Raw genomic sequence first — 474,117 nt, 5'->3', positions numbered from 1 at the left:
CACTTGCACAGGTGAAACTTCCTATTCACCGAATAGGCAGATAGGGCCCAAGGAAGTCGCTACAGTCCCAGGTCACACCATCAGATGGTCACCACCATGCTGCAAACCTCCCTGAGCCCACGCCAGAACAACAGTCATAAAATCAAAGCTCAGACGCCCTCCATACTGTTTTCATCTTGCCGATGTGTTGAGTTTTAATCTGATAACCAGAAAGAGCGGCTTTCATATCTTCCCAAGATGCAGTCAGCATCCGGCAAGCAGCCACTGGATGGGTGCCGAGCTGCCGTCCTCAGGGGCTGTCTGATGGAGAGTGATGGCGGGGACCGAGACAGGTACACTGCCGTGGGGTGGGTTCGGGGATAAAGCCTAGTCCTGGGAGATGTGGGGGCACAGAATAGGGCGCAGACCACGCAGAGCCAGGTTGGAGAGGCTCTGGACCGATGAGCTCACTCTCATCAGGTGAGTTCAGGTGAGTCAGGACGCTGAGCCCGTCTGCACCAGCGGAACCGGCACGCACCATGGTACGGAGACATGAAACAGGAGAGGTTCAGGAATTATGATCCAGCATATGGAGAATGTTTGTGAAACCGTCTGTGTTTTCTCTCCTGGCACCATTAGCAGATTCCCCATCACCCAAGCCAGATCTACAAGCCGTCCCTGACTCCTTTTCCTTATCTCTACTCTCAATTCAAGTCCTGCCAGTGTACATTCCAAACATCTCTCAAATGCTCCCTGGATTGGACTCTCATACATGTAGCCAGGATACTTCTGGCATCTCAACTTCTCCACCTTCCTCTGTCTTACTCTCCTCAAATTCATACTCTCCCACAGCCGCAGAAATCAAACTGTTATACTCTCTACTTAACGCTCCTCTGAGAACGAACTTATGGTTACCAGGGGGCAAGGGTGTGGGGGTGGGACAGATAGGGAGTTTGGAATTGACATGCGCACACTGCTATATATAAAATAGATAACCAACAAGGACCTCCTGTATAGCACAGGGAACTCTGCTCAATATTCTGTTAACAACCTAATTGGGAAAAGAATTTGGAAAAGAATAGATACATGTATATATATAACTGAATCACTTTGTTGTACACCTGAAAGATTGTTAATCAACTATACTCCAATGTAAAAAAAATTAAAAAAAAAACACTCCTCTGAGATTCCACATAAACTAGCTGATAAAATCCAAACCTATGAACAAGAGATGTAAGACCTCCATTATCTGGCCCCTGTGCACCTCTGCAGCCTCAGCCAAGCCCTCACCTGCATCAGACTCCAAACTCCAACGGTACTGAAACTGCGCTCATTGTCTGCTCCCACCCTGCTGTTTCTCCCCTTCTCCGACTTCACCTAACTCACCCTTTGATTCTCAGCTCAGACATCAATGTGATGGTGCCTCTTTCCCATGCTGTGGAAGAGCCTCTGCATATTTCTAACGCTGTGCTTTCCAGTGTCCTATAATTATTCGTTTATATGTCCACCTACCCCACGAGGTTATGAGTAGGTTGAGGGCAAGAACTAGGTCTTAATCATCTTTGCGTCCCCTTATCTAACTCAGTGGCTGACAAACAGTGAGGACTAAAAAGTTTTCTGCACTAATCAAATCACGGCATTGGTGATTGAATGGCACTTCCGGTTACTAAAAGAGTGAAGACAGAGAGAATGGCTGGAATGAGGGGGAAAAGGATGAGTGCAATTTGGACATCTGTTGGCTACAGAGAGTAGAGATGCCTGGTGGGCATTACGGATGCAGGAATCAAGGGTCAGGAGAGAGATCTGGGCTGGGGATAGAAATCTGAGCATCATAGGTGTAGAGAAAGTAGTCAAAGCCAAGGATTCAGGTTTAAAATAACCTAGAAAATACAATAAGAACAATGGGCTCAGGAGGAAGCCTTGGGAAATTCCAACATTTAAGGGATCAGCAATGGAAGAGACATGCAACATCAAGGCCGAGAAGAAACTAAAGAGAGAAATAAAAATTAAGAAAGTTCCAACACAGAAGCCAAGGGGAAAGGAGGGTCCATTTTGTATTTTGTTTAGTCTTCGCTGGCTTTGGGACAAAAGAAATAAACTTCAGGAACCTTTGGCAAATTAAATTGGCCTCCCATCTTTCTTGGAGGAAAGACTAGCTTTTAGCATCCCCTGGAACCAAACAGCTGTCCTTTCTAGGGTGCTAAGGAGGGGAGTTGGTGGGAGGAACAGATGGACATAACTAAACTGAGGATCTGGTCAGGGATTTGACCAATTTCCCAAACCTAGTGCTAATCTGTGCAGCCCACAGCCCATTTCCCATAAATTGAAATCCCTGTGTATTTGAACGGAAATATAATCCACGTGTTCATGATTCATTTGCACTTTATGTAACCAAATGTTGGGCTGTCGTTGTTTGATGTCCAAGAGACCATCTGAAGAATCTTTGCAGCCAGAAGTCATCAGTTGCCAAAGAAATGAAAAGGAGACAAGCCTTGGCCAGCCCCATCCCTGATCCAAGGCAGTCAGCAGAGAATGAATAGGTACAATGTGAAAGGCAGCAGCATCCAACCTGCCAGTTATTAGATCAGATCTATGTTCTGTGCCTCAAGCTGGAAGCATCTGATGCTAAACAAGCCACATCAACAAACAGGCAACGCCTGGAGAGGCACTGTCATTTATGTAACTCTTTGGTTACTGTTGAATGTTTAGATTATTTCCAAATTTGATATTATAAAGCTAAAACAAAAATCTTTGTTTATCCGTTTTCGTCCACCTCTCTTATTATTTCCCGATGATAAGTTTCCAGATACAGAATTAATGGATCACAGGAGATAAACATGTTGTTAAATTGCATTTCAGAAAGATTGCACGAAGTTACCCCTTTACACGCAATGCAGAAACTTGTCTTTCTCACCATACTTTCCTAAGCGTTGAGCATTAGCAATGAAATAATACAATGAAATATTAGGAAGTTATTAAAAGTCATGTTTCAAAGATTATTTTACATAGTATGGAAAGCTATTAATTATATAAATATAAAATTGTATAATTGAATGATAATTAAATACAAGCATAAACTCAATTTTATTTAAATTATCAATATTACGTAGGTGTGATGTATATTATATCAGACAGAATAGCAGTTTCAGTATATGAAAAGGTGCTCAACATCCCTAATCATCAGGGAAATGCAAATCAAAACCACAACAGGATATCACCTCACACCTGTTAGCATGGCTAGTATCAAAACGGCAAGAAGTGACAAGTGTTGGTGAGAATATGGAGAAAAGGGAACACTTGTGCGCTGTGTGTGAGAATGTAAATTGGTACAGCCACTGTGGAAAACAGTATGGAGATTCCTCAAAAAATCAAAAGTAGAACTACCATATGATCCAGCAATTCCACTCCTGGGTATTTACCCAAAGAAAACAGAAACACTAATTTGAAAAGATATGTGCACCCTTATGTTCACTGCAGCATTATTCACAATAGCCAAGATATGGAAACAACCTAAGTGCCCATCGATGGATGAATGGATAAAGAAAAGAAAATGCTATGATTTTATATATATTATATTACACACATATGTATTTCATTTCATTGAGAGAGATATATAGATATATACACACAATGGAATATTATTCAGCCATGAGAAAGAATGAAATCTTGCCATCTGTGACAACATGGATGGTCCTTGAGGGCAACCTCTAGCAACCTTAGTGGTTGCTAGAGGTGGGCAGCCAGGGCGGCGCAGGGAGGAGGAGCAAAATGAGTGAAGGGAGTCAAAAGGTATAAATTCTAGTTATAAATAAGTCATGGGGATGTAATGTACGGCGTGGTGGTTAAGGTTAATAACACTGCATTGCACATTTGAAAGCTACGAAGACTAGATTTCAAAAGTTCTCAACACAAGAAAAACAATTCTGTAACTAGGTCTGATGTTGGATGTTAACTAGACTTATTGTGGTGATCATTTCACTTGTGGTGATCATTTCACAATATATGCAAATATTTAATCCTTATGTTGTGCACCTGAAACTAATGTTGTACATCAACGGTACCTTAATAAAAAGAAATTTTTTTAAAGAATCGCAGTTTCAGCTGCAATAGCAAAATCAATCCTCAACTCTCAGTATCTTAACCACAGTGGAAGTTTATTTCTCATCAACACAAAATCTGATGCAACTCAGGCCCCTCTCCAGGCAGTACTTTCCAAGTGGTGACTCGGGGGTGGGGGGGCCCTGGCTGTCTCCTTCGTCTCCACCATCTCAACATGACGTGTGCAGAGTTCCAGAGCAGAGGACCAGAGGGCACAGGTGTGCCACATCTTCATCCATTCATCTGTTGATGGACACTCAGGTTGCTTCCATGTCCTGGCGATTGTAAATAGAGCTGCAATGAACATTGTGGTACATGACTCTTTTTGAATTATGGTTTTCTCAAGGTATATGCCCAGGAGTGGGACTGCTGAGTTATATACAGAATGAAGTAAGTCAGAAACAGAAAAACAAATACCGTATGCTGACAGACACATATATATGGAATCTAAAAAAAATGGTTCTGATGAATCTAAGGGCAGGACAGGAATAAAGACACAACCGTAGAGAATGGACTTGAGGACATGGGGGTGGGGGATAAGGGGAAGCTGGGACGAAGTGAGAGAGTAGCATTGACATATATACACTACCAAATGTAAAACAGATAGTGGGAAGCAGGCGCATAGCACAGGGAGATCAGCTTGGTGCTTTGTGACCACCTAGGGGGGTGGAATAGGGAGGGTGGGAGGGAGACGCAAGAGGGAAGGGATATGGGGATATATGTATACATATAGCTGATTCACCTTGTTATACAGCAGAAAATAACACACCATTGTAAAGCAATTATACTCCAATAAAGATGTTAAAAAAATAAAAAATAAAAAAAAAAGAGGGCATAGAGATTTATACATGGGCTCCCAGTGAATTCAAGGTTCTTTCCTCATCGCGAAGGAATTCAGAGACGAAGTGATAGATGAGAATCAGATTTATTTAGAGAGAAACACTCCACAGACAGAGGGTGGGCCATTTTGGAAGGCAAGAGGCAAAAGGCAAGAGGCTTCAAAATATAGCGTGGTTAATTTTTATGGGCTGGGTAATTTGGTAGGCTAATGTGTGGGAGGATTATTCCAATTATTTGGGGGAAGGGGCAGGGATTCCCAGGAATTGGGCCACCACCCACTTTTTGGCCTTTTATGGTTGGCCTCAGAACTGTCATGGCACTGGTGGGTGTGTCACTTAGCTTATGCTAATATATTACAATGAGCATATAATGAGGCTCAAGGTTCCCTGGAAGTCAAATCTTCCACCTTCTCGGACCTAGTCGGTTCTCACTAGTTTCGTCATGTACTATGGCTATGTCATTCTTTTAAAGGTTGTGCCCTGCCCCCTTCCCTCCTGTTTCACATGGGCTTTTCAATGCCTCAGGCCAGACGTGACACATGTCATTTTCATTCATGATCTATTGCCTAGAACTTACCCTCTGACCATGCCCAACTGGCGGGCAGCTAGAAAGAACACAAGGATATTCAGTGAGCATTCAATGTCTCAGCTACAGTCTGGTCACCAATATCCTTTTTCTCCCTCTTTCCCCAACAAGAAAACACTCCCAATCCATGGACAATGACCCACAGTCCCATTGAGTCACAGCCCCCAGCTCAAAAGATCAGAATCTCCAGCAGATGCACAGTGGTCCTTGTATCGAGCCAGATGTAGCTGCCCTTGGCCCAGAGGAGCATCCTTCTAGAGCAGGGTCAGCAAACTTTTTCTTAAGGGCCAGAGAGTAAATATGTTAGGCTTGTGGGCCATAAGGTCTCTGCTGCAAGTATTCAACTCTGCCATTGTAGCGCAAAAGCAGTCACTGACTATCTGTAAATGAATGGGCATGGCTGTGCTCCAATCAGATTTTATTTACAAAATCAAGCAACAGGTTGGATCTGACCAGTGGCGTTTGCCAAATGCTGATTTAAAAAGTCAATTTAGCTGCCCTCTACACACCTAGTATTCAATAGCCATAGCATTCCCATTCAAAGAGGAGAAAAATGGGAGGAACCCAGTACTCACTGGTCCATAGAAATTCTGAAATCCTACTGGACAGCCATTGTGAAGACTTCCAGCCTGAGGATGGGGGGTGTTTCCTGACTAGCCCTCTATTCTGCGCTCAGAAGGGCACTGCAATTATTTACTGCTCTTGAAGGACCCCTTTTGGAAAGTTCTTCATTTTCCATTGCCTCCTTGGCTACATCTGAAGTAGACTTTGGAAAGTATGTCCTCCTTGGGGGCTGCATAGCTTTCTCAGCCTGTTTGCTGCCTGTAGATGGCTGGAGCTTCAGGGTTAAAGGTCTCAAACAATCACAGGATTTTTAAGGCCAGGGTTCTCTTTTTGGCAGTATGACTCTCAGACTCAGTAGTCAGTTTCCAGTTTCATCTTCCAGGAACCACACCCGTTGTTTTTTCAAGACTTGGTTCCTAGATCTGCTTTATTTCATTATTTCACGTCCCCAAGCCTCTTTCACTCAATACAACAGTGGCTGCCTTAAGGCAACCTACAGCAGCAAGTGTGAAGTTTACATCCTTCTTCTATTTACTCTGAGACATAACAACCAGAGCGAAATTTTAATAATAGGTGTCAGACCCACACCTTTAATTTGATTTCTGCCCTGATTCCAACTGGACACCACATTGGGTACCACACCCTTAATCTAAATTTGCCTTTGGCCACTCAGAAGTCTTTCTCAATCCCTTTTCTGACTGTATCATCTAGAGGCGGTTAATTTTTCCAACCTTCTTTTCTGGCCTTGCTCCTTTCCCTCTTATTACTCTTGGAAATGAGTCGATTCTTTTCTGTGTGCATCTCTGCCTTGTAATACCTTGTTAAACAGAGCCAGTAACAACCAACATGACTACCAACATTCTATGTTCCAATCACTTTTCCTGGAGCTACAAGTTCAGTAGGAACCAAATGTGCCTTCCAAGGAATAACAGGAGACTAGTCAAATATTTCACCACTGCATGAGAGGGGCTGGTGGTTTCCTCCACTCCTGTTTCCTCACTGTTGGTTACCTAACCAATATATCGATGCCAGGTATTGTAGGTTTTTGTTACTGCAGCACCTTACTTCTACTATCAATTTCTAAATAAGTCAGAACAAGCTAGGGTATTTTATGGTCATAAATTAACCCCCAAATTCAGTGGTTTAACACGTCATTTGCTTGCTCACATAAAGACTGAGATGAGTCTGGCAGCATATCTATGGCATACAAAATATATGTTAAGGGAACACCCTAAAAATTAGGGATACTTATTTTATTCTCCTCAGTTTTCCACAATGAGTACTTATTACTTTGTAATCAGAAGAAAACTACAAATACTTAAATCAACAGGCAATTCAGTTGCTTGGGAGATAACAGTTCTTAACAGTTCACCTGACTTGATCATTTGAAATCTGCATTCTCTGTAGAGGTCTTTCAAGAATCTCTTTCAAGATGATGCACTAGTGTACAGGCCCTTCCTTCTCCTGAGTTAGCCTTTCCTTTAAGAAGTCTTTCTAATCCCATAAAGCATCCTAGAGTCCTTCCCTCTTCTGTTCTCCCACAGTCCTATGTATTTAATGGTAACATTTAGATATGGTAGTAATATTTTAAATGTACTAATGTGCTTTTCTCTCTCATATTTGTTTCCGTGCTTTTCCTAGACAGCCTAAGGCACACACCCGTGCTTGGAGATGGAAGGAAAGGCAAACAGATAGGGACCAGTAAAGCAGGAAGGCAAAGCTACTGATTCAGCTTCTGACGCATCACATGGGATTTTTGGATCTCCAGTTACACAGTGGTTCTATAAGCTAGATTTGTTGCAAGAAAAGGATTCCCCAATAAGTTTTTCATCCCCATTCCCCCCGGATTATCAGGAAGCAGGTCTGGTTACAAAATTTCTTAGTTTTTTCCATAATAGAGAGAAAATTCCTCTGGCCTACGAGGGAGACTGTGGCCTAAGATGCTGACCAAGAGGGAGCAGGTACGATGCAGAAGAAGTAGAGAAACTGGAGCCTCACCTCTGACCCCAAAGGATAATGGACAGGCGGAGAGATTGGCAAAAGAAGGGACAGGGGATACATTCCGTCTTGATACCTTGATCCTGATGTCTTAGGGAAGTTGAGGAATATACTTTTGCCCAATTCAAGCTGGACTCACCTCTCAGGTAATTACAACCCAAACGACCTGGAGGGAAATCACATCAAAGTGAACTTGAGATACGGTGGGACTAGGAAGGGAGACCCTTAAGTTTAGCACAAACGAGGTGCTTCCCATTCCCTTGTGCTGTACACATGACCGAGAAGTTCCAATTTGTCAAAAAGGATACATAGAAGTTAGCTGAGGGTTTTGCTGGAGAGCTTACCAGACAGGTCCCTGCTGCAGGGACAAAGCAGCCCATACCTGAAGGCATCAAGACAGCCACAGCGCACTGAGAACTCAGGTGATGCCGAGGTGATGCTTAGAGAATGAACTTATGGTTACCGGAGGGGAAGGGTGGGAAAAGAGATAGGGAGTTTGGGATTGACAGGTACACACTGTTATATTTAACATAGATGACCAACAGGGACCTACTGTATAGCACAGAGAACTCTGCTCAATGTTATGTGGCAGCCTGGATGGGAGGGGAGCCTGGGGGAGAATGGACACATGTATATGTATGGCTGAGTCGCTTTTCTGTGCACCTGCAACTATCGCAACATTGCTAATCGGCTATACGCCAATATAAAATAAAAAGTGTTAAAAAAAAAAAAAAAAGACAGCCACAGTGCACTGAGAACTGAGGTGATGCTAGGCCAACCAGGAAAGACCAAGAAGTCCTGACCAGGCCAAAGGAGAGGCCCGATCACTAACCGTTCCAACCACAGACTCCTATCATCAGGGTTCACAAATACCAGGGGAAGGAGCTGGTCACCCCTCAGCAGTTACCAGGCCAGGTGTCCCAGGGCAGAGCTCAGCGAGGATCCAACAGGATAGACCTTGGACTGGAGGACCTGCCTTCTCCCCTGCTGCCATGCACACCTGGTAAGCCCTCTGCATACCCCACATGCCATGTAGGGGTAGAGAAAGACAATGACGACAAACATAAGAGATCAAGAATTTTACCTAAAGGATCTGTTTGAGTTATTGCACTGGAATAAGATCCCAGGGTTGCACTAGATCTAATGAGCCCCCTCCCCATCATCTCCTTACCCAAAGGTAGGGCTTTGTGAAGAAAATCATGGTAGCTGCAGAGTATAAGAGTCCTTTGTTCCATCACAACATTGTTAATCAACTATACTTCAATATAAAATACAAAGTTAAATAAAATAAAACAAAATTGCTAAAGGTATACATTTTAATGACTTTTTAAATGAATTTGCATAAAAGAAAGACACAAAATCATACTTAATCAAGATATCACATTGAGAAAGCATGATTATGTATTGTATTATATAAAAGTACGGCACCAAAAATCTTTTTTGCACTTTGTAAGTTATATTGTTACTCATATACCACTACTACCTCTGCTGCATTTTATTAAGTAATGAAATATTTTTAAAGGAAAATTTTATTTGTTAAAAAATAGAGTCCTTTGTTTTGCACATTCAAATTGCACTGTGAGTAGATGTCCCAACCCTGTCACATTTACTTCTTTGTTTCACAAAACTGTGAACTCTTCAGCCTCAAGTACCAGAATTGATGAGTCCTGGGAGACCCCGGGGAGGGGCAAGAAGACAGGAAGGTTGAGAAGGTTCTTTGTGGATAGGAACCAAGAGTAAAGGCAGGCATGGAGAAGAGACAAGAAGAGCAGCAGGGTCAGCAACGCAGGCAATGGTCTGAGGGTGTGAAGCAAGGTGCGAGCAGGGGCGTGGAATGAAGGAGTCCGCCAGAGACAATGCGGGCCAAGAGCTCTCTTTTCATGCGTGGCGTGCAGGCACGTGGTGATGACTATATGAAACCTTTTTTTAGGACTGTGTCAGCCAAGGAATATCTAACCCCAACACCTGGGCCACAACCAGGGGCTTGATGAATGAATGAATGAGTAAAATGAACACACCTCACCATGAAGCATTTGATTGAAACAGCTGTTTTGCCCCTATCTTTTTTTTTTTGGAATCAATAGTTTATTTCAGTATCAACATCAAAGAGACAAAGAAACTGAGAGCCAGAAAAGTTACATAGCTCGATCAAGTTTAACAACACCTTCATCACTGAAGTATGACAAGAGTCCATGATGCCCAGCTCATACTTTGCACCAAAATATTAGATTGAGCTATATAAAATTACCAATTTTGAGCCATGGTTGCCTATAAAAAATAGGTTCAACCCAGTATATAATCTCCCTTTGTGGAAATTGCCCCGATGTTTTTTAAATATATTGGTATCAGTCAGGTTCATACCATACTTCATTTTAAGAATCTTCTCTTGGACCACCCTGCTCGCTGCAAAGGGGGAAGCAATAGAAGTCACAGTGATGGACTCTATTGAACCAACAACCTTCTAGCCAAAGGTTTTTCCTTGAAAATCAACTTTCTTGGAAAACTATAGAAACAGGTGCGAGAAGGCTCAGGGGACTGAGGAAGACTTGGCAACAGTGAGGGGGCAAAGAGGCCATGACAGGAGGAAACCTCAGCTTTCTGAGAAGCAGAATTTGCACAAGGGTGTCATACCAACCCTGTGTCAAGTGAAAGATGAACAGCAGTACCGAGAGAAGCCAGCCGTCCCAGTTCCTGAGTGTGCCGTACAAATCACCGAAGCAAAAGACTGTCTGAGCCTTCATTCTCTCCTTCAGCTCTTCCAGCTCTCTCAATGGCTCATTGGGTACAAAGCAAACCAAAAGGAGGCAAAGCTGTCACGGGCATTCCCGTTGTTCCAGACTCGGGTCTCCTGGTCCAGCCCTTAACGCTCCCGCTCTCTGCTAAAGACAGCATCTAATGTCACAGAGCAGATGGGAGCTGGATCTGACCTTGAACACCAGCCTCAATAAGAAACTCCTCTAAGGCGTTTGCGCCAGGGGCCTGCCCAGCCAGCACACCCAGAGCCCCCCGCCCGGCCCAAAGCCAAAGGACTCGCTCAACCATTTAACAAACACCGACTCCACACTAGCTGAATGCCAGGCTCTGCACAGCCGGTTAGGGGCACCGAAGTGAGCAGCCCGGCGGTGCGTCCTCACCAGATCCCTGCAGGGGCCACGGACAGGGAGAGTGAGGCTTCCCAGGGAGCTGGTCTGTTGTGGAGGGGGGAGGGCAAAGGGACCACCTCTGCCCGGGAGATCAAGGGATGCTATTCCAGTGACTAAACAGGTGGTTGCCCTGGGATGGATCTGCACACCTAGAATTTGCTGGGACTCCAAGAATCCATGACTGTTCCTGTAAGCTAGATGTGAATCACATAAGAGAGACTGAATGTGGGCATCCTAGGTTCTGTCCAGAAGGTGTCCTGGAAGAGTAAACAGACCTCAGGAGGAAGAACCCAGAAACATGGGGGATGCCCAGGGACTGAGAGCAAGCAACAAGGAAGAAGAGCATTTGTCTTCCACAGAAAACTCTAGATAAGATCCCAGGAGTGGGAGATACGCCCAGAGGACTCAGCAGCACCCTCAAGATAGACACTCACTGGGACTTCCCTGGCGGTCCAGTGCTTAAGACTCCGTGCTTCCACTGCAGAGGACGTGGGTTCGATCCCTGGTCGGGGAACTAAGATCCCACATGTTGTGCAGTGCGGCCAAAAAAAAAAAGACAGACACTCACCATGGCCATCAGCAAGATGGGAGAATGCAGAAGCTGGGTCTCCCAGCATTGCCTGTCAGCAAAGAACTTTCCTGATGTCCTGATCTCTTTTACTTCCCCCAAGCTCCAACCCCAAAAGGGTCAGAAAGTGCAGTGGGTAAGATGGGAGAGAAGACCTACCCAGGGAACCTCCTGCCAGCAGGGGGCCGAGCTGGAGGAGGAAGGAAGGCTCAATTTTCCATCAAGTCCAGAATTTGATTATTACATGGGAAAACGACATTGTAATTGCTAACCGCAGACCATGTTTAAGTGTTTAGCAACATAAAGTAGTTAAAGGACACTTTACCACTGTAGGGGCTAGTTGAGTACTCATCCAGGAGACAGGGAGGAACTACCTAGTCCCATAGAACAGGAGGAAGGGCCCTTCCTTGGGAGCTAGAATGAAGTTCCTTTATGATGCCATCCCTTCCTTGTTCAGGATTAGGGCTACATAAGTAAAACAGAGAGGAGAGGCAGGTACAAATGGAAAAGGAGAGAGTAAGAGAGACAACAGAGAGAGGGAGAAGGGAGAGGACCACAGGAGAGAGCGGGAGAGAGGCAGAGAGGGTAGGAGATGGGCAACTCACAGTGAAAGGGGTAGAGAGAGTGAGAAAGAAAAAGAGGAGAGAGGGAAGAGGAACAACCACTCCGTCAATGCCCAGCTAGCCTCATCCTTGACCTTCCTTCTCCCTTGGTGGGAGGGACCCTCCGTGTCCTGCCCACCCCCCTCGGTGGCTTCCCGCTGCAAGCACTGGGGCCTCTGCACCTGCAGGCTTGCTCCCAGCCCACTCCCTGCGGCAGGCTGAAAAGTCAGGAAGCTGATGCCCTCGGGGCCGCTCTCCAGACAGCAGAGGGGAGGTGAAGAAGAAATCTCCCCACGTGCCCACCTCCCAGGTGGGGGAATGAGGCTGTCTTTCAGGTTCCTCAGTGGGATGGAGTCCCAGGTGCCCCCAACGATAACTGCTTAATAAAGCACCTTTTACTGACTTTCTTCTCCTCCTTGTTTCACATCATCTCAAATAGAATCACACCAAATAAACTTCTTGCGCTCACATCTTTTCTCAAGGTCTCTTTCCTGGAGCACCCAGAAAGCCACTCTCCTTCCCACATCCACCCTTGTCTTTGCCTCCCCAGGGTGGGGGGAATTCTAACATATCCCCCCTCTCCCTACCCCCAGCCATCCCCAACAGGCCTCTCTTCTGTTGGATATCCCTAACCGTAGTACTGTCCCTTCCGGGAAAGAGGGGAAGGACATAGAACGAGAGCTCTCTCACCACCTGGCAAGCCCCCAGAGACCCCAGGGGATCCCACCAGCCCCAGACAAGCCAGGCAGTGCGCCTTTGCGGTGGCTGACAGCCCCTGGCACTTTGGTCCAGGGGTGGTGCTGCTTCCTGCCCGTCTGTTTGGGAGCACACACAGGAGACATGAGCAGATGTTTGGCAGATGTTCAACCTTGTTCACACCAGCCAACAATAACACAGCACAGAGACGATGTTGCAGGGAGAGAGGAGGGGAGATGGTTCTTGCCCCATAGCTGGGGACACCGTGGAGACACCATCTCCCTCTGGGGGAGGAGGGAGGGAGGGAGTGAGTTCGTGCGTGACCTGCCAGCAGCGAGTTAGAGCATGGAGCCCACAGTGTCAGCATTCTGGAGTAGAGCCCTAGGTGGGTCAGCCTGATGCGCTCAGCGCCCCTGAAAGAACCCGCAGCCTCAACACCAGGCAGCCTGGCTGCCCTGGGAGGCCTGGAGAAGCAGCAGGAATTTGGGTCTATCAGAGGGAAGGTTTGCCCAGCATGGCCCACGGCCCCCTCCTGGACACACGGGGACGGCTGGAATGCTCTCTCCCCTGAGACTGGACACGTCCCCAGTCCTGCTCAGCACAGGGCTCCAGCCTCAACTCATCCAGAGCTGGTACCCAAGATGAAGCCCACACACCACCCCTCCAGGTTTGCAGGCTGCAGCTGGGTGACTGAGCTTCCAGGTGTGCCAAGGCAGCCTGGGTGCCCAGGGAACTGAGCACTGCCATCTGCTGAGAAGAGCCCCCTGTGGTCCCGCCGTGGACTCGTGGCCGCTCCCAGTCTCCTCCACACCCCGGCCACTGCTCCCTGCTGCCGCCGGGACTGAATGGCTCTGGAGCCGCCAGGTTCCTTACACTCTCCCTCCCACGCGTTCCATCATGTCCTGCCGGCACGGCTCTCCCGGGGCCCCCTTGGATGACACCTTTAAAGCAGCTCTGAATGCAGAACTCGAAGGCATACCTATGGTGGCTCTCCATAATGCACTCTAATATTGCTCAATTTCCAGCCTTACTGATTCAGTTCAATCCAACAGAAATGCATCAAAAGCTTTCTGGCTGAGGGGCAGCACCACTCACTGATTAAGTGCTCTGGCTCTGGGTCCAGACCGCCTGGCTCCCCTACTTCGTTGTACAGCATCGGGTAAGTTAACCGTTCTATGTCTGTCTCCCCTCCTGTAAATTCAGATAATGATGGCGCCCATCTCACAAGTCATAGGTGAGGATTCAATTGATTAATACATGAAAAGGTACTTAGAACAGTGCCTGGCACCTCGTGCTCCATAAACGTTAGCTACGATGATGATGACCATGTTGTAACACTAGGCATGGAACTCCAGATCGGTTTTCCTGCCCTTAGGGAGCCTGCAGTCAGGCATGGCACGTGGAGGCGTAAACACACAGTGACAACTCAGAGTGGCAAGTCCTGTGCAGAGGGAGTGCTAATTCGCGTGCAATGCTGGGCAACACAGTTTACCTCTCCAAGCTTTCACTGATTTACCTGGAAATTAGGGGGAAGAGACGGCGAGCATTTGAGTAGTGTGAACGCTGAGGGTACAGAGATGAAGATCATGTATGCATACATGCAGCTTCTGTATTTGAAGAGCTCACAGTCACGTGGAGGAGACGGATATTAAAAAATCAGGATGCAGCAATACCAGGCGGCACACAGACAGCAGAGATCTGTGTGAGATACCCAAGTCATAATGATAATTAGTATTGTTACTGACATGGTGCTGGATGGGGTGCTGAATGCTTAGTATATATAATCCCACAGCAAGCCTATGAGATGGGAGACATGTTAGCCATCTTTTAACCTATGGGAGAATGGAGGCTCAAGGAAGTGCAGTGATTTCCAAAGTCATACACCTAGGAAGTGCCCGGTATCCTCACTTGAGTTGTCTGACCCCAGAGGGGAGCTTATAACCTTTATCCCCTCTTGCCTCTCTCGAGAATACATTATGTCATTTCATTCAGTCTTATAAACAAGTCTGAGAGGAAGTCAGTAGCCCAGCAGAGAAAACTGAGGCTTGGCGATGAGGAGGACTTAGGCAAGGTTGGAAAGGAACAGAGAGAGCTTTGGAATCACCCCCCAGACATCATGCTACTCTCACTTAGGGCAGCTGCAGAGCCCAGGGTCCTGGGCCTGGGTGCCAAGCACAGTTTCCTGGGGAGAACTCCAGACTTCAGATGGAATGCCTATGAAGAGTCCCAGAGGGGCTGTGCCCTAACCTGAATGACCCTCAGCACAACCCCTTGCAATGCTGTGTGGTTTTTTGTTTGTTTGTTTTTAACATCTTTATTGGAGTATAATTGCTTTACAATTGTGTGTTGGTTTCTGCTGTATAAAAAAGTGAATCATCTATACATATACGTATATCCCCATATCCCCTTCCTCTTGCGTCTCCCTCCCATCCTCCCTATCCCACCCCTCAAGGTGGTCACAAAGCACAGAGCTGATCTCCCTGTGCTATGCGGCTGCTTCCCACTAGCTATCTGTTTTACATCTGGTAAGCAGCCTTTACATTCACCTAATACACCATTTCTTTTACAAGGGAAAAAAATGAACTGATACCCTGACTGCAGGGCGTTTATGGTTTTTCCCCTCTTAAAATGTACATTTTGAAAACTGGGAACTCCCTAGTATTTTGAAATTAAGCTCAGCAGCTGAGCAATGGCAGCACTGACGTGTTAGCATTATTAATACTGACATCTTGTGGCCGGTTTGGAAAACTGCAAGACCAAATCCGCAGGAGAGAAAGCAGTCTCTTTTCTTTCTTCCCTTCTTTCTTTCTTTCTTTCCTTCTTTCTTTCTTTCTTTCTTTCTTTCTTTCTTTCTTTCTTTCTTTCTTTCTTTCTTTCTTCCTTTCTTTCTTCCTTTCTTTTTTTCTTTCAATTGAAATATAGTTGATGTACAATATTATGTTAGTTTCAGGTGTACTACATCATGATTTGACATTTGCATACATTATGGAATGATCACGATGAGTCTAGTAACCATCCATCCCCATACAAAGTTATTACAATATTCTTGACCATTTTGCTTATGTTGTAAATTACATCCCTGTGGCTTATTTATTTTATAACTGGAGGTTCGTACCTTTTAATCCCCTTCACCTATTTCACCCACTTCCCCATCCCCCTCCCCTCTGGCAACCACTGACTTGTTCTCTGTATCTGTGAGTCTGTTTTCATTTTGTTTTGTTTGTTTTGTTTTTTACACTCCACACATAAGTGAGATCATATGGTATTTGTCTTTGTCTGACTTATTTCACTTAGCATAATACCTTCTAGATCCATCCAGACTTCAGCACCTGTATGAATCTTACCCTAGTTAGTTCCATTCTCCAAAGGACTTAACTGATTGTGAGACTAACTAGCCCAGACCTCTCAACAGTCACTGTCACACAGATGTGGAGTTCAGCTAACCCTGTCCATCTTCCCTATGGGCTTAAGTATGTCCCTTCCGGGATTCAGCCTATTTCCTCACCTGTAAAATGACCAGGTGAAGTCAAATCAGGTTTGGTCCCTGTGGGCTCTGACACTCTATGGTTCTCTCACTGCCTTTCTTCAGCGGAAGAAAAAATGGCATCTCATTATCTTCATTTGCACTTGCTTTGAAATGCTTATTGGATGCTTGAATTATTTCTTATATAATTTCCATTTCAAGCCTTTTGCCTTATTTTTCTTTCTGTTTAATATCTTTATTGGAGCATAATTGCTTCACAACACTGTGTTAGTTTCTGTTGTACACCAAAGTGAATCAACCATATGCATACATATGTCCCCATATCCCCTCCCTCTTGAGCCTCCCTCCCATCCTCCCTATCCCACCCCTCTAGGTGGACACAAAGCACCGAGCTGATCTCCCTGTGCTATGCTGCTGCTTCCCACTAGCTAACCATTTTACATTCGGTTGTGTATATATGTCGACGCTACTCTCACTTCACCCCATCTTCCCTCTCCCACCCTGTGTCCTCAAGTCCATTCTCTGTGTCTACATCTTTATTCCTGCCCTGCAACTAGGTTCATCAGTACCTTTTTTTTTTTTTTTTTTAGATTCCATATATATGCGTTAGCATATGTTATTTGCTTTTCTCTTTCTGACTTCACTCTGCATGACACACTCTAGGTCCATCCACCTCACTACAAATAACTCAATTTTGTTTCTTTTTATGGCTAATATTCCATTGTATATATGTGCCACATCTTTATCCATTCATCTGCTGATGGGCATTTACGTTGGTTCCATGTCCTGGCTATTGTAAATAGTGCTGCAATGAACATTGTGGTACATGTCTCTTTTTAAATTATGGTTTTGTCAGGGTATATGCCCAGTAGTGGGATTGCTGGGTCATATGGTAGTTCTATTTTTAGTTTTTTAAGGAACCTCCATACTGTTTTCCATAGTGGTTGTATCAATTTACATTCCCACCAACAGTGCAGGACGGTTCCCTTTTCACCACACCCTTTCCAGCATTTATTATTTCTAGATTTTTTGATAATGGCCATTCTGACCAGCTTGAGGTGATACCTCATTGTAGTTTTGATTTGCATTTCTCTAATAATTAGTGATGTTGAGCAACGTTTCATGTGCCTCTTGGCCATCTTCCTTGGTGAAATGTCTATTTAGGTCTTCTGCCCATTTTTTAATTGGATTGTTTGTTTATTTGATATTGAGCTCCATGAGCTGTTTGTATATTTTGGAGATTAATCCTTGTCTGTTGTTTCATTTGCAAATATTTTCTCCCATTCTGAGGGTTGTCTTTTTGTCTTGTTTATGGTTTCCTTTACTGTGCAAAAGTTTTAAGTTTAATTAAGTCCAATTTGTTTATTTTTGTTTTTATTTCCATTACTCCAGGAGGTGGGTCAAGAAAGATCTTGCTGTGGTTTATGCCAAAGAGTGTTTTTCCTATGTTTTCCTCTAAGAGTTTTATTGTGTCTGTTCTTACATTTAGGTCTTTAATCCATTTGAAGTTATTTTTGTGTATGGTGCTAGGTAGTGTTCTAATTTCATTCTTTTACATGTAGCTGTCCAGTTTTCCCAGCACCACTTATTGAAGAGGCTGCCTTTTCTCCATTGTATGTTCTTGCCTCCTTTGTCATAAATTAGGTGACCATATGTGTGTGGGTTTATCTCTGGGCGTTCTATCCGGTACTATTGATCTATATTTCTGTTTTTGTGCCAGTACCATACTGTCTTGATTACCATAGCTTTGTGGTATAGTTTAAAGTCAGGGAGCCTGATTCCCCCAACCCCGTTTTTCTTTCTCAAGATTGCTTTGGCTATTCAGGGTCTTTTGTGTTTCCATACAAATTGCGAAATTTTTTGCTCTAATTCTTTGAAGAATGCCATTGGTAATTTGATAGGGATTGCACTGAATCTGTAGATTGCTTTGGGTAGTATAGTCATTTTCACAATATTGATTCTTCCAATCCAAGAACATGGTATATTTCTCCATCTGTTTATGTCATCTTTGATTTCTTTCATCAGTGTTTTATAGTTTTCTCAGTACAAGTCTTTTGCTTCCTTAGGCAGGTTTATTCCCAGATATTTTATTCTTTTTGTTGCAATGGTAAATGGGAGTGTTTCCTTAATTTCTTTTTCTGACTTTTCATTGTTGGTGTATAGGAATGCCAGAGATTTCTGTGCATTAATTTTGTATCCTGCAACTTTACCAAATTCATTGATTAGTTCTAGTAGTTTTCTGGTGGCATCTTTAGGATTTTCTATGTATAGTATCATGTCATCTGCAAACAGTGACAGTTTTACTTCTTCTTTTCCAATTTGTATCCCTTTTATTTCTTTTTCTTCTCTAATTGCCATGGCTAGGACTTCCAAAACTATGTTGAATAAGAGTGGCGAGAGTGGACATCCTTGTCTTGTTCCTGATCTTAGTGGAAATGCTTTCAGTTTTTCACCATTGAGTATGATGCTTGTTGTGGGTTTGTCATATACAGCCTTTATTATGTTGAAGTAGGTTCCCTCTATGCCCATTTTCAGGAGAGTTTTTATCACAAATGGGTGTTGAATTTTGTCAAAAGCTTTTTCTGCATCTAGTGAGATGATCATATGGTTTTTATTCCTTAATTTGTTAATGTGTGGTGTATCACATTGATTGATTTCCATATATTGAAGAATCCTTGCATACCTGGGATAAATCCCACTTGATTAAGGTGTATGATCCTTGTAATGTGTTGTTAGATTCTTTTTGCTAGCATTTTGTTCAGGATGTTTGCATCTATGTTCATCAGTGATATTGGTCTATAATTTTCTTTTTTTGTGATATCTTTTTCTGGTTTTGGTATCAGGGTGATGGTGGCTTCGTAGAATAAATTTGGGAGTGTTCCTTCCTCTGCAGTTTTTTGGAAGAGTTTGAGAAGGATCAGTGTTAGCACTTCTTTAAATATTTGATAGAATTCACCTGTGAAGCCATCTGGTCCTGGACTTTTGTTTGTTGGAAGATTTTTAATTGCAGTTTCAATTTCATTACTTTGACTGATGGGTCTGTTTATATTTTCTAATTCTTCCTGGTTCAGTCTTGGAAAATTGTACCTTTCCAAGAATTTCTCCATTTCTTCGTGGTTGTCCATTTTATTGGCATATAGTTGTTTGTAGTAGTCTCATAATCATTTGTATTTCTGAGGTGTCAGTTGTGGTTTCTCCTTTTTCATTTCTAATTTTATTGATTTGCGTCCTCTCCCTTTTTTCTTGATGAGTCTGGCTAAGGGTTTATATCAATTTTGTTCAACGTCTCAAAGAACCAGCTTTTAGTTTTATTGATCTTTGCTATTGTTTTCTTTGTTTCTATTTCATTTATTTCTGCTCTGATCTTTATGATTTCTTTCCTTCTACTGATGTTGGGTTTTCTTTGTTCTTCTTTCTCTAGTTGTTTTAAGTGTAGGGTTACAGTGCTTGTTTGAGATTTTTCTTGTTTCTTGACGTGAGATTGAATTGCTATAAACTTCCCTCTTAGAACTGCTTTTGCTGCATCCCATAGGTTTTGGGTCCTCATGTTTTCATTGTCATTTGTTTCTATGTAGTTCTTTATTTCTTCTTTGATTTCTTCAGTGATCTCTTGGTTATTTAGTAGTGCACTGTTTAGCCTCCATGTATTTGTGTTTTTTACAGTTTTTTCCTGTAATTGATTTCCAATCTCACAGCGTTGTGGTCAGAAAAGATTCTTGATATGATTTCAATTTTCTTAAATTTTCTGAGGCTTGATTTGTGACCCAAGCTGTGATCTATCCTGGAGAATGTTCCATGTGCACTTGAGAAGAAAGTGTATTCTGCCACTTTTGGGTGGAACGCTCTATAAATATCAATTAAATCTATTTGGTCTATTGTGTCATTTAAAGCTTGTGTTTCCGTATTTATTTTCTGTTTGGATGATCTGTCCATTGGTATAAGTGGGGTGTTAAAGTCCCCTGCTATTATTGTGTTACTGTCGATTTCTCCTTTCATGGTTGTTAGCATTAGCCTTATGTATTGAGGTGCTCTTATGTTGGGTGCATAAACATTTATAATTGTTATATCTTCTTCTTGGATTGATCCTTTGATCATTATGTAGCGTCCTTCCTTATCTCTTGTAACAGTCTTTATTTTAAAGTCTATTTTACCTGATATGAGTATTGTTACTCCAGCTTTCTTTTGATTTCCATTTGCATGGAATATCTTTTTCCATCCCTTCACTTTCAGTCTGTATGTGTCCCTAGGTCTGAAGTGGGTCTCTTGTAGACAGCATATATATGGACCTTGTTTTTGTATCCAGTCAGCCCGTCTGTGTCTTTTGGTTGGGGCATTTAATCCATTTACATTCAAGGTTATTATTGATATGTATGTCTCTATTACCATTCTCTTAATTGTTTTGGGTTTGTTTTTGTGGGTCTTTTTCTTCTCTTGTGTTTCCCACCTAAGGAAGCTTCTTTAGCATTTGTTGTAAAGCTGCTTTGGTGGTGCTGAATTCTTTTAGCTTTTGCTTGTCTGAAAAGCTTTGGATTTCTCCATCGAATCTGAATGAGATCCTGGCTGGGTAGAGTAATCTTGGTTATAGATTTTTCTCTTTCATCATTTTAAGTATATCCTGCCACTCCCTTCTGGCCTGCAGAGTTTCTGCTGAAAAATCAGCTGATAACCTTATGGGGATTCCTTTGTATATTATTTTTTATTTTTCCCTTTCTGCTTTTAATATTTTTTCTTTGAATTTAATTTTTGTTAGTTTGATTAATATGTGTCTTGTTGTGTTTTTCCTAGGGTTTATCTTGCATGGGACTCTTTGTGCTTCCTGGACTTGGGTGACTATTTCCTTTCCCATGTTAGGGAAGTTTTCAACTATAATCTCTTCAAATATTTCCTCAGACCCTTTCTTTTTCTCTTCTTCTTCTGGGACCCCTAAAATTCGAATGTTGGTGCATTTAGTGTTGTCCCAGAGGTCTCTGAGATTGTCTTCAATTCTCTTCATTCTTTTTTCTTTATTCTGCTCCTCGTCAGTTATTTTCTCAATCTGTGCCTCCATTCTATTTCTGAGATTCTGAATCATCTTTACTATCATTACTCTGAATTCTTTTTCAGGTAGGTTGCCTATTTCCTCTTCATTTATTTGCTCTTGTAGGTTTTTACCTTGCTCCTTCATCTGTGACATATTTTTTGCCATCTCATTTTCTTTTTTTTTTATCAGTGGGATTGTGTTCCTGTCTTACTTGTTTGGCCTGAGGCTTCCAACACTGGAGTTTGTAGGCTGTTGGGTAGAGTTGGGTCTTGGTGCTGAGATGAGGACCTCCAGGAGACCTCACTCCAATGAATATTCCCTGGTGTCTGAGGTTCTCTGTTAGTCCAGTGGTTTGGACTCGGAGCTCCCACCACACGAGCTTCGGCCTGACCCCCGGTTCATGAACCAAGATCCCACAAGCCACATGGGGGGGCAAAAAATAAAAGGAGAGAGAGAGAAAACAATAAAGTAAAAAATAAAATTAGACTAGGAAACTAACAGATATGTTAGAAAGAATATAAAAATAAAAATATAGATGAATCAACAATAGGAAGGTACAACAGTACCACAATAGTAAAAGAGAGGAGGGAAAAGAAAAAGGAGACAAAAAATAAAGACAGAAAAAGAAAAAAAAAGGGGGGGAAATGCCTTGGCTGTGGAGGGTGGGGCTTAAGCAAGGGCGAGGTTTGGGTGGTGGGCGGTGCCTATGCTTAGGACCCACAGGGCTGGAAAAGGCCCTGGGGGCCATGGGAGGGTGGGGCTTAGACTCAACAGAACAGAAGGGGCCCAGGCGTACCCCCCACCCCTGGTCTCAGAGGGCAGGGGACCTCACCTGGGAGCCCAGCAGGCTTCCTGGGCTCGAGTGGGTGGGGCAAACACCCTCCTCTCCTCTCCTGTTCCTCCTGGAGGACCCCTCCCACCTGCCTCTCCTGATCTCTCCAGCCTCAGGGGCACCGATCCTGTCTGGCCTCCACTTCTCCTCCCCGCTCAGTCCCCCCACATCCTACCGGTTCACTTGGGGGTTCCTCCCATCTCCTTGGACGTCAGGGTCCCCACCAGCGGCCGGCAGGTGCTCTAGTTGTGGGGAGACGCTAACTAGGCGTCTTCACACACCATCATTTTGACTCCGCCCCTGCACCTTGTATTTCTAATGGGATGATTGTGGTTTTCTCTTTCACTTATAAGAGTTCTTTATACATTAACCAATTGTCTTCTTTACAACATGGTCTCCCTTTAGGAATCAAAGCCAGTAATTTAACTGACTCTCCTTATGTTAAATTTCCATAATAACTGAACTTCTGCTGAATTATTATCAAATCTATAAATGGTTCTAAGTGGTTATTCTTAAAGATAAAGCAGCTATTTTCCTTTTTAAAAGCTCCAGATAATATTGTGAGATGTTGAGCAAATTTACTAATGGAAAAAGCAATGTTTCTACTATTTTTGCCTTTGGTGAAGGGATGATAGAAAACGATTAATTCATCTGCTTAAACCCATCAGTAAGAATATCGGCTCTGCTCTCCATAGGTTCAAGCCTTAGTGGTCTCATCATCTGTGATTATGGATTCAGAAATGACCTCTGCCTTTAACTTACCTTGCACCTGTCCCTCCCAGATTAACCTTCCTTTCTTGTCCTATCTCTCCCCTGCTCCAAAACCTGCAGTGGCTCCCCCCTACATACTGTATTAAATGCAAATTTCCACACTCTGGCCTTTCTTTTCTTTTTAATTAATTAATTAATTTATTATTTATTTTTGGTTGCATTGGGTCTTTGCTGCTGTGTTGCTTTTTCTCTAGTTGAGGCGAACCAGGGCTACTCTTCATTGCAGTGCATGGGCTTCAGTAGTTGTGGCACACAGGCTCAGTAGTTGTGGCGCGCAGGCTCAGTAGTTGTGGCACACGGACTTAGTTGCTCCGCGGCATGTGGGATCTTCCCAGACCAGGGCTCAAACCCATGTCCCCTGCATTGGCAGGCAGATTCTTAACCACTGTGCCACCAGGGAAGCTACTGGCCTTTCTTTTTAAGGCTTTACCTCCTGTCTCTTACTCAAGGCTCCAATCAAAGTGAACTTCCATCTGCTTTCCTAATGCATCTTGCATTTCCCCCAAGTCAATGGCTTTGGCTTATGCCTTTTTTTTTTTTTTTAACAGGAATAACCTCTCTTCATCTCTTAAGCATCATCTCCCAGTTGAGGCCCTGAAGGTAAGAACACGTTTATGCTTTCCAGGGTCTAGCTCAGTACCTGATATAAAAAAGTCATGAGGTCTGTTGGATTTGATTGAATGCACAAAGGTGTACTGTGTGTGGGAAAGAAAAGGGGTCCAATCCCAGGTTGGAACCAACTGTGGAGATGGAGACAAACTCACTCCTTGACTTGGATGTCCATGTACTAAACTCACGTTTGAAGGCAGAGGGGAAACAGGGAAGCACTTACACACGCAGAGCACCTGATTTCACATAACTGAACATATCCGGTTCTCCCAGCAGCCCTCAAGGGCCGGTACCCTCCCCATTTCACAGCTGATGCACTGATTCTCAGAGAGATAACATCCCTGCAGCTGGGAAGTGGCCAGTCTTGGCCACCAGGCTTGCCGGACTCCTCCGTGCTCCCCCGGCAGGGAGTTATAGGTATACTCGATCCTAAAGTTTTATTTGCTGCCAATTATCAAGGATTTAGCTGGGGTTTTGGTGGGTCCAACCAGCCTGGCAGAGGACATCACCAGGCTGAGGAAGGCACTGTAGCAAGGTTGCAGCTGGACCCACAGACAAACAGGCTACATCACGTTGTCTCCAGGCAACCACTCAACTTCCCTGCCCAACTGCTGGTCCTCCCGGGTCCTGAGTCTCAGGGATGGGCATGCCCCCGAAATCTGCGTGCCACCTCCTCGTCCTCTCTTGGTCTTACATACACCAGGTTTGGAGTCCTGTCTCTCCCTCTCTCTGATCTCTCTCCAACCCATCCCCTTCTGTCCACGGCCCCTGACACTGCCTTAGTTCAGAGGCTCATCTGTCCCCAGGGACCCCTTTACCTCCCTGCTGCTTCCGTAATACTCTTTCTAAAGCAAAATCATGCCACTTTCCTCCTCACACTCTTTTGAAGGCTGACCACCACCTTCCAGATAAAATTCAAATTCAGTAACTTGATACACGCAGCCAAGAGTGGTATTCAAATTATTAAACAACCTGCACAGTTTTTCCTGAATATCACTGGGCACCAACCTAACAAGACAAACTCCAGCCACAGTGCTGGGGTAGGGTCCTCGAGGCCCCCTGCTGGGCCGGACATTAACTCTGTAGTTGCTGAATTTCAGGGAAGTCCAAGGGTCCCCCCCAGGGAGGTGGCAGGGTTGCCAGGGGCATCTCAGGGACTTGGGTCAGTAGCTATTTTCCAACCAATACAGAGGGATACGTATCACTATTTTAACAGCCAGTGCAGACTTACTGGGTGGACCTGTTGAATAGCAGCTCTGCACACAGCCCCTTGTGAACCGGCCCCTCGCCAAGTGCCCCCCTCTCACCACTGCTCCAAACGCCCCCCACTTCAGGCCTCCCTGGCCAGGAATGCTCTTCTCTGCGGTGTCCTTTCTCACTCAAGTGTCATCCGAGGGCAGCCTTTCCTGGTCCCCGAGCATCTCCTTGTTCTCCCACAGGGATCATAGAAGGCTCGGGGCATAATCACTGGTGGTTTCTTCTTCCCTCTCCCTTCGCCCCCAGTTGCAGGGTCTCTGCCTTATTTGTTGCTGTCTCCACCATCCTAGTAAGAGAACCGGCACACAGTGGAGGATGGATAGTAATCTGTTCAGTTGAGCAAAAGTGAACCTTGGGTTGGGCAGGGGGAACCTGTAGTCCATGACTGGGGACAGAGCTACGCAGCAACACTGACTCAGTGGCACATTCTGTATAACAAACGACGACACACAGCACACAGAATGGTCTCCACACTGTGTTATTGTACACCCTTCCTGGTAAGCTTTGAGCATTAACTACATACACACACACTGATATTTACAAACTTTATTCATGCCTACTAACCTATATGTGCATTTAAAAAAAACTAACATTTTGAACAGTAGGAAACACACATTAATGTATTTTACAGGGTAAAATAATGACTTACATAGAAGTTCTAAACTTTTCCTTTCACATCTCAATGGGCCAGCTTGTGTATCCCACACTGGAGACCACTATGAAGGTACTGTGTGTCTCTCACACAGCTACTGACCCAAGTTCCTCAGATGCCCCTGGCAACCCTGGCACCTCCTTGGGGGGGTGGGAACCCTTGGACTTCCCTGCAATTCAGCAACTACAGAGTTAATGTCTGGCCCAGCAGGGGGCCTCGAGGACCCTACCCCAGCACTGTGGCTGGAGTTTGTTTTGTTAGGTTGGTGCCCAGTGATATTCAGGAAAAACTGTGTAGGTTGTTTAACAATTTGAATACCACTCTTGGCTGTGTGTATCAAGGTGAACTATGCATAGGTCCACATAGCAACCTTATCCTGGAGGCCCAACCTACACAAAATTCTAGGTTTCCACCAAAGCTCAGGTCAGATGCTAAAAGCAGATTATTAGTAAACCTGGAAGCTACCTAGACACCATATATTCTAACCTTTATTAAAAAAATAGAAAGGAAAAACCCTCTACAGCATCCTCTGTCAATGGCAAATAAAGAAGATCTAGAAGACCAAGGGGCAGTGGTACTCAAGTGGCATATATTTTTTCCCCAGGGAATATTTAGCAACGACAAGAGACATTTTCAGTTGTCTCAAGTGGAGATGTGTTACTGCCATCTAGTAGGTAGAGGCCAGGGAGGCTGCCAACCATCTTTTAAGGTGCAGGACAGTCCCCCACAGCAAAGAATTATCTGGACCCCCAAAGACTGAGAGTGTGCGGTTAGAAAACTTTGGTTTAGAAGAAGGTCTAGAAGATCTGACTTGGTCCTGCCCAATTCTATTTATGAGCTATGTGACTTTGAGCAAATCACTTAACTTCTACAAGCCTATTGTCACCTCTGCAAAGGATATGGATTCATTCATTCAGTCAACAGATACTCCTCAAGAAATGGGGTTATGGGCTTCCCTGGTGGCGCAGTGGTTGAGAATCTGCCTGCCAGTTCAGGGGACACGAGTTCGAGCCCTGGTCTGGGAAGATCCCACGTGCTGCGGAGCAACTGGGCCCGTGAGCCACAATTACTGAGCCTGCGCGTCTGGAGCCTGTGCTCCGCAACAAGAGAGGCCGCGATAGTGAGAGGCCTGCGCACCGCGATGAAGAGTGGCCCCCGCTCGCCGCAACTAGAGAAAGCCCTCGCACAGAAACGAAGACCCAACACAGCCATAAATAAATAAATAAAACAAATACTTTAAAAAAAAGAAAGAAAGAAAGAAATGGGTTTATGGCAATGAACAAAATCCAATCTAAGCCCAGAAAATAGCGAGAATAAGGAATTGAGTATAAAAACCCCTTACTAATTTTGAATGCACTCAGCAGACCCAAGGCAGCAGCTCTGATGTGATCACACAAGGTAATATACAGGTGAGAGTGCTCGCTCAGTTCAATAGCACTAACTTTCTAGTGATTGATCGTCTTTCACCTATTCTAAGATATACAGGGATTTCTTTTTCATATTTTAACATCTTTGAATTAAAATGACTGGGCCTTACAGTTGCCATCAGCCAGGTGGAAGTCACACCATAGTTGTCACTAACTATATGCTTGCAAACTTGGTCAGTATTCCTGGGGGACTACAACTCTTTGGCGATTCAGTCAAGGAACCATTGAAAGATGGCTCAAGGAAGCAATGTGAGTCCCCATGTTGTCTGAAAGCTCTCCGTGGGCACCTCATGGCAGGACAAGAATGCACCAGAACGGGTCTAGATGCTTTCAGATTGTTTAAACTGTTCAAGAAATTCTTTCCCCATATGGAGCCCAAATCTACCTGCCTCCAGTCCTGGTTACACCCTTTGGAGATACACAGGCAAACCAAATACTACTCAGCTAAGTCAGCGGTTCTCAACCCAGGCGGCACATTTTTTAAAAAGTAGCAAGTGTTTTTAAAATGCTGATACCTGGGCTCCAATCCAAATCAATTAAATAAGAATCTCCAGAGGTAGGCCCAAGAATCTGTATTTTTTAAAGCCCCACCCCAGAAATTCTGATTTAATGCCCACTCAGAAAAGCGTTTCCTGACCACCCCCAAGGAACCGTCGCTTCCTTCTCCTCTCCTGATGCAGTGAATCCCAACTCTGGCAGTACATTAGAGCCAACCGAAGGACACTGAAAGTGCTCCTTGCCCTGGCTGCACCCCAGACCGTTCACTCAGAATTTCTGGGCTAGGGCCAGGCATCAGTAATTGCTAAAGTTCTCCAGTTGAATCCAGTACACAGCCAAGGGCAGGAACCACTGCCCTAACTCCTGCTGCACGTGAAGGGCAAATGCCTGTCTCCTCGAAGAGGCTCAAGCCACATTGGCTTGAAGCCGCATCTATTTAAAACGCATTTACATAACCCGTGACTTACTTTCCGCCTCTGGGTATACAGTCGTCACTCGGTATCCGCGGGGATTGGTTCCAGGGCCCCCGAGGATACCAAAATCCTAGGATGCTCAAATTCCTTAGTGTGGCTTCCGAATCTGCGAGTTCCGTAGCCGCAGATTCAACCAACCGCAGATCATAAACATAATACTACACATTCAGCGGTTGGTTGAAGCCACGGATGCGAAACCGCAGAAACGGAGGGCCAACGGTATTTAAAAGCGAACCAGCCTTAGCCCTCACCTTTACTTCCTGGGCTGGGCATCTCTTCATCCCATTACAACACCTTACACATCATAGGTGCTCCGTACTCGACAAAGAATGAGTAGATGGACAAACACATGGAAGGATATGTATGTATTTTGTCTGATGATGTGAATGCCACAACTAATGTACTGGTTTCAAAGATAAGGTAGAAATAAGGAGATTCTGCAACATGAAAATCATTACAAAATAATGGAGGTCAAATAGAGGTCTTGAGCCCAACCCCGCAAGCCAGAAGGAGACACAAAAATACAAGGGGGAAAATGTTCAACTCTAAAGTAAGGCCACAGTCCACAGCTACCCATTTTTGATTTCTTAGTACATTGTACAGAGTCGGGGCAAAGAGAGTAGTGCCAGAAATCCAGTGAAGTTCCGATAGCTTCATTACACAGACATAGCTTTAAAAAGTAACATTTTTAAAAAGTAACGAGTTTTTTACAGTCCTTATAGAAGCTGCTGCTGTAGGATCTAAATAAAGGAAGCTGAGTCTTCAGAATTTGGTCATCAACAAAGGAATATCATCTGTCACCGTCAAAGACCATTTCTGAGCTATGGCCCAAGGCAAGGTTTTTTGTTTGTTTGTTTTTTCCTGTGTCCTAGACCTCCACCGTTAATTCAATAATCTGAATACAGCCTTTGTTTTAATACAATGTTCAGAGAGTTCTGTGCCTTCCTTAAGAATAGCTTGAGGCATGACCAAGATAGATTTCCTGTAAAGCTACATCGGACGAGTGCACGCATGCGCGCCAGGTGCGTTCCTGGCCCCCGCCTCCGCCACCGGCTCCAGGACTCGGGTGTCCTCCGCCGGCGGTTTAGGCAGGTCCAACATGGTGGACGAGTCCTTCCTGGGATTCCCAGTCACCAACATCCAATGGTTCTTTGGCTTTTCAACTCTGTGTGAATCCAGATATGTGTGTGCAGCGACCTCTGCTTCCTTTCCAAAATTGGTACTGGGGCAAGAGAGAATTAACACTGGTTGGAAATGGAATTACAACCCTCAGTAAGCTGTTAAGTTCATCTCAAAGCACCTAATTCAACAGACTGCTATATAAAGCTCTTGGGGGGGGGGGTCTCTAAAACACTATGTGTTTGCCAACAAGACTCATCCTATTTGGGCAAGGACCAGGTAGATAGGATCCCATTATAGCTAAAGTCCTCTGTGGGGAAGGACCTGTATAATAGAAGGGGCTCTAATAGGAGTTTTCACACCATCAAAGTTCTATGTGGCGATATTTCGTCATCAAAGGACTTTTTCTGTGCGTGGCCATCCTCTTTAAATTGAACTTCTTTGCCTATATTCACAGCCCCTGCCCTCTGGCATGGCATTTTCTTGTACCCTGCTATACAATACCTTAAGAAAAGATGCCGGTGGGCCACCAGCCCCCGATTCGTGTGGCAGTGATTGATAAGAATTTTTGCATTTGCCTTTAAAGATAAAGAGAGTATGTTATTTGAATTATGAATTAAGGCCTCCAGTTTCCTAAAAGCAAAAATTTGGAAATATAGTATATATTCATTTATATAGAGAGAGAGAGAGAGAAAGAGAGAGAGAGATAGAGATGGAATAACCTAGAAGCCAAGCCATAATAGATTAATAAATACATTATTATAGACACACATATGATGAAACATTATATAATCATTTAAAGTCATATTGGAGAAGATCTTTGACAACTTGAAATACGGTGAGTGGTGTTAAGTGGAAAAAATAAAAATATTCCTGATGTCCTATTTTTTTTTAATTAAAACTAAATTAAAAAAAAAACATATGAGTGAAAAAGAAATGATAACAGTGGCTTTCTCTAGAAGATGGAACTACTGGTAATCATAATATTATTTTTTGTACTTTTCTGACTTTCCATAAGTGAACATATATTGTTTACAATCAGAAAATAAAAGACATATTATTTCAAAATCCTGACTCATGTAAGCTAAAAGCAGTGTGAGATGGTGAAAAGCAGCCCCTGACATCTGGGAACTGGCCTGGCACCCAGGGCTCTGCCTTAGTGTTCCCCTGTGGCATATAATCAATTTCACACAGTGCCCACATCAGACAAGGCCACGCTGTGAACACGATGGGTCAAGACAAAAAGAAAACCACTTTGTGATCATGTCTGAACACAGCAAAAACATGAGCATGGTCTAAGCCACAAAATACCAAATGTCCTCCTCTCCTAGAGAATAGGAGTGACTTCTGCTTCCTTACTCATGACAGCTTTGGCCATGCTCTGGCCTGCCCTCTATAGATAAGATGTACTGAGACATCCCTGCTTCCTGACAGATTCCAATCCAGGGCAAAGCCCCACTTTCTGAGACCCTCACTAAAATCTCCCAACCGCAGCCCCAATTCTATAACTTGTCCTTTCTAATTATTTTATTTTATTTTATTTTTAAAACTTTTTATTTTATATTGGAGTATAGTTGACTAACAATGTTGTGATAGTTTCAGGTGTACAGGGAAGTGATTCAGTTATACGTATACATGTATATATTCTTTTTCAAACTCTTTTCCCATTTAGGTTGTAACATAGTATTGAGCAGAGTTCCCTGTGCTATACAGTAGGTCCTTGTTGGTTATCTATTTTAAATATAGCAGTGTGTACATGTCAATCCCAAACTCCCTAACTCTCCCTCTCCCCCACCCTTCCCCCCCTGGTAACCGTAAGTTCATTCTCTAAGTCTGTGAGTCTGTTTCTGTTTTGTAAATAAGTTCATTTGTATCATTTCTTTTCAGATTCCGAAGCCATATCGTATTTCTTCCTCTGTCTGACTTACTTCACTCAGTATGAAAGTCTCTAGGCCCATCCATGTTGCTGCAAATGGCATTATTTCATTCTTTTCTATGGCTGAATACTATTACACTGTGTATATGTACCACATCTTCTTTATCCGCTCCTCTGTCAATGGACATTTAGGTTGCTTTCATGTCTTGGCTATTGTAAACAGTGCTGCTATGAACACGGGGGTGCATGTGTCCTTTCGGACCATGTATAACAGCCTCTTACTGAGACGCCCCACGGTTTTCCATGGCGCTCATTCTCCATCACTGCAACAAGTAATAAAGCCAGCTCGTTCAACCCCAGGTGCTCCTGATGGTCTCTGACTGGAGGGTATTGACATGTGGGCAGCAGCTGGGCAGGTATGAAATGTCCCATTCTGCAGATGTGTCTGAATGTGGCTCAGAGACCTGCCTCGGGCTGTGGACTGAGTTAGCAACAGAGAAACGAGCTCCTGGTGCCTGAACTCCCCAACCTCTCTAACCTAATGACAGCAACAATAGAACAACCACCGTTAAATTAACAACAGTGAATGCTTGGGAGTGCTGTCCGGGCCAGGCACTTTTCTAATAAGCACTGTAAATGTACTAACCGCTTAATCCTCACAAAACCTCGTAAGTTAGGCGTCATCATCTATCCCCATTTTACAGACAATGAAGCTGAGATACTGACAGTTTAAATCATGGGAATGAGAGGCAATTCCAAGGAGAGCAAAGCTTGGCAAAGACCAGTGGAAGAGAGGAAATCTGTCAAGCATGCATCATTGTGGACCACGTGTATATTCTCCGTGCTGGGAGAAAGACCCTTGCAAACCTGGGTCCGCCTGCAGAGCTCGGGAGAGAAGCCTACTGTGTCAGGTGGATTCAGAGTGCCTGGTAACTGGGGGCCCCTTCCTGGATGGCCAACTCTTTAAGTCCTTCCTGGCTGTAAATCCAGTAACTCTCCCAATAACCTCCAACAACTCCTTAGTCTCCGTCTGCTGGATGTCTCACAAGCAAGTAGCATGGCCTCTGGTCCTCAAAACAGCTCTGTGCCCACCAGACCTGCCTTCCCATCCAGAACTGTGCTCCTGTCCACAGGGCCCAGGCTCCTGAGAAAATGTCCAGCAATGTGCTCACCTGTGCGTCTGCCCTGCCCTGTCCTGCACTTCCCCCAGATTACCCAGTCTCTTTAGAAATGAGGACTTAACAGAGGCCTGAAAGAAAGCAGTGTCATCACCCTTACAATCTCGGGGCAGTGGTTCTCAGCCTGATCTCAGGGGCAGAGCCTGGGCCTCGGTATCTTTATGAAGCTCTGTAGGTGATTCTGTGCGCCGCCAGAGCCGAGAAACACCAAGGCAGGATGCTGCCACAAGGCAAAACGGTGCCTCCCAAACTTGAGTTAGAAAAAGAGGGACTTCCTGGCGGTCCAGTGGTTAAGACTCCGCTCTTCCACTGCAGGGGGCACAGGTTCGATCCCTGGTCAGGGAGCTAAGATCCTGCATGCTGCACGGTGCAGCCAAAAAACAATTTTTTTAAATAAAAATAAATAAATAAATATTTTTTAAAAAAAGAAAGAAATGAAAAAGAGAGAGAGAGTGAAAGTGTGTGAGGCATATAAGGCATCGGAGCCCTGACGAGCCTCCATTTCACACACAGGAGTAAATCGCACCCACTTCACAGCATCCGCGCACACGTCTGTCTTCCCCAGGCTGCGCTCACCAGGACGGGGAAGCCTTCATATTCCAGGCGTAGCTGGGGGTCAGGGAAGGCCGCCTGCCAGCAGTTCAGGCAGGAGTCCTCATACGTCAGGTACACCTCCTGGAGCCAAGACCTCTTAGACGACTTCATGAGGGTCCTGTGGTCACTTGATAAATATAACTGAAAACGACAGCAAGCAGATGGACTAGCTCACAGCTATCCGAGAGGCTGGGGAAGCAGGGAGCAGTCAACTGGCTGGACGGCCAGTGTGTTCCAAAGCAGTTTTCAAAAACCCTGTTCTTACGGATTGTACAAGAACATTCAACTTTCCTCTCCCTCAGAAAGGCCATCTCAGAGGCTGAGACCACCCACCCCCACATCAGCTGCAACTGTTTTCCCTTCCTTGGAATACCAAGCGCAGCCTCCCTCTCCATCTCATGCACTCCTCCTCTTTTTTATTTATTTATTTACTTTTTTAGCATCTTTATTGGAGTATAATTTCTTTACAAGAGTGTGTTAGTTTCTGCTTTATAACAAAGTGAATCAGCTATACATATACATATATCCCCATATCTCCTCCCTCTTGTGTCCCCCTCCCACCCTCCCTATCCCGCCCCTCTAGGTGGTCACAAAGCACCGAGCTGATCTCCCTGTGCTATGCGGCTGCTTCCCACTGGCTATCTATTTTACAGTTGGTAGTGTATATAAGTTCATGCCACTCTCTCACTTCGTCCCAGCTTACCCTTCCCCCTCCCCGTGTCCTCAAGTCCATTCTCTATGTCTGTGTCTTTATTCCTGTCCTGCCCCTACATTCTTCAGAACGCTTTTTTTTTTAGATTCCATATATATGTGTTAGTATACGGTATTTGTTTTTCTCTTTCTGACTTACTTCACTCTGTATGATGGTCTCTAGGTCCATCCACCTCACTACAAATAACTCAATTTCGTTCCTTTTTATGGCTGAGTAATATTCCATTGTATATATGTGCCACATCTTCTTTGTCCATTCATCTGTCGATGGACACTTAGGTTGCTTCCATGTCCTGGCTACTGTAAATAGTGCTGCAATGAACATTGTGGTACATGACTCTTTTTGAAATATGGTTTTCTCGGGGTATATGCCCAGTAGTGGGATTGCTGGGTCGTATGGTAGTCTTATTTTTAGTTTTTTAAGGAACCTCCATACTGTTCTCCATACTGGCTGTATCAATTTACATACCCACCAACAGTGCAAGAGGGTTCCCTTTTCTCCATACCCTCTCCAGCATTTATTGTTTGTAGACTTTTTGATGATGGCCATTCTGACCAGTGTGAGGTGATACCTCATTGTAGTTTTGATTTGCATTTCTCTAATGATTAGTGATGTTGAGTGTCTTTTCATGTGTTTGTTAGCAATCTGTATATCTTCTTTGGAGAAATGTCTATTTAGGTCTTCTGCCCATTTTTGGATTGGGTTGTTTGGTTTTTTTGATATTGAGCTGCACAAGCTGCTTGTGTATTTTGGAGATTAATCCTTTGTCCGTTGCTTCGTTTGCAAATATTTTCTCCCATTCCGACTCCTCCTCTTTTTCAGGGCATCAGGCCTGGAGCAATATTTTATTCATTATAAATAATGTTACATGAAACTTATTACATGAAGTGAAGTCCTCTTAAAACCAATACCAGCACAGCTGATATTCATACGTGAGCCTCCAAGGCGGCCTCGGCCCCTCTGGAATTGATGTCCACACTTGGAACTTCTGTCAGCTCTCTGGTTGCCTATAACTTCGCCAAGGAGCACGCCATCTTGCTGAAAGGTCCATAATGTTAGTTCCTCGTTAGCCGTTTACCGATTCGCCTTCGCCCTGCACCTGGAGGTCGTTTCTGCATATCTTGATCGGTTTTCATTAAACACCTTTTCTATACAAAGCTATGCCATGAAGCGCTCTGGGGAAGGCAGAAATGAGGTACTGCCCTCAAGAAGCTTTCCGACTAACAGGAGAGATGATTGAGTATAGAAACTGGAAGCGTCTGTAAGGTATGGCGTCCAGCAGGGATGCAAAGAGCTATAGGAGGGGAGAGATGGGAACACATGCTCTCCCGGGGGCTCAGGAAAGACTCCGAGGAGGAGGTGATGTGGTATCAGGGAGCCCGAGAGGATGAGTGTGGACAGGGAGGGCTTTAAACGCCACAGTGAACAGCAGCACTTAATGCAGAGGGCAATGGGGGCACCGCTACTGACTTTTCAGTGGAGGTGGAAGGTGAGCAAAGCTGAGCTTTTAAAGGATCGACCTGACAGCACGCTGCTAGTATGAGATGAAGTCAGGATAGACTAAAGGGATGAAGCTATGGGGGTGTGGACTGAGGTACCGGCACTGGGAGTGCAAAGACGGGCCAAACTGCACCGTGAAGGAAGAGCCGTGGGACCTGACCATCGCTGGAGCTGGATGTGGGTGGGAAAGGAAGATGGGTCCAAGATGCACTGCGGCTCTGGCCTGGCTGATGGGGAGAATGACAATGCCATTCAGAGCAAATGGAAAATAATGTCTATCTCAAACCACAAATGTAGCTTTGTTCATATAAAGAACGACAATAAGGAAATCAGGAACAAAAATCAGGCCTCTGCAAGGCCACCATCACCAGATTTTTCATAAATACCCTGAAAGAGCTTGCTAATTCAAAGACAAGAAACAGAAATAAGAGGTATAAGAATTTGAGGAGAGATAAAATTGTCATAATTTGAAGATGAGATGACTGTCTACCTAGAAGTCCTAAGAGAATCAAGTAGAATTCATAAGAGTAAGTGATTTCATCCAAGGTGAGTATAAAAATCAATGTCTATCTTCTATTTTTGCTGCAACTGTCAAAAGGACCTACCTTCAATAGCTTCCAAAATAGAAGATACCAAGGAATAACCTTGACGAGATCAGTGTCAGATCCATGTGAAGGAAAGCACAAAACTTTACTGAGAGATAGAAAAGAATAATTGAAGAAATAGAGAGACATCTCAGAAGGACAAATATTGTAAAGCTACTAAATATGTGAACTTACTTAATTTTACAATGCCAATCAAAATACCAAGTGACTTTCCCCCCAACAGGGGCAGAGGGACTTAAAAAAATTATTATTGCATTTAACTGAAAGATTAATTCCTAACGTAATTCAGACAAAGAAGTGTAATGATAAAGAACTAGTCCTAAAAGTCATCAAAGTGACCTGGAATAAAAATAAACAACTCCAGTTCAAAGGATCCAAATAGAAAGCCATATCTAATAATTTAATGCATGCAGCATGTGTCAGTGAAGAAAGGAATAATTATTCAAAAAATAACACAGATATGACTGACTAGTCATTTGGGGGAAATTTAGATGTTCACATCAAGGCCTTTATCAAAATAAATCCCAAGTGGAGGAAAGAATAAACTTAAGCAACAGTTCAAGTTTAGACATCTAAAAATTAATACAAGTTATTCTTTTTATCATATCTTTGGAGCAGACTTCAAAGGCTCTGAGCAATGGAAGGAATTACAGAGAAAAGCACTGATAGATTTTACTCAAAAATAGATGAGAACAACTACAATTTAAAAGCCAAGTTAACAAATGAGAGGAAATATTAACAACAAACATGACAAATGTTTATCATCTGTGGAAGAGCAGATATTTAAGCCCAAGTCAATAAACAGGCAAAGAGCAGATGATTTAGGGGAAAGAGAAGGAGAGCAGAGATGGAAGGGAGAGGTGGGAAAAGAAGGTAAATAAAAAGAAAGAGAGAAACAAAAAAAGAAAAGAAAAGAAATAATATCTAAATGTTGTAATGCTTGTAATTTTCCCTATATTTTAAGATTTTCCCTCTATAAAATAAGCTAAAATGTTAGTAGGGCTACTCTCTGGATGAGACAGTGATGATTTATTTCCTCTTTCAACAACTGGGTATTTCCTCTAATTTTCACATTTAAAATCAGGCTGCAGCTTACCATCTACGGTGTGTCAGAATTTAATTGCCAGCATTGATTTCTTGGTAGTATGAAAATAATAATGATGTTGCTGGTGATGATGATGTCACATCATACAATAATGGAATCTCTGATTCAATGAAAAATGTTATATATAATACCAGCTCTGCCACTTAGTAGCCAAGTGACTTGGAGCGAAGTCACTCAACTTGCTGTGCCTCGGTTTCCCCATCAGTAAAACAGGGGTAAAATAGTCCCTACTTTAAAGACTTGTTGGGGGGAATAAATGAGTTAACATATGTGAAGCTCTTCAACACGTAGTAAGTAAATAATCTCCATTTTATAGAAAGACTCAAAAAGGTTAAATAACTTACCCAAAGTCCCAACCCTTAGGTATGCATCTCAGCTGGAATTCAAATCCATATTTGTCTGGTTCTATTACACTGCCTAATTCCCAAGGTAGAGGTAAAGATCAAAGACTTATGCTCCCCGATTTATGCAAATGTGTTAGCATTGGTGACATTAAACAGCTGTCAGATTATTATTACATAATCTGATCATTTAACTTGCAAGTGGAGGTGGTATAAATTTTTGCTTTTTACCAGCTGCATTGCAAAGAGGTTTTTTTTTTTCCCCCTTACTCTTTAGCTTTTAAGGATGTATTTTTGTAATTCATGAGGTTAGAAGGAAAGCATTGGCCCCAAACTGCCTTGGAAAAGCTGCAGGCTGACACCATAATGAGGCCAGAGATGGAGCCCATGCCCATAGAGTTCTCTGTCCACTTCAGTAAGTAGCCATTAGCCCACATGGAAACAAAAATGACTGGTCCAAAGTAGACGTGCAGTGTTACGACTTACCATTCTGTCTGCAAATCCTCCTGCTATCCCGAGGCGAAAGTTCTGCCCGTATCTAAGGACCTGACCAATGACCTCTCCAGCTGCACTGTCAGTGGAGAATTAATAGAATGTAAATTCTCTGTATTAGGATCATTCTACAGCTCTATTTTTTGTGTATGCACTTTTGTTTATAATTTTCTCAGTAATGTCTATTCATGTACCATAACTGAAATAAGTCACTTACCAAAAGGTCTTTTCTTTTGGCCTTCAAGTCTTGCTGGCACCTTACTCACTGTCTTCCAACACACTCGGAACACACAGTGTTCCCACTTTGTGAGCCTAGGGTAGACTGAGCAAGTCATACTGTCCTACACTAATGAATTGGTCCAAGTCCACTGACATCTTTTTTTTAATTGAAGTACAATTGATATATAATCTTATATTTAGTTTTAAGTGTATACATCATGATTTGATATTTATACACGTTAGATGATCACAATAAATCTACTTACCATCTCTTGCCATTTAAAATTATTATGATATTACTGACTATATTCCCTATTCTATATATGACATCCCCATACACTGACAACTTTAGAGAGAAGCAAGATAACAAATTTGTAGACATTTAATACACTCTTCCCTCTTAATCTTCCAGGAAACAGAAATTGTGATCAATTTTTAGCTGTTTTAACATAAATTATGTGTATTCAAAAAATCTAAAGACTTAAAGGACTAGTTATATCCCTGTCATATAAACTTGCTATCATAGTTTAGTAACAAACTGAAAGCAATGACTTTTTTTTTTTAGCAATGACTTTTAATTGTAATTATGTATCTATTCTCTAAGGATTTAAATGCTCATCTCCAAAAATTCAAGTACATTTTTAGTGGACAATTAATTTTAAAACAGCAAATCCCCATGTACTGCTACCTTGCATTTAACTATATATTTCTGATGTAGAAATAACAGAGTAGCATTAAAAACAATGAAAGCACTCAAATGAGCTCAAAGCATTATGAAATGTTATTAGGAAAACCCACTTTGCTTCTGGGCAGATTCTGAATTTAATTCCCTGGATCCAATACTTTTGAATTAAGCATTTTGAATTGAATTCAAATTAGCCATTATCCTGATGTGAACTGAAATCAAATTACCCATTATCCTGATGTTTAAGGTAACAGGATTGTAAAGGCCCCTTGACAATCATTCTCAAGATAAGAAAGCAAGATGAGAATCACAGAGAATGTTCACATAACCTTTGCCTCCAATCAGCACTGCTCTAATCCCAGGGCATCCTTAAACTGCAAGTGAAAACAGATATTTATGATGAAAATGAGCCTAAAATTAAAGTATCTTTACCACAAAATGGTAAAAGTGTTTCTGCCAACCGGGATCTTGGTTTGAGCTGCACTCAGGCCACAGGGCACCTCTATTTCGTCACTCAGATGGGCTTTAATTTCATCTGGAGTCATACACAAGCTCAGGTCCCCGCCCAGAAACAGATCAGCTTCTGTTTCAGGGTGGTCAGGATTCACAAGCATCACTTTGTCGCCATAGCGAATGTATCCGTCTTCAGATATGGAAAGCTGCATCTACAATTTAAATAGGAGTTTTTCAGATAAACCATGCGATTCCTTCACAGCCAGTGCCGAGGCCACTGCAGATGTACCCTATTTTAAGAAGGGATTGACTTGAATTTCCTGAAATCTTTCTTCCTTTTCCTGCCACCAATCTGCTCCCAATTTGCCAAATCAATGCCCCTGATAATCCCAAACGAAGCAAAATAAAGCTGATGAAAAATTACATGGGTTGATTCCATTATTGATTTATTAAACATTCCTAGAAATTTTCTTGAGCACCAACTAAAGGGCATTTTACTCCTGCATGTATCAATCTATTCATTTCTTAATTTGGAAAATGCAGGTGAACATAATAGCAAACTTCTCATGTTTCTAAAATCTTAGAGAATTTTAAACATTGTGGTTATCTAAAGAGAAGAATTGGTATTTTCCAAATGACAACTCACTTATGGAATTTTTGCTTGCTTAACATATTCTCACATTTAATTTGATAGACTTTTGAAAACAACGCTTGAATTTAAAATTACCGGTCTCAAAAGATTCTCTTTCAGTCTTCTGTTTCTCTGTATGAGAAGTTGTCCCTTGTCCCTCTTTGCTAAGAAGTCTTTCATGAGCTCCTGGTTAAAGAGAAAAATGAGTGAAACCCAAAGGGTCAACAATAGTCCTGAATAATAGAGATACTGAGAGCTTTTAGGTCCAAAGCACAACAAGTTGTAAAAGCAAACTTTGAGAACGTAAAAAGAAATGTGAGCATAATGGGAATGGGGGACTTTTTTTAGCATTACTTTTTTAGCATTACTTTATTTTGTTTCATTGTGGAATGTTTAGAAAAATGAGAAAGACACAAAAAAGAAACATCACCTGTAATTACTCCAACCAGTGACAATGATGAGTAACATTTGGAGGTCATATATCCCCTCCTACTGAGGTCTCTGCTAGTTGTATGATGATGGACACCGAAAGTGTCTCCCCACCCAACTAGTTCCATAAAAGGATGGCCCAGGGTCTTGTTAAGACCGCCATAGGACAATTCAGGGCAATGAGTATAAGGTCAGTAAAAGGGATGCTACAGGGACACTCAGGAGGGGATGTGGGACAAGGTGGCGGATGGGGGCAGTACTTCTCCTTAGAGCCTACCTGCTCACCTGGACCGCAGCTTCGGAGACTGTAAGTCTCCTTGGGGCTCTAGACTAAGGGAGAGACACAGGCAGGGACCTTGAGAGTTCGGGAGGCCAAGAGACGCTGGTAAAGAGTAGAAGGGGGGGCTTCCCTGGTGGCGCAGTGGTTGAGAATCCTCCTGCCAATGCAGGGGACACGGGTTCGAGCCCTGGTCTGGGAAGATCCCACATGCCGCGGAGCAGCTGGGCCCGTGAGCCACAACTACTGAGCCTGCGCGTCTGGAGCCTGTGCTCCGCAACAAGAGAAGCTGCGGTAGTGAGAGGCCCGCGCGCCACGATGAAGAGTGGCCCCCGCTTGCCCCAACTAGAGAAAGCCCTCGCACAGAAACGAAGACCCAACACAGCCAAAAATAAATAAATAAATAAATAAATAAATAAATAAATAAAAATTAAAAAAAAAAAAAAAGAGTAGAAGGGCGTGAGACCTGCGGGTCAGCCAGTGAGATTCTTAGGGCGTTCAGAGGGAGTTGGGATTTTAGGGACATTGGGTGTGTGCTGGGTGCGAAAGGAGGCTTGGGATGCTCAGTGTAGGGGCCCGAACTTAGGCCAGGCGTGGGAGTCCCCGGGCAGTGGGCGGGCCGTGCCCGGCCACTCCCTCCGTACCTCCTCCAGGTAGACGTCCTCGTTCCAGTTGCCCATCCGGACTCCTGGACCGTACAGGTTCTGAGCCATCGTCCCCTGCTCTCCCAAGAACAAGCTTCCGGGGCACAGCGCCTGTGTTAGCCTCTCCGTCGCCATGACGACCCGGTCCCCTGCGATTGGCCAAGGTCCGGGACCCTGCTAGCCAATAAGTGACGACACACGAGTTGCGCAGGGCTCTGGTGCGGCCCCATCCCAGGGGCTGTCACCGCCCCCCCTCCGCCCCCCCCCCCCACCACCCTGCACCTCACTTCCCCTCTTAGGTTTCTCTTGAGTTTAATTGCAAAGCAGGCAAGAGAAAAAACTCGAGCCTACAGACCTCACTGTCCTAAATGCTCGCTAGAGAGAAATTTATAACTTTTTTTTTTCTTTTAGAATCTAAACGAAAATTGCTTTTAAGTAGAGTATCCCTTGCTTTGGGGGGCAGCAAAGAGAAGCTTTGAAATGGAAGCATAGCCTGCTTGCAGCCTACTTTGATTATCAGCAAGCAGCCATTTCATCCTAATCATAATACTGGCTCCATGTAGAAAGTTGGAAACCAAAAAAAATACAGAAAGAAGGTGGAAGAGAAAATTACTCAAAATTTTCACTGCCTCCAAAGTAAGAAATATGTCATGCTAGCCTATTTGTATTTATATGTTTCTGAGGTGGTTCTTATCTTCACAGACTTTACAGCATTCCTCCTCCCTCCCCCAGATACCAAGTGCAAGGACAAGCCTATGATTTGCAAGAAGTCTTGATAAAACCGGAATATGCTGGAGCCAACATTTTTTAAACAAAATATAATTTTATGAGTAGGAAGGGTGAACAGTTACTGCAGGACTCCCCAGGGCTTGATGCTGATTGAATGCATGCAGTAATTCACCTTTATTCAGTGTCTACTAAGAGAGGACAGAAATGAAAGACGCAGGGACCTTTCTTCCCTTCCGCAACCTCAGTCTAAAAGGGAAGAGAGTTCATGAAAACAAATTACTTCAGAAAGAATGGCATGAGTGCAATTAAAGATGCGCCAATGAAGGGCCATAGGCACTTAAAGAAAGATTCATTTCTGCCTTGGGGGATGGTGAGAATGAGAGTAAGGAGATCTACGGGTGGTAACCGGGGGAAGGGGGACTTTGGAGATGAACTTGGATTTGAGCTGGCAGGCTGCAGCTTGGGATACAAATAGGAACATTCTCCCACATTTGTGAATCCACGAGCTTTGTCAGTACAGCATCACATGCTAGGATCCTTCAAAGGGATAAATGGGACAAAGAAGGTAGGTCAGATATTATATCACTAACTGCACTTGATAAATCAAGTAACTGAGACTCAAAGATGCTAGTGGCTTATCCAAGTTCCAACTGCTAACAGTTGCTCAAAGCAAGGACTTAACTCAGATTTTCTGACTCCAAAGTCCATGTTTTTTCTCTTTGTTTCCATATTCCCTGTAAAATTGGGAGTAGGATAAGGCAACTTTGATCTCCATATGATTTATTAAGGTTCTAATGATTCAGTTATTTGCTTAAGTCCTTACACCAAGACAGCTTTGCTCTCACCTATTTTCTTTGTGCTATTATGGTCAAGTATTGTACACTTCTGTATGTTACAGGATCAACAATATAATTATATACATGTTCCTTTATGCAATTGCTTCTTAAATCAGTCAGGATTAAAAATGTGCAATTATACTCTTTTGTAAATTACATACATAATTATCTTTATTTTTTCATGTGGATACCAATTACAGCCTGGTATTACTTGCTTTCCACCTGAAGAGTCTCTGTTGGTATTTCTTGTAAAGCAGGTCTGCTAACAACACATTGTCTCAGTTTTTACCTGTCTGCCTATTTCACCTTCATCCTTGTAAGATAGTTTTACTGGGTATAAGACTCTTGGTTACAGTTTTTTCTTTTAACACTTCAAATATGCCCTCCTTCTGCCTTCTGGCCTCCATTGTCTCTAATAAGAAGTCAATGATTAATCTTATTGGGGTTCCCTTGTTTGTCTACTAAGTGTGTTGTATAGCCCCTTGCTGCTTTCCAGATGTTCTCTTTGTCTTTGTCTTTCATCATTTTCACCATGGTCTGAGTGGCACTCTCTTTGCATTTATCCTATTTGGAATTTGTTGAGCTTCTTGAATGGGTAGATTACTGTTTTTTTTAAATAGAATTTGGGATTTGCCATTCTTTCTTTGAATATTATTCTGCTCCCTTTCTCTCTTTCCTCTTCTTCCAGAACTCCTTATTGTTGGTGCACTTAATAATGTCCTTGTTTCTGTAAGGCCATATTCACTTTTCTTCCTTCTTTTTTCTCTCTGTTCTTCAAATTGCATAAAATTTCTATTGATTTATCTTCAAGTTTGCTTATTTCTTCTTCTGCCAGCTCAAATTTACTATTCCATCTATCTGGTGAATTTTTCATTTTGGTTATGATACTTCTCAACTCCAGAATCTCCACTTGCCTCTTTTTTTTTTTATCATTTCTCTAGTGATATTCTATATCTGAGGAGGCACTATCATCATACCTTCCTTAAATTCATTAACCTTGGCTTCTCTTAGTTCTTTGAACATGTTTATAATAATTACTTTGAAGTCTTTGTCTACTACGTCCAACATTTGGGCCCTCTCAAAGCCTGTTATTTTCCCTGTGGATGGATCACATGTTCCTGTTTATTTGCAGGTCTCACAATTTTTTGTTGAAACCTGAACATTTTAGATAACATACTGTAGGAACTCTGGGTACTGATTCCCCACCCCCAGTGCCTGTTGCTGTTGTTTGCTTATCCACTTGTGTATCTGTTTAGTGACTTTGGCTAGACTTGTTAGGTAAGGTCTATTCCCCAACAGGGTGCAGCCCTCTGATGTCACTCTTCAAGGGTATAGCCCTGAACATGCACAAGGTCCCCTGACCCCCTAAATAAATCTTAATATGATAAAGTAACATAAAGAAGCATCTCACAACTTACAACACAGGTGGATTTAAAAGCCAGGTGATAATAACAAAACTATGAACAAACATACAAGGAGTTTTTTGAAAGAGCTTTTTACTGATTTTTACTTTTATTTTTGAAAAATTATGAAATCTTTATTTTATTGCAATTATAGAGTATTTTAAATTTATATTTTTCAAAATTGCTCAAAACTACTATTAAAACAGAAATGCACACATACATTGCTAGACTCTGAGTAATTTACTCAGTTCATGGTGTAGCAATAAATATCTGTTTAAATTAGGACACCATTCCCTCCCTTTTAGAATTATTATAATTTTGACATAAACCAGGTATATACTGGAAAACTCATTTGCTATTTCTTTTTCACAATTTGATGAGGCTCTTGGAAAAAGTTAATTGGAGCCTTTTGTTACTTACTTGTGAAACATCTGGCAGGAAAACAAAAGCCAAAGAAATACTTGGACAGGATCATTTTTAGAAAAGAAAAGGTCATTTTTAGAATTTTAGGATAAAGTTCAGATATTGAGAAAGAGAAATGAGAGTTATAATCTTAGAAGCAAGTAACTTCCAGGCTGCAGAAAATAAGTTTACAAGTCCTCATTGGGCAAGAAACATTGTAAGTGATCACTGTGTCCTAAAGGAAAAAAACGGGATTGAAGTTCCTTTCACTCAGCTTATGCAACCATTTTTGTCTCCGAGCCTCAGCATCTCCATCAATAAAAACGAGTCAAGGATAATTTTATAGCTAACTCTCTAGGAAGCATTTCCAAAATGCTCTGTGTATGTTAACAGCTGTGGAGAGGGAAAGGGTTCTGTTGTAGATCAGTTTGAGAAAGACTGGGTTAAATAGGCATCCTTATTGGAGTCCTTCCCAGAGCCTTGAATGTCTCGGCGCTCTCTATAAACCCACAGAAAGATGATACATACGGCATTGCCCAAGCTAAGTTCACTGTGGAATACTTTTTAAAAAGAATCATCTTGGGGGGCTTCTCTGGTGGCGCAGTGGTTGAGAATCTGCCTGCCAATGCAGGGGACACGGGTTCGAGCCCTGGTCTGGGAAGATCCCACATACCGCGGAGCAACTAGGCCCGTGAGCCACCATTACTGAGCCTGTGCGTCTGGAGCCTGTGCTCCGCAGCAAGAGAGGCCGCGATAGTGAGAGGCCCGCGCACCACGATGAAGAGTGGCCCCCGCTTGCCGCAACTAGAGAAAGCCCTCGCACAGAAACGAAGACCCAACACAGCCATAAATAAATAAATAAACAAATACTTTAAAAAAAAAAAAAAGTAAAATCTATTAATTAAAAAAAAACAAAAGAAAAACCAAAAAGAATCATCTTGGGGCTTCCCTGGTGGCACAGTGGTTAAGAATCCTCCTGCCAATGCAGGGGACACGGGTTCAAGCCCTGGTCCGGGAAGATCCCACATGCCATGGAGCAACTAAGCCCGTGTGCCACAACTACTGAGCCTGTGCTCTACAGCCCGCGAGCCACAACTACTGAGCCCGCGCGCTTAGAGCCCGTGCTCCACAACAAGAGAAGCCACCGCAGTGAGAAGCCCGCGCACCGCAACAAAGAGCAGCCCCCGCTCACTGCAACTAGAGAAAGCCCGCGCGAAGCAACGAAGACCCAACGCAGCCAAAAATAAATACATAAAATCAATTAATTAAAAAAAAAAGAATCATCTTGCAAGAATAATTTTTAAGAGGTTTTGTGCAGCTCAAATGATATAACACTATGTAAAACGGGTAGGATTTGGACATGTAGATAAAAGAATCAAGGTAAGCACTTGACAGACAGAGGAAACAGGATGGAGCAGGGCAAAGAAGCTGGAATCTAGGGGCCAGAAAGGGGCACACAGTAATGAACGTGAGTGGGGAGAAGCTGGTGGGGGGTGGGGGGGGACCTGAGGTACAGAGGCAAGGGCTGTGGATTTTCTTCTTTAAGTCAAAGAGAGCCATGAAAGTTTCTGAAGAGGAAACTGACAAAGGGCAGGGTCGAGCTTTGGAAATTTGCTGGGACTATAGGCTGTGGATTTCAGGCAGATGGGCCAAGTAGGGGGCAGGGGTCCCAGTTAGGAGACAGCCTGGGGAGAGGTGATGGGTGTGCTTAAGTAGAGAGGTAGAAAGGAATGATAAAATAGCTCAAGTCAGGACGGTGAGCTCTTGGAAAACGACTGTGCAGTGGCAGAATCCATTGTTCACCCAGCCAGGAGTCACCGAGCCCCAAGCACTGTGCTCAGGGATAAATAAGGAAATCATGGGCCCTGCCTTTGTGGAGAGTCAAAAGGAGGACACAATTCTGAGCAAATAAGTACACATGGGAGGCCTGGTGCCAGAGGGTCAGTGCGGGAAACACTTCTCCGAAAGGATGTCAGCAAATAACCATCCTTGGACAAGTAGGCAGGCTACTGAAAGTCCTGATGGAACTATAATACATCATCATTTTGTTAGTGCGTCATTTACTCTATCCTCTCCAAAGACCACAGGGTGGCGTGTGACCAGAAAAGTGTCTCCCCCTCTTGTTTTCCCTTCTGGTTGCACCAGATCCCTGGGGAAAAGACCACCCACAATGCACTTGTAATTCTCCCTGTCCAGATGCAAGCACCAGAAGCCAGCCTTCACCCCAGGGGCAAACCTGCGGGACTAAAGTCTCTCAGTCCCTCTTTACTGCCCTTGGCAATCTTGCAGAAAACCTGCCGTCCCCTTCCATCTAGGCTGACCTCTTGGGTGACAGGCTTGCATGTACTCTTAAGTCCTGGAAGCAGAAGAAATTTCCTTCTGTTTACAGAAGGAGGAGGGTGTACCCTATGAAGAGGAAGCCCTTCTGTTCTATTCCTCTCCCTGCTGGGCTTGGAAACGCCAAGGGCAGGATTTGGCGGCAGGAGATAGGAAAAACCAAATGGCCTGCCTAAGAGAGCAAGACGAAAGCCAGTTTCTTCCCCGTCGGGGCGGGGAAGTCTGGAGAAGCACCAGCACCCAGGGGAAGGGGTGCCCAGGAGAAAAGAAGCTCCCTGGGCAGGACTCTGCACTTTCCACAGGCATGGAAGCAAGGCTGCCAGCTGTCTCTTCTAGATCTCAAAGCACAAGGAGGATGTTTAGCTTCTAGGAGTGTCATTCTGTTTTAAAAGTACCAGAAATTCATTTCCAACTCTTTCTCCCTTTTTAAAGTAGAGGAGCCCCCTTTTCCAACCAAAGCAAGACGGAACTGAATTACAGAAAACAGAGAGACTCAAATGATGAGCCCCAAATGTCCACCCTGTCGCCCTGGAGGACACCGAGAGTCTACAGAGACTAGTTTGAAAACAGCTGATCTATTTTGTCTCATGCCTGACTTTACAGGTGATGAAAGTGAGGCTTACAGAGCGGGACTCAGTGCCAGGAGTTCTTCAGGAAGAAAAGCAGCAGCTGGAATCGATGCCACTTTTCTCTCAGTCCAGGGCTTTTTCTACTTTTCAGCCCTCACAGGTCCCCATCCAAGGGACCACTCATCTTTTTACCACTGACCCGTTAATCTTGTCTTTCTGGTCAAAAGAAAGTTCTGGCCTTTATCGCTCCAGAAAGATATACATAGAAGCATTTTACACATTGAAGGCAAGATTTAGAATGCAACAAGGATAAATCCATTTGGGTCCATTTCTCCTGTTCTTTTGCAATATGAAAGCCAGTAATTACAAATGTGTTCTGAAAGCAAGGCAACCATGAAAACACTTAACAGTACCCTAGGACACAGTGGAGAAATGAACCAGTTCCAGGAAATTCTGGAGGGTGTCAATGCAAAGACACATTTCCCCAAGCGGTCAGTGTTTCCAGTTCCTTTAATGTGACGGAAAAAGATAGAATGTCCCTTCGATTCACAAATGAGGAAACGGAAGCACAGAGAGGTTATGGGGAATACCCAAGTTAGCATCCGAGCCAGAACTAAAAGCTACCACAAGCATGCAGGAAGAGAGGAGGAAGAAAGAAAGGAGAGAAAACAGAGAAAAATAGGGCTTTGTATTTTCATAGCATCCCCAGGTGTTACACCGCTTTCCACACAACATTTTATTTGAGTATTACCATTACAGGAAGTTGGAAAATAATTCTATGTTCTATGGCTAGCTCTGTGGTTTAAAACACAAGCTCTGGAGTCAAACATTCCTAGTTCAAATCCCAGAACTAACCACTGGCAGGCTGTGTGACCTTCAGGTAAAGTCACGACCTCTCTGTGACTCAGTTTCTCCATCTGTAAAATGAGGAAATAATAAAACCCACTTCATATGGTTATTGGGAGGCATAAATGAGAGTGTCCAGGACAGAGCAAGCGGTCAGTAGCTACTGCTGCTTATTGAACTGGAAAGACCGACAGCAGGAGTGGCTGGACCAAGGAGTTTTCTGTTTGCAACATTCACAAGTTTCAAGTTCAAGGGATATTTCATTTTACAAATGGGGAAACAAAGACCCAGCCAGGGGAAGAGAAGTGGCTAAAGTCACACAGCTAGTGACTCCAGGACTCCTACTAATTTCTTCTTTTAGACGCTAAGGTTCCAAGTAAGAAGCTGGAAGATGAAGCATGTCTTCAGTACATAATTCCCAAATAGACAGTAAAGGTGGTAATGTTTAATATTATGGTTCTGTGTGGTAGAAAAATTCCATATGGGGAGTTAATTACCTATAAAGGTATCATTCTCCCTTCTCTTAGGGTGAGCTCTGTGGGCCAGTAGGATGGTCTGAACTGCCCAGAAGCACAGAGGCAGTGCCAATGCATGGCCTGGGTAGAGCCCTGGACCCACTGCCTCCAAATCCAGTGCTCCCTGGATCATACAACTAGCACACCCTCTAAGAAACGGGGAGAGAAATTACACACACCACAGTCCTTGAGTTGTTGAATTTCTCCTTCAAATATCCTTCTAGGGACTTCTGTGAGCTGCACTAAACTGTAGCTTCAACTAGGGTAGGGTTATTCTGTTTATCAAAATCTGATAAATACCCTGAGAATTTCTGGGAAGCACTCTCATCTGCTGCTGTTGAGAAGGAAAACAGCAACAATGATTCTGGAAGGCAATTTTGCATTACATCATCAAAAGCCTTAAAAATAAATATACTAGATATCTCTAAATTCCACTTTAAGGATATTATACCAAGGAGATGTGTATATTAACAGGAAAAAATTGCAAAGAACACACAACCCAAGTATCCAATAATAATGGGTTGTTTCAGTAAATTACAGAGCATGTGTGCTTTGGAAGGCTATGCGACTATTAAAAATCATGATATAAGAGCAATATTTAATGATTTGGGAGATGTTCATAACATTGTGAATTAAAATGAGATTACAAAAGAGTTTATAATGTAAGATGTCCGTTTTACGTTTAAAATGTGTATTTTTATTATATATATTCATAGGAAAAATAATATAATTTATAAACGTGTGACGATCTATTTGTACATCTATATGTAAAATATGCATACATGCTATATATAATACAATATATAATATCATATAAAATCATACACATGTATAATCTACATAATCTGTACATATATAATCTATACACATATATATACATAGCTGATAGGGAGGGGGCATCAGGCTTCTTTTTTTTTTAATATTTATTTATTTATTTGGCTGCTCCGGGTCTTAGTTGCGGCACGCGGGATCTTTTATTTGCGGCATTCGAACTCTTAGTTACGGCATGTGGGATCTTAGTTCCCTGATCAGGGATCAAACCCGGGCCCCCTGCATTGGGAGCATGGAGACTTAGCCACTGGATCACCAGGGAAGTCCCTGCCTAGGCTTTGCATATGAGAATGCTTTTTTTTTTTTCTTCTATAATGAGCATGCAATTTTTGCAATAATAAAAAAAGAAAACCCTCTGAAGACATTCTGGCCCAGGGGTAATCCACACCTAAACTAAAGCTCTGATCTGTGTCCCAACAGCAGGACTAGTGGATAAAAGGTCTCAGTGGCTCGAGAAGTTAGGACCAAGAATGGGAGCCAACTCTCTGCTCGAACTCCTCCAAGCACCTCACTCAGCAGATGTTGGCAGCTTTTATATAATCACTGTGGTCCACTTCTCTTGCTCATTGGTAGTTTGTCAGCCAGAAGAGCTTGCGAGGACAAGGTCTTTTCTGACCTTTCTTTGGAGGTGAGTTGGATTCGATAACTGGGCAATTGCGCCCTCGTGTGGCACCTCCTGGGTACAGCTTTTTGTCCGTAACGAGGAAACTATGGACTCAAGGCAGGAGACCCCTTGCAGACCCCAGTTTACGAGTGGGTCTTTGTTCCCAAAGGGAGTTGTTAAGCTGGGCTTCTAGAAATTACAATGCATCTCCCTAGAAGTGATAAACATTGAGGTTAAGAACCACTCAAATGTCAAAAGCCTATTAAATCACTGTCTACTTATAATAGTCTCAGCTTCCCCTCCTGTAAATAATACTGTTTTACAGTATGTGCTAAGAGTATCAAAATATTTGAGGCTTCCCAACAGGATGTTTTTATTGCCCTTGATGTTTCCTCTATTTGAATTTCCTTACTCAAGACACTTCTTCCCCATGTAATTTCTACTCATTCATCAAGACCATCCCAAAGGTCATCTTCCTCAATAATATCCCCAGACTGGACAAAGCCAGTCACCCCTCTCCTGGCTCTCAACGCACTTTGTATTTTCTCTGCAAATTGCTATGATTAGAAGTTTTTATTGGCAATGGGCAATTTGAACCAGTGTGTAAGCTCCATGAGGACGGTGGCTTTTTGTTTCATTGGTGTACCCTTAGCACTTAGCACAATGCCTGATACATAGGCATCCAAAAGTACACGTTAATCAGAGAATTGTTCGGTTACGTATTCCCCCTTCCCAGCTCCCTTGGGGCCATCTTCAGTACAGTCCAGCACAAGCACACTTACCCTTAGATACAGTCATAAATGTTATTTACTGAAAATACCCAGCTACACCCACCCAACACCCACCCAACACAGAGACTGGTTGCACACGGACTTGGCCATCTCCTGTCTGCTACTGTCTTTGAAAGACTGTCCACCCAGATCTCACGTAAACCCTGAAATGAGATCCCTGGGGCATCAGGCAGGCCTCGGTTTCCCCACCAGCATCATGGCCTGATTGATAAGATTCCTTCCTCTCCTACTCAGCGCATGCTCTGAATCTTAGGGGTGGGCAGGAAGCCCTCTCCTGTTCGTCCCAGGTGAATTGTTTTCCTTCACTTCTGCCAGCCAGCTTCCGGAGTCCCCGTCCTGTGCTCGCTGCTTTCTCACCTCCTGAAGACCCATGATGTCTTCCCAGGCTCATAGTAGGCCCTCTCCCCACACCCACAAACCAAGACACACTCCTTCCACCCGACTCTGGGGGCAGAAGGTGGCTGGTGTTTGTTTGATCAATGCATGTCTCCATTCCTGTAGCCTGAGTGCCCTGGGACAGGCTGAGCAGATGGAGAGATTGTGACCCAATCCAGTCTGAAAACCACGCTGAGCCCTAGATGGGGGCTGGCCACTGCCGCCCCGGTCAGACCCCCGTGCTGTGAACGGAAGTCAGAACACATCTCACAGCAGGAGCTGTTTTCTTTACAGAGCATCCCCACAGATGCTGGTTACAGGCCCCACCACGACGACAGTGCCAGAACAGGACCCGGCTCCCGCCTCCCGAAACATCTGCTCTCCCATCCTCCCCGTGTGTTTGGTTCCCAAAGAAAACTCACTGTCGAACATACAGAAATGTCCTCTCTCTACCAATGCAGCACTCAAAAAAGTCTATTAGTTTTTCCCTGGAAAATGTCTGTTTTCCATAAATACCCATGTTTATTTGATAAACATTGATGAAATGCCTGCTATGTGTCAGATACAGAGGTTTTTGTGGCATTGAAGTGAGCTTCCAGTGAGGCCATGGAATGCTCTGGAGGCTCCCACACTCCATGTGTAAGAGCAAAGTTCCCACAGCCTACAGTCCCTCTCATCCATCGCTGGGGCTATCTCCGTGAGAATCTCGGTCAAGAGATGTCAAGATAAAAATGTAAAAAAAAAAGGAGTGATGGCAAGATAATAAAAGTGCATGCCCTTTGGATCACCAAAACTATTTACAGTATTTCTCTAAGAAAAATAACTATACAAGTGTAAATCTATGCATAAGAGTGTATATCAAACAGATGCTGAAAATAGCCAAAAAAAATAATAAAACCTAGATATCAATCCTTAGGAGATTGGTTTAAGTAAATGATGATACATATCGCCAGTGAAATATTATACTGCCCTTAAAAATAATAATGAGTGGGACTTCCCTGTTGGTCCAGCAGTTAAGACTCCGCACTCCCAATGCAGGGGGCCTGGGTTCAGTCCCTGGTCAGGAAACTAGATCCCACATGCTGCAACTAAGGGTTTGCATGCCGCAACTAAAAGATCCCCCATCCTGCAACTAAAAGATCCCACATGCTGCAACTAAGACCTGGCACAGCCAAATAAATAAATATTTTAATAATAATAATAATAATGAGTATCTATATTTATTTACATGAAGAGGTGCCCATGTGTACTAGGTTGAATGTTGTCCCCCCAAAATTCATATTTACCTGGTACCTATGAGTATGACATTATTTAGAAATAGGGTCTATGCAGATATAATCAAGTTTAAAAGAGGTCATACTAGATTAGGGAGGGTCCTAATCTAATGACCAGTGTTTGCTTTTGTTTGTTTGTTTGTGGGGGTTTTTTGAGGCCAAAAAATGAGTTTATTGGGGGTTTGTTAGGACTGCAGGCCAGGAGACACAGATCCAAGAAACACTTGAACTGTGTTCCAGTAGGCCACAAAATGGGGCCCAATGACTGGTATTTTTATAAGAGAGAAATTTGGATCCAGACACACAGGGAAAACATCATGTGAAGATGGAGACAGAGATTTGAGTGATGAATCTACAAGACAAGGGAAACCAAGGATTTTCAGAAACCACCAGAATCTAGAAGAAAGACACAGAGCAGATTCTCCCTTGGACCTTCCAGAAGGAAGCAACCCTGCCAACACCTTGATTTCAGGCTTCTCCAGAACTGTGGGGCAAAATACTTCTCGTGTAGCCACAGAGTTTATGAAGATCTGTTACAGCAGTCGTAGGAAACTAATCCACCATGTAAATCACAAACTAGTAACATCATATACAGTATGACACTATTTATGCACAATTTTATACAAATTAATACCCATGTACAGAAGCTTAGAGGATGTCTGAAAACACTTATGGGTCCCCTGAGCTTGCCCTCTCAGTTCTGCCCTGTGTTAGGGAAAAAAGAATCCACCAACTCTAACCCTCTTGTGAATTTAGTGACTCCTTGATGATGTCTGGATGTCAAGGGAAGAAGCGGGTCATGGCAGCATAGCCTATCCCTATCCTGCTCACACTTCTAACATCCTTCCATCTTCAAAGTTCATGTTCCCAACAAGTTACTCTTCCCGACCCCCATGTGGGCTGGTGGAAGGCCCTGATCCCACTGCGTCCTTCCTGGTGAGTAGCCCTCTGGCCAGTCTATGTGCCCAAGCCCCTTGGATTCAACAGCTAATACACCCCGCCCTTCAACCTAACACTAAAAATCATCAGATCCTCACTAGCCCATGACGGGGGGGTCACAGTGGGCGGATTTAACTTTTCCAAACTTCCAGACTGGAAAAGTGTTAAGACTTCAATATAAGGCATTTGGAAAGAATTCCTTTATATGGCTCCTCAGTGTGTGAGCTCCAAAAGCAATCATTCTAGAACCTTCCATAGATGGTCAAAAGTGTGCCTTGTACTCATGGGTTGCATCCCTTTGGCACAGCTTAAGGCCCACCTGTGGGAGAAAACACCTTCCCTGTAGCTCCCAGCTTCCCTTTGTATGTCTCCTTCCATGGCTTGAGACTTTCCACAGCTCAGGCTAGGGCTCTCTAAACCTATTTCCTCACCCCACCCCCAAGGAGGGAACAGAGGGAACCAGTTCCCATTGTCCTCAGCTCCAATCTGACCTCACACCCTAGCTGGCCCTGGAAGCAGGAATTGGCAGCAGGGCTGATCCCAACTCCACAGCCTGTTGGCAATAACAGCATGTCTAGAATTTTCAGAGAGGAGTACTCAGCTACTCCTACCAAGCCCATACACAACCTGCCCAGTATTTCTCTCACTCACACAACTTGTCCAGAAATTCTAGATTCACCAACATATACCTTCCCGGTAAGTTCTTCTCGGGGAACATGGACCAATGACCTCCTACAGATTGAGTTGGAAATGAACTACAGTCCGGCTCTGCCTGGCAAGTATCTCCATCTGTTCTTGGGTCATTGCCCATAGCCTTGCCTACCCCAGTGGGAAGGGCTTAGGTTCCCCGGGCAGCTGCTGTGTGAGAGGAATCTGGAGCAGCTGGGCAGAGCTGAACCTAATGGGCCATGACTCCAGCCAGCCAGAGCCCATGATCTGCAACTCTTTCCTAAAAGGCATGACTTGTCCACACCGAGGAGAGATTCTCTGAGGGGTTTCAGGTTGCCAACCCATGCCATTTCTTCCACACTGGTAACAAAATATGGGTGTACCTCACTGTGGGTGACCTTAAACTTCATTTCAATCCTACCTGCTCCGCTAAGGGGTTCCGAATCCCCTGTCTTGAAAGTAGCCACCAGCACTTCAGCCTGCCTCTGTTCAGTTGCCAAAAAAACTGGATTAACGTCCATGAAGCCGCGTCCACTGCCCCATGCCCCTGCCACAGCTTTCTGGCCACCCAGATGCACTGCATTCGTGAGAGAATAAAGAGCTGGGAGAGGGAGTTGGCTACAAGCTCCTGTCTCTGGATGCCCCTGGCAGTATTTGATTGAGCCAATCCCCATTTTTCATACTAAATTCTACTGTTTTCTCCGCTTTGCAGAAAAATGCCTGATTTTTATTACTGGATTAGGAGTCTGTTTGCCCATTCTTCACCAGAAGAAAAGGACTTGACAACCAACTCCATCACGTATATGTTCGGTGACTTTGAGCAGGTTTTGGCCTCCCTCTATGCCTCTATTTTCTCATCTATAAAATGGGATAGTAACACTACCTTTTTGTCCACTCATTCCAACAAGTGAGTCAATGGATTTGAATAGTACCAGGCTCACACTAAGCGCTCAATAAACGTTGCCTGTTGCAACATCACCATTGCCGTCATCAGGACATGCTTCCTCTGTCCTCCCTTCCTCCAGCTAACAGTCCTGCGGTAAACTGAGATTTTTGGTTCTTCAACCCAGGCACTCTCTGAGGGCCTGTCTGGCAAACTCTCAGGAATCCCCCTTTATTCTCAACCCTTGGGATGTTCCATGCCTACAGCATTTCCTCAGTCCCATAGATCCCAATTCTTCCCTCCTGAATTAATACCCAATTTAAGAATCCAGCACCACCTGCATCCCTTACCCCATCACATGTCCTAGCCTATCAGCCCTGGGTCTTGGAGTACATGCATGAATAAACCAGTGTCCCTTTGGGTTGGCCTGCCAAAGACAGCAGCCTGCCCTCTCCAGAAGCAACCCAAATGCCTACAGAATTTCTGGGGGCCAATTCCATATTGGGTATTTTTTTTTAAACATTTTTAAAAAAATAAATTTATTTATTTATTTTTTGGCTGCATTGGGTCTTCGTTGCCGTGCGCGAGCTTTCTTTAGTTGCAGCGAGCGGGGTCTACTCTTTGTTGCAGTGTGCAGGCTTCTCATTGTGGTGGCTTCTCTGATGAGGAGCACGGGCTCTAGGTGCACAGGCTGCAGTAGTTGTGGCTCGCGGGCTCTAGAGCACAGGCTCAGTAGTTGTGGCGCACGCGCTTAGCTGCTCCGCGGCATGTGGGATCTTCCCGGACCAGGGCTCGAACCAGTGTCCCCTGCATTGGCAGGCAGATTCTTAACCACTGCGCCACCAGGGAAGTCCCCCATATTGGGTTTATGTAATACTCTGCAGAGACAATCTCCTCCCATGTTTCCTGCAAAAGGTCTTGTGCAGGAACTGGCCTAGAGAACTTGGCCATGGCCCAAGTTCCAGCACCTTCTCTGACCCAACCTTCCCCCCAAAGCTTAGGTGCCAAGATTATGGCCACTATTTTTCTGACCCTCTCCCTGGGTGAGGATTTATTTTTGTCGAATAAATCTGTAATTCCTGGCACCATTCTCCTGACAGTTTGGCTGTGGTGTGACAGAGCCATTCTCTGGCTCAGTTTAGGGTAGGATGAGATTCAGTAACGGTTAAATGCCAATCTCCGTTCAATATCCAGATGGTCCTTGCCATCCCCCCAACTACCCTCAGAGCTACACCTTTTATCACGGAAGAGAGCAGGGGTACCGGCTGCAGTGTGATGGGCTCGGTTCAGGCACATGCTTAGATTCCTGGAGAAAGTCCAAGCATTGTCTGTCCTCACTCTGAGCTTTGGAGGATGCTACTGGTATTCAAGAAGCATCGCAAAGCATCCCTCCCAGAAGGGCCCCAAGGAAGCAGAGGCACTAATGGAGAACCTGGGGGAACAGACCACAGGAGTCATCCCTGACACTAGGGGGTGGGCATGGACTGGCATTGCTATACCAGTTTTATCACATTGATTCACTTCCATACTGATTGGCAAATAGCTGTTAACCCCAAACTGCCTTAGTGCCCCTCTGCTGCAGTGGCTTCCCCAGACCGGCCCCCGCCCCAGGCCACCCAAACGTCACCCTCGCCACCATTATTCAACAATGAAGGATAAATACTTAGCATAAGAGGCGGTCCCTAGGCCTCTGCCACTGTACTACCTGCTTCCTTCTGATTGGTCAGGGCAGGCTGTTAAATATTGGCTGTCAATATATTGGCTACCAGCCCTGGCTGGACCGGTTCGCAAAAGGAAGAGTGAATGGATCAGAAATTTGATATGGAAACTTTGCTCCAGTAAAGTAGCATTACGAAAAACAAAACATACAGATCTAAGGATTTCCTAAACTCCATCCTCAAGCCATCCAAGCTAGGGGCCAAATCCTTGAACTTGTAACACAGACTTGATCAGCCAGCCCTCCACCATGGGAAAAAAAAAGAGACATCCACATCCAGGACAAGTCAACTGGGGACCCAGGGGGATCACAAGTGCCTATCTGGGGAGAAAATACCTGGCCAACTTAAACCTCTTTTTGGTAAGAAGGAGAACTCCTAAGAAAGAAAAGGTGGAGAATTTTTTTTTAAATTCAAGGATAAGGGAAGATGTCTATAATCATCTAGGCATATAAAACTTTGTAGGCAAAGGAATAAAAAGGGAGCTGGCCTGAAACTCCTCATCTACTGGATCAATAAAACTCTGACCGGAGAAAAGTCTGGAAAGCAAGATTTCAAAACCCAGCAAGTTGTTGTTCATGATTTAAAGCAACAGAAAGACATTCCAAGGTATGTATCAGTTCAGAATACGCCTCTTAGGTAACTTTCCTGAAAAATATTATGCAATTGGGCTATAAATTAAGTTAAAGAACTCAATAATAGGGAGGCTGTTTTACAAAGGGACTTATTATATAAACACTGAAAAAATATGTATTATATAAGCATAAAATAACTTAAGCATAGAACTAAGATGAAATAATTATAGTGAATAGTGACAAAACAATGTCCTGTTACATCATTCTTGAAGAAGAAATACTTAATAATAATAAGCATTAAACTTTAATTTTTTTTTCATAGTCAAGAATCCCAGACTATACCAAAAACCTGGGAGGCAGGCAGAGGTGAAAGAAATTAAAAATGGAAATTTTCTCCCCTGTGATGACTTTTATTGAATGTTCGAGAACTGTTTTAAATGCTTTATCTGTGTGTGTTGTCTTATTTAGTTATTTAGTTGAAGCTCACAGATCTATGAGGTAAAGATCACCCCCATTTCATAGATGACAACATGGTTGCACAGAAGTGTATTACTTGTATACATAAAAGGAAAAAAATTAGAAATATGACAGGCATGAGGAGGGCAGGAGACATACCTTTATGTCTAATAAAATAGATTTTTAAAAGTAAGGATTTTTGAAATGGTATCATTAATAAGTTTGACTTAACATACATTTAGCCCCTCTGGCCTTCAGTTTCCTCCTCTGTCAAAAGGGATGGGACTTCCTTCCCATTGTAATGTTTTGTTTTGTTCTTTTAATTTACTTATTTATTTATTTATTTTTGGCTGCGTTGGGTCTTCGTTGCTGCGTGCAGGCTTTCTCTAGTTGCGGCGAGCGGGGGCTACTCTTCATTGTGGTGCGCGGGCTTCTCGTCACGGTGGCTTCTCTTGTTGAGAAGCACTGGTTCTAGGTGCAAGGGCTTCAATAGTTGTGGCACGTGGGTTCAGTAGTTGTGGCTTGCAGGCTCAGTAGTTGCGGCGCAAGGGCTTAGTTGCTCTGCAGCATGTGGGATCTTCTCGGATCAGGGCTCAAACCCGTGTCCCCTGCATTGGCAGGCGGATTCTTAACCACTGTGCCACCAGGGAAACCCCCCCATTGTAATGTTCTAAGGGTGCTGAGAGGGAGAGGATGCTTCATCTCAGCAGCCATGCACATCAGGCTACTTGTGGAGCTTTTGGAGTCTCCAGAGCTTGATTTCTAAGACCTGAGATGATTGTCCCAGAATTCTGGACTCAGTCGGAGGAAAGGACCAAAATTCCCCTTTGCTCTCAATTACAGAAGTGACCTTAGTCCTCCACTTCCAGTGTAATCGAGTATCTCGAGAGAGGCTGCTGAGGGTCCTGGAAGAGTCTGGCAGGAAGGATTCTTCTTTAACACACAAATGAAAGTGGTGATCTCCATGTCACTGGTCCTCAGCTGGTGACCCTCACTCTCCCTCCTCCGGCTAACTCATTCCCTTTGGGGTAAAGGATTGGGCAGGGCTCCTCTCTGGTCATCTGCTTCTGGAGATAAGTCCTTGATGACTCTCTGCAGCCTCCCGTTCGGGAGATAAATTTCCTATTTGGGAGGAAATCACACCCCCTCTTCCCCAGCAGAGTGGCTGCATCTCCCCGCCTTCAGCAATGGTGGGAAGTGACCACACCCACTCTTCCCAACCCTGGGGGATTCCAGCATTTGAAATTTCAGAGCTGGAAAGATAAACATCACCGCTTATCCCTCACTCCCTCATGGTTCCTCTTCAGCAACAGAAAAGGAACCGAGAACCCGGCTGCGCGGAAACTCACCCATCTGCAGGCGTTGTTAAGGGAACCGCTGCTGTAATTTACACTCACGGGCTCCTCCTTTTCCTCCTCATCAACACCCCCACCCACCCCTTAAGGAAAAAACGCAACAAAACTTTGGTTCTTATGTCCAAGGTAAACTTCACGAGCCTGGCCCTCCGAACCCCTCCTCCTGTATTTCCAGAGGTGAAACTTTAAAAGAAAGGATATATTGAAGCCAAATTTTGGTTATCCATTGCAAAGTACATATCACTGTACAAGAATATTATCCTTCCCTCCCACCGCCTCCTTCATGGGTCTTACCTGCCAACTGAACTAGATTCCTGATGTTTCTGCCAAATGTGGGAGGTGCAATTTATTTTTTCCTATACTGGTCTTTGCTGAAACTGTTCGCTCAGTCAGAAATGTTCTTCCTTCTCTATCTATGCCTTTGAAATCCTTTCCATCATTCCCAATCTAGTTGAAATGCCCTCCTCCCTTCCAGAAGCCTTCTCCCATTCTGGTATCTTTTTCTGGAGTCACTCCACCTCCAGCCTTTTCTTCGTCCCTTGATGTCAGCGTTGACCCTATTCTGCCTTACATTCAAGTTCTCTGTCCATCTGCTTATCTTCCCAATAGACCAACTGTTAGCAATTCACAGGCGGCACCATTTCATCATTGCCCTCCCAGGGCCTGGCATGGTGATGGTAAGAAAGGGATGGGGGGTGGGGTACATCTGTGTCATGTACATGTGTATGAATGCATGGATTTATTGAGGGGACATTTACACCTCGTTATTTCCTCAAAGAATCTAAGGAAACTTTAGAAACAGAACACAACTCAAAGAAAAAGCTAGAGTAAAAGAGAACAATGTGTTTAAAGGCACCTGGGAGGAGTTGTTTACTACAGTTGATTGCTGGATTTATCTCTGAGTTTCCTGGATGAAAGGGGAAACGCACTGGCTCGTGTATTTTGCATTGTACAAAAGCTTTGGAATCAGATTGGAAAGAGAAATTTTTCCTGGCACCATGTTCAAGGAGAAATTTATCAAGTGAGTCCTTATATAACAGACATGAGGTAACCCAAGGAGCAGCAGCTCCAACTGGCTTTTTGCAAAAGGACACAAATGTCCTCAGATGGACAATTCCTGTGTTCGAATGCAGTTCAACGAGAGAAGGGATTTCTGCGAGAAAATGAGTTAGCGTGGCCCATATCCAGGGCTTTCCCTACATTTGTAGAAGTTTTGAGAACCCAGAGAAAAGTAAAGTTAGTATGAGTCCGTTTAATATCAGATCTCAAAGATCCTACCTAGATCCATCTTAAAGAACTTGGTGGCCAGCTTGCAACAGCTCAAGGCTGGTAGAAGCAGGGAGTGAGCCAGGAGTTCAGACAAGAAACCCACCCCTTCCTCAGGGGGCAGACTCCAGAGGGGCTGGTATGCACTGAGTGGGCAGGGCTCTATGTTCAAGCACACAGTATGTGTCCCTCCATGGATGAAGTCAAGGGACCCACACTGTTCATCGGGAGGGCATGCCCAGCCCTGGTTAGCCTCAAAGGAGACTCGAGAGAAATCTAGGAGCCACACAGATGTCATGACAGGCAACAAAAGAGACCTGGGGAAAGAAAAAGACAGTAACACCAGGACCCAGCCCCAGGGAACAACTAAATGCGAGACCACCAACATGGCGGACACGGATGCCTACTTCCTGCCTTAGGCGAGGCTGGGAGCATTGGGGTGTCCATCTGTGAGTTTCACAGGCGGGAAAGAGAGGTGGCAGTTGACCATTTCAACTCACCTCCTTATGTACTTTGTATGGGAGGAATTGAGGCCCAGAGAAACTAAAATCTAAGTGCTCCCATCTGTGGCGACCACAGAGAAAATTCTTACCATCTTCAGTCCTAAGTTGGCTGCTTTGTCTCCACATAAAGAGGGGAGTATTTGCCTTCTGGGGCCTCATTGCACCTGAGGAACGGCAGTGCCTCACCACGAGTCCACTGCTGAGACACCACTAGGGTTTTCAGGTTGAGATTTGTATGTCTAGAAGGAACTGTCTCTATCTTTTTTCTTTCCTTTCTGTGCTTACTGCAGCTAGAGCACCTCCCGAAAGGTGGGCTTAGTCTCTCTCACTCCCGTGACTCCAGAGGCCTGGACCCTTCTCTCTGAAGGCACTCTGGATGAGAAGAAGGGCTGGTCTCTCAGTATATTTGCCTCCAGTGAAACCTGAGAATCGAAACCCCGTGGTCACCTCAGACCACCATAGACATCACGGGGTTGGGAAAGATAGACTTCCTGTGGTCCTTATTAGTAGCTGTCATGGAAAAGGAGAGCTCAGAGACAGAGCATGGAAAGGTCCAAGGAGGGGACCACCAGGATGCCCAGAAGGAAAAGTAATCTTGTGTTCCCCTTCCCGTGTATGTGTTGTAGCTTTATCCCAGGTAGCCCCGGTGTGGACATTCTGCAGCCATGCCAGGGCAGTTCTGACTCCATTGTATTCAACAGTGTCTGGTTGATAAGGTTGAAGATGCAATGCCAGTTGAGCCCGAAGCTAGAACTCAATGCAGACCCCGACCTCTCATTCTCATCATTGCCATTGTCATTACCACTGCTGACGGCAGCAACGTAAGAGTGGTGTTATGGGTCTGAACAGCTTGGCAGTCAAGTACAAAACTGCAGCATGTGTTTCCCCAAAAGAAATTAGATTATGTTTTCATTCAGCTGAAAAGTCCAGAGCAGCAAATTAATCAATTGATTAAATGTTTTCTAAAAAAAAAAAAACTCCTTAATAACTCATCCCGTTAAATGACTATCATCTTAAGCATCCACTGTGTGCCCACCACTCTATTAGGCACTTTCCACAGAGACTGCCTCTGATCTCCACAACAACTCTGCAGGCCAGATCTAGCCCCTCTCACTGTAGAGGAAATGGCACTGAGAGCTTGGGTACCACAGGGCCAAGGTAAGTTAAGCAGCTCTTAAGAAGCTACTTGTCATCATTTCGTGGTCAACCAGATAGGTACCGGTCAGAGGTACCCTCCGTGCTGCTCTCCGCATGCGAACCTAGGGGATGATTGGGAAAATATGGAATAAAGAAACCACCCTTAGAGCAGCTTATGATGAAGTAAGATCCCCTAAGGCCGAATCCAAAACCAGCCAGACCAGAAAATCATCTACAAATGTTTCCAGCTAGACTTGGGTTCAGTCAGTCTACCCAAGTACCTCCAACATGCTCTCATATATTTCACTTCGTTCCCTCCGCCCAATACCCTTTGAGTTAGATTTCTCTGTGTTGCTGATAAACAGAGGTACAAACAATTAAGTAAGTTGCTCAAGATCCTGGTTAATCTGTAACAATGCTAGGATTCAAGCCCGGCCTGGTCACCTGCTCCTGGCTGGCACACAGATAGAGGCCAGCTACTGAAATGCATGATCAGGAAAGATCATAATTTCATTTTTTTGAGTTTTTTTCTTTAAAAAAAAAAAAAAAAGGATGCACTGCTGTCTTTGGGGAAGCCGAGAGGTACACACAGCACAGCAGCAAAGGCATAAGTATGGTTTTTGTCTTCTTTCCTTCTTTCCCTCTTTTTTTTTTCTTGTTCTGCCTACTCCTCTCCTAATTGTCTAAAAGGGTCTCTGCGAGGCTAGAACTTCCTTGCTGCTTGCTTTCTCCCGGGCACTGGGTCATCTGGCGCTCACATGATGGTTGCTCTAATTATGAGGACATTTGTGTGGCTCAGGGCGGAGGGAGAAGTGTTAGCTCACCGAGGGGCTGGGAAAGGAATGGCCTTGATCTGAGCTGCAGCCGCGTTCTAATTTTAGCAACAAGGGAGCACTGGACTTCCTGGAGGTATCAGATTGCCGGTGCTCTCCCCGCTCCCTGCACTGGGCTGACCAGACATGTGGAAGAGATTCAGATCACAGGAATCACCAAATCAGGTTACACCCATGGCTCATCCAGCCCAGCCTCTGTCTCAGAAAGTGGGGACAGGAAGTCTCAGATGGTCGGAGCTGAGCCACCTCCTTGTAAAACTCCCTTAGTTTATAAACAAGGGCAGAGGCAAAGAGTGAAGCACAGCTATCCGCAGTGAATGGCCAGCAGAGCCAGGGCATCGACCCAGGGTCTCTGGCATCTGGTCTTGTGTGTTACCTGTCTTGTGACCCTCTCAAGGTTAGGGTTGTAGCCTGAGGACATATTCTTTCCCTTTTGAGGTATGAGCCATCAGGCATATTTTTAAATAATTTTCCCTACTAATTCTGTATCTTTTTAATGAGGTCACATTTACATACAGTGAAATGCACACCTCTTGTGCGCATGATTTCATGAATTTGAAAAGCATGTATATCCCCATGGAGGTAAAGAACACGTCCTCGGCCCCAGAAAATTCCATCACGTGCCCCCCTCCCCACTTCCAATGCGTCCCCCGGGTCCTCACCTCAGTTCTAATTTCTATCATCATAGCTTAGTTTTCTGGTTCTTAACTTCAAATAGATGGCAACGTGGTGTCTGCGAGACAGAGAAGGTTCTAACCCACCCTCAGCTTATTGCTGGCCCTTCAGTAGGTGGTTTCCATTGCATTACACTTGTCCAGACCTCATCTTTTGGGGCTCAGTGGAAAAGACCCTTAATTCATGAGCCTCCATCTCCTGACCCCACAATGTGGAAAAGGAACTCAAGGCCACAGTGATCCCTGTTATATTGTCAAGTTAGAAGCCATTTAATCTAGTTTCCTGCCACAAGCGAGGCTGGTACCCCTGAGAGTTCTTTATTCCATCCTCCCAGATCTCCTGGAACAAAGTCTGCAAACCTTCTAGTTACTTAATAATGAGTCTTCATCCTACAATTAACCTGAATGTTTTTCTCATTAGAACACAAGCCCATTTCTTCATGCTTTCTCCCCAGTGAGGCTGTTGAACATTTGGTCGATAGTGCAAGTAACTCAATGTGAAAGCTCCTTAAATTTAATTTTGTGAGCTCACTGGGCAGGGATTTTCTACATCCATTCTGAAAAATTTAGCATTGAACGTGTAGTATGTCATAACTGCTGCATACTAACTTGGGTTTGAATTTTAATTCTGCCAGTGACTGGTCCTATTCTTGAGTCTTGTCATGTGTGTGTCCTGGGCAACTCAGTTGTTCCCAGTGGAAAGCATGTGTGCATTAGCAAGTGGTACCTCCTTGGGGGCATCTCTCACCTGGGCTCATCTGTGCTGTCTCTCCCCTCAGGGACAGTGAGTCTTGCCTTACTTTCTTGCATGTACCTCATGCTATGACCTCATAGAACTCTCACAGTGTTCTCAAGAGCTTCTTGAAGGACACTTCATTTCTACATCCCCAACATTCAGCATAAGGCCTGGCTCAATAAAGACTAACAAATAGGGACTTCCCTGGTGGCACAGTAGATAAGACTCTGCACTCCCAATGCAGGGGGCCCAGGTTTGATCCCTGGTCAGGAAACTAGATCCCACATGTGTGCCGCAACTAAGAGTTCACATGCCACAACTGGGGAAGCTGCATGCTACAACTAAGGAGCTGGCGAGCCGCAACTAAGGAGCCCACCTGACGTAACTAAGACTCAGTGCAACCAAATAAATAAATAAATATTTTTTTAAATACATACCAAAAAAAAAGACTAATAAATAAATTAATCAATAAGCTACATTGACTCCATCTGGGGAAGAAGGAGAGATAAGTTCTCCCAAAGCACTGGCTCCTCCTTTCCCATAAACCAGGGTATTGCCTTCCTGGTCCTGAGCCAAGACACATCCTCTTAAGACCCATGATCAAGACCTGCCCTCACCTTAAATATTGGGTTGGCCAAAAAGTTCGTTTGGGTTTTTCCAGAGGGGGAAAATATCACCTACTGAAGTTGTCCAATGTCATTTAACTGTAGGCTGTCCCAGACTCGCCCTCAACTGTCCCATCACCTGGGTACCCACCTTTCAGGTAATCACAATTGCGTTCTCCCTGAGGCCCCTCTCACCCCCTTTTCTTTTGTCTCTGTCAGAGGCTGACTTTGTGTACCCAGCTCAATGGACTGTACTGACCACAAAATAAAGGAAGTGGTCAGTTCCTTAAAGAAAATCTTCCATTTTCTTAATGTTGTTTCTAGAACCATAATCCCATCAGCAAAAGGCACCCTTTCACCAACTGCAAGTTTCACTAAGCCCTCATCTTCCCCAATATCTTTAACAGTTTTCCTATAGGCTCCCTGATGTCATGCTTTGGGTTCTCTTCATTGCTCAGTAAGAGGAAGAGGAGTCTCTTTTCCTTGTCTCACCATCCCTGCCTCCATCCTGAAGTCTGCCCCTTCATCACAAGAGCCCTGAGCTGTTCCATTAAGCATGTGATTTTTACCCACAAGCAGAACTCTAGCTTTGTTACTCTGCTCTGCACTCCAGAAACAAAACGAGTAATAACTCCTTGTATAGAAAGTGGCTTCCCTGGAGCCATGCACTTTACGAGGCAGGAATACACACTCCCCCGATCTGCCCCGAACTGCTGTCCCGATAGCATCCAAAACCTTCCCCAGAGGGGCATCCGTCATCACGTGGCACAGCGTGGCAGCCGATCCCAAAACGGAACTAATACCAAGTATTCACGGATCGTAAGTGATGGAATCAGAGCCAGAAGGAATCTTACAAATTGTCTGGCCCAGCTCTTTCCATGTTTCAAAGAAGAAACTGAGGGAAAGTGATTTGCCCGGGTCACCCAGCAAGCAAGCAGCAAGGTATGTTTTTAGCTGATTTCCCTCCAGCTATGAAGCCATCATTTTAAGGAATATGCTGGGATGATACCAGATATGCCGGTCACCTTTCTAGTGACCTGAAGAAATGAATGGAGCCTTCTAGAAACTTAGACACAGAAAAGCATTTCTAGCATGTACAGGTGCTATGTGGGCAATGAGGCAGAGTTAGGCAGAAGTTTCTGGAAGAACAATAATGAAAGTAGGGGCAACTCCTGGCAAGGGCAGCCTGCATTCTCATTGTTCTGGGAAGACCTGGGCCATGCCCAGTAGGACACGGTTCAGTTCAGGCCAGAAAAGTCAGCCCTTGCAGGGTGGGAGGGTAGGTGTGAGGGGTTTTGATTTCTGGAGCCAGCACTGTAGACGCCAGGGCCTGGAGAGACTAAAGTGGCTAGAAAGTGCATGTGAGTGTGTATGAGAATGTGTGTGTACGTGTGTGTGTGTGTGCACACGAGTGTGCTCCTGTGGGCATGGTTGGGGAGATCAGAATGTGCAGAGGAAAGAAAAGAGTCAAATGGGAAGATCCCAGACAGCAGGCGCCCAAGGCATTTGGATTCTCTTCCCTTGGAAAACAACTGTAAGAAACAGCATGGCTGCACTGAAGAAAAAGCAAAGAGAAAACAAAATCCCCCGTAGTCCTATCACTTTGATGTAACAACCACTCTCCTGCTCCCTTCCAATCACTGTCCGAACGCAGACATTTTCACACATTGTTGTCACGGTGTGCAAATCATTTCGTAATATATGTTTACTCAATATGGGATACAGTCAGTCCTCCATATCCACGGGTTTCGCATCTGCAGATTCAACCAACCAAGGATCGAAAATATTTGAAAAGAAAAAAATTCCAGAAAGGTCCAAAAAGCAAAACTTGATTTTGCCCTGTGCTGGCAACTATTTACATAGCATTTACATTGTATTTACAATCATTTACCTAGCGTTTATATTGTATTTACAATCATTTGCCTAGCGTTTATATTGTATTAGGTATTAAAATATATGGGAGGATGTGCCTAGGTGATACGCAACTACTATGACTTTTTTTTTTTTTGGCTGTGTTGGGTCTTCGTTGCTGCGCATGGGCTTTCTCCAGTTGTGGCGAGCATGGGCTACCGTTCTTTGCGGTGCGCAGGCTTCTCATTACGGTGGTTTCTCTTGTTGTGGAGCACAGGCTCTAGGCACAGCAGTTTCAGTAGTTGTGGCATGCGGGCTCAGTAGTTGTGGCTTATGGGCTCTAGAGCACAGGCTCAGTAGTTGTGACACACGGGCTTAGTTACTCCGCAGCATGTGGGATCTCCCCCGGCCAGGGATCACACCCGTGTCCCCTGCATTGGCAGGCAGATTCTTAACCACTGTGCCACCAGGGAAGTCCCTATGACATTTTATATAAGGGATTTGATTATCTGTGGATTTTGGTATCCACAGGGATCCTGGAACCAATCCCCTGGGGATATACATGGGACAACTGTATAAGCATTTTTTCCAAGTTGATTGCCCAACTTGGAAGAGAAGATGAAGATGCAGTCACCATCATTTTCTAAATAATTCCCTGAAGGTTGGATATTTAAGATGCCTCACAGATTTTACATAGTAAAACAATGATGAAGGCGGAGCTTTTTCTCCTTACAAATTATTTGTTTAGGATAGTTTCCAGGAGCGTAGGTCAAAGATTAGGCAGTGTTTTGAGTCAAACCCGAAAGAGTTCCAACCAATGATACTCCTACCTGTAGCAAGGAGGAGACTCCATTTCACTATAAGACTCTTCAGGCAAGGAAAACGACTATTTTAACAAGACTGTAAAACCCTTGTATGCAAGGACCAAGTCTGGCACCTCCAGCAATGTCTTGCAACACCAAACACATAGTAGATAACCAAGGCTGATCCAGGCTCGTGACACCTGAAGCTAAAATTAAGCAACCATCTTTAAGAGAAAGAATATGAAATCACCAAAACAAAACTAGGTATGAAAGTGACCTTTTCAAATGGGGAGAGGAGTGGGAATCAAAACAAATCATCATTGTTTAAAGGGCAAAAATGCAACAAATTCACAACACTGAAAAAAATAACACAGTTTTCACTCATTAACTGCCTGACACCCCTCTTTAATACCTTTTTCCCTACATCTTTGGCTGCATGCCCTTTGGTATCTTCTTCATATGATGACCATTTTCAGTATCCTTTTCTGTAGCAAGAATAGAAAACGAATTCAGTCTTTCCTCTGGCATGGCGGAGCAAAATTGTTTATTACTGTTAATGGGTTATAAAAGTTTTTTCAGCTTCACAACTCATTATTAGCAATATCAGGACTTCCCTGGTGGCGCAGTGTTTAGGAGTCCGCCTGCCAACGCAGGGGACACAGGTTCGAGCCCTGGTCTGGGAGGATCCCACATGTCGCAGAGCAGCTAAGCCCCGTGCGCCACAACTACTGAGACTGCATGCCACAACTACTGAAGCCCTTGTGCCTAGAGTCCATGCTCCACAACAAGAGAAGCCACCGCAATGATAAGCCCACGCACCAAAAAGAAGAGTAGCCCCCACTCGCCGCAACTAAAGAAAAGCCCGCGCACAGCAACGAAGACCCAACGCAGCCAAAAATAAATAAATAAATAAAGCAATATCACATAGAGTTTTAGAATTGTAAAATTTGGGAAAACCTCTTGGTCCAGTTTCTTTTACATATGAGAAAAATTCATCTTCGTTAATCGATGCTGCTTTTATCATAAGTTTAAACCGGAATTTATTTTCCTGATTTGGGCAAATCCCTTGGAATTGACTGTATTTTACAGTTGCATGTGGAAAACAATCTAGGCCGAGTCTGAGTGTATGTCAAACTTTGTTTCTCTACCGATACCCAGATACGTCCTGTGCTGGTGGCTGTAGGGCATATTCACGTGGGGTACAACCCCTGGCCCTACACTTGGTGACAACATGGTGCTGATGAGTCAGACAATGAGTGTTCCTAAAAGCCATTCTTCTATAGAGGGTGGGGAGCAACCGATTTAACTCTACTTGGAAGGACTGTGTATCACAAAAATGTATCCCACCAAACCCAAACTACATGTATCTCTAAGTCAATTACAGATCCCAAGTAGACCTGTCACTCTAATGCCAAGTGACACAAGGGGAAATGAATAGAGAGGAAGATAAAGTGGAAAGAGACAGTCGTTCTACCCAAATTTGGTTAAAAATGTCATATTTGTTTAAATTGTGTAAACACACACGACCATGCGAACACATTTCCAGGGCTCCTCCTAGGGCCTTGGAAGGGGTCCATGGGAGGAAGAGTACCTGAGGCTGAAGCTTCATTTGCTTCATCGGTGCATTACTCTGAATTAATTCATACATTTGTTTGATATAGTGAGAATGTTTAATTACCTTAATTGTAGTAGGATGTTCCGTGGAACTTGATTTTTATTGCAACTGAGAAATTCTGCTGAGGAAAAACATAGTTTGCAATTCAAATAATTATCATCCCCCCTGCAGAGATGACTAAGAGGAAGCTGAGTCCCATCACCCACCCTCCCCCCACTCTATCTATCAAGCAGACAACGACCAGGGGACAGGGAAGGAAACTGGAAAATTGGGTGGAATCAGAAGTCACCGAACTATTTGGGAAGTTCTGGGGGTTTTCCACTCCCAATGCCAAATGTTGGGTGGTCCCAGAGCACCACACATAGTGCCTGGGGGGCTTGAAAAGGGGGAAATTAACATCTTCTTCCCATTGAATTGTTGCTTAGTCAGAGTAGTGGTGACATGCTTCCATGCCTATTGGAGTGGGAGGGAAAGAGAACTGGAGAGGAATGGCAGATGGAAAGCAGGTGGGGAGTGGCCGTTTGAATTCCCACAGTCTGGAGGGTCAAGGATACATGGATTTCCCATAGAGGGGCAGACACAACAAGAGCAGTCAAGACCGTCTTCTTGCTTGTATGTCATTCAAAAGGGATGGCCAGCAGATAGAAGAACCTCATCAGTGGGAATCTCTGGATAGATCATCAAGGTCGGAGCTCAGGGGAGTAAAAAGAGGTCAGGCCAGGCCAGAATGGAGCGCCTATATCAGGGAATTGTGAAGGTCAGAGGACCCTTCCAAAAGGACCTTCCACAAGACTCATACATGGGCCCCACAGAGGAGCCATTCTCTGAGCACCTGCTACCCAGACAGCCATGATGGAGAAACAACCATCAACAGAGAGAGGGCCCTAGTAGCATCAATCCTCAATGCACTGGAGGAGAAAGTGACCCCGAAGAGGGAGCTGAGGTGTGTAAAAGAGAAGCCCAATCCCATCCACTCCAGGTCCCTCAGACTGGAGCCAGGCTGGGCAAGGAGGGGAGTGGGCATTCAATTTAACATGATCATGAAGTTTTATACCAAGGCTTCAGATCTGCCTGATACGCCACTAAGGAAAAGGAATGAGAAATTTGTCATAGAACAATTGAAGGCAAAGAGTGGAGGTTCTTAAAAAATTGTCTCTACAGCAAGTTCAGACTGTTCGGTGAATTATTCATAAGCTTGAAGAACTAGGAAAAACAGATTAGGAAATCTGCTGTGGGACAAGAATCATCCTTCTAACAGGTTTCTCTGTTCTCTTCCACATCCCACAGATGTGCTGGCACAAAGCTGTCACTATTATCTTTGGTCTAATGAGTTCCCCAGTTAGTGGAAAAGGGTTTCTCTAACAAATCTCTGGTTTATTCATCAGAGTGATAGTCATAAAAAATGGTACTTAAGAAAATTGGTGCTTCTAACTTTTATCATACATAGGCCTTCCATACATAGTGGGAAGTTCAGACGTGCAATGATCTTTTCCTCCTTTTGGAGTTCTCTTGAACGTCCAAACAGTGAGAGGCCACATGGTCCAGTGAAAGGGGCGGTGAACCAGTCCTTGGTACACCTGCTTTCCAGGTCCTACCCTGTCGGCTGTCAAGCATAAACTTTCGCCTCTCTGGCAAAGACTTTCCCCAGTCTCAAAGAAGGTGCATTACTTCTCCAGGGTTTCCAGATTAGCGAGAAGCAGACCTACATCTCAGAACTGGGTCTTCTAACTCCAAATGAATTTGCACATACCTCTGTTTTAGCGGCCATTCCTATATGGCGTGCGTCTCTTCTTGGCCTTGGTCTGTAGGCTCTGAAGGATGGTGATGACGTCTTTTCACATTTGTGTACCACACCTGTCAATGTCCCTGGCGTTGAGTGGAAGCTCAGAAAATGTTAAAAGAATGAGTATAAAAGCCATGCACCATGCAAACAGAAACTGCGCCTCAGCATTCACTTAAGTAGCTCCCATGATAACCCACTTAACCTTCAAAGTAAAAAAAAATGGAAATAGAAAAAAGCAGAAAGTGAAGGATGATGCCTTTCATGGTGTGGTTGACCAGGATAGCAATAGTATTATTGATAAAATGTACCCATCACCCGGCAACATGCCACCTGTGGCAGGGGAGGAAAAATTTGCCTTAAAGGCTGGCTGCAATCTCAGCCATTTTTGTTTACGTGCTTTATAAGGAGAAGGTGATTATTTTTGTTTATAAAAACACTTTGATGGGTCTTCTTCAGCTACGAAAGGTGAGCCTAGAGAGAAACTGAGCTGTATAACCTACTGAAGGAATTTGGGGTTGTTCCCTCGCGCAAGAGACAGGGCCTATGGGGGCCCCAAGTTGTAGAGAAGAGGAAAGGTAGAGAACCATCTCTGCAGAGAATGGATCCCAGCTATGAGCTAGCGGTCCAGAATCTAGAGGGTTAAATGGTTGTGAGGAGGGCCGGGGTGCGGGGCATGGTGGGGCAGTTATTGCTTCTTCTGTGCTGTCCTCTGATCCCATCTATCATCCCCACATCTTTTGTAAATGGCTCTTGTAGACACAGGTGTTATCCGTGGCTTGAGGGATGCAGGGGAAGGAGCTGTCCCATAAGTCTGATAAAGCGAATCAAAGACAACAGCAGTTACAACACCCATTGCAGGAGACTTGGCAAACAGAGTCATGAAAGTGCATCAGGTGTGAGAAGTGACTGACAGGATACAAATCCCCCCTCCCAGCCAGGACCCTTGAGACTCCCCAGGGTCTCGAGACTTTCCCACAGGACTCCCCACAGCCTGCGGGAAAGGTGGGTGCCAGCTATTTTCTTTGGCTATCCTAGCAGGGGTTGGTGGGACCTTCACCCTAACCACCTGCTGACTTCCAAGTGCCAGCCCTGCGTTTTTTGCCTACGGGCTTTCTCTCGTCACTGCGGCCTTTGTGACCAACATGGCAGCAGCACGGAAGAACAAGGGGAATTAATGTACACCCTCCTGCCCCTCAGATAACCCTCAACTAATGAGTGAGGAGAGCCAGGGCATAAATAGCCCAGCTCCCTTGCCCCAGTAGAGGGGATAACTCTGAGGTGTGTTTCTACATTGGCTTCCAGAGTCTCCTGCTGGATTCAGTCTTGGTCATTCTTGGTGACAATGGGCTTGAGAAAGCACCTTTCACTGGCTTTCTTCCCTTCACTGTTTCACTTCCCCACACCCCTCTCTTCACCTACCAAATAAAATACCTGCACCAAAATCCTTGTCTCGGGATCGACTTCTGCTGGAACCCAAACTAAGACAGATATCACATTAAAGAGTAGCCCTGCAAAGCTGAAGAGCTGGACAACACCCAGAGGACACCTGGGAAACCTGGTGATGCAGGAAACCCTCCTCGGATGCCACGTCAGCATCAAACAAAAATTTGGTGGAACATACGTGTGTGAATGTTTCTGTAAGAGTGCCCTTAAGTGCCCAAACGCGCATCTCTTTCCACCTGCAAACAACCTTAAGCATTCTTTCTTGCTGTGTGAAGCATCTGCTCCTCTCCTAAAAAAAAAAAAAAAAAAAAAAAAAATCCATTAAAGGAAGCCAGTTGGAGTCCATGCTATGTTTATTCCTGACAGTTTGATGACTGGCCAAAAGGTCTGGAGAGCAAGAATCACCCAGCTTGGCCATATCTGTTCCTTGGGTACTTGATCTTAAGAGTCTCTGAAGGGACTTCCCTGGCAGTCCAGTGGTTAAGACCCCACGCTTCCACTGCAGTGAGTGCGGGTCCAATCCCTGGTCGGGGAACTGACATCCCACGTGCCACTCGGCAAGTCCCAAAAAAAAAAAAAATAGTCTCTGGAGGCTCCTCCATGCTCATCTCTGTCAATACAAAGAACAGGCCCTAGAGGAAGGCCAGACACAGTAAGGGTGGAGGAAAATGGCTTGACTGCACCACGCACGAAAAGCTCCTGCAAAGGGACCCTGTTGCCATCTTGTCCCAGCCTCTCTGATCTTCTAACCACGTTTATCCTCTGCACCTCTCTCAGGCTACCTCAGGGTATGGGAAAAGCCGCTGAAATCCAGTGTTGTCTCGATGCACTGCGGATCTGAACACTGGCCAGTGCCTGGCTGGGCGCTCCCACAGTGTTGCTTGGCCATCCTGCCATCTGAATGCATCCACCATGGGGTTCCATCTGGCAGCATTCCAACCATCTCCCCTCTTCCACTTCAGAATTCCTCGCTCTCTGTGCCAGTCTCCCCATCCCTCCCTCCTGCCTCTTCTCCAGTGCCCACCCTCCAGCATCCCCCCTCCAATTGCTCCCTTTCACCGACTTTGTCTCTTTTCTCTCGGGTTGACTCCAAACCACTCCCTCCCTCCTCTTCAGCTCTCCCCGCTCTCCCACCAGCTCTCCCACCAAGACCATGGGGCCCCGAGAGCTCCCACTAGGCGTCACTTCTTTCCTCAGCCACACAACCAGCTCGCTCATCAGGAACTGCTGAGCCCCACATCGGTACCAGCTGAAGCGTCTGCCACCTCTGCTCCTTCACCCAGCAAGAACCCAGCCAGAGGCAAATGGGACAACTGCACAAGTCAACATCCTTACTTTTTATTCCTTATAGTTTCTGGGCCATATCTCTGAGCAACTTCCTAATCACAGCTAACTTTCACTCCTCTCGTTTCTTATCCACTGCCCCAGTGAATGTACTTTTTGAGAAGCACGTTGGTTCCTTTCTCCTGGTAGGACACGGCCCTGAGATCTGGTGGAATCGCTTACCAGGCATGAAAATAACACTTATTATTCACTAACAGTCACTGAGACTGAGAGACTATTAGGGAGACGAATGAACCATAAGCAGGGGCTGGTGTGGATCTATATTTCATGCCAAGAGTCCCCTTGAAATAGATCATTGGGCAATCCATGGCCACTTGACTTTATTGATACCTTACTCCCTTCTAAAACATACAGCTTTCTTGGAGAACAGAGCCTTCACAATAGTTCAGTCACTTTGGAACCCACCGCATGGTTCCATTTCCCTTTACTCTTCAATTAGGTGAGACTATGGCCCCCAAAGAAGTGGTTAGACCTCCTACACTGTTGGTGGGAATTCAAACTGGCACAGCCACTATGGAGAACAACATGGACGTTCCTCAAAAAACTAAAAATAGAGTTGCCGTATGATCCAGCAATTCCACTGCTGGACATATATCCCGACAAAACTATAATTCAAAAAGATACATGCGGGCTTCCCTGGTGGCGCAGTGGTTGAGAATCTGCCTGCCAATGCAGGGGACACGGGTTCGAGCCCTGGTCTGGGAAGATCCCACATCCTGCGGAGCAACTAGGCCCGTGAGCCACAACTACTGAGCCTGCGCGTCTGGAGCCTGTGCTCCGCAACAAGAGAGGCCGCGATAGTGAGAGGCCCGCGCACCGCGATGAAGAGTGGCCCCCGCTTGCCGCAACTAGAGAAAGCCCTCGCACAGAAACGAAGACCCAACACAGCCATAAATAAATAAATAAATTAAAAAAAAAAAAAAAGATACATGCACCCCTATGTTCATTGCAGCACTATTTACAATAGCCAAGACATGGAAGCAACCTAAATGTCCATCAACAGATAAATGGATAAAGAAGATGTAGTATATATATACAATAGAATACTACTCAGCCACAGAAAAGAATGAAATAACGCCATTTGCAGCAACATGGATGGACTTAGAGATTATCATACTGAGTGAAACAAGTCAGAAAGAGAAAGACAAATACCATATGATATCATTATAAGTGGAATCTAAAATACAACACAAATGAACGTATACAAAACAGAAACAGACACACAGACATAGAGAATAGACTTGTGGTTGCCGAGGGGGAGGAGGGGGAGGGGAGAGATGGATTGAGAGTTTGGGATTAGCAGGTGCAAACTATTATATATAGAATGGATAAACAACAAGGTCCTACTGTGTAGCACAGGGAACTATATTCCATATCCTGTAATAAACCATAATGGAAAAGAAAAAAAGGTAGTTAGAGCCTAGGAAGGGGCAGACAAAAGGTGACCACCTGTGCAACAAATAATCAGGACAAAACTCAGAGAAGGGTGATTTGGGTCAGGCCCTAATGCTCCTACTCAAATTTCATAATAACTTTAGGCAGATCATTTAATTTCTCTGAGCTTAGCTTTCATAACTGTAAAATGAATGTAAGCCAAAGGTTTCCAATTCCAGTCTTTTGCAACTTTTCTGGGTCCCTCATTCCTCTGATATTCAAGTTGAATGGCTTGAGCTCCCAGACCCTAAATTATGAGAAATCAATCAGGGCCTTCCCCAAGAGTTCTTCACATCCCCCCCTTCTTTCCGTGGAGTCAGCAAACATTTTATTGAGCATCTACTATGTGCCAAGTACATTCAAGCAGAGAACAAGACAAAGGAATCCTGCAGGTATACATAAGCCCCCCTGCTCTTCTCTATTTCTGGGGATAACTTAGGAAACCCAAATTTCTCCCACATGACCAGGCAGAGCAATTCAGTGCTTCCTTCAACTCATCCCTGCCACCCAGGCTGTGCTCAGGGGGCTTTGTCTTTCTCCACCTCATCTCATCAAGGTGTTTCCTCAAAAGAAATCATCACTTCTTTTTTTTTTTTAATGGCTGTGTCGGGTCTTAGTTGTGGCACGCAGGATCTTCTTTGAGGCATGTGGGCTCTTCTTTGCAGTGCGTGGGCTTCTCTCTAGTTGTGGCGTGCGGGTTTTCTCTCTCTATTTGAGGCGCGTCAGCTCAGTAGTTGTGGCGCGCGGGCTTAGTTGCCCTGTGGCATGTGGGATCTTAGTTCCCCAACCAGGGATTGAACCCGCGTCCCCTGCATTGGGAGGCAGATTCTTTACCACTGGACCACTAGGGACGTCCCAATCATGACTTCTTATGAAACATGCCACTCACTCTCCAAGAAGGCAGACAGTTTTTGTCTTAAATGGAAACCAATATATTTCCTAATGTGAGGGCAGGAGAGCACTGGTGAGCTTTACAAAAATATAAAGTAACGTATATGTATATGTATATGGAGGGTTTCAGTCACTTTCTCAAAGTCTAATGTTATAATTTCCCCATGTCCTGAAGCTCTGTTCTCCCCCTTTCTTAACCTGCCAGGGAACTACGCAGTTTGACCAGACAGAATAAATTGAACCTTATGGGAACACTTCTTTGCAAAGAAATCTTGTAGGAGGGGTGATCTGGATAAATGTGACTCCAGGCCCCAGACTTAGGATGAGTTAGGCTAGTTACGGCTTCCAAACAGAGACAAACTCTTCCAAATACTTCAGGGGCTGAACTTAACACCTGACAGGACACAGGGGAGCTCTTGACTCCCACATGACAGAGGCTAATCAACGTCCCAAAAGAAACACAGCAATTCCCTTCTTCAAAGGGATCCTGTGTTCTGTTTCTCTTTACACACAATAATAGTTTCGATTGTAATTTGAAAAGGCAGAGACCAAAGGGAACTCCAGGGACTGCCTTGGCTTTGGACCTCATTAAATAGCTCTGATTTCTTTCTCCTTTGCTTAAGTAGGTAATAATATTGCCAATAAATACAGCCCAGAGCATCCTCTGCCAAAAACTGGATTAGACAGTATTTTAATAAAGTAAAAAATTATGTTCAGGATTAGAAAATTTTACATTTCACAGAAAATGAGAGTCCACGGAGGACGGGAAACTGGCCTCCAGCCATGAGGGATGTGAAGATGGGGACAACAGAGTTATTGAGCACAGGTGGTTCGTAGCAAAGGAAAACAGCCACGCCACGAACAAGTGCAGCCAGAAGGATGAAGGAATGGCAGAGTCTGTAAACGTTCCAAATGGAAAGGCAGGCATTGCTGTGGGAGGGACTAGCCTTGAAACCGACATGTAGAATCCTTGGAAGGGTCTGAAGAAAAGAAGAAAAGCCCAGTACATTGACCTCCTTCTTCAAAATAAGTAATTCAATTCATTTCAATCTTATTTCACCGTCCCAGTCAAGACCAAGATTTGATTGCGGTTGCCAAGGGGGAGGGGTTTGGGGGAGGGATGGAGTGGGAGTTTGGGATTAGCAGATGCAAACTATTATATATAGAATGGATAAACCACAAGGTCCTACTGTATAGCACAGGGAAATATATTCAATATCCTGTAATAAACCATAATGGAGAAGAATATGAAAAAGAATATATATATGTACTACTGAATCACTTTGCTGTACAACAGAAACTAACGTTGTAAATTGACTATACTTCAATAAAAAGAAAGACCAAGGAATGAATAAAGATGTGGTACATATACACAATGGAATATTACTCAGCCATAAAAAGGAATGAAATTTTGTCATTTGCAGAGATGTGGATGGACCTAGAGACTGTCATACAGAGTGAAGTAAGCCAGAAAGAGAAAAACAAATATTGTATATTAACGCATATATGTGGAATCTAGAAAAATGGTATAGATGATCTTATTTGCAAAGCAGAAATAGAGACACAGACATAGAGAACAAACGTATGGATACCAAGAGAGGAAGTGGGGCATGGGATGAAATGGAGATTGGGATTGACATATGTATACTACTATGTATAAAATAGACAACTAATGAGAAAAAAAAAAAACAAGATTTGAGTTTGTGTTTAATTTTCCTACTCCCCCAAATTTCAATGAAATGACAAAAACATTGCTTTAATCTGGGAAATACCACATGAGCAGTAGTACCTTGGGAAAGGTGAGCTCTTAGCAACATTCCATCCAGTGAATTAAGCCTCTACATGATGGAGAGCTGTAGGGCTCAGTCCCGACCCCTTTACCACCGATACTGACTCTCTAGTCGATACTGATTATCCAGCCCTGGGGCTCTATATGTGATGCAGTCGTCATCCCAGATGGGTCTCCTGTCTTCCTGGACTGCCATCCCTGCCTCCAGTCTGGTCGCCCTACGTTCCCCTCCTTCTAAAACCCATGTCAGATCATCTCACTTGCCTCCTCAAACTCAATGATGGCTCACATCCTGATCAGGGTGAAAGACAAAACTTCTTATGAGAATCTATGGGGCCCCACCTGATCTGACCCTGGCTACCTCTGTGACCTAATCTCCTGCTATGCCTCCCTCCATCCCTCCTTCCCTCCACTCCAGCCATACTGATGTTTCTGTTGTTCCTTGAACATGCCAAGCTTTCAGGACCTTTGCCTATGCTGTGTCCTCTGCCTAGAACACTCTTATCCCAGAGACTCATATTTATTACACCTTCATTTCCTTCTGTCTCTGGTTAAATGTCACTTTATCAGAAAAGGTCCCTATTTAAAATAATATTCCCTTCCTTACTTCCCCCATTCTCTCTTTAACCTGATTTGACTTTTTTCCCACTTAATGTATCCTTATCTATCACTATATTATATATTTGTGTGTTCATTTGCTGTCTGCCTTTCCCTCTAGAATGTAAGTTTTGAGTACTGTATCTGCAACTCTTGGAACCATGCCTGGGCACACTGTAGGTGCTCAATAAATATTTATGAAGGAACAAATGAATGAGTCAATTAATTTACATGCCAATAGTGTCTTTTTTTTTTTTTTCTTGCAATCTACAGTTCAGATAGGGCCAAATCGTGTTGAACCTGTGAAAAAGCACTCCCAGGATGGAAGAGGATCAAATCCGCAGCAGACATACAAACACCCCAAGCCTGGATGAGTAAGGGCTGGAGGAGAGAGCCATCCATGGCAAAGTTCCCCTTGAAAATTGCAGAAAGTGCTTGATTCTCTAGGCAGTAAAATAAAAAGACAACTAACAAGAAAAGTAAAAATAACAAGATAAGCAGTGGACGCTGAGACAGGCAGCACAGATTCCCCTTAAAGACGGATGGACTGAGTCCCCCAGCTGCTGGACATGCTGCCAGTGGTCAGCCCTCTTCTGAAAGAGGCTTGGCTGATGACAGCTGCCTTGTCCAAGGCCATACTCCCTTTCTCGGGCTCCTCATATCCAATGACTGTTAGATGCAGAGGTATGTCACTGACCCCAACTCACAACTCTGAAGGGTCCTCCTAGCTTCAGAGGCCTCTGTGGGGTTGGCTGGGGCTTCTTGAGAATGACTCACAGCCCAGTTTTTCCCTCTGTCCATCCTGCCAAGACATGGAAGCAACCTAAGTGTCCATCAGTGGATGAGTAAATAAAGAAAATGTGCTATGTATATATTATGGAATATCATTCAGCCCTGAGAAAGAAGGAAATCTTGCCATTTGCAACCAAACGGATGGACCTCGAGGGCATTATGCTGAGTGAGTAAGTCAGGAAGAGCAAGACAAATACTGCATGATCTCATTTATATGTGGAATCTAAAAAAGCCGAACTCAGAGAAGCAGAGACTAGAAGAGTGGTTACCAGGAGCTGGGAGGTGGGGAGAGGGGCATCGGGGGCGGATGGGGAGATGGTGTTTAAGGTCACAAACTTTCAACTAATAGATAAGTCCCAGAGAGCTAATGCACAGCATAGAGATTATAGTCAACAGACTACTATAAACTTCAAAGTTGCTAAGAGACTAGATCTTAAGCATTCTCACCACAAAAAAAGAAATGATAATGATATAAAGTGATGGAGGGGATAGCTAAAGCTAAGCATGTTGCAATAAATAAATGAGTCAAGTAAATAAATAAACAAGTCAACATGTTGTATACCTTAAACTTACATCATGTTATATGTCAATTATATTTCGATTAACAAAAAGAAAAAAAGACAGGCCTCTCTAAGCTGATCTGTGTTCACAGCTGGAAGAAAGGCAATGTCTCCATGGCCTGGAGGCCCTCAAACGGAGGCTTGCTTCCTTCCCCAGAGCTCCCCAGCCGGCCACCAACAACCAATCTGTGGCCCCTTTTTCTGGGGCCTGTGTTCTCTCCTCCTTGGCTTCCTAAATCCTTGTTTCTCCCCTGCTGTCCGGTCACCACGCGCTGTACGTCTTCCTTAACTGGAGCAGACCTCTAGGCCTTTGTACCTCAAACCTTCCTGATAACCCCTTTGGTTTACCCACTTCCTTGAACTCTTGATCCTGAGTTCTGGAATGTCATCCCACATTTCAAACTCTGCTCTTTTTATTTATTTCTAGGTCAGAAAAAGAAAACAACAACTCTGCCTACCTACATCACATACCTTGCATCACAGAGCTCAAAGTAACCCCCTCTTTAACTCTGTGAATTCCTCACAAGAGAAGAACACAGACAAGAGTCTGGAGACAAAGAGGCAGGCTGAGCAACTTGTCCCAGTTTGCCCGGGCTTTCTGGTTTTAGCACCAAAGTCCCACATCTCCGTAACCCCTTCTGTTCCAGAAAAACCAGGACAGTTGGTCACGCTGGGGAGGATCCAAAATCCTCTGGCAGTAAGATAGGGCATCGTCATGATGCTCAGAAGGGCTTGGTGATTAATTGGACAAAGGCCTGGATATCATGGGAATCTTGAAAAAATAGCAGCTAGAAAAAGCTAGATAAAGATTTAATGTAAATATTTCAGTACTGTCAACAACAAGTAGAGCATTTCCCTCAAACAAGCAACAGGAGTCACACTGAAATTCTAGCTCAGAGAATTTGTGAAGTTCCTTGTATTTATTGTAGGTCTATTGTCCACTTTCTCACACTGTATCCTTTGATGAGGATTGCATTGGTCATTTGTCTTAGATCTTAGTATCAGGAATATCTGGGTTCCACCTGTGTAGCAGGCTTCCGGGTTTCTTAAGGATATTTAATGCTGTTTTCCTTTTTGCATTGGTTGATTATGAAACCAAAAGTCAAATTTGCATTCAACCTTCGAGCAAAATATACAAGATATAAGGCACATATTCTGGACATTATCTTTACCCACAGCTTTATTTTCTTTTTCTTAGTCTTATTTCCTCTTCTAATTTCTTGCATTAGAAAATGTTGCATTCTATTTTTTTTTCATTCATTCTACAAATATTCATTGAACAGGCACACTTTCAGGGGCTAGGGATGGGAAAATGAGCAAAACCAAGTCCTTGCTTTCATGGAACTGGCATTCCAGTGAGGAAAGTCAGAGCAAAAAACAATAATAAATGCATTAGGTAGTGTCAGGTGTCATGAGGTAGGGGGAGGGGATGCAGAGTGAAGGAGGTGGTAAGAGGAAGCTATCCTAGGTGGGTGGTCTGGGAAGGACTCTTGGATAACGGACATTTGAGCAAAGGCACAAGGGGACTGAATCAGTGAGCATCAAGGCTATCTGGAGGAAGACTGATCTGAGCAGAGGAAAGAATAAGTGCAAAGGCCCTATCACAAAAAACCGTTGGCATATTTCAGCACCAGCTAAGAAGCCAATTTAGCTGCAGGGAAATAAGTAAGGAGGAGAATTGATAGGACTTGAGGTCAGAGAGTAGCCGAGCCAGATCAGAAAGGATGTTGTAGACTCTGGAAAAGACTTTGGGTTTTACTCTGAAGAGAAGGGAGCCATCAGAGGGTTTTGAGCAAGGTATGGAATGGTCTGACATATATTACAAGAACCATTCTGGCTGCTGTGTTGACAATGGCCTGGAGGAAGGCAAAGACAAAAGCAGGAAGATCAGAAAGGAGGCAATTGAATGGTCCAGCCAGAAGATGCATACGGGAGGGTAGCAGTGGAAACTGCGGGCAGTATGCAATTCTAGGCACATGTTTGAAGGTAAGGCCAACAGGACATGCTAAGGGGTTGGATGTGGGGTATAAGGAAAAGAGAAAAGATGAGGATGACGCTGAGAAACTGGAAATGGCATTGAGGGAAGACAGCATGGCATAACACAATGGCTCTCCACCCAGCTAGCCCATTGGAGTCATCTGGAGAGCTTGAAAAACCTATCAGTGCCTGCTCCCACCTCCCAGAGAATCTGTTGCATTGGTCTGGGGTGGGGCCCCAGCACTGGGGTTATTTGAAAGCTCCCCAAAGGAGAGAACCATTGGATGAGTACAAAGAACACTGATTAGGAATCAGACCACTTGAGTTCAAATCCCTGCTCTGCCACTTCCTACAGTGAGACTTTGGGTAAGCTTTCACACTTTTAAGCCTCAGTTTCTTCAACTGCAAAACAACTCTTCAAGACCATAATGAGGAGTAGTAATATACATATAAAGGGCCTAGCATATAGTGGATGTTCAAAAATGGTGGCTGTTACTATTTTTATTGCGTATTTTTAGAATGAGATAAGGTAGAAATAAATGTAAATAATAGGGACTTCCCTGGTGGCGCAGTGGTTAAGAATCTGCCTGCCAATGCAGGAGACACGGGTTCGAGCCCTGGTCTGGGAAGATCCCCCATGCTGCGGAACAGCTAGGCCCCGAGTGCCACAACTACTGAAGCCTGCGCACCTAGAGCCCGTGCTCTGCAACGAGAAGCCACTGCAATGAGAAGCCCACGCACTGCAACGAAGAGTAGCCCCTGCTCGCTGCAACTAAAGAAAAGCCCGTGCACAACAACGAAGACCCAAAGCAGTCAAAAATAAATAAATAAAATAAGTAAATAAATAAATAAAAACTTTTAAAAAATGCAAATAATAAAGAAGAGGGACTGCATGACTCTACCTTCCCCAAATTGGTTGGACTATCCTACCGGTTAATGACTACTTCTCTACCAATAGCTAAAGGGTCATATGCCACTCCTGGGTCAGGAGAATCAGGCAGTGGAAGAAATCTCTTCCCAGATCCCCTCTAGTAAAAGGGTATTTGTGGGACTTCCCTGGCGGTGCAATGGTTAAGACTCCACGCTTCCAATACAGGGAACGCGGGTTCGATCCCTGGTCAGGGGACTAAGATCCCACATGCCGTGTGGCGCGCCCAAAAAAAAAAAAAAAAAACGGTATTTCTCAGGCGGTGCCACATCCACACTTCCCTGCCCAGTCATGTGACTCGATGCTGTTGGTGATAAGCTCAATAAATGAGCCTCTACTGTCCACATGGCTTAAGATCTAGGGGAATAGCAAGTAAAGATACACATGGCAAGGAAAAAAAGGCAAGGTGAACAAGCCCGAGTGACCTTGAGAGATTGATTCCTCAACCAATCATGAGGACCAGGACTGGCTTGGGTCCCCATGGATGGTTTGCAGAGGCTTTGAGGAGAAGCAGACTAGTTCCTCATGGCTCTTGCTAGTCACAGCATCCTGACACCGCCAACCCTTCATGCATGTTGGGATCCTCCTCTGCAAGGGAACTCTGAATGAATCCTTCCTTCACCTGCTCCCTTGTTCTCTCAAGCATCCACCTTAATTACCATTTTTTAAATTCAAATACCAAAAATAAAAACCATGCTCACTAAAGCAATAGGAGTCACATTGAAATTCTAACTCAGAGAATCTGTTCTAACATCTTCCATGACAAAACAATGACTTAAATCCTTTAGGACTCAGAGGTGTGGAGCCAATGTGAAAATCTGTGATTACATGCAACCCCTCACATCTGTCCCCAAGGAGTAGTCCATTAGTCAGGACTCTGCAGATTCTCCAAACCCAATTCAAATGAGCTTAGTAAAGTTGGAATCTATCAAGTCAATGGTCAAATCATGGGAAAGGCAGGGTGGAGCCAGCTTCAGAAATTAGTGGAACCCTGAACTCTTTTTTTCCTCTCGTGGCTTCTCATGTTGGTTTCATCCCCTTCTGATTCACTTTTCACATTGACCACAGCACTCTGACATTAAGAAAATCAGGCTTCTCTCTTCCAGATCCCATTTGAAAAACCCCATAAGAGGACTGTGTTTTCCCTGGCTTGGATCATGTGTTCAACTTTTTGGGCAGGAGGTCAAGATCTGTTAGCATATGATGAAGAAAAGTGCTGAGCAGACAAAAGCAGGAGATGTCCACTACAATTCCCTGCAGTCACAGCCCATGTTTATACAGTCACTGGTCCCTGAACTGTACTTTCTGGCTATAGTGGCCACAGAAGCATAAGATCTGGGTCCAATCTCATAAATATCCAAGATTCCTTCATCTCTGTTCCATCCTCAGAGACTCATGAGTCCTTTCTCAAGCAGGCATGAATCTATACAATTGAGTCATTTTTTTTACAAAACACTTTGTCTGGATGCTGAATTTTTATCTAAACCAATTGTTTCAGGTGGTTACAGGATGACTAAAAGTCATCGCTATGGATTACAAGTCAACGTCCCTTCACTGATTCCAGACCAATGCAGGAAGCATCTCTGCCATGAAGAGCATTTATGATCATTTGTTGCCTTTACACTAACTTCCACAAACTCAGTTTCCTTAACTTTGGAAAGCGTAAACTTCCAAAAATGATGACAAAGGGAAAAAATGGAAGATGCTGGAGCAATTAGGCATAAATCCCAACTTCTCTCCTCTGCCTTCCAAGCTGGTGGGAAAGAGAGAAAGCTGGGTGGGTTGCAGAGAAGCTTGGGAATTCTCACTAATATCCTCCAGCTTGGAGTGAAGTTCACCTAAGCCGGTGATTGCATAGCCTGGGGAAAATGTGCAAAACCCTTGCCAGTAGGAGCCCTGACTTACCACCTGGGCAGCCAGTGGAGCTGCAAAGAGGTCTAAGGCTGCCAAAACAGTCTCCAGGCGCAGAGCTGAGTTGGGAAAATGACGTGAAGGTCAAAGATGGGTCTCCCACCGCCAGGAAACAGATGCACACCCTCCGGCTTGCTGAGTGAGCCCTGGAAAGGTCCAGTAAACATTTCAGATCAAAGTCAAGTCCAGGCCTTGGGGCAAGGCTGCCCACAAACTGACATCTCCCTCCCCACGCCGCGCCCTCAGGCCACAGGAAGGCAGAGGACACAGTGAGCTATTCTCAGACTGTAGCTATGATGGGCAGGCCAACAGGCTCAGACAATTTGGGAAGGGGAAAAAGTTCTGGAAAGAATAAAAGAGGTACTAATAATAAGCACCAACGCCCAATATTTGCACAGGTGAATTCTGTCACCCTTCCAAAGAACACATCATTCCGTTCCAGAGCCATGAATACCTGAAAAGGACAGAACAAAAAGAAAACGGAGGAGTCACAAATTCAAATGACTTCACAGACCAGACAGGTGACTAAAATGGGTGACACTGACTGACTAAAAATACGGAGCGCACACTTGTGAGTGCTGGGTCCTGCAGGGATTGGAGAGGATGTCCACTTTAAAGGTGGCCACCACTCCAATCCCCAGACAGTTTTTTCCATACAGAGACTCAGGTTCACAGAATTGACCTGGTTTTTCAAGAAGAGCTGGATTTTTATGTTTAACCCCCCAATTCTGAAATATTAATAGGCCAAACAAAATTTATCAGCCACCTGGATGTGAATCATGATCCAACAGTTTTCCAATCCCTCCCCATTGACAAACTGTACTTACAGATATTGACCTAAAGTATTTTTTTTTAATCAGCAAATATGTTTTATCAGTATATTAGAAGAATAATTTTAAATGACCAAGTGGACCCATCCTTGGAATAAATATCTAGTCAGTATTAGGAAATCTATTAATATAATACATTATATTAACAGATCAAAGGAGAGAAAGTATAAGACTACCCCAATAGGCACTTGACACACTCCAATATACATTCTTGATTTTTTAAAACAAAAATAACCCTTAGTAGAACAGAAATGCTTAGATTTCCTAGACTGCTTGGGACTTTTGATTGCAAGAGATAAAACCCAACTCAGTATCGTAAGAAAAAAACATAAAAGGAACTTTTTTTTAAATTGACTCACATATGTGAAAAGTCCAGGTGTATCTTTGCTTTAGGCCTGGCTGGAAACCAGAGCTTAAACAGGTCAGAACTGACTAGTTTGCCATGACTTACCTCTACTCTCTTCATGTTGGCCTCATTCTCTCCAACTACATGTGGGTTTCTCTTTGTAGCTAGAAAAGATGACTGCAAGAAGCTCTCACTTAATTCATATTTAAAGTTTGTAAGAGGGAATTCCCTGAAGGTCCCATGGTTAGGACTCCACGCTTTCACTGCCAAGGGCCCGGGTTCAATCCCTGGTGAGGGAACTAAGATCCTGAAAGGCGTGGCGTGGCCAAAATAAATTAATCAATTAAGCTGGTGAGTAGCAAGAAAAAGAAAGAATGTCTCTCCCCACAGTTTTAGTAGGAAAGTTCCAAGGTGGATTCTAGTTGACTTAGCTTGGGACACATGTATATATTGTAAATCCTATATCTAGTAAGGGACTTGTATCTAGAATATATAAAGAACTCTTAAACTCAATAATAAAATGACAAATAACCCAATTAAAAACTGGGCAAAGGATCTGAAGAGACACTTCTACAAATAGCAATTAAGTACATGAAAAGATATTCAACATTATTAGTCATTACAGAAATGAGAATCAAAACCACAATGAGATGCCATTTCACACCCACTCTAGTCAAAAAGACAGGCAATAAAAAGTGTTGGCAAAAATGTGGAAAATTGGAACCTTCATACACTGCTGGTGGGACTGTAAAATGGTGTAGCCACTTTGGAAATCAGTTTGGCAGTTCCTCAAAAAGTGAAACTCAGAGTTACTAGAAGACCCAGCAATTCCACTCCTAGGTATGTACTCAAGAGAAATGAAAACACATGTCCACACAAAAACTTGGACACAGATCTTCATAGAAGCATCATTCATAATAGCCAAAAAGTGAGAACAATCCAAATTTCCTTCAACAGATGAATGGATAAACAAAGTGGTCAATCCATACAACAGACTATTATTCAGTCATAAAAAAGGAATGAAATACTGATTTATGCCACAACATGGATGAACCTCGAAAATATTATGCTAAGTGAAAGAAGCCAGACACAAAAGGTCACATGTTGTCACTAATCTTTAGAGAAATGCAAATCAAAACTACAGTGAGGTATCACCTCACACCAGTCAGAATGGCCATCATCAAAAAATCTAGAAACAAAAAAAAAAAAAAAAAAAAAATCTAGAAACAATAAATGCTGGAGAGGGTGTGGAGAAAAGGGAACCCTCTTGCACTGTTGGTGGGAATGTAAATTGATACAGCCAGTATGGAGAACAGTATGGAGGTTCCTTAACAAACGAAAAATAGAACTACCATACAACCCAGCAATCCCACTACTGGGCATATACCCCGAGAAAACCATAATTCAAAAAGAGTCATGTACCACAATGTTCATTGCAACTCTACTTACAATAGCCAGGACAAGGAAGCAACCTAAGTGTCCATCGACAGATGAATGGATAAAGAAGATGTGGCACATATATACAATGAAATATTACTCAGCCATAAAAAGAAACAGAATTGAGTTACTTTTAGTGAGGTGGATGGACCTAGAGTCTGTCATACAGAGTGAAGTAAGTCAGAAAGAGAAAAACAAATACCGTATGCTAACACATATATATGGAATCTAAAAAAAAAAAAAAATGGTTCTGAAGAACCTAGGGGCAGGGCAGGGCAGGAATAAAGATGCAGAATGGGCTTGAGGAGATGGGGAGGGGAAAGGGGAAGCTGGGACCAAGTGAGAGAGTGGCATGGACATATATACACTACCAAATGTAAAATAGATAGCTAGTGGGAAGCAGCTGCATAGCACAGGGAGATCAGCTCGGTGCTTTGTGACCACCGAGAGGGGTGGGATAGGGAGGGTGGGAGGGAGACGCAAGAGGAAGGGGATATGGGGATATACGTACATGTATAGATGATTCACTTTGTTATAAGGCAGAAACTAACACACCATTGTAAAACAATTATACTCCAATAAATATGTTAAAAAAATTTTTTTAAAAAGGGTCACATGTTGTATGATTCTATTATGTCCAGCACAGACATAGAGACAGAAAGTAGATTAGTGGTTGCCGGGGGTTGGGGAGGATAGAGGGGTGGGTGTGGAGTGACAGCTAATGCATGCTGAGTTTCATTCTGGAGTGATGAAAATGTTCTGGAATTAGATCGTGGTGATAGTTGCACAACTTTATGAATATTAAAGTGTACTGAATTAATTATACACTTTAAAAGGGTGAATTTTGTAGTATGTGAACCATATCTTAATAAGAAAATTAATTTTAAAAAATAGAATTTGGGGTTTCCCTGGTGGCGCAGTGGTTGAGAGTCTGCCTGCTAATGCAGGGGACACGGGTTCGAGCCCTGGTCTGGGAGGGTCCCACATGCCGTGGAGCAACTGGGCCCGTGAGCCACAACTACTGAGCCTGCGCGTCTGGAGCCTGTGCTCCGCAGCAAGAGAGGCCGCGATAGTGAGAGGCCCGCGCACCACGATGAAGAGTGGCCCCCGCTTGCCACAACTGGAGAAGGTCCTCGCACAGAAACGAAGACCCAACACAGCCAAAAATTAATTAATTAATTAATTTAAAAAAAAAAAAAAAGAATTTGATGGGACTTCCCTGGCGGTCCAGTGGATAAGAATCCGCCTTCCAATGCAGGGGATGCAAGTTCAATCCCTGGTTGAGGAACTAAGATCCCACATGCCGCAGGGCAACTAAGCCTGTGCGCTGCAACTACTGAGCCTGCGTACTCTGGAGCCCGTGCACCACAACTAGAGAGAAGCCCACGCTGCAACAAAGAGCCTGCGTGCCACAACAAAAGATCCCACATGCCACAACTAAGACCCGATGCAGCCAAATAAATAAATAAATATTTTTTTAAAAAATAGAATTTGATGACTAGTTACACAATTGATACATAAAAATTAGTAGTTTTCTGTGGAAATAATAACCTATAATAAACTATAATGGGAGAAAATCTCCCATGTACAATACCAGCTAAAAAGATAAAATACCTAGTAATAAACTAGGCAGGAACTGTGCAGAAACTATATAATGAAATTAAATACAAGTAAATGGAAAGACACATCTTGCTCTTTGATTGAAAATTTCTATTCTTTTCTTAGAGTTATATCTGTGGTCATGAGTTTCCAAATGCAATATCAAAAAGATTATTTCGAAACTTAAGAAGTAAAATGTATCTGGAAAAATATTCATGCAGAATAACACAGGTAATTTCTGAAAAAGAAGAGTAACAGACTGGTAGAGGGAAGGGAAAGAACTATCCCTAAGATATATTATTAAGCTATGATAATAAATATATATATATATATTTTTTTTTTTACTAAAGACTAGAACAAATGGTTCATAAATAAACTTTACACATAGAATTTAATTTACAATAAAATTGGTATTTCAAATTAATGAGGAAATTAGAAATTATTCAAAAAATGATGTAGAGATAACTAAGTCTTTGGGGAGAATTAAGCTGAATCCCTACTTTACTCTTTATATCAAAATAAATAATTGACAGGTCAAAGCTTTAAGCAAAAACTAAACCATAAGATTTAAAATAAATTATTGGGAATTGTCTTACATTCTCGAAGTGATGAACACCTACTAAGTCCAGAGCCATAAAGAAAGAAAAAAATAAACTGGTTCATATCATTATGTAAAACTGTGTGATTTTCATATTACAAAAAGAAAAATTACCAATAAAACAAAATATATGACAAACTGGGCGAAATATTTGGAGCACATATGAAATAGAGATAATTTTTTTTCACTCATGAAGTATGAATGCATATCAATTTTTAAAAAGCTCATCAATCTGACTGAAAAGGCAAAGGGTGTGAAGAGACACTTCACAGAAAAATAGATACAAATGACCAAATTAGCATACAAAAGTGTTCAACCTCATTTATAATTTTTTTTTTAAAAAGGAAAATTTTTTAAAAGAGATGCCACTTTTCATCCTTCAGATTGGGGAATATACAAATGCTAGCGAGGGTGTGAGAACATTCGCACTCCTATCACGAGTGCATAAATTGATGCAACATTTTGGAATGGCACTTTTGCAATAGCTACCACATTTCACTTATTTGTGAAACACATGCATGTCCTGTAGCTAGGAATTTGCCCTACAATTACACAGACCAAAGATTACCAAGATATGTGTGTAAGAATGCTCATTGCAGTGCTGTCGGTTATAACAGAGAACAAGGCAAAAGCAAGACAAAATAAATGGAAACAACCAAAGAATCCAGCTGCAAGGAACAGATTAAATAATTCACACTATGTCTTCCTGAACCAGACCAGCATGACCTCTGGCTGGAATTTTTCAGGAGCCTCTAAATGGTTCTTTTTTGGGACATGGCATGCAGGATCTTAAGTTTCCTGACCAAGGATTGAACCCATGTCCGCTGCAGTGGACGTGCAGAGTCCTAACCACTTGACCGCCAGGGAAGTCCCTCTAAATGGTACTTCATGTATCCTCTCTTGTTCCTGCCCACCCCTCCAATCCCAAGTCCATTCCCCATTCTGCAGCCAGAGACATCTTTTCAAAGTGCAAATTTTGAAAATTCTGATTGTTTTACACCCACATGCAGCCTGCTTGGTACCTCTTCAAAGGCTTCCCATTGGTCCAAGATAAAACTCAAACGTCTTACCATGGTCTATAAGATGCTGCCATAGTGTGGTCTACTTGCCCCACCAGGCTTATCTTGAGCGAGACTCCAGCCTCAATCTCACTCCCTCAAACTCACAATGTTACCTCCACCCCTGGACCTTTGCACATACTTCACACTCTTCCATCTGCTCTGAGATTTTTATTCGTTATTCTTTGTGAGTTTGTTCATGTGTGGGGGGTATGTCTAAAGCCATACTTTTTATTTTCTACTTTCCTGTAATTTAAAAAAAAAAAACTAAGAGATGTTATAAACAATCTTAAAGCAACACCATTATTCCTATTATTTGCTTGGCCTTTCCCCAAAACTATTACATTCTGACATGATCTTAAATTGTTTATTGTCCAGACAGCTAACCCTCCTTTAACCCCTATTTACTGGCATCAGTAATAAGGGTGTCTGCTTGACAAGAGCACTTGTTTCCCTTTTCATTTTCACAGAAAAGAAACTCAGCTGGCAGATGCCTCCTTTGCAGGCCTTCTGGCCAACACCACATATGTTAGGAGCTCGGGGGCAGGGACAAACCCTGCATTGTAATCACAGAGCCTCTGATGGAGCCCATCCAGAGAATCTCCCATCAAACTCCAAGAGATGCATACTTCTTATTGGCTAGTTTGTCTTCAAAGCAAATTTTTGTAAATTGTATCATGGTTTCTCCTTGACAGTCTACCACCAGAAAACAATATGGGGATGGTACCAGATGTAATGTTTTAAATCCTGTTTAATAATTTGGCCAATCTTTTAAAATCACCTATTTAAAGAAAAAGCATAACCAGGCATCAAATTCAAGTACCTGCTGAAATGGAAAATGGGGCATCTGGTAATCCATGCTCCATGGACTGGATTCACAGAGAACGACAGGAAGATGGGTTTCTTGGCTCTTTAAGAGGTACCTTAAATTTCTCGCCTCTTGAAAGTCCATAAATGTATTTGAAAGTCGAGCTTTAATTAAGCTATTTATTCTAAAAATAAGCTATTTATTCTAAAAGCTATCTTGTTCTCCACTGGCTGTCCTCGCGGATTCTCTGCCAGTACCCTTCAGAAAGTGTTGTGGGGATGGACTGCCCCTGTCAACTGCCCACAACCTGTGACAGTGACCGTTTTCATCTCAGAATAGAGATGCACATACCCCAAAAGAGGCATTGCTATAGGAGCGTTTGTCAGATTGGTGTCCTTTTTAAATTCTTTATGGAGAAATGTCCAAGAAAAATAGGTTCTTTTTAGTTATTAGTTAAACACTTCATTTGCCCAACTTGTTTTCATGAAGGATCTTCCTTAGGTGGCTTGTTAGGAGGTGCTTACATGTAAGGATTCACCTGACCAAAGACAGCTGAAGACCCTGGTGATGGTAAGAGCTGCTAACTGAGACAGAACATAAGCCTCAGGGTAGAGAGAACTAAGTTCAGCTTCGCACACAGACAATGCAGCTGTGTCTAGACCAAATTGTCTGTCTCCAAACTCCGAGATCAGAAAAGAGTTTCAATGTCTCAAGGAATTAACTGACACAAAACACCAAGGCAGGTATGGGCCAGGAAGGTCATTTCCAAATAGGATCAATTTCATAAATGCAAAAATAAACGGACTTTCAAAAATAACTTTTGAAAAACAACAGGCTCTTACTTCTCTGGTTTTCCTTTTTTGCCAAAAACAAAATAAGGATGTTGGACCAGGAGAGTCTGAGGGGCCTGTCAGCTCTGCTATTCTGCTGCTCTATTAACAAATCCGAGGGACACTCCTGAATCTTAGTCCAGAGCTTACCCCAACCCTGTCCTCTGGCTGAGCTGCCAGAGGGTCCTCAGAGACTGTCTCATATGCCCATGGGTGGTCTGTAAAGCTGCCTGGAGTACATGCCTCTCTATTCTGAGATGAAAACGGTCACTATCCCAGGTTGTGGGCAGCCCATCCACATAGCTCTTCCCTGAAGGGCACTGGCAGGGAATATACCATCCCAGCACCTGGGGACACCTTGGAAGCCAGCCTTGGCCACTGTCCCTGGATACATCGAGAATTGAGCCTGAAAGAAGAGGGTGTGTACCTGGAAATAGCAGGTGATGGTGGGAGAAAGGGCAATTGAGGGTAGATGTTTGAAAGGTCTTGAATATCTGACCAAGGAGTTTGAAGACTTACTCCGCAGATCTGGGTCAGCAAGGGGAGATGAAATTTAGAGCCAGCAGAACACATTTGTCTCTGAAAAGGAAGAAGAAACTGAGGACTTGGAAGCCAAGGTAGATGAGGCATAGAAAGGATAAGGCTAGATGTCAATTGTACATCAACTATACCTCAGTTGTTTTAAAAACAGGCTGGACATCAGACAGATGGGGGCTTAGTCCTGGTCCACTTCCTGGACATGTGATTCTGGGTAAATCGTGGCAGGCCCTGAGCATCATCTTGTTGAAATAAATTTCTACCACCAAGCTGGAGCCGCTCCTGCCTAGGGTGCCACTTCAGCAAACCGAAAGTTAGGTGACTTTCGTGTCCCTGTAAATGCTCCGCTTGACCAGAAACACAGGCTATCCAGTCAGCCAGCCCCCAAACGCCAAGCCAGCTCTGGACTGTTTGCTTATTTCCTTCTTCCTTCTCATCCCAGACAAGGTGGGCTATGTGGCCCCAGCCAATTAGATATTTTCTATTTTTCTTTTCCTTGTTCTTTATTCTTTATCCTGTAAAAGCTTCCTACCCTCCACCCCATTTTGCAGCTTTCCGTATGGTGACTGTCTGCTTCACGAAATTTAGATAAAGTTTGTTTGTATCACCGAAATTGTCTTCTTCCATCATTTTTTTTAACAGTCTCCAATTAAATTTTTCAGTGGTGCTACAGTAAGTTTATAAACTGTAATTCACGCCTGGACATGCACTAGGAGGCAAGACCATCAGCTGGGCAGGCAGAGTGTTGATTTGAGAACCCAAAGAAGCAAAAGGTCTCAAGTAGCCCACATGAGGCCTGCGTACGGAATTAAAAGAGCAGAACAACAACTTTAATCGATTCCCCTGGCTTCTTTTTTTTTTTCCTTTAATTTTTATTTATTTATTTATTTATTTATTTATTTATTTATTTATGGCTGTGTTGGGTCTTCGTTTCTGTGCGAGGTCTTTCTCTAGTTGTGGCAAGCGGGGGCCACTCTTCATCGCGGTGTGCGGGCCTCTCACTATCGTGGCCTCTCTTGTTGCGGAGCACAGGCTCCAGACGTGCAGGCTCAGCAATTGTGGCTCACGGGCCTAGTTGCTCCGCGGCATGCGGGATCCTCCCAGACCAGGGCTCGAACCCATGTCCCCTGCATTGGCAGGCAGATTCTCAACCACTGAGCCACCAGGGAAGCCCTCCCCAGCTTCTTTGCACCCTGCTTTGGTTGTCACACCATCCTATCCAATACTCACAACGGTACTTTTTAGGTAAGTGCGATTATGCCCAATTCAAAGGTAGAGAGGCAGAGAACTGAGCTCACTTGTTCAAGGTCACATGATTATTGAGGAGTAGAGTGTCTCGTGGGAGCCACATCTCCTAATTCCAAACCTAGAAGTCCCTCCGATACATCCTGCAGAGAATGTCTACCGCCAGCCATTGAGTTTGTAGCTGGCCCGCTCCTAGCACTCGCTGGACTGAGGGTGACTGTATCACGTAGCACACCCGGATGCAGCCTCAAACCAGTTACATGAGAGGCAGGGAACACAGACTTCGGCATCTAGATTCAAATACAAGGCAGGACACCTGCCTAGGTATCTTACCTCATTCTTTGCATTTCTAACACCTAACACACTGCCTGGCACATGCACTCAAGATAGAGATGTTGAACCGTGCCTTATAAATATGATGAGAAAAGCTCATGGCTGGAGGAGGGGAGGCCCTGTTCAGAGTTTCAGGCCAAGCAGTGCTATGTGCCTGAAATCAAGATGAAGCTTCAACCGCAGCCTCAGTCAGACAGCCCCAGCTCACCACCCCTGCCACTCTCATTCCCAGCTCCTGGCCTTTATTGATGCAATTGCCCCAATGTGAAAAGCCTTTCTTTGTCCTCTATTTGTCAACTACAACCGAGATCAATCTCCTTCCCTTCAGGAAACCCAGGGTCCAAGTTCTGGGGTTTGACATGCCAGGGTGTGAATCCTAGCTCTGCTATGCTGGGTGATTTTGCGAAGGCTACTTAACCTCTCTGACTCAGTTACCTCAAGTCTAAAATGAGGATAATAATAATGCATACCTTTTAGGATTGTTTAAGTTTGCATAAAATAATACATACAAAGTATGCAGATCAGCAACATAGTAAATCCTCAGTGCGTACGTATTTTTCACCCACTGTCGTGTATTGTGGTTCTTTTTTTTTTTCTTTTTGGCTGTGCCGGGTCTTAGTTGTGGCACGTGGGATCTTCCTTGTGACGTGCCAGATCTTTAGTTGCAGCATGTGGACTGCTTAGTTGTAGCATGCAGGCGGGATCTAGTTCCCCAACCAGGGATCAAACCCAGGCCCCCTGCATTGGGCGCATGGAGTCTTACCCACTGGACCACCAGGGAAGTCCCTATACCAGTTCTTATACTCATGATTTCAACATCTAGAGAGCTCCTCTTTAGACCTCTCTTTTGAGCTCTGGAACCATATATCCAATTTTGCTAGAAAGCCCGCCTCCCACCAGACATCCCAGTGGTACCACAAACTCCACATATCCAAAACTGAACTCATCTTCCCACCAGCTGGCCCCATCTCAGTGTTCCCTAGCATCGTGGAATGGCCTCACTCCCATCCCAGCTACCCAGGACCAAAACCCGCAGGTCACCCTCAATTCCTTTACCTTTGCACATTAAATCACATGCCACGTTTTGTCAGTTGTACCTTCTAAATATTTCCTTATTCCTTCCCTTCTTCTCCATCCCTCCTACTGCCTCCCTCATTCAGGACATTGCCATCATTTTCCTGGGTTATTGCCACAAATTCCTCCCCCACTGGGTTTAAACCATTGAAATCCATCTTCCATGTATTTTGATCACCGTGTTTTAGGAATTCCAGATTCTCTTTGTGGCAGAATTGGTGGTTCTCCTCCTTGTTCCATTTGCTCCTCTGTGATTTCTCAGCAGTTGATGGGTTAGCATTATGTGACTAGTTTTTTTGTTTTTTAAAAAAAATTATTTGCTTTATTATTTTTTATTATTAATTATTATTATTTTTAATTTTATTTATTTATTTATTTATGGCTGTGTTGAGTCTTCGTTTCTGTGCGAGGGCTTTCTCTAGTTGCGGCAAGTGGGGACCACTCTTCATCACGGTGCGCGGGCCTCTCACTATCGCGGCCTCTCTTGTTGCAGAGCACAGGCTCCAGATGCACAGGCTCAGTAGTTGTGGCTCACGGGCCCCGTTGCTCCACGGCATGTGGGATCTTCCCAGACCGGGGCTCGAACCCGTGTCCCCTGCATTGGCAGGGAAGCCCCTGTGACTAGTTTTAATTCTTAAAAAGGGAGTCAAAGGAATGCAAGTCAGCTCCAGCTCCAGGCATTGAAAAGCCTAGTTGTTCTTCCCCTGTCAATGTGACCACCATGTTCCAAATGGTGTTGCTACGAGACAACGGTGCCTCTTTTTACCTAGATCCCTGAGTGACTGTATGGTGCAGAGCCCCCAGATGATCTTTTCTGGACAAGTGGCAAGAACAGAAAGTAAACTTTTGTCGTGTTACCTCACTGGGACTTGGTCAGGGTTAATTTGTTACTATAGGATAACCTAAGTCTGCCTTGACTAATATACTGACCATTACGTTTATTTTATTTATTTATTTATTTATTTTGCAGAAAATCCTTAAATATCTCCCTCATTACCTACTAGTTAGAATGCAAATTCTTTACCATGACCTATCACATCCACTGTGGTCTGGCCCCTGCCTACCTCTCTAACTCATTTTTGCTATTTTCGAGTTCACACACTATGTTCCAACATCAATAGGTTTGCTTCTTGCTTCCAGGCCTGTGCTCCTGCTGACCCCTTTATCAGGGCTGCCCCTTCCACAGCTTCCCTCTTGCAGCTGATTCTTATTTACTTTTTTAAGAGAAAACTCAGAGAATCTCCTCTACCAGTAAGCCTTCCTTGATTTCCTCCCCAACCCAGATAAGGTACCCAACATCCGGTTTTTCATATGATCTTATTCACTATCACTAAGATAGTGATAGACCACTCAGGGCATCTATCAAGGCATCTGTCACACTGGATTAGAGTCACCCGTACTTGTCTGGTTCCCTCCTCAGACAAAGCCCAGAGCAGGGACTATGCTTTATTTACCTCCATAGTCCCCTTGTCTAGAAGAGTGTTTGAACCATAGCAAACATTCAAGCTTGTGGATTGAGTAGGTAAGCAAATGGATTGTACCTGATGATGGAAGATTCATAAGAATTTCTATCAATGGGGCTTTCTTCAGTTCCAAAGAATAAAGACCCACGGAGGTCAGCTAGAGGAAGGAGGTGCTAGTGGACGACTACATGAGGAAATGGGGACCACAGCAGTCCTGACCTCACCAAGACTGGACCATCTTCGGAAAGTACTATAGGGGGACTTCCCTGGTGGTCCAGTGGTTAAGACTCCACGCTCCCAACGCAGGGGGCCCGGGTTCGATCCCTGGTCGGGGAACTAAGATCCCACATACCGCCAACTAAGCCCGCGCGCCGCAACTAGAGAGCCCACGCGCCGCAACGAAGACCCAGCGCAGCCAAAATCAATCAATCAATTAATTAATTAATTAATTTAAAAAGAAAGAAAGTGACTATAGTTCTAGCAGCCTAACAGCAGCCTAGATATTGGTCGGGTGCCTAAAATGAAACAAAACAATATGCAGGAGAGCATACATAACATGATCCTGCCAATGTTTAAAAATTTTTAAATCATATATAAAGTTACAGAAGGAAACATAAGAACCTAGGACAGTTTTAAACTCTAAGAAATGAGGACGGTGAGTGGGCCTTGGGGACAGGAGGATGGGGAGGCAAAAGTTTTCTTTCTGTTTTAGACCATTCTGTATTTTTAATTTTGAAAATTTTACCTCAAGCATGTATTACTTTTATAATTTATAAAACTAGCTCAATCTTTTTTTTTTTTTTTAAACTTTCTGTAATGACCTGGTCTTTCTCTTGGGCTTTCCACGCTGGAGAAGTTGACTCTGGTGCACCTGGAGTATGACAGGCCTGGGGCTGTCTCCCACCTGGGAGGGGTCCCACCCCAGGAAAGAACAGCAGTGGGCGGCTTAGGCCAGCTGCTCCAAACTTTAGGAAGAAATGAAACACTCTCTCCCCCTTAATGAGACGTTCCTCCTTGTTCTGCCTTGCCTCTTCTCACCATTGGATATCAAGGGCCAAGATTAGGGTGTGGGCCTTGGGGAAAGGGGCCAAAGAGGCTACTCAGCCTTTATTTACTTCTGGCTTAGAGCACAGGAGCCAGGAGAGTTCTGTGGCTCACATGTGGGCCTGGGTAGCTCGCCAGGGCCCCAGGGTCTACAGAGGGATTTGGGTCCAAGGTCCTCACTGAAAATAAGGGAAACATGTCTGGCCTCATCCTTCTTGCACAAATCTCCCTAAAAGACTTGTAGGCATGGCAGATGTGACAGCTTAATAGCTAGTGTCAGCTAGAGACTGTCCAGTCCAAGTGATTATGCCAGAGGCCTCTTGTTGGCTCTTCTTTTTTTTTTTTTAATTTTATTTTTTTTAATTTATTGCTTTAGTTGCACTGGGTCTTAGTTGCGGCAGGCGGTCTCCCTAGTTGTGGCACATGGGCTCCTTAGTTGTGGTAGGCGGGCTCCTTAATTGTGGCATGCATGTGGGATCTAGTTCCCTGACCAGGGATCGAACCCAGGCCCCCTGCATTGGGAGCATGGAGTCTTACCCACTGTGCCACCAGGGAAGTCCCTGTTGGCCCTTCTGATCTGCCCTCCACCCTTCCCCACCCTCATCTGTGCCCAGGAAGCTGAGTTGTATGCACTGTATCAATACGCCCCCTGGCCCTCTACCTTCCTCCTGGGTTTGGCCAGTGGGAGACCCCAGGAAGACAGTGAGGTCAGTGTATTTGTACTCCAGGTTTCTCCCTTTGAACTTGCCTGCAATTGACTGTGTCTCTTGACCAAAGGTCATTGCTCCTCTCAAAGCATCTTCTGTATGAGACCCTCTCCCTCCAATTCCTGTGACTGATATCTTTCCTTGTCCCTTTGAGCTGTACAAGCCCCAGATCACTGCACCACTCCCCTAAACTCCACCCCTATATAATCACTCCCTTTATCAAATCCTCCTCAAATTATCCAAATTTTAGTGTGCCATTCGTTCCCTCTTGGGAACCTGCTTGATAAAGTATTTATCAATAATAATACCTGGATGGGCGTTTATCTCTGGACTTTATGTAAAGGCAAAAGCACATGTTGAAAATGGTGAAGCCCACTGCAGGAGGCACAAGTTCAATCCCTGGTTGGGGAACTAAGATCCCACATGCCTCGCAGCGCGGCCAAAAAAAAAAAAAAAAGAAAGACAGTGGTGAAGCCCACTGTATGAATTGAAAACTAGAGAAAATGTATGTACATACCTATATCCAACCATGGCACAAGCTTCTTCCCCTAGGGGACTGGTGAGAACCTGTAACCAGTCTGGGAAGAATGGTTCTGATCTAGTCCATATGATCGCCTGTGCATTCTACACCATCACTGTCCCACCAGGTGTGGGACATCCCCTTTTTGCTTCAGGGAACTCATCATGGACTTTTAACCTTGGCTTTTGCACTGCCCAATGTGCTTCTTTAAGTCAATTGATTTCTACAGGTTCTGCATCCTTGCCATCTACGCTAAATGTTTCCAATGCTGATTTTCGCACAAATAAATGGGCTGCTCGACGCTCCTGCTCTGTCTTTCCAACTTGAGCCCCCATCAATGTGGTGAGCCACTGCTATCAGGACAGGAGGGATGCTTTCACTGCCTTCTGACAGGGTCACCTTCTACCAGGTGAGCTCACTGATAACCACCCTTGTCATTAGCACTTCCTAGGAAACATTAAATATCTCCAGCGAGGGATACTCAGAAGAAGCCCAGAGCCATACCACTGCTCCTTTGCTTCCTGCCTAAGATGATGTGGGAAGAAAGAGGTTGGTCTAAATTCTCTCTAGAACCTGGGAGCTCCTGCTGGCTTTTCCTTTTAGAAACACGCAGAGTTCTGTTACCTTGTAAGTGAGCCCCTGGCGTCCACATAAGAAGTTTGTAAGACAGTATTAGAAGAAAGGGATTCAAAATATTCATCTTTGGGGATGCCATGGTCCTGAAAATGAAGAAACCTGAATTCTAACCTGGTTTGGCCACTGATTTGCTCTGCAGCTTTGGGGAAGTTATTTTCCTTTTCAGGCCTCAGTGTTCCCTTTTGTAAAATGGAGGCAACTGAACAAGAATGTCTCAACTCTTCCAGCCTTAATATTAAAAGATCTAATGTGATCACGAAGGAGGACTAGAGTCTTCTCTTTTAGCAGTTTTAGACTATACAGTGTCATCTGTGCCAGGTGCTCTAACCCCTGCCCCGAGACAGTGGGATGAACAAAGCTAATTTCTCCCCCACAGTCTAAAGGTCACTTTCCCCTACAGACCAAATCAGTAATAAGGGAGCTACTGAGAATCAGTCCCACAGACGTTTCATGGCCTCCAACATCTGTGAATTCCTGGTTGCCAAACTGGGTCTTGACTTTCAGAGAAAGCAATGACTTTCTTTTCTTTTTTCTTTTTTTATTATTTATTTATTTTATTTATTTATTTTTGGCTGTGTTGGGTCTTTGTTGCTGCGCGCGGGCTTTCTCTAGTTGGCGGTGAGCGGGGGCTACTCTTCATTGTGGTGTGCAGACTTCTCATTGCAGTGGCTTCTCTTGTTGCGGAGCATGGGCTCTAGGCGCGCGGGCTTCAGTAGTAGTGGCACACATGCTCCACAGTTGTGGCTCTCGGGCTCTAGAGCGCCGGCTCAGTAGCTGTGGCACATGGGCTTAGTTGCTCCGCGGCATGTGGGATCTTCCCAGACCAGGGCTTGAACCCGTGTCCCCTCCATTGGCAGGCTGATTCTTAACCACTGTGCCACCAGGGAAGTCCCAGCAATGACTTTATTTATACCAGGAGTTTTTACTCCCAAAGCTGCCTATGAAGCATACTCAGGCAACAGTACAAATTAGTCACAGTGACTCTGTTTTGCATGAATGTTGAAAAACCGTCCCAAATGAGTCTGCTAGACAGGATGCTGGATCTGGTGTGGCAAAAGGAAAAGAGAGGCCCATCTTCCCAGTGCAGAAGGCATTGCATCACTGCAGGACTGGAAAGTAAGGGCTCTGCAGGACAGGGATAGGCAAATTTGCCTCCTTCCACAGGAAATGGGTGAAGCCTGGCTCAAAATTATTACTCAGACGTTTTGTGCTGTGAAGGAAATGTCTTCTGATAGCACAAAGCTATTGGTTTCCTGTTGTGAACTGAGAATTTCTGGCTTGCCCAAGAATGGACAGGAAGGGAAAGGGTGGTTGTCCCTTGGAAGTCCTTGTTTAATGAAAACGCCAGCTCCAGGGCTCCCAGGACACTCCAAATGGCCAGAAGGGAGGTTGGAGGTTGGGGAGAGGTCACGTCAGTAAGAGAGGCAGTGTGAAGAGGTTAGCTGTGTGACAATGCAGTTCCACAAACTTTTGTTGGACAATTCTGTGTGCTGTGCGCTGTGCTGTGTGTGTCGGGTATACCAGATGGCTTAGCCAGCCCTCTACCTCCACATAATGGCCTTAGTGGCGGAAACTGATACAAAAAAAAATTTTGAATAATATGATAAGGGCTAATACAGAGCTATCCTAGAGTACTATGGCAATATTTTGCTGTACCTTTACACCTTTCTCATTCAGTTTCCCCTTGTTTATAATGAGGGTAAGAATAGCAATAGAACTCTCTAAGATATTTCCAAGACAGTAGTTGTAACTCTTGAGCACAAAATATATTCTAAGTGTCTCTCATGCATTTTCTCATCTACTCCTCACAATAGCCCTAGGATATAGGTCCTGTGGGGTTTAGAAAGGATGGTAACTTGCTGAAGGTCATGATGCGGAGCTGAATTCTAGCATCCCTCTTTCCACCCCTACTCCCCACGCCAGTGACTCCCTTCTTCAATATATTTTGGGATGATAGGGTTTGCCGTAAGTCCCAAGTCTGGTCCTTAGTCATCCTTTTGGCAGGGTGCACCATCCTGCTTCTGTCAGTGCTGCTGTTGGCCATCACTCCCTTCACAGTTGGTCCAGCCCCAGCAAGTTCAGGTTTATCCATGTCCATGCAGTGTTACTACTACCATGCCGGCCTTCTGGAGGTTGATGTGGGAACCCCAACCTTCCCGTAGAGACTCACCCCAGAGGCCCCCATAGCACCATCTCATAGGGTTGTATATGCAAGGTGCATTTTACTGAAGAGCTTGGGTAACTAAAGGGAATTAAAATGTAGGGAAAGAAATTTCCAGTGTTTCATGCCAGTTCCTAGGCTTGCTCCCCCTCTCTGAGTTTACTCTTCTCCTTTCTCCTCCATGCTTCTAACCCTCACTGGATACTCTAAAACGTTGTTGGCTTTGCCCTATAATCTGCCCTCCTTTTTCCTCCCACTAGTAAGACACAGTAACCTACAGAGAAAGGCAGAGAATGGACCTGAGACTTTATGCCCTGACTGCTGCTGGAACTCTTCCTTATAGCACAAATCCTTGCCTCTTTGTGCTTGTATACCCATGCATTGCATTGCATTAGATTGCTGGATGGGAAACAACCTTCTTTGCCTGATTAAAAAAAAAAAAAATGACAACTCTTAAATGTTTTCCTTAATCCTTGGTATGTTGCATGCATGTGTTCATTCAAATACTGTGAGAGTTTGAATAAGTGTATTCCAAGGGCAAATACTGTTCTAGGCACTAGGGATTCGGGACAAAAATTAATAGAATATTCCTGTCTTCTGGGAGATGGTCCTTAATCTACTGGGGGTACTGTTTTATAGGTTGACTCACTATACACCTAATTCCAACTCTTTTCTCCCTTTGCCTTCCTCTGCTATAGAGATTGGGGAGCTAAATACTCACTCGTCTACCCTCCCTTCTAGCTAGAAATGGCTACGTAATACGGTTAAGGTCAATGAAATATGAACAAAAGTCTGTTGAACAGTGTTCTGGAAAAGCGTTTGCCATTGTATGAAAAGGTACAGACAGAACTTTTTTGCTTTCTGTCTGGAATGTAGGCAAGATGCAGCAGCCACCTTGTGAGGAAGAGAGGACAAGCCAGACTCTGGGGATGGTAGAGTCATTTAGAAAGTCTCCGTGTTCCTGACGACATTGTTGCATGTACTTCCCATCCATGAACTGCCTGCTTTTTCATATCTTATTATGAAAAAATAACCCCCACTAGTTTAAGCCACTTTTTATAGTCAGGAGTCTATGGCTTGAATATATTCTTGACATATACCTACATAAGTATAACAGCTATGCAAGAAGTGCTGAATTAAGAGGCAAGAAAAGCAAGTTATGGGAGCAAAGAAGAGGAAGGTTCGCAGAAAGAGGTACCATTTGCGCAAATCTTGATGGAGCAGTTGGAATTTTTCAGATGCACAAAGGCAAGAAGGGCACTCCAGGATGGAGGAACAGCCTGTGCAAAGGCACAGACCTAGTGAGAATGCAGCAAGGAGTGAGATTGGAGTGCAGATTATGAGTGAGAGAGAGACGGAGCCAGGGAGAGACATCCAAGGGCAAAATCAGAAATCAGTTTAGATTTTATCTTTGGAAGAGCAGGGGAGTTCTTGAAAGCTTTAAAGCAGGAAGATAAATGGGGTTTATAGTTTGGAAAGATAATTCTGCCAGCAGAGTGTATGATAGATGAGAGAGAGTACAGGGAAGTGTAGAGGATGCTGGGATAACTGGAATCCTCCATGCGAGAAACACTGAGATCTGAACTCAAGCAGCGATTACAGGGCTCAAAGGAAGGAAAGGGTTTGTAAAACATTGGAGTCTAATCTAAAATTGCAAAGAACTGCACACACACACACAAATGCATATAAAAACTGGTGACTGAATAAGGTGTGCAGTCTAGTTAACAGCACTGTAGCAATGTTGATGTCCTGTTTTGATATTGTACTATAGTTATAAAAGATGTCACCATTGGGGGAAGCTGCGTGAAGGATACACGGTAGTTTATGTACTATTTTAGCAACTCCCTGTGAACTTATAATTATTTCAAAATTAAAAGTTTAACACGTTTTCAATTTTTTCTTAATTTTTCTATAAGAATCTAGGCTTTATTTATTTATCTATTCTTTTTTTATTTTTGGAATCTAGGCTTTTAAAAGAAATTATGTAGCGGGGAACAGAGTGGTGTTTACAAAATTCTGAGGATGAATCAAAGTTCAGATCTATGGGAAAGACATAGTTTGAAAGTACTAAAAGTGAGCAATGAAATCACTTAAACGTTGAGTTGTCTTTTGGCAAAGGTAAAGAGATAGTTCTTTAAAGACGATGCTTGTTGTAAAAAATAATTATTACGTACATATATAAATGCTGGATTATTTTTCCTTTTGCTTTTCTAACTCCTGGGCCAATGAGTAACTCCCTTGGGCTGGTGGTCTTTGTATTCCTTTATCGGGAATGACGTTGTCTTTGCTCTAGGAGCAGGTCTGAGGTCACCCTAGCTGAGAAGCCTGTGTCCTAAACCACCAATAATGGCCTGCATGGCCCTATCTCAGGTCTCTAAAGGATCTTACATGAGCTCTAGAGCTGTCACCCAGGACCCAGGTAACCCCTTCTTTCTGTTTTGTCTGATAACTTTGCCGGCATTAACCAGTAGCCACAATGGCCCTCGGGAACCATGTGTCCTCCTGCTAGCCTGACCCCGCCGTCCCCTTAGTTGCTCTGACTCTCTTTCTGATATTCCATCTCCCCTGACCCTCCAAACGGAATGAGCTATCCCTCAACAAGCTAGGAGAGGCAATATATCCCGTCCTGTGATTTCAGATTGGAAGGAATCATTTCAGGACATTCAGCCTTCCCCAAACTGCATGTTATACAATGCTGGCATCCCATGAGATATTAATAGGTAATCTAAAAAAAGTTCTGCTACTAAAGTGGATAAGGCAGAGTTAAGTCAAGTTATCATCATTGTAAATCATCTCAGAGTTTTTAATAGGCTACTATTTATTGTAAATATTATGCCCCACACTAATTTGAGGATCTTTATTTGTGGAAATCCTAGTTTCATTACTCAAAATTCTAGACATTTGTAGAACGAGAGTCTGGGGGAAATGCTGTTCCAGGGTGAGGTGTCCCTAAGGAGTAACAGATCCCTTTCTCTCTATCCCTTCCTTTCCCTCCGTGTTCCCAAGCCTTGCTCGCAAAGGAAAAATGGCTGCATTCCAGGACTAAGAGTCAAGTTCCTTCTGTGCAGAAAAGGAGAAGGAAGCTACCCAGTCCTTTGAAGGATTGGCAGCGAGACTGTGAACTTGCAGGGGAGGCAGACAGGAGGGAGGGAGGAAGAGGAGGTGGGAAAGGGTGCAGACTCCCTTCTGTTTTACTCTAATAGAAAGCCCTCTACTTAGAGATGCCTCTGGTCACCCAGGTCATTGATGTTTCAAAGCAAAGAACAAAGTAGGTGGGAAGTAGAGAAAACTGGAAATGGGGCAGGAGAGGAGCACAGGGATAAATATAGTGATCTCATTCTAGATGCTCTTCTATTTCAGTCTCTGCTCTCTCCCTCCCTTGCTCTTTCTGTCTCTGTCTCTGTCTCTCTCTCCCTGCCAATTACCCTAACGCTATTTGATTCTATTTCCCCAGTTGAAGCTGTCTTCTTAAGCCCAACAAAACTTCACTTATCTCACATTTAGGATTAGCTTTGAACACTTTAGCAAAAAACTGAAAAAGGAAAAGTGATCGTAGAGACAGAAGCTGGGTGACAGGGGTTCGTTGTATTTTTGTATTTTTTAAAGCTTCCTCGGTTAAGAAACAAACCCAAAAGGTCCTTTGCCTCACTATGGGAATAGGTTTACCTAGCACTCAGAGTTCTTATAAGAAGTTACAAAACAACCCAAAATTTATAAAACAAAAAACAAAAAAGCCAGAGAAACAAAAAGCCCAAATACGTATGAGGCTTTGGCGGTAATTATAGAATTTTAAAGTTCAGAGTCCTGGTGGATCACTGATAAGCAACACACAGCAACCAGCCCTGTAGCTCCCTCCAGACACAGACTGCAACATAACTTCAGGATGAAAGATGAGAAACTGCCTTCTGACACAGTGTTCCCAAAGTCTTAGTGCAGTGTTAAGCTTTTATAGTATCAGAGGTGTAAATAAATGCTGCAAAGGTACGCCCCTCCCCCCCCAAATTCTGAATTTTTAATTAAGTTTCCTTTAAACCTTTTTAGTTTTGTGAATTTGGAACAATGCACTTAAAATTTTTTGTTTCAGTCAATGCTTACCAGCTGCAGGAAGGACCAATCTCTCTCTCTCTTTTTTTTTCTGATTTCTAACTTTAAAATGTATTGTTCCAAATTCACAAATTCATTAAGTGTAAATGAAATTTAAATCATTACATCTGTAAATCATCGCATCTCTTTGATACATTTGTTAAATTTATACTTCTGAAGTTTTTAAAGCTTAGAACTGCACTGAGGCTTCTGGAACGCTTGCTATACATCTTATATATGACCCGATGTTAATATGTCATTGGCTTTGGGGAACGAGGTGTGGGTCTTGAAGGGCTTGGGATTGTCCAGGTCATGGCCTGGGAAGCTGCAAATAGCTTTGGGATTCTCTCAAACCTGTGTCTGTGCCTACCTGCCCCCTCTCCACCATGCGATTCAAGGATTAGACCCTCGTCGTGTTTTTGGATGGGGAGGGAGGGGGAAGCCACTGGCAGGACACTTGCATTTCACCTTTTTGCCCATCTTTCTCTCCTCTGAGCACCAAAGGGCTTTTATGCTCCATTTCTGCTTGACAGTAATTTCCCACTCTTCCTTCCCTGCCCCATGAACGGCTATGTATCTGTCCTCTCCTCCCTCTGGGCAAATAAGCCCTATGCTTTTGCCTTAATGGAAAAAGGCTACAGGGAAGAAAACAGACGGACAATAATCAACAAGAGGGAAACTGGCTATTTGAAGCTAACGTATTTTCCTTTTTTCCCCTTTCACGCAAATGGATCTGAGAGGACGGCCTTTCCCATCCTCTTCCAGCAGTTCTGAACATCCTGGTCAAGAGGGAGACTGGATACAGACGCCGATTCCTGGGCCTCTCTGATTCAGTAGGTCTAGGGCAGCATCTACGGTGGTCCCCGTGGCCACGGGTGGAGAAACTTTAACTTACCTTCACCCTCTACCCAGTCTTCTCCCCTCTCCCAAAGGCTCCTCTGCCAGCTGGGGAGCCCGAGGAAATGAGGTGAGTTTGGACATATGAAGGGTGGTGGCATCATGGTAAAGAGTGCTATCTTTGGAGTTAGAGCAGTTGTGGACCCTGGTCTTCTTCTTTTTTTTTTTTTAATTTTTTGGCTCTCATCCCCCCCCCCTTTTTTTTTTTAAACCCCACATTTGTTTATTTATTTATTCTTTTTGGTTGTGTTAGGTCTTCGTTTCTGTGCGAGGGCTTTCTCTAGTTGTGGCAAGCGGGGGCCACTCTTCATCGCGGTGCGCAGGCCTCTCACTACGGCAGCCTCTCTTGTTGCGGAGCACAGGCTCCAGACGCGCAGGCTCAGTAGTTGTGGCTGACGGGCCTAGTTGCTCCATGGCATGTGGGATCTTCCCAGACCAGGGCTCGAACCCGTGTCCCCTGCATTAGCAGGCAGATTCTCAACCACTGTGCCACCAGGGAAGCCCCGACCCTGGTCTTCTTTATGATCAATGTCCTCAACTGTAGAAATGGGTGACCAAGGGTACCCTCCTCATTAACTTATGATGAACATTGACTCAAATAATCCACGCAGTACACTGGTTGACACAAAGTAAGCCCTCAATAAAAATAAACTATTCTAATTTCTAAATACATGTAGCCTCTCAGTAATATCTATTTTATTTCCCAGTTATTCATAAGCCATCAATTTTATAGACCCTTTTAGAAAGGTGCCAGAAGTTAACAGTAATTGACTGTTAAGAGAGTTTCCGGATTCCCCCTTTTCTTCTCTCTTTATTAAAAGAACTCAGAGCTACACTGACCATTTCTAATTTCTAATGTGACCCCTCCCTTTCCCACTGCCTTTGATTTCTGGAAGATCACTAACACTGCTTCTGCTTTCACAGCTGCACTTCCCCTCAAGCCATTGGAATTTAATGCATCTGAGCCCAAAGGCTTGAATCCAATTACAGTAGTTAGACACTCTTTGCCTACGCCATCAGATACCTTTATTCATTCATTCAACAAATATTCTTGAGTAAGACCACTACGCCAGTACAGTGTTAGCTAGATGATGGCAAGACAAAGCTCGTGGTCTAACGCCATAAACATCATTTCCTTTGCGTGCGGTTTGTTTCATCCTTTTTAGATTAAAGATGATTCCCCCTGCTGTGGAAAATGGAATCAAAGTAGGAGTTGAGCGGTTTTGCTTCCTCTTTGTCCCCTGACCATTTTACACCATTTCCTCTATGCAATGAGATTTTCCTTGTCTTATTCTTCCTCACAATCTAGGCAGAGCCTTAAAAAGCCCCTTCTGATGAGTTCAGCATTTCCCCAATCCTCTGCTCCTCCCCAGTTCTATTTCTGCAGGTCGTCCCACTTGCACATTTTATCTTTGATCTAAATCTATGCCTAGGGAGAGCTTCTGTGCCCCGCACTAGTTTCCCTTTCCTCTCTTACTGTGACGGGTATTAGTCAGGCTAAGCCCATTTTTGCTGCAGTAACAAACACCACCCATGTCTAAAAGCAACAACAAGCAGTGGTTTAATTCTTGTTCACTGGGCCAATGATGACTCAGCAAAACAGGCTGACAAAGGTTCACTGTCCTGTTCTGCACCACTGGGACAGTGTGGCCTTCTCGTCAATGAAGCAGGGGAGGAGAACATTTGAGGGTCTCACGCCAGTAGGTAAATGCAGCAGCGGGGTGTGATGCATGCACATCACTTCCACTCACACACCGATGGACGGAACTTGCCACCTGGCTCCGCGTCACTGTGTGGGGTGGGGGGTGGCAGTGAGTACCAAGGAGAAGAGAGCAGTTACGGGTGAGTGCAAGAAGTTCATACCACAAGCTGAGTCACAATCACACAATTAGAATTTCATTTCTCAGACCCTCCCAGTCCTTAAGCAGTTGGACCACTTGAGATCCCCTGACCCTAGGACCACACCTATTTCTTGCTGACTCTCCTTTCCTAAAAGCTGTGTTCTATGTCCAGTTACTCCCAGACTTTCCCTTCTTCACTCCTTATCCTCAATGGTGAGAAACTCTAGTTGTTCTGACTTTATTCCTGAATATCCTTTTGGGTAAATTTGAGTGAAATTTGATTCAAGCAAGATGGCCCTGTTGGGGATAACTAGAAGACAAGAATGTGGGGGCTAGGAAGAGAAGTGAAGCAGATGGCAAAGAAGTAGAGGCTTCTGCTGAAGGATGGGGAGAGAGAAAGCAGACTAAGGAAAGGAAAGTGTCATGCTGGAGCCCTGCCTAGGTGCTCAAAGAGTGGTCCCTGCACCAGCTGCCCCTGCATTACCTGGATCTCAGCCCCACCCCACACTTGCTGAGTCAGAATCTACTTTTTTTTTTTAAGAATTAATTTTATTTATTTATTTATTTTTGGTTGCGTTGGGTCTTTGTTGCTGCGCTCAGGCTTTCTCTAGTTGCGTCAAGTGGGGGCTACTCTTCATTGCGGCACACGGGCTTCTCATTGCGGTGGCTTCTTTTGTTGCGGAGCACGGGCTCTAGGCACGCGGGCTTCAGTAGTTGTGGCACATGGGTTCAGTAGTTGTGGCTCGCAGGCTCTAGAGCGCAGGTTCAGTAGTTGTGGCGCATGGGCTTAGTTGCTCCGCGGCATGGGGGATCTTCCCGGACCAGGGATCAAACCCGTGTCCCCTGCATTGGCAGGCAGATTCTTAACCACTGCGCCACCAGGGAAGTCCCAGAATCTGCATTTTAACTATATTCCCCAGGGACTTCACCTGCTGGGAGGAAAGACCTGGAAAGACCTTTTTTTTTTTTTGGCTGTGCTGTGCGGATTGCAGGAACTTAGTTCCGCAACCAGGGATTGAACCCGTGCCCTCCGAAATGAAAGCAGAGTCCTAACCACTGGACCACCAGGGAATTCCCTGGAAAAGATCTTTGAGTCTCAGTGAGAACTAGCAGACAGAATTCAACAACCCCACACCTCAAAAACAAAGAGGTATTAAACGGTCACAGGGTATGAAGACTATCAGTGGTGCTGGCATAATATACATATTTTCAGCAGCAAAACACAATGAATTTACAAGCACCTTGTTAAAACCAGGGAGGAAAGAAATCCTGAAAAGTTTTTACCAAGTAAGGAGAAAATCAACGGGAATTACTTATGTAACACTTATCATTGCTGATTATGACGTGTGCCAAATGTTACTGACATTCTCCTAATTTAGTGTTGCATTTTAGTAAAAGTGCAAATATTGGAATGGCTTCCCAAGGTCCACTTGCCTCTTCAGCCCTTACGTGCTTAAGTATAAATTCCCAGGACTTCCTTGGTGGTCCTGTGGTAAAGAATCTGCCTTGCAATGCGGGGGACGCTGGTTCGATCCCTGGTCGGGGAACTAAGATCCCACATGCCATGGGGCAACTAAGCCCACATGCAGCAGCTAGAGAGAAGCCGGTGCACCACAATGAAGAGCCCACGCGCTGCAATGAAAAATCCCGCATGCCATAACAAAGATCCCACGTGCCGCAACTAAGACTCAACACAGCCAAAAATGAAAAAATAAATAAATAAGTAAATAAATAAAATATTTTTTAAAATAAAAATAAATTACCATTGGAGGTGTCAGGATCAAACTATCCATCCTGCTCTAGCTGATTGAAGTTGAAGAGATTATAGCATTTTGTTCTGTCACTTTCAAATTCCAAACTTTCTTTTTGCCAACTCCCCAGGTCTCCTTTCTCTACACCGCACAGGTGGCCCTTGTCTCAGTACCATCACTCTTCTTCATTTTAAGAGATCACAACCCCAAATTTACAAACTATTCTTCACCCTTTCATTGGGTTGGTTACTTTCTAATGGCATTGAGAGACATCTGAGCCGTGGGCAACTTGGGAACAAATCCCAAATGAACAGATGAAAGGCAAACAGATTTCTCTCAAAGGAAGGGCTGCCCTCTGCACTTCTAATTGCCAGGCTTGTTTCATTTTTTGGTTTGAAGAACAACTTTATACTGTCATAGGTAGAGATATAAATATAGACATAGATATAGATATTTATTCATACATGGATATAGAACATGTTTCCCACTATGTGGACTGTAAATGGTGGTCATGTTTCTCACTATGTGGAAAAATCCAGGGCTCAGTTAAAATGACACCGGGACTTCCCTGGTGGTCCAGTGGTTAGGACTCGGCACTTTCACTGCCATGGTCCCTGGTTCAATACTTGATTGGGGAACTAAGATCCCACAAGCCGAGTGGTGCAGCCAAAATTAAAAAAGAAAATGACACCAACATACCAAAAGATGCAGAGCATACAATGGAGAGAAAGTTCCTTAACATTCGAGGCTCCAAGATTGTATCATTCCTGAGGCCTAGTTACCCATCTGCTTTTGGACTCAGCCCTTTCTTAGAGACCATGAGCCAACCCCCTTTTGTACAAACTCGTTCAAGCTTGGTTTCTGTTGCCCGGAACCAAGAGACCAAAGTCATTCTCTAAGGCCTCACCTCTCCTTCCTTAGGCACTCCTCTCTGGATAGGCCCCTACCCTCACTATAACATGTGATATTATTGGAACATTTTAAACACGGTGGAAATTAGAAGCATGACAACTTGCATTCATATGCTGATGCTAGTACTGGGATTAACCCATCCATAAATTAAGGGAAGAAAAGCTTTGTCCCTTCTCCAGTCTTAGATACCAAGACAAGCTAGCTGGGGAAGCAGGAGTGTGTGAGCAGCTTTGCGCATCTGTCACCATCTCCAGAACAATTCAAACGCCTGCCTTGCTGAAGTCAGGCAAGAGGGCATCTCTGGGTCATATTCCAAAACATTTCCACTAGAAGCCTTGTGATGTGGGAGAATGAAGGCATTCCATTGCTTCTGGGGCCGGGTGATTCTGGGAAGCAGGGAGAATGTTTCTGGAGAATCTCCATGTGCCAGGCTTTGTGCACAACTGGCAATCCGGTGAATTACATATGCTGTGGCACTGGGGGTGGAATCATCATGCTCCTCCTTTTCCTTCAGGAGGAAGCTGAAACTCAGTGACAGGCTCAAGGTCAAGGTCACCTAACAGTGAATGGCAGAGGTAGGATTTGAACCCAGATCTGTTAGACTCCAGAGCCCCTTCTCTTCCCCTGTAGCCAGGCTTCTCAAACTGTACCATGCACACAAATTACCTGGGGACCTTGTGGAAAAGCAGGTTCTGAATCAGTAGGTCTAAAACTTAGGGTTGGAACTGAGGCCACATTCATAACAAGCTCTCAGGTGATGTTGATGCTGCCTGTCTCCAGATCCAGCTTGGATAACAAAACTTTAGGGGACAACGTGGCCCTGAGAGCTTCGGTTCCTCAAGACTTAGGAGCAATCTTAGGGAGGGATTTTGACTTTCGTGGATCATGGCATTTGTGGAGGTTTGAGCTAATTTTACAGAGCTCTTGTGGGGTAGGGAGGCCTCCAGCTAACATCTGGGCTACATAAGTATTTAGTTGTACAGAACACAACTCTTTGGGTTTTTTTCCCTAAGATGCAAAGGAGTTTGAAAATTCCTTTTCTGGTCTGAAAGCAAAAGCTTCCCTGGAGACAGAAGACATCTCCTGCCGGACCCTGTTTCTTCCAGAGCTTGTTCTGTACTCCCCAGCTCTCCGTGTCATTGCACTGATCTGTGGGCACCCTGATCAGTCAGTCATCAGCTAAGCTGTAGCAGAAACTGTCTGATCTCTTCACATCCCTCCCCCACGGCATGATTTCCAAAATGTTAAAATTACAGCAATTATGCAAATTGAGAGATGGAACTGTGAGGAATGGATTAGTACAATGGAGCACATGTCATAAACCCAGGGAAAAGTCCAACTTTTCAGGAAAAACAAAAATTAAAAAAAAATTTGTTTTTGCACATATTCCAGAGGGGACGGGTGGTGGGGTAGGCAAAGAAACTTGGCCTAGGGATACTCCTAGCTTAGAGTCTAGGAAACCTAAAAGGACTGTTGGCAGTTCTTTGCTGGGATGGGTGTGGTCCCCTCTCCTGACAGCTCCAATACTCTGCTCAAGGACAAAAGTGGCTTTGAGCAGCATCTCAAAAGTAAGATGTTGCTATGGCTTTCTTTCATGACACTACATTTGAACTCATCTCTAATCTGCAGCTTTAATGCCACCTCCCAACTTGTTTTACAGCTGCCACTTAAAATTCAACCTGTCAAAACCCAAGCACGTGTTTGGCAGCATCTATGTAAACTGCACACGTATATGCCCTATGACCCAGCAAGTCATGTGTTCGTGTGCACAAAAGACACAAACAAGGCTGCTCCTAGAAGCTCTAGTCCTGATAGCTCTGAACAGGGAACAACTCAGACGTCGACATAGCAACAGTAGATGAGCTAACTGCATTGTGCTAAATTTATTTTTTTTTTTAATTTTTATTATTATTTTTTTGGCTGTGTTGGGTCTTCGTTGCTGCGCGTGGGCTTTCTCTAGTTGTGGTGAACGGGGGCTACTCTTCATTGCGGTGCGCAGGCTTCTCATGGCGGTGGCTTCTTTTGTTGCAGAGCACGGGCTTTAGGCGCATGGGCTTCAGTAGTTGCAGCACATGGGCTTCAGTAGTTGTGGCTCTCGGGCTCCAGAAAGCAGGCTCGGTAGTTGTGGTGCACAGGCTTAGTTGCTCCGAGGCATGTGGGATCTTCCCGGACCAGGGCTCGAACCCATGTCCCCTGCATTGGCAGGCAGATTCTTAACCACAGCGCCACCAGAGGAGTCCCTGTGCTAAATTTATAGAGTGGAATATTAGGACTGGCTGAACCATAACTATATGCAACCATATAAATGGATTTCACAACTATGGAGTGATAGACAAACGTAACTGAAGATGTGGGAAGTCAGAATGGTGGTCTCCTCGGCAGAAGGGGAGGGGGAAAGGCAGGGGGCACAGAGGGGAGGGTGCTGGGGTGCTGGCTATGCTCAGGGTCCCGATCTGGATGCTGGTTGCACAAGTGTGTTCACTGTGCAGATTCATCAAGGTGTATACTCACAGGATGTGTACTTTCCACGGACAGATGTTATATTTGAATTTAAAAGTTTACTTTAAAGAAGAAAAAGCTGCACATTCCCCTCTAAATCAAAACCTCCTTTCTGTGAATGATTTCAAAGCAGCCGCTGGAAGGCATCCGAGTCCTGTTTCCCCTGCCTTCACCACAGTCCGGCTCTCTGTGGACTCTTCCATGTGACTGGCGTTTGTCTCCTCGCTTCCTACTCCACAGCACTTCCCCCGCCGGGGCCTCAGCCCCTCGGACCTGTTATGAATGAAATCGCTGCCTTGCTAGCCTCCCAGCTTCCTGTCTCTCCCTCCAGCAACTTCCAAAGTGATTGTTCTACATCCCTGCTTTCATCACGACCCTTCCTTTTCAAAACGGCGGTGCCCGCGCCACCATCGAGTCCGGGATAAAACCCAGTCCCTCTGCGGGGCACCCAAGTCCATCCTCTTTATAAAATCAGACCACGAGGTCCCTTCCAACTTAGTCCACCCTCTGCTCCCTAATGAACCAATTCTCCAGCCAAACGGTTTCCTCATTGTCTCCCCACCTCCTGTGTTTGCTGCCTACATTCCAAGTAGGCGAGAAAGCCCAGAATCTTGTTCATTCTTCCCAGAAGCACCAACTCAGATTTCTTTAACCTTCCTGGTGAGAACTTGACCTTAGCCTCATCTAATCCCTCTCTCCCCTGAGCGTTGGCCATCCCCACTTACTTGCCCAAACCATTCAGGGGCTACTCCTTGAAAAGGGGCTGGAGAGAAAACAGTTTCTGAACTGTTTTTGTACCCAGACACCCAATCTGGTCCTGAAACCTCAAACTACACAAAAAAGTAAACTCAGCAGGGAGAAAACTGCCCACTGACGACTAAAGATGACACAGCATGAGTATTTCCTCCAGCTACACAATGGAGAAGCTGAGTAATGTGTGGAATTCACTAAATGACAGGGACTAAGATCACAGGGTTTAAGGGCAGCTGAAGCTCGATTGCCTTATTTTTCCTTCCTCTTGGGTCTTTAAGCCTCTCTGAGAAAACCCCGCTTTTTCAGAGAACCGAAGCTGGAGTCACTGCCCAGGCAGTTCCTGGCCTGCAGAGCTGGGCTGGGCACTTCTCAGCCCTCCCTCCCGGGTCAGGCGGCAGTAGGACTCGAATGAGGCAATGCTGGCAGGGCAGCTGCCAAGGAAGCCAACGAAAAAAACTCTGTCCCGGTTGCAGTCACAGCACTGAGCTTGAAAGGAAGCAAATCAACAGCAGCAAGCCGTAATTTGCATGCAAACAATAGGAGTCAAAACAGAATTTCTGATCCTGCACAGATGCTCCTCTGCAGAATGTAATTAACATCCACAAGCCAGAAAAAGGACAGTGAAAGAAAGGGTCCTTAAGTATGCAAACGCTGGTGTCAGGACAATTCTGGCTCTGCTATTCACTTGCTGTGTGATCTTGGACAAGTTGCCTAAAGTCTCTGAGACTCTGATTGCTCATCTGAAAGATGGTGATAACAATGTGCATATTTCATACAGGTGTTGTGTAGAATGAGAATAAGGAGCCTAGCACAAGGCAAGAGCTCAATAAATAGCTATTATGTCCTATGGGCTTGTGGGAAGCCCTGATATCTTTAATTTATTAACACTCTATGTACAAAACCTCCCTCATTACTTTTTGCTCCCTTTGCCCTGCATCCTTGCAAACGATGAAGCCCCTATGAAAACTGGGAGGTGAAAGTGAAGATGTTTCAGTGGTTCAGATGTTCAGTGGAAAGTGAAGATGGCACAGTGGTTAAGACTCCGCACTCCCAATGCAGGGGGCCTGGGTTCGATCCCTGGTCAGGGAACTAGATCCCACATGCATGCCGCAAGTAAGAGTTCACATGCCACAACTAAGGACCCCTCCTGCCACAACTAAGGAGCCCACGTGCCTCAACTAAGGAGCCCACCTGCCGCAACTAAGACCCAGTGCAACCAAATAAAAATAAATATTAAAAAAAAATTTTTTTTAATTAAACGTTTTTAATAAATAAATAAATAAATAGAAGCCCTTCTGTGAAGTTGAAGTCTCTGTATTCATCACTCACATACCAGTGGCAAATTAGCAACCTGCTACAATAAGGGACTCAGGGTTTTGATTCGGAGCTGGAGGCTGTGGTTAATTCAGGAACACAGACTATTCAGAGGGGTAGGACTGGGCCAGATGGGGCTTGCCCTGAATGACTTTGGGTAGCAGCATTCTTAAGACTGGATTCTGGAACCATACTGCTCAGGTTCAAATCCCAACTTCATCACTGCCAACTGTGATCTTGGGAAAGCTACTTGAACTCTCTGGAGCTCAGTTTCCTCATCCATAAAATGGGAATGATGATCATAGGGTTATCATGAAGATTAAATGAGTTATTATATATAAGTGCTTAGAACTGAGCCTAGAATATAGTAAGTATCATAGACAGATTGGTTATTATTAAGAAATTAGGGAATATGGGGCAAAAGCTACTGAGGGACAAGCAAGATGATGCCAAAGACAAATTTCTTCCATTTCCAAACTTGGGGCCTGGCCAGAATCACTGTTCCTCCCTGCAACCTGGCCATTTCCATTTCCATAGTTCTTTGCTGTCAACACAGGGAAGGGCTCCTCTACTACAGCTCAGTCACATTTGTGGGAACAAGAGTGTAGGGTTGCCCCAGGATCCTTAGCAGTTGTTTTTGTACATTTTCCATAGGCAAAATGTACTTGAGACTCCAAACTTTTACCAGTGATTTTTGTGGGTCAAGGCCTCATTTGTCTCATCCTAAAGCATCCCCATGAAAACAAAAAACTGCAGGAGGGAAAAGATACAAGACAGAAGAAAAAAAAGGTACTGGTGTTAAGAGGAGGTGGTAGGGGAGGGGGGAGGTTTTTACTTTATAAACACAACACCAAGGTTAAAGCTCTTATTAACACAATTATCTTTCTAAAAAAATCTCATAAAATACCCTTATTAGACCTTGACCTAAGCCTTCAGACTCAGAACACCAAAATTAGCTTATTTTGCTTTTCTTTGCTTTTGGCCATGACCTCACTTTCCCTGGGGCAACATCCTAAAGCAGTTCATGTCTCCTCTTTGAGCTTCAAGTTCCTTATGTGGAAAAAAAAACACCTCCCAGAGCTTTAGAGGGTTTAAATGAAATAATGTATGTAATGAGTTTGGATATACCTCACACACAGCTGGTAAGAGCTATATTGTTACCATTAATAGCCATTTCCAATGCCAACTAAATTGCTCCTCATTAAAAAGCTCCTCCTGGGCTTCCCTGGTGGCGCAGTGGTTGAGAATCTACCTGCCAATGCAGGGGACACGAGTTCGAGCCCTGGTCTGGGAAGATCCCACATGCCGCCGAGCAACTAGGCCCGTGTGCCACAACTGCTGAGCCTGCGCGTCTGGAGCCTGTGCTCCGCAACAAGAGAGGCCGCGAATAGTGAGAGGCCCGCGCACCGCGATGAAGCGTGGCCCCCACTTGCTGCAACTAGAGAAAGCCCTCCCACAGAAACGAAGACCCAACACAGCCAAAAATAAATAAATAAATAAATAAATAAAATTTTAAAAAAAACAAAAAAACTCCTCCTTTTAAAAGCTCTTCATTTCTCAGCTCCTCTTTGCAAGAAGCCTGGACCCTGCTCCTTCATCAGTAATTTGGTTTGTACAAAGGTGTCATGCTAGACAGCCCAAGTCAGAAATGGACCCTGGGCAACTTCAATGCCTTCCAGCGAGTCCCATGGAAACTGTCCCAGATTGTTAGACATAATTAGATACCTAAAAAAGGAAAGTATACACTCATGCTTACCCACACCATTCAACTATTTAAGGGGCCTAAAACAGCATCTCTAGGAGTGACCTAATCCAATGACCTCATTTAAAGATGAGAAAACCAAAGCCTAGAAAAGACAACTCACCCAAGGTCACGTAGTCTTGTGAAGGCAAGCCCTGATTAGAACCCCTGTCTTTGACTCCCAGGGAGCCCTGAATTCTTCTTCTAGGTGTTCATGTGCCCTAAGAAGGAAGGTTTTTCAGAAACCGCTTGTAGAGATAACTAGAGTTCTCCTTCTCTTTGAGATCAGAGCTGGTTGTATCTCTACCTAGACTCTGAGCTACTTGAAGGCAGGAAGCAAGTTCAATAATTTCTCCACCAATGCCTTGTACTGACTAAATACATGTTGCTAAGTGTAGAGACAGTTTCTGTACAATAACAGATCATTAAAATAAAGCTGTTCATTTAGTTCTAGAAATCTATCCAAGTGACCAAAAGGATGAAGGAAAAAAAGTCATTCATAAAAATGTCCATGCAAGTACTACCTGTAATTGTACACTATTGACAAAAAATAACCAAAATATCTAACTATGAGGGAACGACCAATTATATGGTAGTATATCCATGCAATAGCAATGATAGTGTATTTAAATCATATTTTATTTAACTTAATTTTAACAAAATGGGAAAATGCTAAGTTAAAAGACCAAGTTACAAAATAATTTTTTTAAAACAATTACCCGTGTTAAAGAATGTGTATAGAAAAAAATTCTTGGAAAGATACACACCAGAAACAAAGAGCGGTTATCCCTAGGTAGTGGGCTGTAGGGATTTCTTTTCCTTAGATTTTCTGGTGTCTTCTAAATTGTCTACAGTAAGTAAGCATTTTATGACAGAAAAAAGTCACTGTAGAAGTAACAATTGAGAAGCCAGCTTTTAGAAGAGTAGGTGCATCAGGTCTCACTCTACCAGGGAACTACCAATGCACCAGAGAAACTTACTCCTGCCCAAATGCCACGTGCTCCTCTCTATTCCCAGATCTCTTACGATTAGGGCACATGATGACTTCTGCTCAGCCAATTTGTGTCACTCCTGGGCTGAATCACCGAGGAACTAGCAGCCTACTTCTTTCTCTGCTGCAGGGACAGAGAGCATTAGTTCCCGGTGGTGTAGACCACACTAGCCCGGGTACTTGAGGGACTGTGTGAATCAGAACACTTCCCTCTTCTCTACATCCTATTTGGATGCATAGGATGAGAAATAAACTTTTGAGGTTAAGTCACAAAGATTTTCAGAGTTACATCTGTTACCCAGTCCAGTGGTTCTCAAACTTGGCCAATCACTTGGACCCTTTTAAGAATCCCAGTACCAGAGGTATCTCAAACAATTAAATCAGAATCTCTGCGGGTAGGACCCAGGCATCATTATTATTATTTTTTTAACTCCCCAAGTGAATCCAATGTGCAGCTAAGGTTGAGAATCAGGGGCCTGCTCCAGTGGTTCTCAAAACGTGGACCCAAGCGCAGTATCAGCATCACCCTGGAACTCGTTACGGGTGCAGATTTTCAGGCGCCACCCTGAACCTACTGATTCAGAAGCTCTGGGGGCGGGGTCCAACAACTCATGTGTAACAAGCCCCCCAGGTGACTCTGTTGCATGCCCAAGTTTGAGGACCAGTGGCCTGGTTCCCTTGGTCTTGAGTAATACAGTCATATTTCCTCAAGTTGGTTAATTGGCAATAAATGTATTAATAAAATTAAGTAGTTGTTTTGTTATAACAAGGTATGCCGTGGCTCTTCAGAAGTGCTTCTTTGCTTGGGTTTACCTTTGAAAGTGTTTTTGCATATACTTTTTCAAAAATGATTGCACTAACTCAAACATGTTACTAAAGAAAAACCCTAGAACTCAAAATATTGCATGGGTGGTCAAGGTCGGTGGTTCTCAGACTTTGAGATTTTTGAGCACACAATATATTTTTTTTTAATGCTGCGAGGACCAAAATAAGGTTAATGGCTAATTTTGCAATGCAAGAATATTTTTTAAAATTGCAACTACCACCACCTACCACCATTATTTTCATAAGATGACATTTTGACAATAAAGACAAAGGAAGGATATAATCTCAGAATAGAGAAAAGTCAATGGAAGTCCTATTAGGAACCTTACATTTCACTGTCCTCTTTTTCCATTTTGCTCAGACTGGTGAAATCTTTGTCACAGGCAGGCTCTGCTCCTCAACCAGCATCTTGGAACCACTGATCTAGGAGACAATTAAGGCCAACTCTCTATTCCTCAGGACGTTATGTAACATCCAAAGCCTTCCAAATGGTACCAGAAGTTGAAATGTCTAAGCATTGCTGTAACCTTCAGCATTAAATTATTACAATTCTCAAATTCTTGTTTCTTCCCATGCCCCTGTTCTATGTAGGCCTCAAAGCTTAGCTATTTCATCCATGGCATAATTCACATATTTCCCCAATCTTCAATATTGAAAACAATGACCAGGTCAGAGCATGTTGATAAGAATGTCCATAAGTAAGGCCCATTTATAAAGACAGAAGTTATGCTCAGTCCAACTCCCCACTGCTACCCCAGGAAGACACCACCACTAAAGGGACAGAGGACATCTCTCCTAGGGGACAAGTCACCAAGTACAATCTCAATCATTTTTTTAATCACTTTCAGTTATGAGTTGGTGGATTGTCTGGGAACCAAATATGACATCCTCCTTTTTGGCGGGGGGAGGGGGTCAGGCCCTGAAATCGATGCTCAGAGATGAGTTTGTAAGTATAAAGGGAGGGCAGAGAGATGTCAGTTGAGCAATTCAAGGGTTGCTGAGTCCAGATTTCCGTTCCAATATGTTTTGCCCCCAAAAACACCACCTCAGATTTATTCCTCTGAGCCTTGCAGGATTTGAGAGTTTCAGGGATCGCTACCAAAATGCAAGTTATGTTCTACAAGCATTCATTCTTCTTTGAGCATAGGGAGTGAGTCTTACTTTTTTATCATTGAAGCCTGACCCCAGAGTAGGTTTCTGGGAGCTGCTGGCTGACATGACTCAAGCAGATCCAGGCTGGCAGTGGAGAGGCGCCTGGTATATTAGAAGGACCCGCTTGATAGAAAGAGAGGCAGTCATGTGTTAGGTAGTCAGGCAGTGAGCTGAGAAGAGCTTCCCTCCAAGAAATTAAAGGCGGGGTTGTTCTGAGAAGGTCGGTGAGCCTGGCTCTGCTGCTAGGAGCTAATCTCTAAGGATCAGGATGCAGGCATCCTAGGATAGGAAATATTTGGAGTGTCTGGGGAGTGGGCAGGGACGTGCAAAGACAGAAAGCACAGACTTCACCGATCACAATCACGCTTTCATACTGTGAATCGTGATTCCTCCTTTGGCTGGGGGAACAGGACCCTAGATTGTGCCTGAGCCCTCTGGTAAGTTTCTGTGTGTGGGACCATTAAAATCATTCTTCTTTTCACTTAGTCTTCTCAGCATTTTTTTCAAAGTTGACCCCACCGTCTGAGAGAAGCAGGGTCACTTGGTGACCCTCGCACCATGGCTCCACACCACAGTCGCTCAGCTTGTGACAAAAGCAAGGCTTCCGGGCACACCCCAGTGTCCCCAGCCATGCCCGATGCTCTTATGATCCGTGTCACGTCACCAGAAAGGGGACACGAGCAACTCAGTTCAGTTTTTGTGGAAACTGTCACGGCAATTCACTGTGGTCACGGTAACCCTACCTGCTTATTACTCCACTGAAACTGGAATGTCAATGGTGGAAGGGAAAAGTTAAGTAAGCAGATGTAATGCCTTTGTTTTAAGCAATTCCTTTAATTTTGATAAGACAACCATCATTTAATATTTTTTAGGTAGTGTCAACAATCAAATGCAAAACAAATCAAATTTAATGTAGCTACTCAAAGGGCAGGTATAAAATAGCAAAATTCAACCCCAAGGCCCAAGTGCCAGTTTGCTGCCGACATTGAGGCCCTTGAGGCTTTTAGTGGCCCCCATTTCCAGGGGGCTTTGGGGCAGCACCTCCTTTTTCCTCCCTAAGGCTTCAGCTTTTTTTCTCCATTCACAAGAGCCTGGGCAGGAAAGACGTAGGCAGAGGATGCCGCTAGGCGTCCGCTCACCCCAGAGCTCTACTTAAGTACACTATTACAGCCCAAACATGATTATGGAAAGCCGTGAGTAATTTTTGTATTATAACAATTATGGGATTGAAAGCCAGAACCCACTCCCTCAGTCAATTCTCACACTGGCTTCAAGGGCTCCCCAGCGAATATGGTTCTAAGTCCATTTGTGGGGGGGGGGGGGGAAACAAACTCACTTCTCCAGGCGGTGCCTCATTTCCACATCCCCACTGGGCCCAGCACCACCCTGAGGAGGCTTCCAAGAATCCTCACCAGGTCGGCACCCACTCCTGCCTCTCACAAACCAGAGCCCAAACTTAGCCAAGGCTCTGAGGTAAGAGAGAGAAGAGAGTTTGGTCCATCCAGGGCCCCTCAAGCACCCCTCTGGAATCCACACAAATCCCTGGAGGGTTTCCAAAAGGCCAGATATGTCTGGGCCAACCCATACAGCAGTCAAGAGTACCAATCTTAGGACCCTGGAAGCGGTCTGCGCTCAAGGGGTCAGTAACTGTTCAGAAGGATGGGAAAGACGTTTCGCGTAGAGGCCAACAAAAGCAAAAGCACAGAGCTAGGAATAAGAGTGCGTGGGACGGCCTGAGATTCCTTATGCTAGGACAGTGGCTTGAGTTGGGGGTGGTAGATGAGGGCCACAGCCTGAGTAAGGCCTGGTCCTGCCCTCTGTGGGAGCCGTCCAGTGGCACACTGTTGGTACTCAAGAAATGTGTTGAGCTACTGGCTACTTGAAGGTGCAGTTTAGGGTCTAAATTTGCTGCACCAAAGGCATGAATGATGGGCAGGGAGATGAGGAAAAGCAGGCCCAATTCGGCTGCACGGTCCAAGCTGTAGCCAATCTCCAGTGAGATTCGTTCTGCAGCATCGTCCAGATGGAGGCCAGTGAGGACCTGGACTGGGGGAAAGGAACAGAAACTGAGGGTACTAGAAGGGAGAATTTGGATGAACTTGGTAACTAACTTAAGGGGACCTAGACAAAGGGAAAGGCTAATGATATCTTTTACCTCTGGGCTCTTCCCCTCTAAAAGCTTGATATGACTCATGAACACTACATCTGTTCATGCAGAAATGTTTATTAGGGCCTACTATGTGTTAGGCAACTCCATTAGTCACTGGAGACAAAAAGATGACTCTCCCCCCCCTCCCCGCCCCCATGAGGATACAGACTGGGAATGTGGGTAAGTAAACAGAGGGTTACAAGAACTTGGTAAGTACTCATATAAAGGAAGTAAGGGGTACTACAGGGACCCATGGGAAGGGTTGCCACCCAGGCTGGAGTCAGGGGAGGTGGGGAGAAAAGCTGGGTGCAGGATGAGCTGCCCAAGAAGACACAGCTGTGCAAGAGCTCAGGTGAAAAAGCAAGCACGGCAACGGGAGGGACAGTGCAGGTGCCATCGCGGGTGGAATGCAGTATGCGGGGAGCTGTGAGGGACCAGACTAGCCAGAAATCCCTCAATTAGGCGTTTGGCTTTTATCCTAAAGTCAAGGGGGAAACCATGGAGTGTTGCAAGTGGGCAAATAACAAAGATATTTGCATTTTAGAAATCCAAGTGGAGGTTACTTGACAAACCAGAGGTCGATCTTCAAGCATTCTCTAGGACACCAGGATCATGCGGCAGGTAGAAAGTCTGTGGCTTTATGAGGGAGCTGTGGGCATCTAGGGCCCCCTGCAAAAGGCCAAGGAAGGGCTCAGACCAAAGGCTCAGGAGGAAACCCATACAAATTGTCATTCGTACAGTTTAAAAAAAAATGGGGGGGGGGAGCATTTCAACCTCAAAAGGCAGAGGGACTCCATCCTAGAAATTCATTCATTCACTGTAGCCAAGTGGCGAAGGATGCTGGGCTCCATGAGACAGACCTTGATTTTTACCCTTATCCCACTACTTCCTAGCTTTGGGACTCTGGGCAAGTGCTTTCAGTCCAGCATTCTCAACTGGAACATGAGAACAACTCTTCATACCTCGAAGGGTTGCTTTAAAGAGACACAACGTAAAGTTCCTAGCATACACAGGGGCTCAAAAAATGTCGGCTATTGCTTTTCTTTCACTGAACAAACATTTATTGAGTACGCTGGCCACCTGCTAGGGACGACAGAGATGAAAAAGTCCCGGTTCTTGCCTTGGAAGACTCCCAAGTCTATCAGCCAGCCCCTACTCCCGGCCACATACATCTTCAGGTACCCCCATCTGAGCTCTAGGTGATCCCCAAAGGTGATGAGCAGCCAGGCCCAGGACTCCTCTGCAGGTAAGCTGGTCCCAGCGGCCCTACCCAGGGCTCCTGATCCAAGGCCAGGCCAGCAGCTTGAATAAAGAGAGAAAAAGCTGTTCTGCTTCCGGTACAGCAGAGCTAGTCCAGGAATAGCCCTACACCCTGCATCAACACTACTCAAAATTAATGAGCAGAAAAAGAAAATGATGCTTAAGCCTTGGAATAAGGCCCACTCTTGAAGGTGCCTGCAATCTCTAACTGAAAACTACCCTCCGGTTTTGGTAGTTTTTGGTGAAAACTACCAAAAATAAATTCAATGAAATTCCCACTTAAATTATATTCAGTCACCTGGCACCCGAGAGTAGGAAAGACCAGTTCTGATGCCAACATCATTCCCCCGTCGCCACAACAATATATCTATTTTGATCAACTCTAGGAACTACAAAGATCCCAAACAGCCGAAGACCTAGACTAGAGGATCCTCATTAACATTAATTATGATGCTTATCCCAGTCTCATGTAATTTGTTCTCCCTTTCTATCACTTGTACTACATTTTAAGCTCATCTCCATATTCCCAGCTCCCAGTACAGAATCAGTCTTAAGAAATGTCCACTGGAGATGGCTGAAAAATCCAGAGAAAGGCTCCCAGTATCTTGACATCCCCCTGAGGCACCAATTAATGTCTTGTCCTCTGTGAGGAGTTTGTGAGCCATTCTCTTTTCAGCCAGAAAAAAAATGGGTCAAAACAGTGTAGGAGGAACAATCTAGGTTAGGCAATTAGGAAGTGCTTCAAAAAAATCTAAATGAATTCCCAATAGACACTGCAGAATTCACTTTTCAAAGTATTAGGAGGATAGAAACATCTAAAGTCTCTCAGCCCTGATATTTAACAATCCATAGACACGCACACCATATGGAATTTCATGAACATGTTTACATGGGAAAAGATCAAAAGGCCTCTCATTTTTAATATGTATTTAAAACCTTTTATTGGAGCATTTAAAGTGAATAACCCTCAGATACCCAGGAAGGAATCAACCCCCGTGATACCAAAACCATTTACTGTATCTGAAAGGGAAGATGCTCTGGTGAATCACGGCAGCACCTACATACTAATCCTCAGTCATCCAAACAATGAGTCCTCTGAAAGCCATGCTTTCTCAGGCTTGTCTTTTGCAGTTATATAGATGTAACACAAAAGGATGGTGGACTTGGAAAACATCTCTGTTGGAAGACAAACCACATCACAAATAGATTTTATTGAGGATGACGAAGGATGGGGCTTCTGGGTCTGTTTCTAACATTGTGTGGCTTTGAGTCATTCCTCTTAAATAAGGTAATATAAAGAATGTGCCTAAATACTGTCCCAGATGCTGAGTCAACGTCTACTAAATCAGGAATGTTTTACCATCAGACTTGCTAAACCTGACACTATTCTAGACCCAACTAATGAGAGTGTCATCATCAACAACTTGATCCTATGTGACAATGGTCTCACACCCTCATCTATTATTACTGCGGCTCTATCAGGTGTTCTGTGGTTGTCCGGGATGAAGCAAGAAATCCTAGTGAGGTCAAGAACTGCCTGTTTCTAAAAACCATGGTGGGCAAGAAGGTTTGAGTTGAGCTCCAGAAAGAGAAGGACGAAGGAACTAGAACACTTGAGCCACCTGCAAGGATGCATGCTTCAAATTATCTCAGATTTCATATCCATTCAGTTCCACTTCAGTTATGTGAATAATCTAGGTGGAAAAACTTCTATTTTGTCCTGAATTATCAGAGCATTGTGGCTGAGCCACATTGGATTTAAAGCCATCTCCATGGGACTATGTTTGGTCACTGGCCTCATCTACCCAATGTCCATTGCAGAGACTCCACTTAAAATTTACAGGAGGTATCACGGAAATTGGTATGGAGTATATGACTCCATCAAGACAGGTGAAATATCAGATGATCTATTTTTGTCAGTTCTATGGACAACTTTCCATAGCATTAACTGACACAAAATGCCTACACACCTTAAAAATTAAGTTCCAAGTGATAATAAAACTAGAATCATATTCATGTTTTTAGAACTATCTTTATCATGGAACTTACCAAAGAAGGAATATTTAAGTAAAACCCAGCCTCCAAGGGAACTTTTAGGAAAATTTTTATACCAAAATTCTATCTGAAGGAAGGTACTGGAATGACTTACCTATTCATTTTAGAACAGGAAGCTGATGGTCATCAAAAAAAGTCGAAATGGAAAGGGCATCAGTAAGCACTAAACTCACCTAGATTTCCTACAATATCTCTCTACTGATTTCTAGAGGTCTGACATCAATCCAGGTCTCCTATACCCAAGGCCACCAATTTGTGATTTTTCACTTGATCAGTATCTTGACTGCCATCTAAAACTTAGGCAAATTAGAAAAAAGTCAGAAACTATTAAATATTAACACTGAGGTGATGCATTGCAATTGTGGCAGAAGTTTTTCAGGGCAATATGCTCATTAACCTTGCATGCATAGCATATATATTTCCCTTCCCGAAACAGGATTTTTTTTTTTAAAGCTCCCTCTCTGTGTCCCACTTCAGCATAAATCAGGATACATGTATGTTATTAGTGAATACTTAGGAAAGTTTGAAATTAGTACATGGATTCATTTTTAAACTATGCTAACAAATCTAAATTAGGGGCTTCCCTGGTGGCGCAGTGGTTGAGAATCTGCCTGCCAATGCAGGGGACACGGGTTCGAGCCCTGGTCTGGGAAGATCCCACATGCCGCGGAGCAACTGGGCCCGTGAGCCACCATTACTGAGCCTGCGCGTCTGGAGCCTGTGCTCTGCAACAAGAGAGGCTGCGATAGTGAGAGGCCCGCGCACCGCGATGAAGAGTGGCCCCCGCTTGCCACAACTGGAGAAAGCCCTTGCACAGAAACGAAGACCCAACACAGCCATAAATAAAATAAATAAATAAAATAAAATTTAAAAAAAGTTTAAAAAAAAAATCTAAATTAGCATTTAAATGCTTCCCGTAAATTTAACATTTTGAAGAACTTAAGACATCCAATGTTTCCAAGAACCTGGATAGGTTTGCCACATAGAATAACAGAAGACTTAGAAGACAGGGCTATGCTCTTTATTTGGGCCATCCTTGAAGATATCACAATACAGCTGCTGTGTCAAGTTACCGGAAGGGTAACAGCAAGATCATTAGGGGAAACTGACTTTAACATAAAGTGTTTCAGATAATACTTTTGATGATCTTGTAAGTGGATAGGTCTAGTCTATGGAGCTCATCACAAGGTCTTGCACTTCATGGGAATTCATCATAAATATTTGTTACAATGGGAAAACAGAAGTACAAATGTTTAGATGACATGCACAGTGAGTAAGACCTGCCTACTTCACAAGACTGCTCTAAGGACCCAATTACATAACATACATGAACACACTTTATAAACGGAAAAGATCTAAATAAGCATAATAAATGCCTAAGTTCCCACAGTAAAGAGTAAAGCAATGATTTGGTCATAACTACTACACAGCATCTCCTCCAACAGTGCTTCTCAAAGTGAAGTGTGCCCAGAAATCACAGGGAGATCTTGCCAAAGCAAATTCTATTGGGTAGGTCTGGCATGGGGCCAAGATTCTGCTATCTACCAAGTTCCTAGGCGATGCCAATGCCAGCTCCCGGAACCACCCGCGTGAGTATGGAGGGTCTAAAAGACCATCCTAATCCTTGGTGCACGGTTGGCCTTACAGGACATATTTCCTGAGTATATTACAAACTTTGGTTATCCCTAAAATGAGCTTTGGAATAAGCAAATAAGTCTGTATGCTTCATTTGGATCTGAATAGAGTACTTTACAAACTCAACAGCAAAGTGTTCTTTCTTGGGCAGCCAAAGAGCTAAAGGGTTGGTTTTTAATTAGGTTGTCTGCTAGTTCCAGTTTTCTAGGACAAGAGTCAACAGCATTGCAAAAACATAGAAAGCTAGGTTGCCAGTTTACTATTATATGACTTCAGTTCATCTCAAAAAGGAGGTTAAGAGAAGGAGGACACTGTACTTATAAATACACACACACACACACACACACACACACACACACACACCCAAAAGAAAAACCTGCCAATTCCAAATTGGCAGGAGAGACTAAATTATCTTTTCTAACTGAAGAAAAGGGCTCAAAATATCCAGGAGAAAAAAAACACCTGAGCAAACAAGCAACTTGCAGAAATGCTGCTGCCTCTGGACACAGAAGCTCTCTGGTCTTACAGAGGCAGTAGGGAGTACAAAGAAACCAGCAGGCCCTGCAGACCAGTGGTTCTGCAGACTGGGTCTGCAGCAGAATCACCTGGGAGGGCTGGATGACACTCAGATTGCTCCCACACCCTGTGTTTCTGATAGAAATAGGCCTGAGGTAGGGTCCAGGATTACGCTGTGGTTGCTACTGCCAGACCACTGACCAAGTCTGGAGCAGCACCGAGTCTTTGCAAGGGGAGGAACCATGACCCCCTCACATCTGGACCCCAGGGCCTGGTACAGTGGCTGGCACCCAATCAATAGTTGCTGAATGAATGCCCATTATAACTTTCATTTCCAGAAACAATTTGACTACTTGCTTAGTACACTTGCTGCAGGCATCTTGTACACACATTCCTTTAAAAAAAACTACACATGTGAAAGGCATGACAGCCCATGACCTGAAGGGGCTTTACAGTTCATTTAAATCAATTCCAATCATAGATACAAGTAACACAATTTTCCCCTATACTATCGGAACAGTTCAATCTTTGAGCTTCTGCCACTGAGGTGGAGGCAGACAACTCACCTATCCAAATGACCCTAAAGAAAAACCCTACTTCAGTAAAATAAGCCAATTCATTTCACACATACTCATGCAAAAAAAAAATTTTTTTTTTTCATCAAGACAAGAATTTGCCTGGAGGGAACACAAATATCTGTGTCCACGCTGGAAACCCAGAGATGGCCTCCTTCAGGGCTCTTCCAAGAGCTGGAAACCTAGGCACCAAGGAGCCAGTGCACCGCCCCATAGGTGAAAGTACTACTAAGGCTTCACAGATTTCTTCTCTAACTCCTGTTTACCAAGCAAAGCTCAGAAGGGGCTTTGGCAGGCGTTTTTCAAATCCTCTGCCTGACTGGCATGTTACCATAGTCACATTCATTCCGACAAAAACAGGTGTTTCTGTTAAAATTAGCCGTTTCAAACTGTCAAATATTTTAGATCCCTATGCCAGCTTTAAAAAAAAAAGTATTTGTAAAATAACCAATCAGGTGTAAGTGATGCTTCCAGAATTATAAACTCTTTAGATATTTTTTGAGAAACATGCCCCAAAATTAAAAAAACAAACAAAAAAGAACTGGGGTGGAGATGAGGATGGGGGAGAAACATACACACATACAGACACACACACACACACACACACACAGACACACATAATTTTTGCATTTCCTAAAATCAACCCAGAATGAATAACAGAAAAAGGCCAAGCTTAAACAGCCAAGGAAAGACAGAGCTGTGCTTTTTCTAGCTAAGCCTTGTGTTTGAAAGCCTTTTGTCCCATTGACTTTGGTGGACTGTCATAAATAATGGCTTTTGTTCCAAGAACACACAGCCATAATGATTTCCTTCTCTCATGACCATTCAGAGGAAGCTTTTCAACATCCCTGGTCAGGATGGTGCCCATTAAGCCCGTGTAAGAAAACTTGCCCTCGGAAGTCAGAAGAGCCCAAGGATAGATGTCTTAAATTAATCCGTGTGGTTTAATTTAACAACAACAACAACAACAAAAATCAGGCCACTCTGATTTTATTCCTGGAAACAGTATCTCTGCTGCCCTTATTAAACCCAATGAAATAGGTCTGAGATGTTCCTTTTACAAAATCAGGGCTATTTCAAAAACAAGTTTAGCCACCTGGTACACTGGGAGAAAAGTTAAAATGCCAAAGACCTGTGCCCAGCTAAGTGAGTGATACACACGGAAACACTGCACTCCTCACTCTGCTTTCCTGAAGCCTGCTGAAAACACACAAGCAGAATTCACTTCAAGCCACCTGCTGGATGAAAAATCCTAAGCTTTATCTTAGAGACAGAAGGAGGAAAAAAGAGGTCAACACATCACTGAACCTTTTAACTTCAGAGGACAGAGATTTTTGACTACAAGTCAAAACCTTTAATATACAGAAATGTTAAAAGCAACTACCACTTAGCTAAGAGGAAGAGAAGTTTCAAAATTAATTTGGTGACTAGCTAGTTAACTGCATCCAAGTAGATAGGAAAAGTGATTTTTTTGGCTTGCACTGTCCTGAAAATTGCTTCTGCAAGGAATGAGTCCAAGAAACAATTGGCAATTCTTTTTTTCCTAATCAGATACCAAATTTGCAGATTTCTGGCTCTGATTGTATTTTACTTTGTTCCTTTCAGTTGACTCTTTGTGATCTGCATAGGCTAAAGGAACCATACAATTACAAACTTCAGCATTACTTATGTAAATTCAATGGATAAAAATAAGTAAAAATTTCTATATGCAAGCACGATTGTCATTGGTACACGGGTTAGGTAGGTTTCCTTCCCTCAAATACTTCCTGAACCTGACTGATCTATACTTAAAGAAGGGCAGAGGGAGAGGAATAAACATGCAAGATCATTTTCATCTTTTAAAGACTTCAGAAACTTAAATCTACCAGGACCTAAGACAGCAAAACAACTGCTCCCTTGACCGTTTTTAAGAATGTATACACTCGACCACTTGGAAGACTTTTTCAAACTTCAGAGCTCAACAGTTGTAGTAAACCCAACACACGTTTAAGAGGTTCTATAGGCTGAACATGATGTTCATATAATAAATACAGCTATTCAAGTAAAACCAGTCACTACAACTTTCCTCTCCGACATATCACTGTTGAAAAACCTTTCTTTTCAGATCTGTGTGAACTGCGAATGCTTAGGCACAACAAATCCCAAGAAAAATGTAAACGGAGCAAATTTAAAGCATGTATGAGTTTTATCCATGTGGCTCTCTCAGGATAAGCACGGCAAATACATTTGTTGTTCTTTCAGTGGGAAAATGTTCAAAACCCAGCTAGGGTCAGCAAAACCATACAGCCCCTCCCCCAAAAGATTTTCTTATAATTGTCTGCAGAAGGGACCAACTACCTTAAAATAACTCCAAATTTCATTGAACAAAGCATCCTTCCAACATACAATCAACCAGGGCATATCAGATCAAGGTCACAAAAATAAGCCCTTTGCCTGCAATCATGCTGTGGGTCCAGAAAGTTCTTCTCACACTTTCCAGAATACCTCTCCCTCTATTAAATACAGTCTAGAACACTCTACGTTTTTGTGTTGTCTTTTTCTCCTAAAATCATGAGCAACTGGATCTTGTCTGAACAGACCTGTCTACATACTCTTGCTTGATATACAGTACTTTTGCAGGTCCATACACAGATTCTCTGACCTGGGAAGGCGGGCATTCCACACAGGATTAGGAAGAGCCTTACCCTGAAAAAGACAGGCGGAATACAAATCAGACTGCAGTCAGTCTGAACCCTGTTCATTACGACAGAAAAATCAGAGGGGACAAAGGAAGCAAAACTACTTTCCAGGAGAAACAGGAAAAAAACCCCACTCTAGCACTATACGTAATCCAACCATATATGTGTCCCCTGCCTCTACAAGGAGAGTTACACACAGTTCTCTCTTCTTGAATTCTAGGCTGCTCAAAGAAGTTAACTATTGAGGAAAAAGCAGAAAGGGCTGAAGATTGGGAACCCACCTCATTGCTCCCAAGCAAACTTCCCAGGGCGCCTTTCCATAGATGACATGCAGCCTGCAACATTACAATGATTGAAAACAACAATACTTGCAAAAAGCCATCTGAGAAACATAACATTTTATTAATAGATGAAATAAATACTCCAGTACATGCAAGGTAAAAACTTGACATTGGGGGCGGGGGGGAAATCATTCTATAGTGTAAATTAAAAAATAAAACACACACTCACAGTAGCTTTTCCCCCCATTTGCAAATCACATGGCAAAGTCATACTCTTTCCACACCAAGTATACGCCTAACCCATCACGACTGCTTAAAAAAATAACAACATACAAAAAAGGTAGCTACATCCATGTCTAAGGAGTGAAAACTGAGGTAACCTTTCTCTTAATTAGGGGGAAAAAAAAAAAAAAGACCAAAAAAGAAATGAACCCATGACCTCCTTCCTGCCCAATTAATAATAAAATTTAGTGGAGGAATTCCGGAAGAGGAGCCGGGGTAGGGGGCAGGGGTAATACCGCACCCAGCAGATGACACATCTTCCATCTCCTGGCGTGGGCTGCTGGGCACCGGGGGCCCTCCGAGTGCGAGTGCGCGTGTAAATGGTCTGCATGGCCCTGCCTTCTGGAAGATTCCTCTTGAGCATTTAACATGGGGTGGGGGAGTTCACTTTTGATTTCTTTGGTATAAATGGAGAGGGGCAGAGAATAAGTATCTTCCTTTAGCCTGGGGGTGGGGGGGTGGAAGAATGGGATGAGGGTGGGAGGGTGCTAATTCACAGAATTGGAATTCACTGGCGGTAAAGTCCTGGGCGAAGACCTCTCCCTTAAAGCCTGAGATAGCAGGGTGCAGCCTTCAGACACGGCGCAGGCCGAGTTCCTCAGCCTCTCCCTGTGGTCCGACATCTTGGCGCCCCCGTCGGGGTGCTGCGCCAGATCCCTGAGGCACTGGGTCAGGAGCACGCAGGCCGACACCACACTCATGGCGCCGCCGAGGATGGCGGTCTGCACCGCCTTGCCCTCGGCGCTCACGGCCGCCGCGCGACCCAGGAACTGCGGCTCGGTGGCGAAGCCCACCAGTGCGCTAACCGCCTGCACCAACGGCCCGCTGAAGAGCGCGCAGCGGCTCCGCGCCAGCTCGCTGGGCGCCGCCTTCACCTCGCGCACGCAGGCCAGCAGCGCCGACGCGCTCGTGCTCATGCACTTGACGCCCAGCTTAAACTGCTCGCGCGAAAAGCGGTCCCGGGACTTGTCGCTGGCCAGGGCGCACGCGTCCGTCAGGAACTTGAGGTTGCGCGACAGGCCCTGCGACACCTCCAGCAGCAGCTGCGGGGTCAGGTCGGCCAGCGGGGTGGCGCGCAGCACTGCGCAGCCCTGCTCCACCTCGTGGCGGCAGCGTGTCACGCGGTAGCGGTCCACCAGGCCCGGCTGTGCGGGCTGCGCGCCCGGCGTGGCCACAGCCGCCAGATAGGCCGCGTGGGCGGAGCACTCGGTCAAGGACACCACCAGGTCGCCCAGCTCCACCAGGCTGTCCCCCGCTTCCCCAAAGCGGCCCATGTTGAGCTGGCTCTGCACGTCGTGGGTGAGGATGGAGAGCCCCTTGGTGCGCGCGATGATGGTGTCCCGGCACTGCTCGAAGGACTCGGCACCGGCACAAGAGGAGGCGGGGCCCTCGAAGAGCACGGGCCGCGCCTCGCTCGACAGCAGCAGTAGGTCGGCCACCAGCTGCATCTTGCCCTTGCAGTGGTCGCAGACAGACACCAGCCTCTTCCGGGGCTGCGAGCAAGCCCCGCCGACGGCGCTCGCTGGAGCCGGAGAAGTCGCCTCGCCAGTGGGCTTCCCAGCGCTGCCGCTAGCCATCGCGCCCGGGGGGCACTGGCATGCCGCTGGGGAGCCCGCTACCACCGCCGCTGCCGATGCCGCCGCCCCCGCGGCCGTCGCGACTCAGCTGGCCAAGGCCGCGGTGCCTTCCCCGCACCATCATGCCATCCACCGCCGCGGGCAGAGGGCACTGGGCTGCGGCGGCCGGAGCCCGGGCGGCGCGGAGCGGGCCCGGGGGCCAGAGAACGCAGGAGGCTCTTCGGGGCGCGGGGAGGGGGTGCAGCGTTCGACCTCTTGGAGGGCTTGCAGGAACCATGAACCGGAGCAAAGCAAACTCACAGACCGCGCTCCTCGTCGCCGGGCTGCCAGGAAAGTCCCTTCTGCTGGGCTGCCGCCGCCGCCGCCGCCTTCCTGGGCATGGCCTGGTCCGACCGCCCGAGCGGGGGGGCGGGGTGGGGGGAGTGGGGCGGGAGAGGGAAGCTGGGAGTTGTCCTTCCTTCCTTCCTTTGAAATCAAAATCCTTTCCTCGGGGAGGAGCGCGGGCGGCGTCTCAGGCGGGCTCTGCTGTCAGCCACCTCGGGCTCGGCGGCGCACGTGGGCTTCAGGCGCCCAGACACCGCCAGGCGGCACTTCCCCGCGACGGCGGCCGGGGCTGGCCCTCTGGGACGCGCGGCCACCCCGTGGGCATCTCCTGCCTCCCGCTCTCGGGAAGCGGCGCCGGCGGCGGCGGCAGGGCCGAGGGTGTGGCCGATGCTGGCGCGGCCGAGTCAGAGTCGGGCGGGAGCCTGCACTGATTGCGCTCAGCGGCCGCCCCGCTCGCGCTCTCGCCCGCCCGCCACGCCCGGGCGTGCCGGGAGCCGCGGCGGCCCCTTCCCGCCTCGCCGGTTCACAGAGCGCGGCCCGGCGCCGAGGCGGCACGCCCTCCCGGACCGCGCGCCCCGCGGCCCGCCGCCGGCTGTCGGCGCGAGTCCATCCCCGTCGCCTCCTCCTCGCCTTGGGCCCGCAGCGGCTGAGCTCTCCCGAGACCCCGGGCCCTGCGCATCGGACGTCGCCGCGCGCGTCTCCCCGGCGGCCCGGCCAACTCAGAAGGTCCCCGCGGCGCTGCGGCAACTCGCCCGGGCCCCGGCTACTGCCATTTTTGTCAACCTCCAACTTCCGAGCGAGCCGGGAGAAACTGAAAGGAAGGGCGGGGGCCGAAAAGCAGAGGGGAAAACACCCGCTTCCTCTCCCCGCGCGGCTTCACCTCTGAGCGCGGTCGTGGGTGCGCCACCGCCCGCTCGCCCGCCGGGGCTGCTGGAGGCTTTTCCTCTTCCCAGCCGCGCCTCGCCCCCCAGCTCGCCACCGCCGCCGCCGCCGCCTCGGCCGTAACCTCCCTGGAGCCTATAGAAATCTTTTGTGTGGCGTCACCGCCTTTCGTTTAAATCCCGCTTCCTCCTCTCGCCCTTCCTCCCGCCCCCTCCGCCGCTCCCGGATGCTTGCGCGATGCGCTGCTCCTCCCCCGGGAAGCTGGGTGGCAGCGGGGGGACGCCCCCGCCCAACGCGGACGCCGGCGGCGCCCGGCCGGTGGTCCCCGGCGGAGAGGCGTGGGGAGCGGACCGGAGGCAGGCCCGCCCGGGCCGGGGGCTCGGAGCACACCCTTGGGAGACCGGGGCGCAGCCGCCAGTTGGCCATACGTAAACTCTCAGCCCAACCGGGGGGCTCCACGCCTCCTCCCCGCCCAGGGAGCAAGTCTAAAAGGTGGCCTGTGTTCTGGACCGAAGGGAGGAGGACACTGGATACCATCCCCTAGAGGTTTGCTGGGGTCCGGTCATCGCTTTTTGCGGGACGTCGACCGGTTTGCCAAGCTCTCCCCCGCCCTTTGTCGTGTTTGCTCCTCTTCCACGGTGGGATTCTGGAGGGGCTGTGCGGGATGAGAGATGGAGCCCGCAGAGCCGGGCTAGACGCTTCCCGCTTCCGTCCTTTAACTGAATAGCCCTTGTATAGTTAGAGCGCGAACTTTGAACCAGACTTCCTGGGGTCAGTCTTCCCCCAGCCATTTATGAGTTGTGTGACCTTATGCAAGTTATCTCTCCAAGTTTCCGTTTTCTCCTTTCGAAATCAGATACTGTGCACTGACCGCCTGAGTACTTGGCTCATTAATGTAGCTCTTAGACTTGTGAGCCTTCACCGGCACAGTTTGCCCTCTCATAACTTCTGTGTCTCCAGCTGTATAATGGAATGATAGTGGCCACAGTGAAATAAGAGGAACAGCCTTTGAAGGTAAACATTATTATTCCCATTTTACAGATAAGGAAAGTGATGCTCAGGTGCCTTAAGTGCCTTCCTAAGGTCAAGAAGAGAGCAAATGCATGAGCAGGGAGCCAACCGCCAACCTCATTTTCATTTTACCCAGTCCTTACTCTTCAGGAAGTGGTTGAAGCATCTAGGCTTCCCCCATTCCCCCCACCCAGGGGTCCCCCCACCTCTTAGTCCTGAAACACGTCTAGGTGCCCAGCCCAGCACAAGCTGGGTGTGTACAGCCAACGGAAATGTTTGTTCTTCTGCCCCTTCCTCGGACCTGGTGTCACCTTTTTTCAACCCGTTGTAAATGTCACTTGTAACTAGGATGACCTTGCAATTTATTGTCCAACCCGAAACAGTTTCGAGAGTGCCTGTGAGACATGTTACTAATAAATTAACCTGTAACAACAGATCCAAACCTAAATGGATAGTCACCCTGCTTATATCAGTAACTTAAAGGGTCCTTATATATCTTCTAAAATCTAAATGAACCCACTTATTTTGCAAACCAAGGCCAATAATACTGCTGATTTTCTAAACTAGTAGCAATTCCTGTAGGATTAATCCCTTTTATTTTTCTTCCAGAGAAAAACAGTTGGATAAGTCAAGGTCTTCCCATGGTAACCCCGGAATAGCATCCTAGTCCGACTTAGCTCTGAAAACTTATGAGAAAGTCAGACCCTTCCCTCCATGCCTAGTTTATTCATGAAACTGCTCTGGGATCAGGGGATTTTTTTTCCAAAGCCACTTGGTGCCCCTGGGGTCCTATTTTCCTTTTCTTCTACATAGGCACTTTCTTTGGTTGGTGTTGCTGGAAATCTTGTACCCCAACAATGAGCTGTGTGACACGTAAAATGTCTCGCTATATTCAGTGACGTTTGGTTTAGCTTTTAAAATCGGATAGGACTGGTTTCTTGGCCCTCCCTGCTTCATTTTTCAGATATGGCATCTCTTCCTAAACTAATCCTTCCAGATACTGACTCCACCTTCCTCTAGGTCACCTTTACTTTCTGCCATCTTTCATCCACTCTACAAACACTGGGCACCTACCATGTGCCAGTCCCTGTTAGAGAATAAGTAATGTGCGGGCTCTACCCCTTCTGAAGAGTAGAGTCCAGAAAGAGCAACAGGGAAAACAGGTCACCACAGCTTCACTATTGGTACAGTGAGAGCACAGAGTCCAGAAACTAGAGTCGAGAGAGGGGTGCTCACCAGATAGTCCAGTTGCAATTAGGCAGGACCACGTCATCAGTTCTGAGCAATGAAATGTAAGTGGTGGTGATGTGCGTTACCTCGGACGGAGGCTGTGGAAAGCCAATCCGTAATTGTCCACTCTCCTCCCCTGCTGCAGCTGCTCGGGAGACTGTTCTAGGTGGTGCAGCTGAAAGATGATGGAGCCGCCATAAGCCTAGGTGACCGTGGAGCAGACGCTCTACTGACTGTGTGGAACATGTAACATGAGCAAAAAGTAAACTCAGCTGTGAAGCCACTGAGATCTGAGGGTTGTTTGTTGCTGAAGCATATTTTCGTCTAACTGGGTTAACAGAGGAAGGCAGCATCTATCCCTAGACTCACAGCAGTAAGGGCTTTTTCTGTAGAAAACGCCACCCAGTACTTCTTCTAATCCTCTTTTAAAATTCAAATATGATATGAACCACAGGTACCATGCAAAGTATTTTTCATTACAGTGAAAATTGACAGAAGCAAGCTGAAAAGTTGTGGGCTGAAGGACTGGCTGGGGGAAGGTGAATAGAACAGACAGGAGGAAGCTGGGGGCTGTACAGAAAATGGCTTGGCCACTGGAGAATGTATTCTCAGTGCCCAGCTCAGGGCCAACACGTAGTAGGCATTTTTTTTTTTTGAATGCAAACTAAGGCCACTTGACTGTTACTGAAATGAATAGCCCAGTTTGCTTTTTTTTTTTTTAAAGAAATTCACGTTCTTTTATTTATTTATTTATTTATTTATTTATTTATTTATTTATTTATTTATGACTGTGTTGAGTCTTCGTTTCTGTGCGAGGGCTTTCTCTAGTTGTGGCAAGCGGGGGCCACTCCTCATCGTGGTGCGCGGGCCTCTCACCATCGCGGCCTCTCTTGTTGCGGAGCACAGGCTCCAGACGCTCAGGCTCAGTAATTGTGGCTCACGGGCCCAGTTGCTCCGTGGCATGTGGGATCTTCCCAGACCAGGGCTCGAACCCGTGTCCCCTGCATTGGCAGGCAGACTCTCAACCACTGCGCCACCAGGGAAGCCCACGTAGTAGGCATTTAATAAATAAATGAATGAACAAGATGCAAATAGAGAGCTGACTGAGGATTTGGGGAGGAAAGGTGGAAATGACAAAGGCCAGATTAGGGAAACATCCTTTCCTTCCTTCTTTGCCTATTCCAGTAGGTGCATCTTCCACCTGGACTTTAAGCACGTATAAGACAACAGTATGAGCCTCTGATTTTTTTTTTATTGTGGTAAAATATTCATAACATAGAATTTACCATTTGGCCATTTTTGTGAACCTAGCCACAGGTCCGTGGTATTAAGTGCGTTCACATTGTTGTGCAATCATCACCAACATCCATCTCCAGAAACCTTTCATCTTCTCAAACTGAAATTCTGAATCCACTAAACAATAACTCCTCATTCCCCTGGAAGCCACCATTCTACTTTCTATCACTATAAATGTGACTATTCTAAGTAACTTATATAAGTGGGATCATATATTTGTCCTTTTCTATCTGGCTTATTTCACGTAGAATATTGTCTTCGTGGTTCACTGATACTGTCACATGTGTCCGAATTTTTTTCCCTTTTAAGACTGAATAATTTTCCATTGTATGTATCTAGCCCTATTGGGTTTTGATACCCAACTTTCACACTGCACTCCAGACTTTAGCAGACTAACAACCAAGCTGTGTCTGGTCTACAGTGCCACCTGGTGGTCAGTAAGGGGCATTCTCTGCCCTAATGTATCTTTCCTTTGCAGCAGTGTGGCTCTGTTTTGTTTTTGTGCTCCTAGGTGGGCCAGTTCATTCTCAGGCATTCTTTCTTACACGTGGCCAAGCATCATCCTTAATACCTTCCTTTCAATGTCTCTTCTAAAGGAGAGAAATTTATATCTGGAAAAATTTACCCCTAACCCTCCTTTTCCCTGATTCACTCATCCCCACAGGTGATGAATGACAGTCTGACATACATTGGACCACAGTTCATTTAAGAAGCAGGATCACTGTGTGACAGGTCACTCTCCTAACCCAGCATGTCCTCTTTCTCTCTGGTGTATTTTGTTTCCATACAATAAGAGCACCTGGGCAGGATCTCATCCATCACTCCCAGATACCACCCTCCCACCCCCCCACCTTCCACCCTCCCTCCCTCCCTCCGTGCTGTCTCTCTGTTCACCTGAAGCTGAGTGTGTGAGAGAGGCCTGTGTGCAGGGCCAGTCATAACATGGCAGGCACACCTGAGCCTTCAGGTCCCAAGATCTGGGAGATCTGGAACTTTCTGCGATCTAGTTTACCAGGGAGCCCTACATGGAGGTGAAGGTTGCTTTCACAGATAAATTCTCTACCCCATTTCCCTACTGGTTAATGATCTTTGGATTTATTTTCCATTTTCCAGAATTCTGTAGGGGAGAAAAAATAAGTACTGAGATCTAGGCTTCCCAGACTCCTAACACTAATTATGCCTAACCACTTTTTGATATCTCTCATGGTGCCTAGCACATAATTAGTCAATAGCTACAGATTGACTAGCTTTATTGCTCCTTTACATGGAGCCTCCCTGACCCCCAGACATACTCAGGCATTTCTGCCCCCTTGTGCCTACTGTGCTGTGTGCCCAGCTTCAGTGTGGCCATGAGCATAGTGTATTTGTAACTGTCAGCTTAACTCTCTCCCCACCACCCTGTCATCTCTTTAAGGACAGGATTTGATCTGTTCATCTCTTCCCCACACTCAGTGCATTGCGTGGTTGTCAATAAATGTCTGTGGAAGTAATAAATTAATGAATTAATTCATTTGCAGTTCTCTGCAAGGAAGGCATCCTTTCACTGAACCAAAATCCTGTTGCCCGCAGCTCTTACTCAGTAATGAACAGAGAGTCATGGACATTCATGAACCCACAGCAGGGGCGCGGCCTGCGTGTGATCATGATCTACCGCTCACAGCTCTAAGATTGAATGCTTGGCCTTTGCTTAGCAAGTGTGTTCACCCCATTTCTCTTACCAGCTTGTTTTGGAGGGTCCAGGAAGCTAATTCTCTGGAAACAGAGATTGTGAGTTCTCTAAACGTAATTGCATATATCTGTGCTGCAACGTATAGGTGATGTTTCAGATAACACAGATAAAATTCCTACCTTTTCCTCTTAGGAGAGGAATTCAAATCACTTCCCTAAAATTTCAAGGCAATTGCAGTATTATAGACAATTTGAATTAAGTGTATTAGTTTGAGAATTTCAGTTGAAATTAGACTTTTTTTTCTTACATGTTGGTGAAGAGAACAGTATCAATTAGTATTTTAGGAGCATCGGTGCATTTATGTGGGTCCCCCACCCCTTTTAAAATACAACTGATTTGAAATCCCATGCTCAGAGGCAGCCATGATTTACATGTTTGCAGCTACTTTCCCATACATACATATACATATCTATATCATTTTAATACCATGTTATAACATTTTGTCATTTAATAATATAAAATAAACATCTTTAATATCAACCAATATACATCTATGACATCATATTTAATGACTGCATTGTTTTGCATTGTAAATGTGGATTTTACAGTCTACTATGGTTGAACATTTAGGGTGGTTCCTGCTTTCTCCTCTTACGGAGAATGTTACATAAGATCGTTACAATGCGTAAATGAAGAAATACACGTACAGCATTCAGAAGAGTGCCTGCCACATAGTAAGTGCTCTGTATTATTACCATTTCTATTATTTTCATTGTCTATTTCCGCAGAATCATTCTTGGCAGTGGAATTACGCATTTTTTTAGAGTTTTGATACATTTCACCTAATTTTCACGCAGAAAGTCCCCATCCCCATAAGTGAATGAGAATGCTTTTTTACTGAGCCTTGCCAACAATGTACAGTATCTTTATTTTTATTCTGGCCCCACTGATAGGCAAAAAATTATATCTTATTTGAATTTGCATTTCCTTGATATTTCATGAGATATCACTTCTGCACTTTTTATTATGTATAAATAGGTTTATTTATTTTGGAGAAATAAAAATATTATTCATCTCCTTTCCCATTTTTCAATCAAGGAGTTCATGTTTTTCGTACTGATTTGTAAGCTATTTTTGTCTCTGCCATGTTGGAGTTTTCCTCCCAATTTACCATTTGCCTTTTAACTTTTCTTCATGGTGTTTGGCAAACACAAGTATTTTTGTTTGTTTGTTTTTGGAGTATGGTTGCTTTACAATGTTGTGTTAGCCTCCACTGCACAACAAAATGAATCAGCCATACGCATACGGATATCCCCTCCCTTTTGGATTTCCCTCCCATTTAGGTCACCACAGTGCATTACTAGAGTTCCCTGTGCTATAGGTATGTTCCCATCAGCTGTCTATTTTATACATAGTGTCAATAATATATATATATGTCAATCCCAGTCTCCCACTTCCTCCCACCCCACCCCCCCTTTCCCTCTTGCAAACACAAGTTTTAAGTGTTAAATTTAATGATACGAGTCCTGTTCTCCTGTTCACAAGTAATGATGGTGACCAGGAACAGACACCCACCCCAGCCTGGGCCAATCACATCCTCTCCTGGAAATCTGTAATTGTAGTCAAAAGATAATCAATTAGTTGCTACATGTGCGTAAATATAAAGCTCAGGAGATAGGTGGTGACTCTTCTTGCACCAAGGTAAAAAGTACTGAAGTAAAGAATGATAAATAGTCATGGCCGTCCCTGTCTCCGCCTCAGCCCCAAGCTCAGGACCCTCTTCCCATGATTCCCCATGATTCAGTCTTTAAAGGGTTAACATTTGGCACCCCAGAGCCTCCAGAACCGAGCTGTACCCTTCAGGTCGTAGGACTCGGTTCTGAATAGCTGGAAACTGTGCCATTCCAGTTTTTCAGTATTTTGAATATCATCCCTGCTTGATTACAGATATTGCTAGACATCCTTGTGTGCTGTGGCATGACACAAGCCAGGAGGAGCCCAGCTGAGGCCACCTAAGATGGAGAGTAGATGGGGGCTTGATTTTACCATCTGCAGTCACTGAACCACTTAGAGGTCCGGTTAGTATTAAACCCCGGGGCAGTAGTGGCCGCATTTAAGCCATGAGCACACAATCTCTTTCACTTCTGTCCCCTCCTCTCCTGCCCTACTACACGGCCTCAGATCAGGTTCACACTCTTATCTCATCCCATCTGAGCATTCCCGCCTCCAGGCTCCTTTTCAACGGGTCTTCCATCTGGCCTCCACTTTAACTCTCCTGAGTGCTTCGACAATTAACCCAGATGGAGATGGTGCTACGCTGGGAGAGAGATACACCTCGTCATCCAGTAGACCTGGGCTGGGCTTCTTGCCTGCCACTTCATAAGCTGTGTGACTTCAGACAAATGACGCCGTTCCAAAACCAGGGTTTCCTCTTGTTTAAAATAAGGATATTATTATCATCGTATTATCCCTTCAGGTCCTGACCTCCTGCAATCTGCATTATACTTACTGTGTATTGTTTATCTCCTCTGCTAGTTTGCAGGTTCTTTAGTGCAGGGACCTTCTTATAGTAATCTTTCCATCAGTGCCCCGATGTGGTTCTTGATTGACAGTAGACCCTTAGTAAAACTACACTCTCGCAGGGTTGAACTGAATCAAGTTCCAAACCTCAAATTGGTGAAAATGCAATCAATCCAGATGTTTGCACATCACTGGATAATAAACTGAATTGATTTCCTCCTTAGATGAAAGGAGCCCTGGAATTTTGTTTTACACAACTCCAACAATTTCTGTAAAACACTAAACGCCTTTTTTTTTTTTTTTTTTTCTGTATCACTAGATACTATGGACCAGGAATCCCAGCACTTCTGCACCTTAACTTGGCAGCTGGCAAAATGACCAGGGTGACCCCTCCCAGCAGAGCACATGATCGGCCACAGCTGTGCATGTTTTTTAGCATGACTGCACCAGGACAGGGCACTGAGCCACTGGGTGGAGCAATGCGCTCTGGGGAGAAAGCTTATGACATTTCCCCTATGATTTCAGAAAAGAAAAGAGAAGAAAAAAACGATTTTTTTCTTATGAGTTGTTTCTGCTCAATGTCAATAGGAAATGGCATAGCGTGTGTATATATAGATGTATGCACAATCTCAGCCACCCTACAGTGGGAGGGCTTTAAACTTCAGTGGTCCTAAGCTTGAAGGTGAGGCAGACATTGTTAACTAATAGTTACCTGCTCAACGCCCACTTCCTCTTTTCCCTTAATAACAGAATCCCAGTTTTATTTGGAGTGACAATGTAGACAGCCAGAAGACAGCCTCCCTGAGAAGGCTAGGTTCCAGCCCATGAGATGTAAACAGAAGTGCTGTGTGGAACATCCAAGTAGGCTGCTGAAAAGAAGCTGACTCCATTAAAAGGTGTGCTCCTATTGGCTTTCCTTCCTTCCTCCTTCCTCTGATGAACATCGTCTTGATGGCTAGGGCTCCAGTAGCTATTTAGGAACTTGTGACCTTGAGGATGGAAGCCACAGGCCAGTATGATGGAACAGGATGAGAAAGAGACTAGGTGCCAGATGACCAAAGAGCCAAAATACCAGCCCTAGATGCTTAGTATCCAACTGTTTCTGTGAAAGAAAAATCAAACAATAACAACAACACTCTCTTGCCTTGTTAAGCCACTTTTTTACAAATTCAGTTTTCTCTTATATGTAGCCTGTAATCCTATCCAAGCAAGATACATTAACTTGCTAGGGCTGCCATAACAAAGTACAGACCAGGTGGCTTCAACAACAGAAATTTATTTTCTCACTGTTCTGGAGGGTAGAAGTCCCAGATCAAGGTGTCAGCAGGGTTGGTTTCTTCTGAGATGTCTCTCCTTGGCTTGTAAATGGCCATCTTCTCCCTGTGTCTTCACATGGTCTCCCCTCTATACATGACTGTGTCCAAATTTCCTCTTCTTTTACATGGACACCAGTCATATTGGATCAGGGTCCACCCTAACAACCTCATTTTAACTTAATTACCTCTTTAAAGATCCTATCTCCAAATACAGTCACATTCTGAGGTCCTGAGGAGTTAGGACTTCAACATATGAAATTCGGGGGGATACAATTCAGCCCATAACACAAGGCATGAATAAAGAGGTTTATTATGGCTCTTTTTTTTTTCTTTTGGTAATAGCAGAAGAATTGGTAGTAAATGCCCATCAGTAGGGTAATAAGGAAATAAACTATTGGCATATTAATACCAAAACATACTATACTGCAGTATAAAGAATGAAAGTTCATCACGTCATACTGGTAAGTGGAAAACCCTTAAAGAGCTAATACGCATACCGATTTGTAGTGTGCTGCCATAAACACACATATAAATGCAACAAAACCATTTCTAGAGACACTTTGATGTTTGTAAATGTATAGAAAAATGTATACAGTATTCGACAGGCTGATAACTGTTTGGTGTGAAACAGAATTGTGACTGGTGTGGAATAGAGTAGAATGTTTTTGTACAATGGTCGAATATTTTACAGCTTCAGTAAGTGATTCGTGTCTTATTTATCCAATTAAAACTTTAAAAGAAGTCAGCAGATCAGCCATTTAAAATCCGTGGAATTTTAAAGCATCTCTGGGCTGAATCTTTTTAAGTAAGAAACAAAAAACAGAATGATTCAACCTTGAAAAGGATTAAACAGAGCCGACAGTATTACGTTAAAATCAGAAGAGATACTGAAGCTGTTTAACAGATGAGAAGTAATGATTTTTTAAAAAGCTTTTTCAAGTTCAAGAGATGACAGTAATATTGAGAGACGAATTGAACTCTCTGCTGAGCAGCAAAGCCCTGGGCCCGATCTATTTACGACCTCTTAAGAAAGTTGCTCTACCTGCCACTCACTCCTTTTCAACAGGCTGTTTTCAAAGGAAATTGCAGGGGACTGGGAGGAAACGTGTGACCTCGTGAAACCGGCTTTCTTAGAGCAAAGGAAGCTCCTAGAAGTTCCAGCTCTAATTCATTTCACAGGCGAAAACCTGAGGCCTCGTGAAGCGCTATTTGAAGATTCCTAGAGGCCCTGAGGGAATTTTTGGACCTGGCCTGCGTGTTAGAGAGATAAACGTCGGCCTCTGGTGGAAAATGAAGACGAGCACTCGGGTCCGAACCAGCCCGAGCAGAAAGCCTCAGCCGGACCAGCGGGAGAAACCCGTGGGGCGGGGCCAAGATGGCGGAGGAGGCGGGGCTTCAGGAGGTCGGGGCTGGAGGAAATGGGCCGGGGCGGGGCCTGGTAGGCTACCGGGGGCAGGGAGGCGGAGCCACGGGGGTCTCCAGCCTGTAGAGGCGGGGCTGGAGGCGTGTCCCGCTCAGGCGACGGCAGAGGGCGGGCCCGGGAAAGTGGTGGCCTGGGGCGGGGCCGGGGGTTCGCGCAGGTCCGGTCCCCGCGGCGGCACGGCGCTGCGCGACGAAGATGGCGGCCTCCGGCTGGGCCCGTGCCGCCGTGGTCTTTCTCTGTGCCTCTGAACTGCTGCTGCTTCTACTGCTGCCGCTGAGGGCCTTCGCCGCTGAGGGCCCAGCCGAGACGCCCGGCGAGGCCACCCCACCTCTCCGGAAGAAGAAGAAGGATATTCGCGACTACAATGATGCGGACATGGCTCGTCTTTTGGAACAGTGGGAGGTCTGCGGCGCGCGCACACCCTCTAGGCTCTTCTCTGTGCCGGGCCCCTTCCCAGTGACCTCTTACCTTCTCCGTCTTGGGACCCTTTAGACCTCCGTCTCGGAATCTTCCGACCCACTAACCTCCTCTCTACGCATGCCATGAGCCCTTACTGACCCACTCCAGCCACCGCTAATCTTCATGCCTCCTCTGACCCCCGATCACCCTGCCGACCCCCGTCCCAGGCCATTCATCCCAGTGTCCTCTTCCACCATTCCCCGGGCCACTCCAATCACGGGTCAGCCTCTCCCTATTCAGCCCTACTTTGCCTTCTGTGCCCTGGTCGCCGCCGCGTTGCTCCCCGTGGTCAGTGCGCCCTGCTAATGGGGAGGGAGACCTTTTCCATTACACTCCTGAAGAATGGGACGAGTGGATGGGAGAGGGGCATGGTGAGGATTATCTTTCAAGAGGGCCGTTTCAGCTTTCATAGTTCTCCTGTGTTCTAAATTGGTAGGAATTCAGAGTGCCCATTTTGGTTATATGTCCCTGCTGAGAGTTTTTGTAATTTTGTGAGTGGCTTTAATTTGAGGGGGGAGTGGTGTGGGAGGCGGTAGCAGAGGCTAGTGGCGCTCTCTCATGGAGCTCACATTTTTCGCTTAAGGGAGCAATGATTTGTTTTTGTGAGAGTCAGTTTTCTGATTTGTTACTTGAATGCACTGGAGTGTGTCATTACAGGGAGTGGGTAATAACCTTTTTAGGTAAGGTTGACTAACCAAAACCACGTTGCTGCCTCTTTCGCATCCAGAGGTGGGTGTCTTGTCCTGGTTCATTTGCACAGCTGGCGAACCAGAGTCAGAAGCTTGGTTTCTGCTCACTGTGTAACCTTGGGCAAGTAGGTCTCCCCTCTAGACCTCTGGTTCCTTATGTGCAGAATGAAATTTTACTGGATGATTTCTTTCAACACTGATGTTTTGTTATTTTGTGGTTTATCTGTGTGTGTTTGTATTGGATAGAGGCTTTCAGACATGAGTTTAAAGTACCATCTGATGCATTTGACTGGAAGAAAGCAGTTTTCATGTTGACCTGCAGCTGAAGGAAAGCTCGGGGTCGATCTGGGTGTTTGCCAACCACTAAGGAAAAAGGAACTTGGTGCAGCAGTTCCTTCCCCACTTTCCATCTCCCTTGCAATCTCCCAGTCTCTTTTTGGACTCTGGCAAATGCAGTTTTTGATCCACCAAAGTGAGAATCGCATCTCATGCAGAAACCCTAGCCTGGAAATACTCAGACCCTGAGCAAGACAAAAAAGGGTGCTGCAGAGGTGTACAAGGGATCCAACCATCAGGAATAGCAGTTAACAGTAAAAATAACTGCAGTACACAGTAGAAATGGCTGAGTGCTATAAAAAGAAAATGCTGTGGGAATCTCAAAGGGTTTCAGGAAGGAAATGGTGTTTTAGGTAGACCAGGGAATGTGGGAGAATGGCATTACTAACAGAGTAGCATGAGCTGAGGTGGATGGGACGTGAGGGGACTGGGCAGAATGGTGTAAATACTAATAGCCCAGGCTGTGGAGTTAGACTGCCTGGGTTCAGACCACTTCAGCTTGGAAATTTGGACTGGTAAAGAGCCTCTCTGGACTTTAGTTTCCTCACCTGCAAAATAGAGGTGTTAGTACCCACCTCAGAGTTGTTGTGAGGATTAACTGAGAAAACTTGGAAAGAACCTAGAATAGTGCAGCTCTAACTATTAGCTACGCTGATATAATAATTGGTTAGGTTGGCTGGAACAGACTTTGTGAAGCCACATAGTGAGAGGTAAGGATGGTTAGTGAGGCTAGTGAAGGTTAGTGAGAACCAGGCCCTGCTAGGCCTTGAATCCTGTGGGGTTTGGACTTTATTTAGAAGGAAAAATGTAGTCCCTGATGAGTTTGAAAAGTTGTGTTACCCAAATGTTATAATACTGGCATGTTTAATCATCCATAACTTCATCCCAGAACATGTGTTGTAGTCTTTTGGTTCCACTTCTGTATTCAGACATAGTTTTTACAGCTGAAAGCATAGCATCAATAGAAATTTTTGCTGTTCTTTTTTTCTTTTGCTATATATTAAGCATTTCCCCAGGTTACTGCATAATCCTTGTAATATTTTTAAAAGGCTTCAGAGTATGCCCTAGAGTGGTTGTTTCAGCTGTCAAACGTTTTTGAATAGTGGAATATCATGATTAGGGCTAAAATTCAGGAAAATTAATTGGTCAGCAAAGTTTAAGATGGAGGAGAAACTCTGAAGGCAGAGACAGCCTAATATTTATTGAGTGTTCATTAGCTAACAAGGCTAAAGAGTCTTATCTCATTTAATCCTCTTACCTGTTTGTGGAGGGAGGTACTTATCTCTGTTTTCTAGATGATGATATTGAGGCACAGAGAGGTTAAGTAACTTGCCCAAAGGCACACAGCAAATTAGCTTAATTTTAAATTCAGTCACTTGACTTTAAAGCTTGTTCTTTTCACCATTTTACTACACTGCCATACAGATTGGTGAACAGAGTGCAAACGAAGGGAGATGAGGAGGACCTGGGTTAAGCTAGAAGCTGCAGTAATGGATTAGAAGGGAGAAAGATATGTGAGAGATTTTATGCTCTTAACACGACTTGGCAGTTGATTGACTGCATAACCAGGAAGGTGACAAGGATAATGCAGTGAAAGGACAGAGGTTTTGAACTCAGCCTTAACCCTTGGTAACTGTGTGATCCTCATTTTCCTTATCCGTAAAGCCAGAGAACATCCCACTTCGCAGGGTTCCTTGCAGATGAAATGAGCTCATGTTTGCAGACGCTCTGCAAGCGTGAGCGCCCTTCCCCAGTAGCAGTGATTTTTTTCGGTGGGAGAGCAGATCCATCTCTGGTCGCTTTTTTGAAGGAAGCAGTGCTTCCTCCCCTGCTGGCAATCCCTGAATTCTTCCCGCACTCCTCTGCTACTGTGAGCATCGTGCCCGCAGCAAGAGGCCTGCCTCGGGTGTGGAGTGGGGCAGGAAGGGGAGAACTCCTTCCACTTCCACCGTGTTGCAACTACTGCTGAGTCCCGGTTGGTATAGGAAAACCGAAGGTGATTCCTTCTTACATTACTGTAACCAGGTGCCGCGGGGGGGTAGGTGGGGAGGGATCCAGAGCCAGACTGTGAGTCTGTACTTCAGCATCAACCCCTTCAAGCCTGTGGCCTCGAGTAGGTTACTTACCTTCTCTGAGCCTCATCCACTTCTCTATTCAATGGGGATCTTGCAGAATTGTCCTGAGATGGGAAATAACAAATGCCTGAGACACAGTAGCTACACAGTAGATGGTAGCTGGTATTATTATCAAGGACCCTGGGAGGAAGAAAAGGATTTACAGGAAAAGGGAGTTCAGCTCTGTAGCTGTTTAATTTGACAAACATCAGTGGAGAAGTGGTGAAGCCGGTCAGAAATGCAAGACTGGCCTAGAGGCAAGCCTGGGTAGGGTGTGGGGAAGGCCGCTTGGTCTCCCCCCCCCCTCCCCCCCCCCCCCCCCCCCCCCCCCGCCCCAGCCCTGCTTGGGGGTAAGCGTTTGATTGCTTTCGGTTTAGGGAAAGTGATAGAACAGGGAAGCTTACTCAGGGAAGCGGTGGAACCAGGAATAGACCTGGACAATTGCTTGCATCTAGGGTACTGGTTTTCTTTTCCTTTTGTAACTGAAACTCACCCTCAAACATATAAAATGGAAATTAAAAGTTCTTGAAACGATCCTTACCTTGGCTGTATGCACTAGACTTCTGATTATTTAATTATATTTTCATGAAGAAGAAATGGTGCTTGTGACCTACTGAGTTAATGTCATGACCATTAGTAGGATCAGCTTGAAAAATAAAAATATTCTAGGTAATTGAACCAACTAGACGTCTCGAAGTATTTTAAGGCAACCGTAACAGATGTTATGGAGAAATAGAAGAGAATACAGTCAGAAACAGCCTGTGAATTTGACCACCGGGAGCTCCTGTGTACTTTGAGAGGGTGATTTCCATAGTCGGCTGGAGGCCAGGTTACAGAGGGCCAGGTGGTAATAGGCAACATGTATTAAGTATTTACTGCTTGCCTTTGTGTCATTAAATCCCCCAAACAAGCTTAGGAGGGAGATGCCGTCATTACCCTCTGCCCCCATTGTAGGTGAGGAAAGTGATTTTCCACTTCTCCAAGCTATAGGGGTGGGACCTGGAGCCGAACCCAGGTCCGTGTGACGGTGCAGCCCATGCTCCTGCCTGCAGGTCACCAGCAGCTCTTTCAGAGCAAAATGAGGAAGAAGTGGGTCAGTTGAGAGGGTGGCGGAGTTGAGGAAAAGGCTGGCCTCACACTGCTAGGGCCTTGGAGATCACCTAGTTCTGCTTTTCCTCTTACGGACGAGGAAACAGGCCTCGAGGATTATGGAGTCCTGTCCAAGGCCACACAGATTAGTTAGGTGGAGCTGAAGTCAGATCCTGGGTCTGATACAAATATGGATCACCTTCAAACACTGCTTCAGAATTCTTTCATTCTCATCTTTTATTAAAAGTATGTTTACTACAGTACATTATTGTTGTGTCTTAATGGCCCTTCAATGATTTGTCAAGAGGCCCAAGTAGAATATAGGGGCTTTTTGTTTCATTTTAGGTTGGGTTTTTTCTTGTGATTTTTTTTCTTTTTTTTGATAACAGCTTTATTGAGATATAATTCACATGCCATATAGTTCTCATTTAAAGTGTACATTTCAATGGTTTTTATAATATTCAGAGAGCTGTGCAGCCATCACCACAGTCAATTTTAGAACACTTGCATCACCCCAAAAAGAAACTCCGTAGTCTCAGTCACCCCTCCCTGAGTTCCTCCCAGCCCTCCAGCCAGCCCTAGGCAACCTCTAATCTTTCTGTCTCCATAGATTTGTTTGCTCTGGACATTTCATATAAGTAGAATCATACAATGTGTATGTAGTCTTTTGTGTCTGGCTTCTTTCACTTACCATAATGTTGTCAAGGATCATCCATGTGATAACATCGAGCAGTACTGCACTTCCTTTTTTGGGGGGGGGTGCTGTGTTGGGTTTTCGTTGCTGCGTGCGGGCTTTCTCTAGTTGTGGTGAGTGGGGGTACTCTTCGTTGCGGTGCGTGGGCTTCTCATTGCAGTGGGTACTCTTGTTGCGGAACACGGGCTCTAGGCGCAAGGGCTTCAGTAGTTGTGGCTCGCGGGCTCTAGAGTGCAGGCTCAGTAGTTGTGGCACACGGGCTTAGTTGCTGTGTGGCATTTGGGATCTTCCCGGCCCGGGGCTCGAACCTGTGTCCCCTGCATTGGCAGGCGGGTTCTTAACCACTGTGCCACCAAGGAAGTCCCTGCATTTCTTTTTGCTGCTGGGAGTAGCCTTTTCTCCAACGAACACAGGTTCTTTTACGTGGTTTTAATTCATTTATCTTCTATTTATTGGTTGGCATTCTACCATTAGCAATTAACTCACTTGTTTATATGGGTCTGGATTCAGTGGTTATTATTTTATTTGGGAGTTATAAATCATTCTGTCATTATTTTGATTTTCAGATTATTCCAGATTAGGCCCATGAGCTCTGTTTCATGTTGGCTTCTGTGTCATTCTGACACATCCCATAATTCTCTGAGCACTTTTTCACTTTCGGATACAAGACGATATTCCAGACTCATCTTCTGTTTTCTTTGCTGGAATTAGCCTTTTCTCTGTGGAACCCTGGTTCTTTTAAATATTATTATCTATCTGTCTATCAAAAATCATAAGTTCCTTCTGCTGCCTCCAATGCCAGCCCAGTACCTCAGGTGCATTCTTCCCCCTTCTGTATTTGTAGCTCCCTTCCCCAAAGGGAGGAACCTGGTTCTCATTAGCCTCAATACAGTTACTCCTTTGCTCAAGCCTAGAATTCACAGATTGTGGTTCAGAATTGCTAGCTCACACCACTGCAACAACCAAACCTACTAACTAGAATTGAATATTTGTTTATGGTTCTTATTTTTTAGGTGGAATTGATGTACATGAAATGCAGATTTTCAGTATTCAGTGAAAATTCATGAGTTTTGACAAATGGATACATCTGTTACGTTATCCACACCCCTGTGAAAATACAGAGCGTTCCCATCACCGCAGAAAGTACCCTTGTGTCCCTTCTCAGTCCGTCCCACCTTGTAACCCTCTCCCCCAGAGGCAGCCACTGTTCTCACTTCTGTCGGCCTGGATTCATTTTACCTGTTCTTGAATTTCAAATAAATGAATTGTATAACATGTCTGATTTTTGTGCCCGGCTCTGTCACTCAATACAGTATTTTTGAGATTGGTTGCATGTATCAGTATTTGTTTTTCTTCGTCGCTGTGTAGTATTTAATTGTATGACCAAACCCGAATGTGGCCGTTCTTACAATCTACCATATTGGGTAGATTCTTTGAGGGTGAAAAAGCTTTAGAAACCCATCACGTGGGGTTCTCTGTGACTGGTGACCTGGAGTGATGAGTGCTGCCTGAAATTTAGACTTTGCTTGAAAGTCAAGTGGAGGAGGGAATCCCCTGGGTTTACTTCTTTCTGTTATAATTTAGATCATAAACCTACACCTGACATCATACGCAGATGTTCTTGCCTTTGCCAGTTGAAATGCACACTTTATGTGATGCTTTTTTTCCCCCATCCTTATAGAAAGATGACGACATAGAAGAAGGAGATCTCCCAGAGCACAAAAGACCCTCTGCACCTATAGACTTCTCACGGATAGACCCGGGCAAGCCTGAGAGCATATTGAAGATGACAAAGAAGGGCAAGACTCTCATGATGTTTGTCACTGTATCAGGAAGCCCCACGGAGAAGGAGACGGAGGAAATCACGAGCCTCTGGCAGGGCAGTCTTTTCAACGCCAACTACGATGTCCAGAGGTAAAGCAGCAACAGCCTTGCCGAGAAAATGGGGGCTGTGCTGGGGCTTTTTCTGTGTCTGTGTAATGGCATATCCTTCCTGGCAGTATTTATAAGGGCCCTGGACCTTTCCTATCTAGTCTGTCTTCTTTTACATTTATTTATTTACCTTATTTCTTTTCTTTGAAGAAGAGCATTCATTTTTGGTCAAAGCCAGTAAATTTATTTATTTGTTTGTTTTAATATCTCATTTGATCCTAAAGCTATTTATGTTTGTGTCTTTAACTTTTCTTTTATCTGAGTAAGAAGCTGTATAGCTTAGCCTCTGTGGGGGGCAAATTAGTTACAGTTTGACAGTAGTGTGCCTCTTCCTTTAGAAGTCTCTGGTTGTCAGAGAATGCTTTTCTGTGTAGCTATGTTTACACATAAGCTTGGACCAGATTGTTACTTTAAAGTGAAGGAGCCCAGTTGTCAGAGGTCAGTATACTCCTAAGATGCAATTTTAAGGAATTTCCTTTTTCTTCCCCAATAACAGTTCTGAAATTTAGGGTCTTCAAATATCTTAGTTCGGGAAATGAAAAGGAATGAAGGAGTACTCAGAGCATGTCTAGGATGGCAGAATGCTTTTGTTAGCTTAAGTAGACACTTAGGGGAAATCAGTGCTGTGGTGGTTACTGGTCCAGAGCTCTCACCGATCTCTGGAGTGGTGGGGTGTTACAAACTGAAGGGTGGTGTCGTAGGTGTAGCCCCTTGGGAACAGAAGGATTGTGCCCACTGGCCGCACTAGTGGTCCATCCACCCAGGCTCCATCCTGTTCCTCTCTGCTCCTCGGGGCCTGGTGAGTGTGGACGTACCTGGATGCTTGCTGTAACTTCCAGGGTTAGGATTTCTGTCCAGTAGCCGAGCATCCTCCTGAGCCCTTCATGGGCCTCTTATGACCTGATCTAAACTGGAGTTTTTCAGCCTTTATCAGCAGAGGCCTTTTGTCAAATGAAAACTTAGCTGGGCCCTTCAGGATGTAAAACGGACCCAAATGGCAGCCTCCCCCTCGCTGCCCCGGCAGAGGCCCTGAGCCCCGTCTGCAGCCTCCCAAGACCCTCTTCCTAATCCCGCCCTTCACGTAAGCAGCCACTTCTACATCACACCCCCCACCCCAGGTTCTCCTTTGTTTTGATCTGAGCCGAGGTGTTAAATAGTTCAGCCAGCTAGTATTTTCAAACAGTGACTGTCAGACCTTCGAAAATAGAATGTTTTGTTCTGTATTCATGTAGAGTTTGAAAAAGCTTTCTCGCTTAAGTGCCACAGGACCGCTCTGACCCATTAGCCCTGTACTAGCGGTGAGCTGACTGTGGTCCCGTCTCTCTGTCAAGGTTCATCGTGGGGTCAGACCGTGCCATCTTCATGCTGCGTGACGGCAGCTACGCCTGGGAGATCAAGGACTTCTTGGTCAGTCAAGACAGGTGTGCCGATGTAACTCTGGAGGGACAGGTGTACCCTGGCAAAGGAAGAGGAAGCAAAGAGAAAAATAAAACCAAGCAAGAGAAAGGCAAAAAGAAGGAGGGGGGAGAGCCGAAACCCCGGGCTTCGAAGGAAGGCAATCGAGCTGGGAGTAAAAGAGAAGAGCTGTAGCGGGGCAGCTGCGGGCTCTGCAGAGGAGCGCGGGGAGCTCAGCCAGGGCGCCTGGGCCGGGGGCAGGCGTGGGAAACCATGAGTTCTCTGCTGGAAAAGGTCTGCCACATGACCAGTTTCTGGTCAGTATAAGAATTACTGTTGAAAAGGCTTCAAGTCAGAAGACAGAGGTTTTGTAATTAACATGGGACACTGACAAATTCACGTTTACTATAAAATCACTTTAAATGGAAACCTGGCGGTGTTGCTCTTTCCCATAAATGTGGGGGAGTCTCTGGCCGGACCGTGGCACCGCTCCCTCCGCTGCACCTGCTCTCATCCGGCAGCCTGCTGTATCCGTGCTTTTTATTTCTGTTAACTGAAAGGATACCAGGTTCTCATCGGACAGACTTAAGACTCCTGACTTAATTGAATCAGGCTCTCCATGCCACAGACATCACTTCATTACTGTGAGATTAAAAACGCTCCACAGGAGCACTGCACAGAGCTCCGGTATCTAAACATACAATCAGGACGCCAGGATGCGTAAACCCCAAATCTGTGCGGAAAATGCAGAGAACAGAAAATAATGCAACTTGGAAATCCTAAGTATTCACTTCGAGTTTCTTGGACTTGAATCCCTCTCGTCAGTTATAGAGAACTCTTGGTATCTGTCAGGTTTCATGTGGTCTGTAAGGCCAGGGGTTCTGTCAGAATAGAACTTTATTTAGGAAAGAGTAATGCCGGTGTTGAGAGTTGTGTGTTCCATTTAATGTGATGATTTTCAAGGGTGTAAATCGGGCATCAGCAGAGTTCTTTGCAGACTGTAGCGGAAGACTCAGTAACCTCATTCACTTCTAAACATTTTTCTTTGATAAAGTGCCTAAATTTGTGGTGTTTTTGTGTGGTACTAATATGATGTGCTACCTGTTACTGTCTGATGTTGCTATTCATACGTCAGAGCCTACTCTAAGAGTTACAGAATTTATACACAGGTGTCATTTTTAAGAACTAAAATTATTTGTTCAAAAAGTCTCCCATTGTGATTTTAACAAATTAAAAACAGCACGCACACGGTTGGAAAACGTCATCGTTAAAGAACAGTACAAAGCAAAAAGCCTTGGCCTCCTCTGCTGCCACTGCCTTGTCCCGGTGGAAGCTACTGGTAATCTGTTTTCAAAGAAAAAAGAAAGGTACGCTTACTGGTTTATGGTGATATGTATTTGTTTTGGCCTTACAGCCTCTATTTCCCCTTCTTTTGGTAACTATTCAGGTCTCCCCGCGGTGATCCACGCCCTCTTCGTTTTCTGTTCTGTGCTGTAGCGGGATGTTTGCCCTGCAGGCCCCCCACTCCAGGGAGGAATTAATCCCAGGGTGAGTCTGCTTGAGCCACCTCAGGAAGAGGCGTTCTGTGTTTCTCATACAATCTGAACCCAGGGGAGTGAGGCTGGAGCTGCTGCCGCCCTCTTGCCCCCTCCAGGGGAGGGCTGTCTGAGGATGAAGCCAGCAGTGGGGAGAAGCAGGGAGAGAGCCGGGTCCTGGTGGTATCGCCTAAGCCCCTGCATCCAGCCTCGTCTGAAACCAGCCCTGCCCCTGGGTTTTTTCAGTTTTTACTTGGGCGATTTGTTGGGTTTCTGTCATCTGCAGCCGTGATGGCCTCGTATATAGGGCAGCCGTCCTGATTGGATGCTTGTCTTCATTAAACAGAAGGGCGCACACCCTCCACCCTGCCCAGGACCTTGTGTCTCCACTTAGCTGGCTTTCCGCATCACAGTGTGCACGTCTGTCTCATCGCTTCCTATAGGGTATGCGGCCACCTCAGCCTGTATTGACTAAGCGTCTGTTACATGCTGGGCACCACTAGATGCCAGCAACAGTGTGGATACAGCCCCTGCCATCGTGAAACAGTGATTTGGTGGGGAAAGACAAATATTAATCCTATACAAAGTGAAATGGCAACCGTTGAAGTAGGAAAGAAGTACAGTGCCAAGAAGTGGAGGAATCTTGGGATAGTCAGAGGGGACCTCTCTGAGGCAGGAGGAGGGAGTAACCTAGGCAGAGGAAACAGTCCATGCAAAGGCCCTGTGGTTAGACGGAACAGAGGAGGGACAGCGGGAAGGCCAATGAAGAGGCTGGGGCACAGCACAGGACCAGGCTGGACAGGTGAGTTATGGAGGTTTTATGGGGGCCCGAGAGCTTATACAAGTCTGTGGGATCTCTTAAAGAAACAGTACACCTTTATGAATAAGAATTATGAAAGTGAAGATTTATTTGGAAGATTCCTATGTAAGAGGGGGCCCATTCACTTAGAAAATCCTCCTCTGCAAGCCAGCTCTTAAGGTACGGAACTGCCTTACCAGGCAATAAAGCTAAATGCCTGCTGTCCTGACTCCTGTCTCCCTGGCTATCCTCCTGCCTCCCCCCGGGAAGCCCTAGACCTTGTACGTTCCAGTAATGAGGATGAAAGCTGGAACTGTAGCATCTGTGTGGGGTGCACAGGGTCTGGTAGAGATTCGGGAGGACTGAAGGATTTTAGCTGTGGTGGGGTGGATTCGAGCGGTAATCTGATTTGCACTGGCTACACCAGAGAATTGATTGGAAGTGGGCAGTGGTTGGTGTGAGAGGCAAGTTGGGAGGGTCTTTGAGTAGTGCAGGCCTTGCTTGAAGGTGGCGCAGGATGAGCTGGGTGGTGTTGAGGTTTGACCCACAGTTCCCCTGCACAGTCCCTGCTGATGCATGTTGAGTTTTCAGGGTCTCACTAGTACGTACAGTGCTGCAGTGGACATTTTAACAGATATTACCAACTATTTTGGTAAACTTGTGTTTATATCTGAGGGGCAAATTCCTAGCAGTGGAATTGCTAGAAGGAACAAATTTTAACCTTCCCATGTAGACTGCCAAATGACCCTCCAATGTGGTTTTGTTAACTTAGCTTTGCTAACAGTAGACCTCAAATCCTGGCCAGCACTGGGCATTACACTTGCCAATTTAATAGATGTGAAAACCACATCTTCATTGGCTACCCTGAAGCCACCCTAGTGGAGAGGCCACGTATAGGAGCCACAGAGAGAGAGAGATGCTCAGAGAGCCCCACCTGTTCCAGCCCCAGCTAGGAGTCATCCCAGCCCAGGCGCAGACAGGTGAGCAAGTGAGCCTTCAAATGCTTCCAGCCTTCAAGACGTCCCAGCCATGCAGGAAGCAGAAAAGCCACGCCCAGTCTGCAGAGTCATGAACAAGAGAAATGTCATGTTTAAGGGAGGGGCGGGGGGGTATATAATACATATACACATGCACATATATAAATTCATTTTTACTTTTTAAATTTTTTAAAATTTTGTCCACGCTGCGCGGCATGCGGGATCTTAGTTCCCCGACCAGGGATCGAACCCATGCCCCCTGCACTGGGAGCGTGGAGTCTTAACCACTGAACCGCCAAGGAAGTCCCCAATTTTACTTTTTCATGTTTGTTTCCATGTCTCTTGATTTAATACATTCACATGACATCTTTGACTATCAACTATGAAACATGAGAACTTAATAATTAGACACCTTCCACCCCCCTGGTTTTTGATAGTTGTGGTTTTTAGTACTTGTTTCCTTTATAATGTTAAACCTCTTTCTTTTTAAATTAAACCAACTTAGTATGTATTAATCCCTCATCAAGGTGGAGGAATTCTCAAACTTCCTTCCGTCTCCTGATTCTTCTTCAAGAGTGTTATTTGTACACTGACAAGTTGTGTAATACATCCATTGGAGTGGTCTGAGGCCAGCCTTATCTTTCCTCTTAGAAGCGACTGCTTTTTCGATCAGATCCTGGGGATCCTGCCTCATTCCTATCATTCAGTAATTTTGCTAAAAAGATTTTTCAAAATCTTTTTTTATTCTCCTAGAATATGGTGTGTCATTTCCAACTGCAATTTAGGTGGTTTTTTTCCCATCATGTGAAAAAAAAATTAATCTTCTATTGTTAACTTATTTTCAGTTTTGTGTTGGTGTTTTGGGCACCAATTTTTTTCTTAGCTCTGAAATGAGTTTTTTTAAATCTTGTTCTGTTTTTAATCTGTTTTTGTTGAGCTGTTTTTATTAGAAACCAAGTTTTTATTAAATTCTGTGAATTCAGGAAGTCCAGATGGAGACTCTGTACTTTGCGGATTTTGTTTGTTTGTTTGTTTGCTTTTCTGCAAGAAACGGCCAACTTTGTTTTTGTATCTCATTTTTTTTCATGTTTGCTTTTTATTTATTTTCTTAAATTTTATTGAAGTATAGTTGATTTACACCTTGTGTTATATTTTTTCCCAGAATAGAATATTTTTCTATATTTGTACATATATTCTTTTGTGGTGGTTGTTTTCTAGTTGCAGCATGTTTGGATAGATACCACGTCTTTGTTTTTTCCCCTCTTGTTCATGCTTTGTAGACACAGCCTTTCCCAGACCTTGGCCTAGACCATCTGTCTTTGGTGAATTCTCCTGACTCCCTTCCCTCCTTATCTGAGCATTGTTTGTTTTCCTGGAGCTGCAATTCAAGGCCTGAGTATTGCTTTTTCTCAGCTTTTCTATAACCTAACAGGAAAGGGAGGGGGCTCAGGCTGTGTGGCCTTGCTTGATGAGTAGGCTGTGCCCTCCTGTGATTTTTACCAAATGTCCTAGACCTTGGTGGGGTCGGGGCCGGGGCTGGGTGGGTAACACTCTTCCTAGAAGGTTTCCTGTCCAGCCTTCGGAGAGTCCCTCTGATTAGCAATGGACCTCGGAGCCCTGGCTGCCCTCTGGGAGGGTCAGGCTGGAGTGTTCCTCTCTATCTAATAACCACGTTTCTCCCGCCCCTGTAGAAGGAGGAAAGGCCATGCCAAATGCTGCTTTTGGCCAGGGCAGGGCTAGGCATGGGCAGTGAAGCACTTGCTACAGGCACGTGATGTAAGGGGCATCACAAAACTCAGTAAAGAGAAATAATATTTTAATTCTGTATTTAAAAAATCAAGTTAATGTTAAAAAAAAAACTGATGATGAAAAGATGAAAATGTTAAAGACAGGAGCAGTCAGAGCAAGGATGAGGGTGAGACAGTGAGGCTATGCAGGTATGGGGTCAAATCTAAGGTCTTAAACCAGCGGTCTTTAAGTAGTATTTCTTCATATTTTAAGAGTTCATATTCCCTGACTTACCAGGTTCGTGCTTTCAGAATAAGACTTGAAAACCTTATTGTACAGATGTTACAAGATCTCCATGAAAGAAAGAAATTCACCCACCTGCACAGCCTCCCAGCTATTCAAGCCTTGTTCATTTGACCAAGCTTCCTTTCAGGTTATTATCTCTGAACTTTAAAATCACGTAGTTGTCATCATAGCAGAAACAGAATTTTGTTTTTGGCTTTTTCCACTTAGCCTTGTATCATAATGAAGCTTCCCTGTTGCTATACGGTCTTCACATTTAACATTTCAGTGGCTGTGTAACTGTCCCATCCTTTTCCTGCAGAGAAAGTTGGGCCAGACCGCAGTGTCAGACGTGGCGCTGCTACTTAAAAGGGCAAGAGTCTAATCTGTGTCTCATCCGCATCCCCTTCCAGGAGCGTCTGCTTCATCCCGAGGCTGCCCTGTTCCCAGGAGTGACCCTACTCCCCTATCCCACCCCCCTTGGATGGTCACAGTCACTTGGACCAGAGGTGGGCACCTCACCCTGTGCACACACGTGGTTGGCAAATCAGATCCTCTCGGCTAGAGATTGAATGATTTGGTAGCTGAGTCATCAACAGTGGGACAACTAGAGTGAAGGTTTCAGAACTTCTGTTGGTGAAATTTCTGGACTTGCCCTGAGTTTCTGACCTCCTGGGTCTTGATTATTCTGGTTGTTCCTGGATTCTGAGAGCTCTGGATTCTGAGAGCTCTAGATCCTTCTGAGCTTTTCACTAGAGCTACTTTGAAGAAGTTTCTGCAATTGGTCTGATCTCCCCACTCTAACTTTTTTTATTCTCTGTTTTTATCTGTCTAAACAAGGTATGAAACAAAGCAAAGATGTCAGGACCCTCGTTCTGTGCTGTATCGCTACTCTCTTGACCTCTTCCTATATTGTTGAATATTTGGGTTCTTTTTAGTTACCCACAATTGTCAATTTCATTGAAATTAGTTTTTCTCCTGCCTTAAGATGACTCCTTTAGTATTGTTTTCAAGATTACTGGAACAAAGGACATGTTTTTATTATACGTTGTCATTTTACTTCCAAAAGGATTATATCAATTTGCACGGTCACCAGCAGTATATGAGCAGACCCATCCATTCTGCCAAAAACTCACTAGAATTGGGCATTATTTTTAATTCATTAATGTATTTATTCATTCAGAAATATTTATTGATCATCTACATGCCAGGCATAGTTCGAGGTATAAAATGTTAATTTATTTTAATTTGCATGCTTCTCAATCTCTTGGTGGACTCTGTTGAAGAAAAATTTTGTACTAGACACTTGCTAAAAATGGCAAGGAAGATTTTATTTACGACTGTTGCAAAAGGGGAAAGAGATTGAATTCAAGTCTGAATGCAGTTAGTCAAAGAGCAGAGTGAGAGGGTCAGTGGATGGAGAATTAGATTAGCTATCAAGGGTAGGGGGATGCTTGCTAAACTGGCTTCACTGGATTCTTACCAAAGACTGGCCCAAGGCTGAGCTTTCAAGGCGGGGGAGGATTAACCTGACCTGGGAGGATTCTTTGCTAAACTGGGCTCAGCAGGCCGAGGTTGAGGCCTAGTTGAGATGAGGCTTCAGAGGAACCTGACTCAAGTTTGCTCAAGGAGGGCGTCTTTGTCCACTCAAATTTTTTTTTCAACTCCAGTTTTTTTTTTCAACTCCAGTTTTTGTAATGTGTGTGCTCCTTATTGAACATAGAAATTAACCCTTTGACTGAAAGCTGATGAAAAAAATGTTTTCCTGTGATGATGCGGTGAGGTACCTTGTTGACCAGGCTGGGTGAGGCCAGGGCTTGAAGCTGAGGGGCCTTTACAGTAGCCAAAGCTTGGGCTCTTCACTCGGGGGTCCTTGAGGGTGGACGTCTGGGAGGAAAGTCCCGAAGAACAGGCCAGGCTGAACTCAGCTGGGGAGCAGAGGAGGAAGATGTGGATGGTAATGACTACAACAAACACGTTTTGGACTTGAGAACTTCCACCGGCCTCCCATTATCCACCACGTGTGAACCTCACACCTGCTCTGCCTTGGAGGTGTGGGTGGTCCCTGTTCACAGGTGAAACGGGGGGGGGGGGGAGGGGGTTTGCCCCTGATCACAGGACCAGCCAGTGCTCTGCCTGTTTCATAAAACCCCTATCAGGTGAGGTAGAAATGTTCATTCTCTCCACCTCACCGTCCAGAGAACCAAGGCACGGCTGGGGAAAGTGATTTGGCCAGAACCCTCTAGAGCAGGGGTCCCCCTGAAGAGACCGTTAGCATCTTCCTGTGAAAGAAAATAAGTCAAAAATTTAAGGGACACCATCGACATGTCAATTGACAGAGGAATGCATAAAGAAGATGTAGTACATATATACAATGGAATATTACTCAGCCATAAAAAAGAATGAAATAATGCCATTTGCAGCAACATGGATGGACCTAGAGATTGTCATACTGAGTGAAGTAAGTCAGAGAAAGAGAAATATCGTATGAAATCCCTTATATGCAGAATCTAAAAAGAAACGATACAAATGAACTTATTTACAAAACAGAAACAGACATACAGACTTAGAGAATGAACTAATGGTTACCAGGGGGGAAGGGTGGAAGGAAGGAATAGTTAGGGAGTTTGGGATTGACATGTACACACTGCTATATTTAAAACGGATAACCAACGAGGACATATAGCACAGGGAACTCTGCTCAGTGTTAATGTGACAGCCTGGATGGGAGGGGAGTCTAGCAGAGAATGGATACATGTATATGTATGGCTGAAACTATCACAACATTATTAATCGGCTATACTCCAATATAAAATGAAAAGTTAAAAAAAACAAAGAAACCAAAATAAATAAATAAATAAATTTTCATTTATTCATTAATTTAAAAAAAGTTAAGGGACATGCCCACTAGGGGGCAGCAGAGACCGGCATGCTTCACGGCATCCACATTGCTCGAAGCTCTGACTTTGCCACCCACCCTTCGGGCAGAATTCTTCAGCTATTATTTTAATGAACAGATCACTCAGTCTGTGCTTGCCAAATATTTGTGAACATCTGCATACGCCTCTCTCTCTGGATTTCTCTTTGAAACCTAAAAGATTATCTGCTCCGTGTGTCCTGTTCTACATAAATTAATTTACGTCATCCTCCTAGCAACCCTGTGCAGTCGATACTATAGTATCATCCCCATTTTACACACAGGGAAACTGAAGCACAGAGAAGTTAAGTATTTCTTCCGCGGTCGCACCACTAGGGAGTGTCAAAGCCAGCACTTGAACTCAGGTCGTGGGGCTCTGCCTGGGAAGAGGGCTGCTCCTGTCCATCTGGCCTCATTGCACACCCGCTCGCCAAGTATGTACCTACTGAACACCTGCAAGTTCCAGGAATTGAGCCGGTGATGGGGGTGAAGGCGAACAAGGCAGTAAAGCCCCTGCCCTCCTGGTGTTTACAAACGGCATTAAAAGATGCTCAATGTCCCTTTCCATTTATTGAGCCTCCACTGTGTGCAGGCTCTTTACATACTTTATTTCATTTACTCTCCACAGCCCTGCAGGGTTGCAATTCGTTAGCTGTTAGTGTGAGGCCCGTTAGAGCACAGCTTAGGAGCTGCACTGCCAGGTCCTGCATTTTAGGAGCTGTATCATCTTGGGCACGTCATCTAAGCTCTTCACTTAAGGCTATGGGCACTAATAAAAGTTCCTGCCTCAAAGACGTGTTGTGAGGATTAAATGAGTGAATCCACGTGAAGTGCTTAACACAGCATCCTGTACGTGTTAACTGTTATTGTATTTTTCTTTTTTTATAAATTTATTCATTTTATTTCTTTATATTTTTGGCTGCATTGGGTCTTCGTTGCTGCGCCTGGGCTTTCTCTAGCTGTGGCGAGCAGGGGCTACTCTTCGTTGTGGTGCACGGGCCTCATTGTGGTGGCTTCTCTTGTTGCAGAGCACGGGCTCTAGGCGCGCGGGCTTCAGCAGTTGTGGTGCACGGGCTCAGTAGTTGTGGCTCGTGGGCTCTAGAGCGCAGGCTCAGTAGTTGTGGCGCACGGGCTTAGTTGCTCCGCGGCATGTGGGATCTTCCCGGACCAGGGCTCAAACCTGTGTCCCCTGCATTGGCAGGCGGATTCTTAACCACTGCACCACCAGGGAAGCCCTTGTTTGTTTTTTTAGATGATTAAACAGAGACTCATAGGGTTAAGCCTCTGGCCCAAGGTCACTGCTAGCAAGGAAGGAATGGCATCCTTCCCTTCTGGAGGCAGTGCTCTATTCACTGGAGCACCACAGCCTAAGGAGAGGGATGGGATAGAAGTCTGCATGGGCTGCAGAGATTGTTCCGGAAGAGTGGCCATCTGCCCAGTGCAGCGTATGCAAGAGCAGAGTGGGTCTGCTTCTGTTCAGGCGGGAACATCCACCGCTCCCACCTCCTTGGCACTGCACTCCCAGATACTTGCATGGTTGAGGACCTTCACGCTTAGGTCATGTGGCGTCACCCTGAAAATGACTAGGGGCAGAGCTGCCCTAGTCCAGGATGGACTGCAGGCTGACTGTGCTGTTTGCTAGGACAAGGAAATTTCCGGGGGGCAGATTTCAGGTCTCATCCAAGTGTCATAAGCCAGAAACTCCGGGGCCCTCTCCACTTGGCCCAGCATCTGAGGAAATCTGAGCTGGCAGCCGGGGCCACGTGGTAAACTCTCCCTAGATCTTGTTGAATTGATTCAAGCCTATCAATGAGCCCATCACTCAAGTTTTGTCAAACCCTGGATCTGAGCAGCCCCCCTTGCAGGATTTTTAGATCTTAGTGCACAGTGCCCTAGCACACTCAGAGCAATTTTTTTTTTTTTTCTCCAGAGAAGTCTGCCGAAGTTGCCAGGGTGAAGTTTCTGAGCCCACAAATCTGAGGCCTGGAGTTGGGGCCGCAAGGAGGGCTGCCCTCCTGGAATGTCAGGAATTCCAGGGACATCTGGCCTGCTTTGCATCTGCTGGGCCCGCCAACCGGCATTCTTCCTTGTGGGGAGCAAGGCTTCAGTGATGGGCCTGGAAACACTGAGGCCCTTTGATCCCGGCCTCCTGCTGCAGCCCACGTTGGATGACCTGGAGTGCCAATTTGATGTCCCTGGGCCTCACCTCTTCTATAAACAGGGGTGACAAGTTCTGCCAGGCCTGGAATCCACATACCAAGGTCTGGAAGAAACTGAACTAGAGGAATTCATTCCAGCGCCAAGGAGGTCCCTGAACCCCTAGTAGAGAAGCTTCTTTCCAAATGCCCTAAGGTCTTTGCTCCTCCTTTAAATTCTCTTGGGCAAAGATGGCGTTTTCTGCCTTTGGGCTCCTACTTCTAGTTTTAAATCAATGTATGCCCCGGGCTAGGATGGATCACCTCTCTGTACCTCAGATGGACCAGGCAGCTCTCACCAAGGGAATTTAACCAAGGGAAGCGGCCACCGAGGAGGACTTTGCTATCGCAAGCTAGTTCCTTGGGCTTTTGAGAGGCAGGATCAGGAAGGAGGGAGAAGGGGAGGGAGGAGGAGGCACAAAGGCTGGAGGGACCAGCGTGGAGGCTGTGGAACTGCTACCCTCAGAAGGAACGCGAGTGTGGGCTTGGTGGAGGTGGCAGGGCTGGAGGGGTGCGTGTGTGTGTGTGTGTGTGTGTGTGTGTGTGTGTGTGTGTGTCTGAGAACATCTCTCACGTGCAGAATGCCAGGCCAATTGAGCTCCAAGGTCTTTTAGCCTGTAATATTCTGTGACTTACAGAACCCACAACGATTTTGCAACTGACTTTGCAAATGTGCAGTTTGTTATTACAAACTCTTTGTCAATATTATTTCAGTGAGGTGTAATAGTTCATCAAATGAGACTGTAATTTATTTAGTCACTCCCGTGGAGTCAAACGTTTATGTTCTTTGAACGTGTCAAATGATTATAAATAATGCCATAAAGAACATCTTTATACCTAAGCTTTGTTTCCTTAGGCTACATTCCCAGATAAATAATTAGTAGGTCAATGAAAAGGACTATTTTTAAGGCTCTTGATCCATAATGCTAAGTACTTTCTAAATAGTTATTTCCAATTTTCAGAAGTTTTTTATTAAGGAAGTATTTTAAATGTACACACAAACATGCAACTAGAGTGAGTGGTATAATGAATTCCTGTTCCTTATCACCCAGCATTCATAATTATCAACATTTCAACAGTCTTTTTTAAATTTTTATTTATTTATTTATTTATTTATGGCTGTGTTGGGTCTTCGTTTCTGTGCGAGGACTTTCTCTAGTTGCGGCAAGTGGGGGCCACTCTTCATCACGGTGCGCGGGCCTCTCACTATCGCGGCCTCTCTTGTTGCGGAGCACATGCTCCAGACGCGCAGGCTCAATAATTGTGGCTCACGGGCCTAGTTGCTCCACGGCATATGTGATCTTCCCAGACCAGGGCTCGAACCCGCGTCCCCTGCATTGGCAGGCGGATTCTCAACCACTGCGCCACCAGGGAAGCCCTCAACAGTCATTTTTAATCTTCATTTTGGGAAAGGGACTGTATCTCGATGTAGCCAGTCTGATTGCTGACTATTTAGATTGTTTCAAAGTTTTCATTATCATATAAAATGCTGCAGTGAATATCCTTGTCACAAATGCTGTGCACTACTGTAAACTCTTTCTTTTTTTAAAAATCAATTAATTAATTAATTAATTTTATTTATTTATTTTTGGCTGCGATGGGTCTTCATTGCTGTGTGCGGGCTTTCTCTAGTTGCGGCGAGAGGGGGCTATTGTTTGTTGCAGTGCGTGGGCTTCTCATTGCGGTGGCTTCTCTTGTTGTAGAGCATGGGTTCACGCACGCAGGTTCAGTAGTTGTGGCTTGTGGGCTCAGTAGTTGTGGCGCATGGGCTTAGTTGCTCCACGGCATGTGGGATCTTCCCGGACCAGGGATTGAACCTGTGTCCCCTGCGTTGGCAGGCGGATTCTTAACGACTGCGCCACCAGGGAAGTCCCAGCTCTTTCTTGAGATAAATTCTTGGGCAGAATTTTGGAGCCAGAGTCTGGACACATTTTCAATTCACTTTTACATAGTACAGAATTGCTTTATGGAAAAGATGCACCAAATTATTTTTCTGTCCTCATCTAAGAATGTCTGTTTCTTCTTGCCTTGTAGCATTCTTTGCAATATTTTCAGTCTGATAGGTGATTAATAGTATCTCCCTGTTGTTTCAATTTGCATCTTATAATTACCAATGAGGCTGAATTTTTTTTTTTTCTAACTAGAGACTCTTTTATTTTATTTTTTTATTTCCCTCCCGCCCCGGACTAAAGTTTCTTTCTTTCTTTCTTTCTTTTCTCTCTTTCTTTCTTTCTTTATATAAATTATATAAAGAAAATTATATAAATACATATATTTATTTCCCATTTAAATATTTTTTCTGTGAATTGACGCCTTCCTGTTTTCTTTTGGTGTTCCCCACCCTCCCTTTACTGCTTTGTAAGTGTCTCATATATAAAATATCAGCGGAGTCCCAGTAGAAAGCAGATGGCATCGTACCAATCCTTTAATGAAGGGACCATTTGCAAATTATGTGAATAAAGTTTAGGGACCCCAACAAGGAGCATAATCCTGCCATAATCCTGGGCTTGCAAACGTGTGTTACCAACCAGGGTTCTTGGCCTTCCCCAAACAGTAGAAATTGACCAGAGGCCAGACAAGCAACTCAGGCAAGGCTTTATTGGGGCCCCTGCTGCGGCTGGGGAGCGAGAACAAACAACAGGTGCCCTTGCTTGCTCGCTCCCCGAGGGAGGGCAAGCTTCTTTCTTATATGGGGTGAGGGTAGGGGTGTGTCCAGGGGTCAGGCCAGGGGGGTGGCTCAGGTGTTCTGCCCGCCCCTTAGGTGGTGTTGTGTGCAGGGGGCATGCGCAGTACCCTGCTTTTGCTCCAGGCTCTTCAAAAGTGGCAGTTGAGTTTTTTGGTCTTTTTGAACTCATTTCCTCAATTTATTTATTTACAATTTTAAATTTTAATAATTTTATGTCATCCTATGAACAAATCTTGGTGATTTCACCTTTGGGGTTTTGCTTAGGAGAGCGTTCTCCATACCCAACATTGTAGCATTATTCAACCTGATGTAATGTTTTCCCTCTAGAGTCGGCAGGGGAAAAAAAGATCTGTTTAAAAGCTATAAACAAGCAAAACTCTATTTGAGCAGCTTCCTTCTTCTAAGGGAGTTGACATGACACTTTCCAGGGGAGTATAATCCTTATACTCTTCCCTTCCACTCCTTGTAATTGTTTTGTTGAAGGAGATGATTTTGAAGGATACAAACTAGCAGAGCTGTATTTTTTCTCAGCGCGGCCTTCAACTCCCCTCTGTCGACTGAGCCTTCGCTGAAGCCAGCAAGTACCAGCTTGCAGAACCAGTGGTTAAATAGACAGGAATCTTGGGATCTGGCTATTAAACCACTGTAGCTGGAAATTGGCCGATGAGAGTATTTACACCATGGACATCAGCAAAGGCTAAAAACCAGGGCTCTCTCTTCCTGCTCCTTAAAGTGAGTTTACCTGTTCTCCACCTACTTGGGCCCTGTCTGAGCCCCTGCAGGGGAGATGGGGGTGGAGAAGTGGGGCTATTTTTTCTCTTCTTCTGCCTTGCTTCCCACTCCACTTCTCCCATCATTCCCCATTCCTGCTGGCTCCTACTGGTTTGGGGCACAGAGGGGGGGATTAGAGGAAAAGGGGTAAAAAGTCTTCAGTAATTTGTGCTATTGCAAACTGTCCTTAAGTGCCCTCTGTTATGGCAGGTGTTATGGCTCTTTGGCACCGGATGTCTTCTGGTTTCTTCCCAAATACTCCCTTACCCACTTGGATCTGAGCAGTACATTTCCCAGCTGGATACGGGTGGCGCCTCTTCCTTTTTCAGCTCCTGCCTTTGGAGATGCCCCATAGCCTCTTTCTGCCAGGTATCCCTTCACCTGAGCAGGCAGCTGTTTGGGGCAGGGTCCCTTCAAGCTAGCTCACTTGCGCTAAGCTCCACGATGTGCTCTTTAAAAAAAAACAACAACAACAACAACAAAAAAAAACCTTTTATTTATTCATTTTTTGGCTGCACGGTTTGTGGGATCTTAGTTCCCCAACCAGGGGTCGAACCCACACCCCCTGCAGTGGAAGCTCGGAGTCTTAACATTGGACCACCAGGGAAGTCCCTCCATGATATGCTCTTGATGCATGGAAACGTCATGCATCCTCACCCAGCCAGCGGGTGGAGGGGCATTTACCCAGAGGCTGTTCTCCTGGGAACCTTGGGCAGCTCCAGCCTGCATCCACCTTCTGTCACTCCAGGACGAGAGCAGAGGCACCTTCAGCCTCTACTCTCCCAAATGACAGGGAAGTAAGACGCCAGAGAATTCTCATCCCCAGCTCCGGCAGTGGTCCGGTGGCCTGTGAGTCTAGGGGCTCAGTAAGCACTGAGAAGTAAAATGTCAGTCTCTTCTTCCTGCAGATACTCCCAATCTCCCCACAAGGGGTTCTCTTGGCCCCCCTCACTTGCTTAGGGATGAGCCCTTAAGAGAGGGGAACCCCCATAGCATACTCCACTCTTCTGAATTTCCTATCTTCCTCTATTTTCTTTCTTTTTTTAAATTAAAGTATGGTTGATTTACAATATTGTGCTTGTTTCAAGTGTACAGCTAAGTGATTTGTTTATACATGTATATGTATATATCTATATTCTTTTTAAATTCTTTCCCATTATAGTTTATCACAAGATATTGAATACAGTTCCCTGTGCTATACAGTAAGCCCTTGCTGTTTATTTTATATATAGTAGTGTGCATCTGTTAATCCCATACTCCCAATTTATCCCTCTGCCGCTTCCCCTTTGGTAACCATAAATTTGTTTTCTGTGTCTATGAGTCTGATTCTGTTCTGTAAATAAGTTCATTTGTGCTGTTTTTTTAGATTCCACCTGTAAGTGATAGCATATGCTATTTGTCTTTCTCTTTCTGACTTACTTCACTCAGTATGATAATCTCTAAGTCCATCCGTGTTGCTGCAAGTCGCTTTACTTCATTCTTTTTTATGGCTGAGTAATATTCCATTGTATATATGTACCACATCTTCTTAATCCATTCCTCTGTCAATGGACACTTAGGTTGCGTCCATATTTTTATGGCTGTCTCCATGCAGACAGGGGCTAGGTGTGCTCACCTTGTCACGTAACAGCCTGGCAGTGACTCCCCTGGGCGTCTGGTGACTGTTGGAGAGACAAGTGTGGGAGGGGCCCCCAAGTCCATCCTGTCTCTCCACTCTGGGCTGTCTCTTGCTCCGTGCGCCCTGTGCTGAGCTGGCTACAGTCTCCTGTTGCTCAGCCAACACTTCCTTTGAGCCTGGTCTCCCAATCCTCCCAAATGCCTCTTAGACTTCACCGACTGAACCAGTGGGCTGTGCGCTCACTTAAGCAGCGAAACTGCTGGCTGAGGCGTCACGAGGGACCCCCTCCCATAGTCAAATCTAGGGGCCCCTAAAACCTGCCCAATGTCCGGCCAACCCACCTTCCCTCTCAGGATTGCTCTCTGGTTTATGCCCGGCCGTCCTCAAGTCCACACCTCTGGTTACTTTCCCGGCCCGCAGGCTGTGCCTCTTATGAAAAGGCCCCATCCCTCGTCTGACCCTGTCTCCCAGGCTGACTCCACTCCCACCTCTGCTCATTGACCCCTGACCACTGCAGCTGGTAATTCCTCCCCGCCCTGGGAGCTCTGCCACACCACTCACTGGGCGTGAGGACTGCCGGGTCCCCACGGCGCTCCTTTATGCTCCTCTTTGTGCTGCGCCGGCACAGAGCACGTGCCCAACAATAGCTGTTGAATGAGTGTACAAATGTGACCTCTCCCTCCAGGTGAAGTTTCTTGAGGGCAGGGGCCATGTGTCTTCCACTGCACACTGACCTAGGATGCTCAGGCTGCTCTGCCAGGTGGACAGCTGGCCCTCCATATCCGCAGGTTCTGTGTTCGCAGATTCAACCAGCCGCGGATGGAAAATACCACACAATCAGAGGCTGGTTGAATTCCCGGATGCAGAACCCACAGAAACAGAGGGCAGACTGTAAGGGATTTGAGTATCCTCGGATTTTGGTATCCGTGGAGGTCTTGGAGCCAATCCCCTGCGGTTACCGAGAGACGACTGTATTTGTTTATTGACAATTTGATAGCACCAATCTGGTGCCAGCCGCTTTAAGTGGACTGAACACACACACACACACATATATTAGGAGCATAGATTTTTTAAAAGTCCAGTGTATGAGCCCCAGAAGCTTTCTGGAAATCATTAAGAGAAGAACTTTCTTTGTTGATGGAAATATTTTACATCTTCCCTGTCCGGTATGGTAACCACTAGACATGTGAACTGTTGAGTGCTTCAAATGTGGTTAGTGCGGCCAAGGAACTGAATTTTTATTTGTATTTCATTTTACTTCATTTCAATGTAGGTGACCTCATGTGGCCAGTGGCTGCCTTACTGGAGAGGACAGCTCTAAGACCCGCCCATTCACCTCATTCTAAGCTTCTCACTTTGTCCTCTCCAGGCTCCCCGAGCCCCTCTCACCTCTGCCTAGGTGCTTCTGCCCCTGTTGTCTGGCAGCTTGATTTGGACCTATTTCTCCAAATCCTCCTATTTCTCCAACCTCAGTCTCCACATTCTTCTCAGATACCGTGTTTGGCCTCTGACCAAACTGTGCCCATGAGGAAGAAACAGTCTGGCTTCGAGTCCAGACTGCTGACCCCTGGCTTCCCCTCGGGGAGGGTGCTGCTCTGACAGCTTACTGATATCTTAGGAGTAAGAAGGACGTAGTCCATCCTGGATGCGGCCAGCCACATGAACGACATATTTCCTCTCCTAGGACCATCTCCACCTGCTCTCGTGGGCGCCCCCTTGGGGCAGGACAAGGTAGGACTCTGACACATGAATAGTTCTTGGAAGTGAGAGGCAGATGCAAAGGGAGATGTCCTCAATCTTATTTTCTGTAGCTCTCTGGCTTAAAATGAGGCCCACTTTAATGGAAAAAAAAACAAGCAGACAGGTGGATGACATCCTTTGTATGTTTACTATGGTACAGCAAGATCTTCCAAACCAGAGCCGATGTCCTCTGCTGCAAGCAGAAGGCCCTGGGTACACCCCTTTCAAGTGGTCCAAAGGACATCCCCAAACATGACATTTAAGACAATTCTTCATTTCTCTGACAATGACTTCTCGAAGTGCACACAGAATAAATAAATAGAAAATATATCTTTGTTCATGGTGACACCTACAAGAAATGTTTACAGACAGAACACACTATACATCTAATTCCCGAAAAAGGACCAGCTATTTCGGCAACAGGAAAAAGACAAGCATTTCAGAGGAGTGTGTTTTTTGTTTTTTTGTTTTTTAAAGGCCTAACTCATTTTGAGGCTTACAAACAGAAAGAACAACAACAGTTTTCTAAGCAGTAAGAAAATTTGTGCTACCAAGAACATGCCCAGACACGGGCTCTTGGTGAATGGTTTAGGAAGGAAAGTTTTATGCACAGATCCTGCACTGTTAGACATATATACAACTCTGAGGATTTTCAAATAGATATTTTTTTTTTCCATGAACTGAACCAAAGACAGTCAACATTCCTGGCCATCTGAAGTGATCACATCCTAAGTGGTTCACAGTATGAGACCCTTGCATTAAGAGTTTAGGAAAACTCAACGGAACTATAGACAAGAAGAACATGAGGTCATTGAACTCTCCTCCCCATGGCCTCTGATCTGCCTGGAAGAGGTCCTTCCTGGGACCTGGGCCTTTGAAGCTGCCAAGTCTTAAGCGGCAGAGTCCCACTGTCACCTGCTAGCAGCGAAAGACCTGTTTAGTGGGGAAGACCTCTTTGGCAACTGGCTCAACCTGGGGAGTGGACTCTTGGGCCGAGTCTCATTGGGTGCAGCTGGGCAGATGGAGCCAAGGAAGGAAAGAATTTGTGGTTGGGGCAGGAAAGGGGACGAGACCCAGAGCGACCCTGGTGTCTCACGAGGGAGTATAAGCCACAGATAAGAGTTTTCTTTCTCTGGAAGCTCTCCTGGCTCTCTCCAAGGTGGGCAAGGGAGAGAGCAGGTTATTAGGCAGTGGCTGAGAGGGCCTGGGGTGGACCCAAAGCTCTTCAGACCCCAGAGCCACCTAGCTGGCTCACCGAAAACGTGTCTGCTGGGCGCGCCTGCAGACCTACAGAAGCAGGTAGCACCAGTGCAGTCACTGCAGCTGCTGGGCGCTGCTCGGGAGGGCAGGTAGTTTGAGCCAAGCGGAGGCTGCAGGACCTCCACAGCCCAGAGGAGGGCGCCCTTGTGCGAGCGGAGGACCAGGAGAGAAACAGTCATCGGCCAACTCTCTTTCTGTTCTGATCTTTTTTTCCTTCAAGGGGACTTGCCCCCGTTTCGCGAGGCCACTCAGGCCGGCTGTTGAGGCAGCGTGGTGTGGCAGTAAGTGCGGGGAGTGGGGCTCCCGTCCTGACCCTGCCCTGGCCGTGTGGTTCTTCCCCAGCTTGGGGTCTCATGTGTCCCATCCATACAACGAAGGCTTTGGACTAGGTGTTTCCTAAGGTCCTTTCCAGCTCTGAAACCCCAGGCTCACTGAGGTGTGAGCATGTCCGTGTGGGGCTCCGCGAGGGCTCTCAGGGCCCCCGATGCAGGAGCTCCCCTTTCTCGACTTGACTCCGCCCTCTCTTGGAGTGGTTTGTGGGCCGGCTGACCCAGCGCTCTGGCCATAATGAGCTCAGCCCATCACCCCCTCTGATGCCCGCTTCTCTATTACGGGTGGCCAGCAAGTCGAGGGCAAAGGGCGACCTTGAAGTCACCCATCTTCGGCAGATGTGGGCAGGAACCACTCCAGAGGCTGCCTCATCTCCGCCCACCCAAATGCCCCTGCCCTTCGTTCCTGCAGGAAGCTTCCTGACCACCCGAGCGCGTAAGCTCTTTCCCTCTGGGAACTGGCGCTGGCCTCCTCTTTACCTCTCTTGGCTTTCTCCGCCTGGCATCAGAGGTCCACACACCCGACCACCTGTTCCACCAGACTGCGAGCCCCTTGCCTTAGGGAGTGCTTCTCCCCGCTCCGTCCTGTACGCCCGGAGCACCCAGCATCATGGATGTTGGCTGTAAGGGACGTTCTCACCTACTGCTGGGTTCCGGGCACAATGTGAAAAGCCACAGCATCGCAGCTCTGGCATCTCAGAACTGAAAGGACCTTTAAAAGTCACCTAGTCCAACTCCCAACCTGGGTGCCATAGTCTCCTGAGAGGTTGAACCCCTCCGGAGGCAGGCTCGCCCTTCTCCGAGGGTAGCCGGTTCCATCTTGGTGAACGGAAGACGGAATCCCGGTCTACACGCCAGCTCCGAATCCCGCGGAGGTCGGTTCTTGCTCACAGTTATGAAGATTTCCTTAGGACCAGAGCTCTTCCTCCTACACCGACCACCCTAACGTGCGTGCTGGAGAGCATGGGGATCTGTGGACAACCCAGCACCCCGTCCAGGCTGCCTCCCAGCTGGGGCAGAGCTCCCGCCAACGTGGACTTTTGCTGCCAGCGCAGCGCAGGTCTCCTCGTACGGTCCTCACACCCCCCCACCGCAGAGGCACAGATAGGAGAGAAGCACCCAAGAGGCTACAGGAAAGAGAAGGTTTCCAGCATCAGCCAACACTGCCCCTGGGGCTGCAGGTAGACACTTGAGTGGGGGCAGGTGGCAGCACCGGGGGTCTCTGATACCCTCCCCTTGGCGCATCAGGGCTGACACGTGGCCTTCCCCGGCAGCTGCTGGACAGGGGCTGGGGGCCCAGCCAAGCTGCCCCAGGCGGCTGCCGGGAGTCCACCGTCAGAGTCCACTGTGGGGCGGCGCTGAGGTGGCAGCGGTCCTCACAGCTTCTTCTTCCTCACCACGGGGACGGGCACAACTTGGAAGATTTTGGCATGGTGGTCCTCGGTGTCCAGAGTCACCCAGGTGGGCCGGAAGCTGCCTTTGAAGCCAACGAATGCCATTTTCTCTGAAAAGCAGTGATGTCGCATGAGCAGAAACTTCACGAGAGCATGGCTATGTGCCACCACCTTCCAGAGTTCCCCATCGCCATTCCCCTGCCCCCACCAGGCACCCCCTCCTCTAGCCACACTGGACTGTCCCCCTCCGGGAAGAGCTTCGTGGCCGGTTACTGGTGGTACCCGGCACTGGTTTGTACGGGGCACACAGGGTCTCACCTGAGCCTCCCAGCCACCTGTGCGGAGTGCTGGCTCTGGTTCCCACAGGAGACCTCCCAGGAACCCCAGCCACCTTTGAGCTCACCCTACAATTAGCAGCGAGTCTCTGAAGCCCAGTGTCCCTATCTGTCAAATAATGGCATTCATCTACGAGATTTCTGCCCCAGCTCCAACATTCTGTGGCTTTAGAAGGGATTTCTGAGAAGTGGAGGAATTTGCCCAAGGGCACCGAGTAGATGGTGCAGCCCAGACCAGAACTCTAGCCTCCCGAGCCCCACGCAGGGCCCTCTGTCTCACAGCTCAGAGCTCGACCCCGTCCGAGGGACTTGGGGATCCATGTCTACACTCAGGAACGGCCCAGCCTGGCAGGCAGCACACACCCATCACCAGTGGGAAAGTGTCCCTTGACTTATGTCACCTTTATGTTCATCAACTTTTGGCAACAGGGTCTGAATTTAAAGGACAGAGGCCCCCAAATGCTTTCAGGACCAGGCTGGAGAAGATGCTTCTATCTTCCTTGTGTTCTCTTTTGGATTGTTTGAAGGACTTTCACTGTTCCTGATTTTTCTCTGAGAGCTGCCTGGGATAAGCGTCCCATATGATAGATAGGCTGCTAGCTTTGATGTGTTTTGCAGTCAGGATGGCATGGCCACTAAGGATGGCTGGCTTTGGATTAGAAAAAATAAGGATCCAAATTCTAACCTTAAATTACTTAACTAATTCTGTTTCTTCACCTTAAGTGGAAATAACAGTACCTGTCACACAGGTTATTAATGAATAACTGAGATTGTTATTGGATGTTCAGCAAGGTGCAAGGCTGAGCATTACATGGTAACTACAATGGACATTATCATTATTATCTGGAGGGTTGCTCGGCCTCCCCTCTTGACCTCCCCCAGGACTCTCCCATCACACAGTCTGTAATGACGATAATGAAATGCTGACATTTCTGTCCTGGCTGGCTTCTTCCCTAAGGGGTCTGTGCCAGGCTTTATGGCAGAAGAGCTGTGTGACCTTGGACACGCCACATAGATTCTCATATGAGAGACTTGCCAACTGCAAAGGGCTGTACAAATGCTGGCCATCAGCTGGAAAGCTGCAGAAGACACAGGGCCCCTGGCCGATTGGAGTAGCAGGAACTGGGTAGGAGGGTCAAACCGAGCCACTTTTCTGCTGATACTTTTGCGGAAAAAAAGGGCCACCTGCTGAGTCGTTAGGTGAGCAACTCGAGCAGTTTCCTTCCGGTGCCCAGTCACAAGTTGGAATGCTGTTGCTGCGGGGCTGGGATGGTGACGAGGTGGTCTCTTGCCCACACACACCTGCAGACCACTAGTTGTGTTGAGGATTCTGAGACCCCACCCAGGTTTGGGGGGAAAGTGGTCTGGTCTCAGCAGCGGGTAGCAGCAGCCTGCGCACCGGGCATCTGGATTCACGGTCAGGGTAAGGCCCCGTCCACACCCCTTACCTTTCAGTTTGAGGCCCTTGTCTGCCCCGAGCTTTTCCAGCACTCGAGTCCACGGGCCTCTGGAGATGTATCTTCCCTTCGATGCCATGAGAACTATGGAGCTGAGCAAGAAGGGATGGATGAGAGGACTTGACGACAAGCTTGAGTCGGGGGTTCCCTGGGAGGGATGCTGGACTGTGCCTGGTGGGACTTGAGCTAGCAGTGCCCAGAGGCCCGCCAGGGACTGGGGAAGGGCAGCCTCTCCCGCGTGCCGAGCTGACCGGCTCTTTCCATGGGATGACCCACATCCTGCGCACCCTCCCACACATCTGGCTGCAGTTGGTGCCCATGGCCTTCTCTGCGCCTGCTCTCAGCTCACTGCTGCTCCCTGTCTGTCCCCACAGGGGACACATCAGGTACGCAGAGCACACCATCTGGGGGCCAGCACCTACGCCGGGGCCGGGCACACAAACGACTGCAGCACGCATCTCTTAACTTAAATATGCGAACCCTGTTTGAGCAGGACTGGATGGAGACATGGTGCTGGAAGAAGCCAGGGTGCGGAGTCACCCGGTGCTCAGCGGAGGGTTAACCCCTTAGGTTCACATCCTCCCTCTCCGCTCAGGCAGGACGGTGTAACTGTTCCATTTTACAAAGGGGGTGATGGAGGCAAATAGTTACCGAGTATCTGAGAGGACCTGCCAAAGGGGAAGCCGTGCCTGGGCGGAGGCGGAGGCCTGGAGCAATGGGCGTGCCCAGCCTGAAGGTCCTGACTTGCAAAAGCCCAGCTTGGGAGCAGAGAGTCTCTACTCCCCTGCCCTGGTTGCATTCAGGCCAAAGTGCTGGGAAAACAGCCGTCGTCGTGGGGGCAGACTCAGCCTGCTGGACCAGACGGCAGGAAGTGCACACCTCCCCCAGGAATAGAAACAGGGGCAGAGGCCCGACTGGGGCTTCTAGTTTGCAGCTCAGAGGAATCCTGTAACCACAGACCACAGTCCAGACATGGAAAAACTGTATAGGATTCTGGAAGCCGTTGCTACCCCCATTTGTGTTCCATTGGGAGCGGAAGGCAAGCTCTTAAAATGCAAAGAGCTTGTGTGCAGGAGGGGCAGAGGGGAAGGGAGCTGGGACTGCATCTGGCTCTTCAGGAAAGCAGAGGGATTGGTAGTTGTTAGGAGAGACGGAGCATCTCAAACACATCCTCAACTTTGGATTTGGGCTCTGTTCCTGTTCAGAAGAAAAGCTAACATCCCTTTGGCTCAGTTAAGCCTTCTTGCTGGGCTGGACTCAGACAAAGGTCATGCCCTCCAGACGGGGCTCCCAGAAGCGGGACAGGGAGACAGAGCTTCTCGTGCGCCCAGCCTCCTGACAGCACCCAGAAGCTGCCTGCACACTTCAGGTGTCCCTCTCTGTCTCATATGGGCATCTCATGCCCTCCAAGCCCCTGACCTGTCAGCACGGAGGTCCCCACGGGGTGGCTGGGCAGAGACAGCCCCTGAGAGCATCCCTGAAGGTTCGGATGTGAGCAGCGGCCTCCTTCTTTCCCTGGGACCTGGGGCAAGGCTGGCCCTGTGGAGGGGGTGGGAAAGGGGGGCGGCCTGGCTTGGGCCTGCGGTGACAGTGGGGCAGGACCTGCCTTGCCCCATCCCCTGCCGCTTTCCAGGAGGTCAGAGCGGGGTCTGGTGGTACCCAATTCCTGTCTGGGTACCCAGTGCCAACCCAGGGCATGGCTCACACCAGGTACTTGGCAAGGTGCACCAGGGCTGCAGCACGGGCTGAAAGCAGCCCTGCATGGGGTAGCCCCACGCCTCTCACCCCTGGTTCTAAACAGAGCAGCTCCGCATTTCAGTTTCTTACTCCAGGCTTCTGCATCCTGTTTCATTTCCAGAAAAAGTCCTTTGGCCCCAAAAGGCATGAAAACTAAAAATCTCTAGATGATCATGTATTTCCCCAAATTGGCAAATCCGGTCCTTCTGTATGAATCTGCACATGAAAATGTCATGCTAAAGAAGCTTGTGATGGGGGAAGAGAGTGGAGACCAAAGGTGGTTAAGCGAAACCCCATTCTTTGGAATCTCACATAGCGTCTAGTTCAAGTCATGCCCATCATGCGGCATCTCGGAAGTACATTTGTTTTCGTCAATAAATATTTACCAAGCACCTCCTATATGACAGGTACCACGTTAAGCACTTAGACTGTCTGCTGTGCCAGGTTGTGGCTTTGGAGTGAACTCTCCACCCATTACACTAGGAACGTAAATATGAGTTAGATATGGTCCCCACATCAAGAAGTCCATACCCTAGATGGGGGAGTAGATATGTCCACTGGTCCTACGGGGTGCGGGGGGTAGGTAGAGCTTTTTGGCTGGATTGGAAGAGACCTCACCAAATAGGTGATATGTGAGTTAGACTTGGAAGGTGGAGGGGGAATTACCAAAGATTTCTAGGAAGGGGACAGGAGATACATGTATTTAAGAAGCTCAACCCCCCAGTATAGTGGGTGGATTCGAGAGGGGGAGGCTGGACAAGGGAGCCTGCTGGGTGACTGCCGACAGTGTGGGTGGCAGACAGGGAGGCCCCAGACAGAGCAGCGATGCAGAGGATGCCGCAGGATAACTAGCAGGAGAGCAACGATGCAGGTAGAGTTGACAGGACGTGGTTATAGAGCGTGGTGGTGGCGCAACAGAAGAAAGACAAGAGCCCAGCATGATGCCCAGACTCTAGGGTTTTTCCCACCGAAATGTGGAAAAGAGGAGTGACTGGTTTGGGGGATTAAAAAAAAAGAAATGATGAGAATTCAGTTCCATAGGAGACATCCAGGTGGCATGGTCCAAGTAGCAGTTGGATTAAACGTATCTGGTGTTTCAGAGGGAGATCTGGGCTGGAGATTCTCAAGAGCCACCAGCATTTGGATCATACTGAAAGTGTGGGAGGCGATGAGCTCATGCCACGAGAGTGGGTCGTGATGGGGGCACAGGGCCAGGGCAGGCTTCCCATTTGTAGCTGGGTAGACCGTCCACCTCAGCCTGACCTACGTTCACCGCGGCCCTGGCTCCAAAGGCAGAGGCACCAGGAAGGGAAGCTTCCCAGCCAGCACCCATGATGTGTGGGCAGACCGTGGACACTCCCCAAGCCTTCTCAGACCGGACTGTGCTGAAGGTCTCAGGGACAGGGAGGGGGACTCAGGCAGGGGTCTGCAGCGCCATCGGCCAGTTCCCGAAGCAGAGGTGCACACTCACTTGTCGGGGATGGCCAGCACGTAATTGAAGAGCTGCCACGGGATGCCCTGCAGGATGGCGGTCCTGAAGCTGGCTTGGCTCAACACGTGCCCTTGTCTCCCGTCAATTACCACCACCTGGATGCCATCCTCCGAGCTCGGGTACTTCTTCCCATCCACCTGCAGACAACAGGCAGCACACAGTGTGATGCAGGGGTTCCCAAAGGCAGCAGAGCCCCGAGGTTCTCCTGCCCCGGGGGGTTCCCACGCAGACTCTGAAGACAGAGGTCGCCGGTGCGGCTCTTCAAAGCATAAAACTCACTTCAGTCAGTTCCTTGCAAACCTCTGTAGTGGGCTGAGTGATGGCCTCCCCCAAAGATACATCTACTGCAACCTGTGAAAGTGACCTTATTTGGAACTAGGGCCTTTGCAGAGGTAATTAAGTTAAGGATCTTGAGATGAGGTCATCCTGGATTTCAGATGGGCCCTAAATCCAGTGGCAGATGTCCTTATAAGAACTAGGCAGAGGGAGGTGTAAGACTCAGACACATGGGGGAGAGACCATGTGAGACAGAGGCAGAGGTTGGAGGGACGCAGCTACAGCCAAGGAACATCCAGGGCTGCCGGCAGCACCAGAGGCTAGAAGAGGCCTGGAACGGACCCTCCCTCAGAGCCTCCAGGGGGAACCAACCCCGCCAGCGCCTTGACTTGGGACTTCTGGCTTGTGAACTGTGAGAGGATAAGTTTCTGTTGTTTTAAGCCACCGGGTTTGCGGTCATTTGTGACAAGAGCCCTAGGAAACTAACACCACGTCTCAGTGAGCAAAGCCCCTCTGGGCGGGGGTGAGGGTTGCTTACTTCGATGTAGGCAAAGTCGTTCAGAAGGTGGAAGAAGCGCTGCTTGGCACTTTCCATCTTCACCTCCAGGAAGTGGTCCTTGGTCTTCTGGAAAATAAACAAAACCCAGTGCGGTTGTCAGGTTTGTGGAGTCAAGTGCACGGCCCGATGGGAGGTCAGCCCCCTCACCGCCCCGTACCCCCCGGTCACGGGAAACGGTCTGAGGAGCGCAGCAGATGCCTGGAGGGGACCCTGGTGGGGTCTGGGCCCCCTCGGAAGGCTCGGGCTCGCTGTCGGCCACTCACCAGCTGAGAACCAAAGAGCTTCTTGGGCATCGGCACGTCCACGACGGCCTTCTCCGCGAACTTGGGGTAGGCTGTGGCCGCGCAGTTGCTGACGCCGGCGTTCTTTGGGATCAGAGCTTTAATCTTTATTCTCTCGCAGCCTTTCACGGAGCAGAAGGCGAACTTCTCTCTCTCGTTCTGAGCTTTCAGCTTCAGGAAAAGCAGCCTGCGCACAGGAGCAGAGCGGGGTGGTTCCCTCCGGCGTCCACAGCCTCCTCTTCCTCCCCCTCCTCCCCCACCCCTCCTCTCCCAAAGAACTCCTCACCCAGAACTACATGCCGGCCACAGTGGTCAGAGCCGGTGAGCCCTACAAAATGGATCTGTGTCTACCACAAGGTTTTTTGTGTTTTGTTTCTAATTTTATTTATTTTTGGCTGCGTTGGGTCTTCGTTGCTGCGCGTGGGCTTTCTCTAGTTGGGGCGAGCGGGGGCTACTCTTCGTTGCAGTGCGTGGGCTTCTCATTGCGGTGGCTTCTCTTGTTGCAGAGCATGAGCTCTAGGTGCGTGGGCTTCAGTAGTTGTGGCATGTGGGCTCAGTAGTTGTGGTTCGCGGGCTTTAGGGCCCAGGCTCAGTAGTTGTGGCACACGGGCTCAGTAGTTGTGGCTCATGGGCTTAGTTACTCTGTGGCCTGTGGGATCTTCCCAGACCAGGGCTCGAACCCATGTCCCCTGCATTGGCAGGTGGATTCTTAACCACTACGCTACCGGGGAAGTCCTACCACAAGGTTTTATGTGGTTGGAGAAATTAAAAACAAATGCATTGGGGCTTCCCTGGTGGCGCAGTGGTTGAGAGTCTGCCTGCCAATGCAGGGGACACGGGTTCGAGCCCTGGTCTGGGAAGATCCCACATGCCGCGGAGCAACTAGGCCCGTGAGCCACAATTGCTGAGCCTGCGCGTCTGGAGCCTGTGCTCCGCAACAAGAGAGGCCACGATAGTGAGAGGCCCGCGCACCGCGATGAAGAGTGGCCCCCACTTGCCAGCAACTAGAGAAAGCCCTCGCACAGAAACGAAGACCCAACACAGCCATAAAATAAAAATAAATAAATAAAAATTAAAATTAAAAAAAAAACAAAAAAAAAAAAACAAATGCATTGAAGAAAAAGCTAACACTGACACTTTTCATTTTCTGAGCACGTACTCTATGCCACGCTATGCACATGCTGTAAACTGACATATTATCTCATTTAATCCTCAGACAGTCCAGTCCAGCAGGCACTGTTATCATCCCAATTTCTCAGATCCCAACGGCTCAGAGAAGTGAAGTGACTTGCCAGGACCACACAGCACGAAGGGGACAGAGCTGGGATTTTCCATCCCAACCCTGTGCCTGGTGAGGAAAATGCTCACCAAGGGAACGTGTGTGAATGTGAGGAGAAAGAGGGAAGCAGAACTGGGCGGGCCATCTGGTCCCTAGGGCTTGGCTGTTTTCAGCACAGGAGCCCAGGAAGCCCAGCTGGGATGACTTCCTGAAGATGCCTTGCTTCCCTCTCAGGAACACCTCCACTTTGTTTGAGTTCACTTGAGTAGCTTTACGTTTCTTGACATCAAGCAACCCCTGAATAGAATAGTGTTCATATGGAAGAACTGCTGGGGGAATCTCTCGCTCAGGCTGAGAACAGAGCTTCTTCCTCTGCATTCCATGCTCTGCATGGGGCGGGGGAAGCTTTGAGCTGCTTAGGAGGAAGGCAGTTCAGTGCTGCCTGTCATCATTTCTCCACCAGAGGCTCCCACACAAGGTCAGAAACCACCCGAGGGGACAAGGTCATGAGCAAAATCCCAGAAAGAGACCCAGAGACTCTGTTCCTAGGGCCTCTGCACAAGACTATCAGTATTCAGGTTTCCCCACTGCCATGGTATATCAAATTATCCAAACTGGAGGGCCCTAGAAGACCATCTAGCTTCCACTCCTTATTTTCCAGGCAGCAGCTGCCCTCTCTAACCCTCACCTTCGACATGCATGTGTTCCTAGTCAGCTGGAGTGGGAGGCCCTGGCATCAGTAAGCCTGGGCTCAAATCCTGACTGTGACCAGGTGGTATTTCAGAGCAGCCCTACTGATGGCCGTGCACCTGAATACTACACTTATGTATAGTTTAGCAGTACCTCGCTTAGGTGGCATCTGGCAAACTCCAGGACACAGATGAAATCACCTGAGTGTTTTTTTTTTTAACCTCGAAGGATTTACAGAGGTGATTCAGGGTGTGAAATATATTTCACACTTCGGGACCCCTTCACTTGTAGCCTACTTAATTTTTTTTTTACCCCCAATTATAACAAGCTGGTTCTCAAGTGTCCTAGGCCATAGCAGAATAGAAGGTAGCCATTGAAAGCAGGTGCTCTGAACGTGAGTAAGAAAGAGCAACACATTTGTAAGGCAGAAAGATCATGAAAACAGCCCTAAGAATTCAAAAAGCCCAAGAGTTTGGGCTTTTGCACAGGCAACAGACATCCTGTAACCCATCTCATAGTCCCTAAGGCTATCATTGAATTAAAGCACAGCATAATAATCAATAGGTATGATGATTAACTAAGCTACCAACAAAAAGGTTGAATTAAGCAGCAAAATCTGCTTAAAGGGGAAAAATCGCAAATTTTTAAATGTGTTGATCAAAAAGGTTCAACTTGTTTAGTGGCCGTTTGCGTTTGGAAAATTCACACCTTTGCAACATCCCAATTCTCACGATCCCATCGATAAAAGAAGAAATTATGCACAGGTGGTGCTATGAAGACTTTTACCTTATTACCATTTCTAAAATCATAATGTTGATCGTTTCTGCTGTTGTATGAAGGACATTTAATTCCCCCTCTGGATTTCAAATGGAAGGGTTTTTCTAAACACCCCTGGACCCGGCCCATCCCCTCACTGGCGTCTTCCCGGGGGAAGTGGAGTGACTCGTGTGGTTGCTGGATGGGGGTACATAGGTCAGCCCACAGAGAGGCGGACTCTGGTCTGCTCCCCCTGCACCCTAAGTTCTGGGAGTTGGGCTCTGAGTGGGGAGCCCCCCGGTTGCTCAGGGCTGCCTGGGACTGGGTAGGTGCACCCGGGGACAGCATTGGGAAGATCTGTTCCCCAGCAGCTCCGTCATCAGTGGGACAGACAGTTCCTTCTTCACCTGCTGTCGTGCTCCACCACTGGCTTAGAACTGATGTGGGAAGAGGAGTGCTACTTGCTGCTTCCCCTAACCCCAACATTTGTACTCACGCTTCTGACTTTCAAATTTGAATTTTCCTTTAATCAAACCGATAAAGCCCTACCTTTATAGATATTTCTAAGCATCTTCTATCTATCTCATTATCTTTGATTTCACTACAAGAATGGAAAAAATGGCCATAAAACAATCCTTTACCCTTAGTCCCCGGAGAGCTGGCTAGCAACAACTTCACCGCTTTGGAGACGTGCTGGCATTCTGCAGATGTTAGAATACTCTCTTTTTAGGGGAGGCGACCAAATAGCTCACTGTCTCCGGGAACAGTACTCTGTCCCCATTGGATCCCTGCTGAATAGAACCTAGTGCAGTTCAGCAAAAGGGGGAGGGTTTTGGTTACAGGTAGGTGTGAGCTCAAAACTAGCCATGTCAAGTTTGTGCAGTGTCCCTGGAGCAAGTCATTCCTATTTATCCTGAGCCTTCTTTGACCATCTCTAATTTTTTTTTTTTTTTTTTTTTTTTTGGCCGCACTGCACGGCACACAGGATCTTAGTTCCCCAACCAGGGCTCAAACCTGTGCCCCCTGCACTGGAAGCGGGGAGTCTCAACCACTGGACCACCGGGGAAGTCCCTGCCCATCTCTAAATTAGGGATAATATCATCTGTCCCGCTGAGTTGTATGGAATTGAGGTCCTGTACCACATTTTCTCAGTTCTAACTAAGATTCATTGCTTTCACTTTTTTTTCCCCCTGAAATAGGTATATTCACTACAATCCATGTGTATATTAATAGAGTGCTTATTTTACTCCCAAAGCGTCACAGCTTTAAAAATGTCATTGGTGGACAGCCCAAACTGCCTGAGAATAGAGGTGCCTAGGAAAGGATCCTACATTAACCGGCACCAACTGCATGGCAGGTCTGAGGATTGTTGGAAAGGCCGGGGGACAGCATGAGAATGACCGCTTTCCTGCAGCCAAGAGGGGCTCCTCACCCCGAGTCCTCATCCCAGTAATAGTGGCTCTTGCCAGGGTAGCTTTGCTCCACTTTGTCCATCTGCAAGGTCCTCACGAAGATGCCCGTCTTGGACGTTTGCTTCAGCAGGCGATTGTGAACATCCGAGAGGATAGAAAAGGTGGTGCCCCGGGGGTAGCAGAGCCCCACTCGGATCCAGTCGCCCCTAGAACCGGAAGTGCAGGCAGGTTACAAGCGAGGATGTCCAGGCCACAGGGCCTCCTCGGTGTGCCTTGGCCAGAGACCAAAGCATTCTCCACCAAGTGGCACTTTTCAGTGGGAATTTTTGAAAGAAGGCTTGCTGTTGGTAATGACTGTTGGTAATGACAAAGTGTTAAGGAGAGAGGGAGAAACGGTGACTGCAGTGAATGAGAGGGATCATTGCAATGGGTCGGTGGGGTGTCCCTAGGGCCTGCATTGGGTGCTCTATGTGGATCGTTGGCTGGGGGGCGTGGGGGGGGGTGGGGAAATGAACGTTCTTTCAATAGGGCTGGAGTGAAAGAGCCAGGATCTATAAGACCTGGATTCAGCCCCTTCCTGGTCCAGCCTGACTGTGGGGCCCATTTCAACTCTTTGGGTATCATTTTCTGCAACTGATAAGTGTCTGTCTCACGGGACTACTGTGACAAGTTAATGATGTGCTTAGAAAATACATGAATGTAAATACATGAAGCTCTCTCCAGATGCCCTCAGCTTAATCCCTCTACCTCGCAGAGCCTTGTTCCCGCCCCCTTCCCCCACATAAAATGGTAACAAGAGCCACCAGGGATTTCTGACCATATACTGAGCCCTTCATAAAGCCAGGTCCTGGGTGAAACGCCTGCCAAACACTGTCCCACTCGATCCCCATTGCAGTTCTGCAGAGTAAGACTATCCCCATCTCCTAGATGAAGGAACTAAGGTTCCCAGGGGTGAGATGCCCTGCCCGCAGTCACCCACGCCCAGAACGAGGGCTCAGCCCAGGTCTTCTGATTCTTAACCACCGAGTGATGTCACATCTAGATCCATCCTCGTGCAGGGATGGCGTGGGCGAGCCTGAGGGTCTGTGAGCGGGAAGCCCGGGGCTTTGCAACGAGGCATCGTTACCACTGCTACTTTGAGCTCAGCCAGAGCAGCTGTCCCCATGTCACACTGCTCCTGGCCAGGCACCCACTCACTTGTTGAAGTTGATGAGCCAGATGGTGAGCTCGGCAGGGGCCGTCTGGTCCCAGTGGATGGTGTAGCCCTTCCGCAGGGTGATGACTGGCTGGTACTGCTGGTAGTGGGTGCTCCTGGTCAGGGCCCCCTCCAGGTAGAGAGGGTGGCTGGGGAAGTCATTCTTGATGATCTTCATTCGCAGATTACTGGTCTTGTAGGCCTGAATGTACATCTTTTAAAGCCCAGAGAGGAAACACACAACGAGGCAATGACAAGGGATTATTCCAAGAGCGTCTGGTTAGCATCTGACTACAGACTACACTTTCAAAAGCACTTTCTCTTCACAGAGCCCTTTTTAGAAAGCTTGAATGAAAGAAGGCCAAATAAGGGGGCATCTCTTTCTGCTGGTGAATGCAGCCTGAGCCGTACCGTGCAATCCAGCTAACGCTTTCTGTACATCCTCAAAAAAAAGTGTAGAGGAGAGACCAGTGGAAACTTGAGGGGAGTCGGCTTAATAGTCAGCGAATTTTGGAAAAGGAGGGGTATCAGGAAGGAGGAGGAAGGGAGAGAGTTTTATTACACTGCTGCTGCAAATGCAACTCCCTTTTAACCGGCTGCTGTCCTGTCTGTATCTGAGAAAGAGCCTGATGTGTTGCCTACTTCTCCCTCTGATTCTCAGTGTCTGGCCTGTGTGGCCAGTCCATGTGGCTATCAGTGCACGTCGGGGGATGAATGGCATCTCATTTCAGAGACAAATATGAAAGCAAGACTGTCAGCACTGAGTCCAAGGGACAAAACAAAAGAGCCTGGATGATTTGGGCCACCCTTGGTTTAAAACACTGTGTCCCGATAGAGAACAGACCTGTGGTTGCCAAGGGGAAGGGAGGGAGGGAGAGGGATGAACTGGGAGTTTGGGGTTGGCAGACGCAAACTATTATATTTAGAATAGATAAACAACAAGGTCCTACTGTATAGCACAGGGAAGTATATTCAATATCCTGTGATAAACCATAATGGAAAAGAATATAGGGCTTCCCTGGTGGCGCAGTGGTTGAGAATCTGCCTGCTAATGCAGGGGACACGGGTTCGAGCCCTGGTCTGGGAAGATCCCACATGCCACGGAGCACCTGGGCCCGTGAGCCACAACTACTGAGCCTGCGCGTCTGGAGCCTGTGCCCCGCAACGGGAGGGGCCGCGATAGTGAAAGGCCCGCGCACCGCGATGAAGAGCGGTCCCCGCACCGCGATGAAGAGTGGCCCCCACTTGCCGCAACTAGAGAAAGCCCTCGCACGAACCGAAGACCCAACACAGCCAAAAATAAATAAATAAATAAATAAAGTAGCTATAAAAAAATTAAAAAAAAAAAAAAAAAGAATATAAAAACAAGAATGTCTGTATGTGTATAACTGAGTCATTTTGCTGTACAGCAGAGGTTGGCACAGCATTGGAAATCAACTCTACTTCAATAAAAAACTCGTTTAAAAAAAAAAAACACTGTGTCCTGTTTTAGGACCTGTCCCATTTCATTAGGTGACATCCCTGTAGCTGTGGCCAAGAGAGACCATCGCATCAAGATGCAATAATGTTGTACCTTTGGAAAGAAGGGGTTATCTTCCTCTCTAGTTGTATCACATATAAAATGGGAAGAGAAACTTCAACCCTGCCCTAGTATGGCGTTGTCATGGATATAAGAATTTAAAGGTATAGTAAAGCCTTTTGTAAGCTGCAAAGTGGAGGGAGGAGATTATTAATAATAATTCACCAGTAGCCAGGTATGGTAACCTCCAAGCTCTAACTAACCATCAGCCCTTTTCGGCAGAAAATAAGCAATGTATCAGAAAGAAAGGGTGGGAGGGAAGCTCAAGATCAAGGCTCCACATGGGATGTCTCGCCCTTGAATCAGGGATGCTATAATGCCCGCAGTGTGCCTGCAAGCCTTAAGGGTTTGGTCAGCCTTTAGTTATTCAGGTCATGACCCCAATCTGTCAGCTCCTTCTGACTCTACTTCCCTTCTTATCTGCCCTAGACCATCAGGTCAACCACTCGCTCCCGTAGCATCAAATCCCTTGCCCTGCCCACCCATCCAGACGCCTCGGCCTGGATCATTCCACGGGTCCACCTCCTCTGCAGGGCTCTGGAGCAGGGCTGAGAAAGTCCTGCAGCCAGGGAGAACGGCGCCCCTTCCATGCTCCGTCTGCAGTCTCCACTGGGTTTGCAGCACCACCTGGCACTCCTTCCACACGCCTCTGTCAGCACTTTCCAGTCTCCACGGCACCTCTTCCCAACCTGATCGCTCTTTGCAGGCCCCCCGGCTCAGGCCCACTCTCTGCCCTCTCAGTGCATGACCTCCCCTTCTACTGCGGAAAGAAATACCCTGGACCTCCCTGCCCCTGGCCCCTGCCTTCCTCTGTGCCCCCCTCCTGCTAACGCCGGCCCCTCCCGCCTCCGCTGGCACCTGCTCCCAGCACAGCCCCGCCTCCAGGGGCCCACCTCACCCCCCGTGGCCCTTCCCCTTCACTGGCACTAGCCCCCTGCCCCATCCCTCCCCAGACCCGAAATCACTTTTAGCTCTTTTCTCTTTTTTGGGGGACCGTGCCTCGGGGCTTGCGGGATTTTAGTTCCCTGAGGGATCGAACCCAGGTCCCCTACAGTGAAAGCATGGAGTCTTAACCACCGGACCACCAGGGAAGTCCACCTTTATCTCTTTTCTAATGCCCGGGATGCTGATGCCCACAGTGGTGAGAGTAATGCCTGCCTGTGGGATGGGTGTGAGGATTCCTCATTCCTACGTTTTCCTGCCCCTTCGGGGGTCACTGGGCTCATGTGCTTCCCTCCTGTTCTGACAGCTCTTCGTTTCCTCGGGGGCTCTCTCCCCCTGCTTATCTAGTCCTCAGCTATCCTTCCAAATAACATCAGTAACAACACTACAGTAACTCATGTTTTCACATTCCAGGCTCTGACTCAGCCTGCTGTCCCATGTGGCCACTGGGCACTGGAAATGTGGCCAGTGTGGCTAAGGACCCAAATTTTAAATCTCATTTTAATTCATTTAAATTTCAAACCCAAAGCGGGTAAAATAGTTTTCCAGCTAAATAGTTAAACATAGCTTTATTGTTTGGGTAGGACTAGCTTTTACTTTAATTGTAGAAAATTCGAATCCAAATTGAGTGGGCTATAAGTATAAAATATGCAGGGAGTTTCCTAAGACTTAGAACAGGAAAAAAATATGAATGTAAAGTGCCTCATTAATGATTTTTTTATACTGATTACATGTTGAGATGGTAGTATTTTGAATATATTGAGTTTAACAAAGTATATTATTAAAATAGATTTCACCCATTTCTTCTGCCTTTTTAACGTGGCTACTAGGACATTTAAGATCACCCGGACGGCTTGCGTTGTAGTTCTGGTGGAGAGGGCTGGTAAAGCACTCTATGTGCTCATTAAAAGGGTTCAACTATTATCCTGATTTTACAGATGAGGAAATTGACACTCCAAGAGTTTAGGTAACTTGCCCAAGGTCACACAGTTAGTAGGTGCCAAAACCTGACTTCTTTTTCTAAGCATTCTGCTTACAAAGTGTTTTCACTTGGACTTTTTGAAAATGCTACTGGGTTAGCAGAAAAAGAAAGAAAGAAGAATGAAGAAGAAACCTATGTCCCTTTCTGGCCCGGCACAGAGGCAGGCATGCGGTAGGCTCTCACTCAGTGCTTGTCCCGTGAGTGGGTGACTGGGGACACTGAGGAGGTGTGCCCTGCATCCCCACCTGTGCATAGCGCCCGCTGCAGATGGCGCCTCTCCAGTCCGGAACGTTGATGCAGTCTGGGTGCCGGACCAGCCAGTTGTCGTCCTTGGTGAGGTAGGACCCAGGGTACTCGGACACGGAGCCGTCCACGTCATGGAACACTGACGTCTTGTCCCCGTCCATATCCAGCTGGTTGAACCAAGGCCCAGGCTCTCCGAAGAACACTCTGGAAGTAATCTAAACAGAGCCCAGGAATGTGAGGCTGGACCAGAAGGTGAGGGGAAGCAGCAGCTGTCGTCAGGCCAGGGCGAAGTTTCCGATTTCCAGACGTTACAAACCAGCCAAACCAAAGATGCTCTGGGGCAGCATAGGAAAGCGCATGGCTGACCTCTCGGATGGAGCCAGAGAAACAGCCAAACGTTCGCTGTGCCTCAGCTCTCAGACCCAGCACGTTCTTTTGGCCTCTGCTCACTGGAGGGTTGGCTGCTGTGTGTGACCCTGGAGAGAGCTCTAATACGTGGCTCAAAACACTGCAGGGATGGGGAGGCAGGCACAGGAGTGTGTGCGTGTGAGAGTGTGTGTGTGAGAGTGTGTGTGCGCATGTGTGAGTGTGTGTGCGAGTGTGTACGTGTGTGAGAGTGTATGTGAGTGCACGCGTGTGTGCGTGAGTGGGTGTGTGTGAGTGAATGTGTGAGTGTGTATGTGAGTGTGTGCACGCGTGTGTTCATGAGTGGGTGTGAGTGTGTGTGTGCGTGAGTGTGTGTACGTGGAGAGGGAATGAGGCTGAGGTGGCAGTGAATGTATGAGAAAGTACATATACATGTATAATAAACGCACACATACACGTCGCGTGGATACGTGTGAGAGAGAACGTGTGTGAGAGTGTGCAGTGTGTTTCAGGAAGACAGTCTTTCAACATGAGCCCTTGCAGATTTCCATGGCTGACCTCTTTCAGGCCCTCCGTGGCCTGAGTAAAGAAATTCAGTAACTTGAGTTTCACATCTTTTCCCTGAGGCTGCCAGGAACTGGGCAGACAGGCAAAGGGCAGGAGCACAGGGCTGGAGGAGGAGGGGAGGTCTGGGAAAGCTGTAACCCAGACAAAAGGCACCAGGAGCCCTGGACCTGCCTCGTCTCAAAGCACAGCCCTTTGTCCTGACCTCCTCAGCCCCGGCTCCTAACTTGTTGGCTGCCGAGGGCTAGGAGGGAGAAATTAAACAGAGCATCTTCAGCGACGATTCTTTTGGGAATTGCTGGGGGTTTTTTTTTAGATGAATTGTGCTAACTGAAGTGGCCTGGTCACCAGACTCGGTAGGTCGAACCCAAGAGCCTTGGAGGAACAGAGCCTCAGAACCTGGAGGGCAGTGGAAAGTTCCTTCTGAGGCTTGGGTGTGTTCTGAGCAGGGTGAGGGCAAGGGGGCATTTACCCAGACTTGACCTGTGGGGCAGCCTACACTTGTACTTTTCCAGTTTGGATGCAGACAGACCTGGGACGTGGCCCAGCCTGCTTGAAGGAGAATGTTCAACCCCTGCGGTGGTGGCAGCGGCTCAAACTCCAGGCCCCCCCGGGACTTGTGAATCACCGCCCAAAGTCTGGGTTTGCTGGGAGCTTGCCCTGGCGCCTCGAGGACTCACCGGGACGTCCTCAAAGGCAATGCCGGTTACGTTGTTATGGGGGCAGCTCTGCCAGGCGTTGTTCAGACGGAAGGCCAGGGCGCTGGTATGCCGGCCCTCCAGGGCTGCAAACTTGCGGAAAGTGCAGTTCTGGATGTTGATGGGGCCGTCGTAGAACTGAATTCCTCGGATCGGGAAATTCCTATGGAGTTAAGGAAGCCAGATGTCAGGCTGATTGCCATGTCGTGCTGCCACATTGTTTGCACCCTCCGAGGTGGATGGTAAGAGACCTTCTGGGTAAACCATTCCTGATTCCCACCCCCAAAACTCCCCCTATAACAGAACATTATTGATGCATTAATTAATTCACTGAGAAAGCATTTATGGACACAGTAAATGTCAATAAATGATTACTCGATGAATTATTAGATGGATGGATGGATGGATGGAGAGATGGATGTCTAGCTGCTGGCTTGGGGTTTGAGAGATGGTCCTCTATACAAACATTTCCCCACATATTCCCATCCTGTGAAGAGTCATTGGATAAATACTGTAAATATTACTGGAGAGAGCCAGTATCATGTCCCTTGGGAGGGTAGAGCCATTACTCAGTATCGCCTTGGTCTCAGTTGCTATAACAATTTAATTAGATTAAGACCCAGATGAGCTTCCTCTCTGTGAGTAAGCCTTTCGATTGGCAGTATGCTGGGTTTGGGAAACTAGGGAGAGGAAGGACACAGAATGGAAGGTGATAATGAACTGGAAAAATAGCTGCCTGGTGATGTTTCAAGCTTCCCTAGAAGGGAGGGCAGGCCCCCCTGGGAGGGCAAGACTGTGAACTGCCAGGGGACCCAAGAAGGGCCTGATACCCCAGAGGCAGGGAAAGATGGAGGAAGAGGCAAAAGGCTTGGAGCTGGAGCTAGGAGGGGCTGGAGGAGAACTGGGGACTTGGAAATTCTGCCTTCGGCCCAGCAAGGGGGCAGAGAGCTCGAGATGCCTCTCCCCTTTGCCACGGACTCCCGAGCAGGGCGTGGGAAACAAGGGCCTAGGAGGGGCTGGCTGGGCTGATCCTTTCTGGGCCTGGCCCCAAAGCTAGGCTTGCTCATTCTTCAAGCCCAATGTTTATGCTTTTACTGGTATCTCTACTTCTGGGTCAGGGCCTTCTCCTTCCATGGTGAACATAAAGAAGAAAGGGCAGAAAGAGGGACAAGCAAGCAGAAAAAGGCAATCTATGGGGAGAAGTCACATTCCAGCTGGTCCCTATCTTCAGCGCTGAGCTCCCCTCATCAGATACGGTTCCCTGAGGAAGGGCCTGGTAGCACCAGTCTCGGCAATGCACCTTCAGCACACGGTATGCCAAGGGCTTCTGGTATTTCTGTATTTTTATATTTGTAATTGATTAATGTCATCGCCTTGAATCCTGGCTCTCGTGGAGTGGCTCTATGCATTTTTCCATTTAAGGTATTTTAGGGACAGCCCGTTCTCACTAGCTCTATATTTAAACTGTGTGCTTACTTTACCCTTGGACCCCGACCCAGGCCCATACGGGATGAATCCCTCACGATCAGGACCGTGCGGTCCCGGGCTCCTGCTCACAAATGCAGTTTGAGGGACCTGCCTGAGTCTGACAAAGCTGTCAGGCCTCCATAAACAAACTCACCTCTGGAAGTCGTCAGAACATTCTGGCCCTGGGGAGGCTGGTAACCCTCAGCGAAGAAACCCAAATATGCAGACCCAGAGTTGCTCATAAAAATGATCTGAAGGGATTGCTACACCACTTAGGCTAGACACAAACAAGGGCTTCTGGATCACTCATGCCAAAGGAGACTGTGGTTCTCTCTGCAAAATCTTTTCAAAGATACCCATCCCACTAGCGCTGGGAGTTTAGGCCTATGTCCTACCTGTAGAGGCAGGAAGGACGTATTCCTAGAGAAAGAGAAGAAAGCTCAGAGGGGCAGAAAGGGCTAATCTTAGCCCTCTGCTGCTTGTGGCTCAGAGTCTTGCTCTCTGGCTTGAATTCCTGTCTGAGCAGAAACGCCATCAGAAGGAGAGACTTCCTCACCACTGACCCAAGCTGCAGCTTTCCGAGGAATTAACCAAGTCCCTTTGCTCTGTTGGTGCGTCAGCTCTCCAAGTCACCCCCTCCCTCTCCAACCACCTGCTTATCATCCAGCAACAGAGAGCCCGTGACCCTCCAGGACAGGCATGCTATTCTGCTGTTTAACAAACCTGACTGCTAGAAAATTCTTTCCTGCACAAAACCAATTCTAACCCTAACCTAGAGTGAGTTTCATCCTGTATGCGCACAGCAACCCTGAGAATGTGTGACAGCATCTCCCGGGCTGTTCCCCCAAGTCTGGTCCCAGCTTCTGGTTGAAGATCCCAATCTGCGTGTGACTATCACTCTACCACCATCAGAGGTGGAAGAGATGCTCCGAGTGGGTGTGCTGTCCGAGGAGAGAGGAAGCCACGGTCGCCCATCCTGGACACTAAATTCCCGTTAATGTAGCTCAGAACCACGTTATACGTTTTGACAGCTGTGTCTCCCTGTTGACTCATATTCAACACAGTTGTTTGACTTCTCTCTCTGATTCTAGATTTCACCCCCCTGCTGGTTAACCTCAATTGTTTCAGTGATTTCTCTGACCAGTAGAGGACAGAGGAATTCATAGTCAACAGGTAGAAATCACATCCTAGCATCTTTCCTTCCACTGCTGTCATTTAGGTTAAGCCACGCAGATCAAAGAAGCTGCCATGCTTGCAAACCTACTGGCCTATGGGGAGGGTCCTTCCGCTGTGGTCCAAGCCACCTGGGCCCCAGATCCTGTTGTCCATCATCTCCGTCCCCACATTGCCACTCTCGCCAACAAACAAGCTGTTCTTGATCTCCTGCTTGGAGCCATCATCATATGGGAAGGTCCCACCACTGTAGAGAGAAGATGTCTGGAATGAGATGTCCAGAGACAGCAACCCACAGGGTGCCAAGGGCAGTGACCTGGCTCTTACCTGGCCAGGGTCAGGCCAATGCCATTGTCAGCAAACCTGGGGACAAGAGGAGACAGTCAGTGAAGTCGTGGAGGGAAGGACTCCTCCCTGCCCTGGTGTCATACCGTGGATCCTGTGTAGGGGAAGGGTCTTTGCATAAGCACAGGGTTTGCTGAGGGAGCTGTGGCTCACACATTCTGCGTAATAATGGGATCGCCTAGATTCCCGCCCACTCAGTGTCTGACTCCAAAGAGAAAAGAGTGAATGCAGGGGCTCTCAGCGTTTGATGCCACGTTGCATTAGCAGCATTCAGAGTGGACTCCATGGGCCTCCCTCTCCAGCCCACCCCCATCTGTGATTCCAGGGCTCAGTGGGATACTGGACCAAGGGGACGTGGAGGGTCTTGCTACCCTCAGGACCAGCCCGCCCTGGGTGATGATGGGGGTACATAGATGCAGTTCCATTGCCCGTAGCCATCCTCACTACTGTTTCAGCCACAGCGGGAAGGACCACTAATAGCTGATCTCTAAGTTGCCCAGAAGTCAGGCAGATGTTGGCCCTGAGAAGTAAGTTTTCAATTACACTGTAGCGATCTCATCAGCTCCCTTTTGCCTTTGTCCATTGTGAGGGTCAGGAGGAGCACATTTCTGGAGGGAGTCTGGTTGTGAGTGATAAGGGGTCCCACAGAATCTGAGCCGAGCCTTGGGTCTGCGCTGCCGTGGACCGTGGGTCCAAATATGGCGGCTGCCTTCACTTCCTTTGTCCCAGGGGTGTACAGCCCCTCGAAGTGCCACTCTCTGCTTCCTAAACTCTGGTGGCTTCATAGCAGCCATAAACCTAAGCCAAATCCTTGCCCTCATGCTTCAGGCCCAAGTGAATCCACTTTCCCTCTGCTCCAGGGAGGGTCCCGGCCGCCTGAAGTCTCCCTAGTTCCCAGTTTGCTTCTGCTTACCCTGTTCCCCGTCCTCGGGGACGCGTGCACTTCTCCCTGTCTGAAGCCCATCCAGTTCAAATTCACCGTTCAAGGCCCATCTTCCAGGGCCCTGTGCTCGCTAGTTCTCTCCCAGGACTCCCTGATTTTTGTTTCCCAGTCTCTTCATGGCTTTCCCTTACCACCGCTGTCCCCCAGTGCTCTGCCCAAGGTCCTCTCCTTCTGCACTGTGCCCCTGGGGACGGCATGAAGACTCACAGCCTCCACCCCTACCAGTCTGCTGGTGACTCTAAAATCAGCCACTCTTCCCCCCTGCACTTCCAAACTTTGGTGTATTTCCATGGAGTATCTCAAAAGCATCTCACACTTAACGCACATAAAACAAAACAGCTATCGTCCACCTAAGCCTGTTCACTCTCCCGAAGCACATTTTCACCTAAGTTCTCACCGTAATTCCTTCTCCTCTGGACTACTGCCGTATTACTAGTTGTCCCTCCCACTTCTAGGAGTGCGTCCATCCACGGAGTGGTTGCTGGAGTGACCTTTCTAAGAAATGGACACAATGGCCAAATACTCAAAGCTTCTCAAGGGATCCCCATCTTCTGTCAGCCCCTGGCTGTGCCCACTCATGGGACGACAACCTCTGCACCAGCCAGATTCTGGGCTACCCTGGAAGGAGACTGGTGAAGGGTTAGAAGATCCACCCCCACTGGCAGGGGCGTGCTTCACAATTCGTCTTTCGGCCCCAAGTCTGGCATCCACTCCCTCTATGGGGACCTGAACTTCCAACAAGCCAGAATCTGGACATTCATTGGCTGCAGAACACCGCAGAGAATTTTAGCTTTGACCCCCATCTGTTTTCTCTTTCACTCACCTCTTGCATAACTTCTCTCTCAAGTGTCCTTGGGCCTCTATTCTAGGGATGAGCAGCTTATCTCATTGACTAGCCTCTTGTGTTGCTGGAAAGTTCTTCCTGCTACTGAGTGGAAATCTGCCCAGATCTGCAACTTCTGCTCTCTAGAGCCAATCAGAGCAAGCCTGCCTCCCGTCTGATACCCTAAATGCCCTTCAGAAGCCCAGAAGAGGCTCTCTTCTTCCCTTTCCCCTGTCCTCAAAACTCTCAAAATCCTCTTCTTTCCCTTCCTCTCTTCTCTGACCCCACAAAAAACCCCACCCCGGTTTCTCTGCCAGCGACATTCCCTTTCCATCCCTGTGTGTGTCTGGCTCTCTCTGGGGTCCATCCATGGGTCAGTGTCTGTCTTGCCCAGGCCTCTGCTTTTCTGAGAAGCCTTTACATGTGTGAGCATGTGTGTGTGTGTGTTTGTGTGTGTGTGTGTGAAATCTGTCTCTCTCCTAACACTCACTTCCTCTTGCTCCTGTCACGAGCAATTCTCCCTTCATTTCTCCTTTAATTGGTCATGATAAAATGGAGAAATACACTTATTTCCCATGTAGAGTTTCTGATTCCCATTTTTTAGCACCGAAGGCAGATGAGGAGAACATTCCATGCTGCTCCTTTAGAGGAAGTCCCAACTCAGCTGCCCCTCCCTCTGGTCCTCGTCCAGTGTGGGCCAGGGCTCTCCATGGGGACCTTGTATCAGAACTCGGGGTTCCTTGTCTTCTTCCTTTGCGCCTTGGAGTCTGATGTGCTGACATTTCAAGTCCCAGTTCAACTATTCACCTTTCAGAAAATTCATTCAACTGAGCCTCATTGTCTAAGACGGAGATGAGAATTTATATCTCCAAGAAACACGGTAAGAAATAAATGCAACCAAGGATCCAGCACACGGTAGGTGTCTAGAAAGTGCTGGTTTCCTTCCTCCTTCCTTCCTTCCTTTCACTGACTGGTTATGTGACTTACAGCCAAGCCCAGTGACTATTTGGGGGCAAGTCATGCCCCACAGCCCCTGGCATGGTGGGCTGAAGCCACATGCTGCTTCTAGGGGGTTCTCTGGGTCACTGCCCGCTGCCATTCCATTCTCCTGCCTGGGTGGGCGACCAGAAGGTCAAACACCGGTATGTCTGGATTCCTCCCTCTGTCTTGCTCGTGTCTGTCCCCCGCCCAGGGGAGGAGCATCGTCCCCACGCTCGTCCCCCCGGCATCGTGCCAACGCCACACTCACCGGCAGCTGTCCAGCCACACGTCCCCGCCCCGCAGCCAGGCCCCATGGTCCTGGTTCTTGTAGGCGGTGAAGTGCTTGATGATGGCCGGCTCCCGGGGCTTCAGCGGGTCGGCGTCCTGGTGGGGGCTGTATCTGGAACACAGCACGGGGAGGCACAGGTGGCCGTGTTGGGGGGACCCCTGAGCTGACTCCCTTCTGGGCAGTGAGTTTCTCTCTGCTTGTGGTGCCCGGAAGACTCGGGCTAAACAGCGACCAACTTGCACCCCCTGGGCTCTGCAGTGAACTTCCTGAGCTTGCTGCAGAAGTCAGAGGTCTTTTCCCCAGGGCCCAGCCCCATGCATCCTACACACATGTCACTTCTCTTGTTCATCATCACCACTGGGGAACCCCGCCGCCCCAAGGAGGGGTCAGATCACAGAAGGAAGTTCAGACAGCCAGTCCCAAACCTGGCATGCAATGCAGCCCTGGGGTCGGGAAGGGGAGTCTGAGGTGCCCAGCTCTCTACTCCCCTAGGGGGTAACCTTGACCTGGTGCCTTTCCTGGGCGTCTACATCTTAGCCACCAAACGGAGCACTGAGCCTGGACGCTCCTGATGTCCAGGCCAGCAAAAGTCTTCCATGTCATGTCTTCCACGGACATGATCATGTCATTGGTGTTACCCACTTTTGACAGAGACCAAGCACTTGGTCTCCTTAAAGGGTACTGATTTTCCTAACTACCTTGAGGTTTTGACAGCATCTCTTAAAAGCAGCTCCTGGGCTTGGGCTGAGCTCCAGATGTACTTATAGGTACAACCTGAATGTTCCTTCCTATTAAATTGATAGCGAAATTCCTCCCTTCTTTTCTCTTCACCTTTTTATCCTGGTCCAACCTGCTGGGGCCCTGGCCAGTCCTGCCAACTTATCAAAAAGCAGGTATTGGATTCTGCTGATTTTTTTAGAAACCTCTCGGAATTTATTTTTCCCTTCATCTGCTGAAGCCTCAACCCTGACTCAGATTTGGCCCTGCTCAGATGTTCACCACGGTACCCACAGCAACGAGCTCAATGTGCAGCACATAGAACGTGCCCATAGAATTACCTGGCGGAGATAACGGAGAGGAAGGGCCGCTTGTCCTTGGCAGAGGCCTGGGTAGTTTTGACTCCGTTGTCTATGATCATGCCAGCCTGGGGAGAGGGGACATTCAGGGACACATGAGCTTGGACAGCAGATTGCAGGCATCTTCTCACACCCAGCCTCACTGCGTACTCTTGAATGCTCCAGTGAAACCAGCTTCGCTCTCAGGATGCATTAATAGAAGTAGGGGGTCTGCAACGAGGGAGGTGAAGAACCTGCATTGCTCTGCATTGCTCAAGTCAAATCTGGAATAAGGTGTCCTCTCGGAGGTGCAGACGAGGACCCTGAGGTTTAAATTTATTTTTATTTATTTATTTATGGCTGTGTTGGGTCTTTGTTTCTGTGCGAGGGCTTTCTCCAGCTGCAGCGAGCAGGGGCCACTCTTCCTCGCGGTGCGCGGGCCTCTCACTGTCGCGGCCTCTCTTGTTGCGGAGCACAGGCTCCAGACGTGCAGGCTCAGCAATTGTGGCTCATGGGCCCAGTTGCTCCGTGGCATGTGGGATCTTCCCAGACCAGGGCTCGAACCCGTGTCCCCTGCATTAGCAGGCGGATTCTCAACCACTGCGCCACCAGGGAAGCCCCGGACCCTGAGGTTTAGAGGGGTTAAGTATCTTGTCCAAGGCCACACAGCGAAGTCCATGCCCCAACCTCACACTGCATTGGGCAGTTATAAGCCCAGGCCCCAAATTAAGGATGACAGATGTGCTTTCTTGGGAAATGTGTCTGCAGTGATGCAAAGAAAATGCTGAACTTAAGTCCCGTCTTTACCTTGGGGCAGGGGTCTGGGATCCTTCCCCAGTCTTGTCTTGGTTTTCGCCTGACCCAAGGAAAGACCCTCGCTTTCTTATTTGGCTCCAAAGGTGTCCACTTTGTCAGCCATGGGTGAGCGGGAGTGAGGCTGCCCAGTGAGGCCCCATTCAGTCGCCTTCAGGGCTGGATTTCCCTTGGCCTCCTAGGGAGGCTAGGGCTCCTTATCTCTTCTTTACAGAACTGGAGGACACTGGCTATTGTGATCTTCAACTGACTTCTAATTAAGCAGTGGTGATGTGAGTCAGAAGTGGGACTTGATTCCCAGCTCTCTCTCATGAGCTAGGACCTTGGGTAAATCCCTTCACCTCTCGGGCCTCAGTTGCAGTCTCTGTAAGATGGGATGATAACACTGAATTCCTGCTGTGAGGACCAAATAAGAGAAGCCAGGTGAAGAGTCCGGGGAGCAGGACCCTTACACGGTGGCACGGAGGCAGGGCTCACCGGGGGTGAACACCACGCGCGGGGATCCTCCTTGGCTCAGGCAGCAGAATCCATCCGGCTCGAGGGTCCTCTTCGCTCTGTTCCCACCCTGCCACCCCTGAGGGCCCCTCCCTCCATCTGTGTGTGGCCAGGAGTCCTTGCCTACTTCCCTGTTGGAAACCATCCTCCCTCACGTATTCCTCCCCTTTCCAACCTCTCCAAACACCCGGGTACTGCGTGGCCCACCTGCGGCTCATGGGAAGGCTTCTCAAGGAAAGGATCTCAACAAGCAGCACTGCCCCCTGCTCCCCACCATCCCCAGAGCCTCTGCACCTGCTCTGCATGGAGACGGCTCTCCCAGGCCCACGGCAGCCTCAGGTACGCCCTGCGCTAACTCTCTCCTCTGTCCAGGTGCCACTGTTGCCCTCTTGCCTCCACCCTGTGCCCCATGAGACTCTTCTTTCTTGGCTTCTAAGACATGACACTGCCTGGGGTCCTCCCTCTGCCCACACTGCCCAGTCCTCATCACAGGCCCACCCCACCTCCTAGCTGTATACACAGGTCTATTCTGAGATTATTTCTCATCTTCATGGGCTTCTCCCTAGTTGAGTCTCTTTGGTTTTGATCCTGAATGCATCCATTCTCCTCTAGGACCCTCTGTTTCTTCATCTGTACCACTAGGGAGTGGACCAGAACAACAGCCTTGACATTCGGGCCTCTACCTGCACACTGCCCCTGCGTCCCCAAGACCATCTCTGTCCCCAGCGCGGCGTCTCTGGTCTCAGCCTCCCTCCCCAGCTCCACTCCCACATGCCCACGACTCTGGTCTGGATGCTGTCCTCAACTGGGGGCCCTTGACATGCTCGAGAGCCCGGTCCCTTTCCCCAGCACCTGGCTTGGTGCTGGACACACAGAACTACTGATGAGCAAACGAAGATGACAGAAATTTCTGTTTTCCACCTGCCTCCTTGGCACTGCATGGATGGAGGACCCGCTTCCCAGAAAAAGAAAGCGGCCAGAGGAGAGGACGCTGATGCTGCCTGCATCTTCCTGCAGAGCCAGGTCCTGACCTTCCCCAGCTCACACATCAGGCCTGGCTTTTCGGAGTCACCACCGCACCCATCCCCACCAAGTGAACTGCGAAATCAAACTCAGGGGCCCGGCTCCGGGGCTGCCAGGGGGAGCTGCGGCTCTTCCGGCTCTAATCATGCGCAGGCCTGGGAAGGAGGACGAGTGGGCGGGCGGGGAGGCCTGGAAGGACTTACCCGGTAGTTGGAGTGTGCTCGGTTGTTAAGGAATTTCCCCAGTGGGATGTGCTCTGAATAACCTGGGGAGTACATTCCGGCTGAGGGGCCCGTCGGTACGTGGTGGAAAATGAACCAAAATCCAGTTTCCTGGTGGAGGAGGACATGGGGGGAAAGCCACAGAATTCAGCACCAGGGAGCTTCTTGTTGGGGTGACTGGATGGCCCAAACTAGGGGTGGGCCTAGCACTATCACCCAAATGGCCCCAACACCCATTCCCAAACACACCCGCAGGAAACAGCGAGAAGTTTGAAGAGAATATATTTTGGGGGGTGGGCGTCCATCCTGACTGTTAAAACCCTTCTGTGGTCCTACTGTGTCTGTGGTCCTACTGTATCAGCCATGGGCGCCAAATGGCTGGATTTCAGAGTCACTGCCAGGGTTAATCTCCCCCTCCTGACACATAATGGGAGGATTTCCTGAGTGTTCCTGGCTTTACCCTTTCATTCTGCAGCTATGGAAGCTGAGGCCCAGAGACGGCACCTGACCTGCTCCCAAGGAAGGTAAGCAGCACGGAGGAGTGGGTAAGGGCGGGGCTGTGTAGACAGAATACCGTGTTTGTATCCTGTGCATGTTCCTGCCTTACTTTCCTCCCCACCATAGTACAAACCTCATAGGGTTGACACAAGAATTAAATTATTGGAGCTTATGGGACATCCCTGGAAGTCCAGGGGTTAAGACTCCATGCTCCCAAAGCAGGGGGCACAGGTTCAATCCCTGGATGGGGAACTAAGATCCCGCATGCTGCGTGGCATGGCCAAAAATAAATAAATAAAAATAAATGAACTTGTGCACACACCAACACACACAAAAAATAAAAAATAAATGAAGTGTGAAAAATATAATAAAAAAATTTGAGCTTAGAACACTGATGGGCCAGGCATCTAATAATGTTACTGATTACTCATTAGCTATGCTCACCAGTGTGACGAAGGGCCAGAGGCATCACTTAAAAGCAAGTCCATCTGCCTCCCAAGCTGGCTTTTCCCTCTTCACGCTAAGCCTGACTGCGTGGATACCTAGACTGGGGGCTCAGGGTCGGCCCCGGCTGTCTCCTCTCCCCCAGCCCCACCCAAAAAAGGGATGTTTCTGCTCACCTCGGATCCCGCAGCAGCACAGTTTATGAGGTTGTTGTTGGGATTGGCCATCCAGAAGGTGGACACAGCACTGTGGGCAGGGGGCAGAGATTGAATGGCGTCAGACCGAGGGCTACTGGCTCCCATCCTGCTGCCCGGGGCGGAGGGGTGGCCCATGTCAGGGACTCTACCATTGCTATGATGAGCCTCTTATCAGTGATTTGAGATGCCCTTGATTTGTTGATCTGAAACCCAGTTTTCTCATTAAACTGGGGTACATTTATGCCTTGAACACGTTCAGAATTTGAATGGGTCATGGCTCTTGAAGGTATAAGCAAGTTTGTGGGTTAAATCTGAGATGGACCCTAGAAGAGATGTAAGTCAGGAGAACCCAGAAAAATGGCTGTCTCTGAGGGAGAGGCCCTGGACTCAGAAGGTTGACTGTACAGGAAGCTCTCTCTCTCTCTCTCTGTCTCTGACTCTCTCATGTCAAGAAACAGACCAGTGCAGCTGGTGCCCACGTGTACACGCTGTGGGCTCCGAGGTGGCCGCCTGCTTCCTCTCCTCAAAGGAGCACGGTGTGGCCTCAGGAAAAGCCTGAGGATGAGAGCAGTGGTTCTCTTTGGCCAAAAACGATGCCCGTGAGGCACTCTGAGAAGGGAGAAGTAGAAAGCACACTCCTGCTCTCTGTCTGAGCAGCTGAGAGCCTCAGGTGCTTAAGGGCTGGGAGGTCCAAGCCGCTCAGGAGCCCAGGAGTGAGAAGTGAGATGCTGGGCTGGGCAGTCGTGTGAGCACGTGCACACAGGCCCGGCGTGGTGCAGGGCAGGGAGAGGGGGGTGCTTACTTGCAGTCCTGCCTGGGCTTGGGGATGTACCCCGGGTAGGAGTCTTCTGTGATCATCTTGCACATCTTGCTGTCGCGGTCGGAGGGGAGGAGGGTTCCAGACTTGACAAGGAGGCCGAGACAGTGCTCAAAGGTGTTGCGTTCCTCTGGCCCATCTTCCGTGAAGAAGCAGTGGCCCAAAGAATTATAGCCCACAATGTCCTTGACCTGCAGGGGTCAAGACAGGGCGACAGTTCACCCAGTGTCGTTACTCATGTGCTCATTCATCCATTCAACAAACATTAAACAGCCTCAGCCAGGCACCAGGCTCTGAGAGGGCATCTGGGGGTTTGGAGATGGACCTGACATGGGTACGACGGACCCGTGACTTTAAAGTCCTTTCCAGCTGGAGGTGTTGCAACTGAGCCTTCATGGGGTGGGGAGAAGAACAAAATGCTAGAAGTGGGCCCGACTGGAGAACGTGGCCGAGGCCTTGTGAGCCTAATCTGGTGAGGACACAGCGAGTACACGTCTCACAAGGACTTTATGTGGAGGCTTTCACCAAGAGGTCCCACCAGAAAGGGGGGGAGGGAGAGCTCCTCTGAGCCAGGCCAGGGGGGCTTCTTAATAAGACTGGTTCCTCACTGTGCCCTCTCCGTGGATCCAAGCCAGCTTCGAAGCCCGCAACCACATCAAGCCACACTTGCAGAAAACCAGAAAATGCTGCAAACTCCAGCTCTTCAATATTCCTCTTGGAATCACAGAGTCAGTGGGCCAAGTGGAGAAACCACTTGAAGACACGGAGAGATGTGGAGTACAGTCTTAGCTGTACTTAGCTGCCCACAAGCATCACAGGCTCTTAGACAAGTCTGCCAACCTCTCGCCAACACACTTTCCCCACCACACAATGGAGGAGTCCCAAGTCCAGGATCTCCGAGGCCCCTTCTGGGTCTGAATCTCTATGAACTCATCAATCTGAGAACGAGAAGGTGGGCAGAGGGCCTCTGGCCTGAGCCCTAGCTCCCTTTCTCAAGCAAGACTCTGTTCACGAGTATCCCTGACAAACGGGCATCCTGCTTCACCTGAACACCCCACAGGTGAGATGCTCGCTACCTCCCAAGGTGCCCTGTCCACAGCGGGGCATGAGGATGGTGAGAGACACCTCACTAGCTGTCTGAGATCTTCCATCTTCATGCCCACCCCCGGGGTCCTGACGGCCCAATGATGTCACCCAACCAGGGAAGCTCCTGCTCCCCTATGACATCATTCTACCCACACCTATTAAGTACCCACTGCTGCACCAGGGCCTGGAAAATTCATACATCATCCCCAAACAACTCCCCCGTCAGCACTGTTACCATTTCGAGGGGCGTCTTGTACATTGTAGGAAGTTTAGCAACATCCCTGGCCCCTACCCATTAGATGCCAGCAGAACCTTCTCAGTTGTGACAACCAAAAATGTCTCCATTCATTGCCAAGTATGCCACTGGGGAAGGGAGGTGACAAAATTGTCCCTGACTGAGAAGCACTAATCGAGGGTAAACACCCCAATTCCCTCCAGAGCCTTTTCTATGACAAATCTTACCTACTCCCCAACTCCCAGGCAGACATGCTCTAGAAGCATCCAGAACTAGGACCCTTTATGTCCCAGCACTGGCCTGGGCTCTTATATCTTTTACTCTTGCTGAAATCTTACACAATCCTGTACTAATTTTTTTCAAAGATGAGGAAAATGAGACTCAGAAAGGTTGAGTGATTTGCCCAAGGTCACACAACCCATGTGTGCAAAGCCAGGGCTGGAATCCCAGTTTTCTGACTGTGTCCATTCACCCATGAGGACGGAGCACAGGCACAACTGCCCTACTCCAGGGACGCTCTTCGTTTTCTCAAACAAGGATCGCTTCCTTAATCTGTGGTAATAGGCAAGGGCGTGATCTTGAATGTTACTCAGTCCCCCAATAAGCATTTTAGTCAATACCAAGGTCACGCAATGGGACTGCTTCCCTTCCTCCTAGTGAGCTAGGAAAGTTTGTTGCAAATAGCCTGGAAAGACAAGCATGGGAGGAAGAGGCAAGAAAACTTGGGCTGCTCGTGCTGGCAGGGGCATCGAGAGCAAGTTCAATGCCTTCCCTTTACAGAGGAGGACGCTCAGGCCCAGAGGAGGGACGTGGAGCGGTGTCCAGACCCGGGCCCGTAGCTCCTCGTAAATCCTAGGCACCCAGTTGCCCGCTGTCTGGATCACACTTGGGGTGTCCTCTTTGAGTGCAAGTGAATAATGAATTGGGCACATTCTTATTCTAACAAATGCCTGAGTAAGAAATTCCCTCCAGGCCCCTTGAGTTGTGCTCTGGAGAGAAAAACCCTTTTGGAAAGGAATAAAAATAACTACCGTTTACTGGGTGTGAAATGTTTTACATACATCATCTCATTTAATCCTTATCGAAACTATTATTCCCTTTCTACTGATGGCACCGAGACTTAGAAAGTTGCCTGAGTCACTTCTCTTGCAAGGACGGGTTGAGACTTGCTTCTCCATCTGTCTGATCCAAAACCTGTGTCCTAATCGATTCTCAACAGCACCAGAAAAGAAACCTCCCATCTTGGGTTGCATTTCTTTCTTCTCATTAGTAGCGGGGTGAGGTGGCATATAGAGTGCAGAGAGGAGCATGAGAAGGTCGAAGAAAGCCCTGGGCTGGGAGTAGAAGACACAAGTTCAAGTTTGGTTTCATCACAAACTTGCGGTGTAATTTGCCTGAGTGTCCTTAGGGAGACTTCTGAAATCCCTTCCAGCTCTGACATTGTACGATTGTTCTTCCTTAGAACATTTCCCAGGATTAGATACTTAAACTGTGACATAGCTTGAGATGGACAGACAGAGAGAGATGACAGATAGATAGGTAGATAGTAAGTAGCTGGACACATACGTATGGACTTACGGGTGCCCACTGAATCCCCATGCATGCTATCCAGAAGCAGTGTGTAAGCTCCCTGCCGTTCTCTTGCACAAACTGTATTTTCCCTTTGTTCTTCTGGACATATTCCCTTATGATTGACAATCATGAAAGCGATTCCTGAGAGCTGTTTTAAGTCTTCAGCTGTTGTTAGGTGGAGTCTAGGCATGACATTGTGAAGGATGAAACTCCCCAGCCCTCAGGAACTGCTTCAATTAGGGTGACCATTTAGTTTATTGTCTGAACCAGGACATTATCGAGAGTGAAAGGGGGTACCGATAGTCATTTATCTGGGATAGCAGGTGTAAAATGGAACTGTTCTTTGCAAATCAGGGCATAGAGTCACCCCAAGTGATGACTTCCCCCTGAAACCTGTACACAGTACGAAAAAGAAATTTCTGTTTAAAACAAATACACACAGAAATGAACTATATCTCTGATTCTGCCTTCTAGGGTGGGTATGATATAATTCATCTTAGTCAGAAACCTGGCTACAAATAGGATCCTATTAAAAGAAAGACTGTAACTTCTGAGCTTCTGCTGTTTACTTTTCTATTTTTCCTTTTTTTTTGAGCTGCTAAAGAAAAGAGCCTTGGAGTAGGTGGTAATTTGCTTTGCAGGGTGTGTTAATGAGTTTCTGAATATGCAAATAGAAGCTGGAAAAGGAAACGGAGAACCCAATCACTCTGCCTAATAAGGAGAAGAATGTGTTTTTTGTTGTTGTTTTGCCCTGCTGCGTGGCATCTGGGATCTTAGTTCCCCAACCAGGGATCGAACTCATGCCCCCTGCAGTGGAAGCGCAGACTCCTAACCACTGGACTGCCAGGGAAGTCCGGAGAATGACTTTCTAAGCGGCCCAGGAGCGGTGGGGGAGGAGGAGGAAGGACCCCCGCAGCTGGGTGGAGGGGAGGGGAGGGGAGTGTTTAAGAAGGAACCTGTTTCTCCATTTCCAGTTGATTTCTGTGCTGATCTATGATGCACCCCTACCTCCTTCCCATCTCTTTCCCACTCTGCCAGCAGAAGCCCTGGCCAGTGAAACTTTGGGGGAAAACAAGCCCAGGAGTCTGGGTTCCTCATTTGGGCTCGGGAGGGAAGGAGAGATGAGAGCAGCGCATGAAGCAAGAAATGAGTGAGACCGAATTCAAGAAACTGGAAAAAAGGGGAAACCAGGGAAAACAGAAGCCTCGCCCACAATCCCCAGAGCTCTGAGACTGGGACAGAGGGCACTGAGTTTCCCACCAAACAGGTAAAGGAGCTCCAGTCCTCTTTAGTGGAACGCCAAAGGGAAGGTGTGTCCCTAAGGCTGGAGGGTTTGAGGGCTGGCTGCAGGGCATGTAGGGCGCCCCCTGCAGAGTCAACGTGGCAGCCTGTTGAGGACGTCCTGGTTGCTACTGGAGGCCTTTATAGCAAAGGTAACACATTTGGAGCGGTGAATGAGGTGAGAAAGAAAGACAGGACATGTTTACTTCTCCCATCCACTCTGCCGTAAAAAAGGAAAAGAGGAGAAAACAGACAGAATCCATACCGGAGTCTTTTTGACCTTTCTCAAGACAACTGGAATGGATTCATTGTCTTCCAGGAAGGAACACTTAGGTGACCCCCATGTCCTGCCTTAGAGCTCAGAAACACACAGTAAGATGTGGCATGAGCCCATCTTACACCCACAGCTGTCCGCCCCGCAGATAACGTGCAGTAGCCCCTTCCTTTGAAGGCAGGCTTTGCCCCCCATCTGCCAGCATCCTGGAGCTTTGGTGCAAACCCCCCAGTTTCAAGAAGGACACCATCAACAGTGTCAGTATCACGAAAGGCATTTCCCAGGCTCTGTTCTGTAGAACACTAACTCTGTGAAAGGCAAAGGTTGCGTGAAAAAAGGGCTCTGCGGTGAAATGAGTTTTGACATTGCTAGGATCCTCAGCATTAAGTGCATTTTTACTGCAACCTTGACAATGCTAGCGTGCACGGTGAATTCCTAAAATGGGGAGGAGAGACACATACTCAATGTTTGCCAAGGTCATTTAATTATTGGGTTTACTCTGTGTGTGGGAGGGATACCTACTACTATTTCATGGAACCAGTGAGGTTTACACAGAACACAGGGAAAGAGGCACAGTGACAATACTATTTAATATCATTGCTAAGTATGTCACATGCATTATCTGCCTTAATCTTCCCCCAAAGCCTTTGAGATGGGTTCTATCATCACCCTCACTTGACACAGGAGGACACAGGCTCAGAAAGTATCCATCAGTGAAGTTCACGCTGGCAGGATTAGAAGACAGGTTGCTACGACTCTATCCTTTTAACCTTGCTAGTTGACTGATGCCGGCAATCACTGTCACGACGGGAACGGGTAAGGAGTCAGATGAGGAGGGAGCAGGGGGCAGTGGGCTTGCAGAGCAGGAGCTGAGTCCTAGTGTGTGGCGTTACATTACTGAGAGCCGTCACCAGGGCTCGGGGGGCAAAAGTTGCAAAGCCCACCTTTTTGTTGGTTAAGAGATGCTGGCAGAAATCTTAAGTTCAGAACACTCCTTCCAAAAGTTGGTGGTGAAGAAAGGGAAAGACCAAAGGTGGGCCGCCCCAGGAGGAGGTGGGGATGAGGAAAGCTGTTCTCTGAGGATGGGGGTACCAGGGCGTGTCTAGCAGTGGCGAGGGAGGGGCCGCACCCCCCAGCTGGGCACACATAGGAACCCCTTTTTCCAGCAAGCCAGTGACTACCCGTCTGGGGTCTAGGGCACCTCCAGAATGGGGATGGCGTGAGGGAAAAGGCATTCACGATGTTACTGAGTGGCCTCTGCTCTCTAAATGAGAATAAAGTCTTTGTCTGCTGTTGGCCTCCTTTCATCCCATCAGCTAAAAACATCCTTCCAAACATAGCCGTTGGTAAATCCTTAGAGCCAACATGAAGGAAGCAAATGTGAAATCCCGGTGGAGGGAGTGCAGCTGCCAAGGCAGCGTTTCTGAACCTGGAAGTGTCTGCCCCAGTGATGGAGCCTTTATAGGGTGAGGTGCTAATCCATAAAACCCCGACTCCCGTCCAGGGGTGCGGCTCTCAGAGAAGGGCACAGAATGCCCTCCGTTATCCTGCTGCCTCTTTGGCTCAGAGATGTAGAGGCCTGTGCGTCGTCGAGATTCTAAGCCATGGCTGTTTGGTTTCCCCTTGAAAGGCCACAGAGATCTGCAGGCTCCAAATCGTAAGCACCAGCTTGGCTGTCAAGCGCGGGCCTGAGCGGAGTGTGGTTGGAGCCCCGTGTGGCCATCGAGATAAGGCTGTGCTGGCACCTCGGCAAGGCCTGTGCAAAGCACCTGGGCCACCTGGCGTCGGGATGACACCCAGGGAACTGATGGATGCACCCTCCCAGTGTGGTGACTGGCATCCCTGGCGGCCAGACAGGAGGAAGGCTTTGGTAGGCAGGGTCTTCGGGTCCTGAGTTGTCCAGAGCTCTGGCTCCAAAAATCTGTCTCTGCCGTGGGTACAACTCACCCATCTGGCTGTTCCGAAGGCACCAGTTCCGCGGCCACTCCTCGCCTCCTGCCTTCCATGCCACCCCACACCGCTCTCCGTCCGCTGCCCATATCCATGAACTTGGACGCCTGGCCTGTGCTAACTTTCCCCACCTCTCCCCAGCCTGCATGTCCACGGAGATGCTCCCTCTTAGCGCTGCCGTGATGAGTGCCCCCGAGAACGGGCCCTCTGGCTCCTCCCACAGCACTTTTCTTGCCCTGCCTCCCCCTACGTGAGCCCGTTCTTGTGGCTGAGACCTGGGGTCACTGCTCAGAGGAAGGTCTGTATTACTACCTTGGCCCAAAATATCGCATATATAGTTTCTAACCGAACAGCCGTGGGGGATTGCCATCCTGTTCTGCACAGCACGTATGAGGAAACTGAAGACCTAAGTGACTAAATAGCTTGCCCGAGATCACACAGCAAGTGGGTGGGAAAGCACAGCCATATGTCCACAGGGCAAGTATGTGTGTGTTTGTGTGTGTGTGCGTGTGTGTGTGCACACGTATGTGATTGCCCAGAGATTCAGAACAGCTTCCACTCAAATCAACCCAGATTTGGAATTACAGACTTCTTGTAATCTTCGTATTTTTCTCTTGAGGAACATTAGACATAGTCGAATTTAAGTTAAACTTAAGGACAAAACTTTAGAACAAATGCTTAAAGCAGGTCCAGCTCCTAAGGCTCAGCCCTGTGATGTTTCCTCACCACTTCTACATTGTTCTTTTCAGCACACGTTCTCAGCTTAGTCAGCAACTGCCTTCAGTGCATTCACTCCGCACACCGCACAGGCGAACGGGACCACCAGACGCCTGCTCCCAGGGCCCAACCTGGGCCAGGCCCTCAGCGCGGCATGTCCATGTCCTTTGCTCCCCATTTTACAGAAGAGGAAACAGAGGCATGGAGACGACCTGACCCAGGTCACACAGCTAGGAAGTGGCAGCCAGATGGGAACCCACAGTGTCTGGCTCCAGAGCCCAAGTTCATCCTGTGTCTTCTACTGCATCCCTAACCTTCCGAATTTATTCGAAATCCTGTTATCTTTCTGCTTTTGCCAGAAAACATCTTCCCTTGCCTCTTTCTTGGACCCGAAAGATAATCCCATGTCTCTCAGCAACTACTCCAGCTGCAACCCTCTATCCCCCTGCTGGGGGAACCGGCCCTGCTTCCTAGCCAACATTCGCACGTGAGCCCAGCGGGCAGGGCCCCGGGTCTTGGGTCTCCCTCGTGGCGCTGGCCCCTCAGAGCCCTATGTGTTTGGTGTTATGTCCCCAACCTGATGGAGGAGGGAGCTGAGGTTGAGAGAGGGTAAGCAACTTGCCCGAGGTCCACAGCCCATGACCTGTGGACCAGGCCCTTCTAGACTGCGCCCCCAAACCCATGCTCTCTTCTTTATACTCAGTGGGTTTTAAGTCAGAGCATTGGAAATACAGAAACAGCAGGCATTCCTTTGTAAGAGCACACTGGAGAGAACTGCAAGTGGCTTCACCCGCCTGACACTGACAGGCCTCCTCCTCTTCCTATCCCCGCATGCGTGGTGGGAGGCTCCTTATGTGTGGATTAAAGCAGGGGTCACAGACTCAAATGCCCACGGAGGCCAACAGGCAACGAGGTGAGTGGCCCTGCCCGGGGCATTTGCTGTAGGGTACTAGGAAGTGGTGGGCAGGGCGTAAACCAGAGAGCATAAGCCCAGCTTGGTGGGGTGCTATGACTTTGCCTGAATCCATTGCTGCCAGGCAGGAATGTGGGTCTAGTGTTGCCAATTCCATCTACTTTTCAAGAGAAGCCAAGAATCCAGAGTTTTATGTGACATCTCTACACGTTTGAATGATGAAAACTAATTCAAATGTTTCTTGAAACACTGAAGCCAAACAAAGCACATCTGGCCACCAGGTTCAGTTTGCTGGCTGCCATTTTGTGACATCCAGTTTAAAAGTTCATAGAGGATATGCGCTTAGCGCATTGAAAGAAAGTTCCATTTCGTGTAAAATTATCAAATGTTTCTCTAAACATGATATAAGCCAAACCAAACACAAGCTGGATTCAGCATGCAGGGAGCCATTTTGTAACGTCCAGCTTGAAAAATTTATGGAGGATGTTAAGTTGAATTCATTTAAAGAAGGATCAACTTAGTGTAAAAATTATCTGTGCAAATCAAGACAAGCCACACACACACACATACACACACACACACCAATTTACTAATGAAGGCATTTCTCCCAGCAGTGCTTGCTCTGATGACACTTGGTTCAACAGAAGAAAAGGGAACAGGGCCCGTTGCTGCCACTGCCTCAAGCCTGTCAGGCAGATGCCACAGTACAGAGTCTTGGCGTGACCCCTGCCTTGTCTGCAGTTAACAGATTTGCCATAGCACACAGTCATGGAATGATCCTTGGGGAAACGTAGGCGCAGCAAGAGCTAGACTCCCAGTGACCACTAATTGCTCACCCATCTCTGTAGCTTGGTGCCTTCGGCAAAGATACACCCCTATTTTCTCCTTCTTCTTTGGTCAGTGACCTGTTCTCAATTGATACTGTTCTAAAATCTCAGCTAAGGATGGTTCAACCCCCAATGGCCCTGGACCAAGTGACTAGATCTAAGCATACTGCCATTGCTAACGGTCCCTGGGCCCAGCAGTGAGCAGACTGGCATGCAGGGAAGGGATGAGAGGGTGAAGGGGCTCTGGGTCCCTGGCTTCCCCGGGAAGGATGTGCTCACCAACAAGCCATTGGAGCCGTGGACAGTGACGCAGCGAGAGAACGTGTGGTGGATGGAGAGGTCCTTGACATACGTGGGCGGGTCGTAGCCTCCCTTTTCATCCACATCGCCCGCCAGGTGGAAGTGAATTGGGTACTGACCCACCAGCTGCTGGCCCATGTTCTTCAGCTCCACGCCCTCCAGGTGTGCGGCCTTGAACCCCAGTGCAAACTGGGAGAGGAGAGCCCAGAGTCAGAAGGAGTCCATGAGATGCTCCCTGATACCCCTCACTGCTGCCCACACTCCAGAAATGCACACGTGTTGTCTTCAATGTGCTTTGCTGATCCCCACCTCGGGTACTCAGTGAATCAAAGACATTCTCTGCAAATGGGTTAAGATGCCTGACTCTTCCCATCTCAAGGGAGACAGGCTGCTGCTAATAACACAGGAATGTTGCAAGGCAATGAACTGCTTGGAATCAAGAGGTGCAGTGGGACCGTGCAGCGGCTGGGGCTTGCCTCAACCCTCTTTTCCTGCCTCCTAAGCCACTGAGTGTTATGAGAAAGAGATAACCCTGGGTAATCTGGGGGAGACTGGCAAACAGCATGCCCTAGGACGGTTGGGGAATCCAGGACAGGCTGGACCTTGGGGCAGTAAGAGCCCGTGCTTGGTCCACCATCTGAGGCCCTCTCTTGGCTGTAAGAAGGGGATGCTGAGCTCGGGGTCTTTGTCAGCCCGTGACTCTGGCAGCGTGTGTGTGAGTTGTGGGACACTCCACATGCTCACGTCATAGTACACCCAGAGCCATTCCTACACATTCCAAAGGAACCACCTGATCACACTCAGCGTCTACACTCCAGGAGCTCACCATAAAAGCACAGTGCAAAAATGATTCCTGTCCCAAGCTGAGCTCAGCTAACTTCTACTAGAGAAGGATGCCTTATGGACATGCTAACCATGCCTTCCAAAAATAGGTGTCAGCTGGAATGCCAACTCCAGTAGTGGCTGCCCTGGAGAGCTGTGTTAAGAATGATTCTGAGGCCTAGTTTGGGCAAAGTGGGAAGGAGTGCTCTGATCACTTAGGGATTACTCTCAAAATGGGAAATGGGGTTGCAGCAGCTTGAGTAACATAAACCTGCTATTTTTGCTTTAGTCTCCCTAATGAGTTTCTCAGCTGAAGATTATACCACCACCTCTGTCCCCATCTCATCCCTTGAAACTGACTGGAAATATGGAGAAGTGTTTTTGGAGGTTGCAATGACTGGGAAGCACTGCTAGCATTTAATGAGCAGGGGCCAGGGATGCTAGAAATCTTATATTAGGCCCGTATGACAGAAAAAATGGTCTTACCTATGCCAGTAGGGCCCCCATTATGAACTCTCTAAGTTTCACTCAATTATTCCTTTCAGTTAGATTACCAAAAAGTCTCATCCTTAAAGCATATGAGTTTAACTTCTAAAGAACTGTCTTTACAAAACACCAAGGTAATATTGTTATTCTACCAGCTTTAATCTCAAATCATTGGAAGCAACGGCCTCGTGAAGAACATTGGGGTGTCTTATGATATTTAATATGCCAGATAAAGGCACCTTACAGAGAGATGCAAAAGGAATTCCTCTTTGAGTTGAATGCTAGGAAAACATGAGCTCCAATGAATTGATACCATTTTCCTTCACTGCGCAGTGAGAACTCTGCAGCTCATCATCTCTGTCTTGGTCTCGAGTCTCCACCAGGAAACTCACAGGTGAATGTAATGCTAGAACTTCTAGTTCTTCTCCCCTGCTTATCATCTTCTCTGTTTTTTTGTTTTCTTGTTTTTTTCTTTGGCCGCGCCGTGAAGCATGCGGGATCCTAGTTCCCCAACCAGGGATCAAACCCACGTCCCTTGTTGTGGGAGCACGGAGTCTTAACCACTGGACCGCCAGGGAAGTCCCCATCTTATCTGTATTTTAATGGATCTATTGCAAATGCAAGTTTTTGCGAGTTAAATGCCCGTTCTTTTAGGAAGTGGCCAGGGTTAAACAATGAAGAAAGGGAATGAAGGCTATGATTGAAAGTTGAAAATCATGAAGGCAGGGAGCATGAAGGCAGTGTGACATGTGCCATGTGACTGCAGGGTGAGAGGCGGTCCTCTGTCATCTCTCTTGTTCCCAAGTATTGACAGATGGAATTGCACACAGATGGATACTACATGAGACTCCTCCAATTTCCAGAAAAGTACCCTTCCCTTGGTCCTACCTTTTGCCCCTCCATCCCCTTCCCTACCGAGAATCCCTGCCTATAGGCTGACATCACTGGAATCCTCCTGGTTGGGTTGATGGCCTCAGCCAGGCAGACTCATACCTTAATGTGGCCCCCAAAGGTGTCGAAGTCAAAGAAGTTGCAGATGTGGTTGCTGTAGGGGTAGCATTCATCCTCCATCTCCCCCATCACCACGATGTTCCGGCTCAGGAGCCCAACCTCGGCCCGCATGTCCACACCATCTACCTCCTCCCCAATGTGCAGGTACATTGGTTTCCCTAGGGCAGAGAGGAGGGAAAGTGGGAAATCAGAGGTCCTGCGTGTGCCCACTGTCTTCCAGGGCCCTGCCAGGTGCTTCCGCTGCTTACATGGTGCATGGTGGTCCCCGTGGCCCCGAGTCCCATTTTATAAAAGCATGAAGCCCAGGGAGGTGAAATTACTTGCCTGAATGAAGAGGCAGGATTCACAGCGTTGCATGCTTATGTCTGAAGCCCATGGCAAAAATGACTATTTGTCCCTCAATTTCTGTCCCCTCTTCTTGCTTGTCCGTACTAGAATCTTCTATTTTAGCTAGACACAAGGCTCCCCGGGACAAGCACATTTCCCAGCCTCCCTGCAGGTCAGTGTGGTCACAGGATAGCAGAAGCAATGTGTGTACCCTTCAGGCGGCTCCTGCTCCCCCACAGGGCCGGGATATGGAAGCTGTGGGTGGGCCAGCCTCGCCCAGGTGGGTGTGAACATACCCTGGAGATGCCACAGCAACATGAGAGAAGAAATGCGGTCTCTGGATGATCCCACAGAGCTCACGCCCTGGACCGCCTACCAGTTGGGAGTCTTACAGACACAAAACCAACCCTCGCTTTAAAGCGGTGCAAATCCATATTCTGCTGAAGTAGGCAAATCTACGTTCTGCTTTCCTCAACCTCCTGTAGGGTGTGTGTCTACAACTGAATTTTCTAGAAAGAACTAGATTGGAGCTTCTGTGTCCAGCACTGCCGGGCTCTGGAGGCCACTATGGCAGCACATAGAACAATGAAAGAGAGCTTGCACCCCACTCTGTGTTGACCTCACCACCACCTCCCTCCCTCCCGCTGGCCTTGGAGGAGAGGAAGCTCTCTCTCCCTCGGACCACTGACCTCAGCCCCAGCCCTTCCCATAAGCTCAAGAGCCTTGAATCCAATAGCCCTCCCCTTCTAGTAGCTTCATGTCATCCCTCATTTGGGTTCATGTTCTGTTTTGAGACTCGTCTAGGCCTTCCTGTCTTTATTTTTTTTCTTGATGTTATAAATTTTTTTGAACTTTTTTTTTTTAATTGGAGTATAGCTGCTTTACAATTAGGCCTTCCTATCTTTAAAAACTAACAATCAAAAGACCTTCTTCTTTTTTTTTTTTTTTTAATCTTTTGGCTGTGCCACACAGCATGTGGGGATCTTAGTTCCCTGACCAGGGATCGAACCTGTGCCCCCTGCACTGGCAGCTTGGAGTCTTAACCACTGGACCGCCAGGGAATTCCCCCAAAGACCTTCTTGCCAGACTCTGCTGCCCCTTCTAGTTACTGTCAGTCACCTTCCGGCCATCGCCAGGGTCCCTCAACTTTGGTCTATACCTGCCCCTCTGTTTTCTCTCTGCTGTCTCTCTCCCACCCACCACTCCACTCAATCTCTTGTCAAATCCACTTTGCTTTTCCCTCCCGTCTCCTCCTCCTCCTCCACCTGCACAGCAAATGCACCTTAAGAAAGGTGCAGGGTGACAGGAGTTTGGAACTGTGTAACTGTCTTTGACTGTCGCCTCCACAACAATCCCAAATTCTTCTCTGGAATAAAGAGACCTCAGGCTGCCTCTAGATTCAGCTGGTCACTGAGACTGCTGACCTGGCTCGTAGGTGCTTTCTCTTCTTTTTGAGGATGCAACTGTAGAAAGAGCAATGACTTCTCATGATGATTCACAGCCTGAACCACACCACAGACACCACTTGGCTTTCACTTGACTTGAGCAACAGGGCACAGCTCAGCCCCGTGACACCACTGGTGCCCACGTGCAAAGGCTGTGGTTATAAAAGCCCTGAGCAGCACCCACTAATGGTGACCTCACCCTGCTCTCTCATCCCCGGGGAGGGCTGGCTTCCCTGCCCACCCCTTCACCCAGCTTACATCCCGTGGGTGGGTCTGCAGCCTTTCAAAGGATGTTTGTTGCTTTGGAATTCTGCAGACTCAGGGAGACGGTGGTTTCTTTGAAGCATCTCAGTTTAAGATGTGAGACGGGTGCACGGCAAAGCTGAGAAAATATTCCCTTTGGAATCGGTATTCGCCTCCTCTGGCCGCTGTAACAACTTACCACAAACTTAGTGGCTTAAAACAACAGAAATTTCTATTCTGATAATCCTGGGGGTCAGAAGTCCAAAATCCGTTTCACCGGGTCAGCAGTCAGGGAGTCGCCAGGGCTGGTTCCGTCAGGGGCTCCAGGGGAGAACCCGTTCCTGGCCTTTTGCAGACCCTCGCAGCTGCCAGCACTCCTTGGCTGGTGGCCCCTTCCTCCAATCTGCTATGTCATCACATCTGACTCTGACCCTCCTGTATCCCTCCTTTTTTTTTTTTTTAATTTTATTTATTTATTTATTTATGGCTGTGTTGGGTCTTCGTTTCTGTGCGAGGGCTTTCTCTAGTTGTGGCAAGTGGGGGCCACTCTTCATCGCAGTGCGCGGGCCTCTCACTATCGCGGCCTCTCTTGTTGCAGAGCACAGGCTCCAGACGCGCAGGCTCAGTAGTTGTGGCTCACGGGCCCAGTTGCTCCGCGGCATGTGGGATCTTCCCAGACCAGGGCTCGAACCCGTGTCCCCTGCATTGGCAGGCAGATTCTTAACCACTGCGCCACCAGGGAAGCCCCTGTATCCCTCCTTTTAAGGACCCTTTTGATTCCACTGAACCCACCCAGATAATCCGGGTTCACCTCCCATCTCGTGAGCCTTAATCACATCTGCAAAGTCCCTTTTGCCACATAAGGTAACACATTCCCAGTTGCCAAGGATTAGCACACGGACACCTTTGAGGGCTGTTAGTCAGTCCATAACAGAGTCCTTCTTTTAAAAAGTCTCAGGTAATAAAAATAAAAATTAACTTTTCAAAGAGTCTATTTACTGGAATTTACTGTTATCCCTTGAGCCGAAGGTCTGTGTCCTCTGTCAAAGGGATGCCACGGATAGGGGCTGTCAGGCCTTCAGTCTCATCCAGGGTCCTGACATCAACCAGTGGAAAGAGTTTAAAACAAGTTAGTGCTGCAGAATACTGGTGCCTCATCCTCTAGCACATCCCACTGTGGCTTCTGGTTTGGGTCACAGGGCCACGAGTCTGTCCAGTTTTAAGGTCCACAAGCAGAGTCCCCTCTAGCACCCACGCAGGAACCTCTCTCCCATCCCTGGCTCGTCCTCTGCCCATTGGCTCTGGGGCCTTTACAAGCAGCCAGTTACGAGGCTCTCGGGTCGGGGGGAGGTTAGGGTCTTCTGCAAAAAGAGTTTTGCCCGGGGTTCTGAGTGATCCCAGCTGTACAGAAAGCTGCACCCAGAGCAGCGTCTGATGCTGATAAGGAAAGAGACTCCCATGCATGCCAGCTTTGAACACCCAAAGTCCAGTGACTGATATACTGAGCATTGATCATAATTGTATCTAAGGATAGACAGTCAGACCCGGAAGGATACAGAATGGCTTTCTGCCGTCACTTAAGCCAGCTCCCTAACTTCACATTTGAGGAAATGGAAGGCAGACGGTGCTCAGGGCTGGCCTGGTGGAGACAGGGCAAGAATGGGGGGACATGGCCCCCAGGAAAGGATGCCCTTTCAAGCCCTTATGACTGGTGCTGGGGGCACTTTCTCTTCACCACCAGGCTCTGGCTCTGGGACCCACTGAGCGCCATGAACCTGGACCTTCGCCATAAGTACATGAAACGTGACACCTGTCTTTCCAGCACCTCTTTACTCTCCGTGGACCCTTGACTCTGACTTCGAGGGCTGAGCATGTCACCTACGTCCAGGGAGCAGTGATCTCTCATGATAGCCACTGGGGGTTCACTGCCTTTCCTCTCTCGCGGGGAGAACCTCCTGCAAGGGGGTAGTCAGCAGACAGCCTCCAGCTCAGGAGCCACCTGTGTTTGCTCCAAGGTCATGCTCTCCTTGGGGTCCCAGTGACTAAAGCACAGCCGAGGTCCTGGAGCCTGGCCACTGCTTCCCCACGCAGGATCCCCTGAGAGGCAGGCTGTGCTCGGAGGCCCCCCCTTTCCCTAGTCTCCCGAACCACCCAGCTCAGAACACTCCCTGCAGGTAAGTGGGTCAGTAGAAACGGACCCTTCTTTTTTCCCAGAGCTGGGCATCTCTCCCTAAGTACTTGCAGGCTCCTGGTCTTCCGGGCCTCATGCCTCTGGGCACGGTGGACCCAGACCTCTTCTTCACTAGTGGACACCCCAATGAACAGCTCTCCTGGCAACGCCCAGAAAAACTTCCAAAGGCTTCCTCAACCAAGCAAAGCCACCTGGGACTGTTCTTGGGGTGCAGAAGGAAGCGCTGCCTGCCAGTGCCCTAGAGGCAGTTCAGAGGTGAACTTGCCAAAGCAAGTGATGGGGGCCTGAGGGTCTGGTCCCGAGAGGCACAGCACAGAGCATGCTTCCCAAAGGGATGTTCCCCCGAGCCTCGCCACTCAGGGCTGAGCACATTACAGAAGAGGTTGCAGGGAGCAGCAAGCTCCGTCCTACCAGCCAGAGGCGCGGGAAAGGAGCTTCCCATGCAGCTCCGGGGAGCACAGCAGCTGCCTAGCCGCCCGCAGGATGGACAGAGTAAAATCCAAACTCTTGTGGGCTTACCCGCCATCACTCCCACACGTCCCCTTCTGCTCCAGCCAGACCCGACCACCCATCATTCCCCGAGCAAGCTTCTGCTCGTTTACATCTCAGAGCTTTTATCAAAGCTGCTGTCTCTAGTTGGGAGAGCCTCCTCCATTTGTCCATGGAGCGAATCACTTTGTCCCTCAAGATCCAGCTCTGATGGCTCCTTCTCAGTGAAGTCTTCCCCGACTACCCTCAGCATTAGCTTTTGCATCTTGGGGTCTCCACAGTGCTTGGGAGAGCCAGGAAACCAGGCCAAGCCTCCCCATCTCTAGGCTATGCATCTCCAGATTTCCAACCATCCCTCAAAGTGTATGCATTTCAGAGTTCAGGAGGCTCCTCTCAATTTGTCAGCACCTCCCCCCCGTAAAATATTGTGTCCAGGGACTTCCCTGGAGGTTCCAGTGTTTAAGACACTGAGCTTCCAATGCAGGGCACGCAGGTTGGATCCCTGGTCAGGGGCTAAGAACCCACATGCCGTGCAACGCGTGAAAAAAAAAAAAATGGTGTCCAGGCAGGGTGCTGACCAGAGGCTTCTGTTCCTGTGGGTGGCCAGAGGGCCTTGCTCGGGGATCCAGTGTCAGCACAACTGGAGAGGTGGCACAGTGGATGCGGAGGACCGTGGCTCTGCAGCCAGGCTGTCCGGGTGCGATTCTGACTCAGATCCTAGCCGTGAGTCCCTGAACACATTATTTAAGCTCCAGAACCTCAGACCCTTTATCTATAAAATGGAGACAACAATAGCACATATCTCGAAAGGTAGCTATGGTTGTGAAATGAGTTAATCCATGGAATGTGCCTGGAACAGCCCCGAGGGCATGGTAGGGGGCTAGTGTGACAGAAGTGACACATGCAGCTGTCCCCAAGTGAAGGCTGCAACCCAGGGCTCCCACCACTAGCTTCACGCCTATAATGATGGGGAGTTGGAAGATAACAGGTTTGACAGCTTTCTCTGTTCCACGGGGGAAAGCAGCCAGCGGGTAGGGGTGACTTCCAGGTAGATGGACGAACTGTGCTGATTAGACTCCTGGGAGCAGACTCAGTAAGACAGATTGAGAGCTGAAAGAATATTCCAGTCCCACCGCCTCCTTCCCCTGTGTGGAGCTCCCTATCAGGATTTTACACATCTTACAGCCAGTTTATCTGTCCCGCTGCTGCATTTACAGCCCACTCCCAGGCCACTATCCCAGGGAAGCTGTGCACCCCACTTTCCCAGCATCCCATCCTGTCTGTGGAACTCTCCCACGCGGCCTTCACCCCTCCCTTCTGTCTCCAGGCTCTGATACCGGAAGGCCAACCAGGGGAAAGCAGACGTGGCCAAGCCAGATTTGTCCCGAATAATTCACAAGGGCCATGAGCACGGATGAGGGGTGGGGAAGGCGTGGGATGCAGAGGGACTCTGCACAGTTGCCGCGCACAGGAATAAAACATCGACCTTTCCAAGTGCTCACCCTACGGCTGGCCCGGTTCCACAATCCGCCCTCTTCCGAGCCCTCTCTACAGGGCAAGCATGGCACTAAACACTCTGGGGTCGAGAAGAGTAAAACATCAAGGATCTTCCAGTGGGAGAAACAGACCCCTGTACGTGTGGCTCAGACCCAGCAGGGCCCAGGGATTCTGCAGGAGGGGGCAGTGGGGCCTGCCCTTCTCAGACCACGAGGACAAGCCCAGAGGGACTTAGGCTGGAGGGTCCCAGAAAGGCAAATTTAAGCTACCGAGCTCCCAGATTCCTCCTCCAGTCCAGTCATCTTTGAGAGAAGACATTGGGAACAGGGTCCTTCCTGGAGGAAGGACGAAGCAGAACATATCACCTTCGAGCCAGAGAGCTCTGAGTTTGAATCCTGGCTCAGATCGACCAAGTAGACTTGCTTGGTCTATACCAGCAACCCTCACTAGAAAGTTCTGAGATGATGGAAATGCTCTATTCCGTGCTGTCCGATATGGTAGCCACTAGCCACATGTGGCCAGTGAACTCTTGAAATCTGGCCTGCAGGGCTGAGGAACGGAATTTTTAATTTTATTAGTTTTAATTAAATTTATACAGCCACATGTAGCTGCTGCCTACCATATTGGAAAGCATGAGTCTAGACGTTTAATTCCCATGGACTTCAGTTTCCCCATCTGTGTCATGGAGAAAACAGTAGCACCCACCTTGTTAGGTTGTCATGAAGAGTGAGCAAGACGGTTTACGTAAAGTGCTTTAGCATATCGCAGGAAACACAAACAATGTTAATACTAATTAATAGTAGTACTTAAAAGTGTGTGATGGGGGGCTTACAAACAAAGTGGGAAGTTGAGAATGAAAATAGGGTAGAAAATTGAGGGGATTTCTTTTTTTCTTTTTTTTACTGACGAAGGATGTATTTATTTTAAACCATTACATAAGATTCAGCTTCAGAATCATAAAGAGGAGATTTCTAATTGCCATGTCGGGAGGTGCTGAAAATCACACTGTGGTTGGCAAAACTTTGAAATATTTTTTTAGATGATTCACACATTTTCATGACTTTGTTACCCCCATCTGTTTCTCGTCAGAAAATCCTTAACATGTAAAAAGGCCTGTTTACTGGAATTTGGGGGCAGTGAGGAAGGAGGATCCAGGAAGGCTGTGTCCCTCTCTGCAGCCAGCCTGGGGAGGAGAACACTAATTGGTAACTGGATGGGGGCACAGTTTTGGAAAAGAACAAAGCAGGTGGAGTCCTTGCTCCATGTCAGTGGGGGATGGAGGGCCAGAGAATGGGCTTGGAGCTGAAGAGGAGAAATGTGAGCCTCCCCAGGACAGACAGACAAACAGAAAGACACACACACACAGACACACACACACACACCCCTCCCAGATACCCCTCCCTGGGGCTTTTCCGATGCTGTCCACCAGGAGGTACTGTTTTCATGTAAGCCCTAAAGCTTCTGAGCAAGATGGTCCACTCTGAGCCTAGTAACTTTAAGGAGGGAGGGGCTCGGCAGGGTTGTGGGGCTGGTGGAGATACAGACACAGGCAGTCCTAAACCAGGGGCGTTTGGAGGGTCCTGAGGGGGATGCATCATCTTCTCCACTTACCCTTTCCTCCCTTGGTAGTCAGGGCCCAGAGCAGCCCCATCTCACACTCTGTCCCGCCTGCACAGCCCTCAGGAAGCCCCTGGAACTGTTGGCCAAACATTGCCACCTGCAGCAATGCACCATCATTCACAACCAAACCACGCCGTTGGGTGGAGGCGGGCGTGCCCCAGTATCGCACGGGTTCCTCATTCTCAGGGTCACTCTTGGCACACACCGCTGCCCTATTAGGACCTGCTTAAGATGAAATTTCCCCTCCAGGCCTAGGGTGCTCAACACTGAGGTGCAGATGAGGGCTGGTGTGAACAAAGTGCCTCTCCCAAGGGTGCGCCTCCTTCTACCTCCCTGCAGGCAAGGCCTTAAAGGCAAGCTTTCACCCGCCCAGAAGCCACAAGGGCAGCCCCAGCTCCATGGGTCACTTAACAGTGAGCAGTGACATCACCTCAAATGGCCTGAATGCCACTCCTGACAAGAGTCCCAGAGGACACCTGGCATCCCAGAAGGCCTGTCCACATGTATTGTCCTCAGGAGACACAGAAGTCACCCAGTGAAGACCCAAGGGTCCAGCACTCACTAGGAATTGCTTCTCTTGGTGCTGTCCTGTAAGTGGGGATCTAGGAAGTCTAATAAGCCATTGTACTCAGAAGAAAGCCCCAAGGTGCCATGTGGGGTCTCCTCTTCCTCCAGCCCCACGCAGCTCCCCCGTTTCCCTCTCAAGCTACCTGGGTCTTCTTCTGGAGCTGGAGCGCTGCCTGCTCTTCCCGGCACAGGGTCTTTGCTGCCCCGCCCCTCTTTCCTGGTTACCTCTCTGCTCAATCATTAATTCCTCTGGGGAGTCTTCCGCGCCTTTGCCAAACCCCCCTCTCCGATGCTCCCATCAATCCCCCATCTTCCTCTTCCACAGCCTTTCTCACATTTGGGATTTCGTTTTTATTGGGATGATTCTTTGCTGGATATCCATTTTCACTGCTGCCTAAGGGCAGAGAACTTGTCTATGTGGTTCACCATGGCTTCCCAAAGCCTGGAGCATTGCCTGGCATAGAATATGTGCTCTTTGTTTGTTGAATCCATGATGGCCTGCTCCTTGCCACCTCCCTGCGGGCATCCTTGTGATGCAGGAGTGAGGATACCTGTCTAGTCTGAGGGTGGGGGAAGGGTGGGGCATGCACGTTCACAGGAAGAGCCTCCGTACCCAGAAGCATCGGGACACGTAGACAGCTGCAGGCCTGGCAGACCTCGTGTGTCTGTTACTAATAATGACAGAAATGGCTTGCTTCTCTCCCTCTATAACTTCCTTTAAACTGGATGTCCCCAAAGAGCAGAATCGATAAGCTATAAAATATACAGGTTTCAACCACTGGCCTATGGCTCATGCCCCTTCCTTCCTTTCCATCTTTAAGTTCAGTTGCTAAACTATTGCACCTAATTCTACTACTAGTAACAGCTAACACTGATGGAGCACTTACCACGTGCTAGGCTCTATTTTATGTAACTCTTTAAGTATCTCTTTAACTCCTTTAATCTTCACAACAGCCCTTTGAAGTAGTTGTGATCATTATCTCCATTTTATACACGAGAAAACAGAGGCAAAGGGAAGTTACATAATTGTCTAACGTCCTTTGGCTAATAACTGCCATTCCTAGAATGTGAATCCTCTTTAAACTATTTTGCCTCTACAAAAAAAAAAAAAAAGTCTTCCTCAAAATGTCTTCAGAAAATGTGACAAACAGCATGACCCTCCCTCTAACATGATAAATCAGACCGTAAATAGCCACACACAGAGAGCACCTTTGCATCAAACAGTTTCCAGGGTGACGGTTCACGTTGTTGTGCAGTATCCATCACGTGAAAGCCCCTATGACAGATTCCCCAGTAGCCCAGAGCTAAGGGAAAGTTGCCTCTCTTGGTTTCCGGTCACCTTCCTTTTATGAGACAATATTAGTTAAGTAATTTGTGAAGTTCCTTTCTCTGCTCTGGCTGACAGGAAGCTCAGAGATACATTTTATGGTCTATTTCAGTAGCTTCTGCTAACTTCATTTCCCACCCCCCTTTCTGCTGACTTTATTCTCCATGCATCAGTCTTTCATTACTTAGACATGTATCTTTCACTCTGTTTTTTTTTGTTTTGTTTTTCCCCTGGATGAAGATCTACCTGGACTTGTGTTCATTCTAAGAGACCCCGAAAACTTTTCTGAAGAAGGTAGGGGTTTCAAACAAATTATCATTTAAGGTATCATTCTGTTACCTTGTCAAGGAACAAATGTTTGGTCATCTCAGCCTCTGCCCACAAACTGCTGCCTCCTTCCCTCTCTCTCGCCACACCCACCGCATCACCATCTCTGGAAACATTTACAGCCTTCCTTTTGCAGTTCTGAGTCTAGAGTTGGTGCCCCAGGATCACAGCTGCAGCATTTGTGGGTCGCCTCAGCTACATGCCCTCCAGGGTCCCCATCCCCATGAATAAAATAATGGCATTGGACTCCGTCACAGGTTCTCACTTTTTTAAACCTTTGTGCCCCCAATTTCTTTCTCAAGCACACTTCCACTAGCCAAAAAGATTCTGTTGAATTTTACCTTTTGTAGTTTTATTTCCAAAATAACAGATATTCTGAATATATTGGTAACACTTTCTCAATTCATAGTCTTCCTTCTACCCCCAAGTTCTAATACTTCTCCAGGTGCAATGGTTCTGTGGCAGCCAATATATATATTTTTAAATTTTTATTGGGGTATAGTTGATTTACAGTGTTGTGTTAGTTTCAGGTGTACAGCAAAGTGATTCAGTTATGCATATACATATATCTACTCTTTTTTAGATTCTTTTCCCATATAGGCCATTACAGAGTATTAATAGAGTTCCCTGTGCTATACAGTAGATCTTTATTAGTTATCCATTTTATATATAGTAGTGTGTATATGTTAACTCCAATCTTCCAATTTATCCCTACCCCCTTCACCCCCTGGTAACCATAAGTTTGTTTTCTATATCTGTAACTCTCTTTGTTTTGTAGATAAGTTCATTTGTACCCTTTTTTTTAGATTCCACATATAGCAGCTGATATTTTTAATGCCCAGTATTGATTCTCCTTTCTCTGGTAATACATCCCAATTTTCCTTTGGGGAGCGACTCTGTCCATGCAATGCAGTCTTAGAAGGACAGTCATTGAAGGTGCCCTAGCCAGAGGGTGAGCACATGAGACACCAGCCCAATCAGTGCCATCTCCCTGGAAGGTAACTTTTGAGCACCATGTCCCAGGATGTGCAAACAGTGATGCCTTAAGGATGCTGCCCATTCATTCCTGCTACCCAGACCCCTGAAGCTGCCCTGTTCCTGGTCCTTTATTGCAGCTTGGCCACGCAGCTTTTACTTAGTTCTCTAAATTGAATAGCCTCAATGAATTCGTTTTTTTGTTTAAGATAGTCAAGTTGGATTCTGTTGCTTACAACAAAGAACTCTAACTGATACATAACTCTCCCAGCTAAGAATAACTAACCTGGACTATACTTGAGGTCTCTTTTACCTCTAAGAATCTGTAATTCCAGTAACCTCACACAACATAAATGACAGGGCATCGAAGTCAAGATTTAGGAGAAGAAAAAGGAAAATGTGAAAGCTACAGAAAGAAGAGATTTAAAATTTTGTGGTAGGTTAATTATTGCCTAGCAAATGTTCATTCCCTCCCTTCTATCTTAATGGGAAAAATAGAGTTCCCCATTCATGTTGAGTTGGACCATGTGATCTGTTTTGGTCCATGGGAAGTGGGTATGAAAGGGTGCTAGTTCTGAGCGCAAGGCCTTAAGAGTCCTCCCATGTTTCAGTTCACTTCTCCCCCGTGAGAAGAGTATGTCCTGCGAAGAATGAGACTCACATGGAGCTGACCTGAACCCAACTCTCAGCCTGGAGCCAAGTTTGGTGTAGAGAAGCTGAACCCTAGACAGCCTGTAGATGCATGAGTAAGAAATAAATGCTTGCCATGAAACTTTAAGGATTTTTTTTGTCATGTAGCATTATTATGGCAATAGCTGACTGACACAAATTTGTTTTGATTTCAGTCAACTTTAAGCCTAACAATTTTCAGTTTCATCAGGCCTAGGGAGGGGTGAAGGAATGTCCTACCTGCTACTTTGACCTGCTTGGAGGCACAGGCTTTGCAGGGGAGCACCTGGAACTCTTCTGCCTGGTACATGGAGTAATCGGTACTGGCAACGACCAGGATATCTCCGGGCTTCCATGATTGTACATTGTCTTCCAGATTCAGGATGGTGCTGTTCACGTTGGTGTCGATGGTGACGGTGAGTTTCGGCCTCACTGTAACCCAAAACAGGAGAGACTGAGAGATAAAGCTTTGCTCCTGGCAAACTTCTGACTCCCCACCTCTTCCCTTCCCCTCCCTAAATCAGTAAATGCCAGGTTTGCCTATCCAAAACCCAAATCACCAGGCTCACCCCATCCCAGTCTTGGTACAGGTTTTTTGAAGTCAACAAAAACCCTACCAGAAAAGAGCCATTCATTAGCTCTGGGCAGGGGAATTTTCCACTAACTCCTTAGCTGGAGTTAAATGTGGTTGCCTCACCACACCCGCTTTGCAAAAGATGTGAAACAAATATAGTCCCTCTCAACTATTATTTTCAGTAGCTGTAAGCCGCCCCTCCAAAGAACTTCCATCCCTAATGACTGCCTTCTGGAGATGGCCAAGTGCCCCCGAGAACAAACCGACCATTTCCAATCCCTTCTAACGAGCACCTCGAGAAGCGGGTTTAAAATAATAGCACCCAAAGAGGCCATGAGCTGCGTGTCTATGCAGGGGAAGGCTGCAGGAAGGTCAGCTCTGTCCACTGCACCCTGGTTTTCTCGGACCAGGCCCTTCCCCTTCCTGAAAGGCATCTGGGCAGGGTGGAGCTCTGCTGGCTCCTGCCAACTCCAAGGACCCTCCCACGGCTCCTGTGTCACAGAAGTGCTCTCTATCGCGAGCTTGACAGGAGCACGGAGTCACTGAGATGCCCAGAGGCAGCTGACGCAGCCATCAAAACTCCCAATGCATAGCTGCCAGCTCAAGGAACCGAGCCACGGTTGCATTTCTGTCCCCAGCAAGGAGCTGCTTACCAGGCTTCCCACAGAGGAACCGCACACGGTAGCTCTGGCAGTCTTGGCCCTGGTCATAGCACACAAACCTATAATCCTGGCCTCTTTTGTAGACAACCTCGGTGGTGAGGTTAACTCCATCCACTGTAGTGGCCTGGGAACAGCATGGAAATTACAGAGCAAAGTCATTTCTTTTTGTAAAGAAGGAAGGTGATGATTAATGCTATACACATATACGCACGAGTCTAAAATTGTTTCTGCTGCAAAACTTATTTACAATGGCCTTACATTATTATTCTAACGTTTCCCCTTCTCGATTTTGTGTAAGAAAGACAGCATGAAGTCACAGGATGGATAAACATCTTGCCCGGGGTCCTACCCTATTTGGTACCCAAACCAGTGATTGACTGCCCTGGTGAATATTTTCTGGAGCATTTACAGCAAGCACACACTCTTTTAGGAGCTGGGCTGGCTGCTTTCTTACAACTTGTACCACTCACCACCACCAGCACCATCGAGAGTGGCCAACATTTATTGAAGACTCACTATGATCAATCCACTGGTGCCCAAATGTGGCCCCACATCCTGTGGGGAGTCCTTAAAAATACTCATGCCCAGGCCCCATCCTCGGAGTCTCAGATTTGATTGTGTCCAGGGGGAAGCCTGGGCATCAGAACTTTTAACGGCTGCCCAGGTGATTCCAATGGGAAGTCATGTTTGAGAACCCCTCTTGTAGTTATGGAGCTACATACATTATTTCATTCCCTCTTCTTGGCTATGAGGTCTATGAGATTGTTGCTGGTTTTACAGATTTGGAAACTGACGCTCAGAGAGGTTGGGTAACTTGCCCGTTTGAATCTGGATGCATCCAACTATACGTCTGGTGCTTCACAGCCCTTCCCACTGCTGCCCTCAGGCACTACTGCCTACTGCCCTTGGTTCAGTGTCTGTCTCCTTCCAGTGGCTGGTGGGTTCTGGAAAGGCCAGGTTTTGCCTCCCTCCCTGATCCCAGCATCCAGCCCAGGGCCGGGCACAGAGCACAGTCTCAGCTGATGAGAGCTGATGGGCGAGAAGCTTCAAGGCCAGGTAGAGAATTTAGGGAGTGGGTTCAGAGAAGGGCATGATCCCTGCCAGCTGGGGCTCATCCCAGGGCCGGGGTATGTCTGCATCATGACTGTGGCTGTCATCAGAGACTTGCAATTTAGAGCAAGGACTGCAGCTGTTGTCCTCTTTGGCACAGAAACCAAAGGGACCAGGGCTGGGCAAATAGGAAGGTAAAATATAGTCAATCTAAAAAAGTGGGGTGGGGGACACTTTTAGGAAACCCTGTTTGGAACCCAGCAGATAGCCGCTGCCTTTGGCTTGGAAGGAGAGCTATGGAGACGTGAGTCCAGCCAGAATGAAAATTCAGCCCTTTCATGCAAGCAACACACTCACAGCCATTATCTGGGGTGGTCTCCGCAGCAGAGAGGCAGGCATTGCCGACTTGCTCTTAGAGGAAAACACTAAGCCTCAGAGGGCTTTAGAAGCAAGCTCAAGGTCACCTGACTGTCAAGCCCATGCCTCTAACCCCTGGATCTTTTCCCCTAAGGCCAGCATGTTTTTCAGTTAAGGCACCCCTTAATATTGAGAACTGAGCCTGAAAATATCACCCAATGGAGCTGGACATTTTTTAAGGTGCAACATCCAATAAAAATTTCAGGAAAACATCTACTCAATTTTGCTGCTTTTCTTTTTTTCCTTTTTCTAACCGTTAAGAACGACCTTAGCTTTGGATACGAAGAGTAAAAAGGGCTTTACCACTGTCCAGTGAACCGGATCTTCACTTTAAGAAGACACAATGTGATTGTTATTCATGATAATAATTATAAAATAACTAGCAATATCATAATAAACAATAACATAGGAAAGTAATTTTAAAAATTTATATTTTAAAAAAATATTTTAAAAAAAATTATGGGCACTCACTATAGGTCAGACACTTCATGTATTGTTGCATTAAATCCACAAAATAATCCCATGAGGGAACAATTATTATCTCCATTTTTGCTTATGAGGAAATTGAGATGCTAAATTAAATAACTTGACTGATATCTATGGCCAGGATTGCTAGTGAGGATGACCCAGGGTGCAAGATTTAAGGCAGCACTCACTCTCAGGGCCATGCGAGTGCACAGTCGGCACCTGGGAGCGAGTGCCACCTTAAATTTTGTGCCTTGGGCACCTCACACGTCTAACCGTAGTCCTGTCACTGCTGATAGGCCATAGCTCACATGTGGCAGAGCTAGGATGCAAACTCGGAGCTATCTGGTTTCAAAATACATCTTCCAACCACCAGACTGACCTCCAGCCACTGTGCCGGGGATGAGGGGGAAGAGGGGACTGCCCAATATGGTCTCAGCCCCAAGGATGTGTGAGTCCAGTAGGTCCCCGTGGCCTTGAAGGGCGGGTGGGTTTTAAGGGAGAAGGTGGGAGGAGAGGAGATTTCAATCCAGGAGAACCTCAAGAAGGGTGATGACATGGGAACAGGGGACTGTGGTTTTGGTTTTGATTCTGCAGAATCACAAGCTATCAGATCTGGAAAAAATTTCCTTGAGTTGAGGTCAACTGTGTTAGTCCTAACTATTTCCTCTTTCTTTCCAACTCGCCATCGTGCCTAGGTGACAAATGTCCTTAACAGCCCCTCCCCCTCCAGAGGATCTGACCGTGTCAGGGCAGAGCAGGTATCTGGGGGACCCCTTGTGTGGGGCGTCCACAGCCCTGGAGAGTCTTCAGGTGCACTGGGGCCTGCACGGTGGTCAGAGGTGGCAAGTGACCACAGTAACCTGTTATTTCCCATAGTGGCAAAAATGGGCACATGGGCATTTCAGTTTTGTTTCAGTCTCTCTGGTGGGTTAATTAAGTAGGGCATTTAGCTCCTGGCTGATGTGTCTGACACTCTATTTATAAAGAGGATGTAATCTTGCTCTTCTCACCTGTGGTAAACATAGGACAAGCCTGGCTTTGCTTTTCTGACTTCAGAAAAACCCGGAGTGTATTCTACCCCATTGTCTTTTATGACTAGAAAGAGATGTTCTGGCTAAGTCTGGGGCCACTACTGATTAAAGGTTGATGGTGAGGAGAAAAGGGGTGAACCTGGCATTTCCAGGATGGAGCACTTCCTCCTTTCCTTTAGAGTTGGAGCTTTGATTCACTTTTGGAGGCACGTGACATGTTTTTAGATGACTGCCTCAAGGAACCTTTGTTTTGCCAAAAAAAAGCCAAGATCTTATTCTGGAATTGAGAGTTTTGAACTAATAAGGGGTTATAACGCTCAGCAAAATATTGTCAAAGAATGCACTTTTGCAGGAAGGCTGGCCCAAGCTTCTGGGTAATGGGGAAAACTGTTGTCGGGTCTTTTATTCTTCTCTGGACCTCGAATAGTTGAGACCTTGAACTCAGGGAATTCATTGTCAAGGATACTCCTTTTGTTGGAAGGAAACTGGGCCCTGCAATATGGCGGCAGACTGGTGGTTACAGAGTCTGGGGTTGGGTCCCCGTGGAAGGTCTTGGATTATGGAGTTGGTGAGCAGTCACATATGATTATATATGTAACATATGGAAAAATCCGCATACTTTCTCCAGTCTCTTCCACTATCTCCAAGCCTTCAGTAAAGTCTCATTCACTGTGTCAGCCTGGGATTAGTTGTGCTTTGACGCTCTCAGGGAAGAGCCCGTATCTGTGCTGGGAGCAAAGTTACTGAGAGCTGGAAATGCCTAAGGAAAGCTATTTTCCTAGCATGGAGAAGTGGTCTCCTAAACTACAGTGATCTTGAGCCAGGCAGCTGGCAGGGCAAACACCAGGAGGGATTTGCAGAGCATGGAAGCATTCCTCGAGGATTTCCAGAAATACTTGGGGAGGGAGTGCTGGTACAAGACTGGACTTCCTGTAGCCAAGTGAACTGGAGGAAAAAAATGATGGCTCTTTCAGAATTAGAGCTGGAACACTCAGGGTTGCAAGAGAAAATTAAAATTAAATCTGGGAAGTATGTGCTTTGGGGGAGTCAGCACTTTTTGATTCTGTTGGACCCAAGAAGAGTCTCCAACGTGTAACTGAATCTGCGTAAATCCTTCTCAGTAACGTTGGAGCCATGTGAACGGAAAGACTTAGCCAAACAATGAGAAAGGTTTCCGTGGCCTTTGCTAACTTCAGAACAGAGTGTCCTCTCTCGGAAAAGTGGTCCCTTGTCCCACAGCCCCCCTACGATGCAAGGCAGAGGGCAGAAGTCCTGCCTCAGGGTGGGGGTCAGGGGGTGGAGGGGTGGAAGCAGTCAGATGACCTGGGTTAGATAATCTGAAAGAAGGTGGTGTACAAATGTTGCTATTTGTATTGGCTGAAAGAGGATACAATGGGCAGGGATGGTCTTTCTCAAATGACTCCTAATTCTCTATCAAACAGTTAAGTGGCCCCAAACCTTGTTTTGGAAGAAGACCAGGCATAAGGAAATAAACTCCATTTCCTTGCCCATGTCTCTGTCTTTCTTATGGTCCTCTGAGCTCGGAAGCTCACCAGCTGAGCCACTGAATCGTGAGGGCGGCCTATTCACCCCACACTTTCATGATGGAGCCAGCTGAGAAAGTCTAGGTCCCCTCTGGACAGAGTTAACTCCAAGTGAAGATCCCGAGCAAACACCGTCCGTTCTGCAAACGCCGGCTTTCATTAACTGAGTGGAGAACAAGGCTGCAGGTGTTCTCCACCTGGGCCAGGCTCAGCCTGCACCCAAGTCCCGGCCAGATCCTGTGCACTCGAGGCCCCGAAGGAGACCGACGGAGGAGTGAAGCTGAGTAGGGCAAACCCAGCCCCACGCTGGGCACCCTCAGCCGTGGCTGAAGAAGCAGTTGGAGAGAAGGAAAAGGAACTCAGCAGTAGGACCCACGAGAGAATTTGAGGCCTAGCTTTGAAACTCACTGGTGGGGAGGCCTGGAGCAGATACACAGCTTCCATGTCAGTCTCTAAAATGAGAACAGTCCTCTCTGGCTTTACCAGCGTCACAGGAGGGCCGTGAGACTCACACCACTCAAATGGCACGAAAGCCTGTGATCTACAGAATCTTCTTCAAGACAAAGCCTTTATAACTATTTGGTTACCTGTATGTCAATGGGGCGATTGCAGATTCTCCCTGGGTGAGTGGCCCGGAGGTCTGAAATTTTCTCCCCACCTTTAGTGTAAGACACTCGGTCATGTTCAAACCACTCCGTCCATTCCACATCTGGGAAGAAAGGAAAGAGCAGAGTCAGACGAGCAGGGCGCAGGAGAGCCAGCAACACTCGGTGTAGCCCCCAAGCAGCCTCGGCACAATGGGAGTTGAATACCATCTGTCCAGGTTCTCACCAGGCTGGGTACCAGAGGCTTCTAAAGCATCTGTCAACTTCCCCCACCTCTCCCACCTTTCTACTAAAAGTGCCTCTTATCGACTATCTTATTTTATAAAAGCAATAGATATTCTTCACTACTGCCAAAAGGAGAAAGGTGAAATCCATCCATGAACCCATTATCCAAGGATGGCAGTGAGGCTTGCTGCTTTCCATGCCCCCGTCCCCGTGTGTGTGGGCTCCTCGAGGGCCGGTTCCCACTCCTCCTGTGTTCTCTGTTCAGTGCCATCGCCTGGCACAGAAGATGTATTCCCTGAGAGAAAACATCCCTCTGGGCTGTTCACCACGGAGCCTTGATTAATTCAAGACAGCTCTCAGTTGCAAACTAAGTCGACACTGCCACAGTCAAGCAGTCCTATTGGTGCAAAAGGAAAGTCCTCGTTCTGCAAAGCCCTGGCCTTTTAGCCCCCTGTGAAATTTTACCAAGGTGTCCCAAACTCCTCACCTTGAACCCACTCGCTGGATGAAGAGACATTGAAAAGCTCGCCATGCTCCGTCCGGAAGAGTTTGAATACCCGGGCAGCAGCAGAGCCGTGGTGTCCTGTCAAAGTGGAGATCACAGGCGTCAGCAACCAAACCGACCCCCAAATTCAGAAGGATGTGACGCTAATGCAGAGAAAGCCCCCTACACACATGGATCTTGAGTCATTTGGTTAAAAAAAAAAAAGTTTCAGGCCAATCTTTCCGGAGCAGATTATTTCTTGTCCCTTCTTTTGCTTCAGTTTTGCAAGCTTAACTGCAGTGTTCCAACAACGCTATACTTTGGAACTCCATCGTTTCTCATGTGAATTCCTCTCCAGGATTAGAACCAGCAGTACCTTCCGAAACCTTCCCTGGGCAGAGGAGGCTGGTGCTATGTGCTAACAGCCCACCCAAAGCATCTTTTTTTTTTTTTTTTGGCCACACCGCAAGGCTTGTGGGATCTCAGTTCCCCGACCAGGGATCGAACCCAGGCCCTCGGCAGTGAAAGCATGGAGTCCTAACAACTGGACCGCCAGGGAATTTCCCAAAGCGTCTTTTTAGCTCAAAATATTACCCTTGCTGGTTCTGTCCCCGTTCTCATCTTTCCTGTGTCACTTGTTTTGGATTAAACCAATGACAATTTCTTTGCAAATCTAAATATTATCTTAGCGATTGGCCTTAAATCAGTATGGACTTTTGCCACTCATGTAACTTGGCCATTAAGCAGCTAGTCACTCAACAGGGTGTTGGGTGGTGGATCAGCCATGTTCTGAGGGTGGAGGGTGGTTCAAAAAGCCCCTGAGTCTCTTGGTCAGAGAGACACTGGAGGGAATTTGGCCTCTCGCCATTTATTACCGTGATACTCAATGTGGTCTTCAACAGAAGAAGAGGGATTTCCTTTCACAGTTAGGAAACTCCAAGGGTGTCTGAAAAAAAAAAAAACAACAAAAAAGTTCTTCACACGTCTGAGCCTGTACTGGAGGTAGAGTTGATGCAGAGTGTCACACAGAGGCTGTTTGGGGAAATTAGTTTCCAGGCTGGGCTTCCCTTTCTCCAGAAGAAAAAGAGCCTTTCTCTGCAAGCCCTGGCCTTCCGAACCACTCGGCTGGCCTGATGTTTGTGGACCGTGAACCTCTGCAACTCCATTCTGGCAGTCGACACGGTATGAATCACAAATAACAAACAAGCCCACAGACCTACGTACCACCTGCCAGGCTCAATTAGGTTCTGAAGCAAGTGCTCTGATTCCTTTAGGAAAACAAGGAAACATGCTCCAAGGGAGAAAGGTTATTTCTCTCATGAGTTAATCTCGAGGAAAATGCCACAGGCAGATGTGACTGAATACCCAGGAATCGGCATTGGGCCTTGGGAAGGAAAGAAATATCTCTTGTTCCTAATGAGAAGAAAAGGAGAAAAAGAAGGGGTACCATTTTGGAAAGTTATACACTCGTCTTTTCTCCATTGAAGCGTGCACTGCTCTAGGGTGGGAAGGGTTTCTTATCCGTTTTTGTCTTCCCCCTAATACCTAACCCAGCCTCTCGCTTACTGTGAGATGTCAGTAGGTCTTGGCCCTCAATAACTTTGATTATTTTTGTTTTGATCTCTTATCTTGGAAAGTAAGTCTTCATTGAGGTCGGGGATTTGACTGTGTCACCCTTGCTTAAAATCTTTCAGTGCCTACCCATTTGCATAAAAAGCAAACTCCTTGGCCCAAAGCAAGAGGCCCTCCTGTGCCCACCTTGGCAGCTTCATCTCTCACCCCTCCTGTTCTTGTACTTTCACGCCCCGTCATCAATTCCCATTTAATATCTGCCTCCCGGCGAGAGCTCAGTATTTCCCGAGACAGGTCAGAACTTACCATGAGAGCTCAGTACAGCTAGTCCAGCCCTAGTGCCTTATGCCAATATTTGCCCTTCCTGGCTGAATGAACAAATGATGGGTCCAAGTCTCAGATCTTCTACTGATTTTAGGTGCTTTGAGTTTGTCATTCAAAGTGGGTCTATACAAATGAAGGGTAAAAATGTAATTCCTGCCTACCTATCTCCTTTACTTATAGAACATAGCACCCATGCTTCCGTGGCTCTCGTTTATAAGGAGAGAATAGTTGCTAACGTTTACTGAGTTCTTATTCTGTGCTACACACAGTGGCAAATATTTTGCTCATATTTTCACATTTACCCTCCTCCCCAGAGTCCTTTGAGCTGGCTCCTCAAATACCCCATTTTACAGACATAGGAAGCCTGCAAAGAGACGGTGAGTCACTTGTGCAGTCACCTAGCAGGAGGTGCAGCCCAGACTCAGATTCAGGCCAGATCGGATGCTAGCATCTTGGACCTCCTTCTGCTGAGGCCCTACGTAGCCAGTCCCTTTGTGGTTCTGCCTCTCACTGGAAATTAACTAACTGGCCTTTTGGCTTACAACACAACGAAATAGCAGCGCCCTTGGTTTTTGTTAACAAAGGAGTTTTACAATACTAAAGTGTCACTGTCATCTTTGGCTGCTTGAGTTTCCTGCCCAAACCCTTCCAGAAGGAGCAGCCCATGGGCAGTCAGAAAAAGCACCCTGGAACCCGGAGTCCTGTCCCTGCCCAGGGAACCTCTGCCCAGGCAGTAAAATTGCTTTGCTCAGAGCCCAGGAAAGGCTCTGGCCTGCCCGCATTTTGCCCACGGTCTACAGAGCTGGAGGGAGGTACATCCCTATCTCCAATAGCCACGGGACAGATGATCTCAACTTTCCACTGAACCGAGATCTGATTCAACATGATTAAAAGGTGTGGCTACTGTGGGGTAAACGGCTTCCTCTTGGTGCCAACAGGTGAGCATGCCAAAGTCAGGCCTGACGCTGCAATCCAAGGCAAACGAAACACGCCCTGGAGCACATCAAAGGGCCCCTTCTGCCGGGGGGCTTGGCTGGGCAGACGCACTTCATGTGGTCTCTAAACAGATGTCTGCCAACCCCCCCAGGCATGTTCTGACCCCGTTGCTAAAGGAAGGGAAAATGACCATTAGCTGTACATCTGAGGCATGGCTTCTACACACAGTAGATGCTCAATTAATATTTTGTAAGTGGCCGATTGAATGAATGAGTTCATATACACAGAGACCTGTGGAGCTGCAGAGTGGAATATGCTTCTAAGGAAAACCAGGCTCTCTTTAAGAACAAGGCTTAACATGTCCAAGGCGGATGGCTCACACGTCTGCATCCCCCAGGGTCACCACTGAGGGTGATGTCGCCTGGGGAAACAAGCAGGGAAGTTAGGTAAAGTCCGCCTGGGGTAGCAATGCTTCAGGGTTCTGGAGCCCTGGGGAGGTGGAAGTGATGGGCGATACCTAAATCCAAGGTGTAGGAAGTGTTTGCTGCCCAATTTGGTCATCGCCTTCCTGGCCACGTCGTCCAAGTTTCGAGAGCCTTCATCATTCACGGCAACAGAAAGGATCCTGCCGTCGGGCACTGTGTTTAAATACTGGGCCAGACGTTCACTCTCTTTCTTGGATCTATAGGTGTCAAACCTAAAAAGGGCAGACAGAGGGGATTTTAATAGTCCTAACAGCGGCCCAAAAAGAGAACCCTAAGCACCTACCTGTGGTATGACAGCTAACACGCCATCCAAAGATCTCAAGGGCTGTGATTTTTAAAGAAAAAAGCTTTCGTTACAGCAAAAATCGATCATCTCAAACTTAACAAAGATAACCCACCCTCATCCACATACAATAGCTATGAAATAGAGATCTCAAAAAACCTATATCGCAGGTGACAAGAATTTACAAAGGAAAGACCCAGTTGTGTAATGATCCCAACTCTAAGTATAAAGTGAACTTATTAAGTATAAACATTTCGTAAAAGGACAACGGAAATTCCGAAAGAATCTGTCTTAGAACTTCACAAGCAAAATAATTCTAAAACGAGTCTAGAAAAATAAACCAGCATGAATAGCCAAGATTTGGGAAAAGGAAAACAGTGGTGGTACGGGGAGTGGGGGGGAATGTATGGGCGCTCCTGAGTCCTCAAACTTGGTTTTAATTGTTCCCATAACCTGGTCTGACCCCACCTAGGCCCCCTCCTTCTCCACTGCCCCGCCCCAGGAATCGTCTGCTATGAGCCTAGTACAGCTCAGGGTCCCATGACCATACCCCATGCCCACTCCTGCCTTCACTCATTCATCCTTACCTTCTCTCCAGCCAATCAAATGCTTACTACCGTTCAAGAGCCGACCTAAGTTCCTGTTTCTCCAGGTAACCTCCAGGTAACCAGGTCTCAGGTGACCACAGCCTGCGTTTCTGTGTGTGTTCAGGGTTTATTAATATCCTTACTCACACACATTCAGCTCTCAGATTCTTGAGCCCACTGACTCATACTTTACCCGAAGGAGGTTAGGAAGGAGCAGGGCTCCTGTCTTTGGAACCCCCACATCAGCTATCGGGATAACATCTCATTATGCACTTCAGTAATGAATTCAACTTCAGGTTGGCTGCTGCAAGTAACCATATTGTACTACTTAAGAAGGAGCGCCATATCCGGAGAAAACCAGAATTCAAAAGGATGCATGCACCCCGATGTTCACTGCAGCACTATTCACAATAGCCAGGACGTGGAAGCAACCTAAATGCCCATCAACAGATGAATGGATAAAGAAGATGTGGTACCTATATACAACAGAATATTACTCAGCCATAAAAAGGAGCAAAATAGTGCCATTTGCAGAGACGTGGATGGACCTAGAGATTGTCATACAGAGTGAAGTAAGTCAGAAAGAGAAAAACAAATATCATATAATATCACTTACATGTGGAATCTAGAAAAATGGTAGAGATGAAGAACTTATTTGCAAAACAGAAATAGAGTCACAGATGTAGAGGACAAACTTATGGTTACCAAGGGGAGAAAGGGGGTGGTGGGATGAACTGGGAGATTGAGACATATATACACTACTATGTATAAAATAGGTAACTAATGAGAACCTGCCGTATAGCACAGGGAACTCTACTCAGTGCTCTGTAGTGACTTAAATGGGAAGGAAATCTAAAAAAGTGTGGATATATGTATACCTGTGGCTGATTCGCTTTGCTGCACAGCAGACACTAACACAACATTGTAAAGCAACTATACTCCAATAAAAATTAATAATAAAAAAAATCAATTGAATATAATATAATAAAATTCAAAACAAAAAAGCAGCAGCACCAAGGAGCCAGAACACAATCTAGAAGACTGTTCTCTCTCCTGTGAAGGTAGAGGCTCTCTGATAGATATTGTGTCAATCAAGCTCAGCCTGGCTTCGTTAACTGTGGTCTGCGGATTGCTCCGTCCCAGGCCAAGCAGGTGGCTGTCAGCCCCCGTGGGGACAATATAGTGGTTTAGGGCCTGAAGCAGATCTGGGTTTGAATCGCAGCTCCAACACTCCCCAGCCTTGTGACTCTGAGCAAATTTAGCCTCACCCAACCTCAGTGTTCTCACCTGTATAACAACAGAACCCAACTGACAGGGGGTTTATGAAGATTCAGTTATAGATGGCAGATAAAGTGGTTAACACAGGGCTTTGCACAAAGTCCAGTGATCGTATTATTGTTACTAATATCCACCAGAGGGCAAGGTTGGCTGTCCTGTGTGCTTCTGCCCACCCTGGCCCATATCACAGCTGATTCCCTGCTGCTTTCCTGTGGATGCTCACAGCTCATGCCCTGTTTTTGAGGAGTTCCATATCCCCATCCTCCAGCAGCACCAGGAAAGCTGTCTCTGCTTGCCTACTCCAGCTGTGCCCTTCCTGGTGGATCTTTCTCTCTGAGTGGCCTGGGACAGCCTCTGCAAGGCCAGGGCAAGAGCCCCCGGGAGCCTACAGGACAGGTCAGGCCTCTGCAGAATCTGCCAGCTGATACCTGAGCCAGGGCAAGGGGCAGGGAGCGGGAGACTTGTCCTATCTGCCTCCTAAATATCTCTCAAGTTCATCCACTTCTGTTGCCACTGCTTCTACCTGAGTCCTCGCCAGCGACCTTGCTTGCCTTGACCATGCAGAAGCCTCCTAACCACCTCTGCTGGCTTTGCTTTTGCCCTCCACAAACAATCCACTCTCTACGCAGCAGCCAGTTCTTTTCAATCAGAGCGTACCCTTCTTAAAGCCCTTCGGTGGCTTTGCATCCCACTAAGAATAAAACCCACCTCCTCACTGGGCCTCCAAGGCCTCCACACCCGCCCCTGCCTAAAACTCTGGCATTATGGCATCTCGTTCCATCCCTCTACCCTCCCTTATCTCTGCTGGCCCTTCCTCCCTGTGAGAACATCACGCCCTTTCTCACCTCTGGCCCTTTGCACTTGCCGCTCTGTCTTGAAAACTCTTTCCCTGACTCAGCCTTACCCGGCGGTCCTCAGCTCAGATGCCGCTTGTTTGCACTGGCCTTTCCAGACCACATGATGCAAAGTGGTCTCCTCTAGTCACCCTCTACCCTCTCGCTATGTCTCTTCCCCCTAATTACCGATGATCACAGCCTAAAACTATGCTGTGCTTACATGTGTGCATGTGTGTGCAAACATGCCTGTTCCTGTTCAGTTCAGCTTGGATTTCTGTCTGTTTCACTCACTGCTGTGCTCCCAGCACCCTGAGCAGCATCTGGCTAGGACACATGCTCAGTAAGTGTATGTTGAATGAATGAATGTGTTTACGTGAAGGCAAACCTTACCGGTCAGAATGGATGACTGTCCCTGATTTGGGGTCAATGACATGAACAATGACTCCACGGTGACCCCAGCTCCTTTCGAAAAAATAACCTCCCTCTTCCATGCCACCGGGGTGAAGAGTCTTGTTCAGAAATGTCCAAGAGAGCTTCTTCTGTCCATGCAACTCAAGGGTACCTCCTCTGTCGACGCCGATGTACTTGAGGCCAAAGTAAGGGTCTGGCTGAACGTCTTCATCAGCCCTACAAGAGAGAACAGCTCTCCATGGTTGGCCGACGCCTCTCTTTACTGGATGCTAAGCCCAGAGGGGACTGCACTGCTCTTGACTCCCACTGTGGCCACCTTAGACCCAGTTACACCTGGTGATTGCTCAAGGTCAGTAGACATAGCATTGGCAACCAACATTGTCCCACACCAGGCCAAAATGAGTCCAACAGGCCAAGCAGAAATACTTATCCATAGTTAACATGCTGGCACTTCTTTCCGGTTCTAAGTATGCTATATTTTGGTCCATATCAGATGTGGGATCACCTGGACCTGGACTGCATACCCTTGTGTATTCTTGGCTACTGATTCTGAGAACTCTCAATTGCTTGAAGAGGGAGCATAGCCAGAGGCAAATACTGCATGGAATTTTTCTTTATCTTGTCCATCATAACCTATTAATACACATTCACAGAGACTCCCTCAGCCCTGACATGATTAGAAGGCAGCTGAAAGGCTGGCAGGGATTTCTGTAACTTAAGTCTGGACCTGAGCCACAATAAATAAAATGCCTCATGTACTCCTCCAGCTCACCCAAATCACCACTGTCTGTCTCGTTCATGATTACCATCTGGCAGGACCTAATGATAATTCCTTTCTTGAACTAAAGCCTCGCTGTCTTACCTCCCTCTCTTCCATGAAAAACCTCCTTCCCGTCAGATCCCAGAGTATCATGTGACTCATGGAAGCTGTCTACTCACCTTCCATACAAAATGATGCTGAAATTGCCCTGGAAAGGGCAGAGGGCACTCCCAGCATGCAGCTCTCCTCCGTTGTCAATCAGGATGTGCCGGGTACGCAAAACAATTGCCTCATCTTGGTCTTTAATGACTAGCTTTCCTGAAGAGGTAGGAATGGAGCGAGGTCAAGGAAGACAAGTCTTAGTAGTGAGATTATAGCAGAGTCAAGGGCAGACCTCCTAAGCCCCTCATGTCATCCAGGCAGGCAGAGAGGCGTGTCTTTCCAATACTTCTGTGCTTGCTGTGCTTACGGTGGTTACTTTTCTCTCTGCCTTGTGATGTGTAAATAATGCCTCCTTGGTTTACTGCTATCGCTGCATGTGCTGCATTCAATGAGCAAGCATCTGAAGGTCAGAGAAGCAGGAATGCTCAGAGCACCAATAAGAAGTTTCCTCTATAAATGCTTCTTTCACTAAGATTGGACCTCTGACAAGCCACTCCTAAGTGCTCAAAGCTGATGGTTATCTCAAACAACCAGATGCTCTGACGTGAACCCAAAGCATGTGACATTTGTTCTGTCCATCTACAGTTATGGCAACCTGCATCCCATCTGCTAGGCTCTGAGGCGGCGGACCAGAGAGAGATGGGGCAGGGGAGGGAGATTGGCTTACCTCCCTCTGAGATGCGGATGGAATGGACCGTGGCAGAAGAGATGAGCAGCAGTGTTCTGCCCTGGCCTATGTGCACGTAGTAGTCTGGGTCATGGCCAGGATTCCAGGGCTGCAGCTCAGGCCACTGATCAGGGCACTCAGCCGCCACTGCCAAGGACAGAGAGATGTCACTGCTACCACCCACCAACCTCCCCAAGCAAGGACTGCCACAGACCACAAGCAGGGTGGGGTGGGGAGTCTATCATGAATTTTCATGGCCCTTGCCTTCTCCCTACTAGAGCTCAAAGCAGGGCTCTAGAAAGCAAAGAGAACCCCTGACATAGGAGCCAGAGGCCTGGGATTTAGTCAAATGCCCTTCATTAGTTCATCCTTTATCTGTGAACAAGTCACTTCCCTCTTCTGGACTCAGTTTTTCCCTTTATAGAATGAAGGGTAGACCAGATGACTCCTCAAGACATTTCCAAGATCTAAAGTTAGGCAATGATTTACCCAGATTACTTGTATTCCAAGGCATCCTTTCCCCTGGAAAGCATTGTTTAAAAAGTTGACAAAGCCTTTTCCCCTTCTGCCTGAGAATTTGACTTTTAGTTAATTTTCTCTGTTTCCCTGGAAACCTGAGAAAGATGGTATTCTATAAAGCATGTTACCAAGCAACATCTTATAACAAAAGTCACCCCTGATTAGTAAATGGCATCTGAACTGGGAGGAACTATGCAAAATGTATAATGATCCTGGTGGAGATGTCTTGCTTGGAGGCTTCCCCGAGTGCAGGGACTCTCGTAATTGGGCAAATCCCACACAGCAACTCTGAAAGTTACATCTATGGAGTTGCTATAAGAGATACTGGCTCTGACGGGGCAATCCCTACACCTGTCCAATGACAGTCTTGTTTCCTCTCACCTAAGGAGCTGTCTCACCTGGGGAACAAAAGAAGATAGCTTCTGGAGGCTTGTAGAATGCGTCCAAGACCACCCTCACGGAAGAGAAACACCTGACGCTGCTCTGATGGTGGGCGGTGTTTCTGTCCTAGGCCCTTTGAAGTTATCCTGATGCCAAGCATGGCCTGTGGTAGCCTCATGAGTCTGAATGTTTAGTTGAACTCAAAGCCCCCATGGTGGGTGTTGCAGACTTCTCCCCGATGCAAATAGAAGCACCGGGAAGAGTCTCTCCTCCTATGGCTAAGAAGGCTCTGTACCCCAGTGGGGTACCACGTATGGTGAACAGAGGAGGACTGTCTCAGAAATTGGGAAAATCTCCCTGGACAGCAAGGAAAAACCCAGAGGGAAAGCAACAGGAAGAGGCAACGGGCAAAACAAAATGAGAATGGCTTGCCTCAGAGATGGAGCCCCAATGCCCACCTTTTTTTCTCTCACTAGAAAGTTGTGAGCAAGCATGAAATAGTAGATTTTTAAATAACTGGAGCGGGATGGAGGAGAAGGAAGGTGAGGTGTAGTAAACCCATGACAGGGGCAAGGTTTCAGATGGTGAAGACCCTGGGGAAGGTACTGGAAGGAATGGATGCAAATTCCACCCTTGGGCACCGAGCAAGGGCCACTAAGGGAAGCCACGTCTCTTGAGCCAGGTGGGTGCAGTGGACAATATCCACGACATCGGGTGGGACCCCAGAAGGAACTCTGGCTTCAGTACAATTACTAGCGTGTCATTTCCAATGTGACTTGATTTCGATGCGGCTGTCTCTAGGGTAAGATCCCATGTTTATATATTTCAAGAGAACTGGAAGGGCGCTGCCCCTTTATCTACTCAGCATTGCCAGATGTGGACTCTGGAAGCCCACATCGCATCATCATCCCGGCCCATCTGAAAGCAGCGGCTGGCCCTTCTCTTCTCTGCAAGGCACGGTGCAGGCACCTGGTGCATGCTTCCTGAGTCTCACTCCCCACCCTCCCCTCCCCTGCTCCATGACATCCTCCTTTATGACCCATCTGCCTCACTGTCAGCCCTAACTCAGGTTTTGGATCTTTTTCATTAAGAAGAGAATTTCACATTTTTTTTGAGTTTTGCTAAAGCAGCTCTTCCAAGATTCTGTAAACCCCATGGGACTCAAATAGTGGCAAAACAATGAAAAAATGTGGCATGTACTCATCCGTGGATTTTTCATTTTAATGTAAGAGCAGGGTTGCCAGCAAGCTGCCAGGATGGGCCGAGGTAGGGGTAGGGGGGCTGGGGGCCTCTGCCTGGGCACTCAGTAGCCAAGGATGATCACGAGGGCTCTGGAGCCTCCATCCAGCTGAGGGGCTTCAGAGGGCCAATGCCGAACCCTGGGTTTGCCTTCAGATGGGTCAAGTGCTTGGCTGGCTTTCAGCAGAGGTCAATCAGAGGCCCTGGGCTGCCCTCCACCTAGTCCTGGACCTGGAGTGTCTGTTTCCAAGGTGGTGACTCCTCAGCCATGCGGGGAACGCACGTGGCGACTGGAGAGCCCAGTGACCCAGGCATGGAGCCATGAGCGTGCCGAGAAGGAATCGTTCCAACTCCACAGGACAAAGCCCAGGGTCTCACCGCCCACATCTCCTAGGAGAATCCCAACTGCTCCTCTATTCTCCAACTGCACGCGTTTGCGTCAGTCTTTGCATCTGGATGTGGAGGCGGTCAGCCTGACACTTGTAGGCTCTCCTGTCATCAGGAGCACAATTCCCAGAGCTCCAGCAGCTCTGACCCCACAGCATAAGCACCGCAGTTACAAGACTGGCCGTGGATGAACGCCCCTTCGCTGGAGCTGGAGATTTTGCTCTTGGTAAAAGTTGGTTTCAGTGGCTCTTCATTTGTAGGAATCAGTGAGTAGCTGGCAACGGTCAAGGTCTTTGCTGAGATATCACCACAGCTGCCACCCTTCCCAGGAGGGGCTGCAGGAAGTGGGATTCAGAGTGGACGTAAGCCCTACTTGGAGCATGAATGGCAGAGGGTTGGCTTCTGCCTCCCTCTGACGTCAGAGAAGAGCAAGGACCAGAGGGAACCAAAGGCACAGCCTCCTTTCCAAATGGCTTATAGTCAAACAGAAGAGAGAGACCCAGGATGTAAGAGGAAATACCCAGAGACCTCCCCAGGGCCGCGAGGTGATTCACCTTAAAAGAGAACCCTAAACCCAGTTCCTGGCATAGGGTCAGTGCCCCCTTGGTGGTTATTAATTAAATAAGTGATGGAAGGACTAAATGAATGAATTCAGGTAATATTGACAATTGTTGCATTGAGAGTGAAAATATTGCTTGCTTGCTATGTCCCCTAAGGACCAAAAAGATTCTACAAGGAATCACATTGAAGGGATTTCACTAGTTATGATTAGAGATTACTTCCTTGCACCAGTGGGTTGAGAAAAACAAGATATAATACAATGTAAGGTCCTTTATTCTTATTGTAGAAAAGCATTCAGCTCAAGTGATAATAATAGTATTTTTTAAAAAGCAATCCATGGTGATGGTATTATTACTTAACCTCTATTCAAAATGTTTAAGTTGTCCCCATCTCTCAACTTCTACCCCAAGCTTGGTTTATTTGATTGCTTTTTTTGTAGCCCACACAAACTTGCCTTGTGCTTCTGGATTCTAATTCAAAAATCACTCAAAGAAAAAGTTGACGATATTGAGATCAGAAAAACAGATCTAAACCTCACCTAGAGCATCATGGCTAACAAGGTACTTTAATGCACCCAGATCTTATGACGGCAAAGCAGGAAGGGAACACTGAGGTCAGGTGGCTTGGAGGCGGCAGGCTGGCTGGTAGATATGTGCTTTTTGCTCTGGTCCACCACCACCCTGAGTGTTTGGTAAAATTTCAATTGGTTGCCATCCTTTAACAAGTAGAGAGTTTTTACATGAAAGTCTAGATTTCTGACTTCTCTTAAAAACTCAATAGGTCTTGCAACAGGGGCCCCGCCTCCCCCTGTGGCAGCAATTGGCCAGGACTGAGAAGTGGGTGTCCCTGCAGAGGGGCCTGAACTCCCCAGGTGACCACATCTCTACCTGGCCAGCTTCACTGCTTTGTGTCATGTGCCTGGTTCCTGTAGACACTGAGTTTCTAACCCTTGAGCCTAGTCTAACCCCCTCATTTTGTGGATGACGAAACTAAAGACCAGGATAAGACTTGCCCAGGATCAACGAGTTAGCAGGGGCAGGCCAGAGCCCAGCCACCCTGACCCCACCCTGCGGCTCCTTCTCCCGGCCTTCCTCGTTGAGATGCAGAGGTCCAACTGCTCTGCAGTGGCTCACCTGTGGATGCGGCACCAGGAAAGCGGACCAGGACGAACCAGCCAACTGTCAGCATCACCTTAAAGGAGACGTCCAGACTGTGAGCAGCTCTCATGCTGGCAGAGCGCTCCCTGAAATAAAAAGGCACACTGAGTCAGACCTGCAGCCTCCCCAGGCTGGAGTCGGTGTGTGGCGCAGACACACACACAGAGACAGGGCCACATGCACACACAGAGGCCGTGCCAGTATGGGCATACTCCAGCTGGCCAGTGCAAAGTCCTCAGCTGCCGTGACTCAGGGCTGGGCAGATCAGGGCATGACAGCCCTGTCACTGTCCCGTCTGTGTCCTGCAGCTCAGAGACCCGGTGACGGATGGGATTTCATCCTTGGCGTGCGAGCTCACTACCCTCCAGAATGAAGGGGTTTTTTTTCCCTTAAGTTAAAAAACAGAGAAAAACAAAAAATATTCCCACTGAACATGAGCTGGAAAATAGATGCCACCAACTTGCTGTGTGATCTCAGCTGATTTGATTAACTTCTCTGGGCTTCAGTCTCCTAATCTGAAAAATGAGGATGTGGACTAGCTGATTTCTAATATCAGTCTGTGCTTCTAAAACAAGTCTTGATGATAATATTGAGATCCTAAATATGATGCCTGTGTGTTATAAACCCTTCTAATATTACCCATCCAAGAGGAAGGCAGGGCAGAGATAGCTAATTGTCCCCTAATATCCATTTTTCCCTGGAAAAGAACCCCTGGGTTTTTGTCTGGGCACACAGCCACCTAGAATAAAGGCTACCTTCTCCAGTCTCTCTTACGTTAGTTGTGGTCTTGGAATTAAGCTCTGGCCGATATAGCAAAAGTACAGTGTGTGAATTCCAGGATATGTCCTTAGGGAAAGCAGGAAGCCTTTCTTCCCTCTTTCCTGCTGGCTGGAATATGGATATGATGTCTGGATCTTCAGCAGCTATCTTTGGCCATGTAATGGGAGCCATGTGCTGAAGATGGCAACTCAGAGAGTAAGAACCTAGGCTCTGACCCTGTGGAGACCTGAAACAGCCCTAGACTGTGGATTTATTTTTATGTGTGACGGAATTAAATTAATTTTATTACATTTCTATCTTATGAAAGCCACTTTTTTCCCCCTTGTACTCAGACAGAAGCTGAATACGGGAACCTGTCTAGATAAACCTCAAGACAGGAACTTTAAAAAAAAGATGCCCAATTACCCTTTCATAATATAATGCCTTTGGAGAAACATCTCTGTCTTCAAGTCCTGTGTGCCGCACAGGAGTGCTTAGGCGGGGCTTGGGGGGTGGCCAGCTCCAGCTTCCATGCCCACGTCCCCAGGTCCTCCCCAGAGCATGACTGTAGTCATGCCTGGAAACAAACAGATATTCTCCCACACTGAGAAAGGGGCCAAATGTCTCTCATCCCACACAGGCTCCTTCCTTTGAACGAGCTCAGGGACAAATCTGATCATCCCTGACTTTTCAGCTCCGGGTGAAGCACTTTGTGAGAGCTCGGCAAGAGGGTCTGAAACAGAGCACCCTGGCCCTGTGCCTGGTCCTTCCCGCACAGGTGCGCCGGGGAGGCCAGGGGAGGGAGGAAACCATGCTCTCAGCGTCAATGCCCGCAGTGTCCTCCTGGCGGGCACCCTGCCTGGCCCTGGCCTGATATGCCGAGAACAACAGGACCCATTCTAGTCGCCTCTGCAGGGCCGCTGAAGTCAGGCGTCACAGCATCTGGGAATGGCGCCTTTCCCATGGCCCCCAGAAGAGGAGTGTCTGCTTTCACGCTCTTTGCAATAAAAAGAAGGGGACACCGGGACAGGAGTGCTCTGTGGTCCTCGGGGAAAGCCAGAGCCCAGCTCTCGAGTCTCCATCTGTTTAGAAAAACCAAAGGTAGTTTGCTCTTTGCTGCTGAGAAGCCCCAAATCATCCTGGGGCTCCATGAAGGGAACCCGAACTTTGGGCCGTAAGCTGGCAGAGGAATGTGGCCGGCACCCAGGGTGGAGGTACCCGGGTGCGGGGGGCAGTCTGGGTGCGGGCACCCCTCCCGCCTTAACTGCCGGGTGACCCTCATCCAGACATTCCCTTCTCTGGGCCTCAACTTCCTGTGTGCAGAGTGGAAGGTTGGGGTTCAGGGAATTTGTGGCCCTGACATCTTCTGACCATTTCAGAGACAAAAAAGTAATCACTTTCGGGATGGATGTAAAAACAATTCCCCCTGGCAGGATAATGCTCAAAACCTCTTTTCCCCAACATTCAAGAGAGAGACCTGCTGTATCTGAGTGCCACTGGATACAGAGAGGTCCCCCTGCTCCAAAGAGGTCGCGACCCCACATTGCTGGGGGTGGTCCTCCGCGAGTGGCTTCCAGGGCCTGAGTACAGAAACCTGGGGAAACATTCTGTTGCTGTGAATCCCAAAGCTTCTCAAATTTCACTTGGGAATTCTTCACCAAGAGAGGACAGCTTTCTCAGCTGGCCACTAAAAGCTCTCTGGCAACACGAGTTAGGATTCAGCTTCTCCAGCTGGCAACATACAGTCTTGAAAGGGTGCCCAGCTGCTGAAGGCCTGCGAGGAGTGCACGGTTGGCTAACAATGCTAGAAGGCTCCGCAGGAAGCTGTTGGCTGGAGGCTGGCTGAAGGCTGCCCTTGCTGGGTCCCAGTGGTCCTGAGCTGGCCTCCTCCTTACAGGGTGCGGTGAACCCCTTTGGCAGAGCCATTTGGAAGAGGAAGGGCCGGCACTCCGGGATACTCCACAAGGCTTCACAAGAACAAGCTAAAGTTTTCCAGAAGCTCAGCATCTTCCCGTCCAGCTGCAGCTCCATGCCGTGTTTGCCAGGCCTCACAGGGGCGCGGAGGGGCAGGAGCAAAAGCAGGGACAAGAGGCGTCGCCTGCTACCCTCTGTCTCTGTGTCTCCTCGCTGCTGCCATCACACACCAGGCGCTGGGGCTTTGCTCTTTCTTCAGCTGCCCTGGGGTGGGACCTGCCACCTGCAGAGAGAAAGGAGCAGGGTGTTATTCAAGCCTCCAGAGAGGCCCCTACATCTCTGGGGCAGCAGCATTAGCAAGTACACGCCCCCTGGCATCCCCGACCCCAGGGGGATGCGGGTTCTTGATGCCTGCAGAGCCTGCAGAAGCCAGAACTTTCTTCAGGGATTATCATAAACTACCAAATGTAAAATAGATAGCTAGTGGGAAGAAGCCGCATAGCATAGGGAGATCAGCTCAGTGCTTTGTGACCACCTAGAGGGGTGGGATAGGGAGGGTGGGAGGGAGATGCAAGAGGGAGGGGATATGGGGATATATGTATATGTATAGCTGATTCACTTTGTTATACAGCAGAAACTAACACACCATTGTAAAGCAATTATACTCCAATAAAGATGTGATAAAAAAAAAAAACAAGAAAGAAAGGGAGTAGGGGGTAGTGGGGAGGGTCAGTGTAAGGTCTGAGGCCAGGGGTGAGATGGGACTGCAGGGTGATCCGGAAGCCAGTTTGGGGGAGGAGACAGCACAGTGACAGCTGTCACTCTCCCTGTCACACCCGCACTAAGGCAGTTCTCATTTCATGCAAACCTAGACGAGGCTCGGCTCAGACCAGCAGGACACCGTGGTGACCAGGAGCACAGGCTCCAGAGTCTTCTATCCCAGTCATGCAGTTCACATCGGGGAAAACCATCTGACCACTTGGGCCTCGCTTTTTTAATCTGTAAAACTGAAATAATTGGGACTTCCCTGGTGGCGCAGTGGTTAAGAATCCGCCTGCTAATGCAGGGGACACGGGTTTGAGCCCTGGTCCGGGAACATCCCACATGTTGCGGAGCAACTTAGCCCGTGCGCCGCAACTACTGAGCCCACGTGCCACAACAACTGAAGCCCGCGCACCGCAACGAAGAGTAGCACCCGCTCGCCGCAACTAGAGAAAGCCCACGTGCAGCAGCGAGGACCCGACACAGCCAAAAATAAAAAAAAAATAAAAAAAATAAACCCTGAAATAATGCATCTTAAATTCCAAGGTCATTGTGAGGATCAAACGAGATGCTTTATACAAAGATCGTAAAGCTCTGGGCCTGAGCGGTGGTCAGTGCTCAAGCTGTGGGAGCTGCTGGTTATGAAGGATGCACAGCACGATGCGTGAAAGAGCCTGGGAGATGGAATCTGAGAACCTGGTGTGAGTTCCAACTCCGGCCCTCACCAGCTGTGTGACCTTAGACAAGTCACTCAAACTCTCTGGGCCTTAGCCTTCTCACTTTTTAAATGGGAAAAATAATACTACCCATAACCAGGAGTTACTGTTATGAGGCTCAGCTGAGATTGGCTGGCTCTAAAAACCTCAGCTCATCTATCCTGGTCTCCAGATTATGTCCTGTGGGTGGTACAGAAAAGAATCAGATCTGAATCCTGCCCCCCACCTCCAAGCCCGGAATATCCTACTGTCAAGAGGAGAGAGAGGCAAGCACACGAGGCACTATATTCCAAAATGCCCAGCTGCTCACTTCCTGGGCAAAGGGAGATAAAAGAGATGGTACCACTGTCCAGACGGAACAGTCTGGACATTCCCTCTTTGCCTCACTGAGCGGAGCTCAGGGGAAAGATTTGATTTCAGCCTAATGGATCTGGACACTTCCCTTATGATGACACACGTGTATACAGGCCACTCTGTCTCCTGCTGAGACGGCGGTGGGGGGAGCTTTGGAACAAACGCACCCTCATGAATTCTCTTGGACATCATTTGATTGACTTTTATGCCACTTAATGGTTGAACCTGTTACGGGCGGAACTGTGTTCCCTCAAGAGTCATATGCTGAAGTCTTAACCCCCAGTACCTCAGCATGGGACTGTATCTGGAGAAGGGGCCTTGACAGAGGAAATGAAGGTAAAATGAAGTTACGTGGGTGAGTCCTAATGCAGTATGACTGGTGTCCTTATAAGAAGAGGAGAGCAGGACACAGACACACGGAGGGAAGACCATGGGAAGATGCTGGAGGAAGACGCCACCTACAAGCCAAGGAGAGAAGCCTCAGAAGAAGCCAAACCCGCTGAAACTGTGATCTTGGACTTCTGGCCTCCAGAACACTGAGAAAATACAATTCTGTAGTTTAAGCCACCCAGCCTGCGGTACTCTGTTATGGTAGCCCCAGGAAGCTAACACAGCATCCTTGAGTAAATTCGTTAATCTGTCTGAAGCTCACAGCTTTCTCACCAGCAATGCCAATAATGATAATCATAGCAAACACTAACACAGCCTTTTCTAGGTGTCAGGCACTGCTTTACGCACTTTTCGTCTACTGGCTAATTTAGTCTTTCGTAGCTAGGTGTCGTTATTAATCCCTAGTTTACGGATGGGGAAACTGAGGCACAAAGAGTGTCACTTTTTTTTTGGTAGCCAGGGTACACAGCTAGCAGGTGGCAAAGTTCAAAGCCTTCTCTCTCCTTCCGAAACTGTGCTTCCAATTCCTAAAGATTAAATGATTTGCAATGTCATCTCATTGAGATGTAGAGAATGTAGGAGCTGGTAGGATAGTGAGAGAGAACCCAGCTAGCACTTCTCCAACTTTATTGCACACAGACATCCCCTGGAGAGCAGGCTAGAATGCAGATTCTGATTCAGTAGGTGTGTGGCGGGGCCTGGGATTCTGCTGAGGGTCACAGAGCTAGCAGGGGGCCCATCCAGGATTTGAAGCCAGGAGGTCTGGCTCCAGAGTCCAGGCTTCATAAAAACGGAACAATAACACTACCCCCACCTACCTCCCAGCCAGGCACACGGGGAGGAGGCAATGTTTGATTTGAGCCGTGTGGACAGATTAATGATCCTGACAGCAAACCGGGGTGAAGTTTGGGGAAGGTGGCAAGAATCTCCCTCCAGCTCTCTTGCGGTCAGGAAAGCACTGGTGTTCCCTTTCACTATGACCTAGGTTTCTTGTTCACAGGCCCTAAAATCTGTGCCATGGTTCCTGGAGGGCCCAACGGGGCTCGTGCAGGCTGGGTCACCTGCACAGGCTCGACTCAGATCCTTCTCTGGATAGGAAACCACAGGTCCACCTCAGTGGCTACCAGAAACCATGGAAACAGGAAAGCAGAGCCCCAAGAGCTCGTTCCCTCTCGACACAAAGCTCCCCTGATGAATTGCAGGAACCCCTTCGTAACATTCCCTAGCAGGGGCTCCCCCTCCTCTCCTGAACCAAGCAGTGGGCAGCCAACTCCCTGGTCTGCCGGCCACACATCCCAGCCCAGGCCCAGCTCCCCCCGGCAGAGAAAGGCACCTCTCTGGTCACCTGGTCCTGACGCAGCAACCCCAGGGAGAAGGAGGAGGCAGGAGACAGGGCAGCCCAAGTAGCCTTCTGGATCACAGAGAAACACAGGAAGAGTCCCAAGTCTGGAGAACCCTGGCAGCCCCGAGCCCTTTCTCAGTGTGAGGCTGCTATGCTGGGGACCCCAGGGACAGGAACCCCACTCCCCTCCTCAGAGAGAAGCATTTAGAAGACCCTTGGTTTCTGCAAATCAGAGCATCTCCCAGGGTACCCCATGATACGTGCTCCGCTGGCACGAGCTACTCCTTTCTTTTGGAAACATACCTGCCCTGACCTCTCTCATTGCTGCAAAGATCAAAAACCTTCCCCAAAGACCAGGGACATTCCAAAACCTGGTCTCTTCTCCAGAAACTGGGCTTCTAATTCCTCAAGACTAAGCCACTTGCCAGTTAGCATCAGGCTCACAGAATGCAGGAGTTGATGGGAATCGGAGACCCTTTCCAGCCAGCCCTTGGCTGTGCACCTGAACCACGTGGGAGAACTTGTTAAAATGCAGATTCTCGTCCCACAGGTCTGGGGTGGGGTCTGATTCTGCATTTCCAACCAGCTCTCAGGTGAGGCTGCTGCTGCTGGGCGGTGGGCCATGCTTTGAGTAGCAAGGATCTCGTGCAATCCCACCCTCCCCATTTTACAGATGGGCAAACTGAGGCCCACAGTGCAGAAGATTGTTGCTCATGATCAGGAGCAGTAAATGGATAGAAAAATTGCCATCTGACTCCAAATTATAGGACATGTGTCGCCTTCCCTGCTAACCTGCTTGCCTGGGAGGAAGGGGAAAAGGGGGGAAGACTGGGTCCATCTGTTCCTGCCCCTGTTTCAACTGAGGGTTTAAGTCACAGTTTGGATAGCCTCAGGAACACTTTATACTTCCATAGAGCCTTAAATTATCTTCCCCAAACAAAATACCTCCTTTGATGGGGGAAATCCCCGGTGGGGAGCCACCTGCAGAGCCAAGGAGGAGAGACGCTGCAGATCCCCGTGATATGAGAAATTCACCATCACGGACCACTCCCATCCCCAAGCATATCTGAACAAATCCTGTCAGGTCCTGCTGTGCCATCAAATCCAAATCTCTCATCTCATCACCGAATCAGCTACCGGGGCTGGGAGCGTCAAGGCCTTCACCCATTGCAGCTGGGAGGAAGGCAGCTCTGAAACCAGCCTTCCCTCCCGTTCGTGCAACACACGTGGTCTTAGTATCCCATGAGTGGGCACTGTGCTGGTCCTGGTGGAAAAGGAAGGTAAGATCCCTGCCCCCAAAGAGATCCCCCGGTCCCACCGCCCTCTGCATCAGGCATCGCAGTCTAAATGATGAGGCTGACCCTCCCAGAAAACCAGATGTTTCCTAAGGAAGAGTTTCTCACTTACTCACTTGAGGTTAAACACTGGAGTGAACAGTTTAGCGACAATGACATATCTAACTTGCCCTTTTGTTTAGAGCTATGCCTGTCCAATACAGTAGCTGCTAGTCACACGTGGCTATGGACATTTACATTTAAATAAAATCAGATACAACTAAAAACTCAGTGCCTTGGTCACACTAGGCACATTTTAAGAGCTCGATTGCCATTGGTAGCTCGTGGCTACCATGTTGGGCGTGCAGATCTGGAACATTTCCATCACTGTAGAAACTTCCGATTTAGAGCCTCAATACTCAGAGTGGTTTAGAAGATGAAACTAGAGCTTCGAGACGGTTCGGAGCAACGGTTCTTATGGCGGCGTCCCTGACTCCACCTGTGAGAAACTCAGATTCTCAGTCCCACTCCAGACCTACTGACTTACTGACTCCGCCTCCGGGGGTGGGCCCAGCCACCTGTGCTGTAACAAGCCCTCCAGTGATTCTGACGTTGCTCAAGTCTGAGAACCACTAGTTCAGAGAGTCACTTCAGTCCAGAGACACTTGTCAACCACCAGTTAAGTGTCACTCATGAATACTCGACGGCTCATTGGCTAAGCATGCAGGCTGTGTCACAAGATCCAAGTTGAAGTCTCAGATCTCCCACTTAAGAGCCATGTGTGGGGACTTCCCTGGTGGTCCAGTGGGTAAGACTCTGCATCCCCAATGCAGGGGGGCCCTGGTTCGATTCCTGGTCGGGGAACTAAGATCCCGTATGCATGCCACACCTAAGGGCTCACATGCTGCAACTAAGAGTCCGCGTGCCGCAACTAAGAAGTCCGCATGCTGCAACTAAAGATCCTACATGCCACAATGAAGATCCCTTGTGCCACAACTAAGACCTGGTGCAGACATAAATAAATAAATAAATAAGTAAATTTTTTAAAAATTAAAAAAAAAAAAAGAGCCGTGTATGAACTTGTCCATTCATTTAACAGCCCAAGGCTCTGTTTTTTCAGCTGTAAAAGGGGGGAATCCTTCCAGCTGCCTTCTAGGACTCCTGGATGGGATGGAAAGATGCATGCCACGTGTGTGACACAGTGAGTGGTCCGCTGGGCCGTAAGGTGCCGTGACGTCGGTTTATCACCATCATCCCTGCCTGGTTTCTGTTCACTGCCTGATGCAGCCGATCGCCAGCCTCACTCACTACATGGGATTTTTAACCTCTTTCACTGACAGACTTGTAGCGCTATGCCATCCACTGAGAGGTACCGCAAAATGAGAGATGGTTTCTCAAAAGCTTGACCTAGAGGACTTTACACAGGGAACTTGCGCCCAGTGGGGCAATGTGTTTTTGTAGTGGGGGAAGAAACACAAATATGACTTAATGGAAGCCCCACCCTGGGCTCTGGGCAAAAAGTCCTGCCTGGATAATGTGAAGGGTGGCAGACACGGCAGGCCAGAGTCTTGGGTCCTGAAATAGGGAGCTTTCTTATTAGAAAGAGTACAGAGAGGCTGGAGGAGATGGCTGTCACCTCTGAGGCCCAGGGGGAAGGTGGGAGGAAGTCCTTTCGGTTGGTTCCCTGTTTTATTCCACGAGGGCTTGGCCTTGGCCTAACGTTGAAGCAAAACAGAGCTCCCAAAAGGGAAGAGGAGGGAGCTAGAAATAAATAAATAAAAGATGACTCATGGACACACCCCAGTATTAAATGACCACTTCTCTGGGGGATTCCACGGATGAAGACACGCCACCTGTGGGGTGAGGGGGGATGTTAAAAAGGTGGTGAATGGGGGAAGGAAACAGTACCCAGAAAGCAGATCCATTCTTGGTCCCAGAGTGTTACACGAACTTCCTACTGGCCCCGCAATGGCCCCCCGCATGCTCTGTTGCTTCCTTGACATAAACATCCTTTCTCTGCCACGGTCCTCCCAGCTGCCACGTCTGACCTTTGGAAATTGGCAGTTTGTTTTAAGATTCCATTTCTAATCCCCCTGAGGAATTCCCTCTGGCCCTAAAGTCTATAGCAATTGCTTCTTCCTCTGCATTCACAGCTTACTGATCACATCTTTCTTTGAACTATCTCCTTCTCTCTTTGGAGCTCCTCAATGTTTTCCGCACTGGGCAGCCGGCTCCTTGAGGGCAGCCTCTACGTAAACCCATTTGTCTTTTCCTGCAGCCCAACACACGGGGGCTGCCCAGCGGACGTAGACAATGAGCGAATGGGTTTGCCCAACGATCGCTGGAGGAACAACCCACTTGGCTATTTGCCTGCTCTGCAACTTTTGGGCTCTGTGTCCAATGCTCTCTGAAAAAAACAGGTGGGAGTATGGAAGCAGAAACTGGAGGCATTTAACAAGCTGATAAGTTTTTAAATTATAACTCTTTTTAAAAAAATCTTTTAAGTCCTCAATTGAGGAAAAAAGAGTAACTTCCCTCTTAAAACTGGTTTTCTCCCCCAAGATCACGAAGGAAGAGGGGAAGTCAGATGACTGATACGGGTGCATCTCCCCAGACTCACCAAGTCCAAGGCCAGCCTGCCTCTGCCGCTGTCTGAGATGACCAGAGGCTGCCGCGAAGGGTCCTGGCCCCTTCCACCAACCCCAGTGCTCTCTGGAGAGGGCACTGCCTACTCTTCAAGGTAACCCAAGTGTCCCGGTGTCCCCTACCCTTAGTCCCAGGCATTAGACACCTGACACCCCCGAGCCTCCTTATTCACAGGGGAAGTCCGGCCCCTTGCTTGGTTCCTCTTTCCTCCAGGGTATCTGAGACTCCTCCTAGCCACCTACACGCATCCACAGATCGGTCCTGTCTGCCCCGGGATGCCCCAGCCACTCAGCTCGGGGCTTAGCTGAGCAACAAGCGACATCTCTGCCCCCCGCCGGCTGAGCCCCGCACCGCCCCCCTACCCCCCTGCCGCAGGGGAGGCGAGCCCACTGCTGCCAACTTGGTGCATGGCGCTGGGGCGAGTCCCCACCATGGGAGCTGCCCGTCTCATCGCACAGAGAGGACAAATCCGCCCTGTCACACTCCCACAGCCAGCTGACCAGGCTCCCGAGGTACGTATTCGGTTCTTTCAATGTACCCAGGTCTGGGCAGAGCCCTCTGCTAGGGCAGCTGGGTCCCTCTCTACCCTGTTCCTTTGGCCCCAACATTGAGTCTACAGGGCGCACGATGCTTTCTCCCAGTACAGGACTGCTCTCCCAGGAGCCTCACTGCCCTTCCCTGCCTTTGAGCATACGTCCGGTCTTCCCAGTGCATCAGATGTGTCCATAGATACGCGAGCCTCATCTGGAGAGACAGGGTACGTACGTTCCACCGGTCCACTCCAGCCTTCTCAACCTCTTTAGCCTCCTTACACGTCAGTGGATGCACATAGGTCTTTGGGGACAGGAGCTGTCACCTGACTTCAAGGACAAGTTGACCTGGGTCCCAACTCTGGCTTTGCGGGGCATGATCCGCAGAGGGCACAGCAGCCCCGCCGGCTGGCGCTCCTCTCCTTGCCAAGGGAAAGCTTGTCAGGGAGCCCGGGGTGCTGCCCGGCTACGGGGCTTTTATCCCTTGCACCCTGTCCTGGGCAAACGCCGTGAAGCCCAGCCACCAGAGCCCCGTGCCCCCCGCGGCTGGCAGCTGAAAAATCAACTGATGCTCAGAGCACCCTCATCACAGAGTTCAGCGACCCTCAGAGGGAAGTCTCTCCCGGGACTGAGTCAGAACTTGGAGCTGCCCAAGTTGAACCGTTGGCTACACACCTTCCCCGCTCATGTTGTGTGCTCTGCTAGTGGGGAGGTGACTGTAGCAATAAACACTTCATCAGTTGTGTTTTTTAACTGAAAATACTAGCATCGGCAGTTGGCTTGGCACTTCTCCTGGCCTGAAGTTGCCCTATATGTGCCCACTTGTGTCTGAGGCTCCAGAAAGACTGCTGTGAAATGCTCCAGCCCCTTCCTCACCACCTCCTGGGGTCTTCTGCTGGCCCCCTCTGACCCATCCTCCACACTAAGGGGTGCTGACTCATTCCCACAAATAGCTTTATTTCAAAGAGCATTTTCCCCTGCTAAATAAGAGTGAGGGTGCAGCCAGAGCCGAGGAACGGCAGAGACGAGCAGAGTGCAGGATCCAGTTCCTGAAGCACCTTCGGTGTGAAGTTAAGGAGTTTGGACTTTATCCTAAAAGCCTGGGGGGCCCCTGGCAGAGTGGAGGAGCCAGGGGGACACATGTATTTTATAAAGATGCTGCTGGCAGGGACGAAGGGGAGGGACGGGCAAGAATGGGAGTGCAGCCCGGAGGACTCTGCTGGGGTTGGATTAATTCCACACATATTTATTGAGTGCCTACTGTACGCTGGTTCTAGGCACTGGGCCACGGAGGAAACAATTCAGGTAAAGACCCTGCCCTGGGTTGGGTTAGAGCTTAGTCTAGTGGTGGCGGTGGGGTGGGAGTAGAGAAGGAATAAAGAGCAAATAAACACACCCTGTATGTGTCCAATGATGTTAAGAGCTATAGAGAAAAGTCAAGCAGATTATGCAGCGAGAAGCTGCTATTTTATATGGACAGTCAGGAAAGTTCTCACTGAGAAGGTGCCACATGAGCAGAGACCTGAAGCGACAGGGCAGGGGTGCTGTGAGGACATCCAGGCAGAGGGACCCAGCAGGGGAAGGATGCCAGGCGGGAGCAGGAGGCCAGGCGCTGGAGCTTAATGGGGAGGGCAGAGGATGGCAGGGGACCACACAGCTGGGCGGGGGTGATGAGAAAAACCACGCCTCTCATCACAGCAGGGCCCACATGGCTCAGTGCTTCATCAATTATCCAATCAGGTGGGGCTGGCTTAAAAAAGACCTACTGTACAGCATAGAGAACTATATCCTCCCTCAATCTCAGTCCCCCTGCTTCAAGTGGGGCTGACTCACCCACCTTGGCTCCCGAGGTAGACACGTGACCCAGCCTGGCCAATGAATATGTTCCTTTCCCTGGCTGCTGTGATTGGTTCAGGGATGGTCACGTGACCCAAGACAAAGAAAGAGGGCATGGAACTATTGGGAAAGCTGGTTCTCGTCCTGCCATGGCTGGCAAGCCTGGAGTTGCTGGGGCCATCTTGGCCTCTGTGCTGGGAGAGCCTGCCTGACAGTGAAGCTTGTACAGAGGAAGGCAGAGCCTAGAGATGGAGAGAGATGACACTTGAGCACCCAGATCCAACTCTGCCTGAAGCTAGTGCCGTCCCTGGACTTTTCAACTACCTGAGCCAATAACGTTCCTTTTTGTTTAAGCCAATTTGAGTTGTGTCTTTGACATTTGCTATAGAAACAATCCTGACTCATAAGGAACCAAAAGGGGAGGGCAAGATGGGGGTTAGTTCTTACAAGTCTTTCTGCTCTCATAAGATGTCCATTGCAATCAATGAGGCCTCAAATTACTTTGTTGGGGAAAGAGACTTCCTTTCTCCAATTGTAGCAGGTCCCCCAAACATGCATGTCCCTTGGAAAGGTGACCCACATTAGGAAAAAAGAAAGTCACTGCCACCACCATGGTCTAGGACTTTCCTGTAGGATTCCATAAGAACCATCTAGTGAGGGGCTTCCCTGGTGGTGCAGTGGTTGGGAGTCTGCCTGCCAATGCAGGGGGCACGGGTTCGAGCCCTGGCCTGGGAGGATCCCACATGCCGCGGAGCGGCTGGGCCCATGCGCCACAGCTGCTGAGCCTGCGTGTCTGGAGCCTGTGCTCCGCAACAGGAGAGGCCGCGATGGTGAGAGGCCTGCGCACCGCGATGGGGAGTGGCCCCCGCTTGCCGCAACTGGAGAAAGCCCTCGCACAGAAACGAAGACCCAACACAGCCAAAAATAAATAAATAAATTTATAAAAAAAAAAAAAAAGAACCATCTAGTGGCCTACTCCCCATCCCCACCCCAATCCGTCTTCCACAGACCAGCCAGTCTGCCAGATCATGGCACATTTTTGTTTCAAACCCTCTAATGGCTCCGATCACATGTAGAACGAAGTGAGAACTCCTCATCCAGCCCTGCACAGCCTGCCCTCCTCTCCAGCATCCTCTCACACCAGTCTCCACTCCTGCCACGTTGGCCCCTTTATCATCTCCTCTGAAGACATCAAGCTCCTTCCTGCCCCAGGACCTTTTCACATGCTGTCCCTGGAATGCTTTCCCCCACTCCAGCCATCCTTGGGTCTCAGTTAAAGCCCAGACGGAGTCAGCCAAGATGGCAGACTACAAAGACCCTGAGTTCACCTCCTCTCACGAGCACACCAAAATCACAACTATTAGCAGTACAACCATCGATGAAAAGCCATGTTCTTAGAGATGCTTTTCCTGACACCTTCTTCCCATCTGAAGAAGGTCCTCTCTGACAGTGCCTGTCACAGTGTCCTCTCTTCACTTGCCACAGTTTATAATCATCTATTTGCTTGTGAGTTTGCTTATTGCCCATAGGCTTCCTGCAGGGAGGTTCTGGGACCATTGGTGGTACTTCTCAGAGTGCGGTCCAGGGACCAGCATCATCAGCGTCACCCGAGAGCACGTCAGCCACGCGGAGTCAGACCTGCTGCTTTCTGTGCATCCCTTTCCATCTCCCTCTTCCCCCAGGAGGACTAACATTAACCAGTAGGGCTACCAAACTCAGGACAAAGGAGGTAGACTGTGAAAGGTTCCTCAAAGCACCGGGGGCCCCAGAGGGCTGACGTGAGAGCCCTGAGACCAGCGTGTGGCCCACGGGGGAGCCCCCTGGGTTCGGACACAAGAAGCCAATGTGCTGGCACCTGCTGCGCCTGGAAGCCGGGCTGGAATGTCATGAGGCAGGGCCTGGCAGAAGTTCAGAGAGCGCAGCCTTCCTCCCCACTCCCGTTCTCAGGCTCACACAAACCCAGGAAGGGCAGAGACAGAGAGTGTTTGCACAGCAGATAGACTTTCTCCACTCCTCCCTCGGCCCCGCCAGATCGGAGTCAAAAGAGCAGGCTCGATTTTGGTTCAGGTTTAGGCCAGAGTCCGCCTTTGATCTGAGGGGCTTGTCTTTGCCTGGGTTATTTATTTGTAGAAACCACTCTGGTTTCCTACTACTTCAAATACACCTACAGGAAACAACACCAGGCGGAGTCCCAACCGAGGTTTGTTTTACTGCCCTGTGTGCCACTGGCTCCTTGCGCCCGGGATCAGTTACCTGTATTCCTTCACACAGGTGTGATTCGCAGCCTTGGGCCATGAAACAAAAGCCTGTGATCCTGGGGGGAAAAACGGGCTCTGATAAACCTGAAGTGACTAGAAATCAGCAGTCCTGGCTATCCTGGGAGACTCTGAGCAAGGCTCCTCCGGGCCTCTGTTTTTTATTTTCTGTAAAGGAAGAGCCAGGGAAATGTGTATTTTCGTGCTTATTCAGAACTGGGTCCCACACAAGGGCTGTAACAGAAGTGGATAAGGATGGACGGTGCCTGCTGGGAGAAGCTCCTGGAACAGCTCTGAGCTCTGGGGACCCCCTGCTTCACCACTAGGGGACCCCAGGGCTCCACATAACTGTTTCCCCCAACACTTTACTATGAAAACTTTCAAGCATACAGCCAAGTTGAAAGAATTTCACAGCAAACACCAACATACCCACGACCTAAACGCTACCAGTAACATTCTGCTGCATTTGCTTTATCACATAACTATTCATCTATCTCTCTATCCATCCAGAAATCAACCTTATTTTTTGGTTACATTTTCAAGCAAATTGTAAGCACCAGTACCCTTCCCTCTAACTGCTTCAGCATGCTTATTATTAACTAACGTTCAATATTCATTTAATTTTTAAAAATCTTTTGAGGTAAAATTTACATGTAATGAAACACACAAACCTCCAGTGTACATTGGCTGAGTTTTGACAAATGCATATACCTGTGTAACCCAAGCACCTATCAAGGTATAGAACATTACCATTACCCTTGAAAGTTCTCTCATGCCTTTTCCCAGTTAATTCCCTCTTGCAAGAGGCAACCACCATTCTAGCTGAGTAATATCAGAACCATACCATAGATTCGTTTTGCCTGCTCTAGAACATCACATAAATGGAATTATCCAGTATGTAGTCTTTTACGTCAAGCTTCTTTTCCTCTGCACGCTTCTGGGATTCATCCATACTGTTACTTGTATCGATAGTTCATTTCTTATGACTGCTGAGTGGTAATCGATTGCATGAATATACTACACTACATAATTGCTTTAAGAATTTACTTATTTATTTATTTTTTATAAATGTATTTATTTATTTGTTTTTGGCTGCGTTGGGTCTTTGTTGCTGTGCGCGGGCTTTCTCTAGTTGCGGTGAGTGGGAGCTACTCTTTGTTGCGATGTGCAGGCTTCTCACTGCAGTGGCTTCTCTTGTTGTGGAGCACAGGCTCTAGGAGCGCGGGCTTCTGTAGTTGTGGTGCATGGGCTCAGTAGTTGTGGCTCACAGGCTCTAGAGCGCAGGCTCAGTAGTTGTGGCACACGGGCTTAGCTGCTCCGCGGCATGTGGGATCTTCCCGGACCAGGGATCGAACCCGTGTCCCCTGCATTGGCAGGCAGATTCTTAACCACTGCACCACCAGGGAAGTCTCCATAATTGCTTTAATATTTCTGTTCTAGGGAACCCCAAGTGACATGGAGCTTGGGAGAAAAAAGAAGGAACAACTTTGCTACTATAACACAGCCAGACAATGCTATGTTTGCCAGTGTCCTCAAACCCAGTAAGATGCACAGGAGGCGGGTGTCCTTGGGTCAAATCCCCACTTCGCCACCTAGCAACTGTGTTAAATTTGGCAAGTTTTGGTAGTTCCCTGTTCTCCAGGCTTCGTCATCTGTAAGATGCTGGTAATAATGGAAACTTCCTCAAACGGCTGCGACAAGATATGCAAAGGGATGGGCAGAGCCCGTGGCACAAATAGTAAGTGTTCTAAATGTTACTCTATGTTGGTGAGAAGGAGCTCTGATTTTCAGATGTGAGTTTGAATCTTAACCCTGCCACTAAAAGGCTCTGCAATTCTGGGAAATTTCCGTAGGTTCTTTTTAACCTAGTAGTGGCTTAATAGTATTTTATGATAGTATCCTGTGGATTTGTTTTTCTTCCTCCTGTTTTTCCTTTTCCCATTCAACTTTTTAAAACGACCTCTCTTCAACACTGTAGGCTAAGATTCCTCTCCAGCACACAAAGCTGTTAGTATCTTCCATCTAAGGGAGATTTTGAGAAAATTGAAAGAGATAATGTACACAAAGAGCTTAGGAGATCCCCTGCTATGCAGTTAGCACACTATAAAAGTTACCTTCCATTACTAGCCGTGCTCTCGCTCTTGGACAGGGCAGAACAGCAACTGATTCATATTTGCTGAAAACAGCGGATGCTCAAGGAATGCTTTTGAGAAAGTCTTGCCCTGAGAAGTCAGGACACCGGGCATGCGTGCAGGTCAGCCCTGGGCTTCCTGCCCGACAGATGCTATTGAAGATGGGATTCAAGAGGAGGGAATGCACAGAGCCTGAAGCGTCCCCCAGGCCCTTGATCTCCTGGAGGCTACCGCCCACACCTGGTTCACAGCCAGGAATAGCTACGGGGCAGCTCACAAAGCCTCCACCTCAGGCTCTGGCTTCCTCTGCTGAGCTGAGCTGAGCTGAGCTGAGCTGAGCTGAGCTGCGGCCCAGGATGCTGGCCTGGGTTCAGCCCAATTTGGCTGTACTGCCTAAGATCTTCCAGAGGCTTCAGCTGGAAAATGTTATTACTTGCTTTTCACCATTAAATGGGAGAGTGCTGGCTCAGATAGGAGGTGGCATTATCAACTCAGGGCAGGCCTGCCTGACTCACCGAGGGCCCGCAGAAGCTGGGGTGGTGCCTGGCTGAGATGTGAACCCAGAGCTATCTGACTCCGGCTTTTTCCTGCCTCTGACTGTCAGTCTGCCCCTAGGATTAAATCTGGAAGTTGTATTTCCAGCACCTTGGAGCAAGGAAGGACCTTCAAAACCATGGAGCCCATGATTTGCCCAAGGTCCCATAATGAAGATTCAAAGCCAGGTCCCCGTGCGATTCAACATACGTGTATCGTGTATTTAGTTGAACAATATGAAATCGTTGCTATTCAACCATTCTGAACCTTACAAATAGTAGTTTCATATGATTCAACCTATACTTGTATCCAGCCCCTGTTACGTGTACACTGCTCTCCTTGAGTTGGGGAGGTGAGAGTAGGGAGCCCAGAGATGAGGGAACAGTGCTTTCCCATAGAGTTTATGTTGGTGTCTATAATCTACACTCTCCATTGCAATCTCTTTCCTAAGTAGTCTTACCTCTTACAATGAGATCCACACCATGTAAATTGGGTCAATTACTTTCTCAGAGTTTCAAAGACCCCCGTGTTCTTTTTTCTTTTTTTTTTTTGATGTACGATTTTATCTTACATCATCTATAAAACATTTATCAGCAACAATTTATAATATGAATGTTTGAATATGAAGCATTGGAGTACAATCTCTTTTGAAATGATAAACAGCTGTTAGTTCATATATCTCTGTTATGTTAAAAGTAAACTCCTAAATGAATACTGCAGAATCATTCAACACCATATGCAGAGTACATCACTTCATCATATTTTAAGACCCCCATATTCTGAGGCTTCCAAATCTCTGTCTTGAGCCAAGGTCTCTACTCTGTACTCCGGACCCTCCATGATCCCCTTTCACAGGGTGGGCCCTCCTGGAGCCATGCTTGTTCAATAGAAGTCCTGGATTCTAGGCCACACTGATTGGATCGGGGCGGGGGGACAACTGACCGAAGCTAGGTTGACTCCTTTTCTCTTGTTCCAGTCCCTTCCAGAGGCCTGACTTTATATCTGCCCTTTTTATTCTAGGAGCCAACCTCTGTGTCCTTATAATAAATCCAACCATCCGATGTTTTTTTCATTTTTGCTAAATTTAACGCAACTTGGTTTCTGTTACTTGCAATAAAAGAGTCTTAGCTTCTCAGCCCATAAAAGAGTGATCTGGCCTTGCTCTCTTAAGGTCTTAAATGGGCATTGGTACTTTCAGACACAGCACATTTTTCTGCATGGATTTCTACCCTATTCTTATTGACTCTCTACGTGGCTACACAGTCCCTTCTCTGGTAGCTGCGACTTTGTTAGGATAGAGGATGTGATGCCCCCGACTCACTCCATATCCCGAGACCAGAGAGGATTGAGCTGAGCAGGACTCGGAGATTGCACACGTGAGTGAGGGGTGTTGGGGGCATTTCACCACCTGGCTATTTCGGCACCTACTAGGAGCTGCTTTCGTGTGTTTACAATTCAATTCATGTTGGGACAAAAACAAGCCGAAAATCAAATAAACAGCTTCCAGACACTTAGCACAGCACACGCTTTGTCTTCTTTCTCTCTGAGGACTGCAAACGAGATAAGCACCACCTTGTTTGTCTCTTCTCCAGGGCCCTGGCATAAAAGGGTAAAAGGAAGGGGGTGAGAGCATCCCTCAGAGTGTGTCCTGACATGAAAGCAGAGGAGTCAGACCCTTCTTTGAATGGGGGCAAAAGAGTTTTTTAAAAAGGAAGGAAGAAAGATAGTGCCAGAGGAAATGACCTGTAAGCCCGTCAGAACGTTTCTCGTGCCATGAAAACGAATTGCTGTCCTCGAGACTCAACTCATTCCATTACTGCTATTAGTTGTCATTTGTACCTCTCCAATTTCAAAAAAAACAATATTGAAAACAGCCATCGATTCCCAAAAGGTTCCGATTCTGATTCGAATGACACATGTTGAGCACCTCCTATGTGCCAGACATTGGGCTATTTACTCACTATCTGGCCCCCCTCCCTCCCCATATCCCAGAGGTTAAGTGATTTGTCCAAGTTCACATAATCAGTAAGTGATACGTCTCTTTTAGGGTACAAATTGTCTGGCTTGCGAGCAGCCATTGCCTTTCTTCCGGCCGCTCCATTATTATAAGGAGCTGATAGTTCCTCAGGAGAATAACAGGGAACTCTCAGACTGGCGCTTCTGCCCCAGCAAACTTTGTCTCCTCCCTGTCTTGCTTGTGGATTCACCCCGCCCATGGTGAAGTTCTGCAGTGACCTCCTTCCTCTTCCCCTCTCTCCAATCACAAGCATGAAACCTCTATATTGCCTTCCTGGACACTCACGGTGACCTCCTGACCAGCCTGCCGTCTCCAGTCTCTTCCTCCTTGTGATCCATCCCCTGCTCTGCTGCCAGAAGAGTCTTAAGGCATCTTGTACTTCACACCCTTCCAAAACCTGTGATGTCTGAGGCCCCTCGTGAAGTGGTCCCTAGCCGCCTAGCCAACCTTACCTCTTGCCACTTTCCATCTCCAACCTTCTAACCTACACTCTGGCGATCCTAAACCACCAGAAGACACCCCTCCCAATGCCCTTCACACTCTCATGGTCTGTGCCTTTCCTCATACCACTCCTTCTGCATCACTGCCTGGAGAATCCCTACCCCGCCCATCAAGGGCAACTTAAAGTTCACCTCTTCCTGGGGCCTTTATTGGATTTCCAAGAGGAATTAATCACTACTTTCTTCCTTATTTCCCATCTCTGTTTAGCACTTATTTATTATTATTATTATAGAATTTATCATATGTCTCTCTCATGCTAAAATGTGAGCTACTGGAGGGAAGGGAATCTTATTTTTTTTCACCTCTATATGCCTGGTCCAGGGTCTGGCACAGAATAAGGATTCAGTCAATGCTTGTTGGACGAATAACAGAATCAATGCACCAACAGATCCATGAACAAATGTCTTAACTTGAAAAAGAACCTCATCCAGAGAGGGATTAAATCAGTCAGCCAATCACTGGCCCATCTCACTGTCTTCTTTATCCTCCCTTATTTCTCCCTGTTTTTTTGTGAAGGGGTGGTGGACCCCACAGTTGTCTGCCCACCTCCTCTCTTCCAAAACCTGGCCCTCCCTCTTCCATGTGGTCACTACAGGGACTCCTATGAGTCAGCACCTCTCCAATGCTGGCCCCAGCTGACTGGTCCACAGGTCAACACCTGACTCAAGCCACCCAATAGATCACTTCCCTGGGACTGTGGACTTGGGGCTAGAAATCGAGATGGAGGACAGTCTTGCTGCTATGGGGGAAGCTATTCAATACAAGGCAACAGCCCTGGCAGTGACCTGGTTCCCTATCAGTCCACCCTGAGGGACCCAAAAGGCAACGAGGGGGGACAGGTCAAAGTCTCGACAGCATTTCAGCCCTGCTCCCCGCTGTCCCTGAGATCTGACCCCCCTACTACTCTTTTTACCATTTGCTCTTGCAAAGCTACCTAGAATATTTTGGTGCAAGTTACTTCAAGTTGGGTTTCTGTCACTGGCAACCCCAGAGCCCTGATGAGTGAAGAGGTGAATGGACAGACCTGCAGGAAAACTGGGCTGAGGCACTGTACCATGGCCCCGCTGAGGTGCTGTGGGCCTCCCTCCCCAGCCCTGCTCTCCATCCCTCCTTAGTATCAGCAAAGTTCCTAAAAATATGACTTCTCCTCACCCTGCCCTTCAGCACCTGTCTGTCTCCTTGGAGGACTGCAAAGAAGACACCAATGAAGAAGCTGCCCCAGAACCTGCTGTATAGCACGGGGAACTCTACTCAGTGCTCTGTGGTGACCTAAATGGGAAGGAAATCCAAAAAAGAGGGGATATATGTATACGTAGAGCTGATTCACTTTGCTGCACGGCAGAAACTAACACAGCCTTGTAAAGCAACTACACTCCAATGAAAATTAATTTGAAAAAATAAAATTAAAAAAAAGAAGAAGTTGCCCCACTCTCTCTTAGAATCACTCCCCCCGCCAATGCCCACCGAAACTCCCCCGCCCCTCCCACCCCTGCCGACCCCCTGACCCTGACACGGTCCATGCTCTGCCCAGCCACAACAGGCCCCTCTCTCCCCGGCCCATCTTGCCGCCAGAATCATCCCTGAACACATATTTATTATGTGTCCGTCTTGCTCAGAAGCGGCCGGTCCTGCCCCATCCGCCACCCCAACACGACCTACAAACTTTCGATGGCTCAGCGGAGCGCAGCCCTAACCTAACTCATCACACTTTGTGCCAATTAATCTGCAGCCTCGTGGGTCACACACTGTCCCCCAGGTGGTCCTTGACTGCATCTCCCTCTGTGTCTTTGCTCGCTCAGTCCCTCCTGCCTGGAAGCCCTTCCCACCTATTCTTTTTTTTTTTGGCCGTGGGATCTTAGTTCCCCGACCAGGGCTGGAACCCGCGCCCCCTGCAGTGGAAGCGTGGGGTTTTAACCACTGGACCGCCAAGGAAGTCCCCCCACCTATTCACATATCTTGCTTACTTCCGCCTATTTCCATTCTGCCTGACTTTGAGGACTTCCCGGTGAGCCTAATTGACACCTTGCTTCCTGATAAACTTTCTCTCTCTCTCTCTGTTGCTCACTCCCCTTAACCAAACGTGACTTGCAAACTAAGAGACACCCTACACATCCTTCGTGACCTTCTTCTGCCACATTCATCTGGCTCTGGTGTGCACGGACGCTGGGCACCGGCAGAGCCGGTAACTCATCCTGTTGCGTGAAGGGGGTGAACTAGAGGGAGGAGATCAAGATGACTCAGAGGTTTGTAGCTGGGGTGGAGGGAGGGTGGAGGGAGGGTGGAGGGAGGGTGGGCCCCCGCCAAAAGAATGGGGAGCAGATTTCTCTGCTGGCTGGAAGGGCCTGCTGGATTTGAGATGCCCTCACGTCCAAGTGTCGATGTGCACCAGGCAGCTGCGTGGGTGGGTCCGGAGATCAGGAGAGCGGTATGGGCCGCAGATGCAGTTTTAAAAAGTCCCCGAAGCCACAGGGCTGGGGGTGTGAACTCATCAGGGGACACATCGACTGGGAGAGCCCTGAGAGCGCACTTCAGCTGGGGTGACCCTGCAAAGTCCGCCTGGGCCCCTCTTAGGTGGCTGCAGCCCACACTGCAGGGCTGGCCTTGTTTTCGGAGGCTGGGAACCCCGCTTCCATGCAACAGCTTCCTCCAGCCCTTCCTTCTGCCCAGGCCCCCCTTCCCACCCACGGGCAGTCTGCGCCCTTTGGGCCAGCAAAGCCGTCAGAGGATTTGAAGTCCCCCCCTGGTGCATGCAGGGCCGGCGGTCCAGCTGCCAGTACCTGGCTGCCAGCCAGGCCCACCACCTGCTCGGTCAGGTGCCCCGCCTCCCCTCAGCTCGACTCGGCTATGCTCCCAGCGGCCCCAGGCTGCTGGGACTCTCTGAGGAGTCTCGGACCCCCCCAGGAACATCAGGAGGTGGTTTCCTTCCTTTTCTGCTGATACCCATTGAAAGAGCAACCCCAGGAGAGATTCTCCACAGCTCGGGGGGTGTGAACTGAACTTCATCTCTCTCCCTGGAAATGCCAGCCACCGCGTGACTTGGGGCCCAGGAGGAACAGCCCCGTGGGCTTAGGTCTTGACAGGCTGAGGCTCTGCCTCCCCACCAGCTGTTCCTGAGCCAACAGGCCTGTTAATGTGTTACAAGGTGTCATGCAGGTTGTGTGAGGCCAAACCAAGGTGTTGAGCACAGGGCAGGAAGAGCTGAGGGGCGGCTGCCCGGGAACCGAATCTCTCATGGGCGCCTTTCCCAGAACCACAGCCTATACATGGATCCAGCCCCTGTTATGTGTGGTTTCTCTAGAGGAGAGAGGCTGGCAGAGGCCAGGTGTCGAGGCCAGAGTAGAAGGAATTCATGTGGCTTGAATCAGAGATCTTCCCATCAGCCCTCCCAGACCCTGTAGTATCCTGCAGGGCTCTCTCGGAGGTTTTTTCCAAACTTGCTGCTAAATAATCCACTTTCTCTTTTACCACGGTCATCTCCTTCTTAAAGGTCTGAAGATCATCCTGTTCAACATTTGGAGAGCTCTATGGCCCCCTCTTGGGAATAAAGTCCCCTTTGTCTCAGCAGGAGGTGGGGACACAGGCTGGAGAGCTCTGCGTTGTGGCATCACCATCTCAGGAAAGTCACGGAGGGCATCCCAGGAAGAGTCGTGCGTCTCTGCGGCTCGTGATACGCACTTGCTGCTTCGGGTCCCTCTTGCCTGGGCAGACAGGCTGATTAGCATCTGCCGCTTGGCCGGCGATCATCCTGCCTCGGCCTCCTGTCACTCTGTAACATTCTGAACAAGCCCACGGTTTTGCCACGCTGGGAGAAGATGGCCTTTGAGTGGGTCTTCCAAGCACACGGAGTAGGACCTGTCTTCTCAGTAGCATTGCTGGTCGCTGCCCCTGGCAATCAGGATCATCACACAGCCACCAATTGCAGTGGATGATCAAAGGCATCTTGCTGGAGAGGAAGGGGAGGAACTATCTGATGCTGAGGGTCCTACGCCCGGGTCTCACAGTGCGACCAACCTGATCGCTACCCGCCGTGGCTTCTTAGCTCTCTGGCTCCTCATAAAGTGGTGCTGAGTTGCTGCTGGGGATGCTGGAGCGCCCAGGTTCCACCTCACCCTAGGAAGCCTCTGTTGGCTCAGGTTAGCTTTATTGATAGTACTTTTATTTGCACAGAGTCTGAAGTTCACTAGTCACTGGTTCACAAAAGCTATATAATTACCACCTCAGGCACTTTAAAATATAAAAATACTTGAGCCCTTTCCTGGAGATCTTGATTCTATACATCTGGGATATGACCCAGGGATCGATCTTTTAAAAAATGCCTTCAGGGCTTTGGATACACAGCCAGAAAATGGGAATTACCTGTAGCCCCATCCCCCTGCCCAATCATTTCACCAGAACAAGGATGATCATTAGGTTTAATATTTGTAACTGAGTTGTTGAACCAAGAAACAGGGCTTCACACTCATGCTTAGGAAGCTTCCTTTTCATTTCAGCTGCCTGTGATCTTTCAGATTTTAAGCTTGCCACCCAAATCCTTCCCCAGCCAATGGCATCAGAATCTCCAGTAGGCAAGCCTTCCTCATTTCCATCTGAGTGTCTGAAAAAAAAGATGAGCTGATCTCCAAGCTGCCGATGGTCACCAAACAGAGACTTTGCCAGCCAGGGTAGTTTCATGAAATACTCAGCTCATTGCCTGGAACATAGTACACGCTCAATAATTGTTAGCTTATGTGTTGGTTGTTGCCATTATGCATTTGCCAAATATGCTGGTCTCAGAATCCATGAACACCACCACTCCAAGGAGAAGACGAGTTTGGACACATCCTATTTGGACATCGGTTTTATTGGCCCAGCTGGCCAGGCACATGAATATCTGCTCCAAAGGCCCCTGACCCACAACCATGATTAGTGCAGGATAAGGCACCACTCAGAGTAATCCCCCCAGCAGTCAAAGCACAGGCTAGGTTTAAATCTGTGTGCTCCCTCATTCATAGCTGCTGGGAATGTAAAATGGTAAGGCAGCTTTGAGAAATAGTCTATTTGTTCCTCAAATGGTTAATCATAGAGTTACCAGATGATCCAGCAATTCCACTCCTAGGTATATACCTAAGGGAAATGAAAATATATTCCACACAAAGACTTACACATGAACGTTCATAGCAATGTTATTCACAACAGCCAAGAAGTGACACAACCCAAATATCCATCAACTGATGAATGGATAAACAAAATGTGGTCTATCCATACAACGGACTATTATTCAGCCATAAAAAGAATGAAATACTGATTTATGCTACAACACAGATAAACCTTGAAAACATTACACTCAGTGAAAGAAGCCAGACACAGAAGGCCACTTATTATATGATGTCATACAATATGTGAGATATATATTAAATGTCCGGAATAGGCAAGTCCATGGAGACAGAGTAGATGCTGTCTCTGGTTGCCAGGGGCTGGGGAAGCAGAATGGAAAGTGACTGCTAATGGGTAGGGTCTCTGCTAACTGGGGTGATCAAATGTTTAAAAAATAGATAGTGGTGGAGGGACTTCCCTGGTGGTCCAGTTGTTAAGGCTCCACGCTTCCAATGCAGGGGGCACGGGTTTGATCCCTTGTCGGGGAACTAAGATCCCACATGCTACATGGCCAAAAAATTTAAAAATTGAAAATAATAGATAGTGGGGGTGATGATGGTTACACAGCACTGTCAATATCGTCAACACTACTGAATTGTATATTTCAAAAGAATGAATTTTATGGTACATAAATTAAAATCTCAATAAAGCTGTTAGAAAAAAAACCCCCACTGTTGCTTGCTCTCCATGTGCCTTTGGACAAGTCAGCTTCTCTGAGCCTCGATACTCTAATCTGTAAAATGGTGATGAGGGGACTTCCCTGGTGGCACAGTGGTTAAGAATCCATCTGCCAATGCAGGGGACACGGGTTCGATCCCTGATCTGGGAAGATCCCACATGCCATGGAGCAACTAAGCCCATGGGCCACAACTACTGAGCCTGTGCTCTAGAGCCCAAGAGCCACAACTACTGAAGCCCAAGTTCTCTAGGACCCGTGTACCGCAACTACTGAGCCCTCGAGCTGCAACTACTGGAGTCCACATGCCTACAGCCCGTGCTCCACAACGAGAAGCCACAGCAACGAGAAGCCCGCGCACCGCAACGAAGAGCAGCCCACAGGTAGAGAAAGCCGGCGTTCAGCAACAAAGACCCAATGCAGCCAAAAATAAATAAAATTTTTTTAAAAATAGGGATGAGAATGCTCTAAATTAGAGCATGCTTGTAAATCATGGGACACATATGTGCACTCATTAAACACCAGAACTATCATTATTATTATCTTATTATTATCATAAGAATCATAAAATGAAGCTGGGCTCGGTCTACATGATTTACATGCAGTATCATAATCCTTTCAACAGCACAGCTTGGGGAACAATTTTGCTTCTGTTGACAGGTGCAGAGGGAGGTGATGTTCAGAAAGATGCTCATGGCCCCTCACCTAGGAAATAGCCGAATCAAGATTCAAATCTTGACTTGTCTCACTCCAAAGTCTATCATTCATTCATTCGTTCATTCATTCAACAGTCCAGCTCTAAGCCAGGCACTGGGAAATCAGTACTCAACAAAACAACCTTGTTCCTCATCCTCTTGAAGTTTACAATCTATTGGTGTGATCAATATTTATCAAAGAGTCACAAAACCAAATGCATAAGGACGCACAACATACTGAGTTACGTTCAGTGAAAACACGGGACACTATGAAGGAGGACAAGAGGAGAAGTAAATGTAGGTTGGGAAGGGAGTGGGCAGGGAGAGCCTCAGGATACTCAGACCTGCAAGATGCATGTGACCTGCCTGAGGAAGCAGGGGAAGGGTGCTCCTGGCAGGCTGAGCGACTACGTGAATATGTGAATGTGGGTCCCACACCCACTGTGTGTGTGAGCTGATGGGTCGGGGAGGCATGCACTGATCCAGCAAAAAGGTCAGGCAAAGGGAAGAGAAATGGGAACATATTGTATAACAGATTCACTTTGTTATAAAGCAGATGCTAACACACTATTGTAAGGCAATTATACTTCAATAAAGATGTTTGAAAAAAAAAAAAAAAAAAAAAGGTCAGGCAAAAACTGCTCCATCAGCTGTCCTTTCTGAGGCCCATCCTTCTGGTTCCACCTGAAGGACCTGGTCTGGCCCAAAGCACAAGGTTTATATGGAGATGCAGACTCAGTGGGTGGGGAGAGGAAACATCTGTCCATTACCCTCCAGCAGAGGTTTCGGGGTGGGATGGGTGTAGCAGAGGGCATGCCCACCCAGGACAGGGTCGGACTGAGCTGTCGCCGGGGTGGGTGGGATGAAGTGTTTTAGAAGGGCTCACCCAGATCTGGACGGTGCAGGCGGGAGGGGCCAGCCCTGGAACGTCTACTGGTTTCCCCAGTCATCAGCGTCTACACGAGCGTCCAGGATCACAACCTTCTCCCACTTTCCTGGCTCTAATCCAGCCCCGCCCAGTGACTCGATCTACCTCACCAACAGGACTTTCTATCTCATGATGGCTCACCTGCCCCATCCCAGGTGACAGCCCAAGTCACCATGGAACTCTTGAAGGCTGTAATAAGTGCTATCCTGGTCCCACTGAACCAAAGTCAAATTCATAGAAACATTCAGACACCTGTCTTCCCTGGATGGAGACCAGGGGAAGGAGGGGAGGGAAAGACCAGAAAACCAGCATGAAGAAGGAGGTGACAATCAGCATTTCCAATCTTTACTCATTTATATATCCCTGAGGTGTTTTTCTTTATGACGTGATTATATACTAGCTGTAGCCCAACATTTGCTTAATACATGTCCTTTATTTTTTTCTTTTTTCTTTTGGGCCGTGCGGCATGTGGAATATTAGTTCCCCGACCAGGGATTGAACCCATGGCCCCTGCAGTGGAAGCGCGGAGTCTTAACCGCTGGACCGCCAGGGACGTCCTGCTTAATATATGTCTTAAATGTATTCCTCCTCAAATAGTAGCTCCATCCCCTAATAAATCAGTGTCAAATCACGCATTACTTCAAAAAAACTTCTTTAATTTGTCCACGTTTGAAATCATTTCACAAACCGTTCATATTTGGGACATTGTGGACTAACTGATTTGGACGTTCTTTTTAAAGAATGAACAGAAGTTGGTTGTGGTATGTGATGGTTCTGGGGCTCTGGGCGCTGCCGACCAGGGCAGCTGGGTCTGGCACCTCCCCTGCTCTCCCACCCAGGGCCGGCCCGGCCCGGCTCCTCGCCCCAGCCTCGCTGCGTTCCCAGAGCGGCCTCTGGCATCCCTTCCTCTCTGCTGTCATCATGTAGGCTCCCTGGGGCTGGGAGGCCCTGAAGGGGAGGTGGGGACACAGGAAATGAGGGGCAGCCCCAGCCCCCTGCGGAGCAGCTGCTCAGGTCCAACTGGCTTAAAAAAGCCTCCACCGACAGGAGCAGGCATTCTTCTCTGGGCCTCTGCAGCCCATGAGTCATCCTGGGGCTGGCTCTCGGGATCACACTCCCACGTGGAGGCAGTGGCCACCCAAAAAGAGGAAGGAGCAGGGCAAAGCAGTCGCCCGGCTAAATCGGGAAGAGGGGCCTGCAGCTGTTTCCACCCCCTCCTGCCCCTGCATCCTGGCATCCGGCTTCTTTAACAGCCTTTGCTCCCGGCCAGCTCTGCTAGCTCTTCTCCCCAGGACACCCTGAGCCATTAGGAAAGGGGCACAGGCCACCTGGGGGCTCAGGCAGCTGCAGCTCACCCCCAGGAAGGGGAGGGTGGCACACGGGTGGCAGGGGGCACGTGAGCAGGAAGTCCACGCCCACTGACCAGTTGCTCCTGAGTTGGGCGTGGGTCCCAGGGAGGCCAGCTCGGGCTGTTCGGACCTGCCCCAGTGGTTATTGGTGGGAGCCTTGGGGCCCTGCCTTCCTGGGATTTGAGTGTGCGAGGCCAGCTCCCCCAGGGCAGGCCCCGTGGAGAGTCAATGACCTGAACGAGGGGAAGCCAGGCGAACACAGGGCTGTGTTCCCATCTGCTCTGTCCCTGATTCCCTGGGAGGCCTTGGGCCATGCCTGGTTCCTCCCTACCTCAGTTTCCCTCTCTGTAAAATAAGGGGAGGTCTCCTACTTTCCCAGGTGCCAGGCCACCATCATCGTAGCTTTTCTCCCTAGTGAGTGGCAGGCCTCTCTCCTGAGCCCTGGCAGGGCTGCTGGGAGCCGGGTGAAAGCACCCAGGGCAAGAGTCTCTGCAGGATCGGCTGTCCCTGGTGTGCTGACAGCACCCGCCTGCTCTTCCAGCCCAGAAACACCGTCTTGCACACCCAGCCGCCTCTGAGCAGAGTCAGCATGTGCAGTAGAAGAGGACCCACATAAGGGGAGATATTCTTGACTGATAAATCCAAAGCACCAAAAGTGTGCCAGCCTCATAGTAGGTGCTCAATAAATGGCAGTTGAACAAATGCATGAACAAATGGGTGGGAAGATAGGCTGTCTGAGACAGACTCACGCTACTGGCTCACTGTGTGACCTTGGACCAGTTGGTTACCTAACATTTCTCTTTTATTTTTTAAATCTAAAAAATATTTATTATAAGCTGTTCTTAAGAAAATAGATCTCTATGAGGAAGAATTGTTTTACAAGTTGGTAATTTAAGTGTTTTTAGATCTTGAGAGACCAAAACAAAAACCATAGTGTACTTGACGGAGGACTATATAGAATTTTAGATTTTTTAGAAACATACCCATTTTTAAGGAAAAAGTGAAAGCCATCACTGACTTTATACTAGCCATGAACACTTTTTAAAATAAATTTTAATTGCAGCATAGTTGCTTTACAATGTTGTGTTAGTTTCTGCTATACAGCAAAGTGAATCAGCTATACGTGTACGTATATCCCCTATTTTTTGGATTTCCTTCCCATTTAGGTCACCACAGAGCATGGAGTAGAGTTCCCTGTGCTATACAGTAGGTTCTCATTAGTTAATCTATTTTATACATAGTAGTGTATGTATGTCAATCCCAATTACCTAACATTTCTGAGTCTCAATATATATTCACCGGAAAAGTGAATCTGGCCCTCCTGGGGCCATTGTGGAGATTAAATAAGAGAGAGCATTGAAGACACTTTGTATTCTGGCTCATGGCAGGTTAACCATTATCACTTACAGAATTGCTCTACCTAATGTCCCACCAACATCTCAAAGGCCACCTTGCACAGTCTAACTTGACACTTCTCAGGGCAACACTTTTTCTCTGCCGCTCTCACTCTCAGTTGGTGGCATCTACCCAGCCATCTAAACAGAAACAGGGGTTCCTCCTGGCTCTTCCCATTGCCTCATCCCTGGCATCTCAGTATCCAGTACCTCCTCCCCATCCTCCCTCTGCAGGTCTCGGGCCTCCGTCTCCTCTCCGTTCCTGCCTCCACAGCTCTGATCCTTTCTGAAGCCTCACTACAGATTTCACCAGACGTCCTCCCTGCCCCTGGCCCCTCCAGCACCACGAGCTTCCCTCTATCCCCATCCTGGCTACAATCATCCGTCTGCCTACCTGCCACCCTCACTGGCTGTGGGCCCCAGGAGAGCAGGGAGCAAGATGTGTGCTCAGTAAATATTTGTGGACTGATGAGTCAGTGAACACCAGAGACCGGAGTAAAGGTCCTGGTGGGTGGAGAGAGGCCAAGTTGGAAGAGAAGAAAAGTGGAAGGCTACTTTATAGCTACTTTTTATTTATTTATTTTTGGCTGTGTTGGGTCTTCGGTTCGTGCGAGGGCTTTCTCCGGTTACGGCAAGTGGGGGCCACTCTTCATCGCGGTGCGGGGACCGCTCTTCATCGCGGTGCACGGGCCTCTCACTATCGCGGCCCCTCCCGTTGCGGGGCACAGGCTCCAGATGCGCAGGCTCAGTAGTTGTGGCTCACGGGCCCAGCTGCTCCGTGGCATGTGGGATCTTCCCAGACCAGGGCTCGAACCCGTGTCCCCTGCACTAGCAGGCAGATTCTCAACCACTGCGCCACCAGGGAAGCCCGGAAGGCTACTTTATACATAAGTTATTACCTTTCGGTCAACCATGGTTTTGTTTATAGGAGACGAAGGTAAAAGATGAAATGGAAATACATCTACAAAACATGGGCAGATGGTATCCAACTTGTTTCTTCTGTTCCAGGAGTGTGTTTATAAGTTGGTTGCTTAGAACCTGGCACTGTATCTTCTGTTAGAAATTCAAATCAAGAAGAGTCGGAGGGCTTCCCTGGTGGCGCAGTGGTTGAGAGTCTGCCTGCCAATGCAGGGGACACGGGTTCGAGCCCTGGTCTGGGAAGATCCCACATGCCACGGAGCAATTGGACCCGTGAGCCACAACTGCTGAGCCTGCACGTCTGGAGCCTGTGCTCCGCAGCAAGAGAGGCCGCGATAGCGAGAGGCCCGCGCACCGCGATGAAGAGTGGCCCCCGCTCACCACAACTAGAGAAAGCCCTCGCACAGAAACAAAGACCCAACACAGCCAAAAATAAATAAATAAGTAAATAAATAAATAATTATTTAAAAAAAAAAAAAAAAAAAGAAGAGTCGGAGATCAATGACAGCTATAGATTAGCTCTTAATATATGTGCCAGGTACTGTGCTAGGCACTTTCCATAACCTTTGTATTTAATTGCCTCCAGGGAGAAATTACTATCCCCATTTTACAGATGATGGAAGAGAGTTGCAGGAAGGTTGGATAACAGTCTCAAAGTCATAGAGCCAGTTGGAGAAAGAGTTGTGAGTTGAATCCAGATCTGTCTGATCCTAAATTTTGTGCTTTCTTCCCCTATGCTAAACTGTCATGAATTCCCACCAATATTGCCAACTGCTCTGATTGGTTGGCCACCAGCCTCCCAGCTTCGTCATTGGTCAAACCTCCTAGGGGGAGGGCTCTGGTGGCCACAAGGACTTGTGGGGGGGGAAGCCGTGGACACAGAGGGGAGCAGAGTGGGAGAAAGACCCTCATTGTGGGCAAACTTTATCAGCTAAGCCAGCAGAATGAGGTCAGGCCAAGTGCAACTGGAAATGCCTGAGAGAGAAACAAGGTCCAAGTTCTGGAAATCTTACCCCTCTCCTCCTGCCCCTATATTTGCACCAAGATGGCAGATGAGAACCAAGAAGAATTGGAGCAGTTCCTCCCCTTTTTGGGGAGTGGGGGCAGGATTATGCCTTTCTCGCCTGTGGACTTTGGGTCCCCTCTTCAAACCTTCTCTCCATCCCACCTCCATCCCATCACCTGTATGGGGACCCTTTGCTTAGGCAGTCCTTGGATTCTGAAGGTCAAGAGCAGAGGTCACTAGTTGGCAGCCAAGGGACCAAGTCTGGTCTGCAGATGTGTAGTTCAGCCTGTGTAGCATCTTTAAGAATTTCAAAAATTGAGAACTTTCACACAAATATCTAGATTTTCAGCTTTCCTGGAAGACCTGAAGATCTGGCAACTCGGGTCCAAACTCCCACATGGCAACAATCAACTGGCACTGAGCTGCAGCTGCCCCTTCACGTCGGGCACAGTCTCCCCTCCTTGGAAGAGAAGGGAGGGGCCCTCAAGCCACCCTTGGCCGTGACTCCATGCTCTGGGCTAGCAGCTTGAATGTTTCCAAAATCTGTGTCTTCCTCCACTTGCGGCTGGTGAGGACAGAGAGCGGCTTTGTCAGCTAATGGAGTTGAGGCACGGTGGCCACGCGGTGGGGAGCCAGGCCGCCTCCAAGCCTGCCTGTTTCTTGACCACTGGACTCAGTCCACTCCAGGAAGCCTGCTGCTATTTCTAATATGACCTAAAACACCTCTGGCTTCCTGGCCTGCACCCCCTGGAGCTCCCTCTCAGGCAGCCAGGCCCCCCATGCCCCCAGCTGCTCTGTCCAGGGCACCTGGGCAAATACTCAGGGGCTGCAGGGCCCAGGGCCCCCATGCCTCGGGCTGGTGCCCCCCAACAATCCCAGCTGTATGGCCACTCCTGTGGAGCTGTAGTGCAGCTCCCCGGGGCTCCGGCCTGTTTGCTTCCTCAGGGAGTGATGCCAGAGCCAGGCCTGCTGATCGGGGAGCGCGTTTCAGGCAGATATTTCATTTCCACTTCAAGGAGCTTCCAGAAAACCCAAACAAATATTTGGAAATGGCTGTCTTTCCACAGTCCTAGAGGCAGCACAAAGGCACAGTGAACAGACAACGTGCCTGGAGGGGTCTGGCCCCGGAGGAGGGTCGGGATAGGTCTGGCCGGTCCCAGAGGTTCTGCCTGGCATCCCCTCTGCTTCAAGGGCCCTGGGAAACACCAGCCCTCTGGGAGCCAGCCTGTCACCCGCTCTGAAGTCTCTCTGAGCTCTGAACCCCGCCTTTCTACTTTCCACCTTCTACCAGAATTGAGTGTTTATGATTTTCTCTTCCCTGCTGGCCTGGGCAACCCTTGGGAGGAGGAAATTCCAAAAGACTCAGCTTCAAATCCAGACCCCACCCTTACCAGCTACGTAACCTGGGACCCATCACCGCCCCTCTTTTTACAGTTTACATCCTCGTCCCCCTTTGCTCAGCCCCAGGCTGGTGCAGCCCGAGCACCCCACGGGCAAGCTCTGATTTCTCCATCCCACACAGACGCTGCAGAAGCCGTGAAGGCCAGCGTTCCTCCCCTGGCCGCCCTCCCGGCCCTGCAGAGGCTGCAGCAGCCTGACGCCTTGCGGAACAGCCCTCTGCTGCCCAGGGAGGCCGGGCGGTCTGGCCGGCTCTGCAGCCTAAGAAGGTGCTGGCCCCCCTGCAGGCCCAGCTTGCGGCAAACACGTGGGATGGGAAGCAGTGCAGAGAGCCGCTGGTGATTTTGCACTTGACTTTTTCAGACGCACACATCCTCCAGCTCCATACTTATCTCACCCTCAGTTAGGGACAAGCTTCCCTTCTTTCCTTCTTTGTCTCTTTAACTCACTCTTTCTTTTTCAGGTTTTTTCTTTTTTTAATTTTTTGGCCGTGCTGCGCAGCATGTGGGATCTTAGCTCCCCGACCAGAGATGGAACCCACGCCCCCTGCAGTGGAAGCGCAGAGTCTTAACCACTGGACCGCCAGGGAAGTCCCTTTAACTCATTCTTAGGTCTGGCTTCCAGAGAAGACACACACACACACACACACACACACACACACACACACACAAACACAGGAGCCTTGGCTCCTGACGGGGCCTCCTTTGAACAGAGGGTTCCTGTGCTGTGGAATGCGGTTCCCGCTGACTGAGGAGAAATGGCATCTGGGCCCCTGGGCAGGGCGCCTCTTACCTGAGTGGGTGTGAGTGGGTGTGGCTGCCCCCACCGCCCATCAGCTGCTCCCCTCCGCCTCCCCCACTTGGACGGCCTCCACTCCCTCCCCCTCCAAGGACTCAGCTGCAAACCAAGATGCCTCAGCTCCTGAGTGCCAGACACTCCTAACCGGAGCCCCAATACCTGGGCACCAAAGATGCACAGACCACTTTGGATGCCCCGAGAGAGCAGGGAGGAGCAGGGAGCACGCGTCCTGCAGCCAGGCAGGCCCAGAATCCAACCTTCGCTCTGGCCTTTACTTACTGAGTCATTTAAAGCAAGTTGCCCAACCTATCTGAACCTCAGTGTATTCCTCTGTAAAATGGGAATTCCTGCCCCATGTCCAGAGAGAGGAGGCGGGAGTCCTCTGTGAATTTTAAAGAGCTGCGGAAAGATAGGTTCCCATCGAATAGGACATTGGTATGCATCCTAGGAATACCAGGATAAGCTACGTGGGGATTCTGCCCTAAAGGACCTCCTGACTAGTGAGGTAGGTGAGAACCATGGAGAAATGCAGAAGAAAGAAAGAAGGCTACTTAGAGGGTCCAGGGGATGTGCCCGGGAAGTCAATCCAACCAAATGCCTCTGGGCATGAGGGGAGGTGGCACTGGCCTGGCCTTGAACCTGAGGAGGGTGTGGACAAGCAGAGAGTCCGGGGCAAGGAAAAGCAGAGTAGAAACCTGAGGGTGCTGTAGCACAGAGGACGCCCTGGGAACAGTGGGAGGGGACAGAAGGGAAAACTCATTTGTAGAGTTTGGTGGGAGAAAGAAAGAGCCTTCTCACCTAGACACAGAGGAGTTGGCATGCCCGGATGCAGGGCACAGCGAAGGGCCACAAAGACCACGGTCTGCACAGGGTGCAAGGTGAAACCTCCAGGTGGGGTGGGTTCCCACGAGCAACTCTCTGTGTCTATACCATGAGCTCAGCTGGGGCAACCTTGCTCCCGCCAGCTGGCATCTTGAATGAAATGAAATGAGCGCTAATGACGTCCCCGAGATAAATGCAAGAATGCTCAGTTTAGGTGCTCTGGAATATCGAGGCACTTCCTCCTGATGGAAGGCAGATGGGAAAGAAGGAAAACATTATCAGATAGGATCTGGCACAAGATTTCCAGCCAACCAGGGGCAACCTCTTGGAGACAGTATGGCGGGGGGGGGGGGGGGGGCGGGTAGGACTGTGAACTCTGGCATTCCATCTGAGTTTTGACTGCATGACCTTGGGCAACCCTTAGTTTTCTAGGCTCCAGCGACCTCTCAGGGAAGCTGTGAGGATGGACACAGATGGTACCTGGGATGCACCCTGTACCGGGCTGGTATAGAGAAGTGCTTTCAAGTCTTGGTATAGAGGATGCTTTCAAGTCTTGGTAGAGAGGATGCTTTCAAGTCTTGCCGTTTTGAATGCCTCTTCCCCAGGAACCTGGGAAACCCTCTGCTTCCCTGATTCTGGACGATACCACTGGTTATGTATACCCCTCCCACGTCTCTCGGTCCATTCCATTTGCACATCTATCTATCATTCTGTCAAGCATGGAATCTGGTACAGCAACATTCTCTCACAACCGGCAGCATCTTGAAGTATCTGGTGAAAGTTCTGCTGTTTCTGTGAAGCGAATCCTGCTGAACAGCCACAGATTCCCTGAGGACCCAGGCTGTCAGGAGAGCCCGGCACTGCACTGAGGCCTTAGCACCTCCACCTGCGCCTCAGGCTGCGGGACCCAGCTAGGGCCAGACACATCCCTTAGACCAGGGGGTCCCCAAGCCCCGGGCCACAGACCAGTATCAGTCTGTGGCCTGTTAGGAACTGGACCCCACAGCAGGAGGTGAGCGGCGGGGGAGCGAGGGAAGCTTCATCTGTGTTTACAGCTGCTCCCCATCGCTCGCATTACCGCCTGAGCTCCGCCTCCTGTCAGCATTATGCTGAGTTGTGTAATGATTTCATTATATGTTACAATGTAGTAATAATAGACATAGTGCAAATAAATGTAATGCACTTGAATCATCCCGAAACCATCCCCCCAACGCCCCGTCCGTGGGAAAATTGTCTTCCACGAAACCCGTCCCTGGTGTCATAAAGGCTGGGGACCCGCTGCCTTTGACCACGTTCAGCTGAGGATTGCAGATAGAGACAGACTGCGGGGCTGGGTCTGTCCCCAAAGAAGGGGAGGGTGATTCCTAGGCCAGCTCTGCAGGATGGGAGCTGGGGGTTGGGAGAGACTGGAAATAACCTTTCTAGAATAGGGCTCAGTGCAGCCAGGGGCTCAGACATTCTTCTAGGACTTCTCTGCATAGTCCTTCCAGTACTGCCTTATTGTTCTGACTTGTTATAAAAAGATTATCTAAAACTGCCTACTGCTATGGTTCTGGTAACGGCCTTTTGCTAAAAACCCTGTTGGTTGGAAAATGAACATCTGGGCATGGAATTTGACACCAGACCCAATTTTTCTGCATGATACAGGAGGGGGGGCCTTTGGATTTGATGGGGGAGGTGGGAAGGGGATTGGCTGGCAGAATATCCAGGAGGAAAGAGAAAAGAGAAAGGGCTTAAAAGGGTGGGACGGGGCTTCCCTGGTGGCGCAGTGCTTGAGAATCTGCCTGCCAATGCAGGGGATACGGGTTCGAGCCCTGGTCTGGGAAGATCCCACATGCCACGGAGCAACTAGGCCCGTGAGCCACCGTTACTGACCCTGCGGGTCTGGAGCCTGTGCTCTGCAACAAGAGAGGCCGTGGTAATGAGAGGCCCGCACACCGTGATGAAGAGTGGCCCCCACTTGCCGCAACTAGAGAAAGCCCTCGCACAGAAACGAAGACCCAACACAGCCATAAAAAAAAAATTAAATAAATTTAAAAAAAAAAGAATGAATGAAGAAAATATTAAAAAAAAAAAAAAAAAAAAAAGGGTGGGACGATGAGGAAGCAGGAACTAGGGAACCCAGACACGCTGGAGAACGGTTTTCAAGCTGTTTTTTATGAAGTATGTGTCATAAAACCCTCCTTCCCCATGAAAACTTCAGTAAAATTTCTACCACGCTCACTAATGCTTTTGTTGTAAATGAATGAAAACAGCTAATTTAGATGGCCAAGAAGCACATGAAAAGATGTTCAACATCACTAATTATTAGAGAAATGCAAATCAAAACTACAATGAGGTATCACCTCACACTGGTCAGAAAAGCCATCATCAAAAAAACCTATAAACAACAAATGCTGGAGAGGATGTGGAGAAAAGGGAACCCTCCTGCACTGTTGGTGGGAATGTAAATTGGTACAGCCACTATGGAGAACAGTATGGAGGTTCCTTAAAAATCTCAAAATAGAGCTACCATATAATCCTGCATATATCCGGAGAAAAACATGGTTCGAAAGGATACGCACACCCCAACGTTCACTGCAGCACTGTTTACAATACCCAAGACATGGAAGCAACCTAAATGTCCACCGACAGATGAATGGATAAAGAAGATGTGGTACATATATACAATGGAATATTACTCAGCCATAAAAAAGAAAGAAATAATGCCATTTGTAGCAACATGGATGGACCTGGAGATTATCATACTAAGTGAAGTAAGTCAGACAGAGAAAGACAAATATTATATGATATCGCTTATATGTGGAATCTTAAAAAAAAAATGATACAAACGAACTTTTGTACAAAACAGAAACAGACTCACAGGCTTAGAGAATGAATTTATGGTTACCAGCGGGGATGGGCGGGGTCGGGGGAGAGATAGTCAAGGAGTTTGGGATTGACATGTACACACTGCTATATTTAAAATGGATAACCGACAAGGACCTACTGCATAGCACAGGGAACTGTGCTCAGTATTCCGTAACAACTTAAATGGGAAAAGAATTTGAAAAAGAATAGACACATGTATATGTATAACTGAATCACTTTGCTTTACACCTGAAACTAACACAACATTGATAATCAACTATATTCCAATACAAAATAAAAATTTTTAAAAAACAGGTAGGGCTTCCCTGGTGGCGCAGAGGTTGAGAATCTGCCTGCCAATGCAGGGGACACGGGTTCGAGCCCTGGTCTGGGAAGATCCCACATGCCGCGGAGCAACTAGGCCCGTGAGCCACAATTGCTGAGCCTGCACGTCTGGAGCCTGTGCTCCGCAACAAGAGAGGCCGCGACAGTGAGAGGCCCGCGCACCGCGATGAAGAGTGGCCCCCACTTGCCGCAACTAGAGAAAGCCCTCGCACAGAAACGAAGACCCAACACAGCCATAAATAAATAAATAAATAAAATTTAAAAAAAAAAAGGGAAAATTCTCTATAAAAAAAAAAAAACAGGTGATTTGCAGAGACAGGTAGATGTCAGAAAAACACTTTTTTTCACCACTGCCTTCATTTCCCACAGAGAAAGTCCTTCTTCTGCTCTTCCGCACCCTGCCTTCAGCTCATGACTAACACCTGCCCCAAAAAGATGCTTTTTCCATTTAAAAGAGAGTAGCAGAACTCAAGGTCAAACAGAGCTCGGCATCTTTAACTCTTCAGCTCAGGAAACGAAAGACCACACCAGCATTGTGAAGCCAGGAAAATACACAAGCGGTGGAGAAAGTGGAGAAATTTTCCAAGCTCTCTTTGGTTTAAAAAGAAAAATAGAGAAAAACTCAATGTGAAAAATCACTTCTCTCTCTCTCCTCTCTAAATATATTAAGTATGAGCCTCTTTTTATGAGTGGACCAAGTTACACATTGATCTATTTTGATGTTTCCCAACCAACAAAGGGACTTAACATTTTAAAAGGACACAAAAATAAACATGTAGCTATTTCCATTTTCACCTAGATATTTATTATGTTTTTTCAAAAAAAAAAAAAAAAAAAAACTCCATGGTTCCAGTTGGGGCAAGACTCTGATCTGTCTAGACTAGCCGTGGTCAAGGGTGAGGCAGAGAGGAAGAGAGAAGGGAGACAGCGAAGGGTGTAGCACCACGCCCAAGGTCCCTTGGGATGGAGGAATGCCAGAGAAATCCAGGGTGTCCACAGACCCTGGAAACACAAGGGAACATGCACAATGTCTTCATCGATATCTCCCATCTATAAAACAATAAAATAATATGATCTGTTCCCAGAATTTGTGGACACCCTGTAGATTCAGACCCCCAAAGACAGCCTGGTAGATTCCACATGCTTGAGACAAATTGGGCCCTTCTGTGGGCCAGGCAAGCATAGACTGGCTGTCCCTGGAGGGTGAGGCTGGCCATGCGGGGCTCTGGCCTTCACCCAGACCCAGGACATTACAAATGTCCCAGTTGAGCCAATACTGACTGAGCTCCCACCCTGTCTGCGCTTGGGCTAGGTGCTGATGACACGAGGCATTTCTCCGCCTAGAAACGCCTACTCATTCTTCAAGACTCAGCAGTGGTGCCACGTCCTCCTCAAAGCCTTCCCTGACACCGCCCACCGCAGCCCTAACGCTATGTCCAGCGTTAAATGCTCCTCCTTGGTGCCCACCTGCATCGCCAGGCGTACCACATGTACTAGGGTTGTCTCTGTGTGTTTGCTAGCTCTTTGAGGGTGGGGTGAATGGCTTAGTCTTCTCTATAACCCAGGAGCCCGGCACAGGGGCTGGCATTGAGAAGAAACTCAGGATACGATTAGTAAACGAATGAATGAATGAGTGAATGAATGTGTGAATGTTTGCCAACATAGTCCCATCCGACACTCGAAGGAGGAGACAGACTAGAACGCCACCAACCCCTACATACAGTGACAAACGCAAGGATGGATGGTGTGACAAGAACCCTAGGGGACACAGAAGAAGGAGCAATTCATTCTGCTTGGGGATGGGGGTGCTCAGAACACTTGACCTCGGCCTTGAAATACAAGCAGGATTTTATCAGGGGGGCCACCTTGAAAAAAGACATTCCAGGCAGAGGGAACAGCTTGAGCAAAGGCATGGTGAACTGAGGGAATTTAGAGTAGCTTCACAAGACCGAAAAAAAAAAAAAATTAATACATAGGTGGGATAAGGAAGGGCAGGGAGAAGGGTGGAGCTGGATTGCCAAACCCACTGAATGCCAGGCTCTCTCTCTCTGCAGTGAGGATTCAGAATATTTTTTGGTCCAAAAAACATAAACTTTGTAAACACAAATAGATCCTTATTTTGAAAAATAACAACACTTCATTACTATAAGAAGCACCCCTCCAACCACCTACCCCCCAAGCTTTATTTTAAACCAATGCTTTAGAAACCTGAAGGCGTGTCTGATATGGTAAATTTCAGGCAACTTAGATCAAAGAGTGAATTACTCACGATTATGACTGTCATGAGTCACACTCACTGAAATGTTGCTAAATGCGGAAAGGGCAACGTTTTTGAACATGATTTTGCAAAACAGGCAGGCCGACTTGGAAGACTGCTTCTCGCTCCGGTGTACGCCCAGCATGCAGGGCTGCTTCTGCAAACGCATTCTTGTCCATTTGGACCAGAGCAGGTGATGCTTAACAGGACTCATCTGAATGACAGTCAATGGGAAATGTTTGCAACAGGTTCTTTCTACCTGTGTCACCCTCGCGGTCACTCCGTTTCTAAATCCACCTTTCCTCCGGAGCTCCGTTTGTATACAGAGCGGAGTGGGGAAGGCCAGGGAGGAGGAATTTGGCACTGCAGCCCTTGGAAGAGTCCTGCGGCCAGCAGCTGTGCCCAGAGGCCCTCTGAGAGGAGGGACAGCAAGCTGTAACTGGTGGTCAACCTGGGGACACCTGACCCTCACCACCAAGCTTTCCCAGCATGAAACCCTCTTGACATCCAGAACTGCAGGTCTCTGTAAAGCGATCAAGAACCAGGGAGATCAGGGAGCCCAGAAAGTCCCGCCTGGGCTTTGGAGCCATCAATGCATGGAGTGTTCAGAGTTGCGTATGTTCTTTACCTCTACATGGGACCCCCGTTCAGAGAGGTCGGTCTTTCCCTACTCATCACCTGCTCCTTGGTTCCCAAAGTGGCGTGATTAGCCCAGGCCACAGCTGCCTCCTCTCCAAGATCCTGAGTCAACAACCCCCACACATCCTGCCCCTCGACTTACCTCTCACCCACACTCCAGTACCCCCAGGAGACTAGTGGTATTGATTGTTTTGGAAATGCTGTGAACAGCTGAATCCGCCATTTCATTCATTGGTTGGCAACCGTGGATATTTCCAGAAAGGCATCCCCGTAAGCTTTCTGTCCTCTCCCACCCACTCCCCACCACCCCCCCACCCCTCAGCTGCCTCATGCTTTTTCTGAGCCTCTCCCCATGGTGCCTTCTGGAGCTCCATCTTGTAATTCACAACCTTACCTAAACCTCAGCACCTTCACAGAACGTTCCTTCCACCTCCTGCCTGGACCAAGCATGTAAAGTTCTTTCCCAAGCACACAGAGTCCCCATCAGCAAAGGCCTCCAACTTCTCACACCTCCCAATTCCTCTGGGTTGGAAGGGGAGGTCACTGTCCTCTAGACTAGTGATTCTCAAACCTAATGGTACATAATCCCCCCGTATTGTAACTGCCTCTTGATTTACTTCCCTCTGGACATGAACTCCATGAGGGCCCAGTTCTGGGCCTCGCACATGGTTAGTTTACATACACAAAAATGCATAAAACACTCATAAATGTTGAATGACTTAATAAACACAAGGCAGACATCATTGCCCCCATTCTACAGATGAGGAAAGTGAGTCTCAGAGAAGATAACAGACAAGCCTAGTCACACAGTAGTAGGGAGCAAAACCATGGCTTGAACTAGGTCATCAGGATCCACCCCACCTTGCTACCTAGTAACATGACTCAGCCTACAGGGTCTTTTTTTTTTAGGATCTTTTCTGGTGTAGACCATTTTTAAAGTCTTTATTGAATTTGTTACAATATTGCTTCTGTTTTTATGTTTTGGTTTTTTGGCCACGAGGCATGTGGGATCTTAGTCCCCTGACCAGGGATCAAACCCGCACCCCCTGCATTGGAAGGCGAAGTCTTAACCACTGGACCACCAGGGAAGTCCCAGCCTATAGGGTCTTGATTAGATAATGAAGCTAAAAAAATTAAGATAATTTTGTTCCCAGTTAACACAGCCTTCCAAAGAGTTCACAGATGGCAGAAAGAAACAGTAAGGGGTTCCCCTGGTGGCGTAGTGGTTGAGAATCCGCCTGCCAATGCAGGGGTTCCGGGTTCAAGCCCTGGTCGGGGAAGATCCCACATGCCGCGGAGCAAGTAAGCCCGTGCGCCACAACTACTGAGCCTGCGCTCTAGATCCCGCGAACCACAACTACTGAGCCCGTGAGCCACAACTACTGAAGGCCGCGTGCCTAGAGCCCGCGCTCCACAACAAGAGAAACCACTGCAATGAGAAGCCCACACACCGCAACAAAGAGTGGCCCCCGCTCGCCGCAACTAGAGGAAACCTGCACACAGTAACAAAGACCCAATGCAGCCAAAAATAAATAAATAAATTTATAAAAAAAAAAAAAAGAAACAGTAAGGAATCTCCTCAAGGAAACCAAAGACATCCATCCATAAGGCAACTCCATGGGGCCCCTTCCCTGTCCGCACTGCCCTTTAGGCAGGAGGGAGGGGACGGTGGTTGGTCCTGGTAGGTTCCAGGGCCCCCAAGACTGGCCTCAGCCATGGGCAGAATGGGGACGTCAGAAAAAATCAGTTCTAGAACCAGAAAGACACTTGAGGGAGGTCCTTAAGTAAGAGGAGGGGCTTCCTCCCGGCAGTGTGGTTCCAACACTGTGACACTAACAAGACATACAAAGTGTTGAGTACAGGCGTCATGATCACAGTTAGTTATGGGCTGGTACTTCACGCTGATTGCAGTGATTACTGCAGGAAACCGAACTGTGATTTGTTGCCAACAGACGAATATGAAAGAATGAAATGACCAAATCTGGAGCAAATGACAAGTAGAAATATTGAACAAAGAAAGTTTATGGGTGGATGTGAAAGTGACCAGTCATCAGCCCAAACCAGGAAACCTGGCCCACGTGGGATTGTAAGACAAACAGGCTTCTGTGCAGAGCTGCCCCAGATGCCCTCAGAACACTAAAACCAGGTCAGAAGTGGCCAGAACTCTGGAGCCTGGCTACCCACTGGAAGAATGCACACACACAGGCACACACACACGCAGACACATACACACGTCCCTTCTGCTGTGCTGTGTCAGGATGCATTAATTCACAAGAGGCTCTTAATAAAAGATAACAGCCTGGAGATTTGTGAGAGGGGATTCATGCACAATAGGATTTGAGGAAATTTCATAAAGGAAATGCTGGCCTGCCGGCCTTCCCATACTTCCTACAAAAACCTAATACTCCTTGAGGTGTTTGGTCAACCTGCAGAAACCCCTGCATCTGCAGTGCAGCGCCCCAGAGCGGGCCTTCCACGTGGGTCTACCTGGGGAAAAGAGAGGAGCATTTCATGTGGACACAACCATGGTTTTCAAACGTTATTTGTGAGCACGAGCGGCAAGGCCCAACTCTCATAACCTCTTCACAAAATCCCGGTACTTACAGGGAAGAAGAGAGGTGTCCCGGATGAAATGGGATGGGAGCCAGCTGGCCACTCCTCTCCTCAAAACACCTGAGACATGTGTGTCAACCCTAGGGTTCCACGGAACAGCTGATCTAAAATGGGTCCCACCTGGCAGGGTGGTCTAGAGGAATGAAAAACACTGGTGGCTTCTGAAAGAAGCATCTCAGTGGGGCAGTGAAGGTAAAAGTGGGACAGCAGGAGGTCATGAGGGTGATGTGGGATTGACGGTGGCAGATGCAGGCCTCTCATTCCCAAATGTATCAGCATGAAAAGGGCAGCAGCTGGAGAAGGAAGAGGAATCCCACAAGGGTGTTCAGATGTCAGGAACCCACCTGATGAGAGGAGGTGGAGGGAGGGGCCCAGGTGGGAAGGACAAGTCCTTCTGAGACCGGAGGGAAGGACAGGGATATGGGCCATGACAGGGATTTCAAGGTGGGAGTTTGAGGGCACTTGGGCAGATGGCACTTGGGAGTTTGGGGCAGGCAGGGCACTGGGAGAGCAGAGAAGAAGCCACGGGCTGTGCTTGAGAATCCCTCTGGGGGCATAAATGTGGACTCCTCCATGGGGCCCCAGTGTGGGCTTCTCACAGACATTCTCCACTTTAATCTCATAAACCACTTCTTGTGGACGGAGAAGGGCAGGCTGGGTCATTGCCCTCCAGTAAAACAAGAATCAAGAACCAGACTGAAATTCCAGATGCTAGATTCCTACCCAATTCCCGGCTCACAAAGGTTCAACTGGCACTGAAACATGGGTACCATTTTTGAGTCTACCAAAGACCACTCCCACAGAGACCCACTCATTGGTGTCACCTACTCCAAAGGCTTATTTGTAATTATGGAACCTGCAATCCAGGCTGGGGAAAGTGAGAGGAAGAAAACCATCACCTGTCATCTCAAAGTTTCTGTTACTTTTTTTAGCAGATCCAATTCTGCTGAATCCTGCTTTGAGGAAACCCCGTGTGTGAAATTCGTCAATAAGCTAGGGAGAATATATGTACATTTTCAGGAAAATGTTTGCCTATACAAAAAGGGGAGTCACATTACCAGTGATTAGCATAGGGTTCCTTTAAAGAGTGAGGTCCAGTGTTCAAGATATGTCTTTCAAAGCAAGCTCAGTGATTGAATCATTCAAATTGTTCATAGCCTTATTTACTTTGGACAATTTGATACTTGGGCCAGAACATTTATTTCCGGATTCTGGTACTCGGTGTTCTGAAGAAGTCTTGGGGCAAACCAACGTGCTTTTCTTTGCACGAAATCCTTTTTTAAAAACTTTCAGTAATGCCTTTCTCCTTTATGCCTCACATTCAAACATCTCAACTGGTCCCATCTATTTGGGATTCTCACGGAGATGGTGTAGACCTCTGTTCAAACATTTTAGAGATAGGGAAGAAGAGATGGGGACCATTTAGATTTATCGTAGAAACGCGCAACACTCAACTGATAGCAAATGAACTTTGCCAGCTTAGAGATTTAGAGATTCAGCTGTGTGGAGGGGATGGAGGGAGACCTCCACTATACCTTACTAAAATCTCTCCAAGTCTCATGTATGTGTACGCAGCCACCTTAATTCTCAGTGGCAAAGTGATGTTTCCCATTATAATTTGTTTGGTTGTTTCAGTGGGATTTTTTAACTTTTAATTTTATATTGGAGTATAGTTGATCAACAATGTTGCATTAATTTCAGTTGTACAACAAAGTGATTCAGTTATACGTATACATGTATCTACAGTATTCTTTTTCAACTTCTTTTCCCAGTTAGGTTGTTACATAATATTAAGCAGCTGCTCCCTGTGCTATACAGTAGGTCCTTGTTGGTTATCTATTTTAAATATAGCAGTGAGTACATGTCAATCCCAAACTCTAGGGCGAGTTTTTTAAAGTTCTTCTCAGATCACTGTCTTCAGGCTGAAAACTGTCAGGCTATACAATGGTCTCTGTTTATATTCAGTTTCCTTTCTCTTATTCCCCTCTCTCCAGCGATGGCCTTAGCCAGGCAGGGCCATATTCTCTCTCTCTCTCTCTCTCTCTCTCATCTCTCACTCAGCTACAGAGAACTGAGTTTATCATATGCTTCAGGTCATGGGAAAAACTCATCACCGGGGCCATGTCTTTCCATCCCCCTGTCTCCAGGTCAGACCTGGCCCACTACTACTGTGCATACGTAGTAACAGCCTGTCTAACGGATGAATGAACAGGTTGGAAACAGCACAGCTGTGTGGAAGAGCAGGGATGTGACAGCAGGAAGACCAAGTCCACCTTCAGTCCTGCTTCTTACTGTGGGACTTTGGGCAAGGTACATAACCTCCAGATGGGCCTCGGTTTTCTCATCTACAAAACATTTCCCATCAAATTATTAAAAGGACTAAATGAGACTGTTATGCTAATCAGGAGGTGGAGACTCAAACCCATCCGGGAACAGGTAGGTAAGAAACAAGAAGGGAAACTGGGTGAGAGGCAATAAGGAGTGGTAGGGACTGTGGCCAATAGGAGAGCACCCTGGAGCTTGAAGGCCACACTGAAAGACACTCAAATTATAATAACAAAGCCCAAAGGTATTATTCCTGTCGGCCAGATTTTGCCTGGGACTGTGACCTCCGTCCCCCACTCTGGCATACAGTATGTCTTTAGTAATACTAGCCAAAGGTAGAGGTTCTGTGACTTGAGGTCCACATAATTCAGAAACCAAGAGACCACAGCTCAAGGTCAGGCCTTAGTCCTCTGCCAGTCTCACCCCGAGCAGGTAATGAGTTGGGACATAAAGCAGCAACTCAGTTTACACACGGATCACCTGGGACCACCCTCACTCTCACCATAAAGTGTTACAGCACACACACACACACACCCCAGTGCTCACCGGGCCATACTAAAGTCCTAAGGCAAGGCTGGGAAGCACCACAGAATCCAGGCTGGCCAACGCTGACTGTGCAGCAGGAAGGCTGTGGAGATGCGGGGAGTTAAGAGCCGCCCGCAGAGATCGACCCAAGGAGACGACAAACACATCCCACCGGTGACTTGATGGCAGATGAATTTTGTAAATAACGCAAAATTTGTAGCATCTGAAGAAAATGTGTTATTAAGTAAAAAAAAAAGAGTTCCCTCTTTGAAGGCGGGATCATATGTATACTTTTAATTCTCCTACCATGCATAAGGCAGCCTGAGCTCACAGAAGGTGCTTGGTTAACTGCAGAAGAATGAAAGTGATTGAAAGGTATTCCTGGGGAAAAGGAAAGACATGCAGACCGTGGAGTTCCCAAGTGATGACTTACACACTCGCAGGCAGGACAGCCTAAGAGGTGAGCCTCTGCCTTTCCCAGCAGCAGGGAGGAAGACCAGGTCACAGTCGTCTTTGCCTTTATCACAGATGTTTTAGTGGCCTGGATAATAACAGGCTTGGATGCACCCTCAGGTGGCCTGTGGGGTCAGGAAGGGGGAAGTGCGGCAGGGCTTTGGGGGTAGGATGGTCTGCAGGCTCTGAAGTGCAGGGAGAGGCTTTAAGGTTGACCCTCAAAACCAAAGGGTCAGCCGTGTGTCCTGCTGCTTCACCTTTGACCCGAGTGACACCTGTGGCTTGGCTGCAACATGCAATGGCGGATGGAGACGTGGGTTCTCTTACTTTTGTTTCCTTCCCAGATGTTAATGAGAAGGTGCGATGGCCTTGCTTACTTGTTTGAACCCTGGCCATTTATGCTGTGGCTTGGCTGGCTCTCAGCACTTGGAGTGGTTTAAACAGCGGGTCAGACAGAGGCCTTCCCAGCCCAGCCCTGTCCTGGAAATTCTTATTAACATTTCCAAGAATAAGAGAAGAAAATAATGCCTGCTTTGCTGAGGGTGGGAGAAAGGGCTCAGGCCTTGGAGTTAGGAATTTTACATTTTCATCCTGGTTCAGGTATGTCCCCTTAGCATGTGTCGTTAGGGCCATTATTTAACTCCCTGAGCCTCAGTTTCCTCGTATGTAGATTGAAGGGAATGCCACCGTGAGTTAGTTGTGAGAGTCACTGAATGAGCTCACACACACACACACACACACACACACACACACACACACACAGAGCATGGTGACACCATCAGTACTCACACGGTACAGAGCAGACACTCAGTGATGGCCTTCATCTGCAACTGGGGACACCAAGGCCTCTCAAACCCATATCACAGCAAACCCAAATGGAGGTCAAAGTGTCCACTTCACTCAGACTCCCTGGTAACAGCTACTCGGAAAATGTTCCAGGACACTACTTGGCCCAACCCAAGTGGATGAAAGCTGGGCCCACAGGTAGGACCAAACCTCCTTCTCCCACAGGTCCAGGGAGGTCACTTTTTGAGCTGGAGAAAGGTGGGTTGATTCCATCTGCCCCACGTGGTCTGCTTACCACACAGGAACTGCCCCCACCCCCAGCTCAAAGAGGTCAGAAGAATCAAAGATAAAAGACAGTGAGTCCTGGGCTTCCCTGGCGGCACAGTGGTTGAGAATCCGCCTGCCAATGCAGGGGACACAGGTTCGAGCCCTGGTCTGGGAAGATCCCACATGCCGCGGAGCAACTAGGCCCGTGAGCCACACCTACTGAGCCTGCGCGTCTGGAGCCTGTGCTCCGCAACAAGAGAGGCCGCGATAGTGAGAGGCCCGCACACCGCGATGAAGAGTGGCCCCTGCTTGCCGCAACTAGAGAAAGCCCTCGCACAGAAACGAAGACCCAACACAGCCAAAAATAGATTAAAAAAAAAAAAAAAAAAGACAGTGAGTCCTTCCTATGTAGTAATGGTCTTTCAACTATTAATGAAGCATAAATTGGTGAAGTGAGACAGGATAAGAGGGCCTGCCGCCCTGTCGAGGAAAGCTGGCCAGGCTGCTGATGTCAGAACAGGATGGAGGGGGAGACTGGTGCGGACACCTCACCCGCCCCCAACACAAACAGAAGCCAGCAATTCCAGATGTAGTGGCTGGGGACACAGCCAGCTCCAAGTGCCCACGGGGAGAGGCTGCTGGCCTGGAGCAGAGGATACTGGGGAGGTCCACTCGGGTCTTAGGATGAGAGGCTGAGAGTGACACACAGAATTCTGAGGGCAGACGGCAGGGATGCTAGCTGAGTCAGACGGAGGTGCCTTGCCCGGCGGCAGTTTCAACCAGAAGCTTAAAAGATGGGAATCTGAGGCCCAAACAAGAAAAGGCCTCATGCCTGCAGAGGCCAAGAGTAGGTGAATGAGAGCAAGAGGAAAAAACACCAGCGGGAGGAGGTGGCTGAGCCAGAGTTGTGAACAGGGCTGTCCGGGTTGCTAGACCAGAGTCAGCCAGAGGTAAAGCAAACATCCCTCATTTCCCTTCTCAAGTGCCTGGCAGACATCACGAATCAAACACCACACCCTTTCCCAGGGACCCCACCATCACAATCCTCCCTAGAGTCAATAGGCAAGACGAAACATAATTGCTACCCCAGGCCTAGAGGAAAGACCTCACAGGAGGGAGCGTTCCATGCTTTGGACTCGCCAAGTCCACGGTCACGTCAGCCTCATCAGTGTTACGCCTACACCAGAGTCTTGGAGTCTGCACACTGGGAGTTAAATTTCAACTCTGCCACTCACAGCCGGGCCCTTCCCGATCTGTGAGATCAGGGTACATCCCGGGGGCACGTGAGAATCCCCACACCTGCCCTGCTGCTCGTGCCCCTGGGATCTATTGAAAGAGGGTCAGCTGTCTCCTTTCTTGTATCCATCATTTCCCCTCTGAAGGCTCCCTCACCTGACCTCAGTCCAAACACAGAGCTCACGGAATATCCTTATCATCTCCCTCTCTTGATGATTATTAAGCCTGCTATGATTTACCCAGACATGGCTTAGCAGGGGCACCCCACAAGGGCCGAGATGGAAAAACTGAGACTCCTCACGTCTAGTCTCAGAACAGGAGACCCCAGATGATGGTGTGGGTGTGTGCAGATTATAGAAGAGGGCACGGCACAGAATCTCCAGGGCCCGTGGGAGGAAGGGGGCCTCTTGGAGAGTCAGCCTGGGACTGAGAAGTCCTGCGGGGGCCACACGAGGGGCCTTCTGTTGTTGCCAGCGGGGTCCTGAGTCCCCTTCCCTATCCTGAGTAATCCTGGCCCTGGGATGCCAAGATTGGATTCCCCTGGCTCATGGCATCTTCTCCAAAGGCCCTCATATAGGTAGATGCTTTGCTACCGGCCAATCCTCTGGGGAGTCCAAGCGTGTCTGAAGTTGGCTGCCGTCGATGGAATGACTTGTATTTAACTCAGTGGGAATTAACACATACAAACGTCTGGAAAACCCCACAGGCTGACGTTCCCCAGGGGCGTAAACACAGGCATACTCTCGCTTCAGCAAGGAACTCAAACGAACTGCCTTCTCCAGTTCCCTTCCCAGGATCCCGCTGTCTCCGATTGAGATGTGTGCAAGAAAGGCTCGTGGTTTGTCATCGTCCTTGTTGTTGGTTTTCATGTGCAAGATTGTGGAGCCCCAGAGAGGGTAAGCAATTTTCCCGTGATCGCACCATCAGCTGGTGGCCCAGCCAAGACTGGGTTCTGGCCCCCTGACTCCCAGGCACCGTGTTCTCTCTGGGTGTGACAATTTCCCAAACTTGGCTCTGGTTCCTGACCATCTGTTTGAAAAGCTGAAGAGTGAGTTGCCCTGTGCGGTGGCAGATGGAAGTCAGTCAAGGCGCAGAAAGCAAATGGTACCACACTGTGGGGAGGGACACTCTCAAACTGGGAATGTCCTTACTTTATACCACAAACAACAAGGCAGGAAGAAATAAACCAAACCGTTCGCCAAGCAGCCGTGCTCCCTTCTGCAGAAACTGAGCCCCTTGTAATGGCCATCGTGGCCGAGCAGGTGACTGCTTTAAACGTGGTGTTGACTCTGCTAATGTTGGGTCAGAGCTTTCTGCTCCGGATTTGTCCACAATCTCTTCTGTCCTTCCTGTGGAAAACTGAGGATAGAGACAGGGGCTTGTGCAAATAATCGCCACGAGAACCGGTCAGCGGGAGCTTAAAGGGAGCTCGTGATACCCACGCCAAGGGGAACTTGGCCCCCGTTTCAGAGACCTGATGGCTGGCACAGGCTGGGTTTGGCTTGGAAAGGGACAGAGCTGTGCCCGCACACACAAGAAGACCGTCAAAACAGCATGAGGCCATTACAAACATCAATCACCCTCACTTCCTGCAAGGGCTCAGAGGTGGAGGCTCCAAGGGGCGGGCAGCAAGGAGCCGCATATACTCAGCCAGGAACCATGCCTTGAGAGCCCGCGGGGAGCCAGGCCCCGGGCTCGGCTTTGGGACTGAAGGGAAACACCTTTATCAAGGACCTCCTTGGAGCCGGGTAGCCGAGTACAGGGAGCATCAAGTTTTCAGCCGTGTCTGGGAGTATCTGTCAAAGCCACCTGGATGCTTCTTCAGGGGCTATCAAACCCACCAAATATCAGAGACAGGGAAGATTTGGATAAGTTGGTAGACTTTCATTTATTTTCAACTTGAGGATGAAATACCATCCAATCACTGGACCAGAGTCTCAAGTTGCAACAACCAGGAGGAAAGGGAAACCAGCTATGTCACTCTTCTTGTGCCCAATAATAGACATTAGTCTTCCAACATGGTGGTCTCTAGAAAGTTCGAGAGCTATCAGGACCTCCTGACTTGTAGCCCTTCTAATCCCACCTGGGGACCTCTGGCAGAGGCCCCTTCAGGGGACCCCGGAGCTCTACCTCGAGTTATTTCTCTGCCTCCTCTCAGCCCCAACTCTGTTCCATGACCCACGGGCATGTCAGAGGGAGCCCATGAGAGGAAATTCCATGGAAAGAAAGGAGACCCAAAGGGATGTAAGTTCCCCTCTTCTCCCCACAAGCTCTCATCCTCACTCCCTCCCACTTCCCCATCTCACACTTTGATTAAGTGGCACCCCGGTCCACCTGTCTTCTTGGATAAAACCTGTTAACTTAATTTCTTATAGGCCTCTTGAATCTGTCTCCCTATTTTGGGTCCCTGTTATTTTTACCTGGTTGGTGGAAAAAGCCTCCAAGTGGGGCTCCCTACCGTTATCGACCTTCTCCCAACCAACCCATGTGGCTGCCACAGACGTCTTTCTAAGATGCAAATGTGCCCATGCCTTTCTCTTGCTCCAACTCTTTCCATGGCTCTCAGTTGCTTATGGGTCATAACTTGTTAGCATGACCCTTTATAAACTGGCCTCTGCTCCCCTTTCTGGTCACTCACAACACTAGTCAATGAAACCACTAGGAATAAAATAGAAACCAAACTTCCTGGATACAATAAGCCAGGGAAGAATATGGTCTTCCATGCTCTGGCCACCTCCATCCTCACATCACACAGTCAATGGCTGTTTCCCTGTGAGAGGGTGCGCTCCAAGGGGCCAGGGGATCGGTGAAGTTCATCTCTAAGTTCTGAGCAACTAGCACAGAGCCCAGGGCACAGCAGGCATCTAGTACATGTTGGCTGAACAGAACTCTGGAAATTGAACAGGTCCTTGCCAACAGCTGCCTTCTTGAAGGTTTCACATCCTTATAATGAAGACCTAATTTAACTTTTCTTTCTTGGCCTCACTGTGTGGCTTGCAGGATCTTAGTTTCCTGACCTGGGATTGAACCCGGGCCATAGCAATGAAAGCACCGAGTCCTAACCACTGGACCGCCAGGGAATTCCCTAATTTAACTATTTTGAAGCACCTCTTATATTCCAAACTCCGTATCAGATACTTTCATATCATTAGCTTATTTGAACTTCACTGCAACCTTGTAAGCTAGGTAATAATAACAATAAGATGGTCATATCCAACATTCATTGAGCATTGCCAGTGCCAACTATTGTCCTAAGTGTTCCTATGTTTTAATTCATTTACCGTGTGCAACAACCCAATGGGTTAAGTACTACTGTAATCTCTACTCTATGGATGGGACAACTGAGCTTGCAAAAGGGTGAGGGACTTGCCCAAAGTTCCTTAGTTTTCAAGTCCCTGGGAATCAAATCCAGAGCCATCAGCTTCTATAGCCTATGCCTTTAGTAACAATTATCAACCCATTTTACAGATGAGGAAACCGAGGCTCAGAAAGTTTAGGGAGTTGTTTAGGGTCACATGGCTGGTAAGTGGCCTAGCCAGGCCTCCTGACTCCATATCCCTTGCTGAGAGCCACCACCACTCCCTCTATCTGGTGATCAGAGCTGAGGTTTGAGTAGACTGAGGAAAGAACTTTGACCAGTTGAAAATCAGGTTCCTAAGATAAAAAGACCAGGAGAACATGAGAATCTATGAATACAAAGGATGCACTGTTCCACCAGCCCTTGGGAAATTTATGCAAGCTAGAGGAAGAAGGACTTGGGTTCTGCATGAATATTTTTGGCAGTTGGGGAGACACGTGACTCATGGTATTTATAAGGAACAGGCTGCCCACTTTCCTCCAACTAGTCTGGGTAACAGCACTACCACGGAATACCACTGCCCAAGAGAATTCCGGGTTAAATAAAAGAAAATCAATCAGGAAGAAGAAACACATACACACATGCAGAAGAAAAGGTGGCATGTTTTTGCACAGCTCCAAAGATGTCTGGAAAGGTCCAGAGCAGGAGCTGAGACTTTAGGGGAGAATGAAGGATGAAAAATGAGCAAGAGGGACTTCCCTGGCGGTCCAGTGGTTAAGACTCCATGCTTCTACTGCAGGGGACATGGGTTCAATCCCTGGTCGGGGAACTAAGATGCTGCAAGCTGTGTGGTGTGGCCAAAAAAAAACCCAAAAATGAGCAAGAGAAAGGCTTGATTAAGCTTCCCTCTCCCACCCTCATCATGCTCTGCAGTTTGGGATGCCCTCAATCCAATTCTCAGGCTTCCTGCAGAAGCCCAGGAGTCCCAGACTTGCCTTTGAATCCTGACCCTGCTCTAATGTGACCGAGTTGACCAACTCATTCAACTTGACTGAGCCTCAGTTTCCTCATCTGCAAAATAGGATAATCGAGACCTATACCTCAGGGATTGTTGTGAGGCTCAGTGAATAATGTAAAAGAAGTGCCTTGCACAGGTCTAGTGCATAGTCAGCGCTCAATAAATATTCATTTATTCTCTGCCCCTCCCTCTGTGTCAGAGGAGATACTTTTCTCTCCCCCATAAAATAATAAAATAGGCTGAAGGGCTTCCCTGGTGGCGCAGTGGTTGAGAATCTGCCTGCCAATGCAGGGGACACGGGTTCGAGTCCCGGTCTGGGAAGATCCCACATGCCACGGAGCAACTGGGCCCGTGAGCCACAATTACTGAGCCTGCGCGTCTGGAGCCTGTGCTCCGCAACAGGAGAGGCCGCGATAGTGAGAGGCCCGCACACCGCGATGAAGAGTGGTCCCCACTCGCCGCAACTGGAGAAAGCCCTCGCATAGAAACGAAGACTCAACACAGTCATAAATAAATAAATAAATAAAAAGAACGTGAATTTCTTTAAAATAAATAAATAAATAAATAAAATAAAATAGGCTGAAAAAATCTAGCCAATAATTCTCCATTATTCAATGCCCCAATTTCTTGTCATGAATGCTATAGAGCAATAAGGAGGGAATGTACAGGGTGTGTTTCAATAGTCTTGGTGAATATAAATTTGAGGAGTCACACCAGGGCTCCCATTCCAGGTCACATCCTGTCATGAGCAAGACATAAACGGGTATGGCAAAGATCCCAGATGAAAAGCGATTTCTGAATTGCAGCCACTGGCCTCCTGAACAAAGCAATCATAGGCAAGCTGAACCCAGCAAGACATCTGGGACCATCCCTAAGAGTGACCATCTCTCCAGATGGGACCCAACCTTGCCAGGAGTGGAATCAACTTCCTGGCTTACGAGGCTGCAGAGTTCAAATCCTGTGCTGCTCCATGGCTTCCTGAGATCCTAACCATACAGTGACATGGCATCTATGCAAGAGGGGAAATGGGCGAGGACACTTTAAGGATTATATAGTCCTCTGTTTTTAAAAATAGGAGTGTGCATTTTTGGAAAGAACTGGCTGGTTGAGTTGTAGAGTAGCCTTTCTGGATAGCCTGTGGAAACTCAGAAGATGGCTTTCTCTCTGGGTCTCTAGAAAGATGTGCCCAGTGTCACCAAAGAGGAATGAAGATGCCCACATGGGGTTGAACTATTAGAGAAAAGCATTTTAAATTGGGACCAGGCAGACATAGGCTGATCCTTTATAAGCTCTGGACCGGCTCTGGAATTCACACTAAGGAGTGGAGTTTGGAAGCCATCCTCTGGTGAATCTCTGCAGGCAACAGTCTTCACCAGCCACTGTGAAGCCCTCAGAGGGATACAACTGATCCAGAATGATAAAGGCCTGGCGATTGCTCCCACTCCCCACTTTCTGTTCCCATGTTAGACATTACTAATCAATCCCAGCTCTCCTTCTCTCTGAGCCCCTGACCCAGTCCTTTCACACAACTCTTCCAGAAGCCACCAGAACTCACTAAGAGGGGGCATGAGGTGACATTCCTTCACTCTCTCTGCAATAGCTAGTGAGCTGCATACTGGCTTCCATTTGGATCCCTGCTGTACGTATGGGCTGACCTGTGGACATAGCTGAGAAATTCTGACGTCAGGGAGATGCTCCCCCCAGCTTACAGGTCAGGGTTTCTGTTGTGATACAAACACAGCAGGTTGAAGCATAGAAACATTCATATTTGTCTGGGGGTCAAATAATAAGTACTTTCAAGTATAAAGCACTTTGCCAATTAAAACCATCCACATAGTAAGATAGATAACCAACAAGGACCTACTGTATAGCACAGGGAACTCTACTCAATATTCTGTGATAACTTACATGAGAAAAGAATCTAAAAAAGAATGAATATATATATAACTGAATCACTTTGCTGTACACTTGAAACTAATGCAACATTGTAAATCAACTATACTCCAATAAAATTAAAAAATAAAAACAAAAACAAACAAACAAAATCATCCACAAACACTCTGATTTGCCCCTCCTTGGGCCCAGGGTAAGTTTGGGCTTTCCTGCCCCCTGTGAAGTTAGTCATGTGACTTCATTTGGCCAATCATATGTGAGCAGAAGTGACGTACATCACACGTGAAGTTTTAGGAACCAGTGTGTGGTCACCATCATCCCTTCCCTCTGCCTGGTGGTTGTTGAAGCCCGTGTTGAGATAGAGCTTCTACTGGCTTGGGGCCCTGGGTGACTGCAATGGGCAGTCCCTCCTTGCTGAAATTCATATACTCTACTCAGAATATTTCCCAAGAGGTGGGGCACGTAAGCAAGTCATAGATCTCACTGAAAAATTAAACGTTATCTGAAAATTGACCCTGAAACACCAAAATTATTTCCAAGATGACCCAACACAACCGTTTAAGAACAAAGTCAGAATGTACCACCACAGGGACTTCCCTGGTGGTGCAGTGGTTAAGACTCCGCGCTCCCAATGCAGGGGGCCTGGGTTCAATCCTCGGTCAGGGAACTAGATCCCACATGCGTGCCACAACTAAGCGTTCGCATGCTGCAACTAAGGAGCCCAAGAGCCACAACTAAGAAGCCTGTGAGCCGCAACTAAGGAGCCTGCCTGCTGCAACTAAGACCCCGCGGAACCAAATAAATAAATATTAAAAACAATAATAGTAATAAACTCTGTCTTTAAAAAAAAAGAATTTACCACCACAACCTCTTAAATTAAAAACCTCACTCATCTTTGCAACTGTCATCCAAATCCTCCTATCCAGCCACACCTAACCCCTGAATGTTCCCATAATGCTCTCTGCCTCTGCTCACACATTATTTATGGAAATCCTATTTTCCTGTAAGCAATATCCAATTCTTTAAACCGCTTTCCCTCCACTTCATCTCTCTCAAATGGCAGATACTACACGTTCCTGGGCAGCCTGCCCCCTGGCCTTCCACATCCCCAGTTCCAAGCTATATATAATCATAATAATTACACTAGCTAATGCATCGTAATTTTAGCTCTTCCTCCTTTTACATGGCTTTCAATTTATGTCTCTGCATAAATAGGCTTATTGTAAACCCTTTACTGTCAGCCAGCTCCATTCTTTTCTGGAAGTAGGCAGAGTATATATTACCAACATAAAAATATAATCATAGATTCCTCCTTACTCTCTTCAATCATATAAATAATATGTGGTGAAGTCATGGGGAGGGGAGGTCATCTCTTTCACTTGCTTTGTAATTCCTCTCCTGGAGTCAGGGTGTGTGGCAGATTCCTAATCACAAGTATTAATTGGTCACTCTTCTGTGCTTGGGGCTGGTCAGATACAGCACACGATATTCTCCCCCAGTTCACCCCGTCTCCTCTCCCAACACCCTGTCCCAAGACCCATGCCCTCCCTTCCTCACACAAACAGAATAAGAAGAGTTTAAACCCAGCGGATGGGGCCAGGTTAGAACACTGGAGGAGGTCTCAGAGTTGGTTGCAGTGGAGGCTGTGAAGGAGTCCGGAAAGGACATTTTGAGATCTGGAGTGACCGGGGAAGGCATCCCAGAGGAGTTGTGGCTTGAACTGGGCTGGGAAGCCTGACTTCTCTGTGGGGCAGTGGGAGGGCTGGCCCAGGTGAAGCAGAAACCAGATTAGGAGGAGGGAGGCAGTCACACCATGATGGTGGGCATGGACTTCAGCCTCCTCCAGGGAGCCTCTGGAGAATGAGGTAGAAAGGGGTTCAAGGAAATATCCAAACAACTCTCCTGCCTCCCTGAAGACTTCTGTGGCTTCAGAGCTTTCCCCTCCCAGGAGAACGAACGGTGAGGGCTATCTGGCCTACCTTGCCTCACCACCATTGAATGGTGATACAGAGAAGGGAAGCATTCAGGGTTAAGGGTTCCTGCTGAGATGGGAAAGTATGGCAGGATTCTTTCACTCTCTCTCTCCTGCCAGCTAGATCAGATCAATTCTTCAGGACGACCATATGCATACTTTGTACCAAAATCCACATGCAGCCATCACACTTTATTTTTTTTTTTTTTTTTTTTTTATAATGATAGTTCCCTATTTCTTTCTTTTTTTTTTTTTTTTTTTTTTTTTTTTTTTTTTTTTTTTTTTTTTTTTAATTTTTTTATAGCTACTTTATTTATTTCTTTATTTTTGGCTCTGTTGGGTCTTCGGTTCGTGCGAGGGCTTTCTCTAGTTACGGCAAGTGGGGGCCACTCTTCATCGCGGTGCAGGGACCGCTCTTCATCGCGGTGCGCGGGCCTCTCACTATCGCGGCCCCTCCTGTTGCGGGGCACAGGCTCCAGACGCGCAGGCTCAGTAGTTGTGGCTCACGGGCCCAGCTGCTCCGTGGCATGTGGGATCTTCCCAGACCAGGGCTCGAACCCGTGTCCCCTGCATTAGCAGGCAGATTCTCAACCACTGCGCCACCAGGGAAGCCCGCCATCACACTTTAAAAAAAAAAAAATAGCACTGACTTTTCACTGCAAAATAGCATTGCAAAAGACTTGCTTTACAGTGGACTTCGCTGGCAGTCCAGTGGTTAAGACTCTGAGATTCCACTGCAGGAGGCACGTGTTTGATCCCTGGTTAGGGAACTAAGATCCTGCGTGTCACGTGGCCACCACCCCCCCCAAAAAGAAAAAGAATGGAATATAAATGGAAAAAACTTGCTTTAGCAAGTCACATCCTCTCTTAATCACTTGAATTTTAAGCATAAATTTCAATGTGGAAGAACATTGGAAAGAGGGCACCGGTGATGGACTCATCCCAGGAAAAGTATTTATTCTTGCCTTTCCTTGGCCAAGGAAAGCTTCTATGCTGGAAAAAGCACCTCACTCTCCACTGAGCTGTATGGCAAAGATTATAAATAGAAATAAAGAAGTCATTCTGACATGTTTATCATTTTTCCTTTAACTCCTGGAGCTCCCAGAGCAGAAAAGATCTGGACTTTTTCCCCTCCTTTTGGAAAAAAAATCATATTTCTTGAGGTTTCTAAGTTATAGCTCACTAATAAAACATGGTCTTTTACTTTTAAAACAGGACAGACTCAGTTTCTTTAATTGGAGAATATATAACTCCTCATTTTTATAGCTAAGAAATAAAGGAGAAAGAAGGAAGGAAGGAAGAAGGAAGGAAGGAAGAAGGAAGGAAGGAAGGAAGGGAGGGAGGGAGGGAGGGAGGGAGGGAAGAAGGAGGGAAAGAAGGCTCGTTGAGTCTCTCCTCCATTCCAGGCACTGTACTGTGCATTTTCCACGTGGTACCTGATTTCATCCTCATCACCAAACTATCTGGAAAGTATTCGTGGCCTTATTTCCATGATCAAAGAATTTGAGTTACAATGTTTCCCCGTGTTTCTTTCCCAAGGTTACACAACTAGATAAGGGCAGAGCAAGAAGGAGAAGTAACCTCCTTGACATGTAGTCTAAATTCTAACGTCTGGCGTATTCATGAGTTCTTCAAGGCCAGGCTCAGTCAGCAGCATTCTTGGTTGGCTTGACGATGCTGTCTTTACCTGAACTCCCAGCTCAGGGCTGGGGAGCAACCGAGTTGTCCAGGAGACGATGGCCTACAGCAGAGTGAAGTGATCAGCTCTGTCCATCCCTTAGCTCCTCTGGCTATCCCCGCAGCCCTGGGAGACGGATCAGGCAGCCATATCATTCCCACTTTACAAATGAAGAAACTGAGTTGCAGAGAGGCTGGGGCGGGGGTGTTGCCCATAGTCACGAAGTTAGTGAGTGGCAGAGGTTGGATAAGAACCCAGCTCTCTCAACATTTGCCCACTGTATTTTTGTCAGTGCTACACATGAGCCTATGGGTGGTTGATTTTCCGTTCCATGGGGCAGGAGAGGGTAGACCAGATACCCCTGACCATTCTCCAGGGAGAGGAAAGCTCTGAAGCCACAGAAGTCTTGAGGGAGGCAGAAGAGTTATCTGGATATTTCCTTGAACCCCTTTCTGCCTCACTCTCCCAAACAAGTGATAATCTCATTGGAAAGACCCTCTCAGGGCTCAGGGAGAGGAGTAGGGGAACTGTCCACTTGCACTGACCACCTGCCAGTTATCAAAGGAAGGGTATAAAGCAGACCTCACCACTGTGCAGGGCCTATGGCCCTTGGTTCAGACCCATGAGTGTGCATATGGGGAGAAGGAAACAGAAAATCAATGCCATTGTCTTTGACTATCCCCCACCCATAGTCTAGAATTCTGCCACCAGAGTTGCCTTTTTTTTCCCCCATGCAAATGATTGTCATTCTCTTAAAAACCTCTGTATAATGTCTGAGTAAGATCATGCACCAAACATCTACCCTGAGAATCCACAGGACTGAGGGGCCCTGGAGGCTGAACGCATGCAACAAGTAGAACACAGACACGTACTATAAGCACCCGACAGAAGGGGCTGACATTCAGAGATTGTACCTGCTAAGGAGGCTGGGCCAAACCAAAAGCAGGATACAGAAATCGGGTCCCTTAGGGTAGGAACCCCCCTGCAGAGAGAAGTCTCCCTGGTTCAGGCTACCCCCGCACTATGCCTCCCATTCCATGCAGCCTGTGAGTCACCGGACACACCCCGTACCCAATGAGAGGTGCGGGCAAAGCACAGCTCACTGCTATTCAGGCCTAGATAAACCTCCCATTGTTAAAAATGAGTGAAAAACAAGACAAATTTAAAAGGATCCTATGAAAAAACTCTGCCAACATAAAAGAAGATGAATATCTCACCAGAGGCCAGACACAAGGATAAGCTTAACAACGCGTCTAATTCACAACCTCAACAAATTTTAAGAACACATGGGGGGACTTCCCTGGTGGCACGGTGGTTAAGAATCCACCTGCCAATGCAGGGGACATGGGTTCGAGCCCTGGTCCGGGAAGATCCCACATGGTGCTGAGCAACTAAGCCCGTGAGCCACAACTACTGAGCCCGCGCTCTAGAGCCCATGAGCCACAACTACTGAGCCTGTGTGCCGCAACGACTGAGCCCGCATGCTGCAACTACTGAAGCTCATGCGCCTAGAGCCCGTGTTCTACAACAAGAGAAGCTACCGCAATGAGAAACCTGCACACCACAACGAAGACCCAACACAGCCAAAAAAAAAAAAAGGAACACATGGGCTTCATGAAACAAAAAACCCAAGGTAAGGTGATAAGGCGAGCAAAAGCAAGGCAGCTACTGAAAACAGAGGTAAAAGGGGGACCCTGTAAGGTTATAAGGAAACTGAAAATGCAATGGTAGAATTTAAATCTGCATTGGGAGGGGAAAAATCATAGAATTAACACTGGAGAAAATAATGATTTGGAAGAAGTATTGGATGGCTCTCTCAGAACCATGCATTTCTCCAGGTCTGTGCCTTTTGGGCTTTTTTGGGTTTTTTGTGGGGTTTTTTGGTCACATGGCATGCAGAATCTTCCCTGACCAGGGATCGAACCCACAGCCCCTGCAGTGGAAGCGCTAAGTCTTAACCACTGGACCGCCAGGGAAGTCGCTCCAGGTCTGTGCCTTTGCCATGCTGTTCCCTCAGGCTCAGGTACCCTTCCCCTCTTCACAAGCCCAAAGCCGATCCTTTGAGGTCCAACCAAAGGGCCTCAGTGGGTGAGGACATCTTCTAAGGCACCCGTATGTTCTGCCTTGAGGTGAGAGGTGGTGACCTTGTGCAGGTTTTGAAGGACGAACAAGAGATTGTCAGGGACATAAGGAACTTGAAGAGGACCTTTAAAGGCAAAGGATTTAGGGAGGGTGGGAGGGAGGGGATATGGGGATATATGTATACGTATAGCTAATTCACTTTGTTATACAGCAGAAACTAACACAACACTGTAAAGCAATTATACTCCAATAAAGATGGTAATAAATAAATAAAGGCAAAGGACTAAATGACCAGAGATTATGTTGAGGGCCAGCGTGCCACCCTGGCTGGAGCCTAGAGGGAACTGCGGGAAGCAGGCAGGGTTGGCAACAGTCGCCAAGCCCTGAGTTGCTCTGACCGCCATGCCAGCGACAGTGGGCTTTACGGTGCTAGGGATGAGAGGCAGAGTCTCAGCTTTGATCAGTAAACCTTTCCTGCTGCCAGGTAAGAAGCCAGGTCCTAGAGATACTCCAGCAAATGAAACACACCCTCCCCTCCTTGAGAAGCCAGGAGACTAGTGGGTTTTAAGTGAGAGAGAAAACGATCAGATTGGCCTTTGAGAAAGATATTTGTAATTCATATTTGTAAGATAGCAAAATTATTCTGAAACGCATACTTCAGAGCGCTGACTTTGAAATCACCTGCCCAAGTTCAAATCCAGATGGGGGCCCCTTGCTGTCTGACCTTGGGCAAGTTACTTCACCTTTCTGGTGCCTCTGGTGCCTACTCTTAAAACAGTACCACTGCTCCTATCACAAATGATGCTATAGTGGCTAACGCTTACAGAACACTCATGACATGCCAACCGCTGTCCTAAGAACATCTGCGTTCACCCATTCAGTCTTGACGATCACCTTCTGAAGGAAGTGCTAAATTGCTCCCACTTTATTAACCCCTCTGGAACTAGAAGTGACCTGCTTCTGGCCACAGAAGGGTCAAGTAACTTGCTCAAAGTCAAGTGGGGATAGGTATTTTCGCCTCTCATTTCTATTCTTCATAGTCCAGCTTTATTTCCAAGAGACAAAAGCATTCATAAAATTACAATGCATCATGCGCCGTAAAGGGAAAAACGCGTAGGGGTGTAAAACAGCGAATTTCTTTTGAAGCCCGTCCTCCTCGATTTCAGCTTGGCTCTGGTGTAAGCATCTCTGAGCTCAACTCTGTCTTGTACGAACTGTTTTTGGCCTCTGCCCCATCTCTTTTCACGACAGGGCATGTTAACCTTTGAAGATAAAGTGCAGGTGATTATCCCCTGGCCTAAGCTAAGTGTTTGTTAACTGCACGATTCATTTCAGTGTTTTCTCAGCCTAATAAATTAGACCCAGCAATCTGCTATTCTGCTGCATTAAACAAAACTTGACATAATGTTTTTTATGAGGATGGTTAACCATAAAGCTAATTGGTCTGATCAGGGAGCCAAGTCTGCCTGTGGAAAAATATGAGAATTCTCACAACACAACTGGAAAATATCAAATGTCCCTAGAAATAACTACAATAACTGAGGACAAAAGCAAGTTTCCTTCTCTGAGTATTTTTCCTATGCCCTGGACTTTGCACTTCACATGCCTTACCCCGCATGATCCTCATAACAAGCCCACAAGCACACGTCACTAGGTTCACTATACAGGTGAGAAAACTGAGGTTCAGGAAGGAAAAGTAACTCACACATGGCCATGCACTTGACTAGTGGCAGAGCTAGGATTTCAATCTGAGTCTCTAACTGTCTACAGAAGTAATGCTCTTTTATACCAGCTTGGAATACTAGCACGGGGGTGGTAAGCGGAAAAAAATGACCTTGAAACCTTGAATCAAAATTAGCCTCAGATGGACCTGAAGACAAAAGCATCTAAGTGGTTCCCAGAACTGGCCACCCAGGTAATTGTAACACTGCTGAACGACATACACTCGTAAGGGGTTTGCCAAAGTTGGCCACAAACAACCTGTGTTAAAACAGAGGACGTGGAATCAAAGTGAAAGCCATGCTGACTGTGAGCCCTCAAGCACAATGACATGAATTCTCTGGCACTCAAAGCAGCTGGACAAATTACGCCAGAGAGATCAAGGTGTCTGTGGGCCGTGTTTAAATCAGGCTCCCAGAGAGTGTGATGCAGGATGAGACACTCTTAACTGTCGGTTGAGTAAGGTTGCCTCTGGCATGACTCAAGTGTGCATGTCAGTACTACACTTGACCATGTCCAGGAGAGAGTAAAGCAAATGCCACTGATCTAGCCCTCCAGGGCTGTGCTCTGGGATTCCTGCAGGACATCAATCACCCTGGGCGAAACAACACACTCAGAAGGGATTAGAGCACTTGCATTCTCCATGACGTGGGGAAGCAGGCAACAGGCTCTCACTCAGGGTGAGAAAACTCATCCTCCAAAGGCCAACTCATATGTCTTCCCCTTGCCTGAGTTCCCCAGACTTGATTAGTTCCTACCTGCTTTGGGCTTCTAAACCACCTAACATATTCTTTTATTAAAGGATTTTTCATGTTGAATTGGAATTATCTGTTTACTTTTCTGTCTCCCTTCCCCACTAGAGTATAAGCCGGTTAAAGGAAGAGATTTTAATCCTAGTATCCTGGTGCCCACTGCAGGGCCTAGCATGTAATTAGTGTTAAAACAGCTCGAACAAATCGATACCAAAGATGATGTCTGGGTGATGGGTAGGCTGATGGATAGATAGGTGAATGGGTAGATGGGGGGTTGAGTAGGCAGACGGATGGGGGAAGTATAATTGAATAGACTGTTGGAGGGGTGGCCAGATGGATAGAAGGCCAGACGGATGGGTGGGTGTACGGGTGGATGGACGGATGGATGGGTGGATGGACGGATGGATGGGTGGATGGACGGACGGACTGGTGAGTGATTTGGTAGATGGAGAGACTAGTGGATGGGTAGATGAATGGGCAAGGAAAGTAGGTGGATGAACAAGGAACAGACAAGTTCCCAACAAGCCAAGTCACTGAACCATTTTAAGAACAATTTCAAAGAGCACACACGATTCAAAAAAATGGTAAACTGCTTTTCAGGAGAGTCCAAAACGAATCTTACCCAAATCAAAAGGTAAAATAGTTGTAAGCTATATTTGCAAGACTTCTTTTGCATCATAAGACACTAAGGGTGGTCTCAACAAAGTCACCATGCGGTACATCCATATCACTATTGAGAAAGAACTCAATTTATCAATTGTGGTAGGCAGGATTCTACGATTCCCCCACCAAGATTCCCAGCACCTGCTCGCAGTTATTTAGTCAACCACGAACATACGTGCTAAGGATTTTGCAGATGTGATTAAGGTCCCAGATCAGTTGATCACTTCTTTAAAGCTGCCCTGAACACGTCCACCCCACAATCCAAACCTCTCACGAAAACTCGTGGTACTTTGTGTTTCTGATGGTCACTTAGTGATCATCAATTCACTTCCATGGACTATTTCTTGTGTCATAAACTGAGGCTCTTCTATTTTAAACAAACGCACCAGAACTTAGACATCCGGATGGTCATTATCTCATCCCACACACCCTCTGAAGGGACTGGGGACTTATGCTAACATCACTCTTCAGGGAGTGGCCTTTGAAGGCTGCAGCACCTTCTCGACACTTCTTAAAGGTGGCAAATTTTTACTCTTTTTAGGATTCAATTCCTGGAAATGGCTAGACATCATTTGAAAAGAGAAGTGGAAAGTAAATATGATCAAACAGTACAATATTGTGCAAAACGAGTGCCATAACTCTAAAGCTTAGATGTGAATTCTCTTCCGGGGCTTATAGTCTAGTTTAGAGAGCAGTTCCAAAGAGCTTCAAACTCTCCCAAGCCACTGTCTAAGGGAGCAGATGTACTTAATTTTACCACTGCCCTTTCTCATATCCCCTATGCTAGGTATACGAAAAAGATGGAGTTCCATAAAATACGTAGTGAATAAATGATCAAGTGGGTAAATTCATGCTATTTGCTCTTTCCTGGTTCCTGGGAGAAAACTCTTCTCTTGGACCATCCTTCACTGTTGGGGAGATATCTTTACCCTTTATGAGCACCATGGGTTTGTCTCCAGAAGAATATTTTTCAAAATTGGGGTTCAGAGACCCCTATGGACATCATCTCAGGGGCTCTACGACGTAAGTATATTCAGGATCATCCAGATGAGTACCTTACAATGAAGTGTTGCACACAATCTCAGCGCCAACATTTGCATTACCTGGGATCAACTCATGACCAAACTGATGTCTAGATGCCCTCTAAGGAGTTTTCATAGTAATTAGAATAAGTGGTAGAAGAAATGAGTCATCACACCACATGTTGGTATGGGCATGCCAATCTCCCCCAAATTGTAGGATATTGTGAAGGCTGCTAGCAGGTGCACTACTCGGACCTTGACTTTGCCCAGGCCAACATTCAGTTGTTCGTTAGCAGTCAATAAACGCACCATGAAGAACATCCATTAACCAGTATTTGACATTTTTTTCCGTGTTAGATATTGATTTCCTTTTACAGAAACTGGCTTAATAAAATAATGGCTTTGTGGCTCCCAATGAGTTCAGTGTTACCACATTGCGGGGGGGCAGGGGATGACACAAGATAACTCCAACAATGGTCCTTTATACACAAAACCAAATAAATCAAGACACTAACAAGTGAAATATGAGACATTAGTGATATCAGCTTTTTTCCTATGAAGCCCAGCCTCAGAAACTGAGAGGCAGCATATCAAGTTAATGTTGACTATCTGAATTTCATTCATGTTAGAGTTTTGTTTGCATATCATTTATAAATTTGTTTTAGATTTATAGTTGTGTAAGAACTCAAGCTGAAGGAATTTATACCTGGTGTTACATTTGTACATATTTAAATAACAAAATAATAAAGGTGATTTAAGTCAACACTGAACATCCTTGGGAATGCTTTTCCTGAAAAGGGGTCTGTGTCTTATTCAAGGAAGCGCAACACTGCCCTGGACTTCCCAACCACACCGCAACCAACACAGAGCAGGCGGGCTCAGGGGGCTGGCAGAGGCGCTCTTTAAACACTTACCTTGGTGCTGGGCAAGGACGCCAGCATGGGGAGAGCCTGGCTCACAAGGCCATCTAAACCTGAAAAGAAGGGCTTCTTGTTTGCATGTCTGCTTTGTAAATATTGTCCCGGGCTGGGCAGGAAGAGACAGATTTTAAAAACACCCATAATCATCATCTTCTGTATATTCCTTTGCTCTGGACCTGACTCATACAGAATGCAAACAGCCTTTAGCAGCTTTGTCAGGATGAAGCTGACCGGTTTTTCCCGGGGTGATAGGATCTCTCAGCTGATTTTATCAGCGCGCCAAGCTTGTTCTTTGGACTCTTGAGGTATCAGTCTGCCTCTCCTGCATTCATGCAGTTGTGGGAGCTGGGGAGGCATGGGTATTGACACCGAAATTGGGGTTTTCGTACTAGCTGAACGCCTGCAGGGACAAATGTACACTCGCGGGGCAGCAATGATGGCTCAGCCATGTGACTTGCTCCTGGCATTGGGTCTCCAAGAAACTCAGGCCTGGGCTACCTCCCACGTTAGAGAGGAACTAAAACTTTTCCCAACAACGACAAGAGCAACATCAGAAATCTTTCTACCCGGCCCTTCTGCTTGCCCCATGGTTTAGGTACTAGGACAAGAAATCTGTCTCAGCTTGTTCTCACCAGAGGGAAGATCTTGGTTTTTATCCCAAAAGGAAGATCCATTTGCTCTCATGCCACAGTCCTTTCCAGAAGTTTTGAAACGTTCACCTGATGTGAAGAAATCCCAGTCATCCATTAGGAAAGACACAGATGCTTCAAAAGTCTGATCCTGCATGAAAATCTGCCCTCGGATGTCTGGAGAAGCTGGGGAAAGGGGCTGGCATCCTCCTCCAGGGCTCTTAGGGTCCTGGAGAAAATCCCACTCAACCTTCTTGTCTACAGGTGGGGAAACTGAGGCTCAGAAGCATCAACCTGTCTCAGGCCACACAGCCACTTGGTGTGGAAGCCAAAAATGAAACTTGGGGTTCCTATTCCTTATCCCAGAACTCTCGCCATCAAATGACCGTTACGCTCTCAACGCTGTCTCACATGCTCTCTGGCGGTGCAGCAACCTCATTTACAAACACAGCATCCCAAAAGCACCATTATCTTCAGCAAGACGCAAGTCATAGAGATCAGCGTAATTCAGAGCTGAAAAGAGATCTTGGGGTCCAACGGATTCATTTTCCAGATGGGATCTGTGAGGGCCAAAGGTAGTCACTTCCCCACAGCAGAAAATGAGTGAGAAGAGACCTGAGCTCAAACAGCAGGCCTCCCCATCCACCCCCCACCGCACACGCGTGCAGATTCGCTGTGTGTCTTTGGGCCAGTTGCTTAACTTCTCTAGGCCTCTTTTATCTCATCTAGGTGGTCTGGATAGCACAGAACCAACCTCGTGGAGCTGCTGGGAGACCTAAATGAGGCAAGACACGCAAATATTGGTCATAGTGCCTGGAAGATAGCAGGTATTCAAAACACCATAACCATCATTATCACCACCTTCATTGCCTTGCTTCCCAGCCCAGGGAACTTTCCATTACTAGATTTGCTTCTTGCAAGATTCTTTTTGGTTTTGCTTTTGTTGTTTTACATAAAATCCTAAAATTAAACCTTCTTGGTTGCACATTTCCTAATCCAATTTGGCCTAAATTTTGGGTCAAAATTGAACGGAAGGGACTTCCCTGGTGGCGCAGTGGTTAAGAATCTGCCTGCCAACGCAGGGGACACGGGTTCGAGCCCTGGTCCGGGAAGATCCCACATGCCGTGGAGCAACTAAGCCCGTGCGCCACAACTACTGAGCCCGCACTCTAGAGCCCGTGAGCCACAACTACTGAGCCTGTGTGCCCCAACTACTGAAGCCCACGTGCCTAGAGCCTGTGCGCCGCAACAAGAGAAGCCACTGCAGTGAGAAGTCTGCGCACCACAACGAAGAGTAGCCCCTGCTCGCCGCAACTAGACAAAGCCCGCGCAGCAACGAAGACCCAAAGCAGCCAAAAATAAATAAATAAATTTATTTTTAAAAAATTGACCTGAATACTGTTCATACATCTATGGGGAGGGTGCTGCTCCTGCCTGGTCATCTGATAGCTGTGTGAAGTCATCCACCTCTGCACTGGGCAAGGAAGGTATGTGAGGAAATACAGAACGAGCTCTCAGGGCAGGGGCGGTTCACGACGGGGCTCAGGAATCACCCTCTTCTTAGGGCTCTGGGAAACATCAGTGGAGAACAATGGCGTTGAGAAGCCATTCTGCGTGGTAAGTCTGTACCCAGTGCAAGTGCAAATGATTTTCTCCTTCCTGCCAGGACCACATAGGCCTCAGAGGCGACCGGAATGTTGGCTCTCGTGGGTGGAAGGCTGGGGAAACTTAACAGAATTTCGTAATTGAGAAGATACAATCCCTTACCCACAAGGTATCCTTCAAGATAAAATCAAGGTGGGAGGGATGGAAACACTCAACTCCAGTCTCCATGATCCTAATCTGTGACCCCGGAATGACCCTTTCTTACTATTTATAGGTTTAGGGTTTAAAGGTCTGTTAAAATAGTAACCAATTGAAAGCCAAAATTATCCTCCAGAGAAAAACCTTTACCTGATAGCAGTGAACCTGGGTCCAGTGAGAAAACATCCAGAGGAGAAACAGGCAGGGCTGGGCCATCTCACGGGCATCTATGTGAGTTTCTGGAAGAGGCAACGCCTCTGGGCTGATGCAGCCCCAAGAGTACACAGTCCGGCAAGTTGGGAGTACCTCTGTGCCAAGAGAAACGTACCCCTTCCTCGAAGCAGACACAGCCCCCCTACCAGGGCACCCAGCTTCATGAGCAGAGTGGTGGAGAATTTCAGCTCTCATTTCCCCCCTGTTCCAGCACCTTCGTGCAGTTCACACGTCCCAGCGGCTCTGATGGAAGATCCCAGTTCAACCTCACCATCCCTTTACAAAAGCAGGGGTGGATCCATCATTGTACAAATAAGAAAACTCAGCGCTGGAAAAGTGAAGCTGGTGGTCCTAGTTCACACGGCAAGCCAGTGACAGAATCTTGAACCCAGGACCTCTGACCTCAAAGCCATCGCTCTCCTGATCACATCACAAGACGGAAGTGTCAACATGCCAGAAACCTTCCAGGACACGTACCCAACCAGTAGATTTATTTCAGTCATTTGAAGACGTGGAGAAAAGCAGCAGGAACTGACCCAGAGTTGCAGCAAAGTGATGTCACCACTCTGGCCAGCCCACACCCCATGGTCATTATTTTAAAAGCGATGAGACCATCCAGGAAAGCTGGTGCTGGAGCCATGCCCCTGTCAACATCCGGGTGTGTGGGCAGGACCTGGAGGAGGTCCTCTGGGGGCTGCATTGCTGACAGGGTGGGTAAGGGCTGGAACCTCAGCTGGCAGAACCTGCCCATCCACATCCAGCTAAAGGCAAGGGCATCAGGAAGGGTGAACAGGGCTTCCTTCGGGCTCTGGGACCTGCCCTGCAGCAGCTGATGGCTTAAGCCAGCCTTCATGAAATGCAGCCAAGATCCTGTGTTGCATGGTCCCCTTCCCACCACAGGGTCCCCTACCTCCTGGGTACTCCCACTCCCAGGTGCTGGCCTGTCTTTGTTACTGTACTTGGAGGATGGATGGATGGCCAATACATCCCCAAAAGATTAACTGATGACCCAGGTGCCAGCTGAGATGAATGCAAGTACCAGGACATGTTTGCACAATTAAGACTCAGAGAGAAATCATGCAAGGTGTCACCATATAAGTACATCCGAGTGCAATATTACTATGGAGGAAGCAATTCTATCCAAGGCAAGTGTCGTGGATTGATTACAAATATGGCCCCATTCCCCCCACCCTTGGCTCTTCTCCCTGTCCTTTGCAATATGGGTTTGTAGCTTCTCCCATCACAAGGTAGAATCAAAATCTTCTCCCCTTGAACGTGAGCTGGCCTTGCTTCAGAATGAAGCAGAAGTGATGGTATGCCATTGAGTTTTGAGATCCAGGCATGCTTTTCCCTCTGTCTCTCAGAATCGGATCAGTCACCTTAGAACACACCCAGGCTAGCCTGCTGGATGATAAGAGATACATGGTCCAGTGCCCCTTATTCCCTCAGAAGAAAGTCAGCCAATGCCAAGCATGTGGGCAAGGACATCCTAGACCAGCCAGCCTCCAGCCATTCTGCCAGTTGAATCGAGACACAGATGAGCCAGCTGGCTGGCACGTGCAGTCCGGCCATGGAAGGTCCCATGCACCTGGCTGAGCTGTATCCCCATTGGCCCCCAAACCTCTAGACCAGCAGCTCCACTTTCTAACAGGTTTTTGGAAAGTTCAAAGGAGAGGTAAACTCAATATCTTTGCCCCTACGCATCTTTTCAATAGGGTCAGAAATAGTATGAACCTTAATTACTTTGCAAATCTTTTTAGAATATGAATCTCTTCTCTAACTTGGATATAAAGTAAGTTTTTTGAAAATATGGTTTGCAAAGACACCCCAAGAGTGTGACTATCACATGTATTCGATGAAAAATAAAGCCTTGGATGAGGAAGAAGTCCTGAAGTACGATGACATTACAGTCAAGGTTTTCCCAGGACTTTAATAAAGAGAAAGACCAGCAGTTTAAAAGGAGTTGCAGGGGCTTCCCTGGTGGCGCAGTGGTTGAGAATCTGCCTGCCAATGCAGGAGACACGGGTTCGTGCCCTGGTCTGGGAAGATCCCACATACCGCAGAGCAACTGGGCCCGTGAGCCGCAATTACTGAGCCTGCGCGTCTGGAGCCTGTGCTCCGCAACAAGAGAGGCCGCGATAGTGAGAGGCCCGCGCACCGCGATGAAGAGTGGCCCCCGCTTGCCACAACTAGAGAAAGCCCTCGCACAGAAACGAAGACCCAACACAGCCATAAATAAATTAAAAAAAAATAAAAATTATAAAAGGAGTTGCCACCACCAATGTTAACTAGTCCAGCTGTGGGAAGACATGGAAAAGCCAGCCACATTCAATTATTAGTCATTCATTCATTCATTCATTCATTCTATAGAGGTAGCAGGCAGTGACTCTGTCACAACCTACAATAGGCCCCAAGGCTCTATAAATAAATAAGAGGTGAGCTCCCAGGCAGAGGGGGAGAATGGACATCCAACCATATAACTCATGGGGTCTGTCATAACAGAGATACTCTGGGCACCCAGACGATGGTGAGGGGATTTCAGCTGCCTCTTCAACATGGGCTAGGAACAAATTTCCTTACACTATTTGTGCATAAAACGTTCTATTTCATGGAAGGGACTGCACCCAGGATGCTGGCATCCCTCTGGACCAGGCTTCCGTAGTCTGGGTAAGCATGGGCACCCCAGTGAGTGGTCTCTCTCAGGCTTTGACTCACTGGGACACAGAGATGACCACCCAACCCAAGGAGGAATTATCCAGCTCCTCTCCCCAGGTAGCGCTGCCCAGGGACTGCCCAGATGTAGAGCCTGCACGCCGGCTAGCAGCCCAGCGTGCCACCAGACTGATCCTCATTTGGCTAAATTGTTAGAGCAGAACAGCCGGCAGAGCTGGCCGTGTCCCTGCAGAGCTTTGGAGACATAGCCAGGCCTGGTCCACTGAGATGGAATCTCTGAAGTCCGCCCAGATGGTCAGATCAAATGTCTGGCTGAATTCCTGCCACGCTAGCCTTATCACATTTCTGCCATCTTCTACACTGGTAACTGGATCAGCTAAGCTTTCACTGGCAGCACAAACCAATGGATAAAGGAGAGCTTGTTCAAGAAAACTGTGCTTGGATAACAGGTTAGTGGATTGAGGGGAAAACTAAGTTAGAATCTCTCTTTGCACCACGAACTGAAATAAATTCCACGCAGGTCAAGGAGCTTAAAAATCAATCCACAGGACCACCAGAAGACTCTAGAATTGTACACTGACTGAAGAAATCCAGAAGGAAATGATCAACAGATTGGACTACACGAAAAGATTTCACATATTTTACAAAATCACCTAAAAGGAAGACAGGGAGAGAGAACTGTCTCTGTCCATCTCTCACTCCAAAACTTCCTCTCTCGCCCCATTTGGCTTTGTCCAAACACTCCCGCCATATTGAACTGCTGGTAGCTCCTTTCATGAAACACATTGTCTGATCTCCTTGTGTCCAAAGAGCCCTTCTCTGACTGACGGACAGATTCTCACTATGTCGTAGGGTTCAAATCAAGCATTAAGTCCTCCAGGAATAATGGAGTCCTCTCACTTTTCTGCCCCCTCTGTGCCTTGCACGAACATAGACTGTTTTACTATTCTCCTTTATTCACATGACCACCCCACCTTGAATTGTAAGGTAGGGGCATGAATTATTGTGTTTTGTATGCTCCGTGTCTGGTGTAGAGTGGTTGATTAATAAGTGTTTGCTGAGTAAACTGGCTAAGCAAATGCAATATCTCCTGGTTTTATTGATTCACCTGGCACTGACTCAAAGCTTCAAGGCCCTGGTATCTGTTTCGATAAAAGTCAGACTGATAAAAGCACTGCTGACTTATCACCCATGTAAGTGGGACACAGAGCATGCACCAAAAGTCCTGTGATAAGAGCATTTCATCCAGAGTACCTTTAGGCTGCTCATTCATTCCCTGGCAGGCTCCTGTTGAGTACAACTTTGGGTTTCAAGTTCTCAATCAGAGCTATCCAAGACGAAAAATGGACCCACTGAGGATACACATTAGTGACACTGAATTTCGCCGCAGATCTTATCCATTTGCAAAGCAATCTGTGGTCTAAGTGTAATCAGCAAAGAGAAGCTAACCCAAATCTCTGTTGAAAATCCTTGCTAAGGTCTGTTCCAAGGTGTTTTAAAAGTGTGGTGGGGCGGGGGGGAAAAAGCATCTCTTTATGGAAATACTTTCTGGTACAAACTGTGTATAACTGCAATAATAAATTGCAAAATGGAACAGAAGCAATTTCATACCTTACCCTCAGAGATAATCATTAAACACTCCATAGCATTTAAAAGTCATTGATTTTTTGAAAGCAATGAATAACCCCCATTGAAAAGATGCAGTGTTTCTTGCTTGGTCATGCCCCTTGGTGTCGTGAATGTGTATCTCCAACCCAAACCTTCTCCAGTCTTCCCAGCATCCACCCAGGTACTCAGCCCCCAAATCTGGGAGTTTCCCTAGACACCTCCCTCTCCCTCACCCTATGTCCAAACCACCATCCAGTTCTGTCCACTGTGTCTCCTAAACACCAGCTGGATCCACCCGCCACTCTCCTTCCACCTCCATCTCACCATCTCTGCGCCCCTTGCCCAGCACCAGAGCCCCCTCTGTGCTCTTCCTGCTTTTGCCAACCACTGCCCAACCCCCCTCCACACCACCACCCCCTACCCACAGGAAGTCATCTGAGAGCAACCAGAGGGCCCTTCTGAAAAACAAGTATCAGACAATGTAACTCCCTTGCTTAAAACCATTTAATGACTCCATCGCATTTAAACGAAGTTCACAGTCTTGAACATGGTTTGAAGGACGCTGCAACGATCTTCCCTCTGCCCCACCGCTCTCCCCTACGTTCCACTCCACTCTTGCCTTGCCCCTCTCCTTCCCTGCCCCAGGCAGACTGGGCCTCTCTCAGGTCTCATGCCAGGGCCTCCGTGCACTCCTGCTGCCAGAGGCATTCCTGCCCCACTCTCGGTCTATCTAAACCTTCCCAGCATCCTCCTAGGCTCTGCCTAGAGGCTGCTCTTTCAAAGAGACTCTCCTCCCCCGCAACTCCTTCCATTCCCCCCTCCACCACTCAGCTCCCCAGATGCCCTGACTGTTTTCTCTCCTGGTACCTTTTAACTTCGCTTCGTATCACCAACCATGGTTTGAAAATGACATATGTATGTGCATTTCCTTATAGGTCTCTCTAAACCTCTGCTGTTCAATACAGTGGCCACCTGAGGCTAATGAGCACTTCAAACACACCTAGTCTGAATGGCGATGTGCTCTAAGTGTAAAATCACACCGGTTTCAAAGACTCGGTATGAATAGAAGACTGTAAACTACCTTGATACTTTCTATATTGATTAGCCATGGAAGTGACCACAGTTTGGATGTGTTGGGATAAAGTATGTTATTAAGATTAAGTTCACCTGCTTCTTTGGACTTTGTGTTGATGGGGCTGCTAGAAACATTAGAATTCCACATGTGGCTCACTTGACACATTTGTTTTGTGGACAGCACTGCTCTAGACTGCAGTCTCCGTGAAGGCAGAACTCGGCCCATTCTGTTCACTGCCGCATCCCCCAGGGCCTAGCACAGCATCTGGAATAGTATGAGCTGATTCCAGTGAATTGCTAAGTGCATGAATAAGCTAGTGAATGAATCCAGGTAAGCAAAGAAAAAACTTGTGGTTGAAAAGACAGTCCTATGGATGTAGTTACGGCAAGCCTGTAAACTTGCTCTTACTTTGTGTCAGGTAATAAGAGGGAGACATTTCTGATTAGGAACTGTTTGGAACAACAAGGTAGGGCCCCCCTCTTAAAAGCGAAGTAGGGCTAATAGACCATCAGTGGTTAAACTAGAGAAAAGTCACCGATAGCAGAAAAGCAGAGATAAACTTCTGAAGGGTCTTTGACCCCTGGTTAGACCATTGTTCAAATCCCCCAAACCAGGAACCCACTTGGCAACATTTTGTCCCCAAAATAAAACAATAAAGATAATAAAGATAACTTGACAAAAGCCTCCTGCTCAAATTCAAAGGTAACACCTGTGTTCGTAAAACTGTAATTAGGGGGGCTTCCCTGGTGGCGCAGTGGTTGAGAATCTGCCTGCCATGCAGGGGACACAGGTTCGAGCCCTGGTCTGGGAAGATCCCACATGCCACGGAGCAACTAAGCCCATGCGCCACAACTACTGAGCCCGTGTGCCACAACTACTGAAGCCTGAGCACCTAGAGCCCGTGCTCCGCAACAAGAGAAGCCACTGCAGCGAGAAGCCCATGCACCACAATGAAGAGTGGCCCCCGCTCACCACAACTAGAGAAAGCCTGCACACAGCAACGAAGACCCAACGCAGCCAAAAATTAATTAATTAATTAATTTTTAAGAATAACTAAAAATAGAGCTACCATATGACCCAGCAATCCCACTCCTGGGCATATATCCAGAGAAAACAATAATTCAAAAAGATACATGCACCTAATGTTCACTGCAGCACTATTTACAATAGTCAGGACATGGATGCAACCTAAATGCCCATCAACAGAGGAATGGATAAAGAAGATGTGGTACATATATACAATGGAATATTATCCAGCCATAAAAAGAATGAAATAACGCCATTTGCAGCAACACGGAAATGGACCTAGAGATTATCATACTAAGCGAAGTAAGTCAGAAAGAAAAAGACAAATACCGTATATCACTTATATGTGGAATCTAAAATACAACACAAATGAACATATCTACAAAACAGAAACAGACTCAAAGACATAGAGAACAGACTTGTGGTTACCAAGAGGGAGGGGTTTAGGGAGGGAAGTATTGGGAGCTTGGGATTAGCAGATCCAAACTATTATATACAGGATGGACAAACAACAAGGTCCTACTGTATAGCACAGGGAACAATATTCAACATCCTGTGATAAACCATAATGAAAAAAATATGGAAAAGAATATATGTATATGTATAACCGTCACTTTGCTGTACAGCAGAAATTAACACAACATTGTAAACAACTATAGTTCAATAACATTTTTAAAAATTAAAAAAAAAATTTAAATATTATTCATTCACTTATGGTTACCAAAGGGGAAAGAGGTGGGAGGGATAAATTAGGAGTTTGGGATTAACAGATATACACTACTATATATAAAATAAACAACAAGGACCTACTATATACCACAGGGAACTATATTCAATATCTTATAATAACCTATAATGGAAAAGAACCTGAAAAAGAATATAAATATAACTGATACTTTGCTGTACACCTGAAACTAACACAACATTGTAAATCAACTATACATCAATAAAAATTTTTTAAATTTATTTAAAATGTCATTCATTCATACATGTGTGTTAAGCACCAGCTCAGTTCTGGAGAGGCAGTGGTGAGCCAGGAGGACCCGGTCCCCTGCTCCCACGGATGCTGAACTTGGCACACAATCTTTTCCTCTGCACTCGACCTCTGGAGCTCATGCCTGGGCCATTCAGATGGTGTCTGCAGGACTGGATACTTCCCCGAGTTTACTGAAGTCTGAACGTTTGAAAATGCCCCCAGAAGTTACAGCACTGCCCTCTCCATTTAAAATGTCTACTAATTCAATCAAGTCTGTCAACAAATGGAAGAGAAATGCCATTCTATATACCTCGTACGCACCAGGTCACAACTCTGAGAAGTTTGCCATGTATTATTTCACTATTATTTGCCATGGATTATTCTCAGAATAATACACAATCATCCCCGTTTTAGGGGGTGAATAAACAACGAAGGCACCAAGAGGTGAAGTAACTTGTCCAAGCTCAGAGAGCTCATCAGTGGCGGAGGCAGATTTGCAGTTAGGTCTGCGAGGCTCCAAAGTTCATGCCCCTTTTCAGCTCATGACACCATCTCTAACATCCTATAATCAAGGAAAATATAAGCTAAAGAGCTTGAAAACATGATGAGGAAGGAATATAAAGAACAATTAATTCTGTAGTCAGCAAAATCTAAAGGAGTCTTTTCTGAAATACTTCCTTCATATTTCTCTCCATTCATCTGATTAGAACCATCTTGGAGATATTGATGATCTGAATCTAAACTAATATGTTTCTGTCAAGAGGGCAGAGCCCCAGACCTCGTGACCTCTCTCTCCTCTGGTCATTTGATGGGCCCTCTTAGATTTGTTGTAGGATGAAATACAGTCCTGGGTACAGGAGCAACACTAAGAGAATATCTGTGGATGGGTTTAGTTCACTGAAATCACCTAAATGTCTCATCGCAGTTACAGGGAAGGAAAGAGATGAAGGCTGGAAACTCACCCTGGCACCTCTGCAGACCAGACAGCATTCAGAGTATCTGTTTCATCCAGTTTCAGCTGGACTATTTGAACTGAACTAACATCTTTCGCAGCGACTGCTCTCTCCTTCCTCAAGGTGAGCCTCCCATGAAAATTCTGTCCCTTTCACCCACATTCCTTCCACGACTTCTGCTGCAGGTCAGTCAAACAAAGCAGTTAGGAATTTGCCCAAGAATCTGTGAAGAATTATGAAGGTGCTTACAAAAAAACCAGCACAAAGGCCACGGGATGAAGACTAGAACACTCTGACCCCACAGTGAGACTGGATACAGAAAGCAGGGATGCATCAGTCTGGAGGGATAATCGCGAAGACTCATGAGTCTCAGAACATTTTTCTCAAAGGCTTGGAGCTCTACCTGCAGAAGGACCAGACCTCACGTTGGCAGGGTCTCTGGCCACGAGATCCCTGAAATATTTCCAATTTAATGTTCTCCCTGTTGCCCTCTTGTCCGGGCACCAATAATTCACTGTAGGCAGTGCAGTTTTCCTTATTGCCTTTGCTGGGCCCTAGGAGCTACATTCTCAAGTGAGAACTGGTAGTCTGGAATGGACTTCCTGCCAAGACCACCCTTAGGACTGAGGAACACAAGCCCAACAAGCCCAACCCAAGCCACCTGCTACCAGGAACAATGGTCTAATGTCCAACTACTGATGACACCCCTCCCCTCGTCAAAGCCACTTACCTGAAAGGCCAAACGTCCTGACTCAGCTTTTAAGGACCACCACCACCTGCCCCCACTTTCACAGTCTCATTTCCAGGGAACTCCTAGACCTTCCCCCAAATATCTGCTTTCTAGATTCTCTAAATTTAGTTCAGGCTATTCCTGCCTTCCTAACCCTCCCTTCTCCAGCCAGCAAACTGGACACTCCTTCAAGGCCCCATCAGAACTTCCCTGGCTGTCCAGTGGTTAAGACTGCACTTCCACTGCAAGGGAAGCGGGTTCGATCCCTGGTCAGGGAGCTAGGATCCTGCATGCTGCACCGTGCGGCCAAAAATAAAAGAAAAAAATTTTTTTAATTAAAAAAAAAGGCCCAATCAAAAAACAGTTCCCCATGATGCCTTGTCTCTTTCCCCAGCAGTTATTTCTCATCAATCTGTAGTGCTTCCACTTTGTCCACACCTGCCTTACAGCACAGACTGTAGGTACCTGAACGCCTGTCTGTCCATCTCCTCAACTGGGAGCTTCTCCATGGCAGGGAGATGCCACGGGGTCATTTCTGAATCCCAGGTGTCCAGAAAGAATTGGTGAATCGACAAGTGTGTTTGGGTTGCCATTATTCTCAAACTGCCTTATTATGAATTACGATATTCCCCCAAACGTGCTTTCTCCAAGTTTAAGAATCAGGCAGCATCAGTCATTATTCAGAGCATGGGTTTTTGGACTCACACAGACCTGTGTCAACTCCATGACATCCAGGCAAGTGACCTCAGGTGGATCTCACAGAGTCTCCTCCACCTGATGCCTTGAGTTGCCTCAGAGTGGTCAGGAGGATTAACTGAGGTGATGTACGTAAAGTTCTCTGCATGGTGCCTGAACTTAGTAAGCGCTCAAGAAGCGCTGGATATGAATAAACATGATGGGAATAACCACAGGGCCACCAGAGTACAGACCTCCGAGAAGGTGATTGGCAGGCTCAGGGTTCATTCAATTCCCAGAGCAGAATACACAAAACTCAGCATCAACTCTATTCCACCGAGAAAAGTATATGCTTGTTGGGGGGGGGGGGGCGGGGGACGCGGGTTGGGACTCAGAGGCAGGACTCATGCATTTGTACATTTAATTCACATTTGAGTACCTACTATGTGCTAGTCCTTGGGAATAGAACAGAACATAAAAGAGTCTCTGCCTCTGAGCCCTGAATGAAGAAATGACTGCCTTATCCTGGGAGTGGCTGAGATGGGAGCCAGCCCCGTGCTCCACACGGAGGGGAAACCCCCGCCTTGCCCCACGTTTCCCAGAAAGTCCACCAAAGGGCCCTGTGTGAAGCGGACATTCCCCATTCAAAGTGCGACTCTACCCCTCTCTGTTCCCCTTGACCTTGGAGAGGTGATGTCCTCAAGCAACCTCAGCAGAGCAGAAGCTCAAGTTCATGCTTATTAAGCAAGATTCAATAGAAGCATCATCTTTTTTCCATGTTAAGAATAGCTTCTTGTTTAAAGTAACTGTATGCGGGGAATGTTTAAAGTAAAAATGAACTTCACTACCTGGTCATTCTCAGAAAATCCTGGGATATGTTTATATGTTACCATTTGTAACAACATTGCCCAACCATTTTAAAACTGAAAACAGATTTCAGCTCAGCCACCTGGAAAGCTCAAGTGTATGCACAGCCCACAGTTAGGTGGCCAAAGGAAACTCCCAGCTTCTTCAAAGCTGTGAACCAGATCGACGCCACCGAGATTGCTGTGCCTTTTTATTTTTACAAAATCACTTAAATGAGAAGAAATCCTTGCATGCGAAAGTTCCAAAGCCCAAATCCCACAACTGCTTTCTCTTTTGTTACCAGGAACTGAATTAAGAAATCTGGTAAACACAGTGTCTTCTTAAGAAGTCACAGACATAGTGACACATCCGCTCAGCATAACTGGCAAAACATTCTACAAGGGAACACCACAATTCCTTCCCCCTCCAAAAAGGAAGGTAAGGAATGGAGAAGGGAAAATATCGGCTTCAGACCACATGGACGTCTAAAGAGGACCCACATATGTCTCTTCTCCACTTTCCCTAAGATTTCTACACCCCCAGTTCAGATCAACAGGTAGGTTAAGAGCCGGAGACGCCTTTAACATCCCCAAAGCTTGTTTGTCTGTCTCTGGCACCGATGTCTGCATCAGAAAACATCAGAACAGAACCAGCACTGACGGTAAGGACTTTGACCTCCCAACAGGAATGAGCCCTAGAGGGGGTCGGTCGGGAGAAGGGTGAGAACTCAGCCATCACTATAGCTGATATTGTAATCAATATTTAACAAATTGAAATTAATGCAAAAAATCTATAGTGAATGAAAAATCCAAATGTTAAATAAAGACAGAACCAGTATTACGGATTTTTCTTTTTGCCTCTAGTACCTATATTTGCTTGTGTCTCACAGAAGGCTATAGAATCAACGAGCCACAAGCCCGGGGCTCAGCTGTGAGCACCCATTGGGTAGAGCCTGGGGACGGCTGTGGGAAGGAGAGAGAAAGGACCCAAGCACGCTCATGGCTTAGCAATGTTGGGCAAATAACAACCTTTTGCTGAGTAACATGGAAATAGATCTGAAACATATGGATTGAATTCCTCCCAAAATAAACACAATTTTTAAAGGAAAGGAAAAGTACTTAGCCACTATGTTTGAGGTTTTCCTGAACCCAAACCTTTGGAAAATTAGCATACGAGTGAATTAGTCAGGGGCTGTAACAGTCAGCTTTCCAACAGTTCGTCATAAACCACCAGTTTGTTTTTAAAACGAAAAAATTTAACAGTCTGCCTAAATCTGCTCCCCGGCTCAATCCTTTTGAGGTTCATTGTTGTTGTTCTTTACAGGAAGGAGAACAGTTTGGCATGCCCGCTGTCCCCTGGGAGGCTCTGGAGACCCAGCAATTTGGGGGACTCGAGGAGACCAAGCTGGGAACAACGGCCCGCACCACTCAGCAAGGACAAGAGCCCTGGAAAGAAGGCGGGTGAGTGATGCACTGGACTAAGAGCTAGACAGACACCCAAGATGTCATCCTGTACCAGCTCTGTACCCTTGGGCATCAGTGTCCTCATTGCCCACATGCAGGCCCCACTGCCCCCTCAGGGGGGTGGAGGGAAGGCGGGCATGCCGTGTGGCGAGAGCCGGGCAGCAGCCTCTGCACCCAAGTGGACAGCTCAGGCTCATCACTGGCCACCCGCCAGACAGTCCTGTGGGATCTAGGGAACCGGTGTCTTTGGTCACCCGTCCCAGCCTAAGTCCCGCCCTAGGAAGCAAGGGCAAGCTGAATCCCCACGCTTTGGGAGTCAAGCCCATAGTTCCGGGTGTTCCAGTTTCCAAGGCAATGGGGGCTGATACCAAGACCTCTGGACACGAGGCCATCTGGATACAGAGGCTGTTGATCACCAGCTCTCCGGCCTTCCCTGACACTGCCCAGTTCCATGGGTTGTTGGTCTGGCAGCAGAACAAGCCCCAGACAACTACAGATGCCCGTACTGGAGGGAACCCTCGTTTGCCCCTTCCCTCCATCAGGGTTCCTCACATACCCAGTGGAGCTCTCCAGACTGAACATGCCTTACTTTCATCACCTTAAATCAGGCATATGATGGTGCTTTTGGAGCTGGCTCTGTGAACAGAGGGAGCTCTTCAGATCCCTTTCTAAGGACTGGGAGCACCCATCAGTGAGGGGTGGGGCTCCCTTTGGGCCTTGTCCCATTTAGAGTATCAATTTTCTCCTTTAACAGAGCTTTATAAGATGCCCACAGGAGCTCCAGCTCGAACTGAAACCTTCCGCCTCACCCTGGGCCAGTGGAACTTTTCCATTCTTATATTTCTGGCTTACAGTCCCTTTTCAAAACTCACTCTTGGCTACATCAATGAAAAGGGATGCAAGATCCTGGGAAGAATTTGTTGAGTCTTATACCCTAGAAATATGCTTTTTTTTTTCTTGCCAGCTTTTATAGAATCTGAAAAGCCTTGTAAGATTAGAAAAGATTGAGTAACAAAGTTGAAAATAAAAAGCCCACTTCTGCAAGAAGCTCACAGCTCCATTTTCCTCCTCCGGTGGTCCTCTACGGCTGGAGTTTTTTGAAACAGCACCTGCCACGTTTCCTTCCCCACCCGTACCCCATATACCCCACGTTTGTTAGAGTGTCACACGGGACACTTCTGGTTTCTTTTCATTGAAAATTGTTGACACAACAACCAGCAAAACATCTAGAATGTGAAGAAGACATAGCAAGGCAAGCCACGATAAGACTAAGATAACACTCTTAATGTGACTGCCAAAAGCAAAAGGAAATGCTCCAGGACAGAGGTTTCCAAACTGTGTTCCTTGGAACCCATAGAGCTCTGTGGAATCCCTTGGGGACCTCAAGACAAAATCCAAGCCCCTACTCCCAGCCGCAGCCACATTTCCTCTGGTTTGTACATTAGGATTTAGTAAGATTTTATGGAAAAAATTTGGTTAAAGTAATTTTAAACCACTGGCCCAAGAAACAAAAGGCCCCAGAGACCTACAGCTGCCCGGTAGGACTCTCTCTCTTTGGTCAGGTGTGGCCCAAGGTCTGGGCAGTTCAGGTACAGAGCTTTGTGCAACTGAGGAGTTGCAAGAGGTTTAAGACAGGTTTAAGCCTGTCTATGCTTCTGGATCTTTCCCCATGGCCCCCTCTCTGTGTAGAATGCCTTCTGAACTCCACTTCCCACATTGGCCTCACCAGAAAAATCCCTGTAAACTCCTGCTAATCCTTCTAGATGCACCTCTTCTCATGCCCTTTCTCAGGGAAGCTTCCTGGGATGTCCCCTGGCTTTGCCTTCCCCCCAGCAGGCCCCCTGCCCACCACACCTCCTGACCCATCTGTCCTAGCCTCGGTCACACTGCATGGCAACTGCTGACATTGATGTCTGCTCCCCCCACGGGACTGTTAGCTCTGGAGGACAGAGACCATTTATTCAGCTCTGTCTCCCCAGTGGCTAACACAGGGCCTGCCCCGTAGAAGATGCTCAAAACCTTGTACTCAGTTTCTTCCCTGCTTCCAGATGTGGCAGTGGGTGACTGAATGCAACTGCACCCTTGCATCTTGGGCTGCAGGGGGCATCTCTGATTACCACCTCATCCCCACAGGAAGGCTACAGGGAGGGCAGCTGAGGAAGATAATTGAGCCTTGAATTCCATTTTCAGGTTCCAAAAAAAAAAAGTTGTGATCTTTAGAGTCAAGTAAAGTTGTTTAAATGTAAACAGGCATTCTCAGTGTCTGGAACCAGAGTGAGATGAAATTCCCGAAGTGATCTCTTAATACCACCAAAATTACATTCAAATGCCTCTGCCAGGCAAAGATAAATTGCCATTTGCACAATGGTCTTGCACTTAAAAGTAACTCGGTCCAGAGAGCTTTGGAAAATTTATTATGACCAGGAAAAGGGGAAACTCAAAGGGGTTCAAGATATTTAGTCTACTGATAAGACAGCTTAGGAGTGACAATAATTATCTCCAAGAATTTGAAGGGTCGTTAGAAGGTCATTAGGAGGACACAGGCCAGCTGGGCCCCATCTCCTCGGACATCAGAAATGGACTTAAATTATACCAAAAAGAGTTGAGCTGGCATCACAGAAGGTCAGCAGTGATGTAAGCCCTGGCGACCCAAAGGGAGCTCCACGGACCATCAGCATCACCTGGGAGCCTGTGAGAAATGCAGATGCTCAGGCTCCACCCCAGATCCACCTGATCAGAACTTGCATTTTAACAAGCGCCCCTGTGATCTGTTTGCCTATGAAAGTCTGAAAAGTCCTGCCCACTGTACTTTCCTCAGTCCCATGGGCTGGGTCCATGCCTTATAGCCATAAAGTCTCAGGCCAACAGCATGAACTCCTGACCCCAGAAAAGGCCAAAGGGTGCAGCAGCTTCCTGGGGAAGTCTGCAGCCCTCCTGCCCCCTCCTCCAGTGATGTCTAGAAACAGGAGAGGCAAAAGTCTGGCACAGATACTTTACATGCCGGAAGGACCAGTTTCTAGACGTGCCTTCCCTGTAACACAAAATGCCTCGTGGCTAAGCTCTTTTAGGGACAGCTGAGGGAAAGAAACACACAGGGTTTTCAAAAGCAGTTGTCTGGTCAAAGCACTTTAAACCCGAGTTAGATCTATCATGTGGCTGTCCTTGCAGAAGATTCAAAGATAATGCCTCAGCAATATCCCCACGCAAGGAGCCAGACTGTCCGGAGCTAAAGAGAGGAAACCTGTTCTGAGTAAGTGCCAGTGGGGGAGGCCGGCTGCCTGTGCGCCCCACTCACCCTCCCCTACCGAAGGCTCCCACACCTGCAGGGGGTGGGAAGTGAAGGATGGATTCGGATGCCTGGAACCAAGCTGAGCCTAGAGAGGGGCCCTGGAAAATAACAGGGGCAGGGGAGAGCAGCAACTCCTCTCCCTCCGGGTAGGGAAGTGTGTTTCCTGGCACCGAGGGAACTAAGCAGAAAGCAAATGTATATTTGATGACATTTCTCTGCGTGCAGCCTCTCTTCTGAAGAGCCAGGTTTGAACGAAGCCTCGCACCAAAGCAGACAGAGGAAAAAGAAGGATAGGGGACCTACCAGAGAGACTAGGATGGCCCTTGGAAGTGTAGATAATGAGAGTCGCTATGATAGGCACCAGAGTCCTATCCAATTTAACGAAATATCCACATGCCAGGCTTTTGGGAAAGGAGGCTCAGGGCCCAGCTATCAGCTGGCGAAACAATAAAAGGGAACTCAGTATTGAGAAGTCTCCCTCCAACCCATTACCATCCTAACCTCCTACTAACCTAACCAGATACGAGAGTAAGAATGCGATCCTTTCCTGTTCCCTGTTCAGAGGAAACTGAGTGGCCTCCATGTAATGATAAAAACCAAGCAAAAGGAGACAACTGATGCATTACTCGGATGAGACGATCCATCTGGGTATCTGCCGTCGTGTGGAATGAGAGATGTAGCCTAGACTGATCATGGATATAGGCTCTTGTGAATGCAACCCATAAACACAACTTTGTTCCTTTTAGGAACCCAACACACATGCTTGTATTTCTCTTTTGATTTATAACTACAAGTGCAAAATGTTTTTATCCTGTCAAATTGTGCTCCTCTGTCAATATCACAGAAGGTACTAAAAGGGGGTCACTTAAGCGGCGGGCTTCAAAGGAGGCTCAGAGTAACTGAATTCACCCCTGTCATCCCGCCGGCCTTCCCCACTGAATGCCACTCTTGCCATTTGATCCGTCCGTCCCAGCCACACAGACACTGCTGCAACAGGCAGAATGTCACAGGATCTGTGAAGAGCCCCTTTCTGCCTCTCATGCCAGTTCCTCCCCTCTTTGGCCCCTATACTCCAAAAGTGTTCTGTAGTTCAATAGTTTTCCTACCAGAAAGTCTTGTGTGCTGGAAATCGGAACTGCATGGGAGTCCAGAGAAGAGAACCGGGACTTCAAGGTCAGCCGGGGCCTACGTCGTCCTGCTCTATTCACATTACCGGGTAGACAAAAGTCACAGAAAGATTCCCAGCATCTGCGGACTGCATCCTTCAGTTCCACTCCTTTCAGATGGAGGGAGCTAAGATTACTTCTGATCTACTAAGGAAAAAAAATATGGAAAATCTAAGAGGCCCAGAACGTGAAACTGGCAGAAACACACACACAGAGACACGCACTCATACACACATACATTTTGTGGGGGAAAAAAAATCTAAGTGTAAGATTGGACCCACTACAACTCCATTATCCAAACTTCTGTGGTGTGTCACATATTAGGGATTTCTACCACACAGACCCCCGAAGGTGGAGCTGGAGGAAATTTTCAAATCTATCTGAGAACAAATAAGTGGTAAGCCACCAGGCAGAGCGAGTGCGTGTCTTGATCAGGGTCTCACAGCCAAGCAAGGCTCAAGCACAAGGGAATGCGCTTCCTGCCTGGTAACGACCACTCAGGGGTTTCCTGGACCAGTTGCTGCCCTAGTGCAGCAACCCCTCACTTCATCCTGCAGGAATCCAGAAATGGGGCTGTGGAGGCCAATCTCCATCAACACCCAAGGGAACTTCACCTTCAAGAGGACAAAGAGGCCCCTAGGAAGATCCTGCATTCTTTTGAGAGAAGAATCAGGAAGAATTGATCATTTCAACCAGAGGGCTGTGATAAGATTCTGAAAATTACTTACTTTATCTTTTCTCCAAGTGGTACAGGTGGGAAGAACAGGCAACTGATTTGTTTCATGCAAAAATTCTTCCATTTTTCTTTGGTGAACAAGTTTTGTTTGTTTTGGTTTGTTTTGTTTGTTTCCACATTGTGATCAACTTCAGCACTTTCATCAATTCCATCAACAAGTTCTCGAACATGAATATAAAGTGGAGCTGGAGTCCCTATCAAACAATTACTAGGTTAGGAAAGAGAATAGACGGCTGGTGAACATAAGTCAAAAGCAGTGCACAACCGTCTTTAAAATATACCTATAATCGCTACCATTTTAAGAGATTTCTCTGTTGTCAGCACCGGTATAAGTGCTTTACACTGTTCTACTTAATTCTCATCAGCAACTCTGCAAGGTAGATTGTGTTGTCCCCAGTTTACAGATGGGGAAACAGACACAGAACTTAAGTGACTTTCGAAAAGTCACACATGCTGCTCCAAAAGTAAATAAATAAAGATGCTTAATTGTTTTTACTCTCCATGGGCCTTCGCCAGTCACAAACAGAAGCAGATCTTCAGAATTTCTTGCAATTTTAAAATGAAGGAAGATACATCTTCTGTATAGGTGAAAATGACAAAAAGAAGAGCCCCAGCCAATGTCATCTCTTATCAGAGAAGGGAGATGTTTAATTTACTCAGATTAACCCCTACAGGTTCTCCCCACCCTGTTTCCAAGCAACCAACTTGAAAAACCCTCTACTGGGCTAAAGAGGAACCAATGGAAGCTTCTTAAAAGTGTTATGGACCTGGGAGGAAATGATTAGGATCGGAAAACAGCATAGTTGCTTTTGCAAATGCATCCAAACTCATTCTCTATGCACGTGTTCTGTCTGATTCTTCTCCATTCTGTCACTGTAACTGTGAAACTAATATCGCCTCCCAATACCATATTTACTAAATAATTTAATAAAACGGAACATGACCCTATATCATGCGCAGAAAACAGTTTGAGGGAGGTCAGTTAGGTCTGGCATTGTGTCACTGCCTCAGTCAAACGCTCAGGCGTCACACAGTCATAACACCTCGGAGGGCCCCGTGGGGCTGCTGAAAAGCCAGAGAAGCGCACCCGCGACACCATCCCGGAGGTCGTGTATAGAGCTCAGCTGCAGGCTGATCTAGCAGCCGGTCACAAACCACGCGGGCTCCCTTTATCTTCCTTTTGAGTGGCTCACGTCTCCTTGGGACCGGACACCGAGGGCTCCCGCAGACTAGTGGTCCCTCTCCTCCTGCCGTGTGCGCCTACTCTGAGTCTGGGAGGAAAGCCGCGCGACTTCCCCGGGAGACCCAGGGCCACAGACCGGGAGTGGAGGAAGCGGCTGGGAGCTGTCCATGGTGGCTCCGCGCCTGGGCACGCAGAGCCGCCGGCTCCCGCCCCCGGGCGCGCCCGGGATAACGCTCCAGACCGCCGGAATGGAAAGAGAGACTCGCTCCCAGGCTGCAGCCAGGCACTGGCTCACACATCAAAAGGTTAGTTTAAAAAGGGAGTTCTCACCTGTGGGCAGCGTTGGCTGCATGAAGCAGGACTCAGGACCTCAAACCCGGCTCCTGGCGGCGCGCCGGGGACGGCAGCAGTGTTGGACCCTTGGGGAACGGCGGCCGTCTCTGAGAACGCGGACAGCGAGTCTGCGGCGGAGGACCTCGGCGCAGTGAGCTCCTTTCTCAAGAGCACATGCGTCCAGCCGGGTCCATTCCAGAATGTTTCTGGCCCTGGTTCCCAGAGCGGCGAGCTGGAGACCTGGCCACGGCCCTGGCCTGCACTCCACCAGGTCCCTGACTTTCTTCCCAACCTAATATGACCTTTCTTGGAGCTGACGACCCTTGCCAGGGACCGCCGAACCCTCTTGCAGCGATGGCAGGTTGGGGATCTCAGCCTAAACAGCAGTAGGGGCCCTCGTGTCATCTAACATTCAATTGCCTCCACCCGTCGCGTGCCAGAGCGATGCTGGGTGCCTAGCGCCGTCGGGGAGTGCGCGAGCGTGTAGGCAGCGGGAGGCGGAGGGGAAAACCAGAAGGAAGACCGTGCTGAAGGCCGAGCAGCAGGGCGCAGACCTGTTGCCAGATGCATGCCCACTCATGCACAGTGTGAGCCGGCTCCTTGTGGGCTGGACTCCGCGACCTGACCCTCGGAGCAGTCCCTCCTCCGCAAGACACTCTTTGGGGCGCAAGCCCCCCCGAGACATTCAGAACGGGGGAACTCTAAGGAAAAAGGGTATCTGCCCCCGGCTGGATGCGCTCCGGGGACACTGGAGCCCCTGACACCTGCTGCTTGCAAAGGCTCACACGATCTCACAGAAATCCCACAGCGGACAGAGACAAGGACGTGTGCCCCTCAACAGACACGTGGACAGACAGACAGAGGCGGACCGCACAGCACTGAGTGGACAAACAGAAGCCAATGACGGGTAACGTTTTCCCTATCACTGGTGGAGGCGCCGAACCCCCAATCTGCCCTCCCCTCTGAGGCTGGGCAGTACGCGCAGCCCTGGCGCGCCGAGCCCGGCCCTCTTACCTCCCGGTCGGTAGCCAAGACAGTGGCACGCCTGGCGAGCCAGAAGCGCAGCGGCCGGAGCGGTGGGTGGCACACTGACGGGCCCTGCGATCACCCGGGACGTGGGCAAGCGGACTGGTAGTTCGTCTGGGAAAACAGGGCTCAGCCCCTGACCGCGCTCAGCTCCTCCGGCCCCGAGCGCCCCGCCGCCGCCGCACGCCGCGCCACTTGCGTTCGCCAGGCTCAGCCGGGTTGCAACGCGCTGCGCTCGCCCGCGCTCCCCGGCCGCCGGCCAGAGCGGCGCCTTTTATAGCGAGCTGCCGCTTCAGCCGGCCGCGCCGGGCTGACTCCTCCCCGGGGCCCCTGACGCCCGCGCGCCACCGACCCGCCCCCCGCTGAAGCTCCCCCCCTGCCCAAGTGGGGCGGGGGCCCCGCGCCCCGGCCGGACCCGGGCGGGCTCTGGCGGCCACTCTGGGAGACGCAGACCCGAGCCTGCGGAACCCGGGCGCGCGGAGTCCAGCGGCAGCAGCCAGGTGAGGGCGCTGGAGCCCAGGACTCGGGTGGAGCAGCCGTAGCGGGCCGCCCAGAGCCTGTTCTCCGGACTCAGAGGCCTTAGGGTCGCCGGTGCGCAGGGTTAAAACCCCGCTCGCGTACAGTGGTAGGAGAGGCTATGGAGGAGAAAGTCCCGCGTATGGAGCAGAATCGCGGGGAGATAAGGTTCAGGGTTATTAAGACTCAGAATCTTTTTTTTAACTTAGGGTGTAATAGGGAAGAACAAATCTGACCCAATATTAGATGTTTCTTTTACTTTAACCTGTGTATTCTATTGCTTTTGCTTCGAGTTAACATTGTTGCCAGTAGCCTGAAATATACAGGATAGCCCGTGATAAACCTCTGACCTTTAAGAGTATGACACTTTTTCATGCATAAAGTGATAGAAAGTTGCAGAACAGAGAATAACAGTTGTCTTGTTGGAGGTTTACAGGAACATCGTGACCTGACCTAAGTGGACAGCTGCAGGAACAGAGGATTCCTACACCAAGAAGTTTGCAATAACCAACCACGCCCCTTCCTCACCTTGCCTTTAAAAATGCTTTGCTGAAACCCTTTGGGGAGTTCTGGGTTTGGGGGGGCACAAGCCACCTGTCTCCTTACATAGCCCTGCAATAAACCTTTCTCTGCTCCAAATTCCCACATTTCGGTTTGTTTGGCCTCACTGTGCGTGGGGTACATGAGCTTGCATTTGGTAAGGAGACAGTGGCCATAGAAAGACATCCTGGTCTAGGACCTAGCATTCCCTCCGAGAGGAAAAGGCATGGGGCCTTGGGTTGAAACCGGAGTCAGACACGCCAGGTATGTGACTGCCCACATGGATCTTAACCTCCCTGGGCATCAGTTTCCTCATCAGGAAAATGCGTTCTCTGATGCTTCCTTACTGACTGGTAGGATTTAAGTGAGGTCACAATAGTACAGGTACCTAGCACACAGCAGGTCTTCAGTAAGTTAGAATCCTTCCCGTTCGTGGGAGAGAGCTCTGTACCTCTCTAACTGGACAGACTGAGGTCCTCAAGGGTCAGAGCAAGAAGGCATGACTGCTCTAGATATTCCCCTGCCCGGGGAAACAGTACTAGTGGAAAGAGCTCATAGCAGGTCCCTGGGGCACGTGGAGTCTCCTCTCAACTCCGCCACTAACTCACTTTGTGATTTGGAGCCCTCTACTCTCCTTCTCTGTTTGTTGTATTCCCTCCCACTTTTTTGGAGCTTACAACTCAGCCCCTCACCTGTTTAACTGGAGTCCTCCTAGGAGATATATTCCTTTCTCCCTTCCAGCCAGTGCCGTGTGCGAACCGACCCGGCAGGGACAGTCCTCATTCTAGGCAGCACACACCGCTTCGTGAATCTATGTCTGGGCTTTGGGGCCATAGTCAGAAGCTGCTGGAGTCTGTGTCCACGTTTTCTGCACTGGGACAGAAGCCTTGATTACCTGGCTAAGCTGGGGAAGCAATGCATTCTCTCTCCAGGCCTTTCTCAGAAAGCTGATCTTGACCGTCACTAGGTCTGTTATCGGGATTCTCTTTCTTGACTTCTTGACTTTCTTGACTTCTTGGGAGGTAATGAGCTGGGTCCTATGGTAGGTTTCCCTCCCCAGCCTTTCCTTTCAAGCAAATTTAGAAGGAACCCACCCAAGTGCCCCACGCCGTACCCTAATTCCTGATTTCTTTCTTAAGAGGACCCCCCAGATTCCAGGACCCACAAGCATTTGGAGGCTGCTGAGCATTTGGTACAGGTGGAGAAGGGTCAGCCTTGCTTAGAGCAATGAGAGGGATAGGTGGGATTCTCCTCTCTCCCATCAGGAGAGAGTAGATTTGGGGCCTGCAGAGAATGAGGTCTCTGGAGAGAAGCCTGCACCACAGGCGTCTGAGAGATGAAATAGTAAAGAAGGATTCTTGTCTGCTGATGGGCTCTGAGAAGTGCTTAGTCATGTTTTCTCAACTCAACACAGAAATGCCCAGCACATTCCTTGGTGTCCAGCTTTCTTTATCACAGACCAGTGCCCCGGGGAAAAAGAGCAATGCTGATGAATTACAAACAGGCTCTGCTTGTCTAAAAACAGATTCTTCAGGCAGAGCTCCATTCAGCACTTCCACTCAGCACTCTGTGATGGACGGGGTACGTGGGTAGTTCTTTTTTTGGATGAATGTTGGCAACATGACTCTGGCATAATTACTACCCATACTTTCCTCAAGTCAAGGTCTTGCTCTTATACATGCAGACACAGGAGCTGGTCAAGAAAAGCTGCACTGGGTTTTCTGGTTTTGGGCAGAATCTCCAGATAGAGAGGAAATATTCTTAAATGGTGTGACCCCACCCAGAAAGCCTGCCCTTTTCCTCCATGTGAATTTGCCTCCAGCCTGTCTTCCTCAGGTAAGCTGCTGCCCCCTCAACCACATCCTTGTAGTAGAATGGCCTACCTGCTCGCTGCTCCCATAAGCTGCCCAAGTCTGGTGTTTTCAGTCGGCTGGCAGGATCCAAGTTTGTCACTTAGAGCAAGAGTCACCGCACTCTACCCTCTGGCCAGCAAAGCCAGCCCCCTGCCCCTATAGCAGCCTGCCTGTGTGATGTTTAAAAGCTGGCCACAACTGTGGCTTCATCCTTCAAGCCCCAGACTTGGTTTTCCCAGGCAAACAGCAGGCAAACCTGGGGCAAGGGGGGGCATGGAAAGTTGGGAAGCAGCTGGGGTAAGGAGCGAGTGGCTGTTGGCTTTAAGGCTTCCAGCAGACCCCACAAAAAAATAAAACCTCAGGGATGCCAATCCTAATAGCAGCTCGCAAATAATGGGCATATTTCAATTCCACCAACAGGGGTCGCCCTTGGACACCAAGCCTGAAGCTGGCATCCGAAAAGGGAAATTCCCAGCCATGGGCCCTGGGGCCAGATACCCAAGACTCAGAACTGCTCAGTTCCTGTTTTGTTGGATGCAGATGAGGTTGCCCAGCTGAGGAGAGACAAGTCCTCAGTTTTTCTGGTGAGTGGAGGTCTGCACTGGAATTTGGGACGGGAAGTCCTAGAACACTGGCCAGCCACTTAGGAGCTCTGAAAATAGATTTCTACATCTTTCTCTGCAGTGTCCTCATTACCATACAGAAAGAACGTTCTTTCCTGTGTTTTTTCTGTCTAAAATACATGTAAACTTTGTGCCTGTACATGATGTTTTCGTATCACTTTGTTCTTTTTCCTAAATGCAAAAATCATACGTGTTCTTTGCAAAAACAAAGAAAACTTCGAAAATTCAGAAAATGAACAAAGGAGAAATCAACTAACTGCAAACATAATGTATGTACATTACAAAAAGCTCAGAAAATATAGAAAAGCACAAAGGAAAAACATCACTTCTACTCAAGATCATCTCTGTTAACTCATAGTGTATAACCAAGTATTTTTCCATGTATAAATTACATATACAGATGCACAAATATGTACATGTATGTAAGTATTCCATAAGTAGTTCAATGTTTAGCTCAAAATCCGTCTCTTCCACCAGCTCGCACATTTTGGGAGAGCAGGGGCAGAGTCTCCCAAGTTCACCCCTTTACCTACAGTAGCGCCTATAATGTCCAACAGAGAGTTGGTGTGTAGGAAGCATTTACATGATAAGTAAATGAATACACAGATAGAGCATTTTTTTTGGCTGCACCGCATGGCTTGCAGAGTCTTAATTCCCCAACCAGGGATTGAACCAGGGCCAGAGCAGTGCAAGAGCCGAGTCCTAACCATTGGACCACCAGGGAATTCCCCAGATGAGCATTTTTAATTTAAATGATATATTTATACATGCAGTTCACGGGAAAAAAGGCCCAAATAGTTCATAAACATTTGAAAAGAGGCTCAACTTTGCCCATAAACAAAGAAATGCAAACTAATGCTACATTGAAACCCCTATCAGATTGGCAAAAATCCAAACATTTGCTGATACCATCTTTGTTAGGGGATGGCGTGAGGTTGGAGAACAGAGCCTTGCCTTATACCTTGCTGGTGACATTTCCATTTGGTACAACCTCTGAGGGCAGTCTGCAAAGACTTTTGAGAATGTACATAATATTTGACTCAGCAGTTCCACTTATAGGAATTTATCCTATAGACAGTGTTGCACCATGTGTGAAATGACATGTGCAAGGTTATACATTGCAGCCCTATTTGTAATCACAAAAAATTAGAAACAGCCTAAATGCCTAGTGGTAGGGCTAACTAACGTATGTTACATTCACATAATAGAATACTATGCAGCTATTTTTTTTAAAAGAATAAGGATCAGTTTTATGTATTAAAATGAAAAATCAAAGTGTAAATCAATGTATATAGCAAGCTACCATTTGTCCAAAAGGGGAAAGGAAAAAGGATATATATTTGCATTTACTTATAGATGCATAAGAAATCATCTAGAATGCTATACAAGAAACCAATAACATGATTTCCTGTCTGTTGCTGGTGATGGTTTTGGTGGGGTTGTAGGATGATAGAATAAGACAGGAATAAGAAATAGACTTTTCCTTGTGTATGTTTTTGTGCTTTTTCATTTTTGAACCAAGTAAATGTGCTACCTAGGAAAAAAGTGAATAAAATTTTAAATGGCAAAAAAATTATGCCATATATAATAATAAGCCTTTTTTCACTTAATAATATACCGTAAACATTTCCCCAAGTCTTAAATCTCCTTCAACATCATCTTTAAATGGTATACTGTTTCCTAATATGGACGTAATTTATATAATCAATCCCCTAATACTGGTTTCAGTATTCTAAATAAGGCTATGATTTTGAACACCTTTGCACTTCTCTCTCATTATTTCTTCTGGATAAATTTAAGTTTGCATCAGCTTATTTATTTATGTATTATTTGTTTTATTTTTGGCTGTGTTGGGTCTTCGTTGCTGCACGTGGGCTTTCTCTCGTTGTGGCGAGCAGGGGCTACTCTTTGTTGTGGCGCACAGGCTTCTCATTGCGGTGGCTTCTCATGTTGCGGAGCACGGGCTCTAGGCGCACGAACTTCAGTAGTTGCAGCATGTGGGCTCAGTAGTTGTGGCTTGTGGCTTAGTTTCTCTGCAGCATTTGGAATCTTCCCGGACCAGGGCTCGAACCTGTGTCCCCTGCATTGGCAGGCAGATTCTTAACCACTGGGCCACCAGGGAAGTTCCTGCATCAACTTAAAGCCAACTTACCCTCTAGAAAAGTTAGATCAGTCTCCATTCCAACAATCCACACGTGAGTGGGCCTCTTTCCCTGAATCCTCTTTAATACCTGGTATTCTTTTTTTTTTTTAACCCATTGCCAACGTAGTAGAAAATGATTATATTTCATTGTACTTTTAGTTTTCATTGCTTCTAGTTAAACACTTTGATGTGAGCATTTCTAGTTCTTCCTTTGGAAGTTGCCTGCTCCAGAAGAGAATATATCACGGGCCAATCACACCAAGCATTTGTGAGCTTAGTAGATCTTACTGAAGAATTGCTGCAGTGAGGGCTCTAAACTGCCTTGATATTAGACAGTGTCCTGGCAGGTCACAGAAGCATTGCTCGTTTCTCCAAAGATATGCAACTGGCCAACAAGCACATGCAGAGATGCTCAACATCACTAATCATTAGGGAAATACAAATCAAAACCTCAATGAAATATTCCTTCACACCCATTAGGATAGCCACTATAAACAGAACAAAACAAAATTAGAAAATCACAAGTGTTAGCGAGGCTGTGGAGAGATTGTACACTATTGGTGAGAATGTAAAATGATGTAAGCACCATGGAAAACAATATGGCATTTGTGAAAAAATTAAAAATAGAACTACAGTCTGATCCAGCAATCCCACTTCTGGGTCTATAGCCAAAGGAATTGAAAGCAGGGTACTGAAGAGACATTTGTACACTCATATTGATTGCAGCATTATTCACAGTAGCCAGAAAGTCCCAAGTGTCCATCAACTGATGAGGAGATAAACAAAATGTGGTATATCCATACAACAGAATATTATTCAGCCTTAAAAAAGGGATGAAATCCTGACTTGGATGAAACTTGAGGACATTATGCTAAAAGAAATGAGCCAGTCACAAAAAGACAAATACTATATGCCTCCTTTTTGGGGGGGGGGTGGACCATGCCACACGGCTTGCAGGATCTTAGTTCCCTGACCAAGGATCGAACCCAGGCCCCCTGCAGTGCAAGCACAGAGTCCTAACCACTGGACCGCCAGGGAAGTCCCTATACGCCTCCTCTTTACTGAAGTACGTAGTCAAATTCATAGCACAGAAAGTAGAATGATGGTTGCTAGGGGCTGGGGGGACAAGGAGCCATCGTTGAACAGAGGTAGAGTTTCCTTTTTGCAAGATGAAAAAGTTCTGGATATTGGTTGCACAACGGTGTGAATATACTCTGAACACTACTAAACTGTACACTTTAAAGTGGTTAAGATGGTAAATTTTACCACAATTTAAAAAGAAAAAAAGAAGCATTACAAAGGAATTATGACTAGGGTTTTCCTTCCAACACGGATGTCAAAACATGATCCTTCTCTACTCAAAACCCTCCAATTTACTTCTCACTCAGAGCAAAATCTGGAGACATGATGGGCAAGGGCCCACCTGCTGCCACTCCAACCACAGGCACTAGACATCTTGCTTGCTTCACTCTAGCCCCCTTTGGCGTCTTGCTGCTTCCTCAGCACATTAAATATATTCCAGCCTGAGGCCCTTTGTGTTGATACTCGCTGTTTCTTCTGTCTGAAATGATGCCTCTTCAGCTATCTGCATGACCCCGTCCCTGACTTTATTCAGGTCTCTGCTCAAAAATCACACACTCAGAAAGGCCTTTCCCATCTTTCCTATAAACAGAGTCTACATCACCATCACTCTCTAGCCCATCCCCTTACCCTGATTTATCTTTCTTTTATTTTTTTTCTTTTATTCGTTGTTTATTACCTATTGTCCCAATACCACTGGAGTGTAAATGCCAGTGGATCAGAAATAGAGTCGTTTATGGGACCTTCCTTGTGATGCAGTGGTTAAGAATCCGCCTGCCAATGCAGGGGACATGGGTCCGAGCCCTGGTCCGGGAAGATCCCACATGCCATGGAGCAACTAAGCCCATGCACCACAACTACTGAGCCTGTGCTCTAGAGCCCGTGAGCCACAACTACTGAGCCCGCGTGCAGCAACTGGTGGAGCCTGCGCGCCTAGAGCCCGTGCTGCGCAACAAGAGAAGCCACCACAATGAGAAGCCCGCATGCTCGCCGCAACTAGAGAAAGCCCGTGCACAGCAACAAAGATCCAGTGCAGCCAAAAATAAATTAAAAAAATAATTAATTAAAAAAAAAGACTCAAATGTTGCTGCCATTGGGAGACTTTTTCTGCTCTCCCCCATCCTGAGTTCTCATGGAAGCTTGTAGAGAATTCTGTTGTAAAATCACAGCACTGTGTGTGTTTGCGCCCCTCTCTTCCTCCTCCTCCCCACCTCCGGCTGTGAGCTTTGTGGCACAGAGATGCATCTTACCCATCTCTCTGTCCCCAGCCTAGCACAATGAGAGACTGAGTAGATGCTCAATAGATGCATTAATGGATAAATAACATTTCTCCACTGAGATTTATACCGTACTCTCAGAGAGAAACTCCTGGCAAGGGAAATAAATACATATGAGCGAAATGGTATTTAAATACTCCATGAAATTCCTAGACAGCCAAGAGGAAGCGTTTTGTTTTGTTTTTATTGCTAATACCCTTAGCCAGAACCTGGATACCTCATGGTTTCAGTGGCAACATAATAAACACATCTGATATTTTTTTGTAATGCCATGAAATGTTCTTTCCAAAAGTATAGAAAGTACAGCAGTGTGGGAATGAACTGTATTTGAACTGCCACTAATGTATAAAGTAGATAACTAATGAGAACTTACTGTGTAGCACAGGGAACTCTACTCAGTGCTCTGTGGTGACCTAAATGGGAAGGAAATCCAAAAAAGAGGGGATATAGGTGTACGTATAGCTGATTCACATTGCTGTACAGAAGAAACTAACACAACATTGTAAAGCAACTATACTCCAATAAAAATTTTTTTTAAAAGTTTAAAAAATATTATATAATTGCTCTTAAGCTTGCATTAATAAAATAACACATTTTCTTGAAAGATAAATAAATAAACAAACTGCCACTAAATCAATTGTTCTTGGGCATTTCCCTTTACCTAGATCACCTCTTGTGTAAAAAAGAAGGGGTGGACTGATTCAGATGTTGCAGACTGATGGCCTGTAGACCCCATGGCTGCAGGGGCGGGTGCTTCATTTGGTCCACACGGTGTATGTGTCATAAAAATGTGATTGCCTTTCCATGTCACCACTTCTTTACTCAGTACTGCCTCACACCTGGCCCACTTTATGCATTTACGATGCCCTCTTCCCCCGTAGGTGGCAGCGGCTCTCATCTTGGACTAAATCCAGTTTTCTGCATGGGGTGCTGAAGGAAGAGGCCTCTATTTGATATCTGAAGCAAAAAGCTGGATTCATCGTTTGCAAGGCAGTAAACACGGCAGACTGCGGATCTCCTGTAGAGTATTTGGGAAGTGTGGGGCTGGGGATTAGTAGACTCTTAACAGTGGGAGTATTCAGGCATTAAGTGACCTTTAGCAGAGGCAGCTTGGTCACTGGAGCAAGGCTGTTGCTGATTGGCTGGCCCTCAGAAGCACGTGTACTGACCAGAGGAAGCTGTCCTTGATGAATTGGGACAGACTGAAAACCTGTTCTCCTGGTTACTTGTTCCAGTGGCCAAAGAACAGTGAGTCTTTTCTTGATCGGGAGGATAGGAACGATTCTCGGTAGGATCCCTTTTTTATTTAAATGTCAAATAATCCAGCTCAGAGATTTTCAAACTTTAACATGAATCACATCAGATCACCCGGAAGGCTTGTTAGAGCAGACTATTGGGCCCCTCTCCTGCAGAGTTTCTGGTTAGGTAGGTCTGGGAAGGGAGCCAAGAATCTGCACTTCTAATGAGTTCCCAGGTGATGCAGATGCTCCTGGTCCAGGGACCACTCTTTGAGAACTACTGGTCCAGCATCCTAGGACTTGTAGTTAATTATTTGCTGTTCAGAAAATATTTAGGGGGCTTCCCTGGTGGCACAGTGGTTGAGAATCTGCCTGCCAATGCAGGGGACACGGGTTCGAGCCCTGGTCTGGGAAGATCCCACATGCCGTGGAGCGACTGGGCCCGTGAGCCACAACTACTGAGCCTGCGCGTCTGGAGCCTGTGCTCCGCAACAAGAGAGGCCACGATAGTGAGAAGCCCGCGCACCGCGATGAAGAGTGGCCCCCGCTTGCCACAACTAGAGAAAGCCCTCGCACAGAAATGAAGACCCAACACAGCCATAAATAAATGAATAAATATTAAAAAAAAAAAGAATGTTTAAAAAAAAAAAGAAGAAGATATTTAGGGAATTCCCTGATGATCCAGTGGTTCGGACTCCGTGCTTCCAATGCTGGGGGCCTGGGTTCAATCCCCGGTTGGGGAACTAAGATCCCGCAAGCTGTGCAGCGTGGCCAGAAAAAAAAAAAAATATATATATATATATATATATATATTTAACACAATAAGTTACTGGTGAGTCTAAGAATTCTGTAAATGATTTTGTAAAATGGTTATTAATCACAGCCACATCTATATACATTTGAAAAATAATGGTAAATATATAAGAGAAAGATAATACTCCTTCTAAAGTTAATGACTAGAAAATGTGAATTCCAGGACATATTGTAGTAATTCTGTCCTGTCCCTCCCCTCCTCTTCCTTTCCCAACTTCCCCCTCAGAATGTGTGACGCATCCTGTCCTGGGGAATCCTAGACCAGGTACTTCCCAAGGAACCTCCCAGGTTTGTGATTCTATGTTTGTGGCAGACCGTGTTTTAACACATGAACTTCTGGTCAGGGTATGAGCCATGTTAGTAAAGTGATGTAAATTGAAAGTACAGGAGGCAAGGAAGTTTACAAGACACTTGGGAGAGGAAGAGAGAAGGGGGAGGAGGAGGAGGAGGAAGAAGAAGAAGGAGGGGGAGGAGAGGAGGGAAGGAGGAGAAGGAGAGGAGGGGGGGAGGAGGAGGAGGAGAAGAAGAAGGAGGGGGAGGGGAGGGGGAGGAGGAGGAGGAGGAAGAAGAAGAAAGAAAGAGAGAGAGAGGCTGGCTGACTTTAGAAATTCTCCTTCATATCACCAAGGAAAACTGTCCCTCTTTATATCAGTGTAAGTGCTGGGTGATATCAGATTGTTGTGGTCCGTTGAAGATAAACCATGTTGCAGGCAGGACACACGCTGTCCTCAGAAGGAAAGTTTGGCACGCCCCTGCGTTTCTACTGTGACAGTCTGAGGTAGGGCCATTGCGTGTAAATGTGTGGAAGAGAAATGGAAACACTTTGTGTTTCTGAAGAAAATTTTTACAAGGAAAAAAAAACCCCAAGGGATACTAGGACACATAAAAGCCATGGCTCTGCGTGATACGGTGCCGGGAGTGAATGCTGCCATTTTCCCATATCTTCCCAAGAGGCTTTCACTAATGGGTTCATTGGAAAATTATTTCAGTAGAGACCACAATGTTCTATTTCTACAGGTGGTAATAGCTAGTATTTTTATTGAGAGCTCAGTATGTTCTAGGCTCATACAATCCTCACCTGAGTATTATGAAGTAAGTACTAAGTCACCCTTATTTCACAGGTGAGGAAACTGAGGCACAGAGCGGTCACATTGTGTCCCTGTGACACACAGGGAGTAGCCAGTGGAGCTGAGATTCAAGCGCAGGCAGAGGGACTCCCCAGATGCATGTTGAACCGCTAGGTCATAATCCTCTCAAAAGCCTAAAGATTCGATCCCCTTAATCACTTTCTCGGCTTGTTTGTTGTTTCCTTTAGAACACATTATGATTTGATTTTTTCATTTGTTCACCTGTTATTGTCTGTTTCTCCTCCTAGCATATAAGCTGCAAGAGGATAGGGGCTTTCTTCACTGTTGCATCCCCAGAACCAAGTGTTTGGGCTCATAAACATTTGTGGAAAGAAGGAAGGAAGGAAGGAAGGGAGGGAGGGAGGGAGGAATTCTGAGTATCAGTCAGCTTGATAAATGAGGTCTGATGAAAAGAATGCCTGTTATATATTTTTTTCTATCGACCACTAATTATGCATCGAGCGGTCTTGCTTTTAAAGAAAAGCCCACCTGTGTCTTGCACTGAAAAGAACAGAGGTCATCTTTAAGGTGACAGCAGGCAGTGCAGAGACAAAGCACTGCCCAGCTACATCCATCTGCCCTTTATGTACATCTTCCCTTAGGTTGCACTGAGACCCTGAGGTAGTGGCATGGCTCTGTATTGGAAGTCCCAAGCTTCCTTCTAGTACGTCACCTGGGTCATCTCTGGTGCGTGGGATTAGTAAAGTAGGAAAGAGGCGGCAAAGAGGAGGCCTCGCATCTTTTTACTTTAAATATTCCTGTATTATTTGAATTTCACCACTCCCCCCCCCCCATGAGCATGTGTTATTTCTGAAATGAAACACAAGCAATAGACAATATAAAAAGAAGAATTTGTAAGACAGGGATTGGCAAACTACAGCCCATGAGCCAAATCTGGCCCACCACCTGTTTTGTTTTTTTTTTAATTTAATTTAATTTTTTAAACATCTTTATTGGAGTAGAATTGCTTTACAATGTTGTGTTAGTTTCTGCTGTACAACAAAGTGAATCAGCCATATGCATACATATGTCCCCATATCTCCTCCCTCTTGCGTCTCCCTCCCACCCTCCTCATTCCACCCCTCTAGGTGGTCACAAAGCACCGAGCTGATCTCCCTGTGCTATGCGGCTGCTCTGCCACCTGTTTTATAAATCAGGTTTTCTTGGAACACAAGCACATCCCTTCCTTTACACACTATCTATGGTTGCTTTAGTACAACAGTGGCAGAGTTTGAGTATGGAGACCATATGGTCCACAAAACCAAAAATATTTACTCTCTGACATTCTATAGAAAACATTTCCTGACCCTTGATCTAAAATAATTTATTTTAAATTCCTTATAGGTCCCCCCCCCCAATAGAAATGAGACCTAGTGAAACCAATTAACAGAACTGGGTTCTTTCTGCCTTCTAGGAAGGTAATCACCGGCTATATCTTGTTAATTTATTCAACGGCTATGTTCTCTGCATATACAAAGAATATAAGATAATTGCTCAGCTAAAAAAACAAACCTTTCTTAGCATTTCTAGAAATACAAACATCTGTCGGGATACTGCAAGACTCAGGAACAACTACGCTGACCACCCTGCTTGACTTTCCCTCAGAGCATCTGGTAACACTGGGCGTATTACACATTTATCTGATTATTGCCTGTTGCCCCACTGCCACCAGAATGTAAGTTTTACTACATTAGGGATATAGTAAGCACGATTTATGTATAAGGAGCTTGATACTGAGGCAATCTAGATATTTGGTGTTATTGGAATTGATGGTGTTTATCGATTTCTTCCTGTGGTTTTGCAAAAAAATTTAATGTATTTTGAGTCTACTTATTAAAGTAATAATGAAGCAAAAACCCATTAGGGTTTCCCCAAGTAAAACTGAGAATATCTGTTCCGCAAAACATGTCACGAAGAAAATAAAAAGGCGAGGAACAAACTGGGAGAATATATTTGCAGCACGTGAAAATAAAAGATTAGTTTGAATATCAAGAATATATAATCACCTGAAAAAGAGAGAACTCTATCAGAAAAGTGGGCCAGAGTCATGCACAGACATTTCACATGAAAGAACGTACAAAAGGCCCATGTGTTTTTGAAAAGTTGCTCATTCCCATGCATAATCAGGGATGTAATAGTTCACATACACTGTTTAGGCAAAAATTCACAAAGTCAGACAATGTCAAGTGTGAATGACTAGGGACTTCCCTGGAGGTCCAGTGGTTACGCCTCCACACTTCCACTGCAGGAGGCGCGGGTTCGATCCCTGGTTGGGGAACTAAGATCCTGCATGCCACGTGGCACAGCTGAAAAAAAAAAAGTGTGAATGACTAGAACTTCTATCCAATGTTGATGGGAGGGAAATCAGTGTCTTACTTTGGAAATGACTTGGCATTACCGAGTGAGGCTGAACAGACAGATCCCCTACTTAAAATGGGGCCCTGCAAGCAGCATCGCTTGGGAGCCTCTTAGAAATGCAGAATTTGGGGGCCCATCCTGGACCTACTGAGTCAAGATCTGCATTTAGATGCCCACTGGAGGCCCCTGGGGAGCTTTTAAAAGTCCAGATGCCCAGGTGGCACCCAGACCAGCTAAATTGTAATCTCTGAGGGTGGGACCCAGACATCAGCATTTAAATTTTTTTTTTTTAATTTTTATTTATTTATGGCTGCGTTGGGTCTTCGTTTCTGTGCAAGGGCTTTCTCCAGTTGCGGCAAGCGGGGGCCACTCTTCATCGCAGTGCGCGGGCCTCTCACTATCGCGGCCTCTCTTGTTGCGGAGCACAGGCTCCAGACGCGCAGGCTCAGCAATTGTGGCTCACAGGCCCAGCCGCTCCGCGACATGTGGGATCCTCCCGGACCAGGGCCCGAACCCGTGTCCCCTGCATCGGCAGGCAGACCCTCAACCACCGCGCCACCAGGGAAGCCCCAGACATCAGCATTTAAAAAAGCTTCTCAGTAATTTCAACATGTAACTAGGGTTAAGAAGCAGCAACCAGACGTCTCTCATATCATGAGAAATACAAAAATATCTTTAATAGCTAAAATCTGGGAGATAACCAGTATGTCTACCAATAGTAGATCACACACACACGCACATACACATGCACACACACACACACACACACACACATTCTTACTATAAAGAAAAGCAAAGGAATGACTAGTAGAAAATTCAGGATAGTGGTTACTCTGTGGGGTGAGGGAGGAAAAGGCATGTGATTGGAGGAGATGCAGGGAGAAGGTGAGTTTCTAAGGTCCTGGTAATATTCTGTATCTTAGGTTCAATAATGGAAATATGGGTGCTCATTTTTTTCCCCTTAAACTATAAAAATAGGTTTTATCCACTCTTTTGGATAAAATTTTAAAGTCTAAAAAGTGTTTTAAGAGGGCATCTTTCATATCCGTTCTTCTGAGCCGCCTTCTTCAAGGCGTCCCACCCTTTCCCAGACCTCATCTGCTGCTCTCCTCCAAGCTGGTTTTCTCTGCCTTTGCTAAGAAGTCAGAGTCAAGAGGATCCACTGCTCTACCCACCTGGATCTTTTTTATCCCAGAAATCCTGGCCCACTCCAGGTCCCACCTTAGAAAGTTCTGGACGGGCTCGGGATCTACATGTGCCTCCCAGGCCCATCTAAGGGGCATCTGGAAGTCCAGGGAAGGGAGATCTGAAGGGCACTGAAATAGGAGACAGTATCTGCACATGTCTGGAAGGCCCTGGGCCCTCCCACCCTGAAGCAGACAGAGCCAGACAGGGCCAGGTGTCAACAAGTTGTGTCGGGCCAAATGGTAAATCATTTAGCAGCAGAGTAATGATTAAGCTACGACAGGGTAGACTGTCTTAAACTAGAGTTTTCAAAGTGTTCTCTGTTTTGTTCTAAACCCAAACTCAGCCAGACATTTAATGAGTGGGTCTAAGACCCCACTACCTCTTGCAAAGCTTTTCTACCTACAGAATTTCATCTGATCCTACCAGGACTGCGGTGGGGATTGCTACCACTTTAGAGATGAAGAACAGGCTCAGAGCAGTTAAGAGAATTGCCCAAGATCACACGGTATCATGGCAGAAAAAGTCACAGCCAGGCCTGCTGTCTCTAAGATTCTTCCAATGATCTCAGCCCCTTCTGGGTCTGTGAATGCTTCTGCACTCAACTCCCGCACATCCAGAGATGCCCTCCTTATGCAGAGAGCTCTGACCAGCCCATGCCCTTCCCTCCCTGGGCCTGCCTGCAGAATACATTCAAGCTCCTTAACCTCCCCCAAATCCGTACTCCCAGTTCCTGGAATTCAAAAATATTGGCTTTAAAAGGAGCTGTAGGGCTTCCCTGGTGGCGCAGTGGTTGAGAATCTGCCTGCCAATGCAGGGGACACGGGTTCGAGCCCTGGTCTGGGAAGATCCCACATGCCGCGGAGCGACTAGGCCCGTGAGCCACAACTACTGAGCCTGCGCGTCTGGAGCCTGTGCTCCGCAACAAGAGAGGCCGCGATAGTGAGAGGCCCGCGCACTGCGATGAAGAGTGGCCCCCACTTTCTACAACTAGAGAAAGCCCTCGCACAGAAACGAAGACCCAACACAGCCATAAATAAATAAATAAATAAATAAAATTAAAAAAAAAAAAAGAATTTAAAAGGAGCTGTAGACATTACTGTCTAGTTCAGTGATTTTAATCCTTCAGAATCACTGATACCTTTGAGAGTCTGCTGAAGTTGTGGACCTTCTCCCCAGAAAAATGCCCATAGGTACAGACATCTCAAAGGGGCCACAGACCCCAAGACTCTTGTTAAGAATTGCAGATCAAGTATTACAATTTTGGTGTTTTCTCCAAAAAGTAAAAATAGAATTACCATACAATCCAGAAATTCCATCTTTAGATATATATCCAAAAGAATTGAAAGCAGGGTCTCCAAATATATGTGTGTGTGTGTGTGTGTGTGTGTGTGTGTGTGTGTGTATACACACCCATATTCATAGCAGCACTATTCACAACAGCCAAAAGGTGGAAACAACCCAAATGTCCATCAACGGATGAATGGATGAACAAAATGTGGTCTATCCATACAATAGACAATTATTCAGCCTTAAAAGGAAGGAAATGAAATGTTACATGAATGAACCTTGACAACATTCTATTAAGTGAAATAAGCTAGTCACAAAAGGACAAATACTGTGTGATTCCACTTCTATGAGGTACTTAGAGGAGTCAAATTCACAAAGACAGAAAGTAGAATGGTGGTTTCCAGGGTCCAGGGGAGGGGAAATGAGGGGTTAGTGTTTAATGGGTACAGAGTTTCAGTTTGGGAAGGTGAAAATTTTCTGGGGATGGATGGTGGTGATGGCTGCCCAACAGTGTGAATGTACTTAATGCCACTGAACTGTACACCTAAAATTGGTTAAAATGGTGAATTTTATGTTACATATATTTTCCTCTGGCTGGGAAGGAATAGGGCCAGGCCTCCTTGTTCCAAGGGCTGCGTCCCAGGCCCTCTGCCTGGGCAAGCTCTGTGCAAGCTCCTGCAGGCACGACTATGTCTTCTTTGCAGAAATCCTGGTAGGCAAGGCCTCAGGGAAGAGGAGGCATCGGAGCTGGACGGCATGGGATGTGATATTTATATGAACTTCGTCTATTGGCTTAGTAACCCTCACACATGAGAGAATGAGATCTACTGAGGATGACTTGTTCTTTCTAGCTTGGGGAGTAAGACAGTGCCATCCAATGGATTCCAAAACAAATTATTTTAACAAAAGATCCTACTGATGATATGTTTTATAACCACTTCGCATGAATTCTGAAAGAAGGTTTGGGCTTTCCTCTTTATAAAGACTTATTGACAATATATTTAAACATCAACAACAAAGATGTCCATCTATTAGCATTTCAGTGCATATCCAGCTCTTGGTCCAAGTTTGAATGTGTGAGGGTGTGAAGAGAAGAATCATACACGGGAGCTATTTAGTGATCAGTTTTACCATATAACGTATTTTGGCAATTTTGTCATGCCACTAAATGTTGTTCTATAGCATCGTTTATGATGGTTACAGAATAATGCATTGTACGGACATAATAAAAACAAAATCCCTGTTGCTGGAAACTTAGATTGTTTGCAAGTTTTCACTTTTACTAACAGTGTAGCAGTGATTATCCCATATAAGCCCACGTCATCTTCTTGATTATTTCCTAAGGATAAATTCCTAGAAGCCAAATTGCTAGATTAGGCTTTTGATTCAAAGTATACTTTAGAACGTTTGTACCAACTTGGTGTGTAAAATTAGCAATATAATTTTAAAGTAACTATTTATCCAAACCTTTACCACCAATGGGTATTATAATTCAAATATTTATACCAGCTTATAATTTAAATGGCATTTAATTATTTGAATGTATTTTAAAATATATCTATTAGATTATTTGATTAAATCTGTAAGTGATTATTTTGGGCAATAATCTCTTCAAATAAATATTGAGCAACCTCTTCAAATAAATATTTGTACCAAGTTTATAATTTAAAATGGCATTTCATTGTTTAAATGTATATATATTTGATATAGTCATTTGATAGAATCTGTATGTGATTATTATGGACAATAATCTCTTAAGATAGTCTCTTCACATTCTGTGCTCTTTGATAAAGAATGCCTCATCATTTGATTATTAAATATATTTTTACATTATATGTCCTATGCTTTATAATGTCGCCCCAGTTTGTCACTAGGTTATGCTATTTTTTCTTTTACTATGAAAGTTTTTTATTTTTAATAAATCAAACCTAGAAATGTATTCCTTTGTGGTTTCAAGCAGTAATGATATAGCTATGGTCAGGTGAATACAGAATACTGAAGCAGCTGTTGGCAGGGGCTACAGTCAGGGTCATGAAAAGTTTTCTAGACTCTAGAATCTGAAGGACTGAGCCTTTTCAGTCTTAAGACTTCCCACCTGGAATTCTTCTATCTGGTAAAGCATGTGTCTGCATCTTTTTCATCTTCAGTTGCCCTGGCTATTCTTGGCACTTTGTTCTCCCATACAAATTTTAGGATCACCTTGTCAGTTTCCTGACAAAAAATCCTGTTGGGATTTTTACTGGAATCATTATTAATCCTATAGGTCTATTTGGGAAGAATATATTAAAAATGAGCCTTCTTATTCATTAATATGGTATAGCCCTCATTAATTTAGGTTTTCTTTAATGTCCTTCAAAAAAGTTTTATGATTTTCTCCAGAGTATGTCTAACATGTGTGTTAGATTATTCCCAGTTACTCAATATTTTTTAAAGCTATTGTAAATGGTATCTTTGTTCTTAATTGAATTTAAAACATTTTTAACTGATGTATAGAAATAAGATTGACTTTTCTATATTGATTTTTGTGTCCAGCAACCTAACTAAATTCTTATTACATTTAATAATTTGTAGATACTTTCTGGTGTAGCTGTCTGGTGTTTTATCCAGACATCATAATCTGAGTTTTATTTATTTTTCATTTCTTTAAACATTTTTTATTATGGTATAATCTACATATCATAAAATCTACCCCTTTTAAGTGTACATTTCTATGATTTTTGGTAAATTTAGTGAGTTGTGCAGCCACAATAATCTGGCTTTAGAACATATTCATCCTTTTTATTTTTCCATGTCTTATACCTTTTTCATTTCTTTGACTCTGCTGCATTTGCTAGGGGCTTTGTGTAATTTTGAGCAGAAGTGAGAATGGTACTATAGCTAATTCCCAACCTAAAATGGAATAATGCTTCCACTGTTTTACCACTCAGTACAATGCTTGGTTTTTCAGTTTGTTTTGAGATAATCTGTTCATAAAGTTGCTTTCTAGCCCTAGTTTGATAAGAGTTTGCTTTGGTTTTTAATCATGAATGGGATATTGAATTCCATCAAATGTTTTGTCTGTGTCTATTGAGATGATCATATGATTTTCCTCTAAAAGGGGAAGCTTCCAATTAGTCTCCCCACCGTGGAGGGCGCTCTAGGGTTTGTTTACTGTCCCCTGAGCTCCACCAGACTGGAAAACCAATGCTCAGGTTAACCTAGTCCAGAAAATTCCTTCCAAGAGAAAACTGGCTTCAAAGCTCCTCATCTTTACCTAGTATTTGGCCTACATAGTCTTTATTTTCTTACCAGTTCATGCGTCTAAGATTTTTCCATTTTATTTAGTAGTGCTAGTTTGTTTTTGCTTTTTTTTTTTTTTTTTCCCCACAAGGAGAGTTGGTCCTCACCCCAAGTACATCTTACAGCAGAAAACAGAAGTGGCCAGATCTTTCAGGTTCAGTACTAAGTATGTTTTGTAATCTGAAACTGTCATGAATGGGGTCTCTCTTGGGATTCCCACTGTCACCACACACACCATCCTCGGAGAAAGGCTGTCCCCATGTCAAACTCTGCGAAGAGTAGACAAAACCCCCTCCCCGGTTTTGGGGAGAGACAGGAGTCAAAAAAACATGAGCTGCTTCCAACAGATATAAACCACCTACATCAAGTTATAAAAACAATGAACTGAAAGGGCTTTGCCACCTTAGCTTCTGTAATTGTCAATCTTATTATCGTTTCCCATTAACTGCTGAAATTCGGCGGACAAAAGTAAGTTTACTAAATAGTTCAGGAGGGAAAAAAGGGGGAACTGTTTACAGAAGATGCAAGCAGCAGACAAACGGGATCAGAAATCAGGTCTCTGGAAACCTAGGTTAGCTGCTCTCACACCCCAAAGGCAGGCTGTTGGATATGCTTCTTTCCCTTCTAGGTCTCCTGGACCTCTGGGATGGTACCACCTCTATAGCTTCACTGATGACTCCCCTAGGTGAGCAGGGCCCCATCCTTCCAAGGTCCCCCATTACAGGTACTGATCTAAGACCAGGAAGTAGCCTGCAATGTGCTGGAACACACACTCACGGGAGCATAGCCCACGCCCTTACACCTTCCCTCCATCACCATTTCTCTTCCTGCATGCCCAGAAGGGGTGTTCTGAGAGTCGAAAACAAGCATCCCTCAGTTGCTCTTTTTCTAGTCAGTGATCAAAGGACTGAAAAGACTCAGCTCAGGTTTTCCAAAGAAACAGGCCTGTTCTCCCTCCTAGCCAGGTCACAGTGAGATTGCCTTCATCATTCTTGTTTCATAGCCAGAATCCATTGCCCTCTCTATTTGGATTCCATCTGTACTTTACTGCTACAGGCTTTATATCTTGGCTTCTCCAAAAGTAATCTATGGTCTTTTACAGAACAAAAACACACACCTTGGGACCTACTGTATAGCACAGGGAATTCTGCTCAATATTATGTAACAACCTAAATGGGAAAAGAATTTGAAAAAGAATAGATACATGTATATGTGTAACTGAATCATTTTGCTGTACACCTGAAACTATCACAACATTGTTAATCAACTAGACTCCAATATAAAATAAAAAGTTTAAAAAAATATATACACTTTGAGAAAGGTAGTGACGTTTGTAAGCTCCAAGGGTGTCTTCTTAAATCTAGACAGAATGTTTTCTTTGATGGAGAGATGAAGGAAAAAACCCACACGAGCCCACACATTCTGATCCATGCATCCTTTATTCCATGACCAACCGCTGTGTCGCATCCAAGCAACAGTACACAAACTGGCAATCAACCGCAATCCAGCTGTACAACAATCTGAGGCTTACAGTACATTTAAGGCTTTTAAATTTGGAAAAAAAATTTTTTTTAATAAAACCAAAGAACCCTCAAACCCAAACCCCCAACCAACACAAGTAGTGTAGCAATTTTAAGCATCTTACACTTCTGATGCTTACTGGCGCAACTCCAGTGTCAAAACCCAAATAACTCCTAAACTAAAAAGATTAGTTTAGTGAAATTTTAATTACATAAATTTTTCAAAGCATAAACTTGTAATTTTTTGTCTTGGAAATGTTATAAAATTTTTTAATAGCAAAACATAGGAATAAAAACGTATTAACAAAATGTATTCAATCATTTACATTACAAACAAGGAATCTGCAGTTCATTGTTGTAGCCTGACAAAAGAAAACTATCCATTAAGAATCTATGCACAATGTAATTGCAAATATGTACAGTACTTTAAAAAAGCCTACAAGGAGGACTTTACAGAAGGAAAGTCGGCTAGGTTCTTTGTTAGACCAACCAGACGATCAAAATATTAAAACTCTGTGGACTAGTAATAAATTTACACTTAAAAAAAACCCCAGTTTCCTTTTAAGAATATTCCAGTTATATTTATATGGTTCCAGTTGATGAAGCCGTTCATGATAGTTCCAGTAAATTACCCTTTAATTGATTTGTTTGGGGGAAAGATCGGAGTGTTAACAAAAATTAATGAAGGAATTTTCAACACGATGGTTTCCAGTTACACTATCACAGCTTCACAAATGGATTGGACCCATGAATCTAGTGGCTGAAAGAGAGATGCAGGTCACATACTGAGAACACGGGTGGAGAGAGGCTGAGTCCTGCATAAATGAATCCTACGTGGTGGGTAAGGAAGAGAAAGGGGTGTGAGCATCTTTTATAGCACGAGAAAACGGTCCCCCCACTCAGCTCTCATTCCCATTCTGCAAGGCAATGAAGCTGGGAATCACAACTGTTCAGTTTAACATGATGTGTGAGTTAGTAGAACCTCTGGATATGAAAGACCAAGATGCCCTCAGCTCTTTGAGTAGGACCCCTGAAAAGCTGGGCACTTCCTCGTGGTTATCCCGCCATGACAGCTATCCAGTTAAAGCATGTGCAAAACCGAGGATTCTTGTGTTCACAGTAGATGAGGTAAAATCAAGTCATCTTCTTCAGGAATTAGGAAGTTCGTGAGATATGAACTGTTTTAGCCTTTCTAGGTATTGTGCATAAAGCTCTATGTCATTATGGCCAGCCCCTTCGACCCAGAGGGGCTCCACGGCCCGAGGACAGCGCTCGTACATGGCCAGGCCATGGGAGAAATCGATGACCTCGTCCTCTGTACCATGAATGACCAACACAGGAGAGGTAACTTTAGATATCTTGTCAATGCTGCAAGAGAGGAAAGGGGAGGGGGAGAAAAAGGACTCCTTTAGTTATGCTCACAGATGACAGACATCACACTTAATGGAACCGAGTCGGCGTTCACAGGCAAGGAAGGTAAGCACGCGAGGGTTCTTTCCCCCCTCAGTTTTCTAGTAATTCACTTTAAAAAAAATTAATTTTGCATTTTGCAATAATTCTGGATTTACAGGAAAGGTACAAAGATAACATAGAGCTCCTATCCACCCCAACCCCTTTCCCATAAGGCCAACACCACATGTTACCAATAGTGTATTTGCCAAAACCGAAAACCAGCATCGGTACGTCACCAAACTCCGGACTTTATTTGGATTTCATGAGTTTTTCCACTGAAGTCCTTTTTCTGTTGCAAGATCCAATTGAGAATACCACACTGCATTTAGCCGTTGTGTTTTTGTTAAAGTATTTTATTAAAAACAGAACTCCTAAATGTCATCAGACTAGCAATCCAGTAACTAATATTTCTGATATATTCATATTTTGGAGAGAGGATTTTTTTTTTTAAATAAACAAGCTAGACCTTAACATACCAGAATGAATACCTCTTTTGAAATCTGAGCACTGAATCCACAGCCACTCAAGTTTTCAGGACTCTTTCCGTGTATGCCACCTTCAGCACCGATTAACAAGATCCTCAGAAACCTCATTTCATAAAAACAAATACCTCATTTTTAAATAAAAACCATGCTATGTAGCTTGAAAACTTAATGTACAACACCAAGATTGAATTCTGAATGATTTCTGACTGTTTACAAAAATCGAATCTACCCACAAAGGATGAATATTTGAGCATCTCCAAAAGAATGTGCTGCAGACTCTGAAAGCATTTCCCAAAGAGGAATTAAGAAGACTGTAAACCTTGTTGGGCTGCGTGTGTAGGCAACTTCTCTGACGGAGGTAACTGTCATTTCACCTGCAAACACATGGAGACAGGCGACCCTCTGTCCAGTCTGGCCTCCTGCCAGAGACCCCCTTACTGTTGACTTTCTGTACCTGATCCTAGCCAAAGTTACAAAGGGATCAAATTGGTACTACCCGTAGGGATCATTTTGTTAAAAGTCATAGCTAACATTTACTCAGCATTGACCACAGCCAGGTGCTCTGCACTTTACATACAAAACCTCATTGCATCTCCAATGAGCCACAGTGAAAGAGGAAGGACCATCTCTGTTAAACCAAGGAGGGAACTGAAGCTCGGAGAGATCATTTAAAGGACAGACGTGAGGCTGTGGCGATAGTACAGAGCTCTGACATCCATTACACATTGCAAAGATCTACAAACAGCTGTCGCAGAGCCTTATTAACAACTCAGGAAGTTGCCAGCCACCTCAAGACATCCGGGAAGACTGCAAAATCTCATCAGCCGTGTCATTTGCCAAGATCAGGGCCACTGTGGAAGGGGTCAATTTTGCAGATTAGGAATCTTGTTTAGAAATCTACTTTCCTCTTATATTTAAATTTTAAAGTGACTTCCTCTAAGAATGCAAGAGTCCAGTTATATTCAATTTAAAAATCTATTTACTGACAGCTCCATGCTGCATGAGTTAGGAGACTCTCTGCAACCTGGAGGATGGATGTACCTGAGGTTAAATGCCACCGTCTGATTCTAAATGTAAAGGAGGTAAAAGAAAATAAACCACCAACCAAATAGTAATCAGGACTCCCTATCTCTATTTTTTTAATACTAAAAAAGAAATGGGAAAGTGCCTTCCTTTAAAGACAGGGGCAGGGACTTCCCTGCTGGCGCGGTGGTTAAGAATCCACCTGCCAATGCAGGGGACATGGGTTCGAGCCCTGGTCCGGGAAGATCCCAAATGCGGTGGAGAAAATAAGCCCATGAGCCACAACTACTGAGCCCATGTGCCACAACTACTGAAGCCCGCGCACCTAGAGCCCGTGCTCCACAACAAGAGAAGCCACTGCAATGAGAAGCCCACGCACCACAATGAAGAGCAGCCCCCGCTCGCCATAACTAGAGAAAGCCTGAGCGCAGCAACGAAGACCCAACGCAGCCAAAAATAAATAAATAAAATTAATAAATTTAAAGAAAAAAAGAGAGAGAGAGGGACACAGAGACAAGTGTGCATTTGGTAGCAATGGACACCGTAAGAAAACATTCCCCAAATTCAATTAATGATGAAAGTCCATGTGACTGTTAATGGTTTGAAATCTATCATATTAGTACTTTATGGTACTGAATAGGATGAATGGCCTTTTCTGGCTGTTTCCACTCACCAACCTTAATTAAGCTGCTTAAATCGCTTAACTTTCTAAGCCTCAGTTTCCTAGCTGTAAAATGAGTCTTGTGAGATAAGAAGCGTGAAATGTTTGGCCGTGGACTGGCAGATCAGACAAACCCAGTAAAGACTAGTTGCTGGTTTCCTATTAATGAATAAGCTATAATTAGTTGTCGTGGCTGTATTTTAAGGTATATGCTAATTTAAGAGTCAGGGGGAAAACCTATTCATTTTGTTGCCAGGGTAACTCTTGGCATAGCTTCCCACAAACATGCTAAATATCTCCCTTTCAACAAACTGGCCTCTCAATACCCATTCAGCACAAATAAGGCCACATTTGAGTCGCACATGGGCCCTACTTATTAGCATTCTCAGCCACGCCACTGGAAATTTGCAGTTCATTCAACTTTCCCATGAAGCTGAACTTCATTGAACCTGGTACAGGGTGCACAGAAATGAAGTTCACCCAAGGTGTTAAGAGAAGGTTTCTTCTTGTGAAACAAGCCAGTCTGTGGAACAGATGTTTATGTAACCAAATGATGTTCTTTTTCTCTCCCAGCAATAACAGAATGACAGCAATGAATGGGTCAATCAAAATCTGAAAACTGTACATACTTCTGTTGAGGCTTTTTCTACAGTGTGGCCGCGTGAGTCCTGTTGTCAGAATCTTGGCCCGTTTAGCAACGTACCATGGGCAAATAGTTTTTAGTAAATACTTTCCTCAGCTTAGATTTTTAAAAACAAGCAGAAGTTTTCAAAGAGAGGTATTCAAGAAAGCAGTGTGCTTGCTGCTTTTGCATGTATATACAGCTGCCCATTTTTCTTCCTTCTATTAGGGGCCTAGAAAACAGCAGGGACTGGGGTGGCAGGAGTTCTGCTGTCCCTGGGGCGCCGGCAGGAGGGGGCCCGGCTGTGGGCTCGCAGGCACACGCTTCCAGCGGAGGGTGACGGCCCCTCTGCAGGGGAGGGGGTCTTCAGTGGGCGGCAGGAGGAATGAGTGTTCGCACTGGTCTGGGGCTGTGGGGAGGGGAGGGAAGGACCATCCACTTACACGGTCCCTGCAGCCCATTACCAGCTTGCCAATAGCTCACGTCACTTTTTCTCTTACCTATTGGCCTGACTGAAAAAGTAACAGAAATTTCAAAATTGGGGATGCTTGCGGTTTTTCTTTGAGTGTCTAGACCACTGCTAATGGTCTCATCACAGATTCTGCATTTAGCTCTCGTGATTCAACAATACATGTCCATCTGAGCGAATGAACGAACACTGAACTAGACGTTTCTTTAAGACATGTGGGCACTTTTTTTTTTTATCCCGCACATCCAGCTAAACCAATTAATCCTGGATATCGGTACAAGCAAGGTCCTTAAACATCATCTGGTAGATTGTTTTACAAATGAGTCCAGCCCAGAGGACCAAGTTTCTGGCTGGTGTACATGTCATATCCACCTCTACGTTCCCTGAGGAGCCCAGCACAGGGGCTGACGTCCGGCTGCATTCAGGAGACATTTATCAGTAGCCCACAATTAACGGTGGCATCTGATGTGAAGCTGGGTCACTGGACGCCTTAGCACTAGTTGGACAGGAGTGAGCTTACCTGGGGAAAGCATCAAAGCAGTACGTTTTCCTGGTATCGGGAAAAGCCACGCGCAATCCAGACATCAGAGGCGAATGGAGAATTACGGCCGCACACTCGTACCTGGAGGCCAGGTCTACGGTGGGGACAGTCCCAATGCTCTGACCATACAGGATGATGTTCTCGGGGCTTACGCCGTACCTGGAGAAATCAGAGGGCGTGGGCTGTTAGCTGATGTGTGAAAGAAAAAGAGAGTGAGACCAACACTACAGTATCATAAACTCACAAAACTTCCACACCTGCCAGTTTAAAACCGTATCATTTCATGGGTACCCTTTCGCTGAAGATGGATGTGAATGCCACAAAAATGTTAGGGGCCTATCTCAGTACTAAGTGACTGAGATTCTGTCCTCCACAACTTTTGCAAAAATAATGAACATGACATTTTTTTCCGGAAATTAACTATATAAATGCATCATCAACTTCATTTCAGTGTTCCCAGAGTCATTTCATTTCCTACTCTCCCCTCCTGAGTTCCTTTGGCCATCCTAAATGTATTTCTGAAATAAAAACAGAAGCGTGTTTGCTAGATCATAATATTATTATTAGAGTCCTTTAAGTGAGGTTTTAATAAAATACGAAAGAAATTAACATTTATCATCAGGAAAAGGTACTGGGAGACAATTACTTTAAAGGCGAATATATTTTCTACAGCCTCTCCTTGCGGTTTAACCCTTCCGAGTCTTTCAATCCATCAATGGTCTCCCCCTCCACTGTCTGCCAAGGTTTAGTTGGGTAAACAGCTGTGTGGAATACAGGCTTCATTTCCTGGCCTGCCCGGCAGCCTGGTGTGCAGACAACTAAGCTTTGGGCGTGGGCTGTGAGCAAAAGTGACATGTACAACCTGCAGGTCATAACTTTAAATAGAAGGTCCCATGCCCTCCCCTTCCCGTTGGTGGGGAGTAGACATGATGGTGAGCTACCGTGGTCCAAGCCGAAGAACAAGCACCCAGACGTGATGGAGGAACAAAATAGACGAATCCCAGGAAAACAGGTACGCTACATATGAACCTACAAAGGATATCCACAATATATTAAGAGTGCGTAGAAATAAAGAAGAAAAAGACAGACAAAAGAAATGAAGACATATCGCAGAAAAGAAAACATGATGCCTAATAAACACGTAAAAAGATGTGACACTCAACCTCGTTAGTACGTGAACATGCAAATTAAATCCACGATTTATTTTTTTACACCTAAAAGAAAGGCAAAAACTAAAAAGTCAGACAATGTCAAGGCATAGCAAGGACATGGAAAAGTAGAAGTCTGTGACATTGCTTGCAGGAGTATAAATTGGTATGAGCCCTTGGGAAGATAATGTGATATTATCTGGTGAAGTTGAAGGCTATAACCCAACGATTCCAACTTCTTTGCATAAATACCCACTGTAGTTTACAGGGCAGTAGGACATGCTTTCTTTTCTTTCTTTCTTTTTTTTTTTTGCTGGGTAATGTAGTTTATTATTATTATTATTACATTATTATTTTTAATTGAAGTAGTTGATTTATAATGTGCCAACCTCTGCTATACAGCAAAGTGACTCAGTTATACACATATATATTTTTTTAATTTTTAAAAAATATTTATTTATTTGTTTATTTTTGGCTGCGTTGGGTCTTCGTTGCTGCGCGGGGGCTTTCTCTAGTTGCAGTGAGCGGGAGCTACTCTTCCTTGCAATGCACGTCCTTCTCATCGTAGCGGCTTCTGTTGCTGCGGAGCACGGGCTCTAGGTGCACGGGCTTCAGGAGTTGTGGCTCGCGGGCTCTAGAGCGCAGGCTCAAGTAGTTGTGGCGCACGGGCTTAGTTGCTCCACGGCATGTGGGATCTTCCCGGACCAGGGCTCGAACCCGTGTCCCCTGCATTGGCAGGCGGATTCTCAACCACTGCCCCACCAGGGAAGTCCTATACATTCTTTTTTTAAAATACAGTTTTCTATTATGGTTTATCCCTAGGACATGCTTTCTGATAACAGCCTTCAGTGAAAAGAACTGTCAGGCTAGAGCTGAGGCGGGTGGCAGGATTTCACTGGGCTGCCTCTCCCTCAGACTCCCTCAAACTCCACAGGAAAATGGGGGCCCTTAGAAAGGAATCTGGGGGGGGAATGGCTATTTCTGGCTGGTAAGTGCTGTTCTGCGCTTTGCAGAGAGGCGACATCTGGGCTGTGCCGTGAGGGGCGGACAGAGACTGAACACGTGGGGATAAAGAGGACTGTCATTAAGCAGCAGCAAGTCACACAGGGCCGGGGTGGAGCCCAGGGAGCAGCTGGGGGGCTGGGGGGCTGAGGCGAGGCTGCGCGGGCCAGCAGGGGGAAGATAAGGAGGTAGCGCTTGTCCTGGAGGAGGTGAGGGGCCACTGGAGACGTTCAGGTCCAGGGGACAGGAACAAGGCTGTGCTTCGTGAAGATTCCTCTTCCTGCGGCACGCAGGGCATGACAGAGCATAAAAAGGAAGCAGGGAGATAGGTAAGGGACTGTTAAGAATCCTACAGGGAAGAGGAAACAGGAACGTAAAAATCGAAGACAAACAAACCAATGAAAAAGAGATGCTCTCTCCTCCCCAGACGCAGGTAGGAAATCACCTGCTCAGAACGAGGATGCACCCTCTCTTCCTAAAGGGAAGTTTCCGTGTGGCCCCAGCCCTTTGAACTTTGACACCATCTAATACAACTGTGCCTGTGGAGGAGGGTCCCAAGATGCAGGTCTTGTCTGATGTTCTTGCCTGGGCTTCATTTCAGTTGGAAGAACAGGTTATTAAAAAATGGTCAGCAAAAGGAGTTTTGACGGAAGGTTTGAGGAAGGAACTCATGTCTGCAGCATTCTGTGCCTTAAATCCCTATGTCAGAGACCATAGCTTTTAAAACATAAATCCCTTCAATCAGGATGAAATGATGAGAGATGTGAGAAATGAACCCTGTTCTAGTGCATCAGCAGGCCATCACCCAGGGTGATGCTTTTTACTGGAGGGAAGTTATCCCAGGGACCTCCCTCCACTGTAACTGCCACTGAATTCCTTCTTTGATGGACTGGGAGGTCTATGTCAGTTGAATTTAACTGAGAGTTCAAAGTCCCTTGGAGGGGGAGGTATAAATAAGATTAGGGGTTCCTTCTCCCTCCACAATTTTCATCAAAAGTAGGCTATGACATCCCAAAGCACGAGGGCCATCGGATGCTGCATGCGGTGGGGTGTGGGGGTCAGAAGGCACCTGAAGGTAAGAGTACCTCCAAACCTCACATGTGAAGTGTAGGCTCTTTCCACAGTGGCCGTCCCGTGGCAGGATATTTTGCTATTAATTATAAACAAATAGATCATAAATCAAAAAAGGAAGAGGAAGAGGAAAATGAAAACTGAACATAGTTATTGAAGGACAGAGGATTAAGAGATGATTAATACTAAAAATCAAAAATAAAGCAGAAGACTTCCAGACTGAAATGGCATCAGACTCTCCCTTACCTTCTTTGATCAAATTTGCGGAATGATGAGAATCACATAGGATAACCTATCACAGTAATGAGTATTATCATTGAGTAATGAGAGTTATAGTCGAACCTATTTTCTCAGCATCTTTTTTTTTTAACATCTTTATTGGAGTATAATTGCTGTATAACAAAGTGAATCAGCTATATGCATATATATATCCCCATATCCCCTCCCTCTTGCGTCTCCCTCCCACCCTCCCTATCCCACTCCTCTAGGTGGTCACAAAGCACTGAGCTGATCTCCCTGTGCTATGTGGCTGCTTCCCACTAGCTATCTATTTTACATTTGGTAGTGTATATATGTCCATGCCACTCTCTCACTTCGTCCCAGCTTACCCTTCCCCCTCCCCGTGTCCTCAATTCATTCCCTACATCCACGTCTTTATTCCTGTCCTGCCCCTAGGTTCATCAGAACCATTTTTTTTTAGATTCCATATATATGTGTTAGCATACGGTATTTGTTTTTCTCTTTCTGACTTACTTCACTCTGTATGACAGACTCTAGGTCCATTCACCTCACTACAAATAACTCACTTTTGTTTCTTTTTATGGCTGAGTAATATTCCATTGTATATATGTGCCACATCTTCTTTATCCATTCATCTGTCAATGGGCACTTAGGTTGCTTCCATGTCCTGGCTACTGTAAATAGTGCTGCAATGAACACTGTGGTACATGACTCTTTTTGAATTATGGTTTTCTCAGGGTATATGCCCAGTAGTGGGATTGCTGGGTCATATGGTAGTTCTATTTTTAGTTTTTTAAGGAACCTCCATACTGTTCTCCATAGTGGCTGTATCAGTTTACATTCCCACCAGCAGTGCAGGAGGGTTTCCTTTTCTCCATACCCTCTCCAGCATTTATTGTTTGTAGATTTTTTGATGATGGCCATTCTGACGGGTGTTTTTCTCAGTATCTTGATACTGTGTTTTATATCCTGCTCCATGGACCTTGGGGGCCATGCTGAATAAGTAAAGGAGAAACGGGCACAGACTTGCACAGACAAGGGGCAGAGGTGGGTGTGTGGTTACTGGAACAGCCTTTTCTCTTGAGTGCCCTGAATCTGTCCATCCTCCGAGATCATGATCTCCTTGAAACGCCTTATGGAGAAGCCTGAGTATTTCACTGAAGGACCCTCAGCTTTCAGCTTTCCACTCACAGGCACCAGGACACACCCAGTACCAATCTCAACAAATTCCACCTTTGACACACAGACATTTGTAGCCTTAATGACAACAAACACTTTGCAACTCAACGTTTTCACTGGAAAACTTCATCACGTAAAACAGTAGCCATTAACAGGGGAAAATATGACAACTGGTATTATATTAAAATAAAGAACTTCCGGTCATCAGAAGACATCATTAAGAAAGTAAAAAGGCAAGTGGGAAAAGATATTTGCCACACATATAACCAACAAAGGGCTCACATCTACAAAATATAAAGAACACATCAGTGGGGAAAAAAATGACCAAATACAGAAAAACAGCATTTCACAAAATGGGCACTTCATAAAAGAAGAAATCTAAATGGCAGGGAGGGAAGAAAGGGAGGGAGGGAGGGAGGGAAACTCAACTTCATTAGTAAAAACAAAATGAAATTTCACCAATGAAAACCACAATGTGATACTAACAAAAATTTAAAAGTTGACAATACCAAGTGTTGACAAAAATATGACCACAGGAACTTTCATTCCCTCCTGATGGGGGTGTTAAGTTAATAGAAGCACTTTACAAAAAGTAAAAGTGAAGATATAACACGTACCCAGTGACCTAGCAATTCTACTCCCAGGTATATTCACCACAGATTAGAAATGTCTTCAAGACCATTTGTGAGCGGTTGGAGACAACCCTAAGAGGTGTCAACAGCAGGGCGGACAAGTAAACGGGGGTGAAGTCGTGCCACAGAATATCATAGGGCAACGCTGATGAATCTTAAAGGCTTGCTGTTAATCAGAAGGGGCAGACACAAGAGAACACAGGCTATATATATGACACCATGTGCAAAAAACTTAAACCCACCCAAATTAAACTTTACTGCCTAGGGATACTTAACTGAAAGAAAAGCAAGGAAGTGAAGCCCTAAAAACCAGGATAGCAGTTAAGGATGGGGGAGGGGAATGGGTTATGGCTTGGAAGAAGCATGTCATTTTGGGGGGCTTATGGATCGCTGGTTATAGTCTATGTCTTTTTTTTTTTTTTTTTTTTGGCTACGCCACTCGGCATGCCGGATCCTAGTTCCCTGACCAGGGCTCGAACCCTCGTCCCCTGCAGTGGAAGCGTGGAGTCTTAACCACTGGACTGCCAGGGAAGTCCCTATAGTCTATGTCTTGTCACGAGTGTTCCTTTTACAGTTCATTAAGCCGGATATGTACATCTTATGAACATTTCTATCTGGCTACTTCTATCTGTTATATTTCGCAAAAAAAAATATTTTTAAAAAGTTCACCAGATATTTCAGATATGGAGACAACCCTCCTCAAAACTGTTACAACTCATGATAGATTTTGTGCTAAAAACAAATCTCCTAAGGAAACATGAGGCCATTAAAAATTATGTCTCATCAAGAGCTAATGTGGGGAAAACTCATGTTGAAAGGTTCCATAAATAGCAGCCTACAAAAAACAGGGTCACAATTATGTTCCTTCCAACAAAATCTATAGATGGAAAAGGGACTTGAAAGTAATATATTAAAATGATAATAATGGTTATCTTCAGGTGGTGAGACCAGGTAATGTTTCTTCTTTCAAATTTTCATTTCTAATTCGGGTAATTATTAGGTAGTGATTTGTTACAATAAATAAATAAAGGAAGCCGTATTGCCGGACCTTTTGGCATGGAGTCAGCAAGCTTTCTTTACAGTGTCTGTATTTGAAAAGGCTTTGAAAACTGTAACGTGCTAATGAAGTGTTCAGATTTGTCAGTATTACATTAAGGACTTTTCCACTGTTTTCCCCTGTTTATTATACCGTCTGACAACACATGAGATGCCTGGGAGGTGGGGATGGGGGCCAATTCTTTGAAGGTATGGAAGATTTTCGGGAAAACTCTAAGAGACCTCTGTCCCAACACCCGCCGCTTGCAGACGAGGATGTTGAAGTGGAGGGTCCTTTTCACGGCACCACTAGGGTGTTGTTTTTGACCAAAAAAAGCTAGAAGACTGATGACCTCTATACCAGTGGTTCCAAAATGAGAAGTATCTGAATTTCTTGGGACTTTTTAAAAATGTAAATTCCCTTACTTAGAAATCTTCCGTACGTAGAAATTCCAGCGGGTTTGTGGGTCCCTCAAACTAACCACTGTTTGATACTGAGTAAAAAGGGTCAGACCAGATCCTACAGACCTTTTAGCTCTCAAATTCAATTAAAAAATAAAGGATAAAAAAGAGAGATGGTAAATGGAATCTATTACTAAGTCTGTGTGAAATACAGGGCATTTAAAGATCACAGCTTTTCACAAAAGAGCAGGATTAAGTGCAAAGTATTTTTTTCAAAAACATCAACAATCCCAAAGTCCAAAACCTTTATCCTAAAGTAAAACAGATGTTAAACCCTCCCAACCTGGAACAGGACAGTTTTGTAGCAGGCAGACGTGATACATAGGCAGGCAGGATTTTTTGCATTTTTACTTAGAATTTGCTATTTTCGGGTACGACGATAGCAAAACATTAAAAGTGATTTTTTCTCGCTCGTACCACCTTTGTGGGCAAGATACAGGGACGGGAGGAACGGCAGCAACGGCAGCAATGGCCTACAAACAATGTTTTCTTCAATGCGTCCAATCCCCAAGGCAGGCTTTTACAAGTAAACTTCCGCATTGCTCAGCTACAAACACACCAGTCGCTGGGTGGATGACTTCAGGTCGGGAGACAAGGATGCCGTCCCTCCCTTCCTACGCCTACCAGCTCTCCTTCCTCTACTGTTTCCCCTTGCTCCCTGGCGTGTCTGGAAGAGGCACGGCTTTTCCATCCCAGGGCTAACCTTCCACCTGAGCGCTGGACTCCCACCCTCCCATGACTTTAAGAATTTCATCCCCACCTACACCGAATTCCAGTCTTATTCCCAACGCAACACATGTCTCCAAGTCTCTGAATCTAAGAAAGGGCCTATCTATCTTCACGGGTGCTTCATCCTTTAAGTGACGGCCCCATCTCTTACCTCTGTTTCCCTACTGCATCCTCAACCCTAACAAAGGCCCCTGAAACCCACCCTCTCCTCCCACAATGTCCCGAAAGCTGCTATCAGAAGTGCTGGGTCCAACCGCTTTTTCCCACTCCTCATCCAATTTGACTTCTCCTCGGCAGTTCACGCTAAGAATGATGCCTTTCTTCTTCAACTCCATTTCCTGGGCCTCTGAGACATTGAGTCACTCTTGGTTCCTCCACCATCCCCACCACCAGCGGGCTTGGCCCCTTCCCTGACTCCGCTCCTCCTGCCGTAGACTTCCTACTGCACTTTTTTTTTTTTTTTTTGCTTTTGTTTTTTTTTTAATTTTATGTGGTCGCACCACGCAGCATGCGGGATCTTAGTTCCCCAGGGATCGAACCCGTGCCCCCTGCAGTGGAAGCGCTGAGTCATAACCACTGGACCGCCAGGGAAGTCCCCTTCCTATTGCACTCTTACATCTTCTCTCCAAATGATTTCACTGAATCCCAGGCCTCAACTATTAACTCTCTGCTGGCGATTCTCAAATATTTACTTCCAGCCCTGGCCTTTGTCCTGAGACAGAGCAGAATGTCCCCCTGCCTGAAGGGAGGGGAGGTGGATCAAATACAATGTCCCTTGCGCCCGCCTTTGTTCTCAGTGCTGGCCCTGACCTCACACCTCATTCCATCTTCCAGTGATCCTGGGAGGGGGATATTCTTGTCCCCGTTTTATATCTGAGGAACTTGATAGTAAAAGTTAAGTAACTTGTCCAAGGTCAAGTGAGTGGTGAGGCTATGAATTTAATACTGTTATCTGTGACAGATAAATTCCAAACTCAACGTGTCTAAAACCAAATTCGTTATTTTCTCCCCTCAAAACCTTCTCAAGGGCTTCCCTGGTGGCGCAGTGGTTGAGAATCTGCCTGCTAATGCAGGAGACACGGGTTCGAGCCCTGGTCTGGGAGGATCCCACATGCCGCGGAGCGGCTGGGCCCGTGAGCCACGGCTGCTGAGCCTGCGCTTCTGGAGCCTGTGCCCCGCGACGGGAGGGGCCGCGATAGTGAAAGGCCCGCGCACCGCGATGAAGAGCGGTCCCCGCACCGCGATGAAGAGTGGCCCCCACTTGCCGCAACTGGAGAAAGCCCTCGCACGAACCAAAGACCCAGCACAGCCAAAAATGAAAATAAATAAATAAATAAATAAATAAATAAATAAATAAAAATTAAAAAAAAAAAAAAAAAAAACCTTCTCAATAACTCAGTCATCAGGTAGAGTTCTAAAAACTATATTCCCCTCTGTTGCCAATCCAGTATCCAAAGCCAGGATGAAGACAAATTATGAAAAGGAGTGGACGGTTACATGACAGATTCAGCTAAACATCTAAACTTACTTCTGGCAGTGACCGATTAGCTTGGTAATTATGCAAACTGTGGATTAGTTTCTACACCTGGAAGATGTCACCTATTTTTTTTAAATAATGCATTCAAAAAATAGTTACTGAGCACCTCTTTTGGACTAGGCATGGAACCTCTGGGGGTGCAGAAAGATGAATGTAAAACATTTGGTGGTCTCAAGGAGCTTATAGTCCAGTTGGGGAGGCAAGGAATGTATACAAAAGTATGGGGAGACAAGCAGAAGCCAGGTCTAAATCTGAGTCATTAGGACACAGGATGTCACAGCAGATGAGGCAAGAGATTCAAGGTCAGGCCAGGGTAAAAGCCATGTGGACAAAGGCCTTCATTTGCTACGAGCCAACTACAGCTATATTTGCATGTCAGACAGACACACGTTCTTACCAGACTCTCCCTGGACCTCCTTGTGAAATCTGTGGGCCTGACTTAAATATGTAAGTAGGTGTTATTTGCACATGGATCTCTAGGGAAAAGCCATTCTTAGCCAGTGAGATTCAATGCATTCATTTTATAGCAGAGTCTCAAGTTAGAGCACCATCATCTCCTGCTGGGGTACGTCTAGGACTGCCACAGCTGGCCCTGGGGACCCACGGCAGGTCCCGACACTCAGATCTGACCCTTGGCATGTGGCTATATGGAACAGCTGAAAAATGTATTTATACAAGAGCTATAATTGGGCCCGGCGGTCCTGATACTAATGATCAGAATTCCAAGGCTGCCAATGAAGAGGCCCTAGTTTCACAGCATCTTAAACATCAACATCGTACCAAACAAAGGTCTCCATCTCTAAGAGTCTCCTCTTGAGTACCGTTCCTTAACCCTTCTTTGGCTGGATCATAAGCTCTAATCCCTCAAATTTCTCCCAGGCTAGAATTCTGATTCCGTAAGTCCCACACCCAAGCACAGTCCATCTGGTCTTCAATTCCCAGTGTTACAACCCCCAGAATCCTTGACTTCCTGACCATCCTGCTTTTATCAATCCCCAGTCCCCAGACTTAGGTAAGAAGAACTGCCAGAGGAGAAGGGGTGGGGGTGGGGCAGGCGGTGGATGGATCCTCTTCCCACCACGGAAACCATGGCTCTATCCAAATGGCCAGAGCACCAAGTATCTTAAGTCCCCTACATATGAACCCTCAAGTTGTGAACTTTCAAAGATGCGAACCAATCACATATGTTAGTTCACGTGTCTGGCGAACGTTGTCATGTGCGTGCATCCTCTACAAGTGGCTGTGCTTCTGTGTACTTTACTGTACAGTACTGTATAGATTCCAGTAGTACAGTTTCTTTATTTCAAGCCCAGGATGTCCAGAATCAAGCGTAAAAGCGATGGTGATGTAGCTGGTACTACTGTACTTTTCAAGGTACTGTACTGTAAGATTAAAAATGTTTATTTTTTGTGTTTGTTTTTTACGTATTATTTGCGTGAAAAGTATTATAAACCTATTCCAGTACAGTACTATAGAGCCGATTGTGTTAGTTGGGTACCTAGGCTAACTTTGTTGGACTTACGAACAAACTGGATTTAGGAACGCGCTCTCAGAACGGAACTCGTTTGTATGTAGGGGACTTACTGTACAGCCTAAAAGATGGAATTCATGATGCTTTTCATCAGAGTCTACAGATGAGCCTGAGAGGGCTCAGAACCCATTAGGTCTTGGAACTAACATTTTTTCTCTCTAAGGAGCTCGAGACATAGCTTAGGAGAAAAGATACTAACATGGTGGTAATAGGCATATGGTGCTGCATAGGGAAGACCAGCAGGGAAGAGTCCCAGAGGTAATCACTGAGGTCAGGATGAGCTACAGGTCTGAGGAGGTGGAGGGGGTGATAGCTGCTGGATGTTGTATCAAGGGGTTAGTTAGGCAGCGAAATCAGGAAGTCTGCATGTGTGGAACAGGTAGGACCAGAAAACAAAATAAACAAAAGCAAACCTAGGCACAGACTGGGCAGCCGGGATTCAGAAGTCAGACAGGGAGCTGGTAGAGCCCAAAGGTGGCATTTGCAGAGGCGTGGATGGACCTAGAGACTGTCACACAGAGTAAAGTAAGTCAGAAAGAAAAAAACAAATATTGTATAATATTGCCCATATGTGGAATCTAGAAAAATGGTACAGATGAACTTATTTCCAAGCAAAAATAGAGACACAGGCATAGAGAAGAAACGTATGGACTCCAAGGGGGGAAGGGGGTGGGTGGGATGAATTGGGAGATGGGGATTGACTTATATACACTATTGATATTATGTATAAAATAGATAACTAATGAGAACCTACTATATATATAGCACAGGGAACTCTACCCAATGCTCTTCCTAAATGGGAAGGAAATCAAAAAAAAGAGGGGATATATATATACGTAGAGCTGATTCATTTTGCTGTACAGCAGAAACTAACACAACATTGTAAAGCAACTATACCCCAATAAAAATTAAAAAAAAAAAAGAATCTGCAGAACACGTATGTGACACCAGCAGTTTAAAAAGGAGGAAGAAAACGCCCACAGAGGAAAAGACTTTAGTAAAGAGAAAACTCAAGCAACAGCTCACCTGTAAATTAGTAGAAATACTTGGATGACCCAGAGTGAAGGGGGCAAAAGTCAGGGCTGGTTCTGATAAACACATACTAGAAAACTCAAAATGCAGCGCGGTAACTAAGGCACGCCACGTGAGTTGTTATGTGGGGCCCTGGGGGTCAGGACGAGAGAGAGCTCACGGGTAGGTGGTGGGTTTGGTGGGCAGCGAAGGCTCTGCTGCCTTTCAAGGGATGGTGTGAAGGGTGAAGTGTTTCTGCGTCAGGGAGAGGTGTTCAGTCAACGTGAGCTAGAGATGACCATGCCATTCTTAAAATGCTCTTTGCCTCTGGCTGCCCCAGTATCATAATGGCCAGATTCTTCTCGCTCTTCTGTTTCCTTTGCTCACTCCTCTCCCTTCTCCCACACTTACCTGGGCATCCCTCAAAGGTCAGTCCTCACCCTCCTCTGGAATCTTTTCCTATGTAGTCCCTTGTTGAACTCTTCCAGTGCCAGAGCCTAGCATAGCACAGCGTCTCTTCTATAGTAATCGTGCAATAAATACGTGGTAACGGAATACATGGGTGGCGAGGGTTTCTACAATGTGTTGATTCACTCCCGATATCTCGCCTCTGCTCCAGCCCCCGGCCCCTCTCCTTTCTGTTGATATTTCTTCCTGAGCATCCCAGCACTGCATACTCAACACCTCCCAAACCGGACTCTTCCTAGACTCTCCCCAAATCTTTCCATTTCTAGCTATCACTCTACCCTCTACCTCACAGGCTTAAGAGTTAGGATGAACTTCTCAGTCTTTTCTCCTTTGTCTCTCACATAGACTTTGTCACTAAGCCTTGTCACTTCTATCTTGGAGATGGTTTCCAGATGATCACGTTTCTGACACCACTTCTGTCGCTCTGTGGTGGCATCTTGTGGTCAATCGATCAGGAGCTGCCTGTCGGTTCAGTGTAAGAATGAGCATTGCCCCGTGATGAACGTCCCCACTGGTACCCAGGGTCTGTTCCCCAGAGGTCTTCCTGGAATCTTCACCACCACTGACTCTCCATCCCCATGGTGCGTACCCTGCTCCAGTGGGTCCGTGACTGCTCAAACTACTCACCTGTCCTGTCCTATCCTTTTGGTTCCTGTGTATCACTTTATATGGCTGGTGAGGGGGTGGGTATCCTAGTTCCTGACCACTGACCTCGTCTCCACCCACCGCTCACTCCGACTCTTGCTAACTGTTTGCACTTAGCAGCTTCCATCCTGGCCTCTCCCTTCTTCCCAGGGCAGAACCTGGGAATCTCCAGGCCTAATCAAGTCCCAGTTCTGACTTCTCCTCTGCTCTCCCAGACCTGCTTTCTCCCCGGTTCTATCTATACAAGCTGCCACACTCATGTCACTCCCCATGCCAATCCATCCTGTAACTTCCCGTCAGGTAGATCTTCCAAAAAACTTTTGTTGCGTTACTTTGCTCATCAAACCCTTCGGCAAACCACAATCCCTGGGATAAAAACCCATGGCCTTAGAGTAACCTCCACAACCTGGCCCCATCTTACTATTCCAACCCTTTCTTTTCTCTCCAAGTAAATCTTCTGCTCCTGCAATTAGACTCCCCACTGCCTCATCACAGCCCCTGAGCCCCTATCTGGACTGTCCTCACTCCTCCCCACAACCTAGAAAACCCTGGGGTCCTTCAGGTCCATTCCAGTCCTACCGCCTTCAGACACTTTTCCCAAGCACCCCAGTCTACCTGTGGTGTTTTCTTTCCTGAGCCATTCGCTTGTGCACCAGGTCAACATGAGGTTGTATGTGATGAACCGTTTTGTGGCATGTCCTATGTTGTCAGTGAGATTTTGAGCTCCCCAAAGGAAGTAAAACTGTTTATCTCTTTGGGAACATTAAAAATACCCAGGGGACTTCCCTGGCAGTCCAGTGGTTAAGACTTCGCCTTCCAATGCAGGGAGGGGGTGTGGGTTTGATCCCTGATTGGGGAGCTAAGATCCCACATGCCTTGTGGCCAAAAAAAACAAAACATAAAACAGAAGTAATATTGTAACAAATTCAATAAAGACTTTTAAAATGGTCGTCAAAAAAAAAAAAAAAAAATCTAAAACAATACCCAGGCTCAGGGATCGGTACACTGGAGGCATATCTTGCTTTGAATGGAATGTGATTCTGGCCAAAGGCTGTTTCTGAACAAATTAAAACTAGATCTCATATATTGTTATCATTCCAATGGATAGACAATCCACTCCAAGTTCAACGTCTTCTTGGGGATCTGGATAGGAGCAGAAACGATCTCTTGTCTGCAACCTAGCAAAACTGAGTCAGTCCATGAAGGATGACAATAATATTTAGTAAGCACTAATGTCATTTTAGGCATTACGTAAGATTTACTTAAAACACGACACAAGGAACTAAAGTCTCCCAGATTTTGCTAGGGGAAAGCCACGACCCTGAATGATTACTTTCTATAATAGGCAATGCCAGGTGTATAGTTATCCCCTTGGAAACCTACAATTTTTGCTCCCTGCCTCTTCCAAACGTCTAGCACCTTCCTGCAGTCACCAGCTATGCTGAGCTCAGGTTGACAACACAAATTTAGGTTTTGGTTCCCACTCAGCACACAGGACGTGTCCCCAGGAGCCCTCACACCCCATACCCAAGGTCCAGCAGCATCAGCTGCAAGGGCAGGAGCTGAGGTAGGAGGTGCCCACGAGAGCCAGGGGGACAGTGTCCAGTGGGAACGCTCCCTCCACTCATAAGGTAAAACCTGTTTGTTTTTGTTTGAATGTTAAGGCTTGCTCTTCTGTCTACAAATGCGGCCAAGCTGAGCCTCCCTAAGACATACCGCATCCTGTTTAAGTTAATGGGCCTTGACTTTGCCCTGTGTCAAGAGCATTTCCATTTATCTTCAGACGAAGCATGCTTGGCACGGTTCCACTGACTTTGAAGTCTATATTTTAAATATTTCAGAGCTAGAACTCCTAGTGGAAATATCTTTAGACGGAGAACGAAGATAAATACACAAGGTAACGTGAAAGTTAATTGAAGGATGAGGTCTGAGGATACTGGGAAACCCTAATAAACTTCAGAGCAAAGCCTCAGAGTAAAAGGACTGGCTGGGAGGGACGCAGGTGGGTAAACACGGCCGGCTGAAAACACAGACGGCCTGTGGAACGCTTGCCTTCAGGCACAGAACTGGGAAATCCATCTTTTACTTTCTGTAGCCAAAGCTTAACAAATGCGTGATTTATATTTTAATTACAAGGAAGATAAAAAAGTATCAATCCCCTGGAACAGGCTTATTTTTCCTTTTTAAAAATACATCTTTGTAGGTTTAGACTTTTTAAAATGTTATACTGATGTTTCACAAACAGATTTCTATCGGTCGTTAACTCCAATGGCAAAAGCAAAGGAAACACATTTTATTTTTTTGGCCGCAACGTGAGGCACGTGGGATCTTAGTTCCCAGACCAGGGATCAAACCTGAGCCCCTTGCAGTGGAAGCGTGGAGTCTTAACCACTGGACCGCCAGGGGATTCCCAGAAACACATTTTAAAGTGAGTACCTGCTGCATTAGCGCTGTTTGAGACAATTAAAAATCTTAAAGGTTAGTGATGTCAGTTGATTGCTTCCTTTTTTCTGACCAAGGGAACTTAGTTAAAAAGGACCTTTAAAAGCAAGATAATGATATAACTGTGAAGGTTCCAAAAATCTGAGCATGCTTAAGGTATTCTCTCAACACTGCTTATAAAATAAAATGTGCCAATGCAACATTAAAAGTAGCCTCCTTCAATGAAATAGTGCCATTTGCAGAGCGTGGATGGACCAAGAGACTGTCATACAGAGTGAAGTCAGTCAGAAAGAGAAAAACAAATACCACATAATATCACTTATATGTGGAATCTAGAAAAATGGTAGAGATGAACTTATTTGCAAAGCAGAAGTAGAGCCATAGATGTAAAGAACAAAATTATGGATACCAAAGGGGAAGGGCAGGGGGGAGGAACTGGGAGATTGGGATTGACATATATACACTATTGATACCATGTATAAAATAGATAACTAATGAGAACCTACTGTATAGCTCAGGGAACTCTACTCAATGCTCTGTGGTGACCTAAATGGGAAGGAACTCTAAAAAAGAGGGGATATATGTATACGTATAGCTGATTCATTTTGCTGTACAGTAGAAACTAACATAACACTGCAAAGCAGCTAAACTCCAATAAAAATTAATTTTAAAAAAAGTAGCCTCCTTCACCTGAAGCATCATTGAATGTAATGGGGATAAATATGAGCTCCTGGGTTATTCATCTTTGAGGAAATGAAGAAGGAAATGAGATTCAGACCAAGCAATAACACTAAAACCAAGCGTAAGTTTAGGCAACATGAATATTATGGTCAGTAAGCTCATCAAAGCACAGAGAAGGGAATGGTCCAAACTGGGGGCCAGGAAATCAGGAAGCACAGGAGTCGAGCTTGAAGCCAGTCACATGGGAGGGGATATTTGAAAACATCCAGAGAAGAAAGGCAAAAGCTGAAGGGGAGGCAGAGCATCCTGCAAACGTGGATGGCAGGCTGGCCTGGCTGGGGTGAGAGTTTCACCTTGGGAAGCAGAGGGCCATCCAAAGGAGGTGGCGCGTACTCTGGAAGCATCTGGGAAGTGTGCACAGGGTCCCTGAGAGGATGCAGACGTGACAAGTTGTGCCGCAGGAAGGAAGAGAACGTCTGGACAAGACGTGTTCTGAGTGGCTCGCATCAGGTGTGTATGTAGCAAGTCGTGGCGGGGAAGGGAGAGAATTGAAGATAATTCTGCAGTTGAGGGTTGGAAAATGGGCACAGATAGAGAAGTGGAGAGGGATATCATGGGCGGTTGGAATTTCGTTTTGTTAGAGAATACGTTCAGCTTGGGAAGACACTGAGTTCCAGGTAACTGTGGTGCATCCTAAGAAGGCAAATACGAGTCAGACTCTCAGGGTTCCTTATAAGAAAAATCTTCCTGAATCGTACTGAGGTCGGTGCTAGACGGACAGACAATCCCCTGAGTGCTCCTCATTGTGCCTCCTGCCAGGAAGGCGAGCAGCTGGAAGGAGGAGTCTGGGAATATCTGCCCAGGCCAGCAGCTGCAGGAGTACCTACGGCTGCAGGCAGAGGCTCTGGGGGGACCAAACGGCCCAGGTCCCATGGAGATGGACAGATCAGACACACCAAAACTTACATCTGTAAACGAGAAGATACTGTGTCCTTTTCTTCAATGGACTGTGGTGACAATGACACAATGCACAGAACAAGGCCATTCCAGCCAAACTTAACTCTCCAGGAGGCACGGTATGGCGATGCATGCTCAGTCAATGGAGCCTTTCTTTTTTTTTTAATTAATTAATTAATTTATTTATTTATTTTTGGCTGTGTTGGGTCTTCATTTCCGTGCGAGGGCTTTCTCTAGTTGCGGCAAGTGGGGGCCACTCTTCGTCGTGGTGCGCGGGCCTCTCACTGTCGTGGCTTCTCTTGTTGCGGAGCACAGGCTCCAGACGCGCAGGCTCAGTAGTTGTGGCTCACGGGCCTAGTTGCTCCGCGGCATGTGGGATTTTCCCAGACCAGGGCTCGAACCCGTGTCCCCTGCATTGGCAGGCAGATTCTCAACCACTGCGCCACCAGGGAAGCCCCAATGGAGCCTTTCTTATAGGTATTCATGTATTTCAAAACATATCAAGATATGCATTACCTAATTTTTGTAAAACAGCATCCACCCTCAGGTACGGCGTTTCATTCTATCCTAGGTGTCTGAGAAGTTTCCTTCCAAATGGTGGTGCAGGGAAGGGCTTTCTGTGCCAGGTCTAAACCCACCTTCAAAACAACGTCATTCTTTATGACATTCAAGACTGTTCTCTCCTCTACAATACTCTTTCTCTGTGTCAAAGCAAAAATAAACAAGACTTGGCATGATTTAATTTTTTTTTTAAATTACTTTTCAGAGGAAAAGTTACAGTCCTAAAGAATACAAAATCAACTCTCTTTAGCTCTGTTACAATTAAAATAGAATAATTTGCTTGAACTTGTTTGAGTATAATTGGGCATGAAATTGTTCTAATGATAACGGGGGCTCTTTTGGCATTCTGTAATTATCTAACATGTTGGAAAAGCTGAAAAATGCTACCTTACCCCCTACAGCTGCATAAATACCTGTGAAATGGTTAGAATACCACCTACCCTACAGTTTCTGAGAGGATTACATGAGCTGGCTTATGTAAATCATCTGGCACAGGCATCTGATAAAAAAGCCATTTAATAAATGTCACTTCCGTCCATACCAAATACAGATTAAAAACAGACACTTGACCAAAGTAAAGCCTTAAAGGATCTCCCTACTTCACACCCAAGAAACACAGCCAAAATTAAGGGACAGAGCTCATGAAATCTCTGGGATAGGGAAAAACATTTTTTAAAAATCTAATTTAATTATCCACTTGAGGGCCAAGGCTGAAAGTCATTTCTTAGAACTAGAAACCCAAGAATCAATTCCTAATTATTTTATCTCACTGTAAGGTGCATTCTCACAACAGCTGTGGCACACAAGACACTAGATGGTAGGTGTGTCTACCCCAGCTCACACTGACTTGCAAATGGAATTTGACAAAATCCCTTTAGTTCCAATGCTACAACTGCTTAGATGTCCAGTAGAGAGATGCTCTGAAAAGATACAGCAGGTTAAAAATGCTCTCTGTCCCCAGTAGGTGACCATCCAAGAATGTCCTACTGGAGCTGCAGGTATGAACACAAGCCCACTCCAGACCCCCTTGGCCAGAGTGACTGCTTCTGGGAGGAGCAGAGTTGGAACCAAGACCGGTCAATGGGAGTCCCTCCAGGATGTCTATGTCCTCTTCTGCCAAGCCTGGGGGAGATCACCTTTGTCACCACACAGAAAGAACCTCCTCAAGAATCACTACAAACAGGAAAGCAAAGCCGAGAGAGGGAGCAAGCAAGCTGAGCCCTGAAGCTACCGTTGTTGGAGACCTGGCACTTGGTCGCACCTGGCCAGGGGGCTCCCAGAGTTATGACCTGGGCGGAGCTTACATTGTTCTCTCTTGAAACTGGGCTAACATTAGTCTTTGGTGAGCAACTCCGAGTGTGTAGTCACGACTGTGTGGCTGTCTGGGGGCGGGGATGGAGGGTGGAGATTTGCACAGCAGGTTAGAAGAGTAGGCTTTGAAATCAGACAACTCAAGGTCTGGAGCCCGGCCCTGCCTTGCACGGTGATCCGACCTCTTTGCAGTCCTGTTCCCTGGACCGGAAAGGGGTGTAAGTTGCCTCAGGCCTGCGGTGAGAATTAAATGAGGTAATGAGTGAAACTCCATGGACTCCCCTCTCCTCCCCCATCTGGGCTGCTTTCCTGTGTCCACATCCAGACACGGCACGATTGGGAATTGAACATGACCCATGATGACACCTAATCTGAAACCAGAATGCTGGTTCGCTCGTCAGCTAGGGCTTGGCACTGTTTGCTCCCTTAAATGTTTTGTGTACACTCAAAATGGAAGTCTGTTAAATAAACATCCGCCTTGGGCAGACCCAGTGGAGTCCTTTGCCCTTCCTTGATGACGTCTTCAGTTCCCTTTCTCTTCAGTCTAATCCCTTCTTTGTGCCTGTCTTTTTTCCTTGTGTTGCCTACTCTTCACTTGGCTTCCAGAACCTTCCATTTTCTCCCCTTTCATCCTTCATAAAAGTGGGAAAAGTTCACAGCATCGATTACGGAAATAACTCAAACCACAGGACAGGTGGCTGGAAAGGCCCTTAGAGATCACACAGATGGGTCCCTTTAAGATAAGGAAACTCAAGCTTTGAGAGAGGTTAAAACTTAACTCAGAACTGTAATTACCAAGACAGCTGCTGTAAGTACATTATGGCTCCAGAATATGGACAAACTAGGGGAAGAATTATGAATCCCACGAATTACAACCAAGCTAGCAAAAGCATCACTTAGTGGAGGGGGAACAGCACAGCTTCAGAATCAGGCAGAACTGTCAGAATCACGTTCTGGGTTTTAGGTGTCTCCTCCGTCAGATGAGGTTCCTACCTATCAAGGCTGGTGTGGTGTGTAGCTGCTCAGTCATGTTCCTTATCACCCCCTTGTAACTCAAAGGTAAAACAATTTGGAATTAGCACGTCCGGAGCACCAACCTAAGCATGTCTGATATAAATACTGCTTTAAAAAGTGAACATTCTGTTTAATGGGTACATAAGTTTTCATCTGGGACAATGAAAAGTTCTGGAGACAGATGGTGGTGATGGTTTCACAACAATCTGAATGGACCCAACGCCACAGAACCGTCCACTTAAAACTGGTTCAAAGAATCAATTTTATGTTATATATAGTTGGCCACAAAAAGAGGGGGAAAAAGTGAACAATCCTCTTAAATCTGACTTCTACTAATTATTTCCTTATTATAGAGTACAAGGGAGAAAATCTAGCTCTCCTGAATTCAAAATGAGATTTTTAGGGAATTGCCTGGCAGTCCAGTGGTTAGGACTTGGCGCCTTCACTGCTGGGGCCCAGGTTCGATCCCTGGTTGGGGAACTAAGATCCCGCAAGCCGTGTGGTACAGCCAAAAAAAAAAACAAACAAACAAACAAAAGAGAGAGAGATTTTACTACAAAAATAAAAATAAATAGTAAATATAGTTTGCTTTTTTTAAATTGTCAACTGTCTAGAATCCAAAGGCATTAAAATCTATCAGTAACATAAAGAAAAAAGATTCTAAAGATATACATGTCACTAACACTGTGTTCTTTTACAAATCTGGTAGAATATTCTACTCAAGATCCATCTTCAGGGAAGCTTCAGGGAAGCTCAGTGGCTATTACGAAGCTGGGATCCGGTGACAGCTTGATTTTACTTGAGCACAAAAACTAGGCACAAAGACCTTGTTATCCTTTCCATTATCTTTCCACCTTGCCTGGATTTTTCTTTCTTTCTTTCTTTTTTAAAGCAAAACAAAGAAAAACCACCGCTTAGCACAGCCCAAAAGTTCTGCCATCCTTCTCTTCCGGACATGAAAGGCCTCCCTCGGGAACATCACGAAAGGATGCCAGTTCAGGAGGTGGTGATGGAGAGAGACCCGTCTCTTTTTCGCTGCACCTTTCGTTTGAATAACACTGGGACAGAATTCCAATTCTATATTTGAACACTCAAGGGTTGTTGTTAGAGAGATCGCTGCCTTCTAAAATATCACCCCCTCGTCTGTCAAGGACGGAGGATTTGGGACTGTAGGTGCTGGATCCAGCCTTGTAGCTTCCAAATAGCAGACAGCGTCTGTGTGACTCAGAGGTCTTACCCACACGGAATCTTCATTTCCTTTTTCAAGTCAGCCTAAAATACGGCCCTGAGGCAACATCAACATTACATTTTAATTAAAATACTATGTAGCATATAAACATAGAGGCAAATGCCATGTCCTTATTTATCGTAAACAGGAAGCCTACATTTGGCCACTACGAACATTGTGTACCGTAACATTACTAATTCAAAAATACCCAGCTCGGGACTTCCCTGGTGGTGCAGTGGTTAAGAACCCGCCTGCCAATGCAGGGGACACGGGTCCGAGCCCTGGTCCCGGAGGATCCCACATGCCGCGGAGCAACTAAGCCCGTGCGCCACAACTACTGAGCCTGCGCTCTGAGAAGTCCACACACTGCAACGAAGAACAGCCCCTGCTCTCCACAACTAGAGAAAGCCCACGCACAGCAATGAAGACCCAACGCAGCCAATAAATAAATCAATAAATAATTTTTAAAAAAAATACCCAGCTTGCCACATTCTATTCCATACACTTCATGGTAATCCGTTCTGATATCCTTATAACCCAGTCCTTGGAGTCTAATGTAATGCAGCAGCTTAAATAGCAGATTCAGTTTCTTTTTGCAGGCCACACAAGTCCATAATAACATGGGCTCTGAAGTAAGAAATTCGCAAGTTTTTTCCCCTTAAACCCACATGTCAATCCATATTCTCTACCTTGGTGTCCTACATTTTTCCCCTTGGGGTCATGGCTTGTCTTTGGCAGGATATAAAATACTATATGCCTCTTATTTTAGATCACTTTGGAAACACACAGACTTCATGCAAGCTGCATGCCAAGGATGTTTCAAACAGGAACAGATGTGGACCCGGGTTTCGTTCTGAAATGCAACTGTTTGGTCATTGCAGAAACTTCAGACTATAACAACTCGATGTATTTATTATACACAGTAAGGAGCCTGGTGGGGGTGATCTCCATCCCCATCCAGCCAACGGAAATTCAGGGAGGGCAGAGCAGGCCAGGCCACCAGAAGAAGTGGATCCCATGTGCTATGTGGGACACAGGACCTCAGGACCCACCGGCGGACACTGGGATTAAGATGCTAAAACAAAGGATGGGAGATGAAGAGTGGAGGATCAGACACAGTTAGGGGTACCCCTAACTCAGGCAATGCTCCTAGAACCTGCAGCTGGATCCGTCTTCCTTTCCTTTGTTCTGACCATAAGAAATGTATTCCACCCCTCTGAGCAAGGCTGATCTATAAGCTCCAGATGTCTGCCCCTAGGCACTTACCTTGATTCTCTCTTGTTCCAGTTTTTATCACCCCATCATTCCAGTGGTCCCCTGTTCCAAACTGGCTTATCTGGCTGGGTTCTGTCTTCTCTCTAAGCCCACTGGACCTCAAACAGTCCCCGTCTCTCTAAACTTCCATCCAAGACACCAATGGGCAATCTCTTTGCTCAGTCCTGGAATGTTCCTACGTTATTATTTCTAATACATTTGACTCCCTGTTGACAATTTACCACGGTCTGTGAGTTTCCATCAAGTCAAGGCAATTTGGAAAAGGAGAGTTTTGACTATAGAATTGCAAAGTTAGTCAAAAAAATTTTTCACTCAAGACTGGAAAGAAATCAAAATGATACAAATCTTCTATAAAGTATTAACCATCTTTTCAATACTATAGCCCTGTTTGTATGCATTTTTATCTTGAAAAAGAAGCTAATTTTTACCCTCTTTTACAACATATCAGAATTCCTCAGATCAAAAAAAAAAAAAAAAGTGAAAGAGTATAGCCAAAATGTTTATGAAAATGTTAAGATTTTATTACAATTTCAAACTTGCTACTTCTTTGGCGCAAAGCAAAATTTATGGGCAAGGTTATAAGTTTTCATAAAATGAATATTTGAATCAAGTATTGCATAAGAAATATGTCAGTTGAGTGGTCCCCATTCCCACTTGTTACATACATACATGCTGACCAGGTTCTATCCCAGGACAGAAATAGGGAAGAGGATAATTTATTCCTCAAATAATCACTGAGGGACCACTGTGCATCTATGGTGCTACAAGCTAAGGGTATAAGAATGAACAAGAAAGATTTGGGTTTTGCCCTTGTGGGGCTTATAGTCTAACGGTGTGATTATGTAGGTTATCTTTATTCTAAAATAAGAATGCCTGATTTTAAAGATCTGGGGGAGGCAGATCCAGGCCTAATTCATTCCCTTCAGTTGACAGATCAGAAATCCAAAGTAAATCACCTGATTGCTAATGTCCCCACATGGTCAATGCCTCCAGGCATTTTCATGGGGGCATTTCAGGGCCTTCGACCTCATTTTCTAAGGGGATTAGGCCCATATTTGCCTCCTCCTTCCCCCCCCCCACCGCCGCCATCACTGCCACTTTGCCCTGCAGGCTTGGGTCATAAATCACACCCAATCAGGCCAGACCAGAGGTGCTCGCTCCAGGGGAGGCTGGCATCTCATCTACCTGTGAACAACAGCCAAGAACCACTGGGGGGCTGGCTGCTGTTCATCACTAGAAGGTACTTGGCAGACAGCAGGATGACCCAGGATGAACCATGGCGATGATGAGGAGGAGGAGGAGGGGGAGGAGGAGGGGGAGGGGGAAGGAGGGGGAGGGGGGAAGGAGGGGGAGGGGAGGAGGCGGAGGGGGAAGGGAGGGAGAGGAGGAGGGGGAGGAGGGGGAGGAGGGGGAGGAGGAGGGGGAGGAGGGGGAGGAGGAGGGGGAGGGGAGGGGGAGGAGGAGGAGGGGAGGGGGAAGGGAGGGGGAGGAGGGGAGGAAGGGAAGGAGGACGGGAGGAGGGGGAGGAGGAGAGGGAGGGGGAAGGAGGGGGAAAGAGGGGGAAGGAGGGGGAGGGGGGAAGGAGGGGGAGGGGAGGGGGAGGGGAGGAGGGGGAGGAGGGGGAGGAGGAGCTGCTCTACACACCTTACCTCTCAATCTAACAGCAACCTGCCTGGTGCCATGAAGGCGCTATCATCTGTTCTTTTCATCTACAGTTCTGGGAGTTTGCTGGCTTTCACCCAAGGCCGTGACGCTTGTACGTTGTAGAGCCTGGCTCTGAACTCACATCCAATGCTTGCCTCCAAAGCTAAGCCCCTCTGCCCTGAGCCCCACAACAGCTAGAGAGGAGTGGCAGCACCCACACCATCCCGTGCTGGCCGGATGAAGTCAGGAGTGCAAGAGGCCTAACGACCCTCCTCCTTCACCAAGGTTCTTAAGGATGTCACCTGGCCCTTCCCCTAACTCCACACTCATATCTTTAAATCATAAAGCACCAAAACCTTACTGGAAGCCCCAGAATTCATGGTGCAGCAGAAATCAGCACACACATTGCCAGCCCAGTCCCTGGTTCCACGACCTCGGGAAGTCTCAGACCCCACTGCACGTAGACCTGAGAATTATAGGCTTTGGACCACTGTTCTCACAGGTGCTCTTTCATTTCCTCCCTCCTTTCTCACCCAATATCTTCCCAGTTCTCTCAGGAAAGTTACCTCTATTTATGGAGACTGATTCTATTCTAATTTTTAAAAGAATGCTATATTAGGACATTGATTGTTAAAGGATTGGGAGTGACTTAAAAGAATGTGTACTATTCAACCCTTCCAGGGCAGAGGATGGTTAAGCCTCAGAGGACATTCTTCAGCTAAGGTGCAATGAACACAGGAGGTGTCACCTGCCAAACAACCAGATAGTTGGAATTTCTCAACTCAAATTCTTCAACTAACCAGATACTACAACTCATCCTCCGCTGGCTAACTGCCCAAATCTCTGCCTAAGTGCTGCACGGACCCACCAGCCACACAAAGCAATTCAGATCTCTTGCCTCGAGGGAGAAGAAAGAATTAAAGCTGAGCTCTTCCAGGACGTGGAGAAGACACCGAGGCAAGTCTTCCTAAGAATTCATCGTAGCCACGAGAACATTTTCAAATGAGTCAACGATACTTTGATTTTGCACTTTAAATGCTTCTCTCTGCCTTGGACCACAAGATTTGAACAGGGTCACATATGACCTCTGATAGAACTTATTTCAACTCCTAATACCAGGCCACTCTAGACACCCTGAAGGAACAGGCAATCAGAGGAAAATCACTAGACATATGAAAAAAAGCTATAAATTCTGAAAAGGGACTGATTTGAGGGATCAAAGTAAATAAAAGCTATGACACGTTGTTTGACTGCAATGCAAATAACAACAGAAATAGAAGCAATTAACCAAGAGAGGAGGAATAGTCCATGAAATTAAAAAATATATATATATATATATATAATTTTTCTACACAACTCCTGAATCAAGGAAAAATCAAAACCACAATGATGGACTAGGTAAAAAATAATGAGATCACCAGGTATGGAAAGGCAAAATAACAGTAAAATCATCATCATCGTCTTGCCCATCAAAACAGCCAAATTTATGATAATGCTAAACTAGCGTATGGAATTCAGAGCTTAAAGAAAATGCAGATGTCCACACTTGCTAACAGCATGGAGCAGGAATTCGTGACCTTTCCAGGTCTGCAGGAGCCCATCATTCCCAGGGAATTCGTGACCTTTCCAGGTCTGCAGGAGCCCATCATTCCCAGAGAATGTCTGAGGAAGAGATCACAGATAATCTCCGTTCCCAGAGTCTGTTAATGCGTAGAAACTGCAGAGAACATTTTCTGTATATATGGGTTAAATGTTTGGGGCAAGTTTTGGTTGGCTAGGTTTTGTTTCTTTAAGAGTCCCCTACTTGCCTAGGACCTTAAATCCAGTAGCACCTGCACCTCTGAGTGAAACTCCCCCACAGACTAAACAGTGCTGGGGAGACACACCCCCTTCTACCTCTGTGCCTTTTCCTTGCAAGTCTTTGACTGTTTGACTCTGGTTATTCTCCAAGAAACTAGAGTATAAAAACATAATAACAGTGGTTATATAACTAAGCTAACAAGGAAATACTATTTGGTACAGGATTTAAAGACCAGTAATGGGACTTGTCATAAAAATTGGCAAAGTAAAAGCATGCTTCTCTATTCTCCCCCCTTGAAGGCCACTCAAAACAAAAAGAAAAAGTTTTTTTTTTAATTTATTTATTATTTACTTATTATTTATTTTTTGACTGTGTTGGGTCTTCGCTTCTGTGCGAGGGCCCTCCCCAGTTGCGGCAAGCGGGGGCCACTCTTCATCGCGGTGCGCGGGCCTCCCACCGCCGCGGCCCCTCCCATTGCGGAGCACAGGCTCCAGACGCGCAGGCTCAGCAGTTGTGGCTCACGGGCCCAGCCGCTCCGCGGCACGCGGGATCCTCCCAGACCAGGGCCCGAACCCGCGTCCCCCGCACCAGCAGGCAGACTCCCAACCACTGCGCCACCAGGGAAGCCCAAGAAAAAGTTTTTAAATAAGAAGGAGATGAAAAGAAAAAAGAAAACACTGCAGAGAGCCCAGTGTAGGGGCATCACTATCCCCACAGACCCACCAAGGGCAACGACACTCCGGCACAGAACAAGCAGAGCCTGTGGAAGGCATTTTTAAATCTCATTTCTGGCTCCATTTTCTGTTTCCAGCCATGTTTTTATTTTTCCCTTATTGTAACTTATCTCCCCCTTTTTATTTTATAGAACATTCTAAGACAAGGTATAAATAGATCAATCAATCAAAAGTCACTGTATAGTACAACACCCAATTTCCATATTGATGACCATGGGTCATCAAAATGACGTATTTTCTGCTTAGGATGGAAAAGTACATACAATATTTTAGAAACATTTCATCACAAATTGTAAGTTTTGGCGCTGAAAATAACGCACACCAGACCACTCTGAAGTCCTGCGGCCGAGAACCAGACTGTGGATACTGTCTCCGCTGTCTCTGACCAGTGCCCAGCACACACCCCTCAAATGCCTTCTGAGCGAATGGAACCCCTTAAGAGTCCCAGGTAATCCAAGAGGACAGGCCTCCCTGATGGCAAATATCCAGTTCACATCATCTGTGGGACTGAATTAGGAGGGACAAATACTATTAACTATTCAAAGTCGAAGCATCTCCTTCCGTGGTGACTTCATGTGCCCCAAGAAACCTTTGGTAATCTAGCTTTCTCTGAATTTCCCCTACATGGAGACAATGAGTTCTAACAATGCAAACATCAGCTTTACCTAACAGTTCTTATTGACAATTAATAAAGTGGTTCATGAGAGTCTTTGAGTGTGCCCTGGCTGAGTCTGATCAACTCTGGAAAACTGGTAAGATGTCCTTCTGGAGTCCCCAGTGTGATGTGACCCATGGCAAATTCTCTTTGGACTGTGGCAGTTCAACAAGATTCAATGAGCAGACGCCCTCACTATGTGACCTAGTCAGTTCCTGCATAGTATTAGATACTAAGACAGACCGAAAGGGCTGTCAGCATTGACAAAACTACCAAGAGAGTCTCACCTGTGGGGAGGCTCACCTATAGCTACACGGGCTGTATTCAGGGCAACTCTGGGGGCGCCACGTGCACAGGCTACAAAGTGAGTGGTGTCCCCGGGGTCGTGTGATGGGGAAGCCCTGATCACTAGCACAGGTAACAACACTGGTAGCTCAAAGGAAAACTCCTGGTTTATGAAACTGTAATGAAAGAGATTCCTTTGGCTTCTAGTTTAAAATGAGGACCCAAGCCCACGTGTTTGCTTCTCAACCAACCCAAACCCCACTGAAAAAGAAGTATAGAAGTTCAGAAAGGAATAAACCCACAATAGCAGAGACAATAGGAAGATGGGGCAAAATCAAGACACAGAAGATTTCAATACATTTCTAGTGACAGGAGAATGGAAATGTGTGGTAGAGAAAGTTGTCCAGAATACACTACAAGAGGGCTGCAGGGAAGGCGGGGGTCACCTGAGTCACAGGAAGTCTTCTGGCTCAAAATTAGCATGAAACTAAAAATAGATAAGTTATAGAAAGTCTGCACCGGGAATTACACAATCTACTCCCCTCCCTAACACAGCGTTTAAATCCTCTGGGTGAGCTAAGACTTCTGGTTGGTGCTCCCAAATCAAGTCATCCTCATCCTGGCATTGGAGGTCTCCACCTGCCCAGGCTGACTTCCCTCTCAGGGGCAAGGCTGAGAGGGGAACAGATCTGCTCACACGATGTGGAGGAAACCCAACCTGATTACCCAATCTTTCTTCCTTCAGTAAGAACAGATAACCAAAAATGATGATGATGATGACAGCTAACATTTACTGAGCATTTACTATATCCCTGGCACAATTCTAAAAACTTTACAGGTACTGACTCATTCAATCCTCAACAACAGCCCTAACAGGGAGCTACCATTATTATTATTAAAGTGCTTTATAAGGATCAAAGGCAAAGCCAGGATTCAACCCGAGTCTGAGCCAGAGACCAAGCTCTTAACCATTAAGCTAAACTACCAACATATAAGGAAAGCAAGCAGCACAAAAGACCCAGATGTGTCCTCAGAAGAACAGACAATTAGGGGACCAGCATTTAAGGCTTAAAAAAAAGAAGAAAGATACATTAAAAAAAAAAAAACAACTCACAAATCCGAGAAAATATATCCATAAAACAAGAACAGTATGTTAACAAAAAAGGGAAAGTCAAAGAGGAAAAATGAACTCAGAGATGAAAAATGATGGCTAAAATAGAAAATTTAACTCAGAGGCTAGAAAATAAAATTGAAGAGACCTCCCAGGACATCAAAGTAGACAAAGAGATGGAGACCATGAGCGACAAAGGGGAAAATAAAATCCAGGAAGTTGGAGTAACAGAAGCCATACTCAGAGAGAACTAGGACAATAGACAACCTTGACACTGTAGCAATAAAGGTCAAACTGACAGTAAGTGGGAGTTGAGGGTAAAAGAAGGTGAACAGAGTTCAGATACTGACTAAAGTGGATGGAGCTGGACGTAAAGTTTAAGTATATTATTTAAAATCATGAACACTGCCAATGAAGAACCAAAAATAACTACCAAACACCAAAACTAGCAAAAAGAAGTCATCAGGACTGGATAGCTAAAAAAATTCCCCATGTTTATTAGCAGGAAATCAATAAACACTGTCTAGAGTTGCTCCTGGGTGCTGGGGGTAAGGAGGAAGAGGGGTCACTATTACTTTCCACCATAATCTCTTCTCTTTGATTTATATTGTCTGCATATGTTATTTCAGTAAAAATGTTAAATTCTGTCATTAAAATGTCATTCACCTCTTATGCTATGCATTACTAAGTTTTCTCACCAGCATGCTGGCATAACTTGGTGCCTGACGATATATCCTACCGTATTTACTGTGGCATACTCTCCACGGGTACCCCGATGGCACTTTCTTTAGAATAAATGAGGGGTCCGGTCTGAGGAAATGAAACGCAGGCGTTATTCGGACTGATTCTCAAGAGTTATTCTATCCCCTCCTGTGCCTCTTTCTGCCCTTCACAAATCAACTACATCTCCAGCTGAAGCAAAATGACGGCACTGGGTTGGCCTGGTGCCGCAGTCCTCCAAGTCACCAGAGTCTAATTTGCTGTCGTTGCATTTAAGAATCGGATCTAAAAATCAAGACTGAATATTAACAAGGTCAATGGCAAGGAGATACCGATGGGCAAAGCATGGGGACTAAACTTATAGGAAGAAATTTACTATAAATATGTTTAAAATCTTCAAAGGTGGTGAAGAAAGTTAAACAACAAGCAAGAGATCTGATTTGACAACAGTGCATGTGGGTGGAAAAAAAAATTGACGGGACGGTCTTAAAATTGACAAAAAGGGACTTCCCTTGGTGGCCCAGTGGTTAAGACCCCACGCTTCCAATGCTGGGGGGCACGGGTTCGATCCCTGGTCGGGGAACTAAGATCCCATGTGCTACGTGCTGCGCAGTGCAGCCAAAAAAAAAAAAAAAAATCAAAAGATTGTAATGAGGCAAAATTCTGAGTGGGCTGTGGAGAACGCTTCTGAAGGCTATGTTCGGTTCTAGAAGAACCCCACTTTCCTAACCTAAGCCACCTTCCTGACGTGTGGACTTCTGTGTCCTATGGTGATGATGAACCAGCTGGTGGTTCCGTTAGGTCAGCAGCAGCCTTACTCAGTGGTGTGTGTGAAATCATCTGAATATTTTATTGCAACCATTTCGGGACTCTGTTCCAGGGCATCTTAAGCTCTTCAGGAACCCAGACAAGGGGAGGGGGTGGGGTTTCCTACTTGGATTCAACTTAATTGCTCTGAAGAAAAAGGGGTCAACTGCCAAATAAGGATTTTCAAACCTTTGTTTAAACACGTTTTGCTCATATTTTATTAAATGAGTGGAAAATAGAAAAAATGAAAAGAGCTAACATCAATAAGCTCAAGTCTCATAAACTTAATACAGTTGAGGCAAGGATGAAAAGTATTCGATGGACCAAAGCTTTGATTTTTCTTTTTTTTTTTTTTTTGTCTCCATCAAATGCCCACTGGCCTCTGACTGAGAGTATATGTTCAATTGTAAAGGAAAAAAGAACACTTACAGAGCAGGCATGGGGTTCCCTGGTGGCGTAGTGGTTAAGAATCCACCTGCCACTGCAGGGGACACAGGTTTGAGCCCTGGTCCGGGAAGATCCCACATGCCACGGAGCAACTAAGCCCGTGTGCCACAACTACTGAGTCTGCGCTCTAGAGCCTGTGAGCCACAACTACTGAGCCTGAGTGCCACAACTGCTGAAGCCCACGTGCCTAGAGCCTGTGCTCCGCAGCAAGAGAAGCCACCGCAATGAGAAGAAGCCTGCACACCACAACGAAATGTAGCTCCCACTCACCGCAACTAGAGAAAGCCCGCATGCAGCGATGAAGACCCAACGCAGCCAAAAAATAAATAAATTTTAAAAAAAAAGAGCATGCGTGAAAAGCTAGCAATAAATGGAAAGTGAGATATAATTTGGGAATTTTAAAAAATGAATTTTCAAAGAATGAAATCTTCCATATAACATAGAAGTCTATCATTGCACTTGATCCGATATTTTCAGAGATGCGTGCTGCCTGTTCATAGTTAGGCTGTACCAACTGGTAGGTCTAGGCCCTGGGAGGGACAGTTCCATTGCACTTCCCTCTGGTCAAGCCACATCCAAAGTACCACTGTTATAACTCTAGGCCTGTCTCAGAAATGTCGCTAAACAGGAATGCATCCAGAGGAGGACCAGGATGGTGAGGAATCTGGAACCAACTCACACACAGCGTGCCCCGGGGAACTGGGGATACTTAGCCTGCAAAAGAGAGGAGCAAGTATGAGAAGAATTTAATTCAGCTGACACTCACTGAGGCTCCACTTGTGTTCGACGCTGCAGGTCATTCAGACCTGAAGGAGATGCCATCATTGCCCTCACGGAGCTTACCTGATAGTGGTGTCCAAATATCTGAGACATGTTGTGTGGAATGACAAGCAAGAATTGGGACCAAGGAGAGAAAAGTAAAAGACAGAGTGGGGCTTAACAGAAGAAAAACTGTTCTTCTTGGAAGGACTCGACTGCTGATATGCAGATATTAATTCAGGTATTCATTCAAACATAAAAAAGGAATTATTGGCAAAGATAAATTCGGGATTCAGGTGGTTGGCTACCTGGGAATTGGAGGCAGTTGCCAGGGCTGGGGGAGAGTGAGACAGGGACCAGATGGTTAGAGGTAAATTACTGTCATTTCCCTAGCTTTTACCCTTTAAGGTAAAGCTCTGGGACACTTATTATTAAAACAAACGTTAAACAAACTAATTAACTGACAGCAGATCATAAAAGTGTACTAAAAACCTAAGATTATGATGAATCAAATTTTGCACTTGATGTTAGAAATTAAAATAAATTCTTCAATAAAGTATGAGTTAGACTAATTGAGCAGCTCCTAGACTTCTAGATTTCAGACACTAGGCAAACTGCCCCTTCCTTCCCTACTCCAGTAAAATGGGGAAATGATTTAGGTTGCCAAATGAAATATTTTTCAAGGTGATTTTAACAACAAAAGCAAGAGTGGCAAAAAGCTCAGAATATCCGAACTTTGAATACATCCACCTTCAGGAAACATGCATTGCCTTTATTTTTCTTATTTTGCTGTGAAAAATAAGTCAAAGTGTCTTCTTACACCATGGGTTGGCATTAGGGGTCCACCAGATCACATCAACTCTCAGGTCCCTTCCGAGGATCATCTGACTGTATGCCCTAAGGGTCTACCTGGCAGTGGAAGGTCAACATCTTATAATCCGTTGATAAATATAATGGACTTACAGAACACAGCACAGTTAACCAGAGAAATGACCATGCCCTTTAATATCTCTGGCCATAATTCAAGAAGACTAAACTTTAGTGGGGTGGGAGGAGAGGGGAAGGATTTAACATGATCTTCTTTATGAATGGTGTCTTACGCCAGGGATCCATTCTGCAGAGAAACCTCTAGATGCCCTGGACATAACTCTTCTGCAAGAGCCTCTCCTTTTAGGGTTAAAGAGACCTTCTCACTTCCAAGAAACTGTAAGGGACCTAGAGCCTGATAAGAACCCACAAAACAGAGAGGTTTCCAACAAGGTCAGAGGACTTATCTTACTAGTTGTCCCGTGGTTGTTGAGACAGAAGCATGTCCAGATCCAGTCTGGGGTTAAGTCAGTAAATCCTTATTGAAAACTGCCAAGTACTAGGCTCTAGGGCAGCTGGGTATGATAAACACCCTATATCCCTGGAGGGGACACGACTCCAGGAAACCATCTGCAATGGTAATTCAAGCTCTTGAGGATAAGAACCCCATTCTTAAGTTATCCCTCAAGACCAAGTCCATAAATATCAGATGGCTTTTTAAAGATTTTCACTTCCCATCTAAAAAGAGAACTGCAATTCCGTAGGAAAAACCGGTCCAACTTAAAATGCTCAGGAATAAAACACTGCTCTATTATTTAAAATAGGTCATAATGGCTCCTTAAAACCAATTTCAGGAATGAAAATAAACAGATGAATGAGAAAGAAAACTCAATTGCACTTTTAAAAAAATAATAAAAATAAAAGGGTCAAATATGGAAAGCCTATGTTGCCGGACCATTTGTACACGACTGCTTTATTTACAGACTGACAAAATCATTAGAAAACAAACTACAGAAGTAATTACTAATGGTAACAAATTAAGAGAGGCAGCCCTGGAACATTTTTTAAAGTCTAAAGAAATACACTGAAGCCTTGCACTTACTACTTAACAGCCACATGGGGTGATGTGAGTCATTCACTCTCCCTCCACTTCCTTCTACCTTTGGATCAAGTTGGGGTAACAGTATCTGTCCTATCTTTCTCACAGAACTATTCTCAGAAACAAAGACAGTGTCCGTGATAGTGCTTTGGAGATTACAAAACCCTTTAGGGATATAGTAGGCTGCTATTTTTCAAATCTTTGAAGGCTATCTACTATAAACTTTTTCATTTCTTTCCCTCTTTCTTTTCAGCTTTTTAAAAATCCATTTGATCTAACTTACATATAAGCACTTTACACTGACTCATATATTATTCATAACAAACACTACTACATATACTACTACCATTTCTCCATTTTACAGAAGAGGAAACTGAGGCACAGAGGAAACAGCACAGGCAGGATTCAAACCCAGGCAGTCTGGCTGTACTGTCCTTGCTCTGCACCATGCAGCTCACCTAAAGTTATCAAGCGTTCTGTTTACTAATCTTCAGCCATCTTCATTTTATCAGGATCCATAAAACAAAAGGCAACTTTGTGAGAACCATCCAATCCAAGTGCTGAAAGGAATCTGAGTAGACATCTCAGTAGAAAAGAATCATTTCTATTCTTCGTTTCATCTGATTTCCAAAGGTTCAGGAGACATTTTTTGTCTTCAGAATACTGTTAGACAAAAGTACAGAATTCTGTGTGTGTGTGTATATGTGTGTGTGTGTGTGTGTGTGTGTCGGGAGTGGGGCAGTGTCACCTCCCTAAGTGTATTCAAAGTCATCTTTTAAATGCAAACTAAAAATTTTTTGGTACTATAGAAGATCTGGTAACAAGGCAAGACTGTACCAAGCATCTAGCCCAGTACCTGACACATCAGGCAATTTGTCGAAGGATTGTAATTTCTGAAAATATTAATTTCTCATCATGCTCAGATCCTATAATTCTGAGAAAAGAAATCAAAAAATATTAGGTAACAGTATTAATCTAGAGCACTGATGTCTAAACTTTTCATCATACACCCTTTTTCGTAAAAATGAGAGCATGTACTCCTGATGTGTGTGTGTGTGTGTGTGTAGATAGATAAAAATTTATATATACATTAGTGTTTTAAAACACTGTATAAAATCTTATGAACATTTAAAACAAAAACATATATTGAAAAATAGTAAATAATGAGCAGAAATATAAGTTCTGGTATTTTCTTTCTGCATCCCAATGTAGTCTTGAGCACCTTGGAAGATGCTCACGCCATACCCACCCCATCACCTTGGGAGACTAGTTACACAGGGAATATTGTGTGACTTTAGAACAGGAGCTCCAGGGTCAGGATGCCTGGGTCCACATCTTGGCTCACCTTTTAACTCTGTGTGACCCTGGGCAAATCATTCATCTTTCCTGGTCCTCAGTTTTCAAATCTTTAAAATGGAGATAACAGTCCCCACCTCACAGATACGCTGATGATTAAATAATGTAATGTGTGAAATGTGCTTAGCACAAAACAGCCAATCAATGAGTGATGGTTAAACCAGAACTGACATTTAATGCAAATCTCCTTTTTATAAATGGAGAAAATGAGGCCCAAAGACATTACCTGACTATCCAGGCCACACAGCTGGGATCTCAATGGTTGCCTAGAAGCCACATCTCCTAGCCCCAGACCAGTGATCTTTTAACTGTACCCCACTAATTCTAGATAAATGGAACATACCCCTGGGGGTCCCCAACTTATTGTATCTTTACAACACTGATATTGAAAACAAGGGCCAAGACTCCAGTGCCTTTCCTTTGATAACTATTGGATATTAAATCTATTTAATATCTCTCTTAAACCTGTTCTCACATTGCAATCCATACTCCGACGGTGTGACACCCCAGCACACCAGGAAAAGCTTGAGTCTGCAGCTAGCTCATCACACGCCTGAGTGCTGATACAGACAGCAAGAAGATACTGCTGGGGAAGCAGACAGCTAAGATTTGTGCATTTCAATGATGCAGATTTTTTCTTAAAAAAAAAAAAGACCTATTATAAAGTAATAATAAAAGAGTAAGGATGGGGCGTGGGTTGAAGTACAGATGCTACAAGAATGGCAGAATGTTGATAGCTGTCAAAGGTGGGTGATAAAGACACGGGGTTTATTTTAATATTTTATTTGCCTTGTATATCATAATAAAGTTAAAAAAAAAATGGCAAGGGAAAAAAAGTAGCTGGTGTAGAGGCCTCAAGGACCATGAGGAAATGAAGGCAATAGAGAGGCAGTCAGTGGAATTCGAGAGACATTTTTTTCCAATTCTGCATTCTCTTAATTGTCAACTGAGATGAAATATACAAACATTCCTCAATAACAATAACCACAACCACCTTTTCCAAGTCTTATAAAAACATGAGATGGCCGTCAATACAGGTATGGGGGACTGTGGGAATTCACTTTGATAGTAGACAGACTTGCATCCACTCTTGGCCCATCAACGACAAAAAAGACAAACGTCCCCCCATTGCCTCTAAGTACTCCTCTACCCTTCTTGGAATGGTCCCACAGACAGGTGTCTCTGAAGAAAACAGCTTTGTCTTCCAGAAGGAGGGCCGGCCATGCGGAGGATCGGATGGCGGGCTGCGGATGGCGGGCTGCCGGGAGGATCTCAGTTCCCAGGGTCCTTTATCACCCCTCTCTCTCCCCTGGGCTGGGGTATACATGCACACCCAACCCAGGAAAGAGACCTCAGCAGGAAGCTGGGGTGGCCATAGATACCTGAGGCCCAATCAAAGGAGATTAAGACTCTGAATCTTGAACCTGAAAAGAAAGAGGCCTCAGTACAAACACCACCCCTCAGTCATTCTCACCATTCCTTTGGCTGACACTCAAGGGTCTTCTGTACAATACAAGGGGTGTTGTACTGGGGTCTCAGTGTGAGCAAAAGGAGTCAGAGGCTGGCCCTGTCCTCAAGGAGATGGCATTCTTGTACAAGAGTCAGACAGTCAGAACAAACCAAAAGACCAGGTGATAAGAGCTAGAGCAGACGTATAATCAGAGCTCTGGGAGCGGAGGAAGGGCCGGCCGCCTGGATGGCAAGGCTTTGTAGGGGAGACGTGTCACTAGGGGCAGGGGGCGGGGCGGGGGGGGAAGCAGATCCTGAACAGCCTGTGCTGGCCAGAGAAGGGCATTCTAGGTAAAGACAGAGAAAGGCCAAGGCATATTTTTCTTTCATAAGCATACAGGCAGCAGTCTTTTACTCCAAGTAGCACTTTCCAGAAAAGAGGTGTTGATGGAAGAGAAAATCTCCTAAGAGGTTTAGATTCCAATTGTCTGGGCTGTTAATGAATTAACTTTGCAATCCTTTAGTAAAGGTGAAGATGGGAGGATAACTCAAAGATAATAAAAGAGTGGATTTTAGAAGATACAGATGCCTATAGAAGTCCCCCAGAAACTCTTGTCCCATTTTCGGTTCAGAGAGAAAACACGTGGAAATAGACAGGCAGGAGGAATTATGCAAATTAAAACTGTAATCTTCACCACACTTAATCCTGCAAAAGTAATTATGGTGCTCTCACATTTTACACATCAAGAAACGCGGGTCCAGGATTTCCCCGGTGGTCCACTGGTTAAGACTCCGCACTCCCAATGCAGGGGGCATGGGTTTGATCCTAGGTTGGGGAACTAAGATCCAGCATGCTGCACGGTGCAACCAAAAAGAGGAAGCAATTATGATACAACTGTGAGTCATTCTGGGGGTCCTCAAGCAACTTAAATGTCTCAGTATTCCTCAAATACAGACCACCCACCCTTTGTACCAGGCCTGCTGATATAAAATGCTTTAATCCTGATCTACTATATCAGAATCTCTGAGGGTGGGGTCCAGAATCCATTTTAGCAAGGCCCCCCAGGCATTTCTTACACTAAAGTCTGTAAACTCATAATCACCAACTCATCCATTTATTTACTCAACACATATTCCATAAGCGCTCATTATTGGCCAGACAGCACTGTCCCAGGTACGCACAGATGTAAGCTAGAGCTGGGCAGTGGATGGAGCCTCTGGAGAAGGATGTGAGGCGCGGAGAGCGGGCTGTCACAGGAATTCAGGTGCAAGTCTTCAAGAGGAAAAAGAACAGAAACTTGCGGCTGATGTACAGATGGGGAGGAAGGCATCAACAGGGACTTGCAGCTGGGAGCTGGGTGAATGAAGGGTGCTGCGTGGTCAGAGCAACGAAGAGCTGTGTTTACGATACACAATATGATGAGTCGGAGGTATAGCAGGACTGCCCGGTGGGTGCAGCCCCAAAGCAGCCGGAACCCCAGGACTGGAAACTCCCACTGAGCTTCAGGGAAGGAGACAGAGATGGGGAACCCTCTGCAGTTAGATGACAGCCCAAACTATCTTAATCCCTCTTTTGCAATTATATTTTAGCTTCCTATGTTCTTTTTTTCTTTTTTGGCTGCGTTGGGTCTTCGTTGCTGCACGCGGGCTTTCTCTAGTTGTGGCGAGCGGGGGCTACTCTTCTTTGCGGTGCGCGGGCGTCTCATCGCGGTGGCTTCTCTTGCTGCGGAGCACAGGCTCTAGGTGTGCAGGCTCAGTAGTTGTGGCACACGGGCTTAGTTGCTCCGCGGCATGTGGGATCTTCCCGGACCAGGGCTCGAACCCATGTCCCCTGCATTGGCAGGCGGATTCTTAACCACTGCGCCACCAGGGAAGCCCAGCTTCATATGTTCTTAATACATCTTTCTAGGGTTTTCTTGATGTTTTTAGTAGGAAAAACTAATGTATTCCAATTAAACATATGGCTCCAAGTTCATTTAAAAATCATTTTAGGGCTTCCCTGGTGGCTCAGTGGTTAAGAATCCGCCTGCCAATGCAGGGGACACGGGTTCGAGCCCTGGACCAGGAAGATCCCACATGCCATGGAGCAACTAAGCCCGTGCACCACAACTACTGAGCCTGCGCTCTGGAGCCCGCGATCCACAACTACTGAAGCCCGTGTGCCTAGAGCCCGTGCTCTGCAACAAGAGAAGCCACTGCTATGAGAAGCCCACACACCACAACGAAGAGTAGCCCCTGCTCGCCGCAACTAGAGAAAGCCCGTGCGCAGCAACGAAGACCCAACGCAGCCTAAAATAAAAAATAAATAAATTTATTTTAAAAAAAGATTTAAAAAATCATTTTATGTAGCCTTGTTATATGAAGTGTTTAGAAATGATTAACACGTGAATGGTTATATGTATGTATATATACATGTATGTAAATTTAAATGGTATGAATGTTATGACAATAGTAATCGTTAAACAACACAGCAACCAAAAACAGAGATTCTGAAATATCCTTGCATTATTTATGACAATAGGGATACATCAAATTGTTTTAGTTAAACCAGCATACAAGAATCTTGTTCTGGTATCACAGACCTTTTCAGTCAATATAATTATCGCTGCACATGGTCTGGTTCTGTCTGTGACCATCACTAAGAACAGTTTTGGGTAAGCTGGAATTCTCATGAGATTATCAACTATAATAACGGAGATGTCACCCAGCAGAGTTATAATTACCGTCTGGAAACTCACTCTTTGTGGATATATTCTGAATACAGGCTTACTTTACGTTTTTCCCCCAATGTAACTGCCCAGGTTTCATTTTAACCATTTAAAAATGTAAACTGAAGGAACAAACTAATAATCAGCACTGGAGGTTCCTTGTGCTCCTTTTTCATTTGACTCGGATCACAAGTAATCTTGCGGTAGGGCTCCTCTCAGTGATTCAGCAAGTCAATGACATGCAACAGTTAACGGTCTGAGCACTGAATGTGAATGACCTAGACTTCCTGGAAACAGAGGTTTCCAGTTTCACCATGGTACCATGGTCCTTTAACACTGAAGTAAATCAATATTGTAGAAGTTATCAATGAGCTCCATTTCACACAGCCTTGAAAACTCAACAGGGATGTGAGGTACAAGGCATCACGGAGCATTCATATTTTAGGAGGAAATGTGCATTCAGGTCCCTGGGCCAACTTTTGGAAAAAAAGATAACTCTTATCTACTGAAGGTTGTCCCATTAATAAAGAGCAACCAGAATGTCCTGAGTGGTGGAGAAAGAGGGAGTTTCGCCTCCTCGTTCTCCCCATCCCTGACTCTATGTCTGAGGAAGTCTCCGGTTCCGCCCAGACCACAAGCTCAGCTCCTGAGGAGCTAAGCCTGGAAACAGCAGCGCAGAGGGAAGGCAGCAAAACAGGAAGGGTTTGCAAAGTAATTGCAAGGTGTTGGATTACAGGTAAGGTTTCTTCTCCTTTTAAGATCTCCTTTGGGGATATAAACACCTTGGTAGGTGAAGTGCTATCCGATTTAAAATACTAATGCACACCACTCCCCGAAGCCAAAACATCATACATAGAGCCCTCGAGGCCAGAGGAACAAATTCAAAGAGTCTCTTCCCCCTTAGCTGCAAATAAAACTAAAACTCCTTTACAGTTCCTCTATAGCCACACCCATCAAGCTCCCTCGCCCTGGGTATTATGTACATCTATGGAGAAGGGGGAAGGGAGCAATTTCTTTAACACCTGATCTAAGCGTCTGGTCTACAGCATGATCTGAGCATTTGGTGATTACAGCTCTAATGCTCTCAACATCTTAAACAACAATAGCTTCCCATTTGTTGTCCTCTGACTATGCGGAAAGCCTTGTGTGCTAGAGCATCTGACGTGAGGTCGTTGTTGTTATTATTGTTATGATTGTTATGATTATTATTATTACCATGTAGGGGCAGAAAAGTTTTCCCTTCTTCCTTCCTAGGTTCTTTGGCTGGTCTACTAATTAAATTGATATAAGACAGATTAACAGGAGAAAAGCAAACAAAAGTTTAATAACATGCATACATGGGAAAGACCCAGGAAAACTGAGTAAGTCTCTGAAATGGCAGAAGTCCGCACCTTAAATATCATCTTCAGCTAAAGCAAAAGAAGACGGTGGTGGGGATCAGCTCTGGGAGGTCACCAGGAAAAGCAGAGGAAACAAAGGTGAGGTTGTTATGCAGATTTAAGTCCTCACCTTCTGCACTGATAAGAGCTTCTAGAGATAAGGTCACGCCCCCTGCCCCCCACCTTCCGGGAGCAGCTGGAGAGACACCCTTACAAATGGAGATTTCCCTTATACATGTAAATATCTCTTACAGAAAGGTAACTTCTACTCGGGTTTTCCAAAGCTTCTCCCTTGGCTGCAGTTTCTTAAAATAATCAGCCTCAAATAATCCTTCTGCCAAAGAGACACACGTTGCAGTGGCCCATTTTGCGCCCCTAGGACCACCACTGTTATTACTTTAACTGAGGTTCAAAAAGGTTAGGAAACTTGCCTGAGGTCAAGCAGTTAATAAGTGGCCCAGGCAGGACCTAAACTCAGGTGTGTTCGACTCCAAAACCTCTGCCCATAACCATTAAAAACATCAGAGAAAGTGAAGCTGGCAGCCACACTCCTCTTCAGGTTACCCTTGAGGTTAACCTTGCCTGAGCTACTCTGACTGACGTTAAGAGCCACAAATCGGTTCCAGCTGTAAATCACCTCAATGAAGAACTGAATCATTCAATCATTTCAAGGTGGGGATCTCCTGGGACTCGGCGACACAGGAGTCCGCTGGCCCCTGCAGAGTTGGGGGCCTCCCTCTCCCCGCCCCCTTCACCCACCGCCTCCCTGTCTCCTTTGCCCCAAGGGCGGTGCGGAATTCCGTCCACACCACAGACCGTTTGCACGGCAGCCCCCGCTGCAGGGCGGACGGCGCATCTGCTGGAGGGCAGAGCGGGGGGAGGCAACTCGAGAGGAGAGCCCCATTCTTCCACAATCTTCCATTTCCAGGCTCACAAAGGGAACCACACGCCGGTCACGAGGCAACCATGTCGCTGGTCTACGGACCTGGTGTAAGGTCTATTAATTACGGTCTATTCTTCAAGGTCCGTGCCCTCTGGCCAGACACAGGCTGGGGCACACAGGGGCTGAGCGGAGAGTGGAGACGGCCCCGGGCCCCGGGCGACCCCCTCCGCCTGGAAGAGCTTTAGGAGCGCGACCCACCGAGGCCCAGAAGCGCTAGTGACGGCTGTGCGGGGCGGTGCTCATCCCAGCCACAGCCCCACCTCATCCCCAGGGAGGGAGCCCTGTTCACTTACACCGCCTCGGCCCCAGCCATCGCCATCCCGGGGTACAACCGGGGGAATCAAGAATGGGAACGACGCTACTATATATAAAGTAGATGATGAATGGGAACCTACTGTATAGCACAGGGAACTCTACTCGGTGCTCTCTAATGACCTATATGGGAAAAGAATCTTAAAAAAGAGTGGATATATGTATATGTATGGCTGATTCACTTTTCTGTACACCTGATACTAACACAGCGTTGTAAATCAAATATACTCCAATAAAAATTTTTCAAAAAAGAAGAAGAATGGGAACGAGGTATCTAAAAGCCAGAGGGAGACCAGCTCCTGGGCAGCTGAGTCGGGGGTAAGCACAGCTGGGGTGAAGTGATGCGCAGAGACCAGGAACAGGGAAGAGGCTTGTTGTAGAAAGAGCCATGGACCAGGCATGCAGAGAGAAGGAGCTGGGAGGCACCAGCTCAGACAGAGGAAGCTGAGAGCGTGAGGGCCAAGGGCCAAGACGGCTTTCGAGTCCCCAGCTTCAGTCCCCGGGAGGCTTAGGAATCTTGCAAGTATGAACATGGCTGTGTCCTCTCAACAACTACTCCCCGACTTGGTCCACGCTAGCGGGTTCCTGGCCACCAAAGACCTTCAACTAAAACCATCTACATAAGCGTATAAGAAAATCTTCCCTAGCATACTTTTTTCTTCAAGTGTTAACCAATTGTAATTGTGGCCAATCTTTAACCGTAGTTTCTAGGTGAGTGCATCTCAACCCTGGCTGACATGTGCACGCACGGATGCACACACACGTGAATGAATACATGCTCACTTATATATATGTACACACACAGACACACACACATGCATGTGTCTAGATACACACACACACACACACACACACACACATACACACACACACAGATAAAATCTACCTGGAACTGCTGAAGGGCAGCCAGGGTTGAGATCCACTGTAGAGACTTGAATCCACCAAGTTTCTCTGTGTAGTCAGGGAAAGCAAATTCAAAAACATTAGGTACTTCCTCTGAAAATCATGAAACACAGCCTTACTTAAAGAAGGCACCTCAGAAGCCATGTACAGTAAGTCCCCTACATATGAACCAGTTCCGGTCCGAGAGCATGTTCGGAAGTCCAACTTGTTCATAAGTCCAACGAATTTAGCCTAGGTCCCCAACACAATCGGCTCTATAGTACTGCAGTTGAATAAGTTTATAATACTTTTCACACAAATAATACATAAAAGAAACACAAAAAATAAAGAAAAGATTTTGACTCTTACAGTACAGTACCTTGAAAAGTACAGTAGTACAGTACAACAGCTGGCATCCAGGGGCTGGCATGGAGTGAACAGGCAAGAAGAGTTAGTGACTGGAGGAGGGAGAGGAGGTGGGAGATGGTAGAGCTGAAGGATCGTCAGCAATAGGAGATGGAGGGCGAGCTGCGATGTCACTCACACCTGACGGTGATGGCACAGGTTCTGGTTCCTTGCTGGAACCAGATGCACATTCGCATCTTTGAAAGCTCGCAACTTGAAGGTTCGTATGTAGCGGACTTACTGTAGTTGAAACCCTTGCTTTTAAAACAATGGAATGTAAAGCCCAGAAGTGTGGAGCGTCTCCCTGCATGAGGTGACAACATGGATTAGAGGGACTGCTGGAATTAGAACTAACTTCCCTAGTTCAAAGTTTTGTGTACATCTAATTTTCGCAAATTAAGTCTTTTACAAATCAGCAAGCCTATTATTTAAAGCAACCCTGAAAAAACAAAATCATTCTGATATCCAATTCATGATCTCCTAAGTGTATCTGTGTTGAGACTTTGGATTCTTATACCTGAAGCTTCTTATTTTTTTTTAACATCTTTATTGGAGTAGAATTGCTTTACAATGGTGTGTTAGTTTCTGCTGTATTACAAAATGAATCAGCTATACGTATACATATATCCCCATATCCCCTCCCTCTTGCGTCTCCCTCCCACCCTCCCTATCCCACCCCTCTAGGTGGTCACAAAGCACCGAGCTGATCTCCCTGTGCTATGCGGCTGCTTCCCACTAGCTATCAATTTTACATTTGGTAGTGCGTATATGTCAATGCCCCTCTCTCACTTCATCCCAGCTTCCCCTTCCCCCTCCCCGTGTCCTCAAGTCCATTCTCTATGTACATGAAGCTTCTTAAAGTGGAGCAGATTTATGGCCTCCAACACTAGCATAAGCAAAATCCAATAGAGAAGGTAAATCTGCTACCACGATGAACAGTAAAATTCCTGAAGCCAGACTCTGGAGTCTTATGCGGGGTTATTAATATGGGCACAGCGGTTACTGAATTTGGAGAGAGGGAGGAAGTGCAAGCAGTAGCAGAAGGTCGGGAGTGAACTTAAGGGTTTGCTCTAAGTGACCTCAGGATAGTATCATTCAAAAGACTTCTTCAGAAAATTAAAAAAAAAAAAAAAAAAAAAAGAGGGGGCTCTTCCACCAATATGCCATTGCACTAGTAGAGTTTTCAGACTGAATTTTAGAAAACTGAGCCTCCAAGATTACCCTAAATAAAAACAGGAAGAGAAAACCCATTAAGGAGTTATTGACCATTAACACAGAAACATGAAGAGGCTTGTCAGATCTTTGGCATCTGGGTTACTAGAGGAAAGTAAGGCCCCTCAAAAAATAGAACCATGGGAAAGTAAGCTTTGGTGGGATAGGGGTGACAGCGCAGAATCTGGTTGTGCTAGAGAAAAGAAACCCTGCCTGATGGGACGGCAAGGGCAGCCTGAAGAACCAGGAACAGCCTGAGGGCACTGGAGAAGGGCGGTGGGGACATTAAAGAAAAGGCTCTAAGTGAACCCCCAAAACACACTTCACCTATGTCAGTTTCAAAAGGTCTCTTCTTAGGAGTTGCGTTCTTCCTAATGGGATATTTTCACACTGACTGCCTTGAATTGCAAGCTGATATTCTATTTCCATTCTAGAAAGATCATTGTGCATTCACATAACACATTATTCATAACACATTCTGTTTTCCTTGTCGCTAATCAGTCAAACTCAGGGAGAAATCATGAGCATTCTTCCTTTAATGACACCATAGAATTAATTCCCTCTGAGAAAACTGAGAATAAAGAAGTAAGGTCATTAAATTCAACACGCTCAGGAAAGTAGTAACTGTTTTGCTGTTCCCAGGAGAAATCCATCCTGAGTCATAACTGTAAACAACATTCACAACCAACAGAAGAAGGTGCTTTTCAAGGCTCTCACTACCTGAGGATATCCACGACAGCCTTCCCATGACTTAGGGATTTTCCAATTATGGATCCTATAAATCACAGATGCAAAAGTTATAAAAGAGCAACACATGGCTACATATTCAAAATGCCTCTAAAATTTAGTTCATCCTTTCACACAAAAAAGAAACAGTTTGAGATTAATGATACTCAAGCAAACCTTAGTGTCTGGTACAATCACAGTATCAATATATGTGTGTTCAACGGTTAATGGTTTATTAGCTGAATGAATGAATGAAATAGTAAGTCTCTCGTAACTTGCCTTTTGTACCTAGGCATTGAAAGTTCTTTTTTTATCCCCAGCCTCTCGGCTTGCGGGATCTTACATCTTAGTCCCCTGACCAGGGATCGAACCCCGGTCCTGGCAATGAAAGCACAGAGTCCTAACCACGAGACCGCCAGGGAATTCTCTGAGAGTTCTTATTTACCTTCCTCTCTCTGCATTTGCTTTCTCTGATTAGGTCAGTTTCTCTGCCAGTGTTACCAAATGCCTCTCTCGTCCACAGTCTTTGCACGAAACAACTTCTGTGAATGGTGATGGGAAACACTAATAACATATTGAATCATAAATGCCTCTACTCTCCTGTTTCTCAAGATTAAAATGTTCCAGACAAAATTCTCTCTGTCTAACTTACACCTCATTCTCTGGGTTATTTGCTTGTTTGGGTTTACACCTTCAAATCAGCTTGATTCACTCCCTCTTGAATCACAGGTCCCAATTCTGCAGCCTAAATCAGCTCACATCCGAGAAGACCCCTGAAGGATGTGTGTTGAGGAGGCTTAATCCGCCTACTTAATCCCACCTTAACCAACAGGCAGCCTTTCCTGCACAAATTAATCACACCAGCTCAAATTACAACACTACCCTCCAATAAGGCTACACTGATTTTCACAGTGTCCTTTCTACAAATATTTCTAAGTGATTCCAATTCATTCCCTCAATTGTTTGGATTCACACACGCTTATAAAGTGTATTAGTAACTCAAATGTAAAACATGTCCTAACCTTCAAGGCCTCCACCATGTTTAGATTCTCAACTGTCTCTCTCTGTTCTAAAACCAACTGCCGAGGGGCTTCCCTGGTGGCACAGAGGTTAAGAATCTGCCTGCCAATGCAGGGGACACGGGTTTGAGCCCTGGTCCGGGAAGATCCCACATGCCACGGAGCAACTAAGCCACTAAGTTGTGCACCACAACTACTCTAGAGCCCACAAGCTACAAGTACTAAGCCTACGTGCCACAACTACTGAAGCCCGTGCGCCTGCAGCCTGTGTTCTGCAACTGCAACAAGAGAAGCCACCGTAATGAGAAGCCTGCGCATCGCAACGAAGAGTAGCCCCCGCTCGCTGCAACTAGAGAAAGCCCGTGCACAGCAACGAAGACCCAATGCAGCCAAAAAATTAATTAATTTAAAAAAATTTAAAAAATAAAACCAACTGCCGGTAGGCTGAATATTGTGTGTTTGTGTGTGTGTGTGTGTGTGTGTGTGTGCGCACGCACGCGTGCATGCATGCACGTGTCCCATATGTTGAAACCTAACCCACAGGGTGATGTTATTAGGAGGTGGGGTTTTTGAAAGGTGACTAGGTCATGAAGGTGGAACCCATATGAATGGGATTAGTGCCCTCATAAACCAGCCCAAGAAACCTCCCTTGCCCCTTCCACCGTGTGAGAAAACGATGAGAAGTCTGCAACCAGAAAAAGGGTTCTCACCAGAGCCTGACCATGCTGGCACCCTGATCTCAGACTTCCAGCCTCCAGAACTGAGAAATTTTTGTTGCTTTTAAGCCACCCAGTCTATGGTGCTTTGCTACAGCTGTACGAACCTAATAAGACACCAACTTACTTCTTCCATGCTGAGTCCATGCTCTCCCTGGCTCTTTCAAATCCTACCTCTCTTCTACACCCTTTTCAGTCATTTTTCAAATGCTTCAAATAATCATCTATTGGCCAAATAGCAATGACCACCTTTCTTGCCTTCGAATTTACTTCCTCCCCAAACCCTTATTTTAGATTACTGGCCCACTCTACTGCTTATCATTTAGGGAATTTGCTACCTTTACCCATGGAAATACTAGGTAGTATTTGTGTTTGAAGTCCTCCATCAAGGACTGGGCAGCTCACTAGAGCATGCACAGATAGTAATGGAGAAAGGATGAAGAGAAATACAAAAGGGTTACTGTTACTCTTCTGTTCAATACAGATACTTCAATGTTGCAAACGTGGGCATATAATAGACACAAAGTGGATCAGACCTCAAGCCAATACACTGTAATCCCTTTCTTTGCCTATGGTTATGCCCATGGATACCAAACCCTAGAGGGTAAAATAGACGCAACTCTTTGTAAGAAAATTAGGAAAATTTGAATCTATCCCACTTATTTATGGGGCACCCATATGTGCAACTCATTAAACAAACATTTAATGAGTGTCTCTTATCTTAGGGCACTTTGCCAGTTGTTGGGAAAACAGAAGACAGGGAGTCCTTGCCCTCAAGGAACTTTCAACTTAGTGGGATGCAGTCACACACCAGGACACAGCAACACTGTGATAAGTGCAGGTAAAGGAGCTGAGTACCATGTGCACAGGAATACCAAGGGTCCCGGAACCCAGTCAGGATCCAGACAGGAGAGAGAATTCAGGGCATAGGAAAAGGGCATATACAAAAGGCCAGGTGTGAGTATGAGGAGGGAGGGCAAGTACTGGGCTGGGTACTTTGGGGGATGCACAGCACTGACACACACACCTTACATTCCTCCTGGGGGAATAACACCTGAGTGCAGAGATGGAGATGATTTAGGATAGGGTGGGCTCTCCAATCAGTGTTTGGAGCAGTGTTCTGAGTGTCCCTTCTCATCAGGAGATCAGAAAAGAGAAAGATCCCCAAGGAAGACATGAAGGCTGGGGGTGGAAAACGGGATCTGAGGCAGCCTCGGAACAATGGGTACATGGCAGGGGGGGGGGGGCCGGGGGGAGAGGTCCTGCTGCCATGGCAATGACCTGTACAGAGCTGTACATGGGCAGAGAAGAGGGCATCTTCCAGGCAAGGTTAGAGCAGAAAAACTACAGAGAGCAGAGAGGAGGTGGTTAAGGGACTGCTTAGCTTCAGAGTCAAGTAACTCCTAGCCTATTAGAATAACTGAGACATGTAAATGCACCTCTAGAGAAATCTGATAAATAGGACTGCATGTGTGGAAAGAGTACTAAACTAGCAGTCAAGAGACCTACTGCTCTTCCCCAGTCCTCTGTCAAATGAGGGTGCACAAGGACAGTGTCCATAAATGATATGGGAAATAAACTTAGTCCTTCACAACCAGCATTCTTTTTCTTCTTCTTTAAAAAAAAAAATAATAATATGAAATAAAACAGAACATAGTGGTACTTCCCTGGTGGCGCAGTGGTTAAGAATCCGACTGCCAACGCAGGGGACATGGGTTCGAGCCCTGGTCCCGGAAGATCCCACATGCCACGGAGCAACTAAGCCCGCGAGACGCAACTACTGAGCCTGCACACCACAACTACTGAAGCCCACGTGCCTAGAGCCTGTGCTCCGCAACAAGAGAAGCCCCCGCAATGAGAAGCCCGAGCACCACAATGAAGGGTAGCCCCCGCTCGCCGCCAACTAGAGAAACCTCGCGCGCAGCAACAAAGACCCAACGCAGTCAAAAATAAATAAATAAATTTATTTTTTAAAAAAAGAACATAGTCTGCACGTGTATTGCCCACAGGCAAAAATATTGTTCTGTGAGACATTTGCTTCTGATATATAGACACAGATGTGTATGTGTGCGCTTGATCTAAATGTAAAATGTGTTTCCTATTGTGGGGTCACAATCCAAAAAAGTTTGAAAAGCACAGGACAAGAAGATGTGAAAGGTTTCTTCAAATCCTAAGATTCTCATTTAGCCTTTAAGTTCTAACCTATTTTTACAGGTGAGTAACTCAATCTAGACATGAGTTCTGGTATAAAATTAAATAAATCCTGGGCAAAGTTAAGCTATACCAGCACATAATTCAAAATTTAACCTTACCTAAAACAATACCTTTAATTAAATTAAATATGACAAGTCTCCAGGAAATAACTATGCCTCACATATGTTGTAACACAGACACACCTGCATATTCAGGGCAAAGGGTTAGCCTTACATCTGAAAGGATTTCATTCTAATCCAGACACGCACATCTGAAAGGATTTCATTCTAATCCAGACAGGCACATACAGGAACAGTGTTCTGCAGAAATTTTACCATAAAACCTACTCAAGGTAGGATTTTAATGTTTCACTTTAAAAAGATCTAAGGCCAATCCTTATTTTTAATACCTTTACCAACAGCAAATTCTAGCAATCTATTGACTGTGTGTGACACACATACTTTTGAAACCCTTTACTGGAACAGGTGGCTTTTTAACTTGTAGATTCTGACTCAGTGTCTCTGCCTATGGTACCATCTCAGCCTAAACCACTTTCAAAAAGGTATCATCCAATTGAACTCCTTCAGGACTTCAGGAGAACGTGAATAAGCAACATATTAAATCCTAAGTACTTCCCTGTTGGACAAGTCATTTTCCCAGAAAGGCCCAGGGTAATTTATGAGCATATGTATGAATAGGAATGGAGACAAAAATCACTAATGTTGGCAGTCTGTATGAGCCGAGCAAATACATTTTAGATAAAGATTATACGTGTCAATAGCCATAACAGTGCCAATTACACTTATTCTGGGGACTCTTTCATCTGAAGCAATTGGATGTCATAGAAGATGATCTCAGGTATTTTCACCATCCCCGCTACCAGGTGGCTGGGGCAAAATCATAGATACCCAAACCGGAGCACAAACAGGTGACACGACTTGCCCACTTACCGGACTTCTGCCTCACTTGGACTACTAACACTCAAGTTTTGTTTGCTGGTCTTACCAGGTCTAGCCCCGAAACCACGCCCCCAATTTCTGCCTTGCACATAAAAGGCCCTCCCTCGATAAATACTTTGTAGTTCTCCTGTGAATGCTAACTCAAGGTCAAGAGATTCCCCAAACCCTGTAACGTAAGATTCCAACTCATCCTGGGTTTTTACTGAGGCTCTGAGGAAGATGCCAGGCCCACAGGCACGAGCTAACTCCCTGCCCACAGTGCCAGCTACTCAGCCCCACCAGGAGGCAAACTTCACACCACCCGACCCTCCGGCTGCCTCCACGGATGCCCAGACATGGCCCCTCCGAGCACTTTACAACCGGAACGTCTTTTGGAAGTCTTCCCGTCTCGCCCCCTGATTTTACAAGGAAGGAAACAGAGGTATGAGACTCGCGCGCCTTGCCCAAGGTCACTTCAGCCTGAGGACCTCCAGCCTCTGGCTGCCAGCTCACACAAACTAAACGTGAACCAAGCTGTTTCCGCCCGGTATTGAAGCACCCCAACGTTGCCACTTGCGGTGACGAGAACCACAAAAGACCCAGCCAGTGGATCGGGGGCACCCGGGCGCGCCAAAGCAGGCAAAATCCTCCGAATCCGAACTCTCCAGGAACCCGAGGGCTGGCGGGGATTTTGGAGGGGGTGAGAGAAAGCCAGGGAGCGAGAAGAAAAGAGAATCCGCGGCGGGTGGGGGGGGGGGGTCTCTGCTCGCCCACAGCCCCAGACGAGGGGCCCCCTTCCTCTCAGGCCGCCCCAGAGGCCCCCAGAGGACCCCCAGCCCGCCTCCCCGCAGTGGCAGGCCAGGCCTGGCGACCGCCGCCGGGCTCACCGGGTGCGCAGCGCCTGCCACGCGGCGTCGATGTCGGCGTAGAGGTTCTTCTCGGAGGGCTTGCCCGAGCTGACGCCGTAGCCCGAGTAGTCGTAGGAGAAGATGTTGCAGTTGATGCGCGAGCCGAGGCCGATGTAGAAGCTGCACATCTGGCCGAGGTCCACCGCGTTGCCGTGCGAGAAGAGCAGCGTGTAGCGGCTGGAGGGCGCGCAGCGCACGAACATACAGCCGAGCCGGTTGTCCCGGGCCGTGCGCGAGAAGAAGACCTCGACGGCGTCCAGCTCGCGCTGCGAGTACTGCCAGTCGGCGCGCTCGCTCAGGTGCAGGCTGCACGCGCCGGGCCCCGAGCCCGCGCCCTCCTCGGGCTGCTGCGGCGCCGGCTGGGCCGCGGCGGTGGCAGCGGCTGCGGCGGCTGCGGCGGCCGAGGCCGGGGCGGGGGCGCCGGGGCCGCGCTGCTCGGGCGCCAGCACCGTGTAGGTGGGCTCGGGCGGCAGGAAGGCCAGCTTGGCGGCGATGCGGCTCGGGCAGGGCGGGCAGCAGAAGAGCCAGCACAGCTCGCCCAGCGAGAAGCCGTTCATCCTGGGGCCTGGCTCGGGCATCGGGGCGGCCTTGAGCCCGCCGCCGCCGGTACGGCAGGCAGGCAGGCTGGCTCGGGTGCGAGGGCGGGCGGGCGGGCGCGCGGCGAGGAGCGCGCGAGCAGAGCACGGAGGGCGGCTGCTGCCCGCCCGCCCGGCGGCAGGAGGAGGGGGGAGGGGAAGTGCAGGAGGAGGGAGGCGGGGCCGGCCCGGCGGGCGCCGAGGTTAGAGTCGGGGCGGGTCAGCGGCGGCCCCGCGGGCCGGGCGAGGCGCGGGCGGCCGGGGCCCGCGCGCGGCACACAAAGCGGGCGGCGGCGGCCATGCCGGCTCGAGCGCACCGCCCCCCGGCCCCCGCTCCCGCACGCCCGCCGCCGCCGCCACTTCCGGGTTACCGAGCGCCCGCACCCCCGCCGGGCCCCGGCGCCGGGCCCGGCATCTGGGCGGGGCTCCCCGGCCACCTCCCCCGACTCCGCGTGTGAGGGCGCGGGCACCTGCTCTGGCCTGGGAAGCGAGTCCTCCTTCTCGGGACGGACCGGGGCCCGGAGCATGGGGCGCCCGGCTTAGGTGTCTGCGTGGGGGGCAGGGGGGCAGATCCCCAGAGGGGGCCCTGGAGGGGGCGCCGGCACCTTTAGCCCCCTGGGAAGCACGACCTGGGGCCGACAGGGGCTCTCCGGGAGCGCAGGAACCCGGAGGAGCGGGGCACCCGGGCTTAGGCATGGGGGGCAGGTGGGCCGATCCGCAGGCAGGACAGTGGAAGTGGTGCGGGTATCCTTCCCGATCGGACTATTCCCCTCTCTCCCCTCCCCCTGGAATTCCCTTCCTCAAATCCAAGTTTTCTCATGCATGGAGGTTCTTGGGAATCTACTGAAAAATTAACGAGTGGAAGAGAGTTGGAATGAACCTGAAATACTTGACTCTTTGGGTCCATGGTGCTTTCTGAACTGCCTCTTCCCAAAGTCTCAGGACCGTAAAGGGTCCTGGTGGTGTGGGATAGAGCGGCGATCACTGTATTTCCCTGTTCCAGGAGGCTGTTTCTGCATATGTGGCCACTGTATTGCTTTCCTAGGGTCATGACTGGGCCTTTAGTAAATCCCTGTATCTATAAAAGTCAGCTACTATAACAGGGCCGCCCTGTATAGTTAGCAATATATCACGTGGCCGTTGTCATTTCTAATCCCACGGGCAGTCGATTTTCTAGTAGCAGCTAGGCGTCCTTTCCAGTGTTAGTTTCTCTAGACTTGTTTCTCGGGTCCCGGATTTTTAATGGTCTTAATCAGGAAAGATTTTATAATGATTTAAATCCATTGTAATCTTGGCATGCACCTTTAAGTGATTTTTGTTTTCCCTGCAAATATTACTCTCAGTGCCTTGAGACTGAGTAAGCTTCGGTGCCAACTTCGCAGAGCCTTCTATCCTTCCTTTCTCCTCCTGAATTGGCAGCTAAATTCTCTTTCAGGAATTGACAGGAGATATCCTTCCTGGACTGCCAGCGGGGCAGCTAAATACAAGGAGGATGCCAGCATCACCACTCTGGATCTGTTGTTTTAACTCACAGACATCCAGGAGAATTTAAACTATTGTTGTGACTTTTGTGGAAGGTGTATTTTTGAGCACCTTCATCTAAATGAATTTACCCATACTGATTTCTTTTTTCTTTCTTTATTTATTTGGCTGCGTTGGGTCTTCATTGCTGCACATGAGCTTTCTCTAGTTGTGGTGAGCAGGGACTACTCTTCAATTCGGTCCGCGGGCTTCTCATTGTGGTGGCTTCTCTTGTTGCGGAGCACGGGCTCTAGGCGCACAGGCTTCCGTAGTTGCGGCACGCAGTCTCAGTAGTTGTGGCTCGTGGGCACAGTAGTTGTGGCTCGCGGGCTCTAGAGCGCAAGCTTAGTTGCTCTGCGACACGTGGGATCTTCCCAGACCAGGGATCGAACCCGTGTCCCCTGCATTGGCAGGCAGATTCTTAACCACTGCGCCACCAGGGAAGTCCCCATACTGATTTCAATAACCTTCAGGACCTGATTTTAAAAGATTATTTCTTCACTAAAATATTAATAGTTTTTAAATGTTTTTGAAACTGTCCAAAAACTTGGGCTAAAGAAAACTTGGTTGGCAAAGCCTGTTCAGACTAAATATTTGAAGTCTTATTTTAACATTATTTGCACTTGGTGATGTTTCACCCAAAACCAAATTTTATCTTCTGGAGATTAGGTTTCCCTTTCTAAAAAGCTTTATAACTTGCTACCGTTTAGGCACTTTGTTTCTTGTATTCAACATATTGATGTAATGTTTTTCATGCTCACAGCACCTAAGATGTTAGAACTTTTGTGCTGAAGCTATAAAGATAAGACAGTCCCTGCTCTCAAGTACCTTACAGTTTAATTAGAGTATTGGCAGAAGATTCAGAACACTTTTCCCCATGCATTCAAAACAAAACAAAACAAACAAAAAAACCCCATATCCCTGTAAAAGCTAAGGAAATGGTTTTGAATCCTGGTTCCATGGTGATATTTCTGTGGGAAGGTAAGGTGATAGCCAAGTGTGTTACTCCCTAGTCTAATTCAGAATAAAATAGAATTTGGGGAACTGAAATGAAAAAATGTTTAACACGCCCCTTGGTCAGTCTTTCTCCAATACTGCTCTCCTCATCTGTCTTTTGATGGGACTTGAATAGCATGGCAGTTCATGAAAGAGTGAGAGTCCCAAGTAGGTGTGTCTAACGTGCAGCTGACGGAAGAGACCGGCTTTATATTCCAGATGGCCTGGTAGTAGTAGTGTTAATATTGTTAGGGAAATTTTAAAGTCAGATATTTGTTTTTTTACATCCCTAAAGGATTTGTGGAGTGTCACGGAGTATAATACCAATAAATAAATAAATAAAAGCCTGGTTTTTATTTTCATCCTCTTAGAAGGCTACACAGAGGTGGATTCAAAGAGCATTTATTGTGGGAGGGAGATGTAAGAGGGAGGAGATATGGGGATATATGTATACGTATAGCTGATTCATTTTGTTATACAACAGAAACTAACGCACCATTGTGAAGCAATTATACTCCAATAAAGATGTTAAAAGAAAAAAACAAAGAGCATTTATTTCCCTGGAGAGTATGTTGGTTCAGGTTTGTGGGAATATTAAATTGAGACCCTCTTTTAAATGAAATTGCCCATATTGATTTCAATAACCTTCTGGACCTGGTTTCAAAAGACCATGTCTTCACCAAAATGATTTTTAGATGTTTTTGAACTATTCAAAAACTTGGCTAAAGAAAAATCTGGTTGACAGAGACTGTTCAGACTATGTATTTGAAGTCTGTTTTAAAGTTATTCACACTTCATGAAGTTTCACCTAAAACCAAAATTTTATCTGTGCCATAGATTAGAGCTCCCAAATGTTTCTCACCTCATGCCACATATAGTCATGGTCAAGTTTGTGTGGCCCCTTGAGACAATGCCCCCTCCCACCCGGGGGGCTCAGCCTCCCTAGACAGAAGGGGTTCAATATCGGCACATCTCTCGCACCCACAACAAATGTGGCAGCGTGCCTTGGCATTGGTTGGAGAACTTCAACATGCAGCACAGGAAGAATAAATTTGCCCTATAGAATGCAAAAGTCAGGGATTACTAGCTGTTCACTTTGACCTTAAAGAATGTCTCTTTGGCTCTTCCTACATTTTAGTAGAGAAAGACTTAAGTTTGGGTCTAGATCAGCAAACATATTTACTAGCTACTTACCATGAGTCGGTCACTCAGTTGATGTGCAGAATGCAAAGGTGGCTAAGACACAGTTCCTCCTGCCCTCAACAAGCTCATTGGTCTGCTGCTCAGACTAACTCTGCATCCTGCTAAGCCAGTCTGGGTCAGTAAACTAAACGATATTCCAAGTAGCTAAATGCCTTGGTCTCTATTATTTAATATTGGCCCTTTACACATTGAACTTTTCTTCCAGATCAGTCCGCTTGATTTTGAGTGGCTCGAGATGGCCTCAGTTGTGTCAGCAGTGTAGGGGAGAATGATCCATTTTTCACTGACCATAAGAGGAGGATATTTATGCTTCAAAACTGAATATGGTGGTTTCGATGGAAGGTAAAAGAGAAATCTAAGATACATTGCCCCCCAGGAATTACCTGGCGGTCCACCGGTTAGGACTCGGTGCTTTCACTGCCAGGGCCCTGGTTCAATCCCTGGTCGGGGAATTAAGATCCCGCAAGCCGTGTGGCACAGCCAAATTAGGAAAAAAAAAAAAAAAAAGAGTGCCCTGTTTTACTTTTGCTTTTCTTTTCTTTTTTTAAATTTAGGACTGGATGTTCTGTGAAGGCAAGGATCATATCTATTTTGGTCACCACTGTTTCTTCCATGCCTGGCTAAAAGAAGATGCTCAGTAAATATTTATTAAATTGATCAAGTAAAGAATGAGTGAGTGATTTAGTGAGTGCATCAAGAGATCAAGACTGTACCTTCTGTTTTGGACAGTATTATTGAAGGACAGGCTTTGAGGAAGACACAGAAGTCCAAAGCCCATGCCAGCATCCCCCTGCAGGAATAGACTACACACATCCTCTGTCTAAGGAGTTGTGGTATTCTCCCCATCTTTCTTATCAACAGAGCTCAGGTTTTGCTCTGGGTAACAATGCTCCCAGTTAAGATGCACAGTCACCTGGCCTCCCCTGCTGTGAAGATGGCCACAGGACACAGTTCTGGCTAATAGTCTCTATGTGGAGAGTTTTGCAGAGCTTCTGGAAAGACTTAACAGAGCCAGACTCATCCGGAATGTTTCTCTTTGCCCTTTCCCTTGGTTCCCACTTGGGTTGCAGGCATTATTATTATTAGAGCTATGGGAGCCACCTTGCCACTATGAGGGTGAATTTCATAGTTGAAGATGGTGGAGAAGAAAGATAAAATTCTAGATCCTTCATGGCATCATTGAATAGCTGCCCAGCTTTGCCTTCATCTGGGCTTCTTATTCTGTGAGAATGATAAGTCACTGTATGTAACTGTAGTTGAGTATTTTGTTACCTGTAGCGTAATGCAATAATTAGGAATCGGATTCAGGAATCAAAAGCAAAAGATCTTATGTTGTTCTTAACTGCTTTCTCAATAAAATCAAAGAATATTTGTTGATCAACAATGGAACAGTTATGCCTGAATCTTGCTTTTTCCCCCATTTAAAAAAAATATAAAAGTATGACTGAAGATGGGATAGATTTTTGAGACGATATGTATTAAATGCATTGGAAATGTGAAGAAAATCAAGCTTATAATTTTGAAAATAGTATAGATGACATTTGAGGCAATTCCAGGAAATCTAAACCAGTGTTAATTAGGGGAAGGGCCCACCATTCAACTAAAAGCTTTTGGAGGCAAAGTATCTTTTCCCAGAACCTTTTTCAGCCTGAGGGCTCTTATCAAAAGTGTTGTAAATGAGGTCACTGGAACCCAGCTGGGGAGAGCTCGGAGATCCATGAAATGCTGAGAAAGCACTGCAGAGATAAGGATTGAAAGAAATAAAACACCAGCAACCCACAGATAGGTGTTTTCACAGTTCCATTCTTCTCATGGATGATTATGTCCTCAGACCTGCATTTCTAACTAGTCTCATCCTATCACCTATTCACGGATTCTTAATAGGAGGTCCAGAGTCCCTGAAATTGATCACAGAACTTGGACTTGGTAAGCTACTTGAAGATAGGAACTGTGTCCATCTTGCTTTTCCCTGTACAATCAGCACCAAACATTATGTCCTAGCACATAATAGGAATCCAAAACATATTTACTAGTTATTGGAATTCAATTTCTAGTAATTTCTAATTGCTTTTTTAATGTGCAAAGATGTAATAGTTAGGTTATATAAGTGATTTTTTTAAAAATGGGAAGTGGGAAGGAACAACCTTTCATATGCTGAGCTTGCAAATCTAATTTTAAGGTGATAATGAACAATATCAAGGCTTCAATTTTAAGGTTTGTTTTTTTTTTTTTCCAGAATTTTGGATAATTACACATGAAAACAGTGTACATGAATGATTGATCTATAGTGTTATTCCAGGGAATTTATAATAATGAAAGTTAGAACATACTCAAAAAAACAGTAATACTAGCATAAGACTGGACAGATCTAGCTGTCTGTAAATATTTCATATTCCAGGTGTGATAAAGTTGATATTTCAAATTTGTAGGATTATATTAACTTATTTCGATAATTGGTTAAATATTGGAAAGAAAGATAAAGTTCAATTCTGATGGATCAAAAAAATCAAAGATTTTTTAAAAGGAAACCAAAAGACAACTGGAAAATATAGATGAAAATTTATATATTTTTGAGCTTAATACCAAAGGCAGAAACCACAAAGGAAAAAATTGGTGATTTGACTACATAATTTTCAGTCTTCTATATCCTGAAATATTTACAGATGAAATGAGATGATGTTGAAGATTTGCTACCAAAAAAAAAAAAGGAAAAAGAAAGAAATAAAAGAAGAAAAAAAAGGAAACAAGATTGATTAGCTATCAGTTGATAATAGTTGAATCTGGGTGCTGAGTTGATGAGTACATGAGGGTTTCAGATATGAGTCTCTCTACTTTTGTATATATTGGAAATTTTCCAAAAAATTTACATTTTTTTGATTTTTAGGATTTTGAAAAACTAGACCAAAATATTTGCCATGAATTCATTTAAAAAAAAAAAAAGGCAAAACACCCCAATGGGGAAAATGGACAAAATATATGAACAAGCATTTTATAAAAAGGAGTACAAATAACCAATAAGTATATGAAAAAAGTTTAGACTCAGTTTAAAAAAGCGAATTTTAAAAATTTACTTTTAACCTTCTTGCATTGACCCAAATTAAAAAAAAGAAAAAGGAATAAAAAACACTAGTGCTCTGTTGGACATGACAGAGAAAAGTAAGCACTCTCAGATACAACTTTCTGGTGGAAGTATTAATTGATATAACTTTCTGGAAGGAAGCTTGACAGTATATATCAAAATGCTTAAAACATGTCAAATTTGTAATCAAGTAATTCATGTTGAAATTTAGCCTAAGGAAATCATCCATTTTGTGCATAGATTTTTAAATACTAGGATGTTTATAACAGCATAGTTTAGAATGGCAAAAAAAGCAAAGCAAAACATTGAGAACATCAAAGTCTAAAAAAGAAAATGATAGCACATTCAGGCAATAGACCAATATCTGCCATTAAAACTGAAATGAAAGAACCGTATTTGTTATCATAGGAAAATATCCACAATATTTTGAGTGAAAACAACACAAAATATGTACAACAATATGTAAATATACTTTACAATTTTAGGCCCAGAAAAAAAATCACTGGTCAATGAGATTATGGGGCTTTTGTTTTGGTTTGGTTGGTTGGCTGTTTCTGGTAGATGTGTATATTCTTTTAGTTCTGGGCGTGTTTTATTTTATAACTTAAAAGGAATAATAAAGGTTATTATAAACCGAACAGGGGGGAAAAAAAGGAGGAAAGAAAGTACTTTAGAATAATGAAGATGTTCTTCTGGCTAGTTTAAGATTCTTCAAAAATTAACATCCCAAAGATTTCGAGCCCTGGTTCGGGAAGATCCCACATGCCACGGAGCAACGAAGCCTGTGCACCACAACTACTGAGCCTGTGCTCTAGAGCCCGTGCTCTGCAACAAGAGGAGCCACCGCAATGAGAAGCCCATGCACCGCAAAGAAGAGTAGCCCCTGCTCACTGCAACTACAGAAAGCCCGCGTGCAGCAACGAAGACCCAACACAGCCAAAAATAAATAAATAAATAATTTTTTAAAAAAAATTAACATCCCAAAGATAAAGTAATTTTCCATTCACATGAGAACAAAATAATTTTACTACAATTGAGTTAAGCAGAGCTCTACCAAGACTTACTATGTGCCAGAAATATGGTGGTTTCTGCAGGAAATACAAAGATGAACAAGATAACCCACACCCCAGCCTCAAGAACCATTTCTTCTCTCTTGGAGTCCATATTATCTGGTTGCATGGGCTTTCACAGTGTTGGTAACTGCCTAGCCCATGGATGTACTTTTCTGCTCCGTGGTGGGTTTTTCTTTTGCAGCGGGTTTACCCTCCTTCTCTCCTCCCTTCTCTGCCTCCCTTCCCTATGATGAAGGTGGTGCTCACAGTGACAGCACTCCAGGTGAAGAGCCTGACCTCACAATTCTCTGTTGCCTCATCTCTTCTGACCTAAATGTTGTCACCACCTGTCCCTTGTTATCACGTGGCACTGTGTCATTTCCCGGGAGGTTGCCATTCCTTTCCCTGACTACAACTTCCTGTTCCTTCACCCTCTTCTTCCCTCCCATTGAACCTCTTACAGATTCTCTTGTTACCCACTCCTTCTTTGACCGGACAGCCCAGAATGCTTGTCCTGACCTTGGTCCTTTTTTTTTTTTCTGGCTATCCCACATGGCTTGTGGGGTCCTATATTCAGTATCTCAGATTCAGACAACCCTCCCTTCCCTGCCCCAAGCTCCACTGTCCAGCCAAGAGAGCCTAGAGAACTATTAGATCCAAGGAAGAAGGAGCAAGGAAATCAGAGTTAACTCAGCTTAATGGTAGCAGAAGCACTACAACAGCTCTTGCCTTGATAGAATAGTGGTTGCCAGGACACTTGGCTCCAGAGATTCCATTGCTCTGGCTGGGCAAGTCCAGTCCTCAGACCTTTGAACTAAAGACAGTGTCTTCTTGCCTTTAGTCCCGTGTCTTAGCATCCCATTGACCTACCCAACTTTACCCAGCAGGCCTTTGTTTTTCAGTGTGAATGCTTAACCACCACTGGCCTGCCCAAATGACTTGAGACTGTAACTCTCAGGTTCTATCATTGGATACTGGTCCACGCCTAGTTCCTCCATCTGGTAGATCCAGAGAACAGGAACAGCCAGTATCCCAAGTATGTTGAAATATTTAGATTAAGGCAACCCACATACAATATGATTAAAGAGCACTGTGGAAATGTCAAATGCTATAAATATGAATAATATAATAATAACTGAGAAGAAGCTTGGTTAATTGAAGCCAATCCCCAGAGCTCTCCTGTAATTATGGTATGATTGTATCTGGTATGCCCTGAAGCATGGCAAGGACATCTTATGCAAACAGGCAAGTCAAATAATTTGCATCCCACTAATTTCTGAGATATAGCTTAAACCCAGGAGATGATGAGATGCATTCTTAAGAGTTCTGATAGGTCAAGAGAATTTCTTGACCTGAGCACTGTGTCTGTCTTTACAGCATATAACCTTATCACCAGTTGGCAATTCTAAGAGACACGACCTCTACAGTTCCTCGGGCCCTCTGCAAATCCATCTGAGTGTAAAATGCTAGGAAAGGTTTTTCTCCAACCTGAGTAGCTGAGAAAGAAAAATGAAGTCAGGGATGAGGGATATACACTTTTAAGGTCAATAATTTCTAAATCAATAACTAGGACTCCAATGTTTACAATAATGATACAACTCTTGTTGAAATATTAATAGACATCTCCATTCTCCATTTAGCTCTTGATGTTTGCCATGTCCCCCAAGAAGACAATCATGTTCTTACTTTGACAGACTAAAACCTCCAGGGCACCGAACCTTTATAGATTTATTTATTTAAAAGAAATGTTGTTGTGGCATAAGTATGAATGGAATTGGTGTTAAAAAAAAAGGTACATATTCTGCAGTCTGCTTCCAATTATCTTTCACAGATGTGGGCAAATGCATTATAATATTTTGAGAGCTTGTCTCTGGATAATCTCAACGTCTAAATCTTGAACAGTAGCCCACCACTTGCCCCACATCTTTTTTTTTTTTTTGGCTGCGTTGGGTCTTCGTTGCAGTGTGCGTGCTTCTCATTGCGGTGGCTTCTCTTGTTGCAGAGCACAGGCTCTAGGCGCTCGGGCTTCAGTAGTTGTGGCACATGGGCTCAGTACTTGTGGTGCACGGGCTTAGTTACTCTGCGGCATGTGGGATCTTCCCGGACCAGGGCTCGAACTTGTGTCCCCTGCATTGGCAGGTGGATTCTTAACCACTGCGCCACCAGGGAAGTCCCTGCCCCACATCTTTAAATTACTCTTCCACTTGCCTCCCAGACATCCCCATTTGAATGATCCACAGATGCCTTCTACTCAACATGTCCAAAACCGAGCTTTTTTCGCCAACCCGAATTCAGTGAGCCAGAAACTCCTCCCATATTTTCAACTCAGTGAATGACAGAGCCAGAAATTTTGATATTGTCTTTGATTCCTTCTTCTTTTTCACCCTCTATTTCCAATTGACCTGGGTCTTGCCAGTTCTAATTCCTAACTGTCCTTGAATCCATCCCTACCATAACCCAGGCTATGATCCTTTCTTGCCTAGATTGCTGTCTTAGCTTCTAGTCTCTGCCTCAATTCTTGTCCCCCATAAAATTTGATCATGTCATGTCTCTGCTTTGAATCCTGCAATGATATCCCCTTGATATGAGAATAAGGTCTAAACTCCTTCATATGGCCTCTGAGTTCTTTAACTTTGTCTCTAACTACTCCCTACCTCACAAGAACCTTCTCTCAATTCCTTAAATAGGTCACCCTCTCTACCTTCAGCCCCACTAGACCATAAGCTCCAAGAGGGCAGGAACCATGTTTGTCTCAATTATCGTCACATCTCCAGGGCCCAGTGCAGTGTCTGGCCCTCAATATACAGTCATGCTCTGTGGGTCTGCAGCCCTAGTCCAGTTTCCCTTATAACTGGTCATTTTAAAAGTGTATACCCTTTTTAATCCTCATATTCCTATCTTGAGCTCCTATCACACCAAATCAGCCTATTCTTACAAGATTGTATTTACTACACTACATCATGATCTCAAATCCACATTAGCAGTGAAATGTGCATTATTATGCAGGCAGCAGAGGTTGTATGTGTCATTCATATAATCATTCAAATAATTTTCTTGTGTGAATCATGTGGCTCTTCCTGTATACATTGAACCTGTCTTCCACAGTACCTGGTTTCACAGGTTTTCTAGGTTTTTGTCTCCCTCTTCTTCTTCTTCTTCTTTTTTTAAATTATTATTTATTTATTTTTGGCCACACCGCACAGCTTGCAGGATCTTAGTTCCCTGAGCCCTCGGCAGTGAAAGCGCAGAGTCCTAAACACTGGACTGCCAGGGAATTCCCTCTCTCTCTACTTCTAAATTCAGTCAAAAGCCCTTCTGATCTGATCACATTGTCCCCATGACATAAGTAGTCATCTCAACCCTCTTGAGGGGCATTCCTTCCCTAGTCAAGTGTTCATTCGCTATCTCAAAGAAGGTTGATGTTTGGCTTTGTTGCAATGTTATTTGAAGACTCTGATAGTCAGAAATTTTTCCTTTATGACTAAGAAATTACCCCTGCTTTAATTTCCACCATTCTTCTTCTTTGAAATAGTCAACCTAGGAAGAGAGAGTTTTACACATTCCCTCCCAATCCCCCCATCCCACACTCTTCCAGCCAAGAGTAAAGATCTAGGAAACCCATTCCTTCATGGCACCCAGCCTCAGAGCCTGATTCTCACACGCTTATGGAAGAACCCTAACCATAGATGACTTAGAAACTCCATTTCATTTCTGAAAGTCTGATGAGACAAAGTTTATTTTGTTTTCTTATGAAATCTCTATGAAAGGGATCATGAATCTATCCAATTTTAAGCAACATATTAATAGGAAAATAATGTGAAAAGTGTCATATCCTTCACTGTGTCACATAAGGAGAAGAGATAGATTTTTTAAATACATCAATCTGCCCTGAGAATGTAAAGAGGAAAGCCTGAACAAATTCACTTTTTTTCTTTTTCTTTTTTTGGCTGCACCTCGCAGCTTTCAGGATCTTAGTTCCCCGACCAGGGATTGAACCTGTGCCCCTCAGCAGTGAAAGCTCAGAGTCCTAAGCACTGGACCACAAGGGAATTCCTTTTTTTTTTTTTTTTTTAACAAATTCACTTTAGATGTCAATGTCTTCAAGGTACAGGGGGACCAAGATGATGGCGTGAAGATGGTATAATTGGATGGAATGGATTTCAAGAGAGGTCCTCTTCTCCGTGATCCTTCAGGACTGTTCGCTTGCCAGTCTCTAGCCCTGGATAAACACAAACACCTGTCTCTTTCATTCTTCATTATGGGCCACTGAGCATTGCTATGACAATCTGTACCATGTTATGCAATGTCAAGTGTGCCCTCAATACCATTCACAATCCTTCTCACTCATTCCTTGTTGAGGTCCTGTTCCCAATCTGACCACACCTGGGTATTGCGTGCAGTCTGGAGACACACATCCAGATAGTTCGAGACAGGCTGAAGCATGCTCAGAGGCTTAGCTACTCACACCCTGCCTTCTGAAGAATTCTTCACAGAGCGTTTGATATTTTTTTTTAAGATTTTTTTTTTAAAGTGGACCACTTTTTTTAAAGTCTTTATTGACTTTGTTACACTATTGCTTCTGTTTTATGTGTTGGTTTTATGGCCGTGAGGCATGTGGGATCTTAGCTCCCTGACCAGGGATTGAACCCACATCCCCTGCATTGGTAGGCAAAGTCTTAACCACTGGACCTCCAGGGAAGTCCCTTGAATGTTTGATATTTAGTCTGAAGAACATGAGAGCTGATTTCAAAAGTCCAATTGTCCTTCTGGAGGTTCCTAGGGTAGAACTTGGAGTCCCCGGCATGAGTGGCAGAGAGCAGGATTCAAGGGTCAGTCTAAGGGGGAATCATACCAGAGCTCTCCAAAAGTAGAATAGGCGTGTTAGGAGAGAGTTCCCTTTCACTGAACCTGATTATATCAAAGTTCAATCGTCAGTGGGTGGCTGAACTAGAGTTGGGGGATCCCTTGTAATCAAGAGAGCCTATTTTGTGTTGTAGCTTTAAAATTTATTGAGACATTTACTCACTATTTTATGTATAGGGGGTACATTCATTATGATTGAAACTGGGTTGCTGCTTGAGGGTAAAAGGATGCAAATCAGAAAAGATCATTACTGTGTGGTGTTACAAAGGGTGCATAAGACGGCATACAGGAGGAATGAGCACTGCTGGGAAAGGGAGAGAAGATTTTAGTGAAGGAAGTGGGTTTTAAGCTCAAACTTATAGAATTCGGCCAGTGTGTTCATATAGAAGAAGCAGCATATGCAAAAGTACAGAAGAATAAATGTACCTGGTGTATAGACCCCAATGGGTACAAATGGAAAGAAGCTTTTAAAAATATATTTATTGGGGACTTCCCTGGTGGTCCAGTGGTTAAAACCACGCACTTCCACTGCAGGGGGCACGTGTCCCATCCCTGGTCAGGGAACTAAGATCACACATGCCATGTGGAGTGGCCAAAAAAAAAAAAAAAAAAAAGGAGTTTAAGACCAGATTTTGAATGACCCTAATGCCTTATGGTTGTCATGGGACAACGAAGCAGAGAATGAAATGATTAAGTTGGTGTTGTAGGAAGCTGTGCTGTGTTGTATGAGATAGTATGGACTTTGGTGGGATTGAGGCTGGGAGAATTCTGAATTCAGGTAGTGGAGCTGGGAATAGGGAGGATAAGATGGAGCACATAATTATTTCAGGGGCAGAATTGACAAAACTGAGACAGGGGGATTGTGAGGAAGCAGGATCAGTTGGATATGACTCAGAAATTTCTGTCTGGAGCATGTGAACGGGGGAAGAATACCCTGCAGATGATCAAGAGTTTGATTTTGATCCTATCAACTTAGAGGTACACATGGGACATGCAGCTGGGATAGTCTGATGATGCTCAGAAATATGGAAAGAGGGAGAGGCAGGTAATAAAGCCAGGAGCCAGCATGGGGCAGACCCTCTCGACCCTGGATTCCTCCCTTCCTTTTCCCCTGGAAACAGAACTACCTTTTTTTTAAAAAATAAATTTATTTATGGCTGTGTTGGGTCTTCGTTTCTGTGCGAGGGCTTTCTCTAGTTGCGGCAAGCGGGGGCCACTCTTCATCGTGGTGCACAGGCCTCTCACTATCGCGGCCTCTCTTGTTGTGGAGCACAGGCTCCAGACGCACAGGCTCAGTAATGGTGGCTCACGGGCCTAGTTGCTCCGCGGTATGTGGGATCTTCCCAGACCAGGGCTCGAACCCGTGTCCCCTGCATTGGCAGGCAGATTCTCAACCACTGCGCCACCAGGGAAGCCCAAGAACCACCTTTTCTTCTGAGAACAGCTCCTCCCTGGCTACCCTGGAGTCCCAACCGTAAGAGTTGCCAAGTTCACCACATTCCCTGGTTACTATGGCTTGATTCAGAGGTAGGATCAAGACAGGCTAACATATTGATAATTCCTTCTCAAGGATTTTCTCTTTTTTAATTTAAAGAGAATTTCCAACATATACAAAAGTAGACAGAATAGTGTAATGAACCCCCATGTACCTAATAACCAGCTTCATCAATGATCATTTCATGGCCAACCTTGTTTCAGCTCTACTTCTATCTTGCTTCCTTTCCTTCCATATTATTTTGGAACAAATACCAGATATCTGGGGTTTTATTCTCTGATATTAGAAAGTGTAGGATATCAACAAAAGATAGGAATTTTTGCAATCATGTTTCTGTCATGTTGAGGAAGCCAGTTCCATATAAGAGAGGATGACCGTGACATAAAATAATCATAATAATAGGGAGAAAGAGTCTTGGCAGCTTTTGGGTCTGTGGTTCCTGATGTTCCAGAGGCCTCTCCACCTTTTGGTTGTTCAGTCTATGGATTCTATGAGCCAAAAATCTGCTTTTCTGCCTTAACCAGGAAGTGGGTTGAGTTTCTGTCCCTTACAACCAAGCGTCCTAAGACACATCAGCATTGCCCTAAGGATTAAAGCCCCGCCAGAGAGTATGTCCTCTCTTGTAAAAACAGCTTCCCTCCACTCCTGAATGTCTAAATCCTTCAGCACAAAGGCCACCCCTTAATGACAGCCTCTCTAATCCCAGTAGCAGGAAGTGACCTCTCCCATCTCTGAATCACAGGACACTTTATCTAACCATCCTCATTTCATGACCCACATTCTCTTCAGTTCTGTAGCTATTTGGGTGGGTGTATTAGCCTTCTGCTACAAACTGTAAGCCCCCTGAAAACAGGAACCACGTCAGTAGTTTTTTCTGCCCCATCTCCCCTGTCCACATCACTCACAGTGTAAATTCTCAGTAAGTCTGCTGATTGAATGAGGAAAAAAGTTTCATTTTGTTAAACAAAGGTTCAGTACCATTTAAAGCTTGAGAGAAATGGATGGAAAGAGATTTAGGACTGTTTCTCTGGAGTCTTTTCAAGTCACATGCATGCAATAGATAAGGAGTTCATAATCATTCAGAAATATAGTCATAATAAAATCGAGAAAACAACATTACAGTTATATAATACTAATTTAATGAAAACATAAAGGCTACGAACTTGAAGTCACAACTCCTGCCATTTTCAACAGTCCCCCACAATAAAAATGCGTTGTTTTCTTTCATCTAAAAGCAGAATAGCATGTTTTATATACTGCTTCTCAAACTTTAGTGTGTACTGGACTCACCTGGTGTATCCTATTAAAAGGTGGATTCTGTTTCAGCAGGTCTGGCCAAGATCTGAGATGATGTATGTCTTTCTTCCTTTCTTTCTTTCTCTTTCTTTTCTTCCTTCCTTTCTTTCTTCCTTCCTTCCTTTCTTTCTTCTTTCTTTCTTTCCTTCTTTCTTTCCTTCCTTTCTTTCTTTCTTCCTTTCTTGCTTTCTATTGAAGTATAGTTGATTTACAATATTGTATTATTTCAAGTGTACAACATAGTGTTTCAATAATTTTACAGATTATATTCCATTTAAAGTTATTATAAGATACTGGTTATATTCCCTGTGCTGTACTGAGATGATGCATTTCTGACACCCATGCTGCTAGTCTATGGACCACACTTTGAGTATCAAGGATGTACACCAGTGTTTTCCAGACATGGCTACCCACTGAAACCATCAGGGAGCTTCAAACACCCCTGGTGCCCGTGTCCCACCCCAGATAGTGTGACTTAACCCATCTGGTGTGTGGCCTGGGCTTTGGAAATTTTAAAAGATCCTCAAGTGATTTGAATGTGCAGACAAGTTTGGGAACCACTTGCTCTATTCAAAGCATAATCAGATTGAAAAATAGCCAGATGTGAGTCCCACCTCCGCTGCTTTCTGGCTAGCTGGGGTGTCTTGGGCAAATCAGTTCATTTCTCTGAGCTTCAGTTTTCTCATCTCTAACATAGAAGGGATAAAACCTGTTTGAGCTCTCTCTCAGAACAAACTAGAAAAGGCATGGGGAATTTCTGTAACCTCTAAAGTTGTGTATGAATATGAGGAATTTCTCGAGAAGGGGTCTGGATCAGAGCTCTCTAGTATGACAGCCACTCACCACATGTGACTACTGAGCACTTGAAATGTGGCTAGTGCCACATGCTGAAAATATTTTAGATATATTGGATTAAATAAAATATATTATTAAAATTCATTTCACCTGTTTCTTTTTTCTTCTGTAACGTGGCTATCAGAAAATTTAGACTTAATGTATGTGGCTCATATTATATTTCTACTGGACAGTGCTGGCCTGGACACTTAAAAGAAATGGTAGGTGACAAAAAATTAACTTTATGTTACTAAATGCTAACATAGGAACTCTAAGCAAATAAGTATTTAAAAGAGTGTCTTGGTATGAATGAGCTATTTCTATGTCTTGCTCAGGCTTCCTGGCTAGAGCCCAGAGCAGGAGAGAATTCTGCCCTAGGTAGGTTCAGGATGTGATGTGAGTAGCGCTGCCCCTAGGGCCACATGACCTGGCAAATTCCAAGGTGTGAGAGGATTTCATGGCAGGCAAGGAGACCATGTGAGGTAGGACGGTCCAACGCAGCCCCCTAGGGTTCTGGAACAAGGCCACGCTATCCATAGCAGAGAACTATTCTCCATCTGAAAAGCAGATCCAGGCATATTACTGAGTACCAGTTGAGACTGTGTGACTGATGTGAGTCACTGAAGGACCAGCAGGTTCTGAGAGCTGGCAAACCCACCAAGTCATTAGCTGGGGGTGGGCACAATAGCAGTGCACAATGGGAACAGACCATTTGAGGTTAGGCCTGAACAGGTCTGGAGGGCACAAGTGAACTCTGCAAACAGACATCTCCCAAGTCATCCACTTCTGTGACACCAAGGCATCAGCTCACACCCACGGCCTCCTGAAGAAGGTTCTCTACAACTAGCTGATGGAGGAAGGAAAAACTGATGCCTGGGTCATACATGAATCAATCAACTCAATTTGTTGGTTCTAGCCAAAAATAGACTGCTGCGCCCACAGAGACACTCATGGGTGGTCCTGAAAACAGCACTAAGGGAAGAGATAGAGTATCAGTGGACAGAGCTTCCAAAAGGACATCTGGTCATCAGATGGACATGGAGGGGGAAGTAGCCTGACATAATAAAATTGTCATCTGGGGGAAGAGAAAAGCAGATTTACTAAAGAAAAAAAAAAAAGGACTTGCCATGTGGTGCTGCTTGCCTGTTTTCAGCTTGCAGTTATGACTTTTAAAGTGAACCAGTCATCCAGGTTCTGGACTTTCCTCCAGTGACATTCAGGTCATCAGGAGCAAGGACTAGGAAAGCCACAAGGTGGGTTCAACTAGGATTGGAGTTTTGCAACCTAATGTGATAGAGGGAGAAAGGAACAAAGGAAATGAAGATATTTTAAAGAATGGATTGTAACGATGACACACAAAGACATAAGGGAGGTAAAAGCATATTGAAATTTTAATGGGGAAAAGAGGGAGGGGAATTGAGGGATTCAGGTCAAAGAATTTTTTTTTTTTTTTTTTTTTTTAAATTTTTGGCTTGCCATGTGGCATGCAGGATCTTAGTTCCCCGACCAGGGATCAAACCCACGCCCCCCTGCAGTGGAAGCACAGAGTCTTAACCATTGGACCGCCAGGGAAGTCCCAGCTCAAAGAATTATTAAAGAGGGGTATTAGAGATGATGATGGGAAGAAGGGGCTGTGCTGGGCTGGAGGTAAGAAGCTTAAGGAATTGAAAGGGCAATCCACTGAATAGTTAGATACTGGAGTCACCAAGGATTAAGGCAGGAGTGAGGGTAGAGAGGAAGACACAGAGACAGGAGCCCGATTCCTTCATGAATACAGGAGGAGTGACCAGGAAGGCAGTGGGCAAGTCAGATTCTCAGATGGAATGAGACCGAAGGAGCTGGATGTTGGGAAGGAGGGAGGACGGGAGGTAGGAGAAGTGCCTCATAAGAGACAACGGGGATCAAAGAAGAAATCTTTGTTTTTTGTTTTAAATTTTTATTGAAGTATAGCTGACTTACAATGTTGTGTTAGTTTCAGGTGTACAGCAAAGTGAATCAGTTATACATATACATATATCCACTCTTTTTTTTTTTAGATTCTTTTCCCATATAGGCTGTTACAGAGTACTGAGTAGAGTTCCCTGTGCTATACAGCAGGTTCTTATTATCTATTTTATATATAGTAGTGTGTATATGTCAATCCCAATCTCCCAATTTATCCCTCCCCCACTTTATCCCCTGGTAGCCACAAGTTTGTTTTCTACATCCATGACTCTACTTGTGTTTTGTAAATAAGTTCCTTGGTATCCTTTTTTTTTTTTTAAAGTTGAGTGTCTCCCATTTTTTAAAAAAAAGGTATTTGTTTATTTATTTATTTTTGGCTGCATTGGGTCTTCGTTGCTGCATGTGGGCTTTCTCTAGTTGAGGTGAGTGGGGGCTACTCTTCTTTGCGGTGCGCGGGCTTCTCACCGCGGTGGCTTCTCTTGTTGTGGAGCACAGGCTGTAGGCGCATGGGCTCAGTAGTTGTGGCACGCGGGCTGTAGAGTGCAGGCTCAGTAGTTGTGGTGCATGGGCTTAGTTGCTCCGCGGCATGTGGGATCTTCCCGGACCAGGGCTCAAACCTGCATCCCCTGCATTGGCAGGTGGATTCTTAACCACTGCACCACCAGGGAAGCTCCTAGATAACCTTTTAAGTCCATACCAGCTCTCACATTCTAGATCTTTAAAATTCTTCTTTTTTTTGGCTACACCGCGCAGCTTGCAGAATCTCAGTTAAGGGTTGAACCCAGACCACGGCAGTGAAAACCCAGCATCCTAACCAGTAGGGCCACCATGGAACTCCCTAGATCTTTAAAATTCTGCAGACCTCAAAACAATGACAGCTGCAACAAATTCTGTGCAACTTTATAACCAGTGAAAGATGAAGATGTTACACAGGCAGGTGACTGAGTCTCAGAATGAATGCTCTGCCCTGGATTCTTAGGTATATTGGTTTTACAATGTAAGAGCAAAAAAATTTGTCCTGGTATGTGGAATATCCCAGAATGCTTCTTTCCATGCCACTGTGAGCAAATTCAGCTCAGTTTCAACTAACTTTCCCTCAGTGACCACTTCCTAAGTGCCAGGCAGTTTGCCAGTGGAATGGACAGTGAGAAAGGGATCGGGGGTAAAAGAGAGAAACAGGTAGAGTGCAAAGGAAGCCCACAGGTGCAAATGCCTTCCAGGTTGGAAGGATCTAGGAAGCCTTCATGAAGGAGGTGGCAGAGCAAACTGATTCCTCAGATATTTGTTTCTATTTAATGTGTATTTACTGAGCCATTACTCTGTGCCGTGCACTGTACAATATGAAAGCCCTGGGGATACAAGGCTGAAGAAGACACAAAGCCACAATCCTTGTCTGCAAGGAGTTCCCAAGCAAGCAAGCAGCAGTTATGATAGCATGTGACAGAGGTGAACGGAGAAGGCTCTAGCCCGCAAAGGGACACCCAACCTTCTCAGGGAGAGGCTTGCGAAGGCTCCCAGGAGAAAGGGGCAGGGTTAACCTTGTGCTTAAAGGATGTAGAGGAGTGATCCAGGCAGGTAACGAAAGGAAAGGCATTCTTTGCAAAGCCAGCGGCACGTGTGAAGGCCTGGTGGTGGGAGAGAGCACAGCATATCTGGAAGGTGATACGTAATTCAATATTTCCAAAGCAGAAGGCATGCGAGTGGAAGGTGACAAAGTGAAGGGTGGGGCCTGTTTGTAAGGATCTGAGTGATCAATGAACACAGACAGATGCTCTGGTGAAAGGAACCTAATGGCAGAGAAGGTTAATGTCGTTAAAATAAAGAGGTAAAAATGACAGGTAAAGATACCGCAGAAACTGATGAGGCAGCAATACTGGAAACCTCATATTTCTCAGTCATCCTCCCTCACGTGACTGAGCAGCTCATTTTTTGAAAAAAAGGATAGGAAATGGGATTTATTGTGTATTGAACAGTTGGATTTTCCATTATCTCCTAAAGCGGAATTTACTTCTCTCCCGGAAAACCACGATCCACAGAGGAGGAGAATAAACGAGACATAAATATAAACATAATCCCCTGAAGGGCAGTCAGCAGACAACAGTCTTCTTGAGGAGACGCGCCAGTCGATGTCATAGTGAAGTCAGGTACAATTACTCATCCCCATTCTGTCCACTGAAGAAAAAAGGGGGAAATCCAGCGAAGGTCGTGAAAACTGTATCAATTGCAAATTATTCCAGGCAGCGCCACTGCTGCAGGCACCTTTGGTTTATGCTACAGTGAATAAACAAAGGACGTACTCTGGAAGCTGCTGTTTCTTTCCTCAGCGTCTGGGCTCCTTCTGGGTGATGGCATCCTTTGACTATAGTCTCATCCAAGCCCACAATCAAGAGCAGAACGGCATCTCAGAGGCGCTGGCTCAGCTACCCTCTGCTTTATCCTGATTGTGCAAATTCGCCAGCATGTGTTTCTAATCCAGTTCAAGTGTCTTGAGTCCTGTCCCCATTCCCAGGCCCTCGCCGGTCCTACTGCTTTACAGGGGCCTCTGGACGCCCCGCCATGGCCTCTGCAGGCTCTGGAGGCCTTCCCAGCAGCCGCCTGGCAGAGCCCTGCAGGGTGGGCCTTGCTGCTCCTTGGGAGGCCTCAGTGGTCTCTGTCTCCTGTGAGCTCGGCCTGAACAGTCTTCCTCTGGCTCTTTCAAGGCCCCTCACCCTCCTTATCCCTCTCCTCTGAACTCACTCTAGGTTTTCAATGGCTAAAAAGGCCACGTGGGACTTCCCTGACGGTCCAGCGGTTAAGATGCCACTCTTGCAACGCAGGGGGCGCGGGTTCCATCCCTGGTTGGGGAACTAAGATGTCACATGCCGCGTGGCCAAAAAAATAAATAAATTTTAAAAATTAAAAAAGGCAGAAAGAAAAAAAGGCAACGTGATTTTAGTTATTAGCAGAAGCACAGAACCCAAAAGGAGAGAACTGGGCAGTCACACTCACCTGCTCCTGGGGTCGTTGCGAGGGTGACGTGTAGAGCACTTCGCTACATCTTACAGAACTGTCTTCTTCTCGTTATCATTCCATCCTTAGAGACTGTTCCTTTGCTACACATAGCCTAGGACCAAACCCTAAGGCGTCTGCGCTTGTCTGCGGTGAGACAGAATATCGGGCACCTACACAGTCAGGCACGGTCTCTACCCGCAGGAGTCCCTGTCTACAGAGGGAGTGGGAGAAGGAGCTGAGGAGGGTTCAAGGTAAAGGCAGCGGTGCGCACACGGGGGAGGGAGACAGCCGTCCCTCCCGGCTGAATCCCCTAATGGTGCTTTTCTCCCGGGGCTTGCATCCTAGCGGGAAGCTGGAGGCTGCACGCCAGCCCCGCCAGCCCCGGAGCAGACACTGCACAGGGACTGAGGGACTGTGTTTGCAGGATCCTCCGTCTGAACCGACACAGGTTCGGCTGCAGTCACGGTGGGATGAGAGGGCCGTCCAGCACCAGGTCTGGAGGCTCCAGGAAGACGTGCAGGAGGCCTCAACTCCCAGAGTGTATGTACCACACAGACGCAGCTCACACTCCTCTCTCTGCCAAACACCGTCTAAAAACACAATGCCAGTCCCTGCCTGCCTGATCTTGGCTTGCTGGGGTCTGCAGCCCCTCAGTCAATACGCTTGAGGAAGAGGTAAGACGACAGGGTACCTGTATGTGGCCTCAGCCTCTCACTCAACATTACTGGCACTTGTGTGATCACCAGCCGATGGTGTCCCTAAGCATCAGGGTGACAGTGGCTCTCAAAACTCTGTCTCCCCCCTACAGAAGCCACAGACATTGTGAGGTTGATGTCAGTGTACAAAGAGCCAGCACGTGATAAAATACGAAAAAAGTGAAAAGCTGATCTCAGGTGTCCGTGGATCAACCTCCTGGCAGCACCCAGCTCCTTCCCAGCAAAGACGCTGTTCATAGACGGAGGTGACTTCAGGTTCTGTGGCCAGCTGGCTCGGCCCCTCACTACCTGTGTCATTTGGGCAAATTTCTTAAGCACTCAGAGTCCCTGTTTCTCTATGTGTAATGCAGAGGGTGTTGGGAGGACAAACTGTCGACTGAAAAACAATGCACAACCTAAAAGTTGAGAGTTGTTATGTTTTATTTGGTGGACTTTCTGAGGACTTCAAGCCCAAGAGACAGGACTCTCAGGTAGTGCTGAGCGACTGCTCCAAAGAGGCATGGGAGGAGCCAGGACATATATGAGTTTTTTCAACAAAGCCCAGGTAGTCGGAACATCAAAAGATCACTGTTAATTGAAGTGAACCAGGTATCTCAAGTTAATGAATTTAGCGCTCTTCTCTGTATGGGAAGATGCAAGAGTCTGGGCTCACTGAAATCATCCCTTTGATGTGCACCTCCGCTATCTGGGGCCAGTGCTTTCTCTCCCTGAGTCCCCTCAGGGTGCACCGTTGGGGCCCCTGAAATGTAATGGCTTGATGGCTGCAACATTCTTTGTTTACTGATACGGCAGCAACATTTTTCATTCACAGAAGTGAGATAATTTAATGTTCTTATGGTACGCAAGCCACTGGTTTACCTGGGTTGGAGGGATTCCCAGGACATGGGACCTTCGGTGCTAAACCCACAACAGAGCCAGGTAAACTGGGACAGCTGGTCACCCTAGCAGTGCCTGTCATATAGCAGATGGTCAATAATGGTATCTGTAGGTACTTACTACTATTATTTCTACTGCCACGAACAGTAGTTAATGCTTGGAGGCTTAATCCTGGCCAAGCCCTGTTCTACGTGTTTTGCATGTATTAGCTCATGGAACCTTCAGGACCAGCCTCCAAGACAGGTAATTGTCATCTCAGTTTTGCAGAGGAAGAAATGGAGGAGCCAGGATTGGAACTCAAGCAGTCTGATTCCACACGATACAATCTGAATCAATAGGCTATGCCCTCTCTTCTGCAATTTATTAAGCACTTTGTCCCAGACACTGTTCTAAGTGCTTAAACTGTGTTAATTCATTTATTTATTTATTATTTTTTAAAAGATTTTTTTTTTGATGTGGACCTTTTTTTTTTTTTTTAAAGAAATTCACGTCCTTTTATTTATTTATTTATTTATTTATGACTGTGTTGAGTCTTTGTTTCTGTGCGAGGGCTTTCTCTAGTTGCGGCAAGCGGGGGCCACTCCTCGTCGCGGTGCGCAGGCCTCTCACCATCGCGGCCTCTCTTGTTGCGGAGCACAGGCTCCAGACGCGCAGGCTCAGTAATTGTGGCTCACGGGCCCAGTTGCTCCGTGGCATGTGGGATCTTCCCAGACCAGGGCTTGAACCCGTGTCCCCTGCATTGGCAGGCAGATTCTCAACCACTGCGCCACCAGGGAAGCCCCATTTTTTTTTTTTTAAGTCTTAATTGAATTTGTTACAATATTGCTTCTGTTTTATGTTTTGGTTTTTTTGGCCATGAGGCATGTAGGATCTTAGTTCCCTGAGCCAGGGATCAAACCCACAAACCCTGCATTGGAAGGTGAAGTGTTAACCACTGGACCACCAGGGAAGTCCCTATTTCATTTATTTTTACAGTGACCCTATTACTTCTCTTATGGACCAAAAAGAAAGGAAGGCTTATTTGGGAGAGTGGGAAGGAAAGCATCAAATACTAATTGTGCAGTTGCTGAACCTGGTATATAAGGATATGGTGATCATCTTGTTCTGGTTTTAGAACCAAAAGTTGCATCCCAGGAGCCTCTTCAATCCTGGGTAAACCAGGGCAGCTGGTCACCCAATACAAAGAGCTAATACACACAGCAGGTCCAGGCAAGCGAAAAATCCAAAGATTATTCGAGTTAAGAGGAGATACAATTTGCAAATTTAGTTTCTCAAGGCCTAGTTCCTACGGCTGCAGTATAGGATCTCTTTCTGTTAGACTGCTACTCCATTGAAAGGTTGCAGCTACCTAGAGACTTCCTTTTAAGACAAACTCTATATGGTTATTTTTAAGTTGTTGCTTTGAGGGAACCGAAGAACTTAATACAGTCCCTGGCCAGGTATCGCTCTGAGGTCTCAAATATTATTTCTCTGGGAAACCTTATGCATGGTACAGGAGTTTAAGAGTAGCATTATCTTCTTGCCTTAATTCCTAGAAATTCTGTACTGGGAATCTCAGGAAATAAACTATGATAGGAGTTAAAAAAAAAACTGACACATATTTAACCTTCCTCGTTATCAAGGAAATGCGAAAAATATAACAATGAAGTTCAGTGTTTACCAAGTCAGTAAATCTTTTGAATCGTATTAATAATCAGGCAGATTTCAGGAAACTGTACACTCATCTATTGTTTGTGGCACTGGTGAAAGCACCCAGTGAAATTCAGGGAAGCTATTAAACCCATGAAGTTTGTGTAGCAACATGGAAATGTACTGGTATGTGAGGCTAAGTGAGAACAGCTGAGTTCAGAATTAGGCCTTGCAGTGTTTACTGCAACAAAACATTTTTGCATAAATGTCACCAGGGCCTGGAAAAGGACTTGGAAAAATAAAAACATCTGATGTGTTAAGCGGAAAAGTTGTGGTGTTTTGTTTGTTGTTTTTCTTTTTCCCTGACTTCTACTGTTGCTGTTTCATTTGTTTGTACAATAAATGCAAAGGAAGGCCCCACAGTGACCCACTTTTCCGTCTCTAGGGGGCCTGCTGCTCAGGACCGGCTCTGCCCCCTCTTAACTGGCCAGGCGTCTCCAGACTGAGCAAATCTCCTTCCTCCAAGCCCCCTCGGCTCTTGGTTCCTCCCCTCCTGTGGCCCTCATCTGGCTCCACCACGACTGGGTCGTATAGTCTGGGGCCTTGAGGGAGAGAACCAAGACCCACCCCCTTTGTGCTCACTCCATGCATCTGACAGCCAATTGCCACTAAAGTAATATTTGTTGAATCCAACATTTTGATTTTCTGTTTCTAGTTTCTCTGTCTGCAAGAGGCAAACAGGACAATGGAAGCCTGGGTGAGGTTAAAAAGGCCTGAAATATTTCAAAGCTATGGAAGAGAGAGGCAAGGGGAGGGTGGGATGAATCGGGAGATTAGGTTTGACATATACACTACCATGTGTAAAACAGATGGCTAGTGGGAACCTATGGTATAGCACAGGGAGCTCAGCTTGGTGCTCGGCAGTGACCTAGATGGATGGGATTGTAGGTGGGGAGGTGGGAGGTCCAAGAGGGAGGGGATAGATGTATACATATAGCTGATTCACTTCATTGTACAGCAGAAACTAACACAACATTGTAAAGCAATTACACTCTTAAAAACAAAAAAAAAGGATGGGTGGAGGGTGGGTGGTGACACAGCCACAAAATCTCCAATTAGACTTTTTATTATAACACAATTCATTAGAGCATAATTAAATTTCTTACTAAATGATTAACCGTAAGTTTAGGGGAAAAAATTTTAGGTAATTTGGAATTCCTTATAAGGGATGTAGGAGAGAGGGGGGCAAAATACCAGTATATCCCGAAGAGCCACAGACCCCCAGCGGTGGGTGTTGGGACATTAAGGAAGATGGAAACACTGGAGTTAGACGTTACATCAGCCAGCATCTAGTTCCACCATCCATTGTATAGACAGAGAAGCTGAGGTCAGGAAGTGGAGTGAAGTACCCCCAGCAAGTTAGCCCCAGTGCTTCCTGTGTCCCTTCCACCCTCCACAGGCCAGCTTCATCCACAGCAGCAGCTATATTTCTGGCATGCCAAGGCACCAGAAATTTCTGTCATGCATGGGTCAGTCATTCTCTTTGGGAGTGGCATTTCGTCTGAAGAAGTTGTGCTAGATATTAGTTCAGTTTCCTGAAAGTGGTAACTTGTGAACTCACTGTGGGCCAGGCTGGCTCACTTTGCCTAAAGCCTAGCCTCATTAAAAAACTAAAAATAGAGCTACCATATGATCCAGCGATCCCACTCCTGGGCATATATCCAGAGAAAACTATAATTCAAAAAGATACATGCACCCCAATGTTCCTTGCAGCACTATTCACAATAGCTAGGACATGAAAGCAACCTAAATGTCCATCAACAGATGAATGGATAAAGAAGATGTGGTACATATATACAATGGAATATTACTCAGCCATAAAAAAAGAATGAAATAATGCCATTTGCAGTAACTTGGATGGACCTAGAGATGATCATACTAGGTCACCTCTGTCTGAAGTAAGTCAGACAGAGAAAGACAATTATCATATATCACTTATATGTGGAATCTAAAAAAATGATACAAATGAACTTATTTACAAAACAAAAATGACTCACAGACATAGAGAACAAACCTATGGTTCCCAAAGGGGAAAGCGGGTAGGGAGGGGATAAATTAGGAGTTTAGGATTAAAATATACATGCTACTATATATAAAATAGATAACCAGCAAGGACCTACTGTATAGCACAGGGAACTATACTCAATATCTTGTAATAACATATAGTGGAAAAGAATCTATAAAAGAATATATATATATATATAAATCACTTTGCTGTATACCTGAAACCAACACACCATTTAAAATCAACTAGACCCCGATGGAGACGTGGAGAAAAAGAGATAGATTTTTATGGAAAAGGAGGGACTAGGGAGAGAAGCCCAGGGAGGTTGGACATGGATGGTGGAGGGGAGGGATGAGGGCATGAGGTCAGCCCATGGTGGTGGGTATAAGAAAACAGAATAGTGTTGGGTGGTAGGGGGTCTTCTTCCCCTGTGCCTCTTCCTTGTAATAAACTACAATCTTGGGCAAGTCTTCCTGAGATTTGGCTTCTACCTTCATCAAATAGGGTAACAACACCCACCCTCACTACCAGTTTTTGTGAGGATCAAATGCGGCAAGGTCATAGCACTTTATAACCAGTCTGTACCTGCTGGGCCAATGGGGAGGCTGGGCCAGAGAAGACCGGTGTCCAGCTCGATGTCACACGGCACCTCAGGAGCCAAACTGTGGCCACAACAGTGTCCGCACTCCAGTCCAAGTATCTGATGATGGAAAGTTCTCAGATAACTGTCCAAAAGGCTCATGGTTCTCATTGGACCAAGGTCATCATCCCAAGTGGCCCAGTCAATAAGGTTTGCTGATGGACTGGATGTGCATCTGTGCGCTGAACAAGAGTGCTCAGAAATCCTGATCTCGAGAGCCCTCCTTTTGCTCCCAGGTCCCAAACTTCCACCCTCCCACTTTACTGTAGACTGAGCAGCGTTTCCCGCTATTGAGGTGTGAGGGCCCAGTTCCTTCTGGCCCAGCAGACAGACTCCCAGGACACAGAGTGGGAAAGCACCAGGAGGGAGACGTAAGGCCGAAGTGAAAGAGGGGCTGGAGGTTGGTGCAAAAACAATGGGGCAAAGCACCTCGTGGACCATAAAAATGACTGTCACTTACTACGCACAGGCTCTCTTGTTCTGTGTGCCTTATGTTTAATCCTCACAAGAACTCTATGCGTCCCCATTTTACAGATGAGGAAAGTGAGGCACAGAGTAGTTAAGTAACTTATCAAAATTCTCACAGCTAGCATTCCGTTGAGCCAGGATTTGAACCCGGGCATGCTGATACCAAGAGGCCCTGCACTTTACTACTGCACCAGGCAGCAATCTGGTGATACTAGGGAAAATTCCAGTGAAATGTTTATCACCCACATAGTGTCATCTGGCAAAAATAAAGCTGGAGGAGGTGGCAAGAGTTCGGCCTCACTCCCAGCTCAGCTATTAATGTTCTGCTCAACCCCAGCAAGGTATATGGAGCCTCTCTGGGTCTCGGCAACCTGGCCATAAAATGGGATGCGGGCAGGGTGGAGTAAGCTGCAGCGGGTGAAGTTTAAGAGAGCCTTCTCATCCAGTGTGAAAAATCCCCCCATTAAACCAAGAGTTTTCCCAACGACATCATGTGGTTGTCTGCTTAGGTCAGTAGAGACAAAATCATGAGGAAGTTGGAAGCTTCCAAGTCATTTCACAAAATATTTTCAAAGATGAAGAGAACTTGTTAAAAACAATGGAGGCCTTTTCTCTTATTTCCAAAGGAAATGATTCAACCTAACCAAAGGTCACTAATGAAAGAGATGAATCCAATCACGTTATAAACATTAGAGATTCGGCATCTGTTCCCGGCTAGCTGGAGACACAGCCTGGTCTTCTGCTGTGTGTGTGTTCCTTCTAGAGGATTCTGCTGCTCAAAAAGACCTTTTTTTAAAAAAACTAAGATTTTCCAACCTGGTGGCATTAGAATCACCTGGAAAACTTAAAAACAAAACAAAACAAAACCAAAGAAACAAACAATGACTGGACCTCAGTCCCAGTGACTGAATGGGAATCACCCTCTGAGGTCTAGGCCTCAGTATTGTTTTCAAACTAAAGTCTCCCCCACCAGTTCTACTGAACGATCAGGGTTTAGGACCATTGTTTTAAAATAGAGGTTCTCCCATTTTATCACTCCAAGAATCGTGTGGAGGGCATGTTAAAGACAGATTGCTCAGGCTTCCCTGGTGGCACAGTGGTTAAGAATCCGCCTGCCAATGCAAGGGACACAGGTTCGAGCCCTGGCCCGGGAAGATCCCACATGCCGCGGAGCAACTAAGCCCGTGCGCCACAACTACTGAGCCTGCGCTCTAGAGCCCGCAAGCCACAACTACTGAGCCCACGTGCCACAACTACTGAAGCCCGCGCACCGCAACGAAGAGTAGCCCCTGCTCACCGCAACTAGAGAAAGCCCACGCACAGCAACGAAGACCCAACACGCCAAAAAATAAATAAATAAATTTATAAAAAAAAAAAAAGACATTGCTCTTAGTCACTAATTCCTAAGGCTGGGATAAGGCTCAGTAGTTGACATTTCTAACAAGGGGACCAGTAGTTGCTGGTCTCCTCCCTACTTTGAAAATCACTGTAGTAAAGCTGTGTCTGCTGTTCAAAAGGCCTTTCACATCCAGTGGAGCAGGGCCGCTCAGCCCTGGCTGTGCATTGGAATCCCTCCGGAAGTTCTGAAACATCCCGATGCACTAGAGGCAGCTCAGACCAACTAAATCATAATCTCTGGGGGTAGGACAAGTATTTCTCAAAGCTCAGCTGATTCCAGTGTGCAGCCAGGTGTCACACACGCTCACACACACAGCTGTGAGGAAGGCTGGAAACGCTTATTCCTACTTCATTGCCGAGAAAAGTGAGGATCGGAAAGGCTGAGGTCAGCCAGCTAGAACACCGAGGGCCTAAAGTTTGAATCCAGACCTCTGGCTCCTCTTCCTGTGCTCTTTCCATCCACACTACACACAGCCTGTCTCACACCCACCCACTTGGAGCAGGCTGAGACCCGGAATAGGTGTGGTGATCACGTGGGGCTGAGGCTCTGCCCACGGGAAACAAGGAAGGGGAGAAGAGTGAACAGATAGGCACCACTAGACATAAAACAGATAAGCAACAAGGATTTACTGCATAGCACAGGGAACAATATTCAATATCTTGCAATAACTATAATGGAAAAGCATCTTAAAAAGATACATATACAGATATATATAACTGAATCACTGCTGTATACCCGAAACTAACACAATATTGTAAATCAATTATGCTTCGATAAAAATTTTTAAAAATTGAAAAGAGAAGGGGAGCAGAAAGTGCCTCTTTGGCATCAAGATTATTTGGAGCTGATTATTTTTAAGAAATGGCAGGCTGGAAAATCTCTGAAAACAGGCCAAAAGTTGCCCTTTTGTGAGGGAAATTTACATTTGTAAGAGAAGTCTCCATTTGTAAGGATGTCTTCCTGGAGGAAGAGAAAGAAGACTCTAAATCTCCAGAAACTGTGTATCGGTGGAGAAGGCACCAGCTTAAATCTGCATAACAAACCTTACCCTTGTTTACTGGGCTTTTCCTGGTCGCCTCCCCTAACTGGCCCCGCCCAACATCTTCCTTTTGCCTTTAGCGGAAGGTGGTGTTTAAGGTGGTAGCTTGGGACATCTTAGGGAGTTTCACTCAGTTTTCCTGGATATCACCCACATGAGGTGTACATACATATTATTAAACTTCTGTTGGTTTTTCCTTTTTTTTTTTTTAATTAATTTTTATTGGAGTGTAGTTGCTTTACAATGCTGTGTCTGTTTCTGCTATACAGCAAAGTGACTCAGTATATACACATATATCCCCTCTTTTTTGGATTTCCTTCCCATTTAGGTCACCACAGAGCATTGAGGGTTTTTCCCTGGTTAATCTGTCTGTTACCCATGGGGTCTCAGCCGCAGAACCTAGAAGGGTAGAGGGAAATGATTGCTCCTCCCCTCCACAGCACAGTCCTACAGCCTTCCATGGCAACAGTGGCAGGCAGCAGGTGGTAATCCCCGCCAGACCCTGAGTGATGGGAGGTCGTCCTGACAGATGGACCAAGCTGGGTGAGGCTGGATGGAGCTGGGGGGCAGGCAGCTCTTCAGTCTTCAGGAGGCTTCCACCCCACTGTTGGGCCTACCTTTTGAGTTCCCTGAGGTTGCTCGATGCCATTTTGAGGTTTGAAAACATTTGGAATCGCTCCCTGCAAAAATAATTACAGAGTCAACTAGACAGCTCAGTCCCCTCTTCTATGCTGTGATCCACCAGACCCCTTACTCCTTTTTAAAAAGCATGGTGGTGGGGACTTCCCTGGCAGCCCAATGGTTAAGACTCTGCGCTCCCACTGCAGGGGGCTCGGGTTCCATACCTGGTCGGGGAGCTAAGATCCTGCATGCCACGTGGTGTGGCCAGAATAATAAATCAATAAAAAACATGGTGGAATAAACGGAGATAGACCCTTTGTTCTTCTGATGGGGGTGGGGGAGGATGGTTTACTCAGATGAGGTCAGGCTGGCTATGGAGACATTCCAGACACTTCAACCCCAGCAAAATGCTCCAGGCTTCTTTGCCACAAGCCTGACACAGGAACTGTCTATTTTCTTGAAGACCAAATGCTCACCAAAAAAAAAAAAAAAAAAAAATCAATTGGGATCCAATTGACTTAATCAAAAATTAATTTAAAAAATCAATCAATTTAATCAGAACTAACCAAATTTTGATTAAATTAATTAAATCAAACCAATTTAATAAAAAAATTTAAATAGAAGTGTAGAGGAGAGTGCATAGGTTGAGATTCGGTGTGCTTACAGCAGTGTTTTGCAACCCTGACAGTACATTGTAATCTCCTGAGGTGCTACTGAGGCCTGAGTCTCGCCCAGTAAATTATTATGATGATTTAATTGGTTTGGGGTGTGACCTGGGCAAGAGGACTTTTTAAAACTTCCCTTTAAAAAATATCTCTTGCGTATATGCACATACATGCATATATTTAATACAATGGGATCATACTAAATGTATATACTATTATTTTTAAATAAATTTATTTATTTATTTTTGGCTGCGTTGGGTCTTCGTTGCTGCACGCAGGCTTTCTCTAGTTGCGGCGAGCGGGGGCCACTCTTCATTGCAGTGCGCGGGTTTCTCATTGCGGTGGCTTCTCTTGTTGCGAAGCACAGGCTCTAGGTGTGCGGGCTTCAGTAGTTGTGGCACACGGGCTTAGTAGTTGTGGCTCGCGGGCTCTAGAGCACAGGCTCACTAGTTGTGGCGCACGGGCTTAGTTGCTCTGTGGCAGGTGGGATCTTCCCGGACCAGGGCTTGAACCTGTGTCTCCTGCATTGGCAGGTGGATTCTCAACCACTGTGCCACCAGGGAAGTCCTACTATTTGTTTTTAAATTTGCTTTCTTCGGGGACTTCCCTGGCAGTTTGGTGGTTAAGATTCCGCACTTCCAATGCAAGAGGCACAGGTTTGATCCCTGGTCAGGGAGCTGAGATCTCACATGCTACGTGGTACAGCCAAAAAAAAATTTTGCTTTTTTCTACTTTACTAAGTAATATTATTCTACAAACATTTTTATATGTCACTAGGTTCTTGTTTACAGGATTATTTTAACTTAGACATTTTAAATGTACTCTTACACTTAGTCTAAATAGTACATTTTGTACACTCTAAATGTATTATTTAGACCTTTAAATGTCTAAATAGTGTTTCATATTGTGGATTTACAATAATTAACATCATTCTATTAGGTATTTAGTTTAACCTTTTCACTGTCATAAATAATATGTTAGTAAACAATCTATTACGTAATGTATTTTGTGCCTAACAATAATTATTTCCTGAGAGTCAATGGTTGTCATCTACATTAAACTGTCAGCACGAGTAGAAAATGGCATTTCAATATTGATTCTTTGTTCCTTTTTTTCAAAAAAAAGTTATTGGCGTAGTTGAACATTTGTGTATGTGCATGGTTGCATTATGTTTTGTTTTAACAACATGTAGTTGTTTCTCTGAATTGTCTCTTTGAGTGCTTCGTCCTCCGTATCCAGGGAGGAGGTTGGCTTTCTGGACTTGCCCTTGCCCCTTACAGTGACGTTCACCCTGGTCTTTCAGAACCTGATGAACACATTTTGGATGACATTCTAGACCTTCTTAAAATAGTACCTTTATATTCACTACAGACCTGGCATTCCACAGGCAGCTGGTCCTGGGAGCACCCAAAGATGCTGGAAGCTGGAGCGAGGATTCAGCCACGAACAGGAAAAAAGACAGGAAGTCCCTCCTCCCCTCCCCTCTCTTCAATTTCTCTCTAATGCTTCTTTATGGCAAAATCTAAAAGGATGCCTTGACAAGAGGATCTGGGAAATGGAGTCTGCAGAGTCCCTGCCCCAGCTTTGCTAAGCAGCAAATAAGAGGGTGGTTCAATAAGTAGCCTACGGAAGGGTAACACCCAAGCAGCACAGTGCCCTTGGGACATGACTCACCTGGATTTTATTACCCATCTCTCTTATCTATCTCTCCATGCTCACGGCCCTCTGGTAGTTCCGTTCATGAGAATGGTTCATTCCTAATGCTGATAGGCGCCTCCATGTATGGTCGGCTTCATGGTCTCTGAGATGTTCTTCCTTCCATGGGCTGATCACCATGTGCCCTCTGATAGGCTATTTGCCTCCTGCTTTTGGAAGAAAACTCCACCAAGGCCCACTAAGTCGATGTTAACTCCAGATGGCAAAATGACACATACCAAACAGGAAATGAAATATTTCCCTTGCTATCTCTACAGAACACGAGACTGTCAACTTGACCTTTGGAGAATTTTCATATGACTTATTGACTTTCTGCCATCAGAATGTCATGTTGCACACAATTATGGCTTTCCTCTTCCTGCTGAGTCTCTGCATCATGGTCACTCTGGCCACAGAACGCTGTAGCCAAGAATAGTCAAAATGTGCCGATCAGCTCTGGTCCCTCTGGGTGGGAGTCGCCCATCGGTTCTCCTCTAGGTCATGCCCTGTATTCGCTCACGCAGAAAGGAGCCAGTGTTCATAAACCCAGTGGCTTTCCAATTCCACCTGCTTTTCAAGGGTGTTAATCCCATCTTTCCTACTCCTCGTTCTGCTCCACTGAGCCCCCCTCTGTGTCCCAGCAGCCTGCCCTGCAGGTCCAGAAGCCAGAGATGTGGATAAGAAGGCGTGCGTTCCTCGGTGTACCACAGATGGCTTCATACTCAGTTCCCAGGGAGAGTTCACCTGATGAGTGGTCGTGGGAACCTGGCTCTAGCATTTGCAAACTCTCTGTCAGGATATAGCTTTCCACCAGCTGAACTGGAGAAACTCCAGCCCCACCACATCCGTGAGGAAAATGAAAGAAAGGGTAATGTGGAAATTAATTAGGGATATTGCACCCCCTTCTCTGTCCTTGCATCTCCTCTCCTCCCCACTTGCCTCTGGGAATTTTTTCACAGCCTGCCTTCTGAACCCTCTTACTCCATATTGCTTATTCACTTTGTTTACCTTTCATGTCAGATTCCTCTTCTGTCTTTTGCTTTCTCCTTGAGACTCAACCTTGCGTCTCCCCTTGTTTCCATGACTACCCCACCCAGGACAGCTCACCAAGACCCGTTCAGCTACACCAGAATCTCCTCTCTGGAACGCCCACCTCTATTCACTGGGGCCACTCTGACCTGCAGAGCAACATCTTCCTCAAGTGCTTTCATTCCCTTCCCTCAGATTTGCTCTGCGCAACTCAGACAGAGGTTCCCTCTCTGACTCTGTTTAAGGCCCTTGCCAGAGCAGCTGGAAGGGTGATTTTAAAGGAGGAGGATTTGCTTGGGCAGGGGCGAGGGCCTTTTTTCACCATCGTCAGCCATTCCCTTCCCCCAGAAGGATGCGATGGGAACTGCAGGACACAACTCCACAGAGCCTTGACCATCCCTGGCCTACCCATCCACCATCCATCTCAACAACCAGCCAGCGGCTCTGCTGGGTGCTTATGATGAGCAAAAGCTTAGGCTTGAGTGCACTAGGGGGCCTCATCTCATCACTGAGGTCCACTCCCCAGAACACATGTTCTTCCCCCAGACTCCCAAGCACTTGCAGGAGACAGTACTTCCGACAGACAGGACTCTTTCTGGCCCCTTGGCTTTTCTCTGATGCCTCCACCAGAAGCGGCCTGATAGACTTTGCTGGGCCAATGTGTCATAGAAAGCTCCACGTGACAAATTCTATTTAAAATTCGGTGCCAGAGAAAGTCCCGTTCCCTCAAGAAGAAGGTGTGCTCCTGCCTCTTTAATAAAAAGACTGATGTGAAAGCAGTCTTTGCTCTCCGCAGGGTACACTGAACCAGGAGTAGTGACAAAATTGGAGGAATTCCAGCAGCAGCTTCGTGGTCCATTCACAGAGTCCTTTCTACGGGCTTGTGAACAGAGCCCATCTCAGCGTCCTCACCCCCTCCTCTGTTGCTGTTGGCTCCAGTCTCCGTGCAGGGACGAATGATTACAGGGAATACCAGAAGCCCACACAGAACCTCGGGATCAATAGGGTGTAAAAGAAGGAAGGAGGGAAGCTTCCATCATAGGTCTACTGCAGGCTAGATTGGCGAACAGCAAATGAACGCATGGGTGAATGTATGAGTGAGTAAAAGAATGGACAAACAGGACTTTCCTGGCGGTCGAGTGTTTAATTGCAGGGGGTGCGGATTCGGTCCCTGGTCGGGGAAGTAAGATCCCGCATGCCACGACGCCAAGAACAAAACAAAACAAAACAAAACTTAGCGAGGTCGCTATAAAAGAAATGTACAAAAATGCTTTTCCCCTAAGCTATCACTAACTATTTAAACAGAAAAACTGAATACAAAACCAGTTCAAATCTCCACAGAAAAAAACACACAAAACAGTACTCAAACTACAAATACAGTTAACACAAAAAGTGTAGGACGAGTATAAAGAAAACGGCAAAATATCACTACGGAACATGTAATAATATTTAAATAAATAGCCATACCATATTCCCAGAGGAGAAAACGTTATTAAAAGATTTCACTTCTTAGGACTTCCCTGACGGTTCAGTGGTTAAGATTGCACTTCCACTGCAGGGGGCTCAGGTACGATCCCTGGTCAGGGAACTAAGATCCCGTGTGCCACACGGCGCAGCCAGAAAAAAAAAAAAGAATGGACAAGCAAATCTATATCTGTAAGATCAATTTTCTTCTGGCTTACGCTCTGCCTGGGGTGCAACTGAGATACTTTCTGCCCCATTTAGCTACCTCAGGCCATGAAAGGTTCCGCCACCCACTCTATGCTGGTCATTTTGGCCCTCAGCCCCCTTTGCATTCCTCCATGGGCTGCCCTGTGTGGCAGGAGCTGGGCCCTGCACACTGCATTCAGACGCTGCACACTGGTTAGATTCTGGCCCCGAGGGGCGCTGGCAGGAGGTTGGAGGATGGGGAAGAGAAGGCTTTCCGAGCCGTTCTTGCAGCAGCAGTGGGGAGGGAGGACTCCTGGGCTCCAGCTCAGGCTGTCGTGATGTCAACAGTCTCTCCAGCCAGATGCTGGGGGCTGTGGCTCAGGTGGTGTCAGGACCAGCAGGAGCCCTGATCTGGCAGCCTGGCTTCAACAGCGGCAGCAGGAACGCAGGCTCTGACTTCCCGGGGCACCAAAGTGTTGGCAGCTGCATGGGTGCGGGAGCTTCAGCCTCAGGGCATCTAGATCCCAGACTCTAGGTAGCACCAGCTCCCTCTTAGCTCTCTCCTCTAGGGGTCATCCAGTCTCTCTTTCTGCTGCTCTGGCCCACAGAATGTAATCCATTCCCTGCATCCATCTCTTGCGAGCTGGTACAAGCTGGCTGCAGCCCCCTACGGGGAGAGGCATCAGCTGTTTTTTGAAGCTTCTAGCTGAGCCCAAAGTGCAGCTAAATTTGGAGTCCACTGCTTTAGAACAACAGCCCTCAAATTTTAACACTCTTCGGGATCACCTGGAGGGCTCGATAAAGCACAGACTGCTGTGCCCACCCCACCCCCAGCTTCTGACTTAGTAGGTCCACCTTGGGGGGGCCAAGAACTTACCCTTCTTACAAGTTCCCAGAAGACATTAATGTTGCTGGTCTAGGGAGCACACTTTGATTAAAAATATGCCAGCCTTTTCAGTAATCAAGACAGTACAGTACTGGCACAAAAGCAGAAATATACATCAATGGAACAGGTTAGAAAGCCCAGAGAGAAACCCACGCACATAGGGTCACCTTATCTCTGATAAAGGAGGCAAGAGTATACAGTGGAGATAAGACAGCCTCTTCAATAAGTGGTGCTGGGAAAACTGGACAGCTACATGTAAAAGAATGAAATTAGAACACTTCCTAACACCATACACAAAAATAAACTCAAAATGGATTAAAGGCCTAAATGTAAGGCCAGACACTATAAAACTGTTAGAGGAAAACACAGGCAGAACACTCTATGACATAAATCACAGCAAGATCCTTTATGACCCACCTCCTAGAGAAATGGAAATAAAAACAAAAATAAAGAAATGGGACTTAATGAAACTTAAAAGCTCTTGCACAGCAAAGGAAACCATAAACAAGACAAATAGACAACCCTCAGAATGGGAGAAAATATTTGCAAATGAAGCAACTGACAAAGGATTAATCTCCAAAATACACAAGCAGCTCATGCAGCTCAATATCAAAAAAACAAACAGCCCAATCCAAAAATGGGCAGAAGACCTAAATATAGACATTTCTCCAAAGGAGATATACAGATTGCCAACAAACACATGAAAGAATGCTCAACATCATTAATCATTAGACAAATGCAAATCAAAACTACAATGAGGTATCACCTCACACCAGTCAGAATGGCCATCATCAAAAAATCTACAAACAATAAATGCTGGAGAGGGTGTGGAGAAAAGGGAACCCTCTTGCACTGCTGGTGGGAATGTAAATTGATACAGCCACTATGGAGAACGGTATGCAGGTTCCTTAAAAAACTAAAAATAGAACTACCATATGACCCAGCAATCCCACTCCTGGGCATATACCCTGAGAAAACCATAATTTAAAGAGTCATGTGCCACAATGTTCATCGCAGCACTATTTACAGTCGCCAGGACACAGAAGCAACCTAAGTGTCCATCGACAGATGAATGGATAAAGAAGATGTGGCACATATATACAATGGAATATTACTCAGCCATAAAAAGAAACGAAATTGAGTTATTTGTAGTGAGGTGGATGGACCTAGAATCTGTCATACAGAGTGAAGTAAATTAGAAAGAGAAAAACAATAACCATATGCTAACACATATATATGGAATCTAAAAAAAATGGTTCTGAAGAACCTAGGGGCAGGACAGGAAGAAAGACGCAGACGTAGAGAATGGACTTGAGGACACGGAGAGGGGGAAGGGTAAGCTGGGACGAAGTGAGAGAGTGGCATGGACATATCTACACTACCAAATGTAAAATAGATAGCTAGTGGGAAGCAGCCGCATAGCATAGGGAGACCAGCTCGATGCATTGTGACCACCTAGAGGGGTGGGATAGGGAGGATGGGAGGGAGACGCAAGAGGGACGGGACATGGGGATACCCGTATACTAGAGCTGATTCACTTTGTTATACAACAGCAACTAACACACCATTGTAAAGCAACTCCAATAAAGATGTTAAAAACTAAAAAAAAAAAAAATGCCAGCCTCAGTTCCTGGTTAACTTCCTTTCTGGGAATGGGCCAGGTTTGGTTGAAATCAGTCTGTCCTAACCCTCTTCTTGCAGGTAGCAATTCCCACCCATAGGACAGCAGGCACAGTGAATGTCGGATGCCTGGGTGCAGTGCTTCAGCCTTGAGGATGCCCTGGGGGTTCTGCAGCCCCTGCAGCAGACTGTGAGTTCTCCCAGCTCCTCCCCCACCACACACTCAACCCCCTGCTCCCAAGGCGAAGGGTAAGTGGGTGGGGTTGGGGAGCAAGCAGCAAAGCTATCGCTCAGAAGGCCATTACCAGCTCCCTGGGGGCAGTCTCAAGTGCCTGACCCTGTCACCATGGAGACTGACCGTTATTGGTGGGCTGGGATCCAGAGGAATGAGGACTGAGGCTTGTCCAAAGGCTAAGGGAAGTAAGAGGCATTTTGTCGTTGGCCCATGAAACAGTATAAGAAAAGCTTATGCAGGTTTCTGCTACATTAGGTAAGAAGAGAACTCGGAGGGTTCATCAGGTTAGAAATAGGCAAAATGATGCTGCACATATTCTCTAAGGGACTAAGCAAACAGTGACCTTCCTGAAGACAGGGGTTTTGCATTACTCATCTGCATCCAGCAGCTATACCCAGGGCGTGCAGGGAGCAGAGCAGGATTTCAAAAGATGCTTGCCCCGCGGTGAGTGATGTACACCATTACATCTCAGAATCAGATGGAGTCTTCTTTCCCACATTTCATAGCATGATCTGAGGAGGCAGGGGTTGGTGACAGATTTCTGTGTATTCTAGGACAACTTCTTAAGCTTCCTAAGCCTCAATTTCTCATCTGTAAAACAGAGATGCTGTCTATCGTGTGGGACTTAAGTGACCTGATTCGTTAAAAAATACTGAGCACAGTGACAGGCGGGTAATAAACGTTCACTGTTGTGACACGGTGAGCTGGGAAGCAAAAATGGACTGAAGTAGGCACCCTACCCTACCCCCAGTGCTTCTGAAGCACCCATGGAGCATCTAGGGAGCTGTGTAAGGAGCAGAGGTCCCCAGCCTCCCAAGGACGCCCGTGATGGGCACTGCCCCCTTCACATACTATGGTGAAAACATTCCACACAAATGTAGGAGCTGCATGTAAAAAAGAAAACCAAAGAGATCCTAAGAGAAAATTAGATTTTTCACATCTTTTGGATTTAATGTGGACAAATCTTTTCTAAGCACACGAGCATAGTCAGAAAGCATAAAGAGAAAGAGTAACGCAATGACCCCACAAATATTTTTATTTGCATTAAGTCAAAAGGCTCACATAGGACATATAGGAGGCATCAATAAATATTGACTGAAAGAGTGAACAAGTAAGTAAAATTAAAAGGAAAATTAAGCACTGGGAAAATATTTGCAACTTTATGACAAAAGATTACAGGATTAAAATCCTTAATATAGAGAAGAATCTCATGAACTAATATGAGAAGAAAATGAACACCTACAAGACAAAGGGGCAAAAACTGTGAACAGACAATTCACAAATATGAAATGCAAATGTCCAATAAACGTAAGAAGTGGTTCAGTTTCTTTGATTACGCAAGTTGAAACACCCAAGACATTTTTGCTTATCAAATTAAGAAGGATAAAATAATGCCAGCTAGAAGTAAAGGGGGCAAGGAAATAATAATCTTCATGCTCTACGACTGGGAGTAAAAAGAGGTATAGCTTTTTAAAATTGAGATATAATTCACATAACCCTCAACTCATCTTTTTAAAGTATAAAGTTCAGTGGTTTTTAGTAGAGTCACAAAGTTGTGCAGCCAGCACCACTCTCTAATTCTAGAATATTTTCATTATTCAAAAAAATCTCCAGTACCCCATAGCAGTCTTTCTCCATTTCCCCCTCCTCCCCAGCTCCTGGCAACCACTAATCTACTTCCTTTCTCTATGGGTTTACCTCTTCTGGACATAGTATATATTTGGAACCAGCAATATGTGGCCTTTTGTTCTAATTTCTTTCACTTGGAATAATGTTTTCAAGATTCATCCATGTTGTACCATGTATTAGTACTTCATTCCTTTTTATGGCTGAATAATATTCCACTGCATGGATATAGCACTTTTTGTTTATCCGTTCATTAGTTGATGGGCATTTGGGTTGTTTCCACTTTTTGGCTATTATAAATAATGCTGCATGAACAATCGTGTACGAAGTTTTGTGTGAACAAGTTTTCAGTTCTCTTAGGTATATACCCAGGAGTGGAATTACTGAGTCTTATGGTAACTCTATGTTTCAACTTTTGAGGAATTGCCAAACTGGTTTCCAAAGCGACTGTGCCATTTTACATTCCCCCTAGTTTTATAAAACAGTTCTATTACTCCACATCTTTGCTAACACTTGTTATTGTCTGTCTTTTCAATTACAGCCATCCTAGTGGGTGTACAGTGCTACATGGTTTCTCAATGCTATATGGTTTCTCATGGTTTTGATTTGCATTTCTCTAGTGGTTAGAATGTTGAGCATCTTTTCATGTGCTAGGTGCATCCTTTTTGGAGAACAATTTGGTACTATGTTTAAAAAACTACTAAATGTGCATATACTTTGACCATAATTCCTGATTCTAGAATCCATACCAAGGACTAATTATGGATGGCTAACAAATTTACCTGAAATGATGCTCATCATAATGTTAGGTAAAGAGCAAAGAGTTGGAAACAAAGTCTAACTATTGGGTGTTGATTAAATAAGTGATGGTCCATCCATAAAATGAATACAATAAAATAATTTAAAGTAATCCTGTAGAAGACTAATGACATGGAAGTATATAGTTAATTAAAAATATAGGCTATAAGGGGTGGGATGGGGAGGGTGGGAGGGAGGGAGCTGCAAGAGGGAAGAGATATGGGAACATATGTATATGTATAACTGATTCACTTTGTTATAAAGCAGAAACTAACACACCATTGTAAAGCAATTATACTTCAATAAAGATGTTTAAAATATATATATATAGGCTATAAAACATTACAATCCTAATTTTATTTAAAAATGTATAAATATGTGGGGGAAAATGGCCATAAAGACATCATAAAGATATACACCAAAATACTAATAATGATTATGGATACTTTTTTTGGTAACAGCTCTTTTGAGATATCACTCACAAACTACAAGATTCATTATTTAGGATATACAATTCAATGGTTTTAGTATATTCACAAAAGTTGTGCAATCATCACCACAATCAATTTTAGAACATTTTCCTCCCCTCAAAAAGAAACTGTACCAATTAGCAGTCACTGCCCTAGGCAACCATGAATCAACTTTGTCTCTCTAGATCTGTTGGACTTCCCTGGTGGTGCAGTGGTTAGGAATCCGCCTGCCAATGCAGGGGACACGGGTTCAAACCCTGGTCCAGGAAGATCCCACATGCTGCGGAGCAAGTAAGCCCGCGAACCACAACTGTGGAGCCCGCATGCCACAACTACTGAAGCCCACACACCTAGAGCCCGTGCTCCTCAACAAGGAGAAGCCACCGCAATAAGAAGCCCTCGCACCGCAAAGAGTAGCCCCTTCTCGCTGCAACTAGAGAAAGCCTGCATGCAGCAACGAAGACCCAACACAGCCAAAAATAAATAAATAAATAAATTTATTTTTTTAAAAAAGATTTAGATTTGTCTATTTCGTGTATTTTATGCAAATGAAATAAAATATATGTGGCCTTTTTTAATTTAGAATACAATAGAGTTAGAGTAATGTTTTCAAGTTTCATCCATGTTGTAGCTTGAATCAGTACTTCTTTTCTTTTATGATGGAATAATATTATATTGTATAGATATACCACATAATTTTATTTATCCATTCACCAGTTTATTGACATTTGGGTTGTTTTCACTTTTGGCTGTTACGAATATTCTTGCACAAGTTTTTGTGTGGATACATGTTCGTATTTCTCTTGAGTATATTCCTAGGACTGGAATTGCTGTGTGCCTTTTGAGGAACAGCCCAACGGTTTTCCCAAGTGTCTGCAGCATTTTATAATCCCACCAGCAGTGTATGGGGTTTTATTTTAGCTCTTACATTTAATCTTTGATCCATGTTAAGTTAAATTTTGCGTGAGGAGTGAGGTCCAACTTTTTTCTTCTGCATGTGGATATAGAGTTGTCCAGTACCATTTGTTGAAAAGGCTATTCATTCCCCATTGAATTGTCTTGGCACTCTTGTGGAAAATCAATTGACTGTAAATGTGAGGGTTTATTTCTGGACTTTCAGTTCAAGCCTATTTATCTATATATGTCTAACCTTACGCTAGTACCACACTGGCTTCTCCATGATTATAGTTTTGCAGTAAGTTTGAAATTAGGAAATATGAGTCCTCCAATTTTGTCCTTCTTTTTAAAGATATTTTAACTAATCTGAGTCCCTTGAATTTCCATGTACATTTTTTTATACATTTTTTTCTCAGTTCCCCGACTAGGGATTGAACCTGGACCATGGCAGTGAAAGCCCGGAATCCTAACCACTAGGCCACTAGGGAACCCCTTTCCATATAAATTTTAGAATCAGCTTGTCAATGTCTGCAAAGAAGCTAAGTAGAATTTTGATAGGGACTGCACTGAATCTGCAGATCTGTTTGTATTGCCATATTAACAATATCAAGTCCTCCAATCCACGAACATGGATGTCTTTCCAATTAATAGGTCTTTTGTAATTTCTTTCAACAATGTTTTATAGGGTTTTTAAAAATTAATTTTTATTGGAGTATAGTTGATTTACAATGTTGTGTTAGTTTCTGCTGTACAGCAAAGTGAATCAGTTATACATATACATATATCTGCCCTTTTTTAGATTCTTTTCCCATATAGGTCATTACAGAGTATTGAGTAGAGTTCCCTGTGCTATACAGTAGGCTCTTATTAGTTATCCCTTTAATATATAGTAGTGTGTATATGTCAATCCCAGTCTCCCAATTTATCGCTCCCCCTGCTTTACCCCTTGGTAACCGTAAGTTTGCTTTCTACATCTGTGACTCTATTTCTGTTTTGTAAATAAGTTCATTTGTGCCATTTTTTGAGGTTCCACATATAAGCAATATCATATTGTCTTTTGTCTTTCTCTGTCTGGCTTACTTTACTCAGTATGACAACCTCTAGGTCCATCCATGTCACTGCAAATGGCATTATTTCATTCTTTTTATGGCTGAGTAATATTCCATTGTATATATGTACCACATCTTCTTTATCCATTCATCTGTCAATGGACATTTAGGTTGCTTCCATGTCCTGGCTATTGTAAATCGTGCTGCAATGAACACTGGGGTGCATGTATCTTTTCGAATTATGGTTTTCTCCAGATATATGCCCAGGAGTGGGATTGCTGGGTCATATGGCAATTCTATTTTTAGTTTTTTAAGGAACATCCAAACTGTACTGTGTACCAGTTTACATTCCCACCAACAGTTTAGGAGGGTCCCCTTTTCTCCATACCCTCTCCAGCATTTATTGTTTGTAGATTTTTTGATGATGGCCATTCTGACTGGTGTGAGGTGATTCCTCACTGTAGTTTTGATTTTCATTTCTCTAATAATTAGTGATGTTGAGCATCTTTTCATGTGCTTTTTGGCCATCTGTATGTATTCTTTGGAGAAATGTCTATTTAGATCTTCCACCCAGGTTTTGATTGTGTTGTTTGTTTTTTTGATATTGAGCTGCATATGCTGTTTGTATATTTTGGAGATTAATCCCTTGTGGGTCACTTCATTTGCAAATGTTTTCTCCCATTCTGTGGGTTGTCTTTTCATTTTGTTTATGGTTTCCTTTGCTGTGCAAAAGCTTTTAAGTTTAATTAGGTCCCATTTGTTTATTTTTGTTTTTATTTTCATTACTCTAGGAGGTTCATCAAAAATGATCTTGCTGCCATTTATGTCAGAGGGTGTTCTGCCTATGTTTTACTCAAAGAGTATTATAGTATCTGATCTTACATTTAGGTCTTTAATCCATTTTGAGTTCATTTTTGTGTACAGTGTTAGAGAATGTTCTAATTTCATTCTTTTACATGTAGCTGCCCAGTTTTCCCAGCACCGCTTATTGAAGAGACTGACTTTTCTCCATTGTATATTCTTGCGTCCTTTGTCATAGGTTAGGTGACCATAGGTGTGTGGGTTTATCTCTGGACTTTCTATTCTGTTCCATTGATCTATATTTCTGTTTTTGTGCCAGTACCATACTGTTTTGATTACTGTAGGTTTGTAGTATAGTCTGAAGTCAGGGAGCCTGATTTCTCCAGCTCCATTTTTCTTTCCCAAGATTGCTTTGGCTGCTCGGGGTCTTTTGTGTTTCCTTACAAATTATAAATTTTTTGTTCTAATTCTGTAGATCAATTTGTATTGCCATCATAACAATATTAAGTCTTCCAATCCACGAATATGGGATGTCTTTCCATATATTAGGTCTTCTATAATTTCTTTCAACAATGTTTTAGAGGTTTTGGAGTGTATGTTTTGTATTTCTTTTGTTAATGGGTAATGTTTCCAGTGTGGTAAAATATACAAAACATAAAATTTACCATTTTATCCATTTTTAAGTGGCATTAAGTACCTTCACCTTACTGTGCATCAGTCATCAGCATCCATCTCCAGAACTTCATTTTCCCAAAGTGAAACTCTGTACCCGTTTAACACTGACTGCCCTTTCCCTTCTTCCTCCAGCCCCTGGTCACCACTCTCCTACTTTCCGTCTTTTTTAATTTGATTATACTTGATACCTGGTATAAGTGAAATCATATGTACTGAGAGCCCTTCAATGTTTCCCATAATCTGTGAACTGATATGTATTTACAGTGGCTCCAACGTGTGGTTCATGTAATCACTTTGCTGACAACTTGGAAACTTGTCTCATTTCCTGCCTCAGAGTTGTGGGTCAGAACGTGATTGGCAAAAGTACCTCGGATTTTTTTCCATGAGCAGTAAGACCTGACACTTGTAAATACTCTGTACCTCTCACCCACCTTCATAATACAGTGCCTGGGGAGGTTTATACCTATTCCTGGGTATGGAACAATGAACAGTGAAGGTGAATCCGTTGACCTGTTGGTTAGCGATACCCCCTGTCTTCCGACTCAGGTCCCTGCTATTTCCACCCTAAGCATGTGGTCTTCCTTTTCCCAGGCAGCACAGAAAGCAGGAAAGAACAGAATTCAACGGAGCAGTTTTGGCGAACAAGTCAACATGCAAACAGGAACAAGAGTCCTGGGACTTTCCTAAAACAAACAAAGCATTTAAAAGAAATAACAATATTTAGCAGAACTCAAAACTTCCAATTCCAGATTAGGAAAACAACTTGCTGCAACCAAAAACTCTCACATCACAGCACCAAAAAAAGGTACATTAAGTTTAAGAAATCTTTTTACGATGGGAAAAGATCCGTTTTCAGCTCCAGGAAGAACTACTGAGTCCTCAACTGATCCAACTCAATGGCCCATCCCAACTCTTGGTTCATTCCTGCTCCCCCAAGTGCCCGTTTTCCTGTCAAATTGTTATTGTCCCTAAGCCTTCACGTTTCCTCTTAATCATATTTCTTCCCCTAGGCCCTTTTTCACTAATGAGTCAAAGCTCCAGGCAGCTGTCAAATATTCCTCTTGTGCAGGCCAAACCTTCCAAGGAGTGACACCACAAATTTCAGACGCAAATGGATGTGATGAAGCAATTGATGTTGGATTTGGCACGACCCTCGGCAGAGAAATGGAGCTGCAGGGGAAGGAGCCATGTGGGGCCAGGATACACTTTATTTCCAGAAGAGTCATTGGGATATAAATTGCACATGGCCCAGATTCAGAGTCTGGGGTCAAACATTTGGGAGATCATATGGTCCAGAGTCTCTCAGCCCAGCTACACTTGGGATCAGTAAACATCCTAGACCAAGGATCTGAAAACTATGGCCCGTGGGCCCAGTATAATCCTCTGTCTATTTTTGCATGGCTGGCAATCTTTACGTGATTTTTAAATTTTTAAATATTTGAAAAAAATCAAGTAATATTGTTGACATTAAAATTATATACAATTATGGGACTTCCCTGGTGGTCCAGTGTTGAGATTCCACTTCCACTGCAGGGGGCGAGGGTTTGATCCCTGGTCAGGGAAGATCCTGCATGCCACAGAGTGCATGGCCAAAAAAACAAAAAAAAAATTATATATAATTAAAATTTCAGTTTCTAAAATTAAAGTTTTGTTGGATACCACCACACCCATTGACCTATGCCTATGTCTATGGCTGCCTTCTTGCTCCAATGGAAGAGTTGAGTAGTTGTGTCAGAGACTGTATGGCCCACAGAGCCTAAAATATTTACTCTCTGGCCCTTTGCAGAGAAAGTTTGCTGTACCCTGTATTAAACTCTTTTTCACTAACCACAATAGCAAGAGAAGAGAAAGGAACAGGGGAAGAGCCAAACCAAACCACAACCATCACCTCTAAGATGGGGAGCCTAGCCTTGTCAGATAGGAACAGGGCTTGGGAACCACTAATTAGGTCTGGCCACTGAGTTTCCATGAGGGTCCCTCTGGATGCAGTGAGGGATGGGACTGGCCCAGTGACTGACCTCACTGTTGTAGCATCTCACCCTGCTAGGGCCCATCCTTATGACTCAGTGTGTCTCTGGACGACCATTATGAGAGTAGCCATTCCTCTCCTAGTCCCCAGGGGAGAAAAAGTCTAAGTTCAGCTCCATTTGGCAGATGGAGAATTTGGATGTTGGCTCAAGACCTTACGTGGAGTAGCAGCAATGCTGGGTGTAATTGACATACTCAAGATCAGTCCCCTCTCTAAATTCAGCTTCTTCTCTGGGCTCAGTCCTGTGTCCTGATACAGCCCAGGGCGGTGGATCATGTCTTCAGTCTTCCCAAGGGCCATCTTGTGAAAGATGGTTCTGTGAGGTCCCAGAGGTCAAAACTAGTACTAATGGGAGGAGCGATAGTAGATTTGAACTCAACCTGGGAAAGGCTTGGCTCACAATGTTTGCTGAGCAGAGCTGGATCCAGCCACCATGGGAGGCAATGAGCTTGCTGCTTTAGCAGAAATGCTGTGGGTAGTGAGAAAGGTGCTGGGGTCAGATGACCTCTGGATGCTAGGATTATCTGAATCAATTCATGGATTAAGGGGCAGAGTTTGTGGACTTGGACACTGCATGCAGCAGCTCAGAGCATGGTTTCTGAAGTCAGAGCTGTCCCAAGTTCAAATCATGGCTCCGTCACTTACTCGGCTTTACTTGGTAAAGCTGAGCCTCAGCTCCCACATCTGTAAAATGCGAATATGGTCCTTACCGCACTGGGATACTGTTAGGGATAAATCACAGCACATTTAGTGTCAACAAGAGGTAGCTGTTGTTGCACATTTATTATAAGAAATCTTCACTGGTTGTTGATTGCCTTATACATCAGTTGAGTCAAATCTTGGTGGGAAAATTTATCTTTTTGTTTTTCCAAAGCCATTTGAGGGCAGGGAATAGAGGAAATGAAGAAATAAATAAAAGAGCTCTCTGCGATTACACATCAGCCTTCAGGCAGGAGATGGTGACTGTTTTTGTGTGTCTTCCTGGGATCAGTGACATCAATGTGTCCTTCGTCGAGACTGTTGCTTCAAATCAGGTTGTTGAATTTCTCCCCATGACTCCAAAGGGTTGGGCAAAGAGGAGAGATGCTCGTCAGATGCCTGATGGTAATGTTACGGACGATGGCTGGCAGGGATTTGGGAATCAGAGAACATCACGTTAATTTGTTTTTATATATTTCCCAAATGTTTTACAAAACCATTAATCAAGAGTCCCGTTTGGTTGGAAAACAAATGTTGGTGGTGAGTAATGAATACCAGCTTCCATCACTTTTGTCCTTTTCTGGGAGTTTCTAAAGCTCTGGACTTGCTGGCTTAACAGTTTACTGCCACCAAGGGAGATTTTTATAAACTACAGCATCTATGGGCTGCTTTACCGATATCAGGGAGCTAAGCCCACCTTTAAGAGAGCATAGGACAGGGCAGCTTAACTTCCTCTGCTGGGATGCACGTTTCTTGAATTCTTTTTAATCCAAGTCTCCTACTGGGTGCCAAACACTGTATGAGGCTTTGGAGATAACAGAAGTGAGTGGGGCAGTCATTGTCCTTAAGGGAACCACGCAGCTGTGTCCATGCAAAGCGGCCCCTGCCCCACATGTGAGCATGGACCAGGAATGCCTCATCAGGCTGGGGGGCCAGAGAAGGCTTCCTGAGCTAAGTTTGGAAGGTCATTAGTTAAGGGCAAGGGCATCAGAAGCAAAGTTGCTGCGTAGTCAGAGGCATGAAGGCTGGCGACAGCCTGCAAGAGCAGCCGAGTGAAGTCCAGTGGGTAAGGGAGGCAAGAGTTGGCCATGAAGCTGGAGTGATGGACGGGCAGGGCCTTACGGGCAGGTCTTTAATGCCATGTGGAAGAGCATGGACTGTCCCGTGGGGGAAGCATGAAGGGTTTTAGGAAGAGAGGCGCCAATCAGATTTGCCCTTTTAAATAGACATTTTGTGAGCCACAGTGTGGAAGACCAGCTAGAAGACACGAGCCTGGGCTTGGAGGCTGCTGAGGGGCTGCGGAGCCACCAGGGTAGCAACGACCCCTTCTCCTTTCCTTCGGAGCCCTCACCAGCTGCCCGGGTCATGTCCTCATGGGGGGGCGGGGTCACTCAATGTTTGCTGACTTAGCAGGAAGTTGTATCAGCAGACCCAAGTGTCCCAGGGTGAATGTGTGTGCATGTGTGTGTGTGTGTGTGTGTGTGTGTGTGTCTGTTTGATGGGAGTTTCCATCGACCTTGAAAATGACAGTGAAACCAGACATGCTTGAATTGTACTGCACATCAGTCAAATGTGAGTCATTTGCATTTTGAATTCAGGAGGCCCTCATTTAAGTCGGGCAGTGGAGGAAACATGGCTTCCATCATGGGGCCTACTTAATCACGATCAAATTCAGCACTTGTAGGTGTCATAGGTACGTGAGCAGAGGACGTGTGAAACAGCAGGGTTGACGGAGGGGTACATGAATGACATGAAACAGATTTTATGACATGAAGCAGGTGTATGGAGCATTGCCCACAGGCATCAGCTCCTTGCATCTGCAGAGCAGCCTTGTGTTACCGTCCTTCATATCTGAAAACACCGGAGTACAAGATTGGGGAGTAGAGAACACCCTGGGGGCCCAAGTGTGGCACGCCTGACCGTCCGCAGAGCCAGACAGGGAGGATGCCTGTTCCTCCTCCTTGGCCTGTTGCAAAGCTACTCTGAGAACAGAACATACTGTATCATGACTGCTTGTTGATAACCACAGCACTTCTGATTGAATGAGATTGTTATTCCCTTGGGAGGTGTGGTAGGCTGAACAATGACCTCCCAAAGAGGTCCTCATCCTAATCCCTGGATCCTGCAAATAGGTCACTTTACATGGTCAAAGAGACTTTACAGATGAGATTAAATGAAGGATCTTGAGATGGGAGATGACCCTGGATTATGTGGGTGGACCCAGTGGAATCACGAATCCTATGCAAGGGAGGCAGGAGGATCAGAATTGGTAGTTAGAGATGTGACAGGGCAAATAAGAGGCTGGAGTTACTGCAGGAAGGGGTCTTGAGCCAAGGAATGCAGGCAGCCCCGTAGAAGTTGAAAAAGGCAAGGAACGGATTCTCCCCAGAACCTCCTGAAGGAACCCGTTGGCGGACACATTGGTTTTAGCCCAGTGAGACTGGATTTGGACTTCTGACCTCCAGGACTGTAAGAGAATAATAAACCACTATGTGTGTGGTGATTTGTTATGATTGCCATAGGAAACTCGTAGTGTTAGACACATGTTGCAACACAGCACCACTGGCTCATTGTGGAAAAATGTACTCAGGAATGGCTAACGGAAATGATACGCTCATTCTTTTGAATAAATACTCTCAGCAATAGCATGGCTCCACCTTTTTGATTAAGTTCAGTAAATATTTATTGAGCAACCAATGTCAGGTGCTGTGATGGTTAAAAATGCAATAAAACATGTACATTCCTCGCAGGTAGCTCACAGTAAAAGGCGGGAACAAATATAAGTCCACAAATTTCAGGAATCGAGGCAGAAATTGCATGTCCTTAGAGACTCCCAGTGCAATGGAGGGTAAAAAAGGGAGACATCCCTTGGGTCAGGAGGGTCAGGGAACCAATGGAAATCGGTCTGGATTTTGGCAGCTAGAGAGTTGGGATGGGGGTAGAGAGAGCAGACAGTTGGAGGCCTGGGATGAGCAGAGGCAAGAAAACAGAGGGAATTCCCTGGTGGTCCAGTGGTTAGGACTCTGCGCTTTCACTGCGGAGGGTGTGGGTTTGATCCCTGGTCGGGGAACTAAGATCTCTCAACCTGCACACCGTGCAGCCAAAAAAAATAAAATAAAAAGAGGGAAAAAAAGGCAAGAAAGCAGAAATGCGTTCAGCGTTAGGGACCCAACTGTGTCTCCCAAAATTCATATGTTGAAGCCCTAACTCCCCATGTGACTGTATTTGGACATAGGACCTTTAGGGAAGCAATCGGGTTAGATCAGGTCATAGGGTAGGGCTCTAATCCTATAGGACTGTGTCCTTATAAGAGGAGGAAGAGACACCAGAGATCTCTCTCCCCGAAGGAGCACAGAGGGAAGGTCATGTGAGGGCACAGCTAGAAGACAGCCATCCACAGGCCAGGAAGAGAGGTCTCACCCGGAACCAGCCCTGCCAGCACCTTGGCCTTGGCCTTCCACCCTCCGGAACTGTGAGAATAATACATTTCTGTTGTTGAAGCCACCCAGTTGGTGGTATTCTGATACGGCAGGCAGAGCAGAGGAATACAGGTAGCCACAAGCAGTCAGGTGGGATTGGGAACAGGATGACATGAAGGAGGAGAAACGAGGTTGGACAAATAGGCGGGACCACACTGCACAATGGCTAAAATACGTGACTGGGACTTCGGAGACCTCCAAAGTCCTTCAGAGTTCGGCCTAGTGAAGAATACGAGGGAGGGGTTGGGTGAGAACACTTTGGGTCGGCACAGTGAGGGTTTGCCGTTCTGATGGTATGTCTAGTAAAAATGGGCCAAGCTGCTAGTCTAGTGTTTCTGGAAAAGGGTGAAAAGAACGTTCCTCTCTTCTCCTTCCGGAAACAGAGCAGTCGGGGTCAGCAAGGTCCAGTTCATTGCTGGGCTGTCTCTAGAAGCAGGGGGGACTTCCCTGGTGGCGCAGTGGTTAAGAATCCACCTGCCAATGCAGGGGACATGAGTTCGAGCCCTGGTCCGGGAAGATCCCACATGCTGCAGAGCAACTAAGCCCGTGTGCCACAGCTACTGAGCCCACATACCACAACTACAGAAGCCCGTGCGCCTAGAGTCCGTGACCCACAACAAGAGAAGCCACCACAGTGAGAAGCCCGCACACCGCAAGGAAGAGTAGCCCCCGCTCGCTGCGACTAGAGAAAGCTCATGTGCAGCAACGAAGACCCAATGCAGCCAAAAATGAAATAAATAAATAAAGAGAGAGAAAAAGAAAAAAAAGAAGAGGGGGGGCAGTGTGGAAGACAGGGGAGGGGATCCTCTGCTTCACAACCTCCAGCCCCCTGCCATACACACACACACACACACACACACACATACACACATGCACAGACACACACAGGCACACATGCATCCCTGGAGGAGGGATACCCCTTTCTGCTGTGCTGTTTGGACTTGGGCCCCCTTCCTCGACAACCCTCCCCACGCCTGCACTATTAATCTGGTTGTGGTCTTAGAGAGGCTGAGACACAGAGGAAGAAGCAGGTGTCTAAGTTCTGCAGCCTTGCTTTCCCTGCTTCCCAGATGGGACCTCACACGTCCTGGACAAGTCTGCATGGGCTCCAGGGTCAAACACCGCTACAGATTTTCTCAAAGGCTGGAAATCTGAGGGGGTATCCGTTAGTCTGTTTAGTTCCGGGGCCTCTTGAAAGAGAGCGAACGTGACCATAGTCAGTTTAGAACATCCTACCTCTTTTTCCTAGAGACACACCTTGGGCTTAGCATCTTCCGTCTAGGAAATCCCAGAAATCTGGTGTTCCTGAATTCCCTACCCACACCTCCCTTGTACTCGCTGGCTGGATGCACACAAAGCCACACAGCACTGCATCCAGAATGAACAGACAATTTGGAGTTCTTTGCTCACCTCACGGCTATGCCCGCATTCAGGCAGGCTGCTCCCGCCTTTTCATGTGGATCATTTTCGTGGCTGCCAGACAGTTCCTCATGTTCAAGTTTCCACTGCTGTCACTGCGGCACATCAACAAGGTACAGCCGTACCTCTTTGCGTGTGAATACAGCTTTATTTTTTTGCGACTGGACTCAGCTTAGTTCGGTAGATGGTAGAAAACTCTTGTTCTTTCACTCAACTCTGCTTTAAAAGTTAGTATCTTTTGGATCAAATCTGAGACTCTCCCCATTTCACTCCACTTTTCAGCTCCCTGTAGATGGTCTAATTTCTAGGGGACCAAGGGGTATCTTGGCAGGGGCTGCTTCCCTTATCTGTGCCATCTTCTGTCCTTACCTCCTTCTGTTGTGTTGGCAAACTTGGAATCAGACACTGGGTGCTGGTATTGACCCGGATCAGACACTGAGTGCTGGTATTGAGGGTGCTGGTATTGGCTGTTCAGGTCCATGCTCCCCATCTTTGGTACAAAGGCTCCCGTGGTCATCTTTGTTGTGACCCCACACATTTCACAGCCACCAGCTGTCTCAGCATTTCTGCATCCCCCTGGGAACTGGGGGGCTCTTGCTGCTTCCTCAGGACCACCCTGACCATGGCTGACTTCCTGTTTAGGTGGTGAACTGCTTTGTTATAAAGAGGGCACAAGCCCCACTCGGATGCCCACACACATGTCTACACCAGGGTTAGTATTCTGTGAGATGACCATGGACCCACCTACATCTACACTCCAGTCTTGCCCATTCTGAATCTCCTCTTCTGCTCTCTGGTCAAACTCTCACTTCATTTTTGGGTGCATAGAGAAGGAAAAATAATTTTCCCTCTATGCTTCTAGGTCCTTGACTGAGACCCGCCCCCTGTAATAAAAGGACAGATTAACAGGAGACAAACAAATTGAATTACGGTTGTATAAACGGGACCCCCATAAAATATGAGACTCAAGTGACCAGAGCAGGAAGCTTTTATTCCTTTCAGATAAAGAAACAATCCATTTGTGAAGAATTGACAGAACAAAGAAATTTGGGCCCAGAATAGTAAGATGGTGAAAAAGTAACAAGGTATTTTTATACAGCTTTCTCAGCCCTAAATTCCCTGTCTCTTGTGATGAGGATAATTTCTACCCTCCTGGTACAGGAGGGCAACTTCACATGGAAGATTTATCTTCTGCTTTCAGGGGGCAAAGGAGGGTCAGATTGCCCTTCTTGCACTGGCTGTTTCTCAAGGACCGTTAATTAAAAGTAATCAATATGCCAAAATGGCATATTTGGGGCTGACATATTCGGAACACTTGCAGGTAAAAAGATCACTATTAGGTCATCATGAGTCTTCGGTACCCAAAGGGAAGTAAAAACTCCCCTCAGCCCTCCAAGCTTGGCTTTGTATTTTTGTAGTCTAACTCCTAGAATGCCTAGAAAATTCTTTCCAACTTTCAGTAAAGGCTGAATCTTCCCAAGTGTCTATATATAATCTCTCTTTTTAAAGGCGCTTTCTATTCCCCCCTAGAAGCAGGATACATAGAGGCTCTTCCTGCTCCCTGAGTGGGGAGTGGGTAGGGAAGGATAGGATAAAGAGAATTGAATGTTCACAGTTTAATGTTAAATCATTACTTATTATACAAATATAACCAAAATGAAGAATTTTAGAGGTTTAACTTTTCCTTCTGTTGAGTGAATTTGATGTAATAAATTCCCACGTTCTGAGTGAATGGATCAGAGAGTATACACATGGGTCTGCGTGGCTTATGATCTATTACTAAATGACAGTCAGAAACTTGCAATGGTCTTTCCTAGGCCTCATGGAACCGAGTCTGTATCCCCATGATCAATAATGACCACTTAGTGGAGGAAGAACAGCACATGTAGGTCCCATTTTTTATTCTTTTTTTTTTTTTAATTTATTTATTTTATTTATTTATTTTTTGGCTGCGTTGGGTCTTCGTTGCTGTAAGCTGCTGCGCGCGGGCTTTCTCTAGTTGCGTTGAGTGGGGGCTACTCTTCGTTGCGGTGTGCAGGCTTCTTATTGCGGTGGCTTCTCTTGTTGCCGAGCACGGGCTTTAGGTGCACGGGCTTCAGTAGTTGCAGCACGTGGGCTCAGTAGTTGTGGCTCGTGGGCTTTAGAGCGCAGGCTCAGTAGTTGTGGCACACGGGCTTAGTTGTTCTGAGGTATGTGGGATCTTCCCAGACCAGGGCTCGAACGCTTGTCCCCTGCATTGGCAGGCAGATTCTTAACTACTGCACCACCAGGGAAGTCCCCCGGTTTTTATTCTTAAGACTGTTGTATAAAGCCAGCATGTACAAGTGCAGCAGGGGCGAGTACTCGAATTAGAATCCTTATAGGACCTTGAACATGTGCTTGTACTATAAGAAGTGTCCATCAGGGCCTCCCAGCTCCCTGTGCCCTGGCTCTCTGCCCATTGCTGGGATCTCTTGACCTCACCTACTGGCTCTGCCCAGAACCACCAGGTCGACCTGCTGCTCATTCTATTCATTGAGCTTTTCTGAAACCTAGGTGTTGCCCTGTGATCGAGGTCTGGGGACCTCCTTTTTCCTGGTGTCTGCGCTCTCGGGGGTTAGTCCTCACAGAAAGGGCACCTGGATTCTGCCTTTGCTATACCACTGGACTTTCTCTTGCCAGGTCCCCAGTGACTTCTAAGTTCAGTGGACACTTTCCAGGCTGGATATTACTTGACAGCTGTGTCATTTGACACTGCTGATGCTACTTCCTTAATACACGTCTGTTAAAAAAAAAAATTGGGGCTTCCCTGGTGGCGCAGTGGTTGAGAATCTGCCTGCCAATGCAGGGGACACGGGTTCGAGCCCTGGTCTGGGAAGATCCCACGTGCCGCGGAGCAGCTGGGCCCGTGAGCCACAGTTACTGAGCCTGCGCGTCTGGAGCCTGTGCTCCACAACAAGAGAGGCCACGATAGTGAGAGGCCCGCGCACCGCGATGAAGAGTGGTCCCCGCTTGCCGCAACTGGAGAGGGCCCTCGCACAGAAAAACGAAGACCCAACACAGCCATAAATAAATAAATAAATAAATAAAATTAAGTTGTAATTTGAAAAAAAAAAAAAAACTCTAAAAAAAAAAATTGTTTCCCTTTTGGCTTTCTTGAGCATTGGACACAAGTTCATATCAGCATAACTGGAAGAGCATTTTGTAATTTATAAATATACTGTACTAAAGCCTCATTTAAAAAAAAAAAAGCCTTACTTTGAAATAATGATAGATTCACAGGAGGCTGCAAGGAAATGCACAGGGAAGTCCCATGCACCCTTTTCCTGTCTCCTCTGCCCCCTTGTTTACACCCTTCACAGGCGTAGATGACATCAAAACCATGAAATTGACATTGGTGCTATCCACAGAGTTTATTCGGTTATTACCAGTTCTACACGCACTTGTGTGCGTGTGCACATGTGTGTGGCCATAGCTCTATGCAATACGTGTGTGTGTATAGCCTTGTAGAACCACCACTTCAGTGAAGATACTCACTGTACCATCTCCAGAAGGTTCCCTCATGTTACCTTTTATAGTCATACCCATCCCTCCCTCCTTAAACCCTGGCAACCGCTAATCTACTCTCTGCCTCTAAAATTATGTTATTTCATGACTGTCACATTAATAGAATCGAGTAGCACGTATCCTTTTGAGATTGGCTTTTCTTGCTTAGCGTGATTTCCTCCAGGCTCATCCAAGTTGTTCCATGAATCAATAGTTGGTTCTTTTTTATTGCCGAGCAAAATTCCATGGTATGGATGTAACACAGGATTCTTTTTACCCATTCAACCGCTTGAAGAACAGTTTTTAGCTATTATGAATAAAGCTGTTATGAACATTCATTTACAATTTTTAAAAAATTTGCAATTTCTTGAGTGAAAAATAAGTCTTTCATTTTCCTATGATAAATCCCCAAGAGTGCGGTTACTGAGTTGTACGGCAAATCCACGTTTTCAGTTTTGAAAGGAACCGCCAAACTACTTTTCAGAGTGGCTATACCATTTTGCAACCTCACCACCACCAATGTCTGAGCGATCCATCTTCTCCACATCCTTGCCAGCATCTGGTGTTGTCACTATTTTTCATCTAAGCCATTCTGATAGATGGGAAATGATATCTCATTGCAGTTTTTTTTTATATCTTTATTGGAGTATAATTGCTTTACAATGTTGTGTTATTTTCTGCTGAACAACAAAGCGAATCAGCTACATGTATACATATATCCCCATATCCCCTCCCTCTTGAGCCTCCCTCCCACTTTCCCTATCCCACCCTTCTAGGTTGTCACAAAGCATCAAGATGATCTCCCTGTGCTATGCAGCAGTGTCCCACTAGCCATCCATTTTACATTTGGTAGTGTATATATGTCAGTGCTACTCTCTCACTTCATCCCAGCTTCCGCTTTTCCTCTGTGTCCTCAAGTCCGTTCTCTACGTCTGCGTCTTTATTCCTGCTCAGCCACTAGGTTCATCAGTACCGTTTTTTTAGATTCCATATATGTGCGTTGGCATACGGTATTTGTTTTTCTCTTTCTGACTTACTTCACCCTGACAGATTTTAGGTCCATCCACCTCACTACAAATAATTCAATTTCATTCCTTTTTTATGGCTGAGTAATATTCCATTGTATATATATGTGCCACATCTTCTTTATCCAGTTATCTGTTGATGGGCATTTAGGTTGCTTCCATGTCCTGGCTATTGTAAATAGTGCTGCAATGAACATTGTGGTACACGTGTCTTTTTGAATTATGTTTTTCTCAGGGTATATGCCCGGTAGTGGGATTGCTGGGTCATATGGTAGTTCTATTTTTTTTTTTAATTTATTTATTTGTGTATTTATTTTTGGCTGCTTTGGGTCTTTGTTGCTGTGCACGGGCTTTCTCTAGTTGCAGCGAGTGGGGGTTACTCTTCGTTGCGGTGTGTGGGCTTCTCAGTGTGGTGGCTTTTCTTGTCGGGAAGCACAGGCTCTAGGCGCGCGGGCTTCAGTAGTTGCGGCACGCGGCTCAGTAGTTGTGCCTTGAGGGCTCTAGAGCACAGGCTCAGTAGTTGTGGCTCATGGGCTTAGTTGCTCCACGGCATGTGGGATCTTCCCGGACCAGGGCTCAAACCTGTGTCCCCTGCATTGGCAGGCTGATTCTTAACCACTGTGCCACCAGGGAAGCCTTAGTTTTAGTTTTGTAAGGAACCTCCATACTGTTCTCCATAGTGGCTGTATCAATTTACTCTCCCACCAGCAGGGTAGGAGGGTTCCCTTTTCTCCACACCCTCTCCAGCATTTATTGTTTCTAGATTTTTTGATGATGGCCATTCCGACCAGTGTGAGGTGATACCTCATTGTGGTTTTGATTTGCATTTCTCTTATGATTAGTGATGTTGAGCATCTTTTCATATGTTTGTTGGCAAACTGTATGTCTACTCTGGCAAAATGTCTACTTAGATCTTCCGCCCATTTTTGGATTGGGTTGTTTGTTTTTTTGATTCATTGCAGTTTCAATTTAGCTAATTCTCTAATGCCTAAAGGCCTCATATTGTTAATAGGAAAGGCTTAGCTTATAACTGTGAAATAATCTGGATCAAATAAATCAGTCTGCTGCAACAACAACAATGCCTAGTGTAGAAAGTATTTTTGATATAACTTCTAACATCTTTTCTCTGTTAGTAATCTGGATATGTTCCTTCTTCTGTCGGCCTTTCTGTCAAGGACGGGGAGGATGTCTAACACCTAGAACAATGCAGTCCATTGTGTAGGAAGAAGAATACGAAGTAGAAGATGTTCTTACCAAGTAAGACGAGGAAGCAGAAGTGCTTCTGGCAGATGGGAGAGGGAAATTCAGAAATCATTCATTCATTCATCAAATATCGTTGTCTCCACCATGTGCCAGGTAATATTTCCAGCTGTTGGGGGAGATAAGTGAACTAAACAGACAGAGATCTCTGATCTCATAGAGCTGAGAATGCTGCCCTCTTCCAAAATTAGAAAAAATGAAACAAAAACAAAGAGGAAATAAACCACTTGAAGCAACACATATGGAGAGGAAGTATCCAAGAATAGGATAAAGCTTAAAATGATAAAATATCTAGAAGAAAAACATAGAGGTAACCACGGTGATCTTGGTTTAGAGATTTCTTAGCTAAGAACACCAAAAGCACATCCACAAAAGCAAAGATTAATAATTGGAACTTGGGTAAAAATTAAAAATTTTTGCTCTTTGAAAGGCTGTTAAGAGAATGAAATGGTATATTAATACAAGGGAATGTTATTGGCAATAAAAGGGATAAAGTTCTGATACATGCCACAACGTGGATGAACTTTGAAACCCTTACACTAAATGACAGAAGCCAGACACAAAAGGCCACATTTAGTAGGATTCCATTTATATGAAATGTACCAAACAGGCAAATCCATCCAGACAGAAAGTAGATTACTGGCTGCTGGGGTTGAAGGGAGGAGGGGAATAGGAGGGGTGTGGGGTTTCCTTATGGGGTGATGAAATGTTCTGGAATTAGTCACGATGGTTGCACAACCTTGTTTATAGACTAAAACCACTGAACTGTACAATTTAACATGGTATGTGAATTTTTTCTCCATTTGAAAAATGCAACGTGAGTCATTGGAAGAATTTTGTTAAATGTGACTACCATCCTCTTTCCAGAATAATCCTTCTAAAACACACTCCCTCCTCTGTTTTTGTTTTTCTTTATGAACAGAAAAAAGAGGGAAGATACATTGGCTGGTGCACTTATTCCGAAAAGGCAGCATTCTCTAGCTCCATGCTTCTTGCACAGTTGCTGTTGCCCAACACAGTCTGTGGCCCACGCTGGGAATGCCAGCCCTCTCTCTATTGTGGGCCAGCACGGACACTTCCTGTGATGCTCCAGAGTATGTCCATCTTCATCTTGTTCGAGTTGGAAATACCCTTTTCCACCCTTCATTCACCCCATTAGGGAAGCGCCTTCACAGGACGTCACTGTTGCTGAGAAATGCAAACTTGGCAGCCTGTGATTGTGGGTTTCTGACCTGGAGCTGAACCCCCCCCACACACATGCACATCGTGCTCTGCCCCATGGATGACTTCCTGCTCCCACACCACGCTAATCTCATCTCAGCTCAGTGCTGTAGCCGTGACCTCGCTTTCCCCAAACACCCTCTACAATGGATGAATGACAGAGGACTTCATCTCTGAAATCTGAGTGGAGCCCCCCCCCCTCTTTCCAGGCTCAGTCAGCCTCACTGTCTTACTGTTCCTCCCAAAATGGTAGTCCTCTCTTTTTCTAGTCTTCAGATTCCACACAAATCAGACAGGCCCATATGGAAGCAAAAAAATAAATAAATAGCATCAACCATCTGTGATTTATAGATCCACACACAGCCTGTGTCTCTGAACAAGACTTCCAAGTCCAGTCCCTGCCTATCCCAGGTGTTCCTGTGTGTGTTCCCTCCTGGAAGAGCCCAGGCTGAGCGTCTCTCCAGACTCAGAGACACTGGGTCAGGCAGCAGGGGCCAAAGGAACTGGAGATGGGATCCTGTCCAATATACAAATGTGAGGTGATCCAGGCCCTCCTTTGGTCTTCTTCCTACTCTAACATTCGCCATTGATCCATAATCATCTGGGAGTCTCCAGGGTCCACTGGAAATTTCTCTGGGATTTGCTCCACGCTTTTGCATGAATGATACCCCCCAAAAGTGAAAATTGTAATTGGAAATTTAGGTCAACAACCTGTAGTCCCTCTGTTTTTGTGAGACATGTCACCATTATCTCCAGGCCAAGGAGGTGCCTACAGATGGAGAGTACGGTACCCCAATGGGCAAATCCATCATTGCCCTTGGATAAATTTCCTTAAATTCAATCAAACTAAAAACATGCTTTGATCACTTTTTCGGATGTTGTGTTAGAAGGTTGAGATACAGGGATGAATTTACCCATACCACATCCTAGGTATCTGTCCATTCTAGGGTATTTCTGGAGCATAATCTTGGCCTCCAAGAAATAGATTCCAGAAAGATAAGAAGGCAATATTTCTAATGCAAAACATAAACAAAACAAAAGAAAAAAGAACAGGGACTTCCCTGGTGGTCCAGTGGTTAAGAATCCACCTTCCAGTGCAGGGGACATGGGTTTGATCCCTGGTCGGGGAAACTAAAATCCCACATGCCGTGGGACAACTAAGCCCGTGCGCCACAACTAAGACCTGATGCAGCCAAATAAATAAATTAATTAATTAAAAAGAAAAAAGAACAAAATCCCTAACCTTTGTCAGTGCACCTATTAGTCTCAAACCAGGTGGATTCAGATTTTTGAGAACAGCTTGTCTTTCTCTCCGTGTTGCATGATTTTTGTTTTGTTTTGTTTTGTTTTGTTTTTACACCAGCCCTGCTCTCTTCTCTGATGGACATTGCTGGGCAAGAAGAGGCAGTGCTGGTTTTAGGGACTTGTACCATTTGCTCCTGTCCTGTCAGGGGTCTCCATTGCCCCATTTCTTTAACCTCACCATAACTCCTGCCGCTGCCCCATCTCCTTCCTTTTCCCCAACAAATTACTAAGCTTTGAGCTGCCTTTCTGGAAACTGTCTCCCCTCCCATCTTTCAGTTCTCAATGAATCCATTCTATTCTTGAAGAGCAGTGCAACTGGTCCTCGGCATCCTGAAAACGACACTCTCCACTGGAGGTCCCGCCTCCCCTCCCTCCTCCTGGGGTGAGGTGTCTGTCTCCTGGGGTGTGAGGTCAGCTGTTCCGAGCCTTCTGTAAGCACTGTGTCTTCTAGATCTGTGCAATTGTCATGGTGGCCATGGTGGCAGATGGAAGTGCCTGAAAGGAGGGTCTCAGGGAATAGATGTGAACCTCCCACTTGGTCAGTGCTCTCTGGCAGTCTGGATCAGACAGTGACCACCCTCAGGCTTTCCCCCTCCGGCACTGAGGATGCCCAGCTGTGTGTTGTCACTCTCAGGGCTGCTGTTTCTGCATCCTGTCCACCTGCTGTTCCAGCTCATGCAACTGTCTTCTCTGCTCATCCAAGTGCTTCTTCAGGAACCGACACACATTTTCCTTGGCCTTGCACGTCGGTAGCAGTGATGTTTTCCGTTGCTCCAGGCATTTCTGGATATTCTCTTTGGGCCTCCACACCTCTGAGACAGAGTGTCTGGACTCCTGCATGTTTTTGTGGAAGACCAGGCAACTGGAACTCTCCCTACCCCCTTGCCTTGTGGAATGGGTTGATTGTACCTCCCCCCAAATATATCTAAGTCCTAACCTGTGAATGTGACCTGACTTGGAAATAGGGCCTTTGCAGATGTAATCAGGTTAAGGATCACGAGATGAGATCATCCTGGATTATCTGGGTGGGCCCTAAATCCAGTGACTGGTGTCCTTATAAGAGAAAGGAGGGGGAGATTTGAGACACAGAAATGCAGAAAGGCCACGTAGAGATGGAAGCAGAGATTGGGGACACAGAGCTATAAGCCAGGGAACGCCAAAAACTGCCGGCAGCCACCAGTGGCTTGGAAGAGGCACAGAACTGACCCTCCCTCAGAGCCTCCAGAAGGAACCAACCTTGCCAACATCTTGATTTCAGACTTCTGGTCTCCAGAATTGTGAAAGAATTAATTTTTGTTGTTTTAAGCCAACCAGGCTTTGGTAATTGGTCGCAGCAACATGAGGAAACTCATATACCGGGCTTGCTCCTAAATGGCCTCTGGCTTGGGAGCCCCGTGGCAGGCGAAGCAGTGGGCCACACACTCTGTGGGGGCCACCACTCCGGGGCTTCTGCCCTGGGCCTCTTCCCTTTTCTTCCACAGGGACAAGCTGGGGGTTTCAGCCACTCCATCCTCCTCAGGGTCCTCAGAGGGTCCCATGAGATGACAAGAGCTCTTGTGTCGGGTCTCCTCAGGGGAAAAACCAGGTGGTCTCCTCAGAAAGTTCAGCCTCAAAAACTCAAGTGTTTTCTTCAGTGAGCCAAACTGCCAGGGCGGGTTTGCATTCAGTTGCTAATCCCTTTAGGGTGTGGACTCGGGTAGAACATGCACATTTGACCTGGTCAGCCACCTTTGGGTCACAGTGGAAGGGTCATTCTCCACACATCTGGGGAGTTGAATGTGAGGTAGAAAATTCCCCACAAATGAGATCTTTGTGGGTCTGATTCTTGGCTTTATTCATCTAGAAGAACCAGGCGGAGAGGAGTTTTCCTCGATTGCCAAAGCTTCTGGGAAACAAGTTCTTCTGAACTTCTGGACCCCTTTTCCTCATCTGTTACCTAAAAATGCTCTGTAATCACCGAAATCCCCACCAGCTCTAAACATCTGTGGTTCCACTATATCCTGTCAGCATCTTCCTTCCTCATCTGGGGCTCTGTGTGCCTTGCCAGGAAATGTTGAGGTCCTGGGTAGGTGAACAAATGTCCTGGTTCTCTTCATTTCCAGGACATGGGACTTTCACTGCTAAAATTGGGGAAAAGGTCAACCAGCATAAATAGCTTTCCCTAGTCCTGGGAAAAATAGGTTTCTTTGAGGACAAAGTCTTTTCCACATCTACAGTATCAAATATTACTAAAATTTAAAATTTATTTGTATTGAAAAGGAAAGGTGACATTCTTTGTATGCATAGCTTTAAAAGTATCTTTTTAAAATATTTATTTATTTATTTATTTATTTGGTTGTGCTGGGTCGTAGTTGTGGCAGGCGGGCTCCTTA

At 46.4% G+C, this 474,117-nt stretch overlaps 5 protein-coding genes and 1 long non-coding RNA gene across 10 annotated transcripts; 2 read left to right on the top strand and 4 right to left on the bottom strand.

The window, feature by feature from the left end:
• Positions 1-28,572: 28,572 nt before the first annotated feature.
• Positions 28,573-41,072, bottom strand: CFAP161 (cilia and flagella associated protein 161). The gene is made up of 7 exons (XM_057544017.1): positions 40,957-41,072; positions 39,703-39,792; positions 38,955-39,187; positions 37,613-37,697; positions 32,846-33,004; positions 29,720-29,793; positions 28,573-29,318 (listed from the first exon to the last, which is right to left on the bottom strand). The coding sequence occupies exons 1-7, from the start codon at positions 41,023-41,025 to the stop codon at positions 29,087-29,089; spliced, it is 942 nt and encodes a 313-aa protein (XP_057400000.1). The 5' UTR covers positions 41,026-41,072; the 3' UTR covers positions 28,573-29,086.
• Positions 41,073-131,766: 90,694 nt separating this feature from the next.
• Positions 131,767-133,821, bottom strand: TLNRD1 (talin rod domain containing 1). The gene has a single exon (XM_007198539.3). It carries the CDS (start codon positions 133,523-133,525, stop codon positions 132,437-132,439), a length of 1,089 nt encoding a protein of 362 aa, XP_007198601.2. The 5' UTR covers positions 133,526-133,821; the 3' UTR covers positions 131,767-132,436.
• An 11,501-nt stretch (positions 133,822-145,322) lies between these two features.
• Positions 145,323-155,155, top strand: MESD (mesoderm development LRP chaperone). Its single transcript, XM_007194242.3, has 3 exons — positions 145,323-145,598; positions 152,259-152,491; positions 153,841-155,155. The coding sequence occupies exons 1-3, from the start codon at positions 145,392-145,394 to the stop codon at positions 154,097-154,099; spliced, it is 699 nt and encodes a 232-aa protein (XP_007194304.1). The 5' UTR covers positions 145,323-145,391; the 3' UTR covers positions 154,100-155,155.
• Positions 155,156-171,290: 16,135 nt separating this feature from the next.
• On the bottom strand, positions 171,291-334,384 carry CEMIP (cell migration inducing hyaluronidase 1). 4 transcript variants are annotated; one of them, XM_057543264.1, is made up of 33 exons: positions 334,105-334,384; positions 333,088-333,302; positions 331,567-331,768; positions 330,779-330,985; positions 247,558-248,277; positions 245,298-245,407; positions 241,078-241,224; positions 240,428-240,566; positions 239,468-239,704; positions 236,126-236,305; positions 233,652-233,722; positions 232,780-232,875; positions 232,050-232,171; positions 226,944-227,076; positions 225,957-226,148; positions 214,022-214,197; positions 211,700-211,909; positions 202,551-202,756; positions 201,728-201,797; positions 200,592-200,720; positions 198,061-198,146; positions 196,982-197,113; positions 193,949-193,984; positions 193,713-193,868; positions 190,964-191,144; positions 189,353-189,568; positions 185,607-185,818; positions 184,430-184,615; positions 180,255-180,459; positions 179,971-180,057; positions 179,136-179,293; positions 175,919-176,019; positions 171,291-174,245 (listed from the first exon to the last, which is right to left on the bottom strand). In XM_057543264.1, exons 6-33 carry the CDS (start codon positions 245,389-245,391, stop codon positions 174,118-174,120), a joined length of 4,086 nt encoding a protein of 1,361 aa, XP_057399247.1. In that variant the 5' UTR covers positions 245,392-245,407; positions 247,558-248,277; positions 330,779-330,985; positions 331,567-331,768; positions 333,088-333,302; positions 334,105-334,384; the 3' UTR covers positions 171,291-174,117. The 4 variants fall into 4 exon arrangements, with proteins under 4 accessions (XP_057399247.1, XP_057399248.1, XP_057399246.1 ...); XM_057543265.1 differs by having other exon boundaries at positions 330,779-330,982; XM_057543263.1 differs by lacking the exons at positions 247,558-248,277; positions 330,779-330,985; positions 331,567-331,768; positions 333,088-333,302.
• A 2,126-nt stretch (positions 334,385-336,510) lies between these two features.
• Positions 336,511-344,066, top strand: LOC103002540 (uncharacterized). The gene is made up of 3 exons (XR_452168.2): positions 336,511-337,008; positions 337,446-337,609; positions 343,030-344,066. It is a non-coding gene; the product is annotated as an uncharacterized LOC103002540 (long non-coding RNA).
• A 10,996-nt stretch (positions 344,067-355,062) lies between these two features.
• Positions 355,063-411,015, bottom strand: ABHD17C (abhydrolase domain containing 17C, depalmitoylase). Of its 2 annotated transcripts, XM_057544310.1 has the most exons (4): positions 410,365-411,015; positions 361,153-361,240; positions 360,191-360,370; positions 356,189-356,326 (listed from the first exon to the last, which is right to left on the bottom strand). In XM_057544310.1, the coding sequence occupies exons 1-3, from the start codon at positions 410,961-410,963 to the stop codon at positions 360,203-360,205; spliced, it is 855 nt and encodes a 284-aa protein (XP_057400293.1). In that variant the 5' UTR covers positions 410,964-411,015; the 3' UTR covers positions 356,189-356,326; positions 360,191-360,202. The 2 variants fall into 2 exon arrangements, with proteins under 2 accessions (XP_057400292.1, XP_057400293.1); XM_057544309.1 differs by lacking the exon at positions 361,153-361,240 and having other exon boundaries at positions 355,063-356,326.
• Positions 411,016-474,117: the final 63,102 nt, after the last annotated feature.

This window comes from Balaenoptera acutorostrata, chromosome 3, assembly GCF_949987535.1.
Source record: "Balaenoptera acutorostrata chromosome 3, mBalAcu1.1, whole genome shotgun sequence".
In the NCBI taxonomy this organism is placed as follows: Eukaryota; Metazoa; Chordata; class Mammalia; order Artiodactyla; family Balaenopteridae; genus Balaenoptera; species Balaenoptera acutorostrata.
This window is presented reverse-complemented; position numbering and strand designations above follow the sequence as displayed.

What these genes read in the sequence shown, in the direction of transcription:
- CFAP161 (XM_057544017.1), bottom strand. Translation starts at nt 41,025, where the DNA reads ATGGCTCAGAACCTGTACGGTCCAGGAGTCCGGATGGGCAACTGGAAC. An exon ending in AAGAGAATCTTTTGAGACCG is followed by an intron (nt 39,188 to 39,702) that starts GTAATTTTAAAT and finishes TTTAAATTGTAG; the next exon opens with ATGCAGCTTTCCATATCTGA. An exon ending in AACACTTTTACCATTTTGTG is followed by an intron (nt 37,698 to 38,954) that starts GTAAAGATACTT and finishes CTCCACTGACAG; the next exon opens with TGCAGCTGGAGAGGTCATTG.
- TLNRD1 (XM_007198539.3), bottom strand. Translation starts at nt 133,525, where the DNA reads ATGGCTAGCGGCAGCGCTGGGAAGCCCACTGGCGAGGCGACTTCTCCG.
- MESD (XM_007194242.3), top strand. Translation starts at nt 145,392, where the DNA reads ATGGCGGCCTCCGGCTGGGCCCGTGCCGCCGTGGTCTTTCTCTGTGCC. An exon ending in GTCTTTTGGAACAGTGGGAG is followed by an intron (nt 145,599 to 152,258) that starts GTCTGCGGCGCG and finishes CCATCCTTATAG; the next exon opens with AAAGATGACGACATAGAAGA. An exon ending in GCCAACTACGATGTCCAGAG is followed by an intron (nt 152,492 to 153,840) that starts GTAAAGCAGCAA and finishes CTCTCTGTCAAG; the next exon opens with GTTCATCGTGGGGTCAGACC.
- CEMIP (XM_057543262.1), bottom strand. Translation starts at nt 246,538, where the DNA reads ATGTTTCTCCAAAGGCATTATATTATGAAAGG. An exon ending in AGACCACATTGAGTATCACG is followed by an intron (nt 232,876 to 233,651) that starts GTAATAAATGGC and finishes CCACTTTGACAG; the next exon opens with GACACCACGGCTCTGCTGCT. An exon ending in TGGCTCATCAACTTCAACAA is followed by an intron (nt 184,616 to 185,606) that starts GTGAGTGGGTGC and finishes TTCCGGTTCTAG; the next exon opens with GGGCGACTGGATCCGAGTGG.
- ABHD17C (XM_057544309.1), bottom strand. Translation starts at nt 410,963, where the DNA reads ATGCCCGAGCCAGGCCCCAGGATGAACGGCTTCTCGCTGGGCGAGCTG. An exon ending in TGGCAGGCGCTGCGCACCCG is followed by an intron (nt 360,371 to 410,364) that starts GTGAGCCCGGCG and finishes TGATTTCTCCAG; the next exon opens with GTACGGCGTAAGCCCCGAGA. An exon ending in TGCTTTGATGCTTTCCCCAG is followed by an intron (nt 356,327 to 360,190) that starts GTAAGCTCACTC and finishes CCTCTCTTGCAG; the next exon opens with CATTGACAAGATATCTAAAG.